General features: G+C 37.2%; 2 long non-coding RNA genes across 3 annotated transcripts; one reads left to right on the forward strand and one right to left on the reverse strand.

Annotated features, from left to right (window-relative positions):
• The first annotated feature begins 115,107 nt into the window (after positions 1–115,107).
• Positions 115,108–459,411, forward strand: LOC105862338 (uncharacterized). 2 transcript variants are annotated; one of them, XR_012918561.1, is made up of 7 exons: positions 115,108–120,074; positions 267,981–268,042; positions 430,762–430,837; positions 438,007–438,100; positions 442,611–442,785; positions 446,683–446,772; positions 458,893–459,411. It is a non-coding gene; the product is annotated as an uncharacterized LOC105862338 (long non-coding RNA). The 2 variants fall into 2 exon arrangements; XR_012918562.1 differs by lacking the exon at positions 438,007–438,100.
• A 745-nt stretch (positions 459,412–460,156) lies between these two features.
• LOC105862328 (uncharacterized) lies at positions 460,157–480,283 on the reverse strand. Its single transcript, XR_012918563.1, has 3 exons — positions 480,247–480,283; positions 462,609–462,665; positions 460,157–460,245 (listed from the first exon to the last, which is right to left on the reverse strand). It is a non-coding gene; the product is annotated as an uncharacterized LOC105862328 (long non-coding RNA).
• Positions 480,284–570,044: the final 89,761 nt, after the last annotated feature.

A 570,044-nucleotide genomic window follows, 5' to 3' on the forward strand; every position in this document is an offset into this window, starting at 1 on the left:
GATTAGGGGCTCACCTCTTCCAGCATGATCTCATCTTAACTAAGGATGTCTACAACAACTATATTTCCCAAAAGGGTCACATTCTGAGGTCATTGGAGTTAGGACTGCAACATATCTTCTTGGGGTAGTCACAATTAAACCCTAACAGTGCTTGACAGGATAAAGTGTTAAAATGAATGAAGCTTCTGTTGTTCAACACTCCACTCAGTGAGTGTTAATACTCCTCTAGGCTTGCCCTGCTCTTCCCTTCTTTCTTCTTCCTAGCTTCCTCCCCTGTTAGAATTGCCAAAGCACTTTCAACCTCAGGAGACAGATAATGTCTTATATCTAATATCTGAGAGCACCTTTCACATATTAACTTCTCATACCTTATATTGATCCATGGGGTAAATTAAGCAAACTTCATTATCTCTTTTCAATAAGTGACAAGAGAGAGACACCCAGAAATATAAAGTGACTTGCCTAAGGTCATTCAGTTAGGTAGTAAAGTTTGGATTAGAAGGAGAATGTCCAAGTCTAATACCTGAGTTTCATTCACTCCTCTACTACCTTCCAAGTCCAGTGAGACTCAAGGATCCAGTGGCTTTTAAACTGGTCTCTCTTTTCTACAAATGCCAGAGCTTTCCCTGCCTGTCCCATATCCAGCCATGTCCCTGCTTTTCACGCAACACTGATGATTCACATAGCTTCAAACCAGTCCTAAGAGCTTTCCTAAGCTTTGTGCCCCTATTTCAACTGCAAAGTGGGCATCTTCTCTTGGAGAACTCTTAAGTATGGCAAGTCAGCGTTTCCTACCTCCCCAAATGTGTTCCTCTTCTCGAATTTCCCCATCTCTGTTAAATGGCCACAACAGTAGCCCAAGCCAGAAACTGGAGATTTCTTACTACTCCTCTACCCAGACAATGCCAGGTCACATTGCATTTACCCCAAACTCTCTCCAAGCTCTCTATTCCTCTCCATCCTAGTTGTCGCTGCTTTAGCTCAGTCCCTCATCAGTTCTGCCCAGACTGTTGGTTTTCCATCCCCTATTCCTCCCTGCTCTAACCCATCCTCCACACTGCTACCGGGACCAACATCAGATGGCTGATCTAGAGTTCTTCAGTGGCTGTGGGAGCTGAACTATAAAAGAAATATTAGTGGACAAGGCACTGGAATTATGGGAGCAAATATTGCAAGGGTAGTTGCATTATTAAAAATATACAAAGATTGTCTCAGACTTCTAAGCCACCCAACAATATTAAATACTCAAAGAAGAGTTTAGGTAAATAAACACAGTTGGTAAGTAGGGGGAAAATATATATTTGGGAACTTTGAACTACTTTGCTCAATTTTTCTATAAATGGAAAACTGCTCTAAAAAATCTATTAATTAAAAAAATAAAAAGGATTGAGAATGGACTGTTGTCATTACAACTAGTTGTAAAAATAATATAAATAAAATTAAGCATAATTACTTTTAGATATTACAGCTGGTCGGGATCCATGTTTAGGGTTAAGAGGACTGAAAGAAAGCCTATTTATTTGCTCAATCATATTAAAACCTAACTTGCTGATATGCTGCCTTGCTCTAAATTGCAAGTTTCATAAGCACTAAAAATTGGCTGACCTACTTCACCATAGTAATTGAAAGGGATTATTACTGACAATTAGCAAGCAAGCCATAGTAATAGATAATTTACTTTCCAAATATTTTGCAAGCAAGCACATTTTTTTTAAAAAAAGGGAAACACATTAGACTGTTGTTTCTTGGCAAATTATAATGCATCTTTTATTTCTTGACAAATAATTCATACTGCAATACTTTGTTACAGCCTGTAATTCTAATGTGGCTGTTACATTTGTTATGTCTACAGTCACTTTGTTAGGATAAGTATTCAGTACAATGCATGGGGACTTAGCCACACAGCCCTCATTACAGCCTTACAGCCCGTTGTCCCATGATCATGGTCTGGGCAAAGCTGAGGGAAGAGGCCTTTTCTAGCTAGATTTTGTCCTTGGAGGAAAAATGGGGTCATTTTCAATGTAAATTTTAAAACTCTTCCACCCTCAGATTTTCTATTATAGCCTTTCCAAGATGTTTTCTTTTCTAACCTTAGTGAAAAACACAGTAAAGTTATGGCATATTTTTCTCTTCCCACACAATGGAACAGAAATCACTATATCTTTAGCAGAGGCTAAGTAAGGTGAGGTGTAAAGCTCTAATGATTCAGAATGTATTATTGGATAATATCTTGACTTATTTTTAGGTAAATTAAATTTCGAGTTTAAATTAATCCATGCTCATTGGATTATATTTCTGGTCAATATGCCATTGTTTAGTACTCAATTATTCTCTAAATATTAATATAACCTTGTCATAACAGTTTCTATGACTTCTTTTGTATCACTATAAGGTTAAGGTTTTTTTTTTTTCTTCTTTTCTCACAGTACTTGGAAGTCCAAGATGATATAAGGTTAAGTTTAATGTAAAATACATATGAGGTACTCCAGAAATACTTGAATGAATTTAGTCCTCTTTGTGTTTTTCTGCAAAGGCGCTGCATTAACAGATTCCTCAATGTCAGTGAATCATTTTCTTTCCTTATCCGCAAAAAATACATTGTTTTTTGTATAGGCAATAGACAGGACATTTAAGTACAATATTTGCAAATGAAAATGCTAAAAGCAGTATGCTTTTCTTTATTACAATGAAAAAGCCTAAACTATTCTAAGGTTATTGACCTGTGTTAACATGTTTTTTTTTCTTGGAATAGTACTCAAAAACTGTTGTTGTATGAATGAATAAATAAATAAATGGATGAGTGAGTGAGTGAATGGATGAATGTCCTTCTCTCTACATTCTCCTTCCAGGATTCAAGGCATTCTTTAGAGTTCACCCTTACTCCGATGACTTATATAACAACCACCATACACCTGTAATTATATTTTGTGCATCTTTCCATCCACCAGGAATCCAGCCTTCTGTTTAGTGAGTGTTTAGTAAATATCTAGTGAATGAGTGACCCAGCTGATAGTAATATACTTGCCCTCTCAATAGAATTTGACATTACTGACACCACGTCCTTCTTGAAACAAACTGTAGTCTGAACTGATTTTTCTCCTACCCTCTAGCTATTCCTTTTCAGACTTCTTTGGAAATTTTTTCTGGGCCCTCCTCTCTTACTACACATCCAGTTAACATCATCCATCACTTTAGTTTTAAATACTATCTAGCATAACATCCTCCAGGGCCATCCACGTGTACTAAGTGAAATAAGCCAGACACAGAAAGAAAAAGATTGCATGATCTCACTTATGTGTGGAATCTAAAAAACAGAAGAGGTCAAATATATGGAGATAGAGAATAACACAGTGGTTCAGTAGCTAACAGGGTGTTGCTGGGAGAAATGGGAAGATGTAGGTCAGAGGTTACAAAGTAGCAACTATGTAGAATGAACAGGTCAAAAGGTCTAATGTACAACATGAGGACTATAGTTGATAACAGTGTATTGTATTCAGGATTTTTGCTAAATGAGTAGATTATAGATGCTCTTGCCAAGGGGTGGGGGGTGGGGATTGGGTAACTGAGATTGAGATGATGAATATGTTAATTTGTTCTACTATGGCAATTGTTTTACTATATATGTGTATCTTATAACATTTTGTTGTATACCTTAAATATATACAATAGAATTTATTTTTTTAAATAGTAAATACTGTCTAAATGTTGAAAACGCTCCAAATTATATTTCTTTCCCAGATTAACATTCAACCTTCTGAATTCTGGACTTCTTTCATAAAAAAAAAAAAAAATATATATATATATATATATATATATATATATATCAAATTATATGTATCTTCTCTAGTCCAAGTGTCATAACAAAATACCATAGACTGAATGACTTAAACAATAGGAATTTATTTTTCACAGTTCTGGAGGCTGGGAAGTCCAAGATCAAGATGCTAACCATTTAGTTCCTGGGTGAGGGCTCTCTTCCATGCCTGTAGATGGCAGATGCCCTTCTCTGTGTGTCTTCACATAGTTGAGAGAGAGAGAAAGAGAGACAGAGGAAGCAAGCTCTCCAGTGTCTCCTCTTATAAGGGGACTTATCCCATCATGAGGGCCCCATTCTCATGATTTCATTTAAACCTAAATACCTCCCAAACGCCCATCTTCAAACATTGTTAAATATTATTAACATTGGGAGTTAGGGCTTCAACATATGAAAGGTGAGGGGACACAATTCAGTTCATAGCACCAGGTAACTTCCTCTCCATGGATATGTAATAGCAATGAACAAAACTGATAAGGAATCCTTTCTCTTTTTTCTTTTCTTTTTTTGAGACAGAGTATTGCTCTGTCACCTGGGTGGAGTGCAGTGGCATCATCACAGCTCACTGCAACCTCCAACTACTGGGCTCAAGCAATCTTCCTACTTCAGCCTCCCAGGTAGCTAAGATTACAAGCCTGTACCATTATGCTGGCTAATATTTCTATTTTATGTTTTGTAGACATGGGGTCTTTACTTCTAGGTATATATGCAATGGAAATAAAAGTATATATCTAAATAAAAACTTGTACTTGAAAGTTCTTAGCAGCATTATTCAGAATAGCTAAAACATAGACACAACCCAAAAGCCTATTGGCTGGGCATAGTGGCTAACGCTTGTAATTCCAGCACTTTGGGAGGCTAAGGCAGGAAGATTACAGGAGGCCAGGAGTTCAAGACCACCCTGGACAACATAGAGAGAGCCTATCTCTACAAAAAAATTTTAAAAATAAGCTGGGCATGGTGGTATGCACCTGCAGTCCCAGCTGCTTGGGAGGCTGAGGCAGGATGTTTCCTTGAGCCCAGGAGTTCAAGGCTGCAGTGAGATATGATCATGCCACTGCACTCCAACCTGGGCAATAGAGTCAGACCCCATCTCTAAAAAAAAAAAAAAAAAAGATGAATAAGTAAATAAAATGTGGTATATCCATACAACAAATTAATGTTTGACAATAAAAACGATTGAAATACTGATACATGCTACTACATGGATGAACCTTGACCATTTTATGCTATATGAAAGCAGCTGGTCAAAAAAGACCACATATTACATGATTTCATTTATATGAAATGTCTAGAATAGAGAAATCTGTGGAAACAGGAAGTAGAACAGTGATTGCCTAAGACTGGGGGTAGAAGTGGGGAGGGGAAATAGGGAGTGACTGCTAATGAATATAGGGATTCTTTTGGGGAAAAAAATTCTCAAATTAGATAGCAGTGATGATTGTAAAATTGTGTGACTATACCAAAAACCATTAAATTTTATAGTTTCAATGTGTGCTTTGTGAATAATATCTCAATAAAGCTGTTAAATTGTTAGGTGATCGAGATGTTCTATATTTTGTGAGTTACATGTTTGAATCCACTTGTCAAAATTGTACAGTTGAGATTTGCACATTTCAGGATATATATAATTTTTACTAAAAATAGATGTAAAACAATAATTGAGAGTAGAGAATAGGGGAAAGTACACATAAGATAAAAATAGCAAAATATGAATAATGGTTGAAGGTGAATAATAGGTACATAGCAGTCCATGATAATATTCTGTTTACTGTATATATGTTTAAATTTTCCATCATATAACATTTAAAATTATATATTTATATATGTAAATATACTAATATATTTTTAGCCTAACACTTTTCAAAGGATTCTGATTGTGGTCTACAGGGCCTTGCATGACTTAATCCTGCCACCTCATCTCTGCCCACCCTTTGGTCTGCTCTGTCACTCTGGCCTTCTTTCCCTTCCTCTCTACTGACTCAGGAGCACTCATTCTTTCTTTCTTTCTATGTTTTCTCTTCATATTTTGGAGCTCAGCCTAAAAGTAGCTTCCTCCGAGAGGAAGGCATTCTATTGTCATCAAACTCTCTCTCATGGCTGCCTATTTCTTGTTTTGTTTTGTTTTGTCATAGAACATATCACAATGTGCAATTATATATTTGTTTGTGTTTTAATTTGTTTTTTCTCACTAGGCTCTAAACTTCATGAGGGCAAGGACCCTGTTTGACTGTGTTCTACACTGGCTATCTTCGGCCTAGAATTTGCCTTGGCAACATATTAGTCAAACAGTAAATATTTGTACATAGAAGTGAAAAATGAATAAATTAATACATTTAAACTCTCATATCATGTAGAATTTCTAGAACCAGATTAGACTATAATGACTAAATGTTTCAGAATGCATTTCTTGTTTTCTCACTGTTTCAGTAAAACTTTCTCCATCAGCAACTTTCTACATAAAGATTCATTTCTCAGATTTGTTTTTTTTTTTTTTTGCAATGTTAATCTGAAACATTTCAGAGAGAGGTTAAACTTTCAAGGAAATCTTTACTTGTATTACCAAGATTTATTTTTTCTGATGCTACAGGGAAATTTTTAAAAAATATAATATGGCTATTGTTTTATAGTTTAAATAACTCAAGTGAAGAAATATAAACACAGCTGCTGGCATTTAAAATCTATCAACAGGTAAATAAGGCAAGAAAATAAGTAGTAAACCTTTCTTTCATTTTTGATTGCCAATTCTGAACATTTATTTTGGATGCACTCAATTTTTAGAAGAGCAGAAATTAAATAGTTTATACCTTGGTAAACTATAATCCTTAATTTTCTTAACTAAAAGAGAAATTTTCCTTAACAATTTTGTCTTATATACTTTATATGAGGTAGCTGCACTAGTCTACCTGTCAAACTTTCAGGTGTACATGAATCCAGGAGAATCTTATAAAATGAAGATTCTGATTCAGTAGATCTTGGATGGGGCTTACAGTTCTGCATTTCTTACAAGCTGCCAGGTAATGCCAGTGCTCCTGGTCCAGGGACCACACTTTGCTCAGTAGTGATCTATACACTATTGAACATTGTTAGCAGAGGTATTCCACTACTATAAGATATAACTGGAAGGTATCTTAAAGATCAGTTAGAACAGTCCGTCTTCCGGAGTCGAACATCCCACATATAGTACAGATAGTTCTCTTTCTGAAGATCTTAAGGATACACCAAACTGCTTTATTTGTGTCCCATTTTAATGTTTATTCACTATGATCCTTGAGCAACACATACTCTGGCAAAGGCTGCAAATATACAGGCCTATGAATGACTTAAAAGCAATAGATGACTCAGAGCTAGCTGCCATTCTTGGGTCTCAATTCAAATATATCTTTCTCTATGTCATTTTTTAACTTGATTTTATCTTGCTTCTGTTCATGTTATTGTATATGTAATCATATTCTGCATCAAATAATCTTTTGAATTAGAAGAATATAAGAAATGCTTCGTGAGTATTTTACATAGCAAATCTGACAGAATTCAGAGAAAGGGAAAAATCTAGAAATCACTAGGCATTGTCCTAGAATGCTTCTTTTAAGAAGTGGATTTGAAGCTCGATTTGCAGCAGCAAGTGGGAATAAAGTATAGGAAAGTGGAGTGAATAAATTGTCTCAGATAAAGAATGAAGACAACAACTGGCTAGAGTAAAGCACTTGTTAGGAGACTATAGGCAATACAGGAACATTTTAAAAAGTAAAATTGCAGTTAGGTGGTGGAGAGCTTTAGAGAGTAAGACCCAGCTATTTGGCTACCCTTCCAAAGGCAGTGGAGTCACTGAAGAGTTTCTGTGAGTAAATGACAAGGGGAAAGCACAGTCAGGCAGGCCCGTGGAAGCAGGAAGGATCTGGAAGCAGGAAGCCCATCAGCCTCACCCGCAAGCATAGAGGGCACTGGTATAGACCTGGAAGTGCAGGAAGGGGAAGTGCAGGAGGAGATGTATTAATATTTGGACAAAAAAAAATATGAATTTGGTCTAATACAAATGTTTACAGCTTTAAGTTAAATCAATTACTTTTGTTTAATTTTTTTGACCATAAGAGAAAATGACTAGAATGTTTGGATAAACCAAAAACTCAAAACATTTCTGTGCTAGAAAATAATGTGTATTTTATTATTTACTTTTTTTTAACCTGTCAAAATGTTTAATGCTTGGCTCTTTGTTAACCTAAACCATAAACACAAACATATACACACAGATACATACACAAGTGCCCACGCAACACCTACACGCACCATCTTCTCTCAACCTTGCTCTTCCCTCCTTCTGCCATTCTCCTTCTCTCCTTTAACTGCTCTGTGTATAGAAGAATCTAAACTTACTACAGTCTTCCCCTCTAAGTTGCAAATTTGCTCCTTCAACATGTGGCAGTCTGGTTTCTGCCCTACCACCTAGTTGGAATTTTGCTGAAGAATGATTTCCTAATTTTCAAATGCAGTAGCCTAAAAATAATTTTGTTATGAAAAATTCCAAACATACAGGCAAATAACAATATGATGAGCTCTGTATCTCCAACATTTATACTCAATAATTCTCACATTTGCTTCAATTTTTTCTTTCTTCTGTTTTTGTTTTTTGAATTATTTGAAAACAAATTCCAAACATCATGTCATTTCACTGCTACACATTTCAGAACATTTTTCTAAATAAATATGGACATTTTCTACTATAATTATAATGTCATTATCACACCTAACAAAATTAACAATTACTCCTTAATATAATCTAATATCCAGTACTATAATCAAATTTCCCTCAATTATCTCAAAAATGTCTTTCTATAATTGTTTTGCTTGAATCAGGATCCAAACTAGGTCCACACATGACATTTTCTTGATAAATCTTCAAAGCCTCTCATAATTAAAAGCACTTAACCCTTGTCTGTCCCTTCTTTTTCCTTCTCTCCTCCTCTGACTTTTAAAGAAACTGAGTGAATTCATTTGAAGAATATCCTACAGCCTAGATTTGTCTGTTTTCTTGTGGGGTCATTTTGTTTGTTCCTTTTCCTGTTATATTTGTCATAGATAGAGGTTACCTCTAGATGCTTGTTTGGACTCAAGTTCAGCATTTTATAGCAAAGATAATTTTATAGGTGATGCTATGTGCTTCAAACTATAAGGCACATAACGTCTTAAGTCCCACTTTTAGATCTGCTAAGGCTGATCAATAGGTCCAAGTGTTGATAGCCTGATCTCTTCATTGACTTTTCACCTGACGGTTCATCCATTGTTGGTTTTTGCCTACATCACTTTACTTCATTAGAGTTTGAAAATAGTGATTTTTCTCATGCTATCTTCCATTGCAAATTTATGGAGTTTATTTATAAAGAGGAACTTTTCTTCCCTTATCAATAGGTCAATTTGGTTAGTCTATAATGTAGTTTATATAGGAAAAGCAGAAGAAATGCTTACTTCTTTCCTTTTAATTGCCATTCTTTAAATTATGGTATTGGTGTTTAGTTACTTTGAGTGATATCCAGCAAGAAATTTTCTCTACTCCCTCACTTTAAAGTTATCTTTCTTTTTCTACCTCTGTCTCTTCTAAAAGATCATTTTGGAGCCAGGCACGGTGGCACATGTCTGTAGTCCCAGTTGCTCCGTACACTGAGGCAGGAGGATTGCTTGAGCCCAGGAGTTCGAGGTCAGCTTGAACAATACAGGGAGACCCCACTTCTAAATAATAATATTTATTATTATTATTTTGAATTCATAAGACATTAATGGTTTCAACCAAGTATATTCATTATTCTTTTTGATTCTCAAATTGACCCATCTTTGGCCAGTTGGAGGTCCTTCATGTTGGCCACTGTGTTCTTTGGTGAAGACCTTGATTTCTAACCCACCAAGATATCCCAGGCTTAGATTGTGTAATTTCTGCCTGTAATGTGAATTCATTTTTTTCTCTGAAACCTTTGTCGCTTTTAGTAGAGACTGGTCTTAAAATGCTACAAACTGGCCCAGGCTTTGCTCATTGTATTAGTCAGCTAGGGGTTCACAAAAATCAAACAAAAGTAATTGATATCACTTAAGGTTAAATGAAATATCACTTAAAGCAGGAAACATGTATACCAGACTTTGTGGTTTATTTTCTCACAGGTTTGGAAGCTAGAAGTTCAAGATCAATGTTCCAGCATGGTTGGTTTGTGATGAAGCCTCTTCTTGGCTTGCAGATGGCCACCTTCTTGCTGTGTCCTCACATGTTTTTCCCTGTGTGTGCACAGAGAGAGAGGGCTGTGGAGTCTTTTTCTGTTCTAATAAGGTTACCAGTCCTATTGATTTAGGATCATACTCTTATGACCTCATTTAACCTTAAGTACCTCCTTAAAGACCTGAAGTCCAAATACAGCCACACAGGTGGGTAGGCCTTCTACATGAGAACTTGTGAACTTGGGGTCAGGGTGAGGGTATGGAGTGGGGCAGTGGGGAGGTATGAGGGGTACAGTTTGGTTCATAACACTCATTTTTTTAGATTGTTATTGCTTCTAGGCTTTTTCAGTGACAAAGTTAAGAACTTTAAAAAAAAACTACATGACTTCATGTTCTTTCTAATTTAAATATAAATGAAAAATATAAAAATTATAGGTTTTTAACTTAATTTCTTTTATTTTATACTTGTACCATTTTTCTTTTACACTAAAAAATCTTGGTTCCTAACAGTAGTAACATAATTACTTATTTACATTATCCTATCATATATATAAAATAATTTTAAATTAATAATACCAATATTACCACTACTATTATAAAAATATTAACATTTCTTTTGTAGACCTAAAGAAAGAAACTGAAGCAAAATAAGCAGAGTTTATTTGGGCCAAATCTGAGGGCTGCAACGTAGGAAACATAGATGTAAGTTGCCCTGAATATATGCTCCATTTAGCAGCAGAAGTGGGTTTTTAGAAGAAAAAGAGGCAGTTCCTAAGTTTGTTTACTAGTAATTTACATTAAGATAACATAAGTTGTGTCCTTTGTATCACAAATTCCAGGAACACAAAGATAATGGGTGAGGGTCATATTGTGCAACTCCAGGTAACACTTTAGGTAATTTATCAGCTACTCTGGAAACTAAGGGAAGGAAAGAAAGAACAAAATACCATATGAAACAACTGTCCCTGGAAATAGGGGTAGGAGATGGGGAGACACGTGACCAAAGTCTCATACTCTAGGCTCTCTGGGCTGGATAAATTTTGCATACCTCACATTCCTCAGACTGCTCTGAGCTACTTTTCTTTCTCACTTTCAAGTTCTATTTGTCTTAGGATATATTGCAATAAGGACATACAGTCTTTCTTAAGGGAGTTGAAATAACTCTTTTCTCTGTGTGGTTTTGCCATCCATTGGTACGGATTTTGAATAAAGAATTTTGTTTGTTTATTATCTCAGAATTTATTTTTTAAATTAATTTTTGAGAAGGCAAAGCATTTGTATTTCCAAAATCAAAACTATATAACATGGAATATTCAGAAAATCTTAACCTTTGTTCCTGTTTCCTTCATCATATCTAAGCCCTTCCCTTCTAGATGAGGATTTTTTAAAATTAACATTTGATTTATCTTCCCTGGGTTTGTTTTTCCTAGGCTGGCAGGATAGTTTGAACAATGGCAATCAGCTATGTATCTTTCTCTTTTTTGTTTGTCCATACTCCACTTGCGTGCCTCACTGACTTTTATCTTTGTGTTCTACATATTCTAATGAAATTTGTCCTGGTTTTGTGTTAAAAATTTTCTTATTAACAAGCTCATTTTGAATATTTTCTTCCAAAGTGTAAGCAATCTTCAAAAAACATAATAAATAAAAAAGGTATTGTCCTTAACTGAATAGAAGAGCATCCAATACCTATGCTTTGAAGTTTTACTAGTTACTATAAATCATTCATTCTTTTAGGTGAGGAAATACAGCAATAAGAAAAAAAAAACCTGACAAAATGTTAGTCATAAGGGAGCTCACATTTTAGTTAGGGTAGACAGACAATAACCAAGCACATAAATACATATATAAAATAAGTATGCTATCTGCCAGTTGTATCAGTTTCCTCGTGCTGCCGTAACAAAGTCCCACAAATTGGGCGGATGAAAATAACAGAAATTTATTTTCTCACAGTTCTGGAGGGCTCGGAAGTCTGAAATCAAGGTAAGGGCCAGGCCATGCTTTCTCTGAAGCTACGAGAGGAGGGTCCTTCCTCATCTCTTACAGCTGCTGGTAGCCCCAGGTGTTCCCTGGCTTGTGGCAGTGTCACTCCAGTCTCTGCCTCCATCCTCCTCATGGCATCGCCTTCCCCCTGTGTGCTGCTCTGTGTCTTCACAGGGCCACACTGTCACACAGACATCAGTCATGTCGGATTAGGAGCCCACCCTACTCCAGGAGGACTTCATCATAACTAATTAACATCTGGAATGACACTATTTCCAAATAAGGTCACATTCTGAGGTCCTGGGGGTTAGGACTTCAATATACCTTTTTGAGAAAACAGGATTCAATGCATATCATTAAGAGTTCTCGGCGGGAAAGGGGTGGGAATCGCCGCCGCTTCCCACCCTGGGGCAAGTGAGGGGGTCTTTCTACCATGGCTCCTACAAAGCGGACTGCCCGCAAAGCGAATCCGCGGGGCGTAAAGCACCCAGGAAGCGACTCGCACGAGCGCCCTCTACTGGAGAGGTGAAGAAACCTCATCACTACAGGCCTGGTACAGTGGCACTCCGTGAGATTAGACGTTATCAGGAGTCCACTGAACTTCTGATTCGCGGGAACTTCCTTTCCAGCGCCTGGTTTGAGAAATTGCTCAGGACTTCAAAACAGATCTGCGTTTCCAGAGCGCAGCTATTGGTGCTTTGCAGGAGGCAAGTGAGGCCTATCTGGTTGGCCTTTTTGAAGACACAAATCTGTGTGCTCTCCATGCCAAACTTGTTAACAATTATGCCAAAAGACAGCCAGCTAGCACGCCGCATATGTGGAGAATGTGCTTAAGAATCCACTATGATGGAAAAACATTTAATTTTCAAAAAAAAAGATTCTCTTCTTCCTGTTATTGGTAGTTCTGAACGTTAGATTTCCCCCCCTCCCATGGGGTCAAAAGGTACCTAAGTATATGATTTTGAGTGGAAAAATAGGGGACAGAAATCAGGTATTGGCAGTTTTTCCATTTTCATTTGTGTGTGAATTTTTAATATAAATATGGGGATGTGAAGCATTAATGCAAGTCAAATGTTTCAGTGAACAAGTTTCAGCAGTTCAACTTTATAACAATTATAAATAAACCTGTTCAATTTTTCTGTACAAAAAATGCATAACATTAGTTATTGGTAAATATTAGAAAGAAAAATAAAATAAAGCAAGGGGATAAGGGACATAGTGATGATGTGGCAGTAGTATGGGAAGAAGGTGAGATGTAATTAGATCCTGGACATGTTTTTTTAAAGATGTATTTTTCAGAAATCATGAATAGACATAATGTGTTATCAAGGATTATTCCAAGTTTCTTAGACCAAACAAGAAAGAATAAAGATACCATTTGCTGAGGCAAGAATAAAGAAGTAGAAATTTTAAGGGAGTAATTAAGATTTAGGGTTTTGATTAATTTTAAGATGCATGTTAGACACACAAATGGAGACGATGAGTGAACAGTTGGATATACAAATATATACTCTACAGGAGTGGCATGGACAGGAAATATAAATTTTGGAGTCATCAGTGACTGATCATATCAAAAGCCATGAGCCTGTTTGAGGACACACAGATTGAGTATGAATAGTGACAGCTCTGAGAGGCACCGAAGTTTGGAGATTGGAAAAATAAAGAGCACAGAAAACTGAGAAATGTTGGCCAGTGAGATAGGAAAAGTATCAAGGCAATATTCTGAGTCTTGAAGGAGCTCAGGAAATTTCACCCCAAAATATGACTCATTGGTATAAAGAATATTTTGAATTAAGTATTTTGAGAACAATGGATACTGATAAACCAAGTAAAATGAAGATGAAATTAACCATTGGATATGGCAATGTGAAGGTCATCTTTGACCTTGACAAGAACTACTGATAAGAGTGGTAGGACAAAAACCTGACGATATAATAGGTTTACAAGGGAATGGAAAGAGAAAAATTGGGCACAGTAAGCATAAATGAGGCTCACGAGGTGAAATTTTGCCAAGAAAGGAAGCAGAGAAACAGAACTAGCTGGAATGAAAGTTGGATTCAAAGAGTTAGTTTTTGGATGACCAATAAAGGGAAAATTTATAATACAGGAGACAGAGGGACAATTGCATGTGCTATAGAGTAGATATGAGGGGATGGGATCTAGAGAGGCATTGACCTTCATTTGAAGCTACAGCTTCTATCTCCAGTTACAGCAGGGAAGCCAGGACATCAATGTGGATTTGGATGTAGGTGAGTTTGCAGTTTTGTTGCTGGAAGTATATGAATAGCTTCTGTTTTTGCAGAGAAATAAGAAGCAGGGTCATCAACTGAAAATGAGTCCTCTAAATTAAACCCAAGATGAAGGCTTCAAAGACTTTGAAATTTTCTACTATGAAAGTTTATTTCTGAGTTTCCTTAAGGAAATAAGAAAAGCATTGTAATAGGGATGATTTATTTCATCATATAAAATTTAAATGTTGTTTTTGGGGATTTAAAAAAGAAAATGCTCATTATAGATATGATGGTCTATAAGGCAAACTTTTATAAAACTTTGATAATTTCTGTAACCATAAAAATGATCTATTTCAAAATAAAAGAGCCTCACTCAATTCTACTCATCTGGGTAGAAATTATAAAATAACTGAATAAAGCAGAAAAGACAAGAAACAAACACTGGGAAATATCTTATTTCACTTAGTAAATTAGTTAATAGAAGGAAACAATGAAAATTATTTAAACAAAAATGTCCTTCAAGGTAGAACCAGTAAGATATCTATTGGTAGATTAAGAAAACTCATATTATATCCAAAAGAGATAGTGTTTGTTTTATTATTTCCTATGACAAATATGCAATCTAAAATTTATCAAAACAAAGCTCTTGACAGAAGCATATAAGCTTGACAGCTCTTGAATAAAACATTTCTAACAAAAGTTTTCAAAGAACATATTATGTTCAAAATTAATTTTTAAAAATTTGCATCTCTCTGTGTATTAACATTTGTAGGTCAAATCCTTGATGGCTTCCTGAGTCCATACTAAATTCAAATTTAGTAGGTATACTCAAAGAGGTAGGTATATTCAAAAAGAGGTAGGAGAGTAGAAAGTAAAAAGTTTATTGTTGGAAAAAAATACATGATTCTAGTTTTGAAGAGTTTAGAGTCTGGTTGAGGAGACCATATATAGAGGAAAACGATGCACAGATTTTATGTAAATTAATATAATTTAAAACCCATACAAGTGCATGCTAACACAGCAAAGTGAGCTCCTAAGTGCTTGGCATTGGAGTGAGGACTTTTGAATGCTGATAGAGGAGAGTACATAGAATTTAATTGTAATAACATGCTGGGTATGGCTTCCTCGGCAGCATTTAAAATTGCTAACCATTCCCTCTCCAGTATTCTTTCTTTCTTAGATTTTGTGATACAATTATTTCCTAAATTTCATGCTTTCTGTCCTTTGGCTTCTTTTGCCAGCTCTCCTTCTGCCTAGGAAATAAGACTCAGTTATTGATTTGTCTTCTTTTTTTTTTTTCCCTATGAGACAGGGTCTTGTGCTGTCATTCAGACTGGAGTGCAGTGGCCTCATCACAGCTCTCTGCAACCCTAACCTCCTGGGCTCAATTGATCCTTCTGCCTCTGCCTCCCAAGTAGCTGGGACTATAGGCGCGTGTCTCCACACCGATTTAACTTTTCTTTCTTTTTCTTTTTCTTTCTTTTTTTTTTTTTTTTTTTGTAGAGATGGAGTCTTGTTCTTGCTCAGGCTGGTCTTGAATTTCTGGCATCAAGTGATCCGCCCACCTCAGCCTCCCAAAGTGCTAGGATTACAGGTATAAGCTACTGAGCTCAATTCGATTTATCTTCTATTTGTCTATTATTGTTTATTTACTGTTGTTGCCAAAGTTATCTTCTTTGGCAACAATAATAGATAACCAGTACCATTGGTTATATCATTGTTCTGAATACATTATTTCATTTATTTCATTATGATAAAATACATTATTTCATTATTATTTCATAATAATCATTGTTCTGAATACATTATTTCATTTAAACCTCACAATACACCATCAGGTAGGAATTATTATTACAGTCATCTGGCAATGAGGAAGTTGAAATCAAATTACTTGCCTAACTAATGTGTCCAATACCTTTTCAAAGTTTCTGTGCTCCTCATTTTTAGCATAAAGTCTATTTCTTATTTCTAAATGATAACATTTTTTTCTAAATACAAAAGTAATTCATGAGTGTCTGTATTAGTGAAGATTCTCCAGAGAAACAGAACCAAGAGGATGATTTATGGTGAGGAACTGGCTTACACAATTATGGAGACTAAGTGCCAAGACCTGAAGTCAGCAAGCTGGAGGCCCAGGAGCTCAAGGGTAGAGTTCCAGTCTGAGTGCAAGTCCAAAGACAGAAGAAGACCAATGGCCCAGCTTGCAGACAGTTGGGCAGAGAGGGAATTCTCTCTTGCCTAGGCTTTTTGTCCCACAGTTTTCCCCATTATCTGAGGTTTAACTTTCCATGGTTTTAGTTACCCAAGGTCAACCATGGTCTGAAAATATTAAATGGAAAATTCCGGTAATAAACAATTCATAAGTTTTAAATTGCACACCATTCTGTGTAGCATGATGAAACATCATGCCAACCTGCTCTGTCCTGCCTGGAATGTGAATCCTCCCTTTGTTCAGTGTATGCTGTATATGCTACCCACTTGTTGCTGTATAGGAAATAACATAGTGTATGCAGGGTTGGATACCATCAGGTTGTAGGCATCCAAGGGGTATTGGAATGCATACCATCCCCATAATGGGGCATTAATGTATTTACGCCTTCAATGGATTGGATCAGGCCCACCCACTTTGGGGGAGGGCCATCTGCTTTACTCAGTCTACCAATTCAAATGTTAATGTCATACAGAAACACCCTCACACACCTCTCCCCCAGAAAAATGTTTAAATATGTGGATACTCCTTGGTCCAGTCAAATTGACACATAATATTAACTATCACAGTGTCTTAAAATGTTTAAACCAATATGAAAATATGAATTGGTAATACCTCCTCTCTTATCATTTTTACCATCATTCATTCTGTTCCTGTTCCACTAGCCTGCTTTGTGCCTTTCAAACAGACCAAGTGTTGACCCAGATCAGTGTGCCCATTGCTGTTTTGTCTGTTCAGAACTATTTTTCTTCTTATCACTTAAATTTTAACTAAACTGTCACCTCCCCTAAGACATACAACTTGGTCACCTTATCTAACACAGCACTCAACCCAACTCCCAATCTTAATCTGAGAAACTCCCATTTACTCTTTATTTTGCTCTCCTGTTTCCTTCTGGAACTTATTATCTAACACTATCTTATTTATTTTTATTTTATTTATCTTCTGTGTTTATTATCTTTCTCTTCAATTAGGATGTAAACAACACAAAAGTAAACACCGTGTCTACCTTGTTCATTGCTTCAACTCCAGAACCCAGACAAGTATCTGGCACAGAGCAAATGTTTCGTAAATACTGAATGCGTGCATGAATGAATGGGAGATCCCAGCATCTTAAGGCTTATGCCCTTTGAGATTCAAGTCCCAGAGAAAAAGATCTTTTCTTTCTGAACAAGCCTAGAATCAAAGAATGGTATATAAATATGGTGGCTATATTTGGGTCATTCAACCATTCTGAACCAATTGCTGTGGCCAGCAGGTAGAATAATCTTCCAAAAATATAGCACTAATCACATTGTTTCCCTGCTTAATAGCATTTGATGTGTTTTTAGTTTTCTGAATAGCTTACTGATTTAGGTTGATAGTCAAGGCTCTAGATTATCAACAAGGTATATTTTATAATCTCTAACCAGCTCCACCAAATACTGTAATCTCAGCCAAACTTTAATAGTTACAAAGCTTCTCCTCTCTATTTCAAAATACTTCCCATCATTGTAGATTAAGCTCTAATGCCACTGCTTCCGTGGACACCTTGAGCCAGTACGTTATCTTTTTCATCTGGATTTTGATGATTCTTGTTTTATGCCACTGTACTAAAACTTGAGTATATGTAGTTTTATACTAAAGTTATTTTAGCATATGTATTCTCTCTCATTATTAGAGTGTAAGTGTGCTGAGAACAGAGCAAGGCAGACTGGTACAGTTGAAAGAACACAGACTTTGGTATGGCAGAAGCAATTTACTTAATCACTCTGAAAAAAAATCTAAAACACCCTAAAATTGGGGAATAACAAAGCATAATGTCTCTGTTAGACTGCCTGCTATGTGTTAGGGTACCTGGTAAACATTAGTTTTCTACCTTTATTCCATGTTTATCTTCATAGTTTCATAGTGTTTATTGTCATAGATGTGTGGCAAATATTTTCAGAATGAAAAAATTACCATTATAATTCCAGTTTATCACATCAGTTTCATTCCTGCGTTTGAACTTCCATGTGGGTGACCTGCCATTATCTCAAACTCACTCCACCCCACGCATGACTCAATGTTGTCCCAGTTCCCCCTTTCAATTGCCTTACTTGACTACCCTCCTCTTCTCAGTTCATGTAAGTCACTTTATCTTTTTCATCTTATCTTCTTTGTCTACCAACTCTTTTTCTCCTGCTTACCTTTTAAAAATATCTCCAGCATCTCTCATTCTTTTCACTCCACTACCATCGTTCTAGCTCAGTCTCTTATTAAAACTTGGCTAAATCACCCTATGGAATCTCATGGAGTATTAGTACAGGTCCAAACATTAGTACTATGAATTTAGGTTAAAGGATGGATGGAAAGATGGTTCAGCAGTAGTCCTAATCCCCGTGTTGTGCATGAGTTTCCAAAACTGAATTTGTAATAAGATGATTTCAACACTTGCAAGACATTAAGGACTTCCCAAAACAAAATTATTTTACTTGAATTTAGCAGTATATATTATTAAGCCAATTTTAAATTAAGTTTACAGGTGAATGTACTTAGAAGAGTGCTAGAAGTAAACCAAAAACGTTAGAATATTTCAGCTCTAGCTAAGTTAGGGATTGGCTCTTGAATAAGCTCATCGTCAGTCAGGTGGTAACAATCCCTGTTGAGGGTAGGACAAAGAAAGACATCAACAGCGAGCCCTGGGCCTTTAAAGAGGATGAGAACATGAATAAACTTCATATTTAAAAATCAGTATGGACTAAACAGTACCTGAATCCAAGCCAAAAACAAAATCATGTATTCTAAATGGTTTAACTCCAAATTACTCCCACAGTCTCTGCCTTTTTAAATGTATTCAGTCACAGGCTGGCATTGTTCACACCTGATAGTCTTATAAGTGACTCTAGGCCATATTGCCTAATTTTGCTTTCTCCTTGTTTGTTCCATAGCCAGCCTCCAAAATGACCTTTAATGATCCTTGTCTCTGGTATTCACACCCTTGTATAGTCCCCTCCCACATGATTCTGGGGTTGGTCTGTGTGACCAACAGAATATGCCAAAAGTAATGCTATGTGACTTCCAAGGTCAGGTTATAAATGACTACAGCTTCTATCTTAAGTTCTCTTCTTCTCAACCTACCCTTATGATTGCATGTGGAGTTCTCTATGATTAGTTTACTGAGGAAGAAAAGCTTTGGCTTGGTTTATGGATGATTCTGCATGATATGTAGACAATACCCCAAAAGTGAATGGCTATAGCATCTCAGCTTCACTCTGGGATGGCCCTGGAAGACAGTGGTGAAGGGAAATCCTCTAAGTGGCAGCACTCTGAGCAGTGTACCTGGTTGTTTGTTTTGCCTGGAGAGAGAGATGCCAAAGGTATGGATATATACCAATTCATGGGCTATGGCTAATAGTTTGGCTGGATGGGCAGAGACCTGAATGAGATGTGATTGGAACATTGGTGAGAAGGAGATCTAAGAAAGAAGTATGCAGATAGACCTCTTGAAATGGGTACAGAGTATAAAGATATATTTACCCCATGTGGATGCTCGCCCAAGTGCATCCTCAGCAGAGTAGGATTTTAATAATCAGGTGGATAAGATGACCATAAAATGTGAAGGTTAATCAGCCTCCTTCCCCAGCCACTCCTGTCAATGTCCAATGGGTCCATGAACAAAGCAGCAAGAATGAAGGTTTTACATAAGCTCAACAACATGGACCTTCACTCACCCAGGCTGATTTGGCTACAGTCACTCCTGAGTGCCTAGCCTACCAACAGCAGAGACCAACATGGAAGCCCTGATATGGCACTTCTTGGGGGGATTAGTCAGCTACCTGGTGTAAAACTGATCACATCAAACTACTTCCATAATGGGAGAGGGTGATGAGGGTGGGGAGGTAGGACTTGTTCCTGACAGAATAGATATGGATTTGCCTCCCCTGAATGCAATTCTTTAGGCAAAACTACCAGACTGCCTTATCTACTATCACAGGATTCCACACACCACCTCTTCTGCCCAAGGAAGTATTTTCACAGCATATAAAATGCAGCAATGCAATCATACTCATGGAATTTACTGGTCTTACCATATTCCCATCATCCTGAAGCAACTGGCTTGATAGAAGGTGGAAAGGGTTTTTGAAGACTCAGTTAAGGTGCCAACTGGGTCAATGCCTTGCGAAGCTGAGGCAACATCTTTCAGGATGTGGTACAATGTCTAATATGTGGTCCTATGTCTGTAATAGCCAACATTTGCAGGTCCACCAGTCAAGGGGTGGAAATGAAAGTGTCTCCTCTCACTATTACCCCTCATGATCCTGTAGCAAAAGTTTTGCTTCCTTTTTCCATAGATACAGGCTTTTCTGACCTAGAGGTTTTATTGTCAGAATTCCCCTTCCACCAGAGGACACAATAATGACTCCATTGAATAGTAAGTTGAAACTGCTATCTAGACGATTTGAGTTTGCATGCTTGTGAATCTACAGACAACAAAGCTACAGGCTGGAGTAATCAGTCATGACTATCAATGGATATTGGGAGGCTAATACACAATGGAAATAAGGAGGAATATGTTTCAATGCACGATATCCTCTGCAGGAATTTCTGTGTCCTGGGATTAAAATGAATGGAAAATTTCAACTATCCAATTCAGGCAGGACTGTTAACAGCCCAAACCTTCAGAAAAAAAGGTTAGCTGACTCATCCCACCAGGCAGGGAACCATGATCAGATGAGCTGCTTGCTGAGGGCAAGGGAATATGAAATAAGTAGTGAAAGAAAGTGATTATAAATACTAGCTATGACCAAGTGACCAGTTGCATAATGAGAACTACCGTGTTTCCACCAAAATAAGAAATGGTCTTATATTTATTTTTCCTTAAGAAGATACCCTAGGGCTTATTTTCAGGGGATCTGTTGTTTTCTCCTCAAAGCCTCAGCTTGCAGCATGCAGAGGATGGCCACACCTGACAGGGGGAGCTAACCTTGTTGGTGGGATTGCCCGCACCTTTCTGTCACCATGGGGCAGATGAGAAGGGCTGCTGGTCTTCTTTACTGCTCCGAGATGAAATGCACGGGTTGTACAGATATACTGTGTAGCCACACCCTTCACTAGGTCTTATTTTCGGGGTAGGGTTTATATTGAGCAAATGCTTAGAAATCCTGCTAGGGCTTATTTTATGGATAAGTCTTATTTTGGGGGGAAACACAGTAGTTATATTTTTTGCATATTTTAATATGAATATGCTTGCATATATAAACTGAATATTTTAATTTACTTCTCTCATTCTATTACCATCTAACACATGATGTACTAATAGTAATTAACTTTATATATCAGTATGAATTAGCTAGAATAGGATTTGACAAAATTTTTCAGTCAAGAGTCAGCTAGTAAATACTTTGGACTTTTTTAGGCTTTGTGGGCCATATACAATCTCTGCTGCACATTCTTTTTCTTCTTTTTTAACAACTCTTTATTAAAAAGCATATGTATGTTATTTTAATTTTATTTATAAATAATTTTATTGTAAAATTATTATAAAATTATTTTAAAACAAAAGTCTTAGCTCACAGGTTAGACAAAAACAAGTTGAGAGATAAATTTTGCTTACAGGCCACAATTTTCCAACTCTGGGACTCAAAAACGAATGAACATCATCCACGGACAGAAACTTTGTATTGTCTTCTGGGGAAAGGTTTAACATGTTTTTCTTGTATGCAGAATAAGTGTATCATGTTAGGCATAACTTCATTATTGTTTCTATTTAGAGATTAAGTATAGTTTAAGAAAATACGTCTGGGTGCCGAAGTGACAAAGGTGGACCATGGTAGGTTTGGCATGGGTCAACTTGGCTAGACTGAACTTACATTTCTCCAAATTCCCTTTCCAGTATGTTACCAGTTAGAGTGTCCCCAAGGACAGAAGCAAAGCAGCAGCCATTGTTTTGAAAGCTCTTATACATTGTCATGGGAGGAGCAGTAACCACTCCTGCAACTGCTCCACCTTGTCCTTGATCCTCTCAGCTTCTCCAACTCTTAGGCCAGATAATGAAGAATGCCAAATCCTCCTGTAGATGCTGATGTTGTCAATGTCAGAGCAACAGGAACTGCCAGCCTGTGCTTTGTGCTTAATGGGTTCCAGCTAGTTCTTGTACTTTCTACTTCAAATCTTGTCTTCTTGACTATGACTTCCCTGTGGACTTTAAGCTCCAGTGTAAGTCTCAAAGGCAACAGCCTTGCAGAGACTGCCCAATCAGCTCCCACAATTGTGTAATGTCAAATCCCTGTAACAAATGCCCTTGAAAAACGTTGAAAGAATGTGTGTGTGTGTGTGTGTGTGTGTGAGAGAGAGAGAGAGAGAGAGAGAGAGAGAGAGAGAGAGAGAGAGAGAGAGAGAGAGAGAGAGAGAGTGTATAAATCTCCTAGTAGCTTTGCTTCTGTAACTGATACATCCTGTGATCTGGCTTTAGTATTCTTAGCAGCATCCTACTTCTGAGAGCTGTTATGCCATTCCCATCTCCAACTAGAAAAATTAAGAAGCAGTTTTTGCAGATTAGAATTCTAAACTTGGTATGTTTTCCTTACTCTGAGTGTTCGATAAAAAAAAAATGTGTTACTGTCAAGGAAATTCCATTGTTACCAAAATTTTCTAGGATACAAATTTTTTATAGTGATAGTTTATTGCACCAAATTACTTTCTTATTATCTTTTTCTCATTCAGAGAAATCCCAATTATAGAATGCATGGATTTCAATATACTATTTTATTAACATAACCATAGTACAAATTTATTTTAATATAATTACATACAACCTATAATCTTATTTGGCTCTCTTTTTCTATTTGTCTCTTATTAGTAATTCCATACTTTTGCTAAAAAGCTCCTATCAAACTTACTTTGCACCCTACAGTCAGCTTATTCCAGTGCAAACTCAAATACCCTCAGATGATTGACTTACTGGCTCATTTGTAGCCCTACCTAAGGAATCTATGGAACATATGCGGTGAAATCTCTCCCAGATCCAAATTCCTTTTGTCTCAGGATTCCTTGTCCTGAGATGTTATGAATTCTCCTCAAAAGAATATAAGAATATACTATGTAGCAGCAAGAACAAAGGAGAACACAGCCAATGGGGAGAAAATGAATAGGAAAACAGCAGGAATGTGCCCCAAATGAGAGGCAAAAATAAAGACTTAAGGAAGAGATAAGAGTAACAAAAATGAATTGCTAATGCATTTTATGTTTATTCTGTGCTAGGCATGACACTGTTTTTTAAAGAAAATATTTTCAGTTTATTAGACAATATTTATTGAACAAGTACTTTCCTTTTTTATCATTTATTATGAAATATTTTATACAGTATAATAAATAAATTTTTTTAAAAATAAATGAACACTCATGTTTAAGAAACAGAACATTAACAACAGCTTTAAATTCTCTATCTCCCCTTCTTGATGTATCACCCTGATTTTCATCATGCTGAAAATGTAGGTACATATCTGAATTTTGTGATTCTTATTTTCTTGCTTTTCTTCTTCATTTTGCCTCATCTATATGTATCCTGCAACAATATATTTAATTTTGCTTATTTTATACTTCATATAGTTGGAATCAAATTGCATATATTCAGTGATTTCCTTTTTTACTCAACCTTATGCTTGTAAGATGAATCCATATTCTGTATGTACATATTTGTGGTTCACCCATTTTCACTACTGTGGATCCTTTGGCTGTACTCTTTTTTTATTATTATTCTTTCACCTCTCAATAAATATTTGGGTTATTTACTATTCTGTTTTTTTCTGCTATTAAAATTAATTCTACTATAAACATTCTTAAACATATCCCCTGATCAACATGTACGAGTCATATTCTTTTGCCTATGAGTGTTTCCTGGATTCATTTCCACTCTACAAGCTAATTCTATATTGTTTTCCAAAGAAGTTGCACCAGTATACTGACTAGTGTCATAAAAAAAATTCCCTTTTCTTTACATCCTTGCCAGTTGTTGGCATTGTCAGATGTTTTAATTTTTTCCAATCTAGTGGATGTGATGTTAAAGTCACATTGAAGTTTAGTTTGTGCTTTCCTATTTAAAGGGTTGAGCATTTAAAAAATATGCTCGTTGGCTATTTGTTTTTCCTCTTACTGGAGATGTCAACTAATATTTATTGCCTTTTTTTTTTTACTACTATATTTTTTCTTTCCTTTTCTTAGGAATTTTTAACATTTAACTTACATGTTCTGGAAACTAAGCCTTCGTCCATTATGTGCAACAGGTAACTTCGTCCATGTTGTGGCAGAGCCACTGGTTGGAAGGGGACTGGGTCTGAGAATGACAATAGAGATCAGAGCATTGACACCACGTCTGCTTGACAAAGCTACACTGGCATGTGACACAGATAAGACATACACTCTTTTCATGTTAATCCACTGTAATGGGGGAGTTAAGGAAGATAGCATGCCCAGCTAATAAAACCTAGGAATTAATCTTTGTGTGGTAAAAAAGATGCAATTCATTGCTTCCTTATGAATTAACAATGGTCCAAACTCCATGTATTGAAAAAATCCAGCCTTTCTTTATTGACCTGCACTGCCACATTTGTTATTTATTAAGTTTCCAAAATTTGTGGGAATATACCTGGAGTTTCTATTTTATTCCAGGCAGCTATTCCTACACCAGTACCATATTGTTTTAATTATTATGGCATTAGGACATAGTGGGACAAGAATCCTCACCTTATTCTACTTTATCAAGAATGTCTTGCCTTTTCTTGGACCTTTGTTCTTGCATATGGAGTTCAGGATCAGCATCGTAATTTTATAAAAAACATTATGAAATTTTTACTGGAGGTGCTTTGACATGATAGATAAACTAGGGAAGAACTGACATCCTTATGATATTATATTTCTTACCCATTTGTTCGTACTTAGGGTTTTTCAACATGGTTTTATAATTTTATCCAGAAAATCATGAATTCCAAAAATTAGACACTATTCGTAGTAGGCAAAGTAATGCCTACCCTTAACACATTGACTGCCACACTAGAAAAAATGTTTTTTTCCTTGGGGTCATGATGTTTTATTATGAAAATAGAATGAAAACTTTGAAAACAAAATGATCCTTTCTAATTAAATGAAAAATTTGTTATTTTTTAATGTTTTCTGTGCATGAGTTATATGCAACTTGAAAAATAGTTCCCTTGGCTTCCAAGATGAAGAGACATGTGAGTTACATACAATGCATATGCTCCGCAAGGCCCTGGGCTCAAAACTAGCGTGAGTTAAATACAACTCACATGGCAGTTAATGTGTTAGAAAGTCAATGTCCTAATTCTCAAAATCTATGAATATGTTACCTCACATGACAAAAGTGATTTCGCAGATGGGATTAAGGTTAAGGATTTTCAGATGAGATTATTCTGTTTTATCCAAGTGGGCCCAATCAAATCCCATGAATACTTAAAAGTGAGGATCTTTCCTGGCTGTGAACAGAGAGAGCTGTGATTGCAGAGAATGGTCAGAAATATGTTTTGAAGATAGAGAAAGAGGGACATGGGCCAAGGAATGTGGACAGCTTCTAAAATCTGAGAATGGCAAGGCAAAGGATTCTCCCCTTAGAGCCTGTAGAAAGGAATGCAGTGTTGTTAACAAGAAGATGTGAGCCCAAGGAGACCTGTGTCAGACTTCTAACCTACCAAACCATAAGATAATAAGCTTGTGTTCTTTTAAGCCATTAAATGTGTGGCAATTTGTTATGGCAGTGATAGAAAACTAATGCAGCATTATCATTGTTTTATATTAATATAATCAGAGTTTGTTTAAATGTACCTGTATATTTATCATTTTTATTGCCATTGATTTACCTTGAATTTCATCTCATCATTCTGGGATTATTTTCCTTATTTCTGAAGTAAACTTCAGAAGATAGTTAGTTACTGAGTGTCTGTTTTTGGAACACAGGTTTTTTGTTTGCCTTTATTTTGTTTTTGTCTCTGAAAAAATTCCACAAGGTATACAATTCAAGGTTGACAGTTATTTTTCTCTCAGTACTTTGAAGATATTCTATTCTCTTTCATTAAAAAATCAGGTATCTGATTAATTGATTATCCTTCATTAGATAGTCTGTCTTTTCTTTCTGGCTACTTTTAAACTTTCTCATTGTGGTTTTCTTCAGTCTCACTGTAATATGTCTGAGTGTATTTCTTTTTATTTAACCTTTTTGGAGGTTTGTTGTACTTCTTGAATATGAAAATCCAGGTCAGATGTGGTGGCTCACACCTGTAATCCTAGCACTCTGGGAGGCCAAGACAGGAGTATTGCTTGAGCTCAGGAGTTTGAGACCAGCCTAGCAAAAGCAAGACCCTGTCTCTACTAAAAATAGAAAAGAGACTGCTTCTCTACTAAAAATAGAAGTGTTAGCCAGATGTAGTGGTGTGCACCTGTAGTCCCAGCTACTCAGGAAACTGAGGCAGGAGAATCGCTTGAACCCAGGAGTGTGAGGTTGCTGTGAGCTATGATAACACCACTGCACTCTACCCAGGGTGACAGAGCAAGACTCTCTGTCAAAAAAAGAAAGAAAGAAAGAAAATCCATGCCTTTCTCATTTATTATCTCTTCAATATTTTGTCTTCCTAATTGTCTCTTTTACCTTTTTTTACAATTCCATGTATTGAACTTTTTCCACTTTTCTATATTTCTTAACTCAACGTTGATATTTCCTATTTCTATGTTTTTCTAAGCTTCATTCTGGATAATTCATTGACTTTGATAGTTGTTTGAAAGTGAATACAATTAAACTGAGACAACCACCAGTACGGTTAGAATTTTGGTTTGGGAGGCTGTTGAGTAAAGATTAAGAACAGAAAACTGTAAGATTCTAGATGAGGGAGAGGAGAAGATGCAGTATGGAAAAAATTAAGTATTGAGAGCAAGAAGGTAAGCAGGAAGATCAGGTCTTAAAATGTTTCAAGACAACATTCGAAAACTATTTCTGGCCAGCGCGGTGGCTCACGCTTGTAATCCTAGCACTCTGGGAGGCTGAGGCGGGAGGATAGCTCAAGTCAGGAGTCCGAAACCAGGCCGAGCCCGTCTCTACTAAAAATAGAAAAAAATTAATTGGACAACTAAAAATATAGAGAAAAAAAATTAGCTGGGCATGGTGGCACATGCCTGTAGTCCCAGCTATTCAGGAGGCTGAGGCAGAAGGATTGCTTGAGCCCAGGAATTTGAGGTTGCTGTGAGCTAGGCTGACGCCACAGCACTCTAGCCCAGGAAACAGAGTGAGAATCTGTCTTAAGAAAGAAAGAAAGAAAGAAAGAAAGAAAGAAAGAAAGAAAGAAAGAAAGAAAGAAAGAAAGAAAGAAAGAAAGAAAGCAAGCTATTTCTGAAAAGAGAATAATGGAAAGCCTCTAAGAAAAAGTTGTATTCAATCTCTCACTCTGACAGGTGAGTAGAGAGAGTACACCCAGCTTGAATTTTTCTCTGCTTTGTGCCAGAGAAGGGATGGCATAAATTTAAAAATTTAAAAAATTTAACAAAAGAGGGAAAGTCTTGCCTAGTAATAAACTTTATGAACTAGGCCACAGAACTTAAAGGTTAAATGTTAAAGAGGGAACTATGGATAAATCCGAAGTATGTGAGGGTAGAGAATAGTAACTACAAAGGGCTGAAGTATAAAGAAATTGTTTTGATAGGAAGCATCAGCATTTTCTTTATATTTTAACGTGTATTGCCTAAGTGGTAGTGCAAGGCTACAATTCTTCGTAAAAAATAAAAAATATCACCTATAAAGCTAAAACCTCTTCACTATCAGTTTCCCAATTTTAGAATATTCTTATCATAGAAGAATCACTATGGAGACTTTTTCTAAATATTTACATAAAAAGACGCTCAGATAAAACATATAGACTAATTGTGTGTATGTGTATAGTGTGTGTGTAGTTTGTACATGTATGTTTTATATAAAGTTAGAAACACAGGTAAATGCTGGAGACTAGGAAGCGACAATGAAACTGACAATATTCTAATCAGGAAGTAACCAGGCCCCAACAAAGGATTGACAGAGCAAGGAGCTGCTAAAGTTGATAAATGAGTATATGTGGAAGAAGAAAGATTTGAAAGTAAAGATAATGCCAAGATTTGGGTTTAAATACCAGAATAGCAGCTGGTGATTCCCTTGGTGTTTCAGAAGTAGGGCAGTTGGGAAAATTTTAAATGAAACAAAGACATTTGTCTGAGGCACGCTGATTTGAGGTGGAAATGACCTCAAATCTGATTAAAATCTTTAATCAAATGACAGTCTTCTGTGGCTTGAAATGTACCTTATTTGACTATCTATTTAATAGAAAATCTACCCTACTGAATATTGATGGATATTTAGATCTATCCCACTTATTATTATATTTGGAATCCTAAATTCTTTAAAAAATTTTTTCTTAAATGATTTTTCTCTTAAAGAACATGCCTTAAAAAGAATTTACTGTATTGTTGAACAGTACATTTTTATTCTCAACAATCAGAGCTGTGTAACTTCAGTCAAGTCACCAGCCTTCTTGTGGTCTGAGTGTGCTCATGTTTAAACATGGGAATTTAGACTTCCTTTTCCAAACTAGGTATCCTAATTTTCCCTTCTGTTTAAAACAACTAAGAATGCCAAACAATTCTTTTTTAACCTTCTTAAGTGCGCTGATAAGGTGACCACAAGAAAAATAAAAAACTAAGCAAAGTCAGGATCTCAGAAGGTCTCTGTGTAAGAGAATTAGGGTGAGTTAGAAACAATCCAGATTCCCCACCTTCCCTGCAGCCCACACCCTACCCTGCACTGCCCAGAATGCAAGGAAAATCGCCTGCCTTAAATTATGATGTTGACTAAAAGAGGAAAAATCTCTCCCTTCAGGGCTTATAGGCCAATTTACATTTGTTGAGTTCTCAAAAAATCCTAAAATGGGTAATACTATGGTTTCGGGCATCCCGGACTGATTGTGCTCCCAAACACCTGACGGAAGCAAATGAAGATGCTCTTGAAGAAATTTATCTCCATCACAAGTCTCAAGAAATTACGATAATGTTCTATGTGAAATAATAAAGAACAGAAACAGATTGAAAAAAAATTGCAGATACATAAATTATCCATTATGGATTGAAAAACACCCATGTGTAGTCTTCATGGGATCCATGCTGGGAAAATGGAGCCCGCACCTCCACCTGAGCATGCAGCTTCCAGCCCGCTGACATCAAAAGGACAACCAGGAGGGGGCGCTCGCCGCCGTTGCACCGTGAGCGCCAGTGGAGTTGCAGTGTCCCCAGCGGCCAGCAGGGGACCAAACTCGCATTTCCTAACCCTGGGTGTTAGCGTCAGGCCTGCGAGGGCTAACCTTCACCTCCTCAGCGCAGGCCCAAGGACACTGCCTTGACGCCGGACACTTCCGCTTCCGGAGAAACTGCCCATCTCTCGTGTCGTCCGACACAAACATCGCCACCCAGGGCCGGACAGAATGCACAGTAACACCGCCATGCCCTAGGCCGGACGCCATCTGAAACACAGATGGAAACGGGCCCTTGTTACTCAGCGGAACACCAGAGAGATCCCATGTGATCTAAATGGGAAGGAAAAAGCATTTTTTCCCCCGGAGGAGACAACCAAGAGAGAATATTTCTGTGATATTCATCCGAGCAGCACACCTTCTTCTCATCTTTCATTAATGAAAAGTGCTCTGTGTATTAACCAACTTTAATTTTAATACGAAGCAAGAAGGTGAGGCTTTTTTTCATTCCATAGCCTATTTTCAGCCTCCCTCTGTCCTACCTGAAAAAATTGCTCAGAAGCTATTTCTAGGACCTACCGAGGTTCACTTCAGCCAATAAAGTCATCATTCTCCTCAATTGTTATTGCCACCTCAGATAAAGCACCCCTCCCAGAGTTATGTGTATTCTAGTTCTCCACTTTGAGAGATGTATAAGGACATTGTTCAAATTTATTTTACTGCCATATGGTGGCTTTAGAGAAGACACATTTACAGCCCTGCTTCACTCTACCTTCATGCCCACCTGTGGGAATTTGTGGGGTTCCAGTAGTGCCCTCGTCTGAAAAGAATGCCAGTGTGGTTCCTGCGATGTCTGACATGGCCTTGTTCTACTCCTCACAGTTGCAATTGGGGATTGTCTGTGCCTGTCCAGGCAAAGACAGCAGGAAGCTGTCCCAGGTCCTTCAATCACTGTCACAGGCAATGTAGCATTGATATCCTAGGGATGTGTTGTGCAAGATATTGTGGTTCCTCTTGAACACAAAGGCCACAAAATACATGTAAGTTTTTGAATATTCACCTGCATGGAGGGAAGAGCATTAGGGACCAAAACCCATCCTCACATTTGGTAATTATCTCTGAGGTCAGTATCAAGGCACTATTTTGTGCTTTGCTGTTCAGATATGGAAGCCACTAGTTTGTATTATAATAAGGAGCTATTTCTCCCATGACCTTGGGCTTTGGCCCCAAGTGTGAGGTAACCAGGGCTTAGAAAACCTGCAAAAGAAAAAATTAATAGGTTTAAGAAATAAATAAGTAGCTTGAAAATAAGAGCAGAAGAAAAAGAAAATATAAAAAAAGGAATAGACATTTTTTGCACATCAAATAGAACTAGAAATAAAAATTACAATAAAATTAAAATTCAGTAGATTGTGCTAACTGCACAGTAGACTAAATTAGTGGAACAATAAGTAAACCGGAAGGTGGATCTGAGGAATTACTTGGAGAATGGAGAGACAGATGGGAAATATACAAAAGCAATATTAGAGACATAGAGCATGGACTGAAAAAATTTGCCCTTTAAAAAGAAAAAAGAGGGTGGATATAGCAGAGGCAAGGTTTGAAAATTTTTCAGAACCAATAACAAACAATAATCCATACCTTCAAGAAGCCCAACAAATTGCAAGTGTAAAAATGTCCATATTTGGACAAATCATATTGAAATTACAGAGCACTAAATTGCAGAGACATTATCTTAAAAGATCAATTACATTAACAGAAGCAATAAAAGCCCAGAGATCAGTGAACTCAGGTGTAAAAGATCAGATGGCAAATAATTTATGTTTTGAGGTCTGTATGGTATCTGTCACAAACATTCTGCCATTGTAGTAAACATAGCCACAGAAAATATGTACATTTTTAACATGACTGTGTCTCAATAAAACTTTATTTATAAAAAAACAAATGGTGAACCAGATTTGACAGTCAGGCCATAGTTTGCTGACCCTTGAATTAGACTGATATTTAACTCCTCAACAGTAAAAATGGAAGACAAAAGACAGTAGAATATCTTTAATGGAATTAAATAAGACAGCAGCAAATCTGTACTTACATATCCAGCAAAGTATAATTTAAGAATAAGGTAAAATAAAGACATTTCCCAGAAAAAAGAAACTGATAGATTTACCATCAACATATCTTCACTAAATAAAATTCTAAAAGATATGCCTTTAGGCAAGAAAAAATTTGAACTCAGATAAAAGCATAGCAAGGAAAATGATAAACGTGTGAACAAATTTAAAACAATATCAACTATATAAGACAAAATAATATAACAAGTATATAAACAATAAATGTATAAGGTAGAGTTAAAATTCCCAATAATAATAGCATTTAGTATGAGAGGGGTGATTGGAATAAAGTCTTCTAAGTTCCTAAATTATTCAGGAACAGGAGGATAAAATCATTGATTAACTTTAAACCATACTACTTAAAGATGTTGATTAAATTTATGTAAGTTTATGCAAACTTTCTAAAGTAAGCTCTATAAAATGGAATTAGAAAATGGGAATACAAGCTAGTAAGGGGGAAGTAAAATGAGGAAAAAATAAAAACCTAACTATCTAAAGAAAATCAAGAAAGGTGGGGGAAAAATCACAGAAAGAAAGAGACATAGAAAGACATATAGAAGGAGCAAATGGTAGAAATATATGCACACAGAAGCAATTAAAATTAATGTAAATATACTGAATGCTCCAAATAAAATATAAAAGTTTCAATGCTGGTTTTAAAAAAAAAATACACTCATCTACTACCTTAGGAAACAAGAGCAATCTGAGCCTAAAGCAAGAAGAAGAAAAGAAATGATAAAAATTAGAGCAGAAATCAATGAAATTATAAAGAGGAAAACAGACCAAAAAAATCAACAAAATCAAAATCTGGTTCTTTGAAAAAATCAATACATTTATAAACCTCTAAAACCAGTCTAATAAAAAAAGCAAAAAGATACAAATTATAAATATCAGATGAAAGAGGGATCATTATTATTGATCTTATGGATCCTAGGCTAATAAAGGACTACTATGAATAACTCCATGTCTACAAGTTTGATAACTTAGATGAAATGGACCAATTCCTTGAAAGATATAAAATGCTAAAATTCACACAAAGAGAAATAGATAATCTGAATAGGGCTGTATCTATTTAAAAATTGAATCAATAATTCATAACTTTCCAAAAAAAAAAAAAGCACCAGGCTCAGATGATTTTTTCAGTAAATTCTATCAAACATTTAAGGATGAAATTACATATACCAATTTTCCACAATCTCTTCCAGAAATAAAAGCAAAGAGAACATTTCTAAACTCATTGTATAAAGCTAGAATTAACCTAGTACCAAAACCAAAGACATTGGCAGGGAAAGAAAACTAAAGACCAACATCTCTCATGAAAATAGGCACAAAATTCTTAACAAAATATTAGCAAATTAATTTCAAAACTGTATAAAAGTAATTATGCACTATAACCTACTGTGATTTATTTATTCCAAGTATACAAGGCTGGTTCAAAATTCAAAAATTGATGTACTTTACCACATCAACAGGCTAAAGACAAAAAAAAAAAATCACATAGTATAGCCATTGATGCAGGAAATGCATTTAACATTATTCATCACCCATATATGATAAAATTTCTCAGCAAACTAAAAATAGAGGAGAACTTTCTCAATTCGATAAAGAGCATCTACAAAAAGCCCCACAGCTAACATCATACTTAATGGTGATAAACTAGATGTTTTACCCCTAGGATTGGGAACAATGCCAGGGCATCCTTTTTCTTACCACTTCCATTTAATTTTGTACTGGAAGACCTAGCTTATTTAATTATACAAGAAAAGGAAATAAAATATACAAAGATTGAAATAGAAGGAAAAAAAAGTCTTTATTTGCAGATGGCATGATAATTATGTTGAAAATCTCAAAGATTTGACCCAAAAACCCACAGAAAAAAAAACACACTGGTGGATCTAATAAATGAGTATAACAAGGTTGCAACATACAAAGATAACATGCAAAAGTAAATACTTTCCTATATGCTAGGAATGAACAATTGGAATTTGATTTTTTAAAACAAATTACAATAGCACCCAAAAAATGCCTAGGTATAAATTTAACAAAATATATACAGGATTTATATGTGCAAAGCTACAAAACTCTGAGGAAAGAAATTGAAGAAGATCCAAATAAATGGAGAGACATTCCATATTCATGGAATGGATGAGTCAATATTAGTAGTCTAACATGATCTATAGATTAAACACACTTTTAATCAAAATCCCAGCAAGCTTTTTCATAGATGTTAATAAACTTATCTAAAGTTTATATGGAAAGGCAAAAGTCCGAAGATAGCCAACACAATGAGCAAAGAACACTATCCAATTTCAAGACCTACTTTAAGGCTATAGTAATCAAGACAGCATGATATTAGTGAAATAGTAGGTCCACATAGATCAATTGAATAGAATAGGAAGCCCAGAAATAGACCTACAGAAATATAGCCAACTGGTATTTGACAAAGGAGCAAAGGCAATTGTATTAATTTACTGTTGCCATTGTAACAAATCACCACAAACATAATTACTACAACATAGACAACATAAATTTAGTATCTTATAATTCTAGAATTCAGATGTTTGACATGGGTCTCACTGGGCTAAAGTTGTTATTTGCAGGGCTGTGTTTCTTTCAGGAGGTTCTAGAAGAGAATCCACTTCCTCACCTGTTTTAGCTTCTTGAAGCATTGTATTTCTTGGCTCATGACTCAATTCTATCTTAAAAGCCAGCAATAGCCAATGTAGTCTTTCTCATATTACGCCACTATGACATTGCTTCCACCATCACATCTCCTCCTCTGACTCTGATTCCTCTTCCCCCTCTTCCACTTTTAAGGAATCATGTGATTATATCAGAGGGCCAACTGGATATTCCAGAATAAGCTCCTCAACTCAAGATCAGCTGATTAGCAATCTTAATTCTATCTGCTACTTTACCATTTACCATGTAACCTATTCATGGGTACTGGGGATTAAAAGGTGAACATCCTTGTGTGGGACATTATTCTGCTTACTACAGAAAAGGGTAATCTTTTCAACAAATAGTGCTGTTACAATTAGGTGTCCATATATAAAAAAGTGACTCTAGCACAGATCTACACCTTTCATAAAAATAAATCCCAAGTGGGTCATGGACCTAAATGTAAAATGCAAAACTTTAAAACTTTTTGACGAAAACATAAGAAAAAATTTAGAAGACCTTGGTTTTGATGTTGAGTTTTTAAATACAACACCAAATAGTATGAACCATGAAAGAAAACAGTGATAAATTACAACTTATTAAAACTAAAAACTTCTGCTCTGCCAAAAACACTGTAAAGACAATGAAAAGATAAGCCACAGTCTGAGAGAAAATATTTGCAAAACACCTGTCTGATAAAGGACTTGTATCCAAAATACACAAAGAACTCTTAAAACTCAACAATAAGAAAATAATCAATTTAAAAAATGTGCAAAAGATGTCAGCAGACCCCTCTCTAAAAAAAGATAACACAGATTGCAAATAAGCAAATGGAAGTTGTTCAATATTATCTGTAATTCTGGAATTACAAATTGAAACTATAAGGAGATACTTCTACACACTTATTAAAATAACGAGCAAAAAAATCCCTAAATTTGATGATACCAATTGCTATTAAGGATAAGCAACAGGAACTCTCATTCTTTGATGGTGGAAATGCAAAATGGTATAAACACTTTGAAAGATAGTTTAGCAATTTCTTACAAAGCTACATAGTCTTGCCATACAATATAGTATGTATTTCTATTTAGTTACCCATTGATTTAAAAACTCATGTCCCACAAAAACCTGCACATGAATGATAATAGCAATTTTGTTTATAATCACCAAAAACTAGAAGCGAGCAAGATGTCTTCTAAGAGACGAAATGATATACAAACTGTGGTAATCCATACTAAGGATTATTCCGCTATGATAAAAAACAAATATGTACATTATTAAACCACAAAAAAACATGATGAATCATGAATATACATTGCTATGTGAAAGAAGTCAGTCTGAAAAGGCCACATACTGTACAATTCCAATTACATGCATTGTGGAAAAGGCAAAACTATAAGAGACAGTTAAAGGATCAGTGGCTGCCAAAAATTTTGGGTGTGGGAGAGGAGAACTGAACAGGTGAAGCACAGAGTAGTGATATTTTGGGGCAGAAAAACCATTCTGAATAATACTGTAATGGTAAATACATGACACTATGTTTTTGTCAAAACCTGTAGAACTTTACAGCTCAAAAAGTAAACCTTAATGTGCGAAAATTGTTTTAGAAAAACCATTCAGGAGGTTGTGGGATCCCAGTGTGGAATGCAGAATATGACAAAACAATATACTACCTTTATTACAAATGTTTAAAACAACTTCACTGAAGGGAGTATGGGAAAAAGTTCCAAGCTAAGTAACTTTGGAAAAGAATGGAGTCTTTTTGACAAAAGACAAAAGAATCTGTACATAAGCACTACATTCTAGTTGATAAAGTTTTTATTCCCATGGGAGTGTGGCTAAACAATCCTGATATCCTTTGGATGTGCACTGAAACTGAACACTTAAGTAAATAGACGACGGATGTGGGGTGCCAAGTTTCTCACTTTTGGAGTAGGAGGTTACACATAGCAAGGGGAAGAAGTTAGAATGTTCCAAGTGGTAATAGATTAGAGGTGGAAACATCTGCATAAACTCATGTTTAATTTAGTATAGTATAGATGGTATAACAGAGGTATTGCAGATATATGTGTGTATGTACCTGGGTTAGTACACACACATATATTTCCTTGCTATGTCAGTTGGGAAGATCTAGACACAAGGATACCTCAGGAGTAACAAACACATCTAACACCCAGATCTTGTTTTCTAATGCCACTCTGTGATAAAAATAACCAAAGCTTCTTGAAAAAATGGCTGATTCTAGGACTGGGACACGAAATGTGGAAGATTAAGTCTGGGTCATCTAATCTTAGATGTTAATAAGGGGGCAAACTGGCTATGAGGTATACGGGAATTCTATGAACTACATTCACAACTTTTTTGTAAACCTTTAACAGTTCTACAACATTTGCTTTAAGAAAAATTTACATTAAGCCAAAAGAAGGTGAAAATAGGAACAGAAGATTTGAAAAAAATGAGATAGACAACAACAACAAAATATTTACATTAACTTTATATGAATTAACACTCCAATGAAAAAGAAGAGATTGTCAGACTGGGTTAAAGAGCAGGACTCATCTATAGGTTCTCTAAATTTGTTGCACTTTAAAGATAGAAATACATTGAAAGAAAAAAGATGGAAAGGATAAACCATGAAACCTGTAAGCAAAGAAAGCTAGAGTGCTTATATTAATAACAAATAAAACAGGTGTTAAGAAAATATTACCAAAGGTTAAGGACATTTTAAATGTATGCTAAATTCTACATTTTTTTAAATGAGAGGGTTATGCTGCAAGGTTGATAAAGTCCCTCCTGCTCTAAGCTCTATGATTCTAGGGCTGGCCAGTAGCAAGTCCGATTTCTAAAAGTGAGCACATTTTGCTATGTCTCTACAAGTCCATAAAGGGCTGTTGGATTCACATGGATAGATTCTGATGGGCTCTTCCTGAACACATTTGTCTATGCAGAATATTTTGCTGGAATTCAAGGGAAATTTGTATTAACCTTTGTATGTAGAGAAGCATAAAGAAATAGCATAAGAGGTTTGTAGATATACCAGACCATAAGATTGTTTGCTTATGAAAGCTGTTGAACTATTTATTTGATCCACACCACGCACATTTTGGAGGCATTGAACTGAAAGCATAATAGACCCTAGGGTGTGTATGTATTCTAGAGAAAGAGAGAGACTTGCATTCAAATGAATGCATTTTGTTTAATGTATGTTTTAGAACCACACTTGAAAAGTACTCTATGAAATTTCAATTTGATTTTGCTGGGTCATTTTCATTTAGAACTTAGTAAAAGCTAAACTGCCTAATGAATATTTAGTATACCTTAGACAGTTCTGCATTTTCAAACCTGCATTAAATTGAAATCATCAAAACAAAAATACATTATTTTTCAAATTCTTTTTGGTCTTTTCCTTTTGTGCCTCCTAAATAAAGATAGTCTAATAGCTGGAAATACTGGTATAAAATGAAGAGGGTAATGAGTAGGAAAAGAGAGGTTAGGAGACTATAATCAATTGTGAGCTTCAATGCAATAAACCATGAGAGCTAAATAAGTCCTATTCCTGCCTTTGCCCTTTCCTTGTAATAATGCACACAGAGATTTTTAAGTAATATAAGCTTGAGATAAAAACTGCAAAGTTCAATTATCTTAGCAATGAAACATTAGAAAGGAAAAATGGATATGTTTGAATAAGTGATAAGAGTGGAAATATGACAACATAATGACATTTCAGTAACAAAATTAATTTACCTCAGATATGAGGGTACATTTTCTTTTACTGATTGCTACTGATTTTTTGGTTTAGTTTAGTGAATTGTAAATCTTCCCTATTGCTGTCTAGTAATTATGTATTCATTTGAATTATGAAAATGGTTACCATAATATTTCAGCCTCTAGAGAGCTATAGATTTTTTCCCATCATTTAAACCATTTTCTCCATTTCGTGAACTCAGAATTACTTATATTCATTTTTATAGTTATAGAAATATCTGAGTTCAGATTTGATGTAATTCTAATTTGCCTTGCTGAAAAAACTAATTTCCAAGTGTATACATGTGCACATGTATGTGCACGTGGTCGTATGTTTGTTTGTGTGTGCATGAAATAGCCAAGTTGTTTCATTGGAATACACTGAAACTGAATGAGTTATTAAGTTGACAAAGAACAGAAACGAAGCAATGAAAGACCCGCAAAATGAGGACATTTCCCTGTAGGGCCATTTTTATTTAAGAATTTAGACCTAATGAAGGTGTACTAGGGGGACAGCAAAAATGGGAAACGACTAGTATGTAGTCTTTGTATGTGTCTAATAGAAAAAGTGTTGGCAGATTGTGGAGAACAAAAGTGTTCTAGAGATTGTTTTGCAGTGAAAAGCTTAGGATTGCGAGATAAAACCAATTTGAAAACAAATGGAATAGTGCCATTTTCTCTTTCTTTTCCTTTGATTCCATAAATAGGTACTAAGTCTCTGCAAAGTGCAAAGATACTGTGCTAAATGTGAGGACAGCAGGATGATAACAATTGTTCCTCCAGGACCTTTCTTTCCCTTGATGCGAAGGCAATGCAGGAGCTTGCTTGTCCGTTGTGTTCTGTGGCAATCAGGAAATGAGGTTTGGATGGGAATTCAGTGAGTGCATACTTCTAGGATGCCCCAAGGCCAGTATTTCCGTGCACCTTATTTCCACTTCTCCCAGCATCATCTTATTGGTGCGGTCTGTGGGTCGATTTTACATACGTAAACTTACGATCATTTCAGGTCAAGAGCTGTTTTCAGCCCCATCCTTCCTCCTACCAGCTTTCCTTCCGGTGTCCAACATTAGCATAAGGTCATGTTTCTAAATACACTTTTTAAAGACCCCACAGTTTTGATGTAAGCAAACTCAGTCACAGTTGCAGAATGCATTGGGGTCAGGGTGTGGGCAGTTCAGATGCTGCCCATACTTCTCATGTGCTTGTCATTCCTCCTCAGATAATGTGTGCATTCACGCTGATTTCTCTTGTATTCTTCTGACTTTCCCTCTTGAAGTGATCCTCTTTGTAGCCTGCAGTCCTTCAACCCTGGGAAGATACTGCAAGCTTCATTGGTGTTATTCTAATGTCCCAGATATTATGAACCTATGGAAATAAATTAGGTTATAGTAGAATGTATACCCAAATTTTGCTGTTTGGACACTCCCCTCTGTGCCTGTGGGCCGCTGCATGCCCCCTATTCCATAGCTGCTGGTCAGCTGCCAGCAGAGATCTAGATGTTCTGCCACCGTATTTCCAGGAGCTCCTTTTGATGCTTGTTGCAAAATATCACTTTCCTTGCAGTTGTTAAACTTATATTCTTAGACACTGACACCATATACTTCTGAAGTGGTTAAGTTAGCTTTGTCTATCCTAGATTTGAACTTCTAAATTTTGGGACATTTCAGCTCACGTTATTGGAAAACATAAATATTTATATATAAAATCTTTATCTTCAGCACTATTAACTGATTTTTTCGATGATGCAGACACAAAAAAGAGCAAAACCAAAATCACCTGATTATGTTATTATAACTCATGGGGAAAAAAAACCCATAATTGCCAAAACTTGAAAGCAACCAAGACATGCTTTGGGAGGTAAATGGATAAATGAAATATAGTACTTCCAGACAATGGAATATTATTCATGGCTAAAAAGAAATGAGCTATCAAGCCATGAAACAACACGGAGGAAACTTAAATGCTTTTTACTAAATGAAAGAAGCCAATTTGAGAAGGTATATACTGTATGATTCCAACTATATGACATTCTGGAAAGACAAAACTATAGACACAGTAACAGGATCAGTGGTTGCCAGGAGTTGGGAAGAGGGAGGGATGAACATATAAAGCGCAGAGTATGTTTAGGACAGTTAAAATACTGTTCGATGCTATAATAATGGATATGTCATTATCCATAGGATATACAATAGTAAGAGTGAGCTCTAATATAAACTATGGACTTTGGGTATATGATGTGTCAATGCAGGGTCATCAATCATGACAAACATATCACTCTGGTGGAGGATGTTGATAACAAGGGAGACTGCATATGTGGGGGCAGGGAGGATATGGAAAATCTGTACCTTCTGCTTAATTTTGCTCTGAATCTAAAACTGCCCTAAAAATAAAATACTTTAAAAAACATAAAATTTGTAGCATTTATCCATATTTTACTCTTTAGCCTATATAAATGGCCTTGAACATCATTACCTTTATCTGAAATATCCATTTATTTTTCCATGAAATAAAATGGAATTTGCTTTACATTGTCTTTTCTGAAAAGTACAATATCGAGTTTAGTTTCTCTTGGGAAAAAAAAAGGCTAAAGTCACTTTCTTTGTTAAATACTATTAAAGATGAATTTTAACTGCCATTGGCCATAGCTAGGGCTCAAAGTTTCCAAATAACACACAATTATTCTGAACTAGATTTTATTTGCCAAAAATAAAACAAACTGTGCATTATAAATAACAGTTGAACACAAATTGCTTGGTTTCATCTCTTTTTAACCCAGTGTACAATTGATAGTAAAAGCAAAATATCTAGGTCTAAGTTTATAGGTATCATAGGGATAAGAAGATGGAACAAGCAAACAACGAGCAGTTGTCACTTTTGTAAGAGGGTAAAAGTCTCTTACGTACAGCCTAATGTGAGCAAAAAGGGCTGATCTCTTTCTGCACTTAGTACAGAATTTTGGATCACTCCTCAGATGTTCTCAAGGCCAGCGCCAGAAGTCATGTCCTACTTTATAGTTTTCAAAATTTAGTTACAAATTTGGCCATCTTTTTTTCTGTAGAGGTCACAGGAAAATGTGTATTATTCAGAGAACCTGTAGGATTTGGAAAACAATTTATGACTGTAGTCTGCCCACATTTTTGCAGCTCTTCCCTAGAAGAGTGATTGGTGACATGCCCCCAGCTGGTGGTGGAAAGCAAGTGCTCCAGAGTCACACAGAAGCTCCAGTCACTTCACCAGGCTGACTACCAGTGCTCCAATCATTTTTTTTAAAAGCCAGGTGCTCTTTTTAAAAGTTGTATATTTATTTGGAAAAATGAACAAGGATTCTATTATTAGAGTGCTACTATCCTACTTTTTCACTGAGTTAAATTAGATGTTAATTTTGTGAAGAGCAGTATCATTTTCATTGCTAATTATGTAACAGAAATCTTAGATTTATGCAGCCTTTGTCCCTGACATGAGCATCCTCACTCATTCATTAATGCCCACCCCAGTGTTGGCTTTAACATCTGCTTTCTAGGCTCAGTGCAGATCTTGTGTTCTCTGAGAAGTCTGTTTCACATAAATTCATAGAACAATAGAGCTGGGAGATCACTCTAGCTCACATTACAGATGAGGAAACTGAGACATGAAGCTATTAAGCAACCTGCCTAAGGTCATCCACTTGGTTAGCATAAAAGACCAGACTGGGCATAGGTCTTTTATAGCACAGGCCACACTGACTTTGCCATTTTCTGGATTCTAGTTTCCTACATTATTTAACACTTAATTCTGTATTGCCTGGTGGCACTACCCAAGTACTTCTTGTGTCTGAACCTTGTCTTTCAGGCATACCTCTTTTTATTGCACTTTGCTTCATTGTACTTCATGGATGTTGTGTTTTTACAAATTGAAGGGCTGTGGCAACCCTGCTTCAAGCAAGTCACCCGGCGCCATGTGTCCAACAGCATGTGCTCACTTGGTATCTCTGTGTCACATTTTGGTAATGCCCACAATATTTCAAATGTTTTTGTTATTATTATATCTGTTATGGTGATCTGTGATCAGTGATCTTTGAGGTTACTATTATAATTGTGGAGGCTAAAGTAACTCCATCTTGGATACTAGTCTGCCGTGTTGACTTCTGATTAACTCCAGTTCTGGGAATGCCTCTAAGATTTTTACTTTATCTATTGTTCCTTGTGTAAGAGCACGTACTTACCATAAATCCTGCCGCTAGGTTCAAACAACCGTGATGTTGTCGCACAAATTATAGCCTATAATGTACACAGCATTCTTGTCTTTTCCTAGAAGTTTGGCTTTAATCATCCTATACATTCCTTACAGAGCATGTATATATAAGTCCTGGGTCTGAGGGTATTACGGTGTGGAGATACTTGTCTTGCTGCTGCCCAAAACCATGCTTCTGTCCATAAGTACCCTAATAAATTTCCTTTTGACCATGAACTGAATTAGTCTGCCTCATTCTTTGGTTTCTCAGCTCCTTCTGCTTATGAGTGTCAATTTGCAAATATGGCCCTTTCACAAAACAGTGCCACAAACCGTACTTATATAAGACTGCAAATTTAAGTGATAAATTTTATGTATGTTCTGTCAACTGGCTGTTCTCCCATCTCTCTTCGTCTCCTCTCTATTCCCAGAAACACGACAATATTGAAATTAGGCCAAGTAATAACCCTATGATGGCCTCAAGGTGTTCAAGTGAAAGGAAGAGTTACATATCTCTTACTTTAAATTATTTTAAATACATATTTTAAATAATATATTTTAAAATTTTTAATTATTTTATTTTTTATTTTATTTATTTTTAAAATAGTTTTAAATATTTAAATTATTTAATTTTAAAATAATATATTTTAAATTAAAAGCTAGAAATGATTAAGCTTAGTGAAGAAGGCATGTTGAAAGCTGAGAGGCACCTTGTGCCACACAGTTAGCTAAGTTGTGAATGCTAAGGAAAAGGTCTTGAAGGGAGATTAAAAATGCTACTCCAGTGAACACAGGAATGATAAGAGAGTGAAACAGCCTTATTGCTGATATGGAGAAAGTTTTAGTGGTCTGAATAGAAGATCAAACCAGCCACATCATTCCTTTAAACCAAAGCCTAATCCAGAGGAAGGCCCTAACTCTCTTCAATTCTATAAAGTCTAAGAGAGGTGAGGAAGATGAAGAAGGAAAGTCTGAAGCTAGAAGAGGTTGGTTTACGAGAACCATGGTTTGTAGTTCACAGAAAAAAGCCATCTCTGTTATTAAAGTGCAAGGTGAAGGAGCAAGAGCTGATTTGGAAGTTGCAACAGGTTATCTAAAAGATCTAGCCAAGATCATTGATGAAAGTGGTAACACTAAACAACAGATTTTCCATGTATATGAAATAGCCTTCTATTGGAATAAGATGGCATTTAGGACTTTCATAGCTAGGAAGAAATCAATTCTTGGCTTCAAAGCTTCAAAGGACAGATTGACCTTCTTGGTAGGGGTGAATGTAGCTGGTTACTTTAAATTGAAGCCAGTGCTCATTGATCACTTCAAAATTTCTAGGGCCCTTAAGAATTAAGCTAAATCCACTCTGTCTGTGCTCTAGAAATGGAAAAAGCCTGAATGACAGTACATCTGTTTACAGCATGATTTACTGAATATTTTAAGCCCACTGTTGAGACCTACTGTTCAGAAAAAAAAAGAGATTCCTTTCAAAATATTACTATTCATTGACAATGCGCCTGGTCATCAAGAGCTCTGATGGAAATGTACAAGGAGATTAATATTGTTTCCATGTCTCCTAACACAATATCCATTCTGTAGCCCATGGATCAAGGAGTAATTTTGAGTTTCAAGTCTTCATATTTCAGGAATACATTTCATAAGGCTATAGCTGCTATAGATAGTGATTCCTCTAATGGATCTGGGCAAAGTACATTGAAAACCTCCTAGAAAGAATTCAGCATTCTAGATGCCATTAAGAACGTTTGTGATTCACAGGAGGAGGTCAAATATGGAGGTTAACAGGAGTTTGGAATAAGTTGATTCCAACCCTCACGGAAGATTTTGAGGGGTTTAAGACTTCAGTGGAGTATGTAACTGCAGATGTGGCAGAAATAGCAAGAGAACTAGAATCAGAAGTGGAGCCTGAAGATATTCCTGAATTCTTGCAAGCTTGTGATAAAACTTTAATGAATGATGAATGTTTATCTTATGGATAAGTAAAGAAAGTGGTTTCTTAAGATGGAATCTACTCCTGGTGAAGATGCTGTGAACGTTGCTGAAATGACAACAAAAGATTTAGAATATACGCAACTTTAGTTGATAAAGTAGCAGTCGGGTTTGAAAGAAGTTCTATTGTGGATAAAATACTATCAAACAGCAACGCTACTGAGAAAACTTTTGTGAAAAGAAGAGTCAATTGATGTGGTAAACTTCATTGTCTTACTAAATATTTTAAGAAACTGCCACAGCTACTCCAACTTTCAGCAATGACTCTGATCAGTCAGCAGCCATTAGCATTTGAGGCAAGACTCTCTACCAGCAAAAAGATTACAACTTGTTGAAAGCTTTCGGGATTGTTAGCATTTTTTAGCAATAAAATATTTTCAATTAAGATATGTACCTTTTTTTATACATAGTGCTATTGCACACTTAATAGACTATAGTATAGTATAAATATAAATAAGTGTTATATGCACTGGGAAACCAAAAAATGAATATGACTCACTTTATTGCAATATTTACTTTCTTGAGTGGTCTTGAACTGACCTCATGATATCCTGAGGATATGCTCGTTCTTATTAAGTTCCAACTCTATGGTAGTTTCTCCAGAAACACATGTTAATTGATCGACAATAATGTGTACTGGTACAAATCATGCCTCCTGAAAGCCTCCCACCAGACCAGAATGCAGAATCCCATTAAGATTTTCTACTGTTGCCACTGGGATCTTGAAAATATTCTACAGATCAGTAGTAAGCATGCCTATTTTTTAATCAAGTCATTTAATATAGATATTTCCAACTTTTAACAGTCAAAATCATTTTTTTAAAAAAGCAAGTATTAATAGAACTATATGATGCTCTGCTGGGACAAAATATCATCTTTCACCACCAGAAAAGGTAAAAAATTAGACACTAGCTCATTGTGTCTATCCATACCCAATGCTAAGCAACTGACATGAAAACTAAAAAAGTCAGCCAATTATCTGGATATTTTAGTTTGTCTCATTTAAAAAAATGGTATATAGAAGGTGTCCAGAATTCTATCATTGCTTAGTTGTCAGTCAAAAAGTCATTGTTATACATAAATATGATGTCATATCAATGCATAATAAACCTTCCTGTCAATCAAAAGTATTGTTATGTATAGACTTTGTGTCAGACATTTTAGGCTTTGCATTGAGATATGAAGTGCATGCAAATAAGGAAAATTTAAAGATGGCATGGCCACAGGCAAATAGATTTTAATAGAATTAGACTTTACAGGGAAATTGACATGAGCAAAAACACAAAATCTGAGTGAGTAAATACAGTTTGCTAAACAAAGAAGCTAGCCTTTGAAGGAGGAAAGAATAAATATAGTTTTATTATTATACAGACATATTTTCCATTTAGACAAATCCACTGATTAGGATTCTGTAATTGGGAAAGGGAAAATAATAAAGGGAGATGCAAGATATCAAGACAAACTTCTTGTCTTATTTTCCATATTTTCTAATATTTTTTAAATAATTAAGTTTAATATTGCTAATTTTCAAAGGAATTATCTGCCCTGTTATATATTTTATGTCTAATATTAAAATAATACTTTCATCAAAATTTAAAATCTTTGATTCAATTTGACATTCTTATCACTTGCAAGATTTCTTTTACTGAGGGAGTCAGCCATATGGAGCAAGACTCTTGAGGAATAGGGATTATGTATTTGGTCACCTTCCGTCTTTCCCCGCAACACATCTGTCCAGGTGTGCTGTACTGCCTGCAACTAAAATCAAAAAGGAATCAAGGTAGGAAGCACAGGACGCATATGATCGAAACTCACATCCTGTCCAAACCAAGCAGCACTGAAACCTTTTGCATGGATACTGGCCTAAACCTGGTTCTTGGAGAATTCAATGTGTGACTTTGGCCATTTAACCTCTTTGACTCTTATTTTTCATCTATAGACATATAAAAGTGAAAATAAATTTATGTACAATATGTATATATTGAGTACCTGCTATGTCTTAAATACTAGGATAGAGCGATGAGCTAGAATATGGTTCAATGTAGAAGGGGAGGCAGACTTTAATAAATTTTCTGGTTCACTATATAATTGCAGGTGTGATAAGTGCTCTGGGGAAAAACATCTGGGAATACAAGGCAGGGGATTCTTATGTAAGCAAAGGCAGAGTTAGAGGTGGGTGGTGCATAGTCCAGGTTAATAAACCTCACAATTACAAATGAGTTTTATGAGGCTCACATGTAATGATTATAAGAAAGTACCTTGTAAATCATAAAGAACTACATACATTCTAGAGTTATTGATTTGGGGCATTTGATTATGGTTCTAGAACATCAGCACCTAGATCAAAGTTAATATTACAGATGCTAAACAATATGTGTTTAATTAACTCCTTTTACAGACCATTTCACAGCTTGAATTCTATTCCAAAAGTGAAGTAATGCAATGTTAAAGGCAAGTTTCAAAGTCCAAGAATGCAGGACTTGTGCTTATTCGCCACTAGTATAGATTCTAGCAACATGGAAGATACTAAATAAACATGTGGTTATAGGCTGAATGAACAAATGGACTTTCATAATTCCATTTTACAGATAGGAAAACTAATGACTAGAGAAATTACTTTGTTTGAGGTCACCGGCTGAGAATTAGTACAATTAGAACTCAAACCCAGGACTTCTAGCTCTTAATTTATAAATAATAGTAACATTTTTGAAAATAATATATAATATCCATTGGTTATTAACATAGGGGATAAGACCAAAAATGATCCTCAGAGATTATTTTCTTCTTAGAAATAAACAAAACAAAACAAAACTTTATGGTAACATATTTTCTGTATTGTTTTTCCTTTGCAGCAGGCTGGGATTAAATTTCTACCACACTGATCACCTCCTGACCCCTGACAGAGGTTAGAGTAGAGCGTAGTAACTATAAAAACTATGGGGTATGGGTACCAATGACTGTTATTAATATTGAATGCTTTGTAATAGTCAAAAGCATGTTAACAAGAGGAATATCATTTTCTCATGTACAGCAAAAAGGCTTAGGGAGAAAATTCATTCTCTTAGTGGACAATTGTGTTTGTGTGTGTGTGTTTTAAATGTAGATAATTGTGGGGTAAAACTGCTGCAGCTAAAAATAGAAGGCCCCATGTATCAGTATCTATTGTTGCATAGCAAATTATTCTAAAACTTAGAAGATTAAACAACAATAAAAATTATAATTTCCGTGGCTTTGAGATTTATTGTCTCAAATTTATTGTCTTATTTATTGTGGGTCAGGTGTGGCTTAGCTGGATGGTGTTTCTGGCTTAGGGTCTCCTGTGAGTTTATAATCAAGATGTGAAATGGGGCTGCAGTCATCTGAAGGTTTGACTAGAGCTCAGGAATGCACTTCCAAGACGGTCCACTCACACATCTTTTGTTCCTCACCATGTTGACCTATCCATAGAGCTAAGTGTCTTCATGGCTGTCACTCCCCAAAGTGAGTGATTTGCAAGAAAGCGAAGCAGAAGTCACAATATCTTTCATGGCCTAGCCCCAGAAACCATATTCCATTATTTCTGCAATAATAGATGTTATTCAATGTGGAAAAGGACAACACAAAGTCATAAATCCCAAGAGACAAGACCCCTTGGGGATCATATTGGAGCCTGGCTACCAGATTGCCCAAGTCCAACACATACTCTTTCAGTAAAGAAAATAAACACTGGGACCAGAATGCAAGGAAAGTGCTTATACTACACCTGGTTGATAAATTACAATATAATGAAATTCTACATACCAGCTCTCCATGCGAATTAAACCTTCATTTGTCTACATGTTTGTAAAGCAAAGAAGCTATTACAATTTCTCAACTTAGGTTTAAACAAACAAACACCAAGCATAATGAGGAAGCATAAAATGCAGAAAAACATTCTCGGCATCAGAGGACTTATATTATGTGTGCAATCTGAGGGGATTGGTACCCAAAAGGGACTATAAATGCTGGATGAATTGTTCTGAAAATATCTTCATCCTGCTGACCAATTCACAGGGAGATGCTGATAACACAGCCAGGGGAGGTCACTTGCTAGACAGAGAAAAGATGTTCCACGAAGGAAGCAGAGGAACAGAGAGATGTAGGAATTTTGTAAAAGGGCAAAAAAGGTAATCTAGACCAAAAGGTGAATGGTAATTCACCCAGAGATCCCTGAAGCTACTCACCACCAAACCAAACAACAGAACAACCTTATCACACAAGGCAAGGGATTTATACTATTTGAGACCAATTCACCATTGAGTGTCTCTGTGGGAAACTTGGTTTAATCCCAAAGATGGGCATCTCTCACTGTCCCGAGGAAGTGTACATTCTCACAGCTCCCAGCCAAAAATGAAACATGCCTCAAAGTAGGTCAGAGCCAAATGACAGCTCCCAGGAGCTTTGCGGCACACCATGCCTGCGAAGTAAGAAAAACAAAGCTACTTACACAAGAGTCTCAATTCTCAGATTTTAGAATGAATTATCTAGCTGGAATGAATTGCTGAATAATTCTTTTGCATTTATTGAATGATTGAATTCAGAGTTTTGACCATTTATTTTATGCTCTAGCTTGATTTTCCTTCTTCATACTTCCGTGTGTTGGGAACTTGGATGCAGTACTCCAGACACTGTTATTAACGACTTTCTTACAGATTTTTGTCTCAATCATCTTTCTGAAAATTAACCAGAACACATCAACTAATTTTTCAACTGTTTCCCAATATCTGCAGTAACTATTCTAAACCATAAACTAATTTGGAGCATGCACGTTTTTAATACTAAAAACAGTTAAGATTATAAAAGATAGATAGATTGATAGATAGATGAGGTTTCTTGTGTGGTAAGAAAGGGGTATATTTAATCTTGAGTAAGCATTAAGTGAGTGATGCAGGTGTAATTTTTATTCATTAAGGATATCACAGTGAAATAGAGATTGAGAGTACTTGCTCTGCATTATAAAGTGGATCTTCCTATATGCTTCCCGCAATTTGTTTGCTACTTACCTTTCTGAATCACGTCTTCTGGAGCTTCTCTCACTTACCGCTTCCGCTCATGTCCCTATGCACATGCTTTCCCATTTCCAGTCCTTTGCTCCTATTTCCTCCCAGCTTCTCTGATTAGCTTTATCTGTCTAAATCCTAGCTAATTTTTAAAAGCTTAAATGCCACCTCCTCCATATGTGTCAAGTTCAACAGACTAATCCCTCTTTTCTCTGAACTCTTAAAATATCTTTGCTTTGGCACTCCTCGTTTGATTTCATGATTTGTGAGACAGGGGAGGTTTAGATAAAGTGATTAGTTAATTAAATAAACATTTATTGAGCACCTATGATGCTCTTTGTATTAAGAATACAAAGGCGATTAATTATAGACTCTTCCTTGTAAGAGTTCATATTTTAACAAAAATGACAGATATGTAAATTATAGCTCAATGTAATAAATTCCACGATAAAAAAATATGAATGGAGGGCTGGGGAAACCCAGAAAAAAAGTGACTTGGTATTCATACATTAGTTTAATAAATGCCTATAAAGAAATTATTATTGCTAGGAATTGTTCTAAGTGATATATAAACATTAACTTATTTTATCCATCTAAAAATCCTATATGGTATATATAATTATTACCCCCACTTTGCTGATGAAGAAACTGAGGCATGCTCACATAGCTAGTAGGTAGCAGAGCCAGGATCTGACCCACATAGTTCTGGATCCTGAATCTTTGCTCATAACTACTACACTATGCTGATTCAATGGCTATTTGATAATCAGAAGAGTTTTAGAAATAGACTTACTTCCAAAAGAAATGGATAGTTCTAATGAACCAGCAGTCAGTACATTGCATATGGGAGGAAATCCATGAATATTTGACCTGGTTCTTAAAGGATATACGGAAATATGATAGGCAAAGAAAAGAAAAAAAGGCATTTTTCCCAGATGAATGGAGATGTGTCAAGATGTAGAAATAAGAAAAGACAAAATATTTAGAAACAATGTAAAGTTCCATTGGCAGGTACGGGGCCTGTTTTTTTCACTTTCATTCTCACTCTCTGCCCCACAGGAGAGCTCCCCCGGCAGGCTGTGTTGTCCAGACATCTGCATGAGGCTAGTTTGCCAATGGGAGGACCTGGCCAGACATGGCAGACCAGAGGACAGGCAGTGGACAGAGCATTTCTCCCAAACGCTCTTGTCTGTCTCCTGGCCACCTTCCACCAGGTGACTCTGGCCCCAGGTCTCCCTCTTCTTTCTTCAATCCTTTGACCCAGATACGCCAGGTGTCCTGCAGTGGCTAACCTCTGAGCTGCTTTACCATCCCCTGCTCAGTTTCTCAGCTCTATTTCTTGCATAAGCAAGCCTAGTACCAAATTCCCTTTACAAACGCACACACATGAGTGTGCACACACACACACACACACAAAACTTAGGGTGCTGTTTTAATGCTTAGACTCTAACTGATATATTCAGAATATTAGAGACAAGAGTGTATTTACCATACACATTGATGAATAGAATCAAATAAAAAAATTTTAATGATATTGTTTACTCCTTATCTTAAACATTTTTACTTTATGTTTTGCATAATTATTAGTACAGTGGCTTGTAAGTAAATAATATAGTATGTATTAATGCAATATATCATTTAAATAAGTTTAATACATTTATATTTATACATTATTTATAAATTATATAAGGTTACTAAGTATGTACTATATATTTATATGTATATACACAAATAGTAGTAAGATATAAATTATATCTTATATTAATATATATAAATGTATTTAAATATATGTTTTGAGATATTCATTCTCAAACTGTTTCTCCTGATGGGACATTCATTTGAAAACTCTAGAGTCTCTAATATAAAAATGCATTTTGTTAATGTCATTGCAATGTCAACAAAATTCAAAATCCATCAATGTCTCCTCTTAACGATAGGCACTGTTGTCTGAGAACTCACGATAGAAGCATATTAAAACAGCTTCACAGAATGACTTATGTGACTCATGTGGGCCAAATGACTACTAAGGCTTCTATAGTTGGTTTCATTTCCCCCCAGACATGGTTTAACTAAATTAAGCACTCTAACATTGGCCAAAAAAGGAATGATGGAAGGAAGGAAGGAAAAAAAGGAAAGAAGAAAGGAACAAAGGAAAGAAGGAAGGAAGACGTATAACTATTATGTACCCCAAATAATTAAAAATAAAACATTTTACAAAAAGAAGGAAGGAAGGGAAGGACATCTATTCAAATGGTATGTGAACAGAAATGAAAAGATAAAAATGGCCCCAAAAGTCCAGCTTCCCACCCTTTCACACTGTCCCCAGAGTGAAGACTCTTAGAGGTCCAGAAATCCTTCCTTTTGGATGGTTGGTGCCTACGGAGTATACGTGACTCCTCCTGAACATGGCATAGGGCCCTAGATCCTCCTTTCCTACTCTGGGGATCCATGAAAGAATAGGGTTGAATCTAGGCTTTCCGACAGAGTAGCTGCATCGCTCACTGAAACAATGTCTGTCTGTGTGCACATTTCTCCCAACAGGATTCATGGGCACCATCATACTTGATAAACAACCATTGACCACACAGACCATTGAGAGCACAGTGCCTATTCATTTGTTAAAGGTCAAGCATAATTTATTTTTATTTTTAGATGAAAATAATTTAAAAAGTATCTGTAGGTTGAAGTTTCAATATTTTTTTCTGTGCTCTACTTTGGAAACTACTGTTTTATATAATTTTCTACTTTATTTGGCATTTTAAAATGCTAGTCACTTTTATTTGTGTTTTCAAGTGACCCAAGGGGAAGAACAGAAGGAGGGGGAGAGAGTAACAGCTAAAATAGCTCAACACCTGAGCTTGTTCATACTGCTCTTTCTCAAGTTCATGCTTCTGCACCAGTTGGTTCAATCTGGACAGAACCCTGGGAAATGAGCAAACCTATAGAATAATTTCTTTGTGTTGTGTTTCATGTTTCAGAGTAGCTATTTTCAACTAGCATCATAGAGTGCTGCTACTAGCAACTGTTAAATTACATAGGAATTCGACTTCACACTGTTTATTGAAGAAATGCTAGAGCATATTAAGTGAAGTTTTATTGTGCTTATATATTTCTCAAATGCAACTACAATGCTAAGTGCTTTTATTAGAGTGAACAAGTTGATATAGCATTTATAATATATAAACATTTAAAATTTATATTTTCAAATAATCTAAGAAAACAAGATAAAGTAACAGTTTATTTTGGTGTTTGGAAAAAGAAACAGTAACCAGAAATAGAAATAAAAACTCTTGATGTAGAAAACACATATAATCTACATTGTAGATTTTGGAAGATTATAAGAATATATATGTCATAAGATATATGCTTTACAGGGTAATTTTAAGAAATAAGAAAATCTAATATCCTTATTTGAGGAAACTAGCACTTAATTTCCTTTGGGTTCTCCCTTTTCTATCTTTGAGAATTACAAATCTCTCAGCATTATCTGTTATACATCTTCCCTAGTGCTTAGTTCTTGGATTTATGTTCTATTCAACTACTGATTGCATTAAATAACAATGTTAATTCTCAGTAGTTATTAGTTAAAATTAGCTAAATTATTCGAAATCTCCCTATCATGAGAAAAATACAATTTAAAATACCTTTGTTACTTTTTTGGCAAGAGAGCACCATTATTACAATCACCATCTCCTGAAGACAGTATTTATTACTTCTGTAGAGAATAGAGAGCATTACAAGACCTACCTTTAAAAAGCATATAAGGATATAAAGGTGGAAATCATTTTCATCTCTCTCCACTCCATAAGTTACTACTAAGAGAAGGGATAAGATTTGCTTCACAAACGAGTGTATGTATCACTGAACAAACAACAGCTTGCTAGGTATATTCTGAAAATCTTTTTAAAAGCATATGAAAGAGTAAACTGTGGATTATCTATTTTTCCTGCTAAGCTGCATGCTATAGTAAGGTGTGTTTTCTTTTTTTTTTTTTTTATATATATATATCAGTTGGCCAATTAATTTCTTTCTATTTATAGTAGAGACGGGGTCTCGCTCTTGCTCAGGCTGGTTTTGAACTCCTGACCTTGAGCAATCCGCCCGCCTCGGCCTCCCAAGAGCTAGGATTACAGGCGTGAGCCACAGCGCCCGGCCAGTAAGGTGTGTTTTCTAAGCATATTTTAATATATATACGTGTGTGTATGCATGTATGTATTCCAGATATTGGTTTATTTAAAGGAAAAATAGAAGTTTTCCAAAGCATAGCTTCCGAGGGGCATAATTAAATTTAAAATTTTAAAGACACTTTGGGCTTATTTTAATATTTCAGGCTGGAAAAAAGTGAATGAGGTGGTAGTGGTTGGGAAGATACTCATTTGGCTGCTCAAAGAGATGTGTCTGGGTTCTGGGACCCCTTCAAGTATAGCAGCAGCTGTGCCTGTAGATGATCCTGCACCTATTCCAAGAAGTGCCTGGCTGGAAGCGGAAAATTCATGTTTCCCAATCACCTGCGCCAAATGCAGGGAGAAGCATTGTCAAGACCCTGCAATTCTTCTCTCTAGGTTTGCCATGGATGCTGTGGGTACAGTTTTCCAAACAACAAAGGATAATGAAACTGAGCTAGGAGAATTTGATCATGTCATAACTCTGCCTATTAGAACCTTATACTCATTCCAAAAACTACAGAATGTATGGGTTCTCCAACTTTTATTCTCCTAGGATTTGAAAAATAATCTTCTTAAGCCAAAACTTTTTCTGAGACTGAAAGAAATTTTATTTCCTGGAAAACAAAATGAACAAGTGGGAACCATAAGAGAACAGTTCTTTTACTCATCAGTAATGGACATATTTTGGAAGAAACAGTATAATTTAAGGAAATCATGAAAATACTACTACTATATGCATATTTTTAAAAGGAAAAATAGCCTAATATAATTAAAATTGAGGGAGGAAAAATTAAATCAAAAAGTAAGATGAAAAGAGGCTTTAACCCTAGGCAGAGTTAGAAGTTAGATACTGTGCAAGAGACACTGGAAACCCACCCTGCCACAAAAGGTCCCCTCATCTTTGCCATGTCGCTAAGATTTCACCACTATAAAATCCTTACTTTATGACTGTTTTGTGGCTCTCAGATATTTCCTCTTCTCAAAGGAAAATATCTCAGAGTCCTAGTGAAGTTACATTGTGATTGGTATCAAATACACAATTTGAACCCAGGTCTCCTGACTGCCACCCTAGTACTATTTACCTGATAGTAATCTTTCTTGGAAAGGTATCTTTAATTCAATATTAACCTTAAAAATATGTATATTCTTGATAATTTTAATGCCCATATTTGTGTCTACAGTTGGTGCCAGGTAGTTCAACTTCAATTACCTTAGAGTGAAACAGATAAGAACTTAATGTATCCCAAGCGATGGCCAAAGGAAGTAAGGACTGTGCAAAGGAGTTTCACTGAACTTTGAATAGTGAAAGTGGTGGGCTTATTGTGCAACTACATGGCATATAGTAAGTAGTGCAGGAACACTAATAATGGCCAGCACCACATTCATGAGGCTAGAGGCGACTAAGTGTTGGCAAAATCACATTAAAGTAATGTGGTTAATTTAGATCTTATTGGCTTTATAGATTTGATTAAGTTTAATTTGTAGATTTGTCCACATCGTTTCATGGTTGTGTAAAGCCTTTGAGCAGACTAACACAGTGGCTCCCACCTGTATTCTCAGCACTTTTGGAGGCCGAGGCAGAAGGATCGCTTGAGGCTAGGAGTTCGAGACCAGTCTGGACAACATAGCAAGACCTCATTTCTATAAAAAATTTTAAAATTAGCTGGGCATGGTGGCACATGCCTGTAGTCCTAGCCACTGAGGAGGCTGAGGCAGGAGGATTGTTTGAATCCAGGAATTGGAGGCTGCAGTGGTCTATGATCATGACACTACATTCCAGCTTGGGCAACAAAGCCAGGCTACAGTTCTTAAAAAGCAAAAACAAAAACAAAAAACCCATGAGCATATAGGGGTCAAAGAGAATTACTATTTTAAAGACAAATCATTACTCAAGTTCTCAAGTACTCTGTACTATGTTAGGGCATCAACTCTCTTGTCTCCCTCCAGTTTGTAATTGGGATAACTAGTGTTTGTGTGTGTGTGTGTGTGTGTGTGTGTATTTCTATCAGCTACAAATACAGAGAACCAAATTAAATGTCACAGGAACCAGGACCTTTTGTGCCTAATTCAAAACCAAGGACTATTATAGACAGGGAGATGACTTATAGGTAACCAGATAAACCACTTTCATATATCGAGTTTGTGTCTGAACCCCAAATTTCCATATGTTTTTCATTTCTTTTCATTCCTGGTCCCTATAGAATAATTTCCTGTGGAAAACGGATATTTTAAAATATGCCTAATTTCTAGAAGTCCCCATGATTGGGAGAGAACTCATGTTCATTCACTCTGCTTTGTCACTCTGGGACAAAGCTGGGATTTTGAATACGGGATAGCTGAACTCCAGAGCCTATGTCTTTTGCCCTCCTTGCTTCATATTCTCAAAGATTTCTCATTGTAATGTGATGACATAATGACAGTCCCCAGAATGGCTATTACATCATTGGAGCAACCATGTCATTGAGCTCTAAGATGTGACAAATGAAGTTCTAGTTTTGTGACGCTCTACACTGGGCAGTTTTTCAGTTTCCTTTCCTCTATTCTCACATCCTTTTGATAAATCCTTGTCTCCAGCAGTCACCTGACCATGTCTCTAATCCTAGAAACTGGAGAAAGCTGTGTCAGTTATCTAATGCTGCATAACAGACCACCCCAAAACTTAGTGGTTGAAATAATGATTTATTTTCATGATTCCATGAATTGGCTAGATAGTTATTATGCTCCATGCAGTGTTGGCTGGGATCATTCATGCATCTGCATTCCACTGGTGCTGGGCTGGGGTGCATTGGTTCTCCACCATGTGGCCTTTCTCTCTAGCAGAATAGTCTAGACTTCCTTAGAGCATGGCAGCTGGATTCCAAAATGGAACATTACAAAAGGACAAACTCCAATGTGCAATATATAACTTCTGCTTATATCACACTTCCTAGTGGCCACAGCAATTTACATGGCCAAAACCACAGTCCACAGGAGAGGGAATACATAACGGTGTGAATACAGGGGGGTGTGATTCATTGGGGACCATCAATGTATCAGTCTGCCATAAAAGCCTGAAAAGAAAATCTAGCTATGTATCAGTTTTCAATTTTTTCCACATATTTTCAATGAGTGTCTGGTATGTGGTTAACGTTTTGTATGAAGACTGAGAGAATGCTATTAATAAAGAAGGAAAGTTACACATATGCAAATCTATACCGTGATCTTGACTATTATAGAGATGAGAATTTGGAATGGGCTCAAGAGCAGCTCCACTTGCTCTTCTCCCTCCAACTTTCAAAACAAATTTCAGTTCATGGCAAGAGATATATGAAATGAACCTGAGCATGGACAGGGAAATGGTGCAAACATGACAAATTCAATGTGTTAAAAAACGTTAATGTCAATATGGATCAACAATTTCACAGAGGCAGGGCAGGTCTTTATAGAAATTAATGCAAAGCCTTTTTTAAAATCTAATTTTTCAAAGTGAAACCACAGCTCTTTAAGCCTAATTTTTGTGCAATAAAAAATTTTTTTTCACATACTTGCTATATCAGTCCCCTATTCAAGGGCCTTGATCCTCAGTTGTGAAGCTCAGAAGTTTCATATCTAAAACCAAGAGAAGTAAGGCACAATCATGGTGAGAGGATAAATATCAACGTGGGGTTCACAGGGTCAGATTTTAAGCTAGAAGTTGGAAAATATGTAAAATTTGGCATGGTATATATATATTTAAAAAATCACAAGTGTGGAAAAGAATATGATTTTAATTTCTCTTGAACTTTCCTGAGGGAACAGACCAAAGCCATGTGTAAATAGGTGATTTGATTGGGGTCAATTTGATTGCTTGGCAATACAATTCCTTTCTTTTTATATTTAATCAGAATGTTTGAACACCTATTTATTAACTGACCCAGTGGTTAAGACAACCATAGCGACTGGGTTACAGTGTAAATACTAGTTATTTCAGTTCTCTTGATTGGATCAGATAGTCTTTTTACCCATATAATCAATACATTATGTGACCTGTATATGGTTGCTCCAAATTTCTAAAGGTGATATTGATATTACGTTGTTCAATAGTGCTCTCCCCACACAGAAGTAAGTACAGGTAAGATGATAACTTATTTTAATGACATTAATACTGATGATAACTTAAGAGACACAGGTCAACTGCAAGACATAGATGACCTTCAGTGCTTCTTATGAATTAAAAAACTGAATCATTTTTGGTGTCATCCACATAGTGGTTCTAAATAGACATGAGACTGGGGGAATGGTTTCTTAAATATGAACCCATAATCCTAGAATTTTCTGCCACCTGAGTTTCATCATCAATCCACCTAAACCAGGGTTTAAATGATGCTTGCATTAACCATAGTCAAAACCGGTGATGAAATGCGTTTCCACCCCACAGACACACATGTAAAGAAATGTTGAGCCTTCCTTTTCAGCCGGACCTAAATATTTCCTGGAAGTTTTAAACTCAATGCTCAGAGTCTACTCCCAATATTTGTGCAGCAATTTTATAAGGACTAATAATTTATGCAAATATGAGGCAGAAACGTCCAGTTCCTCTGGGAGCTTTCCACCGTGTCGGTGCCAGTTGTGTGTGTGTGTGTGTGTGTGTACAGCGCGCGCAAAGGAAAACCCGGTGTTTTCTTAAAGGAGCTGAATTGCCGCCAAGAGGTCATCTCCCCTGACGAGCTGGCTGTATTATGATTATTCCTCCCCTGGTGCGGTGGAGGCTACGCTGCACGCCCTTCCGCAGTTGGACATCACTTATATTGAGGTTTTCAAAGTATACGAAGAACTTAGCACTTTCGCCGGGTCCAAAATCCGCCAGCGAACTTGGGTGCTGGCGAGTTCGGCGGGAAGGAAAGGTGACAAGAGAGGTGCAATGCGTTTTTCTGGCACTTTCCACAGAGGCTACTCTAATAAGCGGGAGGGGGTGGGAGGAGGGAACAAGAGGGAGAGAAACACCTTCCTGTGCTTTCTGAAACTGCACCTCAGCCTCAGATTGGGGTATTATTTTACCTGTTATTTATAATAAACCACCACCGCACTCCCCGCACCCACCACCCAACTGCCTCGACTTCCATTAAAAGCAGCTACTAAGACTAAAGAAAGAGGGAAAGACTGGGGGGGGGGGAAAGCAAATAAATAAATAAATAAAAGGGAGCGCGAGGGGGAAGGGGAGCGCAGGGAGAGAGGGAGCGCCTGGGACTCCAGGCGGCGGCAGGTTCAATTAGCTAAACAAAGAAATCATGGCGGATTGTTTACATTTGGCAGCGCCCGGGCTGCGCCGACCGCCGGCCCCGAGCCGCCGCGGCCCCGAGGAGTCGGCCGAGCTGCCCCCGCGCCCTGGCCGGGTAAGTGACGCCGGCCGCGGGCCCGGGGCGCGGCCACCGCGCGCGCCGCCCCCGCCGCCACCCCGCCCGCGCCGGCCCGGCGCCCCCGCCCCCCACCCAGGCGCCCCAGCCCCCTCCTCCTGCCCCCGGCGCAGCTGGGCTCCGCTCGGATTTCGGTGACGCCGCGGCTCCGTCGCTTTGCTACTGCTGCCACTGCAGCCAGGGGGAAGGGGTGGGGAGAGTTGGGGTGGGGGCGGCAGAGCGGCGTGCAGAGCGGTAGCCCCCTCCTCTTGTTTGTCGCCTCCTGGGGTCGGGCCCTCGCTCGCAGGGCCGGCCCAGCAGACGGCCCCGGCGCGCGCTAGCCTGGCGCCGCCGCCGCCTCCCGGACCCTGGCGGAGCGCGCCGCAGCCCAGGAGGTGGGGCCGGCCGGTGACCCGGCGGGAAGTGCGCTGTGGAGGGCGGCGGTGGTTACTGAAAGACGCGGCCCCTCGAAGGGCCACCAATTTCCACCCTCGGGGTCAGGCAGCCTCCCTCTCTCTCCTACCCTCCATCCTCACGACCCTTTTCTCTCTCTTTCCCTCACTTTCTCTCCTCCTCCCATTGCTTCTCTCAGACCGACCTCAAGGTTGAGAAGCTGCTCAAGAAGTCACCTTCCCGAGGCTGACTTTGCCAAAGCCACCCACATCTGTGAAAGCTTTTCCAAAGACTGGCTCTTTCCTCATCTTTGTGGCCCTGGGGTTCATTTGCCATAGGGTGGAACTCTTTTTCCGACAGAACCTTTTTAGACAAGTGTCTTTGTGCTAAGGTTGGCACAGCAGTAGTGGGAGGTTGGCTAATGACAGGGGAGGGAAACAAAGGCAACAAATAGGGGAAAAAGAGAGGGCAATGTCACCAACAACAGAGGGGGCTCTCTGTGTTCCCATAAAAGATGGTTTCCTTTGCAGAATCCTTCAAGCGTCATTGGCATGCAACTGACTTATTTTCTATGTAGAAAGAAAAACAAAGCCATCAGTCCTTCAAGTTAACCTCAATTACAACTTTTTATTTTTTTATTTTTTAGTGTTTAGTGCATTCAGTAGTTTGCTTTTTGTCTTTTTCTTGCTTCCCCTTTCCAGAGTCTTAGTTGATATCTTATCTGTCTGTGTCCCATTTTGGGGAAAATGAAAGCCAAGGACTGAGTTGGACAGAGCAGGACCAGAGTTGGGAGTTAAGCAGCCTTGGCTAGGGACCAGAGCAACTGAAGTAGGCCCAGTTACATCTCTTGCATCCATCCTTTTGAGTTTCTGATGACATCACACTGTTGACAGGTTGCTTGCTAATGGACAGTGTAAATCCTAGTACCATGAATTGCATTATCACTAGAGAAAGAAAATGCTGATATTATTAATAAAAACAATCTCTTACATTATCATAGCAATCATTATTATTATGTCTTTTCCATACAAATGGGATTCAAGTGAATCAATTCTTAATTCATAATTTTTATTATACCCTCTAGAATAAGATATACTCCTACTTTTTCTCTTTCCCCTTGAAAGTGGCAAACAATTGATTCTCATTTATTACATTGCACCAAATTGTGTTTATTTTTTGCTTGTTAATCACCAAAGCAACTTTCTGTCCAACTCACTACATCTTTGATAAAGCAAAACTTCACAATTATTTGGCAGGTGTAGTTCCTCACCTTTACCATCTCACTACTGACTGCTTTTTGACCCATTGACATGTTAAAACCTAAGGTTTATCTTCACAGAGCAGAGTTGGAATGGGAGTGGGTGACAAGTCTTGGCTAACTCAAGAACCCAGGGCTTTCTGGAGTCGGAAGCTTCCATTGAAGATTGCAAATGTTTATTGTCCAGTTGTGTGGACATGAGAAACACAAAGCACCCCAGACACTCACCAGTTAGCTTGAGATTCCGTTACTCAGTCACCCCAAGCACATTCTCCTAAATGGATTTTATGTTGACTCCTTGCCTATATCAGTTCAGAGATCTTAGTCATGGAAGGAAGTGAATTGGCTTCCAAAGTGACTTTAACAGAAGCAGAAAGATCAGCCTATAGGTTATAGACCTTGCTGATCCATAAGGGTCAGTAAATTAGTAGTCTGCATTTGAGTTGACACTTCTGATCCCAGCTTAATGGGTTAATTAACTCATGGCTGTCATCTTCATTATGGGATGTTAGCACATTGTTAAACCTGATCTTAGAGTAAAAAATTTGTTTTTATGTTTACTTTTTTGGTTCCCAGGCTTAATCAATATTCATCATGGCCTTAATATTTTTTTTAACTGAATAGGTTAGTTAAATAAACCCTTCTAGAGAAAAAAGAAAATTCAGTACTATATATGAATTTGGGATCCAGAATATCTGGTTGAGAAATTTTGCAACACATACAAAAAATCCAATTAGAAACACCATCTTCAAATGGAAAAATACATATACACATGTTAAGGATTTAAAGTCCACATCTTTCTCATTGGTGGTTAATACCCTCACCCTCTGTGTACATTTGAATGACAGTCAAATTTAATGTATGATATTTAGACCTACAATGGTGGTTTGTGTAACTTGCTGAGTAAGAATAGTCAATGCCTAAGCCTAGACTTTGTATAATAGAAAGTGTGAATCATAGGCCCCAGTGAGGGACATACTTGTGATCAACATATGTTAGAAATCAATCTCTAGACTGCATTATTAAATCCATGGAGTATTTCTCCTTTCTTGGCTTTCCTGAAGTTTCTAGAGCATTCGAAGGTTTGCTGCAATCCTGGTGGTTTGGGTGTCATCAGTGCTTACTCTTTAGTCTCACCATTTGATAATCAGTATGTCAGTAATGCTGGGAAACTGGTTAAGAAGCTGGCAAAATTGATACTTCCAATCATGTGATAAAGAATTTTATAGATTGTTTGCTTCAGAAGGAACTTCATTGCAAACTCAGTGCATTCTTGTATATTTCTTATAGAGGTTTTTGAATTGATTAATTGGCAAACATTTATTAATGTGATAGCAAAACTAAAAGTATAATGAAACCCAAGAATTATGCTACAGAAAAATATAAGGTGAATTAGGATATTTTTATATCGCTAAAATCAAGACAAAGAAGGGTGTCAAGGAAGCCTGATAGTATCAAAAGCAAAGGAATGGTCCTGGGACTCATGAGAGGATACTGAATTTGTCAAAGGGGAGATCATTGATAACCTAAGGGTGGGTAAGATGAAGGGCCAGATTGTGGGAGGGTAAAGAGGACATAGATAGTGAGAAAGCTAAAAAGATAATATTAAATTAGAATATCTCAGGATGATGTTCAGGATGATTAAATAAGAATATCTCAAAATAATGTTCTTGAAAGGTACTATGGTTGGCAAATCCTGAGTTCACAAGACCAGTCTCAGAGAAAATAGTATCTTTGTAGAAATGGAATAAAAATAGCATTAAGTCCATTAAAAACACTATAGCAAATAAAAGCTGTAGAAGGCACATGCCTTTAAAACTAGCCACACTTGTCAGCATTAAAAGCCTGTACCAACAGGTAATCCTCTTGAATCATCCACTTTAGCTCTTCAGGGGACACATGGCTACAGAACTGTGATCTGCCGAGTAGAAGTCCCAAGCTCTAAGGTACACAGATTATTTTTGGTTTTAAAGTGTTTGAGACCATTCTTACTTGAAATTCAATGTCTTTTGCACTTGCTTTCTCCCTTATTTCATTTTCTTAAGCCCTGCTAAAATGCTTTGGTAACCATATAGCCTTTATACAAATTATCTTGGTATTTAGGGGAGTTTTTTTCATTTGGGAGGATGGTGGTACATCTGGTGTCATAACTGCAGAGTTAGAGGATGTGCTGTGAACAGACCCCTCTCTGAAACACCTGACTACACAGCCCACCAGAGAGAGCAGCAATGTTTATTGTCTGGTTCTACCCCTTCAGGGATTGAACTGAAGCTATAATACATAAAAAGATTGGAGGTTTAAACTTGCGATGTGTAAATATAAAGTGGAGTTATTTAAAATTTGTCTGGCAAGAGCTTATTTTATTATGTATAGATATATTGTGAGAGAGGGAGAAGTAAAAGCAAAACATTTGACCTTATTAGATGGCAATCTGTAGATAGATTTTTTTAAATTAAGAATTTGATTTAATTAAGGTGGCTTTATGGTATGCTGTGCGCTTGGAGCAGGAATGGGGGACCAGCAAGGGCTGCCATGAGTCACAGGCTGAGAATAACAAAGAGGAACAGCAACACCGATGTCCCCTTCCCCCCAAATACACCCATCTTCCCTCCTGCCCACCTTGGGAAAAGCAGCCATATCAACAACCATGGCCACAGAGTAAGGGTCACCCAAATTGGTAAAATCTGCATCAAGGGAAGACAAGGGTAGACAGGGTTTCAAAGTAGCAGCAGCTCTCATCATCACTGGGTTTCCAGATACATGTATCAGAAAGCTCCGTGCCAGTTAGTACCGGAGCTAGTGAAAGTAGAAACTTTTTGGGGTAGGAGGCTGGCAGAACTTAGCTGAGAGACTAAGGCCCCAGACCTGGTCACAACTGGGCTCTATGACTACCTGAGTACAAGCTAGGAACCAGGCAGAAGGTGAGTCAGAATGATAGGTAGACTTCACATGAAGTAAGTTAGGTGGAAATGTGGGTATAGGGGCTTTATTCTCACTCTAGAATCCTTTGTGTAGGGGCAGCAGACTCAACTCTCTTGCCAAATCCAGCTCCACCAGTGGGTTGGAGTTTTTAATATTCTCTTATGTTCCTGTTGTGCATGTTTTGTGGAGAGAGGTGAAAACTGAGTGAGGCTGCAAAGATTGCACGTACAGGGTAGGAAAAGGCAGGGACTGATAAAACTGGAGTAACCCAATGAGAGTGTGGAATTAACTATAATATAATGAAACATTCATAATATGATTTTTTTAGAAGTACAGAGTCTGAAAGCAACAGTTATATGCTCAGATAAAATCATGGGTCCAGGATTATATATTTCCAATAATGCGGTGAAAGTTACTTTAACTTGCTCTGAATTATGTCAAAATTCTTATATCAAGCCCTTGTGTGTGTTGTCACAACTTGATGAAATTTTAAAATTCAAGAATACACTCATACAACACATTTGACACAGAACCATCCTTTCCAAATGAAAGCTTCTAAATATAGCCCAGGTGAAACTGAGCAGTGAATTTGACAATGTCATTGTATTATCGATTGCCATAGTTTCTACTCTATCCACACATTTCTTTAATTGTATCTTCTTGAGGGCGTCCCATAAAATTTAACTGAATTGATTAAATGATGATAACTTTGTAACTAAAATAAAACAAAACCCAACAAATATCAGACATATTTACCATCTCATAATTAGTTGAAGATTAATATTACATACATCCAGGAGGCTCTATGAATCTTTAAGAATATCATACAATCAAGAACACACATGGAACTCAACATATTAAACATTCAAGCCAACATCTGAAAAATCAATCTCACTTCTGTTTTATTTTACTTTTTATGAGTACCTCAAATTTTCAGTAGTCTACAACTTATGGGTTTAGTTTTTTACTGCTATTATAAAAAATTACTACAACGTGGTTTAAGAACAACACATTATTTTATAATTCCGTAGGTCAGAATTATTCTGTATTATTTTATAATTCTGTAGGTCAGAACTCTGATACCTGTTTTACTTGGCTAAAATCAAGGTACCAGCAGAGTTTAGTTTAGGGAACTCTAGAGGCAGAGTCCAAGACAGGGATTCTAGTACCACAAGTTTATTTGAGAATCACACCAAAAAGATATTGATAAGTGACAGAAGAAAGGAGATAGGGAATAAAAGGAAGACAAGAAAAGGAGTATTAGCAAGCAAGTTGCCACTGGCGTATTCTGAGACTTGTCTAGAACCAAGAGTTATTCTAATGGAGGAGTGAGGAATCTGCAGCATTTATCCTCTAAATCTCTGTCCTCAGTTCATGTTGCTTCTAAGGGTATAATCTATCTGGCATTTCTGGCTTGTCCTTCGCGTAAGCCAAGCATGTTCTCTAAGCCAGGCTGAAGACCTTGAACAAGGATCACAGGTGTTCACTTCTTCAGTGTGAAGAGGTGAGTGCCAGGACTTTATGTGTGGGGCATCAGTGGATCTACTACTCTCCTCCCAGATTTAATTTTTCACCAAGTCCTACTTTTTATTGTTCCTCCATCATCATTTCTTTGCACTTCCCTCTTTCTAGTACTAATACAACTGAGATCAGCCTGTCTGCACCAACCTACTTAACTGTTCTGTTCCACTCTAATTTGTACCATATATGGCTTTACCATTTGTCTTTCTGAAAAACCTGGTTTTTATGTTATTACTTAAAACAGACAAGCAAGCAAGCAAAATTCTTCACCAATTTCCCATTAGCTGTAGGAAAATTTAAAAAGAAAAGTCCTTCCATTCTGGCCCCATAGTGCCTTGTCTTTGTCAACTCTTGTACTCACGCCATTCTGTGTATGTTAACCTTGCCATGACCCTGCAGAGCAAAAGCAGTAACCCAATTTGCCTAACTATGCTTTTGCTTTGTTCATAGTCCTTAACTCTTTGATCTAAGTCTGGATGGTATGGAACTTTTCACCTGTCACTCTTGAAACACTCTTGTCTCCTTCCTTGTCTTATCACTTATTTTTGAGCCCATCTTATACCTTCCTTTCTTCTTGCTCTTGATCATAGAGTTTCTGTTTCTGGACTAATGATCTAATCCTTGCCATCCTTGAAAGTTCAGGCGAAAATTTCCCTTCTTTATTTAGCTTTCCATTAGACCCATCCCAGCTGGAAGTGAGATATCTCTCTTCTCTGAACTCTTTAAAACTACTATTTTAGCTTTTACTATTTTTTGTACGTATTTAGCTATCTTTTCATAGAATGTAAGTCTAATCTCCTCTGACAGGTTCTAAGGTCATTGAAGATAATAGAATATCATATACTTTTACCTCTCAAATCCTAGAATGTACTGTTTAGCTATTTGTTGATATATTTGTGACACATGAATAATCTGTTTAGGAAAAGTTTGCACAGTATATTTTGACCAAAGTGAAAGCTAATGCAGGAAAAAAAATTAGTATTTTAGTGACATGTGTAACTGCTGTGTGACAAAGCAATTTATTACTTGAGTTGAATGATAAAATAATCTAATTTTTTTCTTATTTCAACCAAGCAGATTTTTAAAAAAAGTTAAACCAACTTGTTTAAAAACTAAGATAACTAAGATATCTTGGAAGTATAGACTAGAAGTTTGGATGTTTTATTCTATTCTTAACCTAGCCTAAAGAGATGTGGTGAGGTTACAAAGCCTTTTTGGAAACTGCTGAAGTACACTTAAAAAGTGTTTGGGCTTTTCCGTTTAAAATTTTTACATTTCCAAAACAAATTTGAAAACAACGTAGGATATGACTTTTCTTGAAAGGCAAAAATATCCTGTGGCTTCTTGAATCTGGTTTTTCTATTCTTCATTGGGAAAAAAATAAAATCGCTGTTTTTATTTTGATCTCATGAGTAAAGGGGGAGGCCAACAATGGGTTGGGGAGCATGGCTGATGATTTGTTATGGTATCAGGACAGCTGTGTACTACACATCAGGATGTGCGCTTTGGGGTGTTATTTTAGTGTGGGAGATAGTACTTCACAATGCCTTTAATCTCGCTCTTTGGACCAACAGGCATTGCATTATTGCCAACAGAATAAAACAAAGTTATGTGGCAGGGGGAGCATGCTTTGTTTATCTCTGATTTCATTAACACCAGTCAATTGAGTTTGAAATCAACACATAACTGCTAGTGGTACTATCATGTAGTTCTCAACCCCGGGCGTTTAAAAATACTGATGTCTGGGCCCCACCTGCAGAGATTTCATGGTAATAGATCTGTGGGTTGTGTTCTAAGCATCAGGATTTTGATATTAGCCCCAAGAATTTCTAAGAGGATCCAGAACTAATAAACCACTGCTCTGGTCCCTGTTGTCCTCTGCAGGCTGACAGAGTATGGATACCATGGATTGTAGCACCAATAGTCAATGTAGATATCATCTACTCTCCTCTCCTAGGCAGCTTAAGAGTTGAGCAAACAGATCTGGCAATATTAAGAGAAATGACTCATAACCATACTGTAGGAGTTGGAGCTAAATTTCAGGTCTTCTGACTTCTAGGCCACAGTCCTTTCCTACTGAAAGTGTGGTCTTTGGAGCAGCAGCCTCACTTGGGAGCTTTTTAGAAATGCAGACTCTCCTGCCATACCGTGGACTTCCTGACTCAGAATTTTAACAACTTCTCCAGGTGACTGAATCCACATTCTTTTGAGAATTGTTCATCTTAACCATTGCCTACCTGCTACCTCTGAGAGTCTGGAGTCTCCTTTATCTCTGTATTCTCAATATCTCCCACAATGCCTGGGACTTGTTAGGCAACTATTTGTTAAATATTAAGAGATTAAAAGCATTTTTCTATAAAATATGTTAGACGTATACTTTTAAATATGTATTCTTTGAATAAATGAAATTGATTATACTTCCTACATGCTGTTCAGTATTTCATCTTTATGACCTTTTATTGAGTACTTATATTGTAGTAGGTGCTGTAAAAAAGTACTTGTTTTACAAGGGTAAATGAGGCATTTTCTAGGAGCTCACCATCTAATTGGGGGGAAAAGAGGGAAGATAAATAGATGGGATAACACTGTGGGGTAAGAGCCCACGGTGTTTGCTATGGGAGGATGGAGAAAGAACACTGGCTCTGAGTCTTTGGGTAGTCTTGGGGTTTTAAGGGCAAAGTTGACTCTAGGCAGTAATCAGGAGTCAGCCAGGTGATGGAGATGGGGGATGCAGGCAGAACAATTCAAAGGGCACTGCAAGAAGAGAAAGCAGCCTAGGCAAAGGCTTGGCTTAGAGATGCCTCACCTTGTATGCCAAAATAGAAGAAAACTACACCTATGAATGACTACTCTTGATAAAGCAATGGAGGGATGGCTGGAGGTGGGGTACAGGGAAGAGAAGAGGGTTTCTGTATTTCTTATCCATCTGGCTTTGGATGCAAAGAAAAATCTTTAGAAAATCAGGGGACAGCTCAAACATTTAACAACTTGGAAATATTAATTGCATGGTAAACCAGGATTTGAAGATCTTGTAATTGTGCTCTCTTGGTCTGTATACTCAGAACAGTTGAGTGTTCAGAATCAACAGTAAACAAACAGCAGTCCAGTCCAATCCAGAGTCACACAATTACACTGCCTTCAAAGTACCATTTCTTTTCAGATGAGACTGTGACTTTAGGGATGTGTTGTGAATATGGTAACTATTAGCTACATGTGGCTATTGAGTGCTTGAAATATGGTTAGTCCAAATTGAGTTGTGTTGTAAGTGTAAAATGCACTCCAGATTTTGAAGACTTATAAAAAAATGTAAAATATCTCAATTTTTTATATCAATTACATTTTGAAATAATAATATTTTGGGTACATTAGAGTTAAATAAAATATATTAAAATCAATTTTAGACCAGCCTGAGCAAGAGTGAGATCCTGTCTCTACAAAAAATAGAAAAATCAGCAAAGTGTGGTGGCACACCCCTGTAGTCCCAGCTACTCGGGAGGCTGAGGGAGGAGGCTCTCTTGAGCCCAGGAATTTAAGGTTGCTGTGAGCTATAATGACGCCATTGTACTTTAGCCAGGGTGACAGAGTAAGACCTGTTTAAAAAAAAAAAAAAAAATCAATTTTACCTGTTTCCTTTCACTTTTTTAATGTAGCTACTAGAAAATTTAAAATTATATATGTGACTCATATTATATTTATGTGGGAAGAACTAGTCTGGACTGTTTAAACCTGAAGATGCTACCAAATAATTACTTTTCTCTTCCACTCTGGAAACTCACTCCCAATTCCATCTGTGGGTCCAGATGACTTGGAAATGGTTTTAGCTTTTAAGTTGTAGATGCTCAGTTTTTAAATGGTTATGTCAAATTGGGGTAAAGTTTTGCTTTTATCAAATATTTAAAATTTTTTTGTTTTAGTATATCTCTTAAATGTCCCTAAAGTTATTTTTGTTTCATGGATATGCAGGTTTATGAATTGTCCAACTCTTTCCCTCTAAAGCCTGAATAAAATGCCATTGTCAAATACACTCTCTCTAATCTGTGTTATTTGACATATACTAGGTAGGACAGAGCTTTAGGTTCTATTTTCACTTCAGTGCAGATGTGAAAGTTCCAGTTAATGAGAGCGTTGTGTAAGTGTTTGTGTTTCAGGAAGAAAAGGCTCCCTGAATCTGCCTTAAAGCTTTAGATATTCTGTACAGGGAATAAAGTGATATGCTCAAATTAACTGTGGCCAGACAGATCCACATGATATGAATATAAATGTTTGAGTCCTGCTCAAATTAAGGTTCTCGGTATCAAGGAAAGCGCTTTCTCACTAGGCAAGTCAGAATCACTGTATCTCACTCTTCTACTGTGACATATAGCATAGGATTTGCATTGAACTCAACTATGAGATTTTATTCAATACACTTATTTTAATATTTAAAGGGAACTTCAGTAGTCTGAAATTTTCAGTTCCTCATTGTTGGGGGACTTTATAAATCTTTCCCCTTTATGTCCAATAGTGTGATATGGTTAATTGGAAAAGATCTGGAGGCTAGAATGTGAGTTTTGGAGTCAGCAGACAGGTTTCCATGCCTCACCATCTGGTGACCAGAAGTAGGTCAGTTCATCAAAAACAACTTTCTGAAGGACTAATTCCTCGAATTGCTATTTCTCCAAAAATTACTTCTCAGGAAGTCAATTCACCAAAATCTAATTTCTCTATTAAGCAATTTGTGGAATGACCAATTTGCCAAATCACTGATTTATCAAAACTTGCCTTCTATTAGGTTTCTTGTAGTTTGTAGCAAATCCTGTTATATAAGGTGACTGTAGCAGCTTTGGGGGATAATTTAAAGTTTTAGTTTAGTTTGATTTTAGTTTTTCTTAGTTTTTATTTTTCTGCAGCCTGTATTACCTTAACTAGTTGATAGGCTCTGGCTAAATTCACTGTGTTTCAGGTTTTCTCAGGGTATTAGACTCTGAATTTTGGGAATTGTAAGTTACATATTTCAAATCACGGTGTTGTTTGTCTTAAAATCAAGGACTTCTTAAATCATAAGGATAAGGTGAGTTTCTGTCATCCAACTGATTTTTAATCTGGCCTATTTCCTTTTGCACATTTTTGATTCATAGATTTTCTAACTGAATCAAATGTATTACTTTTAATCCATTAATATATTCTAAACATTTTAGAAGTTCCTGAAATGTGAAACAGATAGGAAATGACATTTAGCTGATTTGGCTATGGCAAAATAAAAAACTAAACTAAAACTAGGACTAAACAAAAGTAAACTAAGTATTCAAAATATCATTAAGGGATATTGAACCATCCCATGCAATTTGCTATAAATTTTATAAAATGCAGGAAGTTTATGACTTCTAACTCTTTGGTTATGTTAACTTGGTACTAGTTTGCAGGAAGATTTAGGATGAATCTTTTTAGATGCCAACATTATAAGTGGTGGAAAAGTTGGAATGCCAGAGGGATTTTATAATGGACCATGTAATTGAGACCTCAAATTTGACACATACTAATTACCAGTACAAAGTGAATTTAAATTCCTAAAAGTTGTTGCCATAAAGACAAAATGAAAACTGGTCAACTAAACTAGAAATAATATTCAAAATCTTTAATTACTATGAAAAATATTAATTTCTACAAAAGTTATAGATAGTTTAAGGAAATAAATTCTTGGTAAATTTAGCAAATTGGCCATTCTTCAAATTTATCATTTGGTAAATTGGCTGTTTGATTAATAGATTTTCAGCAAATTGACCTAGAAATATATGATGTGGGGTAAGTTAGTCAACCGTTCTAAATCCCACTTGATTTCCTCTATGAATAGGGATGATAAAGATGACTGCCTTTTAGGGAGTTCGTGATAATTAAATGAGGTAAACTATGTATACCACCTTACACATAGATTAATACATGTAATTTCCTTTCCCTTGGAATGAGGGTCCACCTGTGACTGGGCCACTAACTAGCTGTGTGCTAAACCATGTCAATATTCTGGCCTTAGTTTTCTCAACCTTAAAGTGAAGGGATTTGACTAAACTGTCTCTAAGATCTTCCTCCACCAGAAGAAGTCTATGATGATAAAAACAAATATCCCAGACTCTGGTCTGCTGAATCAAGACCTGTTTAGATTTAAAAACTCCTGAGATCTAGGTTCCACATATAGACAGAATTGAGGGATTAAGGTAATGGGGTCACTGGTACTAATTGTGAAGAGCTGCTCTGGTTGTTTGCTTAGACCCTGAATATTTGGTGATCTCAGGAATCCCAAGGTGATGTGCTCTTTAGCAATCCTGAGGAAAAACAAGTTTGGTCTTAGCTAAGCTGTGGATTGAGGAGTGGTGGAGGAAAGGAAGGAGCTGTCTGTGTTGGTCTTCCTAGGTGGCCCTTGGCTTCAAGCATCAGTTCATCTCCAAGGAGGGCCTCCTCTTCTATTTACTGAGGGTATAGGAGTATGTGAGGGCTACCTGAAGGCTGACGGGGCAACTACTGGAATGGTTGCTGAGTGTGATTGGCCTGTGGTTTCTGCCCCTATCTTCTCCTCCCTGGCTTTTTTGTTACTTATCAATATTGTATATTTATTTGCTATCCTCAGATTGTCTCTTTTATATCAAAAGTAGATAAGCATATACTTAACGGTATTACAGCCCTTGAACATTTCTGTGCAAATCAAGTCCTCTTTCTGACTGGGGCACACTTGTGAACTTAAATTAAAATAATAAATAAAAAACTTTTTTATAGAGCAGGCCAACAAGCTTCTGTTGAAAATAGCTACTGCCTAATTTAATATGCTATAGAAAAACTTGATTCATTTCTTCCTGATATTTTATAATGTTAGAGGTTTTCCCCAAACACTGCAAAGTTTACAAATACGCTGTGCAACCAGGCAATACTACAGCTTTGGAGTAACTGCATTTCCCTACATAATTTTAAGTCTCTCTATCTTCAGGACTTCTAAACAAAGTAAAAAGCACATACTTTCTTTACATTTCCATCCATAAAATACAGCACAAATCTCACTACATTTACTCAGGGGAAAAAGAAAGAGATATCTTCATGCTCTGGGAACCATTGACAGAACATATTGCAATCTTTTCATTAAGTTCACACAAAATGAGGATTTAACGCATGGGCAAAACATTCCATCCCTAGAGGTTCCAATGCCCATAATCCCACCTTGAAAATAGCTTCATATTAATTGTTGCAGCCAAGTGGACACGGAGTTTTACTGCTTGGCACTACTGCTTCACAGATAACTAACTGCAATCCTGGAAACCTTTGTTTTTCATTTTCTAATACATCATGATTCAAGCAAATATTTCATACATTCCTTTAAACCCCCAAAATCCGTGTGAATCAAGCTAAATATTAATGCCTTTACTGTATTTTGATCTTAACTATATGAGTTTTAGAATATTTATAAGTACATATACTTACGTTATACATATAAATGTATGTATATATACACTGCTTTAAAATTTGACATCTGAAAACTCATATTTCATAAGCTGACAAATTGCAAATTGGTCATCCACATTACTAAAGAACTAGCTGAAGCTTCATTTTAGTAACCATATCCCTAGTTAATTTAAAATATGATTCAATTTATAAGTATTTTATTTCACTTCCCTCCTGGGATGCATTTATTGTTTAAAGTGAGGTGCACCTGGATGAAATGAATGTTTTTATAAGTGCTGGCTTACCTTTCCCATTTTGGTGCCTCAGGTTGTTAACTGCTGAAATCTTACTTTATCTGAAATCATATACTTCAGCCATTTAATAAACTCAGAACAAGTGAGTCCCCCAAATAACCATTGGGACATATACTACATTCATTTCCTTAAAACAAAGAAAACAAGATTTGCTGCATAGCAAATCCCTCACTACTCACAATTACACCTTACAAATAAGAAGAGCTCAGTTGTTTCAGGGGACTGTACACAGTTTGCAACTCTGGCATGGTAAAAAAATACTCCTACTGGCACATATACAGCCAGTAGGAGTAATGTGCCAATTTTGAATTGTTCACTGTTTTTATTATAGGTTCTAGGTTTCAGATGAACAGGAGTCTCCTATTGCTTTTATAGCAGGATATTAAATTGCAGCCTCTGGCAAGAGGCACCTGCCCTCTTCCTGGCATGCTCTAGTCAGTTGTTGGCCATGTGATACTCTAGTGCAATGTATATTTTGTGTTCTGTTCTGCATGGGGATTTAAACATTGGGGAACAAGTTCATTATCTCTCCCTGAAGGTATGCAACCAATGGTGTCAGGTCTTGATAAAGGCTCCACACTACAGTGCTAAAATCCAATGTGGTAGGGAAGGTCCTGCCTTCTACACGGTAGTTTCTGTGGTAGAATGAAATAAAACTTAATGAGCATCGTAGACAAATGCACATAATATCTCCTTGCCTTTGGGTGGAGATTACCTGACAGCTCTTTTGCCCTGGCAGCCTATTGTACTGACCACACACTATGGTTTGTTTAACACTACCTAGTGTATGGAGAATTAATCACATATATGTGCACTGATCCTTTGTCTGTGTTCTGTAGGTGGATCAGCACCTTCGTCCCTAAATTGAAAATTAGGAGTATTTGAAGTAATTAATAGCCATTGGATATACTGTTAATCTTTATTATTTATTGATAAGTATTCAATCAGATTTCAAATCACAGAAAAGAACAGGTAGTGCAGTTTTGTTTTTCTAATTTCAATTCAGAACGATGCTTAAGTTTGTTATTAAAATAAAAGACACGAGACAGCAGCTCATGCCTATTATCCTAGCACTTAGGGAGGCTGAGGCTGGAGGATCTCTTGAGGCCAGGAGTTCAAGACCAGCCTGAGCAAGAATAAGACACCATCTCTACAAAACATAGAAAAATTAGCCAGGCTTGTGATACACGCCTATAGTCCCAATTACTGGGGTGGATTGGGGAGGCTGAGGCAGGAGGATCTCCTGAGCCCAGGAGTTTGAGGTTGCAGTGAGCTATGATGATGCCACTGCATTCTAGCCTGGGTGGCAGAGTGAGACCCAGTCTCAAAAAAAAAAAAAAAAAAAACCCCACAAATTAATAAAAGACAATTTTAACATCCTTAGTTTTGATAGTGTTGTCTGAAGTTCATTTTTATGGCAATTCTCTTGAAGGTCCATCTTCTAAAATTGTCTAGACAAGCCTAATTAAATCTATTAATGCACAATTGTGGAACTGTGGAATGATTTCTTGAAATGCGATATATTTAACCTTTACCTCATTTATTTATTAAATCACAGAAACAGCATCATCAATCTTAAAGTTCTCTAGCCCAACCACCCATCTGATACTAAATCACCTCTAAAACATTCTTGCCAAACTGTTATTCATATGTAATTAGTCACCTCAAGACTGTTTTCTAGTCTAAATGGCAAACAATGCCCTCATAGCCCCCATTCTCAGAGTGCTGCTTACATACTTGATTGAGAGGAAATTTAAGAATCTTCTGAACCAAGGAAGAGGTCACTACAGGGTCTCTTATTGACTCTTTTTTTTTTTTTCATTTTTTAAAAAAATTCAGAACATTATGGGGGTACAAACATTTAGTTTATATACATTGCCTTTGCACCCCGCCTGAGTCAGAGCTACAAGCGTGCCCATCCCCGAGACAGTGCATACCGTATCCATTAGGTGTGAATATACCCATCTCCTCCTCCCTCTCCCACCTGCCCAACACCCAATGAATGTTATTATACTTCCATATGTGCACATAAGAGTTGATCAATTAGTACCAATTTGCTGGCGAGTACATGTGGTGCTTGTTTTTCCATTCTTGTAATGCTTCACTTAGTAGAATGGGCTCCACCTCCATTAAGAATAATACAAAAGGTGTTAGTTCGCCATTGCTTTTTGTGGCTGAGTAGTACTCTGTGGTATACATATACCATATTTTATTAATCCACTCATGTATTGATGGACATTTGGGTTGTTTCCACATCTTTGCAATTGTGAATTGTGCTGCTATAAACATTCAAGTGCAGATGTCTTTATTATAGAATGTCTTTTTTTTTCCTTTGGGTAGATACCCAGTAGTGACTCTTAATTGAGGGTGTGTCACTTAATTTTAAGTTTTAAACACCTGATGTGCCCTTAACATTTAGGCGTTTGTTTCTGACTTCCTCAGAGCTTCTTTCAGAAGAGGTTCAGTTACCACAAGTCAATAACTAAAATTTGAAATGGTGTAAAAGACAGTGGTATGCTGAAATGGGCTCCTAGCTACTCTGCTATCACCAGTTAAATGACATTGAGTTAAGTGACATCCCTTTAGTAGCCTGAAATGAGCATTAGTGGGAGCATTTACACCACAGAAATTGGAGAATGATTTAAATCTCCCTCACGCCAGCCTATTGTTAAACAGTTACTAGCACGCTACTGCATAAAGACATGTTCATAATTCATTATTAAAGGAGACAGTAGGTGAAATGCATTCCAGAATACTCTGCCTTAAAGAAACCAAATGCATTAAGAGGTTCTGGCTTTTTAAAAATAATATTGTGGTAATATAGATAATACTGAAAAAAATAACATACAGAACCTTAAGCTAGAAATATTACGAAAACACTCTTTCTCTCAAAATGCTATGTTCTTTTGGGGGTCAGTTCTTAATTTCTTTGAGAAACTTGAAAATTTACTTAAGTGACTTGCAGAAAACCACTGTTCTTTGCAAATATTCTATACAGTGGAATCACTGCATAGTTTTGGATAAGTGATCCATGAACTGAAAGTCTCTGGGTTGACTTGCAGAGCATTATACAAAGTAATGATACCCATTTTTTAAAAATCTGTGATTACGTATGGATGTGATAATCTGTAGCAGCACTATCAGATAAATAATACATATTTAAAAAATTTCTGTAATTACATGTTTACCCGATAGGCCAGAACGACTCTGTCCCAAGGAGCTGTTACAGACTGAGTAAATAATACATGTTTTAAAGTCCATAATTACATATGTAAACGATAGACTATCGAGTAAATAATGCACATTTTAAAAAGTCCATAATTACATATTTACATGATAGTCTGTAAATTCTGTAATTACTTATTTACACAATAGACCATAACAGCTGTTACAGTCTATTATGTTAACTCTCATAGAATTATATTATGGATTTTTAAAAACACCATAAAGAACCTAAGGAATGAAATGATAGAAATGAAAAAAATATAAACTTCCACTTACTCTAGCTCTCTCAAAAGAGGAATATTTCAAGTTCAGGTGAAACTCATGACTGATACTTCATTGATAATTGCTGCAAAAGTATAGATTAAGGAATCACAGAATGAGGAATAACTGAGTGGTATATATAAGGCCAAGTTTTTCACCATTTCCATGGGTAAAACTTATTTTTTGGTACCATAAATAAGGCATTGTATGTAACTTTCGTGTTTTTTAGACTTCTCATAAAATTACAGTGAAGCACAAACATTAAAATTGTATATGTGTTCTTTACATGTTCTTTACAGTAAAATATCTTACAGTTTGTACATAATGATAAGATGTTGGGGCATGTGTGCATAGGTTATAGATAATGATAACATGCATTTTTGTGTTTTTCATGATAATTATGGTTACTTTTTTGACCTTTTTAGTATCCTCATGGGTTAAGGACTCTTATGGTACCTTTTCTGTCTCAGCTTCTGAATTTATTCTAAAGTTAAATACAAGATCAATGCAGCTAAATGAAACTTCTGTCCATAATGACTACTAAATAGCAAGGTTAAATCAAGCAAGTGAGAATCTCTCATTTAGTGATATTGGACCATATAGTCTTAATAACAAAACCTAATATGGAAGAAACCTTTTGATTCTATTTGTTAGATATTTTGTAAGATATTTGACAGCTTGAAGTAAGTGAGTGCTTGATTTTAAGACAGCTGTTGAACAAAAATTAATCTTCACATTTCATAAAATTTGTTCTCACTTCATATTTGAGCTACAAACTCCTGCCTTTTCTCAACAATATCATGGATGAAGTTATTTATATCACTAGCATTCAAATTTCTTTGAATGCAATTCTGGATAAGAAATATTTTACAATAGGACCTGATAAACACACACATATATATAATATTTTCATAAAACCATGTATACCCTTATAAAATGTCATGTACTGATACCTGTTTTATTTTATTCTATTTCATTTTGTAAAAATGCTGGTTGTAACTTACCAAATTGATTTCGTGATCCACAAATGGGTAGTAACCTACAATTTGAAAAACACTGATTTAGACAATGCTTTTTTTTTTTGCTAGGGTATACAGGATATCCTTACTTTATAATAGGCAGATAAAATATGATTAGATTTGGAATGGAAGTCTTCTGTTGGTGGAGCATATTTGTGTAGTCTAACATAACTCATTATTCATGAGTTCAGAAATATATAAATAAGATATAAACAAGATATAAAGTTTTCTCATCTATGTCTCTAGTGTTAAAGATCTTACAATAGAGAGTTCTAGGATATATTATTCAAGAGTTGTGGTTATTATTGAAACTGTAGAATTATTTAGTGGGAGCTGTACAAAGTGATACATCAGATGCTCAGAATGTCCTGCTTCAGAAGGGATTTATTTCATGGGCATTGTTGATGTTCCCAGAGCAGATTCAGAAACAGAAAAAAAAAAAAAAGAAAAAAAGAAATACTAACCTCAAAATGATAACTGATCAGAAAGAGCATTTTATATTCTTTTTATGGTAAGAAAGGCCTTACATAATAACACTTGCAGGGTATTGAAATTTATCTGAATTTTAATGAGTGAATTAATTTGATATTAACATCACAATGAAAATTTCACCATGCATTTGTAAATAAAGTCAAATATTTAGAAAATTATTGTTTTACTCTCCTTTCCATTATATATGTTAAAGTTTACTAAAACACTGCATGCTAAGATTTCTTTGTGAAATATATATAGAAACAAATGTTCAAGAAGAAATCATTCTTCTGATTGTGTAATGAAAGGTCTAAAATTGGTAAATATTCACTAGACACAAATATCTAAAATCTATACTAGCTGCTAGGCTCTACTTGTCAATACCTTGCATTTGGCAACCAGAGAGAATGAAAACAATTTGTGTAAGTGTTCCCCAGTGATCTCTGTAATATTCATGACTGTAAGCTCAGTGGGTAGAATACCTTCGGACCACAGCCAGTTTATATTTGTAAATTCAGTTGTAATCTCAAATACATATCATGCTAAATCTTTTATTTTGATTTTTTTTTAAAAAAACTTTTCCTCTGCTCTTGTTTTATCCACTTCTTCTCCTGTGTTCCTTCCCTTAAAGTGGAGCCCTCCATCTACCCAGCCTCTCAAGCTCCTAAGTCCCTCTCTTTCCTTCATTCTCCCTGATGAGTCAAGACTACATCTTTTATGGTCTATTTCCTAAGTATACCTTGAACTTGCTCCTTTTTTCCGTCTCCACTGCCATTTTCTATGTTCAAACCCTCCTGATGTCCTACTTGAGTCCCTTTACATCTCTGGAGTGATCCTCCTGCCTCGAGTCTACCTCTATCACTGTACCTTGGACACTGCTGCTGGGGCAGTTCTTCTAAAAATCAGATTGTGATCGTGGCTGTCCCCTGCTGAGGGCTCCCTTTCCCTTTGCTCTCTCATCCTTCCAGATGTAGGGGAAGCAGCGCCTTGGTCACAGCTCTGTCAGAGCCCTGTCACACTATTTACTGCAAGTTTGTCACTCTCTTCCTCATGAAATTTTACTTCTCAAAGGTAATGACTCTTTTTGTCAGGAAATATTAAATGCTCAGTAAATATTTTTGGAATGATTAGATGGCAGAACCACTGTCTCAAGACATTAACCTACAATTCAGGCTGATTATTTTTCAATCAGATTTGTTATAAGTTGAACTTGATCTTCTCAATGATCCCCAAAGAAAAAGGAAATAGGGGACTTAGAAATAAAAGACACATCTTAGAGAGAGAGGAAATTTTCCCTCCAAATTACAGACTCAATTGGGAATTGCGTGGGTCTAGAATCCAGACTCTGAATCTACGGCTTCCATCCCAAAGACTCATGGCTACTATAATAATTTCATCAAAGACATATTTTTATGAATGAGATTAAAATCTCCTTCCCTGGCTGTTTTATAAGTACTTATAAATTATTTCCACATTGCATGTAGCAGCTTTTTCTTAAACTCTGTCCTCTCAAATTGATGTTGCAGTTGTAAAACCTGGAACACTTATTTAAAAAGAAAATTTGTTTAGCTGTATTCTGCAACTAAGAATGGACATCATTGTGGGTACTTTTTACTGAAGGAATTTCCCTCTTGCTATTTTGAAGTTTTGAAAGTTCGTGATTTAATAGCAAATGATTGCATCACTTGCCTGTTGTAATGCCGAGTGTGCATGTGTCAGAGAAGTTATTTATTTTATATGTGTTTGTTGTGTTCTTTTTTATTATTATAATGGAATTTGAAGACAAAGATAAATTTCTTCCCTGCAGTGCTAACTACAGAAAGGGTTAGCATTATGGAATGTCATTCGACTGGCTCTTATAATGATAAATATTTTCATGACAAAACGTACTGTGAACCTGTCTGTATACTCTAGAAATTTCTCTCTCCCTTGGCTACTATTTTACCTCCAGAAGAAAGCAAAGAAAATATAGTAGATTATTTCCAAAAACTTGTCAGAAATTAAATAAAACTCAGGTATATAAAGCACATCTTTCCCTTTATATTATTCTGCCATCAGTTATGCAGTATGTAGACCTTATTATTTTTATTTTATTTTTTGCCCTTCTTATTCAAAGCTGATACTCTTGGTGGTGCTATTGTCCATTTATAAATATGCCTTGAAATACAGGGTGTATGCCAGAGACAGAAGCTAGATTCTTTGTCTAGTAACCATTCATTCCTTCATTCAAAATATCTTTGAGCACCCCTCCTTGGAAATGTAAAAATGAACACAAATTCTGGCCTCAAGGAGTACAGAGTCTAGAGATGGTGGTAAGATGTGTACATAAAAGGACAAAAGTAAAAAAGTGATATAAGACTCTAACCACTTCTTACCAGCTCCACCACCAGCACCAAGTATGAGTCACTGTCATCCCTTGCTTACATAACCGCAGGGCCTGCTAATTGGTCTCTTTATTCTTACTTCCCACACACTCCAGCTATTCTCAACACAGCAGCCAGAGGCTCCTTTTGAACTAAAAGTCAGATGATGTCACTCCTGAGAGAACTCTGTAATGGCCCCCATTTCACTGCTATAATCTGCCCCTTACACCCCCATACCAAGACCCCCTGAGCCCATTTCCTATTACCTTTCCCCTCCTCCACTTCCCTTAAGTCCCTCTGGTCTCTTTGCTGTTCTTTAAAAACACTAGGCGTGTTTCTAGCTCTTCCTGCTCCTCGGCATGCTCTTCCCCACAGATCCAGGCCACTAACCCTTCACCTTCTTCAAGTCTTTGCTCAGATTTCACCTTCTTACTAGAGCCCACCTTAACCAGTGTAGGAAAAGTTGGAACCCCCTGCACCCCAATTGCTTTAATCTGCTCTACATTTCATCTTCCAAAGACTCTATCACTTTGTAAATGCCCTGTGAGTTTTTTGTGTGTATTTTGTCTACTGTTTGCTGTCTGCTAACCCCCAGAAACAGCGCCAGAGGGAGGGGTGTTTTCTTCTGTTCTCTGATGCGTCTGAAGCTCCTAGAAGAGGGCCAGCCCATAATCAGTGCTCAATGAGTACTGCTTGAATGAATGAAAAGATGAGTGAGAGTTACAGATAGAATATTATTCCCATTTACAGGTCAAAGGGATTTACTCTAAGAGGAGGGCAACTGGGAAGGTCTCAATGGAGGTTTATCTGAGTTGGATCTTGATATATGAGTAAGGTTTGGACACATACAAATATATTTTGGTAAAACTGTTTTGTTCACTATTTAAAATTTCTTTACCTTTAATATTGTCTTGTAATCTTTATTAATAATACTTTTATTAAAGTCAATAAGAGGTACATTGAAGAAAGGATTAAGAGCATAAAAGAATAGGAAAATAGTTGTAAAAATTCTTTTTTTTGGTAGGAGAGTGTACTTTTTCACCTAAGTCTGTATAATGGTTCATTTTGTTCGTAGTGTAATCTCTCCAGACAAAAACAGGGGGAAAAAAGAAAAGAAAAATTATTTGAAATCACATTAAGCCAATCACCTTCTTCCTACCCTTTCAAAATGATCTCAGAGACCTGATGTCCACTCATTAGATCCAACATATCTTTAAAAAATTTTCTTTCTGTTATTTGCATGTTTCACAGCTCTTTGACTCCTTCTCTTTGACAAATTTAGAGAAAAAAAATAACAATTTAAGTATTACCATCAGATAATCAACTAGTGTAATATAATGCTAAGAACATAGGTTAGCTTATAGAAGGAACCCTAAAGTGAAGTGTCTGCCTGATTTCTTCCTTCTTTTGTTTCTTGCTCAAACTGCTCAAAATGAAGCTTTTACTGCAACACCAAACACTGATCTCAGAAGTTCAGTACTAAAATGACTGCAGGCCATGCTGAAAATTAAGCAGCAAAAACTAAGGAATAAAATAAAATACAATTCTAAGTGATGCTTTGCTAATTTGGCAAGATACTGTTGCCAAGGTACTTGTTTTCTCTGTATGCTCCCATCTTATTCTTTCTTTACCACACTTCAGTCAGGATTTCATACTTGTCACTCTACTGAAATGTCCTTTACTCATCTTTGACATCTCAACAGAATCAGATAAACTTGAAACACTTTCTTGGCTAGTATTTCTGCACATCAGACCTCTGGTTACTCTCCTGCCTCACTGGTCTCTCCTGAGTTTTCTTGGCTGGATCCTCTCCTCCTCATTGCCACTGCAACACATTGGTGTGTTCTGGGGCCCAGTCCTCATATGTCTTGTGTTCCAGATCTGCACTCTCTCATGAGGCAACCACACTCATTCCTGTGGCTTATATACCATTTATGTGCTAATGACCTCAAGTATTTTTCTGTAGCACCTGCCTCTCTTCTGAACTCAAACTGCTTATCATTATCTAATAGGCATCTCAAAATCAACATATTTAACACAGAACACTTTGTTTCTACTTAGCCTCACTCTGCAAGCCTCTTTCCCCCTAGTGCTCTACATCTTAGTAAATGCCACCGCCACCATCATCATTCCTCCAGTTGCTCAAGCAAACCCTTGACTCCTCTGAGATTCCTTTCTTTCAGACTGCACATCCAACCTGTGAGCAATGATAGGTGGCTCTATCATCAAAGTATACCCCACATTCGACCTGTCCCAGTTTTTGCGTCTCACCAAGTCTCCATCATATCTAGGCTCTATTGTGTTAGCCCCTAACTGGTTTTGTTTCTTCTACTACCCTCCCCATACAGTGTATTCTCAACTCAGCAAGCCAGTGAAGTTTGCAAAAGGGCAAATCAAATAATGGCACATCTGCCAATGAGTTTCTGCACACTTAGAATAAAATTCAAAATTCCAGGCCTCTTATGATTTGGCCCCTACTTTCTTCTCCAGCCTCATTGCTTACCCCTCTTCCCATCAGTCTGAGGACTCCATCCTGCTGGCTTCCTTGCAGCTCTTTAGACCTCTGATGGCCTCTGTGCTTTCTGCCCTCTCCTCCTGGACTGCCTTTATTCCAGGTAGGCACGTGACTTGCTCCCTTCCATCGTGGTCCACACTGCCCCCATGTCACCACCTCAGGGTGACATTCTTGCCCACTTGTCAAAAACAGCACCCCTCTCAAGTCACTTGCCCAGCTTTGTTTTTCCCCATAGTGGTTATCGCTATTAATGGATTCTGTGGTTTGGTGACTGACTCACCACTATAATGTGAAGGCAGGGACTTATTTATGTTTCTTTCTGTTCCCTGGCATATGGAAGGCACTCAATAATTTTTGAAACAAAGGAATAGTTGCTGAATAAATATAAATTATTCAAATCTGATTTTTAAAATTTTTTCACTATTATTTTTTATTTCAGCATATTATGAGGGTACAAATGTTGAGAGAAAATATTCACATGCTACATATCTGATAAAGGGCCGATAACTAGAATCTATGTAGAACTCAGGAAAATCAGCAAGAAAAAATCAAACAACTCCATTAAAAAGTAGGCAAAGGACATGAACAGAAACTTTTCAAAATAAAACAGACTAATGGCCAACAAACATATGAAAAAATACTCAACATCTCTAATCATCAGGGAAATGCAAGTGAAAACCACAATGAGAGATCACTTAACTCCAGTGAGAATGGCTTTTATCAAAAGTCCCAAAACAATAAATGTTGGTGTGGATGTGGAGAGATAGGAACACTCTTACACTGCTGGTGGGACTGCAAACTAGTACAATCTCTGTGGAAAGTAATATGGAGATACATCCAAGAGCAAAAAGTAGAACTACCATTTGATCTAGCAATCCCATTACTGGGCATCTACCAAAAGGAAAAAGAGACATTGTATAAAAAAGACATCTGTACTAGAATGTGTATAGTAGCACAATTCATAATTGCAAAGATGTGGAAACAACCCAAGTGCTCATCAATACATGAGTGGATTAATAAAATGTGGTATATGTATACCATGGAGTTTTACTCAGCCACTAAAAGCAAGGGTGATCAAGTCTAATTTTATTTATTTTTGCCTCCCTTGTTTTCCCTATTTCTACCCTCCTTAGCAAAAATATGTCAGACTTCAACCACTCTACACGTCCTATTGAAGGTGACTTTTTAAAAAGTTATATTAACCAGAAAACTATAGATGGTCCTGGAAAACTTTGAAAATATTAACTGGAAGGTATAAATTTTGATCCTTTAATACTTTCTGTCTGGCATATTAACTTAAAATAATTCAGATACTGGCTGCAGTTTAAAAAAAAAAAAAGATTTCCTTAGAGATATAGATACCCATCAAAGCCAAATACAAAAGAACATGAAGCAGAGAAAAATGCCAGAATATGAATATTTAGTGCTTTCTGCATAATTTTCATTAAGTCCATGAAGACCTTGTGAAACTAGATCAGTCATTTCCTATTTGCCATGACCCGGTTCCACCTATAGCCCTTAGGCTGGTCAGAATTGGAGCTAGGTTTTCTGATGGATGTTAGCAGGAGATTAATAGAAAATCATGGAGATAAAAAATAAAGTGAGAAGTGAAAGCAAAGTGGCAGCACAGGGGTGAGCTGCCCAAGCATCTATGCACCAGTAACCGTAAGAAGACAGAGAGGAGTCATTTGATTCCTAAGCTCACAGTTGGTCTTCTCCAGCATCCCATTCACCTTAGGGTCTGCTCCCTTCTTCCTGTGCTGGGGTCTGCATTGATTAGCAAGAAATTACAGCACACTCTTTAGTTCTTTCTCGCCCACTGGGGCAAAAGTCAAGCTGAACGACTAGGACAATCATACCTTCAGGATTACTCTTTCCCTGATGCTTTGGTTTTTCTTTGTGTATATTTGCTGTTAGGAAATTCTCAAAGGAGACTTCTAAGTAATATCAAAGTGGACCTGTACGGAAATTTCTCTTAGAAAAACTTCTCCTCCCTGGAGAAGTCATTTACCTACAGCAAGGGCAGGTGATTCTGTATTTGCTGGGTCTGACTGTGAATGTATCATTGTCCATGATTCTGAGCAGCGTGCTCAGGTATTTGTTATTTGATTAAGTAACTGTTTAGGTTTTTTTAAACCAATAATTCATTTAATTCAAACCAATCTGAGGGCTCGGTGGAGAGACCAGTCTGATTTAGTGAAAACAGTGAATTGTGAAAAATTTTTAAAAATACAATTTATTTTCACTCACAAAAACTAGCAGCTAATAACATTTTGTCCAGTATAGATCCTGCCAGATCAAAAAGATAAGAATTGTTTATTACTAGTAGACTGTTTAGATACAAACGATGATGCCAAAGGACTAAGCAAAGAAAGGTGTGTTGCATTAAGGAGGTTAATATATATGTTCTCCCTAAAATGTTACTTTTTGGATCAATATAGATCAATCGTAACTATTTATTAATTTTTATAAATTTAGAATTATAATAGACGAAGAGAATTTTTAAACTATGTTTGAACAAAACATTGGGGCATACAAACTGAAAATATAGGGAGAGAATATTTGAAATTGAAAGTATTTTAGAAAATCTGGGCTGTGCTGCTACCCCAACTATAAGGTATGTAGTGCTTATAGCCTGGGACCAACTCCTTCATGTCTGCAGGCATGGAAACTGAGGCCAAGGATGTAATGTGGTGCAATTATGATAAAATTTCTGATGGATGTAGGCAAAAGTAAGTTTGAACACAGTTCATTCAAAACAGTGTGTGAAGATGTTTTATTTGACTGATCTTCCTATTTTACAGAATTATAGTTTACTTTGATATATTTATAAAATTTGTCAAAGTCTTCCTTAGATATATCCATGGGCTTATATAACATTTACATAATAATTAGTTATATAAGTTTTTAGAAGTTATTCCATCCACGTATTAATTCAGTTAATACTAATCTATCATCATGTATTCATAGTGCCCTTAATTTTTATTCTTTTATGTTGTATATTTTTGTTTTCTTTCAAACTCAGTTTTTTTAACCTTATTATATGTGTATTTATTCTCTTTTGTTGTTTTTTAAGTGGATATGTTTGAAATTAATTAAGTGCTTGTTTTCAGATATTGTCTTATGTTGTAATACTCTCCAGAGTAAATTGGAGAGCAAAAATAAGATTTAGTTTGAAATGACTGCAATCTATGGCTACAATAAATTTTTAATTCATGTTCAAATGAATATATTTCATCAATGGTTTTATAAACTCTCTCTGTTATTCTTTTATGTTACATGTTTTAAACAAATCAAGCACAATAATGTATGTGTTAGAAATATACTTCAAGTCAATGCAGAGATATCTGGGGACTTTACATCAATCTTCTAATATCTAGTTCTTGTGTATTTCCTAAACTTGGGAGAATTTGCATTGTACAAGCCATGAAGAAATTTGAATGTTAAAACAATTATTCTTTTCTTTTCTTTTTCTTACTTCTGTGGAAATTAAACAACCAAAAAAACTTTAATTCAATACTGTACTATGCCTAAGGTTTTAAATACACAAAAGTCAGTAAAATGAAAGTGATGGTTCCTAGAGCAAGTGTAATTCAGCCATATTGCACATATATATTAAAGCATAAAAGTTAACACCATATGTACAATATACTACACGGGCCCATTTGTGTCACCACTGATAAATGCACAACTCCTATAGGAGCTGTGAGCTCTTATAAGAGCCCAAGATCTGAGTCCCAGATATGAGAGATGTTTAGATACAGTTGTGGGAATACTGCTGCATTTCTTCCGTAAATTTTAAATTTCAACAAGGAAGCTGCTGAAGCTAAAATTTCACTAGGGAAACAATGCTAAAACTTCTAATTTTTACAACCACAGATTTGTTTGTATGTTATAAATTCAGTATTGTTTTTGCCATTTATTGCTCTTTTCTGATCATTTATTAAGTTGATTTCAACAAATACTTATTGAGAATTTACTGGGTGTCAGATTACCTTAGACACTTGGGTCATCAGCAAACCAGACAATAATTCTTGCCTTTGGGAAGCTTACATTCTAGTGAGGAAAGACAGACAGTAAACATAACAAATCAGTACATTATAAAGTAGGTTAGGAGGTGATAAGTGCAATGAAAAAAGAGGAACAGGGTAAGAGGCATCTGGAGGGCAGGAAGTTGGTGTTTAAACTGCAATGTAGTAAAACGGGGGAAGAGGTGAGAAAAGGCTAGAAGGTGGTAAGAGGGTCAGCCAAGTTCATAGACAGAAGATGGTTTCAGGCAAAGTAAACAGCTGGAGCAGAGGCAGAAACTTATTTATTATATTTGACATGCAGCCTCAGTGTGGCAGAAATGGCATGAGTGAGAGGAAGAGTAGTAGGAGATGGTATCAGAGAGTAAACAGAAGGCTAGATCATGAAGGGCCTATAGGCCATTGTCTGGGTTTAGACCTTTTAATTTGAACAAAAGGGTGCAATCCCAGGGCTTTGAGCAGGGAACAGATATGATCTTATTTTACTTTTAAAAGGGTCACTCTGGCTTTTGTGTTGAGATTAAACAGTACAGGCTGGGTGTGGTGGCTCACACCTATAATCCCAGCAATCTAGGAGGCTGAGGCGGAAGGATCACTTGAGCCCAGGAGTTTGAGGATGCAGTGAGCTATGATGATGGGACTGCACTCTAGCCCTGGTGACAGAGCGAGACCCTGCCTCAAAAAACAAACAAACAAACAAACAATAAAAACAGTACAGGGACTATGGTATTATAATAGTACAGGTCCTTATTGGAGAATCTTAAAATAATCCAGTTTCTAAAGCTTGAACCAAGCTAGCAGCAGTGGAATGGGGAGAGAAATGCTATGTTTTAGAGATAGTTTGAAGGTAGAACTAACAGGATTTCCTAATAGGTTTGGTATGGAGTGTAAGAATAAGAAGGAAATCAAGGATGACTACAAGGTTTTTGGCTTGAGCAACTGGAAAGATGGTGTTGCCATTATCTTAGATGTACAATTATTGGCAAAACAGGTTTGGGAAGGAAGATTAAGAGTTCAGTTTTGGACTTGCTGAATTTGAGATATCTTTTAGAGATCTTGGTGGAGATGAAGTCTGTTGGATCTAGGAGTATGGAATCCAAGAGAAAAATCCAGGCTGGAGCTAGACTGGGGAGCTGTGAACCTCTAGATGGTATTTGAAACTATGAGTCTGAATGTGATCAAGAGAGTTAGTGCAGATGAAGAAGAGAATAGGGCCCTGAAGCACTCTAGCATTTAGAGATCAAAGGAAAGAGTAGAGAATAGCAAAGGATACTCTGAAGAAATGACCAGTGAAGGGGGAGAAAAATGATCAATCTGGTCAAATACTCCTGATAAATGAAATAATATGACAACTGAATGTTGCCCACTGGATTTAGCAATGTACAAGCCATAGGAGAACGTGGTAAGAGCAGTTTCAGTAAAGTGGTAGGGGCAAATGCTTTACTGTAATAGTTCATGTGAAAAAATAGAGAAAACATTTTTGCACACTCTTGATATATTTTGTTGAAAAGAAGAGCAAAGAAATGGATGATACCTTGGTGAGGTCAGTAAGGTCAAGAAAGAGTGGTATGTTGGTAAGTATTTAAGAACTAGTTCTTGGGGGGAAGAAAGCAATTCTGATTTGTAGCTCTTGCCAATTCCTGCAGTGCAAATGCCCCATGATGGCTGATTTCACTGAATGCACGGTTGAGAAGAGGTATGCACAACTGGCTCTTGAGAGCTGGCTTGAGCCAGCACCAGCACACCGCTGGGTAACAGAAGTTTTGTTTTGTCTTAAGATGAAAGATAAAACAACTGGTTTGTGTTTCTTGAAGGGAATAATCCAGTAGAGAGCTAAAACATTGAGGATGGGGGTAAGAAAGGGGAGAATTTCTGGATGAAATTCCCAGAGTAGGTGAGAAGGAATGCAATCTGGTGCATAAATAGAGGAATTGGCTTTGGATATGAATATATATAGTTCATCTGTGTTTACAGTAGGAAAAGCCGAAGCATATAGTGAAGGTTTTGTAGGTTGTTGTGGTGATAGGAGCCTCAATGTTTATTTGCATGGAACATAAACCCACTTAAAATGAATGAGGTTTAAGTAATTGTGAATTTTTTGAAGGATGTAGTGATAGCTCAAGAAACCTAAAGGGACCAGCTGTAGTTAAGCGTCAAGAGGAATTCATCTCTTTACTCTTGAGTTTTAGACCTTAGCTTCTCTGTCTCTGGAGACTGACTTTATTTCCTCCATTTTTACGTGGCCCAAGTTTGGCTTTTCTGTTCAGGTGTCCAAGAAAAGCAAATTGCAAGTAAGAGGATCTGTGAGCCTTGCTTGTCTCAGTCTCCACTTCTGGTCCAATCAGCGAGGGCCACTGGCCAGTTGACAGAGAAGATTCACTCTAAGGAATGGGGCAGGTTCTCTGGGCAGGCTGGGGCTCAAGACGGAAAGATACACTTCTTCAATATGTTAGTTAACAGTTTAGGGAAAGTATTGAAGGAAAACCTTCTGTGTCATTCATTCATTTTTTCCATCTATTTATTTATTTGACAACTAATTATTAAGGAGCTACTATGTGCCAAAAATTGTGGTAGGCAATGGAACTGTGAAGATGAAAAAGAAGAATCCTTCTCCTTAAGAGTGTTTTCATTTTTCTAAGGTGTTTACAGTTTTTTCATCATTATGAAAATGGTGGCAATGATAGCACTGGTCAATTATGTCTTAAGGATCAAATGCTGAGAAAGTTTTCTATTATTTTCTGTATATATGTTAGTCATTAGCCCAAAGGCATTGTGTACCTATAAGGCATTTGTTAAAACTCATTTATTGCCATTTTAATCTCTTATTAAGAATGAACATTTTTGGTAATTTTTTATAGTTGGTTTCATAGATTATTTAGTTTTTGTGAGAAAAGGAGCATGGATTCATTACTTTCATGCACTAAAAAAGTTATATTACCTCATGCTGTTATTTAAATAACTCATTTATCTTCCATATTATTTTTTGAATCATACCATAACATAGATATATTGTTAAAGGTTTAAACATTACAGGATGGAACAAAATGAAAGTTAAAAATCTCCCTCCCTGAGCTCTTCTCCCTTAAAACTTCTAGTCTCATTTCACAGAAAGAAATACTACCCACCATTTATGTAGACTTTGAGATATTTTAATGTATATTTATCATATTTATACATATAGACATGGTCTTGTCTTATGTTTGAAAGGCACTTGACGTTCTTTGAAATCTCCTGCATATATTTCTACTTTAAGAATATTTATGGCATTTGGATAAGAAATGCCAAGGACTAACTTTCTCCCCAGAAATGATCTGAGATATAGACTCTGGGTAATTGTATTTTTTCTTGTAATAATAATCTCATTTTGCTAAATTGTATTTTAGAGACGTTATGTGATTTGTCCATGATCACATAATTAGCAGATAACACAGATGAGATTCAAACCCACACTCACCTCTAGTGTCTCCCAAATATTCTTGACTCTTAATGATATACAACTCTATTTTTTTCATGAATTTTTAAAAAACTGCTCTTTTTTGAAGCTTTTATCAACCTTGTTATGATGCCTAATGGTAACAGAGGTATCGTTTATGAAATATTATGTTCTCCATGGTAACGAAAATAACTACGTTTGCCTTTTTAATTTAAAATTTTTTATGTTTCCATAAACACAGAACATTTTGTAATTCAGACTCTTGGATCTGATTATTTCAAAAAATAAATATTGGAGCTGTTTTCCTAAAGGATATTTTCTATTATCGTCTTTAGTTGCCAAAGTAGGTTAACAGATTCACTCTCATACCTTCCTATTAGAACAACAGGTCATGGTCTTGGAAATTAGGGATGCATATTTGTAAGTATTTTTAAAGCAAAATATTCTAGCAAGTAATTTCTCTGCTGGCTGAGTACTTGAAACCCACCCAGCTTTGATATGCTTGTTCCCTTTCAGAAAACAGTATCTTCTATTTCCAAGGCTGGAAAATACAACCTTGATTTCCTTTAATTAGAATTCTGCAATTCTGATTGCAGGTAGAGAAAATAAGGAAAAGAGTATAACTCTTTTTAGTATTTTGAGAATTTGACCTTTTCTGTTCCAGCCTATAGATCATGGGAATCTCTAGAGCCCATTATCAGGAAATGAATATTTATTTTTAAATGACATTTTGGTATTATCTGACTTTATTATAGTTTGTTTTGTTTTTGTTTGTTTGTCTTTGGACAGGATGCTGAGATTTAGTTTTCTTTTAGGAACTTAAATTACCTGCATGGTAAGGAAAATGCACCTGTCTTAATAGTTAATGATGAGATATTAATTTGGGTATATAATAAATGAAAACCAATAAAATTTCGTCAGTTATGTGGGAAGTGAAAATATCTGTTAGGTAATATAGAGAATAAACAGTGTCAACTGTGCGTGTTGCCTATGCATCCATTTCCCCTCTCTTGCTTAGCTGATCCGCTTTCTGTTCTCTCTTCCCAGTCAGTCCGCCATATATTTTGAGAGCCCACCGTATTTCAAACAGCAATGTAAGTGCAGAGAGTGGACACAGGAGAACTAGAAAGTAAGGATAATTACCTAGAGGAATTTATAATCTAGTTTCCTTTTGTTTTTTTCTTGCTTTTTCCACTCAATCTCTTTCTTGGTTTTATTCCATTTAATTTTCCATTCTCTAGGGTCTTTAAACATTCTATATGACTGCCATGTTCCTTTGTTTTTCCTTTATGCACTCTTTATTTCACTCAGGAATATAGTTCAAGAATTTTCTTTTTTAACTTTGTTTTTCTTTTTACACAAGCCAATGGTATACAATTATGCAAAGTAAGACCATAAATATTTTAAAGACAATTTTATAGGTGTTCATAACACTATAGATATATAGTTCATAACACTATAGATATATGTAACTATGTGTAAAAAATATATCTGTGTAAACTCCTGTAGGCCTATGAATAGCTATGTATTTCAATAACTGAAGTGCACATTTATATATACTCTATGTTAAAATGATCAGATGAAGTGGTATTACTGATTAAACATACATGGTTGTTAATATATATTTATTCTTAGCCATTTTAATTACAGTTAATTTTAGGGACTAGTTACAATAACATTTGATAGCTTTAATTAGACTCCATCCAAAAGTGCTGGGTCAACAATGATAAATAATCCTGAAAATACCCTTTAGACATTTACAGATCTAGAGGAATTACTGTTAAGACTTTGTCTACATTTAGCATTTCAGTATCCTATTTTCATTTTACCACTTAAATTCCTTAAATCTGTTTTTGGTGATTGAGAGAAAGATTAATGTTAAACAAAATAACTTTTGCAAATATTTTGAGCAGTTTAATTAATAGTGTCCTAGATACAACCAAACCACAGAATAAAAAAATCTTTCCTCCTCACTCTCTTTTTTTTTTTTTGTTTTTTGGCTTTTGAGTCAGGATGTTGCTCTGCTGCCCAGGCTAGCGTGCTGTGACATCATCATTGATTACAGTACTCTCAAATTCCTTGGCTCAAGCAATCCTCCTGCCTCAGCCTCTCAAGTTCAAGTTATGAACACCTATAAAATTGTCTTTAAAATATTTATGGTCTTACTTGAGAGGCTGAGACTACAGGCATGTGCCACTTCACCTGGCTAATTTTTCTATTTTTTAATTTTATTTTATTTTAGCAATGGGGTCTTGCTATCTTGCCCAGGCTGGTCTTGAATTCCTGGCATCAAGTGATCCTCCCACCTTGGCCTCCCAAAGTGCTAGGATTATAGGCTTGAGCCACTGTGCCTGACCTCTTCTTTTCTTTTCTTTTCTTTTCTTTTCTTTTCTTTTCTTTTCTTTTCTTTTCTTTTCTTTCATTTTCTAGTGGAGAAGCAAAAGAAAGGATTGAAGAGATGGGATGATGACTATTAACTGATAGATCTGCAAAATGCCTCCCCTATGTGTCTATACTATCTATCTATCAATTCCATTTAGTTATATGACATTGTACTAGTTACTGGTGCAAGAGAGGCACTGATCAAAAAATAAATAAAATTAATTTAAATTTAATCAATTTGCAAATTTACAATGGTTAAAAATAAAACATAATTACTATAAACCTACTCCATATTAACTTATAAATGCTACACAATGTTTCCTGCTTCATGTGAAAGTTTATATTGTCTCCCCATCAGATGAGTGGCCCGCACAGTTAAAATGTTGTCAATGTAATGTAAAAAGGATAATGTTTAACATTCAAGGAAAAAATATCTTGAAATCATCAAGTAACTGGAAAAGGGGGCATGTGTTAAACAATTTACATTATAATTTAAAATAGAGGAAGACTTTTTTAATTTGAAAAAGAAAAACAGATATTAATTTCTTTAGAATATGATTATGTTGTTGAAGTAGATTGAAAAACAAAGAGACAAAGCCCTAAAGCCATGAAGAGACACTCCTCTCATCATGACCTTGACAAAGAAATACTGGCTCCCAACAGTCCACAAAGGGCATGGGGAATGCCTGTGTCAGGGTTAATCTGGGTGGACAAGGCAAAGTGTGTGTTTGATGGTTTTAAAATGAAAGGTAACATTGATGAACATTCTGGTTGGTTAACCTGATCCAAACAACAACATGGGACACACGTCTGACAAGCTGATGAGAATAAGTTGATGTGTCGGAGCCAGTGTTTGTGACATTGAAATGAAAGTGTTCTGAGAGGAGGAAATGAGAGCCATGATTAGCAGGAGGTGCCAGCTAGCAAAAACAAGACCAAAATAGACTTTTCTGATATTAGACATATTTTTTCCTCAAAATCGGGAGTATCTTTTTATTGCAAAAGTAACAAATACTCCATGAAAAAAATTTTAAATGATACAGGAGTAATGAGCCCTTCTCAGAGGCAATCACTCTATTTTGATGTACATCATTTCAGATGTTAAAACATATCTACAAAGTCAGAATTTTATATAAATATATATACACACAAACACACAAATGCAATTTTTACATATTGTATTTCTGTTTCCATATTTCATTCTATGTGTATTTATACATGTATTTATATACACATTTTTGTATATGAATTTATCTGAATGTATATATATAAATATATGTATATGATATATAAATCAGCTTCATCTTTTAAAAAAATAGTTGCATGTATTCCATTGTCTAAATGCATCATAATTAAATTAGCCAACTGGATGTAATTTTAACTAAGTTTACATTGACTCCATTAAAAATGTGTTTTTATTAGCTTTGTCTTAATTATGATTTTGGTGATCTATGACCGTCATCTCTCCATTACCCTGATTAACTAAAAACGGACTACATAGTAGTAGAAAACTTTATAGAAAGCAGCATTTTTAAGGTAAACTGAAAGTCCTGGATTTTATTTCTAGCTTCAGGACTTAGATATTGTATAAATTAATAAAAACAATTTTAAACTAACAATAGTAAACATATGGCAGATGATATGTGGTTATAGATTTGTTCTATAGGTTTGTTTTAAATTATTAAGGAAACACAGAGACTTATGGGTTGACAGCAACTCCCAAAAAACATTTCTAGGAAATACAATAAAGTCTCCAACCAAAGTGACCATTAGTATAAACCAGAGAAACATTCTTAATGGCTATATACCTTTATGTTAATGGCAATGAATAAAATGATCAGATAGTTAATAATTTTCATTTTGGTTTTCCTCTTTTTATTTTTTTTTTCATGTTGGACCATGTTCTGACATAAACTGCCATTCAGCCTTAATATATCCTGTAACTATATAGCAATTTCTAAAACTTACTTTCCTTTTAAAGCTCCATCAGCATCTTTGATTCCTTTAGATCCCTTCTCTCATGGTTGTATATTTGTTAGTGTTGAGCTTTCTTATATTAATTTCCTTTCCACAGTTCAATGAATTCTGAAACATTGATTACTTCTGGATACTCTCTCCACTGTTTACAATTTTGCATGCCATTTTTTTTCTCTAGATGACATTGAGGGATAGGTGGCCCAGTAAGCTCTTCGTATTCTGGCATTATTTTTACTCTATAGATCACTATCACATTTAGTTAATTTGATAAATTTTAATAGTTTTTATCACCTGCAATTTCCTTCTCTAGCTTTCTTTATATAATAGTAAAGGCATTAAAGATATGTATATCTTATTTATCTTCATGCAATTTTTACATGTATATATTTATGGGAGTATTTTATATAGGTAAATACAAATACACATACCTGTACATACATATCTACACATATGTATATATTCTGTCTGCATAAATCTATGCATACATAGATATGATTCAGTTTCACTTTCTTTGTTTTGAATGACACAATTGTGCACTCTTGTGTTGCAATATTCAAGTTCTAGTTTCATTTAGAGGATTAGGGTTGTCTTTTTTTTTTTTTTTTTCTCCTTGTTAGATGTTTAGGCCCTTTCCCCACTGGCAAATTACATATAAACTCAAGTTCTATAAGCAAACTGTTTCTAGAAACTGGGGATTCTTTTTTTTAATTTTTAAATTATGTATTTAGAGCTTAAAAAATGGGGCATGATAATTTACAAAGCATCCCTCTTTTGTGTGCTTTGATAAGTATCACGCATGATATTGGATTTTATATACATTTTAAGGCTCTGATTCATAATGTAGATTGTAATTTAATAGGAAATTTAATTTTGTTAGAAGATATACTAAATATTTGATAGATGTCCTGAAGACAAATGTTGTGTGCTAAAGCGGGAGTCATAGTTTAGTAAAGATTAAGACAGAGCTGAATCCCCTGCCTATTAGTTGTGAGCTGAGCGGATTACAGGGGAGTATCCATTCCTTCAGGGAAGTCTAACTGGTACGATGCAATTTACTTTGGATTTTCAATATCTTTTGGTTACTTCATCTCCTAAAAGGATAACTTTGAAAGTAAATTGCAAAAGCGACCATATTAGACCCTTCTGATGAAGAATTAGAAAAACAGATCAATATAAGCTGAAGTGTGTATTTTTCTAAATCAGTATTAGCATGCCAACCAAGACGTGATTTATATGCTTAAAATACAAATTAATCATCAATGGAGTTCTTATATCATTCTTTGCAGTTAAAATATTCAGAAGGTGTAATTTAGAAAAAAAAAGGTATTTTAAGCTCTCTGTGACCTGATGATCACAGTATTTGACCACCCAGCCTTGCTCCTGCAAGGCAATGTCCTGCATGTAAAAACACGTGCTTATGCAAATGGTCAGATCTTACAAATTGTAATAAATCCAATAATTATGAGGCACAATTAATTAGCCTCCTGTGAAAGGAAAGGCATTGTTAAGTGCCCTAAATGTCCTTCTCACACGTGGAATTCATTGTATGTAGGGTAAGAGGGTGCCCCCCACCCAATAACCTTTCAGTTCTTGTCCTTTCTCCTGGGTGACAATTCTATAATGTAAACATTTATCTGGTAAGAACTCAACTGAGACCTCCTATCCATTTTGCATAGAACACTGGACAGCCATTAAAATGGAAACAATATTTTTTTCCCCTCCTGATGCAGAGGAGGTTTAAATTGGTCCCCTGGAGGTAAAAAGGGCATAGCTCATCACCCAGTGCCCAGGCTGTATGGGATTTAAAAAAGAAATGGGCAGAAGAACATGATTTTTCTTTATCATTTTTTGGGAAGATAGTCATTTAAAAATATCTTATTACTATAATAGCTTGTATAAATCATAACCTTTAAAATATTCTAATTTTCATGGATCCATGTTAACTATTGGTTAAGTTCTGAGCAAAATGTATAAGTGTGTATGTGTTTGTGTATTTCTGGATTTATTATAATATAATAGTGAACTTCCATATAAATAAATGAAGTAAAGAATTAGAACATTCAAACCAAAATATTTACTGTTTAGGTAAAAATATATTTATTTGTCCACTTATTTATTAGGTTGATATATGTTGGTTATGGCTACAAGTTTCTCTTTCACTTTCTATAGCCTCAATTTGATTAAGTTATTTTTTTCATCTCATGAATAAAAAAATTCGGTATTACTCTAATGTTGGCATACTTGGCACATTATTTTACATAATCAGTCTTTAGCTATAGTTTCTATATCTATAGATGGACAGATTGAACCAGATAGTCACTGCAGTTTCCTTTATCTTTAAAGTTCCATGATTCCATGAGATTTGAGACTGAAACTTTCAGACTTCTTAATGATCTGAGAATGAAAGTGAATTAAAATAATTTCTTTGAATTTAAGATTGCATTTTCAGAAATAATTCTAAATATTGTAACACTAAGTCCTCTACTTCATAATTTCCCAACAGGTACCAGCGCCACTGCCTGCTGTAGATGTGATCCTTCTGAACTTTGCTACACAGGCCTAAGACCAGCACTTAAATACTTACAAATTGAATTGCACTTGTGTTAGAAACTGGATTGATAAAATAAATTACTATATCTTGTAGGTTAAGATTTGAGTTCTGCAATTGTAGCTGTTACAAATTACCTGAAAACCTTTTTATATTGCATTTCTTATGGCTGTATTTTACAATTGCCCTAATAAAAAATTCTATACAAAAATTGTTTGATATTAATAGCAATCATTAACAACTTGATAGATTCTTGTTAAGTATATTTGCAATACATTTAATCTTATTAAACTCAGCCTTGAGTTGTTTCTTCCAAATATTATAGGTCTTTATGAAGCTAGCAATATGAAGAAGAGATTTCAACCATTTTCGGCCAAAAATTAGGTTTAGCTTAATGGATCAATTTTTTTCTTATTAAACTGCATCTGACCAGTGCCAAGTAATACATTCAGCATTGATCTTTGTCTCACCCTGCTGTAGCTTGCGTTCTCTTTATGTACATGAAAAATAAGGTGCCAGGAATGAAAACAATGCCTGTATAATACAAATATAGAATTTTTCTCAGACTTCCATTCGGTTTATCATTTCACTTTGTTATTAATGCCTTGCCTGCTGCTTTTCAGAAATGTGTTTTTAAAAAGCACATTTATTTCCATAAAGAATGCTTTCTTCTGGTGTAATTATAAAAAACATACACCATATACTGGAGTACATCAATTGTTTCAGGGGCATGGACAAAATGTATGAGGCCTGTTCACATGTGCAAACAGCCTTTTCTAAATGTGGAACCCTCTGGGGACTTGACCCATTAACACCAGGGATCTGAAGTCTACTGGTTAGAACTGGGTTTCCATTTTGAAGTTCTGTTTTATTTTTTCCTTTCCTTTCAGCAAAAATAGAAAGATAAATGAAAATGAAACCAGGTTTTAATAGATACAGAGTCTGCACATGACAAATTTGAAGTGATGTCAGTGGTTCTTTGAAGTAAGTTCTCAGTCTTTGTGACGCCTATAGTCATAACAGCAGCCCTCAAACCTCTTCATACCATTCCTCCTTCCGTCTTTTTTCCACCCCAATACATTCTACATACTTCTTAGGAGAATCTTACATCAGCCTCAGCTTGGAACTTCCCCTTTGCGTAAGTTTTCATTGGCTCTTCACAGCCCTAAAAGGCAGAACTGAAACTCCACTCCCGGGCATTTAAAACTCTGAGGAATTGGGCTTCAGCCTGGCTTTTCACCCTTGTCTTACACTTCCCCTCCATAAACCCTTGACTTACTGTGTTTCCAAATACACCTTGTGCTTTTCTTTGCTCATACTCTTCCCCTGGTTAAATGCCCTTCCATTCTTCCTCTGCCTCTTTTCCACCTGTCCAATTTCTACCAATCTTTCAAGTCCCAATTTCATATGTCACTGTTACTTCAAAAGTTTACCTGCTCAATCTGTACAGAATGGGTTTTAAATGATAAAGTAGGCTTTGGAGTCTAAGAAATTTGGCTGGAATAAACCACAGAGTAGCAGCATGAACTTGGACAATTTAGTTAACTCCAATTCAGTAACCTCATTGACTCCAACTTTTAAGTGGAGATTACAATGTTAATTCTGTATGTGTGTTGTGAGAATTAAATGCATTATATACATAAACTTGGCATCTGATGAATAATGTTTTTTTCTCTCCCCCCTGCCCAGCTCCTGTAGTCTGCACCATTTATTTGGTATATACTATTGACATATTGCAATAATTTTTTTCCTCTATCTTTGCCATCTCATCAACTGGTTTTTAAAGTTTCCCTTTCCAAGGTGATGGTGCCATATACCACTCTGTGTCTGGTATAATGCAGAGCACAAGAACTCACACATGAAAGACACAATTTGATTAATTTTTATATATTTTTTCTCAACAATGAAAAGTATTTTTCATCTCCATTTTTCTTTCTATTGTCCTTTGACAATATCAGGAGCCAGTCTTAAAATTATTATAATTTGTTTTCAATTTTTCTTTTAATTAGTCTTTTATTTATTTAAAAGAGGAAGTAATACTTGGTAGGGGTCCAGAGCCCCTAGTAACCCAGAGGAGTGATGACCAATATGAGATGTGGACAAGTGTCTTTCAGTTTGAACCAGGTGATATCCTCCACTCTGTTTTACCAGCAGTGAAACAGTGATTTGATTTCAAGTCCTAGATAAGGCATCTTGCATTGCAAAGTGGAATACCTACCATTCTACTTGTAACACAGTTGTAATGTGGGGCACGCTGTTGTCTCTCTGGGGATGGGAGATGATAATCCTCAAAAGGCTGTGTTGTATTTTCTGGCCTTGGAAAATGTGAGGTTTATAAAGCTGTAACCTTTCCCATGATCTGATGGCAGTGCTTCCTATCAGGGGCTCAGGAGCTCCCAGGAATATGGGAAATGATCTCTGTAACAACTTCATGCACCACAGCAGTTAATAAGCATGTTTTGGGAAATATATGCCTTAAAGTTGGGCTCCTTAGTGGTTCTAACTTTTATAAATACTAGAGACATACACCTTTAGTGGTTCTAACTTATATAAGTATGAAAAATAGAAAAAATTATTGAAATATATCAATATAAATGCTAGAGGTATACACCAGTAGTGTAATTCTATCCAAGGTAGCTAGAGTATGAACATACATCTTCTTTATAGGCACATGAATGCAAACACAGGACATGTACACAGACATATGCACAGCACTAGAGTAGCATCAAAAATGAAATATGCAATCCTAGGTGTGTGAGTGTCAAACTGAGTAACTGACTAAAGGGTCCATTCTAAGTCTTTGGGTGATTAGTATAGTCCTAAAAGTGTTCTAAGTTGGGTATATGTCATGAATTCAAAGCAAAACAAATGCAAAAAGGGTATGTTTTTTGGAGTAATGCATACCTTTAAAAACAATGTTTATATTGAATATGTATGATTTTTTTCATATCTGCTTCCTTAGTCTTTTCTAAGCATAATTTTTAAATTTTAAAAAGGAAAGCATATACAACCTGTCTTTAAAATTTAAGAATAAAAGGTTAAAATATTATTGTGGAATTCATATTTTTATATTACGTTTTAGCTTTCAGTTTTGCAGTAAGCTCCACGAGAAAAATGTTTTTGAAGGCTAATGAGAGAAAACATCTTATGTCTTTGTGACATTTTGCCAGGGAAAATTGTATAGACTAAAATTTCAACTAACTGGCACCCAATTAATTAGCATTCTTGATTAATTTGCATTAAAAATAAAAATAATACCTGTATTTAATTTTTAAAAATGTTAACTGTACAAAAGAGAAAAAAAATGAAATGTGAAAGTTTCTCTCCATTCCCCACTATTTTAATTCTTTTCTTCTTCTTTCTTTCCCTCCCTTCTGCACTCTCACCATTTCTCTTTTTCCTTTGCCCTGTTTTTTCCCCCCTCTATTCGTTGTATTGTCAGGTGGTTAAACTATTGTTTTATTTCTAAATTATTGGTCTTAGACTACTCAGATGATGGTCTACTATGAGAGGCACATTCATTGTACACCATCACTGTCTTCCAAATCCTCCAACTCCTCTGCATTCTGATTTTTGTCAAGTTTTATAACATATACATTAAATTCTATAGTCTTTAGCCATAATTAAGCTTCCTTTTTATTCTTTTTTTTTAAAAAAAACATATGATGGTTCTATACATTTTAACCCAATAATACAGTATTACGTTATGTAAATATTATTCAATGCAAAACCAAGTATTTTGGTTGGACTTTGGCAAAGTAAAAGCAATTCTATAACACTGAACTCCCTCTGCTGGAAAAAGGGGATCCCAGGCTTCCAGGCCCAATAGATATATATTTAAATTTCGGCAGTCTTTTTTTTTACTTTCTATGAATTTTTTCTTTCTTATTTTCATAAATAGCCTGTTCTCGTTAATGCATATGACATTCTTTCAAATCTCTTTGAAGATACTAGTTACAATTTTAAATGTTTTATTTGCTGAACAATATCTTTTCTGTGTTAACTTATCTGTTCTGCAAGTTTTTCTTGGTTTTTCCTTTCATGTGGTTGGTGTCCCCTCAATATGTTGATCTTGGAGGTGTGTTTCCTCTGCAGCTGTGTAGGTTCTCAAGGCCTCCCCTTTGGGTAGCAGCACCCTGTAAGTGAGCAGGGGGTGATGTTCCTCACGTTTTTCTGAGGGAGGAGTGGATATGAAGCAGGCAGATACCCTGGGGGCTCCCACAACTGGCAAATATCAAGACTTTGTTTTGACCTTGGAGAACTTCAGTCTCTGTTTTCTCTTCTGTGTAGGCTGTGAAGGCTTAATACTACATTAAACCCCACTCTGTTTCTCTCTTTGCCCCAACTCCCTCAGTAGACTTACTTACCAGCCACATGACACACTTTCTTTAGAAAGCAATTCTTGGGATTTGGGGTGGGGAAGAACTGTAGTTTGCCATTGCTCATTTTACACACTGGAAAGGGAGAGTAGAGAGAAAGATCCTCATGGTTCAGCTGTTCTGAATGTACTTCTTCAGTTCTCCACTGCTCACAGACCCACACCCCACTCCTTTTCAAACGTATTGACTCAACTTGGGCTGATGTTTCTGCTGATGTTTTGGGCTGCAATTTTCCCTCTGGTCTTTTCTCTTTTAATTTATCTCCATTTTCTTTGAATTGGTTTCCTCCGGCTTTGTGGTTTGCTTCTGGGTTGCTTTCTTATTTGTTAGAACTCTTAGGGGTTTTATTCTTGGGGGAAAAAATAGTCTTCTGTCATTTCAATGGGACTTGGAAAGGAAAGAGAAGTGGACATGAATGCTTGATTTGCTTTCTTGACCTGGAATCAAGGTCAAGGTCTGACCTGACATAACTGTGCTTTAGATAGATGACTCTGCCAGTATATAGAGGGTAGAAGAGGAGAAACTGAGGCTGGGAGACTGGTTAGAAGAGTGCAACCCTAACCTAACCCAAACCTAGTTTGGGTGCAAGATGATTAGGGTCCCAACCAGGGCAGTTGCAGCAATGAAAAAATATTGGATATTTTAAAAATTATTCTTTAATTTTAAGACCTATATGAAAGTAACCCTATGTACTAAAACAACAAAAAATTCCAGGGATACCCTAGGAGCAGTACACGTCTTAAACCTTACGTACCATTCTGGACAATGAGAGATGATATTTAAGGTAACAATCATGAGGTAGTGCAAAGTCTTTAATTATGGAAATAAGAATTCGTTATGCTAATCCGACTGCATTTTCTAGAATAGATATATAAGGACATTTTCAGTGAAGGCTAAAAGAATAAAGTTTAAAAATAATGTTGCTTTCTAGTTGTGCAGAAACTTCAATTAGCCAGGCTTCAAAACCCAGGCATGCACATCTGTTTTTTGTTTGTTTGCTTATTTGTTTCTTTGAAGTCAGGAAAGAGGTATGATGAAAATGCTACTTTTATTCAGTTATGTTACTAAACCTTATCTTTGAGGGCATTAAGAATTATCTTGCTTTAGGGAAAGCAAAGCTAGATTAGCAAGACTGTAAGACAACTGACCTTAGTTATTTTTTTCAGTAGTGGTCTGTGTTTCTGCTTGTATTGAATTTTAAAAAATCCAAACAATGCTTAAAATAATTTCTGTGGTTTCTTTGATGGTGTTAGCAGTTGCTTCACATTTTAATGGATTATATAAATTGTGAGCATTAGAAGAACAGTGAGGGAGGATGGGACCAGATCATATTTAGTATGATTATCATTGTATTCATCTAGTCAGAGGAAAAATAGACCAATCCTACATATTATGGGTCTATTAGAAATGCAACTTTGTCAAGGAAATTTTTTGTTTCCATAATAGTTCTGTAGTTACTCCATCACAATGTAAAATGGTGTAGGCACAGTTATTAACTATATTCCCTGTGAAGTATACATTTATTTCCTTTGCAGATGTGCACTTTATAATTTTTTCTGTTCCTAATTTGTGTATTGCCACACAATTCCCTTTTCTCCTAATAACAAAATAAGTGCAAGATGATTTATGAAACTTTCGAGTCTTTTTCCTTTCTTTTATTAGATCATTAACAATATTCTAATAGACTCTTTTCTTCAGAGAAAATCTATTTCCATAGATTTCTGTGTTGTTGGAGAATGTTTTCTTTCATTTACTCATCTCTTTCTGTTTTTCCTGCCTCTTTGTGTTTATTTCAATCAATAAATAGATGAAAAGAAAATGCCTGCATAACAAAATGCAAAGTGTATTTTTGTTTGCTAGTTGATAAATGATTTAGGACAGATGTGGAGAATGATAAAAATATAACCTGCATTTGCAAGACACTTTTCAAAACTTTCTAAAGCAGCACATGTATATAGTGCCTCATTCTGGCTTCTGAATGGTCCTGTGGGTTAGTGGGCCAGGTAGCACTTTTCCTAGCATGAAGATTGGAAAGCCTATTTGCAGACAGTTTATGTGACTCATCCAAAGCCCCATAGCTGATTGTGACACAGACAAATCTTGATTCGCATCTTCTAATCCTCTTTTTGGGAATTACCCTATACTGTGAGTAAAACACAAAAGCAGAGTCTATAACTAGTAATAAATGAACAAAGAAAGAAATAAAGTATCTATTCTTTTCAGCAATCTTTGTAATTGATACTAAGGCCCAGTGTTATTATATTGATTGTGCAGATATGTTGATTGGCAATCTGCACTAACTATTAAAATGGCCAAAATAAACAGATTAATTATGTGTTATCCTTCATGACACATGCAAACACATGGCCAATGTTATAGCATCTAGAAACCAGAGGGGAGCCTCAGTGAAACCTTGTCCAGCATTCTGATATTAAACAGAGAGAGACCAAGGCTTGTAAAGGCCCATTGTCCAGGATTACACTGTTTTAGATTCATTCATAAAAATTCAGGCTTCCATACTTACTCCCAGCCTCGTAGTGATATCTTCTCCTTAGCTATGTCTTCTCATTACACCCTAATAATTTTCTGTATCATTAAAAGATGGAGCTCTTTACAAAGAAATTTCTAGCTCTACTATGCCATTAATGAGATGGGAATGTCATAAGATTTCTGCTCTGTTTCTAAAAAAAAAAAAGTAAATTGGAAGGGAGTGCATGGAAGAATGAAAATGGAGATGTATTCTGGGCCCTTCCTACACAAAGTGTAGCCCAGGAACCAGCAGCATCACCATCACCAGGCAGCTTGTGAGAAATGCAGAATCTCTGTCTCTGGCTTAGACCAGTCAAAATCTGTGGGATCCCTCTAAGATTGTATGCACATTAAAGTTGAGAAGCACTACATCAGCAGAGTAGGGAAAGTGAATCTTTTATTTGCTCTTCTCCCATCAATTTTTTCTTCTAATGCAAAGATGTCTTCAGGTAATAGTGAAAGTGGCTGTTTAGCTTCTACAAATTATTCTCTGAAACATTAGAACTCTTACTTTATAAGAAATCTCTTCCACAGAATTATAAAATGCTGTATTTTTCAAAATTGTTCTTTATGGGCCAGATACCAGGAGTATACACAGTGCCGTTTTATGAAAAAACATTAATGAACTAATGTATTATATTACAGACACATTATTCATACCGCTAAGGATCCTCCTTTGTTTGGAATGTAGAGGGTTTCAGTTTTGTCTTCATGTTGTATAAGGCTGATTCTTTTAAGCTCAATCTCAGTTTTTGAGAGTGGAGTGTGAAAAACTCAAAAGAGAATCAATTTTGTATCTAAAATTTTAGAGATAAATGAAGGCAACATGAAATCAATAATGTATTTGTGTGTAAGCAAAGGACATCCATTGACAAAACATTTACCTCAATGAAATGCAGACCAGTGATACTGGACCTGAAAGCAAACATTAAGTTTGCCCAGTATTTATGTAATATTTTTACAAAATGCAAACTAACATGGTCTCATTATTTAGATATATCTTAGGTTATTCAGAGAAGACAAAGCTAATGGAGGAACATTGGGAAATTTTTTCAGTCTCGATTTTGTTGTTTTCTTGATTCATGACAAGGCTTTCTGGGTATGAGTCAGAAAGGTAGGGGAAGCAGGAATTGGCCAGTGTCTTAGGAGATGAATAGGATTTGAATAAGTGGAGGGAGGATATAGGTTTTTTGGGAACTGAAGTATAAACACTGTTGAGTCCCTTTTTAAGATAAATAGTGCAAATTATAAATATAAAATAGGTAGAGTCTCATAAGGGGCTCATGCAAATGCTTCCTGGTGTGTCTGCCTCTGGGAAGGCATTCCGAGTGGATGGAACAGCATGCACAAAGGGGCAGCAGTGGAAATGAACTTGTGGATATAGAGCTATCTGTATGGAAAACCAAAGAAGACTTTGTTTAGTCCACTGCCAGCTATTCCAGGCAGAGGAACTACCTAGAGGTAGAGAAGGCATAAAATGAACAATCAATCTCATTGTCATCACTACAGTGAAAATCAAAACTCATTGCCATGTGCTTCACCCTAGCCCTGCAAGTTTTCCCCGCCATGTGGGTCATTCTTAGGATTTAGGAACTGATGATTTTTCTGGCTTTTTCCAAATGTTACTAACTTCCAGGTGAGGGAAACAGTTTAAAATTAAACCCTGGCTCTGAAAGTGAGGTGACAGATTTCCTGTGAGCATGGTGGTAACTATGTTTATTTTACCATATTTTTAAAATGAAAGTGTAAAAAATGAGAGGAATGTTTTCAGTGGAAATAAAGAATTATCTATGTGTTTAAAGTAGCCTATGCTTCTTTAATAAACTGTTAATTTGAATGGATTGGTTTTACCCTGATATGTATTTAGCAACATCATTTGTGAGTTACTAATTCTAATTTAGTGAAAGGAATTCCAGACCTTTTGTACCCCCCAACACTGTATAATATTCCTCAATTAATTTGAATGCTCAAAAATAATTTTTATTCATTTAAAAATTATATAGTACTTTGATGAATTGCTAAGCAACAGGGCTTTAAAAAATACCTATTTTAGAAATGTTTGGGGGATCTGTAGGCTAAAGAAATAAATTAATGAGTGTGTTAGGATGTGCCAGGACAATAAGATTCCTAACAATTCCTGGCTGAGGAAATTCTGTACTTTTAAATCCCAAAGGGCAAATCATGTCTCTTTCATTCATCACAGTCTTGGGAGCTCCTAATTTTAAACTAGTGTGTAGGTGTCTTTCTGTTCACAATAGAACAAGTGAATCAATAAGAGATGAATAGTTTGGGAAGATTTCAACTGCTTCTGCACCTACTTTCATTACACACAGGGCACAGATGCGTCAAGGTCAAGAGTTACTTATAGACACTGTGATTTGGGTCCAAGAGAAGCTTTCCCTTGAGTGGCATTCTCTTGAAATGTATTTGCAAACACACAGCAATTTAGACTAACAAAGGCAATCCACTTTACTAATATATTTGCAGTAGCAGAAGAGATGCTCAAATTCAGGATTCGAATGCAAAGACAAAAGGAGAGACTTGAATTTCAAAATCAAAACAAAACAAAACCTCACTCACCAACTCGTATGGCTCTTCTAGTTTTTTCTCCCCTTGGATTTTCCTCACTCTAATACATTTACTGCTCTATCTGCTTAAATCCCAAATTACCACTTCAATTTATCAGCCGGGCATGGTCTCATAGAACAGATCCTAATCCCAGTGTCAGTACCACTCTACAAGGGCTGCGCCTGCTTTAACTTGGCACTGAGTTGCCCTGGATACAGCTCCCTGCCTAACTCTGTGGCCCTCACAGGGGGCGCTTCCAGCCCGCAGGCAATGCAAATGAGTACAGGAAATATTATATTAATTTCTAGGCACTTCAAATAATAGTTAGAATGAATCCCTAACTAAATTGGTAGGGAGCAGTTAGGTGACTGCCTTTCCACTCCTGGGTAAGGTACCTCCCTGCTGATTGACAGGTTGTCGGCTTCTGAGCAGGATAACAGGCTGAGAGTTTAAACTTCACTCCCACCAACACAGTTTTCACTTCAGCAAGTAAAAGCATCACCGTAGTCACTTGGGTATATTTGCTCTTAAAAACCTGCTCACTCCATTCTACACACACACACACACACACACACACACACACACACACACACGTACACACACTTACCTAAAAATAGAAGATACTTATATGGTATATATATGTGTGTATACATATTAATATATATGTATGTGTATATATGTGCACATATGTGGACCCAAAGGAATTTTAATGCACCTGAGTTTGGAAAGGACTTGGTGGAGAGCAGCCTTGTTAGGAACACTCTCTGCCTGTTCAACTCCTATCATCTCACAGTCCCATCCCTCTGCCTTTATGTAACAGACATCTGTGTTTACTGAAACCACAACGACGTTTGTTGAGAGGCAGGAGAGTATGGTCTACAGAAGCACGTCCTCCAGGTTAAGATGGTCAAGGAAAACATCCCAGCTCTACCACTTACTATCTGTGTTCCTGAACAAGTTTCTGAGCCCTCCCGTGCCTCAGTTTCTTTATCTATAAAAGGAGGAAAATGATAGCAACATACCAATTAGGGTAGATGTCAAGATTAAATAAGATAGAACAGTGCATGTTGTATTGCATACATCAAATATACAATAAATGTCAGCTATTGCTTCCTTATGATATTATCAGGAAATAACAGAATATGTCATATAATTAATTACAAAACTGAAGCTTAGAGTATTCCCTGTGAGGGTGAAGCAGGGAACTCCATCCCTAGTCAGTGTGACACAAACACCCTTGTACTTTTTTTTTTCTTTCTTTCTCCCCTAATAACCAACTGAAGGGGAGAAGCCCTGTTCTCATCCATGTGTTGGCTGATCCCTGTTCTTGCCTGTGTCTTAGTGTTGCCTGTCTCCTCATCCAAGACCCTGCCTTGTGCTGCGGTACATCAGCTGCAGTGCTTTGGACAACGCGGAGCCTGGGGGATGCATAATGAAAAGGTATTGATGGGTTCATTGGCACAACTCTGCCTGTGATGCTAGTGAAGAGTTCTTAAAGTTCACTTCTTTAATACTTGTTATACAATGTTAATCTTTCAGAAGCTGTCTTTACTAAGCTCGTTTCTTTTTTCCTTTATCTTTAGCACCATTTCACTTAGTTCTAATATAGTCAACTTGTTTGTTGAGATTATTTTCTAATTGTATATAACATGGCAAAATAAATTGTGAGTTGCATTCCTTTCATATTCCTCCTAATTTCTCTTGTACTTCAAGGAGCAGTAAATAATTATATACACATCAGAGATTCCACATATAAACAAACTGCAAAATCAAAGGAGCCATTTCCATTTTTACTAGATGGTGTTTTACTCTCAAATGGTTTAAAGAAATGTGATGGTGAGTGTAAAGTCGACAGTTACATCCTGGTTGCCTTTGGCTTGTTAGTCCTTTTTATACTGATTGATACTGTTGACCAGTTATTTCTCCCTGATTCCCCTTCTCTCTGGGCCTTCAGTGATACCTTGATAGCTTGGGTTTCCTCAACATTATCAACAGCTTCGTGGGCTTCCTCCTTCTACTGGCTCTTAAATTGCCATTTCTTTGTTCTGCTTCTCCCTTAAAGCTGTTGCCTGGCTATTCTCATTCACATAATAACCTTCCCTTCCATACCCTGCATCTCATTCCAAAAACTTCAAACCTATATTCTCTTTTGAGGATCAAACCTATGTACTCAACTGACTGCCAGATAATTCTCCCATCTCTCTCACCATACCACAGAATCATGTCCCGTAAGCGGTCTCCTTGTCTCCATTCTCACCACCTCCAATTTATCCCCTTTGTGTTTTCCAGAAGGACCTATCTAATTATAGATCCGATTATGCCTCTCCCGTGGTAAATTCTCTAGCGCATACATCCCATCACTGCCAGGACAGAGCCAAGCACCAAGCACTGTGGCATGGCAGAGAATGTAGATCAAGACCTCCTTTTTGCCCATTCCATCAGCCTTTAATAAGAAATTATGTTTCTGCAATTCAGACAACTGGCCTGTCCTTAAATGAGCACTGTGCCTGTCCTCTCACTTGGCCTTGAGTGGTAGAATGTAGGACAGTTGTAAATCAAGTCCAGGCTTTTTGTGACATTGGGCAGATTACCTCACCTGTCTGGACCATGCTTGTCCCAACTATAAAAGGGGAATGTTATAGTATCTGCCTGACATGATAGTTGAAATGGGTAAAATAGAGAAAGGCAAGTGCTCAATATAAAGTAGCTGTTATTGCTATTATTAGTATCTATTTAGTCCTTCAACTGCCATTTCCCCACTGCCTGATATGTAACATTTATTTTTTCTTTAAAACTTAGCTTGCCTTGTATATTCCAAAAGATTTTTCTGAACCTCTCCTCTAGGCCCCCTAAGCATCCCAGGCATACCTGTATTACTGAGCTCAACCCAGTTTAGTGTTGTTATTTACCCAGTTTGAGGTCTTTTATCTTGGTATTTCCCAGCACCAAGCACTTAATAATGTCTCAGTAATTGTTGAGTGGTTTGTTTAAGAATGTAAGTCAGTGTTTAAAGAAAAGACTGCTTTACGTACTTTGGGCATGGCCTTCGGCAAAAGAAAGTGTGGCGTTTTCTCCTAGGGTGGTGGGAAGTATTGGATGCATGTGATTATGCTTTAAGCACTCTAATAAATTAATTATCTGAACAGCTGATGATGGAAGTGGTATTTCCACCAGATTTTACCTTGATGATGTATAAAAGCCATTTATCTTTGTTGTTCAGCTGTGTGGACAGTTATTCTTAATTACTTTTCCTCCGAGATATCACAGAATATACACTTTGGCTGAGAGACATCATGAGATAAAGGAAAGAAAGAACACTAGGCCAGGAGGCATGAAACCTGGTGCCAGTCTGTACTGATTCCTGAATGCTTTGCGTAAGGATGTGTCCTGGCTGAAATTCAGTGTCCTTGTATGTAACCGAGAACTGGTACAGTTTGTTAGGTTCCTCCTGGCAATCACAGTCTATGATTAGTATCATCTGAATGAATGTAGGAGTATAGTTAAATTCCTGAGTACACTTAGTCATCTAATCTTTCCTTCTTTTCCCCATTTCTACCAAAAAAACCAAACAAATCAACCTGGCTATAAAGTGGTTTATTCTAAATAGTTTGAAATGTTTTCTAGATCGTTCTAAAGGCAATTATTTGTGTGGCATGAGGCTGGCTGGTAAAAGAGAACTTTAGAACTGAATGTCAGCTCATGCTGCCAAAGGAGGGGGTGAGGTGGAAATGGAATGATGATGAATGAGAAGCCTTTGGTCTTTCAAAGTCAGAAAAACACTATTTTAATGGAGTCATCCACACAAAAATGTCTTAGGTTTGATATAATGAAAGGAAAATACGTTGTGAAGTCTGCTGTAGGTAGCAAGTAACCAGAGAAAATGCCAGAAGACAAAACAAAATAATGCTTAGCAGAATCTAGTCATAAGCAGACTAATAACTTGAAGTCCGTGAGAAACTTGATTAAATGAGAAGAATTCCTGGGTTTCAGAAGAGCAGGATTAGACTAAAAGGAAGCTTTCCTTTTTAGAGTACTGGTTAAGCATTTTCCTACTTGTGTGTGAGGCACTGTTACAGCCACTTAGCATGTATTAAATCACAACAACCATATGAAATAGGGACTATCACTATAGCCATTTATGAGATGAAGAAACTGAGACACAACTGTGCAAAGTCACCTAGCTAATAAACAGGGCATGTGGTATTTAAATTCAGACAGTCTAGCAGAATCCGGATCTTACTTCACAATAAAATATTCTTATTATAATTTTAACATTTGAGTTGAAAGGTTTTCCTGGGTAGGAGGTGGCAGCAAGAAGAAAATAGTATGATTTTTGTTTTGGCTTTTTTTTAAAGGAAAAAGTAGAATTTTCAAAATTCTAGGGCGTGGTCAAAATTATTTATCTTCCTAAATCTTCAAAATGTATGGGAAGTAATTATCCTATACTCCACATGTTCAGTCATATAGAAATATCAGCTCTGAGGAATCGGTTGGTACAAGATATTATGTGCAAATATGAATAATTGTACATCATGGCATCATTGACACACATGGCATATATACCATTGAATGTTTCTTCACATTCATACATAATTCAATGTTTGTGAGAATTGTGTGAATAATTTTTTTACCATTAAAATAAATGAAAAAATGTAAAAGAACCATTGAATCTCTTTTTTCTTTCTTTCTTTCTTTCTTTCTTTCTTTCTTTCTTTCTTTCTTTCTTTCTTTCTTTCTTTCTTTCTTTCTTCTTTCTTTCTTTTTCTCTTTCTTTCTTTCTTTCTTTCTTTCTTTTCTTTCTTCTTTCTTTCTTTCTCTCTCTCTCTCTCTTTTTCTCTCTTTCTTTCTTTTCTTTCTGATCATCCTCTATCTCCCAGGTTACAGTGCAGTGGTGTGCCCACAGCTCACTGCAGCCTTGAATGCATGCTCCACACCCAGCTACTTTTTAATTTTTTCATAGAGATGGCGTCTCAGTATATTGCCCAAGGTGATCTCGAACTCCTGGCCTCAAGCCCATCCTCCAGCCTTGGTCTCCCAAAGTGCTGAGATTACAGGCGTGAGCCACTGCACCCAGCCTGAATCTCTATTTTCCATGGAAGATTGTAAATTTGGAAAGTTATCAAAATTGTCAGTTACATTTTTCTTTTTTAATTTTTAAGACTTTTAAATCTTAAATTATATCACACAATCAGAAAAAATATATAAAAACATACAGCACAGCTTTCATGAATATTTTCAAGTGAATATTCATGCAGCTTTCATTCTGGTCAAGAAAAGAGCATTCCTAACATGCTGGAAGCTGCCTTTCACTCCTTTAGCACCCAGGTCACAACTCCTACCTTTCCCCTAACGGACCATTATTATCCTTATGTCAGTTTTATTTTTAACTCTTTTTAAAATCATCAAATATCTGTCAAACCACAGAAACCTGTTAAAGAATAATAAATCAGACTTTATTCAAGAGGGTATTCAGGACCATTGAGATAGGTGTAGGAACCCCTGCAATGGGGTTTTGCAAAGGGAAAGACAGATTGAGTGCAACTCCTAGTATAGGAGAAGTGCGAATTTATAGCCAAGGAGCAGGGGTGAGGGGTTAATATCAGTGGATGGAAAATTTTACTAAAAGGAAATAACAGGAGTAAAGGGCAGATTCTGGCCAAGCTGATGGGGCAGGATTCTTGCTGAAGGCAGGCCAGGGTGATCAGACTGGGGCATGGTGGAGGAGAAGAAGTCTGATCAGATATTAAGGATGACTGAACTGATGTAGCAGGATTCTTGCTAAAATTCGAGAATGCAGAGACAACATGGAAGTCCAAAAGTCAAGGCCTAAGTTGAGAAGAGAGCTTAGAAAAGCCCAAGTAGACTTTGGTCAAGGAGAGATTCTTTGTCAAACCTAAAAATTATTTTACTCTCTACTAGCAATCCACTGACTTGCTAATTTAATAATCACAGAATCATACTCTGCAATGTTAAGTTCATAAGTGAAATTCAGTTTTTAAAGTGATGTATGTTTCAGTAAAAAGACCGGCTGCTTGTTCCTTGGGAATCATCGCTTTTCACTAAGGAAGAATAGCTTGTACTTTATGTAACAAGAACTAGGACAGTACATATTAAACACAGTTTCCATAGAGTCAGTTTGGTGAAATATAGTCCTCCATGGACAACAACTATGAACTATTGCATACTATTTATATTTTACAAAAGACTTCTGAAATCGTTTTCTCAATCCTTGAAATAGAATTTAAGTAGATGAGTTAATATCATTATTACTCCTTTTACAGAGGAGGAAATCGGGGTGCAAAGAGGCAGGATGATGTGCTCAAGCATCTGCAGCCAGCAAGTAGCACTGTCGAGACTCAAAACCAGGTCTCTGCTTTCAGGCCTTTCCACTTGATCATCCTGCACCTTTTAAAATAAAATATTTAATAGACATCTTTTAACTTTTCGAAGTACCGGACAGTTTCCATGTGCTTTTTTTTTTTCCTTTTTTTTTTTATTTCGGCATATTATGGGGGTACAGATTTTAAGGTTTTAATAAATGCCCATTTCCTCCCCTCCCCCCAAAAGTCTGAGTCTCCATCATGACCATCCCCTAGATGGTGTGCATCTCACTCATTATGTATGTATATACCCGCCCCCCTCCCCCCTCCCTCCATGTGCTTTTAATTCAAAAGACTTCTCAGCAGCCTCAACCTAGGGTAGGTTGATCTGGAGTTTATAGCCTCATTTGGCCAACAAACAAACAAACAAACAATCAAACAAAAGCTAGAGGTTCAAACATGCGAAGTGATTACATTAAGTCACATAGCACGTAGAAGGTGGAGTGTGGCTTGAAGTCCTTTTATGTGAATTCCAGCCAAAGTTGGGGTGGGAGGAGAGGAAAACAGGCCCACTGAAGTGTCACATCACTTCCTCCTTCCTTTCCCTTTGACCGGCTGCTGTTACAGATACTGTCCTTGAACACCAGGGAAGACTCAGGGAGAAGTTGAGACTGAAGCTTTGGGAAGGTGGCCCCCACTGTGAAATGCTTACATTAAGAAGAGGGAACATGCAAGAGAAATTCAAGGATAGAAAGGAATAGGAAAGGTAGTCCTGAAGTTTTAAGTAAGAGACTTATTTATTAAACAGGCTAATAATAAGGCAGGGACTACCATAGTGTTTTTGAAATATCCTAGAAAGCAATGGTGAATGAAAAGGAAGCATCAGGAAAATGAATTGTTACATTAGTTTCCAGATCAGCTGGATAAAAAAATAGTTTCATTTTTTTAAGCATTTTTTCCTCTAATCCTAGTCTTCCTAATTCTGGGGTATTTAGAGATAATATTTGACCATATTTCATTTACCAATAACATGTGCAGACTAGAAGCATCTATGTCTAATCTGGTTTTCAAACACCCTTCCTTGGTTCTTCTGCCTGCTATGTCTCAAGAAGGCACACAAAGTTCTTTTCACAAATATTTAAGATATATCTTAATAAAATAATAAGCACATGCCTTGTAGCACTTTTAAATGGGAAAGAAAGGTAGAACCAAAACAAAACCATTATAGGGTATTGCAGCTGTATAAAGGTAGGAGACGTCATCAAATAAATGAAATGTGGCCAATAAACATATGAAAAAATGCTCAACATCTCTAATCATCAGGAAAATGCAAATCAAAACCACAATAAGATATCACCTAACTCCAGTGAGAATTGTGTTTATCAAAAAGTCCCAAAACAACAGATGTGGTAGGATGCAGAGAGAAAGGAACACTTACACACTGCTGGTAGGACTGCAAACCAGTACAACCTCTATGGAAAATAGTATAGAGATACCTCAAAGAACTCAAAGTAGACCTACCATTTGATCCAGTAATCCCACTACTGGGTATTTACCCTAAGGAAAAAAAGTCATTTTGTCAAAATAGTATATGCACTAGAATGTTTATTGCAACACAGTTCACAATCACAAAGATATGGAAACAACCCAAGTGCCCATCAATACATGAGTAGATTAATAAAATGTAGTATATGTATACTATGGAGTACTACTCAGCTGTGAACAAAAAATGAACTAATATCTTTTTTAACAACCTGGATGGAACTGAAGACCTTTCTTCTAAGTGAAATATTGCAAGAATGGAAAAATGAAACACCACATGTACTCACTATTAAATTGGAATTAATTCATCAACACTCATGTGCACATATGGTAGTAAAGTCAGTGGAAAGCAAGTAGGTAGGAGTGGGGAGGAGGGGACAGATAAACTCACACGTAATGGGTACAATGCATGCTATCTGGGTGATGGCCACACTTACAAATTTGACTCAAACTGCACAAAAACAATTCCTGTAACCAAAATGTTTGTACCCCTATAATATTCTGAATTTTAAAAAACCCCGTAAATTAGCTGGAAAAGAAAGAAAGAAAACACTCATTGTGTTATTTCAGTCTTTTAGCTTTGCTAATGTTTATTTTATTGGCTCAGCAGATTGTCTATCCTACAGAAATGTTCCATGTGTATTTGATAACTGTATATATTCTGATGTAGGGTACAGTTTCATATATGTATATATCTTTTCATATTTAATGTTAGTGTTGATATATTTGAATATATATCTGCTGTTTTACTTTTTGTTTTCTATATGTCTTATGTTTTTTATTCCTTATTTTGCCTTTGCTCTTTTCTTTTGCATTAAGTCAATATTTACCATGTGATATTTTAATTTGTGTAATGATTTTTCTCTATATTCTTTTTTCAGTTTTATTTTGTGATTGATGTATAATAATTGTACCTGCTAATTATCATGATTTTATTATTATGTAATGTATGCATGTATGGAAACATAACATTGAACCCCTATATTCTTTCAATAGAATAGCTGTTATATAGCTTTATTCTTACTTTCTCCCTTTTTGTGCTATGAATGTTATATTTACTGTATCTCAATGGTTGGAAACTCAATACTATGTTCTTATAGTTATTTCTTTATATGATTAAGATTTTTAAATAAGCTGAAAGAATAAATAGAGCAATTATATACTTTTTAAAAAAAGAAATGTTCTGGAGATAGTGATGATTGCACAGCCCTATGAATATACTAAAAACCACCAATTATCTATTTTAAAAGGTTGAATTTTGAATTTTATGGCATGTCAATTGTATCTCAATTTTTTAAAATTAAAAAAACCCCTCAAACTCTAAAAAAACAAAACATGAAATGGATCCCAGGGGTACCAAATCTTACTTAATAACATTTAATATACATTTGCTTTCCAAGGTTTGGGAGATTTCTGTTCTGTACCTTTATCTGATTGGTATTTTGGAACCAGCATCAAACTACTTTACCCACTGTACTTTTGTGATACATTTTATCACAAACAGTATAAGTTTACAGTGCTAAAAAGTTGGAAGTCATTTCCTAACCACACATCAAAGTGATGATGATACCAGTGCATTGCCACTCCTTTCTCAAATATTTCCTCACTCATAAAGCTGACAATTAGCGAAGCAAAGCCAAGCAGGATTTTCATAGTCCAGTCTTTGTCTCAGAAAGAATCTGTGCCTTTTTTTTTACACCCATTCAAACTATTTTGAGATTTTATATGCCTAGACTCAATCATAAAATTGAATTCAGATATAACCTTTTGCTGTATGTGGAGCTAATGAAATCACCCCAAAGGTCATTTACTTAAGCAATAAGCACTTCAAATTGATCATGATCAGTTAAACTATCAACTCCAGATAACGATTTTTTCTCTTTTTCTTTTGGTACTTACTCGAATACCAGAATTAGAAGATCAGTTTGTCCCTAGTGTTTAATATCCAATTTTCTACCAATCGCAACACAAGGCATGCTGTGTTAGATTTATGATACTCTTAAAATGAGTTTTATTTTACAAGTCAGGGTACAATCACCAATTTTGTTGACATATTATTACGAGCTATTTAAAACCTTAGATAAAAGCCAAAAAGGAGATAAATCTGTATATCTCACATCTAATAATTAGATATTGTGGGAAAATTTGAAATACATAAGGATATGAATGTAGGCATATGTATGAAAATAAAGGACGTTATTTCAAATTCAACATTTTTAGCTCGGTTTTCAAAATCAATTTTTATTCATCTCTCTGATAACATTTGGTAAGTCAGACTGTGTGCAATAATGTTACATATCATTTTAACTCAATCAAATGAAAATAATGTCAGTAAACTTGGAGAACCAAATTTACATACTCTTATATGTATTCTAATTTCTTTAAAAAATTTCTAAGAATTATGTGTTAGAAGTTTAGCATTATAGTTAAAAGTTTGATTTTAGATAACTCTAAGAATATTATAATTATCACATAAATATGTGCCAACATCTCATCTTTGTTTTTTATTTGGAAGCTTAATTGTGGGTCAGTTTCTAGCATATAGCCCCTTCTCTAGAATATGAGGAGGGAAGATAAAGAGTGGACATTGAAATCATCAGTTATGTGACCTAGTCAGTAGCCCTGGCAAAGCAGCTGATGGTTGCTGAGGTTGAAAAGAATTATTGAAATGAGATTTTGGGACTTTGGATTTAATTTTTTTTCTGCTATAAACTCCATTCAAATGCATCAAGTAGCATCTTCTACTGGGAACAGAGATCAGAAGAGGAAACTAAAGTTAAGTAGATGACGGTGCCTCCCCACAGAACCTTAAAGTAAGTGGTGCCTACTTACTTCTCAAATACATGATTTATAGAACCATCTACTGTCTTTCACCAAGAATTATTTTTATTTCTCAAAAAGCCTTTGTTTTGTATTTTAAGGTTTTCATTTTAGCTGAATATTTATATTATCAGTATAATGATGATATTGTTTTGGTATTTTTTCTTGCGTCATTCAGACAGCTTATTTTATATCCCACATCTAATATGAGCAAATCCAGTTGGCTTTACCCTCCAAGTATGTCCTGAATCCCACCATTTCTCATCACTTTATCTCGACCACATGTTCCAAGTCATCACGCCTCTCACTTGGACCACAGCAAGAGTTCCTAACAGATCTCCCTGCTTTCACTCTGGTCCCTGATGGTCTGCTTTGCACAAAACAGTAAATCTTTCAAAATTTAAATTAGATTATGTCATTAGATTAGTCCCTCCAATGACTTCCCCATCACACTTAGAACAAAATGCTAAGTCCTCACCCTTTGCCCATCAGGCTCTGCATGATCTGGCTTCTGTCTTTCTCCTCATGCTCTGCCATGTTCCCCTTTGCAGCTGTTGAACACACAGGCAGCCTTTCTCCTCCTGGCCTTTCCTCCTGTGATCACGTCCACCTGGGAGGCTTTGCCTCAAGTACATATGGTTTGTGCCTTCACTTTATCTAGGTCTCCACTCCAATATCAGCTCTTCAGGAAAGCTCTCTCAGACCATCCTATCTCCAATAGGTCTAACCCTCTCTGTTGCTCTACCCTCTGACCCTATTTTCTTCACAGCACTTACTGCTATCTAAAATAATATTACTGGTTAATTGATTCATTCGTTAACTCTCTGGCTACCCCAATATGTCTGACTGCCCCAGAATGTGAGCTCATAAAAGTCCAGGACTTTGCTTTCTTTCTTCTTCTTTTTTTAAAAAAACTGTTCTATATCTGGGAAGTGGAACTAGTGCCTAGAACACAGAAACACTTGATAAAACTTGATTTAAATGGTGGATTATTTGAGGAATTAATTTTCTTTTTAATATGATGTGATATAAGTAAACCTAATTTTTCCTCCCAGTAATCCCAAGACCTTGTTTCTTTCTATTATAATGATGGAAACGTCATCATTGTAATAGTAATATTTAATATACATTTGCTTCCCAAGGTTTGAGAGGTTTGGGAGATTTCTGTTCCCTTTATCTGATTGGTATTTTGGAACCAGCATCACACTACTTTAACCATTGTATTTTTGTGATATATTTTGTAACAGACAGTGTAAGTTCCTTCCTCAACATTCTTTTCAAATTCTTGCTTAGTCTTGCCTATTCTTCTTGCTTAGTTTTGACAGATGGTTATGAGAATGACCAATTCAAAAAAGTTGTATTTTAACTGGAATTGTGTTGCAGCTATAAATTAGTTCGGAAATAGTTTGCATTGTTAAAATAACTATGAATCTTTTAATTCAAGAGAAGTATGTGTTGTCATTTATTCAAGTCTTTTTTTTTTTCTGGCTCAATAAAACTTTGTTGTTTTCTTCATTTCTGCACATTGCTTATTAGAATTATTCTTAGGTATTTTATATTTAATATATCAGATATAAGTGACTTCCAATTGAGATTTAGCTTATTTTAAGTGATATCTTCCCAGTGAGTCCCACCTGGTTTCTCTTTGGGCTGTGCAACTGAAGATTTGAGTTTATGTCAGATTAATGATTCCAAACAGGAATTTCCTTCTTAAAAATAACTCTTGATTTTGCTATTTATAGATTTAATAAACATAAAATTGTATATTTCTACAATTTTTACATCATGGTCATTTGTGTTTCTGTCCCTGTCACTCCCTAGCCCCTTTATCACAGTAACTAACAGAGAACTTGTCATTGTATTTATATAAAAATTGCTTGTCAGTTGAACATTTTATTAACCATGTGCTCAGAAAAATAGCATGAAAATAAGCTCAAATAATTACAAGTCACTTAAAATCAATTCTTGAAGAACAAAACAACAACAAAAAACCCAACTTGTTTCTTTTCCAAATAAACAGAAAGAATTTTCTATATTGCATCTAGCAAGGCAACAACTCATTGCTTTTCTTTTTTTTTTAAAAAGATTAATCTAAGTGGTGAAAGGTAAAACTAAAATAAAATCACTAGACCATGAATTATAGAAAAGCATAATAGATACAAAAATAATTCAGAACTATGCATCATGCCCCTTCCCTTATCATATGTACATTTTAGAGGCTTAGTTTATATAAATGCCAAAACTGTGTAATGTAAGTCAGAAATAACCAATACTTTGGCACTACAAATTCCGTTTTGTTTATTTGTGAAATTTCTGGACATAGCAAATGTTCCTTTTAATATTATCTGCTGCAGCTGCTTTTTCATGTTCAAGTACTATGCTATTCTTAGCGTCAGTACAAGACACTGATGTCAGATAGTGTGCTGGGGAAGGCTAGGGACCCCCAAAATACAACTTATCTTCATTAATCACTCTAAATCGGTAGTTCTGGATGAAATATTTAGAGTGTGTTATCATAGAATAACCTAAGATGACCACTCGCACATTCCGTTTGTATTATAGAAACTGTCTATGACGCCTACTTAGTGACGATTTTATGCCCCCAGTGAGGATTGTCTTTGAATAAAGTTATGTCATACTGGCTGGGGTGGAGCGTCAACAACCCTGCGGTGCTTTTTGAAACAAGACTCAGTTCGAGTTTCTGGAAGCTGCTAATTTATTTTATTTTTTATGCAATCTCTTACTTTATTTGCTTAGCGTATCCCTCTGCTCTCCTTGGTGATGTTAACGATTTATACGAACTGTCACTTTGACAACTGATTTTAAAAGGCCCACGGAAAAGGACCTCCATTTTTGAGGCGGGGTGGCGGTGGGAGGGGCGAAGACGCCGGAGCCGCGCAGCCGCAGTGAACGCCGCGAGAGCCACGTGTGGGGTCGGCGGCACGCTTGTCTGTGAGAATTTGAGGGTAGGTGGCTTTAAATTAAATATTAACATTTTAAAAAATGAAGTCTGGGCTGGTTGTCACTGCACAGAGGAGACCTAAATTGGGCTGTAGCACCGAGGTCCCCAGCTCCACTGGCAGAGACACTGCGTCGCTGAGACAGGGCGGTGGGCTTGCAACTTCATTTTCCTCTGACATATTTTGTTGGCTGATTAATAGGCTGACACTAATTTAGGTCTCAGAAGGCAGGAGTGTTCTGCAACAGGGTAGAGAAGGAACGGGGGAGGAGAAGAGAGGGAATAACAGAATGTGGGATGTCTCGGAATTTGGGCCTAGGGAAACCCAGGCATATTTTAAAGACCTCACCCGCTGGCAAATGGAGAATGAAAAAGCCAGTGCCTTAAACAATTAATTTTTCTAATCATGCAATCTAAATTGTCACACTTAAGTATCTCAGTGTTGACCTGTTTAGACAATATGCCTTAATCCACAGGGGAGTAGTTTCAGTAGATCATGTTTAAGTTAGCTAATTAATATCAAAAGCAGTGTGGAATTGACTAACAGGTAATTTAATCAAAAGATAATTAAAACTATTGAAATTTATAAATTATTATTTAATTAATATTAGTTAATATTATAATTTTCGAAGTCTGAATTATGCTGATTAAAGGGTTCTCTCATAAATACCACTGAAAATTAATTACAAATTAATATAATCTGCTGAAACATCCTCTTAATGGACTTCCAGCTATTCTTGACTTTTGCAATAAATAAACATCAGACCCCATACGGCATCCCATCTTTCTGAATGTGTTAGGCATTCTGGAAATATCGACACCTTTAACTCCCTGGATTTCTAAGGGAATCCACACATACCGTAACACCTTTAGTAGCAGTGAGGTTGACACCTTGGTTGGCATGGGAGGCAGAGGGCAGTGTGGTGGATGAGCGCTCTGAGGGTGGAGCTCAACCAGCCTGTTGGGCTGCTCATTGTGCCATTCTCATCTGTTTTAGAGAAGCTTCCAGAAGATACGTGGGTAGTCTATTCGATGTAGTTTCCATGGCTGTGCAGAAGCTTTTTAATGTGATGAGGTCCCATTTATTTATTTTTGTTGATGCTGTGATTTCTTTGGGGTGTCTTCTTCATAAATTCTTTGCCTAGGCCAATGTCTGTAAGAGTTTTTCCTACATTTTTTTCTAGAATTCTTATTGTTTCATGCCTTATGTTTAAGTCCGTTATCCACCATGAGTTGATTTTTGTGAGCAGTGAGAGTTGTCGATCCTGTTCCAGTCTTCTACATGTAGCTATCCAATTTTCCCAGAACCATTTATTGAATAAGGTTTGTTTTCCCCACTGTATGTTTTTGTTTGCTTTGTCAAAAATCAGATGGGTGGGAGGGTAGAAGTGACAGTTCTAATATGGAACGTGGCCATTGGTCTTTTCCTTCTGTCTGTCTTTTGCTGCAATCCTTGCCTGTGGATAAATTCATTAGGAACAATGTGAAAGGATTTAGGTGAGTGTATTTGGGGTGCCTGTGAAAATCAGACCTTGTAAAAGAAACCAACACCTCAAGATACAGCGTTCTATTTGCAGAGAATGTAGAGATATAAAGAAGTCAGGGGTGGGAGTGAGGAATAGATATTTTCACCCCTCTTATCTACCATAGGAAAACAAGCTGACAACACATCCAGAGATAATATTCTTCATATATATTAGGGAATTGGCAATATATCCATATTGGAAGTGGGCAAATACCTCAAGAGCCTTGGAACACTGTAGAGATATCTCTATTGCAGCTTCTCTTGGTATTTAATTTTGGACCGTAAAGGGAACTGGAAAGAGGAAATGGAAACCAGAAAGCTGAGCCAAAGGGAACTCTCTTTGGCCATTGAAGATTTGTGCTATTAACCTTTCCTAATAAACTGAAGATGTAGAGCTTCCCCCTCCTCCCACCCCAGTGTATAGCATCTAGCACTTTGGCAGTTGCCCTGTAAATATAAAATGACCTTGCTGCCTATATTTATGAGGCAGTTAGATGCTGAATAGGATGTCATATAACCTAATACTACATATAGAAGCCTCTGCTGAAATGTATATGCAGTAAAGGCAGATTTACAGCTGCCTTGAGTTTCCCTTGAATTTCCAAGATTTATCTGAGCTTAAGGTCTCAACATTAGTTTCATGCCGCCAGAGCATTTTTCAGAATTCATGCTAGAGAGGGATCTTGGGACTAGTGCAGAATTTCCTTTGATGAACATATGCTTTTGGTCTTTTGTTTTCTCTGGAGGCTGTGACTGCAATTGAGGGTTATGGTCTTCATTTTATTTTAGTCATTTACTGTGGGCCACTATCAAAAATGCTTTTTCTTAATTGGAGCATTTTGGGAAAACTAATGAAGGAAAAATCTTGTCCCTTAAAAATTGAATCACAGCTGTAGTAGTAGATAAGACTGACATATTCAGTTCTTAGAAAGAGGCAATCAATGTTGAATGCATCAGGTGAGTTCATTTCTCGAGCTGGGCTTTAATAGCTTATAAAGAAGATTGATTAAGTTCTTGTCTGATAGATCAATAGTGGAATGAAACTGAGCTTCCCTCCTTAAATGTGGATTCCCTATATGCTTAGAGGCACAGAAAAGGCAAACACTGTGCCTTGCCTTTCTTCTCCAACTTGTTATTAATGGCAGTTATTATAAACAGGCACAATATTTGTAAGTTACCTGGATTGCTTTATTGTATATTTAACATTTGAGAAAGTTCATTAATTCATCCAGCAAATAAGTCTATTTCTTTCTGCTGCTATGAACAATTCTGGTCTAGATGAGGAAAAAAGTGAAAATTTAGGGAAACTTTGTTGGTTTAAAGCTTGAGATTCCAAATTTGTTATTTATGCTCTTCTGAGTAGCAGGAATGAGTTTATGAATGTATGAAATTTTTGGTTTCATATGTTTGTGTTGTATTTTTGATGTGGAATAGATTTTTTTGTTAAACTAAATTCATTTTATTATATTATTATAAAATGCATATGCATAATTTATTACGTATATACTCTATTCATTTAATTTAATTCAATTTACATACTTATATTCAGATTTTTTCATTTGTCTTTTTTTCTCTCTTTCTTTAACCTCATGGACTCAATCATGGCTGTTAACATTAAACTGTGAAACATGATTAGTTAGATAATTATTAGAAGTTTTCAGTAATGATTAACTTGCATTTATTTATAGAATATTTTTAAATGCACTATTTCTAATTGGTCTTATAAATTAGATAGGCCTTTTTCACTTTTTAAACTAATCCTTTACCATTTACATGTAAATAAATTCTTTAACGACTTCCTGGTACCCTAAGAATAAAGAACAAAAGCCTTTTCTAGCCCCTTGTATGGCTTTGTGTACTCTGACATTATTATAATATTTCAGCTTCCAGTTACATGACTTCCTACTCACTGCTTTTTTTCTTTACTACTATGTGACTATGAATTTTTTTTTTTTTTCTGCAGTGAACTCTTTACTTCTATAATCCTTACCCCTTTTACCTGATTACCTCTTACTTAACCTTAACAGCTCTTTCTTCACTTCCCCTGGAAAGCCTGGGGAAGGGGAGTACATCATGCTCTTTTATGGTCTCACATGACACCTTTACCCTAGTGTGTATAATGCCTGTATTGGTTTAATTAGTTGATCAATGTCTATGAAGATAGGGGCTAAGCTTGTTTTTGCTCACCTCTGCAGTACAATAATAAGTAGAGTAATAATAAATAGAGTTCCTGGTTCCTAGTAGATGCTCAAGAAGGTTTACTAAGGTACCACCTGGAATTGTCCTTTTGCTTTAATTGGCCCTTTTCCATCCTTAAAGGGAATAAGAATCATAGGATTTGATACAGACCAATATTGATGATTGATAAATATATAAGTTTTCTCCTTTCTTAGTGAGAGTTGGGAAGGTTTTTATGGGGTGGGAGGATATGTGGAGAAGTAGAGATGATGGTGACAAAAATGGTTGTGCTTGAATACTCACAGTAGAGGACCAAGAGAAGGAAATCATAGGATTGTGAGAGTAAATACAGTGCTTTCCTCTGTGGCTTTATTGAAGAAAAAGTCTGTGATTAATGTCAAAGTGAGATTAAAATACTGTCAGATAGCATTGGAAATAATTCTGTTTTTAGGGGAGATTAATGGGCCATGGAGAGTAAAAGGGTGTTTCAGAGAGGTTGTTCTCCCCTTCTCACATTTGAATACCCTTCTGGGTACAGAAGGAAGAACAGAATGGAATTTATCAAAAGAACAGACACAACATATACTGTTGGATGGTATTGCAACCATGGATTATTCTAAGGTTAAAAGTGGTACGATAGGAATACAAGAAGTTTTCTAAGTAGGAGAAACTATTCTTTTTACCATCTTTACATCATCTCTTTTTACGGGTTTTTCATCTCCTATTAACTTTTCTTTCTTTTTAAATTGCAAACCAAAATGATAAAACAATACTTTTGATAGTGTTTCTTAACTTTCAGAAGCTGTGATGAGAACATGTCTACAAAGTTGAGTGTTTGGAGCCTGCATTGTTTCTAGCCCTTTATCTTTTTTTTTTTAATGATGAGGGCAGCCTTTTTGACTACATTATGCCCTGATATGTTTTCAAAAAAGAAACATTTTAAACTTTCAGAAATATTATTTAAAATAAAAGGTATTATAGCTATTATTTAAAATTAAATTAAAATGATCATTATGAACTAAAATTGATAGCTTGGAAAGAAATATTTTACAATAAAGGCCTTTATATGCTGCAATAAGAGCAAACATGCAAATTTTAATTATTATTCTTAATGATTTTTTTAAAGTAGCATAAGTATGATAATATGACAGGGAAATCTTTGGGTTTGGCTCTTTTCAGGGTCTCAATGGTTGGATAGCTATAGTAGTGTTTGCCTTTAGAATTTTGTCTTATTAAATGACTTTTGAGACAAAGATTATTAGTCTGATCTGTACAGCATAAGGTTTATATTACTAATGTCTTTTTTAAACCATTTTAGATATTATAAATTTCTGATTAAAAAAGCTCAAATAAAACATCAACTCTGTAGAGAGATACCTTTGCACCCCATTTTAGAATATATGGATAGAAAAGAAATATAAGGAAGAATATTTTGTAATTTTGTAGATGATTTTTATTTCTGTTTCACTTGAGCAATTTATTGTCATGTTTTAATGAGTATGAATTAAAAAATGAATAGTGATTACAGTCTATCTTAGGGTTAGGATTTTGTGATCACTGTCTTATATTTTCATTTTCTCTACTTAAAGAGCTTTGTTAAAATAATAAAGATATAAATTGACTCCTTTGACAACTGCGTGTATTCTGCATGAATGTTTCTCAAGTTTATCTGAGATAATAATCCCTTTTTATTATAAACATTTTGTAACTCTGCTTACTGTCCTGAGATGAAATTCATATTTAATGTAACTTACACACATAAATATTTTAAAAACTTAACATAATTCCATAATTGTTATGTAAAAGAGAAGAAAAAGGAACATGATTTATAATAAAATAATATATATCTCAGGATGTGAATACTTGGCAGGACTAGACCAGAAGATGGAACAAAGTTGGCAGAGGTTTGCCTGTCTGTGTGCTTGCCACGACTGTGACCATTGCTGGTAGAACTGTGATGTATTGGCTCTTCACCAGGTGAAGTGAATTACCAAATGATGAATAATTCTTGGTAAATTTACAACAAAACAGTATATAATCTTCCCTTGGTTGCTTGGTAGTTGCAGTTCCAGAAAATTCAGTTTATGTTGAACTTGTGGCAAAATTAACTTTTTTTAACTTTTAAAAAAAAGATTTTGTGTTTAATATATAAAATGGAGTTCTAACCTAGGCCAAAATAATTATAAATAGATTTTTCAACTATATGACTGTTTTTCAAGACAACAGAAAATTATTGAAGATGTAGGTCAGGTTTTTGTTGTACCTGAGATTGATTCACTTATAAGACACGTACCATCCCTGTCCACTCCCCACTAAATGCCAAAAAGACCCTCTCCATCATTGTAACAACCAAAAGTGGTTCTTTATTTTCCAGAAAGGCACTAGTGTTTTCCATTGAGAACCATGTGATTACCAGTGAATATTGCTGTAAAAGGAGATGGTGGTCCCTACTCCAAGCTAGGTATCATTGATTCTTTTGTGTTTGGGTTCAGTTACAGTAATTAAATAGGCTGAAATCATGTAAATGTAAACTATCTTTATCAAAAGATAAATTTTGGACTTTAAGGTACCTGAAATTATAACAAATCTTCTAATGATGAGCATGTAGCCATTTGTAGATTAAGAATGTTTAGAAGAAAATTTATTTTTATTGGGAATGATATCAAAAAAAGTTCCTCAAAATTTAGCTAAGAAATTGTCATGACTTCAACCAAAGGCCATGCAGTAAAAGTGAACTGAGGTGAATAGGGGACTAAGACAAAATGTACAGGGCTTGTGTTTGGGGAGAAAGCCAGATGTAGTGTGGTGTAAGTTGGGTTCCCCAGGATACAAACTCTGTTCTGAGACAGTGTTTTGTGTGTAGAATGTTTATAAGGGATCCCTGGGGCTCAACAGCTGTGCAGGTCAAGACTGGGCAGAAGGAGAAGTCAAGCTGTGATATAGGCTTAGTATCCACTTTGGATATCCACTTTGGGCTCTAGACCAAGGACAGCCTCTCAGAGTTTGACGAGGAGATCCAGATATTTATGGTCTCAGTGATCAGTCAATGTGGGCTGCTCCAAGATGGGGTGTGAACTTGAGCAAGTCCCCTCTTTGGAACCGAGCTGATCCCTGAAAAGGCTGACAGATGAGGACTGTCTATTGCCAGCATGTCCAGCAGCTAGGACAACAGGTCCTTTATTGAAGGGGAATATCATAGTATAAATATCATAGTATTTACCACATAGCTCTGGGCACCCGTCCAACTGGAATCCAGAAATTGGGGTTGGCCAGGATATCTGTGGGATTCAGCCTTTGGATGGGAGGCTGTGACAGGAAGAACCTCTGGCATAGGTCACATTAATAGCAGTATGTACAATTATCATTATTACAGAAGAATCCAGCTCTCCTGAAAAAGAGAGAATGAGTAGAGAAGAAGAGTTCAGGTATCAGAAGCAGAATATTGGTCAGAGAACCAAGTCAAGGGCTCCAGGCAAATTAGCTGGAGTTCAGGTAGGGCTTCAGCCCCAGTGGAAAAAAGAGAGACTGAGGAGTCAGTATACCCTCTGGAAACTGAGGGAGAGGACAGCCATATGGCCTGGACAGAGATGATGGGTTTGAGGAAATAGGCTGCACATCAGAGGGAACACCCTAGGGACCGTGACCAGAGGGAGGGATTTAGGTTCCAACACCCTATGTCTGAGTCAGGACTGGCTCAAAGGTTGATCAATGCTGGGCTCTCTGAAGATGTTCATTACTGTGGATTGTGTCAGGTGAAATGGACAGCAGCTGAGAGAAAGGAGAAACCCGTTATAATGTGGACGCATATAAACCATGGGATTCATCGTGGTTTGAAGAAACAAGTTTGATTGTGGTTTTAGGCCTAGCATACTTTTTGTCTGGACCATTTTTAGAGGAAAAGCCAAATAGCTCTCATTTCAGACTAACGCTATCTGAGATCTGGGTCTCATAAAGAGAGATCACTGTGGAAAAGGAAGGCAAAAGACCAAATTCCAATTTTAATGTTTCTTTTTTTGGTGGGCGCACAGTCCAGTTCCTCTGTCTAGATTTTAAGGTCCTGCACAGTTTCATTCCACCCCCTTGTCCTGCCTTCCACCCTGGCCCGTTTGGTGACACGTGCTCCTTCTCTCCAGGACGGCCTCCTTTGCAGCTTCCCAGCCCTTCCCTGCGACCCGCTCATGTCTTTAAGGCTCACTTCAGATCACACCTTCTCTGTGGAGGTGACAAGAACTGCTCTCCTGTGATTATGCTGTCAAAGCTTAATTGTTCTTGACTTCATGAATGCTTGTTTTATCTTCCCAGCTGAATAGATCCCAATCCTCTGGAAAGAAAGGATCATGTCTGAAGTTTCTTTTGTATCCTCCACGGTGCTCAGCAAAGAGCCAGCCACCCCGGGGTGAGCGTAGGGTGGGGAGTGCTGGGCCAACAGTTAGAAATTGATGGTTGACTTGGCCCAAGAATGTGAAGTCCAATTCACATTCCTGAATTAACAGACATAGTCTTGTTTTTACAATTCTCTTCATAAGATCTCATGTTTTCTTATATCTGATGATAATGAAAATGTCTCAACCTCAAACTTGTGAAAATATGAATTTCTATCAGCATAATTTTCCTTCCTCTTTTAATGAATAAGTTTTATGCTACAGTAAAAATTTTAGATCTCTCTGGAAATTAACTTCTGTTTTATTCCAAGGTGGCAATACCATCTATTCATCTCTTTGAGAGAAGTGTGCCCTGTCATCTCTCCTATGGTCATGACCCAAAGGGTACTAGGTGGTAGCTATGGGGCAATATTAATTATTCTCAGGAATGTGTTTCTGTGGTAGCATCTGAAGTTCAGGAATAAGAGGACATCTTTTGCTCATGACATCTTGTCTCATCTGTGTTATTTAATTAGAGATAACCTCATATTATTAAGGACTGCTTCTCTTGGATTAGGTGCTATTTCTTTTCTCAAAGCTTAGTCTCATAAACTCCCTATAGTCTACCAATATCATTTCCTTTTCAATAGTCCCCAACCTTTTTGGCACCAGGGGCTATTTTCATGAAAGACAATTTTCCCACAGACTGGGGACGGTGAGGATGGTTTTAGGATGATTCAAGTACATCACATTTATTGTGCACTTTATTTCTATTATTATTACATTGTAATATATCATGAAATAATTATACAACTCACCATAGGTTGGGGACCCCTGCTTGTGATACTTCAACAATATGAAGATTATATTCAGCTCTCCTGGTTAACTCATTAATCTTAAGCAAACCAGTAATTTAAAAATCTTTGTTATAAATACTTCAAGTCTGAAAAAAGGAGCTTGTTTTTAATTCAATAAACTTGTTTAAAAATAGCTTCCTTTTAAAGTTGTTAAGAAAAAAAATTATTCATGGTAATTGTTAAAGATGGTAAGGCACATTGTATTCAATGTGGGGGGCATTGAGATAGGTATAGAGACCCCTGCAATGGAGTCTTTCAGTCGGGCAGAGAGATTAGGCTTAGTTCCAAATACAACAAGGACAAGTGACGATTTATAGCCAAGGAGCAAGGGGGAGGGGGACAGTGTATGGAAAATTACTAAGAGGACAGACACATCAGGAGTAGGAGAGATTCTTGGTAGAGCAACTCAACAGAATTCTTGCTGAAGGCAGGCCAGGGTGATAAGATATCCAGGGTGGTGAGATGTCAAGGGTGGGGGATTTTCCCTACACTGACTTGCTCAAACTGGATTTTCCAAGGACACAGGAAAACCCAAGATTGGGCGCAGTTCAGCAGAAGGCTCAGAGGAGCCTGGTTAAAGTTAGGTTAAGGAGAAAGTTTTTGTCACACATAATCCTTTACATTTCACATTAGTCACTAATCATGATTGTGTTACATATATGGGTTTGCGTATATATGTAATCACAATTGCCTGGCACTTCATGACCTTTTGGTAAGTGGGAGCTGGTAGATAACTCCAGATGCAATACTTTTTCCACTACCTGTGATGATCTTTCATTAATGGAATTTGAAGAGTTCCCTAATTATATATGTATATGCATGTAATTTATATTATCTCAATAAAATTTTTAAACAGTGCTTATTATTTATTAAACAAATATTTCTGAAGTACCCATGATGTGTCGCTTACTTAGGTACTAGAAATACAGAAGAGAAGAAATAAAAATCCCTGCTTTACACTGTAGTGAGGGATATAGACAGTAACTTATGTTTGATAAGAGAAGATACACAATAAGGACAATAAAGCTGAAGAGGGGGATATGAAATATCAGAATTTTTTTTTTAAGTTTAGTTTATTTTGCTAAAATTTTAGTTAGGCAGGTTATGGAAAAAGAGGGTGACTCTCCTACAAACACCTGAGAAAGGAGAGGAGCGAGCATTCCAGGCAGAGGGAGAGGCAAGTGTTAAAGACCTTGAGGCAGAAGGGGAGTGTGGCTGAAGCCGAGGTGGGATTAGGGAGGCAACTAGTCATAGATGAGGTTGGAGAGGTCAGGGAGAGCCTGATCCGACAGGAATCATCTTGAAAGCTGTTGTGAGGATTTAGTGAGATGGAAGCCACCACAAGGTTTAGAGCAGTATTATGAGACAGTTTTTATTATTATGCCCATTTTACAGATAGGGAGACTGTATAGAGCTCTTATTTAAAAACAAAAACAAAACACCTGGAAAAACACTCTCATACTGGAGTCATTAACAATATAATCCCATTGTATTTTTCTAGGGAGAGAAAATAGCAAGGAGATCACTTCATTTGGTGGATTTTTATTTAGGGAACTCTTCAAATTCCATTAATGAAAGACCATCAAGGGTAGTGGAAAAGTATTATATCTAGAGTTATTTGTTAGCTCCCACTTACGAGAAGCTAACTAAGTGCCAAGCATTGTGATAACACCTTTATGTGCATTGTCTAATTTAATTCTCACAACATCCCTATCGATTAGGTACTAGTATTTCAGAGGTATAAATGTATAGAATTAACAAACTGTGGATTAAATAATTTAAATAACTTTCCCAAAATCCTACCACTAATAAGGGTAGAAACCCTTATTTAAGCATACAAGAAGATGTACAGTGGCTTCTGATATCAAATCGCACATTCTTCTTCCTAAAAAGAAGATTAAAAGCCTAATCCTATAATCACTGTGGCCAAGGGAGGAGTTTTGACAGACTGCTGGAGCCTTTCCGTGTGTCCCGTGTGTTCTGGACTACTTCCACCCGGATAGAGCTAGGCATCTCTTTGTTTCAGGGCTTTTATTGCTGAGTGCTTAGGTTTTTATTTTGTACCTGCTTAAAGGTGGACTGTAAATATTAAAAGACAAGGGGATGGGTATATACATACATGACGAGTGCAATGCACACCAACTGGGGGATGGACACGCTTGAAGCTCTGACTCGAGGGGGAGGGGGGCAAGGGCAATATACATAACCGTAACATTTGCACCCCCATAATATGCTGGAAAAAAAAAACATAAATAGAAAAATAAAAGACAGCTTTTGGTGGGGTGGGCTAGGTGGCTTACACCTGTAATCCTAGCACTCTGGGAGGAGGCAGGAGGACTGCTTGAGCTCAGGAGTCTGAGACCAACATGAGCAAGAGCAAGATCCCATCTCTACAAAAAAAAAAAAAAATAGAAAAATTAACTGGGCGTGGTAGTGTGCACCTGGAATTACAGCTACTCAGGAGGCTGAGGCAGGAGGATTGCTTGAGCCCAGGAGTTTGAGGTTGCTGTGAACTAGGCTAACGCCACTATACTATACCCAGGGCGACAAAGTGAGAGACTCTGTCTCCAAAAAAAAAAAAAAATTTCCCTTTCTTCCTTCTCTGTTTTCCTCTACCTTTTCTTCTCCTCAGGACCACCTGCATTTCCCCTTCCCTCTTCTGTCAATAATGGTAATGGCCCCTATGTATTAATACTCTTTCATGACTTTCTCACATTCATAAATAAACATATTTCCTTTGCTTTACAAAAATAAGATCATGTTATGTAGACTTCTCTGCATGTTGTCACTTGACACTGGGAAAAACCCCTCTAAATCAGCTGGTATTCAACCATTTTCCTATTGAAGGCATTTTCTTTGTTTCCAACTCTTTGCTTCAGTAAACATACTTGAGCATATAATCTTGCCTATTGATGCTTTCATTTTTGAGGTTGTTTCCCAGAAATAGGATTGCTAGGACTAGAGTATACATAGCTTTAATTTTATAGATATCTCTGGATTACTTTCAGAAAATCCTGTAAAAATTTACATTTGTAGCAGCTAGTTGTTGAATGTAATCATTCTCTTGAAGCCTCACCAGCAGTAGTTACTTCTCTTTTTAATTTTTTCTGATCTGATGGACATAAAATATCTCATGGTATTCTAATTTGCATTTTTCTATCTGCTGGGGGGGGGTTTAATATCTTATTATAAGTTTATTGGCCGTTAGGATTAGTTTATGAGAGGTCTATGAGGATGCTTTGTACATCTATTGGATGGTATATTGTCTTTTTTAAAAATTGAGGTGAAAGTCACATAACATAAAACTAACCGTTCTAAAGTGAACAGTTCAGTGGTGTTTAGTACATTCATAATGTGCAACCACACTTCTGTCTGATTCCAAAATATTTTTAACAGCCCCAAAGGAAATCCTGTACCTTATTAGTTATTCCCCAGCCCTTCTCTCCTAGCCCTCTGCTTTCTGTCACTGTGGATTTACCTCTTCTGAGTATTTCACATAAATGGAATTATACAACCTGTGGCCTTTTGTATCTGGCTTCTTTCACTTAGCGTAATGTTTTCAGTGTTCATTGATGTGGTTAGTGTATCTTTTTGTTATCAATTTGAAAGCTATTTGTAGATTGTAGATTTTAAAACTTTTATGTCATTTGGATCATACAGTTTTCCTTAATATGGTATCTGCCAATGGATTTTGTTGATAGAATTATTTGTCATATAAAAGACTATAATATTTACACATTCAGATAGATCTATTTTTAACCTTGGAGTTGAACCTTCAGTCTTCTAAAGTTTCTTCTAATATTTTTGTTAGTTTAGGTTTACATTTAAATTTTTAAGCAAATTAGAATCTTAGCATATGGTATTTCTTTTCTCTCAGAAGGATAGCCACTAGTTTTGTTGCTATATTCTTAATAAATTATCCTTTCTTCACTCAATTGAAATTGAACCGTTTTATATATTAAATTTTTGCTATTGCCTCTTTCTGGTTTCTCTAGTATGCCACTGATCTTTCTGGTTATTCCTATGCCAATACCACACTGTTTTAATTACAATGGTTTTGTACTGTTCTTAATTTTTATCCATTAATTTTTTGTGAGTTTATATTAACAAAATTAATTTTTTAATTGTAGACAAGAAAAATTACTCATTTGTAACAATTTCTGAGTGTAAAAGCAATACATTTGAGAACTCATTCTGGAATAAGTGGTTAGATAATATTCTCATATTTATATTGCTAAATCTGTAAGTTTTAATCCTGATTAACAAGAAAATATTGCTGATTGCTATTTGAATGGGCTCTTCTTTAGGGAAAATATAGAGATAAGCCTCTTCCTATCAAGTCTTATATAAATCATGAGAGTTTCGTACTTGGATCCAGAATCACTGCATTAATCTGTGGGTGTGTTTGAATGCAAAGTACGGGGCGATACACGAGCTTTCTTGGGTGAAGCTGCGTGTAATCTGCTTATTAGCTGTCCCTTGCAGAGCCCATCACTATGCATGCCTTTTTGCTCCTTGATTACTAAAGACGACTGAACTCTTTATTCCTGAAACATTTTTAGGCAACCATTGTATACCCATTACTGGGTAAGACCAAGAAAAGAAGACCTTACTTGTTCCAGCTTTGAAAAAGAAAGATAATTTTTACTTCACAGAAAGAAGACACAATCTCTACCCTTGAGAAAATCACAGCACAGTTGGAGAAATATAAATATTTATAATTATATCTAAATACATCTTCAAATCAACATTTATACACACTTATATACACATATCACAGTACTAACTTACATTTGTAGAGCATAGCTCTTTATAGTTTAGAAAATGTTTTTTCATAAAAATTGTTTTATGAGGCTGTACCTACAACATTATGAACAATGTCCAGTAGCTGTTTGTACCTCCAATTACCGATGCTCAAAATAACATTTTTAGGGTGAGCGAGGTCAAGAGCCATACAGAAAAGATGTTTAGTTCCTGCTGCTCTTTACCAAGGGTCATTTTTCAGTAGAGTGATCATCCTTTCCTCTAATACCTAACCTATGGAACATCTTTTTTACCCAGGAGTGGGGCTGTCCAACAGTTTGGTGGGCATTTACACTTTGTAGTATGAATTGTTCTTGGGGCTGGAGATCAATTAGAAAACAAGACCGACACGGTCCCTGCTGTGATGGAGAGTGTGTGTGTGTGTGTGTGCGTGCCCATGCAGGCTAGGGAGGAGGGGGCATGCAGGGAAGAGGAGGCAGGGAGCATAGACATTTGAACAAATAATTAGGATTGTGATAATCATACAGCAGACTGCTATGTGTGACATATAATTATTGACCTGACCTGGGTGGATGTCAACAAGTGAACTTTCTAAGGAAGTGGTTGTTGAGTATGTGATTGTTTGGGGGGACGAGCACTGAAGAAGAGAGACAACTTTAAGGCAGGAAGGAGAATAGAACATTGAAGGATCTGGAAATAGGTGGGAAAGGCTAGGATAGGAATAGCAAAATTGGACTGAAACAAAGGCAGAAAGTGAGTCGGGGCCACGTTATGCAAGACTTGTAGGGCAGCGGGAAGATACTGGAAGTTATCCTTGGACTAGTGTGACAAGTTTAGGAGAGACATAGTTACGTTGGAGGGCTGTGCCTAGTTCAGAATAGGGCATAAGAAGAGAGACCAGTTAGAGGCTTGTTGATAGAATTGAGGTGAGAAATGAGGGTGATTTGGATTTGAAGATTGGTAGTAGAGATGGAGAAAAACTAACAGATTTGAGAAGCATTTGTAAATAGAATTCGCAGATATTGGAAATTGTTTCATTGTGGGGAGATGTCACCAATGTCTCCCAAGCTTTTGACTTGGGCTTGGGGAGATTACTTAGAATGATAATTGGATCAAAAGGTCTTGAAAATTATTTTTGTTCTTTCTTCATTGATGCAAAAGCCCCCCAAAAAAATACCTTGTAGGAATTAAAGACATAATGACATACCAAACATTTGCTTTAACTAAAGAAGGCTGCAGTTGTACAGAGCTGAAGTGAATATGATACACTATCAATAATAAAACCGAGGTCTTGCCCTCTATAAAAGTTAAAATAATTATTTACACTTTCATATTCACTCATGTTATTTATTATTTTCTATTTAAAACCATTATTTTTTATTGCAAAAGAGGCATAATTTTACTCTCAGCCTATAAATCTTAGTATAACTTATCTATATCTGTTAAGCATAGAAAGTCATTTTTGTGCCTTTAATAAGTGTAGTAATTCATATTGGCTAATGGTATAACTATGATAATTAGCATAATGTAGTTGTATTAACCACTGCCTTATTACAACAATTTTAAATATTGTTATTTTTTCCTGGTGGAGCAGAACATATGATTATCTATGAGTTTTTTTTACTAAGTATATTTAAAAAAAAAACCCAGAAAACTTTTGTTTGCTTTATTTCTCTTCTGGTTCAATCCAGTCAGTAAAACTTTACATGTAGTTTGGCAATTATAATTGCTATTGGTTGAAATTGGATACTCTGTGCTTTTTTTCCTGGTCCTAGATTTATTTGGGTTTTCTTCCTATATTTCTTACTTCCAGGCTAGTATGTGCAGTTTTTCATGGCAAAGGAGAAATTTAGTACATTTTGCTGAATCATTGACTTATTTTTCAGCTACATTATGGTAGATAGTTGTAGAGAAGAGGGTTTGATGTTAATGATTAAAGTTATAAGTAGAAATACAGTAAATTCTGTTATCTGGAATGACTGAAAATGCCTTTTTTTAAACTAAATACTTGTGTGTGTATTCCATATATAAGTATAGATGATTAAGTTTCCAATAATTATAGCCAAATTAACTTCCCCTAAAAGTAAAACCAAATTTAATTGTACATTGACTTTTGAGGAATCAGAAAGTGCCTCAGGATTTTCCAAGGCCTCAGGCATGTTGCAGCGGGGAGCTTGCCATTATTCTAGGCTCCCGTGTGCTCTATCAAGTTGCAAAAGTTCTGAGTAATAGCACATTTTGAGTATTCGGAAAAGATAGCTTCGCTCAGTATGTCAAATCTTCATTATCTATTTGCAAGATAGGCTAAACTTTTCGAGTTTTTAAATAAAAGCATATTCTAAAGGCATAAAATAAAGTTTTAAGGCTAGCAAGGAAGACCAGGTCTAGGAGGTGAAGTAGATAGTTGAAATAATTAAAATGCAAAGTTTAAAATTTATATTTTATGTAAAAGCCTAATAACTTCCATCCTAACTCACCAGAAGCATTAATTAAGTGGACTTGTTTTTCAGCACTGGACTTTCTCACCTTAGTGTTGAAGTCAGTTCAGGTTCAACTCAGTCTTGTAGTCTTTCTGTTGTCCCAGGTGATCACCAATGATCATGATAATCGGGATACCTTTCAAGGTTGAAAATTATGAAAAAAAGTATTATGTTAAATTTATTATACCTAATTTAACCAGAAAACTTATTAAGTAAATACCTTGTTTATTTCCAATTTTGATAGTGTTATTTTATTTGGAGAATTTGGTCAAAGTAACAAACACAGGAGCAAAATGCATTTGTTTCAACAGCGTATGAAATTCTGAAGGATATGATACCTTTTTCCTTTTTAATTATCCAGAGGCAAATTATAGTCCTCTTCTCTTGGACTTGTGAAACTCAACTAACATGGGTATTACAAGGGCCAATAGCAAAGGTACTCACAGCATTACTCCTTAGATGCTAATTGTGTCAATCTATGTGACTTCTTAATGACTTTTTTTGTAATTGTGCACGATTTTAGGTAGGTCAAATAATTGCATCCATTTTCTTTATTCTGTTTATCTCCCTGAAGCTGCTTAATGAAAGGTCAATACCAGTGCTATTAACAGCAAGAAATGAGGCCATACATGTGAAACACCTTTGGAAACTGTAAAGTGCTTCACAGATATGTAATAATGAGAACAATGATAATATGGGTGTTTGAACAAGGCTGATGGCTGAATATTCCCTAAGCACTGACAGGGAACCAGGGAAACAACTTTCCTGGAGGAGACTTTACAGTGCTTTAGCTCCTGCATTAATTTGAATCTACTCATATGCTCTGCTGAGATCTTACACGTTGTTTGGCCCATTTCACTCTCTAATGACAGGTATGGTGCATTTTGATGGAGAACTTGCCAAACATGTCAGATTTCAGACCAACAAGTAGCCTGCCGTCCTTGTCTCTGAAACATCCTTTCAACATGTTGATTTCATTTATTTCACTCCCTTCTACAAGGCCCAATTTCAGGCTCATTCTTTCAGAAAGCCTTTTTCACTATTCTGACATGAAGGGCCATTGCTTCTGTTGCTGTTAATATTTGAGCTCTTATTTTGACAACAGATTTATTACCAATGTTGTGACATCTCTCTCCTTTTCCTTTCTGGAATCCTTACTCAGGCCTACATATTTTCAAGTAAATTTCATGTGTGTTTGCTTTACATTTCCTTTCATATCCTCAACCTCTCGAGGTCTAAAACCATAACCTTATATCTCTTTGGATGCATCCCAGTGCCTAGGATCCAAGAAAATATATGATCAGTTCAGTTTTTGTTGATTTAATTTTGATCACCGAAGATATATTCAGAGCATTTCTTGTACTTAGAAAATATATTTTATTATTAAAAAAAACAAACAAGCTTACTTTTCCTAAAAAGGGTTGTGTGTGTTATGGACAAAGGAAAGACACAAAAGATTTTTTTCTGCATTTCTATCTGTGGTCAATTCTGTATGAGACTTCACAGTAGACTCAATACAGGATTCACAAATGATGACTTAATAAAATTTCTGTGCGGATTAGATTAGCTCTGTTCATGTGTTAGTTATGTGTGTGGGTCCTCCAATACCCAAACTTTGTCCTTGACCCATAATCACATCCCAGACCACTGGTTCTCAAAGTGTGGACCCCAGACCAACAGATACAGCATCACCTGAGACTTACTAGAAATGCAGATTTGGGGTTTCAAACCTGGAATCAGAAACTCTAAGTATAAAGCTGAGCAATTCGTTTGGCAAGCCTTCTAGGTGATTCTGACATCTGCTACCCTATACCTTGCTAATAACAATAACTCTACTGATTCTGTCATCTCAGTTTCAAGCTCTCCAACCATTATTTTTTATCTTTCCAGTTCCTCTGCCTTCCTTCTAGTATTTCAGATTCCCCCCAAGATTGATATATCATCTTCACTTCTTGTCATCATCCCCCTTTTATCCTCATTACTCCTATTCTAATTAGATTCTGTGGTACATGATTATTATCATTAAGTTCCATGCCCCCTTTCTCTTCATCTTAAGTGGACAAATTCCCACATTGGTTAGCTCAGCCCTCCACTCCTGCACCTTCATAGCTGAGTGTTTCTGGAGAAAAACTTACAACTATGCTAGTAGTCCTACTTTAACATTAAGCTCAGCTGGACCCTGGTGCTACCTAGAAATCCCAGTATATTTCCTTGGTCTAGTCACTCTCAAATTCCTTTAGAAAAGTATTTTCACATTCTGCCTTTTCTACTGCTTCTGTGGATAAGCTACCCAAACCCTTCAGAAGGCCAGCCTGGAGCTCCTATGCTGGGTTCTATCTCCTCTCTCCTATTCAGCAATATTTTTCCAACAATTCTCTTTTCTCTCTCCTTGCACCATCATTTGTTTCTTCTCCATTTGGTCACTCCCAGCAGCAAAATAAATATGCTGTAATGTCAACTATTATTAAAAAACAATTCGCTTACCTACAAATGCCCTGCCACCTACTTCTGCATTTCTTTGTTTTTGAAACTCGGTTCTCTCTAGTCATTTTCTCCCAATATTTTCACTTGAAACTACTTTAGTCAGATATTTCCATTGTTTCTCCAAAACAATTCTTGTCACCGTGACTGATAAACTCCAGGTTCCTAAATCCAATGACTAATTCTCAGGCTTGAGAATTCCAACACGACCTGTGTGTGGTAACTGACCTAGTTAACCAGCTCCCTGCTTCTGGAAATACTGTTGCAATTGACTTTCAGGACATTTCTCTCTCCTTGGTTATCACCTTCTCTCTAGCCATTTGCTGGTTCATCCTCATCTTCCTGACTTCAAGATATGGAACTATTTCCAGGGTCAGTCTTTAGCCCTCATCACTTCTTTATCTATGATCACTTCCTAGGCGACACCATCCAGTGGCATTCATGGGTTTATATACCATTTAAAAGCTGATAACTCTCAAACCTATGTCTTCCTCCTGCACCACTCCTCTGAACTATTTACTTACTTTCATGTCTCCACTCGAATGCCTAATAAGTCCCAGTAATTTATCAAGTTCTAAACTAAAATGCAGATTTTTCTACCCTGCCCACCAAACCTGTAGTCTTTCACACTTTAGGTAAAAGCAACTGCATTCTTCCATTTGTTTAACCCAAACACTGTGTGGTCATCTTTGCCCAACCCATTTGTTCTTTCTCAGCCTATATCCAACCCATAGCCAGACCTGTCAGTGCTGCCTCCAGTTTACATCCTGCATATGACAACTTCTTACTTTTACTTCTATCCACCTGGTCCATGCCACCCTTATTTCTTACCTGAATTGTCGTAAGAGCTTCCTAATTTGTCTCCCTGTTTTTGCCCTTTTCTCTTCCCTCTTAGATGCTGTCCTCAACCTGGCAAATCTGGATGGTCCCATTCAAACGTAAATTGCATCATGTTACTTCTCTGCTCAAAGCCCTCCCCAAACTTCCAGTCTTACCAGAGTAAAATCACGTTCCTTATTGTGGCCACAGGGCCTTCTGTGATCTTGTGCCTCTACCTTGCTGACCTCAGTGTCTTCCACTCTTCCCTCTTACCTACCCTGCTGTAGCCACACTGGCACCGAGGCTGGCTCTCCATAAGGAAACCCAAGCCTGCTTCAGGACTTTGAATGCTCTTCCCAGAGATATCTGCATCACCTTGTTCTCTCATTTACTTAAGTGAATATCCTATTTAAAGGAGTAATATCCTACAAACACTCGCTTTCTCTTTTACCCCAGCTTATTATTCTGTACGTCACTTACCACCACCTGACATATTATTTAGGTGAACCACATGAATTTGTAGATAATGACCATTTTTGTCCTACAAAAACTGCTAGTGCATAGAGTTCAAGCTAATTCATATTTCTTGTTAATTCGTAAGCTCTCTGGAAGAAGAGAGTTTGTCTATTTTGTTCACTTTTGTACCCCAGCTCATTGAACAATGTTTGGCACATAACAAATACTCAGTAGATATCTATAGGATGAACTAAATGAATGAGTCAGCAATATTTATAAGGTATGTACAATGTGCTATTCATGTTTCATTCCATATATTCAATCTCTTTTCCATTTTATCTCTATATACAAAAATGAGTCACCATGTTTTGCAACCAGTGACTAAATTAGTATGCAGTTGGAGTGATTCAAGGGGAACAGAGTAACTATTTGAAACAGGAATGTAATATAAATTTATATCTATTACATTATATCTAAGTATTTGCATATATATAATGTTTATTTCACTAAGTTTGCTTTATTTGAACTAAGATCACTAATATGAATTTTTGGTTTTTATGTCCTGAGCACATTTCATCTGAAAGTTTGTGATAGACATGCTAGCAGGGCAAAACCAGGATGGCATTAAAGTGTTGTTTGAAATAATTGACAAAATGATATTTCTCTTCAGATAAATTGAGATAAAATTTGAAATGAAAGGCTTTGGGATTATGGAAGGTATTAGTAGTGGGAACAAATTCTTTCTTTTAATTTTGTAGTTAAGAATATGTGTTGAAAACCAAGGTTGGTTGGAAGGAACTTGAAATGCTTTAGCAATGAAGTTCAGCCACAAAACTTAAGTCTGGGTCTATGACATGGGGCACATTCTCACCAGTCATAATTTTAGGTAGATATGCAAAACTGTGATTAGGAACATTCAAATGTAATCTGGGGGAAAATAATTAGGAATCACATTTTTAAAAACCAACAAAAATTGTGACATCTCGTAAGGTTCTTAAAATTGCTACATCCATTCTCTTGAACAAGTTAACTGAGGCAAAGTGAGAAAGCAGCATGTATCCTGGAGCACAGCACACACTGGGTGGAAGATCTGGGATGAGAGCCCAAAAGTCCCATTTTCCTGTCTCATACTTTTGTATTCAAAATATTGCAATCTGTTACCTAAAGGAGGATTAGTGTGTAGAACTGAGTGCTTTAATTTTACTGTAGGAAAAAGTAATGTAGAAAGAGCATAGGCTGGGATGGAGACAAAATTTGTCTAAACACAGATATCTTTGGTTAATTAGTAAAATGGCAAAGACATTTATGAAAAACAAGACAGGCACATAAATCTCTTTCATAAGTGTTAAATATTTCAATATTCACTCATATGAAAATCTTTTAATGTAATTCTCGTATATTTGTAGAAATGATTAACGTTATGTTTGAAACATAATTTTTTGCCACTGAGCTAACATTACTTTTTATCATTATATCTTTGAATACTGTATTACTTATCTGACCTAGAACGTTTTGTGTAAGAGAAAAGCTAAGTTAGCAGAAGAACAGTTCAGTTCATAAAAAGATGTGATATCTGTGAAAACAGATATGATTAAAACAGTATGTGCTGTTTAAATGAATTAGGAGTCATCACGGATAGCTCAACTAAGTCTCCTCATCACACTGAGGCAGTTAGGAAGGCAAATAGGACTCCAGGGTACATTAAAAAAGGGAGAAAATAATGTGGAAATATTAAGTTGATGTTATATCGAATAATGATACACTTTCATCTAGAATACCGAGTCTAATTTCAGTCAGTGCACCTTAAGACATGTCAAGCAGAGAATGAAAATATCAGAGAAATGGGGAAAAATGAGTAAATTGAGGATGAATTCATGGAAAGATAATTTATTTTCAAAAAATGAATTTTAATAAATGGAAAGACACTTTTTTCCAAAACATCACAATAAAGGACATCGGGTGATTGATGTTTGTAATAAAATAAATAGCAACTTAATGTATTTGATGAGAAGTGGAATAATACACTTAAAACCAGTTATCTGGATTAATAAAAAAGGGTTACAAATTTAAAAGAACTGAATACGAGCAGAGATGATAGAAGCAGAACTTTTAGGCTAGTGGCCTTATTCTTTCCTGAGTTGTGTATTTACCCCGGGCATCTGTCCCCAATCAACATTATAACATTTACTGTAAATTTATGTCCTTCAATGGTGACACACAAACGTACAAAATAAGATATCTCGTCTTTTTTCCTAATTAACGAAACAATTCTGCAGTGTATTTTCTCAGTGTAAAAGAAGAACATACATACTATCCCAGAGGAATTCTAGGCTTGGAGAATGTAAATTATATAAAAGACTATTTCACCACCAAGGAGACTTTGTGCCTATTACCTAGAAATAATGGCTAGAGCTCACTATTGTGACGCCTGGGGCTTCCTCTAAGAAAATAAATGAAATTATTGTATTTTTCTTTTAATGTAGTTGTCATTTTATAACATGTTGTATTTATGTAGTTTAACTTAGCATATAAATTTTATCTCATTTATCCTCATGTTAAAATCTCAAAATGATTAACATTATCTTCATCTTAAAATGATTAACATTATCTTCATTTCACAAATGAAGAAACAGAGTTTATAGTTGGAAAAATACAAAGGAACTAGTATTCAGTCTTAGGCTTTTCACTATGAGCCTAGTTGTAAGTCTTCACAATAACATTACTTTTATAATGCATATGACAATGACTAGATAGATTTGATGCTCACTGACCATGGCATGAAATCTGAGACTTCTTTTCTTTTATTTATTTCCTGATTCTTTAAATAGGAAAAGATTATTCCCAGAAATATATTACTAATTTTAGCTTCCCTCTGAAATATAAAGCATACACCATTACTGGAAATTGGATTTTGTAAATAATCTTAATGTGCGTATATCTAGCTGGACCAATGTGAGTTATTTTCTTGAATCTCCAACTACTTTTAATAAAGTTATTTGTTAACACTCTCCCCTTTAACCATCTGTAGCTCTAGTCTTCCAAAAGTTCAAATGATTATCTGTCTTTTCCATAGACTACAGTTAGTCAAGTTCAAAAAGTTTTTGTTTCTTTTTCCAAAGGAGATTAGTCAAGACCAAGGTTTAGGAAGCTTGGAAGAGCCAAGCCACTTAAAAGGTAGAGTTAAAAGAAAGGACTCAAAGGGTGTATATTTCAATACCAAACAGAGCTATTTCACAGAAGAAAGAGAGAGGAATAGGAATAGAATGGAAATAGAGCAACTGAAAAGTAGAATCTAAACATGTTAAGAGTTTTGAGTGAAAAATTCTTTCCTCTCTTATGAAATGTCTTTGAAAAGAATTTGGGGCCTTGATTGCATGTTTAGGACATCAGAGTACTAAGCAGGGGTAGGGAATTCAGGATCCTATTCTGCCTTTGCTGAATACTGTAGCTTTTTTTCTACCCCCCACTGGTAATTATAACGTTTGGAAGGATGAAAAAAAGTGTTTTTTTTTTTTTTTTTTCTTAGAGAATGCTTTTCTTTCAAAGATTCTGAGTTTGGAGATCTTTAAACGAAGGGGTACTAGACATAAGAGTCTTTTTGAGTTCTTCTCATCCCAACATTTGAAAAAGCATTTTATTCATAAAGCTTACACTTTTTTTCAAAGGAGCCATTTAATTCATTATGGAGTAGTATGAAGCTGTTGAGAGAGATATAGCAGCTTGATTCATTTGAAATCACAGGACAAATAGACTTTAAAAAGCAAATGCATCCATTTTGACACTAATTATGTGTCTTTTGCACATGCAGTATCTCATGTCACAAATTGCTCTCATTTGCTTCTCACTGCAGAATGTCTCTGAAATGAGATGAGTGGAAAATGCCTTAAACAGGTGGATGTGGAACAGGTTGGCGACTATGAGGACTTCAGTGAAGGGGGGTGGGTTGAGGAAGGGAAAAAATGAAGATGTTTTAGAAGTTACTGCAATTCATAAGGAATCAGTTTAATACGACATTGAACCTTGTGACAGGTGGACTAAATGGCTTGTACATCATGTTATCCTACTGTAGTTACAATAACAACATAACAGGACCCACTATACACCAGGCATTGTGCTAAGATTGTTTTATTTGTATGTGGGTTATTGCCTTTGAACCTTGAAATAAGCCTATGATTATATTCCCATTTTACAGATGAGGAAACTGAGAAGGTCAAGGAATTTACCGAGGGTATCATAACTAATAGTTAGAGGATTAAAGCCCAGGCAATCAGATTCCAGAGCCCTAGAGAGTGTTCCCACCACATTTGTAGAACCCTTGTCCTGCCTTTTCCCACTCCCACTCTTCTAGTTTGCTCTCCTGAGTTCTGTAGAATGCTTTATGACAAACAGAAAGTTTACTGAAGACTACAGAATTAACCTGAGTTTGGCATCTTGCAATCCACGGTTAGATCTATTTAGCACAGGAGGAGAGCTTTATAAATGATGCAGAAGTTTCTTAGAGTTCTTTATAGAACAATTCAGATAGGGCTAAAAACAACCAAGAGGAGAGAGAAGCACACATTCATTTTCCCTGAATATGAACAAAAACAAAAGCATTTGCTACATGGTGTGAATTGGAGGAATCTTATATTATTGAGCTGGTGCTTGTTGCCTGATAATGGACAAGATTAGCCTCACTTTTCTGTAACTAAGCCTGTAATGGTGTCACAGCCTATTTGATGCCAATTGGTGTTCCTGGGGTCCTTGGTATAAAGCAACCTTTGCAAATGAGTAGTCCAAATGGTTGGAATAAGGAATAAAACCAGAGTGTAAAAAATGAATAGCTAATTCAACACTTAATTCCTTTTAATTTTGAGAGTCTTACATATGTGCTGCCACTATGACTGGGTGGGATGTTGATGATGGGGGAAGAGTTTTAAACTGTAAATTTATTTTCACCTGAGCTGCAGAATTCAAACCTGGCATGCCTTACACGTAATGCAGTTTGACAGTTCATTTGAAATAAATGTGCCGATAACCCTTAAAAGTGGTAATAAAATACTCTTTGCTCTACTGTACAGATGATTAATACCACTAAAGTAATTAAATTCCATTAGGCTGAGGTTCACATACCCAAGGAATTGGTGCCAGGATTTAGCCGTTCTCTAGTGAGGACAAAAGACTAATGCCTTTTAAAGCCATGTTTCACCAGGAAAATCCCAGGGAAGTCTATATTAACTTAGGACATCTGCTTGTTGTGATTGTTTGAGGTATTGATGCATTGGATCATTAGCAGGGTAGCGTGAACTAGTGTTTTCCTGTTGACAAGGATCTCTCACCAGGAGCTGCTAGCTTTCTGCAAGGGGAGAGAGAGAGCAAAGCAGGGCAGCCAAGTTGAGTCCTGTGAATGGCTTTGACTTACAGAATTATTGCTAACTGTATAGTCTCTGATGGTAGGAAACAGCATTTTGCCCCCAGCCATTTTTCCCAAGATCAAAGCCAAAGTAACTCTGTCTCCTGCTGTTTTGTAGCTGTAGATTCTTAAAGACTGGCATTATTGTTGTCGATGAACAGTTTGCCCCCTTTCAGATGGCTGCAGTAATGACCCACGGGGGAGGCAGTGGTTAGGCAGTGCTGACAATGTGACCAGGTGCTGCAGCATAAGTGTTTCATTAAATATTGAAGCAATGGTTTTCAGTTACAGTGGCAAAAAGGGAATTTGGTCTATGTCCAAATATGTGGCTATTTTTTCCCTTCAGCCTCTTCTAATCACATTATTTTTTGTATGACCTTTCTGCTGGTAATTAGCTGCCGTCCTGAAAAGCATTGTGGGTAATATATCTAAGGTAATTCTGCATTCCGCTTTACACGCTGGTAATCATTCTTAATGTAGGAATGATTTATTTACCACTGTTTTTGTCTTGAAATTTGCAAAGCATTAAAAAATAACCAAACTTACGATTATTTTGGTTTTCAGAAGTACCCAATGAAAGAATCCTGAATCTGCAAGGGAAAGGTAGTTTGCAGAAACCGAGAACAGGACTCGGTATTTAAGAGTTATATATATATATATTTTTTTTTATGTGTATCATGTGAAAAACTGTTTTGTAGCTTCAACACCCTGTTTCCGTTTGGAGAATGTTAAATTTGTCTGTGTAATTTGTGAAATTGAATTCACAATAGAAGAACTAGAGTCATTTCTCAAAGAAAATAGTTGCCGCTTTATCAGAGTAGGATCTGCTCGACTTACTGTGTGTGCAGGATAACAAATCACATCAGCAAGGTCGACTAAACTGTATGTCCTGTGACAGACTGCCACGTGACTTCCTGAAGACTTCTGATTTGAGAATCTTCTAAGAGAAAGTGGGCTTTAAGTAGGAGAACATTTATTAATTATAATCAAATATCACACACAAAAAACTCAGAACTTCTAGAGGAAAACTTAGTACCTGTTGGAGGCTACGAAAAGGGAACTACAATCAAAATGTACCACAAATCAAAACAACAGTAGCTCCATCTAGGAAAGAATACAGAATTTAAATAATTTTCTCCCCACTTATCCATACCTTCAAAACCCCACCTATTGCTTAATAGGGATTTTAAACTTTCAAATTTTCTGAAAAATCAAGCATTTCTGCAGGTTAAGTGCAGTTTGCTAGATTTCCATATTTAAGTCAGCTTCCTCTCATTTTTCAACAAAACTCTTTGGCACTTCTCTACTAAATATAAACATGGTTTGGTATAAGATTACTGTTCATCTGAGAGACAAACTAAACTGTTATATGCACATATTATGTTCTAGATGCACCTAATTTACTCATGAAATCACCAACTCTATGTAATAACCATCTTCTACTATCAATTTTCCTTCTTTTTTGTTTTGCCTGTAGTTTGGAAGAACTGAATTAAAATGTCATTATAACCAATCATTCAGTCTCTTTCTTATTCCATTTTTATTCCTCTGGTCTTTTTTCTCAAAGTCATAGATGTTAAATGAGTGTTCCTATAAGACAAAAAAAAACTTACTGAAAAATGACTATTTACTGAACAGGTTTTCATTTTTGTGACCAGTATTAGTAAGATAAAACAACTTTAAAAAAGGGACTTAAGAATTTTAACTGTTTAAATGCATTGTTATTATTTCTTTTTAATTGTACTGGTCAGAACAGTTTAGGAAATGACTAACTTCTTTTCATTGATAAATTTGTAAAAATATAGAAGTTTATATGGAATAGAAAAATTTGAGGCTGTCATAGATGGAAGCAAATAATGGAAAAATGAGGAAGACTTGTCTAAGGAAGTAAATGTTCTATCAAGCTTATTTAAACCTATCCACGTTTAGTTGAAAATATTCTCACCTAGCTAGTACTTTCAAGTTGAAAATTGTCCATAGTCCTGAGACTATTTCAAGTAAAGATGACAACTGGGCAAGATTTTAGGGTTGTACAATGAATACAGAAATGAATGCAAACTGTCTCATGCCAGTACCATTGCTTGTAACAGACACAGCTAAAGCAATTCCTAAAAAATGTTCATGATATTCCTCAAAAGGGCATATTTATCTATTTTCAAGTGCTGGATGGGATAGTTTCTCTGCTTTAAGAGTTTTCACAAGCAATTGTGACATCTTTAAATTTCAGTCTAGTGGGATTGAAATATTTTTGGAGAAGTTAGTATGCATTGAAAACCATACTTTTCTTTTTTTATTACAATGCAAACATTCTGTTTTGACACAATTTGTTCTTCATTTCTTCATGACAATTTGCACACACAATTTAAATTATTCTCTACTATTTAACTGTATTCCCTAGGCTTCTTTGAAACACATAAATATTAAGGGTAGATGAATACCAGAGAGTATGTCCAAAATACTGCTGGCAAGACTAACGTGACCAAAAGGGAATTATTTTTGCTAGCTAGAGGAAAGATTGAGTTAGTTAGATGAGACAGGGAGGGTTTTTTTCCTAGACTAGTAACGGAACGATCTCTGTTCAGAATAAGATATTGTTATAAGAATAATTTATTGAAGGTTTTTGTTTTATTTTTAAGATTTTAAAAAATGATATAAATGAGATTTTTACCTTTCAGATTTTTTTGTGAGTTTCCTGATTTTGTGACATACAGCCTTAAAGATTCTAAAATTATTTGTATTAGGACAAATCTATTTTAGAACCTTTACATGTTGCAGAGCAATTTAGTGATGTAACTCAATAAGCATTTATTAACTATAGATGTATATTCCAGGAGATCCTTTGGATAATGTACCTGATGTTTAATCTTATACTTTTAGTGTCTAGGGATTGACTCTTGTGTGGTGCTTTCCCTGAGAGCCTTGAGTACTCTTTTAGAGGTTAAGTTATGGCTTACCCTGTATTGTGTACAACACTGGCATCCTGTGAAAAACAACAAAGTGTTCCCAGGCCAAAATGGAAAACTGATACTTTTCCCACTTCACATACCCTAAGTTAATTTTCTAATAAAAATGTTTCCATTTTAACTTTTTCTCCTAGGGCTGCCCCCTTTTGAGACACTGACTTTTACTTTTTAGGTTTTTGAGTTATGTGGCATTGCCAGAGGGAGCCAGAATTTGATCAGCACAAGGACATTGCAAGGCACATTCAGAAAAACTTAAGGTACTTTGTTCATTAAAGAATGGGGATTTCAAAGGATCCTGTGGATTGGATGTAGAAGATGGAGAAATGGGCATTAAAAGTTCTGATGGTGTAGGTAGGTGAGCCAGCTATAGGTAAATACTATGTGTATTTACATATATATATATATATATATATATATATATATATATATATATATATTTCACCTATTGGTGAAAATAGTATATACTGATGTGCTACTGCACATCATGTCACATACTCTGCATTTAGTATCATCATGTTGGTAACTTGAAATCAGCCATGGTGGGAGTATTTACACACCATAAAAACTGGCAAATGTTGCAATTGGGGCTCCCCACCTGAGAGCTAGCTGTTAAAAATTTACAGCATCTATTTAAATACACCTTTGAAGTATTTATTTCATTTACAGTAGCTCCAATCTCTTGTTCATATTATTTTCAGTGACAGATATTAGGATTGAGGGCAGGTTTAGAAGGGCAGGTAAGAAAATATCTTGCTCAAAACTACTTTCCAGTAAAAGGAAACGAAGTGAAGAAAATTTGGCAAACTCTCTTATGTTGAAGACACAGGTTTTTTTGGAATTTTACCCACATGTCAATATGGAAAGAAATCAAGATTGCATTTTTCCACCTATTAGGGAAATCAACATATACATGCTAAGACAGAAGGGAAAAGCTCATTTATAATGAATTTGACCAACTGTGGTTCTTGGGGCAAAAAACTGTTCTTCTGTAAGTTACCAATACTTAAAAACAAAAGTGGGAACGAAAAAGGCACAGAGACAGGTGTATGATCACAGACAGCAATAAACGGCATGTCAACAATTGTTTGAAAGAAAATGTGAGAAGGACAAGAACCTGTTCCTGGGGTCCAGGCTGGTTTAACCTGGGTTCTGGATCTTTCTAGCTCCACCAAAATATGTTTTAACTTTGATCAATTAAGAGAGCCAGAGGGTTTTTTTTTTTGTCTCAGGGTACACATTTGCAGCTTTGAAATTCTTTTACATTCTCATTCTTCATGCTGATGAGTCAGTGCGGATTCATATTACCATGTTATTATGGGTAGTAGAGACTGTGTCTCCTTGAGAGTAATGGCATGTGATTGCTTACTCCATTACTTTCAATGGGACTCAGTCGTTGCCATCCTTAGGGACTCAATCCCATTGAAAGTAATAGTCTGAGACTGCCCACATTGTTACCGTGCTTTAAATTGGATTGAATTTATACTGAGCACCATGGGCCTGCCACAAAAGTCTCACTTTTAAAAGATGAGGAGTTGATAAAGTTTTTGGGCCAGCAATCAGAAAATTTAACTGCTTGTTTGGAGAGTGTATTCTTACTATTTAAATAATCCATTTCTTAATGTTGAAATGTTTTAACATTTAGCCTCTGAACTATTAAAGAACTTCATAACATTTCAGGAAAATTATTTTTAAACTTTAATTCTTTCTTGAATATGCTACATACAGGCATTTCAGGAAGGGAGGATTCTTTTGCTTGGACATTAATTAGTTTCATGTTTTTACAATAATAACTACAGTATATTTTTAGAGCTGGAAAAAGCTTCACAATATCACACTGTAGATGAGGAAGCTGAGGTTTAAGGTACTTTGACATGGCCATGGTGACAAAGTAGGCTAATGTGCAGGATTATCCAATCCCATTTAATTCTTTAGAATTAGTCTATTATTGTACTTAGAAATACTAATTAGTTATTTCAAGATAAATTACACATTGTTATTTATACTTAAATAACGATACATTTTCCTTTTTCTCCATAAAACAAACATTTTAAGATCCTGTTAGTATAGAATACCTTTCTGGTGAAAACATTCCTGGGATAGGTAGAGAGGGGGATGAGAAAGAAGGTATTGCATAGGAGGTTGTATAAAAATACTGTTAGAAAATTGCTCCAGTTCTACCTTCTTACCTTATATATAACTTTGCACCTGTATGTATATTAAAGTTTGGAAATGTAGCACATAGTTTTAAAATTTTTGCTGTTATCAGATTGTTGAACTGTCCAATCTTGGTATACTCCTATAAAAAAGTTTTTGTTGCAACTTCTGTAAAATTAGCAAAGTGTTATTTGATATTTAGTTGATATTAGAGGTAAAGCTTGGACATGCCTTGACATATATATCAACAAAAAATGTTAATTAAATCATTAAATATTATTCAGTTTGTACCATTTCATGATAGCTAATCATTTGTGAATTGAAGTAAAGACCATCATCTTTATTAGCTGTGCCAATAGTAGAAAATATTGGCCAGTCATAGATATTTGATGTAAAAACTTTAAAGCTTTGCCAGTTATGTGATGAAAATGAGGAAATATTAGCTTTGGCGATAATAGGATAAGGAGAAATTTAATTTGTTATTTTACTCATTGTCAATATTATTGATATATAGATTTTGACCACATGCATATGCATATAATGTGTATCTAACTAACTACTATTTGGCTAGACAATTGAATTATAAATATATTAGTTTTGTTACTCTGGGAATCTGGTGTAACATGAGGGTGTAAATATGGATGTTTTCTAAAATCTCTTCATTTCTAGAGTCCATGATTATGTGGTTTCAAAAATATGAATTTCAGTTACAGCAGCTAATTTTCTTTTTATTGTATAACCACACTTTATCTTACGACATTTTATGTTTGTTGTTTTTTTAAAGTAAACGACTGTGCCAAAAAACAAAAAGCAAAACAACCATACTAATCTGTGCCCTCTTCGAGTTGGGGTGGTGGTGGGTGGTGGTGGTTGATAGGTGGGGAGAGTGACAGGGATTCTGGATGCTGTTGTTGTTCTGCTTCTTGATCTGGGTGCTGATTACATGCTTGTGTCTGGTTTGTGAAAATTCATCAAGCTGTACATTTTTCTGCATGTATGTTATACTTGAATAAAAAGTTTAAAAATGACATATAATATAAGGAATATAATTTATTCATTTTTTAAAAAATCTGACATTCCAAATGACTTACCTCCTTTTAAAAGTACATCTTAGAATTTGTTTTGTTTTGTTTTTGTTTGGTTTTCTGTAATAAAGGGCAGAGGTTGAACAACTATAGCTCCTGGGCCAAATTTGGTCCTTTGTGTGTTTTTGTATCATCTATGACCTAAGAATGTTTTTTTTTTTGTTTTTTGTTTTTTTTTTTGTATTTTTAAATGCAACAAAATTTTAAATGGAAAGAAAATCAAAAGTAGAGTAATATTTTATAATACATGAACATGATACGACATTCAAATTTCAGTGTCAATAATTGAAGTTTTATTGGAACATAGCCACACCCATTCATTTCTATAATGTCTACCTTTTTCTTTTGGTTTACTTTACTACATGATAGCTGCTTTTGTACCATGGTGGCAGTCCTAAAATATGTATTATCTGGTCTTTTAAGACAAACTTCACTGAGTTCTGGTAACAGGGTCAACTTTGGGGTCAAGGGTAGATGGATACCGTTAAAATTTAAATGGTATATGAAATCAGGCACCCACTGATACCAGCTAACTCAGATATTATCCTCACTGGATATTTATTTTTGGAGCCTACATTCATTGTTCATCAGATTCTGTACATGTGTGATGAAAGCAAAACCAGTGGGACCAGCAGCTGCACTGAAGAAATATTTTTCTTGAGGTATTGCTGCTTTCTCTCATCTTTTTATCCCACCAGTTATCAACATCATTATGTAGCCAGTCTATCTCTGTCTTTGCAAAATTCCTGCTGACTCCAATTCATGCCTTTCCGCTGGTAATCTGGTTAATATTGTGCAGTCTTCATGTGGGATCACACCTGCAAAGTGTTGATTTACCACAAGCACTCTTTGACCTCCAAATATCCGTTGACAGTTTCTTCTGCTAATTGTCTGTGCCTGTGAAGGCCATTTCCTCAACTGGTGTCAGCTGTCTTCTAAAAATCTCTCACGCACCTACACACGAATTTCCAGGTAGCCCTGTTGGCAATTGTTCCTATAATTTTTTTCCTTGATCTAGTACACATTTACAGTCTCCTTGGATATAGTCAAGAGTAGCGACCTAACCAATATCACTTGTCATTTTGCTGATGAATCTTTGAGAAATAAGAAAGGAGGGGGAGATTTGAGTGCTCAACTATAGCCAGGGCAAGAGGAAGGCAAAGATCATAAGGTGCCAGAAACTATTCAGGACGATGACCATAGCAAGTTTTTAATGCATTGTGGTAAGAGGGTAATAAGGAGCTTGTAACTTAGACCCATCTGAAAGAGAAATGAATGAATCAGCCACCCCAAACTGAGGCTATGTCATGATCTTATAAGTTTTTTTTATTAATTATTTCACAATTGTCCCATATATGCATATAGAATGAAAGCCTGTACCCCTCGGGCCATTTGTCGGGGGGAGGGGGGGCACTGTGCAGTGAGAAGTATGGGTGGTAGCATATTGTGGTGGTGACCAGCATGGCCTCTGCAGCCTAGAGCATCTGGATTCAAACCCAGCTCTGCCCCTTCCTAGCTGTATGTCCCTGGGAGTTACACATCCCCTCAGCACTTTCATTTCCTCACTTGCAAAGTGGGGGATAAATGAGCTAATGCAAATGGTTTGTAAGGTGTTCGGTTAATATTGACCCTTATCTCTCAGAAGCTAAAAAAGGGTAGGGGTGCACAGCTAGCTGAAAAGGGTTGAGAATTCTGAATGGAGTATCTTGCATTTAGTTGTTTTTTGTTTGTTTGTTTTTGTTTGTTTTTGTTTTTGAGACAGAATCTCACTCTGTCATCACAAGTAGAGTACAGTGGAGTTATCATAGCTCACTGCAACCTCAAATTCCTAGGCTCAAGTGACCCTCCTGTCTCAGCCTCCTGAGTACCTGGGACTACAGGCATGTGCCACCACATCCAGATACTTTTTCTGTTATTTGCAGAGACAGGGTCTCACTCTTGCTTAAGCTGGTTTCCAACCCCTGCCCTCAAGTGATCCTTCTGCCTTGGCCTCCCAAATCGCTAGAATTAAAGGCATGAGCCACTGTACCCACCCTTACCTCTCAGAAGCTAAAAAGGAGTCCCCAGTAGGCTACTCTGGGTGCCAGTACAGAAATAAAGTGGAATCCATAGTGTATGACATTAACTCTAAACAACATTTTTATTTTGTCTAAAACTCATCTGTTTTCCAACATCTAAAAAAACAAAAATCTTTGTTTTTGTAGATGACTTCATACTAAACTTTCTATCTTAAAATATTTTAGGCCTTACTCAATGTCTTACATTCATTCATTCATTGAACAAATAGTTATTGAATACCTACTGAGTGCTGGGACCCAGGCCCTGGGCATACAGCAGCAAGGAAGACCTACGTGGTTCTAGGGGGGAAGAAAACAGGCAATCAAAACCAAATAAAAGGGCTGTGAAAGAAGTAAACGTGGGTGAGTGTTATGAATGGAAAAGTAGAGCATTGAATTGCGAGGAGAAATATGCTTTTGGCAAAGTGAGGGGAGCAGGTAGAGGGAAATCTCTGAGGGACAATTAAGCTTAGATCTGAAGGATGAATAAGAACCAGATAAGCTGACTCTGGGAAGAACATTCCTGGCACACAGAACAGCCCTTGTGAAAGTCCTGAGGTGGAAACCATTTTCCTGTTTTGAAGAACCCAAGAAGTAGTTGAAGATTGGTGGGTGGAATGGAGATTTGGAAAGAAGATGAGTGTGGGGAAGTGGGCCAGGGACAGATCTTCCAAGGTCAGGTTACAATCTGATTTCTGGTTTATTTCATATGAAGGTCTGACTGGCTGCTGTGCAAGGGTGGACTCTAGGATTATAGTTTGAAGGCTGCTGCAGTAGTGCTCATGGTGCAGGTTATACAGCAGGATCATCGACCCTGTGCGTGTGTGGGAGCGTGTGGCTTGTGCGTGTGGCTTGGAGCACATATACCAGGATCTGTAGTTATCAAGTTATGCAGGGAATTCAAATGACTACCATGAATAAAACACTGAACATAGATAGACTATATATATCTCAAATTTATATTAGAATCACATATTCATATTTGTTTATAAAAGAAGAAATGCCTCCGTACCTCCATAATATCCTGAATAAATAAAGAAAAAAACAACAAAGAAGAAATGCCTTAAAATAAAACGTATATGTTGTAACTTACTTGGCATTCAGTTTAGGATTATTATTTAGCCTGTTAATAATATTTATTTTCATTTATCAAGCTTTTTTTTTTTTTACCATTTCCAGGAAAAAAGGTTATTTATTTTTTTCTTTCTGCATTTCTTTTACAAGTAGAAAATCTACATTAATAAACATATCTGTGCGATTTAAAAATGTAACAGGGTTAATTGTTATTGAAACAAACGTTTGGGAGACCTGGGTGAAAATGGCTCAGGTAGAAGGACCTCAGCTATATTTGGCTCAGGGAGTTCGATTCTATTGAAATTTCAAGTCTCTCTGTTTTTTTTTTTTTTTCTTCTTTCCAATCAGCCAAAACTCATGATGTGAATTTTTGATGGCAAAATTAGAAAATAAAGTCCCCTTCTCTTTAAGAATAATTTTGAATTCAAGAAATGATCTGGCTAGACATTTGTATAAACTATATATTCATCACAAATGAATATAACATAAATAAGAAATTTTACCTGGTTCCTCATTAATATGATTATATCCTGAGTTGGTGATGAGGTGGGACAGGTTCTGAACTTGCCTATTTTAACTAATTTATTACACAATAAGAACCAAGTCAAGTGTGTCCACATGAGAACTAGCCATGCCACCTAGGAGAAGTGCATAATTATCTTGAAATAGCCCCTTACCTTAGGAATGGGACACAAAATCCAATGTGAGTCAAGTTATTCAACCTGGAGTTGGCTCCCCTAGCCCCTCCCTCCTTTGTCCCAAGCTAATGCAGACAAATGCTCTAATCCACCCATCTTGAGGTTGGCAGTTCGCCAGCTACAGGGACATTAGCTCCTCATTAGCATCTTGTCATCTGCCCACAAATTTAGTCCCAGAGCAAAAGTAGAGTGGCCTATACCACTTGAAGTTTTGGCCATTGAAAGAAGGCATACTAGATCATGGGGTTCCTTATGGTTCTAGGAGTTAGGAGTGAAAGAGAAATTCATGTTATTTAGATGTAAGCAATTAATGACATGTTGGTCAGCAGACTGTTTAATCATAGTATACTTTTTATAAATTCAGACTTTAAAACTGACCTCTTGCTTCCAAATCAATTGGAGATAGTCTTTTGTTTTCCCCCTAGAATATTGTCTTTATTATTAAGAATAAGATAGCATTAAAAAAGTGCAAAGTAACAAAAAGGAGAGAGGTTCTTAGAAGTAATTCTAAAATGTTCTGGGCAAGCAGAGGAGTTTAGGTTGTTCTAAAATTCCTTATACTATTGAATAAGTGGAGACCATTTGATAAAGAAACAATTCTTATTACCACCCCCTCCTTTTTTTGGTCCATAGAGTCTGTCTCATTCTGTGGTTGCAAAATGTGTGTATGTGGGAACATGTGCATCAGTAAAAGCTTTGCAAATAAATATCCCCAAATCTGTCTTTGTGGTCATTTCAGGCATCTGAGCCATCAATTTTGGTGACCACATAAACTAATCCTTTGGATTAATGTGCACAGCTAGCTGAAAAGGGTTGAGAATTCTGAATGGAGTATCTTGGATTTAGTTGTGTGTTTTTTTTTTTTTTTGAGACAATCTCACTTTGTCATCACAAGTAGAGAGTGCAGTGGAGTTATCATAGCTCACTGCAACCTCAATTCCTGGGCTCAAGTGACCCTCCTGTCTCAGCCTCCTGAGTACCTGGGACTACAGGCATGTGCTACCACACCCAGATAATTTTTCTGTTTTTTGCAGCTCGCTCTTACTTAAGCTGGTCTCCAACCCCTGCCCTCAAGTGATCCTTCTGCCTTGGCCTCCCAAATCGCTAGAATTAAAGGCATGAGCCACTGTACCCAGCCTTGCATTTAGTTTTGTCCCTGCATGTAGAAAAAGCTGAGAATATTTAGTTCTACAGACATGCTCTTATCCTCAACCACCCCCCAGCACTTGCAGAGCTCAGTTGTCCATGGAGCAAAGTTTGGTGTACACTTCAGATGGTGTAGCATTTTACCCCATTGCATGTCTCAGACCTTACTATCTAATGCTTTAAATGCCTACTTTGATTTGTGTCTGTCACTTGAGGCCTTGAATGTGCCTTTGAAAGGAATAAAACTTTTCTGCTGGTAAAGAAATTTAGAGCTCAGATTTTCACCTTTGTTTCCACCCACTCAAGGTCTGAGAATTAGACAGTATGAGGGAGGAAAAATACCTTTTCCTTCTTTCTATCTTAGGTTTATTGGCTGAGGCTCCTATAACAAAAGACAGATTAACAAGAGAAAAACATACAAATGTTTTTAATATAAGGTTTATGTGACACGAGAGCCTTCGTGAAGAAAGGAAGACCCAAAGAAACAGTTAAACCTGTTAGGTTGTGTATTTTTATTCTGTAGTAAGTTTGAGGAAGAGTGGACAGTCACAGAGAAATGAAATTGGACAAAAGGGTTATGGTCTAATCGTAATAGGGGAGACAGCAACACTTGTTTGTTCAAAGTCTTTATGACCCTGTGTCTTCAGAGATAAGGATGTTCCTTTACTTTGGATATAGGAAGAGCACTTCTCACATGAGGGTCTTTGGACCTGCATCAGGGGAAGGTCAGAAAATCCATTTTAGGTTTTATGATGTGTTTCAGGGTAGAAGAGCAGAGGAAGGTGAGAGAGACTTAGGTAAAGGTTGTTTCTCAGATTTCTTCAGCTTATAATATTTAATATGTCAAGATACCATATTTTGGTGTGGCATGTATTGAACCTCAAAATAACCAAGAAAATAATGGTTAATTGCTATATTTTGTAATTTTCACTTAAGTTCAAATTCTGGCCTGCCAACAAGCTTAGTTTCTTTTAGGGCTGATGTGATTTCAGTCCTTTGAATCTATGCCAATCTGTACTTCATACCCAATAATACAAATTGATTCTATAGGAAATGATGTAATGATGAGGTTGGTTATTGTCCCAAAACAGGCAGCCTGCTGTGTTGGAATGGAAATATTAAGACTTTTCAGGATGGGCTTATACATCTTTCAGAGCACCAAAATATTTTAGGGTGCATTTGATATATGGAGTGTTCAAGATGGGAAGATGCCACAATTTCAGAAAAGGAGTTACTGCTCAGAATGTATTGTTTCCATCCCTAAATACATTCCAAAGGGAAAAATACAACTATCAGTTGGGATCGTTTCATTCCCCTCCTAGAAGCCAAAAGACTACTTGTAATCACTTCTTAAAATCACGTCCAGCTCTATGGTAAGCCGTAAGGCTCTGTGGCTCTTATTTAATATTTGCCGTGTGTGTGTGTGCGTGTGTGCGTGTGTGTGTGTGTGTGTGTGTGTGTGTGTGTGTGTGTGTGTAGAGAGAGAGGGGTTCTGTATTTACCTGTCCCATCTTTCTCTTATGTATAATTTGTGGTGGGTGTTTTTATGCTGATAGATCAAATCCAATCCCTGGCTTTTTGAGTCTATGTTACTGCATCTGCCATTTGGACTCTTTTTGGACATATTCCATTAATGTATAGTCCAAGTTATATTTTTACAAATTATGTTTTTGAAAAATTATTTAAGGAAAAATTAATTTGATGTTATGTGTGAGTTTCACTGAAGAAATGATGTTTATTTGGTTACCAAGTGCATCCAGACAAAATCTGGTCCTTAGACATTTAACTGTATTATTTTCCTAAAGGCACAGCCCCTCTGGTATTATTGTTTAAATGAATATTATGATTTGGCTATCTAGTTTCTGTTCAAGCATATATATATTGACAAGGAAACCAAGATATATAGCATTCACAATTTGAGCTTTCAAATGCAGAAGTACAGTTATCACAAACATACTTCATAACTCAGCAATGCATAAAAAGTATTTAAATAATAGATCAGGAAGACAGATGTCATAAACATATATATGAAATGAGTAGAGTCTAACTTGGCAAATTTTGAAATGTGGTTTCAATCACAGTATTTTTTTGTTGATTTTTATATATGATCTTAGGCAATTTTAAATTAAGGCAGGCGTCACTTTTAATTTATTGTCAGGTGGAAAGCACACTTATTTTGTACTCTAAGGATTTATTCAACTTAACTCTGTAATTGCTAGCAATATACAAGCTCATTATATCACAATTTAGTATATTTGATGCCAGCTGTTATGGAGTTAATGGCAAAGTTGAAAGAAATGACATAAAGCACACTTTCATGTTTAGTGCAACCATCATAATATTATTGTTAAAAATCTCCAGTTGGCCCAGGAATTCACTTTAGTACTGTTTCTTACTATTGTCATAAGTGAAAAAATGAGATTTTTTTCCCCCCACCAAATATTGCATGTGATATTTTGCTAAACATTAAACTTTTGCCTTTTCTTTAATGTATGAGCAACTTCTCATAACTATTTTCTTTTTCTGAAAGTTATTTTTGGCAGTGCTGTGATTTCAAAAACTATTTTCTTTTCATTGAAATGAGGTTCAAGGAGGTGTCTGTATAAAAAAATAAGAAGTAAATATGCTTTTAATTGGGTTATGTGTTGCTCAGTATTTTCCCCTCCTGGATATAGGTGTATATTTCCTACTCATATTTCAGTAGAGCCCGTGATCCTTAAGGGAAAAATACCCAGATAAAACCCCTTAACAACCCAGTGTGAATTCAAATGGCAAAATTCTGAAAATAAAGAAAAAAGATTTTTCCTGCATTATAAATAATTATATATAAATAATATATGTTATATGTATTTATACTGTTAATACCTATAATGTTTACTATTACTATTCTCACAATTTTTATACAACAGTTTTCTTTATACTCTATGCCATTTCCTATATAAAACTATTGATGTATTTGTGTTACATTTGGCACATTTGTAAAATTGATCATTCTCACAAAATGTTTTTGGTTTGAAATTGTGTAACTTCTTTTTTCTAAATATATTATTTCTGATATGCATAAAATGCAACGCTTGATATATTTCTTTAAATTGAACAGATGTTAAAATAAGAAATAAAAACCTCTATTTTTAATTGTGGGAGTACTTAAACTATTCCTCACCCTCTTGTTAACTGATATATTTAAGCCCATAATGTTTACACGTTTTGTGAATTTGTGTATTTAACTTGGGAAAAACTCACTCCTCTTCACTGTGTGACACGAAAACGCGTTTCCAGGAAACAATCGTCTAGTAATTTAGTCCAGCTATTTTCAGTACTTAACTTTTGTATTTTTTTCTTAAGTTCACCACGATATGACATTTCATTATTAGACTTTTTTTTTAAATAGTCACTCACCAGATATTAAAGGATGCAATTGGTTTCAGTTCAGGCAGGTTTTAACTGCGTTTTAATTAGCTTAAAACATATGCTTCCATTTATCGTATTACGTGGAGTACATCCTATCCCATTTAGCTGAGTATTGAGGACTATTGTACAATATTGTGCTCAGGCTAAAACAATGAAATACTAATTGGATCCAGTAAAATAACTGTAACATTTCCGATTCCTATTAGGCAGGTTACGTAAATTAGGCTAATATAAAATGGTGCTTAATAGAATTGCAAATATGGTGTGATGATACATTCAGACAGGAAAGACAGTGAAGGGGGATTTTGGAGGAAATCAAATACATTTGCATTACAATAAAACGTTTCCTGCTGTGAGGGCTCTTGCAAGGCTGGAAAAAACAACACTCCGGCACCACTCCCTCTTATTTACATAGGAATGCCATCCCAGCCTCTTCCAGTTCCTATGAACAGTTGTCTGTCAGTAGCAGAGAATAACGTGCAGTTTTAAGTGTGTTGATGAATATAGTCCTTTTATTATTTTGTCGGGCATCACATCTGAGATCTTTATGTTGCAATGAGGGAGCATTTCTCTTTATATACAGTATGTCTTTTATGATGAGAATGTGCTGTCTAGGCTTTAAAAACTGACTATAATCATTGGATTGGATTGATATTTCCTATTTGAGCTACTAAATGTCTTGTGTTTATTTCCTTCTCTTATTTTAAATTATTAGTCGCTGGGTTGGGTAGTTGATAGGTTTGTGTGTACTTTAATCATCTAAAATGGATTTGAAAGTAAAGTCTGCATATCCTTTTCCTATAAAGTCTCAGCCCCCTTGGACTTTCTTGTAAGCTTGAATAACAGCCATATGTAATATTTTAAATGACGAAATTTGAGAAACTGACAGCCGGGTGGAAAAGGGTAGAATGAATCTTTTTCTAAAATCCTTCTAAACCAACCCTAATTTTGTCTTTGTTCATTAGCAGTCCCCACGGCAAGTTTGCTTCTGTGTTTTTGAGGAATCCAGAGTACTTTCTGGGCTGAGAGGTGTTTCTGGGGAGGAGATTTTTGAAGCCGTCCCTCAAAGGAAAAGTTGCCCAATGAAGTGGGAAAAGGACTACATTTTTCCCTTGCAAATACACTGATAAAAGAGCTTTCTGCTGAACTCACAAGCACCCTTGAACCTTTCAGTTTGCTCCCAGCGCTCAGATCCCAGTGTTTCTGTGAAATGGCAGGGAGAGAGAGAGGACCATTCTGGGGCCTAGCATGCAAATAAGGAAACCACGTAAAGGAAAAGAAAATTTAAATCCTGTCTATTGTATTCTAAGCAGGTTGCTAGCAAGCCTTTGTGGAGCTGGTATAAAAATGAATCTCATCTCCTTCCTGGCATGAAAACTAAAAACATACTTTATTTCCTCACTAACATCAGCAATTTTTATGCAGTTTTATCTTCAAAAAAGGTTTTTGTTTTTCCTAGGATTTTAGTGTGTAACATTTTCATTCATGATACACATTATTTTATCTGCATCTGTGCCTCTGACTCAGACCTTAATCTCCCTGAGATCTTTAGTGGCGGAACTTGTCGCTTTATTTACATTCACAGGTAGTTCTCCTTCTCTTTTAAAAAGTGTTGGAATTAATACTATTTGCTCAAAGGAATAGCAATTTTACAAAAGGCAGACATCGGATGAGGCATGCGTTCCTAGTGAAGCAAACAAGTTAAAATCCTCTAGATTCAAATTCCTTTCTCTTCCAGCCTTCAGCCGAGAAGAAAAGTATTTTCATCTAGATGTAAAAGATGGTAATAAAGGAAAGGTCCGGGCCAATAGGAATGTGCGTGGGGAAGTGGACAAGGGGGACACCAGGGCAAAGGAACAGTCATCAGGCCCTGCAGGCCGGACTTACTGAAGAGGAATGCTCCACAACTCTTCTAAAGCAGAGTGGGCAGCCCCCCAACTGCACGCTTTGTCCACCGACCGCATCATCTGTTTGGCTGCCCCCCCCCACCATTATATTGACTAGAAAAAATTAAATCGATTGGTTTATTTCAGCCTCATTTCATATAGGGAGAATATAGAAATCCTCAGATCCTATTTCTCTCTCTGTCTCATTATTTTCTTTTTCCCTGTCAACTTTAAAAAAAATCCTGGTAGAATATAATTTCATATCATATAGAAGAACTATCTACATAGTTAAGAGAAGGTTTCTGTTTTCAAATGACTTTAAAAAAATACTCCTTTATTTTGAAATAATTACTGATTCACAGAAAGTTGCAAAAATAGTACAGAAGAGGTCCCATGTACCCATCAGCTAGTTTCCCCTACTGGTAACACCTGACATAATTCTAGTACTGTCTCAAACCCAGGAAACAGATTGATACCATCCATAGATCTTATTCAGATTTCGCTGTTTTACATGCATTCATTTGTGTATTTGTGTGTGCGTATAGTTCTAAACAATTTTACTAAATTTTTTTAGCTTAGTCATAGCTTCATGAAAAAAAATAGCAAAGTAGCCTAAACAGCAGTATTTTACGAAATCTCATTACAGTGTTTCAATTGGGACTGATAGTATAGGGAGCAAGGCTCTTACCCCTCTAAGGTTGCTGAAGTATCACTGACACGAAGCAAATTGATTAATAGGAGAGAAAAGATACAAATTTATTTAATGTTTTTCTTATCTAAGTTTAATGTTTAATCTAAAGTCTAATGTTTTTCTTATCTCTTCTTATTTAAGTTTTTCTTATCTAAGAAAAACTCAAAGATATAGGGGAAATTGTCCATATTTATGCTTAGGTTCAACAAAGTATGGACAGCTATGTAGAAATATGATTGGACAAAAAGAGTATGATCTAATGCTAACAGGTTGAGTGGTGGAACCCAGCAAGGCCTGTCTGTCTAGATTCTTCTTGGTCTCTCTGAGCATGTGTTCCTTCTTTCTCATGTGAGGCAGGGCCTCCTCTGGAATGAGGGTCTTATGACTTATAGTCAAACAAGGTAGGTCAGATAATTTCTTTATGACCAATTTTTACATAGAATATTTTAGGCTTTTAGAAAAGGGGTTTTGGCTTTTATGACCTACCTTGAGGAAGAAGGATTCTAGTTTCTATGGCTAGCCACAGAGAAGAATGGGACTGAGAGTAAGGACAAGGGAAGGTCAGAGAAGTTTTACTTCTGAGACCTTCAATTTGGGGTACTGTTTTCTGAGCCCCATTAATAGCCAAGAGGAATTTTTTTTGCTATTATTTTGATTGTTATTTAATAAAATGGACTCTTCAGAGACATAAGGAAAATAAAATGTTTAGATGCAAAAGTAAAGCACCAAATTTACTAGGTATTATTACAACCAAAATAAAAGCCCAGATAGTTAATTAATATAATTTGATTTTCATCACAACTCAGACATTTTTAATTACACTTAGAATTATAATTTTTAACCTTTCATGCATACAAATATATGCTTGTAAACCCTGGTTTTATCTCATTGATCATTAATTGTTTATGTATGCACACACGTAACTATACACTCCAATTATACAGGTTTATAGGGTACAAATGCCTTACATCAGGGGTCACCAAACTCTGTATAGGACCAGATAGTAAGTATTTTAGGCTTTGTGTCTATACAGTCTGCTTTAACTACTCAACTCTGTCCTTACAGCAAGAAAGCAGCCATAGACAATAAATACAATGTGTAGATGAATGAGCGTGGCTGCATTCCAATAAAACTGTATTTATGGACACTGAAATTTGAATTTCATATAATTTTCATGTGTCTTCAAAATATTACTCTTCTTTTGATTTTTATTCTAACCATTTAAAAATATAAAAATCATTTTCAATTTACAGGCCTTACAAAAACAGTCTGTGGGCTGGATTTTGCCAGCAGGCTATAGTTTTCAGATCCCTGCACTACATGATATATGGAATTTGGGGTTGTGCTTTCATTGATGTGTGAGAATACAAAAGTTTTCTCCATCTTACTCTTATCTCATTCTCACTGTCACTTGAGAAAGCATAGACTGTTATACGGAATAAGCAGTTATGCCAACATGAGAGAAGGCTACTAATTCAATAGTACAGTAACAGTAGATTATTTTCTTCTTTTTTCTTTTAGTAGTTTAGCGTAGCATTAAAGGAAATAACTCAAATTTCTAATTTTTTTCCTATTTTCTTGTCATGGATATATTAGCAGTACATGATGCATACTAATTATAAAGTTGGCTGTAACAAGAGTTCCTCTTGTGAATCCATTTAAGAACTGATTGTTTACTATCTTTTTCTGTAAGTATAAAATTTTAATTATGCCACTGACAGGAACTGTGCGTGATACAGTGCTCTACATTTATCACTGGGAGAGGGCCAGTTGCAGAGCTGTTTGACTTTGGAGAAATCCTGATGCGTTTGCAATGTTGAGCAGCAGGTGCCACATTATTATGTACAGAAAAGCAATTAGGAAGCATATTGGATGAATGGGGAGTGCATTAATATTAGCAAGTACATTTGTCAGTGGTTTTGATGCGAGTCTTTTTCTTTCCTTTATGCAACATTAAGATTGTGGCTCTCATAAATTCTCCCCTTAAATTGCCATCTGTTCCCTTGTCAGGCAGTAGTGAGGTAGAGAAAAGTTTTCTTGACAAAATGAAAGGAATTTCTTTTATTTAAAGTAGAAGCAAAAGGGCCTATAGAAAGTTGCAGAATTGTAGGTTGTGCAGTTCAGCTTTGCCTGTGTTAAGTAATTACCTTTGAATGTAACATTAACTGTGGAACCCTTTGATTTTTACAAGTTGCTATTTTTTCCCAGTCATTTCATGTATTTTAAAATTCAATAGGAAAGAGTTATAATTAGATTAATGCAATGACAACCAGCAATTGGCTACTTGGATTAGGAAATTTGAGGAGGAATTGCTGATTTTTTTTTTTTCCAGTGCATCTTTTCCATTTTTTTGGCTTAGGGCCATATTCCCATCCTGAAAGGATTTAAGATTAATCACTGGAATGTCACTCGTCTTAACATTAGACTATTTCTGAAATAAATAGCACTCAGTACAATAACAATTGAAAGAAACTCTCCGCATGATATGCACTATAACAACTGTATTATCTTTATGACAATCTCTGATGTATACTTACCATTAAATTTTGCAAAATCTTCATTAACTGCAAAGCACAGCAAATAAGTGATTTTGATTAATTGAGTTTTCTGGTTAATCGAAAGGTAATATAATTCTTTTAATTTCAGTCGCCTTAATTGAAATGTTTTTTCTTGAGTATATTCTTTCATTTTTAGCTTTAGCAATAGACTATATAGAGTATCATTAAATCAATGCCTTTATGTACTTCCTCATCGTTTCTTGGTCATTTCCAAAAATGCCTTAGAGAAAAGGTGAATTGGGCTAAACTTCTGCTTAATATAGAGCATAACCTAATTTTAAAAAATGGTTAGTATTGGCAACTTTTTCTTCTTTTTTCGAAAGTATTTTTGAAAGGAAAATTGAGCTAATACCTTTTCTGGTTGAGTTTTCATTAATTATGGGGACAGAAAAGGTGGAGCTCTCTGAGTAAGGTAGACTGCTGCTTGAGGCCCCTATAACAAAAGGCAGATTAACAAGAAGAAAGCATACACATTTATTTAATATAAGTTTTATGTGACACCTGAGACTTCATAAGGAAATGAAGACCTAAAGAAACAGGTAAACCTGTATTTTTCTGCTAGGTTTGATGAAGAGAGAACAGTCAAAGAGAAATAGGATAGGACCAAAGATATGATCTAATAGTAGTAAACTGGGGAAAACTTAGCAAGAACCTTTTGTTCAGATTTTGTTCACATGTCTCTTCATTTGCAGAGATAAAGATGTTCTATTCCTTTCCTTCAGGTGTAGGGAGAGCACCTCTCACATGAGGGTCCTATGAACTGCTTCAGGGGAAAAGCCCTCCTAGATTTTTTTCTTTTTAAAATTTTTAAAGAGCCGGTCTAGCTCTCTTGCCTGGGCTGGAGTACAGTGACACAGTCACAGCTCAATACAACCTTGAATACCTGAGCTCAGGCAATCCTCCTGCCTCAACCTCTCTAGTAGATGGGACTACAGGTGAATGCCACCACGCCCAGCTAATTTTTTGATGTTTTGTAGAGACAGGGTCTTGCTTTGTTGCTCAGGCTGGTCTCGAACTCTGGGCCTCAAGTGATCCTTCCACGTAGGCCTCCCAATATGCTGGAATTACAGGCATGAGCCACTGTGCCCCACCTTTCCTAGGTTTTATAACCTGCTTTAAGGGACTAGGGTAGTGGTGGTGGTTGGGGGAATCAGAGAGACTTTCCTTCTGCCGTTAATTGGTATTTCAGGTGGCATCATATTTTGGAGTAGCATGTCCTGAACCCCATCAGTGACATAGTTTTTCCACTCAGGTTAAGTGTTGTCTTGTGTACCCTGGCCTGTTTACAGGTGCCTGGGTGACAGTGCTACAAAATGCCAGTTACAGACCTGAGAGAAGCTGAATATGAAGGAGAACATGAAGTTTGACTGAAGTCTCCTAGTTTCCTTTCTTTTCTTTTCCCAGAGTAACTACAGTCAGGAGGACTGGTCATTTGTGATCCAAGTGCAAATGAAATTCATGTAGTAATTAATACTAATTTATTCAGTGTAGGTTTTGTTGGTGAGCAAGGCCTCAGAGGCAGTGGATTTATCTGGATCTAAAGCTGGTGTCCTTAAATTCTGATAGTCTTATGGATTTGTCTGCACTTTTGGAGCCCAAATGTTTAAATATCCTCTACTGTGGACAGGGCTGGAGACACCTTGGAAAACTCTTAATTTGGAAGTTCGTTTGTTCTTCTTGCTTCTTTAATTTTAGCTCAATTAGCAATATCCACATGACTTTAAAACTTGGATATTTCCAAATCTTCTTAGTCATACATAACTAAGTAATCTCTTATAAGACTTTTACTAGGCTAGGATTATTTATTAGGTATTGCTTCTCAGTTTTTCAGGGGTAATCTTAGTTCTACATTCTGGGGTGACCATGTTCCCTCACTATCTTGCTTGAAGTGCCTTTGTGGGAATGGGCAATCTGGGTTCTTTCCTAGTCTAATCTGGGTGTATTACACCATGGCCATTCATCCTTACACCAGGTAGCTAGCTTGGGCCACATAAACAAAAACAAAAATCAAGTGAAAGGACAGACAATTAGCCAGGTAATTCAGGGAAGCAAACCAAAGCAATAAGGATGAATATACCTTATCATCATTTGCAATGAACTTTCACACCCGTTTTCTCCATACCTTTTCCTGACAACCCAGTGAAGCAGGCATTGTTCCCATGATTATTGCAAATGAAGAGACTGACTCTCTGCCAGGGTTCCAGAATTATTCTGTAAGAAGGGGCAAGACTAGGAGACAAATGAGAACCTACTAATTCTGGTGCTATTTCCTACCTCCCAGCCCTCTTTTCCACTTTAACTCTTTGACTCTTTAAGTCTTTTAACTCTAGTTAATCCATTTGCAGATTCCAGTTTTATTGGCTATGGGATCCAGTGTTCTTGGTCAGGGTAAATGGATCCTAACCTGTCTTTCCGACTGCCTGTCCAGAGTGCCTTTGAGTTTTTATTTAAATCAGTCTAAATGAAAAGAGGTGTAAAAAAAACAACTGGACTGAGAGCTAGGAAAGCTGACTTTTATATGAATTTGATAGATAATTTTAGGCCTGTCATTCAACCAAACTAGACCATATCTGTAAAATGAGGGAATTGGACTTTGATATTTTCTAAACCCTTTTCTGGTTTGAGGATTGTATGTCTGTCTCACTGTGCGTGGAGCCTCTATTACTCCATCATCTGTATGTCTGGAGGTGCTCAGGGTGCCTGGACTCCAGTCCCCAGTGGGGAGTGTCCCAGCTATGCGATCATGGACCAGAGAGATAGTACCTGTGAGCTTCTGCCTTGTTTAAACAATGAGAATGACAGTCTTTACTCTGCTGGACTCACAGGGTTATGTGAAGATCAAACGAAGTAATAGTTGTGAAAACATTTTATAAACTGTAAAAAAAAAAAAAATAGCCCATGAACTTAAGTTTGTGGTCGCTGTCTAACCCATCATCTCTTTGTAGCACCTGTTCTTCCCTGTACCTTCTTGTTCACTGATCGTCTTGAAGGCCAGAGGCAAAGGCTGAAAGGCAAATAATCTTGTGGGAAAGTTAGAGCCATAGTTCTCTAGGGTGTTAGATCTGTAGGAGTCCAGGTTTTTTTTTTTTTTTTTTTTTTTTTTTTTGCCCAATGCCAGCTCATTCCTAAAGCTAAAGAAAGGTCTATGGGAAGATATGTGTACATTTAAGCCCCTGGAAGGGAGGAAAAAAACATTACCATATCTTAAAGTCTGGAAATAAAAAGAAAAGAAATATTTTAAATCATGAATGCCAGGTAGCCTGGGTTTCTACTGGTAGCAAGAGAAAATGCCCCCCGAGCTTTATAATTGGATGCCTGTCACTGCCTTCCAGCTATCCAGGCAGGCAGATTCAAACCTATTTTCTGTCTCTCACTAAAGAGAGATCTGGAGCCAAGCTTATAACCCTTTCTGGCATGTCTTTTGGATCTTTTCTTGGATTCCTTAATTATTTATTTATTATTATGAAGCCATCACTTTGAATCTGGGCATGAGTACAAAATGGAGGAATTTTTTTTTTTTTAAGCCCCAAATAGCCAAAAAGTAGAACCATAAAGGTTAGGCAACTAAAGTGGTCTCCAAATACCTCTCCTTCCATTTTCTTCCCATCCCTCCCTCTCTACCTTGTCCTCTCTTCCACACTATGCACCCTGCCTATTTCAGCATCACCACCCAGGTACAGTCAGATCCCTTCGCAGGAGTTTAATCAGATGCACTTAATGGCTAAATCCAAAATTTAGCTGAATTTTTCTTCCCCACTTTTCTCCTTAACCCTTAGTGACCTGGATTGTTGAATCTAATCTTGGTAGAACTCACTTTGTCAAAACTTGACCACTCCTTAAGCATTTATTATACACAGTTATCCTTTGGATTAGAAATCTTTTGTATTTTTAAAATTAATTTTATATTTATCTGAGCCCTATGTGTGGATTAATTTTTTGTATTTGTCTACATCCTGTATATTAGGGACAGTGACATAGGGCTGTTGTTTAGTTCTTCTAATAGAGGATAGCATTGATTTATAGCTTCTCAAAGCACTTCTCAGAAGGCATATTTGAAATGAGTGAGAGAAATAATGTCTTTGCTACACAGATTATCAATGTTATTCCTAAGGGAGTCAGGGGCTCTCTTAGGGCATATTAATTCACTTCCATGCATATATATTGAGGAACCTAATATTTATTGAACTTGAGTTTCATTACCATTTTCCCAACACTGTGATAAGTTACTGCGAAAATGGAAAAGAAATACAGAAGATGATCCATCTTCTAAAGGGGTTTTACAGTTTTGTGAGAAGAGGAGTCTTCATGCACACAGATGTATAGAGAAACCTATGGCCAAGTTGTAAATTTAGATGCAGAAGACAATGTCCACATAAATTCAGGAATAATAAATAGATCAATACACTAGAGTTAATGGAGGAGGCTTTATGGAAAAGGAAAGGTATGAATGCGGCCTAAAAGGATAGATTGAACTTGAAAAGAAGAACAGGAGTGGGAAGGGCACAGCAAGGGAAGGATATGACAGGCACAAATTTGTAGAGGCAGGAAGGAACATGGTATGATTTGGAAGCCATGGCATTGGGCTACAAATAGGACATTGTAAGTGATGAGAGTGACTAAACTGAGATCTTATTATCATCAAAGATTTGAGACTGCAGACAAAAGGGGGCTGCTGACATTTTGAAACAGGAACACAATATAACAAATATGTGTTTTTAAAAAGTCTAAAGTGGCTAAGCATTTAGGCTAGATCAAAGGGAATAAATGTCATCAAATCAGACTGGGTCATCAAATTTAAGCCATTCAATTCCATTGGGAGTCATATTATTTTAAAATTTTGTAGGGTTTTAAAATTAAAAACAAATTTTTAGCAGCTTTCAAAGCACTTGTACTTATGTTATCTTGTGTGTGACTCAAAATAACCCAGAAAGGTGGTAGATTTGGCATACCATGTTAACCCAGTCTATGTGTGTTGAAATCATAACTTTGTGATATTAAATATCTTACCCAAAGATAGGCAGTGTAGAAGTGATACAGTTGGAACTTGAGTATGAGAATTATGATTTCATAACTAGAGGCATGCTATGTTACTATAAATCAGGAGAAAGGCTTCTTTTTTAGGTCAGTAAGTTGATCTCAAGGAACTTACGCATGCACAAACATTTTACTCCTTAAATCATTTCTCTCAAGTTAAGCATACCTAGCTTCATACATCTCAGAGCCAGATTCCCTGCTCATCGCCCATTTTCTTAAGATTCAAAGTGGATATTTCTTAAGATTCTTTTCAAGACTTTAATTATATTGACCAAATGTGAGTTATTCTCAGTCGTTTTAGAGAACTACATTCTTTCCAACTTAAGATGTCATTATCGGTTTTTATACTGAGCCTCATTCTTAAGTTCCTTAGCAGAAGATAAACTCAAAGTTTTAGGAACATCGACAATGACTGATAACTTTTTTTTATTAAACTTTTTATTGAAATGTAGCATTTATTCAGAGTCATGCACAGATCATAGGTGAATTTTTACAAATTGAACATACCCAGATAAAGAAATTAAGCCAGAGTATCCTAGAAGTTCCCCTCATGCTTCCTCCTAGATAACTGGCAACTTATTAAAATGATTGTTCTTCTCTTACTTTTTTGAACTTTATGTGTTAGAAATATATACTTTCTATGCTATTATATTACTATATATTAATAATAGTAAAAATATACTAAGATATATAATTAGATTTTTAAAAATTTCATTGTTTTTACATTTCTGTACACCCATGTTAATACCTTGAAAGGGTTAAAATTATTTCATTATTTTTAATTTTAGTGTTTGCTGTCCATATTTTTTACTCTTTATGTAAATATTTACTGATTATAGTCTTTAGCATTATTATAAAGAATACTATCATTCTTAGATAACCTAGAATGATTTTAATACAGATAAATTTCAATTTTCAATTCTTTCTCTACTTTAACAGTTACAATTTGATTTTAAGTGTTTCACCATCTTAGACATTGCTTAACTTTTTTTTCTTTCATTGTAGACACAGTCTACAGAAAGACCCCATAATCATTATCAGCTAAAGGGTTCTCATTCAGTTTGTTTTACTGGACTTGTCATGTACATTAATCCAAGTCAAGGGACTTGGCTATATACTTTTTTCCTGTTTTAACATTTATACGTCAATAGCATGCTCAGTGCTTGATTTTCTTTATATAATGTATATCAATTTATGTACAGTTATAATCCTTTGTTGTTACTAGCACAAAGTTTATTATTACTTTCACATGACTTATGGAGTTTGGTATCTTCCTTACACTGTGGTATGTCTTTACAGAATAAATATTAGAACAGTACCTATGTGAGTTTTTTCTGGCTTTGTTCCTTCAGCCTTGCTTTTAAAACCTACACGTATATAGATATCATTGTTCTATTGGTGGTGACCTGACTCTGCGGTCCTGCCCTTAAAGATTCAAGAATTAGAGTCATAGTTCTTCTATAACAATTGCTTCCAACTTAACAAAGAAATGTTGGCTCAGATGTCGGATTCTGACATCACTTCTTTTTTTCTATATATGTTTTTCCCATATTTTTCCCTGACCCTGACCACTATGGTCCCTTTGAGAATGAGTTGATTTGCCACCTATGAACTTAGCTTCTTCCCTACCTATGACTAACCACTATACAGACTTGGCATCAACAATCTGGAACTTCTCCCTATAATATCCATTTTTAGGACCTTCATTTTGCCTATGCAAACAGCCTTACTCTGATTCCTTTCTAACCTATGCAGTGCATTGCAAGATAAGAAAACTCGAATTAAGGACTCCTTGAAACACGGTCCACTTCTACTCTCTGAGTTAAGGAAGGAATGCTCCCTGAAAAAGAAAAAACTCCATTCTGCACTCCCTCCCACATCCTTTCTAGAAGAGGGAGCAAAAGAGATATTAGGGACTTGTTTCTAAGTACAGCGCCTAAATTTTGCCTTTGAGGGGTGAATAGTCCATTATCAGGGAAAAAAATCTTACAAGAGATATTCAAGAATATAGACAAATACAGAGTTTGTGGCATCAAACTTTATCCAAGGCATCAGCCATCAGTCCATACGTATCATGTAAGCATCAGGGACCCCCTTCTTTCTCTGTTTCCCCTTTCTTCCTAGTGTCTTGGTTTTTTATTTATAATTCTACTTCTCTCCATAGTTCTATTTCTTAGTCAATAAGTTCCATTTGATTTTCTTTCTAGATACAGCTGAATGGCGGCAGCAGGCCCTTGGGTCATTAAGTTTTGCATGTCATCTGCATCCTTTTAGGTGAGCCAGCAAGTAGTATGGGCTCATGAGTGTGTGCTATGTCTCTCTCCCTCTCTCTGTTTCTCTATATCTCTGTCTCTGTCTCTCTCGGATTCTCACCACCTCTTGTCTGAGTTATTACACTTTATCATACTAACAGGTTCTCTGTCTCTTTGGTGTCTTATCCAGTAGCCTCCTCCCAAGAAGGGGATGATACAAAGCAAGGAGAGAAGAGATGGGTGAAAAGAGGTGAAGAAGCCCCATCCTGCCACATACATATTCTTAATATCTCTTTGAAAAGGCTCAGAAACTTCTGCAGATTGTAGAGAGGAGAGGAGAAAACCTTAGTACTTCTGGTTGTTTCTGCTCTTGCAGGAAAAGCAGAGTGGGTGCTGTCGGTTAATGTGTCTTGATGGCTGAAGGAGAGAGGGGGAGGCTTGCTCAGTGACCACTGTGCCTGGTCAGGGCTGCCTTCTGCAGATTTGCAGGCACCCTGGAGAGGCCTTCATAGACCTGGTGGTTTTGTGCCCTCTTGACAGACACTTTTGTTTGTGAAGGTGGACATGAGACAAGCTTTTCTCTCTGAGACCCCTTGGGGATGGAGGAAAGATGACATTTTGGGGGCAAGACATTTGATAATTTATGTAGAAAGTCATAGTTATATTGTAACCTTTTCCTTTTCTTATCTACTGTACCTGCGTACCTGAGGATAAAGACCTTTCCACTGATTTCTTATCCCCACTGTAGACCCTACCCCTAGGAGAAGCATGTGACTGTCAACATATCTCAGTGCAGTTACTCAGTGCAGAACTTTGGTATCCTTTTCCTTATAGCCAGTGAAAGCAGTTTTCCAGGTGTGTGTACAATCATTATCTTTTTGAGAGTAGTTCAATAATGTATTAAAATAATTTATGTTTTAACTACGTTGTAATATCTACAGCTTGATTTAACTGTATTGGGAAATGGGTGACCAATAGTTGATATTTGCAAGATGACACTAGTTACATGTACTCTTTTTCAAGATATTTCTGTCAAATGATTAGTTCACAGTTTCTACCTTTGTTTTGAGTTAGCACATACTAAGTTTGCTAATGTTTATTGTTTTCTAATGCACATTTTTCATTCATGTTTTCAAAAATTTTGGATTAAATTTAATTACTATGTGACATTTGGGATTGACTTAGTATTTCTAATCTTTGGTCTGATTTTGAAACAGTAACTGTAAAGACATGGCTAGTTCTATATCTACAACAAAAAAGAAAATTTTATATTTCCTTATAGGACTATTAGTTAGGGGGCAACACCCTCTTGCTCCAGGGGTTGTTAGGGGGTGGACTGGGCTTGCATTGGAGAGAGTTCATGCTAACCATTTATACAAGAAGGTGGTGGACCGATGAGCAAAAAGGTTCCAATCACTAACATTTGCTAAATAGGTTCTAGGGAATTAGTGCTTTGACCCCAAACACACATACGCACACAGTTTTCAAGCTGTAGCTGAATTTTGGTCGCATCTTGTTTCAGTTTCATCATCTTTCCTATTCAAGTTTGTCTTTAACAGTTTCTTCTTTCTAATATTTCATATAAAAACATTTCTGGTGGGGCAGAGGCTAGAAGAGGACTAGGGTATTTGCACAAATCAAGATTTTCCCCACTACTCCAACTTCTTTCACATCCTATTTGATTCTTGGTTATGATAAAATATCAAAAGCTAAATTAATTAATGAATTCTTTTTGAGAAGTTTTAGGTTCCCAGCAAAATTGAGAGGTACAGAGATTTCCCATATGCCCCCTTCTCCCACATGCACGGTCGCCACCATTGTTGACATCCCCCACCAGAGTGGTACGTTTCTTACAACTGATGAACCTACATAGACAATTAAGAGAAAAGAAAAAGTAGTAACTTACTTTAAAGATCACTTGACTCTAATTGCCAGTACCCTCCTCCATTTGATATCACTTGGCCTAATACCTTAATCAATTCTAATTCCAGGTACCTCTGCCCCATGTACACCCTTTCTAAATGGCCTTCCCACTGACCCTGCCCAGGAGGAGCAATAGGGCTGCATGGACTCACTTGTGTCTTGACTTACTGTGTCTACCCAGGCAAATCAATCCAATTGCATGCGATATTTGCTTACCCAAAAGGGACATTTTAAACAAAACAAGAAAATAATCAACATGGAGTGAGATTGTTTTTAACTTGATTATTTCATGGTTAATTTGTTGATCCTTAGTAACAAATATTAGGAACATTCAGTGTTCCTGGTGCTAAGATTATGAAGACAAAGAAGACACACTCCTACCATCAAGTCGTCTGTAGTCAAGAGGGGAAAATAGTCTCATAAAGAGATGATAATCATTTTCATTAACATCAGTGCCGTGGGCACCCAGGGGCTTATGAGAGCATGGGAGAGAGGTCTCTAACCCTGCCTGAGGTTGGCGGTAGAGGGGATGGGTAGGAAAGATTTCCTGTAGCAGCTGATGGCAAGTTTAATATAAAAGGATAGATTCAAATGAAAGAGATGAAAGAGTTGGGGTGGAGGAGAAGAGAGAATGAGGGTACAATATTAGCAAAGCTTTGTGGTCCAGAGAGAGCATGGTGCATATGGAGGGAACGTTAAGCAGTTTAACATTGCTCAAGGATAGTGCAGAGAAAGGGAGAGGTGAGTGATGAGGGAGGATAATTAGGCAGGGGTGTTACCTGCCATGTTAAGGAGTTTGGACATTTTCCTATAGCTGATGGTGTGCCAGTAAAGTTTAAAAGGACACGTGAAAGAGTTCTTCCTTTCATCGGACCATAACTTCAATTCCTTTCCACTTTGTGGAACTGCTGGGTATTTGTCAACCCAGTGGTGTTGGAGGTGTTTTTCCTCTGATGAGTGGACAAGCCGAATTCTTCAGAGAGATGCTGCCTGACCCATATGGCCCAGTGACAGTTTGACAGTTGACAGCTTTTAGTCAGCCTAGACTCACTTAAGCTGCTTACCCATCCCGAGGCGAGCACGCGGCCAGAGCCTGGACTTCACATCATTCTGGCTGTCTTAATTGGGCACTAATTAAATGTTTTGGCTGGAAACCTCTCCTTGCCATGGCTGAATGGACTCATTTGAGGCCAGTATTTCAGGGAAACATCTTGTTAGGCTGATCTGATTCCCTGTTTAAAAAGAAATGCACATATTCAGTTTGTTCCTTCCTATTTTGGCCTAAAGATTTGTCTATTATATTTTTCTCCTTTTAGGAACAAAACCTAAAGATTTAAAAGGATGTGTGTATATATGTATATGTATACATGTGTGTATATATTCATGTGTATAGATACATATATATTCATTTGTATATATCCTCACTGACACACACACACACACATATGCACACACATGCACATACACACAGACACACACAGATGACACCAGATTAGGAGCTGCGGGAAAGTATGGCTCTGCAGTCAAAAGGGTAGAGGTCACATCTACATTTTATTTAACATTTACTTTAAACTGAACATGTAATTAATCTGTTCATGTGGCTTAGTTTCTGTACTTGCGACAAAGTCACAGGAAAAGCGCATTAGAATTTTACCATATAATTTCAGAGTAAAAGTTAGGGATAGGATGATTCATCACCAATCTTAGGGGATTTATAAAAGGATAGACGGATTGACTGAGACCTATTATATTTTCCGTCTTTATCCAGCTATTGCACTCTGATAGGTATTTCTTTCTCAAACCATTCCAAAAGCAGGGCAGACAGCCAAGTGTTTGAGATCCAAAGGTCCACTCTTTAGTCTACACTGCAAAGTATGCAGAGTGTCTACAGTGTCAATAAGGTGAGTAGTAGGTGCAGAAAATCCATTGAGGAGAGGACATTGAATATACCATCCATCTCTAGACTTTCCAGGAGATGGTTATACAGCCATGGAAGGCATTGGAGTGGGCTATTGACATTAAATAACAATTGTTATTTCTTTAGAAATTCTTCCACTTTCTGAAACTATACCTCTGTTATGAATTTTGCTTTTCTGGTAAAATAAACCTAGTAATGTAATATTTTTTCCCAAAATAATGATGGCATTATTGTATTCAACAAGGACTAACATGAAAATTGGGATTTGTGGTGGTTAAAATTAATTCCTAAATAATAATTTTCTATGAAGGAATACAATTAGATTACAGGGTTTGGAGATGATTTCTTTTCTGAAAAAGGAAAACATAAAATGTGCTCCAGTTCTTATGTCTTCCACTCTTTCAGTTATCTTAATGTGTATTCATATATTTTGTATGCGATAAGTATAGGTTTCTAAGACAAAAACCTCATCAATTAGGTCTTCCTGAGTGCGTTTGCATTTGGTTACTAAGGAGTAACTTGTTCCTGATCAACAGTTGTAAAACAGAGCCCAGTAAAACACTGCTCTATCTGAACTAAAGTAGATCTTCAAAACCTCTTTGATGTGTGTGCTTCTCTAGGTCTTAAGGACACATTAAAAGTGTGTGGTGAACTTTCTAATATTCACTTTATTTAATGAGAAATGTTCTTCTTGTTTCTCTACTACCGTTCTCCCTCCCTGTCCCCTCCCCCCTCCTTTTATTTTATTTTATTTTGTTCTGAGCAATGATTCTGTGTGTTCTTTTCCTATTTAAAATTTAAAGAGTTACATTTGGGAGAGGAACAATGTAGGGAAAGGAAACCCCTGGAGTGTGTCTGATGTGATCGTTCTCCTCTGTGCCACCATTTTTCCTCCTGCTGTGGGAGCGCTAAATGATAATGCCTGATACCTTACTGAATAAAGCCTGACACGGTTTCCCGCTGTGAGCATGTGATCAGTTTTTATGTTTGATTTTTGCACACAAGTTTACTACTGTAAGCATGTCCACAAACTACTTCACAAATGCTTAAGGAGGGAATTGCTACTGAGTGAATCAAACATTAAACAAACACTGAGTAATTGCATTTTAAAAAATCTCACTATATTTATTTTAGAAAGCCCTGTTTCTGTTTGAACCTAGAATTTTTTAAAGAAATTTATTTGTGTTTAATGATGAGGTATAACCAGACAACCTATCCTGTATGAATTTACTTTCAAGCTAATTTTAGTCTGAGATGAGTTTTCCAAACAGAAAAAAGGTTATGCTACTTCCTGTACTTTGCTATAATGATTAAATGTGATTATAATTATACAATAGGTTGATTCACGTGTGAGAAGCATTGACTAATATATTATGTCATCTTAAAATGGAGTCTCATAGGCTATAATTTTTAAATCCATATTTTTCTTGAAGTAGGATATTGCACATATACAATCCTGGTTTTAGTGACATATTTTGGCAATATTATGGTCTTACATGTCAGAGCATTCTATTTTAATGTCTTTCCTATAGTAGACAATATTTCTTATTGTTAATTTGTTGATATCCACAAAAAGCTAATTATTCAATCAGTTATTCTGAATTAAAAATAAGATTATAAAAACAAATTATCAGCATACTTGCTCTTAATTTTGAAATCCTACTTCTGTCATTTATAAAGTCTGTGGTGTGCCATGATGTTTGTTAAACACCAAAATTATCACACACTTCTTCCTGGCTCACTGATCAGTGTGGAAAAAAAAAAAAGAAAAGGAGAGACTCCTGTAGGAATGCTCTAGCAGACAAAGAAGTAAAGTTACATTATTTTTAGTGATAAGATGGTTTAATAGTTTGTTGTGGTTTAGTGATTTAGAGATTGGAGGAGAGGCGCATAATTTATGAATAAATGAGAAGTACCTGTACTCAAATTTTTTCAAAAAAGCATTCTACTCTCATGCAGAATTCCTTGTTTTCTGAATCCCACAGCATGCAAGCACCAGGTCAGGAGAGGAGGCCTCTCCTATTCTCAAGTTTGTTTATCAAGTATCTAGTATTAGTTAGATACAAGGGACAGGGATATTACATTTAGAGAGAGTTAAGATTTCAAGTTCTACAGCAAAAAAGTAGACAAACAAAATCAAACATTCCATCCCCAACTTTAACTTTTTAAGATGTGGTTGAAGTGCATGAAAAAAATAAAGGATGTCAATAGTAATAGAATGATTTTGTTAGTGATAGCATGTTTGTTTGTTTTTAAGTCTAAATGCATCTACTTTAAACTCCAGTTGAACATTTATAGCGATCACTTGTTTTCTTCTAAAAATGTGGTGTTTTCTGATTATGCTGATTATTGGCAGAGTTTTTAGCTGTGTCTTCACTGTGGGTGACAATATTAAATCACAATAGACATTCAGTCATCATCGTTAGGGTGAGTCATTACAATTCCAAAGAAGATAGATAAATAAAGGAGAAAAATGGCACTTAGCCACTAAAACCTCTGCAGACGTAAAGAAACTGCTGACCAACATTGCTTTTATTAACTTTCATCATCAATGTGCTGGCAAAAGAACAATGGTAATCATTCACATAAACACCAAATTTACAGATTTCTGGGGATTGGGGGTTGTTTTCAGTCCTGTTTGAGATTTTCACAAGCCATTAACTACTATCCGTCTGTCTGTCTCTCTCTCCATATATATACACATATGTGTGTATTTATGTATGTGTATATATATAAAATATGTCATATATGTGCAAATATGCATATCTTAACTATATTAGTGAAATATATATGAAATATATGTTAAACATGTGTATGAGATCTGTGTTAAATGTACACCATTCAATATGTGTTAAGTAAGTGTATATGTGAAATATATCTGTCCATTCATGCATCCCTCCCTCATCCAACCCTCCCTCTACCCATGTATCACCTTGAAGTGTGAGATTAATAAATGACCACCTTTTGTGTATTTGGTATGTTAGAATTTTAAAAAAATATGGTGTTTGGGGGGTGATGGGGCATTGGTGTAGACATTTGCCAGGATTAAAAGTTCTAAGACTGGTGGGAATATGGGGGGAAAAAGGCAGGTGGTGGCAGGGGGAGAGTAGAGAATGCTCAGATAATTCATAATGACGGAGGCAATCTGTGTCATGAACAAAATTACTTATTGGTATACTTCAGATTTTTCTTCTGTAAAGTGCAGAAAATAATATTTCTTATCTCACATACCCAAGCTGCCATTCCCAAATAGCTGCCCTATGCCAAGTGTCTTGCAGTTGATAACTTCAGAGGCAGAAAAAGGGGATGGCTCCTTTTTGTGTACCATTTAAAGAAGTGAAAGCTCTCCTAGATATCTCCCTGTAGCTGCCCCCTCATGTTTCGTTGGCCACAACTGTGGTACTACCTGCCTGTGTTTTAACCAATCACTTCTTTTTTTTTTTTTTTTTTTGAGACAGAGTCTCACTTTGTTGCCCAGGCTAGAGTGAGTGCCATGGCGTCAGCCTCGCTCACAGCAACCTCAATCTCCTGGGCTCAAGCGATCCTTCTGCCTCAGCCTCCCGAGTAGCTGGGACTACAGGCATGTGCCACCATGCCCGGCTAATTTTTTGTATATATATTTTTAGTTGGTCAATTAATTTCTTTCTATCTTTGGTAGAGACGGGGTCTCGCTCAGGCTGGTTTCAAACTCCTGACCTTGAGCAATCCGCCTGCCTCGGCCTCCCAAAGTGCTAGGATTACAGACATGAGCCACCGCGCCCGGCCTAACCAATCACTTCTAAGAGGGATGAGTGTTTTCTGAGGCAGCAAAATAGAGGCCTGTGGTCAGTCCATAACAAGAAAGGACAGTCTTCTAATGCTTTTTTCCCCTCAGTTTCAAATAAGAAAAAACTTTCTGGTCCACCAGAGTTTGCCATTGTGTGGAATCATTGCAAATTTTGTCATCAAAATCCTTTTTAATGCAGAAAAGTGACAGTGGCTTTTAGAATTTTTCAGTTTAAGTCATTCAGTACGAATTAAACAAAATATAAACAGCCTTCTACCTTATCTCTTAGGTAAGCCCAGATTCTTAATCTGTTCCTGCCACCACTGTTTCCCAATTAAACAGCCAAAAGAGTCAGTCCTTAGAATGGATTAATGACCTGCAAAATTCCATTTAAACATAACCATTCTTGAGTTTTATTAGTGGAAAAATACAAACTGGTCTGTGGTCATGGATTATTACAGATTCACTCCAGACTGCTGAATTGAACTCTGATGAACCTGCGACACTCTCCATTAAACCTCAAAATGAGCTTTCTCTTAATTGGGGACTAGGAAAGGAAAGTAAACTAGTGGCTGGTAAATGCTCAGATTTGTGAATCATTGCTTTATTTTGGACAGAACGTTGAAACATTTTTAGATGTGCGGGGAGGTGAAAGAGTGCAGGGTAGGGAAAGAAATTTATTTATTAAATCCTACTCTGTTGTAGGGAATGTATACATTGTAATTTTTAGACCTAAATAAAATACAAAAGGAAGGTAATATTGCAGTCATTTTTAGATAAATTTATTTCAGAAAGGTTCAATGACTTGTGCCAGGCTAAAATAATTAGTGGTGGCTCTAGGATTGAAGCAAAGCATTCTAAAGATATTTATTGAACAAAGTGCTCTCTCACTCTCTTTCTCTCTCTGTACATGTAATGAAGGAAACAGACATGATCTTTGCCATTCTAGAGTTTATATTCCACTAGAGGGAAGTAATATTTTTAAAAATTCATATTAAAATATACATGATTATAAGTTATGATAAGTATTATGAAGAAAAAATGCAGAATGTTCTAACAGGGGGCATAATTTTCACTGGAGAGTTGGAACTTGTAAGCAGGGACCTAAAGAATGAGGAAGTATCATCCAGTTGACAGCTGACGAATGGAGATAATTCTGTTCCCCAGGAGGAGACGACCTATGTCAAGGCTCCAAGTGGGAGCTGAAAACTGGCTGGAGTGACCAGAGCATAGTTATTGGGAGCTGGTGAGATGAGACTGGAAAATAGGCAAGGACCAGATTTTTGTAGAGCTTTGTAAGTCATGACATGAATTTAGATTGTTATCTAAAATGCAGAGGAATGCCATGGAAGCAGGGCACTGTCATAATTAGATTTAAGATTCCAAAAGTCATATTTGTTGCTATGTAAGAAATGGATTAGAGAGATTTCTTTCATATCTAGATCATTCAACAAATGTTTTTAATAACAATTACTTGTGTCTAGAATTAGTTTAATGAATTAATGAATAAATGTATTTGTAGACCAAATGTGGAACGATGCCTTAAAAGACAAATTAATTTTTGGTAGCCAGCACTGGAAAGAGTACCACCTACTAACGTGGCTCAGAAATGGCTCTGAGAATGTATTATGATATGTTTCTGAAGACAAAATAAAATTTATCTACTTTAATTTTCTTATTTGTTTTTTTTTTCTATTCTATTATACAATAATACCTCAAGAGATTGAGGTTTTTAGAACTATTTGCTTACATTAAATTTGTTTCTTTTTTGGAAACTTTGGCTTTCTTCAAATTAATTTCCTAATGCTGAATACCTAACAACCTGACAAGTGATTTTAGATTAGAAGAAACCAAGAGCTCAAAATGTGTCTTTACCCAACAGTTTTTAGGATTCAGAATTATAGCTGATCTATCTGTATTTGTGTGCCTGCCAGTATATACACGATGTATTTATGGTTTTCTAGTTCTTTTCTCCCTAAGCAGAGACATTAATGTACTATTTTATTATGAAAGGTATATTGGTGGTTAATGAAGAAATTATTACTGGAGTGTATACATATTTACTGGCATTGATCCTCAAGGTGTACATTGACATTTTAAGCTGTTTTAGCTTCCTGACTTATAAGTGAACTATCAATATAATTAGAAACAAACAAACAAATAACAGAACTGGAAGGGTAAACAAAAGATCATCTAACCCACTGCTGTGGTCTGAATGTATCCCCCCAAAATTCATGTGTTGGAAACTTAATTCCTAGTACAACAGTGTTGCGAGGGGTGGAATAATAAGTTGTTTAGGTCAGGAGGGCTTAATGCCACTATGAAAAGTGTTTGAGGGAGTGGGTTCACTCTCTTTTGATCTTTTGTCATGTGAGGACACAACAGGACCCAGTCTGTGGTGTTCTTCTATAGGAGGACAAAATAGCCTAAGACACCCACTGTATTTCAAGCAGAGAAACTTTTCGAAGTAGTTTGGCTCCTTTTTTTTTTTTTGACATCATCAAAGGAAGATTCTCCCCACTGGACACACATACCTGCTAAATCCAGGTCATTGAGCACCTGTGGCACTCTCCTTGTGAGCAGGTCACTGTCTAAAGTGGGTGACCATTTGGTCTTTGTACTCCTTGGGACCCCCTCTGGTTACCATGCATTTGAATATTCTGTCCTCTGTGTCTGTAATGTTTTCTTGTTTCCTCCTTAATTTATACTTATCCTTCAAAATGCAATGATCTTATCTTTCCAGGGCAGCCTTGCCTGAATTCTCTTTTAGGTTAAATTAGATTATACTCCCTTGTTTTGAACCCTCTGAGTACCATGGCATTTATCACAGCTGAAATTTTACAATTATTTACTTGGTTATTTGATTAATATCTAGTTTGTGAGTTCCATAAAGTTAATGACAGTGCCTGTTTCTGCTCAAAGGCATTCAGCATGTATGAATGCAGCCAAGTGAAAGCAATTGTTATCTCCATTAGTATCATAATAAAATAGTATTTTACAATATTTCTTACTAAGATTTTTTATTGTGAAAAATGTGTCATCATTAGAATGCCATACAAATTCCTTTCCCTTTTTCAAATAAATTAACTAAAATCATGACAACTGAAGTCTTTTAGCAGTTAATTTCAGTGTCTCTTCTGTGACCCGCACTTAGAAATTCTTGTTACATTATGACCCTAAACCTGCGTGCATCACATGTTTGAATAAAAGTTTGGCGAAAAACTTTGTACTGTAAAAACTCCCTTTGTATGGTAAAAGAGGATGCTGATCACAACATCCTCTTATGGACACTCCAAATTGATTGTACCTTCCATTAATGGGTTGTAATGCAGTATTTGAAAAACACTTAAATTGTTGATTTAATAGGATTCTTCCCCATTACAAAATAAGTTAATCAAAATTATATTATCTACTCATTTATAATGTTACACATGCCATTTATTTTATTCTTTATACTATTCTGTACTGTCTACTTTTTTAAAAGATTGAGTAGATTGCATTTGTAATCAGAAAAAGGTTAGGGAAATGAAGTTGCTTCCTAGTTGTTGCTTTGTTACTGCTATAATATACACTTGGAAATTCTAACAGTCTAAATCTTTGCTTCTCACTAAATTCTCAACTCACATTGATCTCATCTCACTGAAGATTTTTTCTTCTTCAAATCTTCACACAATTTTCCAACTTTCAATTTGTACCGGAACAGCTATTATGTAAAACTGGTTTTCCAGCACTTCTTTGGCAAAGTCTCAGTCATATCCAATATTTAGATGCTCTGAAGACAAGTGTTGTAGATGTCGATTACAATTTAGATTATCAGATTCTGGCCAGGAAATGTACTTTATTTCAGTATGTATAGTATGAATTACATTGTGTTGTTTGTGTTTAACATTGTTTGTTAGTATCATTATCAACATAGTAATGTTATTAATAACATTGTCAGAAACAACAGCAATCAGAAAGATAACAGCCTTAACAACAGTGGCATTTACAGTATGCCATTATATTAATTATCACAATGGATCTGACAGGCTGCTCCTAAGAATTCACATTAGTGAGTAGTTTATGATTTTAAACTCAAGAGGAAAACTAGAGGCTACATCAATCCTAATATACCCTTGTCTCTATGTACCTCCCTCTTTTTCTCAGTTTTAAAAAACAAAGAGGAATATGCTAAAACCCTTACCAAACCAAATTTATTAATGGAATTAAATAAGTTGTTAGCTTTGTAATAAAGGAATATGACAAAGAGTGTGTTATTTTTTTGCTCCATAATTTTATCAGTGTCATTTGCCTGGACACAAGTAGTTCATCAGAAAGAAATTGTGTGTACCCAACGAGGTGAAGCTGTGAAAGAAATTCTTGCATATTTATTTTTCTAAATATGATTCAGTTGAGAAAATATTTTCTTCTGGGGACAATAATGGCATATCATCTGTAAGTTTTATAATATTGCATGTTGTGGATTTTGTAGTCATGAACATTAAGAGTAGAATAAAAGTCATTATCAATGGAATGTCCTCCTGATCCAAATAGAACTAAACTTGACAAATATTTTTACCCCTTTTGTATAAAGTAAAAGTTGATGGTAATTCATAAAATGAACTTCTAATATTGATTCTGAAAGCTTTTTAAATTTACCAAGCAATAATTTAATCATTAATTCCTGTATAGCTGGACAGATATGAACACTCAATAAGTTAAGGGTCTTCAATATATAGGAGTTCCTAGAAAGTAAAAAGTTATCTGCTTGATTATTTGCAATTTTGGTTACCACAGAGGAAACTGTCTCATGACTTCTGACTTTACTCTTATGTATCTGAAGTAATTATTGATAAAAATAGATTTGAATTTTATCAACTGTTATCTTTGATGATCTGCTGTTCAACTAGAAACCTGTATCACTGATGGCCTTTTGAAAGCCATGAGTATGTGAAATTAAATTCTGGGAATAATTGTGGTTAAGCAGCAGTCTAAAAGTATGTGACCCATACTCATTTCAAATCTATAAAAGGATAATCTAATTTTATATTTATTTTTGATGTCTTACAATTATACTTGGTTAAATAAATGGTTTATTTAATTGTTAGGTTTTTGTTTATATAATTGTATCTTATGTTTACTTATTTAAAAGTGTAATATATAATTGTGTAGGATTTGTTGAAGACAGCTAACCTAGGGCTAACTCATATTTTGGCTAGTTTGTTATACATGGTTACTGAAGCAAACTACCTTTATCTCAGATCTTAGGAACTAAGTAAAATTGTGCTTCAGTTACAAAATAGTATTTAGATAATTGAGAGTAAATCCTTATTCTTTATCAAATCAATATTCTAGAGTTGGGTCCAGTTAACTTGAGCCATTGTCTTCAGGCAACATGACTGTCCATGGTCATGGTCTTACATGGAAGCAAAAGCAGTTACTAATAAGTTAAAATAAGTCATTCCTCCAAACCTAAAAAGCAAATAATGAAGAGACTTTTGTCAGGCACTTTTCAGAAAAATGATCAGTTTTGTTTTGAAACTCTTGGAAAATTCCAGAAGAAATATGCACACAGAGTCAGATAGAATGTATATTATATATAGGTGGCTGTGCCAACCTTCCTGGTTCACAAATGGCAAAGTCCTTACAGAAACCAACATCTCAAGTTAAACTCTAAGACCTAGTATTTAGGGTTTTAACTCAGGAAATATTTTCAGCCTTATTCTGCTATTTATTTTTATTTTTTTATTGGGGTAACTCAGGAATCATAGTGGTGCTCTTCTTCGCTTATAATGTTAAGGGAATGTGAGGCCTAGTTATGTTCACACAACTCTCCCAAGATGACAGATCTTGGCTAAGAACTCAAGTGTCCCAACTTCCAGCTCTGACCTTTACCCCTTGTTTTACACAGCATCTAATATTTGCATGTAACCTCTGTTCATACATTCGATCCACTGAAGCACTGTGATTGCTAACGACTGGGATTCAAAAGATAAGATGGAAAGTAAAATTGTGATAAGTGAACCCGTGGGACAACATGCTACATTTGCTTTGGGCTTAAATTCTTGTCTTTATAGGAAGGGACAAAGAGGCTTTGATATTTCTAATGAGTACTTTTGCCTTCTTATCTTTTTAAGATGGTGCTCTTTGCAGTATGTAAGAGAGTCTGTTCTTTAAGAAATCTTCTCTTGAGAGAAAACAGAGATTCTTCCCAAATCTTCCAAACCTTTCTCTCAGTGTTTGGTCACTACTATTAAATAAAAATATTGTACTCTCAAGAACTGGGCAGATGTTAAAAACCCTCATGGTCCACACCAGCCAGGGGGTTCCTCTGTTATTTCCCGGCTGCTAGGCAGGGCCCTGTGACATACAACAAACCCCCATTATAAAGGATTATATGATGAGTCAACAAGCATGTGAAAGATAGCAACCAAATGGTTACTCCCAATTACTTGAAAAATTACTATAATCACCCCTGCTGTAACACCCGTCTGTTGGCAAAGTGGTTGATCCCCTTGAAAAGCATTAAAAGAAGGCCCATCGTATTAAATAAAAATCTCAGTTCTGTGTGTAATCATAAAAATTAACACTGTCACTGTAAAAAAAACCAAAAAAAACTTTAATTGGTGTCCTAAAGGGAAACCTACTAGGCTATGTAAAGTAGCTATTATGAAAGTGTTTAGCCTTTTGAATGTATTTCAAACAGCATTTATGTTGCCAGATTTGTCAGCCAAAAATTCACTAAGCAGATTTGTCAGGAGCTGAGGCCATAATCTGTAAAACAGACATTGGCATAGAGATTAAAGATCAAGAGAATTATATAGGTTTTGTTTCCATATGCCAAGATTCCTTTTTAAAAGTAAGTTTATTTTGTGTGGGCTGTAACCAGAAGCAAGCACTATCTTTGTTTGGTATTTAAAACAGTAGCATTTCCTGCCAGGGAAGGAACAAAACAGTTTCATTCACACGCTTGGGGGGGGTGGTGGGGCAAGATGTTTCTGACATCCTTCTCTCATTTCTTTCCTTTTTCTACAATGTAAGCCTCGTGTATGAGTTGTGGATAAAAAATCAAGGTAGAAGAGCCCTTAGGTACACAGTCACTCTCTTTCTCGGTACTGTAGGAGCTGGCCAGACACTTCCCCTTTCAGAACTGTGTCCCCCAATATGAAGGGTGCAGCCATTGCAGACAGGCTTTCCGTTTCCTGTCACAGACAACATCTTCATGTCTGTAAAGCTCCTTCTATGCCTGCAGTCCCCAACCCCTGGGCTGTGGCCCAGTGCTGGTCCTTGGCCTGTTGGGAACTGGGCCACACAGCAGGAGGTGAGTGGCCAGCTAGTGCTGGAAGCTTTAGCTGTATTTACAGCCACTCCCCATCACTCCCGTACCTGCCTGAGCTCCGCCTCCTGTCAGATCAGTGTCACCATTAGATTCTCATAGGAGCGTGAACTGTGCTGTAACATGTACATGCGAGGGATTTCAGTAGCGTGCTCCTTGTGAGGATCTTATGCTTGATGATTTGAGGTGGAGCTGAGGCAGTGATGCTAGTGCTGGGGAGGGGCTGAAAATATAGATTATTATTAGCAGAGAGGTTTGACCCCAGTGACAAAAACTGGGCCGGGTACAGTACTACTTTTGGCAACCTTGCCATGTGCCTCTGAGCAAGTCATGAAATTACCCCAAAAGCCACATTCCTTGAATAAGGGTATGAATCAGTTGGTCTCTCCGGACCCTTAACCTCTAAAATTCTGTGATTCTGTACAGAATCAGACTTTGATAGACTGGGGTGCAACCCTATCAGATGCAGCAAGAAAAATGCTCTATGTTGCTGTCATATGTGCTTCAAAGTTTAATAGAATGAGGGACTGCTTCCCCCAAACAGTTTTGGGGGAAAGTGTTATGCTAAAAAGACCAGGAAAATGTAAAGTGTCTCTTGGAGTTTCAACAAGTTATATAGAGGGATGCTTTCCCTAGAACTGAGGCAGAGTTGGGTATTTACAAGAGCCAAATATAGTAATGACATTCTGGCACATTTACACTTTTGAGATGACTGTGAATGAAACTCATGGTAATACTTCATAATTTTAATAACACTTTAACAGAGAAAGTCTAGTCCATAGATACCCTGGGATACACAAAAAATTAATTTACTTAGATGGAAAGGGAGTCACATACAATTTGTATGGGAACTTTCAAAGGCGCTTACACTAAAGCTTTTCCAAGCCACTTTTAAATTATATCTTCATCACACAAATGAAATATTGCTCACAGAACCGCTGACTGAGAGAAGTGGCAAGCAGTCTTCCCAGACTTTATTCAGTATTCACATCCAATCACATGGGTAAACATAAATACATCACAGTGCTTATTCAAACACTCACAAGTTATTTATATAAAGACAAACTACCATATATTCTCTAAAATAGATTTTTCCTCCATTTCCCTCTTTCATTTTTACATCCAGTATATTAACTGTGAAATTCATCTTTTTTTAAAAAAATTTTTTGAAGCAAATGATAGTCCCCTCCTGGCTCCACCTATAATGTTTCACATTTTTTTTTTTTTGAGACAGACTCTGACACACTGAGACAAAGTTGCCGGCAAACAGGAATTCTAGAAAGTATCCAAAGGGATTGTGAGCCTGACACCTGGATTCCCGACCTGAGCGGGATGCAGATTTCCTGCCTCACTGAGTCCTGGGACTTCTGCCTTGAGGAGCCAATGTTGACCTTCTTATTCCGTATAGCAGGAAAGGAAGGGAGATACCTGCGAGACGTTTTCATGCTCATGTAGACACTAGGGGGTGTCCAAGGACCAAATGTATTCTTCCTTCCCTTCAGACTTGTCTTAGGTCCAGCTAACTTAAAGTGCAGGAGCTAAGGGAAAATCCATCCAATTAATTCCTGTCTTATGCCGAAATGAATAATGTGGGGTCAGTTTCATCATCAGGCCCCGATTCCCTTGGATCTCTGGCAGCAATTGTAATCTCAGGATTCTGAGTCGGGACCATCCAGGGGACCATCCCATAATATATAAGCCACAGGTGATGGGGAGTGAGGTGCTGTGTTATCAAATGCTTTTCCAGAATTCACTTGCTGTTGAAAAGAGGTTACAAATTTTTCTTTTCTGTAGTGTGTTTCAGTTTAGGTCTGTCCACACACTAAGCTGTGGGACAGGGGGAATTGTGAGAAGGCAGATTTCTGCTTTCTCATTCTCGTGGGGTCTGGTTTGGTTTTTAATGTGGATTATTTGTTGATTATTACTTATTAGAAAACATTTGCCCTTGCTACTGTAGACATCTTCAGGCCTTTGGGCATGGGTCTCTTTATGAATACCTATTACTTCTTAATTATGATGGTTTAATAAGATACGTCTTTCATTTTCATCTCCTCTCTCCTTCCCCTGTGATTCTTCTTCCTTTGCTATTGGTCCCTAAGGGCATGTTACTGGCTCCTTTTTCTTTATTGTTCCCTTCGTCCCTTTGCCCCTCCTGGTGAATTAAAAAAATAAATAGAATGCATTTTAAGGATGACAACAGTAATAATAAAGCCAGGAATTGCTTTCCAGCTAAATGCACTGATTGGAAGTCCTATTGAAAATAGCATAAACCTAATTGAAGTAGTCAACCCCTCCCATACAGGTCACGCTGTGCTCTATTAAAATGAAGGTAAAACAAAGCTTGTGACATTTCTGCATTTCCCAGACTCACTTTTCCTAAGACATATCAATAGTATTGACAACAGTATTGTGTTGTGCTCCCCAGTGACCCAGGCTGTCATTTTGTAGCCCTGGATAATTCTTTCTTAATGAAACCTTATTGTATCCTTTACCTATTATAATCAACAGAAAAATAATTGTGTTTCAACACAGAGGAATCAAAAATTTGAAATAAGTCAAAATTGTAGCGATTAGCCAATAACGCTGATCATTTAGATAATGTGGATACTCCATACCTGCTTATTGTGGCTGTTAAAGATGCGAATATATTTCCTATGATTTATGAAAATAGACAAATTGCTAAAGGAATGTGTGATGCGAAATGATCAGGAGAGTTGGGATTATCTGCAAGGATCTCTTATTTGATTTCATTTTGAACAGTTTAAGTAGGCTCTCTTCAAGAGTCATTAGTTGGTCCTAAGCTTTATTACTGAAGTTTCTTCTATTGGATGGAACTATCAGATTTGATGGCAAAGCACTAGCAGCTGGGAAACTGCTCTTTCTCTCCCCTCTCATTTCCCAAACAATGTTTGCACTGATTAATACTATGCAACAAGACATGACGCAGAGATTGTGTTGGCATTGTGTTCTGATGACCCCACACATTGTGTGCGCTCCGTGGTTCCTTTGGCTGTTCATAGTTATATGGGTTTATCAGAAATTACATGTCAGGCTCCCGATGAGTGTAATTGTATACTGATTGTGTATAGTTTTTTAAACCTCATTATTAGCCTTGTATGCAAACCAAATAAAAGGAAAGTTTAAAAAAGGAAAAAGAAAATAGCCTCCACTGGACGTCATGTCAGAGCCCAGGTGTTTGAGCCTGGACGCGGGGGGAATGGGGGGGGGACAAAATGTTCTCTCAGGGACATCTGCTGCAGCCATGTGCTTGAAAAAGGTCCTAATGAATGGTGGGGGAAGGAGACGAGTGGTTAGGGTGTGGGGGGAGAGCTCGTGGGTCTGCTTTCTCCTGACTCTGTTCTCCTCGCATGCAGGATTCATTTAATAACAAGGCAGGGAGGACACTGTAGGATGTGGCGGTGCCTGTCCTCATTCATTTTAACTTTCATTAATTGGTGCCCCCATAGCAATTTCTCTGAGTTCTGACCCTTTCCTTAGAATTACTGTTTTAAGAGAAAAACAAAAACACAAACACCTGGACTCTGTAGCTACAAACACAGGGAAAATAGGCACAGGAAGAGTGATGAAACGAGCAGTGTTTTCTTTCCCTTTCCAGGGCTCTGTCCTTCTGCCCATTTACACCTGAGCAATTTATTGGACATTTCTAAGGCAGTTATTATCCAGAGCGTGCATTCTTTGGCCTCGTAAGCAGGAAGCTCAGCAGGGAATGCTGAAGTATTACATACCAAGGACGAGGGCCATTAGAGTTAGACTCGTCTCTAATGTGGGAAGTACTTAGTTCTCTTTTAAAAACCTTTAATCAGTATACAGTGGTTCAGTACACAGATGTTAGCATCAGTGTGAGGGCTCTCTAATTGTAATTTAAGTTATCCCTGCCTAAGGGCTCCCAATCAAATTATTAGACTGTTGCAGTGAATCTGTGGCTCTTGGTTGCACCTTACAAGGGGGTATTTTCTGGAATGATGAGAAACAGTGGTTTCTCCTGGGAAGCAAATGTAGCATTATGGACTTATTAGGTCCTTGATTAGATCCACAGCTGATAACTGAGTAGACTTTTCAAGAGAAAATATTGCAGTTTATTTCAATCTGCCTCACTCAGCCATTGGATTGTGGAAAAGAAAGTAAATGAAATAGAATTAAAGGAAATGTATGCATACATTTTTTTAAAAAGTGGTTGTAAAATTTATTAATTGATTTTATAAATTACCATTAGATTTTTAGGCATTAAAAGTTAAGGCTTTTAAAATTTGTTTGTTTGCTTTGTTTGTTTGGTGTTTTTTCCCAATTCATAAGCTTGCTTTCCATTGACAGTTTTTTGACTGGACTGCCAAGAGTTAAAAGAGTTAAACATTCAGAGCGACAATTAATTAATTAAGCGGTCCTAGAAAGTTAACCTCTCAAGTTTCCTTCCTGAAATTCATGTTGATCTGATTTGCTTCAAGTGACTTGCTATTGAACTAGTTTTACATACTTTAATTTGAAGATAATTACAGTACTATAATTCACATTTCAGATACACATTAACTTTTCAAAAGATATCAAGCTAGATATGTCTACCTAGCATTGTGTTTATGTTTTAGTAAAGTGTAACCTGAAGAATAATTGGCTTGTAGTAGTAATATCTTTTAAGTCTTTCTATTACTAGGCATTTATTTGATTTTAATTGTAGAACCATTGGTCATATTGAGTTCATTTCCTGTTCATGTTGATTTCATGAATCTCTCCATTAGTATTCAATTGCACAGTAATTAGTCATTAGTTCACCGTGATGTCTTCAAGCATGTATACACTTATATTCTCATTTTCCACTCAGTTTCTGCAGTCGTATTTGAATTCTCTATTTCTTAAGGAAAGGAAGGCCACGATAAGGAAGACAAAATGCTCTATCATGAATTGATTAGATTAAACATTTTGCCAAAAGGCCACTAGTCAAGGCATGCAGAAACTTGATGCATTGACAATGAAATAAGTGACAGCTGCCTAGCCACAGTACTGAAGTCACTGAGATGTAAAAGCCTGGGATCTGAAGCGTTTGTGATCAGAGGCAAGATAGAAGCTATTTAGTGAAACTTCAGGATGGGACTTGACCTGGGGGTGCACCTGGCTAATTCTGATTAGACCATCTTCAATTTCTGAAGAAAGGTCAAATTCCCAACTTGTTACTAAGCTCCAATAAGTATTACATTTTGTCATTTTAACTAACTATTTGGCTTTACAGATCTATTTTCCTTTATAAGAGAAAGTGTTTTTGAAAAATATGTTGTCAATGGACTAATTAATTCCAAATTTGCTGTGCTTTTAGCTCACATTTTATCTAAGGTATTCGTTTAGCTCCTATGAAAAGTAAATATGTCATCTGTCATAGTCTGTCACAAGCTCGTAATTTAAATCCATTAGAAAATTGTTCCTGCTTTTTATTTGAGCTGGCTTCACATTGTTGTCCTAATTAAATTGGAATCTTATATCATTTAAATGTTAGACCTGAGAATGAAATTATTTTTTATTCAAGTGATAATGGCAGTCCTCTTGGCAGAACTCAAAAACACTGCTTTCAGACTAGTTGAGTTCATGTTCCAGAAGCCCTAGCTGCTTCATATATAGGTTTCCATTTGCATTTATTCCCTATATGAAATGAGAAGCTAGAAAAGTAGGGTCCCCACACTGACCAGTCTCTTGACAAATATAACAGTTTTGCAGTGGCCTGTTTCTATGCCCTATTTTTGTTTTTTGGTAGTCCAATGATACATGTTATAATTTGTTGAAAGAATAGTGTGCATTAATGCTTGTTAGACTAATGTGCATCTGAATCTCTTGGGGGACTCTGATAAAATGCAGAGTCTGACTCAGTAGGTCTGGGGTGGCCTCAGGATTCTGCATTGTCAGAAGCTCCCAGGTGACGCTGGTGTGGCTGGTCCATGTTTCACACTTTGTGCAGCAAGAGCATAAAAGGATTAAGAGGCAAACAGAGTGAATCAGAATTGATATCTTTTCCCCTAGCACTTACTGACAATTGAAAAATCATTCTCAAACTTTAGAAGTAATAACCCCTGTTGTTATTTTGGCTTGAAACTTTGCTAAGATGCTGTTTATGATTATTATTTTTTAAGCTTTAGCATCTATGTTGGATCCTTTTGAAGCCACTGGCTTTTGTAAGAGGAATATATGGCTTTAAACTCACCTCTCTGACTTACACACTCATTGCTGTATGCTTTTCCATATATTGAACTTAATATTTAGAAGTTAGAAGATATATTATTTCATCTTTTTTATATACAAAATTATCTTTAATTTTGTTTAAACATCTAGGCTTACGGAATTAATTTCTATGTCTAAATTTAGCAGGATGCATCTTTCCACAAAATGATATCCAATCAGTTAATGATAAGGGATGCCAATTTCAGAATAATAAGAAACTATGGAAACCCCCAAATATTCAAGATAGCTTAACATAAATGTCCACAGAACGGGTGTGGTATGTTTTACTTGGAAACTAAATTAGTTCAATGAAACATAGTTTATTTCATTTCTGTGGGCATGTAGTCTGAAATGCTTGGCTTTTGGTTTCTCTTCTGCGTATAGTCTCAATTACAAATTGCTCTCAGAATTGAATTATAGTTTATAAAGGTTCCCAAATCTATTTGAAGAACTCTTTAAATTTCCTCTAAATTTTAGGAGGCAGATTTGAATAATTATTCCCCATTTGTGAAATGAGACATTCTTGATCTTTATCTCTTCCTCTCTTTCTTTCTCTCTCTCCCTTTTCTCTTTCTCCATTCCTTCTTTTAATTCATCCTTCTTCTTCCTCCTTTCCTTTCTTCCCAGTCCTTTCCCTTAACTCTCCTCTCTTCCTTTCCCTTCTCATTCTTTCTCTTTGTATGTGTCTATTGGATGAAAAATTAATTATATCAGTACAGGGAGATTAGAAAAAAATCCAAATTGTGATCAACCCATGAAACTTATTTTTTTTTCCTTTTTTTAAATTTCAGCATATTATGGGGGTACAAATGTTAAGGTTACATACATTGCCCTTGTCTCCCCTTCTGCCTCGAGTCAGAGCTTTAAGTGTGTCCATCCCCCAGACGGTGTGCATCACACTCACTATGTATGTATATACCCATCCCCTCCTCCCCCTTCCCACCTGCCCCACACCTGACAAATGTTTGTTTTTCTTTTTTTTTATTAACATTTTGGTTACATTTTATATCTTTGCTTCTCCCTAGCAAGGGTTAGAGGTATGCCCTTCCTCTCCACAATGTTCACCACATCCCTCAAATGTGGGACTACCCCCGAACCCCCAAATCCCTGGTGAACACCACCACCCTTTGAGCACCATAGTGTTAATCAGTCAGTACCAATTTGATGGTGAGTACATGTGGAGCCCATTATTCTGATTTTGTGACACCTCACTTTGGATAATGGGCTTAAGCTCAATCCAGGAGAAACTTATTTTTAAAACTTTTTTTCTCTCTTATAGCATGAAACCAAAGGAAATATTTTGTAAATTCCACAAATACCCTGGGAAGTGAGTTCACATCAGTTATTATATTCTTGGTTAGAAAATGTGTAAACTTTGAAGGAAACTCTTGTTTTGTAAGTTTGATGTGAGTAATACTGTTTTAGTTTTTAGATACAATGGTTTTTAAAACTTAAATAAGATAAAAAAACTCAATAAAAACAGATTAGGGAAAGAGAAAAAACAAAACAACAAAATACTTGACTTATCTCAGACTTTAGGGCCTAAGACAGCTATGACAGAAATAATAGGGTATCCCAAAAGATAGACTGAGACCTCTGCCTCTTTCTGCTTTTGCTGCATGGACAATTATTCTTTCTAGGGCTTGTTTTTTGTTGTTGTTGTTTTTTTTTTTTAACTATTAGGTGAGAATGCTGGTAATTCCTTACTAAAATGTCCATTTGTTTGAATTAAATAAGATTATATAGTCCTCTCAAGCGTGCATATGAACAAACACTTTTGGGTTTCTTGGCTCGGGAATTATAGCAGAACACAAAATAGAAAAAAAATTCTTCATATAGCTTACATTCTAACAGAAGAAGACAGATGACAAACAAATATCAATTGTAATATGTGCTATGGAGAAAAGGCAAAAAGAACGGGAGAGGGGATGGTAATTTTAAATAAGGTCATCAGAGAATATGACATTTGAATAAAAGCCTCACTGAGAAGATCATTGTAGGCGGGGGGAACAGCAAATGCAAGAGTCCTGAGGCAGGGGGAGTGTGCCTGGCATACATGAAGAAAAGCCACAGAGGTCAGTGTGGCTGGAGAGAGTCATTGAGCAGAAGCGTAGAGGCAGGGAGGTAACTGTGAGCCAGATCACGCAGGACCTTGTTGGTTATTGTGAAGACTCTGGTTTTTATCCTAAATGTGGTGGGAGTCTATTGGAGGATTTGCACAAGAGAGTGATCTGAACAGAAATGATCTAACTTCTGTTTTTAAAGGAGAAACTCCCTGTGCAGTTTGATGTCAGTGGAGATGTGAGAAGTAATCAGAATCTGCAGGATTTGCTGTGGATTGGACACAGAGTGTGAGAAAAGAGAGGTGTCAAGAAGGACTCAGATGTTTTTGAGCCTGATAAACTGGAAAGAGGGAGTTGTTATTTGCTAAGATGGGGCAATCGGTGGCAGAAATGGGTGTGGGGAGGCAGGACAATCCAAGTTGAGTTAACATGTGCTAAAATTTGAGAAGCCTATAGATCATTCCAGTGAAGCTATGAGCTGGAAGTTCAGCAAATGCATTGGTCTGGGGCTTGGTGGAGAGGTCCAGGCTGGATGTGGAAAACCATGAGAAGTCACTGAGTCCCTTGAAAAGAGATGTCTCCATGGGGATATTGGGGATGGGAGCACTTGTTCCATAGCAGGTGCTCAAGAAACATGAGTTCTCCTACTTTCCTCTTTATTTTTCTTTCACCTTCAGTTAGTCTCATGCCATTTTTAACATATAGCTAGATATAAATAGGGCCCAGATAGTAAATCACTCATTATGTGCATGTGATTGTATGTTCATTTCTTCTAAAATTTATCATTCTATATCTGTTGGTTTTAGGCTCTGTGTCTTGATTTAAAATAGTTTCAGAGCATACCTTCATTTGAACTAAGCCATGTCTTTGTCTCTTTCTAGTGGGTGTACTATAATACTTATCTTCACAAGTATTTTTTAATAGACCATCTGGATTGTGGGATGCTATCATATTAGCAAGTTGAGCAAACTTTTGAATGGACCTCTAAGCCTTTAGCCTTGAAGAACATTTAACCTCATGCTAATAAGCTGATGACCAATAAAGCCTATTTATATGCTTAAATAAACACTGAGAAAATGCATACGGATTACAAAAAATGCTTTATATCATTTCAATATTGACAGGTGCAACTGATATTTTGAGATTTTTTAATGTGCTGATCAAAATAGCAACTGATAGAATATTAGACCATCTGGAGATTCTTTACCTATTGAATTATTATCAATGTAATAAAATTTAATTTTGTGTCTCTTTTCTGTTGACATTGTTTTCCCATGAGGCATCCGCATTGGTCCATGATGGAGCGGGTCCATAACATACATATGTTTCCATTTTATTTATTGATTTTAGAGCTTTGTGTTCAGCCTGTGTTCCTTAATCCACCCTTTCCATGTGACCCACTCACAGTTCCCCACTTCAGAAGTAGCACAAAGGTAGGGGTGACATGATTATTTGCTAATGAAGCATTTTGGCTGGAAATTTGCCCTCAGGAAAACAGAGCACACTGATTGGAGACATGTTTTTGATGAAACCTTTGTTGAGTGAATCTAATTTCTCCATAATGAACATCTATATGTATCAATTTATTTCTTCCACAAGTGTTAATTTTCCTGTTCTGTAGTTGTGCATAGAGCAGTCTTGAAACAGAAAACACAGTGGATAGTTGGCATTTTTCTAAAGTAATATTTATTACTTTAGAAAACACCTATAGCATAGAAATAACTCCTTTGTTAAAAGAATCTCACAGGGTTGTATTATCTTTGTCAAATTTCATTAAAAATGAAAAAAATAATTTTAGAGCCTCTTTTCTGACACAAATCAAATTAGTAAGAGCTAGAATTCTTTCTAATAAAAGGAAGTTTCTCAGAAAAATAAAAACTGCTTACCTTTCACTATGAACTCATTCTAGTCAGGACAGGCTAACAGTTGAAACAAAAAGTGCCCATTCTCCGTGGCATAATACAACACAACAGAGTTTTGTTTCTCCTTCTTGGCATAGTCCGGTTAGGATGTGGGGAGGGGAGCTTCACTTCCTTTAGTTGTTTAGGGACCCACGTTCTTTCCACCCTGTGGTCCATTCCACCCAATTTTCGGAAGACTCAGTGTTCTTGGCTGGATCCTCTCTATGTGGACAGAGAGAGTAGAGGACAAGGAAATAGCATGGAGGACTGGTGGGAGCTTTTAGAGACCAGGTCTAGAAATAGCACCCACATACCTACCTATTCAGCTAGAACTCAGTTATATGGCTCTACCTAACTGCAGGAGTAACTCAGAAGGATGGTTTAGTTGAGTGCTAAGAAGAGGTGTATACGGATAGGTCTGAGTCTTAGCAATCTGCCACAGACTCTGTTAAATTGAACCTTGTGGTGGACCTCTCTCACCTTGCTGTTTTCTCCTAATCTTTCTGCTTCCCCTACCTCCTCTTCTCTTCTGGTGTTTACCAAATTACGTAAACTGTGAGATGGGAAGGAATTATACACTAACCTCAAACTGACAAAGAAAATAAAATTATTTTTGTTATTTAGGGAAAAATTTAGCACATATATCGGTCTCTTTTATCATTTGCTTTGAACATTTATGTATATATATATATATATATATCAGGTCCTTGAATAATATTTCCTTCAACATCATTTCATTATAATGTTGATGAGAAAAAAATTGATTCTCAGCCAGGGCCACTGTGTGGAGTATGCACCGTCTCCCCGTGCCTGCCTGCGTGGGTTTTCTCTGGGTACTCTGGCTTCCTCTCACATTCCAAAGATTCCAAAGATGTGCCTGTTGGGTGAATTGGTGTGTCCAGTGGCCCCAGCGTGAGTGAGTGTGGGCGTGTGTGAGTGTGCCCTGCCACGGGCTGGCGTGCTGTCCACGGCTGGTTCCCACCTTGTGTCCTGAGCTGCCCGGATGGGCTCTGGCTCCCTGTGACCTTGAACTGGAATAAGTGAGTAAACATCATTATTTTGTTTGTATTCATCTTTCTCAAATGTATGTATAGCTCACATTTATTTCATGCTTAATATTAGAAGTGTCTTGGTCTTCATTTAGAAGTTTGGTGATGTCTTTGTAACCAGAAATAGGAACTTAACTGTAGGAACTTAACTCTAGTTTATATCAATTAGCCTGTAGTAAAATTGGTTTCGTTATATGTCATTTCGCTTAAAGTAGAAGTTTCCAAGAACGTGTCGATGGAGTTAAGTGAGGACTTACTGTATTTAGCTTGTGTTTCCCTGTATCAGAGGCTGACAACTATTAAAAGTGAGTTCCAGCATGCCATGCAGGCTTGTGGAATTCTGAGGACATTCTGGTATAATGTTCTATTATGTTCCTTATGTGAAAATAGCCCTGCAATTAACATTGGTTAAACAGCTACTGTGTAGGTACTCTGGTAAGCCCTTTATGAATATTTATCTCATCTAGTTCTCAAAACAACTCTACAACCCAGTGAGTTGGGATTATCCCCATTTGGAAGGAGAGGAGACTGCTTTGATTACAATCCAGACCTCTTTGGCTGTAAAACCCATGCACTTTCCACAACAGGTGGTTCACTGGGTGATCCTCCCCTTCCCTACCGTACATATCCAAGTTTCCTCAATGGCTTGGCCCTATCCAAAGCTCAACGTGTGTGACCATGTAGACTGAAGTAATTGCTTATCAAAACAATCAAATCTGCTGTGACTATAGACAGAGGCGGAACCTATAATCAAACTAGTATACTCAAACTAGGGATTGGAAAAATAGCTTAAAAAGGGATCTGTAAGTCATATAAACAGAGAAAGAAATCACAGATAGTCTGCCTATTTTTAAATAATTATTTTAAAAGATGAATAAGAGGAATTAGTGCTGTTTCCCTAAATACTGAGTTGTTTTTTCAATATATTTTTTTCTTTTCCTCTGTTCTCTTTCTCTTTCTGTCTGATTCATAGTCTATATCACAGCCAACAAAGGAAACAAAAAGAAAAAAGAAAAGAATAGAAAAGATTACTTTTTCCTTTCTCATGAACTCCAAATAAAATGGACATGGTATTAACTCCTGTAATGATTTGCTCTTTGCTTCCATCTGCATATCTGATCTAATTATACTAATAAAAGAAGGCGGCAAAGGGAGATATTATACTAACAAGTGAAGTTTTTAACTTGCACAAGAAACATTTATTCCCTCCGCCCCCCCACTCCCCTTTAAACAGCTATTTCGCATCCCTTGATGCACAGCAGGGGGAGTGGCACTTGCCACCCCATGGCAAAATGGATCTGCATGCCTCTGTACATAAAATTGGTCCACGTGTGATTTGGCTTTGTGTTGTATTGTGTTTCTTATACTAATATAATATTGTTCTAGTGCTTGCCCCTGATTAAAGAAATACATAAATAAATAATTTATAATTTAATTAATAAGGTATAATATGCAAAGCACAGTAATTTCAAACAGCTTGTAATGTCTCTAATGTACTTTCAATTTTTTATTTTACATAAGGGCTATATTCATTATGTGGTTATGATAAACATACTAATGAATTTTATTACAGGAACAAATTTAAACATGTAAATGAGATCAAATAGTATTAAAATGCAAACGATGGTGAAACTTATTACAAACTAACCTTGCCAACATACATGGAGTGATGTTATTTTAAAACTTTGCAAGTTATATCCCTTAAACAAAGGCAGTGCCTTTTACAATGTCCCTGAACATAAGAATTTGTGAACTGTATGCTTTATTCTCATATGAACTCCCCAAGCAAAAAAAAAAAAAAAAAAGTTAACTAGAATCCAGGGTTTGCATGTAACTTTGGATGACAATTAAAATCCCTTTTCTTGTTCCAGTGAACAGTAATCTGCGCATAATTACATTCAAATGAGATATTAGCATTTTTTGTGCTTACTCTTTGTTAATTGCAGAGTTCACTCACCATGGTGATGCTTTTGATGGAATCAGGCAACCTTATTGACCTGATGCCGTAAGGCGTGTTGGGAAATTCTGCTGTATTCTTCATTTTTTTTTTATTTTGGCATTTTGAGGAGTCCTGCTGCTTTTATTACATTCCTGACACTTTTGTTAATAAATCATTGCAAAGTTAATGAAAATTGCATTCAGGCATATCCAAAATAATTGTGTCCTTTGTCATGCTAATAAATTGAAAGATGTTGATCCAATGGGCGAATGCATGCCCATTATGGAGAAGTTTGTGATATGGGTGCCTGTTGCACTCACACTTTTTCCTTGGCATATCGTTCCATGTAAAATGTGAAAGAAGAAAACAAACCTCAATATGTTTTATTTCATATTTTATGCAGTGAGCCTTTAATTAAGTCAGCAAATGGACAAATTATATCTATATGGAAAGATAGAAGTATTTGTATTATGATTTATGAAAGTTTGTTAATATCAGTAGGAATCGGCTACAGTCTAATATCAGACTCATGAAAATATGAAAACCATGTTTAACTGACCTTTTCTTATGCCTAGGGATTTTGCCACGTTTATATATGACCCACTTGATTTAAAAATCACAATAATAACCCAACATTCATTTCCCAAGTCATCTTCTATACTAATTTAGAAGGAATGTGAAGAAATGTGATTTTGTAAAAAAAAAAAAAATCGTCTTTTTGGCAAAGCATCAGATCCTTTCATTCACTAAGCCTTAAATGTCTAAGGGTGTGAGTGAGTGTGTTTGGGAGATAAAAACACAGTCACACCCACACACACTGTGAAGCAGGTTTGACTGTTCTAGGTGAGGAAGAGCATTCAGTTCAGAATAATTTAAACTCATATTAGATTGCATATATATATGTATGCATGTATTTTTTGGGGGGGATTTATCTTAAGGAAGAACTCCAAGTAATTGTTGTCTTGGAGGGAGGGAGTTCTTAATTTATGCACTAGCCCATCATGCTGATTTTAGGTAGGTATTTATTCTGCTATTCAATCAAAAAGCATAGTTTCCATAACAACTGCCACATCAGATGAAACGTACAGCTTGGCATTTGAAATACAGGACTTCTTAGGAGATATGCTTCCTGACATATTGTGTTGAACTTGTGTTCCTTTCATTCTCTTTTAAGCTAGCAAGATCTGTGTTTCTATAAAGGACCATCGCAGTTTTGCATAATTATTACAATCCATCTGCACATTTCCAGGATTTATATTAAAGTAATTAAAGCCATTTTGTATTAGTGGGTGCTGTGTGGAACTGGCTTGGATGCAGGATTCTAAAAGTTCCCACTTGCCTGCTTGCTGTGCTGTAATTTGAAGAACAGAATGTTCCGTAAATGAGGTTTGGGAATACTACATTTTTTTTCTTTCTTTCTTTTCTTTGCAGAGTAACTTTTTTTTCTTCCAGTGGAAAATGGAATAAAAGGTTCACCTAGGGACTGGAATTAATGTAGTCCTTCTGCCTAGGGTTAAAAAAGAGCAAAATCACAGCTAGCAACATTGTGCAAACCCTAATATATTTAGCTTTTTCTATGGAGAAATAATAAGCCTGTGTTTCTAAGGCAACTTTCTTCCAAAGAGCAGCAAGCAATTTAATTTATATTCTCATTTTTCCCAGCAGTATTTGTTCAAGGTGAACAAGGGCCAATATTATTAACCCCATTTTATGGATGGTATGATTGAGGCAGACAGATAATGTTGTATGGAGCAGATAATGAGGCAGGTAATGTTGTACTGGGCGGGGGGGGGGAGGGAGACAGGAGTAATAACTAATGTTTGTTATATCAAACCTACAGGAAGAACTAACTGAAAGTACAATATTGCAGTTGCTGAGAAAAATCATGTAAGTTCCATATACTTTCAAAGGGACAGTTTGATATAGATGCCTCACTTTTGACCTAGGTGTGAATCCTTGGCATCTCTGTGGAGGTTTGCAAAGCTTAAGTTTGATTCTTAGCATTCAGAATCGGTTTCACAAGAATTTGTGATTCTTCTAGGTGGTCCACAGGAGAGGCCCAAAGACTATACCATCCAATTAAGAAGGGAGCATTCTTAACAAAAAGAGTTAATACACTTTAAAACAAAATTTACGTATACTAAAATTTTTTCCCAGCTAGAGAAAATTCTTATTTTTTTCCATTAGAACTCTCTTAGTATCAAAACCTTCTTTACTATGAGAGGAGTGAATGGGGGTGCTGAGCACTTTCTTCCCTGAGCCATTTAATCCACCAGACGATTGTTGTCATGCTTCCTAACAAATGGTTGTTAACTGATCTTTCTATGATCCCATCATAAACCTATAAGGCTAGATGATGATGAACATTCTTTGTCACAAACAGTAGCATCCACAGAATTTATGAGATATGGAATCCTGGCTTTTGTTCTAACAGTGGAGCTAAGATGTTAGGCTGTCCTGAACACAAGGTTAAAAGTTCCTGGTCTTGATGTAGAGTACAGGTTATGCATAGAGACTTTGAAATCAGACACACCTGCTTAATGTGTATGATTTGAGTCAGTCACTTAATAACACTGAGCTTTGGTTCCTTTACTGAAAAAGAGAATAATATGAACTCACACATAGGGTTACTATAATTGTTTTGTGGAACAAAGTTTGGAAAGTGCTTAGCACATTGTTTGGTCCATAGTAAAAATTCAAGAAATGGTATCTTCTAAGACCATCATCATGGTTCATACATTTTAGGACCTACCAATTGCATTATGTAGCTTGCTAATTTTCTTTCCTTCTTTAGCCAGTCTATCTCTTGTAGGTTTTTTGTTTATTTGTTTTATTTAAAAAGAAATAATTAACTTATTTAGTTAGTAAAGTTGGTAGAATAAGGCAGAATTTAGGTTTGACTCTACCTGAATTCTAATCGTGGAAGGTGAAAAACCTTTGCTGCATTTTGGGTTTCTACTTGTATCAGATGTCATTAAACTTTTCAAACTGAGAAGGTCTACTGGAGGCACCCAGGATGAGGAAAGGTGTAACAGGGCTTCAGAATGAAATTTAAGAGAGTGAACTTGTCCACAAACTCCAGAACTTAACCTGGAAAGAGTTCTTAAAAGCTTGAGAGAAGAAATTTAGGGGAAGAGGATTTGAGGTATACTTTCCAGAGTAGCTCCTGAAATTATGTAGCTTTCTGCTACAAGATAGTCTATTTTGAAATTATTTAAAGAAGTTTTGAACTCATTTTATGAGTTTTTGTTCCAAATTAAGTTAGAAACTGACAATGGGCAGGATTAGGGGTCATCCCAAATGAGGGCAGGTTGCTGCTCTGCTCAAAAAACCTGAGGGCAAGAGGATAAAAGCAGGGTGGAGCCTGTGTTACTTTTGGTACCTGGCCAAGGGGGTTCCAGAAACAGAATGCCAGACTCACTAGACGCCAGCGGATCCAGTATGTGTTACATTTCTAATATTCTCAACAGATTGTCCAGGTAATTCTTCCAAAATAATCCAAGCAGGAATATATACACACATAGCCGTAGAGAGTTTTACCAAAAATATCTTTATCCATGATCTCTACAGGCAAAATGTACAAACAAAAGGTTTGTGGAAGTTTTGATTAGGGGTGGAGGAAATCCTGCTGCACTCATGTGCTGAAATGAAGAGTCCCAAATCTGAGAAGTGCCTATTCTCTGTTCTGGCAATATAGAAAATAATTTACCTTACACACACTATATACACACCTCACCTTCCTTTTTTTTTGTTGTTGTTTTTTTGCTTTTTTGGGGATTATAGGTTTTACTCATGCAAAACAACCACTTTGGAATGATTGACTTGTTTGCTACTTCCGTGCTTCAGTACAAGTTTTATTGCCTGCAGTCTACTTTATGGTGTGCTGGTGAGACTGCTCCTTTCCTTGCACACAAAATCAGAAAAGTTTAACTATTTTTGTACAAATAGAACCACCAAATAACACAAATTTCAATCTATGAGTTTTTAAAATCCAAATGAATACTCCTTGATCATTTAATCATTTTCCGTATTTGAAAATAATTTTTATTCAAGCATATCTACTTTAGACTGAGGTCATTCAGGGTTTAGCTTTGCCAAGGACTCATGTTACATTGGGGAAATACTAAAGAGATGAAGCATATTTAGTTGCACTTGTAAGAACACGGTTGTAATCTCTTTTTGCTACCCGTTTATAAATTCACCCTCTGAAAGATACTTAGTCTCTCTAGTCTTCAGTGTCTTCATTTGGAAAAATATAGAGATATTATCTGAAAGGTTCACTATTTCATAATTTGTTTATAATTTGTCATATAATGCTCAACATTTCGAATATTGTTGACTTTTTGTTGTTCCTATTGTTTTAGTACAACATGTGTTTATATTTAGTCAAGCATCAGGCGCATGCTTCTCTTTTTGATGTTCTATTCAGTTTGCTTCAAGGAATAACGATGCCGTTCCGCATCTGAATCTCAGAGAGCTGGGAGATGGCAACAGGTACTGCATTATGTCCCGAAGTGTCCACTTTGAAGATAAAGTCTTAAGATCCAGGGTGAGAAGTGTGTTAATTGCTTACACAAACACTGGCTACCACTTTTTTAAACTGTACCCTAACTTTGATGCTAGAAGATCTAAGTGTATCAGCAAGCAGGTGGGATATGAGGAGGCCCTTAAAATAGTCCTTTATTAGGGCAAAAGCTCCTGTGAGCAAACGTCATGTGTTGACTGGGATAATGCAATTTAATAGGGATAAAAATAGTAAAGGAGCACCCCACCAATATACATGTAATATAGGAAGAACTCTTAGTTTTGGTCTCATCTTAGACACTTGGTCTCTAATGTATTTAACTCAACCATAGCATTCTGATGCATCACAATATATAAAATGATGAATGAATTATAAAGTATTTAAGCCTCAGAACACATGTAGTGAAACAGCACTCGGGGAGCAACTCTACTTTGTGTTTCTGCTCATGTACATAAGGCTCTGAGCAGGTCTGCATGAGGGACTGTAGACCTTTCAAATGGGTGCAGGGCATGGAAACCTTGGGTAGTTTGAGCCGTTGGTGCTTGACCAACCCTTCCTTTTTCTATAGTGTCTAATAGTGAATGTGGGGCTATCATTTAGTCTGGTGCTTCTCTCTTATTTGAGGTTCATACTTGTTATACTGATTGTTTATACTATAAGTTGCTTTCCCTAAGATTATCTATGGCTTTGAAAACAAGTGTCTGATAAATAGTTTTTTTGTCCCTTGTTTATTTTTGCCAGCTGACATTTAGCCTGTAACTATAAATAAAGATATGCCTATCTTGAATGAATGAATAGGAAATAACTTAGAGATGCTCACAGAAATACTATACTATGCTATAAACAATGGAAGGACTTGGAGAAGCAGTCTGAACTACTAGGAGACTAAACATTTCATTGATTCTTATAGCTAACTTTATATATGGTAGATTAAAGACTTCCAAGACATTTTAGAAGAATTTTTATAATTGGAATTCATAATTTATATTTTCCTAATATAAATATGGTAACAATAATTAATTTTTTTTTCTGCTTCACATAGCAGCATTGTATCAGTGACTAGTCAGTGCTTAATATATTTCCTTTTTTGCCCCCTTTCTAAAGTTTTTGATGGCTTTGTTTCATCTGACACTTGGTAGAAGTCCCTAAAACATGGAGACTTGTGTAATTCATATATCATGGGTGACAGTTCCATGGACAACATATCATGTCTGGGTCTCTATTAGATCTGCTATAATCTATGGGCCTTGTGATGAATGGAGAGAAAGTGCTGTGTCGCAGAGCTCCATCACTGTCTATCACCTGGAAACACTGCACAGACACTAATTAGTGGAGAGTTTTCTGACGGCCTAAAGTAGGATGAAAATCACAAGGAACTGAATCACAATCTCCCAACAAGCATCAGTCCAGAGGATGCTGGGCTGCAGAGTGATCTGCTGTTGTTTTCGATTTCCACTTTGTGAAGCTGAGACAAACTTTGGTCCATGACTGCCCGGACCCATGCATTCACATATATCTTCTTTCAGTTATTCTCCTGTGCTTAGAAGAAACTTCAAGATGTTGCATGTTTTCTGGCCCCAATGTGTTCTGAAATCCATATTCTCCCTACTGATTCAAACCAATTAAATTTATTTTCATCCATCCAAAGAGAAAATGGGTTAGTCTGGATTGCTAGAGAGTTCTTTGAAAACACAGTCTCACTCACTTTTTTTGGGTTCTATAAAGTGCTTATTGACATCCAATGTGTATACGAATTATCTGGGATCTTTTTCAAAATGCAGAATCTGATTCAGTAGATCTGCACATAGCCCAAGGCTCTGCATTCCTAACAGGCTGCAGTCTCCTGGCTACACACTGAAGAATAGGTTCTAAAAAAGAACTCCTTGAAGTGTATGCTTGAAGACAGTTTGTGGCAGCTTCGAGTTGAATCTAGTGAGGAATTGGTCAGATCCCAGTTAGAAACCCATCTGCTGTAGTGTGTGTCCTGTTCATTTCCATTAATGAGTACTCTTCTCATTATTGCTCCAACCAGCCTTGAAGGGTCAGACTTCATCCCTGACTGAACATTCTGAACCCAGAGCCGCAAATGCAGGAAAACCACCCAGCAGGGGGATTATTTTCATCCTTTTCCATATTGACCCTCCACTAGGGGAGCTAGTGTTTCTGGCCCTAAGCCAGCTGATCTCATCTGCAAATTAAGCTGATGGTTCCTCCCAGCAATAAACACTGTCTTGGAGCCAAGGTGACATTGATTTAATCGGTCTCCGACCATATCGCTGGCCATAATTTCACAGATTCCTGAGGGAGAGCCCCTCTGCCTTCTCAGGGTTGCTGGAACCTTCTTTCTTGTACTTCCCTCTCTGTCTTCACTGATGCTGCTGGTCAATGGGTAGAACCACTGCACAAGATAGGAGGGGTGAGATGGGCATTGATTCAGGTCAATAGGTCTTAGAATAAGGCAGAGGGGACTAAGATGGGGGTTAGAGTTTGAAGAACAAGGACTGAGGAAGAGCAGGGAGTGAAGAAACACCAGAAAATAGTTTTCTGTGGGTTTGAGAATATTTGAAATCTCTTATAATGTGTATACTTTCCCATGGAGTATAAAGGACTATAGACAACAGCTTTCCCATGGCATATAAAAGACTGTAGACAATAGAAACACAAGAACTTCAAAACTGGAGGAGGAGTCTTTTTTATTCTCTGTGTTTACTAGAGGTTGCAAAACAACAACTAGAGCCATGGAATCCTGCTCTATGTATTGGTTATGTGGAATGTGGAAATGAATTCAGTAGCAGGAATGTTACTGGCTAAAAGGAAGCTATTTGGTGTGGTACCCATGAAATCCAGTGTATAAATTAGATACTAGACCTCATTTTACTGCTTCTGGGTCTGGGATTCACAAACTTCCTCAGTTTTAAGGAATTCTTGTACTTCCTGAGATTATATATGGCATTTTCATGTATGAGCATTCTTTTTAATGGAATAAGTTCCCTTTCTTTTGCTGGAATATCAAAGTTGTTTGTAACCTATAAAAGGTTAAACAGAAACACTGATCTAAGGACCTATAAAGAGAAGGACATTTCCATTCTATCCTCTTATGTCTAGTCCATTATTCTATATCCCATACTTGCTCAGAAAAATGCTTCGTGAGAAATCAAGGAGAAGATGGGATCCGACTCCTTCAATAGCAAAAGTAAGATGGACACTGGTTTGCTTGCTTGGGACAAACCATCTGCGCTAAGGAGAAGTCAAGAGGTGGGGGGCGGGGAGAAGGAACACTCCCATCTAAAGGAAACTTGGGCCTAGAACAGTTTAAATAATTTTCCCAGTTTATCTTGGCAGAGCTAGAATGAAAAAACCTGGGTCATTTTACCCTTAGTCTAGTGCAGGTGTGCACTTCACCTAAAGTTCTAATTCAGAGTCATTCTCAAAAATATGTTCTAGTCCACTTTTCTGTTTCAACTCCACATCTCCCAGTAAGACCCTGAGAACTCCATGTCCGTGGCATGTGCCCTTAGATCCAAAATTACATAGCGATTTTAGTTGTTTCTCATTTTATTTTATACTAATGAAGTTAAGAAGGTTGGTCTCCATTTTCAAGACCTTTTTTACTCTTGACTTTTAGTCAAAACTCTGTTCTAACATTTCACAATATTGCAAGAACACAGAGGGTTTTAAATCCATGGCTGAATCTCAGTTACATGTATTCTGTCCATGTCTGTATATTCTCCAGCCCCCTCTGGGTTCATGCAGTTGCATTATGCACTCTGACATCCATGTCATGTCATGTTTATCCAACTGTTTTACCACTAGTCAAAATCAAAAGTTTTTTTCCTCCCCAGTTCTCCCAGCAGGGCCTTCCCAGCTTAGAGAAAATGAAGCTGTCGGCCATCAGTTTATACATCATCACCAACAAGAAACACGCCAGGATCAGAACCTGCATTTTGTTATCTGACCATTGTTGATGGCAGGGAAAAAAGACAGCTTGATTTTCATTAGCTGAGCTGACCCCCAGCCCTGGGAGTAGTGGGAAAAATATGCATTTTGACTGGATGTAAACTGAGGAAACCTGACATGGAGTCAGAGAGGGATTGCAGATCTGTCCCCGGGGTGTGATTTTTTAACAGACTGACTTTTGGCATTTGAGGAAAATCTCAACAACTCTCTAGACAGGATTTTCATAACTGTCCACTTGGCAGGGCTGATGCGTGTGTTGAAATAATACTCCTCTGTTTTATTTTATATGCTATGGCTTTTGTATACCAATGGTCTTGTTTCCTTAGGCTTGGAAATGTGGACTTTTTTCCCCCTTTCTCCCATGTTTTATGGCCTTTGTATCTGTGGTCTCTAAAATAGTGGCTGGCACAATAGGTATGTAATAAATGTCCTCCCAAAGGAGTTAATGTTTATGTGGTGGTGGGAGCTGCCTTTTATTTGCCATGTGAGAGAGGTAAAGAAGAAGGCTCTGGGAGTCAGATAAGTCTGAGTGTCAATCTGGTAATGTCACTTACTGATTTAATCTCAATGTCTTCATCTTTATCGTGGGTATAAGAAGACCTTCCAAGACGTGTTAGAAGTAAGTGAATTAGTTTATGTAAAATGCTGGCATGTAATAAGATCTCAATATAGGTTAATTCTTTTTCTTCTTTTGGTCCCTTCTTCCTTTTGGTATAAATGATGGATGCACTAGAAATGTAGAGCAAGTTCAATACAACTTTTACACTAATCTTATGGCCTTTCTTTTGAATTTCCTGTGCAATAAAAAAGTAAGAATAAGGGCATTGGAATCAGATAGTCATAAAACTCATTCTCCTTTTTACAGAGTGCACAACTAAAACAAGGGTCTTGACACAAGCACTGCCCGAAGTAAGATCTATCAGTTACAAAACCACCCCTGTATCTACAAGCATGATTTCTCCTGTTTTTCTATTGTGTTTGCACTTAAAAGTAGTGTTTGTGGCTCAAACAAAAGATGGATAGAAGAGCAGTGTTAGAACATTGGGGAGATATTGGGAGGAAGGAAATTAGGGGGAGAAGGACCTGAGGCTTGGGCAGGGAAGAGGAGAGCGAGGCAGCCGGAGCACTGAGGGCTTGGCAAGCAGCACAGAGCCCTTGTGCTGGGCGGGAAGGGTCACCACTGCCTGCTAACATGCCTGCCTTTTTTTCCCCATGGTCTGGATGCCACTATGGCAGCTTTCTCTTGGGTTTTCAGGGTTAAGATTCAAATCTCTCCTTCTCTTCCTCTTTAGAACTATAATTTAGGTGCCAGGAGGGTCTTGCTACCTCTGGCCCAGAAAAAGATGAAAGAACAAAGGAAACTTGATTCCATGCCTGGAAATTGAATTGTATTTATTGGGTCCATTTTTAAAATCCTGGAGTAGGAGATTCACCTGGACTTGGGGGCATTTCATTTGGACTTGGCTTGAAACCCTAGGGTAGACAATTGGAGTGCTGCTGTACAGAGTTGGTGGATATATTATTATTATAAAGTGTGGATGGAAGGTGGAGAAAGGATTAAGGAAGTATTTTCAATAAGGAAGGTTAAAACTTCTGCTAATCATTGTCAGTGAAGCAACAGTTTCTACCCAGGGACATTTTAAATTCATTTCAACAGGTATTTGCTGATTGCCTACTATTTACAGGATGAGAGTCAAGGGTTCTCTGCTCTCCTGAGTCTGATAACGGTTAGGCAGGGCCAACTTACACAGGAAATATTTAAAGAAATAAAGCACTCAACTGGCCATCATTAACAGGCATAAGTTTCAATAAATAGTCTGTGGTCTGGGGGTAGTCAGAAAGGTCAATGACCAGTGTGGTTAGACTAGCCAGAGACAGGTTCTTGGAAGTGAATTTTACAAAATTGGGACTCCTAGCAGGGCATGGATGGAGTGCCTATCTCTATTTCTCCACACAACCTTATCAGGTCTTCAAATATGCCCTGAGAAAGAATTGCAGTTCTTCTCACATGCCATAGTCTCTCACACCTCTGTGTCTTTGCATAAGCACTCCCTCTCCTTGGAAGGCTCCCCTCTGTGTTTTTGTTTGATTTTGTGATTGTTCATTCATATACAACCTGATTGAGGAGCCTGTACAGGGTTTTCGAGCTGGTACTGTTGCTGCCGCTGTCGGTGGCCTTGCCGGGCAGGATGAATGTGATAGACCACGTGCGGGACATGGCGGCCGTGGGGCTGCACTCCAACGTGCGGCTCCTCAGCAGCTTGTTACTTACAATGAGTAATAATAACCCTGTCTTCCATCTGAAGTCGAAGTGAAATACAAAATGGCTGAATGCTATACCATGCTAAAACAAGATAAAGATGCCATTGCTATACTTGATGGGATCCCTTCCAGACAGAGAACTCCTAAAATTAACATGATGCTGGCAAACTTGTACAAGAAGGCTGGTCAGGAGCGCCCTTCGGTCACCAGCTATAAGGAAGTGCTGAGGCAGTGCCCATTAGCCTTGGATGCCATTCTAGGTTTGCTGTCCCTTTCTGTAAAAGGTGCAGAGGTGGCATCAATGACAATGAACGTGATCCATATACAACCTGATTGAATCCTCCTTTTAAAACTTGTTTTATGAGTTACCTCCTCCTCCATCAAGCCTTCCCAGAAAGTTGAGCCCTTTACCTCCAAATTGCCCTAGACTGAGCAGGGTGTTTCTTCTCAACGTTACATTAGCACCGATGCATATCTTACAAATAGTGCAGTGAGGGCAGATGCTGTGTCCTTGACCAGATGTTGAGTTCCTTTGGCACAGTGGCTTGCTTCAGCTTGGCAATCCACAGCCAACTGAAGAGAAGTTTTTTGAATGAGTGAATAGAAGAATACCAGAAAAATAGTCACACACATCTCATTGCTACATTAGCTGCACATTTCCGAGATGAAAATTTCAGTGGCAAGGAGTCCCTATTTCAGAATTGGAATTCCTAATGCATATTTCATCCCTGAAAATTACGCCCTTGTCCAGCAGTGATTCCTGCATAAAAGAGAGAGAACCTTTTAGCATGGGCCACAAGCGATTGCGTGCCCCACCTCTCCTGCTGGGAGCTGGCATGGCTCCCCACAGCCTCCAGGAGTGAGAACGCTGAGGCCGGCTTCTTCCAGGAAGAATGAAGGGTCTTAGCAGTGCTAACCGAGCAAGCCTGTGGTCCATTTGGAGGTGACCTTTGTGAGTTGTGTAGCACATGTTCTGCTGGGGGAATGGGTGCTGCGTTTAGTGTCCCATTTTCCCTGCAAGAGTTGCAGAGATGTGAGGCCAACCAGAGAGAGGTTAAAGAGATGTGGGAGCCTTACAGCTGGGGATCATTAACAACAATCAAGACCAACATAAAAAGGCAGCAGGACTTCCCTCCCTCTTGGCCTTGGAAGCCATCTGGATAGAAGAAATTTGGTTTATACTCTGGTAAGGGAACTTTTTAGTACTCGGAGATTGTTTTTCTGACTTCTGCATAGAAGTACCTCAAAGCCCCAAAATCTGTATCTCAAAGCCCCTTACTAGAAAATCTGTACCCCTTTAGACTGGAACAGATGATGACTGACAGCATAAACCATGCACTTATTACCTTTCTCAGAAATACCTCGTAGGCCCAGTACATCTTTTTACACATCTCGAAAGCTTAAATCCTGTTTTAGTCAGAACTAGGCAGGATTCCTTGACTGCCACACCCTCATGCATCTTCTAAGGGCCCACCCTCTGTCACAAGTGGCCTCCTGAACCACCTGGAACACAGGTGGCCTCCTGAACCTGCGGTAGCCCAGGGCCTAAGATAAGGCCTGGCTAAGCAGGGACAGAGGGAATTTGCAGTCTGTGATAGACTATTGAGATGAAAGGTCAAGGTTGTATAGAATTAGTGCTGGCTGGGATTTCCTGATATTACCGGCACATGGAAGTCATGAAGAGTTGGGTAGTGAAGACCTGAGGAAGTGGGTGAGTGAAGGGGGTGGCTCATATGTACAGAGAGATGATGATACCCCACAGGCCCTAACAGATGTGGAGAGTGGCCTCAACTCCTGTATGCTGATTTCCAAGTCCAGATCCAACTCAACTGTGTTTCCTGTCCTTGCATGCCTGGATGTCCATGACATCATCATATCCTTATAACTCTCCTTTCGTTAGCTTGAGAGGGTCTCTATTTTTGGCAATGGAAAATGCCCTGTCAGGCTTTGCATGATCATGGTACTTATATTGCTTTTTCTGGGCCAAACAAAAACAATGTATTTAGATGAAGGAAGGCTAAAGAGGGCTGATCAATGTCTGTCCTTACCTTCTTAACAACTACCATAATTGATGGGCTCTGAAACCTATGGGCTCTGTCTTAATTCATGTTCTCTCTCAGTCATCTGCATTGTGCAGCAGTTTGGGCCTTAATGGCATTCTGTCTTATAGGAGTCTCTAATCATTCTAGACAAGTAGTGTTTTTTGTTGAGATTGTAATTTAAACAATGGGCAGCAATATGTTTCATGCTTCCCTTATGTCCCCACATCACTTGGTTATTGGGCACAGTGTAGGCATCTAGAAGCTATTCCTTGACATGGAAAGGTAATGATGCTGACTCATGTTTTCGTCTTAGGTATTAGTGAGTGAAGTAAGCCACTGTATTCCCTTGTATAACGTGCTTTGAAATCAGTGCTGTAAAATCAAGGGTGGAAGCTCAGTTCCACCCCCTCATTTTGCAGTTGATACTTACAATGTCAGAGAGATTAGTTTGATGATGAAATTCCAGGGCCAGGCAACATTCTATGGCCCCGATGTATTTTTTTTTTTCCCTTTTCACACAAATTAAAATATCCTTATAGTTTTTCCAACCTGATTATAAAAGAAATGTAGGTTTATAACACTCAGGGCCCTGGTATTATGAATGCTAATCTCTCTGCCTAGAATGCTCTTCTCTCTGTGATGCTCGTGGCTGAGTCCTTTATTTCATTCAAGGGTCTGCTCAAACATTGCCCAGCTAAGAGATTTCTGACCATCTTATATAATAGCTTAGTGGTTGCTCTCAATCACTTTCCTCTGCTTTCATTTCCTCCACTGCACATATTGCCTGCTGACTTTATATTCTGTTTTTGTTTATTCCTTGCCTCCCTCACAATGTTGTGAGCCCACGAGCTCAACAGGGACTTTGTTTTGTTCTGGGTCATATCTTCATTACCTAAAATAGTGCCAAGAACATGGTACCAAAACAGATATGTGGAATGAATATACACTATAAATGAATTGGAACCATTTAAAGACTTCATAAAGACTAAAATAGAAAGTAAATATTAGCCATATTTCCACCACCCAGAGATAAATGATGTTAACATTTTAGTGGATAACATTCTTGAATTTTTTAAAGAAAAAAGAGAGAAGGCTATTTTTGATATGATTTTTTTTCTCATTACAATGAATGTGGGTATCTTTCAATGTTACATCAGTAGTTCTCAGCCACTTTCCACTCTCAACAGGTGGAGAGTGCTGAAATCCACAGTCCGAAGCCCTTCCTCAGATCAGCTCAATCGGGTACTTCAGAGTTAAGGTCAACATTCCTAGCTTTAGAAGTAATTTGGATGCACAGCTGGAGTTACAAATTACTGATCTGCATCATTATTTTAATGGCTACACAGAATGGAAAGTTTTTTTTTGCTTTTTGTAAAGTTAATGGACTCTTATACGAATCTTAACCTATGACTAATGAAGCTAGATGTACTCACCACTAATTTGGGTTCATAATATGGTGGTATTAACAAATACTTTTATAGTACTTACTATGAATTTAACTATATTTCAAGATACACATGCAGATGCTCCTTGACTTACAATGGGGTTATGTTTCAATAAACCCATCCTAAGTTGAAAATATCATAAGTTGAAAATGAATTTAATATACCAAACCCACTGAACATCATAGCTTAACCTAGCCTTCCTTAAACATGCTCAGAACACTTACTTTAGCCTACAGTTGGGCAAAATCATCTAATGCAAAGCCTATTTTATAATAAAATATTGAATATCTCATCTAATTTATTGAATATTACACTGAAAGTGAAAAACAGAATGGTCGTATGAGTACTTGAAGTACTTGAAGTATGATTTCTATTAAATGTGTATTGCTTTTCACTATTGTAAAGTAAAAAAATTGTAAGTCAGAGGCTGTGCGTTTGTATTCCTTCAATCATCACAGGAACTGTAAGATTAGTATACTGTTATTACCATTTTATAGATGAAGAAATTGAGGCACAAAGAAGTTGAATAATTTACCAAAGGTCAAGATTACAGTCACCACATAGCTAGTAAGAAACAAAATGGGATTTGAAGGAATATGATTCCAGAGTCCATTCTCCTAACCTTGACACTGTAAAGCCTTCCCAATGGATTCGTGTGTATATATATATATATATATATATATATATATATATATATATATATATATATATATATGTGTGTGTGTGTGTGTGTGTGTGTGTGTGTGTGTGTGTGTGTGTTTGTATATATATTACATTGACTTAGTTTTTCAGTTTGAAAATAACTTTTACTTTGGAAGCCAGAGTGGGGTAGTTGAAAGACTGCTGTGTCTCTTTTGGAGACATTTCACTGTTATCAATTTAATGGTTGGCTGACCTTGGGCAAATTATTTAACTCTGCAGCTTAGCTGTATCTGAAAAATGGGAACAGATATGATGCCAACTGATCACCTGAGGAGAGAATACACATGATACATCTATTACAGTGTCTGGCACAGGTAGGTGCTAAATAAATGATAGCTATTAGTGTCATCATCACTTCACTTGATCCTCACAGATACACCAGGAAGTACACAGGAGGGGCTTTTGGAAAGGTGAGCTATGCAGGGCCCAGTGCATAATACTTTGCCTATACCTGTCTCTTTCCAATAAGCAGGGTCTGAATACACTTTGACACATAATTTGATGGTTGAATCCTCTATTACATCACGGAACAAATGTCAAAAGTTCCCCCCTCTCCCCACTTTCTGTAAGTTATAGAAAAGAAGGTACATGGGAATAGAATGGGAGTGAGAAGATGGGTGGCAGATTTGCCTTTTCCGGGTGTCTTTATTCTATTTTACTAGTGAGTGATTTAATTTTACTTGCAGAATAACAGAGATGTTAATTGTCATGTCAGAGCTTTTACATGACAAGATACAGTTAGTTATTGAATAGATAAGGACAATTTCAATGCAGTACAGTTATGGTTGAGGTAGCACAAGTGAACAGTGACATTTTTTATTTAACTCCCTATTACATTAAAAAATCAAGTCCTTATGCCTTTTCTTAAGAAATTATCAGTCATCAGTCTTTTGAGCTGTGAGGCTCATGAGTTGAATGTGTCTCCAGAATATGTCTGAACAATCACATTATAGTGTCCCCTGCCTACGAGGTTGAGTCTACTCTTGCTCAGGATGCCTTAAGGAGTAAAGGAGAGGAGAGAGAAGTGACTGGGCATAAAATTGGAAGGGAAGACCGAGGTAGATATTTTCTGCTGAGTAGGAAAGGAAGGAGGGACAGGAGGATACAGAGATTGGGAGATTTTGTGGCCAAGATGGTGTGTGAAATGGTAGAATTGAGGACTCAGAGCTTAGACATTCCCAGGCATGGCCAAAATATTACATGAAGTTTAGCCACACATCTCCAAGACTTTTTTCTACACTGTCTTTATTTCCTTACCTCCAATGTACTCCTCAACATCCTCTACTTGGGCTTCCATTATTGAACCAGTTCACCTTTCTGAAGGGCTATTCATGACCTATATGCATTCTTGGTCCTTATCTTTTATGACTCCTCAGTATCATTTGATACTGCATTACTCTGTCCTCAATGAACAAATGTGTTCTTCCTGTGGCTTATGACACCACATCTTCTGGTTTTCCTCCTGGGAGTCTGGCTGCTCCTACTCAATAGCCTTTATCAGTTTACTTTTTTCTCCCCAATCTTTAAATGTCTGGGAGTTCCAGAGCTTTGTTCTTGGCCCTTTCTCTTTGCATGCTGTGTTTTTCCCCTAGGCTATTTTATGTATTCCCATGGCTTTAATTACATTGTACACTCTATAATCACTACTCTGATGAGTTGGTCATAGTGGTATAACTCAAGCATGGACTTCCCTTTGGATTCTTAAGTGAGCCATCCGCCACCCTATTTCATGGACAAATTTAACCTCTTAAAAACTGGACTCAGCATCCTTCCTACCTCAAACAAAATCCTCTTCCACTTGTCCCCAGGGCAACTTTGTATCCCATCTCTCATCATTTATTTCTAAACATTCACCATGTCTGGTTTTACCTCCTAAATTTTTTTTGGCTTTGTCTATTTCTCTCCTCGTACAGTGTCCTTGTTCTAGATGAAGGTACCATGATCTCTTTCCCTGACCATCTGGCCTCTTAAGTGATATTCTCACATCCTCTTCCAATTTAATTTCTATCTATTTTTTTTTTCTTATTAGCTTCTTCCTGCTCTAAAACTAAAAATCAAAATTCTTAACATAGTCTCAAACCCTGATGGGTATCTGTCTCTCCTACCAGCTTGAGCATGTCACCTGCTTACTCTTTGAGTCCTAGACCCTTTAGCACCCATGCTTCTACCTGGCTAGGAATCTTCACATGTTCTGTTCTCTTTTCCTAGAAATCCCCATCCCTCTCTACATGCTGGGTAATTAATTGTTGCTTTTTGCTTCCTTAAGGAAATATTTGTTAACTGTCTAGGTCCTTCTGCTATATGCTTTTATTATACCCTACCATCCTCTCTTGTCCAATATTTATTGCAAAGTGTACCTAAGCAGTTAAGTAGGTAAATACTAATTAATCTTTACCATCCCAAGAAGACAAGAAGATCCGTGAAGGTAGAAGCCCTATCTCTGTTGTTCTCTGCTTTCACTCCAGTATCTGATATAGTGCTTCACACTTTGAAGGTACCCAGAAAATATCGGTTGAAAGAAAGATCGGGCAAATAGAGTGGAAATTCCTTTGGGGACTTAGAAAATTTAGAAAAAAAATATGAACAAGAAAATCTTCCATTACAAAATCTGGGAAGAATAGTTTAAAGTTTTTTTGTTTTTTTTTTTTAAAGTGGTCAGTGAATATGGTTTCTTTGTATATATTTTTAATTAATTCATTTCCCCCTGCTAAAATAGATGGGATAATGGGATACTTTCTCCACCACCAAACTTCAATCAAACAAGGGCAGCCATTCTATATTTACGCTGATAATATAATCCCAGTTGTATGAATGTTCTTTGCCTCGAAAAAGATTCTATTAATTTTTTCTGTCTTCTGTTAAAAAAAGTGAGAAAGTTGAAAGATATTATATTCCTGATTGCTGAAGCATGTTTCTGATTTAAAACCACATCTCTTTATGAATTTAATCAAATGATATATTGAAGATGGTTGAAAGGTATAAAGTTCTGTGCTGGTATCAGTGTGAGTACACCTAAGTAATTAGTGAGGAGTGTAAATACTTTCTTTAAATAAACTGTGATCTTTTTAGCACTTGAGGGAGATTTCATCTTTATCCTTCTTTCCTTGATTAAAAAAAAATGATATGGTTGTTGTAACTCAAGGGCCTTTACTCACTTCATAGGCAATGCTGACACTGGAAGCCATTGCATGAAGGGTAAAAGAAGGCAAAATTCTCACCCCTAACAAAACTGTCACAAAATCACATTTTCACATGTCTGAGAGGAAAAAAAAAGAAAGCACAATGCTATTCATTTCCAACTTGGCTTTTTCAACAGCTAAATACAGGTGGCAAATGAGTAGCATTACACAACTATTTTATAAAACATCTGCAATAATTATCACTGGAACTCTTTTGTGTGGAACAATATTTGGGGGATGGGCAACTGAGACGAACAGATTATTGGAAGACTGTTCAAAAGGTAAGGTAGGAAAAGGAATGAGTTTCTGTGGAAAAGCAGAGGGGAAGGTGGTTTAAAGAGGTTAGAGAGAGCGAAAGGATGTGGGGTAGACTGCTGAAAGTCCATGGAGGATTGAAAACCAGAAGTGGAATTTTGAATGGGATGTACATATGAGAGGCATTGATTGAGGATAAGGGGTGGGATGTAGTATTTCAGAATTATAGATGTGAGGAAATGGACAAGGCCATTGTCCACAAGCATTGATGCACTGCCCTGAGTGGAGGAATGAGCTCATCACGGTACGGGATTGGGAAGTTGTGGAGTATTGCATCAGCCTTCGATCAGGTCCTTCTCTGCTGTTTTTCTGAGCCACTGGCAAGATCTCCATTAAATATATTCTTCCTGTGTTCTAACGTGTGATCCGGTGCTACTCTGTTTTTTTAAATGTTAAGTCATTTGAAGGATAAGTGGTCTTCTTAAATTGTGAGAGTCATCCATCTATCTGTGTGTGTATGTGTGTGTGTGTGTACACATACATATACATGTGAGCTTGGAAATGCTTAAATTTATTCATTCAAATTATATACTTTCTGCTTGTGTCTTCAAGTATTTGAAAGCTTTTCATGTTGAAGAAGTTTTCTAGTGATGCTGAGAGGTGACTCTAGAAACAGTGATGAGAGGAAAATATTGACTCAAAATAGAGAAGAGCTGTCCGACACACGGACTATAACTTGAGATGTGCTGAATTCTTCATAGTTAGAAGTGCTCAAACATGGGCGAGATAGCAGCTCAGCAGGAAAATGGCAATAAGAGAAACAACTCAAGAAGCTTGGACTATGCAGTTTATTAACCTGTGGCCTCACCTGGACTAGGTAGCTTGTTAACCTGTGGCCCAGCGGCAGGCCATGGTCTCCAGATGTATTTCACCCATCCCTTTTGGGTTTCATAATTTTTAAACTAGTTGCCAACATATAAACATTGGAAGAATCCACAAGATGCATATTTCCAGCTTTTCTGGAAAAACTAGAAGATCTGGCAATGGTGCACTAACCTTTATAAATGGCAAGCCTGCCAGGGGAAAGTAGCTATTGTCTCTTGAGATGGTGCACAGGATTTCCTGTTTGTCACAGGCTTACTTGTCTATTCTCTATAAGCATTGTAGTTTTCACCTGGCTTATCAGTTTTCTCCAATCCTGATATTTTCCAAATCTATGAAAATTTAAATATTATTTTTTCATTTTAGGTATTTTATATTTTGAGTATGGTATGATTAGCTGGTAACCTGTATTTAAGCTATTCCATGTTTGAGATAGAAATGAGATGATTCAAGGGAGGTATAAAACATTAAGTTTCTTTAGTGATTGCAAGTTAGTTGTGTTAAAGATATTTCATATTGACAATCACACATCCGATTGCGTTAATCCACTGTATTCCTTATAAAAGTAGCTATTCTATAAGTACTGCTATTTCTTTATATGAGTAGATACATGTTTTTTTCCGTAAGACATGATGCTTGAAACTGTAAGACAGCAATGAATCACTGTCATAAATCTTATTATAAATCTTCCAGGAATGTTTTAAACCAGATTGCAGTGATTTTTGCAGAATGTATATAGATTCTAGACATCCATATTTTATAAGCACCTGTGCATTTAACAGAAAGAAGGCTGAAACAAATATATTTTGTTTGAGAATTTAATGTCCTGTGATACTTAAAAACGTATCCAAGGAGTTAGAAACTTCCAGTCTTTTTTAATTCTATCGAATACCTCAATGGCATCTTCTTTGCCTATATCATTGGCAAAAATATGTTCACAATATACCACACTTCATCAGTGTTGTATAACTCTAGTCTCATGTCCTTAGAGATAAAATTACCATATTTATATAGGTTTTGAAATGGAACCAGATCCCAGATCTGGTCATGTGGAGAGTCTTAGGCAAGCAGGAGATGAAAGAAAAAGAAATGTGTTTCCTTCTTTCTTTCCTTTCTTTTCTTTTTTTTTAAATAAAACTTTGAAGTCTGTTTTTCTTTATTGTACAAAGTATGCCATTAAGACTCCTCTTTACTGTTTGTGATAATTTCTGTGTCTATAGTCAGTAAATGTTCCCATTAGGAACTACATAATGTTAGACATTTTGATTGGGGGACATTTCCCTATTAAAGAGAGGAGAAAAGCAAAAGATCTTTTCCAAACCACTTTTTTTTTTTTAAAAAAAAAAGAAGGTGCTATATACATATCATTTATAAATATGTCCTGATATAGCCAGAAGATATATGTGGCAGACAGTTGAGCAAATGTGGTCAATAACAAGACTTCCACAATTGACTCAAGTGGGTAAAATTGATTTTTTAAACCTATAACCATTATGAGTATGCATTTAACCTAACCAAACTCACATGGTGGCACTTGCATTCTTGTGAGGCTTGAGTTTTCTGTCCTTGTCCAGCAAATGCTGTGAACAGAAAAGAGGAGCTCTTCTGAGATGAAATGTTTGAGATCCATAAAGAGACTTTCTAAATAGTGAAAGGAAGCCTTTGGTTTCTTTTCTTCCTATTTTTAAAATTCAAACTAACTCGTTGTTGTCTTCATAAATGATAGCACGTAATGCGTTTCAGAGTTGCCCGGCTTATGTTTTATGACCGCTGATGAGAAGTGTGTCATTTTCTGGAATGGAGAAGGTAAAAGCGGAGTTCCACAACCTTCCTATTTGTCACAGCGAAAATTTGGCAGTTTATTGACTTTCCTTTTTCATTCATGTTGACTTGTCATCCTTCTTGCTTTCTGGTTTCCTAATCATGGTAGCTTGTGTCTGAAGGCTTGTCTGGATAGGCACAGTAGCAGAATATGGCTTGTTGCAGTTAATTCCTTTTAACATAGCTCCTCAATGATGTTTTCTCTAAGTTACATAAGATTTGCTCTTATATTAGTATTAGTTAGTATTTTTAAGAACTCTCTTTCCCCAGCCTGATATACTTCATAGAATCATAGGAATCTAGAGCTGTAGGGAAACTCTATAATCATCTAGTTTGACATTCACAAACCAGTGGTTCACCAGTCCTCACCTTAGCATTGTTTAGTTTGACTGGCATAGTGATTTTTATTTGCTTGTTTGTCTTTGTCTGTTTGCTTTTGATCTGAAACTCTTCAAATGAGGTATGTGTTCTACAGGCTGCTATAGCCCCAATTTGCTCACAACTATCTACTGGACACATTTATGCTACCTATCTAGCTTATGAAAGTATTTATGTTTATTACCTATAATCTAAGTAAAAACATATGTGAAATTTCCAATTTCTTGGATTTAAAAGATGGCTGAATATTAGAAATTCCATACAGTTCAATTCTCTTGTTTCACAGACAAGTAGAAGTCTAAAGAGAGACTCCCTTGTTCAAAATAACAGAGGAACTAACATCTCAAAATAAGTATATTTTTTTCACGGGTTTCTAGGTACAGGATAATTTTACTGGATTAGCAAGCTTTCCCTATTAAAATGCATCTACCCCTGAGATTTACAATTTTTAAGCCTTATCACTAAGCATAAGTGTATGAATAACTTATTTCACTTCTTTCCTGAGATTAAGATTTGATAGGTAGGAAGATGATGGAAGGGATTGTATAACAGTGGCCAAGAGGAAAAGAAAGGGTACCACTGAAGAAGATGTTAGGGCACACATGAAAGAGAGAGAGGACTTGCAAAAATAAACTTCAATTCCCATGCCTACAGAGGGACATAAAGAGAGATTAACAGTATGGGCAGTTGAAGAAAACTAAAGGGAACACAGCCAGCAATTCATGGAAGTTGAGTGGAATTTTCCTGAAATGATGTTTTCTCTGTAGATATACCATTTGTTTTATGTAGATTAATACTCATCAGAATCAATATGCTCTAAGTGATGTAAGTGAATTTTAACATTCTTTCATTTAACAGATTCCTAGTGTGAACCATATTTAATGATCAGCCTAAAATTGGAAATAGATATTTATTGCAGGGCTCTAAGTTATGAGTTCATTTTGTAATTGAGTTGGGACAAAGATATGATTACAGTTTGTTCATTATATGCACTATGGCTTAAATAATGCCTCTGAAATGCATGCATGTAGATAAAAATGCATCTGTGCATCTCAGGAAAAAGTCCTGTCCTTTTTCTTCCAGAGTGTTGGGAAAATGGGTTTTGCGATTGATTTTAGCAGTTAATGAAAGTAAAGAGTTATAATATTGTATTGTACTCTAAAAATTAGAGGGAACAGCACCACTTAATTATAAGTCGATGTTTTTTTTAGCTTTATATTCCTAAGCTTGTTATGAGATCAATAGGAATTATTTCCAGTTTTTTGTAGTTCTAAACATGCCAAAAAACCAATTGCCCTAACCTGGTATGCTGACATTAATAAATCATAATTATGTTCTCAATACTGTAATAAAAGTGTACAATATGCTCGAGAGTTTATATAGCATGTAAAGCTACATCATCTTCTTTGAATTCCTACAACAATCCCTTGAAGCGAGCATCAGTATTATACCCATTTTGCAGATGGAGAAGTTGAGGTTGGGCAAGATCAAGTGGCCTGCCATGAAGTGGAAGAGTTGGAATTACAGTTTGCATACTTTTACTTTAATTCCCAAGTGTTGTTCACTGTTTAGATGGGCAAGGAAAAAAAAGGCAAAGAAGCTTCCATACCCAGACTCTTTAGCACACAAAGCTGCTTTGATACCAATGGAAAAACTCTAGAAAAAGTTCTGAGATGGCACCCAGATTCTGATTACCAGAGGTCTCTCTAAACACTAGACATGAATATGCTGCAGAGGAAGGGCTACTGTACCCTGCCTTCGTGGCAGATGTGAACTTACATTGTAATGCTGCCCTTCTGCTTAAAAGGGTCATGGCTGTATGCCTTTCATTATCTAGGGATATGATCACATTATTAACCAGGGGCACTGAGGGATGTATATGAGAACTAGTAGCACAAATGTATACGGATGATATTTCCCAGTGATCTGCTGGAGAGAGCCTGGCCCAATGTATTGCAGAATTTCAAGCCATGTTAGCAGAGAGAAAACGCTGTTCACTGTATCCCTTCTGTCTACGAGGGAGGAAAGTGTATAGTGAAGGAAGGTCAATTTCTGTTTCTCTGTAGTCCTAAAATGATTTTGTTTTTCACTTTGATAAGGAATGTCAGTCTTTACAATTCAGAAAATTCAGTTAGAATTATTAAAATGATTGTACTCACTGGGCAATTATATGAAGATGGCTCATTTTAAAACAGATCTTCCAGTGTTTATCTCAAAGAGAATTTCTGTTACCCTATGGCTCTGCTGGTAGTAGGCTGGTAAGTGAGGGCTGAAAATGACTCACTCTTGTAACATGTTCATCACTTACAGAAAGAGCAGTGAAAGTATGTAGAGGGGCTGTATTAGGGAAGAGGAATTGTGGAAAATGATTTTTGTTTTCCTTTTCTTTTCTATTTTTAGAGACAGGAACTTCTTGATCTGCTGCCCAGGCTGGAGTGTGATGGTACACTCATAGTTCACTGTAGCTTTGATCTGGGCTCAGGCGATGCGATCCTCCTGCCCCAGCCTGCCAAGTGGCTAGTACAGTAGGTTCACACCACCACCCATGGCTAAGTTTTTCGATGTTTTGTAGAGACAGGGTCTCTCTATGTTGTCCAGGCTGGTTTTGAACTCCTGGCCTCAAGCAATCCTCTCACCCTGGCCTCCCAGAGTGCTGGGATTACATATACAAGCCATCGCACCTTGCCTGGTGTTTCTTCTGTTACTTTCCAAACTATTTTGTGATGAATCTATACTAACTATATAAAGAAAATATGTTTATAATACAAGTGAATATAAAATATTTATTAGATGCTACAGTTGTGTTATCAGCTATACAAATGATTTTTCCAGCATTTAATTTGGGTGAAAATATTATGAGAAAGACCGGCAGCAATATACATTTCAATTATTTTTATATATATATATATATATATATATATATATATATATATATATATATATATATAAAATAGTATTTGGATGTGTTACCCTGTGTCCTGACTGCGTCATTTTTTTTTTCTAAGCAGCAAAAAATGAGTATGATAGAACTTGTAAAGAAAAATATACCTCCAGCATGTTGTATTGGGATATTAAAGGTTGTGAACATGTCATGTAGTTTTTGTTTGTTTGTTTCTGGAATCATAGTTCAATTTGGGTCCAAGTTAGGAGAGCACTTGTAAAGGAACAACTGTCAAAAAAGTTCTCTTTATATAGAGCTGTCTCTTCTGTGGCTCCTTGGTAGCAATGAAATGACCTTACTTGAGTCCATTAAAGTTTTTGGTACTGATGTACAGTGTAAATGATCCATTTTGTCTCTCACAAACCAATATTCTTTGAAAGTACTTAGCGTTTTAGGTGCAATTCAGAATGTAATAGAGAGAGAGAGAGAGAGACTCAACCCTCAAGGAAGTTGCAATCTAAAGGCAATCTGTCCTGAATGGCGAAATGTTCTGCAGAGGTGAAGTGCCTTCCTACTCTGCGGAGAGAAATTGCTTTCGCTTTGGCACTATCCAATGAGAAGTCCCTGCCCTTAACTATTAGCGTTAGAGAACAATTTCAGGAAGAGGCAAGTCTTCAGAATACTTTTCTAATTTAATATATCCATTTAAGCTGTCAATGACCAGAATTTGCTTTTTTACTTCTGTTATCTTCATGTGGAAGAACTGTGTTTACATTCAGAATGCCGACAGTTTACCAACGTCTGCCACGGCCACTGATCCAGGGGTAAAGACAAAACCAAGAATTTTCAGCTCAAGGAATTGCAACACGCCAGGTAGCCTAGAGAGAGATAATATGAACTTTTTATTGTCATGTTGGACATAAATGCTCTATAGTATTTCATTCCCTAGTGCTTAAGTTCTGGCCTTGGAGGACCTGACAAGGTGAGAAGACAAGGTTTGTCATTTTTGTGTCTCTAGAGTCCTGATGTTTTTCTGTCCATGGTCTCAATTTCTGATTATTCCCATGGCTCCCAGTGCTGTAATACCTCTGAGCCCACGTCATACTTGTACAAGTTCAAGGAGTGTCTGCCTCATTTTACAGTGGAACTTCTGAGTCACATCTTGTTTGAGGGTATTACTTTTGGCCAGGAAGCAAATAAATAAGAAAAGAAGCTCCCACTACTCATTCTATTTTAATTGTAACTCAAAAACTAATTTTCAAACTATTTTTTAAATTTCTATGATCTTTTTAAAAAATACTTCTAGTTACAAAAGGGTCACTTTTCAGACATATATACATATGTCTCTACACGCACACACACACACATACATACAACTGATATAATAATGTAGCATTCATCACAAATTGATTTTTGGTATCTGGTCACATATTAGTTGGTGGCATTCACTTAGAAAGTTTAGCTATTATATTGTACATTCTACAGATGATAGATCCTGATATTGTATTTGGTGGAGAGAGGCAGTAATAACAAAGCCTTAGGATTGATTTATACATTTCATAATATTAACTAATAATTACTTTATATGGTTGTATTTAGCTTAGGCCATAGTTTCAGACTGTTTATTCATTGCATACTCAAATGTAATAGCTGTATTACTGAGACAGTGAAAGCATAAGTCCTAATGCAGACCAGAATTTGTCATATAGCATGTACATTCTGTTGTAAGCTTTGGTTTTGGAATATAAGGTAATGCTACTAAATATTAAGATGATTATCCAATGTACTTATGTACTTATCCAATGATAGAAACCACAGCCCTCATTTTGTGGCGATGTATTTGTTTAACTACTGGAGGTTAACCCAGTGGCAAGTTCATCTTTATTTGATAATAATGAAACATAAGTTTTATGTGTTTGCTTGAGTAAGATTGCCATCTGGTAAATAATATGTTTTGTGAGTGTTTATAACAATCATGGTTTAAGCCAAAATTGACTTATCATGATTGCTGCAAATAACACTTGAGTGTCCTAACTGGTTTGATTTTTTTTTCTTTGTTGAATTGAGAAAATGTATTTTATGAAGCTTCCTGCATTTATTTTTAAAGTATTTTGTGGGTTTTAAAGCTTGAGTTTTCAAAAGCAATAATTACAGCTGATTACCATCTCCATATAGTACTTCTCTAAAGTAGAAAAAAAAAAGATTGTTTATATAGCATCATAAGTATTGTTTATATATATATATGTGTATATATATATATATATATATATATATATATATATATATATATATTTGGTTTCTCCTTCAACAAGTTTGAAGTTTATTCTTTTATGAATTGAAGAGCCCTAAACATTTTCACCTTGGTAGAATAGTATATTAAGAAAGTGTGGTTAAGAGATCAGCCAGGAGTGTCTTGGTGTATTATTTCTCAGGCAGTAATAGCATTAGAAGCAATTGTAGAAATGGTCTCTAACCCATTATCTTTCCTTAAAAAGGAGAAACATACAATAGAAAGTTTTTTTTTTCTCAGCCTTAGCAAACCTGAGATTGCCTTTTCTCCATGTCACATGTAAAACAGCATTTGTAGTTTCCACAGAATTAATTTTCAACATATCAGTTCAATTGGAAGACTTCGAGTGATATTCAATGACTTGTTCTTGAAAATGTCAATTAAAATCTTTAACTGGTTGCTTTGAATATCAAAAAGGAACTGAAGGAAATGAGTATTTAGGCTAGAAATTTGGGATGAGTCTAGGAAGGGGGTCTATATAGTTAGTTATTTTTGGTTCAAAGACCAGGAGTTTGATTCCTTATGCCAATCAATTATTTTCAGTGTATTCCAAGGTCAGTGTTATGGCACTTGCCTGTAATTGGCTCTGTTGCTTTGGGTGGTATGATCTGATAGGGGACAGACTGGAGAGGCTGATATTATAACAGGCCAACACAACGCTATATTCTGTTCTTTGAGATAATTCTTTTTATCTTTTTCTTTTGTTTTTGTTTTGGAAGACTATCATATCTTCATCAGAATGGTCTCCATCTATGTATATGGCATATGTAGATACTTTCCTGAATCCCATCTTCATCCCTTTGACTTCTTATTCTTTCTTTTAGGAGGTTTATTTTCACTTATGTGTTCAGTTTCCACTTATGTATGTATGACTCCAAATATACACAGCTGTCCCTAAGGTTTATATCTTTAGCCATAAACACATCCACATTCCCAATTATTGATTAATAGCTCCCTAAACAGTTTTTAGAGTTCATTATCATCCCTCTTCTCTTCTTGCTCTTTCCACATTTGTGACTTCATACATGGCTATGACTGTGGACATGCTGCTTCCATGTAATATTGAGTAAAAATATTAAATCAGACACAACAGAGTATATGCTACACAATTCAAAATAACATGAATTAACCTGTGTTGTTTAGGAATGCATAATTAGGCAGTAAAAGTATAAAAGAAAGCAAGTATGTGAATGACATAACAGTTAGAATGGTGGTTATCCCCAGGAAAAGAAGGGGCACACAGGAGACTTCTGAATGAGGTTATGATAGTTTATTTTCCTACAGCTTATTAAGGTGTATATTGATGCTTTCTGCTATTTCAGTATACTTGTTATATTTTGAAATTTTTAAAAAGAAGGAAAAATGGGTATATTTGGGGTTTTTTGACATTATTTTTGACTTGCATATTGATTAGAATTTAACAATAAATCCATTGTTGTGTAAAAAAAAATGCCCAACAACTTTCAATAAGCATCAAGATCTTTAAAACTATTGACATCCTTTGACTCAACACACTTTTCTAAAGATCTCTTCATTTGTATGTTTGAAAGCTGAAGGTCAAAATTGCAGTAAAAATTGTTTTCTGTATCTGGTCTGTCCAATTGTGTGTGTCATCTAGAATCTACTGATCTGATTTCTTTTTCTGAAGGTATTTAAGGATTTTTGCTAGTTTTTATGTTGGAAATTTTAGGCAAATTCTAACTCGAAGTGTGAATTTCAGCACAAGAAAAGCCATTATTAGGAAAGGGAGTCACTTATAGTATTTCAAAACAAACCTACCATTTCTGCAGAGCTGAACAGTTTACTTAGCCAATGAGGATATAAATATTTGCATATCTGATAGACTAATGCCAGCTCTAGATTTAACACACAGTGCACAGCTGCTGTCGGCTGATGATTTTACTCCTGCAAACTCAAATATTAACTAAACCAAATGATAGATTTTTAGCTTCTGTTAATAGAAGTTTTACAAAGTGGTTTGACTACCTGAGATAAAAGACATTCATGGTTTTCCAAGGTAAATATAATTCTTTATAAAAACTGCCTCAGATTGGAGTGTTAAAAAACATTTGATGTTAGAGGAGATGCATGTGAAAAGACAATATTTGAAAAATGATATAATGTAACAAATTGGGTTTTCAAATCACCCAGTTTTCTATAACATAAAAATACATCCTGCCTACTCCATCCAAAAGGCCCTTCAGGATTTACTATTAGAAAATGTTAACTTTCCTTATTTGCTTATATTATTTTATAGATTCAATACATCTGAAATGTGTTAAACAGTTTGATACATAGCAAATTGAGTTTTCTTAATGTTATAGGGGATTTTTAAAATTGATTTTTCAATTTTTAAAAATTATCGATATTGACACAAATCTATAAAAAATCCATCTTCTTCCTTGCTTGGTTAACATCACCACAGAAAAAAAGCACACAACAAGAGCCCAAAGTGAAGTCATCTTCACAGAGACACAGAGAGGGGGGCTCTCAGAGCAGGCATGCTGTGGCTGGGTGTCAGGAACAGTGTGATTAAAATGCAATTTATGCCATGTCTCCTTCACACTAATAACCATTCTATATAAAAGTTCCTCAGGACAAGTGTGTATGGTACAAAGATAGGTCAATTTTATGTTTTCAAAAGCCAAACTTAACAATATATACACAAATAGTGAACATTTAATGAATCCTGTGCAAAAGGAGTGGTATTCTCTGATGGAGAGCTTCTGAGTTGGGAAGACTGAGTTTTGCCTACTTGATCTTGGTCATTACTTGATTCGCTATACTTCATTTGCTCTTTCTAAAAATATGGGGAAGGGCCAGGTGCGGTGGCTTACGCCTGTAGTCCTAACACTCTGGGAGGCCGAGGCAGGAGGAGCATTTGAGCTGAGGAGTTCGAGACTAGCCTGAGCAAGAGCAAGACCCTGTCTCTACCAAAAATAGAAAAATTAGCCAGGCATGGTGGCACATGCCTGTAGTCCCAGCTATTCAGGAGGCTGAGGCAGAAGGGTCACTTGAGCCAGGGAGTTTGAGGTTGCTGTGAGCTAGGCTGAAGCCACGACACTCTAGCCTGGGCAACAGAGTGAGACTCTGTCTTAAAAAAACAAAACAAAAAAGAAAAGGAATAAAAAAAAATGGGGACATTATTATTCCCTAATTATAAGGAATAAATACTACGTTGACCAACAATGTAGTACCATCTCAGAATATATTTTCAATATTTTCTGAAAATGCTATTAAATACATGATATTGTTAATAGTATGAATATAAAGAGTTATAATAAACCACTTAATATTAACTTTCAGAGAAGAAAACGATAATTTGACTTAAATTTTACCCTTAAGATAAAATGTTAGCCTTTGGCTGAACCAAAAATAAAAGTCAATGTGGAATCATCATAAGGTTGTCACCGGGGTGATGAAAAGGTACTAATATTGATTCTGTTTTCTGTTGGATGCATCTCTTTTGGAAAGTTATTTAAATTCTTCATGTCTCAAGTTTTTGTTCTGTAAAATTCAGACTTTGGACAGATGATATCAAAGACTCAGTTTAAAATTCTATCTGTAGCATGAATCATAATTTATTCCCATTTGATAATATTTTATTTGACATTTCCTTAAATCATAAAAACTGATTAAAAATTTTAAGGAACTATAATGAAAAAAACTTGATCTAATTGAGAACAAGGCTTTAAAAATGAACGTGTGTATGTGTGTATATGTGTGGTGGGGGAAAGGATCTATAACTACCTATCAACAAGGATGTTGAACATCTAAAACTCTCATATATTTCTGGTGTAGGAACTGTAAGACTCACTTTGAAAAACTTGTGGGCATGTCAAAAGATTTTTTAAGATAAGCACTGATAATTAAAAATGTAAGAAACTTGATTCAATGCAAACTAGCTCTAAAAAAAAATCTTGGTGAAAATGTGGTGCAATTGAAACTCTCATAGGAACGTTTAGAGTTTCTTATAAACTTAAACACACGCCTACCCCATGCCCAGCAATACTGCTCCTAGGTATTTACCCAAAAGAAATGAAAACTTACATCTACAATAAGAGACTTGGTATAGGAAAGTTGATATCAGCTTTATTCATAATAGCCCCAAATTGGAAGCAATTTGAATGCCCATGAATAGGGTAGATTATTTTGGTATATTCATACAATGAAATATTAACCAGCAATATAAAGGAAAAGAAATGCTACAACAACATGGATGAAACTCAGAAACATTGTGTTAGGTGAAAGAAGCATGACCTGGTAACATATGATTCCATTATGTGAAGTTGAAGAACAGGAAAAACTATGAGTGAAGGGTGATTAACTGAAAGGGGATGTGAGAGACCATTCTCAGGTGATGGAAATGATCTATATCTTGATTGGTGTGGTTGTTATACATTTGGAATAAATTGAATACACATTTATCAAAACAAATCAAATTATACTCTTAAGGTGCATTTAACCATATGAAAATTTTACCTCAATTTAATAAAAGGGTGGGGGGAGGCTTTTATGGTGAATGAAAAAGTTGACAATGGAGGATTAAGGACCTACCTTATAGAAAACAATAGGATGTTAGTGGTTTATGGGCAGGAAAGTAGACATTATTTACAGCAATGATTGGAAGAGATGAATTTACTTAATCCTCAAGTAGAGAGTGTTCTAAGTTTAGATAAAGCTGCAGTCTGTAGTTATTTCGCTCTGCCCTTAATGCTGATAGAAAACAAGAAAAAAGAGGAAAAATAAATCTTCCTCGTTTCTTCACAATTTCAAAACTTCGGATAATACAAGCACATCCTCAAGTTTAGAAAATAGTAGACATTTCCTATTCTGAAAGACTGGGATTGTTCTATGTCATTAGTATAAAGGCCCATAGGGTATATCCTGAATTATTTCCATGCCTAAACCTCAAGCAGAAGCTGAGTTTGTTAGACAAAACAAAAGGGTGGAGGTTCGCATACTGGAGAGCACCTAGCAATTGAGATGGGTTCCAAACCCAGGCAACCATAGGGACTAATCACTCACCTGTTCCTCATGCATTTTTGGGAGTGGAAGCAGAGCCCTGGGTTTTAATTGTGTGTGAGTCAAGTGTCCATGAAAGTGAATGCTGATTAGCATAGTTCTGCTAGGATGTGTGTTTTCTGAGCACCTAGACTGCTGTTGATCAGTATGTTCCATTATTGTTAGGGAGGGAAGTGGGTGGGGAGGTTCATTTGTAACTGATGGGTCAGCTCAAACATAAACAGACTTTGACTCCAGGTTATGATTCATAATACATATTTCTTTCATTAATAATCCATTCAGTAACCTGAATCAGATTTCATATAATGTAACTTCACAAAACACAAAATCACTTTGTATTCTATCTTGATTAATCTGCTATAAATCAGGCTGAAAACTCCATTTTGATATAGATTAAAAAATACCTTCCACAAGTCAACTTCAGACTAGTAAATTAATTGTTTATGTGAAGGGGGACCTGGGTGATTTATAGAGTTCCTTTGAAACACAGCATAGTGTTTTAAAAGAACTACTTAAAAAAAAAAAAAAAACTTCTGTAGAGAGAAAGGTCTCATAACTTCCTGCTAATATGTTATATTTTTCATTAAAAATGCTTTTCTTGAAGGGAATAGTTTTGGCCCTCTTGTTACAAGATTACAGTTTCAAGTGCCAACCAAATTATATTTATCTCACAAAAGAAATCTGACCAGTTTATTAAAAAGGCATCTAAACATAAAATCACTGTCCTCAAATATTGAAAGCCTATCATGTAGGAGAGGGAGAAGTATTCTAGATTTTTTAAATGGGCAGACCTTCTAAATGATAAAAGAGAAGCAGATTTGCACAGAAGTGAAAGAATTTGTAGCATTTGGAGAATGGAAGTAGTTAGAGTCTACTGTAAGAGATGTTTATCACCAAAGGTTTTAAGCCTCTGAGGTTAAATACCTCTCAGAAATGTTGTATAGACAATTCTGTGGTATGTGAGGAATTGAACCACAGACCTCTGTGTTCCCAGCAACTCTAAGACTATACCTACTTGGTAGACATGGGTATTTTTAAGATGATGCTTTCTTTAGAAACAGGTATCTATATAAAAGTTATTTCTAATACTGCCACAGAACAGCAGCACTACATTTAGAAGAGAGATTGGTTTAGTGTACTCCCTCCTAAAACATGGAAGTGTTGACAAATTAGGCAATTCAGCCTTTCTTCAATAGTTCCAGGAGCTTAGAACTTGTCTCATAAGGTGACCTACCCCAATTTTGTGTCCTAACTATTAACAATTTCTTCTTACACTAGACCAGCAGTTTTTGAAATGTCATCTGGATACCCTGGGGATCCCTACTACCCTTTTAGGTAGTCTTCACTTAGTATTTAGCACTTCATAGTAGTACTAAGACATTGTTTGCCTTTTACATTCTCATCCTCCTACAAGAATACAGTGGAGTTTTCTAGAGGCTACCTGACATGTGACCATCATAACTGACTAAATACAGAGGCAGATATGAGAATACAGCTGTCTTCTATTAAACCAGACATGAAAGAGATTTTTAAAAATGCAAAACAATACAACTTTTCCTAATAATTTTTTTTGTCTTGGAAAATAACTGCTTTTTATTAAAATGTTATTTATGTTCACATACAATGGATTTATTATTTTAAATGGATAATAAATCTTTTAAAAATTTCTCAGTTTTAGTTTCAAATATGGGAAATATCAGTAGATACAGCCCATATGAACAAAAGCTCATAGGAGTCCTACATATTTGTTGAGATCAAAACATTTGAGAACTGCTCTGCCAAGTCAAAGACTGCTTCCTTCTAACTTGTACCCATGGAACCTAGATCTACATAAGATGTGTTCAATATAAATTTGATCCGAGAGTTTTGGAAATACTTGAGGCCAGCATAATCATTTCGCTCTCTATGTCTCCCTTCTGCAGATAAAGGGCCATCCGTTTTTTCAGTCATTATACATAGCATATGACTGTGAGTTTCCACACTCTTTGATGGCTCTTTTTTGAATGTATTTCAGTGAGTGACGTATCATCTTAAATATAGCACTCAGAATAGAGCAAAATATTGTAGGTCATACTTTTAATAGTAGAGTGGGACCATTATCTTTATTATTGGAATTTTCCTGCTATTCATACTGCTAAAGATTGAATTAACATTTTTGGCAGCCATATCATAATTTTTTTTTTGGTGTACATGGAGCTTACAGCTAACTAAGACTCCTAAATGCTTTTCAGTCAAGCTACCATGTCTGGGACACATTTTCAAAATCTTTTACTTTTTATAATAATTCTTTTTTTATCCAAATGAAGATTTTACTTCCTATTAAATTGAATCTTACTTGATGCAACCCATTATTGCAATATGCTGGGATATTTTCCAGACCCTCATTGTGCATCTGAAATACTAGTTTTCTCAGCTTTGAGGCATCCATGTTTTCAATAAACATGGCATTTACCTGTGGACCAAATTGCTGATGCTGAACAAGGTTAAGGAAAGGGTTCTGTGGTCCATCACTGTAGAACTCCTTTCATGGTGAAGATACTTGCCCTCTTCAGATCCATTAGCACTTTCGTATGAGGTGGTCTCTCAGTGTCCTGAGGGAAATCACTCCCATGGGCCATGAAATTATTGATAACCTTCAGGTACTGCTAACAATCTTGCCATGTATATTTTCACCTGCCCTGGACTTCACATTCCCCTTAGTATGTTTACCATTTTATATCAGAAAATTACTCTCTTTGGCAGAAAACAGAAAGCAGGAAAGAATTGAATGGCTTTACTTTCTGTCATTAGTTATTATATATTTTATGCCTTCTGCCCCAAGTAGGCCTTCTAACAATTTTATCTTCCTCTTGCTCTAGATACAGCTTTAGAAGACTTTGTGTTGTCATTAGGGCTTCTAATAGGCCTCCATTAATTTTGACTTTTCTACTCAAATGATACTGTTCCTCCTTGCCAGGGTATTCTGTTCACCATTGGTGAGTTATCCCGTCTGCAATCAGGTTGCTCCCTGGATTGCCACATGGCCTGTTTAGATATCTCTCTCTTCTGTATTGTCAGAATTTATTTTTGGAAGTCTTCCTCTTGTCAAAAGAAGCTTTTGCTTTTATAACTTTCTGGCATTGGTTCTTGCCTATCTATCTACTCATGGAACACTTTGAATCCACCTTTTCTAAAGTCTGTGGTACCCATATGACTATGCTTAGCTCTTTCTTATTTTAGCTTCTTGAACTCTGAAATTACATAATTGCTTAAGAAAAATCTAATGTCCAAAATCTTTTAAGTTTTTAAATTTTTATGACATTTAAATGCCATATTTATTTTCAAAATTGGATTCTTGTTACCAAAAATATATTTGTCTTGTTTCTGGGGTAGGATGCAAATGTTTTATTTTTATTTCATGTTTGATGTTAGTACAACTTGCCATTCACTGAACTCCCTATATGTATTTGTTGACATAAGGCTAACTCTTTCAAATGTAATTTATTTCAGTTAGAAAGTATTTTATTATTATGTCCATATTTCTATCATTGTGATGAGGTAAGGTAAAAAATTATGACTTGGTCCCTGTCTTTAAATAATTTATTATATGCTTATGAAAAAAAGCCACAGTAATAAAACAAATAACAAACTGTGATCAATGTGATAATATATTAATTTGTTTAGCTGTTCATTTGACAGTGACTTATTGAGCATCTACTATGTACCAGTTTTTTCAGTAGGCATCTAGAACATCAAGATGTATAAGGCACAAGGCATGGCCTTGAGGAATACTAGTCCAGTGGGGGAGGGGAATGCATCTGATTATAATATAGTATGTAAAAGCTAAGAGATATATACACACAGGGGGTCATGGGAACTGAAGGGAAAAGGAGACCAAAGCAGTTTGTACCCCTCAAAGAACTCTTCACAGAATAAGGGCAAGAGTTTAAATAATGGATTGGCTTTTACCAGGAAGCAAGTTGGAGAATAGAATTCTTCATAGAAGGGAACCAAACAAGCAAAGAGTGCAAGCAAGGGAAACTGGGCAATGCTACATGCCTGAGTGTTTGCTTTGTATAATTGGGGACAGAGGCTGAAGATGAGTGATAAATAGCAGGAATTTGAAATTTAGTATTTAAACCAGTTTTCCAATTGTGTTCTCTGAAATCCCTTAGAGACAATGGGATAGGGGCTGTGAAGACAAGAAACCTGATCTTCAGTGTGCTGGCCTAATCTCCCCTCTTTCCACCAGGACAGCTTCTCCTTTATTTGTTTTATCTGTTGGGCTTTTGAGTCAGCTTTCCTGAATGAATTTTTCTAGAGCTTTTTTGAAAAATGAAGCCACTCTAATGGACAAAGGGGAAACCCTGATACAGTTTAAACAGAGAGGCAAAACGATCATCCCAGAGGTGGTAGAGAGGACAGGTAGGAAGCAGGAAGACTAGTTAGGTGGCCATTGCATTTTATATGTTCATTCTTTCAAAACATATTTGTTGCACACCAACCATGAGGGAGGTTAGGGGAGTAATATTCAGAACCAAAAGAGGTTGTAAATACAGAGAGAGCTTTGTATCTTACAACTTTATCACAGGACTTGAAGTGGCTCTTGAATGATGTATAGAAGATGAGGAGGGCTGAGCCTTTTACTTGCTTTTTTTCTTACTTGTAACTTTTCATTTGGATGTAATTTCAAACTTATAGAGAAGTTGCATCTTACTTTAAAAATAACTAAATCCTGTATAATATCATATGGAAACATAGAAACATTTATAGGCATATTTTTGTATTATATTTCTACATTATTTATAAAAATATATATCATAAAATATATTTATACATCATAAATAATTTATGTATTTCCATAAATTATATTTCTATAATAATGGAGATAAAGATAGTGACTATTTCAGATTTTTGAGTAAGTCATGCTGTGAACTTTGAGAACCTGGGTTCTCAAGGATAAGCTGACTCTCTTTTTCACTAAGATAAATGGCTCTTTCCCTCCTAGACTCTGTACCCTATCATTAATGCTGATGTGAAGGCCTGACCAGGGGCTGTGCCCTGCTTCCTGGTCCAGGAGGACAGGGAGCCCAGAGGAGTGTGCAGGTGCTTCTAGGACATGCATAGCCTGCTCTGTTGAGCTTGGCATTGGGTTACAAGACACACCACATCTCGGAGAGTGTCACACCATCACACTCTTGAAGGAACTGAAAATAAACCTGTACGGCCAATTGAATAATTGGAATTCTTTCTTGAGGATTGACTTATTTGAGAGTTTTTTGTGGCTTACTATGTGCCAGGCAATGTGCTCATCTCGTTTCTCATGTTGTTTCAATTAATTCTCAGAGCAAGGGGACGAAGGAGAAATGATTGTTATCCTCATTTTATACATGAAGAATTTTATACACTGCAGCTCAGAGTTGTTCTTTAACTTGCCAAGCCCACGAACAGTAGGCGGCAAAGCTGGGATTCAACTCAGGTATGGTCACACTCCAGAGACCAAGCTTTTATGCAGTATTGTCCCCTGAGGTGGCAAACCCGTGCTCAGAGCAGAGATTTAGTTGGAAACCCCAATGGGAGTGGCTCGTGGGTACTTGACAGCTTCAGGCAGTCATCTTACTTGCAGGCTCTCGCAGGCCTCTCCCCTGGGTCTGCCTGTGATCACTGCTCTGTCGGTTAGGAATTGTGTTCTGAGGATAGTAAGAGGTGAGCAAGTCCATGGCCTAATAATTTAGAAGTTTTTCTTTCATGTGAAGGAAGGCTTTAGGAGGGTAGTTCAGGGCAGGCAGGCACACTTCCTGGGCTCATCAGGAGCCTGAGTTCCTTTCATGTTTATGTTCCACCATCTTTAGCGCCAGCCAGTAGAACCATGGTGACTGAATTTCCAGCTGTTGTAGCCCGGCAGGAAGAAAGGGGGAAGACAAAAGGGTCTGCAGGTGTTTGTTAGCTCATTAAAGGGCCTTCTCTGTTAACTTCTCATTGGCCACAAGAAGGCTGAGAAATAGAATCTTTTAGCTGAGCGCATTGCCTCCCTAAATCAATGCAAAATTATTACAAAAACAGAAGGGGAGAAAGGTTATTGGGTGGGCAGCTTATCCTCTCTGACACATTTCCCTACCCTAAAGTTTACCCAATTTCTTTCCTTCTTTCTTTCATTTTTTTTATATACAGGTTCTTGCTCTGTCGCTTAGGCTGGAGTGCAGTGGCCTGATCATAGCTCACTCTAACTTTAACTCCTGAGTTCAGGTGATTCTCCTGCCTCTGCCTCCCAAAGTATTGGGACTACAGGCATGAGACACTGCACCCTGCCAACCAGTTTATTTCTGGGTTCAAAGGGTGTCTGCTGAACCCTTGCCGGATTTCTACTCTGGGCTTACATGCTGGACACTGACATAGTGAATTATGATAACTTTTACAGTCTTGTTCATCGATTTGACAGCCATTCTCTTTATTTGTGGGTCTAAAGAGTTGGGTCTTGCTTAGGGATATTCTCTAATTTTTGAATCTTTGACCACCATGGTTTTCATGGGGCAGAGAAATTGTCTCATGCATGTGAATAAAGAATCTGAAGCCAAAGAGACCAATGATCTTTATTCAGAGTTGAGGCTAGTATTATGGTCTGTGACATCCAGACCAGTTATTTAGTCATTTTTTTTTTTTATTCTGTCTTCTCCTTATGCTTGCAAGTCATTCATCAAAAGCAGAGCTTCCCAGGGATAGAGACAGAGGCATCAGGTCTTTTCTGTATGTTCAAAAGAAGTTATATATAAAAAAAATAATAATAAAAACAACAAAAAAACAAGCAAGCATACCAAAACAGAGTTCCTAAATTGTAACTTTTCCAATGTTACATTTGGAAATATACATTTTAAATATTTACAAGTAAACATTAACCTTTTACAGCCATTTCTTTTGTCCCTGGTACACGCACACCAAACACCCTCAACAATCCCACGATGCTATAGTATTGTGCAAGTTACAACCACAGCATTTGTTTAGAACACTAAATACTAAGTTCAGTGTATTAGGATGGACTGAGCATTAGGATGTATCAGGATCTATGTGTATGCTGCAGCAACAAACAACTCCCAAATGTCAGTGGTTTTATACATTCAAGGTTTATTTATTTTTTTCTCATGCAAAATCCACTGAGATCTGGATGATGCTCCAGAGAGAACAGTGATCCAGTAGTCTAGAGTGACTAAGCCTTCACCTTCTGGGGACTGCACTACAAGGATCACAAAGCCTCTATCTGCTAGGCAGAGGCAGAGAAATACTGGAGAATCCAGAAGATACACATTATGTTAGCTCACTTTTCATCCTTTAAATATAATCATAGGCCTTGTCTAACAGCAAGAAAGCCAAAAAGTGAATTTTGTGAGTTCCTGGAAGAAAAAAAGAATATAAATTAATGCTATCTTTACCTTAGTCCAGTAATGGAACAATTTTTCAAAGTGATATGATGAACGTCATCTGTCAATCCTGCCAGTATTTTTGTCTGACTGTATGTATAATGTTGGTTTAAATTTGAGTTCTTTTGTGAATCTGAGGTCAAGGCCCAAGGATCCCAAATCCATCTTGCCAAATCTTTCCGTGGTAGGCCATGATAGAGCATGGAAGGTTCAGGAATGCCATCAAACAACAAAACCAACATACCATGTAAATGTGGGTTTCTGAGACTGACACGTCAGTTGTCAAGCACATACTCAACACATAATTTTGAATGAATGTTGGATGGAGGAGTGAATTATTCTCGGAAACCTCCTTCAAGTTCAGGCGCTGTAACCAGATATTGTTTCCAGTGACTTATCTTGGACATCTACTCTGCATTCATTTTTTAACAGGGTCCAACTGAAATTTCATATGAAAATAGAAAGCAGAAAAATCCATCTGCACTCTCTGGGATGAATCTTTCTTCAGGATACTTCCATGCAGAGTCACTAACAAAAGAGATAGAAAAACTCCCATCACCTCAGAAGAGGGATGGAGTAGTTTGTGAGTGCTGTGAACACAGTATATCTAATAATTGCCTAGTCCCCTTTCTCAAAAGCTATCGTTTATCAATAGCAGATCTTTTTGTGTCCTTTTATATTTTTCTCTTAAAAAATCAAAAGTTTAAACCGCTACATTTAACCATCCCCCTACCGTCCATACTGTTTGATTTGTGTACCATACATTTCAGGAGATTTCTTTATCTTCAGATATTGTTATAATTTTGGAAACATAAAAAGTGCCATCTCTGGTATTCCACTAGATAGGAGGATTTATAATTTTTATATCACAGACAAAGAAAACTAAGATGAGATTTTGATCTAGAGCACCAAAGACATTGCCATTTGAGCATGTGTGTAAATTTCTTCACTAGGAATCTAGGTATACTTCCCATATTGATTCTGTTTTATTGAGTACCATTTGGGGAAGATGCATTCGTTAGCTATTATAGAAATATGGCCATGGTACTATTGAGTTGTATTTTCACTTCGTTAAAGCTGGTGAACACCTAGTCAAAATTGGAAAGAGGTGCATGTGTGTTTGTGTGTATGTAATGGAAATGGGAGGCAGGAAGGGGAAAGGACTCCAGTGAACACCCTCTGCCACAGGTAGTGAGAACTGATAAAAAAGACTGCTAATGAATTATTAGAGAGTAGAAAGAAAAAAATCTTTTTTGCTGTAGCTAGTAAGTCAAGTTTTTACTTTTTTGTTTTTGTGAAGGAAGAAATGATCTCATTATTACTTTATTGATCTAGGCGAAGGTCTTAGACACATTTCTCCCATTTTTTAAAGTTAAAGTCTCTTTGTTCTCAATTTGAAAAGGATTTTCTTTTCTTTTCTTTTTTTGGTCAGCCCCTCTGTGTTTCTGCAATATCGGCCACCAATGTGACTCCAATAGCACAGTCACACATGTGATGAGATGAGGGACAGACATGGGAGCAGATTGTCCCAGGCGGCTACTTTTCTGTTGACTTGGATGCAATCCTAGGGGAAAAAATCATTTTAAATAAGTTACTCTCTTTAAATCTTAAAAGTTTCTGGGACAGCAGGCAGGGACTTGGCAATGTGCTGGTAATGTGTTTTAGCCAGGATGGTCTTCAGAAATATGTTTGAGAATTATTAACTTGTCTGGGCATAATTTAGCAGTATTTACTGTCTGTTCCTCTGAGTCATTGCACAATCTGTACTGTCCCTGGGATATTTAGACCTTCCTGGCCTGGTCTATTTTGTCATGTAATGATATATAAAGATACAACCATTCTTAAAGTGCAAGCTTGTACCCTGTCGGAGTGTGACCTCTTTAAGTTAATTTTTATGCATCAAAGCTATTTGACATTTACCCAAACAAATTCAAATCTCTTGGAGAGTGTTTTTGGTTTTTTTATTTTTTTATTTTTTAATGACAAAAACACCGTTGATCTGACAGCTTGCTCTCCAGGGAAGAGATATTATGGGTAGCTTTTAAAGCCTAGATGCTTCCAAAGTCCTTTTCTTCCACCAGTCCCAAAGCAGTATGTCTGGAGTCGGGGCAATGCAGCCTGCCACCGTGGCAGCTGGGAGTTTGACAGTGTTATGAAGAATTGCAACTGTTGATCAGTGAATTGTTACAGTGTTGATGACAGCGTTGCAAATTAATTCTGAAATTAACTGAGGGGACATGAAGAGGTCCCACTGCTTATCTGAGAGAAAGAGGGCAGGGTAAAAATTACCAGTGGTGCTGAGTGAATGTGAGGAACACATTCAGAAAATCATGCCTAGCAATCAAGGTGGCGGGTACAATTTCCACAGTCTTAGGGAGAGGTATTCGCCTAAGGAAAATTGGTGGCTGAAAGATGCATGTAAAAGAGTCATGACTGAATGTTTTCAGTACTTTGTTATTTTAGAAATGATTTATTGAACTCATTGCATCTTAGAAAGGAAGAATTAATAGGTTGCTATTTTCCTTCTGTTTCAAAATTAACTCAATATTTTACAAAATTGAAATACTTTTTCAGAGTTTCTCCTATTCCTCCTGCCTCCCTCCACACTTTCATAGCAGTTTTTTTTGTGTGTTTTGTTTTTTTGTTTTCCGGGTGAAAGTACCTTCTAGTTCTCAGTGTTATTTTGGCTACGTGTGCAGAATGCTGTGTACCTGAAACCAGAGGTATCCTTCACCAGTTTGTAGTAGCCATTAACATATGCTTTTCCCAAGGTTTCGTGTACTTATTCTGAGCATGTGCCTTTTACAATGCAGAACACAAGAGACTTGTTTTGTAAGATTAATGAAGGTCACCAAAATTCTCAAAAGTATTCTGATAATTAAGGCTTTGTTTATCAAAAACAAGTTATATTAAGAGCAAAAAGATTCATGGTAATTATTCATAATCTTAACAATTCAAGTGTAGCCACCTCATTTGTGCATTTAATTCTTCTTGTTAATGTTTTGCATAAATCTGCATAATTACTTGAGTTGCCTGTTGTAATTTTGACAGCTACTCAGTTCATGTGCACTAAAGTATATCAAAAGCTTGATGTGCTGAATATTTATAATTTTACGTATGTTCTTGGGATAATATTTTTTCAACAATATTTTTAGTTTTTATAAAATTGACACGGTATACTTGGAAACTTTGCCAAATGTAGCTCTCTAAAATAGAGAACTCATGAGGGAAATAAACTAACATTTAAAGGTATAGAACCCACCCTGGGCAAATTTTTTCTGGAATCCAGATGAATTATGCCTGTCATGAACTATTTCTCTCTCTCAATCTCTCTTTCTCTCTGTCTCACACACACAAATACACACACACACACACACACATACTACATAAGAAGCTCATATTATGTTTTTATAGAAGTCTTTCAAAATTAGGGACAAAGTTTTTCTTTTCTATATTTTTTTTGGTAAATATTTTATGAGAACAAAAATAACTAGATGTTTTACTATTTTCCATCCCTTCTGGATAATAGTAATAGTATAATAAATAAATAAATAAACAACCCCATGAAAATTCCTAACCAAGGTCTCATGTGTATACTTGCATTGTCGCCTGAATTCTATAGGGGAAAGGGAGGAGGCCATGATCCATTTTGTTATAAAGTTTTTAAAACGAAAAGAAGCGTTTTACTCAATGGATGTTTCTTAGCAGGTGGATTTTCCAGGTAATATGATATGTCCAAGAAATAGCCACTCTTAATCAATGTAGTCACAGGGAAATAATAGTAGGAAGAGAAACCTATCAATAAAATGATATTATGCCTCTTCCAAACTCCTGGTGGGGAAAAGATTTTATGGATTGAGAAAATTCCAACCTCTTCCAGATAAATGGAAGCAGGCATGATTTTAGAGTGATAGCAGATGTTGCAGTTGTTTGTAAATATCCCTGTGCTTGTGAAATATTGAGGCATTTCAAGCCTGGATCTTAGAGGAAATTTTATTGTTTTTGCTCAGATATACTTGGGGGAATTTCATCAGTTGGTTGAAGTTGTATAATTGATTGTGCTGATATCAGAATTGAAATAAGATATTAAAACAAGGTAAGCTTGAAATTCTTGTCACTGACATTCTTACAGACAATTTTAAAGTATCTCTGAGGTTCTATTTTGCATGAAAACACTGTAGTTTCTACAGATTGCCTGAATTTGGGACTAAGTCTTTGGTTTAAAAAATATTGAAGGAGCTGAAGATTTCATGATACATGCTGTTAGCATCTGCACTCACTGATAAATCGGAAATAGTATTCCTTGGATATAATTTAATAATTTACCCAGTGTTTATAAATAATGTTATTCTAAGAGTTGGTGTACAGAAATATACGTTTGCTATATATGGACATTTCAACCATATGCTTTTTTACAAAAGTGATATAAATTTATTAGCTTTCCATTGTTAAACAACCTGCCGGTATTTTTGAATTATTATAATTACTTAAATGAGGAAGCTAGTGAATGAAAATGATTGCCTCAGAGAACAAAGATCTGATTTATTTATTAGAACTCAACTCCTATGATAAGGACATGTGAGCTCCAGAAGTTCCCCCCATACAAATAAATTGTATCAGTAATCCATTAACAGATTTTTGTTATTGTTTTTCCCTAACATTTCTCAATGTGTTTTAGTACTTTGAATTTCAGAGACTACTGGGGGCTGTTAAATACACTTACTACTCTGGGATTATTTTGCAAAAAAGGGATTCTGAAGGTGACCAAATGTCAGATAGATTTATCAAAAGTCTTTTATGTAGATGTTTCTGTATACTTGTGATCATATGTATGTGTGTGCATAGATGCAAGTTGTGCATGCACATGCACATACGTGAGATTGATTAAAGTTACAAGTGCAGTCATGTGCTTCTATTTTTCACTTTAATGAGCACTCAGATGTAAGTGAAAAATTAAAAGGTGGTTATGTTTAGCTGTAGCTGTACACTCAATGTATGTTGCACACAGTAGGAAATGAACATAAAACCAGTGAAAGAGCCTCAACATTGCAGCTATATGCATTAATTAAAAGAAGTTTGTTAAACTAAATTTGAAAAAAAACTTCTTTAATTGTGTTTACCCAAAAGCCTTTTCTTCCTAATTTAAATAGCATAAACATCTGGACTAAAGCAATATTAGAATCATGGCAGTAGTCAAGCAAATCTTGTGGAAAATAATGAAATTAGATCCCTGGTGTTGTGACAGAGTAAGGGCAGGATACATCAGTTCGATGTTAATAAAATTTCCATGAATGACTGAATACAATTAAGAAATTGTCAGTTGCAGCAATGAACTTTTGTAGCTCATAGATGTTTGCATCATTTGATTATGCTGGCAATTTAAAATTGTTTGTTAGTGTCTGTGTTGGGATATTAATTATGACCTTTATTACAGCCCACAATTAAACTAGTCATATAGCAACAAGCAAACTGTGTTGTGATAATGAAGGATCTGAACTATTTAGAAAGGGGTCTGTTGGGTTGGGGGCCACCAGTGCCCTTTCAAACTGGAAATGATTTTTAAAAGATGCAGTAGTTTAGAAACCACGACAACTGGGATGAGTAAGCCCTTTAATACAAGAATTTCTTTTTAATAGTGTTTTAACAGTTTTAATTGCTAACAACATCTGTAAAACTGGAAAAAAGCATTTTTAACTGTGACTCTAAGATAAGCTTTCCCTGTTCAGGAAGAGAAAACAATTATTCATTGGTTAATTAGCTGTAAACAACTTTTAAAAGACACATCCATTATATATGTAATTATTTGAAAAAAGGCTTTAATGTTATTTGTACTAATGCATAATTATTAGTGCTTGCTAAAAGGATTAACAGTACTTAGATGACCACTATTATTGAGGAGTAACACAGTGAAGAAATGAGATTAGCATCAGGAAGGATTGTGTTATGATGAATAAGATAGAAATTTTTTCTTTTCCCTTTGTTTTTTCTTTTTTGCACCCTTTAGTATAGGTCATGTGGAATCGTATTACATTTTTAGAAACAATGTGTTTCAAGCTCAGTTAATAGTAGTTTTTCATCTTTATTTTTATGACATGTAAAGAAAATACCTCACTAGACACGTATATATTCCTAGAGTTCCCTTGCTGCTATATATATTTTTACCTCTGAGAGCTTAAAAAACAAATCAACAGTAAATTATATTTTAAACCTGTAGTGATTAAAAACAAAGTAGTTACTGATAAAACCATGAGGTTTTAGTTTTCATTTGTGCTTGTGGCAGCCTTTGTATTATACTTATTGGATCATATACCATGTTCCCCATGGCATGTTTGATATTTCACAACCGTTGGCAGAAATTAAACACAATAAAAACAAAAATAGTTTGGCCTGATGTTTGAATTTCAGTTGATGAAGTTCATTGTTGACTTGCTTCTAGTGTTCAGTGATTTTGGTTGAAACAGAGTAACTTGTACATTTCAAAGTCAAGTAGTTTGGGTATTGGCTTTTCTTCCCGCTACTCCCTGGCTGCCTTTTGTTTAGCTTCCTTTTCCCATTACCTGTAATTGGCTACCTGATACCATTATTACAAAGACTCAGAGTTGCACATTGCATACTAAAGTGATGTTGATAAAGATTATTGCATAGCCTGGGGGCAAATCCAGGGGCTTTACACTTTTTGTTACTGAATATTATAATTAACTCATTTTGGGTGGTCGGTGGTCCAAAGGGTAGGTGTGGACTTTCTTACTATGGAAGTCCAGTTTTGATTCCATTCATGAGACCTCTTTTTTTAGAAAGAAATGAAGTTCTAGCTCTGGATTTCAGGATTTACAAACCTAGGTTTCAGAGGGTGCTAGTTAAAATCCCTATGGTGGTGACTCTTCTTTCTCTCTCTTTAACGCCACTGTGAGATGAGATGTTGCCTGGAGCATTGTGTAGACAGAGAAACTCTTGCATAGTCTGGATAAGATAGTCTTTCCTCCGAAGTCCTTGATCAAGTTTCCTACTCCAAACTGAGAATGTACCTTAATGTCCTTGTGAGTTACTCCAGCCTCTGTTGGAGAGCAGTCATGTTTCGGGTTTGAAATTTCTATAGCATTTGATATGAGCTAGCTGTCTCTAAGCCTATAGTCCCCAACCAGCAGGCTGGGACCAGGAACCAGTATTGGTCTGTGTCCTGTTAGGAACGGGGCTGCACAGCAGGAGGTAACTGGCAATCAAAGCTTCTTCTGTATTTACAGCCACTCCCGATCACTGGAATCACCCCATAAGCACCGCCTCTTGTCAGACAGTGGTGGCATTAGATTCTCATAAGAGTGCAGCCCCCTCCTGGAAACTGCCCATGCATTGAGGGATCTGGGTTGTGTGCTCCTCAGGAGAATCTAATACCTGATGATCTGAGGTGGGGCTCAGGCGGTGAGCTGGCGAGTGGCTGCAAATACAGATTACCGTTAGCAGAGAGATTTTACTGCACAATAAACATAATGCAGTTGAATCATCCTGAAACCATCCCCTCCCTCCTCTGCCCCCCGTGAGTCTGTGGAAAAATTGTTTTCCGTGAAACCAGTACCTGGTACCAAAAAGACTGGGGACCTCTGCTTTAATTTGTCTTGGGGAGCAAACCTGCTTGAGCTGTCACATTGGCCAAAGGAGCTAAACCAGATTCTCTCATGCCTTGAGAGACCTTAAATGTGACATTATTTCAGTGCCCATTTAACTTTGAGTATACTTGAATACTAGTCAAGCTGCTGAGTGATCAGATTTCTCTCCTCAAATTCTCCCCTATATCCATCATGTGTCCTAAATATTTGGAGGAGGGGAGGGTGTCGGGAAGATTCACCTACGCAACCTATTCATTTCTTGTATTAAAAAAAATTCCAAATTCAAACACGGCTCATGGCCTTTGGCATACAGGGGGTTCTAAATGGATGCTGCAGCACTGTTATTTCCGTTAGTTGACAGGGAAATTATTACATTTTTAGGGATTTGTGAATTTAAGCATAGATGATTACATCAAACGTTGGGGTTTTGCAAATGGGAAGCCTTGTTGCTCAATTTACTAATTTATTTTGTGATCTGTGACTAAACTGAGTAAAAATGCAAATAGTACAAGGCCTTTACCATTTTATCACCGGATCAGTTTACTGATGGGAGGATCAGAGTCACTAAACACTCCCAACACTCTTGTGATTCCTAAGTAGTTGGGCATTAAAAGCAGCTAAAGTGAAGACTCTGGGAAGATTGCCGTGATTCACACAGGGAGGTTTAAATGAAATCTAGTTATTTATTTTAGGTTTAAAATGAAGAGTCTCCAGCTCAGTTTTATTGGCCATTGTGACAGCACAAACAGGTCTGTTCCCCATCACACGCAACAATAAACTGCATTGCTGGGAGGTGGCAAACTCATGCAAAAAGGAAAGCATTTGGCAAGGGCTGAGTGAATAATGCTGCAAGCTTAAAGGGACCCTGTTAAATGCCTTTGTGTGCTGTGTATATACAATTTTTGGTTCTTAAAAAGTGAAAATTACATTTTTAAGTCTTTTACTTCTTTTGTATTTTTGTAGGGATTAAATAAGTTTCCTTTAATATTTATGACATTAAAAATAATTCATGAAAATTCATTTCTTTCATATGCATATATGCTCCTATTTTCAATGAAGTCAGGTCATCAAGGAACACTAACAAGGGAGGTCTATTGTGGTATAGTATATTTCTATGTATGTTTACAAATATTATGGGTCAAATGAAGTTCCAATATGACTTAATCAGCCTTTAACATGGGATTTATTCTAAGAAGCCAGAAGCGGAAGTGTAAAATTCCTCTACATAGTGGCTGTACATAGACTGAAATGCTTTTAAGTACAAAGAACGGAAAACATGTTCCCCAAAGGGATCCACAGCCCAGATTCATCATCTCAACACTTCATACTGTGAAAAGATCTGATGTGGTGTACAACTTGATTTGTTTAGCATTGTCTTTTATATATGTATCTTCTTTAAAAATTATTGAATCCAACTAAGAGATGTTGCTCACTTCTGCGGTAGGTCAGAGACTGAGTTGTAGGAAGCACACACATGCAGGTTTACAATCCCTTATCCAAAATCCCTGGGGCAGATGGATTTCTGCATCCAGAAATTTTCTTTGAGAAAGGTAATATGGTACATATATCGCAGCTTATGCAATATCTCCAGCTGGGTCTGGGGCAGCACCCTATAATCAAACGCATTCATGTTTCTGCATTGCAATGTATGAATATTCACACTGAGTGGGATAAATAAAGATTTGAAATAATCTTCTCGAAATTAGTTCAGGTCTGGTTTTGCTGCCACATGAGTTATGAAAAGCCTTTCAGAGCTTTTTGTTTTCACAGTTGCAGATGGGAGATTGTGGACCAGTATTTCTATACTCACTCAACCCTTTCAGTTACCTTTGGGGTCATAGTTTTTAATTTTTATTTCAGTAGTGACTTAATATATTGCTTTAGTAAAACAAGTAGGGGCAAACATGGCAAGAAACTTACTCGTAGACCCATTATTTATTTTTAAAATAAAAAGTCAACAAATATTTATCAATTAACAAATATGAGGCAAGCACTGTGCTAGGTATGCAGGGGTATATTGGAGGAATAGAAGCATGGACTGTGCCATGTTAGACGTAATGCAATTAAGCACATGAGACTTTATCTCTCTCTCTCTTTCTGTCTCTCTCTCTCTCACACACACTCACATACACACACACGTAGAGTGATACCAAGAGGTATATAAATAAGTGCTAAATTGAGTGTTCCAAAGAATACATGCTTTAAGTCAACAATGCCAAATGGGTTTCAAATCACCTGCCAAATCCTATTGATTAGCAGTAGCTGCTTCTGGTGCTATATTGATGTTTCTGAGATAAGTCTGAGATTAGCTGCAAGAGTCTCCTTATTGATTATCAGTGTATGCTTTGGTGGCAGGAGAGTGGAATGACAACAGATATGCCTTATATTTGCCACCCCTCCAAATCTAGGTAGTCAAAGTCCAGAAAGGATTTTTCTTGAAAGACAGAAAGTTTTGCTGCTGCTGTTATATAGTTATTGTTATTAATTATTCCATGCCCACTTACAAATAACCCATGGGAGTTATTTTCAAAAATTTGAGTAATTCTTTTGAATTGGATATTCATGAAATTATGACCTGTGTTTATAATTTCAAAAACCCCTAAATAAATACAGCATCTTGCTTTTTTGTGCACAATTCTGATGTTGTAATTTGAGGTGAGTATGGAACAATAAAATTCAATGAAACACACTAGATTATGATCAGATTGATTGGTAGTTGAGAATCTCTTCAGCTTAACTTTTTTGTCTTTTTCATTTTGCTATGTTTTAGTATGAGTTATAAAAATGTAGTGATGCCAATTAAACATGAAACTTTCTTCCTAGAAGCAATAATCCATTTGGGGTTGTTACCCTCAGTCTTACCTTCTTTTGTTTCTTATTTCTCTCTCTCCCTCTTATTATTTCAGGAGCCACGTTTGTACTTGCTGTATTGTAATAGGAAGGCTTTATGATCTTATTGCTAGTATTGTTTGGCTTCTCAGTGCACCTGCTGAAATGTTTAATGATGATGAACGCAGGATGTTAAAAAAGACCTCATTCCCATGTGATTGTTATGAAATATATATATGTATACACACCAATATACTATATGTATAAATGTGGCAAACATTAATTACTTCCTAAGATGTAACACTCCATGTAGCTTTCCTCTGTCTCTCTCACCTCAAGCATTCTCATATGACCTAATCACAAGAAAAACGTGTCAGATTTCTCCTTTACTCTGGAGTTTGACCTCTTCCCATAAGAATTGGGTTTTGACATAAGCTTTATTCAGTTCTGACTGTAATATCTTGAGATCTTATCCAAGAGATTTTTCGTCTTGCAACTGTATTCTCAGATTTGAGAGGAAAAAAGATTCTTTTAGTCTTGTAAATTATTTCATATTTCCCAGGTCCATGGTAAATTCTGTAGTGATGTAATTTTATATCATTAACAAATACTGAGCTGAATATTTTTAAATGAATTCTGAAAAGTTCAAAGTTCCCTGCTGCTTGTGTGAGAGGTTAGGCCATCACGTTTAAAATAAGACAAAATGGAATAATAGAGGAGCCACAGGCATCTTTTATTTCTATATCTTGGGGAAGCAGCAGCAGGGATCAAACAGTTTAACTATGACAGTGCCCTCCTAACCTGCCGTGTACCTCCTTGGGCATGAGAATGGACAATCCAAGGGACCTGAAAACGTGCTCATCCAGACTCTTTGAACATCAAACTGGGCAATCATGTCTATACTCAGGGGAAGCTAATTCATGGCTGGCCACAGAATGGCAATGCAGGCAACCAAATGAAATGGATTATAAAATTTGATTGGCATAACAAATCAAAGTTAAAATGTCCCCTAGTACATTTAATACTGAACTGGGAAATAGTGATCAGATAGTGTAGAATTATAATTTATTTTTGCCAAAAAATAGGATATTGACTCATGAATGAAAGAGTTTTAGAAGAAGTTGGAAAATAAAACTATCAACTTTAACCAGATATCAACTAACAGATAGACTTTATAATCAATGTCATACACAACATCCTGACTTGGTGGGATTGAAATAATTAATACACAATTAATTATTAAATAATACACAATTATGTTGCTTATTCTAAAAGTGATGAATAAAAAGTAAAATACAGCTTAAATTCTTTCAGCTTTGAGTCTATTTGAAATTCATTCAAAAATTATATTGGATAATTTTAAACAAAAGGAAATATAAAGAAAATACCATATCTCTAAGAGAAACACAAGGACTTTCATTGAGGTTATATTTAAAGACCAAATCAAGTAAAACAAAGATGTGAACTTAAGTATTTAATTTGGTTTAAGGTATATTGGGATTTTTTTCTAGATCCACATAGGATTTAAAATCAGTCGCGTGAATCTCAAATAATGTCTTCAACAGGCTGTAAGTTCTGGGGCTCTCAATAAATGTTTCATGATTTTGTGAATGGATAGAAGGCTTTTTGAAATGGAGCAAGATTCATAGATAGTGAAATTCAATTATGATGTGGTTTTGTCAACTTTATACTCCCAATTTTACCCAATCTGTATTAAATTTTTTTAATAGTTACCGTTTTAATGATTTTCAGAAATGAGTACTGCCTGTGACTCACTGGGGGCAAGGCCATATTATTGTATTTTGGTTGTTGACTGACTATTCATTTATAACCATACATATTTGTGCAACATCCGTGACCACTATTGGCTGGGAGAAATGGAGGAGAGCAAAGATGTGTAAACACAATGCTTTTCCTCAAGATGCTTACTATCTCAATTGACCAGAAACAAAAGTCACAAGTAACTAACACCAATGTGTGAAATGATTTGAGGCTAAGAACCTTTTACACATACAGCCATGGACACTCAGATATAAGTGGTCCACTTGCACACAGAAACCGTAGGGATAGGTTTCATAATTTTCTCAATAAATGAAACCCTACTACCTGCTTACTTGGTTTTCCATGCTTATGGACTTTTAGTTAGCAATGTAGAATACTTATGCCCTGATTAGAGAGTAGAAAGCCTCAGTCATTGGCCATCTACTCTTGCTGTTCAAAGCTTTGTCTGCTGACTGGTACCATTAACATCACCTGGGAGCTTGTTACAAATGCATAATCTCAGATCTAATCCCAGACCTACTCAGTCAGCATCTTCATCTCTTCAAAAGGTGGTTTACATACTCATTAAAATTTGAAAAGCAATGCCTTGGAGTCCAATGCTTAGACTGTTGACTATGACTAAGGCTATGTTGCCAGGATGAGACTTAGATCATGGAGGTCCACAATTACAAGGAATCTCACTTTGAGCAACAAGTTTCTCAACTAAGCATTGGATTCCAAACCTGATGGACCAACACTTCATAGTTAACTCTTTAAAAAACTATATTTATTTACTTTCTATATTCTTCATCATTACCAAAAAGGTTTAAAGTGGCTTATAAAGTATGTATAATACAATACTTTAAAGATAATAACAGCAACAATAACAAAAATAATAACGATATTGTTGGATATAAATGTGAAGTGGTATGATCATAGCTCACTGCAGCCTCCAACTCCTGGCCTCCCAAAGTGCTAGGATTACAGGCATGAGCCACCACACCCAGCCTTTTTCTTTGTTTGAATACTTAAAATGATTTAATCTTATTGTTTTTATGAGCTATATTTTTTTTCTTTTTTTTTTCCACTCACATTTTACAGACGAGATAGATGAGCTATATTGTAACCTTGTTCAATTCTCTTTTGGAAAATATTCTGGAAAATGAATAATGACTATTATGTCAATATAAAATCAATCAACACATTTTGTTTCTATTCTGAGTATTGTTAGAAAGGATAAACAATAACTTTTCTATACCACTAGGAAGAGTAGGTTGCTGCTCATTTCCTCTTACTCAACTCTAATTTATCTCATTTGAGAATTTTGGGTATTCCCAGTACAGGGTGAAATCTGATGGACAGTAAATGAATAAAGAATAATAATATTGAAAGCGGTACCTAAAGGAAAGAGAGCAGTGACTATGAAGTTAAACAAATTCGGACGAACTCATGTCATTGTGTACAATGCTCCACTAGAATCAATCTCTATGTATCATCTTCCATAAGATGTCCAACCCACAGAAGTGAGACGGTCAAGTCCTCCATTTTCAGTTTAGAAGGGGGCACATCCACTAAGATTGTAGTCCTACAAACTGTTTCTTCTCCTGCAAAATGATGTGAGTAGCCATGATCATGGCCTTGGGAAGACGGAGTTAAGCTACCTAATAGTGTGTTTTCACTGTGCCTCGAAGCAGTTCCACCCACTTTAATGCATTGCCATTAAAGATCCACCCATTTAAGCCTCTGAGTCTCCATTAAAGCTAGATAGTTTGAGAAATATCATATTTTAACTACTTTATTGGATGAATGAAATGTTTGTGATAGATTTCGATGCATGGAGAGAGGGGATAAAGGCAGAGAAAATATGGAGGCTTTGGAGGAAAAATAGGAAGAGATGGGAAGGAGAGGATATTGGAAGACAGGAGGAGAAACTACAGTTTTCTCATTCAACAACTTCTGCCCTCCAGCTCAGGAATGGTTTATAGGTTTTATTAATAAATTAATTAGCTGGTTGTAGGGTATTTTTCAAAAAGAATCCCAATGATCTCAAAATAAACCACTTCTCATATATCCATATATTTTCCTGGCTAGCTCTGTGAGTTAAGGTCTGGGAGTCAGCCTTAACTTTAGATTTTCTCACTTGTAGCCAATTTTCTTAAACATTAATGTTATTGAAACTTAAAAAAAAATCTATGAATAATTGAGTTTTGTTTTCCAAAGTGTTTTCTCTTGAGAGTATTGGTTTCAAAATAGAACATGTATCAAAACTTTAAGACTTCATGATCATATGAATGATCTGTGAAAGGGACATATAGCCTTTTCCTATATGATTTTATGTAAATAATTGTTACAAAATATATATAATAAATATTGAGTAATTTGGCTTAATTTTTCTATTACATTATAATGATCTTTCTTAATTGTAGAATTTTAATTAAATTTGGCAGTATTTTAGTGAAATTCCAGCTTTAACTCTGTTTTTGCATGTTCTGTTATATTCAGTTTTCTTAAAAGTTGTAAATAAAACTGTGGGCCAAATCTATACAGAAGTCTCACCACTGTTATTACTTCAGCTATTGAATAGCATTTATTTTGTAATTGATGGTTGTCAGCCTGTAATTTCTTGCCTTGTTATACCTTGAACATTTTACAGTATTCATTAATTTTTGCAGTTTTTACACCCTACCCTGTCATTGCATTTTTTTAAATGGTGAAATGAAGTAAGATGATCTTTATTTAATTATGTCTTATTGGACCAGAGGTTCTCAGTCTGGGCTGCACAGTAGAAACACCTGGGGAGCTTTTAAAAATCCAATTGTCCATGCCACACCCCAGATTAATTAAGTCAGAATCTCTAGGGTTTGGACCCAGGTATCGGAATTTTTTAAACCTCCCCAGTTGATTCCAACATGAAGCGAGGTTTGAGAAACACTGGATAGGGCAAGAAAGCACATCTGCTCTGAGACACTCCTGTAGGCCCCAATAGATTTTGCAAAAGATTCCCTGCCTCAGGCTTCATGCCCATTTGGTGTGTTCCCGTCCTGCTTCCTAAATCAATTTTCAAGCCAATAATAGCTTGATACAGTGTAGAAGATGTGCAAGTATTTTGTAGCAAGTTTTACCTAACAAAGTCATTGACTTATTACAATGCACCAAACTTTGAGTCTTTTCATAGCCATAAGTGATTGTGTCTGAAGTTCATTGTAAGTGCAGTTTATGAAATACTCAAGGAAGCATTCCATGGAATTTACCACTCAAATTGGGTCTGCTATTCAAAAATCATGTATGTGAATCCACAGGCCAGGCATATATGAAGAAAAGTGTTTACATATATATATGTTTTTTATATATATCTTTCCTTGAATACAGAAAAATTAATTAGTCTAGGTTGGTGTTAGGAATCCTCAAATTGGAGGCAGAAGCCTGAACTTTCTTTCTTGCTCTGTGTCTGCTTCTGCCTGAAAATTCTGTCATTTTTATTGTGTAGACAGTTAAAAATGTAAAATCAGGTGAGATTGATTTCTCCTCCCTCCACCGCCTACATTTTTTTTAAGTGCAGAATCTTGGGATAAATATCCTTAAGTAAGAAAGTTTAAGTGCCTACACTGACAGTTACAAATAATTTTATACAACAGTCAGACAGACAAATTGTGCTGATTGTCTGTATTTCTTTAAAAAATAAAAAGGAGAGAGAGCGAGAGAGAAAGTCTGGCCTGGAGACTGGAGTAAATCACAAAAGTGATCTCAAGTGAACAGAGATAGATTTCTGGAATACGGTGTGCAATGAAACCACTGACCTCTTATACATGGGTTCATGTCTTTTTCTACAGAAACAGATGGGTAATAGCATAATGCCGAAATCATGCTCTACATAATATGGACCTAGTGATTGCAGACCTGATTGCTTGCCATATGGTTGCTGAAGGGTTGAAGAGAAAATGGGATGATATGCAAACCCTTAAAAGCAACATTTTTATTGAATGGCCATTACATTAAAACCCAAACTCTGCAAATGAAGGCAAGAACTGTGGTGAATAATGATGAAATAACAAAGCAATAAAAGCAGCAGCAGCATTGTATGTATTTTGTTTTCGATATGCAAACTAAGGGCAGACTTATTTTTGTCACTTTGCCTGCCATTATTATGAGCATTAGGGGGTAAGGTGGTGGGACATAAATGCCTTTAGGGCAAAATACATTGCGTGTAGGGTATTGCTGCATTTGCTAGGTCAGAGAGAGAAGAAAATAATCACTTGTCCCAGAGGAACTGAATTTGACTCAGAAGCTACCTGCAGTATGTGACTAACCCCCGTAAAGTTCAGTCTATCAGCAAGGAGCTAGTAGTAAAAACCTGTCTGGGAGTCTAGTGTGATAATGCAAAATGAGGAAGCATGTTTACTTTTTGCCTTTGAATTTCCTCATGCAGATTTTGCTGCCTCCTCTCTGTTGGCAAGCAGGTATATGGGATAAGGTGGATACCGATTCCCAGAGTGTTTTACAGTTTAGTTGAGCAGCTGTGATCTGTTTTGCTCTGAGTTTTGTTTTTAGTGTGTTACTAGGAAGAGATAGGGTTGTTTTTTTTTTCTCTAAAGAAATTTTTTATTAGCTTGCTTCAAATTTGCATACACTTCATTTCCTGTCTCTTTAATGAATGTCTTTCAATCATGCAGAATCATAAGAGTTTGCGTTTTCAGAAATGGAACTCAAATACATTAAACTAAACCTACCAAGAGTGTGTGGAGGCTAATGAGGTGAGAGGTAAAAACTTAGTCCTTCTGTGAGAAGTCGGAAGTGTCTAATTTTATTTTAGCACATAAGAGCTACTGATCAGGACCAAATGTCCAAACTTACTGTATATTATTATGCTGATGAATCTATGGGGATTTGGGCTTATTATATTGCTTAGTGCCTAGGCAGGAAGGTTCATTCTTCAAGAAATGTGGTTTTTTTTTTTTAAGCTCACGAATGGCCCCTTACTATATGAATCAACTTCCTTATTAAACTCTATTTTTTAAATTCCTAAGGGTTAAACTATATGCTTACTGGCTGTTGTCTGTGTAGTTTGCTTTTGTTTTCCTTATGTCTTATCTCTTCTGAACAACTCCATTGCTTTAATTCTTATTTCCAGAAGCAGAGAATTCTCCTGAGAGCTTTGAATACCGACCAAATTCAAGTTGGTAGGGGTTTGGGGTCTCTTGTAAACATTGTACTTGCCCATTGTTTATAAAAAGTTTATTTAGAAGATGAGGCTGACTTTGGCTAATATGAGATTGGGGGGTGCTCTTCAATTTACCTTGATTCTTGTCTCTAATTGTTAAGGATAATTAAGAGTTCTTTTGTTAAGTTGAAATTGTTATGCCCACCCTGAAGCTTAGTAACTGATAACTGAGTTCAGGTGTTCTAACACTGGAGTTAAAGCACAAATCACCGTGCCCCCACTCCAGAGTTTCTGATTCAGTGGATCTCGGTGGGATTATAATTTGCATTTTTAACAGTTTCCCCATTAGTGTTGATGCTGCCAATCCCTGGGATGACCCTTTAAGAACCATTGGCTATAGCTATGGAAAGCCAACAGAAACTTAACATCATCTAATATTATTAATTTGAGCATGGAACAAGTTTTGGGAGCCTTGGATTTATTTGATGTTTTTAAAATAATGGCTTCCATACCTAAGGCAGCTAAAGAAGCTACATTAAGCAAGAACGACACAGCTTTGTCCAAAGTAGGCATGGAGCTAGAGGTGGAATAACACCTTATCCCTGATGAGATATAACTTTCTATGTTTCATCACTGTTAAAAACAATCAGTGAGGTTTGCATCCTCTTAAAATATGTGTCGCTTTGGTTTGGTAGCTGGGACCCGTGCACCTTCAAAAATCTCATTTGCTTTTGCTGGAAGAATAAGAATTTGTATAGCAGTGTTCAAAGAACTCCCATCCACTTAAATGAATCCCAGAATTGTTAGGCATTTCATCAGCCTCATTGCTTTTATTACTTTCTGTGGCCTAAAGACATATGACAAGCACAGGATAGTATTTAAGACATTTTATGTTTGGTGAAAGAGTTTTTTTTTCCCCTAGTGATGAGGAAAATTTTCTTCCTGCCTAGAAAGCTGATTTTTATACAGCTTGACTAGTGACATATCTCCTGTGTGGCAGAAATAAGTTTTGCATAACTTTTAAGCGCCCAGGTTGACCTATTTAACAGATACCCAGTGCTACATAATGTATTTAGGTCAAGTATTGTGTTTGAGCTTCTCATCACTCTTGTACTAGTCTTGCTTTCCTTGAAAATCTCAGATATATCATACATACAAATATAGGCTAAGGGATGTTGCCTGATATCAAAATGTAATAAATCTCTATATAGCATAATTATCATGTCACCCCATTGTATCACTGGAGTTAAAAAGGAATCTAAGATTTTAATGAAATATCTGCCCTACTGATTTTACTTTAAGGCATTCACAATGCTACTGTTTAACTATTACTATAGTTGAGAACCTGAAAAGAATTAGTGGAGTTAAAATGCTTTTGAATACTGTTACTATTTAGAATACTTTTCTTTAAAAATTAAAGAAAATAGTGGTCTGCTATCAATTTTTTTGTAACTTTTTACTTGAGAAGTCAAATGATTAAGTTTTGACACAGGTCTCTAAGTCTTTTTTTTTTTTTCTTTTTTTCCTAGCAACAATTTTTTAGGTAAAGGTTGAAGCCTGAATGTGGGCAGTGTTATTATTCTAACACATTGGAACACAAATCCATCCATCTTATAACAATACCTCATTGCTTCTGAGGTTCTCAAATTGTATAAAAGTAAATGTGAATTTTAAATAAAATTCAAAAGTTTCTTTAGGCTAACTTTTAATGATATTTATCAAATCCATTTGTCTAAATGGAAAACAATGATTTTTTAAAAAAAAATTGGCACCAGTAATATCCCCCTTTTATTCTTGTACTCATATCCCACTTTTCCTCCCCTAAGATCTCAAAACAAGGGCTTGAGCTTTAGGTCAACCTATATCTGGAAGGGACAAGAAAAAAAAGCTACGTCAACTCCTTACTACCAGTCTGTAATACGCCATTCCCATTTTATTGCTTACAAAACTAAGATCCATTTGCCTAAGAGCATAAATATATGGTGTACTGTAGGTTAGAAAGCAGCTCTCCTGCCTGGCCATGCAGTAATTGCCAGGCTGTAAAAACAGTGGGTCTCAACCCTGGCTGCGCATTAAAGTCACCTGGGGAGCTTTTGAAAAAACACCAGTGCCTGGGCCCCACCCCAGCCCATTAAGCCAGAATCTCTGGGGATGGGGCCTTGGCAAGGATTTTTTTTAAAGCTCCCCAGGTGATTCTAATTGTGCATCCAGGGTTTAGAGCCAATGTTTTAAACAAAACAACATACAAGTTTGTCCTCAAGTCTATACAAATCACTTCATCAGCGTCCAAAGCTCTAGTCACAAATTGCCAAATGAAAATTAATTATAAACATGGAGGAAAAGAGAATCCATGTTATGAAATCCCTTTTTGTAACCTACTTACACAGAGAAGAACTTGACTGAGGCTTGAGAAAGGAAGCTCTGATCAAGGGTTAGGAGTCTGAAGACAATGACTGCCCTAGATGTCTCTCCCTGCCTTTATTTAGAACAAGAACTGGTAAGACAGGGTATAAATGCAAGTTACTGACCCACTCTGTTTCCTCCTCCTCATCTATAAAATGGTGATAGTAATAGGATGGGTAGAAGAATTTAATGAAAAATATACCTCATACTATTGAAGGCATGAAATAAGTGTTTTAAGATGAAGAATTAAGAACCACAGTTCTTGCTTTGGCCAAATAAGCAAAGCAGTAAATTTGTCTGTTATAACTTTTGTTTGTATCTACACAATGGATAGAGTAAAATGAATATCAGTAGGAATATTATGCATCTTAAAATCAAATGTGACTTTAAATTATCTGTTGTTTAGATTATGTGTTCTCTCTTACCTCAGATATTTAAAACATGAATTTCTCCTCATCTTCCCTCTCCTGTTACTATTTTTTTCTAGATGAATATGATGTTAACACAGCACATTAGCAGACTGCAATAATTGTGGGAGACCTTTTTGGTGATAGGGCACGTATCCAGCAGCTTAATTTTGTGATAGTGCTCCTTGCATGGTGAATGAGGAATTCCATATGAGGGTGTGGTTAGTGCACCTCCAAGGATCCCATCCACTACTGTGGCTCATCTTACTTTGGCTTTATAAACCTCTACATTTGTTTTTGTTCATCTAACAGACAGTAAATACATATTTACTCTATGTACTTTTTCTTTAACTACAATTTTTTTGTTATTTTAATTATTTGACAATATCATTTATCAACCCTAACTGCTAACAATTTATCACTTGCATATTTTACTTAACTGGTAATTTATTATCTTTTATTTTTTATTTATTTATTTATTTTTTTTTGAGACAGAGTCTCGCTTTGTTGTCCAGGCTAGAGTGAGTGCCGTGGCGTCAGCCTAGCTCACAGCAACCTCAGACTCCTGGGCTTGAGTGATCCTTCTGCCTCAGCCTCCCGAGTAGCTGGGACTACAGGCATGCGCCACCATGCCCGGATAATTTTTTTCTATATATATTAGTTGGCCAATTAATTTCTTTCTATTTTTATAGTAGAGACAGGGTCTCGCTCTTGCTCAGGCTGGTTTTGAACTCCTGACCTTGAGCAATCCGCCCGCCTCGGCCTCCCAAGAGCTAGGATTACAGGCATGAGCCACAGCGCCCGGCCTATTATCTTTTATTTTTAAAGTACTAGTAAATTTACTGGCTTTTTCGAAATAAAATAAATCTAGCAAATTTTATTGACCTTATTCAGTTATTAGTTTTGTGTGTGCATGTGTGTGTATGTGGCCTTCAGCTTTTGTAATGGTCTATATCTAATGTCCTGATTTAAAGCCTACCACTGAATTGATAGATTTATTATTATTTTTAAAAAAGCATTAAAGTGGCATCTGAACTTTTTTCTTTGAAGAAAGACACTTAATTTTCGTTTATAATCACAAGATTGTTACAAAGGTACTTTTAATCATTTACTTTAGATAACTTACAGGATTGCTCTCCTTTACAATCTTACAATTCCAAGGAGAGCTGCATTTAAGTGAAATAGATAGTGTACTTTTTTATTTTGGTATATTCAGAAGCATTTCCTAAATATGGGACTTGCTCTTCTTTTTATGTAATGGTAATAATGACCCCAGTTTGAGAATCTATATATTAATATGTGAAACTACTGCATTAAACAAACAAATAAAAACACAAACTGCCTTGAGCGGAGGAAAAGTGTTCCACATGATGTTCCTTCATCCTCATCCCTTTGTCCTGTTCCCAAGGCTGCATCTATGAGTCTTCATTTTGATTAACAGCCTTTCTCAGGAAGTGGGAGGCAGAGACTAAGAAGCTAAACTCTCTTTGAAGTGTGTGCTAAATGATTCACAACAGTGTGAATGAATCAATTTCTGCAAGCATTCCCAACCTTTTAAATATGTTGTCTGCCAAATCTTTGTTGGATTACATTCAATTTTTTTTTTTAAAAGCACCTTTCTCCATGACACCTCTCTTCATGCAGCCCAAAAGTATATAAGCCATTCATAGTTCAGCTTCATTATCCTTGCCCCAGAGGTAGTGTTTTGGGGGAGATATTTAATATTAATTTACCTTTACATTTAAATGTCTTAAGGCCTGCTTCTTTCGTTGTCATCATTGCCATTAGTATTGGAATTCATTTTGGAGGTTCCAATTGTTTAAGAAACCAACAGAAATAAGAGAAACTGAGTTTTGGCTAACCACTTTGATGTACAATTATGTATCCTACATGATGTAGAAGAGGTATTACCTTATCCAAGATAGAAGTAAAAATATCTTTTTTTTTTTAGTATTTCTTTTTTACCTTGAGGGAAAATAAGTTAGCAACAAATTTGTTTACTCTTAGCTAATTGTGCATTTTAGGTAGAAGTTATTCAATCCTTAAATGCTTCACTGTAAATGATGAGATTCCATTCTCAAAACAGGTCTGAGAATCAAGCTGATCTCCAGATACTGTGATTTAAGGGCCAGTACCTATTCAGAAGTTGGTGGTTATATTTCAAGGACAGCAGGTAGTGTTAACACTCAGGGGTTGTCTTTTATTCTGATGACTGATGATGTTCTCCCTTCTAAAACTATAAATTTCCAAAGCTGAAATTCATTATCTCTTTCTCCCCTCCCCCTATCAAATAAACGTGATTTCCCTTGTTAGATTTTTGTCTTTCCCTTAGCACTATCACTGTAACCCAGTCATTTAGGCTAGAAAAGAGGTGTAGTGGAAGAGAGAAACCACCTGCAAAGGTAGTTCAAAGGTTAGTGCGAGTTCATTAGCAGTCTTTCAAGGTCTGGTCTACAGATACTTGCATCATAATCACCCATAGTGCTTTCTATGCTAAGAGATTCCTGGCCAGTCCTCAGATCTTAATTCAAGAAGCTGGGGGTAGGACCCAGGAATCTGTTCATTAGGCTCCCCGGGTTAAATTTGTTCAGGTTTGAAAACACTGCTATAGAGTTTTAACATTCTCTTTGACATCTCTATTCATTTTTATGAATAACCAATCCCATTGCACAAGTAGGGATTTCATTCTGAGCATAAATTTGTTGCAAAACTATACTGGAGGAAGATAAAATTGGCTATCAGATATTTATTAATATAGCGTATAGGAAAAAAGGGAGAAAGATTAGATGTTAGATGCAAATTGTTGTTAAGAAATTTCTCATGAAAACTAAAGGATTCTCATTAAGAAGAAAAGAAACTTAAGCCATATTACTTTATGAAGATAAACTAATCTTCATAAACTATTTGTGGTTTAGGTACTATATTCTCATATTCTCCCACAGGTCAACCCTCCCCCCCTCCCCAGTCTCTCCTCTCCCTCATCATAGAACTGTTATGAAGTGTCTTCGAATTTACATTATGCAAGGTCATTAACCAATTTTTGTCTCTCTTTGTGGCAAATCATCATCACCCTAATAACACGAAGAGTTTTTTGAGAGAAGAATCAGGAACTCTGACCTAGACATAAACAATGGTAGTGTTTTAAAGGGTATGACAGAGAATATCAGTGTGTTTTATAAGGATTCAAGATACTGTGGCATTTATGTTGGGCATGCAAGAGAAATATGGTTATTATGTTTAAAAACATTTACAGTTTTGTTTTGCTTTCTTAGTATTATAAAATATTATCTTTTCTTTGTCATTTTACAGTTTAAATAGGTACAGATGTAAATATAGGATTTGTTTTTTGTTCAGACATAGCAAGGACCTTTCCAGTTGGGTAAGAAATGGAAGTTAATGATTTACTAAGTTGTGAAGCTCGTGTGGGGTTTGGATGGGGAACTCCAGAGTGTCTGCTGGGTTCTGTCAAAAGAGTGTTCCTTTTATTTTTATATCCACCTGATGTGGAGGCTTCACTGTATCTCCCGTGCAGACTAGAGTGGTTGAATTATAAACTTACCCCCAGTGATGCCATCCAAATTTCATTCTTTGAACAATTAAAGCCAAAAAAGACCAGAAAAGTGCAAGTACATTTTGATGGCCTCCATGCATGCCCTGGTTGCTTTTCTTGTGCAATAATTGTTTTCTGGGTGAGTCAGGTAATGTTTCTGTCACTCACCTGTTAACATCATGGTTCATTCTTCTGCCAAGGGAGAGGAAGACAGTGCAGGCACTAACTGTTTCCTCTCAGGTAGGCTTCCCCGAGACAAGGGTGCATCGAAGAGAACAGAGGAGAGGAAAGAGGGCAGGGCATGTGGTCTTGGCTAGAGTCTAGTTACTGCTTACTCCACAAAGTTGATGTCACTTAAATCAAAGAAAGTGGGTTTTCTTGCCCCCCCCCTCCCATCAGGTAATTTTTGTGTGGGGGTTGCTGGAGGAGAGAGTTTTAACCTCTATAGTGAAGTGGATCTCGTGAGGCTGAGGACATTCCTACAGAAAAGGGAGCAGCTGGGAGCTATTAGCCACCAACTCTCCCAGTAGCAGGGGCAGGGTCAAGGAGTCTGGGTGGACCACCAACAGTATCCATCTTTTGTCTTTTGTCTCTCACCTTTCAATCTGAGCTTCATTCTGCATTCCTATGCTCCATTCTGTTCAGAAACTGCTAAAGACTCCTCGATACCTAGAGAACATATTTCCGATTATCTATGAATCCTGTCTTTTTAAATTTCCAATCTATCTTTCACTGCTCCTGCTACTCTCCCTAGGTCCGCCTTAGTCCTGCACATGTTGCATGAGTCCCTTCCCTTCCTCTCTACCTGATTTCTCCCTTGGTCGTTCCTTCCTATCAAATGCTTTCATCTTCATGCCTTGAAGTCAACAAAAGTGTGATGGTTTCCCCAGTATAATACATTTCTACTTTAACCTTTTGAATCTCAGTTTCTTCACTTGTAGAAGGGACTGTTTATCTCCTAAGTTCAGATGAGATGCTGCATTTTAAAGCTTTATAAAATTCTCCCAATAGTACTGGCTTGTAAAGAGGGTGACTCACGAAGACCCTGTGTTCTCTTTAATGTTATGAATTTTCTTGTATTTATTGTGTCAGCTCCTAGGCATTTAGCATAACTACACTTGAATTATGAGACAACATTACCTTTGGGCATACCATCTTCTTAACTAGACTGTAAGCTTTCCAAAGGCAGGTACCATAATGGCTAGTACAGGAAGTCTTCCATGGAGTTTTATAAATTAATATTTTTGGTTTTAAATAACAAAGCACTAGGTGACTCCTTGTATCTGGACCGTAAAAGTGTACAAAGAAAATGAGTTTGAAGCCTAGATGATTATAGTTGAAAATCCAAGTAAGCTTAGGGTTATAGTTAAAACAGAAACTTAGAAGCTGATAGGGATATATAGTAAACAGTGATCAAAAGCTCACTGGAAAAGGGAATTCTTTGTTAAAAGGAGTGACCTTTAATCTAAATATATGTAGGAAGCTAATGATTCTAGTTATTAATATATTAGCCAAGAGGCTCCAAAAATCATCTTCCAATGATTTGCTTTTCTTGTATAATATTTATCAAGTTATGGCAAAATAAAATATATTTTTAAAGTATTTTTAATTTCCTTAGAAAATGTGAGTTTGTATTCTCTACCTTCTCTCAAGACTGAAATATTTAGTTAGGATATCTAATTGGAACTATATGTTAAAATGATCAAAATCAGTAGGTTCATGATAAAAGGCAATAGTGTTATCAGTAGGAGTTATTTATTATGTTTTTAGAGGCTAGAGTTTTGTTTTAAGTGTATTCTATCATGCTCCAAGGGTATTTATAAACCAAACATCTTAGCAAGTCTGTCTTTCATGATTTCACTCCATGTACTGTGCTGGTACAAGTAGCTATCGGACACCAGCCAAGATAATTCACTTTTCATCACAAGATGGAAAATTTTTTTCAGTATGGGTCTGTCTAGGTATCTGTTTTCTGCTACTGGTTAAATACCAGTGACATAGAAGGTGGTAAGGATGCATTGAACACTTATAGATAAATATTTCAGGAGTGTTTAAAAATCCAAAACTTGAGATTGTGATGAAAAAACACAAGGGATCCATTTCACAATAAACTGAACTTACTCATTTTTCTCCTTTATTACCCATCTATAACCCTAACTACAGAGATGAGGGAGGGAAAGAAATTGTGAAAGACCGAAAGGAATGCCTACTTACCTTCACTCTTTTTACTATGGTTAGCATTTATCTCCTTTTAATACAATTGATGGTTTATGTGTGTTTCTCAGCTGAAATTTAGAAGATAAGAAAGGATAGGATATTTGGAATGTCCATATACAGGGAAGTATTGCTGTCAAACATATTATTGAAGCTGGAAAAAAATGAAATTGAAACAAAGAACACCTGCTACTTTAACTCATTTAAAAAAAAAACCCATAATGTTCTTTACTTGCTGACTGGAAATATTATATTTTCAGAGAAGAGAAAGTGCTAATCTAAATGGGAGAAAATGTAATGATTCACTATGCAATATGAAATCAGAAATATTTTAAATTGGGTATATTTCAGTTTGTGGAGGGGTAAGGTGTTTTGTATAAAAGTGGTTTTGCTCATCAGGTGGTGCATATTCCTCTCAAATTGCAGCAAAGAGAATAAAATCGGCTTGTCACTAAAGATTTTTTTTTTATTGACATCTTTAGCTTGTCTTCATGCCAGTAATTAAATTGCTAATTATGTGTTTCTGTTACTGTGGTCATGCTTTTATTACATAATTGCTTCAAGTTTAGCTCAAATCACTAACAATATTTATTTAACCTTTTTGTGCATTAGATAAATTTTAATATATAAAAGCTTTGGAACGAGTTCATTGACTCTGTTTTGATTAGCAAAATCAAAGGAATTCTAACCTTTCTTATAGTTACATGGATTGTTGGTCATGTTTTCAGTGAGATTGCTGATAATTATTAATTTGAGCAATAGCAATCGTTGAAAGACCAATTGAGATAGAAGAGGAAAAAAATACAAAGAAAACTTTTCAAAAACCTAGCGTGTATTCCAGAAAAAGAAAATAATCTTGCTTGAAGTAATTGGAAATATAAAATTAATAATTTGATCTTTAATATGTGTCCGTGTTTTTTTTTTAAAAATATTTGATTAAGTTGTGAGTAATTCAGTTACCAAGCTCCCACTCCCCCCATGAACGTAGGCATAATTTTTGTCGGTGTTTCAATGTATTCATGATTTTTTCCTCATTTGTTTATTTTATGCAAACCATAAGAGACATTTTTCTCGGTGAAGATTGCCTCTTTATTTTATTTTGAAATATTTGTATATTTATTTCATTAAATGAGATAATGCTTTTTCTTATTAACATAATTTCCAGTACATTAAACATATTTCTCCACAGACAGAAGAGAGGAATCAAATTAAATGACAGCTAAATCACTTGCAGCAATTTCAACTGTTAAAAGAAATAAGTGTCTCTGTTTTCTTTGTGATCACAAGATGTGCTGTAAAGGGAAATGAAATACTAAAGAAAGAAAGGAAAACATAAAGAAATAATGACTGACTTATTGCAGTAATACCATTGAGAGAAGAAAAATTCACTACAAATAAAAGGAAAAATAATATAGTGGATTTGAAAGTTACTAAAATTCATTTCTTATTGATGAGTTCAGTGGAAGCCTAATACTAAGTAAACTGATGAAAAAAAAATCAATGCAATAAACTATGAATGATGAAGGTTGAAATAAATGCTTTGCGTATGGAGGACCATTATTCTAAATGTCTTTAATTTTTTAATAATTCATGTCTTGATGTTTATAAAAAAGGGAGGCATTTATTGCTTGGTGGACTCAAAATGCATGTAAAAAGCATCTGCTGGAATCCCATATTTAGTAATAAGTCCAAACGATATCGGTGACCTTCTGATTTTTTGTATCATGTCTTGACTTTGACATAAGTATATTAGGGGGAAGTGAGCTTGAATTTAAAAAAAATGATGTGACAAAGGGTGCTGGTACATCTCTACAGCACACTATCGAGAAAAAACTGCTTTCCAAAGAGATAATTAATTTTTGGACCATAGAAAGCAGGACTGAGGATATGTTATATGTATATGTATATGTATATAGTATGCTTGTAAATATTCTGGGGGACAGTGATGGCACTTTTTGGCAAGATCAACATTGCCATACACATACATATGCATACATTCATGTGTAGGGGTGTGTGTGTTTATGCTGGTCAGCTTGTTAATGCGTTCAAATTAGAGCATACAGGTTACCAGGATCTGAGTATTTGCAGGTGGGCTTATCCCACTTATTTTATCCCCTTATCCCACTCATTTTCTCTCTTTTCACACATCATTAAAAATAGCTAGTTAATTTAATCAATTCAATCAGAAGGCAGTCAGTTCAGTGGGGGGAAAATCATTCCAGCCATTTTTACTGAATTGATTTTGACTGAATTAACCTAATACAGTTGATCTTGTAGCCCTCTCTTCTCAAATGCCTATCCCTTCCTCTCCCCCAATCTGGCTGCACCCTAACCCTTCATCCTCTCTCTCTTTCCCTTTTGTCCCCTCCCTGGCTCCTCCTTTTTGGATTCCTTTCTTTTCTTTTTCCCTCTAGCATGTTAAGAAGCCTTTTCCGTGGATACCTCTTCCCACTCACTGCCTCTCTACCCGTCCACCACATATATCATCCTGCCCTATTGGAAGTAAAAATTCTAAAGCTGATTTTTCTTTTTTTGAATTACAGACATTTGAAACTATTACTTTGCTGAAAACGTCTGACTGTCAGTCTAGAATTTGATGCTTACGGTAATAATTGTGATTTTTTTCCCCACTTTTAGAGACCTCTTTATTCAAAAGTCTCATGGGTCCCCACTGGGTATACACTTTTGACCATCTCTTAGAGTGTTTTCTTCTCAGTGTAAAACCTTTGCGAGGGTATGTGGGAACTGCAAGGCAAACAGTTTTCTGAGGAGTAGGGGAGGCATTTGGGGGACGTTAGTGTTCAGGAGTCCTTTTGTGTGCCCACTTTGGAAACACTTCCTCTTATCTTTCATTCAGGATGCCAGGACTAAGGCAAGAGTGTAGGCCACATGCAGGAGATTTTGAATTATGCATTAAGCTGATAATGTCCCAGAATGCAAACTTATGTCAATAAATAACTAGGCTGGCAAGAGGAGGGCAGTCACCTCACCACTGTGGAGGGTACCACATGGGGAGAGAATTAGAGGAAGACTAGGTGAAGGGTAAAAGGGGGCTCACATCCTTTTAGCTTGCTCTGATGAAGAAGGCAGAAGGCTAAGTTAATATTGAAATTATTGTTTTAAAGTGATTTAGCCAAAGTAACAAGACAATCTTCAGTATGGGCCCTCTGTGTGCAAGTTTGAATTTGTGGTAGGGTTAGCACTTCTGTGGAGCCTTATGTAAAGAAATTCTGTCTATGGGAGAAATTTGTTTGAATGCTTTAATAGGACTTATAAACTCCTTAAAAAGGTGAGATTTTTTTTTGGTGAAATTTGGCAAAATTCATAATAGGACACTAAAGGTTTTGTTTCTTTTTCTGATGAATATGTAGTAGAAAAGCGGTAGAAGTTAAGCAAGTGGAAGAAGCAGAAGGATTAAAATAATGCTGTAAATCAGCAGTCCCAAACTTTTTTGACACCAGGGGCCGGTTTCATGGAAGACATTTTTTCCGTGGACTGGGGCGAGTGGTTTTGGGATAATTCAAGCACATTACAGTTATTGTATAGTCAAAATTCTGCTACTGATAATCTGTATTTGCAGTCACTCCCCAGTGCTAGCATCACGGCCTCAGCTCCACTTCAGATCATCAGGCATTAGAGTCTCATGAGGAGCACAAACCTAGATCCGCCCCACATGTGCAGTTTACAGTAGGATTTGTGCCCCTGTGAGAATCTAATGCCACCCCCCACTGATCTGACAGGAGGGGGAGCTCAGGTGATGATGGGAGCCATGGGGAGTGGCTGTACATATGGAGGAAGCTTTGCTTGCTCACCCACTGCTCACCTCTTGCTGTGTGGCCCAGTTCCTAACAGGCCATACACTGGTACTGGTTTGTGGCCCCAAGGTTGGGGACCCCAGCTGTAAACTATCTCCTTGGCACATGATACAGCACTACCCAGTATCTTTAGTGGTCGTGTTGCTCTTCCTGCTTTAGTAAAATGCATCGATAAATGTAACCATCTTCTGTTGTGAGAAATGAACAGTGGGACATGCACCTGTACACACATGCACGCGGACACAAATGATTTAGTTATGTCTCCCAAGGAAATGGAAGGTGGCTAGGGTGGGAGTGTAGGAGATGGACAACTGAACTTTGATTGTTTTTCCTTACCAAAGGGAGAAGGAATTACATGTGCATTTCATCATTTTCCTAGTGTTAGACAGCAGTTTGCAGCCTCTGGTTCTAAGCTTTTGCTTAGAGTCTCTGCAGCAGTAAATGCATTTGTGAAGCTGGTTCTATGTGCACACATGCATGTACACACCAACAAATTAAAAATGGATCTGGGAAAACACACTTCTCCTTGGAGAGTCATATCAAGCAGTGTTTAAATTAAATAATTTGCAGAGTGTGGGGAATAAAGCTTTTGTAGCAGTGTCTGGAGGTTATTTTCCCTTGGGAAATGCCTGCCATTTAGTACAATCTGGTGCATGCCAATGAGACACACATGCATGCATACACACACTAGTAGATAGGTTTTATTTTACATCTAAATTCTATTTATTTCTTTAGATTATCTGCCATTTTGTGTTCATGTCGAGGGGGGAAAAAGCTGCAAACCTCTTGTGAAGGGTTGAGATCATTAAGATCCAAACAAAAGCGAGGAAAGGTGATTAGTGGGCAGGGATGAGGGAAGGCTGACTGCTGGAGTAAAGCCACTTACCCCACAGCTCTGCAGGGGCATGTGGCTGTGATCCGGAGGCTGTTCAGGCTTAGGTCTCTGATTTTGCTCCCAGCCCATTGGCTGACGATGAAAGAGGAGCCATTGCTGTGATGAGGTAATGTGACTGGCTGAGCCACAAGTACATGATATTAGCTGATTTCTTGCTACTTGTCCGGCTCAACCAATATCTCATCTGAATTGGATGTTAAGGAGATTTCCAGTTAAGGCCTCATATCATGTCTCTAGTTAACTCATACCTTTGTAGCTATATGTATTCTTAGCCTAATCAGCACACCTAGCCACCTGTGGAGAGAACAGAGTTGATTGCAGTGAGGATGGGTGAATGAACTGATAGCCAGGAAACAGAGGCTGAGAGAGAGAGAGAGAGAGGGAAGGTATCTACCTATGTACAGGGAATTAAAAAAATGTCCTGGTTACAATAGTTGGGCTAAGACTCAAGTGAAAGTAGTTATTTTCTCCAGGTCTAAGATTATCTTTGTACCCTTTAGGCTCCCACTTTTATTCCTTACTTAGGAAAATTCTTACAAATTTCTAGTAGCTGGTATAGCAACTGGAAGTTAGAGTTGAACCCACATTCTGGCTCCCCATTTCTTTGAAGAAAATCCTGGTGTATATTAGTTTGCTGGGGTTGCCTTAACAAAATACCACAGACTAGGTGGCTTAAGTGAAAGAGATATATTTTCTCACAGTTCTAGAGGCTGAAAGTCTGAGACAAAGTGTTGTCAGGGTTGGTTTCTTCTGAGGCCCTCTCCTTGCCTTGTGGAAGGCCACCTTCTTGCTACGTTCTCCAATGGTCGTTCCTCTTCATGCACAAATCTCTTTTTCTTCTAAAGACAACAGTCATATTGGATTAGGGCTGGTCAAAAAGATCTCATTTTAACTTAATTAACTCTTTAAAAAGTCCTCATCTTCAAATATTCTTATATTCCCGGGATTTCTGAGTCCCGAGGACTTCTGCTTATGAATTTTGAGGACTTCTGCTTATGAATTTTTGGGGCACTCAATTCAGACCATAATAACTAGACTTCCAAAATATTTGGTAGAAGGATAATTTTTTCATTCATTTGTACTAGAGATTTATTTAGAGCTTTATTCTCTCAACCTTCATTCTCTTCTGCATTTTTATTAAAAACTGACAAAGTAATTTATTATAATTATTTTAGATGCTTGTGTTTTATTGTTTTAAGAAATGGGGTTTGGGAATAGAAATAAAAGCTTATTTAAGAATACAAACATCTTTTTAAAAGTTTTAAACAATTTAAATTTGGATTTTTTTTTTAATAAAGGAAGCCATCTCTTTTGGCTAGAAAAGCATGGCACACAGTTTTATCTTGGTGATAAAAAGAGCAGAATTACTGAGTCACTATTCTCTGACCTTGGGCAAGTTGCTCAGCCACACTGTGCCTTCCATTCCTCCTCACTATAATGTGGATAATAAAAAAAAACTTATTCAAAGAGGTGCTGGGAGGATTAATTGAGATAATACATGTAAAGTGCTTAGCTTGGTGCCTAGCTCACAGTAAGTGTTCGATAAATATTGTTAATCTAATAACCATAATAACCACAGATACTTATAGAATTCTATGTAGTGCACTGGTGTTGGACAAAATGTAATACCCTTCCTGAATTTCAATGGATTATAGACTATTCTCTTGCTTTTAGAAATGGATCTAGGCGCAAGTTTTTTTTTTTTTTAATCATTATTATTTTAAATAGCGTTTGATAGAGGCTTGTACTCAAAACACAGCTGGGCTTTAATATCATCTCTTGCCCTCCCAAAACCCAAAGATCCTTGGTCAAAAAGCAGAGTTAGAGGGACATTGGAGGAGGGTGGCTGAAGTCTTCTGATAACCCATGGGTCCCTAGGAACCCCAAATTTTCTATTCTGGAAAATCTCAGCCTGTGCAACATGGATGGACACCCCTGGCACATGTCCTGCAGTCTCACAGAGGGACTAGTCACCAGGCCTTCTCTTTGTCCACTGGAGACAGTGGTTTTGCCTCCTGGTCTGCGTGGCCCAGACACAATCAGAGGCCACTTGGACATTCAGGACTGCAATGCCAGACAGAGATTACCCACAAGTTCTTTCAAAATGTGTAGTTAAGAGTCAAACACATTCTTTGATGTATGCACTGTAATCAACTTGTACCAGCCAACACTTTAGTCTTAAGACCCTCAGGGCTCGACTACTTTAGAAATAGTGTGGTGACCAAGGAAACTGTTTTAAAGTGGCATTTCCTTAAGGAGGCTTTGGCTCCATAAAATTCCATGAAAACCTGTACCAAGAATTAGCTCTTGAATTTTGAGAGAAGTTGGGGAAATAGAAATACATTTTGAATTGAATATAGAAAGTAAGGTTTTTGAGCTATATTAAAAACAATGATGGTAAGGATACTAACAGCTGTATAAAGATACCATGCTAGGCTCTTTTTATTTCTTATCTCATTCAGTCCTCTCCATAATCCTATGAGACAGGTACATTTTCTCAAGTTTAGGATGAACAAAGAAGTAAAAAGGATTGCCAGGATTCAAACCCAGGTATGACATTTGGGCTACAGTCTATGACAGAGGTTGATATACTTGATGATAATAAAAATCAAGTGGAGGGGTTTAAAAACCCATGTATTTTTTATACTGTAAATAAAAATAAATTCTAGAGATATTCAAAATCTAAACTTTAAAAACTATGAAAATATGAAAGTTTAACATGAGATGATTTTTTTTGTAATTGTCAGTTGGGGAAGATGATTCTAAGGAACAATCAAAAAGCCCTCTGTAGGTATACATTACATACAAAGTTAAAAGCCAAGTAGTGAGTTTTCAGAAAGTAGTAAGAAAAAGATAAATCACACAACAGAAAGATGGGCGTAGGATATGAAAGGGCAATTAATGGAAGAAATAAGAATGGCTAATATGCATAGGAAGTGAAGCTGCAAATGAAATTTTAAAATGAGATACCATTTTTAATACATTGGATTGGTAAAATTTTAAATTGTGAAAAGTATTTAGAGTCCATAAGTTGTGGAGAAATCGTCCCTCTTATACTGTTTTGTAGGTGAGAGCAGAAAATGAGTTGGGTGTGGTGGCTCATGCTTGTATTACTATTACTTTGACAGGCCAATGTGGGAACATCACATGAGGCCAGGAGTTCAAGATGAGCCTGGGCAACATACTGAGACCCCATCTCTATAAAAAAATCAAAACATTAGATGGGTGTGGTGGTGTGTGCCTGTAATTCTAGCTGCTTGGGAAGCTGAGATAGGAGGATCGCTTGAGCCTAGGAGTTGGCAGTTACAGTAAGCTATAATTGTGCCACTACACTTTAGCCTGGGTGACAGAGCACAGCCTTTTGGAAGGGCAATTTTTCATTAAAATTTAAAAATGTCCAGTTTTGGGATATATTTTTAGGAATCTATACTGAAAAAACACTTGCATGTAAATGAAGATAAAATATAGTAATGCCCATAGAAACAATGGGTGTTTTTGGTAGAGCTAATAAATAAGTTAGGAACAATAGTAAAAGCAAGGTAAAGGCTAAAATAATTGTGATTTGTACTATGAAATACTATGTAGCCATTAAAAATAATAAGAAAAGTAGATAGCTTTAGATGGATCTAGATATAAACCAATATGTAATAATATGAGGTAAAAAAGTGAAAAGAAAAATTCACAGAATAGTGAAAAAGTGAAAAGAAAAATCCACAGAACAGTACAATTTTGATTATGTAAAATATACACACTAAATTAAAAATGATTACAAAGAGCTACTATAAGAACACTAACACATGTAAAAGTAATTAGCTCTGTGTGGGAAACTGTTGAGAGGTTAGCAAAAGTGTTTTTTCACGTTTTTACTTGTACTGAAATGTGTGTTCATTTTTAGTTATAAGCATATATTACATTTTAATTTAAATTTTTAAAAGTGGATTCTCCTAAATGTTACAGAAATTATTGACTTGAAAAATTTTATATTGAGATTCACATGGATAAAAAGATAGATCATGGATAGTGGCTTTGTAGGTGACAGGTTTTCTTTCTGCCCTTTCATATTTTACTTGCCATATATTATTGGGACCAGGGATCTGCATGTTAAGAAGCCCCTGAGAGAAGTCTGGCAGTGAGCTGGGGTTGAGAATATTTGCCAAAGGCTACACATCTCTAGAGGATTTAAAGGCAACATGGAACTTAGAATTCCAATGTGCCTAGAAAGAGTGATTTTAGTCAGATTTTGCTTGAAAGTAAATTTTAGAGAACATAATTGTTTCCTTTACATTTCATGAATACTGAGTCAGCACTTCTTTTTGGCTTCCAGATTCTTTGGTGATGCTATTGCTTTGGTGAGTTTTCCACGCTCGCTGTGTGTCCTACACCAAAACTGCTATTTATGTTATTAATAACTGTATGTGGTCAGCACCCAAATTCCAAACTCCATTACTTCCCAGTACTGATTGAATTGTGTATGGAATAAGCAGTGGGGTGTTTTTAGAAACCCCGTGACTAATTCTCTGCCTCTTGTTTTCTTTGACCTCTTCTTACTTATTTTTTGTTAGGGACGTGCCATAACACTTTATTGAGCTCTTAGAAAAGAACATCTTTACCTATCATAAATGAACGCCTTCTTTTGCAGTTTCCATCATTGGAAAGGAAGGGCCAGATGTGTGTGTTCTTCAAAAAGAAGAACCTTGAATTAATCTACATAACTTTGAAAATTCTGTCTGCTTGCCATCATGTCTTTCTGACATGCTGGTATGCACACCAAATGTTTGTCCACTTCACAATGAGACACTTATTTTTGTATTCTCAGGTCTATTGATATTTACAGTCTCCTCTTGTATGAACTGTGGAATAGGATCCATTTCCCTCATCTGCTCAATAGGTCTAGGCTGTCCCATTATGCCTTCTACCCCTTACATATTTCTTGGTTTGGAGGTCAAATTATGGATGAACTGTTAAATCCCCCAATGGCTACTAAAGCAATGTTCTTTGGAGAAAAATATAAAATATACATTTGTGGTTTATCTATAGCTTGAAAGTCTTTATATTCCATAGTGTGGAAGCTCAATAAAGCTGGAGTTCCTAACCATTGGGTCACAACATATTCTACTGGCTAAGTTTCTCTTGTTTCAAAAGTAGTTACAAGAATGAGAATTATTATAAAAGGGAGGGGGGAAACTCTTCAATAATTAGGATTCATCTACAACTAGAGTATTTTATTAATTACACATTGTAATCACATGGATAGTCACAAAACCAATCGTGCAAGTCTGTATTTAGAGATTTGTAGACAGAAGACTTAACGTAAACATAGAAATGTTAAACCTACTCAACTGTAACCTGCAAAGAAGATAACAAGAAGGATTCTGTTCTCTGTATGATTTGTGAACAATGCTAAGTAAATATTCATCATTAATATATAATAACTGTTGCTTTTGGCAGTTCACTTTTCATTTAATTTGATAATGTGTCCAGTAAATGAAGTGGTACAGGCTACAGTGTTTTACCAACACAATTGCATATTTTCAATCATTGTTAAATGAAGGCAGCTCAAGGCAAAGCTTTAACCCCCACTAGTTTTGTGTGTGATAAAAAGAGAAGGCGCTATCAATCTTTATTGTCTGTCTCGCTTACTGTAATTGCATTCAATAGTCCACTGATTCTGTTGTCTGTGCTAATGTCAGGAACAGAGGAGAGCCAGATGCTCAGACTTGATCATATGCATCCAGTGGCCACTTTGATAAGTTGGCAGCAAGTCGCTGGGTTTGATGATAAATTGTTAACGCTATAGATTATGAACAGCTGAACACTGCAAGTGTACATGGAGGAAACTTCTTACCTTGTTTTAAATTTGGCATCATGATGCTAGCTAAAGGGCATGTCATGTATTATTCAAATGCATCTTGCACTGGAAATGTGCCAATGACTCATTGTATCCCCATGAATAGTAAAAGCAACAACAACAACAAAAATCCACAGTGATTTGAACATGACATTAATGGTCCCAGGATTATGAAAAGCATTTTGAAATACTGTTTAATAGTTTTGATTATCTAATTCAACAAGAAGAAAGCTTCTGAGTTGTATTCACGTTTAATTCATATTAAATCATACTCTTCTGGTCATTTCTGTTATATTAGCCGATAATGAGGAAGTTTTCTAAAAACAAACCAGTTTTTTCATTAGTTAAAACCCATGGCAGTTTGCTTATGAAGGGACATAAATTGGAGCTGGGGGAAAGCAATGTGTTGAAATTTTTGCCAGGATTTTGATTCATACAAATGCTGCTGCATCTGAGAGAGAGGTGGTAGAGACCATTCACACAGGTACGCCAATAGGTCTTATTTCTACGGAGCCCATGTGACAGTTGTAGAAGTTCAGGGCCATAGTTCTTGAGTCATTAGAAATCTATTAAAGTTGTTTTAAAAAGCTGAGATAATCACGAACTATAGCACGATCTTATTCTGAAGAATCCTGGGCTGTTGACCACATTTTTAATGGAAAGTTCTGAATGCAACTAGATGAAGAATATTTCTTTTATCATTGGAGAAATTGCCTTTGAGTCTCTAATTGTTTTATGGTTCAGTTTCCATAAAGTAAACACATGTAAGAAATACTGTTGTACTTATGACTGGAACAAAAAAGTTCTCCTGTCTAACTGGTATGTTTCCTTTTGTTAGATAATCGATATTTTGTCATCCCTTGTGTGTAAGTTTTGTCTGTGCTGCCAGGAAACTCAAAACTCAATCATAGTCACTTTTGTAGCTGAGTGTTCAGCTATGGTTATCTCTTTTTCTGTTTCTCCTGCATTCTTGCTACTTTACCTTGTTTTTCTTTTCTTTTTTTTTTCATTGGCAGGATGGACAGGAAAATGGATAGCAGGGAAAGGAAGGGAAAGAACAAACTTTACCAAGATGGTTTAAGGGCAGAGGCCTGAGGTATTTAATTGTGTCACCAGAATGAAAACCAAAGTCTATAGTTATGACCAATGTGGGATCCTAGCTGACATTGGGAAAGTCACTTAAAACTCCCTTAGGGTCATTTCCTTATCTTAAAAAAAAGTGGGCATCATAAAATCATTCAATTCATAAGATTTTGGTAAAGATTATATTAATTAATATAAAATAAACATTTAATAAATAATAGCCGCTATGGTGATACAAACTTTTTACATGAGCTCTGGAATGTAAAGACAGCATGAATTTATGATCCAGATGTTAGAGTTTACTTCTGATGGCATCTGAAATTGAACTCAGCCCTTACAATGATCTCACCATGATTTGGTACACTGCAAGTTAAATCCCACTTTAAGCAAGCAGATATATGAAAAGTTTGATTTACTCATTTGGTTTTCTAAGATACACTCTTATTTTAGAAAAGTTGTTTAAGTTTATAAAATTCTTCATTTGAGTGTTCTTTGATGCATCAGGCTTTTTTATAAGAATAAGTCATTAAAATTTAAATTTATGCAAGATTTGCAAGAGTGTGGTGTTGGCCTAAAGTGAGCTACAGCTCCCCTTTACTCAACACTTGAAAGAATTCAACCCAGACGAGCACTCCCTCCTTCTGCATTTGTAGTATTGTTACTAATTTCTGTGCTTTTTGTGCCACTCCTGCCTATTCCTTTCTGAGAATCCCTTACCTCCTGTTTGTCCCTGATCAGTCTGTTGGTTAGAGTAGCCAGGGGTTGGTCTTGGGCTCCTTGCTTGCTCTACCTACATGCTCCCCTTTGGCAACTTCATCCAGTCCCCAGGCTTCATAATCCATCTATAGGCTGAAGGCTACCAAATTTCTGTCTACAGTGTGACCCCTCTCATGGAACCTCAGGTTCACATATCCACCACCTAGTTGACATCTCACTTTAGGTGCGTAAGAAACATTTCAAATTTAGCTTGGTTTTTCCCTCAAGGCCATCTCATTCCCCCGTCATTGTATTTCAAAAAGTATTCCCACCACATAAACTTGCTCGAGCCAAAATCTTAGTTATGATCATCCTTGATCCCGCTCTTTCCTCGCCCACCACACTGATCCATTAGAAATTCTGCTGCGACTTTCTCTTTTATTTATTTTTTATTTTATTTTATTTATTTATTTATTTTTTTGAGACAGAGTCTCGTTTTGTTGCCCAGGCTAGAGTGAGTGCCATGGCATAAGCCTAGCTCACAGCAACCTTGAACTCCTGGGCTCAAGCAATCCTCCTGCCTCAGCCTCCTGAGTAACTGGGACTACAGGCATGTGCCACCATGCCCGGCTTATTTTTTCTATATAGTTTTAGTTGGCCAATTAATTTCTTTCTATTTATAGTAGAAATGGGGTCTCACTCTTGCTCAGGCTGGTTTCGAACTCCTGACCTCGACCAATCCGCCTGCCTTGGCCTCCCAGAGTGCTAGGATTACAGGCGTGAGCCACCGCACCCGGCTTGATACTTTCTCTTGAACATATCTAAATCTGTCTGCCTCTGTCCATCTTCTCTTTCCACACCTTAGCCACCATGCCCACGCCACCTGCCACTCTCACTTGTGCCACTACAATCGCCTGCTGGTGCCTCTGCTTCCCCCCTTGCTTCTTTACAACCCCTGGCCCATATACCACCAAAAGGGATATTTTAAAAACACAAATAAATCATGGTACTGACTTCTTCCTAAACCCCTCCAATGGCTTCCCACCACACTTAGGATAAAGGCCAAAGTTTTGCCATCATCTGTGAAATCCTACTTTTCCAAAGTCATTTCTTATGAACCCTCATTCCTGTGCTTCAGATACACCAACATTATTCTGGCTCAGGACCTTTGCATAGATATTTCACCTACTTGAAGCACTCTTTCCCAGATTTTTTTACAGGACTGCCTGCTTCCTTGTCATTCAGGTTTTAGCTTAATGCCGGCTCACATAGGCTTTCCTGACATCTCTCTACACTCTCTCTCATATAACTTTATTTTATTTTTTTCAAATCTTATGATGGCCTTATGACCTTCTTTCTTTCTTTTCTGAAATCCACTGCTAACACGTAAGCTTCATGAGAACAGGAACATTTTTATCCTGTTTACACGTGAGCCTTGTGTCCTGCATATTGGTTAAGACCACACACTCTGGGATCAGGTCCACTGGGTTTGAGTGCTGCCACTGACACCATCTCTGCATCATCTCACACCCGTTGCTTCACTCCGTGCGGCTCAGTTTTCCCACGTGAACCTGGAGACTACAGTTAGTGTCTGTTCATACTCTTGTGGGGCATAAAAGACACGATACATGTAAGACGTTTATGACAGGTCTGACACTCAATAGATTTTAGCTGTTTTCCTCCTCACTTAGAATTATACTTCTGTATAGTAGATATTCTATGAAAAGGTTCACAATGATATTTGCAGATCTTGTTGATGAATATTTTTGAATTTTATCTGTTTCAATACTGATTTATGAAAAGACCACACATTTTTTGACCTCAGAATAGTAATTAAAATATGTATAATCTTAAACCCAATGACCTATTAACAACATGTTATAATTTACATTTGTAAAATTAATATATTAAACCTTGATATATTAGTCAAAATTTTTTTTGCCAACTAGGCCATTCACCATAAATGATCAGATCGCTTAGCTTTTCTTAATAGAATTTTGAAGGTTGATAACTATTTTTTATTATTTAAGTATGACTTATTATTTGGGAAAATTAGAATATACAGTTGAACAAATGAAAAAATAAATAAAAGTAATCTGTAATTCCTGATATTTTTGTGTATATTTGTACTTCCACACTTGTCTGTATACTATGATATATAATTTGTTTGATAATAGCTTTCTGTGTTAGCTCAAAACAAAAGCTTGTGGAAGATGTTTTATCTGGGAAGTAATCCCGGGAAAATCATTAATATAGCTCTTGTAAACTACACTATTTTTGAAATTGATTTTTTTCAATGTTTGCTAAGTGTGTATAGAAATACAATTGATTTTTAAAATTATCCTAAAATCTTGTTAAACTTACTAGCTTTATTTTTAGTATCTTTAGGATTTTCTTTGTACATAGTTATGCTGTCTGAATAAAGATCATTTTCCTTATTCCTTTCCAATTTTAGGCCTTTTATTTCTTTCTCTTGTCTTATTGCACTATAGACAGTAAAATGAAGTGGTGAGAGCAGAAGACTTTGCCTTGTTCCCAGTCTCGGAGGGAAAATGTTCAATATAGATTACTAAATATAATGTCAGTCATGGGTTTTTAGTTGATATCCTTTATCAGATTGAAGTAGTTCCTTTCTCTTTTTAGTTTTCTCAGAGTTTTTACATGAATAGATTTTATATTTTGTTTTTTTTCCCACTGCATTTATTGGGATGGTCATTTGGTTTTTCTTTTTTATTCTGTTAATACTATACATTTTATTGATTTATTTTCAAATATGAAATCAGCCTTAGATATATTAGTTATGATGTGTTATTATAACCACTTGATTATGATACATTATCTTTTCATGTATTATTTGGATTCAATTTGCTAATATTTTATTAAGGATTCTTGTGTCTATGCTCATAAGTGGCATCAATCATTCTATAGTTTCTTGGTTTTGCTTTTGTTTTGTTTTTTTTTTTACTGAAAATATCCTTGCTAGTTTTTGGTATTGGAGTTATGTTGGCTCATAAAACAAGTTGAAAAATGAGCCTTCTCCTCTGTTTTTAGAAAGAGTTTATGTAAGATAGTTATAATTCCTTTTTTTTTTCTTTGAGACAAGAGTCTCTCACTCTGTTACCCAGGCTAGAGTGCCGCAGTGTCAGCCTAGCTCACAGCAACCTTGGAATCCTGGGCTCAAGCAATCCTACTGCCTTAGCCTCCAAGTAGCTGGAACTACAAGCATGCGCCACCATGCTTGGCTAACTTTTTCTATGTATTTTTAGTTGTCCAGATAATTTCTTTCTATTTTTTAGTAGAGACAGGGTCTCGCTCTTGCTCAGGCTGGTCTACAACTCCTGAGCTCAAACAATCCACCAGCCTTGGCATACCAAGAGTGCTAGGAATACAGGTGTGAGTCACTGAGCCTGGCCTTATAATTCCTTTTTTAAATGTTTGCTAGAACTCACCAGTGAAACCAGCTGAGTCTGGGGTTTTCTTTGAGGGAAATGTTTCAATAAAAACTTAAATGTAATTAGATGATAAGTATCTATACAGATTTTCTATTTCTTCCGTGTCACTTTTGGCAAGTTGTGTTTTATAAGGAATTTATCCATTTCTTCTAAATTCTTAAAATTATGAGCATAAATTTATAAATATTTTTTTTCTTAATATCTTTTTTATTATTTGTAGAATCTATAGTGATATATCCCCACTTTTGTTTCTGATATTGGTATTGTGTGTACTGTCTTTTTGATTAGTTTTGAAACAGGTTCATCAATTTTATTAATCTTTTAAAAATCAAATTTTGGCCTTGTTATTTTTTTATATTCCTTGTTTTCTAATTCATGGATTGCTGTTTTTATCTTTATCATTTCCTTCTTTCTACTGGTTTTAATTTTCTCTTCTTTTTCTGTCTTCTTAAGATAGAAACTTAGATCACTAATTTTGTATCTTTTTGTTGGTCCTTTTCTAATATAAGCATGTAAAAGTATACATTTCTCTTTAAGCACTACATTAGCTGTAACTATTGGCATGTTGGGTTGCTATTATTATTCAGTTTGAATACTTTAGAATTTCTCTTTATGATTTTTTTCTTTGAGCCACAGGTCAAGTAAGTATACTATTTAATTTTCAAATATTTGGGGATTTTCTAGCTACCTTATTTCTATCAATTCCACATTTAAATTTCATTATCATCAGAAGCAAGTTCTGTAAGATTTCAATACTTCTAAATTTATTAACATGGTCTATTATATACTTCAAAAGAATTTGTATTCTGTAGTTGTTGGGTGTACTATTATGAAAATGTCAATTAGATCAACTCTGGAAGTATTCTATATCCCTATTGAATTTTGTGTACTTGTTCTATCAATTTTGGAGAAAAGAGTGTCAAAATCTGTAAGTAAGACCATGTATTTGTCTATTTTTCTTTTTATTTCTGTCCATGTTTGTTTTAGGTATTTTGGAGTTCTGTTATTAAGTACATACACATTTGCAGTTGTCATGTCTTTCTGGTAAATTGAGCTTTTGTTTATTATAAAATGTACCCCCCCTTTTTTTGGTAATACTTAGTGGGCTCGAAGTTTAATTTGCCTGATATTATTATAGCTACACCAGCTATATTATAGTTACCATTTTCCTCATATAACTTTTTCATCCATTCACTTTTAAGCTGTTCTCATATTTAAAGTACATCTCTTATATGTGTGTATGCCTTGTTTATCAGCCTGAAAAGTCTTGCCTTTTAATTTTTTTTGTATAATTAGCAATATCTTTGGGTTTAAGTCTAGAATCTTACCATTTGTTTACTGTTTACCCCATTGGATTTTAGTTTTGTTTTTTTTTTAAGACAGTCTCACTTGGTTGCCCTATCTATAGTGCAGTGGTGTCATCATAGCTCACTGCAACCTCAAACTCCCGGACTCAAGCGATCCTCATGCCTCAGCCTTCCCAGTACTGGGACTACAAAAGTGCATCACCACACCTGGCTAATTCTTTCTATTTTTAGTAGAGACAGGGTCTCGCTATTGCTCAGGCTGGTCTCGAACTCCTGACCTCAACCAATCCTCCTGCCTTGGCTTCCCAGAGTGCTAGGATTACAGGTGTGAGCCCCACCAGGTTTTAGTTCTTTTGTTCATGTTACTTGCCTTCTTTTGGGTTAATTCAATATTTAAAAATATTTCACTTTAATTTCCATAGTAGCTTTTTTCTTTAAATATTTGCTCAAGGTCTCTTTAGAGATTCAGATATTCAACAGGATCTGGCCCCCCCAAATTTTAACTATTTTCTTCAGCACTTAAAATAATACAGCTAAGTAGAAGATATTTGATTAAATATTTGTTGGGCTAATAAATGACAAGATTCATAGTTATTCTTGTGTCTTTTGATAAATGCTTTTGACTTTTATCTATTTCTAATACTGATTTATAAAAATAATTTTAACACTTTTTGGACTTGAAAAGATTAATTAAAATAGTCATAATATTTTTTAAATGACTTGTTAATGATCATGTGGCTATTTAGATTTCTAAAACTGATACATTGAGTCTTGCTATGTCAGTCAATAAATACAAGCAAAATTTTCTACTCATCCTAAGTAAAACTTGTCGATTCATTTTCTCTGAGCTATTTCAATCATCTGAAGTTCTTGAAAGGCTAATACTGCTTTTAGTTTTGTCAACTGACTCTTAGTTGTGTCTGACTCTTGTTTTCTTATGTGTTTTGTAATTGTAAATTATGAGCTCTCATCCTTAGCATGGCACTATCTTGGGAATCCTGTGCAATCCAGATAAAGAGTTTAAGTCTACAGAGTATTTTTACATTATTTTCTACCAGATGTCTCAAGGAGTATTATGATCTGTGGACAGTTTTTATGCTAATTTCATGGCTAAGGAATTCCCAAATCATAGGACTAGAATCAAACCACATTCCCTTCTCTCTCCGTCCTGGCCATATATTCCCAGAGAGGTTTTTATTTTTTCCCCTTTCCATACCAGCTCAGAAAGAGAGAAACTCCTGTGTCACTTTCTTGTGCCAATGGTAGGTTTTTTTCTAGTCCACTAAGGATGTAGTTCTGTGAAGGTCTCAATTTTCACCATGCTGGGGGACTAGGGTTTCCCTCACTTCCGATCTCTTTCTTTTGAAGCTTAGGGCTCTTTCTCTTATCTCTGGGCCTGCAGTCAAAATCAAGCCTCTGGATTACCAAGAAAGAGCCCCTTGCATACCTCCATACAACCCTTCCCAGGGAAGCACATGCCATTTCTGCTCTTATTTTCAGGTTTTTCTTCAGTTCTGGCACTGGGGATTTAGTTAACTTTCTTGCCCACTGCCTTATATGTTAATAGGTTAATAGGATGTTTGTTATGCTTAATCTGGCATTTCTAGACACTTTTTAGGAGAAAGAAATTTCAGGTTATCTTGTTGCCATATTGATGGAATTAGAAGTCTCACTATGCCTTTTCTTGTACAGTTACTCTTTTCCTTTTTTAAATATTTGAATTTAACATCTAAAAGTTTTAAAAATAAATGTGAACAATAGTAAGAACTGTGGCTGCTGTTCAAATCTTGATGTTTCTGATATATGAAGATTGTAATGCAAGTTCATGAGCTATTTTCAATATTTCAAAATCCTGGTCCAAAGTATTTCAGATGACTATACAAAAATTCTGTGTATGCTAACTAGCATGTTATATCACTTTGCTTTTCACTAAAATCATATTATTTCTGTGTGTTAAAAATGGTTATGTGATATTGATCAGAAACTCTAGCTCTTGATGGCACCTGAGACTAATGAGACTTTCTTGTTACACCGAATACTGAAGAGAGAATTTCAGCTATTCCCAATATTCATAATTATGAGGATTTAACATAATTTCTTTCTCAATATTTTTCCAATTTTCTCAATGCTTTCTGTTTAATAATTCATCCCAATAATTTGTAATTGCTGTTTTATTGCATTATTAACCTCTTATTTGTACTACATTCTGTTTCTTTTCCATTGTTTTATGTGTAAATTTTGTGCTAAAAGTCCACATTTTACAAAAAATATAAATAAATAAAATATGGAACCACTGGGAAAAGTGAAATAAAAGTGGACATTGAGTATGTAAATATTTAGCCCTGCTTACTGCATTATAGCTTTTTGGACCTAAAAATGTGAGCTTGATATCCTGATTGCCAACATTCTCTTGGGAACTTGGTCTTCTTTGCTTCTATTCTAGAGCTAAATAAGATTATATTTGTAATTATATTGTTTTGTCAGGTGTCATAGCTGAAATTCTAAAGTCACATCTATGAAGAGCAGAAAAATATTTGTATCTTAGAAGATTTTGTTCTAGAACCAGACGGTAAAATAATAGAGCAGCTTTATATAAAATCAGTCTTGATTTAAGCATCTGGATTTACTTAGCAATTAGTTCATAGAACTGAAGTATAATTAGAGGACCAATTTGCTAATTTACTAATCATTTATCTTAAGTACAGACACAGTCATAGAAACATAAGTTTTCTATTTTGAAAAGTGTCTTAAAGACTAACTGCTATACTTTTTGAGGGTAAATTTCCTCTATTGTATTCCTGCTGAATACTTATCAAACCGGGAATTTGGCGTTTGTTCCATAGCTATGTAACCCAGAGATGTAAGCTCTCCTGACTCTTGGTGACCAATTGCATGTCCTGGGATAGTCAATAACCAGCCCCCACCTTTGATGAGTTCCTTAGTCTTGCTTTCTCTGAATTTTCATGCTCCTGAATCTAAGTGGGCTGTCCCATGCAGCAGTGGACAGTTGGGATCTATAGCCCAGTGCTTCACTGTTTTTTACATGCAAAAAAGTCCACCAGCCTCAAGCATTTAATAAGTTTGTGTGTGCATGTGTGTGTGTGTGTGTGTGTGTGTGTGTGTGTGTGTGTGTGTTGGGGGAGGAAGGGAGTGACAGAGGGGAAAGTCATCATGCTGCCTATAGGGCCTTTCACCAATTTCATTTCTATTCTCTAATACTCCATTCACTTAAGGTCAAGGCAGGTATCACTCAGAAAATTTCCATTCCTGTTCGCCCCTGTCTCTAGTTCTGTCCTAATTTTATTAAAGATTTACTTTCAACAAAGATTATGCTCACCCCAAAGGAAATTCTGGTAAATAGTTTCTTCTCTAATCTTAGATAAAAATTACCTTTACAAATACATTAAATGTCTACCTAAATATACTGTACAACACTACCAATTTGAAATAAATAGCTTGCTAATTTGAATGTCTTACAGATTTGTGGTGAGAATTGATAGGGCATTTAAAGTATGGTAATCCTGGGAATGGGAGGTGGAGGAGACTTTGTATAGGTATAAGCTTTGCAGAGATGCCGGCTTGACAGAAGGAAATAACTTGCTTGCAGTTTAGGGAGTGATAAACTATTGTAAACTAAATGTATTTACGTAAATAGAGAATCATTACCTAAAAACATGTTGCCAGATATCCATTCTTTATTACCTTCGTTAATAGATGTATAATGCTAATCTGTAATTAGCACATTCACCTTCTAAATGGACAGTCCTCAAAGAACTTCAGGCATTAAGTGAATGACTACTATAAGTCAAACACTGTGCTGCCCAGTGTGGCTCTTCCTGTGATTGTGAAAGTGCTTAGGCAACAGCTCAGTTTCCAAAATGGGCAGATTTCCCTCTGCAAATTCTTCTAGCACAGGAAAAACAAAGACAGACATCTTACTGAAAGTTTACATTTAACTAATTCTGCGTTACTGTAAATACATCATTAAATCTTCCTATTAAGATGATTATTTTTATTCAGGGTTATGCAGGATTGTCAGCACTTGTCCCTTTACTAAAGGAGACATTTACTATTGTTTCATCTCTTGACAGTGCGTTTTTTTCACTTGTGTCTGTATCGTTCTCTTCATCCATCCTTTCCCTTGGTTTTCGAATGGTATGGACAAAAATATCTTTAGATCTTAATTAAAAATAGAACGTGTTTACCAGTTAAGAGCAATGATAGCTGAGAGCAAACTCTCCGCAGTGTTTCCTGTGACTCAGTGTCTATGAGAATTGTGCGGCTGTTTTACTGCTGCTCCTGGACAGGTTTTTCATAGTTCTTTTTATAGCTAATATATTGTTCTGGAGCCACATTCTCTCGAAATACTGGCCAAAAAGAAAGAAAAAAAAAAAAGGAGAGAGAGAGAAAAATCTAGAGCTACTGCCATGCTTGTTACAATTAAGTTTTGATCATAAGGAAATGTGAGTCGATAAGAAAACTATGCATTTTAAAGAGAACAGAAAAACTGGAAACGAAGGTGTTTTGGTTGTTTTAAAAATTACGGGGATATCTTTAGCTTTATGCACCCTTATGTGCCTGGTGGTGGCAACAGGGGTGGTTGGGGCATTGGAATATTTTTACACTATTTGGAATATTGTTCTAAGTGTATTTCCCTATTATTTTCCATAGTGACAGAGACCTGAATGTATATGTTCACATGTGAATCCCTGTACACGATTTTGATTGAAAACAATCCCATCATAAAATACTTGTCTACTCTGCTAAATTAATGTGAGTGTATTTATAGCCATGGGAATTATTTAAGGTTGTTTGATAATCTCTTGTTTTGTTTATACTAAAAAATCATTAACTAAGAAGCAAAAAAACAACAAAAAAAAACTGGTTTGTTAAATTCATTTTACCTACTGTTCTTTCTTTTTTTCTTGTATTTTCTTGAAATTAATCAATTAAAATGCACAGATGTTCAATTAAAACTATAAAAATTTTCCACGGCTACAGCTGTTTTGAAGCTGCATTGTTGAAAATTTAACATATCTAGTAATGATTCCCTCTCAGAAGAAATTAAATTAATGACTCTTTGCTAGATTATTTTCCATTTGATAAATTAAACAAAATTAGAAAAAAAAACCCTGAGTTACTCTGCCTGCTACATTTATTAATTAGCATGATAGACTAGCAGATATTAATATGAAAAGGCAACAAAATGGAAAATGTTTCTTATTTTTCAAGTGAAATACCTTCAGGACTGCAGTTTATCTTATCAGCAAATGGTTACATGGTATAAATTATTAAAATTTCACCTGTAAATAGCAGACAAGTGACAAATTTCGTCATCCCACATAATAGAGATGGCAGAGATGTGATTATGTAGGGCTGGTATAACATTTTTCTTCACATTTTTGTACACCTTGTGCATGATAGTCAGTGACCCTTAAATAATAAGTAGAGAAAAGGGATCTTTTTTCTTGGTCATGTTGCTTTAATCTCCAGGAGAATTTAATAATTTTTCTTATTCCCAATTTATTGTTTAATTTTTAAAGATCTTTTTACTCATTTTTTTTCCTTATGCCAAAACTAGTAGATGTTCATTGCATTAGTCAGGGTTCTGCAGAGAAACAGAGCCAACAGAGAGAGAAAGAGAGAGATAGGAAGAGAGAGAGAGATTGTGTGTGTGTGTGTGTGTGTGTGTGTGTGTGTGTGTGTGTGTGTGGAGAGAGAGAAAAAAAGAGAGGGAGAGAGATTTATTTTAAGGAATTGGCTCTCACAATTGTGGGGGCTGGCAATCTGAAATTTTAGGATGGGTTGGCAGCCTGGAAACTCAGACAGGAGTTGATATTGTAGTATTGAGCCCAAAATCTGCAGGGCAGGCCAGGCAGACTGGAAAATCAGGCAGGGTCTGTATTTTGCAATCTTGAAACAGAATTCCTTCTATGGGAAACCTGTGTTTGCTCTGAGGCCTTCAACTGGTTGAATGAGGCTCACCGGCATTATAGAGGGAAACCTGGTTTACTTAAAGTCTACTGATTGTCAATGTTAATCACATATAAAGAATGCCTTCACAGCAATATCTTGACTGGTGTTTGACCAAACAACCAGGCATTGTAGCCTACTAAGTTGACATCTAGAATTAACCATCACATTCGTTATGGAAATTTTAGAAAACAAAAATAAACTCAAAGTGGATATTAAGAAAAGCACATGTAATCAAGTCCCTTCAAATGATCTCTGTTAATGTTTCAATGTATATTCCTAGAGTCTTCTTCTTATGTTTATATATATTTTCTTTTTTCAAAGTTGAAAATGAAGTGTATATAAATAGTTTCATAAGGTGCACAGCTTCTCACTTTATTAAAATTGTTTCTTTTGCAACTCATATTTAATAGCTGCAGTATAACCAGTTGAAGAGATTGTTGTATTCTTAGATTTTTAATTTTATGTGGATATTATATCTTTTCACACTTATCTTTTGAATATATTACTACAGATGCATTTGTTATTTAAAAATATGTATACATTTTACAAATTTTTGCACACATTGCTTAATTGCCTTCCAGAAATATACCAGTTTACCTTCTCAATAGCAGTATTCTGGAGTTCTGTTTTCCTTCCTCTCTATCAATATTAGGTGTTAGGATTTTAAAAATTCTGAGAGATAAAAAAGCCTTTTCATTATGGTTTTAATTTGAATTTCTTTGATTTCTAGTGATATTGAATGAGTTTCTTAAGTTTATTTATATTAATAGTTCTTTGTTAATTGTCTACTTTTCCCGATTTCTAAGTTGCTTGCTGTTTTCTTATAAAAACTATATGCAATATATATGTACATATATAAAATCACTTTGTTTACCTTACATTTTTCAAATATTTCCCCTAGTTTATTATTGAAACTATTATCCCCTAGTTTCAATTTTGTTTATAATTTTTTGATTTACTAAAGTTTTTATCTTTATTTTTGAATAACTAGGTCCATCCATTTTTACTGTTACGTTATGCTTTTGAAGTCATGCATTCCCAACTTTTTCTAACCTAGAATTGAACACCTTATGGTGCCATTACAGTTTCTTTTCCTTTTTAAGTTATAGAACTAAATTTGATATGTGGTGTGAGGTAGGGATTATTTTTCAGTTTACAATTTTGTTTAAAATGCAACTTTTCTCTCTTACTTTTATACGTAAAGGAGATAGCATGCAAAAGACGAAAAAGGCTAGAAAGGAGCAATTTATAAATTTCACATTTGATAGACCCAGTAAGGATCAGATTGTTTCTGTGACATCATTATTCTGTCTAAAAATTGGATTAAATGTAATAGCAACTGCCCGGGGCTTCCGTGTATATGAAGGTATGTGTATGTACATAGGTATGCAAGAGAGTATGCCTGTTGGGTGACAATTAGGATTCTGGGATCCATTTTCAACATGGCTCTATAATCTTATTAGCTATAACATTTTCAAAACTTGGGAATTTTTCTTCATTGGCAATACCTGCATCTTTAATCAGTGATCATGCTAGATAAAATAGTACTATAATGTTTTAACTGCATGGGTATGTATTTATGTGCCAAAATCTTGTCACTAGTGACTAAGCTGGGTTGAAAGGTTATGATACCACTCTCAAGCATTGTGCTGTCTGTGGTGCTATTATAATCACTGTATTTTTTGTACCCCCATAGGAAATGTCATCCATTTATTTTCTACAAAATGGCAAGTTATTGGGTAAGCTGTGTACAAGAAAGTGCAGTGACTGATATAAATCTTACCCTGTATATTCTTCCTTTTTTTCTGTCTTATAAGCTCTCATCACACTCATCATCAATTTTTCACCAGTAGATGTAGGACAGAAAACAGTGGTAAGAAATTTCAAGCAAGCCATATTGAGTTACAATTTTCATGATTGCCAGAAGTAAGCAGGCTTAGTATTTTGCCAGTGTGTTTTATATATTCATCAATTTAGTTTAGATTAGTAGTTCTTTTTTTTTTTTTGAGATGACTTTTTAAGGGTTATCTTAAAATTTATTTTTAATGTGTTAGAATTCCTTATTAATATTTCTAGGTTTTCATGTGTATCTCACTGTTTTGAACTTGAAATTTCTAAGGGATGGGGCTCAGCATTTTCTATTTTATCTAGCTCCCTAGATGATTTATACAGCTATTGAGGTTTGACAAAAACTAGATCACTGTACTTGTGTTTAGAATTGATATATTCAGAGAAATTTTCTTAGGAAATGTTGTGAAAATATTTATATGTGTGTCTAGCATTGTGTTGGGCACAGAGTAGGCATTGCATAAATGTGCATTAGTTATTTTATCTAGGTATTAAAAACAGTTATGAAACTGATGTGGACTTGGTATATTTCACAGTTGTGGCTATTTTAAAGAAAGCTTCCATTTAAATACATATATCTTACACTGTATGCTTTGTATTACTAATCTCTATGAGCTTAACATTTAGAGGACAGTGTTTATTGACTTTTTAGTGTTAACAGCTCATCATTCTGTTAAAGATTCAATATTCTGAATATACCAGGAACATAAATATCCACAAGTACTACTTGCATTAGCTAACAGAATTGCCATATATTTGCACAGCTGTTAAATGGTTGTCTTAAAATTTTTAAAAATAGTTCAGGTGTATGGAATTATTCAAATTATGTAAATATTCGGAGGTTTATATTTATACCAAAATAAGAAGATGCCACCTTGTGGTACAAAAAAAAGATTCTTTAATATGTGTATAATATGTGGTTGACAAATCTTTTGAATAATATGTGGTTAACAAACCTATTGAGTAAATAGGAAAAGTAGCTAAAATGCTCATGCTCGTGGCCAAGTGTTTTAATTCAGTAACTATGTCACAAATAGAAAGATCACATGAGGAAAATTATGTGGAAGTGTGTTGTTTTATGAAAGCAAGGGTCTATTCAGCTGTATACAATAGCCACATAGATATTAAACTGGAACATTTCAATGATGTTTAATAGAATATAATAAACTTGCAGCATGTATTTTAAAATTAAGGTTGTGGTGCATTTGCAAGAATGATTGCTAGGTACAGAGTAAAATCTTATTATAATTTAATTTTAATGGGGTTAATTTTAAGATAATTTTTATCTAAATAACATTTATGTATATTAAAATGATGTTTTGTTAAAAAGATAAAAATTACTTGAAGTGAATAGTGAACTACGGCATTTACCTAGATGATGAGTAGGTTCCTTACATCAAATGATCTTAAAATTTCTGAGGATGAGTCAATCTTGGAAATCACGTATTCAATATTCTCTTCTTTATGGGTGTGTAAACTGAGGCGTAGAGATGTTAAATGACTTGCCCGGGGACCCCCACTTCCTCAGCAGTTGACTTTCATTATCCTGTGCTCCTTCTGTTCTCTGTACTATATTTGAATTGGTCTCTTGTATTTAGGAAGCTTGTATTCAGAAAAAGAATAGACGAGAATACATTTCTCCCCTCTGAACCTTTCATTAAATGTTTATTCTGTTGCATTTCTCCATAAGCATTTTTATATTGCCATTTTCTCCTCTTATTAGAATACTTAATATAGTTCCAAATAGTACATAATTGAAAACAGTTTATCATATCCATTTTTATTTATTAGTATAATAGTATCCCTGCAATCTGGTGGCAGGAAAGTATTGCACTATTTTATTGTAATTTATCCCATTTTAAATGTTCATTTGGGTCTCTGAAATTGCATAATACTTTTTAGAAATACACTTTCAGAGTATGTGTTGGGAGAAAACCTTCAAAAGTCAGAATTGATTCAGAAATTTTGCAGAAATAATGTTGTGGGATAATCGTAATTTAAACTTAAATGACTTAACAGCCACTCATTTCAAAGATTTTGAAAATATGTGTCCATGTGTGTGCACCAAAGAAATAAAAGATCATGTTCATAGATGTTTGCCCATCACAAGTAACAAAGGAAGGTACTGGCAATTATTGTTATTAAAATTTTAGAGCATTCTGAGTGTATGTAGCACAGAATATTTCACAGATAAAATCATATTTAATTCTATCGTGTTTTGAGGAATAAGAAGAATTTAGATAATTAGGTGATGCCGTGGGGAGGAGCACTGTAGGCAGAAATGGTGTGGCACAAGTCTATTTCTCTCTGGGACATAGTGATTAGAAACCTGTTTAGCAATGTGAGGCCTTATATAAGGGTAAGATTATTGGGGACATTAAATGATGAACTAAAAATGTTTAGCTCTTTTGCATGCATAATGGAAAGCCAAGAGTGACTTTTGATTAAGAATGTGATATGAATGAACCGGAATTATGATTGAGGATTGTACAGAAAAGTATTTTTTTTTGAAAGTAACAAATGAAATGTATGTATACTGATTTCTTTTAATTGAACAATTAATCTTTCTATGCCCAGGTCTACTTTGATTTGCAAGTATGACAGAATAAAATATTCCTATTACTTTTATTTGAATACTTTCCCTTTCTTATTTTATTGACCAGAAATCGGGCAATAGAAACTCCTTACTCCCTTTGCAACAGTTCAGCTTTTCAACAGCACCAGCCCTTAGGACAACTATCACCTTCCATGTGCAGATTTTTTGGAAAAAAAAATCCCAGTGGTGTGTGGGATTGGCTGGGTTTGGCTGTGTCCCCAAAAAGCATGTGTTGGAAACTTATTCCACAATACGACAAGATTGAGAGGTGGGACCTAATGGGAAGTGTTTAGGTCATTAGGGCTCTACCCTCATCAATTTAATGTCAATTTTAAAAGGGCTTGAGGGTGTGAGTTTGAGCTCTTGCTTGCTCGCTCTCTCTCAGCCTCTCTTTGCCCCTCCACCATGGGATGACACAGCAAGAAGGCCACTTGATTTTGGAATTCTGAGCCTCCAGAATGGTGACAAATAAATTTCTGTTGTTTATAAGTTACTCAGTCTTTGGTATTTTATTATGGCAGCACACAACAGACTAAGACAGGGTGGTTGTGGTATACCCCATCCTTTACATGCTCTATAGATGGTGTTAGTAGGTGGTGGGTTAACTCCCTATGGCCCTGAATAGGCCTGAAGAAGCTAAGAAATACCTTTCTTAAAAATGTCCTTGGGGCAGGCGAAGTAATGGATGTTCATGTTCTAATCCCAGAACCTGTGACTATGTTAGGTTTTATGACAAAGGGGAATTAAGTGTGCAGATGGAATTAAGGTTGTGAGTCAGCTAACTTGAAAACAGAGAGATTATAGTAGAGCCTTGGGGCTAAGCATGTTAGCTCTGGATTACCTGAATGAGTTCAAGGTAATCACAAGGGTCCTTAAAAGTGGAAGAGGAGGTTGGAATGATAAAATGTGAGAACTCAACCCACCATTGCTGGGTCTGAAGATGGAAAGGTGGTGTGTGTTGCGCATGAGACAAGGAATGTGGACAGCCTTTAGGAAGTTGGAAAAGTCAAGCAAACAGGTTCTAGAAGCTTCAGATTTTAACCAAGTGAGACCTGCATTAGGCTTCTGACCTACAGAACTATAAGATAATAAATTTTTGTTGTTTTAACTCACAAAGTTTGTGGTAATTTGTCACAACAGCAGTAGAAAGTGAATATAGCCCTGGCCAAAAACAAAGATATAATCATAATGAGGAATAGTATGATCCACCTTCTTCTCTTTCTCTTCCTCCTCCTCCTCATCTTGCGGTTACTCTTTGTGGAGAAATTACTATCTATTAAGTACCCTGTTAAATGCTTTATGTACATAATCTCATCAGTTCTTAACCACTGCCTTGCTGGTAGGCATTATTTCTAGTTTGCAGATGATAAACAAAGGCTCTGAGGGATTTGGGGGAAAAATGTGCTTGTGACAAAGATCGAGTTTAAATTATTTTATCTGAGGACAGTCTCATCTTTTGTACTGTAGGACTAGTTGGTAGGCTGTGGAGAGTTGGGGCTAAGTATGTTGGCTCTGGAGTCAGATTACCTGGTTTGAATTTTGGCTGCTTATCTTACTGGTTAGACTAGTGCCTGGGGCATAATAAATCCTCAATACGTCTTGGTTATTATTATGATTGATTATTATTATTATTATACTACATAAATGGCACCATAAGAGTAGTCATTGTCATAGGAGGTGTTTGTTAAAGTGGCTACTATTACTACATCCATTTTATCGAGCTTGACTATATAAACTATAAACTTCTTAAACTTCATTTCATCCTGAGTTTTAGCTTTTGGAATTTGTTGAAATGCTTCTCCACCTCATTAAGAGTGAACTTGAAACTCATCACTTCATACATTTACCTGGCATGGTCCTTATTTCTAACTGCTGGGCATACCCTATTTTAGTCTGTCACCCCCTGCTTATTGCTGGACAATATGATGAAATAATATTCTATCATTCTTAGATAGACTGGCCTTTTCTTTTGACTGGCCTTTTCTTTGTGCAGAGAATTGCTCCTTTGGGAAAGTTACTTGGATTTAGGAAAATACGCATCTGGACAGAATACAGTCCCTTGGGTGTAAGTGATTATTCTTCAGTTCTATCACTGTCAGTAGAAGACGTTGATTTCATTGGACACCTGTGCAACTTGCAGCCCATTGTATCATTATCTTACAGATGAGCCCCATGCCCTGTTTGACCAACCCTCAACCAGATCAGGACATGGGTAGCAAGCTGAGGGATTTGTACAAGGGCAGAATGAAATCACTGTGTCTCCAGAGTATACTTTTGGTAATCCAAAATGACAGGATTTCGAGTTGCCCCAAGATTCTGATTCCAAAGCCCAGTACAAGACTATCACTCATCTTTGGCCCTAGATGAGGGCTGAAGTAAATATATGTGTGGCAGCCAAATTCCAGGGTATATTGAATCTAAGATTAAGCAAAGTCCCAACACCTGGGATTATCAGATGTTAATCTCTTCCCAGTTAGTTTCCTGATCTTCCATTGGTTCTTCAACTCCCTTGGCTTCTCTGGTATTATTTTCTTCTTTCTTATGTTCCTCTTTCAGTTCTCATTCTTGATTTCTTTCATGGACTTCACTTCCTTAGTTCTGACATTAAAGAACTATTTTCTCTGGTTTCAAAATTTCTCTTCCTGGGTGCTTTTACAGAGTTTTATGCTAACAGCTGTTACCCCTGTGCCAATGACCCTTATCCCCTCTCACTAGCTGCAGAGTTCTTCCCTGAGATCCAGGCTTATGAACTCAATTAACTGCCAATTGGATGTGGAGATGAATCTTGAAATTATCTTCCCTTTGAAATTATCTACTCTTTGTCGCCCTGGGTTCTCCCTCTTAGTTGTGCCACCATTATCCTCCCACATTCAAATAACAATAAATTGTTTCTCCTATTTTCATCTACTTTAAAGTGTTTCTTGAATCTGTTTTCTCTCCATCTTTATTATCATTGTTCTGATTCAAGCCGTCATGTTTGTCATCTGAATATTAATTTCGTTTTGATCATTTTCATGTATTGTTATAAACTTTATCATTAAACATATCCATCAAGCTTTTTATTTTTTAATTTCCTCCTTTGCTTTAATGCTTAAGCAGTCCTAATCTACCATGAAATAAGTTAAATATTCAGATAGACTTCCCTCCAGATTATTATGGTTTCTTTTTATTTAGTAATTAATTATTAATGCTTTTAGAATTTCTTATCTTTTTAGTGTTAAACATTCTTTCCCATTATTATCATTATTTATTTAAATTTTGGGTACTTGCATCTTCTTTCTTGATTGGGTTTCTTGAGTATTTAATCATTTCTGCAAAAACTAGTTCTTATAATTATTTATTAATTTTATATGTATATATTTTAAACATTTTTGCTCATTTCTACTTTCATCTTTTCTTCTTTCTGATTTTCCTGAGTTTGTTTTGTTAATAGCATTTAGGATTATGAATTTTCCTCCATGTTACAGCTTTTTAAGCAACATATAATATGTGGTACTTTAAGAAATATACGTTAAGAAATATTTGTAATATGTGATACTTTAAGAACTATTTCAATTTTATATATGTATAATTTTGCACATATGCAGAATAAAGAGAATAGCTTAATCACCCCACAGGTACTTATCATCAACCTTCACCATTTATCAACATTTTGCAATACTTTTTTCCCCTGTTGCCCCCTCCCCCTTTTTGTGCAGTATTTTAAAGCAAATTCTAGATATTATGAAATATAGTAATATTTAAATATTTTTAAAATTTTAAGTTTCCCATTCTAAAAACTGTTTGGGATATATATGTGTGCAGGTATTTATATGTGTGAGATTATATGTGTGTATGAGAGTGTGTATATATGCATATATATAATCACACACATATAAATACCTACACACATATATATCCCAAACAGTTTTTGGAATAATGGGAAACCACTGTATGAGAGTATGTGTGTATGTACACAGTGTCATACACATACACACACATTTTTAAGTAATTGGGGATCTTTTAAGCTTGATTAAAATATTTATAGTTGCAGGCATAAAGTCAGATTGTTTGATCTGTACTATTTCTGCTTCTGATAATAAATTGGGCTTTCCTTAGTAGATTAATATCTTACCAGTTTTTAAAAATATCATACATGGATTCTTTGAATGCAAGGAAAATCTGCTTTTGGAGTAGTCAGCTCAATACATATTATTAACTATACTTGTTAAATTCTCATTTTGCTGTTATTTTAATTATAATAACTTTCCATATTCTCATATTCTTCATGATCTAAGACTGAGAACATCGTATTAAAATCTGTCATGACAATTTTGTTTCTGCCTATTTTTCATTTTTATCTGCCTGCCAATTTAGGCTTAATATGTTTGAATGTTATATTATTTGACTTGTAAAGGTTCATGGCTGCTGTATCTTCCTTATCATAACTTTTATCAACATAAAACAATTCTCTTTTATTCCATTGTGTACTTTTTATCTTAAAGCCTACATTGTTCAAAGTTAACATTGATACTTCTACTTTAATTTGTATTTGCTTGAGAAATCTCTATTCTTTTATTTTAACATTTACATATGCACTTCTAAATTAGAGATATCATAATAGCAACACATAGTGTCTTTTGACTCAGTCTGATGGTCTGCCAGTTATTTCCAGTTATTCAAAACTGAATAATTGGTTCTCTCTCTCTGTTTCTCTTTCTCTACCACAGCTATGTCCCATTTTATGTTTTCTTTCATTTCCTTAAATTTTTGTATTTTTAAATTTTTTTATCTTTGTTTTGGTGGTAGTTGTTTTAATAGACTGTGCTTTCATCTTCTCTAGTGATTAGGAAAGTAGGCATCTTGATATTTATTCTACTCATTTTCCAAAATATCTAACTTCTGTTTTTTTTCTGAAATTAAAATCAAGAAAGAAACAGTAACTCTTATTTATCTACAAGGAATGTGTTTACATTCCCTCCTCCTAACCCCCCTAACCTCATTTATTCATACCAAAAGCGGTGCTGGACTCAGATTGATATTATTAAATTATTTTGGCTTCAGAATTAATCTTTTACAAGAATTATTTTTGACCTTTGCATTTAGATTTGAAAATATGTTTACAACTGCTATTTAGGTCTAATTCTTCTGCTTAATTATTTTAGTGCTCATCACTAAGTTTTATATTTTAACTTTCCCATTTTTGAGGTTTTTAATTTTAATTCCAGTTTTAGTAGTCTTTTCATCCCAAGCCATTTTCCTTGCACCTCAGATTGTTCTTTCTTTATGACATATTAAGGATGCCAAACAGTTTTCTAAAATTTTTTACTGGTTTCTATGAGAACGAGAAATATCTAAACCTTCTAAATGATATTCTCGTTGCTTGTTTTACAATATTTAACCACAGATCTCTTGTTTTATTTACATTTACTCAAATGAGGATTTTTTTTCCAGATTCATTGTTTTCTATTTTTCCTCCTTGCCCCTTTCTCCACATACTACTGGGTAGGTTGATGTGTTCATTTTCTTTCTTAATTTCCAGTGACGAGTGGACATTCATGTTGTGTGGTCTTGCTCTGTTGAGGTGAAATCTTCTACCACTCCCACTATCCACCAAAAAAGATGAAATTGAAGCTGCAGCCCTCAAGATACACTGAAGGCAATACTCTTCCAGTTTTTTCTTCCATACTTCATTTGTGGGTACAGCATCTCCCAGGATGATGTGTGCTCTAATTATTCTCCCACTGTTCTTTTCCTCAACTATTATTTCCTATCTGAATAGCATAGAAATATTAGTTGATGGGAAGGGAGTATAATATTCTGTTTGAAAATTAGCACCCATTTTGAACAGAATGGCTGCTCAGTTTCCTATTTAGTAGAAGCTCCGAATGTCTGAGTTGTGCAGCAAATAATGGGAGAAGAAAAAAATACCTGCTGTTTTTTCAAGAAGGTGGACTTTTCTGCTTTATGAGGTGATACTTGGATAGGCTACTGAATGTTTTTTCACTCTTGACTCATCAGCCTTATAATCAGTCTAAATTTTTCCCAGATTTCTGGCTCTGGGCTTCCTGTCACTCTTAGTTTTCCGTGTTAAAGTTTTCAATTTTCATATGTATGTTATTGACAACTGGGAAAGGCAGTGCCAGGGGATGGTGGCCAGATGCCATTTTACACCAGAAGTCTTCCATTATCTACATTTAATGGTTATAAATAATGAATGCATTTGTTGGGAATACTTTCACTTACTCTTTCCAACAAACTCTAAGATCAATTTTCCTAGGGATCAATTAAATACAATTCCTACTATGTTCCAGAGCATTTTTAAAAAATATCCCCAATACTTAGTAGAGTTAAAAATGGATTTTGCTCCTGAGTATTATGATTAGGACTATTACAGAGTTAGGTTGAAAGGTCTGTGGTACAACAGAGTCAAGACTGCCTTTCTCCTTGGGAAATTAGACAGGCTGTACAGAGCATATGAAATGTCAGTGAATCTTGGGGTATCAATAGATATTCAGAGGCTGGGTTGAGAGTTTAGGGGTATCCTTGGCAGAAGGAACAGCCTAGTGACATAAGAGAGTGTAACATGAGATCAGGGAGTGATGTAGGCTGTAGGCAATTAAGCTAAAGAGGTTTATGAAGCCCCCATTTGTGGGGATGCGGAACTGAACTGGGGAAAGATGGATGGTAGGAAGATTAGAGCAGTTAACATCATCTAGGCAAGTAAAGACGGGGCAAGGAAGTCAAACAGTAGTGTCAGGGATGGAGAGAAAGTGAAGGTTTATAACTCTAAAGGGGAGAGATGAAGGACAGGGAGGAAGAATCCATAGTTTGAAGATTGTTTCGTTCTTCTGATCTGCCAATCATGTTCAGGTATATGTGCACTACAGTGGTCAAAGTCATTGGCATGTAAACATATACCATTTCTGTTTTCAGCATCTGCAGATAAACTTGCCTACTTTTGGTTATTGTTCATGTGTTTGGGTTGTAATCAAATAAATCTATTCACTTTAACACACTCTACTTGTAGTGGTACTAATATCTTTTTATCATGCCAAATAGTTACATTTCTAGTGATAGGAAAACTAAAGCATAAATGGATTTGGCATACATCCTGAGGAATCCTTGATAGATGTAGCTGGGTGATGAATCCAACTTTTGATTTCCAAAAAACACTCTTTCCACTTTCTTGCTCAAGAAAAGTCATCTAACTATATGAAAACTCATGATAACTTATAAGTTAAAACGGAAGCCATTTTTTACCTTTGTTATACTGGTAGTAAGTCCTAGTTCCAAAGAATATTTTTCTTTTATATATTTCATATAGATGTGATTAAAATAAATCATAGGAGAGACAAAGAAGAATTATTTCCCTAAAGTTTTTGGGAAAGTAATGTTCTATTCAGAGAACCAAATGGTGTTATCCAAGTAAAAGTATTATTTATCCCCCATAGGAATTTCTCCCTATTACCTACAATTCAGTTAGATAGATTTGCTTCTCATGTTTGAGTTTCTTCTCCAAAATCATTTATCTTTTATTCAACTGAAAAAATATATTGTTAAGCTGTATTACTGAATTTTCTACTAATGGGAGAATAAACAGTAAAAAAAAATTCTTAGTACACACTAGAATTGCTCAAATAACTTTACCCATCTTATAAATTTGTGATAGGTTTTTGAAACTGAGAAAAAAACATCTACATTTGATCTCATCAAATAATTTTTAGAGAGGAACTAGAAATAAAATATATATAAACACACATACACACACATACACCCCAGTTTAATAACTTGGTGGTGGTATGCATTATAAGAAATGGCATTCTTCTCACATTCTCATTACAAGGGATAAAGATTTTTAGAAAATACTTAAGAGTGAACTGAGATATTCACTCTAAAAATTAATGCTAAAATGTTTAGTGATGTACTTGTATTAATTTAAAAACATAACTTGTTAACCATTATATAGTATTTGTTTCCAAACATTTAAAAAACTCTAATAACGATTCTAACACAATTGTAATCAGCTACAATCAATATGCAGAGGCTGGTTTTCATTTTCCACTTTGCATTGAGAGGCAGTTCTTAAAGTACTGAAGACCAAGCTGCACTTGAAAATGGCTGAGATTTACTTGTGCTTAGATCTCTTATATTCATCCTCAACTTTCAAGACATGCTTTCATTTGATAAGGATGCTTTGGAATCTGAATTTTAACACGTAGCCGTGTGCATTTCGGCATGCAAATATACACACTGTATATTATTTTGCTTTTACAGTAATTATTTTCATTTATGAAATTCTAAATTCGATGTTAAATATTGAATATTTTGGTTAAGTGACAGCTTGTGCTAGCTTTAGGATATTCCTGCTCGATAATTATTCATGAGAAGAACAGCTGAAAACAAACTAGTTATACACCTTGGCAAATTACTGTGATTGTAATTCTGTGAAATTTCCCCATGGCCATGTGACTTTATTATAAGTACTCTAACAGTACAGATGTCCGGAATGTTGTCGTTGTCACAAATGTTATTCCTATATTCAAACTTTTTGAATTACTCTTTACTGCTTCAGAGAAAACGTGACAAAGGAGATGAGACATGCAATATGTATGATAGAACATATGCAGCCTTCCTCAGTGCCTGTCCTGCCTTGGTTTGGAGTGGGCATGGTGCTTACATACCGTATTCCTGCAAAATACAGAAGCAGTGGTATTCTTGTGAAATCTAGATATGATGAAAACATTTCCTATTAAATGTTAAGAAAAAAGAAAAATAGCTCCAATTTATCATCCTTCAAAAAAATTCTGCCGAAAATCAAATGTTATTTCCCTACTCTCCTTCTCCCTTTCAGTTCCTTCCCCATATGGTTCCTGAAATGTTCCTCCATTTAAATGGATTTTAAAGCTCATTCCTTATAGTTCCTAGAGCATTCATTGCTTTTGAGAAAAAAAAGAAAAACATTTTAGCATGTGCTATTTTTGTTATTCTAATTAGCAAAAACAGCTGGTCCTGTGCAGCTCAGACTGTAGTCTTTTTCAACACATTGTTCAGATTTTTTTTTTCTCTTCTTCTGTCAAGCTACAGGCTACCACCTCTCCTCTTCCCACACAAATCAACCCCCAAAACACCTGCACACACAACCTTAAATATCACCTACATCTGCCATGAACGGAAAAAGGAAACAGCTTCTCCTTCCTGGTGGCTGGGCAGGGCACATGCACCAAATTATACAGAAGGTGAACAGAAGTCGTTCTTAAGGTTCTCACTACCTCATCAATTTCCCATTCACCAAGCACATTACTCTGTTGTCTCAAAATGTGCATCTATCTTATAGTTTTTTTATTTTGCCTCTTTTTTTCCCCTCAACCCTTTCTGGCAAATAGGAGTAGCCTCTTGTAGAATCAGAGATTGAAAAATTGGATAATCAAACCTTACTCACAATTTGGTATCTATCAAAGGCATGTGACTGCCAATGATCATTGGAGCTGATCAAAGTCACACTCTGTTGCCATGGCAACGAATCCCCATCTTGTTTATATGGAGGGGTACACACCACAGGAGAATAATGTTGAGATGAATTAAATTTGTGTTGTTGGGAAATTAACATGCGGGATGTTTAGGAATGAGTTGAATGAGTGTTTATCAGTGTGATTTTTTTTTTTTTTTTTTTTAAAGCAAGGTGATGGGGACAAAACACAACATAAAGAGGGTGTCATTATGGAAGAAGAGTCCAGTAAAGCACTAAAATGTTTCAAAAGTGCATTTCTTACATGGGGTCCAGATATTAGGTATTTAATAATAGTCTTTATTTGGTTTTTGTCACTGACATATTTCACGAGCTTAAATCTCTCTAAGCTCTTCAGCTCTTCTTCCCTTTTCAAAATTTAAAAAGGATTATAAAAGCATGTGTCTTTCAAGTTTTATATTTGTTTATCCATTGAGCTGGAAACAATTCTTAATCTGGTACCATTAGTCTACTAGGGAAAATGTGGTATGATTAGTATATTTTAATTTTCAGTGATTTGAAACCTTCCTTGGCCAAATTTTGGGGTTGTGTGAAGCTCTTTGTGTTTTTAGTTTATAGGCTATTATTTAGTAATGAAGGTGGTTAAGTCATTAAAAAAATTTCCCGGCCCGGTGCGGTGGCTCACGCCTGTAATCCTAGCACTCTGAGAGGCCAAGGCGGGTGGATCACTCAAGGTCAGGAGTTCAAAACCAGCCTGAGCAAGCTCGAGACCCCGTCTCTACTATAAATAGAAAGAAATTAATTGGCCAACTAAAAATATATATAGAAAAAATTAGCCTGGTATGGTGGTGCATGTCTGTAGTCCCAGCTACTTGGAAGGCTGAGGCAGAAGGATCACTTGAGCCCAGGAGTTTGAGGTTGCTGTGAGCTAGGCTGATGCCATGGCACTCTAGCCAGGGCAACAGAGTGAGACTTTGTCTCAAAAAAAATAAAATTATTTTTCCCCACGATTTTGGGGCACTTCTTTCTTACTGTTTTAAAATTTTCATAACAAATTAAAGTTTCTTCTTCAAAGGAAACACAATAGAGATGTGGTATTTTAACTTTTTGTCATGTTCAAGCACTAGCTTTCCCTGCCACCTCACCTATTCTTTCTCTAGGCACTGTTCTTCTGCTATTTTCTCTCTCTCATCCTTCCATTCCATCCTGCCTCAATGTCAAATGCTTGCACGATAATTCCCCATCTGCTATAGTTTGGATGCTTGACTTCTCCAAACCTCATGTTGAAATTTAATCCCAAAGGTTGGAGGTGGGTCCTAGTGGGAGGTGTTTGGATCATGGGGTGAATCCCTTATGAATGGCTTTGTGCCATCATTGCAGTAGGGAGTGAATTCTTGCTCTGTTATTTCTTGAGAGAGCTCATTGTTAAAAAAAAAGCCTACCATCTCCCCCTTCTTTCTCTTGTTTCTTCTCTGGCCATGTGATCTTCGCACATGCTATCTTCCCTCTGCCTTCCTCCATGAGAGGAAGCTCCCTAAAACCCTCACCAGAAGCAGGTGTCGGTGCTTCTTGTATGACCTGCAGAACCTTGAGCCAAAGAAACCTCTTTTCTTTATAAATTACCCAGCCTCAGGTATTCCTTTATGGCAACACTAAATAAACTAAGACAACATCCAACGTGGAACCCTCACTTCTCTCTTCTCCAGCAGCTGCCAGCAATCATTGATTCATATTTTCAGAAACAAATAAGACTATCCTATGTGCAAATATTGGTTTCCATTGCACTTGTTATTTTGACCTTCTACCTTTTTATACTTATCTTATTATTATTCAAAATATGAATTCCACAAATATTTGAAGTGAATGCCTCTTTCAAGGCTTTGCTGGAATGTAAGATATGATCCCAGTCGGGGAGTTTATAAACTTGGAGAGAAACCAACACTCACTGACAGTCTCCTATGTGTCAGTGTCCCTGCTCAGCACTTGATGCATTTATATATTGTTGAATCTTTGCACGCACCAGAAGAGATTAGTAATACCCTCATTATTCAGGTGAGGAAACCACATCATGGAGAGGCTAGGGAGCTTACTTAAGGACATGCAATGGCAGACCATGCCTAAGGTTTAGAGTGTTCCATGTTTGTTTTTGCTTTTGTTCCCTCCACCCCAGGTCACATTGGGTGATTAAAATAGCTACACATACACACATAAATACCATCTAAGATGCAGTGAAATAAGTGTCAAATAAATGTTAATAGCAATACCTGCTTTAGAAGTGAAAGATACTCTAACCGGAATGGTCAGGAATAATTCTGAAGAGGATGTAGTATTTGACAAGGGCCCTGTGAATTGTAGCACTTGTTAGGTAAAAATGAAACATGAGAGAAGCTGAATAACTTGCCTTTTGTCACCTCCATGGACCACAAATGTTTACTGGTGCTTAGAGTGTTTAGGAGGTATGCTCAAAACAGAGATGAAATCTTTGTATTTTTTGTTTTTGTATTTTACTTGGTTTCCACATAAAAATGTTCACTTCTATTTTCCAGGAGCGGGCTTGCTGCTTTTATTTATTAATACCTGAATTGCTTATCAAAAATAGCTGTTCTGGAAGAGAATTTTGTGGATGATATATTCTTGTTTTATTGAGCTATAAGGCCCTTGGGACCCACAACCTTTGTTAGTCAAATTAAATTAAATCAATGAAGAATTAATACAACCAACCATATATAATTCTCCATTGTATATGTTAATCAAGGATACTGATAAACTCAAACGTATTAACCACTGCTTTACTGTTTACTTCAATCCTTTCTCCTACCAAGTGTTGATGACCTGCTAATATTGCAATGAGCCAGTTTTTGGATTGCTGGAGGTGTTATTAAAAATAAAGAAAGAAAAGAGTCAGGAAAGAGAAAATATGCCAAATTATCTATTGGAGAGGATCGAGTCAGGGACCAAGGGCTAATAGTTTCTATACCAGCCACTTAACTGTGTATCTCTTACAAGGCCAGGATCTTGTATTTTCTCAGTTCCTCATCTCTATACTGAGAATGATAAAACTGCTCTCATTACTAGAGTTATTAGCAAAGAAGTATTGAGTACTTCCTATGTCATTTCTTACCTGAATCGATTCATACTAATTCACCACAGTAACTATTTAGAGAAGGTCATTTTCATAATAAAACTATCTTATTATCCCAAAGAGGTTTTGTTTGTGTTCTTGTCCTTAGGGAAGTAAAGGGCTGCACGCTTTCTGCCGCCTTTTCCACTGGGTGACAAGACAGGTCCTCCCTTGGAGAGCTTTGTGCCTGTGGAACCTCCCTGTCATCCTGGCAGGAACCTGTGAGCTTGGGAGTGCCTCCACACTGACCCTTACTCCCATATGAAGATTCTTTTAAGCTCAGGACTTCAAGGAAAATACATTCAGAATTTTTTTTTTTTCTTGAAGTGTATCCTTGGAGGCTTCTTTCTCCCCCATGCCGCTTCCTCTGAGAATATAAGCAAAGTGGCTAAATCTAGGGGATGGATTTTTTTAACCCAAAGTATTAAATAATCTTACTATTTGCTGGCCAAATGTATTTAAACCATTTAACTCATTTCTTTGGTTAAGAGGAAAAGAAAATCAGGCCAAGACCTTCCAGGAAGTGAGTTAATCAGTTGGCAAACAATGCCTTTGTTGTTATTATGGCTGACAGGTTATCTGGCTGGTAAGAAAAGGTTTTCACACCACATTCCAAACCACCATCTGAGTATTTTCAGGCTGTTTTGACCTTGTCTAAAGAAGCTGGAAGAACATCTCTTACTGTTTCAGTTTACAACTTGATGGCACACAGTGGGGAATTTTGAAAACATTCCTATCAAAATCTATGAAAGGCTGCTGCCAGGGTGAGCCATTTAGAGATGACAGCTATCTGGTACTTGGTTAGCTCCATCCCTATCCATTGCCTCATCCACTGCCCTGATAGAGCTTCCTAGGCGTCTGAGGTTTCAAAATGGAAAGCCAGAAGGCAGGTGGGGGGATTCAGGAGCAGAGAGCTCTAGTGCAGCCTCCCTGGGTATTATTTGGGCCTATGGAGTGTGCAGGGGGTTAATGATAAAGTTGTGAACTTAGCATACATCTTTGGCACTGCATTGTTCCTTTCCGCAGTGGGTTGTCTAATTAACAAGGGCATCAGGCCCTTCTCTTGTCATACCAGGAGATCTGCCACAAATTTCAGCTTAATCAACTTTCACTCACTTGGTGCACATCCAAAGAGTATTGGGGCTTCGGTAATTGCTCAATTATTAAGGAATTGTTAAATAAGTTTTGTGTGAAAATGAAGTTTTCTGAAATACATTTGCATCATCAGAATCTAAGCTTATGTTCCTTGGCAATTCTCTCTTCTCTTAAGTTTCTGAGAGGCTTTTTCACCCAGTGCTATTTTTATCCGGCATAGAGGAACAAATTCATAAAAGAAATCTCAATTTGTTAAAGCCTGATATTATGCATGTAATGACTGGATTCTACAATGAACTGACTTTTGAATTTTAGTGAGTGGTAAATGAACGGATTGGAAACCGCTGCTTTTAGAAATGGGCTCCTTCTGTTCCTCTATTCTAAATTTCATACTAGAAAGAAAGTTATTTTGCAGGTATAGTCCTTTTGCCGGGAGGTTGATTTTAATTTACTTGAAATGGTGGTTTCTTTTCCCTCTTTCCATTAAAGCTTTCTTTCTATTCAAATCTAGAGCATTGAAAAACTGTAGCAAGTATTTAGATCCTTTGTGATTTACAGGTTTTATGTATATATTCAACCAGCAAGTATTCCCCTTCCCAGGCATGGAGAAATATTGTCTAAAAGTAAATGAAAACATCAGTAAGGGCTTAATGAATTTCATGAAGCCATGGGAAAACAAGAGACCACAGATGACTTCTTTTCTCTCCTCTGTTCTTCTCTTCTTCTTCTTTTTTTGAATGTAAGAAACCAGATAAAATATTAGACATATCAGAGCCTAAATAGAAGATTCTGGTTTAATTAATCATGGTAACAAGGTAGACAAGCAAGACTGACACAGATGGACAGATGACAACAACAACAAAAGAATATTTTTTAAAAGCCCACTTACTTTAATGCTACTCTACGAACCTTCTAGGTATGGCACCTGCTCTGGTGGTTCTCTGTAGCAGTTGAAAGCTGAGAGGGTAGCTTTCTGTTACCCAGCCTTTTTGTAAAACTATAGTGGGTTCCCTTTGCCTTTCTGCTATAAATTTGTGGGACAGAAGTAACAATCCACATATATTGAGGAGAGGTAAAGTTCACATTGACCGATTTTGTTTGATTTCTTATCAGAAAAATAAGAAAGTTCACACTGTCATTTGCATAGAGTTATTATGCAATCTCCTGTTGAGAGATTGAGTCATTAGTAGAAAAATTTGCAATGGAAAAAAGTGTCTTTGAATTTTAGTCCTCTGCTCCTAGTAGCTATATGACCTGGTAAGATACTGAATTACTGTGGCCTTCACTGTTTCATCTGTGTAATGGGAATGATATTTTATGGACCTTCAGGTCCATGAAACCAAGAAAAGATAAAGCCTAAAGTTACTTCCAGACATGTGTGCAGTTTTCACCGTGGGCATGTACCACTAATATTCTCAGATTTTGTCTAAGTATAATAAAATGAAGCTTCATGTTAGACTGTGAAATAAGAAAAAAGTGGCAAAAGTCCTAATGGTTATCCTGCTTTATCTGAAAAAGCATTTTGAAACTGTTGTAAAGACAAAAAATGGACGTTTGGGGATACTTGCTAAATTATTACCAGTACTAAATTAACTCTGCATGTTCTTGGTTTACTGAGTGGGTTATTGTTGTCTGCTTGTCTCTTTATGGCTTCCTGGTAAATAGTATATACAGTGAAACCTCATTCATTTCTCCAGTTTTTACAACTACAGATTTTGACTATCCAAGGATGGACTTACAACATTTTTGATGTACTATCAATTGGGCTAAGGGCTTAAAATAACTTACTTAACTGTTGTTTTCTTTCATTTTTTTCCCCCACTGACAAAACCTACAATCCAAAAACAAGATACCTAATTATTGTTCCAGTTACTATGGCTGCATAATAAACTATCCCTAGTTTCACTGGCATAAAACAATTATTTATTAAGCTTATTGATTCTGTGGGTCAGGAATTCAGCCAGAGCAGGATCGGGACATCTAATCTCTGACTCACAGTGTGTGAGGCCTCACCTGGAAGACTTAAAAGCTGGAGACTAGAGCCATACCCATTACTTCTCCATGTGGTATGGGCTTCCTCATAACACAGTGAGAAAGAGCTGGGCAGAAGCTGTGTTCTTTTGACTTTCGCAGTCACATGACATCTCTTCCACACATTCGATTGCTCTGAGCAATCATAAGCCTAACCAACTTCAAGGGAGGGAGAAAAAGACTCCACCACCTCATGGAGAGAGAGAAGATTCTGAAGGAGCATGTAGGACTTCAACTATTGCTGCAGTCATTTCTGGAAAATTCAATTCACTATAATTACCTTCCCCTCAACATTGAGAAGTTGTAAAATATATACAGCTAAGTAAATACCCCGAGCAAAACACTTTCCTATTCAGTAGGTACCTTGCTTCTATTTATGAGAGATGGCTATTTCTTTTGGGGAGCAAAGAAGAGGAAATAGTGGTAAACAGAGAGTCATCTGTAGTATTTTAATTAGATGGCTTGTGAATTCTAAAATAATAAATTATCCCCAGATTAAGTACAAATACCAAACCACATTGGAAAATTCCAATTTAAATGTTATTGGATAGATTGTTCTTCTGGATTATTCAGGATCTCAGCATTACTCCATTGGACTGGATATTCTAGTTGCTGTTTTCTCTTCTAGTTCCCCAGGATTAAAAATGGTAATGGTAATGTTGTTTTCAAAGGAAAGGAATTTGGTGACGCATATCATCTTTAGTCAGGCTTCTACCCATCTGCGACACTTGAGAGTATTCACTGGGATCAGCAATAATCTTTGAATCATTAATTCATCGCGTATTCCTTCATCCAACACACATTTGTTCTATACCTACCTAAAAGGCATGCTAATTGTTATTTGCTCTGTCAAGCACAAAGATTAATAATAAGTAGTATCTGCTTTCAATAACAATATTGGCAACCATTTATTGAGCACTCAGTATATGTCTGGCATGGTGTTAACACTTCATACATAGTGTTATTTGTCCTTATAGCCTGAATTAAGGCAGACATTATGATCACCCATTTTACAATTGAGCAGACAATTTAGGAAAGCTGATTCCTTGGCATCTTGGCATCACACTTTCCTTTGTGGGGCTGAAAAGCCTATGTTTTTCCTGCAAGACTAAACTGCTTCTTCCAAGAATTGGTCTTAGTAGGGGGAGGGAGAAGACAGGTACATTTATAAATAATTGTTATACTCCAATGTAGGTGAAATTTCATAAGTATGAAAAAAACTATAGAAAGTTAGAGAGCCTACTTTTCTTTGTAGAATAATTAAGGGAAAACATCATGGAAGTGGTGGTAACTTGAATTAGGACTTGAAGAATGAATGGATTTTAATATGTAGAGATGGGGATAAAGAAGATAATCTAGATGTTAACAAAATGTAGCTGGAGTAGGAAGAGCATGGAGGCATTTGGGGAATAGTAAGTCGTACACATTAGAGGAATCCATGTGTGGGATTAATGGGTTAGACATCTGGTTGAGTCCTTATCATGAAAGATCATAGATGGCAGCTAATGGGAAGTTCAACTAGGAGTTTAGTAAGTAATGGTGAGCAGGTGCAGGTGTTGGAGGAGGGGAGTGACAAAGATAGAGTAGGACGACAGGAAGAGAAATCCAGCTGGGCTCCACAGGATGAACTGAAAGGCTTGGAGACAGTGACGCTAGAAGGTTTGCAATAATCTGGAAGATGGTGATGAGGGTAGAGATGGGATTGGTGATGGGAGCTATAAAGAGAGAGAGTGAAATGTGTTGACATTTCTATAAAAAGTTAACTGCAAGTCTGGAGCAAAGAGAAGAGCCATTTGTTATATCTATATCCATGTTTCCCACCAACTGACCAGTTGTTCAATTAAAGTACATTTGCCTCTTCCCGCAAATTGTCTTTTTTTACTTTATTAAGTCATACTCTCTGGGGGCCCTACTGCGCACCTGCATCTAATTTGAAAATGTGTTGTCATGGCTCCTATTGCGACGGCTCTGCATTTAGAAGTTCATTTTTTATTCCGCTTATTTCTATTAAATGCTTTGCTATTAGACTTCTCGCAAGTCATACCCCCACAATATGAAGTCAGAAAATAATATCAGCAGCCCTGCAAGTGCTGGATCAGTGTTGCTGGTCAGTGTTGTTAGGGGCAAGAGGCATGGAAGGGTGACAGTGTATGTTGCAAGCAATTTTGTAGAAGAGGTTTATTCAATTTTTGTCCCTGAAATAGTTCAGGTTTTTTTTTTTAAAAAAAGAAATGATGTGCCTGGTTCATTCTGTTAACATTTCCCTGTCCTTATGCCCCTCAAGGTAGGTCTGTGCACATGGAGAGGTTAATATTAATATTGCCTTTTTACAGCTAAATTATCTGGCTCTAGAACCATTCACAGATTCTATTAAAGACCCCTATGGAGGATTGCTTCTTCAAATAGGCATTTTAATTCACCCGGGTACAATAAGGTGTTACCTTCCTTTCATTAATAAAATGGGAACTCATAAAGAAAACCAGATTATCTTGAATTTATGATCAAGTAATTTTGTTTCTCTTAGCCTGGATAATAATTGTGAAACATCATTTTCCCCTTTCTTTCCTTTCCCCTTCATACACTTCGACATTCTTAATTTCTCATGTTTATTTATCTTTTTTATTTTAATTTGACAGGGAAAGCTATCTAGGACCCCAGGAGGCAAACGCTGTGACTCAAGAATTGGTTCTTTCCATCTTCAATTTAATGAAATAATAAGCCAGTAATTGATTTATATTTATATTTACATTTGCCTTACAAATTCTGGGATTTTTGTCACCTTTATTGTAATTCCATAAGTAGTCACTAAATTACTTCCAATGAACTTATTTTTCCCTTACCTACCCAGTGACTGAAGTCTTTTATTTTACTTTAGGGGCTTTGTTCTTCCCTCCAGTTTCCCATGTCATTTTTCCTTACCTCAAATTTTAGTTTTCATTTCAAATTATTATTGAAATATTTATTTTGGCCTCAAACTGTTTGTACCTTTAACATATAATTTGCTTAAAACAATTTGATTTTGTGTCTTTCTACTTTATCACAATCACATCTGAGGTATTCTACTTAGGACTAGCTTCTGGTGTTATTGACAGTTTAGGACACAATTTGGATTGGTAAGTAAGCAAGTGAGGCTTCTGAGCATTTCTGGTGACTTTCATAAAACCCTTTCACCCAAACCATAATCTTACTGGGCCTTCCTTCATTCACATACCTGTTGCCTTATCCATTCTTATGAAGGAGTATATATTATCTGGTAATGACTTAAAGAAGATTAGTTATAGCTTATTAGAAGGAGGATTGAGGAAAGAAGGATGTGTTAGATGTAGGTAAATGACATCATAAATTATAGTTGATAGCCTGATATTTTAGGAAAATAGAAAACACTAAAAATTTTTTAACTACACTAATATGGGTAAATGTAGTCTCTGGAGCACCTATAGTATGTGTCAGGTGCTTTTCCATATATCATCTAAATTAATTCTACGATTTAATTATCCATGTTCCCATCTTATAGATGGGCAAATTTAGGTTGAGATGTAAATTGTGAAAACTGCCACAGCCAGTACGTGGCACTGCCAGAATTGTTCAGTGGGGGACTTCCAAAGCTGTGATGTCATTCTCTTTCCCTGTGCTACCTCAGTGTGCTGCAGTAGGGGTCTGTGGACTTTAGTCTTCCTAGAAAAAAATTAAATTCCATTTTGCGGCTTCTACTTGAGGAAGCAAAAAAGCAGGTTGTCTTCAAAGAATTCCACTGAGGTGAAAGTACATATTTTTTGGTGTTAAGAAATGAACACCTAAGATATTCAAAAAACTAGTTATGTGGAACACCTGAGTCTACAATGGGGCGAGATAAATTATGTCAGCATATTCCTGATATCACAGTTTCAGGAAACTTGGCTCCTGGATTGGGTTTTCCTCAAATTAAAGAAAAAAGAAAAAGGTTGTCATGTGATACAGTATTCATTCATTCATTCATTTACTCACTTCATTTAACAAACATTGAGTGACTATTATGTACACAGAAACACTGTCATGGCTCTTGAGAATTCTACCAGACTAAGAAAACAAAATACAAAAAGCTTTAAGAGCTTAGTTCCTATAACTGGGGTAAATGCTTCAGTAGCGCCCCTCTTCCTGCACGTTACCACTAGAGTTACTTTTTTCCAAAACCCTAATCTGATGGTGTCACTTCCTAGTTTCAAACCTCTGACAACTGCCATTATCTATTAAGTACCTCTTGACCCTTCAGAACCTGTTTTTTTTTTTTTTTTTTTTTTTTTTGAGACAGTCTCGCTTTCTTGCCTAGGCTAGAGTTAGTGCCGTGGCATCAGCCTAGCTCGCAGCAACCTCAAACTCCTGGGCTCAAGCAATCTTCCTGCCTCAGCCTCCTGAGTAGCTGGGACTACAGGCATGCGCCACCTTGCCCGGCTGATTTTTATATTATATATATTAGTTGGCCAATTAATTTCTTTCTATTTTTATGGTAGAGACGGGGTCTCGCTCAGGCTGGTTTTGAACTCCTGACCTTGAGCAATCCGCCCGCCTCGGCCTCCCAGAGTGCTAGGATTACAGGCGTGAGCCACCGCGCCCGGCCCCTTCAGAACCTGTTGACATCTTTTTTTTCTTTTTCTGTCTCACCTGGGGCAGCATCCTGAACTGCTCACTCTTCCACACTTTCACATCTCCACGCCTGTCTTCTTGCTGCTTCCTCCTGGGGTGCATTCTGCCCTCTCCCACTCAGGAGGCGTGTCTCTGTTTATCCTTCAGGATCCAACTCAAATGGCATCCCTCCTCTGCTGCTTTTACTGACACCTTGTTCCTCTCCAGCAGAAAAGGAAAAAAAGTTCATCTTCCCATACCACTTCATATGACACCATTTTATAATAATGTAATTTTTTATTCCAATAGATATAAGGGGTACAAGTTGAATTCTGTAACATGTATATTATATAATGGTGAAGTCTAGGTTTATAGTGTACACATCACCCGAAAAGTGTACATTGTACCCAACAGGTAACTTTTTGTCTCTCCCTCCAACCCCTTTTTAAGTCTCCAATGTCCATTATACACTCTGCATCCTAGCATAGCCATAGCTCTCTTCCCACTTATTAGTGAGAATGTACAGCATTTGTTTTACTATCCCTGAGTTACTTCTCTTAGGATAATGGTTTCCAGTTCTATCCAAGTTGCTGCAAAGGACATTATTTCATTCTTTCTGATGGCTAAGTATACATATAATCCCTCACCACATTTTCTTTATACATTCATGGGTCAGTGGGCACTTAGGTTGATTTCATATCATTGTGATTGTGAATTGTTCTGCGAAAGCATATGAGTGCATATCTTTTTGATATAATGACTACTTTTTCTTTTAGTAGATACCCAGCAGTGGGATTACAGGATCAAACAATAGATTTATTTTTAGTTCTTTGAGAAATCTCAATATCAATTTCCATAGAGGCTGTACTAATTTAGATTTCCACCAACAGCGTCTAAGCCTTCCCTTTTTACCACATCTGTGCCAATCTATTGTTTTTTGACTTTTTAATAATGATCATATAATTGGAATAAAATGGTATCTCATTGTGGTTTTAATTTGCATTTCTCTGATGATTAGTGATGTTGAGCATTTTTTCATATGTTTCTTGACCATTTGTCTATCTTCTTTTGAAAAATGCCTGTTCATTTCATGTGCCCACTTTTTAATGGGTATGTTTATTTTATTTCCTGCTGAGTTGTTTGAATTCCTTGTAGATTCTGGGTACTAGTCCTTTGTTGGATATGTAGTTTGAGAATATTTTCTCCCATTCTGTAGGTTGTCCATTTAGCCTTGATTATTTCTTTTGCCATGCAGAAGCTTTTTAGTTTCACTGAGTCTCATTTGACTCTTTTTATTTTTGTTGCATTTGCTTTTGGGATCTTAGTCATAATTCTTTGCCTAGGACAAGTTTAAAATTATTTTTATTTAATTGTCTCTGACTAGAGTGTAAACACCTTACAGAACATGACTATATTGTACTCATTTTCGTATCCTTAACATACATGGCTGTCTATTAAAGGTAAGATGAAGAGACTAGAGAAGAAGATGAGTAGGTACATGCTCTGTTAAGAGGGACCAATTTTTCAGAAGTGGTAGGGGGAGGCTTTCCAGAGCAGCGTATATGCACATGAGGCTTGAAGTATTAACAGAAATTCATCAGACAGCTACGTACAGGGCTCTGGGTAGGTGGAGAGAAAATATTACAAGCAAAGAGAACAGTGTGTAGAAGGCTGGAAAGAACATGGCCTGGTTGGAAATTGCAAATAAGCTAGTGTCTTAGGGTTTAGCATGTGCAGGAATGGAGGTACAGTGGCAGAACAGGCTCAGGACATGGGATGGCTCCATATTGTTGGAGGGCCTGCACGTATGGGAATTTCACTTTTCCATGTAGATAATTGGGGAGCCGCCGCTGGAGGTGTGGCTGTCACCCAAGAGGATGAGATTGGACTCAGACGGGCTAATTAGGAGATGCTGAAATGGTTCAAGGTAGAGACAAGGGCCTGTCTGAGGCAGTGGTGCAGGGAGGTTGATGGGCTTGCTCAGACTCCTGGGGCTGCACCAGAAGTGTCTGGCCTGGCTTGCTCCTTAGGGTCTTATTACAAAATTTTCTGATGCTGACTCTCTTCTTGGATCTCCTGTAATCTGATTATATCCCCTTCACATTCTCCTTTGGTCTCTCAGCTGGGGCTGCCCTGGCCTCTTCCCTGTTCTTTGAACCTTTAAGAAAGTCTCACTATGGGAACTAAGCCCTTTCTGCCTGAAGACACTCCCCAACAGTCTCTGCTCAGGGGGAGTCTCATTGAGCTCATCTCAGATAGCACCCCTGTCAGCCAGATTCTCACTTTTTACCCTGCTTTGTTTCCTTCTTGTATTATTTGCCCTCTTGCATTATTTGCCTATGTTTTTACTGCCCTATTCAGAATGTAAGCTCCATGAGAATAAGCACATTGTTTAGTGCTCTGATATATCCCAGTACCTAGAACTATCCCTGGCATATAGTAGGTGCTCAATAAATATGTGTTTAAACATTTAGTAAATGAATGAATGCCCCCAAATCCCCAATTCCTCCACTGATTGTTCCATCATCCTAAAGACTAATGGGTCTCTATGCCAGTATGTTCCAAACTTTTTCACTTCAGGGCATAAAAAATATGATATTTTCCTAGTACTATGGTCTATTAAAGATGTCTGTGTGGTGCTTGGTGAAAAAAAGGAATTTTTTTGTTTAATTATAGTAAGAAATATAAAATCAAATACTGGGAAAATATTAAATATTGAATTTTCATAAAAGTTCCAAATACAAATTTTGTACTCTTACAAAATGTAATAACCATCATTGCCTTATGGCGTACCTTTACCTGTTTGCCATATCCCAGCAGGTGTGGGCTCCCATTGCCTTTTTCCATTCTGTCTGGATTTGGGATTTTGCCTTTGGGGCAGGACTTGCTGGCAGCACAGCGTCCCTAGCTGCCTCCCACACCCTCCTCTTCTCCATGCGAGCTGGCCTGTTCCATCAGGGCAGTTAGCTGGACTGTGGCCCGTGCTATGATAATAAGGACACCAAATGTGAATTGTCTGCCTTCATCAGCATGATAAAATAGTAAGTAAGTAATGTTTGCGAAAGTTTGGCGTGTTGGAGGCCTCCTTGCTTAACCGCAGCTGAGCAGCACCATCTGCTTGGGAACAGCCAATTTGTTGTTTGTTTTACACTGAGTATATTAAAGTTACCCAAGGGAGAGTAGGAGGGGCCTTATTTGGAAGCTTGTTTCCTTGAAAACCCGCATGATTTAGTGGAAAGGATACTACAAAAGTCTTCGTAAGACCCAGGTTCTAGTCTTACCCATGGTCTAAGCTGTATGATCTTGTAAATTGTGAATTCCTCTGAGTTTTGGTGACCTCAAATGCAAAATGGGAATAATGCCTTTCCTGTCATTGTCTCAGAGCTCTTGTGAGAATCACATCAAATCCTATAAGTGCAAACTATAAGTGCTCTGCTGAGTAAAAATTAGATTTCCCATTGCAAACCATCCCATTGGGGTTGCTGCCAGGGTAATTCCTGTGCATGTGAGTGCAAACCAAGAGTCAGTCCCTAAAAGCATTGGTCCAGGCTTCCTTATCTGGAAGCTTCAAAAGCCACTACGTGTCTTACCCATTACAAATGAAAGACTCATGAGTAAAATGCATGTTCCTATTTTAAACCTGACAACTTGTTAAGTTATATACAGTATTCCTAAAATGAACTCATTGGCATCAAGTCTTGTCTACAAGCTTCGAAATGAGAATATAGTTATACATAGATTAAGAAAGTTTTATTAAAAGGTTACTGATTCCTTATTGGGACTATTTGCACATGTTTCTCTTTTCTTCTAAGGATTTAGAATATATAATTGAAATCATTTATTCTCTTGCTATAAACTCCAGACATAAGTGGGAACTTACTTTGTTAGTTTCTTTTTTCAAACTCTCCACTATTTTCCAAAAGTGATTCAGTTTAATCTGGTGAAATGATCTTTCAGTTCAATTCTCGATGACAAAGGATGGTGTTCCAGTTAAGAAACACTCATGAGAGGGCTTTGCTGTAATTCTTGAATATCCTTATTTTTTTAATATTTAGGAGCATCAAAGGCATTAAAATACATTGTCCTTTCTAAGCATTGTATTGCTAATTAGTAGTTTTCATCATTTTGATAATCTTGTTGAGAAGCTGTTTGCACTGGTTGCTACTTTTCAAACTGTCTCAATGTCTCTGTGTGCTGCATCATTTTTCCTTCCTTTTTATCTCAATGAAACCTTTCTTTCTTACATGTACTGCACAAGCATTGAGAGGAAAAAATGTGTCTATAAAAAATTATCTTAAATTGCTCACATTTTTTTAAAACACAAATATTTTCAATTTGGTGTTTTACATTTCAGGTGAAGAGTGTAAGAGAGACTGTAGAAAACATTACTTCTGGGAAAAGCTCCTATTTTGGTTCCACAGATTGAAAATCAGATCTTTCCTAGGATTTTGTAGCATATGGAAATTGACATCTCCTAAAATTTGGAGACACCAAAATAGAAAGTAAGGCCAGATTTATTTTCACTTTTAGTAATCTGGCTGCATTACCTTGAATAAACTAGTTTTTAGAGAATTTTTTTCTTATGCTAAGAGTTAAACTCATTGTAGAAAATGGGAGATATTCAGAAATATATAAATAAGAAAATAAAATATAATGAGTAATTCTATGCCCAAATAACTACTGCTGATGTTTCAGTATATTTATTTCTATGTTTTTTTCAGTGCTTCTCAAATCTATGTATTTTAAAAAATCAGGCCATTATTAGTCTATACTCTTGCATTTTGCTTTTTCTTTTGCCATTACAAGTATTTGTAGAATGAATAAATGAAATAAAAGTCATTAAATATTCAATAGTACATTAAAAGGCTGTATATTATTCTTTATATGGACATGATATAATTAATTTTACTGCTCCATTATCATTAAGTAGGGGCAAATTTTTTACTTTTATTAATAACCCATAACCGAACATTTCCACGTGCAAATTGTTTTTTTATTTCCAATTGTTTCCTCAGAACCATCAAAGACTTTTTGTGTTCCTCTTATTAATTCGGATCTTTTTCTATTTCAAAGATATTAACCTTTATTGAGGAAAGTTTTCACTCATTAGTTAGAATGTTAGAAACATTAGTTTCATTTAGTGAGAAACATTAATTAGGATGTTTTTCAGTATTTCCGTAGCTATTCTTTATTCAATAAATATTTATGGAGTTCCTCCTCTGGGCTGGGGATGCTAAGCAAGATAGATATGTTCTGCAACCTCACCAGACATACACCATAAGCTTAGGGAAGGCCTTATATTTCTTCCTAAACTGAACTCTAATGCCACTTTGGCAAGATAAGAAAAAATAACGGAGATTTTAATTGTAATAACACTAAACCCATGAAATAGAGAAGAAATTGACATTCTTACAAAATTTGTTTTCTATCTATGAGACACAAAAGGTTTATTTATGTATTCTTTAATCATTTTCAGTGAAGAGCTGTAGTATTCATTTGTTCCTATGTTTGTGTTCTTTTTTTAAAATTACAGTTCTCCTGAGGTACATTGTTTGCTTTGAATGTTGAGAAACATCTCCTCCCCAATTCTGTTATTGTAGGTATAGAAGAAAATTATTCATCTTTGTATACTTATTTTATATTTGGCCATTTTCTGGAGCTCTGTTTTTAATTCCTCTAAGAGACAGACAGATACAGCTTTGAAGTGCAGCTTTGGCACTACCAGTTGTGCGAAGTTGTGAAAACCACACAAGTCTTGGTCTCAGTTTCGCATCTGAGTGTGAGAAGGACAATACACCAACCTTATGGAGTTCTTAAGATTTAATCAGCTATGGGCTAAAACTTAGCACAATGCCTGGCACATAGTAAACATTCAATAAATGGTAGATTGTTATTGCTATTTCCTTAAATTCTTTAAATCTAAAAATTACTTCTTTATTTTAATTTAGCCTACTATTGTCCACTACAATTAACAGTTTTTCTTTTATAAACTAAGATACTGTGTTATTCAGGGAATAAATTTTATTGTTGGTATTGTTGTTACTATAACTGCATGGCAGATTTCACCTATTATTTTTTCCTTCCATTTGATTTTTTAATTCTCGTTATTCTACATCTAATATTGTAGTTGCCGCTCCTGCTTTGTTTTTATTGTGATTGCCTGATATTGAAGAATAGCCTTTTCTTTTTAATCTTTGTCCTTTGTGTTGGCTACATTTTTTCTATTAGCAGCATACATTCAAAATGATTTCCCTCAATCTCAAATCTTTCATTTGCTTTTAAAAATTGTTCTGGGAGCCCTAGGTGGGAGGATCGCTTGAGGCCAGGAGTTTCATACCAGCCTGGGCAACATAGTGAGATGCCATCTCTACAAAAAAGAAGAAAACTTAGCTGGGCATGGTGGCAAGTACCTGTAGTCCCAGCTATCTGAGAGACTGAGGTGGGAGGATCACTGGAGCCAAGGAGGTCAAGGTTATAGTGAGCTATGTATGGGTCATTGCACTACAGCCTGGGAGACACAGTGAGACGCCATCTCTAAATAAAATAATTCTTATGTCATAATTGATACATTTGATATTAGAGCAGCCCGGCCCCCTTATCCACAGAGGATATGCTCCAAGACACTCAGTGGATTCATGGAACCTCAGATAGTACCAAACCTTATGTATACTATATATTTTTGATCTGATAATGGAGACAACAGCTACTAAGTAACTAATGGTCTGGTAGTCTATGCAGCCTCGATATGCTGGACAATGGGATGATTCACTTCCTGGGTGGGATGGAGCAGGATGGCATGAGATTTCATCATGCTACTCACAATGGTGTCTAATTTAAAACATAATAAATTGTTTATATCTGAAATTTTCCATTTAATATTTCCGAACCGTGGTTGACTGTGTAGGTAACGGAAACCATGGAAAATGATACCATGGATAATTGGGGACTATGTATTTCATACATTTGTTTAAAATGTTTTTATACCTCCTGGATTCTTTCTTTCTTTCTTTTTTTTTTTTCTTGTGGTTTTATGGATTGTTTTTTTTTTCTTCCTTATTTCTTCTCTTTCTTCTTTTCTTCCTTCTGCTTTCCACTTCCTCCCCAGTTATTTATAAAGTATGCATTTATCTTTAACACTAGTAACTGCCTTTACATTAAAATAAAACTTAAGGGTAGACTTCTTTAAGTACCAGCGTGGAGAAAAATCTGCTTTTGTTTAGCCACCATGAAGATAGGAAATTACCGCCTTTTACTACTTTATTTTTTTTAAATCATTTCACAATTTGTTTTAATATAATCTGGGGTGTTAGATCTAAAGAGTAAATGTTTAATATGCTAAATAATGATTTTTTAAAAACATTATCCTTCTTCTTTTGTAAGAATCATTTTTAAAATGTTAATACATCTTCATAATACGATTTAAAAATATTTAGATTCACCATCATTTATATTATAATAATAATTGCTGTTTTAATTTTTAAAAATTTTTAGTGCTCTCTGTTAGCTCAAATATACCTTTTCAAGTAATTATTTTTTTAGAAAAGGATATATAGATGATATACTTTCTGAGCTCTTGTGTATGATCTTTTTATTGCCTTTGTAGACATACCACAATTATTTGTATATAGAATTCGTGGGTCACAAAGTTTTTCCACAAAATTGTTTAGACATTATTTCATTGTTACTTAGTATTTAATGAAGCCCAATAGAAGTGTAAGACCAGCTTGACTTTTTTATTGCTTTGTAAGTAACCTGTATTTCTTTTCAGATACAAATAGGATATTGTTATGTTTTTACCTTTCTGCCTCCCTTTTTTTAACCCTTTGCACTCACTTGCTTTTTTCTTGATTCCTTTATTCTACTCGGGATTTAATTTTTTAAATACCCCAGATTTTACAAAGCACGGCAGTAGAATAAAAAACTGGAGTTTCTTTTCATACAAACTTATTTATTTGAATGTTTTTATATTTCAAATTATTGATACATTCAAAGAGTAATTTTAATCTCTATAATTTTTGCTAACCGTGTGGAGTCACACTTGACATCCAAGTGCAAAGGGTTAACAGTTGTCCTTAGGCTGGCTCCCCATCCTCTGTGTTCTGCTGCAGTCCCCAACTTTTTTTGGCACCAGGGACATTTTCAAGACAGTTTTTTCACGGACCAGGGAAGTGGGGGGATGGTTTTGGGATAATTCAAGTGCATTGCATTTATTGTGCACTTTATTTCTATTATTATTACATTCTAATCTATAATGAAATAATTATACAACTCACTATAATGCAGAATCAATGGGAGCCCTGAGCTTGTTTTCCTGCAATTAGATGGTCCTATCTGGGGGTGACAGGAGACAGTGACAGATGTGATAGGAGGCGGAGCTCAAGCAGTGATGCCAGCGATGGGGAGTGGCTGTAAAAACAGATGAAGCTTTACTTGCTCGCCTCCTGCTCACCTGCTGCTGTGTGGCCTGGTTTCTAATAGAGCATGGACTGGTACTGGTCCACAGCCTGGGGGGTTGAGGACTGCATTTCTGTAGCCTTTGTCTTATGACTTCTTGCTTTGTTGTTGTCCTTTTCCTCTACCCTCTGCAAAGGCACCTTGTATTGGCTTCTATGTCAGGACCAAATTTTTTCAGCATAGCCTATGCCTTACTTCTTTTATAATAATGGAATTCTAGACCCCTTTCAATCTTTTCTTAATTTATTCAACTTCTTTGTCACCTACACAGGCATCTCAACTAATCTCTTTTCAAGCCAGTCTGTTTCATTCATGTCTTGTTTGTGAGGACAAGTTTTCTTAAATTTTATTGAGAATGCTAAGATGCCCACCCCCCACTCTAGGAAAGAGAAAAGTCTTTTTTGTACTTTTCCTCTGCTTTTTGTGTGCTGTTGTTCTTTGGAGAATCTCTTGATACACTATTTTTTGCTTGGTTTGCTTATCCAAGAATGAGGTGTGATCTATCAAGGCCAGACTTTCTGAATATATCATGCTGGTCAGTGAATTCTTCTTAGAGCACCTCACTGTTTTTGTTGTTATTATAATCCTTCACTCAAAATCGTAAGCGGATGGCCAAATATCCCGTGTCACAGAGTCAACTATCTAGTGACATTCTTTTGAACTGGATGGGATTTTCTATTCTATTTTGATCATCTCACTTTGAACAATTTTAAGCATCATTTGGATTTTCTCATTCCAGAAGTAGTATGTAGAATCTGTGATGTCCAAACAGCATCTCTTCCAGGACTCTTCTTGATTCAGACACTTCTGTCTCAGATTCAATGTGTCACTGCCTGTTCCACCCATATGTATGGAGCCTTGCTAAAATTATAGCCTACGAAAGAACACTCAACAGGAGGGGCTGACAGGGGTTGAGAATGGGGTGGCACAGTGAAATTGGATGAGCTCTGGTTGTTTCATAAAGCAACTTCTACTCTGTTCTTGGTCTGCAGAGCCACCATGTTGCTAGGAAGTGTACAGCGTAGAATGAGTAGAAACCTCCAACTTTCTTTTTTTCTCCTAACTTGCATGTATTATGTCTGGGCTCCATCTATTCTTTGATTACATGAAATTTCTCCTGGAGTATGTCAGATTATCTCTTAATATTTCTAGTTTCCACTGCTATTGCAATTCATCTTTTTATTCCCTGTGTTTCAAGGGTATAAAGAGAAGGGTGAATCAGATGCCCCCAAGTAACCTCTATAATAACACAGAAACATGCATAACCCATAAAGAGAAGCACTCCACAGGCTGAAGATAAAACAGTGAGCAGTGAGTATACCTTCAGTAGAAAGCAATTAACAGAGGATCAAACCCAAGGCTTCGCTGAGTTCCAAGTGTGGGGGTCTCACCGTCATACATGTGAGAATATTGGATACAATTATTATGTTTATATTAGAGAGTCTATAGGACTCATCATGCATAATGAATAAAAGAATGCATACAGGGAATTGTCAGGGAGTGTTAAGAAGCTGAGGATCTGGGAGTTTGGGTCAGCTGATGATATTTAGAAGATCTTTGCAATTCCGTTTATTAACCTACTTACTCCCTAAATCAAATAATCTGTTTATTGAAGTCTCAGCTGTGTGTTGAGAATAACGTTTCAGGAAAACTGTCTTTAGACTCTCAAGTTTTGAGCATCGCAAGGGAGCCATTTTTGAAGATACCTCTCATTCATGCATGCAGCTTTTGAATTCACATTCTTGTACCTGTTTAGAATAGAGCAGCTGCTTCTGCAACTGCAGGAGACTTTCCTACTTAGAGTGAGGACTGTCACTGCAGTTGTATGGCAGACTGAATCTAATATTGGTTGTTAGTTTCTGAGATAATTAAATGATGCCTGCTGTTGTGTGTCTTCCAGCTAGGTCTCCTTTTTAAAGCATAGTCAGGGCCCCTGCTCTGAGACTCTTACATTTTATTCCTTGGACTCTCTGTTTGGTAGGAATCTAAAGGCACTTTGTTATCTTCCAAGCTTGAGATGGACCCTCTGAAGTGATGAGAAACATGGAGCCAAATCCAGAACCAGGAGGAAGATTTTGGGAGTGTTTTATAGATAAGGTTTGGGTACCAGAACTGAAGAATCAAGGGTTGCTTCACAATTTACCATTCTCCTCCACACGGGTAGCTCCCTGCACCTCAGAGGCTGAAGACCAGGGAGTTGAATGACACTAAGTTGAAGGGCATGAAGGGCGAGGAGGACTGCTCAGGACTCACCCAGAGAGCTGAACCCAGAGAGCAGGATGGATGGCCCAGGAGACTCATAAAATAAATCTGGTCAAGCTAGGCAGTGTCTGACTGTGACAGACCACTAAAGCCCATGGAAAATAAGACTTATGGATGAGTCATTTTGAAAGTTCTTTATTTGACAAAAACACTTTGCAGTCGATAACCTTATGATTAAAATAAGGTCTTTGTTCAATAAGAGTGCTACTTGAACACTTTATAGTTCCAAATGCCCTCCCATTTATTCTGAATTAGCTTGTTCACACTTTAATGGATAAAAATTTCCATTTTAGGTTTTTATATATGATTATGCATTGCAGTTAAAGCCTCTTTTTGGGAAAGGTTTTACAATGTGATTTTATTTGTTTGCTAGTAAAATTTATTACCGTAATACTTTTACCATCCTCATTTAATCTTCAGACTTCTCTTTTAAAAAAGTCAATTTACCATTATGTTAGCTACTCACACTGAGGTAAAGGGGGACCCAGTTTCTCAGTGTATACATTCTTATGGACTTTGTCTTAAATCTTAGATATTTTATCTGAGGACAGTGAAGTCAGTTTTTACAGAAATAAATCATTTAGCCATATTAAGATTTGAAAGGGTTATAAATGGTTTATTTTCAGCCATTATTGTGAAAAGAGGAAAAGAGAGGAAAACACCCCACGCTATCACTTAAATGTGTCAATTTTTCAAAATAGTGTTAAGGAAAAGCTTCTTTTTTTTTCTCTTTCGAAACAACAAGATTGGGTGAAAAACTTATATCTGGTTTAGTTCTTCTTGAGCTATTCTCTCATAGTTATTTTTCTCTCATAGTTATATTTCTGAAACAATAATTGTTATTTCTAGGGAGCATAGGAAGAAATAAATACTTCCTGCATATGTGTAAGAAGTCTAAAAGGAATACTTCTTTTCTATGCATTTTATATATAAATTTCTGAGCATTTATTTATTCTAAAGTTTAAAATATTTCTGTGGATTCCAGAAATAAGACATATAGTCAGTCCATTTTCATTTTTGTGTAGCACCTCATATTAAGATCCCTTTAGTTGTTGGTAATTTTGCCCATGGTTTTTCATTCACATATATGTGTGAATTTATTTGTTTTAATACTCAGAGTATGAACATTTAAATGCTGTGATGTCATTGAACTTTGTGTGGGTCAAGTGTTTCCCATTGGACTCAAGCACTCCTAGGAAACCCTACCATGCAATAGATAAAGACAATCTAACAAAAATAGGTCTATTACCATTGACTCTGGTCATTGATTTTTATAGGATAGCTCAAATTAATTTAAATTTTCAATTCTTTATAATTCTTTTCCTGAAATGATTGATCAATCTGGTTATATCATAGAGCTGGCCTTGAAGAGAGAAATAATAATAATTTAATTAATGCTCAATCTCTGGGCAAATTACAGTCTTGCATCCCATGCAGTAAAAGCCTCTTCTTTATTTCTAAGAGATGCTGAATTTTCATATTCATGTTGTTAATATACAGCAGGTATTTTAAACTCAAGTTTGTATGATTGTCCTGAAAGATACAGTTAATATGAAAGGTGCTATAAAAAATAAAATTGAATTCTATATACTACCACACATCCATATATACATACACAAATCATCAGTCCAAATTCATATTCCTCTAAAAATATTTGTAAATGTTACTCCAAATACACATTTGGTAGATTCATTATTGAATCTTTATATAAAATTCATCTTCTATAAGCTGTTCAGAATCTTTAGAATTCTTCAACATGTCTTAATAATTGTGTTTGAGTAATGTTTTACATTTATAGGAGTTTTAAAAAGGCAGGTGCAATGTGACATATCAGAAGAAGCAAATTAAACTCTTGTAAAGCACAGCTGGAATGCTAAAAATGTGTATTTGTAATTTAAATATGTGACACCATCACACTGTAAAATCAGTTCATAATTAGAAAACATCTGTTTTTTCCAATATGATGCCTAATAGTATATTTAAATAATTTAGAATGCAATAAGAAAAAAAGTCAAGAAACAATAAGTGATTCATGGACATTTCTTTCCTTTTGTTTTATGCCCTATAAGAGTTCTTGGAGTAACCTATCATTTTGAAGCTACTTTTTTGGATAGAGCATAATCTTCAATGATGAAATGCATATGCCAAACATATGTGCTGGTGTGACCTTATTGTGTCTGTTAAAAATAAATAAATAAAGCCAGGTTTTGTGGGTTGTGGTGTTAAGAAGGATTTACACACTGTTATTTCTCTCTCTCCCCCACTCCTTTCTTTCTTTTAAATTAAAAGACATTGAAGCAAATGCAAGTTGATTATTTTCACAAGAAATTTATGTGAACGTATTGCAAATACAGGGGAGCTGTTGAGTTGTATGAATTCTGGAAATATACTTGAACTAGGTAAAATATTGAGTTAAAACTTATCAGAATCAATTCTAGTTTAGCTAATAAAGTTTGAACAAAACCACAATTTCTCAAATGAAGTTAACATGGTAGATTAGCCACACATCTGTCATCAGTGTTCGCATAGGAAGGTATTTATATATGTGTGATGAAAACTCAAATGAGTATTTTTATTCTAACTGAAGTGTGCATGCTGAATAGTCTCTTGGTTTATTGGCAGTAAATCGTGTAACTTTTTTTTTTATAAAAAAACACAGTCCAAGTATTTGTTTCAGATATGGACAAACCAAATGTGGCTTGGAAGGTTCTGTTTTTGTTATTTGGGGCCTGTGTCTGGAAAGGTTTGCAAATCTGAAAATAAATAAATTAAAAAAGAAAAGAAAAGAAAAGAAAAACAAAATAAAGCTTGTGCACCAGCTAAGAAACTGAATAAAAGCACTCACAAATACAGGTCAGGAGCACTGCTTAAGCTTAGTCACCAAGCTATGGTGAGTAAATTAAATGCATCAAGGCCTGCCTGACAATGAACTTTGCTGAGAGAGAAGAGAGTGTAATCATGTACCCACTCACCTTTCTATTTTAATGCAGTTTTATCACTTTAATTCTTGGGTTGGGGGTGGGGGCGAAAACTCACTTTTTTGCTGGGTTAGAGTACACAAAGTTAATCTGCTACCATTTATATTCATCTACTTTGAATCGCCTTTTATCCACCTTTGCTGCTACAGCCCACCACTCGCCATTCATCAGTTTATGCATTGTGCGCCAGGGCAAATAATGACAGAATATCTAGCTAAAGAAGGGGTACTTAATCAGCAATCAAGATTCAATTTGTTTTAATTTTAGCAGGTGTTTGTGAGGTACATTGATGGGAGAGATAATATGTGCTGCTTTCATTAGCTCTCTTGTTTTTGTGCTTCAACATTTAAGAGCCAGATGTTCGGAGGTGAGCTGATCAGAATATTAAGTCTCCAGAGGTTGGTTTCCATAGTGTTTTACATTCCTTTCTTTATCTCCCTCGATTCACCCTGAGCTCTGAGGTGCAAGTGCTGGCAATGACAGACTCCGTCTCAATGTCCTGTTCAACTAAGGCTTTAAATTAGTGGCTAATTCTTGGTATAAAATACTTTGGTTTAATAATCTGCCATTAATTCTTGGACTCTGGGTCAGCCTCGTTTCTCATTCAAAACTCTTTCCGCTGATAATCTGTTTTAGAAATTATTTGTGTAGCAGCTGGTATTTCATCAGGATATTTTCCTGAAGCAAAAACACAGGAATCACATAAGCTACAAAGGTAATGACCCCATCATCTTGTTAAATCAATATCCAAACTTGATCAGTGCTCTGTCATCAACTAGTCAAAACATGACAGTGATGACAGCATCATGGCATGAACAATAATAGCAGGGGCATTCAAAATTGGTAGCTTTGCTGAGTTTGAAAGTTATTATCTCTCACGAGGAAGTGTGAATATTCATACATGAAATTATTTTATAATGTAATATAAGATTACTATGTTACAGTTTGCAATAAACTATTAATAGGACGTGGAGAAGATCTAATCAGTGGTTAGGCTTTGTTTTACAATTTTAACTCAATTGTAACTGAATTTTGCTTTTATTTAATAGCTTTTCTAGTTACATTTTGATTAGCTACATATCTTCTTTTTTTCTCTCTCTGTTTTTTGGATCTCCTGGATATTAGAAACATGAATTCTTTTTCTACTGAAAAACAAACTTACCAATAAGGAGTTAATTAAATTGGCATTGGCAAGATGTTTTCTCCCGCTATTAATTGTTCTCTGCTTACTTTGATGTTCAAGGATTATACTATTTTATAAGCATATTTTCTTAATTGTGTCACCTTGTACTATAAGTATGTCAGAGGGGAAACATTTGCAAGTGATTAGATATGGACCTATGTGTCGCCAAATGTATGAGGTACATACCCTTATAGGATATAATTGTGATCTTTTAATATGCGGCCATTGACCCAGACTTGTTATTATCTATTATAGTTTATAATAATGTATCTCTTTATGATTAAATGATGATGCCCGGCAGAACACTATGATTAGCATTTCAGTTATTTATAGATTATGTCAGAGCAGTAATAAACATAAAATGCTGTTAATGTGTGGCTAATGAAATCTGGACATGAACAAGTTTATGAATTGATATAATTCATTTGAGTGTTCTAACTGAGCTGCTGGTTCTCGTCATAATTCAAAAGCTTAGCAGGGTTCACCGATTAGGTGGTAGACTAATTTGCTACAAAAAGTCAATGGGCTTTCATCGTCTTGGGCCATCATGCCCAGCATGGCTGATTGCATAAGGACTATACAAAGTAATTCTCATAAATATATTTATTAAGCTTAATATGTTTTGTGAGGATAGGATAGAATCTACTATTACACAACATATATGGAACAAAAATCACAGTGTTAATTAGATAGCCAAAAAGATACGTACAGCAAAATCATGAAAGGCTAGAGAATTATGTAATTAGTAAGGGTGGGAAACACTGGGGTGATTTTGGAGCAAATGCTGATGAAATCTGCAAAATGAGGGTATCTTTTTTTCCCCTTGGGACATTCATCAAGTATATATTAAATTCTGTTTGACTAGCTATGACTGTAAGCTGCAAGTTACGTATCTCAGGTTGTTTGTACTAGCTTCATGTCTATAGCTAAGTTCAAGTCTCCAAGGAAAGATATCAGTTTGTGCTTGGCTCTAATGATACTAATATATTTGGTGGAAGGGTCTGTTTTTAGACCAAATGTGAAACCATGCTATCTTTGCAGACACTGGAATCTGAGGATGTCTCTTCGTTTCTTAGAGATCAATCTTTATGGCTAGATAGAGACCACTCACCCTCAGCTTATGGAAAACAAGCCCTGAACCCTGAGGCAGCAGTGTCCAACCCCTTGACGTGCCACAGTTGCACAGAACATTCCTAAATGGCCATATCTGATGCCTGTGAAAAATAAGTAGGTTTCAATTGTCATAATGTAAAGAGAAACAATGCATTGATTTTCCAGCTTCAGTCTGAATCCAAAATATCTGGTTTCTTCACTGTTTCTGTCTAATTTATGCACTTCTTCCATATTACCAAATCTTTTTATTAATTCATCAAAATTCTGTAGGAAACAGAACTGGGACAAAGAAGAGGATGACTCAAGGCAGACTTGGGGTCAGAGTTATTATTATTACTAATTATTATTATTAAAAGCAACAGTACGCACAACAGCAGATTTCCAACAGTAATGATCAATGCTTTCTAGCCATGGGGTAAGTTGTCTCTGATGATGTGAGCTATCCCCGGGGATATTCAAGGCAAGATGATTACATGAATTATAGAAGTCTAGACTGGATCAGCATTTCCCAAAGCATGTTCCATCGAATATCAGTACCTCGAGATGCTATATTTTTAAAAAATCTATTCAAATTAGTATGGGAAACATCATATACTCCACCATATGCCCCTGCACTATAATAATCAATCTAAAATTAGTCTGATTTTTTAGTCCATGCAACAGGCAAGAAATAGTTAAGGGATATAGATGTTCAATAATTTTTTTTGTATGGAATCAAAATATATTTTTAAATTATAACTTTCTGGAAAGTTCTTTATTATTAGGATGGTAGCAGTTGTAATGCAAGCCTCAGTTGTTTTTATTATTAGTATCATCATCATCATTATTATTATTTTTTTGCAAAAGAAATAGGAAAACATCTAGGAACATGAAATCTTTCACTCCTTGTTGGACAGTTGTTTTTTCTCCCAGTAGTTCATTCTGCCTTGAAAGTGTGCGTTTCTCCAAAATCTGCTGAGGCAGGGTACGTAGGCCCTCTAAGAGCTCTGTGAGCAGAAAGTGAAGGGCTCTGTGGGGCTGGAGTGGTGCGAGAGAACAGAAGGACCAGTGTGGCCTGAGAACAGGAGCAGGTAATGAAGTCAGGATGAGGGCTGAGGAGGGTGGTGTTGGCCTGGAGGGGAGGCCACCCTCTGCAGCCTGGTTTTCATGTCTTCCTCCGTGGTAGTCTCTCTGCTTAAATCCATTTGCTTTTCATCCTTGCTCTCAGCTTTCTTCTTCTCTTCTTACATAAGGAAATTTCTTGTTTTCCTTTGATACCAAGAATGAAACAAATATCACTGAAGATTTCCCAGGCTCTCCCCAGCCCCTATTCCATTCCTATGCTATAATTATGTATGTGCCATTAATGCTTTATAGTCATGCAGTGTTGTAAGTATGTTTATCTGTCCTTAAGTATTTCTTGAGTTTATGACAAGTAGGGTCTGTGTCCTATTCCACTTTATATGTGCTGCAGTGCCTAGGAAAAATGCCTAGTTAATGTAACCTCCATGGTGAATGGCCCTGGAAAGAAAGCAAGACCACAGGGAGGACATTCAGCCAGGACGGTGTCCTTGGAGCTGTGACTCCCAATACTTGGGGACTGGCTGCATAGAATGACTTGGAGCTTTAAAAAATCTGAGGCTAGACCCCACTCTCAGATGATCAATTCATTTCAATTGGGAAGGCCTGTAAACCTATATTTGGAAAAGAAACTAACAAAAAGAAAGAATATGAAATCAGTGCCTCCCCAGGGAACTGAGTACCTTATTTTAGGTCAGGAGGCCTTAAACATTATGTTAAGGCCCAGTGTCTCATCAGGAAGTGTAGTCCTGAGGGACTGAGAGGAAACTAGGACATGGAAACCTGAGGGGAACTAGGACTCATTCAACACTGAGTGATTTTACTAATCTCTCACAAAGGAGGTGATCAATAGAGAAATATACCTGCAAAGGATATGCTGTGTGTGTGTGTGTGTGTGTGTGTGTGTGTGTGTGTGTGTGTATGCAGTGGACTGAATGCTTGTGTCATTCCAGAATTCATATGTTAAAATCCTAATCCCAATGTGATGGTAATTTGGAAGTGGGCTTTTGGGAGTTAATTAGGTCATGAGGGTGGAACCCTCATGAGTGAGATTTGTACCCTCATAAGAAGAGACCAGAGAGCTACCTAGATCTATTTCAGTTATGTGAGGACACAGCAAGAAGATGGCTGTCTGTAAACCAGGAAAAGCGGCCTCACCAAGAGCCCAGGTTACCCTGATCTTGGACTCCAGGCCTCCAGAACTATGAGAAATTAATGTTGTTTTAGCCATCCAGTTTGTGGTATTTTGTTATAGCAGCCCAACTTGACTAAGACTATGTGTGTGTGTACATATAAGCTTGTGTGTGTGTGTGTGTATATAAAATGTTTGTATACAAACATATCGTTGTTGATTACTTACTAGAACTATAAAAGGTTTACTTATACTGTTTTGCTATGCTAAATCAGTAAACCCAAGTTGGGAAATTCCCTATTACCATACTATAGAATTCTACAGGGCCTGAAAGGTAGTAATAGAGGTTCATGAGCTATTTACAATATTTCCAAGAGCTTAATTGAAATTGTAGGTTTACCTTTGATAAGGCTGCCTATGCTGACTTAAATGACAAGTTTTTTGCTTTTGATTTTAATGAAATTGACTTAATGTGGTACTGCTGATTTGCTCATGATATTCTACACTGAAGACAGAAACATCTATATAAATATTATATGTAGAGAGACAGAGAGAGAGAAATGTCTTCTTACCTGACTCAGTTGTGACTGAGAGTTGTTCATATGATTTGAGCAGTTAATAAAATGCAGAGTCATAAAAATAATATCTATGGAAGCATTTTATTTTAACTTAAAACTTTGAGTATAGGTTCAATGATTGAGATTCTGTGTGGCCTTTTTGAATAAAGTATGCCAATGATCTATCTTTTATGATCATCAATTTCAGTTTCTTTAAAGTGGAATGAAAGCTTACAGATGTTTTAAAGAAATATGAAAGCAGAATCCTTCAGGGTTTTTTTTTTTTGTTTTTTTTTTTTAACAATACTTCCTAATATATGGTGGATTTTCCTAAAACTAAAACCGTAGCCTTTGTGTGTCCTGGTGGTGGTATGGTGGTAGCTCACTCAACTTTACCAGGCTTTTCCCAAAGTATTGAATGCAGCTTCATAGACACAGTAACTCTTTCTTTTTGCCCTTATGTCTCATTGGTTTGTGGGGCTAAGGGCACTTTTACACCTATACACATGTCTAAACAAACATATTTTTTAAATAAAATATTTAAAATTAATCATGATTTAATGCATGCAGCTTGTTTAGTTGCTAGAGCCTTTGGAAAAAAAGAGTCAATAATATCTTTGGCAAAAAAAGTAAAAATTATTTTTTAGTGAAGCCCTTGATTCTAGAGTCTTAGTTTAAAGAAAAAACATTCTTGGGTTTTTCAATTAGAAGTAGCTGACCAACAGGTTGTGATCTAGGTGTCTGGGTAAGGACACACTCTGCTTCAGCATTAAAAATGCTGGTTATAGGTACTCTTCACGCAGCTAATGTTATAGGAAAGAGCTTCTCTGATTGGGGTAGGCAGGAATCTAGGTCTTACAAACTGTCTTAATATATGCTTTCTTGTAGTAGAATTTTGCATTTATAGAATAAAACACTTTCAACTGTTCATCAGATTCTTCATAAAATTCTGGGTTTTTTTGTCCCCTTTATAACATCTGTTAGGAAGTAACTGAGGGTCTTTACTAAAGGTCTTTATGGGAGGCCTTTTCTATATTTCAGAATCTACTCATGGAAATATTTCAATTCTATACATTCTGTTTGAGGAATATCCATTTGCCATAAGCAGGGCCAAGGCCAAACACTCAGGTCTCAATGGGCCATGAGACTCCTCACCTATTCTAGTTCAGGAATCTTTAATCACAAACTTAATGATTATGTTGTGGTATAACACATATAAGAATGTTAGTTACCAACTAACTATGTGTCCTCTGCATTTCCCAGCCTCTGTCCCTGCAGGTGTGTTTACATGACTAATTCTTACTGATAGAACATGAATAGAAGTGATATGTCACTTTCCATCCAAAGCAGTGAAAAGTGGGTGGGGCTTCAACATTCTTGCTATTTCTTTTTCTTTCTGCCTCTTCCCTTTCCTTTCTCCCTCCCTCCTTCTCTTCATTTATGTATTATAAGCGAAGGACCTTAGATGGAGAATTGCAAGGTGGAAGTAGCCCAAGTTTCTGAGTCACTCAGTAGAGAACTGTCCAAAACACAAAGGATGTGTGTATGTGTGTGTGTGTGTGTGTGTGTGTGTACATATATGTGTATGTGGGGAGGGGAGGGTTACACTGCTGAAGTTTCAGGGTTTGTTACTATAGCATATATTAGCCTGTCCTGAATGATGCAGGGGTTCACTGTGGCATAATTCATTAAAGGAACCAGAATAATTTCAGGTTAAGATGCTCTTACCTATAACACATTTCTATAGTGCAATAACACTAAGTATACTGATGAATCAGATCCAACAAATGAATAGCTATCTATTTGTGCATCTGCAAAGACTTGCTGTGATTATACGTATAATCAAAGAAGAAATTTAAAATAGAGCACTTATGCAAAAACCAGCAGCAGTGGCCTTGGCATCCTCCTCTCACTCCTCCTCAACTCCTTACATTTATTAGGTGCTTACTAGCTTCCAGGTATTGTCTAAGAGCTTTACTTGGATAGCATGAATTAATCCTCACAATAACCCTGTGAGGTAGGTAGCATTATTTTCCTCATTCTACAGATCAGGAAACTGAAGCCCAAAGAAGTAAGTGGCCCAAGGTCACATAGCTGGTAAGTGGAGAGGAAACGCCAGAACCCATGTGCTTAACCCTACATTTTTATAAACCAGAGTTTCTTCAATGATCTTCATAGTTGCAGATTTATAGATTTATAAGCATAGTGCTGGATGTGTAGCCAGCATTCCAAAATATATTGGTTCATTGCTTGGTGCAGGATTTCCAGAAGCCATCTGTTTTTCACCTCTAGTTTGGTAAGGTTTAGGGCCATGGACAGCACTGCCTCATTCCAGGCAAAGGAAACACCTCTCTTTGTAACTTACTTTCATTTGACCTGTTCTTCCTTGCTTAGAAATTCTGGTGGTCCCTTGAACTCAGAGACACCAAATATTTGGAACTCCTTTAGGAGTGGAAAATTATGTGTAGACTGGATTTGAAGAGAACCTGACACCACAGAAAAATGCTCAGCCTATGCTGTGCAATTTATCTTCAAATACTACACACCCATCTCCAGGGTTCAAAGTGTGTGTTCCTTTGCCTTGTTCGCGGGTGCTGCTGATCTAACCTGTTTTCTACTATCTCTGAATCACAGACACTTTATATAACAACGTATTGGTGTAAACGATATCTAGGATGCTTTGTTTTGACAGCCAGGCAGCTCATCTAACTGTATCTACCACCCATCTTTCTTACTCCTACAGTTCTTTTCTCCGTGTAGTGAAGAGTGTTCTAACACTGAGGTTAGACATGACTGGATTTGCATCCAGGCTATACCAATTAATAGACTGGGAAACTTGTTACTAAATCCCTCCCAGCCCCATTTCTCTCAACAATAAAATGAGAATAATCACATTGACCTAGTACAACGTGGCCCATAATAGGTTCTCAATAAATGGCAACTTCCTTCACCATTTAGTTTCTATCCATCTATATGCATATTCTGTATTTCAAATCCAGGCTTTAGTTCCATCTCCTCCTTGAATCCTTGTCTGATGAATGCTACCCACATTCTATTATCTCTTCTCAAATTGTTTTCACACATATTTTCCCATGATTTACAAATCACCCATCATTATAATTAACATATGAACTGACACCCCTAGTCAAATTTTGTTTCGTCAGTCTTCTGTTGGTTTTGATTGCCCAAGTGGTATGCACATTGAGGGCAAGAAGGCCTTTTCTCCTACATTTCCCATAGAGGGGGGCACACAATAGGCAGCCAATACATAGCTGTTTTAATAGATTGCCAACTTGTTTATCTTTGTTATTAGCCATCATGAGAAGAGGGGGACAACTTAGTTTAACAACTGCTTAATTATTTTCTATTAGATGCTGCATATGAAGACATAGGAAACCCCCAAATGAGGAAAAAGTTATGATGCAGAAAAAGTATGAGGGCAAAATAACTACTGTCATTCAACTTGAGAAATAGAAACATAGGGCATCCAAAAGATGGGGAAACATGAATCTTGCTTGGAAAATTAGAAAGGATGAATGGCATGGTTTCCATTACAATGAGCACTGTCTAATGCACTTTATCCATCTCTAGTCTGGCTGCTTCATCATCAGAGACAACTGAAAAACTGCCCCAAACTCATCTGGAAATGGAGCGTTGGCCCTCATCTTTGCATGCATTAGCAGGGCAGGCATTCCTTCTGTCTCTTTTGGAATCCAGCTACTTATACTGATGGCCCCTAATGACATGGACTTCCCTTCATGCAACATTTTTCTTTAAAAGTAAATCTCATAAATGCAAGTATACTTGTATATCAGTTTGGATGTACATGAACTGCAATTTTTTAAAAGCTAGCAGATGTGTAGAGCAGAAAAGTGAAGAGTTCTCTTAAACAACAACAAAAAAATCATCTGCGATCATTCCAGTGCCAGTGCGGAGATGTTTAGCATTCTTTCCTCTGCATGTCTCTCTGACCCAACACATGACTCTATGAGCATCTGCTCCCTTATCTCCCCCATCAGCCTCTGTTCAGTTACCTTTCAGTATCATTCACACTACACACATTCTTTTACAAAGGAACATAAATCTTTTTCCTGTCTCAACAAAAAAGTGCTTGGTGTAATCATGCACCACCAGCTCTGGCCATATTTTGCTGATTCTTTCTTTCCTTTTTTTATTTGAAACTTCTAGGGATTAAATTAGTTTTTGCCATATTGTTCTCACGAATAAGTTTTGCCTCCCCTTTGAAGATAAACCATACCTTCTTCCTTTTTGTTATTGAGTTAAGGGGAAAAAAGATATTGAAAAGATTTGTAATTAAACTTATTACTTCAATAAAATAATCTATCATGAATCACTCTTTAACAAATTTGACATCTGTAATAAAACTTCACTTTTACATACTCCTTTATGTCAGCCTAGATCTTTTAATATTCTTAGTGAGGGAACCAAAATACTCATAGACTCTTTGTCAGTACAATTAGCATAAATGCCCTGAATCATTTTGAAAACATCTACAGTTTAAACTTCACTGTGGCCTACTTTGTCTTAGCATTTTGTTCTTTCTTTTTGGAGTTGAGGGGAAAGGATATGCCAGTGTGTTCCCCTTTTCTTGATCCTAATGTGAAATTCAGTTTCTGCATATCTAAATACATATCTGACTCAAGCCCTTAGAAACATTACCCACATTTTTATCTCCTTCCCCAGTCACTGGCTTCCCCAGTCTGTAAAGTTAAAAAGAATTATGAGTGTAAGCCAAGAGAATGCGGGCTACGGAAGTGTGTGATTTGAAGATGTTGATGATAAGCACAGAGAATTACAACTACCCTCTTTAACTAGAAAGCCATGTGTTTTCCTCACCACCCACAAAATCCCACTGGTAACTTAGAGGCATAGTATTATGTTTTGTTTGGGTCTCTATCTCACTGCCCTGTTGCGATAGAGCAAGCATGTTCAATATACATGGCAGTTTAATTTTTAAAAATATTTGGCTCATGTACATTGGTAAGAAATTAACTCCATTCAGAAATATTATAATATTTCTGTAATCCCACTATCTAAGACAAAAGAAGACTAATTCAGAGTCTGGATAACAAGGATTTTTAGAAGATGCATACCTAAAACATAGGTGGAGATAAACTTCTTCAACAACCTTCAAGATACTTGGCAGCCTTTGTACACATAAATATAAGTGCTACTTTACATAATAGGTAGTTATTATGTGGAATGCAATACCCAAAGTAAAAGAAAAAATAGCTTAAAATGGATTTAATTATGTTTACTAATTTGAAGTTGATACCATAGAGCTGAGGGTCCCCAACCCCGGGGCCACATAGCTCCCCTGCACCTCCACCTCCCCGCCCCCATCTGTAGAAAAATTGTCTTTCATGAAACTTAGGAAGGGGGTGGGGCACATAGCAGGAGGTGAGTGGTGAGTGAAGAGTGAAGCTTCATCTGTGTTTACCGCCACTCCCCATCATTGCCATCACCACCTGAGCTCCATCTACCTGAGCTCCACCTACCCCCCCCACCCCCGCAACCACCATTGAAAAATTGTCTTCCGTGAAACTGGTCCCTGGTGCCAAAAAGATTGAGGGCTGCTGCTAGAGGATCACTACACCATCCTATAAAAATACCCCCTCCCCAGTTTTATTATGAGAAAGAGGATACTGAACTAAATTGATAGTGGTTAAGTTTTGAGGTTTATTTATCCTATTTTGAGTCAGTTATTAAAAGACTTGCTAATAATTCTTGCCCCATTTATTCTGTCTTTATGGGATTTTTTTAGAGTAAAAATAGGTGGCTAATTTTTCATGAGAATCTTTGAATTCATAAACAAAACATTTTTTATGATTGATCTAAAATTAGGGATAGCTGTAAGATATTACTGTCTATAAACAAAGTCAGCCCAGATACCATTTAGAGTTTGAGTTCTTCAAAAGGCATAGACAATACTTACATTTTCTTTTCTTCTTTCTTTAAAGTGTAATGAAAAATGGTCAACAGCTGTGCACCAAGCACACTATAAGAGGCTTAGAATTGTATCTTACCAAGAAGACACAGTTTCTCTCCACAAGAATTTCCAGTCTGTTTAGAGAGAAGCATATGTGGATTATGATCCTACTGAACACGTTACATCCCAACAGAATTGGGAGGGAGAAGGATGATTTGGTATGAAGTAGTTAAAAAAGATGTTTTGGAAGAGGAAAAATGTGAATCAGGTGTAGGAGGAAGAGTAGGGAGGAAACATTGCAAGACAGGGAAGGAGAGAGTAGAGTGACTGGGGGCTATGATTGTCATCAGTAAAACATGCAGGCGTGGATTGTCATGAAAACGGGAATGTGAAAGGAACCTGGGTTAAATGTCAGAAGAGGTAATTTTAAAATATTACTTTCTGACATTGTTTTTCTTCATCCATAACACTGAAATAATTATACGCACTTTGCATGCCTTACAGAGGAGTTGATGGTTGAAAAAAATAATGCTTGTGAAGGTGCCTTGTGAATTATAAATCCTAGTTTTATGGTTGCGTTCATCGTCTTGATGCGTGTGATGTGTGTGGAGCAAGGTTGGAGAGAAGCAGAAGAGGAGGCCTGAGAAAGCCGTTGCTTGTGGAGAGGAATTTCGACTTGCTTCAGGAGATGGAACTAGCCACAGGAAAAATTCTGAAGTTCAGTTAAATTTTAAAAATACGTCCTGATACTGTAATATGTGATAGTGGTGGACATTAAATGGTGAAAAAGACAGACTTGAGTCCTGCCCTGCCTGAGTTTATGATCTCCGCCCACACAACCCTATCCTTGTGCCAAACCTACAGAAAGCTTAATCATGGCCATGGTATTCCCGATCTCAAAAATATTATCTGAAATTATGGCCTGTTGAAGATTTAAACATATTGGAAAAATGACTAAATATTAAGTAACATGAAAATGCCAGGCGCCTGGGAAATATTCCTAAACTTTTTGCTGAGGAAGTAACACAATAAAAATGGTATTTGAGGAGTATTAGTTGGTTGGGAGTGTGAAGAGCATGTTATTGAGAAGTACAGTAAAGAAACTTACTGCTTCCTGAATATCTGAGTGCTTCTGCCTACATCCCAGGTCTTTCTCAACTAGCAGCGCCATGTTACTAATTCTGGCTAATGGGCTGGGAGCAAACGTGCTTCTTTTATGGACAACACTTTTAAGAGTACATGCCTCACCCTCTGGGCTCTTTTCCTCTGTCGTGGCAGCCCTGGAGGGCTCTGGTTGAGGTGGCAGAGACCCAAGATGGAAACAACTGTGTCTCTAAATCACTTAGCGCACAGAGGGTTGCTTTGGAGAGACACTTGGAACTGCCACAGACTTTGTGCGAACATGGGATAAGCTCTTTTGTCTTAAACAGAGTCCTAGCCTGGCTCTGAAAGGGAGACAGGCTGGTGATAATAAGAGCTGCTAAATGGCAGGAATATTATTCTAGGGATGAAATGGTATAGCCTTAGAGTTGGGAAATGCCTTGAATGCTTTGCTTATAGTTCCCAGTCCTTGCATAACATCCTTTTGTTCAGTCTCTTACCCATTCAAAGAAGACTGCAGGTTGAAAACCAATAAAATGCATTTTCATTAATTTTTTCAAGATTAAATATAAAAAAATTAAAACAAAGCAAACACACTGAGGACTAAATCCCAAGGACGGTAGTTTGTTGCATAAAGTTATGATCATTGAGGAGAGACATAGATGTTGGATAATATCTGCACTGGGCTATTCCTCTGCATATTTCTCATATCCCAGTTCTCTTCTGATGAATCAAGCTAGAAATAACTCTAACATCTACTGCCATGTCATGTGGGCTTTGTTTACTGTATGGGCAGTTTCTCAATGAAGAGAGGCATTTCAATTATTCCTTGTAGCCCTGTTCTTGTTGACACCTTGATGCTGTATAGGAAAGAGTTAGTGAGCTTTAGCCTCTGGAGCTAAACACATTTCATCAGGAAACAATTTCAGCAATTGACTCTCATCTGGTCATGTTACTTATATCTTGTTATCTCTCAAGGGCCCTGTAATTAAAGCAGGTGTGTGTCCTCTTAAATTAGAGATGTGGCAACTGTAGACATTGTAGTAAGTTCTAACAGGAGACCCTAATGACCCATAGATTCAGTAATTATAATGAAGCCACTGATGTGAGTGTTTGGCCAGGGAGAGTGTCAAAATGGGCAAATATATCCCAAAGTGATGGCTCACAAGATAGACTCTAACAGAACCAGGAAAGTTTCCAAATAAAATCATAAAGATCCCTTCCCTCCCTCTCTCCTACCTTCCTTCCTTCCTTCCTTCTTTCTTCTCTTGTTCTTCTCCCTCCCTCTCTATACATAGATCAAAGCAGAATTTGAATTTATATCTTTTTTCAGTATTCAATCTAACAAGAGAGACCTTCTTTCTATTTTAGTAGCTCATATTCTAACAATCAAGTGAACCAAATTGTTTTGATGGCAGTTTGGAGGCTACTTTTTGTGTCTCAATAGGGCAAGGAGCATGTTCCACAACTCTTGTAGTTTATAGAAAGGTAAAGATAATTGAGGAGGAAGGAAGAAACTGTTGAGGTGAGTGAAAGGAAGGTAAGAAGAAAAATGTGACAAAGAGGTCCCAGAAGGGAGAACCAGGGAAGGAGAGTGGTGGTGTTTATCTTGAGGCAAGTGGGGGGAGGGAATAATAAGGACTTTCCTCTGAATACATGTGTGTTTTGCAAAGATAATTCTATTTAAATGATAAGCAGCATTATTGCTAGGTTCAGTGCTTTTATATTTACTTTTAAAGAGGAACATAAAACAATCTTCTGAAGTTATTCTAGAGCAAGAAATATGTAGTAGATGAAATTGGTACCCCCACCCCATGCACTTGGTCCCCCAGCCATAGGGATGCGTGTCGATGCTTCTGACCTCAAACTTCTTCCAGCCTCTCTACTTGGACTCTCTCTTAAGCCTTAGTTTGTTCAGCCCCAGTTTGGTGCAGCTGTGACATATGGGGTCAGGGTCGATTGTGGACAGGGAAGGAGGCTAAACGCCCCAGCCTTCTATTCTGCAGTGAGACTGTTGTTCTGAGATTCCTTTCTGCTTGGTTCCTGAGGAACTCCCCAGGGAATAGCCTCAGGTGTCCACAGTGATAACTGGCTCAAAACTGATCCTTACTCCCATTCCTCATTTCCCAAGGCACTCTCCCTTGCCCCTTCACTTGGATTTTCTGGGATTCCAAACAAATTACCTCAGTTCACCAAGCACTAGTTTCAGTTTTTGCTTTTGGAGGAATTTGAATTAAGATGCACTATTTTCATCATCAGTTTTGTGTTTGTTTGAGACAGGATGTCACTGTGTTGCCCCAGCTAGAGTGCAATGGTGTCATTCTAGCTCACTGCAACATCCAGGGCCAGGGAAAAGCGATCCTCCTGCTTCAGTCTCCCCAGTAGCTGAGACTACAGGCGTGCACCACCAGGCCAGGCTAATCTTTTCTATTCTATGTAGATGTGCGTCTTGCCCTTGCTCAGGCTGGTCTTGAACTCCTGCCCCCAAGTGATCCTCCCTCCTCGGCCTCCCAGAGTGCTAGGATTACAGGCATGAGCCACCGCACCCGGCCCATGGTAAAATGTTTTTCAAACTCCTGTGTTCATTTTATCTATATTTTCCAATGTTTTGGAATACGTTGGATTGAAATATGTTTACCCAGACACACAGCTCCTAACAGAATGGAAATCAGAATTGTGGGACAACCTCTTCCTTCCTGTACAATTTTTTATTGGGTAGCCTAGCTGCTTACTGGTACTTTCAGGGTTATTATCAGAAGTGCTAATTGGTTAGGACATAACACAGTTTATTATAGCATCATAGGGGAGAATGCTAAAAGTAATGTATTATTTTTATTTCCTTTTCCTCAGCCCCCACAACTATTTGAGAACCGTTTAACCTCTAAGTTATTAAAGAATTTTTTTTTTCTTTAGAGATGACAATGCCTGATGATTTCTATGTCCTTAGGGCAAGGGTAAATCTTGGTGTGCAGCCTGAACCAAACAGATAAATATAATTATTATTTCTGTATATTTGATGATGAAAGGGTTTCAGGCTCCACAGACTGATCTCTCTGTCGCCAATTGTATATTGCCGAAATTTTGATTAAAGGCTCACTGAAGTAGTTTATCAGTATTTGTTTGGTTTCAGGAAGTAAAATATGTGAGCTCAATATGAATGACAGACTACATCCATCGAGAGCATTTGTTTCATCAGTCTGGGAAACTCAAAATCCTTGCTGTAGATAATGTATGAGGAAGATATTTTCCCTTCTCAGATTTGCATAGAGCTCAATAGTCCCCTGATTCCAGACATATTATGTTCTGTAGTAGCTTTCCTTGCCTCCATCTTCCTCCTGCAAATGTGAATCTGTTAGAATACAGACATCATTTAAAAAATAATTTAAACCCTTCAAATTCCCCTGTCTGGAAAATGTGTATACAATTTGTAACAGAGAAGCCCAAAGTGCTGCTGAAGAAAGCCAAAATATTTTGCTGACTTTTCGAAGAGATCATTTCTAGGCAAGAGAAAAAAATATATACTGATTTTGATAAAAGGGGAAAGAAATAGTGAAAAAGCAGGTTCTGATTTTTAAGCTATTCCATAAAATAATTAGCAAATATTTTAAGAAATTCCTTTTAAAATACTAAAATGGCTAAGGAGACAGAGACAGACTATGAAATGGCCCCTCAGTTTCTTGAGTCAAAAGAAACTGAAGTTGGAAGCACTATAATTAATCTGATGTTTTCTCTGTATGTCTGAGAGAAAGTGGGGAGAGGGGAAAAACGAGGGAACACGATACACATATATACACACACACCTTGGTAGGGAGAGAAAACAAAAACAAGCAAAACCGTTATACGAGTATTCTGGAACTAACTTGGTGATTGTAAAGTGGGTGATTTTATGTTTGGTACATACTCCCCTGCCCCTAAATTGAAAGCATTAATAAATACAAATAAACTTTGGATAAGTCTCAGCTATTTACATCTGTGTATAAAATTTGAAGTATTTATCCTAATTGAGCTTTTTAACATGGAGAATTTTGTGTCTTTCCATTTTATCATTGTTCTCATGAACCTGAGCCTCTATCATTCTGTATGTACACACCATGTGCATGAGTGATTACAAAAACAAAACAAAACAGGCATCAAAGAGGGATGCCTTGATTTCTTTCTGTGGTGAAAAATGGAAAGAGGCAAAGATATTCACTATCTATTGTAACTTTGGTGGTTTTCTAAATTGCCTGCAATATGGCAACTTCTTTGTTCAGATCTTTTAAAATAACACAGACAACATGCAGAACATTTAGAGTGAAGGCTGACAGCGTCTTTTTAGCTGATGAGACTGGAGAAAAGGAAATAAATAATATAAAAACAACTTGCACAATGTGAATTAGAAAATACCTGTCTCTACCTTTTAGATTTTTGGGCTTCTCTACATTTGTAATATAATCTTTCTATTTTGAAATTGTAGCTATGTTCTTTTTTCTTTTATTTTTTCTCTTCCTCATATATATATATATTTTAAGCCCAGTCCTTTCTATGTGTGAGATAAGTAAGTATACAGTGAGGTATATGTTTGGTCCTACAGTTATTTCAAAATGTGTATTATTTGGAAAAATAGTCTGAAATGATTTGAGCCCAATTGTGTACATCTGTATTTGGGTACTTCTCTAAAAGTGAGTTTTTTATCTGATAGGCCATAATAACTTCTACAGCAAATCCCTCTCAGATGCTGAATTATTGGGCCTCCACTGCAGTTATGGTTTATTGGGTAAATAATAGTCTGACAATACCAAGGCAAAAGTTATAGATGGCCCAATGTACATGCTAGCTGCCTACAGATCTTTCCATAGTTTTTTTTTTTTTTCTTTCCATAGTTTTATCAAAAACAATTACCCGAGTATATAGGCTGATGGCAAAGTCAGGGATTCCTTTTGGATAATTTTAATGCCATGCCTGCTATTCTTTTCAAGGCCTTTTGTTTTTCATTTTTCATTAGAATATGCTAACAGTTCAGAGAGGCCAATGCTGCAAGTTTGGCCCACGAAAAAACTGAGTTTTCATGTGCTAAATGACTCACCCAGGGCCTGGGAGCTCTTTGGATGGCGAGCTTGGCTGTGTCTTCTGGGCAGCTGCTTTCTTCCCCACAGAGTCTTTATGGCAGGGGTAGAGTGAGAAGATTTAGGCTTAGCATTTGGCTTGAGGAAAAAGGGGACTAATATGGTGTTTCAATGTCAGTGATGTTCAAGTTTGTCACATTTTGAGATTAGAAAAAGAAAAACCATTTCAAGAAATTTACTGGAAGAAGGTAGCAGTGCTAAAAGGAGGAATTCATAATTTTGTTTAAGAGCTGAAGTTTTGGGTTTAGAAATGTAGATGGAAGGTCATCTTTGCAACCTCAGGTATAGACTAGAGGACAATTCAATAATGTCACCAGAAATGTTTTCCAACAAATGGTCACAATCGTGTTTCTTGAAATGAGCTTCTGAAAAAAATTAAATAAAACGAAACAATAAAAAAATAGGTTTTCAGAACTGAGTTTACTGTGGAGAGTTACCACTCAGGACTTTCAAGATGTGATAGAATGTGGCCTTAGCAGAGTTAACAGATTAAGAATTACATTGAAGTTCTTTCCAATTAAAGACATAAAGACTTCATTCTATTTGCCTTTTTTATTTTTTTTGAGACAGAGTCTCACTCTGTTGCCCCAGCTAGAGTACAGTGTTGTCAGCCCAGCCTAGCTCATAGCAACCCTAAACTCCTGGGCTCAAGGGATTCTCCTGCCTCAACCTCTGGAGCAGCAGGGACTACAGGTGTGTGACACCATGCCCAGCTAACCCAGCTAATTTTTTTCTATTTTTAGTAGTGACAGGTTCTCATTCTTGTTCAGGCTGGTCTCAAACTTCTGACCTTAAACAATCTCCCTGACTCAGCCTCCCAGAATGCCAGGATTATAGACATGAGTCACTGTGCTTGGCCTCTATTTACCTTTTATTTTGCCTGTGTAGTTTTGCTCATGAAATTATACCTCAATTATTTTTTATGTAATGGGAAGTTAAATATTCCTATGTACATGGCATTCAACTTGGCATTCCTGGGTATACTGACATAAATCAGTATTAGTTTTTTTTTGTTGTTGTTGTTGGTCTTTAACAAATTACCACAAATTTAGCAACTTAAAACCATACCCACTTATTAGCTCACAATTCTGTAGGTCAGAAGTCCAGCACAATGTGGGTGGGTTATCTGCTCGGGGTTTCACAAAGGTCAAATCCACTTATTAGTTGAGCTGTGTTCTTGACTGGAGGCTTTGGGAAAGAATCCACTTCCAAGATCATTCTGGGCAGATTTCAGTTGAGGGGGGTGGTTTGCAGAACTGAGGTCTCCATTTCCTGGCTGGTTTCCTGTCAGAGGCTACTCACGGTTCCTAGCAGCTGCCTCTTGTCATAAGGCCTCCTCCACCTTCAAATCAGAAATGGAGAACTTCTCATGTATTAATTCTCCCTGTACTTTGATTCTCTGATTTGCCTTTCTGCTGGAGAAAAATTTCTGCTTTTGAAGGGCTCATGTAATTAGGTCAACCCCACCCAGTTAATCTTCCTATCTTAATGGCAACTGATTTGGGACCTTAATTCCAATTGCAAAACTTTCACAGAAGTACTTAGATTAATTCTTGATGGAATAACTTGGAGAAGGTGTGTGTACACCAGGGGCCAGGCATCGTGGGAGTCCATCTTATAATTTTGCCTATTACACCTGCCCTAAGGGAGCTTAAAATCCTTTAAGATGAATAAAACAATGATATAAGGAGATAGGATGCAGGTAGAATTATAAGAGCCACAGGAGAGAGATATACCGGATATTATAAGGGTTCAAAAGAGGGAGGAACCACTTTTGTTTAGGACAATTTGTAGAGCTTTCATGAAAAGGACATGAAAGCTGGGCAGTATTTTTGTTCATGGAGACAAGGGAAAGATACTCCAGGCAGAGATGACAGCACAAACAATGGCACGGAGGTAGGAAAGTGAAGCACTTTGAGGAAAGGGCTGGCATAGGAACCTATTTTTACATAAAGCATGAAGAATGTTTGGAGTGACAAGAATAGAACTACAGAGGTAACTTCTATTTGGGAAGGGCTTTGAATGCCAGGGAGATTAATTTGCCTCTAAATTGGTGTGAATGGACCATCACTGAAAGTTATTGAATATTAGAGAGAGGTGATAAGAGTTATACTTTAGAAAGATCGATGGTGGAACAGGAAAAAGTTGGAGAGAGAGTGTCTAGCAATAGCCTAGAAGGTAATGAGGACCTCAGCATTACTAGGGAAAGTGAGAATGGAAAAAGGAAGATGGGTATTTGTCATGATAGAGTCTGTAATTTGAAAACAGATTGGATAGATGGAGAGAGAGGAATGGAAAGTTGACTCCATTTTGAGCCCATTCTCATAAGGGTAAACAGGGACATGAGAAAGATTTGTTTTGGAAATAAAATATGGTGAGACAGGTTGTACATAGCACAGTTCAGGTGGGATTATTGTTGAAAGTATTCTTGGTTCTTAGTATCAAAATAAGACCCTCAGGAAGGAGAGCACCATGGCCTTATTGGACAAGGGGCTAGTAGAACTAACTGGGATCTAAGGCTGCCATGAATGGGCCAAATATGGAATTAAAATGAATCCAGTAGTGGCAGTAGAAATGTGCCAAATACCTGGAAGCGGACATGCTCAGAGTCTTAAACAATCATTTTGAAGAAGTCAGTAGCCATAGACTTAGAATATATGATCTGGTCCCCAAGGCAGCAGGTTAGTAAGAATTAGTTCAGATACAAAGGACTCAGCCACCCTCTGGAAAACTGATGCGCTACTCAATAACTATTCATACAAGTTGTCCGGACATACAGAATTAGCGAAGAGCTTAAGTCTGACAACTCACGGTTTCCAAGGGCTCACAATAGGCACACTGGAAGTAGAACTAACGTTGATCCTGTAGCCTAGATGGTCAATGTAGTAATAATCATTAGCCACCTTGGGAACAAATGACATTGTCTATAAGGTGAAGGTATTACTGTCATATTTACAATTGAAAAGGGATAGACAAGGCTAAGATTATTATTTAATATGTTTACTTTCAGAGGATAGTCAATTGACACTTGCTGGCAGACAGGTGGAAATGTGGTTCTGTCCCTTAGAAAAGCGATAGAGATTTTGTATTCCATAGAAATTTTGAGGGAATAGGAGTGAAATGTTAGATATATGAAAAGTGTGATGATCCCATTGTTACAAAGTACTCTTCACTAAGTTTTTAGCAGAGAGAAAGAAAAAGAGATGGGTTCGTGAAAGGACAGCTTTGCTAGTTTGTTTGCTTATTTTAAAGAATGTGATGGCCCTATATTTGTTAGTCAATGGACAGGAGAGAACCAGTAAAACTCCTGAAAGTGAGAACTGAGGGGCTATCAGACGGCCTGAGATCCTGAAGGAGATAGAAAAAGGGATGAGATAGAGAATAGCAATGAAGAAGTTAGTGGGATCCTCTTCTCCAGCAGGAGTAAAGTCTTAGGTTTTTTAAAATAGGTAGACTCAATTACTGATGTCGCCTATCCTAATACATCTAATATCCCCTTCGTAAAACCTGTGTTTGAAAATACTTACATGACAGGTCTGCTCTTATTCTCTTGTACTTGTTCTTTGTATTAGGACTTAGATCTCCAGACTTTTTTTTGAGTCTTCCACTGCCCAGTTCTTGTCTTTAGGAGGCTGGACAGAGTGGGTTGAGCTGTCCTTAGAATTCTGAATTATAGCTTCTTGGCTACCCCATGGAGTGGAGTAGGACAGAAGGATGCAGTGCCAAGCCAGGTGTATCAGGATTCTAAGTGGTCATTGTTAGCCTTGTCAAGCCAGGAGAAGGAGATGAGGTACCAGCAAGAAGATAAATAGAGTCAGTTGCCCTAAGAGACTACAGAGCTGGAGAATGGAGCTAGTGAGGAGAGAGCACAGAACATGAATCTGTGTGATCTGCCACAGCAAAGCCAGGGAAATGGTGACACGAGACATGGCTGAATGGTTGTATTAGTTTAGGACAATTGTGTGCTAATTTAGTTCATGACAACCTTTTCTTTCCTAGCACTACATCTAAGAGGCTCTTACTAAGTCGCAGAACACATTCTCCAAGGCCTTTCATGCCCTACTCTCTCCTTTCTTTATAGGCGTCTTTGCCTATTCAACCCCAAACAACTCTTCTACTTCTTGGCTTTTTCACATGGCTTCGATTTTTACTTGAAATAGCTTTCTGGTGCCGTCTTCCAAAACATTCCTTTATGCCAGGAGTCCCTGAAATCCCATCTTTCTCAGGCAGATATATTGTCAGAATTATGAAAATTCATTCTACTTTTCCTTCCAGTCTAAACAAAAGACATGGCATCCCTCCACCCTGCAACCTCCAGTGGGCACTTCACCTTTTGTTGTACATGATGTAAAAGATTTTGTGAAAATAACTTTAAAAAAAAATATGGCCTAATCTTACCTTGTCCTGATCAAAGGGTAATTTAAAATTTTAACTACTTGCAACATATTTAAATCTCTTGATCCCAAGTGAATGCAGCACAATGTAATTTACTCATTTTATTTAACATATGTTTCTTGAATGCTCACTATCTTCCTAGGGTGGTAGTATGGTGGGTGGTAGTATGGTGCTGGTGCTGCTGGTGGTGTTGTTTGTGTGTGTGTGTGTGTGTGTGTGTGTGTGTGTGTGTGTGTGTGTGTGTGTGTAGCAGGTGGAGATCCAAGTAGAGGAAATAATGTCTGCAAAAGCAGAGGCATGCCTGGAGGAACGGTAGTGGGTGCACTGTGGATGGAGCACACGATGTACGGATGCATGGGAGCATGGGGGTGTGAATAACTAATTCAGTAACATTTGTTGAAAGGGAGCTAAGAGGTTGTTCTGAGGTATTTGGAGTATATTCCAAAAGCAGTGGGGGAGCTACCGGTTTTCAAGCTGGGGAGTAAAATGACTGTGATCTCCATGAAAACAGGATCTGAATCTTTTTTAGTAATGTCCCACAGTGTCTGACACTTCAGAGCCACTAAGTGAAAGTTCTTGCTGAATCAGGTTACTCAATGATTCATGTGAAGTAGATGCAATGCAGGGGCAGTATTGTGGCTGCCTTGTACTGGGGAGAGGCAGGAATCGGAGGCAACTGATGGGCCACTACATTCATTTGCGTAAAAGATGGTGGCAATCATAGGATCATGGATGACTTCTATTATTACCTTCATATTTCTGATTGTTTTTCAGATATCTTAAATGAATATGAATTACATTTATCATTTTTAAAAAACCTCATAGTCCTTATTATAGGAGGAAATAGAAATGATTGACTAACAGGCCTACTGGAGAGAGTAGGATAGGCTTGAGAGACATTTTAAAAATACTGGACTTGGCTGAAGCTGGGTGCTGCCACAAGTATATGATGCATGTGCCTTACATGTATCTCTTAAGGCCATAGTGTAACCCCAGGCCTCTATGGGTGTGAGGGACCAGGGCAGTCTCCCTAACAGATATTTGGGAAATTGAAGGATTTTCAATTTCCAACTTTAATTCCCTACTTCACGTAGGGAAATGAAGTTCATAAGAGCTCATACAGGCTGTAAGAAGACTAGTCTTGCTCTGACCTCACTCTTTCAGGCAGCCCTTTACAGGAGGTGGGAGCCTTGCTGTACACCCCTCAGGAACAGGGAAGACCACCAACCATAGGCAGCAAATTGGAAGCTAGGCCAGGACCAGCCACCCACAGAAGGATACAAGCTAGAGCAGGGGTCCTCAAACTTTTTAAACAGGGCACCAGTTCACTGTCCCTCAGACTGTTGGAGGGCCGGACTACAGTTTAAGAAAAACTATGAACAAATTCCTATGCACACTGCACATATCTTATTTTGAAGTAAAAAAAACAAATGGGCAAAAACACCCACATGTGGCCCGCAGGACGTAGTTTGAGGACACCTGAGCTAGGGCTTGAGCCGTATTTCATACATTAGACTATCCAGTTCCTTATTGCTCTCCATATTGATTTCTCTTCTATTATTCTTGTTTAGTGAAGCTTTATTTTCTATTTTGTCTGAGCTAGGTCTTAGAGAACTAAAGAAAAAAGTTGTGTTTCCACACTTGGACCAAAACATGAAACGGGAGCCACTCTGCACAGCCTTGGTAATAGTACTTAGCGTGAGCTCATAAGGAGAAGGTGAATCTCAGGGTGTGGGTGGGAGGCTGTGAGTTCCAGACATCCATCCCTAGTGGTGATTATCTCTGTTATTGTGAAGCATTAGGATCTAACCTTTTTCAAGATATCTGCATATAAGTTGGTGCCCATCTAAGGAACCTTAAAAAGGAGGGATGAGGGCAACTTTGAGAATGACTTGATTTTCCTGTTTGCCCAGTTAGAGAGGTGATGGTGCCATGAGCCAAGATAAGGTACTCACAAAGGACAAGTTTTATGGGGGAAGGATTGGGCTTGACTTTGGACATGGCTGAGGGTGGTCTACACAGGTACAGGTGTCCAGGAGGCAGTAGGATCTGGTTTAATATGAAGAAAGACATAAGTCAGAAGCTACAACTGAAGAAGTCATATCCAAACGGGATGAGAATGCCAGTTCAACTGCCACATGGCATTGCTGTGAGAACAAAATCAATCACCACAAAGTTATGCATTGATTCTGGAATAAGGCACTTGTGTCCATAGTTGGATAATAATGCAAAAGTATAATAATATGTATTACTATTATTAAAAATAATAACCAATAGTCCCGTGTATTCTGCTGTCACCTTCACATATCTACCGTGTATTTATGTATTTCTGTTTTTAGAAGCATGTTTAATTTTGTAATTGTCAGACCTGAAACAAAGATTTATTTAGAGAACCCCATTGTCCCTGAATAAAGAATTTTTTAGTTTCCTGGGAGAAAAATATTTAGGATATAATGACTAAAGCTTAAATCTTGCATGATCTCAAATCTGTGTAATATCTGGTTCAGTCTTTTAAAAAATTATCATTCCTTAGAGTCTGGTAACTTTTGGTTTCATTTAAGAGGACTGAGAAAGCTACTCACATTTGGAATTGGAAGAAGGAAATAATTTCCTTTTAAACACCACAAAATCCCTGTATATTACTGATACTGCAAGGCTTTCCCCCCCAATCAGTTTATCTGGAGAAACTCTGATTGTGTATGTTTGCCTCTATTGGCATGTTAAATTCAAGTAATGCCCAACTCCAGGTATACAAGATGAAACGAATTAACTCTTTGTTTTAACCCGCAGTGGTTTTTGTCTAATACTGTGTGTTATGTTTAGAAATTTTCAGTGCCTTTGAAATTGGAGAAGAATTTAGGAAGTGTGGACATGGGCGTTCAGGGTACCATATTGGCCTCAGGGGCTGAGGATGGGAAGCCACAAGAGGCCTGGGAGAACGTCAGAATGGGCAAATGTGTCCCCAGGCATGAGCTTACAGAGCACCCCTAACTGAGCAAGGGAAATCACAGAGGAAGGTTTTGAGAGACTACCATCTGCAACCAGGGAGTTAGAGTTCACAGGGGCAACTCTTATCCTTGTTTCTCTGCCCTTGATGTTACTGCTCTCCTTTCAAGTATCCTCAGGCATGTCTTTAATTTTATACAAATCTGTGTTATAAAAAAACTGCGTTATCTTCATATTGCATGTTCACTAGACACATTATGGAAAAGAACAAAAATCTTCCCCAAACCCTATCCCCCATATATGTGTGTATGTATATTAATATATATTCAATAGTATATCCAACCAACCATAGGAAATAAAATACTAGAGGAAATTTTAGATTCTTTGGAAGGCCAGTAAATATTTTTCCCTGGGGGAAGGTGGTTTTGAAGCCACTACACCTAAACTTTAAAGGCAATTGCTTTTTTACCTTTTTTTTTGGGTCAACTCAAAGTAGTAGCCAATATAGTAGCCAAATGTCACATGTGGCCATTGTGCACATAAAATGTGGCTGAATTGAGGCTGCATTGAGGTGTGTTGTAAGTATAAAATGCACGTCGATTTTTAAGGCTTCTTATGAGAAAGAGAATGTAAAAGTTTTCAATAATAATTAAACATTTTTTTAAATTTCAAAACATTGAGGGGCTATCGTGTTTTTGTTACATGGATACCTTGTATAATGCTTAAACCAGAGTTTTGGTGTGCCTGTAGGGTTCATTGTAGCCAATAGGTAAGTTTTTCTCCCTCATCCCCCACCTTCCCTATCCCCTCCTTGGTTTCTCACGTCCTTTATATTGCTTTATCCCTTTATATCCCCTCACGTCCTTTATATTGCTTTATGCCTGTGTGCTCACATCTTTTAGCTCCCGCTTATTAGTGAGAACATACGGTGTTCGGTTTTCCATCCTGATATACTGCACTTAGGATAATGGTCTCCAGTTCCATCCAAGTTGCTGCGGAAGACATTATTTCATTCCTTTTTATGGCTGAGTAGTACTCCATGGCATATATATACTACATTTTCTTAATCCACTCATGAATTGATGGGCACTTAGGTTGATTCCACATCTTTGCAATTGTGAGTCATACTGTGACAAATATTCAAGCGCAGCTATCTTTTTTAGAAAATGACTTTTCCTTTGTGTAGATAGCCAGCAGTGGGATTGCTGGATCAAATGCTAGGTCTACATTTATTTCTTTGAGGAATCTCCATACTGTTTTCCATAGAGGTTGTACTAATTTGCAGTCCCACCAACAGTGTGTATGCATTCCTTTCTGTTTGCATCCATTCTAACCTCTATTGTTTCTGCACAGCAAAGGAAATAATCAGCAGAGTCAATAGACAACCTACAGAATGGGAGAAAATATTCACAAACTATACATCTGACAAAGGACTAATATCTAGAATCTACAAAGAATTCAAACAATTCAGAAAGAAAAAAAACCAAACAACCCAATCAAAAAGTAGGCAAGACATGAAGAGAAGTTTTTTGAAAGAAGATAGACAAATGGCTAACAAACATGAAAAAATGCCCGACATCACTAATCATCAGGGAAATGCAAATTAAAATTACGATGATACACCACTTTACCCCATTAGAATGGCTATTATTAAAGAATTAAAGAAGAAGTTTTTAAAATATTGTTTACATGTTGAAATAATATTTTTGATATGTTGGATTAAAATATATTATTAGCATGAAGGTTTTGCTTCTTCATACTGTTTTTTTAACGTGGCGACTGGGAAATTTGAAATTACCCAGGTGGCTCACATTTATAGCTCACACAACATTTTTATTGAGTAGCGTTGCTCCAAAAGAAACTTTTCTCTCTTAAGCTTGAGGAGAAACCTTTAGCAAAGACTGAGAGTCAGGATTAGGTCTGTCATGGGGAGCAGTCTCCACCCATTGCTCATGTTCTAGATTATTGTTTCTTGTGATGTGAATATAGGATGTATTAAAATCATTTCAATGTGGCTCTTGCCTTACCTTTCTTTCTATGCTATGTTTCTACTATGATTCAATGCAGAGATAAGAGAAAGCCAGTCCTCAGCTTCAGGCCTCTGTAAATGGATTTTAGTTGAAACACAATTTCTCCTGATGACTGGTAAAAACTAATTAGGTTTTGTCATTTATTCACTTGAAATTTTGTCTCATTGAAACCTTGCTACTCTATTTAACCTACTTCTAGTTGGCAAATATCTGCTGCCATGTTAGGTTATGCTTTTTTGCTTAAATTAGCTCCTAAATAATATAGCATAGCAGATACAGGAGGATGGGTGAAGAAGAAAAAGTTTTCACTTTTTTTTTTTAATACAAGACTGATTTTATTATATTACCAGGGAAATAAGTTAGATTGCTCTGGCAGTCTCAATAAATCACACATGAAGTCATCTTTTTTTTTCTAAATTAAATTTTTATTTAAATAAAAGTGTTATGTTTGTATTTGAGCTGACAGCTAAATCTGATAATTAGAGTGCATGAAGTTGGCTTTGATTGGCATTGTAATTGGATTGTCATTGGGCTGAGAACCTATTATCTTTGGATCATGCCCCATGAAATCTGTTGAAGAAACTTTGCTGCCAGTCATTAGAGCCACCATCTTGGCTTACAAATTAGGTTTGAAAGGCTTCTTACCACTGGGAATGTAATTTAAACCACTGCAATTGCACTCCCATTAATTAAAATTATATTAAAATTATGGTTCATTTTCTAAATATTTTTTTTGTATTTTATTAGACATACTTATTACTAAATGCTTAACAAATTACTTAGCAGTGCTTAGTAAAATTATGTTTCATAGATAATCCATCTCTTCAGCACATGTTACTCAGCATCAGTGGAATTAGTCAGTGTTAATCATTAAAGGATATACTATTTATGTTTTTCATTACAGGTTTCATAAAGAAGCATTCCCATTATTTCAACATAAAATGCAGGACCGGCAGTGTCTACTGTAAATTAAGATTGGTCTTGCCGATAAAGAAATACGCAGCTTTGCTTTAAGGAGATGTCGACCGTTATGGTCACAGTTCTTCCTGCCTTAATTCCTTTCTTTTCTAAAACAATAGAAGCCTGTAAAAGAGAGAAGACTTTTTTTTTTCCTTTTTCTTTTTTGGATAGAAGATTAAGAAAAAATAAAAAAGCACACATGCGCCAAAATCTATGCTATTCTTTATTCCTATTATTGTCTGCTAAAAGCAGATCAGAGCTGATTAAGACAGAAAAGGAGCTTGTGAGGGCTGAGAATAAGAATGAGGTGGGAGTTGGTGAGTGAGACAGGTCTCTCCTGGCTGGTGGAGGAGGGGATGTGCCTGTCAGAGCCCAGATATACCCTCTCTCGACACTGGCCCCTCAGTCTGCTCACAGCACCCCCACATACTACAGGCAGCTGCCACTGTCTGGTCTATGGGTGTGAAGCGCTCAGAGGCATGCCTTCTGACGTACAGAACCAGGCAGGGACGCTAACGTTTCCTTCTCTTGTTTTGTGACCCCTCTCCTTTTTTGGTGATCGATGTGATTGTTCAGGAATATCTCCTCACCCCTCAATTTCTTACCTGCAGATAACTTTGGGTAATAGTTTGGCAACTTGAACGACAAACCCAATGATATTTAAAAGTATAAGGTTTTCAAATTTATCCTAATTTTATTTAGATAATATTGAATATCTGTACTCTCATCTGCCCTCTCAGCTACAAATTTACATGTACCTATTTCCATTGTTGCTTCTGTTTCTAGCTTTAGTGTTTCACTTAGTATCAGCCACATAATAGATGCTCAATAAATGTTAGATTGAATTGAAAATTGAATTAGAAGTCTACTTTCTTTCTTCAAGTTCAGTGACTGTTCTATTCTCCCATGCTGTCTTTTGTAAAAGAGGACAATACATATCCCAAAACTGGGGAGGATGTCTGGTTTCCACTCTTATTTGCTGGTGGGAGAGGAAATTAGGAGACGATTGGCAACACGGGTAAAAATCCTCCTGTATGTTTGGGCCCTGTGACCTTTAGGAATTGCTTTCAAGGAATATGTTCCAAAGACGTATCGTATGAGGAGTTATTTAATCACAGCAACTTTCATTGGCTGCTCAAAATGAGCGAGGCACAGGGCTCAACATTTTTCATTATATTTTCTCACTCAAGCCTCAGAACAGTTCAATGAGGTACGTTCTTACAATTACTCTCCCTTGAACCAAAAGGCAAAATGAGGCATGGGAGGATTTTATAAAATGTGTCCAAGTTACATGGCTATGTTGAATTCGAACTTGCGCCAGAACCTAGAGCTCTTTGTCTCTACTGCTCTGCTCATGGTCCAGTCATTGCAGAGTAGCTCAAGCAGAGACAACTGAGAAGTGATCTAAATGCTTGGCAATAGGGAATTTGTTTAGAAAAACATTCCTAGAAACTCTACAAATGATGCTTTAGATATATATGCTGGATGTTGAAAGATGATTACAATAAAATTAAAATCTTGAAATACTGTTATTCCACTTCGTAAGCATATGTCCATGGAAAAATATCTGGAGAGATTACAGCTCAATTTTTTCTTTTTCTTTTCTTTATCTGTATTTTCTATTTATTCCTAGGATGAGCACACCTAATTTTATCATTTTCTTTTTTTAAGCTAAAATATATAATTGGGGAGTAGCTTAGAACTTTTGAAGCATTCAAATAGCATCAATGAATTGTCAAGAAGTGTGTCCTCAAGCAAAGCGAATTCCCTTTCTGATGAATTTTCTTCTCATGTTCCTTCTGGGTAGGGCCCCTCTGGTGTCCTTTTTGCATGCAGGCCTGTGGTGGGCCTTTGAGCTCGACAAGGCTTCAGGGAGGAGGCGGCTTGTTATGAGGAACACGAGTGGAATGTCCACTGCTGCTCATGCAGTGGAACTTGTTTGAGATTCAAAGCATCCCCCCTCCATTTTTTTTTTAGCAGGAACACAACTCTTGAAGAAGTGTGACAATGAAGTTTTGGGTAGTTTTGCACAAGGCTGGGCTCAAACAGGTTAAGGGTCCACAGGTATACCAGAAAGGAAGAGAAATGAAGAAAAAGAGAGGAAAGATACCCACCTCCTGGGGAGAGTCGCTTACTGTCCTCTTTTGGCCACCTTGGAGGGTAAACAGTATCTAAAAACAAAGTGCACAGTTGGGAGGCCAGGAGATCAGGGGTGAGGCAGGACTGGGCATTATGGGTTGGCAAAGTGTGGTCTGTGCACAACCTCTTCATTGAGAGATACTTCAAGTACCCATGCACCGGCCATGATCGAATCTCCGCCTCCAGGGCCTCAGACACTTTGAGGGCAAATGAAGGAGGGTGCCCAGAAAACAAGCTCTAGGTCCTCTATACTTCTGCACATACAGTTGAGACTTGGGATCTCTAATAAAAATCTCATTTGAACAAAGGATCCAGAGCTAAAACATCATCTACAAAAAGTTGAGTATTTGGGGAATAGGATACATGATATGTTAAGTTTCTTTGAGTGGAGATATTCAGTGAAAAGAGTGCTGCCTCATAGAATACATGCCACAGTGGGACAGCTAGCCGTGGGGAGGACAGTGGAGGTAGAGAGAAGAGGTATGACCAAAGAGGAAAGGTATGACAAAAACAACAGCAACAACAAAAACCCATCACATTTTCACAACCCTCATCCATGACTGGTTGTGTATTTCCAGTTGAAAAATGTCTAGCAATGTTCCCAAATGATTTATTGGCCAAACAGATTCTAAAGTTTTGAAGAATTAAATTTTCTCATGGAATGTCAGCCATTTTAAACTAATTGTTATTTAATATCGCTCTGTAGAATTTTCTGTATATGTGTCAATTATATGCATGTAATCACCATGAACTCCAGAGTGCCCGTATATAGTTTTCAGTTGTTCCTTGAGTTTCCATTTGAATTTTCAGCTTTGCATGGGTTCACATTGCCAGTATGACAAAAATGGAACTCAGCTCCTAAATAAAATCCAGCAATTCTGTTCAGCAGTTGTTATGTTGTGTAATAAGAGACAGTTTGGCTTAGAAGTTATATTGGTGAGCTTTGGAGCCAGACCCTCTGAATGTGAATCCATTCTGCCATTTTCTAGCTTGTGACCTTGGTTAAGTTTCATAAAGTCTCTGAACTTCAGTTTCCTCATCTGTAAAATGGGAACAGTGAGAGTAGTTCACTGGCAGAATTTTATTAAGAATAATAGTAATTGTAACCTGTGAAGTGCTTAGAACCATGCCTGGCACATAGGAAGTTCCCTGAATGTTAGCTATCATTATTGTTATTGCTATTCTTAGACACTGACACATTTCAGGTACTAGGGGAGATACAAGGATGAAAAGATGTATTCCTTTTCTTCAAATATCTTAAATCTTAGGTTGCTATTTTTCTCTATTTTGTCCATTATATCAGATTGTATTGCCAGTAGTGTTTTTCTATTAGAATTTCTTTATTTTATTTTTTTCAGAGATGAGATCTCACTCTGTCTCCTAGGCTGGAGTGCAGTAGTGTAATCATAGCTCACGGCAGCCTTGAACTCCTGGGCTCAAGCATTCCTCCTGCCTCAGCCTCCTGAGTAGCTGGGATTACAGACACGCACCATGGTGCCCAGCTTCTATCAGAATTTCTGAGTTTCAAAGTTGTATTATTGAAAAAAATATGGACTTCTCCTTATGGATTTTTTTTTATTCCCTGGGAGAGATAGTTACCTCCTTCCTGAGCAAGTCAAGACCCAGCAATTCACTGCCTCTAAGGTGAAGCAGCCCCTCCCTAGATAACCACAGTGGGATTTCAGGGAAATCCTTTGAGTATAGTAAAGGCCCTATGCTTGCTCCCCTCTTGGTAAATGAAATCATTGCTCTGCCTTTAAGACTAACTTATCTACAGATTATCTATATCCAGCATTCACTTTGAGATAGGTAAGAATACACAGCTAAATGTACAGCCACAGTGCACACACTTACAGAATCCCCTCCCCAAATACACACAGCTGGGTCCTCACATGCAAATTTGAATTTTTTTTTTCACTGAATTAATGTACTCTTCCCTGAAACCAAGAAAGAGAGTGGAATCTTTGCATTTGTTTCTTTTCAATTTGTGTTAATATAGACATAAGCCTTTATTGGGAAAAGTAGAAACCAATGTGTATGAAACTTGGACTATATCCAACTGAAAATAAAAACGAGTTCAAACGCTTTCTATGTTGGTTTTGCCTCACATGCAGATTGTGCTGTTTGGTGAGAGAAGTAATTAGTCATTTACAGGTTCATTACGTAGTATGGTTGAACTTGACCTTCTCTTCCCTTTGGCTTGCTGGTGAGAGACCTTTCTCAGTAGGTCCAGCTGGCTAATATGGCCCTTATATGTATAAACCTATGTAATACAGGCTGTTTTTCCCAACTCTAATGCCACTCTCTTTGAGTTCCTGATTTTACATATGGCAAGGAAGAGCTTACATGTCATTCATTTTTCAATTCTTTGTACAAGATCTCTAAATGGGATGTCCATTCTCCATTCCACCTCCTACAACAAAAACGGCACATTGTTATTTAAAGCAAAGGCTTTATAGATTAGTTGTTGAATGCGATATTCATCTCATGAATAACTAATAACATAAAATAAAGAACAATGAAAATGCAAATTATCTGCACATATACAGTGGCAGTTAGCTGCACGGATAACCCTCCTGAGTTTGTGCAAGGTAGGCAAAAGCCAGTCAAATTTCTGATTGTACCTAGTCCTTTGAGTTGTTGAGACAATATCAGAATTCATCCTTTCTAGGACTCATTATGGAGGCATGAAAAAAGAGATTGAAATCTGGTAGAATTTCAATTCTTTCGTTAGCATTATTAATAAACAAGAATTGGCAGGAGCTAAACTGATTGGCACATACATCTGGAATAACAGAAATAAATAAAGTTTCAGAATTGGAGGAAGGGTTCCTGCTAAAGGGTTTTTGGGTAGAAAATAGCATGTGTGTGGGGACAGCTTCAAATCTAAACAAACCTCAAATAAATCTTACCGAGTAGCACTTTTAGGGTATGAGAAAGGGACAGGTGGGTGTCTTTCTCCATGACAGACATGTATTGCTTTTATTTTGCGGAAGAGAACAGAAAGCCGGTTAGGGAAATGGAGGTGGAGTATAGGTTACCACAGCTATGAATACCCGGCCAAGGAGATTCACCAGGGAAAGATCTTATCATTCTAAGTATCAAACTGCCCCTGAGCATTAGTTGTTAAGAGCACAGGTTCTTAAGAAGAGCTTAATGGTAAAGAAAAGGATCTCTGGCCTTTGCAATATTTACATTAATACATGGAACAAAGATTTTATTTTTTGTGTATACAGTGAAGTAGCCCTATTCACTTGATAAGGAACCAACATGTACCAAAAGCATTGAAATTTTCTTTTCCTTGCGAAACTGCTGCTTTTATCCAGTCTGTGTGCCCATCATACACACAGCAAATACATTTGGGAGATGAGTTCAGAGAGAAAGAAGATGGGAATAAGCTAGGTTTCATTTCCTTGACAGTCCGCAATGAGAAGACAACTCTTTGCTGTATTAGTGGCAGTTTGCCCTATGCCAGCTTTGGGAAGGATCTAGCAGAATAGCCATGCAGTGAGACGTGAACAATACAGGATATGCCTTTTTTTTAAGGCATTAAATTACATTTATTTATTTTCCTGGTGATAGAGAAAGGTGCAACCAAAGGCTCAAGCTCACCATTTAAAGCAAGAGGCTCCACAGATGGCTGACCCAGATTCCGGATAGCATGACACTGCAGCACTCTGTGTGGTGAGCTCTGGCAACCCCGAGCCCCTGGCTGCCCGCCACTAACTGCCAGGCTAAGCTGTGCTTCCTGTGACCACTCCAGAGTTGTCGTTAGCCTAATGGAGGGTCTCCCCACCCCACCCACCCACAGATCAGGCCTCAATATTTCCTTCTGAATCAACTCTTGAGAGACTCACTACATTGAAGAACTTGTGGCACTCATTGAAACTTCTCTCTTGACTCTTACATGGCTTATATCAGTTCTCTTCAGCCAGTTGCACTCAAGTGCCCTTAATAACACGAGAGAGAGAGTTAAATGCTCAGTTCATGCCGAATCAATCCGCAGCAAGCAAGCCATTTCTTTTTATTTTAAAAATGCATGGGAAATTTACATTGTACTCCATAATACGTCTGTGTTTTAATTTCTTGAAGTACTTAACAACCATCCCCTGCTGCCATGACTGCAGAATTTTAGAGAAAAAGTGATGTTTAGTGTGGTCCTTAAACCAGCAGTATCAACATCATCTGGAAACTTGTTAGAAATGCAGATTCTCAGACACGCACTTAGTGAATCAGAAACTGTAAGGGTGAAGCTGAGCTATCTGATTCTTAACAAGCTCTCTAGGTGATTCTGATGCCTGGTAAAGTTTGAGAGCCATAAATCCAAATACTGTGCTATGCTAACCCTGGGACATTGAGTGTTTAATCAGTAAGGTATATCACAGGTATATCATTCCTAAATTGGAGAAGCACAGGATAGTTGATTGAAGCAGAGGTTCTTTAGCTTTTTTTTTTTTTAAGGCAGGTTTACGTGTGGGAAATACAGATGGCCCCTAACTTATAATGCTTCCATTTATGCGTTTTTGACTTTACAGCAGTATGAAAGCCATACACATTCAGTAGAAACCGTACTTTGAATTTTGAATTTTGATCTTTTCCCAGGCTAAGAGAAATTGATGACCTTGTTGCAGTAGAATCCCCATCATCCAGCAATTAATTTTAGTTGAGTGCTTCAAACATTCTTCAGGCCCAGTGTGTTTTCAGCTGTGTAGTTAACGGTCAGCACCCAAACAACCATTCTTTTTTTCAAACTGTTGGTATAGTATTTAGTAAATTACAGGAGATATTCAATGTTTTGTTATAAAATAGCCTTTGTGTTAGATGATTTGGCCCAACTATAGGCTAATGTTACTTTTCTGAGCATGGCTAAGCTATGATGTTCTATAGGTTATGTATATTAAATGTATTTTCGCCTTACAGTATTTTCAACTTATGATGGGTTTGTCAGAACATAGCCCCATTGTAAATCAAAGAGCATCTGTACTTCTGTGGTTGTACCTAAAGTTCATTCAGTTGACCAGTCCACAAATATTTACTGAGGAGGAATTTTACTGTGCAGGAATTCTTCTATGCATTGGAGGTACGGCAGTAGCAAACACCATTATGGAGTTTACATTCTACTGGAGAAGATAGACAATAAGCAGGTGCACTGGGTCAATAGTGGTAAGTGCTACAGAGAATAATACAGCAAGGTATAGGATCGAGAGTGTCTGATTAGGGTTGCTCTTTTAGATATAGTAATCATAAAAGGCTTTTCTAAAGAGGCAACTTTTGAGCAGAGACCTGGGTGAAATAGGGAATAGGTTATGAGACTATCCAGGGGAAGATGTTTCTAGGCAGAACATGGATGACACCTTTGTCAGGTTCTCCAACTTAGACTATATAAGCCTAGACCCTGGGAATAGTTCTTGTCTTTTCCATCTTGGCTGTAGGTCACTGAGGATCATTCTTCCTTTCCCAGGGCAACTCTGTGCTAAAGGTACCAGGTGCAGGAAGAGATGGTTTAACTTTTCTTGCAAACATTCTACTTGATGGCTATCCATGACTTCATCTTCTATGTTTAAGGGCCAGGCATTGACACCTAGGCCCTGGGCGAGCAAAGGCACCGACTGTAACTCTATGCCTCTCTCTCTCATCTCCCAAGACAAAAGCAACCATAAAACTTACAGTGTTTCTACTTCCTGGATGACATTGAAGCTACTCTCATTTATGTATGTAGTAAAGTAAAACTTTCGCACTTTGCTAGTAACAGCAACACATTACTTATGACCTTACCTTGTGAGTATTCTGGGCACAGCACCATGTCAAGACAAGGTAGCAAGCCCTGGGTTAAAAAGTACCATGAGGGAGGTCAAGGTGACAGATTCCATCCCTATTTGTGGCAGTTATTATTCCCCTAGAGACTCACAACCCTCTCTAAAGTTGATTTTTTTTAAGTAAATGCCATTAGTTATAGGGAGCATGGGACATGGAAATACAAACCAAAGGAAAACACGCTAAGTAAATGCACTGTTGACAGCAGAGGAAGATGGAAATTAAACAATCTATTTGTTACAAGGTATGGTAGAAGCTGAGATTGAGAAAGGAGAAGAAAAATCATTGCTCTTTTCTCAATTCATAGACTTTTTTTTTTTTTTTGAATGAAAACATTCAGTGGAAGTACTATTCAACAGTGGTTTATGATCCTGAAGAACCACCAAAGGGTTTTCCCCTTCATCCTATTGGAAATGCACAGGGAGTTCATAAGAGTCTTGCTGAGCAGCAGGGGTGGTTGTACAGCCAGGCGTTTACCTGTCTCAGGAGGTGAACAGAAGAACATCCATCGCCATGTGATTCATTGTGTTACCAAAAGCATAAAGACAGCCATAGTGCAGTGTCATAATTCCCGCAGGTATTTCTAATGATTTCCAGAAAAAGAGCAAAAAAGGAGTCACAACTGTACTCTATTCCCACTTGAGACAGAAAGGGCATTCTCACCAAGATCTGGGCCCAATTCACTTTCTTCTCTTTCTCTTTTTCATTCATGTGCTTTCCTTCTTACTACTTTCCTTTTTTTGCCTTTTGTTTCCCTGGCTTATCACTGTCTCCCCGATCCTCTCTCCCTTTGATACAATATGAAGTTTGAAACCCCCAGCAGTCGTTTCCTTCAGAGACAGCATATAACCTCCACACTGGAATGTCTTTGGAGCTGTGTGAATAAATGTGTTGAGAAGGAATAGATGGTTCCCAGGTAATTTTTGCAGACAGAACTGCAATCCAATTCTGGATCAGCAGTCAAACCATCTGCAGAGATAAACATCAGAAGCAAATTTGTATTTATAGGGGAAAGTGTCCTTCGCCCTCAACCCAACATTGAATTTGAATATTTTCCAAGTTTTATTATATGTAGAATTGGTTCTTAATGCTTTGAGGTGTGTGTAGGTGATAAATGTAGTTACATTCTTGCATCCAGTGGTGACCCAATTTTCTAAAAAGTCATTTTGCATATAGAAAAAAAAAAGAATAATGATGGGGGGAATGAAATAGTTTCTGTCATGAAAATGTATAAAATAATCTGGCAAGACTCAAAATTTGAGAGAGATTTGAGGGCAAGCAAAAGACTCTATCAAAAAGACTTTAAATACTATCTCCAGTTTTTCTAAATCTTGATCATAAGAACATTATGTTTTCAATCTTAAATGATTTTCCTTGTTCATGGGGCTCTGGGAGCCAGGGATGCAAGACTGTTCATTCTGGTTTATCTTCAGATGAATTCCAGCCAAGGGGTTCAGGTGGATGCCTCCTGAAGTGTTGAGAGAAAGCAGCAGCGTGGAAATCTCTCATTGCACTAGCAACTGGCTTTTTCGTAGACACATTTTTCGTAGAACATTTCAATTCTTCCCTACTCCGCCCTGCACTCTTGTGGGATTTCAGAAATTCCTGCTCTCACCGTCTACATAGACCTGGTGTAGTTCGTGCTGGTGCCAAATTGGACACAAGGGGGCACCGAAGTGCCACAAATTTTGCCCTGGGACCTTTCTACACATGCAAATTCCAACAACAGAGAAGGCCAGGAGACTCTAGCCCTAAGGAGCCTTCTCCCCAGGCTTACTTGGCAGAGGCATTGTCATGGTGGTTGGAATCATAAAACATTGCTCACAGTTTGTGCGTGCCCACGTGTCCATCTTGGAGCCAGTTTGAAAGTACTCCATCATGGTGGTTGAAGCACCGTATTAAACATCTTCCTTTTAAAATGCTTTTTCTTTAACTAATTCAACACTGCATCATGTTGTTTTGAGAGTAAGTGCTACAAAAATCCATTTGAGAGGAAACGCTCTCAGTTTTAAAAAATGATAGTACTCTTTCTAACAATACATTTCAAGTATTGATGTCCTGAATATATTCTTAACAGGGAAATTATTATTATTTTTTTTACCTGTTTGCCAAAGGAGACAGTCATTTGTTGATTTATTTCCTGTGCTTTGTCTTTCTTCTTTACCTGAAAAATGAAGAATTGGCAGGGTTCTTGCCACAACGTGAAGAACCATGGGGTAATTTCATGGAGCAACAATGAAGTGATATGTTAGTTTCTCTCCCTTAAAAGAAGAGAGAATTTGACTATTGATTTCAAATTTTCTCTGTCTGGGCAGAAGAGCTTGCATTTTATTAAATGCAGTCAATTTGTGGTGAAATATTCTTTTTTATTTTTCAAGATAGATTGCTGATTTACTTAAGAATGGTGGGAAAATAAGTCTGTACCTGCTGCGTGCTGAAGAGAAGTGTTTATTCGCTTTATTGATTTGGTCCATTTTTGTGAGATGTTTTCTATGTATGTTCATTTGACTACAAAACCTATCCCCACAAATGGTTGCACTGGGTCAGTATTCTGGAGAATAGCTCCAAAGAGAGAGTTTGGAATTTGCAAATAATTCTTCTGTCAGAGAATTCTTTTTTTGGCAGAAGGTCTGTCCCTCAGATAGGGACAGGCTTATACCTGCAACCCCTGTACCTTCCAGTCATCTTGACTGGTTCAGTTCTCTTACAGGGTGACAGTATGAAAGAAATAAAAGTTTTGACATCCCAGCTAGGACCCTCAGTTCATTGTTAAATGGGAAACGTGGTCAATCATGGGTACTGACATCAATGCAAGGAGTATTAAGCTTTCAAAAATAATCCTCTGGCCTTGACATCATTATTTTGATTCAGAAGATAAAACCAAAATGATGGTACTGCTTCCTATTGAAAAATTATTCATTTATTTTAAAAAAAATAGTCTTTTTAAAGACCATTCAGTCACACTAAACAAGAAGAATGCCTGATCCATACATAGAGTTAAGTGGAAAAGTATAATGCTCATACTTACCTACGATATGTAAAATGTGTGTGTGTTTATATATAGGAAGACATTGTGGAATAAATAAGATAGGCTAATTTGTAAAGGTTGGGATGATAGGTGACTTTTAAAAACTTTAATTATGTTAATTTTACATTATTTATAGGAAAAAAGAGCATTGGATACTTTTGTAAAATAGTAACTCCTTGGGTTACTTGGACCAATTATCTCTCCATTTTTTAGTTAAAATACTCTCTCTTTCTAAATTAAAATATTGCGAATGTTGATATTGTTGTTTTAAAGTTATATTTGATTCATTTGGAGATAGCCATTTCTCCTTTTTTTTTTTTTTTTTTTTTGTAGAGGAACTCAGAGTGAGATTTTTAGATCTAGACTGGAAAGATGAAACACAAATTTTGGTGCAATTATTTATTTATTTATTTAGGCAAACAGGATCTCACTGCCACCAGGGTTAGAGTGCAGGAGTGTCATTGTAACTCATTGCAGCCTTCAGCTCTTGAGTTCAAGTGATCCTCCTGCTTCAACCTCCTGAGTAGCTGAGACAACAAGCCCATGCCACCATATCTGGCTAATTTTTAATTTTTTTTATTTTTTGTAAAGATGGGGTCTTGCTGTGTTGCTCAGGCTGATCTCAAACTCCTGGCCTCAAGTAATCCTCCCGCCTCAGCTTCCCAAAGTACTGGGATTATAGGCATGTGCCACTGCTACTGGTCCAGCAATTTAAATTATGTACAGTATCCTTTTAATTTTGATAAAATAGACTCAGGGTCCATTGACACTTTTGATTTCTTAGCTATTCAGGTGGATGAAATAAACTTGACAAATTCTGAACTATACTAATATAGTATATACTTAACTATACTAAAAATAATATAGTTTAAGCTATATAATTAACTTCCATTATTATTGGAATAACCTGTTGCAATGAAATATATTTTTAAAAACCCTTATGTTTACAAGTCAGGATTAAAAAGCTCTTATATATCATATATATATATATATATATACACACACACACACACATACACACACATATATATATAGACAGAAAAAATAGCTCTTTTAGGGGGAGAAAGGTTTATGATACAATTAGTTCATACACACATGAGGTCAGTTAACTGTGTTCAGCTTTTAGTCATGCATAGAAGGATAGCTAAAGATAGCAGATTCAACCCACTTCATTTCCTATGTGTGCCTAAAGGCACTGCTGTCGGATTTTGGCAGAGAAAATAAATTCAAATATAAGAGGATGTAGGCATGTTCATATCCAGACCAGAGAAAGAAGTTAAAGAAGTAACTTTGTTTTGGATAGAGGTGGGTGGGAAGGACGCTCTCTTTGAAGTAATGTTGGGAGCTTAAATGATTTTCTAGGAGCCTTTCCAAATTTAATTATTTTTGTGCTCAGTGCTTCAAATTTCAAATAATTCTGGTTATCTAAATGTCAATAAAAGCACATGAGTCCCCCATTTCCTGTGATTTATAACGGCACTTGTTTGGGGGAAGGAAGTTTCGAAGGTGGGATTCATTTTTGTGGCTGTGGTTGTTTTCATTGTACACTTTTCCAGGCAGGGTTTGTGAAAGCTGTCCAGAAAACTTTGCTTATCATTGGCTAAAAGGTAACACTTAAAGGTGAGCTTTTGAGTGGCAGAGTAGGAAATGGTGAAAGAAATATATAAGAAAGTAATTTTGGGACAAAAGCTTTGCCAATTTGTCAATTCTTATATTATTAAAAAACGAAAGAAAGAAAAATAAAGATTTGATAATCCTGGATTCCTAGAGCAATACATTTCCACTTCCATCACTGTATTTCATCCTGAAGAGCAATTTGTCCATCTCCATTATGTTTCTTATTTATATTCACATATGGATAGGTATTTCTTTACATTCAGCTGTCTCTTATTATATACTGAAAATATAATATATCTTTCCAGTCTTGCAGCATTGTTGTTGGTTTGGGAAATCTCCACATTTTAATAAAAATGCAATTGGCATAGGATTTTTTCCCCCATTTAATTAAATTTTTCCTAATGCAGCTTATCATGGGTGCTATTTCCAGGTCATGCTTGCTTCTATTTGTGGCCTCTCTCTTTCAAACAGATAAAAAAAAGTGAGACATTTTGGTTTTTATTTATATTGTGTTATAAGCATTTCTTTCAGATTAACTCTTATTTGGATACCTAGAAAGTTATCAGCCAGAGTTTATTTTTTGGAAGTAGATAACTTAACCTCACTTCTATCTTTTTTCTTGTTTTATGAGTTTTTTTTTTCTTTAATAAGAATTCTCATTTATGGGAGAATACTGAGCTCTCCTTTCCCAAATATGCAGATGAAAAGGAAAAATGAATGATTGACTGAACTTTTCACTTTCATCCAGATGTCTTGGCGTTCTGCCAGCTCAGTCTGAGTGTATGTGTGTCTGCGTGTGTTCATGTGTTGTAATCCTCCAGTCCCAGGTAGAAATTGGTGGGGTCAGCTCTGGGATGGTTATTGGATCTGGCAGCATTAAGGGCAGTGGGTGTGTGTTGCTTCAGCCAGTCTCCCAGATACTTAGTTATCCTTGCAGGTCCAGGTGTTTCAGGATGAGATGCAGAACTATAGTGTGGACAAGGCACCTGCCCACAAATTACAATGACATACAAAAGAAATGGCTACTCTTGAGGAACTGCATTTGTGGTATCATAGCAGGTCTGATGTTATTCAAACTCCATGGTAAAGAGATTGTATGTGTCGTTTCATGAAATTATTCTTCACATCTCCTTGGAAGAACTCTGTTGTGTCGTATTCCTGGAAACATCCTCTATGACTGCAACAGTGACAGCCTTTAAGTGGCAAGGAAAAGGGATCCTCACACATAGAAGTTAGTAAAGCAAAGGTGACTTGGGACCATGGTATAAATGTGTTATTAAAATTCATTTCTTATAGGGTGAGCCATATCTAATTTCAGAAATTGATTTTATCCACCAGAATCAACAATATCTTTCTGTCTGCAGTTCATTGTCACACAGACACATTCTCTTTTAAATACATTTTTTCTCTTAAAACTGGGAATATTATCTGAAGTCTGTGCATGAGTGACATACTCAAATCCCATCTGCTGATCTACCTTTCCAACATCCCAGTGTCCTCCATGTTTCCCATCTTTACTGTTCAGGCCCACCGCAGAACATTATTGTCCCAGCAGACCTTTATCCAAGGACTGCTGATCACAACCCAAGAGCTATCACCCTATTTGCATTCTGTGGATGCATCATTATTCACAACATTTGATGTCCATAAAAACACATTAAAACTATTTCCTTGAGCAAAAATAATCAGCTCTCTGCTGTACATATCATTTGTATACTCAAATTGTAAAATGTAAATTGATATATAAGAAAATGGCCCATTAACTTTTTCATTAATGACAATAATACATTTTGTATACCAGCAGTAGGAGGATCTTGCCTTCACTTTAGCAACCTGAAGGGTAAATGGAGCCCTCCTTCTTTTTCTTTCCTGATTTCATAAAAATGATGGGTATCGTCAAGCAGAGATTCTTTTATGTATCTAATTTATCTTAATATATGGAACCTTTGATTTATTATAAAATGAAAACTACTCTGATATACAGCATGCTTTTTTAAATAAAAATAAAATAATTATTTACTCTTTGATTATGCCCAAGAGGATAAGTTTTCATCATGGATAATATGTAATTGTCTTTAAATGTTTGTTATATTTCCAGTATGTAATTATATACACCTATATTACATTTCAAATCTTACCAAAATCTTAAAATGCTGAAAAAGAGTGTCTTCTGTGGCCAGATAGCTATCATGAAATGCAAATCTATAATCAATTTGAAAATACCAAATATAACATTTTGTTATGAGATATGGACATTTTTATTAAATTTCATTAGGATTTACTTTGATTACTTTTTTGTTAGAATTTAGTGCAGGCTTTTTATACAAGAGAATATTGAATTAATCATCTGTCTGTTTTTAGGTATTAATAATGGTCATATTCTTCCAGGGCACAGGATTTAACTCCTATAGTGCCTACATGACCAGTGGTCAAACCATAGTATTTGATTAAAACATAGATTAATAATTTGTCTATTACTGATACATCATGCACTAAGAGATAAAGAGCATCTGATATTAACTGAGAAATAAAATCTGCCTTCAGTAAATTGCGTAGAAAAATTACACAGTACATTTAAATTACCATTTGCTTAGCAACATGCCCTTGTAGCCATTCCAGTGGGGCTATAAAATGATCGATTTACTTTAATTTTCTACTGAATCCTGAAAAAAAAATGGCTATCAGTAACCTATCCCTTCATCATAGCATGCTGATTCACTCTGTGTATTAAATTTACTGGCAAGGAGCAAGACGTTAACAAAAAGTAACAGATAATGTGAACATTTCATGCATAATCTGTAATATGAGATATGTATTAATAGGGAAATTATGATGCATTCAATTATTCTGAAATGCCTTCCAGAGATGTTTTGATTTGGCTGCGCTCGGATAGTAGCAGCACAGCGGGGAGCATCTCAAGTGATGAATAACCTAATCTCCTAATCTCAAAATGGGCACTATTCACAGCTAGCCTGGGAGAGGTTGGTGGAAGAAAGCACACTTCGCAGACATGGCCACTAAGATGAATCCAACAAAAACAACACCCCAAACAACAGCAGCAAAATAACCAGCATCCCAGCCTGCCCACCCTGCCACCCAGCCTCTTAAAAAATCAAGAAATGAAATGCACATCTTTAAGGAATCTATTTCATCCCCTGTGATCACACAGGTCTAGATTCTAATCTGAGAGGCACCTTTTCACTCTTCTCAGCAAAACTTAACAAGACAAAAGGCTATAAAAATGATTGCACTTGCCTTAGTGCTGTCAGGACTCCAGTATTTATGAGACATTATGTATGCACAAGAACCCTTACTAATTTGTCACGTTTCATGCACACCTGGAATAATCTTCCCCACGTATATGTGTTTTTTTTCCCCCTTTTACTCAATTTCCGAAGAAAGCCTACCACAACAGGAAACTGTTCATTTTGTATCATAAGCCCCATGTTCTATAAAGCTGCTTGGTGTAATTAAGCGGCTACGTTTACTTCTACACGTGGGGAACAATGGTCTGGCTCCTTGGAGAGGTCAAGCAGGATTTATTTTATTGTGTACGGAGTCAGAGCAGTGGAGGAGGTTGTCAAGATAGTGGCTGGTCATTCCTTTGCCATTTATGTGTCCCTCTCTATGTAAGAGCAGGACTGTATATTTTTTTACCCCTCTGATTTACTTCCCTTCTTTCCTGGGATCATTGCTACAAAACTATTAGGTAATATTCTGTTCTAAAGAAAACAAGTCCTGAGGAAAACATGCTGTGCATGTATGCCTTCCCCCACCCTCAAATTACTTGATTGCAGCAGGCTCACTTTTTTGATTAATGCAATTTTGCATAAGGTAATATCACACGAGTGTATTACTTTTCAGTAATTATTCAATGGAGTTAATATGGCAGACTTCTTGAAGAAAAATTAGAGCCGTGGCGTCTCATTTCTCTAAATCCCCAGCACTGTTCAGTAGGGTAACAATAATAATTATGTATAAATAAATAAATTTCTTTTATCAATGTTCACTTGGGCTAGAAATAACGGGCAGCCTCATCCCCAATCAGAACACTAACGGCTGTACTTTTTAATTAGCAGTGTTCCGAGGGGCAGAAATGATTTTATGTGCAGTTTTGTTATGCTGCAGTTTGGGAGAGTGACACAGTGATTTGTTATAACAAGGATCTTTGCAGTTTAATCATCGTGTGAAATTATGTGTGCTATTTTGCTTTTGCTTTCCCTTGCACCTTTGGGTTTGAGCCACTCCAAAACGGAGGACAGGAAAGGCTCGTGGACTCCTTTTCCTAAAGCAATTTTCTCTCCTCTAGGTCTGATTTCACGTGAGCATCATTTTAAACTCCAGCAAGATGTGGTTCTATTTAACTAGCCCTTGCTTACAGAGGTCCCATGCCTACTATTATATTTCCTTACTATGATACATACTTTGCAGTGCATTTTTCTCACTAATCATGGTTTAGCAAACAAGGAAGGAGAGGGCCCCGTTTTATGAAACTTTCTGATGAGTGATGTTCGGTTTATTTCAGTCTTTAGTATACTAGAATGTACAATTGCTCTGAAGATAAATAAAAGATTCAGCCGGTGCCACTGGAGAGCAGAGCAGCATGTCTTTGGCATTGCTTGAGACTTATCTGATTTGGATTTGTATACCTCATGGGGAATGGCAAAATATTGGAACAGACGGCTTGATATTTCCGAAGAATATAGTGGGCTTTATTAGCACCAGTTTCGCTCCCTGACTGACGGCTTTTTCAAATTTTTTATCTTATTAATCCGTGCTACTGTATGTAAATGTTATTCCTCTCTGCATAAGGGAGGCAACCAGCGATTTGTAATAAATGCTTATGAGTGCCTGAGGCTGCACTTAAACTTTAAAACATCTATTATTAAGTTGCAAAAAAACACTGTAATGGCCAATAGTGACCTCATAGGAATTTTAAACTGTGGTCTGCTCTTCTGCATTAAAAACAAAAAAATTGCCTCAAGTTAGAATTATGAGCAATGCTATTTTAACAGCTGCATTTTGATTATTAAAGTGTGTTTTACAACTGAATTACAATGCTTTTATGGACTCTAGGTATAAGATTTAAAAAGGTCATTAAACATAGTCGGGTTTTGTCACAGTAGGTGTCATTGTATACAATGGACACTACACAATCTATTTTATGTCATTGCACTTACGATTTAAAATAGCATGCAGGAACATTTAGTTTGTTTAACCATGTAGATTACTATAGACCTCTCAAGGATTTTGACAGTTTGCAGTCTGAGATGACTACTTTCATTATTATTTTATTAATTTGACAAGAAGCCCTACAGATTTTCTGTGTATCACTGATCCATTTGTCCCAGAAATAATTAAAAATGCCAGCCTGGAGCAACAGACAACAGATACACTTCTGGCAAATCAATGTTCAAAAATGCATTGCTTGTACTGTAGCCAACTCTTTAGTCCTGAAACATTTCTACATTTTCTCCATCTGATCATATGTGGGCTCGTTGACAATAGGTATTGACCCATGGTGTAGGTTTTCCAAATGTCGGACCTTTAAATTGATTTATCCATTATGTCACACGCTGGATACTATATGTAATGTTTATATCTCTTGCTACACAAATACAGGGTAAAGTTGCTGAAATTTCCCAGGGCTGCCTCTGCTGCATACAGCTCAGCAAGGCGGTAAATGTAAACTTCGGTTTGCCTTGCCTGTGCCCTGCCTGCTAGCTACTTATATGTAAATCTTTAATTTTCTTTTCATTAATTTGGCATGGTGTTATGCCTGTGACTAGCTGGAGTCTGTGCTGTCCGTGGAACCGATTTCTGGGTGCCTGATTGTTGATGAGGACACAGGGATGGAGGTGTGATAAGGAGTATAGAATCCTCAAAATATTTGACAAAATGTCACAAAGGATTGTATTTGCATGTAGTACCCTGGGTAGGACATAATGATTAGTGTGCAGTGCGTCGCTGGCACTGCGTATCCGAGCTCATCCAGATAACATGTCTGCTGCACAGCTTTGAATATTGTATATGTACTTTGAACATATCTATGACTAGCTAAGCTGTCATTCTGTTGAAAAATGTAGCTGCACGAATGACAATACTGGTTTAATTTTTTTTAAAAAAGAGGACATCTTCTAAATAATTATTATCATGCTAATAACATTTGTATTCTTTTGTGTATAATTAAGATCTGCCTGTCTAAGCATGAAATAGGGTTGAAATCGTGAATGAGTATGCTATCCTTAACCTATTTAGTAAATCAGTTTTAATTTGGCTTTCTTTAGGTTAAATCATAACAATAGACTGCTGTATACAAAAATTCATACTTCCTGGCTGTAAACAATCTTGGAAATATTTAATACTTAACAAAGCTTCCCACAAAATTAAAGAAGCCCCTCTTAAAAACGTTAAGTGTTGAATCAAAAATAATGATTCAACAATTATATAAGTCATTTATTTTACAAAGTTAACATTAACTCTTTATTTCTCAGAGTGATACATACCCAGGCAATTTTATATTTTGACCTCTTTGGCTTTGAGATGTGATTTTTTTTTCTTATGTAAGAAAAAAAATTAATTTAAGATTCATACTCCACCTACTTCTGAGAGGACTCGAGGCAGCAAACAGGATAAAACACAGTGAAAAATAAGCCATTTAGGGATAAAACATAACAGGTTATATAATTTAATGATCAAACTGTTTTGAAATACATCATGCCTTTTTGTTCCCTTAAAATAGGAATATCTGTTGTTGGTAGTTTTTTGGTTTTTGGTGTTGCTGTTGTTGTTTTTCCTTCTGTAATTTGATGGCTAATACATAGGCAGGCAATTATGCTAAAAGAAATTATCTTTGTCATTTTGCAAGGGTTATTCTTTATTTTCAAGATACTTATGGCTTCTAAAACCTAGCAGATTCACTCTTCCCCATCCCAACTGTAACCATTTGCATGCTGTGATTTATAAGGTTATTGGAAAACACCTCCATTTATCAATTATGAGAGAGCACAGCCTGCTCGGGAACAGTTCGAGCAGCATCCTTGGCAAGTAAAATGTCTGGGGTTGGGGGGAGAAAGAAAAGAGGGAAAATGGCAACAGGAGGAAAGTGGGAGTGCAAAGAACTCATTGATGTTTCTGCTTTTGTTTTCCTGCTGAGCTCCACTTGCCCTTCCTCCCACAGCCTTCCTGGTGTTGTGCACACAGGCCCCTGCCATTTAATTTTTCCATCCATATTTTTGGTGCTCACACTGTTTTTCTATGAATCTGTATTTGTTTCTCAGTTGTCAGCAAATATGTTCTGAATGTCTATGCGTCGTGTGTACTGTGCTTGAGGGCCCCATGAGGAACGTAAAGGAAGTGAGGGTGGAACCTACTCTGTCCTGCCATCATGGGCAAAACAGGCTTATGCAACAGTACCGATTAAATAATAATGGGAAAAGACAGTGTGAGTGAGTGCTAAGTAAATAAGTCATATTCGTAAAATGGTTCGCACCATAGTGTCTGACATGTCAGAATTTCTTAATAAATAATAGTCGATGATAATAATAGTATTAATAATGTGTTGATGATGATGATCATGCTGATGCCACAAAAGACTTTAGCAGTTGTCACAGAGAAAGAGATTAGAACGGAACAAGTTTTTCTGCCACTTAGGAGACCTCAGTGTTTGAATGGGTTTTCCAACCTGGAAGCTGCTTTGCTTCACTCTCCCATTTTTCTGACTCTTGTTCTTTCTCCATGGCACTTGTTACATTCTAATCTATTACTTCATTTGCTATTTACTGGGTTTTTTGTTTTGTTTTGTTTTGTTTTGTTTTTTGTCTATCTCCCCCCTCTTAAATGTGAGCTTCATGAGGACAGGGATCTTTGTTTTGTTTGCCGATAAATCCCAAGCTCTCTAAGAGTGTGTGGCACAGGGTAGGCATTTAATAAATATTTCTTGAATTTCGAATGAATGACTGATGGCTTGTCTAATATGCTGGCCTTCTCCATCTGTTTCCTAATCTCATGATTTGAGTGCTCTCATCTTGTGCACACTTAGTGGCTCTGTGGCTGTGATGTCCATGGTGAGCCTCCAGGCTGGGAATAGAGAAGAGAGGAAGATTTCCAGTGATAGCTACGTGACCTATGCCATCTGTATGGCCTGGCCTGCAGTGAGCTTCTAGGAACAGCTATAAAATCCAGTTATAGCTATTCATCTGTTTGCATGTTGAATCCAGTTCTTCTAAGCAAGCTTTTCATGAGAGATGTCCATGTCACTGAACCATTTTCTCGAGCATGCATTGTAGCTAAGTGAAGAGGCTTTGGAATCAGGCAGACCTAGGTTTGAGTGCTTTTCCCCCCACCTCCATGCTGGGTCAGTCCTGAGCAAGTTCTTAGCTTTTGTAAGCTCCCCTGTTCTTATTTATGAACCTAGGATAATAAAGATAGCTACCTCCTAGATAGAATTAAATGAAATGCTGTATGAACTCTGCACAATACTGGGCAAGCAAGCACTTAAGAAATGTTAGCAGTGAAATAACAGCCAAGGATATAATACTATTAATACTAACAAGCACTATCGGTTGATGATTATTATTTATTTAGGTAGCAATCCATTATGTTGTGTACAATATTATCAAACCTTTTGCAATTTGTGTTATACACACTGAGTTCTCTTTACTTTATTGCCCAATCATGTCTTGTTTAAGCTATGTTTCCCTGTTTTCTCAGGGATTTATATTATTACTAGGATTTATTTGAAAAAAAATCTTAAGTAAATACCCTAGGAAAATATATTGAGATTTAAAACTATGTGATTATTTTAGAATTTAGAAAATATTAATTTTTCCCCAAATAATGATTATTAATAGAAAAAGGAGCAAAATTATGTGATTTAGATGAAGGACAATGGAGAAAGGAAGGTAAAGGAGGAATAGTTCTACATCGTTCACCATCTTGATTTTATTTTTAATTTCCATACACTTGAATGACTAGACCTAACTTATTTTTTTTAATGTAACCTGATTTTTTCCTTACATCTATATTCCCTTCAAAGTAATTATTATTTGTTAAATAATTAATTATCTAGAAGGGATTATGTCTATATTTATACCCATATGTCTATATATGGATAGATCTCCAAACTGGGATTTACTTTTCAGAAGGAAATCTAAATGTAAAAAGATAATTAATTTTGAAAAAGAAAAGCGATATGGTAAAATTACACTAAACACATCATAAGATGTAATAATAAAAATGATAATGATATTCATATAAGATGAAATAGACATATCACTATAATAGAATTTAAGTATATAAATTAAACAGTATACATATTTCATATAATTAAAAGTAGCATTGCAATTTCATGGTGAAAGAATTTAAAAAAATTGCATTGGAAATTTAATTATTTGGGGGAAAAGAATTTAGAATTCTGCTTCATATAATATATGAACATACATTTATGATCAACTAAAAAGTTAAATGTAAAAAATAAATTCATAAGAAATATCAATGAAAGATATGTTACCATGTACAGATCTAAGTATAGGAAAAGTCATTTTATAATAGCATAAAAGCAAAGAAAGAAGATATAGAGAAAAATAGGTTTTGATGTTGTGAAAATTAAATATTTATTTGTGTAAAAAATAAAAGGTAAAACAGGTAAATATTTGGAACATTTATAAATGATAAACTGTTAATATAAAAAAGGAGTTCTTAAAAATCAGTAAGAGAAGAAGTCTTCTAGGAATATGTATCTATGGCATTCTTCCTTTGTCTTCTTGGAAACCTTCAAAAACCAACATGGAGAAAGGAAAGCAAAAGCCTACATGATATTTTTGGGCTGAGCTAGAAGAATACAGATTCTTGAATGTTTGCGAGGGCTGCCAATAGGAAGTGTGTTTGTACAGGAGCCAGTTGGGAGTATGTGGAGGAGAGAGAACTGAGTTCTCTAATACAAGGTTCTACACCTCCTCAATGTAAATATACTTCCTGTAGTCAGGAACACACCCTGAAGGAGAACAGCTGGATTCCTTCCGCAAAGAGGGTTCGGAAACGGGATGAATGGGAAGTTGACAGAGTCCTTGTGCCTTGACAGCTGACCAGGCTCAGAGCAAGCTTCTTAGAGGCAGTGGTGCCATGAAGACTTATGCACACACACCACATTAGCACTAAGGAGCCTGGCTTTATCCCAGAAGACATTCCTGTGAACACTAGTTGGCCTGGGACAATACTAATTCCTCCATAGTTACAAGAATCTCTTACAAACAGCATTTCCAAAAGACCCCAACTCATACAGTACTACAGATACAAACACAAAAATACAAAATTGATACAGCATCCATGCAAAGATAACACTTAGAAAGGAGGAAAAGAGTCTCATCCTTTAATTAAAAAATGTCAACAGGATGAGGTTTCTGGTATTAATAAATTGTGAATAGATGTGATGCCATTAATCTTAAAAAGTTACAATTCTTCAAAGAAAAACCACTGTGCAAAACTGCAAGAATTCAGGAAAGAAATGTTAAGGTGACAGAAGGAATAAAAAGTAAGCTGAACGAACTCAGGACAGAAGTAGAAGAAAAATAATGAAATACAGTAATGAAGGGGAACAAGGAAGCAGCACAGGTCCAAGAGCCTCTGTGGAGGTCATGGACAGTGGTGCAGAGGGTTGAAATAAGACAAGTGAATGGAATGAAATGGACATTAAAAAAGAGATGAAAAGGATCTGAGCAATGATGGTAGAAATAGAAGACATGAGACGGTGATGCACTGTGTGTTAATTTGGAGTCCTTATGAAAGAAAACACAGTACCAATGAAATGAAACCATTATTTAGAGATAAAATTTGGGAAAATTTTCTTTAAAGGAAAGAATGAGTCTACTTACTAAAGGGGCACCAGTGGCACCAGATTGGCCCATTTCAGTCAATACCAATATTAGGGCTTATGCAGCTAGGCAAAAAAAAGATTGAGTCCTTTTTAAGGGCCTAAAAATCAGGTTGGCCTCAAATTTCTCCACAGCAATCTTCAATCCCCAAAGACAATGCAATTAAATTTACCAGATACTTAAGGAAAGAAAATATGAGTGAAGGATTTTATATCTAGAAAAACTCACCTCTTATTAATAATATAAAGACTATAAATCAACCAAGAATACACAAGTCAAGGTGTATTCTTCCATTGAGCTCTTCTAGAGCAAGTTACTAGAAAATGAACATTAACAAAACAAGAGATAACTTGGGAAAATGCAGCAAAAGGACTAGCAGTGAACATTCCTTATATTTAATAGAAATAAGGTTAAAACTAACATGCAAAATAGAGTAACAGACAGAATGTAAATGTAATATGCTAGTGATTCTCAAACTATAAGTTATATACAGATCACCTAGGGAGCTTGTTAAAATGCAAATTCTGAAATATTAGGTCTGGGTAAGACCTGAGATTCTGTATTTCTAACATGCTCCCAGCTGATATTGATGCTGCAGGTCTCCGGACCATACTTTGAGTAGCAGGTGTGTCATTGTAAAAATAATACGAAGTTAGGAAGGAAAAGCAAATGGAAATGAAAAGAAGCATGCGAATTAATGAATGTTATCTATTGCTGATAAAACAATTTGTAGAAGTGTAGCCCTCAATAGTACAAAGGTAAATATTAAGAAATATGACATTATTGACCAAAATCAAGTGGGGAACAACAGAGGATACCAAGGAGGAGAAGACATGATACTTTTTTCATTGCACATAGTAGGAAACTACTAGAAAGAACCTCCCCAAATATGTTATATAAAGATATAACTATAAAGGTAATCATTAATACAAATTACAAACCCTGTTTTAAATATTAGAACTATAAACATGCAAAAGAAAATAGACCATACAACAGTAACTACAAGGAAATAAAATAGTATGACAGAACTTAGACCAAATATACCTATCATAGCAATAATGTAAATTGTCCAAAATCAATTATTGAAAGACTAATGATTTCAATTTGGCTCACAGAGCAAACACATTCCGTATATCAGGGTTTCTCAACGTCATCACTATTAATATTTTGAGCTGGAAATTCTTTGGGCGGGTGGGTGGGGTATCCTGTGCATCGTAGGATGTTTGGCAACAGCACTAGATTATTCCCACGAGATACAAGTAACACCCCCTGCCCCCGACCACCAGTTATGGCAACCAAAAATATTTCCAGACTTTGCCAAATATCACCTTGGGGTGGTGTGGGGGCACAAAATCATCCTTGATTGAGAATCACTGCTGTATATAAAACATGCATGTATCAAAATGATTTAGAAAAATTAAAAGAATAGGCAAAGACATACCATACAAATGTAAACAGAAAAGATAGATAGTATCACAGTATTAATATCAAACAAGAAGGAATTCAGGCCAAAAGCACTAAATAAGAGCATGAAGAGCCCTTGGCAATGTTAAAAGATGAAATTTGTAATGAAGTTATAATTTTCTGTGCACCAGTACTATAGGATCAACATGTAAAAAGTATAGGACATACAAATAAAAATAGAAGCACAATAGTAGTTCACCTTGCTTACCTCTTAAAGTTCATGATTAGATGAAGTGAACAAAAAGTAAATGTACAGAAGACTGAAATAATAAGGTAGACCTTTTTGTTGTATAAAAGTTCTACTCTGTAAAAAGGAAGGAAAACGTTATTTTATAAAAACCGTGAACCGTTAACCTGATCATGTCCTAAGCAACCAAGGAAACTGCAATTATCTCCTGATGTGTAAATAGCAAAGCAAACATCTTCCAATCACAAAGCAACAAAACTAAAATTATGAACAAAATCAGAAACTAAAATTTCTTACCATGTAGAGGAAAATGTCTGAAGTCCAAGGTTAAAGAGGAAATATAAACCAAAATTTCAGAATGTGTAAGAAAAAAAAAAGGATGACTAGATGGTGGTTCCTATTACAGTTGATGGGATACATCTAAAACAATGTTCAAAGAAAATTCATAGCTTTAAATTTTTATATAAATATATAATAAAGACTACAGAAATTAATTATCTGATATAAGAAGGGACAACGAAATAAGTGTAAGAAATAAGGATCAACAGAAATTAATAAGTAAGCAAAATATATAAAGAACAAAAATAATATAGTTAAGGTGGGGTTAAATTCTTCAAGATAAAAAAAAGCTAAATTCAATACACAAAATAAGAAAAGTAGAATAACCACAAAAACGAGGAAAATAAAGATCAGAAGAAATGACTTGACTACTCAATGTTTTGCAAGTAAATATTTATAATGTAGGTGAAATAATTTATTTGAATTGACTCTAAAAAGAGCATCAAGTGTAAACAGATATTTTCCATGGAAGAAATAGAGAGCACAATCAGTTATCTATATCTCCCTCCTACCCCCCAAAATAAAACAACTTAGTTTTGATGGTTTCACAGGGGAATTACCAATACATTTTTTAAAAGTAGGTAATTCCTATGCTTTTTAATCTATTTCAGATCATAGGTAAAAAGAAAAGATTCCAAAATATTTTCAATTGGTGAGAGTAATACTGATTTTAAAACAGCAACGACAACATAATTTGAATTTATACAAAAAGAAAATGATAGACCAGTGTTTCCAGACTTGGCTTTACTTTAGATTCCTCAGAGACTCAGGTTCTGTCATAGATTCTGACGTAATTAGTTAGTCTTGGTGGGGTGAGTCAGTATTCATTTGTTGTTGTTACTTTGTGGTTTTTGTTTGGTTTTTGTTTTTAAAGCTCCCTATTGATTGTAATAAGCAGTTCACATTGGATAATCACTGTTCTAGATCAATGTCTCTAGAAAATATCAACATAAAAATCTTAAATAAATATTAGTATTTGGAATGCAGTAGTATATTAAAAAGAATACATCATATAACCAGGATGATTCAACATTAGGATATCTAATAATATAGAATTAAGAGAAGAAAAATTATATAGCCATTTTCGTAGACACTTACAAAGCATGTTGCAGAATTTAATATTCATTCCAAATTTAAAATAAAGCAAAACAAAATTCAATAAAAATACAGCTATCTCAAACCAAAAGCTATCATCATGCTTTCTGGGAAACATTGAAAGCATTCCCACGTATGTTAGAAACAAGAAAAGGGTGTCCGCCATCAATCCACATTATTACAAGATGAACTTGGCAATGCAAATAGATGAGAAAGAAATAAAAAGAATAAAACCTAGAAATGAGAAGGCAAAAGTATTGCCTTGAAAATGATACAATTAAATACTTTGAAAACCAAGGAAATCAACTAAAGTTACTGCAACAATAAAATCATTCAGGTGTCAGGGCACTATATTAATATACAGATATCCATAGTTTTCACATTTACAAAAGGTTAGAAGGTATAATGGGAAAAAATGCTTGTTTTACAATAACAATAAAAAGTAAATTTATAGGTATGAGCTTAACAAGACATGTAAGACATATGAAAACAATTTTAAAATATTTTTGAAGTCCACAAAAGAGTGCATGAACAAATGGATAGGCATGTTCTTGGATAGAAAGACTCAACATCATTAAGATGCTAATCCTCCCTGAGTTTACTTATAAATTTAACATGATCCCGATAAAAATACCAACTCTTTTTTCCCCAAAACTAGACAAGTTGATTGTATAATTCATATGAAAATCAACAAGAATAGCCAGGAAATTTCTGAAAAAGAAGACCAATGAGGAGGAATTAGACAGATATAGAAAAATGTGTATGGTATGCTATGATTTGTATAGAAGAGAAAGAAAAAAATTACAAATATACATGGAATGCACACATAATACTGTACCCTGTGTGTGTGTGTGTGTGTGTGTGTGCGTGCATGCATTTGGCTTACATATGCACACTGTTGTCCTCTGCTAATATAAATAAGAAACTAAGAAACAAAGAATAGTAACCTATTGGGGATGTGTACACTTATCTATTCTGGAAAGAGGTAGGAAGGAGATCCTTCACTGAATGCATTTTTATCAATTTTGGTTTTGGAAACATGTGATTGTATCAATACATTTCAAAATAAATAAAAAATAATAAGCAAAATACAAACCTATTTATAGAAAAATGGACAAAGGACAGCAACTTGGAACAAAGAGATTTCGAGCATCATTAATCAAGGAATACAAATTAAAGCAATAGCAATAATGAAACTTTACTGATAGTTACAGTATGTTAGCCACTGTCTGAAGTACTTTATATGATTTGTTTAACTTAATCCTCAAACGTAACCCTGTGCCTCTGGCAGGGGTGGGGAACCTGCAGCCTCCAGACCACATGTGGCCCTCCAGATCCCCAAGCGTGGCTCCTCAACTGAATCCAAACTTCACTCTTTATTAAAAGAATTTTTTTCTATAAAATTTGGATCCAGTCAGTAGGCTGCACTCAAGGATCCAGAAGGCCATATGTGACCCTGAGGCCACAGGTTCTCCACCTCCTAGTTTTACTAGTTTAAAACCAGTGCTAGAGCAATCAATTGATTAACAAGCATCTTTGGAATCATCCACTATGTGCCAGGTGCTGTGCTAGGTACAGAGGGTGGTAGACTTCAGGATGACTGAAAATATAGATGTGGATGCCACTAAGGGCATCAATGGTGGTTTTCTAAACTCATGACATATGCCTTTAAAATAACCCACCCAACTTAATAAGAGCAATAGTTAAGATAATAAAAGTGAGGATTGCTTAGCTAGGAGAGAGACTATTGCAAAATTAAAATAAACAATGATACATCAGAGGCAGAAAAGTCATAAAGCACGAGAACTGCGGAACACTATTCTATGACTTACTGGCTTGGTGACTTGGGAAAATTAACTAATGAAACGAACTAGTCTATATGTTAGCAACCTCATCAATAAAAGGAGATAATCATGGTGCCTATCTCACAGGGCTATGGGGCAGATTAACACATATAAAACTCTTGAGTCACAGCCAAGCACATGGTAAGTGCTCAATAAATGAAATCTATTGACTTTGTTATTGTGGTAAAATCCCAGCTCTCCCAGACAATTTTTGGAAGTCTAGTGACTCCAGAGATGCTCCATATAAGCAGAGAAGCGATTTAGAAGATCAACTGTTTCCCACAATAATTGGCAAATATGATGGAGATAAAAACAGATAGAAGAAAGGAAGGAGAGGAACAGAACAAAAGCATTAAAAGATCATGGCTAGCAGTAGTGGTGGTGGTGATTTTAATCAGCAGTGAGGGTAGTAATAACACAGAAGTGAGACTTGATATCTTCGGATACCGAAAATGAGAAATACACTATGCTCTCGGGGCAAGCAGACTCCACCACACAGGAACAGAAGAAAGCATAGGAGAACTCTAGCGTGTATGTTGTTGGAAGGACTGGTAAACGACTCTTTGTGCTATTGTACTACGGCCTTTGAAGGCACAGCGTGTTGTTATATGATGCTAAGCAGTACTATTTTTATGTGATAATCTGTGTAAGAGCTATCACATCTAGTTCTATCTCATAAGCCATTAAATATTATGCATTCTGATTTTCCTCTAGTAAAAGGGAAAAGACAAAAGGATTATAACAATTTGTGCAAAATGTAAAAGATAAAATGAATATCTTCACATGACTTAGAAGGATTAACCCAGGAACATATTGATGGTACTCAAACTTGACTGAACTTACAGAATTCCAATTTTGAGACACAGGTACATGGTCAAAAGGCAAACTGACATTAGGGGCTATTTCAGGAAAGTGAGTTCCAAAGCTACCTCTGGGTTCAGTAACCATTCAAACCGTATCACATATATGCAGTCATCCCTTGGTATCTGTGTGGAGTTGGTTCCAGGACCTCCAGAGGATACCAAAACTTAAGCATGCTCAAGTCCCTGATACAAAATGGCATAGTATTTGCCATCTAGGCACATCTTCCTGTATACTTTAAATCACCTCTCAATTACTTACAATACCTAATGTAGTATCTACATATCACTTCATTCCCGTGGATTCAAAATAATACTTGGTGTGGGAAAATTTAAGTTTTGCTTTTTGGAACTTTGTAGGATTTCTTTTTCTGAGTATTTTCTGTCCATAGTTGGTTAAATCCATGAATGCAGAACCCATGGATATGAAGGGCTGGCTATGTATGTTTGTGTGTGTGTGTGTGTGTGTGTGTGTGTGTGTGTGTGTGTCTCCAACATCTGTAGTGCTTCCGATAACTGAGAAACACAGCCCTAGCTCATGGTACATGAACAGTGAGTAGTCAGTGTTATGACCTATTCAACACAAACATCCTGCTAGGCAAATTATATTACTCCTTCTATAAAAATGAATAAATTGAATATTACTAGGTTTAAGTAAATTGCCAAAAATCACACAGTTAGTAACTTAGGATTGGATTGCAGGCATATTTGACAACAAATCTCTTATCTTTCAGATATTGGTACCCAGAAATTTTAATGCATGAATTTGTTAAAATCCATTTTGGTTATCAGAGTCCCATATGTTTTTATCTAACATTTTTCTTTTACTGTGTTCCAGCTTTTTGAGCTTTCCAGAAACATATATGATATTTTCCTTATAGATAGATGAAGACATTTGCTCCATATAGAGAGATTTTCATAAACACACACACACACACACACACACACACACACACACCACCAGACAGAAAACCCTCCTTCCATCCCATGGATCCTCTAGCTGCTATTTTATGTTTCTACCTTCTCCAGAACAAAAATTCTTCAATTAGTGTTTTCTATCTACTCCATTTCCTTAACTGCCACTTGTGCCTCAACCTACTCCAATTTTTCAACACTCTGCTAAAAATGTTCTTCTCATGGGTACAAATTCTCTGCATTTTTTAATAAATCTAAAGGCCATTTGTAATTCTAACATTCTTTGATCTCTCACAATATTTGACTCTGTTAGCTAGTTAGCTGCTGCTCTCTCTTTTACCTCCTTTTTCTCCTAGTTGTTTTCAGGCTCCTTTTCGGGCACCTCCGTTCTAGGTCCTCTTCCCTGCGCCACCCTGCCCACTCCTGTGACTTTGCTGCCGTTCCTGGTTCTAGTCCATGCTCCTTTCCTCATCTCCAGCCCAGGCTTTCCAACTGCTTAGTCAGTTTCCAGCCCTCACTATCAGATTTCCAGAAGTGAATCAACATTCTTCCTGCCCCCATACTGTAAACCTGCCACCACTCCTCTATTCCTTATTGCAAAGGTGGAAGTATATGAAGCACAGCATTCAGAAAATATTTGTTGAGTGAATTCATGAAACCGGAAGACAGAGAATTCACTTCTTACTTCTTTATAGCTTAGTAACCTGTATTTAGGATGTGTTTAAGAAACATTTTGTTAGACTATCCCAGCTGCTTGTGAAATAGCATATCCCTTCCATGGCCCTTGTAGAGCACACTAGGGCAACACTTGCATAAAAGCCCACATCTTGACCTTGGTCCGGAAGCCTTAGTGCCCTTGGTGCCACTCAGGGGTGGTTGACCAGCTCTGTAGTGCTCTGAGGTTTCTCTCTACAACCCCTACAACCTGTTATTCAAACCCGAAATTCTGCACTTCTGAAAAGACCCCTTTATGAAGTGGCCTATCAAACCAGAATGTTTCTAGCAAGAATTAAGCACAAATATAATTATACAATTTGGTAAGTTAGTGAGTTGATAAATGAATAGAAAAATAAAGGAATAAATAGAGAGCCGAACAGAGACTTGGGAGATGTCTTTACAGCAAGCCTTGTATTAAATATTTTAGACAAAATACACTGTATTTATTGAGCATTTACTATTAATGCATGCCAGAATATGTTCTATGAAGTTGATGTTTTGATTCACTTTGGTGCTCCCAACAACTGTATAAGATGATTATTCTCAGAGGAAAGTGTGATGCTTTCAGTAGTGATCCCCGACCTTTTGGGCACCAGGGGCTGGTTTCACAGGGACAGGCTCAGTCTGTGATGCCAGCCATGGGGAGCAACTGTAAAAAAGCTTCTGAAGCTTCCCTTGGCTCCCCAGCCAGCTTCACCTCCTGCTGTGCAGCTGCACTCCCCACCCCTATTCCTAATCCCCAATTTTCATGGAAGACAATTTTGAATTTTTCAGTGGGGATGAGGGGTGCAGAGCCCTGCGGCCCAGTCCCTATCAGGCCGCAGCTGACATACTGCCACCATTTACAAAGAGGAGACTCGTTTAGTAAGCAAATACATGGAAAAACGTTCATCCACCGGAGTAAGGGGAGAAATGGCATACGATAAAATAACACCTTTACTTCCCTTAAATGAAGGTGGGGGGAAGGAGGGAAGGAAGGAAGGAAGGGGGAAGGGGAAGGAAAAGAGGGAAGAAGGTAAAGAGAGAAGTTCCCACATTGAAGAGGTATGGTGAGATTGGCAGGCTCCCTCCTGGTGGCAGGGTAATGGGTGTCGCCCTTACAAAATGACAGATCAAGAGTTACAGGAAGTCTCTTCCTGAGATTTTAGCATAAGAAAATAATTAAAAGAAAAAGAAAACTTCATGTACCAAAATGATAATTTCATAATTATTTATAGTATAGTGATATTACAAGTGATCTAAATGCTTAGTGATAGAAGGTCATCATAATTCATGAAATCTGTATATTATCCAGGCATGAAAACAGCCACTTTGAAGATTTTACAGATACCTGGAAGACATGTATGATGTAATGTTAAGTGAAGAAATTTGAATACAAACTTTATCTTTAATTGTTATATCAATACTTAATTTTATCTTATGTAGAACTGAGAGAGAACACAGAAAAATTTAAACAGTTGCTCTGTTAATTTTGATGTTGCAATTGTTTTTATTAACCAGCATTCTTTTTTGTTATAGCATTGATTTTGCAATAAGTGAAATTCAGAAATAAACCAATTAGCTAGATGAGATATAAGGAAACTTTGTAAATGCTCTGTAGCATTATTTTGGAACAAGCAGAAAAGTACCATTAAGTACTGGCAAGAGCCTGGGGCTTTGAGTGCAAACAAACTTGCTTGTTGAATCCTGACTCCAGCATGTGGTTTCAGATCAATTGCAGCCAATTTGACCCTTAGTTTTTTCATCTGAAAAAAAGTCTAGACACTTGAATTAGTAGTCAATAATATTTAATTTTTTTCTGAAGTGCTCTCTCCTATGATTTTCAGGATGTAAAAAGCAAATAAAAACCAAACAAGCAAAAAAAAAAAAAATCACACTACCAAAAGTCCAAGTTAATTCTATCAATTGAAAATGACTTTATTTGGTAGCCTCTTCTCTGGATCTCAGAATCAGTGTCTTCTTTTTTGGTTATTGAAGCACTAGAATGCTAAGCATTTGGGGAGTGGAAACATTGCTTTGTCCCATTATTGAAAATATACCTGTGTCTAGCCAGCATGTGAGCCCATCCATGTCTGTGGCTGCCAACATAAGATACTTAGAAAATACAAGTGTAGGGTGAACATTCTAACTTTATGAGGACCACTCTTCTCATCTTCTGATTTAAAAGTTGGAAAGAGTCATCCACTAAGCTAAGGATTTAAAGACTGAAGTATTCTTTGAGAACAGTGGAAAGTCTTTCTCTTTGTTATGCTAATGAATCCCTAGGCAAATAGAAATGTGTGCTATTCATACTACTGATTGATACTTTAGATGGTTTTAGGGAGTATAAAGATTTTCAAAATTTTTAATAATTATGTTTTTCTTATAATGTGTATTATAACAAATAGTCACCAAAGTTTAACATGTATATACTAGGAATTATGTAAGATGATCAATTTGGTATGAGATAATAATATTAGACTTTTTATTTGCATTTATAAAGTATTATAAACTGATCTTTTACATTTTTTGTTATAATGTACATAATATATTTTGTACAGCAATACATGTACATATAAATGAAACAATACATGGCTGGATGTACATGTTCAAAAATATTTGACTTATCTGATATGTGAACCAAAACATTTAGAGACCACTGCATTAGAAAACAATGGTTTTCCATTTTTAGTAGTCATGTAAAGTTTCCTTTGAAAACAAAATTATTAGAAAAGTTAACACAGAATAAATAATAGCATAGATAGTAATGCGTCCAGGTATGTCACAGCCCAGTACTGTGGGACAAGAATTACTGAAGCTTAGAAATCCCTGCAGAGAGTATAGGGTGATAGAAGAAGGCATATGGCAATATCCAAATAAAAACACATTTATGTACTAGCCTTTGCCCATGCTCAGGGATTTCTGGAAAAGCTGGTCACCCTAGAGTGGCAGAAGGTTATCAGTCCTGATTAGAAAAAGGATAGAGAGAATACTAGGGCATTTGGTGGACCAGTCAAGAGCCTGGTGCCAGGCCATAAGGGATCACAGGTTTAGGGATCAACAGCTGCTTCTACGTAGCCTCCTTCTACTACTTTCAGACATCGCCTCTATATTTAAGGCTCTAGTTCATGACTGATTTGGAGCAGAGGGAGACTTGAAATTCCTACAGCATAAAAAGAAAAAAAGATCTGAGTGAAAATAATTCATTCAGTCAAATATTTTGCAAATGAATTTTTCTTTTTTTTGCAACCATCTCCTTTCCTCCCCACCTCCAAGGAAAAGTGGAGGTACTGCAAGAAAATGAAACTGAAGCCGATTACCAGGGCAAATTGCAAACAAATCCTAAATAGTGTATTTTTGACACTAAAGATAAAATAAAGTAACCTTCCAAAGTGTCAGTTTATAAGCTTATATATGCTTTGATTTTTTAAAGGAAAACTAGAAAACAGGCTGTACATCTTTCTTAAAAGGTTTGAAGACTAAAATGCCATAAAAGAATGTCTTCAGGTTTTGATCAAATAGTTTAGTTCTAAATGTATGTAATTCATTAGAGAAAAAAGTAACCACTTCACTGTAGGAATGATCTTTTCTAAGCCATTTGTATTATGTGAGATAGAGGAAAAATAGGTTGTTGGTTGTTTTGCCGAATAATTATTAACATGGAAACTATATGTCAACAAATGGACTGTAAGAACACCCACGGTACTTAGGCCAAAGTGAGAAATTGTTGATTGCTGGTTCTTATGGTCAGGAACATTTTTAAAAACAACAAGTGAAAAAGCCAACCCGTCTGCATGATGATGGTTTTGAATTCAGTCTCATTTCTGGTTATCAGGATTGTAAGGAAGTTTTTGACCTTGATTTTGCACCTGCCTCCTTAGACTTCCCTTGCAGCACTGCATAATTGTTGCATATTTAAACATTTACCTCCATAGAATTTACCTATACTTGTCCGTATGAATACAGGATAAGGGGAAGAAGGACAAAGGTAATGTCTAAGAACCTCAAGGTGAACTTTTGCCTTCTCGAGTACTCCTGGGGCAAAGAAATAAGAGCCTTAGAGACTTCCATCTACTGTTAAGTATGACTCATTAAGTACTGACCTTTAATAAATCTGCCTGGTCAGATACATTCTTTTACTTAGAGAAATATAGGTCTGAAAGGGATTTTGAGCTGTCATAAAATTCACCTGTGTTCATTTTGGTCGGGACTAACGAGAGGCTCAAAGAAGATACTGGCCCAAACACTTTTTTCCCCTCATTCCAGTGGCTGACAGCTCTCATTGCTGAAGTTACACTAGGAGTTATTATTTCTTGTCTACTTTTTCAAAATGAAGAATCACTATAAGATTTTGAAGAATAATTTTTTTATATGGGAGAAATAGCCTTCCTAGTCAGTCACTTAAATATACAATGATAGCAGATGTTTGATTGATAGACATAAAGCCATTTGTTTGGCTTAATTCATGCCAGTTGCCTTTAGTGTTTCCTAATTGGTCAGCAATGTCTTATAATATGACTCATCTTTTTCTTATTTCCTTTATTTTCTTTCTTTATTTATTTCCTTTATTTTTTATTTCTTATTTCCTTATTTCCTTTCTTATTTCTATGGGAGAAAAGCCCATATAAACACACAAACAAAAAGAGAGTAGAGATCCTCTTTAGGCCTGTGGTTTATATAGGCTTTCTCCTGTATGTCATCTTATTTAGCAAGTGAGATCAGAGGACATAAACTGAACACAAGAAGAGGGAGTTGATGGGACAAGGACCTTAGGAATATTACTGTGTCTCTAATAGCTCCATGTGGGCTGAAGGCCATCTGGATGGCATTATGGGAAAAGGGCAGCCTGCTGGGATATTTGGAAAAGAATCAGGTTTATTAGATAACTTATGCAATACAATTCAGATTTTGGAACACCTGAAAGGAACAAAGAAGACAGGGAGTGATAAGAAAAAATGTTTGATTGACATATGGGTACTCTGGAAATGAATATGATATTACAGATAGGAGCAGTTATTCTGAAGAGCGTGGATGTACACTGTTAATATGACCCAAAACACCAATATGGAGTTACTCAAAACAAAGAAGATAAAATTCATGTGCTCATAGTTGATTTACAGGAAAGTACCTTGGCCTTTATAACAGATAGAAAAATATAAAATTTCTCCTCCTTTTCAAAGCCAAATATTCCTTTATTTTCTATTTTTCTGTTTACTTTTCAACATTTTAGCTCATGTTAAAGATGTAATTCTGTTATAGTTTTTTAAAATAACTTTGGATAGTTTTTTAAGGAGAAAAACTTTTTCTCAATTATTTAAGTATTTTCCTTTAGAAAAAACCTACTTAGGAAGAACTATTAAATTTATATCATAATTTTATTGTTCAGATGATATATAAGGTAGTATTATAGACCAATATTTCTCAAACCAAAGAATGTTATTTCCAAGTTGAAACGTATGAATTTAAGAAACAAAAGTTTATGCTATACAGCAGCTTGCAACTTCAAATTTTTACAAGTTTGGTTCATGTAACTGGTTAGAGAAATCCACATGAAGGCATGTAGGGCAATTGTCATTTTTTGCATTAGGACATATTAAGCTATAGGACAGCCACTCAACAAAATTGAAAGATATGTGCTGAATATTTAAGTAATACTTTGCCCCCAATGATGTCATAAAGACACAAATATAAATGGCTATACTTGGTTATGTAGTAGTCATCCAGACAATAAAAAGGTATTGATCTATAAACTTAGTCTAATTATAGTATATATTATATATATATGTATTTATATACATATGTGTATATGTGTGTATACATATATATAATTAAAAAGAAAACACATGTTTTAAAAAAGACTGTCTTGGAGGCCTGCCATCTATGGCCCCTACTTTGAGAGCCATTGGTCAAAACAATTGCTTAATCTTGTCTATTTAGTGGTCATATGTTATTATCTCTGTGGGGAAGAGCAGAGATAGGGGCAGATGAAATATATCTATGCAGAAGAGATCTATCATTTGAGATTAGATTTCTAAGACATTTAGCAGTTGCCCAATTCAGCTACTTTATGTGGACAGAAATCTGACCCAATGGGATTAAGTAATCTATGCCCAGTCGCATAGCTAAAGTAAGACTCAACCCCAAGACTTCTGACTTCTGGTTTAGTGCTTTTTGGTGTACAAGTGTCAGAAATAAATACAGATGCTATTTTTATCATAGCAGTGGGAAGAAAATAGTATTTGGTTTATATAGATACAGATAACAAAATCAGATTATTTTTGGTTCCTAAATTTTTCTTGTGTGTTGGACTAAAAAAAAAGTAAATTGAACTTTATTTTATTTTGTTTGCTTTTAAATGCTATAATTTGAAATATTAACATTAAGGTAGGAAATTCTTTTCTATTCTCTGTTGAAGTAAAAGATCTCATTTCAAGGATTCATTTAAGATATGAATATTAGGAACTGCCAAATGAAGAGTGGATATTGCTATTTGGGGTGATGTGGAGTACAGTGGAAATGCTTTGGGGGTATCAAAGCTGGAACAGCAGATTTGAAGGGAAATTAACTTCTCTGTAAGGTTCTGCTTCATTTTATGCAATTCCATTCAACTTTTCACCCCTCACCAAGCTCTGCTTTACCCATGTGGACTATATCATACATCAGCTTTGGGGGAGCTTGGTTTTCTGTCTACCCACTCAAATGCCCATTCTTAATGTCACTTTCCATGTTAGCTTTCACAGAACTCAATTGCACATGTTCTTTCTATCAGTGGCTTTCTTTTTTTCCTAAAGACAGAATTTCATGCTTAGTCAAAAGAGGTAATGAAAAATAAAAAATCCATTTAACTTTCAGGTATTTTTCTGTGTTTGTACTCAAAATTGAATATTATGGACCATTGTATTTATTAGAGTAAAAATGATTTTTGATGCTCACACTTCATCTTCTCCTTTCTGTTAACACACTTACACATTCCAGAGTCTGTAACAAAGGAGATCGGCAGAGTAAGGGCTTGAACAAGGGAGAGAATGATGCCAAAACCATCTTCAATCACAAACTATCCCCAGTATTAAGCAATTATTGGGAATAAATGCAGTTCTTGAAAAGAATAAATTTCTTTTCAAGAAATTTAAAGAGAATAAATGCAGTTCTTGAAAAGATAACACATTGAATATTTATTTCAACAAAGGTTGTATGATGTGATAACTTTGAAAACATAGTACCTTTTCCTATTTAGAGGGAGATTCAAAGAAGGATAAAGCTGAGGGTTTTTTTAATAATTAGAAAATGCCTATAATAAAAAAATTCATGATTATAAGTATTTGATATTCAGAGAGTATGTATACTTACATGTGATTTTCATAATTCAAGTATTAAAGAAATAAAATGTTAATAATTGCTACCTTTTATTGAGCACTTAGTTTAGTAAGGGGCAGCCCTGTGCTAAAGCTCTCTCTATTTCATCTCATATTGTATAATTAATAAATAATATCATCCATCTTCATTTAATAGATGAGGACACCAAGATTCAGAGATGAGAACTAACTCTGCTAAGATTGCACTGCTGTCATTTGCCAGAGCTTTGAAGCATCCAGGCTGTCTCGTGCCATAGTTCTCACTGAATACTTTAATCACCATGCAATGAAGCCTACAAAACCCTGGTCCACTGAAATCAGAGTCAGCCACAAAGGGCTCACTAATGACGGTGTACATGAAAACAGGACATATTCTAAAACCTCTGGGTTAGCATTTTGGGGTCTGAATATGTGATAGACTATTATCCTAAAGCCTGAAGAAATACTAGTAACCTCTGCTTTTATGTTGTGTCTCTTTCCCGTACTCAGAAGGCCTACATGTTTCTCTGGTCTTCAACGTTAAAACTTCATCCATCTTTCAAAGCCCAACTTAAGGTAACAAACACACTGTATTAATTCCAATAAAAAGTGATCTATTGCTTCTAAAACTTTGACCATTCAATTATAATGAGGACTTTTGACTCCATATAGAGTAATGATATCTGATCACAGCTGTTACAGAGCTTGTTTGTATGGGTACAGTTCTGTCTGATTCATCTTGATGTTCCATATTGTGAGTGGCTCTAAGGTTATTTTGATACAACTTTGTGGACTAAATGAAAAGAATGGCAATAAAGATAGGGACCTCCAAGAGTTTTTAACGTAGAGCTTCTATAGGTGGTATGATGATGGTGATGATGATGAGCTAACATTTTATTCATGTGTATTCAGGCAAATAAAAACATGAAAACTGTTTCATAATCACATTAATCCCCCCAATAATAGTGTTAAGAAGGGATTATTATTATCCCCAATCTACAGATCACAAAATAGGCTCATGGAATTAACATACTATGTCTAAATTCACAGAGATAGTAAGTAGCAGAGCTAAGACTTAATCCCGGGGACCTGTGACCCTCCAGCCAAAGCCTCCATGCCAAAGAAGTGAATTTCTTTTTACCTTTTGATGTTTGGTCCAGAATTTAGGATTATACCAAACTCTCATTAGGTAAAGCCATAGCTGTATAAGAGATGGTCCCGCAGAAGAGGAGAAAACCTAGGGCCACTAGAAGCACCAGTGCAGAGTGTGTGTGCAGTTCTTCAGAAGGCACCATTCACAAAAACCTCCAAGTGAATGACACCTCCTGGAGGTGTCCCGTGTGCAATCTGCACAAACATTCATGACAGCCCTGAAATCTGTCCCTTATTTAAAGCAAGCAATCCCTTCACTCTTCAGTCTAAATGTTCACTGGTTCGAGGAACTGTACATTTCTCCTGTTTACTCTAGGATTATTTTAGGCAAAAGACATATACCAAAAGAGATCTATATCTCTATTGTAGCATTACATTCTGCAAATAAGCACAAAAGGGAAAAGAAATTTGTTTATACAGTAAGAATCTCATTTACTAAAACAATATTTAATAAATAATAACCACAAAAATATTTCAAGTAGTAAGCAATTATGCAGTTGTATGTCTAAATAAATATTAAAACTATGTTTCTTGCTCAAAGAATTAAATTTCATTGGTGACCAGTATATCTGACTTTTCTCAATGTTATTCAATAAGGATTCTCTTAAAGGTGATTTTGATTCATCATAGGATAGGCACTGAAAAATAAATAGCCTGGCAGATGCAATGCCACATGACAGATCTGAAAGCATGTTCACTTAATCTCTGCCTCACTGTTTCACTAATCTATCTTTTTAAATATTTCCAAAGGTCTCCTCAAAGTCTTAGCTTGAGTTAACATTCTAAGCTCTTCATATTCATTCCTTCATTTAGAAACTATTATCCAAGTCTTGAAAAGAACCACTTAGCCATTCATCCTAGGAAAGTAAAGATTTATTCTGGTGAGCTTTCAAAAACCTTAACTTTCATTTCATTATTCATACCTGTATTGTCATAGCAGACCGAAAGTAATGGCAATACACTTCCATTCTCTAGGCAAATGTGGTCCTTACTTGCAAAGCTGCACAGGGTATCTGGTGCTCACTTAATAAGAAGTCTAAGTCACGATCAGCATTAACCTGGGAACTTATCTTCAATAATATTTTAACAACAACTATTGCTATCCTTCTACGAAAGCAAAGTTCTCTTTGACCAGGTGTCTCCAGTTGCCTTCCCCACATACAGGCAATTGTTTTTTTCCTATTTTTCTAGTTTTTATCACCTTGTCCCTTCAGCATCTTCACACCTTCTGTTTTTTAACTGTTTTCCATGTCAGCTCCAATCTCTTGTTGTAGCATAGCACCTTGGTTTTCCAGTCCTTTTCTACCTGCTTTTGATATCAACATTGTCCAGCTGGCTGCCTGTCTACTCTGCTGCTGATACTCACGTCATCAGATCTCCTTTCTCTTCTTGTCCAAGTTTCCTACCACTTCCACAGCCTACTTAGTCAAGATCTTCCCTCTGTCTCTTCTGGAAATAGCTCCTCATCTAGCCAGTGAGCTGCCACTGACTAGGAAAGAGAGCCTTTTGGTAGATTTGGGATATTGATGTTCTTCGTTAGAAACTTAATAGAGAGATGTTTATGTTGTTGATGGCCAAGTCCTTATTCCAGTCTAGAAGTCTGTTGGCTTCCAAAATAAAATATCCAGATAATTTTTGTCAGTAATTTCTCCCTCGGTTTTCCACACTACACATGTATAGTATTGAGCTAATTATCTACCATAACACAGATACAAAGATACTTTGTGTTACTAGTGGCTCCTCAGTTATATTGTCCAATTCACCAATTTTTTCTTCAGCTGGTGTTTGTCTAGAGCTTATCCAATTCATTGTTTTATTAAATTTATTTTAAACACTGTGTTTCATATTTCTGGAATTCTAATTAGGTGGTCTTTTCAACAGATAGACATTCTCATTTTAATTTTCTATTCCCTTAGTACTTATTCTAAATGTTATGCATATCTTTATCACTTTGAGGATATTAAGTGTAATTATTTTAAGGCTACTTATAAATTATCTAGTTATTTGTGCTTCATTTAGGGTGTATTATTATTCCAATTTATTAATTTTTTTGGCTTGTTTGCCTAGCTTTTTGTCTTTCATATAATTTTGGAATCTGAGCCTTCAGGCTGGACTTGAAGGGGGTTTGTTTTATCATCTTATGACCTTCTGCACTCATCCCTTCCTATGTAGCACTTTTCAGCTTGTCTCTATCCAGTCACCAGATTCTCCAGGTCACAACTAGGTCTTCAGTTGGCAATGTGGCACTGGTGTCTCCTGATGAAAATGAGGATAAAACAGAGGCTGTCACTGAGTCAGTCAGGGCTGTGAAGCTGTGTCTGCCACTTCCAGCCCCGTAAGTGCCAAATTTTATGTAAGTAATAGCCCTAGATAGAGGTCACTGTTGGGGGAAATGGACTGTGATAGAAGCTCCACTAAAGTACTACTTCTGGCTGTTTCCCCACCCTACCCTTGACCCCTCCCTAGGGGAGAAGGAGTGATTTAGCTGCTTAGAGAGTTTCTGAGATGGAATGAATATAGTGGGTTTAGATTCTTCTGGGCTTTTGCTTTGGGACTGCCTGCAAGCAGCGGTGAGTGACTTCTGCTCTGTCCTCCTGGCCAAGATTTAAGCCGAGCAAGGCAGGCCTATCTTTGTAAGGGAATCAGCAGGTAACATCACTACCTGTTCCTGGGTGGGTAACTCTGTTTAATTTGGGAGACTGCTACCAAGCCCAACTGGCTGTGCATCTGAGCTATATTCTCCTATCTAGCTTTTATTCACAGTAAGGCACACATGTTCATCTCCATCTTTCTGACTCATATTAACTTCTCCCTATCCCTTCCCTCCTCATCCCTCTGCCTGGTTCCTCTCCTTGTTCCTGTCCTTGTTTTATCCCCTCTCCCTCTTCCTGTTCATTGTTTCTGAACTTGAAGTGGTAAAGGGATAATTTATACTGGGCTTTCTTAGAATCTAGCAACTGGTCATAACCTTTTTCACAGCCAGACCCCCAGTTTCAAGCCTGGCTCTCACCATCAGTCTTGCAGGAGGAATTCTTTGTCTCTATTTACTCACAGAAGCAGGAACACTTAACTTCTGCTGGTGTCACAGCCTGAGAGCAGCAGACCCACAGTTTTAGGACCAGGCCTGAAAGATTTATGTTGCTTATCTGCCTTTAGACTACAGAGTTACTGAACTTGTATATTTGAGCTCAGCTATGCCTTTTGGATTTTATCTATTTACATTTTTATCTTTTGCTAATTTTAATAGCAGAGAGAGGCCAGCCTGTGGCCACATGGCCTTGCACTTTACCTTAGCCAGAAATCCATCTCAGCGACTTTGTGAGAGTCATTTCCTCTATCTGACATGGCTTTGGTGTGCTGTGTCTCCCCCTGAACTAATTATTCTTTAAGACTCAGCTTTGGTGTTACCATTTGCAGGAAACTTTCCCTGCAAACTTCAGTCACTACCTGCACAACCGAGAAGTGAACCTTTTGAGTATCTTCTGCACTAGGCTCTAAACTCTTCCGGGTCCAAGATGGTGTCGTATACATTTTGGTAACTCCAGGTCAAGGCCAGTGCCTGGCACAAAGGCATCTTTAATAAATGCCTGTTGATTTATTAAATGCTTGATATAGTAATGTTTGTTGATTTAATAAATGCTTTTTGAAGTAAAGGTGTAATTATGTATTTGTGCTATTAGATCATATATAAATTAACATCTTTAGTTTCTTCTTTTCTGGAATGTTATCATTCCCTCCTGATTCATCATATCTAAAAAGCAGCATGATAAGATGGAAAGAACATGGTCTGTGGAGTCAAATAAGTGACTTTGTTAACTTTCTTAACATCTATGAATATCTATTTTCTTGTCTGTAAAATGGAGTTAACAGGATAAGCCTTGCATGATCTGATGAGCTTTAATGACTACATTACAGAGTAGGCACTGAGCTAATACTCCTTCTCTCCCATCCCTGCCCTAGTCCCCTTGCATTGAAGGATGCAGTGATCTCACAACAGAAATGTAGTTTGTCTGAGTTCAAAAATTCCCACATGGTCTTGATCTTCCCCTAGAAGCATAATCTTAGGTGGCTGCTCAGGGGTATCTTGCAATGTAGATCTAGTCTCCCCTCAGGCTTTTTCCTAGCAAAAGCTACAACATGCTTCCAATAAAGGCTACCAACATAGAATGCACTGTCATATCAGGATTTTGAAAGAGAATGCATATTAGAATCTTAGACTTCAAAGCTTGAGAATACGATAATTAACAATATTTTATTTTATTTTATTTATTTATTTTTTTGAGACAGAGTCTCACTTTGTTGCCCAGGCTAGAGTGAGTGCCGTGGCATCAGTCTAGCTCACAGCAACCTCAAACTCCTGGGCTCAAGCAATCCTGCTGCCTCAGCCTCCCGAGTAGCTGGGACTACAGGCATGTGCCACCATGCCCGGCTAATTTTTTTTTTTTCTATATTAGTTGGCCAATTAATTTCTTTCTATTTATAGTAGAGACGGGGTCTCGCTCTTGCTCAGGCTGGTCTCGAACTCCTGACCTTGAGCAATCCGCCCGCCTCGGCCTCCCAGAGAGCTAGGATTACAGGCTTGAGCCACCGCGCCCGGCCGATTAACAATATTTTAAATAAGAGGCAATGACAGAAGAACCCCCGTCACAGCATTACTTCTGGATGGGCAAGAGTTGCTTTTACTATACAAAAATAGTGGCAAATTGCATGCACTTGAGAAAAACTGAAGTGAACTTTTTCACATCCAGGAGTTGGCTATCTTATTCCCAGTTTCCTTCTAAATAAAGGGAAATGTCAAGGATGGTTTTATTTAATTCTTTAATCTTCTTCATGTTGTTGTTTGCTGTCTCTGAGTAGGAATAGGGAATGAAATTCACTCGCTTAATTCTCATTAATGTGTTAGAGAAGTGGAATGGGATGAGGTTTGTTCATCCTCATTGCTTCCTTTTTCTGGGCTGGAGGCCATAAGGCACTTGGCTTCTAGAGCTCAAGCTGTTCTGTTCTTCAAATATCCCCTGACAATCAATTTATTGAGTGATCCTGATGTTGCTCCAGGGATGAGATGACAATTACAGACCCACCAGGAAGCAGAAAGGTGGCGAGAACAGCAGTTTCTATACAATGGTGAGGATTCAGGGATTTGTCAGAATACGAGTGTGAGGCGAGAGTGAGAAAGAATGATGGTGTGTGTGTGTGTGTGTGTGTGTGTGTGTGTGTGTGTGTGTGTATTCAGCAGTCAGGATAGAGTGCCTTTGATGTTTAGATGTCCTTAAAACATGCTTCTACTCAACAATAAATGCAGTCTTAGCCGTAGGAGAAAGGGCTAGAAAGGAGGGAATTTATAAAGAAAGAAAACTGCAACAATGGCCTCTGAAGGAAGCCCTCTTCTGCTGTTAGAAGGCAAGAGCCACTCCCCTTCTGCAGACACCACACGTGAGAGGGAACATCAGAGTGGGAGATGCTGGAATGTATTTGACTTTGAGCGTTGAGTTGAAGCCAAACTTCCGTCAAGACTGGCTGAAGATTGTTCAATTTTTAGAACTGCTTTCTTTCCTCCAAAATGTGACTCCTTTGGATTCTATAAGTGATGATGATTGAGAGGAGGTCAGTGAAGGGGGAAAGCCACTGTTTTTAAAGTAATTTGACGTTTTTGTTGTTTTCCATGATTGATTGGATAGAATATACATTAAGTAGCAACTTTCAGGTAAATAGTTTGCTACCAGTTCTATTGGGCATATAATAATATGGAAGGGGAGAAAATCTGGTTTTATTTCTCTCTCCAATAAACATATTAGCAAATCTATTTCCATATGTCCATCAAAAAGGTAATTTTTTTAAAGAAAATAAGATACATAAGCAAGCACAGCAGATGGATGTAGGATGTAACCCATTTAAGCTTGAGCAGTTTATGTTTATTTCTTCTTTGTAAGCCAGTCATCTCACATGGGATTCAAGAACTAAGCAGGAGCTATAACACTTCCATTGTGTTTCTCAGCAAGAAATAATTCCCCAGATTCTTTGAATTAAAACTAAAAGTAAATTAAACATATTAGGTTCCATTTTTTTGAATGAAATTCCAATGAGCAATCTGTGTTTCACTGTATATTTCATCTCCTCTTCTGAGTAGGTTTAGAAAATTAGGTGGTTTTCATTTGCTTATTTATTCATTCATTCAGAGGAGGAGGACCCCATAATATTACACCATGAAGGTAAGCTAGTGAAAGCTACATAAGGGTATCCTTTGTGTGTGTGTTTTAACCAGATTATTAATTTGAGACTGGAATTTAAAATATCTTCACATTTTCCTCTTGATTTTATTTTAATAAATAGTATTTTCTAAGAGCTAAAAAGTATCTAATTTCATGAGAACATTTTGTATAAAATCAGATCCAAATCCCAGACATACTGATAACAACTGCCACACATCCTTTTACATAGCTCTAGAGAATATTAAGGCATTCCACACCAAATTTCTATGTAAAGGCTTGTCGATAGGATTAAATTCGACCCAGAGCAAGGTGGCAAAAATATGTCATCCAGTACTTACAAAGCAGCATGAGTGCAAATGGACTCCGTCCAGTTCTGATGTAAATTATAAACAATTAAAAGTACATGAGTTACAATGCCCAGAGCTGAGCACCGAGGACATTACCACACACTTGAGATAACTTTGGGGACTGAAGAAGCAATTGTTTCACAGTATGACATGAAAATAACAGACAATATTTGCGTCTGCAGAGTCAAGCGCAATCTTGTGTGGCTTTATCATGTCGGGGATTTTTTTCAGCAGGCTGGCAGGCGCGTGAGTGATGCATAATGGCAGCGGGGAATAGTTTTTGGAATAGATTAGTAGGTGACGTCACGGAGAAAGGACTATTTATCACCATAATTTAGCACAAGATGCAACACAATGGCTTGATGGATGCATTTTATGGTTTTCAGCCAATCATAATAATGGACCTATTGACTAAAGTTTTATGTGTCCTTTACACATCCTTCATGTTTTAGAAAAAAACAGGGACCCTGCTGGGGAGGAATGAGTGATCATTCAGACAGGACCAGCCCTTTGTGGACTCTATTTTTCACCTGTTCAAACTCCTATCCTCCAGTCTCTGGGGCTCTAAGCTCAAACTACCAAAGGCCAAGGAGAGAGCCCGTGCTGAATTAAAGGAAGCATCTGAGGTGAGAGGTACGGTGGCTCTGTCTCACCGTTGAGGTCAGTCAGCAGGGAACAAAAATCACTTGGGGGGCTGGATTACTGTCACTTCCACAGCATTTCCCCCACACTAGCATTTTTCCCCAGGAAGGGGTGACTGGCTGGGAGAACGATACCTCTCAGATCTCTCAGAGAATTTCTTAGCTGGTAGGGTCTGAAAAGTTGACAAAGGAGATCAGAAAACATTCTTTTAGAGAACATGATGAATTAGTCATGTTAGATCAGAGAATTTGCTTAAAGATGGGGACAGTATGCTTTGTCTTCTTTCTTTATTTCTTCTCCTGCAAACACTCTTAGGGATAAATTTTCTTTTATTGATTTTCATGGACTTTTGGTCTACTATAAAATATTGGGCTAATTTTTTCTTGTTACTATTTTTTTAAATGATTCACTTGAGGGCAACATTGTTTCCTATACAAAGTAGAGCTCGGAAAGTCAAGAAAGCGGATATCATGTGACAAGTATTTAATCCTTTTTCTCACAACAAACCAGAACGAGGACTCTTTTCACTTAAATATAGCAAACAAGCAAAAGTATTATCTGATGAGATGATGACAACTACCCTTACAATAAATAGTTTCCTCAGCCTCAGCACATGTGTCCCCATCTCTTACTACTCTTGCCCTTGCCTGTAAGGTGAGGATAGTAATATCATCATCCACGTGGGAAAGTTAGAAGGGCTAAATGAGTTGATGTCAACAAAAGCAATTCATATATATGTGCACCTATTATATCTAGGTATTGTCCAAGATTCACCACATTTGCCACCAACTTCTATGCCTCAGCACAGGAGTGGAAAGCAGACCATATGGAATAGGGCTGCAAGGTACCAATTCTGGGTTATGGTTGTAACATTTGAGGAGACATCAGGAAAGGTTCAACGTTTGTAACCCTCAGTTTCCACTTCTTTAAAATGGAGTGTACATGAGTACCTGCTTTATCCAATTACTCTGAAAATGAAATAAGTTAATGAGTATAAAGTACTTGCCTGTAATAAAGTATTAAATAAACAGAAGTTATTGTTATGACCAATTCTGCTCTTGGATTCTTTTAGGATGTAGCCTGCCAGTAATGAAGGGACCCATTCTGCTCTCATTATGAATATTTTTAACAGTGTAGGTTACATCTTTGTACGTGCTGTTTGTGCTTTAGTTATCTACTCCAGTGTATTTTTCACTTGCCATAGTCTGAGCTATGAGTGAAAGAAAATCTATTTAAAAGGCCCTCTGTGGAAAAAGAAAAAAAATTAAAACAGTGGACAGAAAAATGAATTTCTTATTTATCTATCCATCCATCCCGCTAAACTTTTTTGAAATTATTATCTTATATAGGGGACTAAATGATTCAGAAAATTTGTAATCCTTATACTTTGTATTGGCAAAGTACTTTTAAATTAAAAATATAAAAGCATATTACCAATATTAGCTCGTAACTCATTAGAATTAACCTAAGATCTTTGGTTCAATTCAGCACCAAGATGCTAATTATCAAAAGCATTTCTTACTATAGCTATTTGGGTGGCTTATATAAAATGGTTACAGTTTGTTTCCAAAGAGTATACATTTTGCCTATGAGTGGTCTGTATTTTGATTTTGGTTTCACTAGGAGGACGGATCATACAAAGTAGACAGAAGTTTCAAGATAGAAAGAAAAAAAATCATGCAATAGGTATTCAGTATTTCGAAGAAGAAGATATCTGGGCAGGAAATGAAAAATAATACATGTGGCATCATGTAAATGCCAGTGGATTGTTGATGATGTAGAAAGTGTGAAAAACAATTTAAAACAACTTTAAGATTTTAACGCAAGAAGTTATACATAAACTCATAAGGATTCCTGAGACTTAGTGGAGTGAAACTCATGATACAGGTTACTGGGGTGGAAAGTTATACCTATGTTTGAGGAAACATGTGCATGAAAATGGGAGGCATAATAATGAAAGAATGTTCTAGGAAGTCAATGAAACTGGTGGCATAGAGAGTTCTATTGAAAGCAGAAAAGAGAATTAATAATAGTATCAGAGGGATGCTGCATTTCAGGTATAGGTAACCAAAATGGATAAAAAACAAGTTGTCTTTGGTGATGGTGGAAATCAGCTACCTGACTATCTGATGCCATTCTCACTCAGCTATGATAGAATATAGGAAATGTTTGAGAATTACTCTACATTTTACTTCATGTCTTGCTACCAAATCTTGTCAAACTAAGCATCTTCATTTTGTGATAAACCAGGGGAAGCTTTAGACCTAGTAAACCTAGATTTCAGCAACACATTTGGTAAAATCTGTGGTTATCTTTGTGAACAATGGTAAAATGTGGTAGAATAATAGATAAGTACATTTATAGCTATTTATTCACATGCCAAGGAGTGCTACTTAATGAAGCACAGTTTACTTATTTATTTTGTAAGAGGTATGGTCTCCCTCCATCGATGAGATTGCAGTGCAGTGGTGTGATCATAGCTCACTGCAACTTCGAACTTCCAGGTTCAAGTAATCCTTCCACCCCAGCCTCCTTGGAGCAGCTAGGACTACAAATACACACCACCATGCCTGGTTAATTTTTAACTTTTTAAAATTTTTTGCAGAGACAGAGGTCTTGCTGTACTGTCCAGGCTGGTTTGGAACTAACTGGCATCAAGTGATCCCTCCCGCCTCAGCCTCCCAAAGTGCTGGGATTACAGGCATGAGCCATTGCACTTAACCAATAAAGTTCATTTTAGGGAGTTAACCATGCATGTACTTCTGTCAATGGTCTTATTTCTTTCTGTATTTTTAATAGTGACTTTGGTGATGACATTACTTTTCTGATTAGTAATGACAGAAAAAAGACAGGGAACTCATGTATTACTTTATGGTCAAAAAGATCTCCAAAGGCTGCAACCATGGGTCAAATATAATGACGTGGATGGCCGGGCTCAGTGGCTCATGCCTATAATTCTAGCACTCTGGGAGGCCACAGTTGGAGAATCACTTGAGCTCAGGAGTTTGAGACTAGCCTGAGCAAGAGTGAGACTCCATCTCTACTAAAGATAGAAAAAAATTAGCTGGGCGTAGTAGTGCATGCCTGTAGTCCCAGCTACTCAGGAGGCTAAGGCAGGAGGATCACTTAAACCCAGGAATTTGAGGTTGCTGTGAACTAGGCTGACAGCACAACACTCTAGTCTGGGGGACAGAGCAAGACTCTGTCTCAAAAAAAAAAAAAAAAATATATATATATATATATATATATATACACACACACACACACACACACATAATGAGGTGGAATCCAGAGTAAATAAATATAAAATTATACATTTAGGACCCCCAAATCCCTCTGTTTTAATACATAATAGGAAAAATGAAACTGAACTGTAGTAGCACATTTTGTAAAGACTCAGTCCTCAATTCTGAAAACCCCAGCATAAGTCAACACTGTGATGTAACTACTTGAAAAGCTGTGTCATTCAAGGACGTTTATATAATGTCAGTACCAATGAAATGACAGACACAATTTACCTTGTGCTGGTCCAGCCAGACTTGGACCGTTTTGGTTCATTTTAGAGCCCATATTTTTTAAAACCATTGATGAACTGATAAATACCCAGAATTATTGTGTGTGACTATATAAGGCAGAACTTGGGACAATATCTGTGAAATAGAGAGTGAGCAGTGAAGGTTATGTAGGCCGTTGGGGGTTTGTACAGATATCAAAAAGGTACTCCTAAAGCTGGATGGACTAGAAAAGAGTTGCCACACACCTTGTTAGAGATTTTATAAAGGACTTATGAGTCAGTTAGTGTGTTGGATTAGCAGCCTCTGATGGTCTCTCAAATACAAGATTCCAGAAAGCTAACAAAATACAGATTTGTATGAGCCACGGAGATGAAATTTGATATTAAAGAAATGAAGTAAATGGAGAACCAGTTGGCATGCAGAAAAACCTTGAGCCCAAATCTCTGGCTCTCTGCCAGGTGTTTTACAGTGTGTTTCTATATACCCTGTTTCAAAGTAGAGCAAAAATAAAAAGGACCTCAGATGGTAATTAGCCTCTGAACTTTTATTTCACTTGGAGTTTGAATGAGTTTCTTCACTGTCGATAGGGCTTTTAGGCTGACACCTGGAGGTAGCCTGCATGTTCTAAACCCTCCAGTAGGCTTCAGAGATGAACCCGAGTCCCACCTTTATTTGACTTGTTCTGAGCCTCTTCTGTTTGACATCCCTTGTTTAGATGCTGGGAATAAAAATATTGACCACAAAGACAATCTTCACAGCTCAAATTGCAAACAGTTTTTCTGGGTATTGCTTTCAGCCCTGAATTATCATTTTTTTCAAAGCAAAGACCAAGAACCTTTTGGGTCAAGATCATCTTCATTAGTAGATACTTTTTTTCCTCCCAAATATAAATAATGATTTTCCTAAAAGAAGTAATACTTCAGTACATGCTTCGATGTCTCTGGTTTTATTTTGATTTCACAGTAAAGTATGAGAGTTTCAAAAGCCAGAACCATCTTTGAATCCTTAGTGCTTACCCTAATTTTGACACAGTGTATGTAGGTGTTCAGTGACTACTTGTTGGACTTAAAAGCTTATTGATGATCAGATTAAAGGAAATTAAAAAAAAATATGACTAATGAATGCCACAAGTGATCCTGGATTGGATCCTGTACTAACAAAAGGGCATTCAAGGGACACTTGTTAAAATTTGAATAAGGTCTATGGATCAGAGTTTTATTATTGAGTTTTAATGTTAATTTCCTAATTTTGATAATTGAACTGTAGTTCAATGTTAACATTTGGGGAATCTGGATAAAGGGTCTACAGGGATTCTTTGTTTATTTTTATAAATGTTTTATACCTCTGAAAAAAAATAAAATAATAAAAAGAAAAGAGAAATGCTTTTTGCTGATGTTTTTCAGTGGCCTAAATCAAAATAGATTAGAGAGGGATGAACTGGTATTTTTCTAAGGGCTAGGTATTTATGGGAGAGGAGGAAGTAGTCGTGCATCTTGCATAAATCATAAGCATGTTCTGAGGTACTATCGGCAGGCATCACTTGGAATTAGCAATATCAGATCACAGGAAAGTGGTAGTTATGGAGAAGGCCATTTGTCCACCTGAACTTTAAAACTAACTGTCAACCAAACTGATGTGGAGTGAGTTCTCTATTTAATTTTATAAAAAGTAGCCTAAAAGATGACTTCAAGCTGACTGGGATTTAATTTTCAATGCTAACCTTCAATTAATTTGTAACTTTTTTGGCACTCGGTTTGCTGGAATGGCTGTAATTATGTTGTTTTCTGAACGGTGAATTCATTCAGGGCATACTCTCCAGACTGTTTATACAGCTGGAAAATAGCAATGGTAATAGATGAGGGGAAAGAAGTTAATAAGGAACTTGCTTTAAAAATTCAGTTATCTATGTGTGTATTTTTAAGTGTCTCCTGAGCCATTATTGGGTAGCTTAAACTAAATTTTTCATGGGCGCCATTTTGAATGAGCTAGTAATAAAATCGCTTGATGTTTTAATATTTTAAATGCTGTCTTGAATTTGACTGCATACTTGACATTGCAAAGGAGGCAGCTTAATGCCTTTTTAATCCTCAGTTCACCATTTGCTGAAGAAAGCCGTGTTGGTTTTCCATTAAAGAAACCAAACCTGTCATCTGCAAATTTCTCCTTAGCCAGAATTGCTCTTAGTGTTTTCCAGAATTCTTTCTATGAGCAATTCAAACCCAGGCAGGATGTACTGCTGCCATATTGGTTTCAGTTGATGAGTCATAAAAATTGCCTATCAAGTGAATGGGGAAACTTGCAGAAGATCTCTTGGGTTTTACAACACACACTGCTGCATCTTACCTTCTATTTAAACAAAAGAACATTCTTCACCAGTAGGGATTTCTTTTTGAATATAAATGTCCACAGTGTATCTTGAAACCTTGTCTTTAACAAAGTACTACAAGAGCCATCAATAGGAGTGAGTCTGATTCTTTCGCTGTAAACAAAACACAAATGGTTGGACCTTAAATCCTGAGTTTCTGAGTTAAAAGGTCTAGGGTGGGGCTGACATTTACATTTCTACTGAGTTACCTGATGGCTGCTGGTCCAGGGCCCACACTTTGAGAATTCTTGCTGTAAGGTAGAGGTCAGCAAACTATAGATCTTGAGTCAAATCTGGCTACCCAATTATTTTTGTAAGTAAGGGTTTCATTGAAACATAATCATGCTCATTCATATACATAATTTCTACTGCTGCTTTTGAGTTACAGTAGTAGAGTTGAGTAGTTGCAACAGAGACCAGATATTCTGCAAAGCTTAAATGATTTATTGTGTGGCCTTCATAGAAAAAGTTGTCCAAATCCTGCCCCAAGGTGTTGATGGAGGTGTGGATGTGGTCAGCCTTGGGCAGTAGAACTGCCCCCATTCTCGGCCTTCCCCTGGCTCCTGTGCCTGCCCTGCTCTTCTACTTTTGCAAAGTTGCTCTTGGAAATGGCTCTGCTCTTAGTCCCTTACCACTTATTCACTTGTTTGAACTGAAGAGGTTATTTGTACCTGAATGATTCTCTCTCATTACATGGTTAAAAAAGCCTTCTTCCCTGTGAAACACCTTTGCCATATCACGAGCAAATGGAGAGTTCATTTTGCCATGGGGCAGGGAGCTCCTGGCATTGGGTAAATCCCCCTTCTCTGTCTCAGCGTGTGGCAGGTGCCTCCCCAGAACATCTCCCTCTGCCAGAGTGCACTCACACAAGAAAAGAGAACTTTCCTTGTTTTGTAGCAGTGATTTCTCACTGTGACCTTCTGTGCTTGGCCTGAGACCTTAGCCCCAGTGGATAAAATCCATTTTTGACACTCTTACTGGGATGAAGGAGAAAAGTTAACCTCAAAGATGTTGAAATGTTTGTTCTCACTCAAACTAGTTATCAGTCTCCCACAGACAGGCCCAGGAGGAAAGTGCGATATCCTGAGATGGATACCTGGACTCCAAGATTCTTCCATGTCTCACATCTCTCCATTTCCTGCCTTTATAAGCATTACCCAGATGATTTGCGTTGTGCAGATATTTTATTTCTTGGGCTGTGCCTTGCATGAGTCTCTCTTGCCTAGAGAGTATGTCTTTCTTCTAGTCACATGGTTCCTTTCTCTGTATCCTATATTCACCTGGCACCTCCTCCAGGAGGCTGCCCCTGCTTCCCTCAGGAATGTCCAGTTGACCTTTGTTTGGGTTTGCATGATTCCCTGGCACTTCAGGATGATTGAACTTCTCCGTTGTTTTATAATCACCAGCCTCTTTCAGTCAGATTCCTCCTAGCTTATGTATTTCTCATCTCTGTATGCCCCATTCCTAGCACAATGCTAACGTTTGGGTGATATTCAAAGTTGTTTGTTAAATGAATAAATACTTCTGAGGTATGTAAAGCTGCTCTCACAGCATTCAAGCGCCCCGAATAGTAACTTGGTAATAGTTACGCCAATGTGATTTTCCCAAAATAGAATTAACAATGTAGTTATTTCTTCTTCTCCTCTACCTTTGGGAGAACTCATCCATTTTTGTAAATATAGGAATGTCACAACTTTACTGAAGATGGGTTTCCCCACCTGTCCAGTGGGTCCAATCCCACCTGTTCTTATAACCTACCAAGATCAGTTGAGGATCCAATGAGAATGATGAAGAGGAGCTTTGCAGAATGAAAGGCACTGTACAAACCTATGACATCAGTATACACACTTCTTTGAGTGCCGTGGTGACATTTAATCTTCTCTTGTTCTGGGATTCATCTTGACCTTAGGAATTCGCTCTTCAGTCTGAAATTGGATAAACAAAGGCAAAGCCTCATTCAACATCCTTTCTTTAGTCTTGGAGAGGAAAGAGGGTAATGATGATGCATTGTTTGTATTCTGTGCTTCTCACAGTTGTTAGCAAGTGTATAGAGAGAGGGCGGCTCTCAAGGCCCTATATTTTAGACATCTGTTTTTAAACTGTAGCTTTCTCTTTAGAAACACTCATTGCTTTGACATTTGCATATTTGCTACAATGGAAGGTCAATAACCGTGCAGTGTCAGAAAGTATACCCCCTTTCCACTTGCTCCCTCTGGGGAGAGGTAATTCATGTATCTTCTAACGCCTGGACCATTGTGTCACACAGGTAGAAGGGTGACTTTGAAGGCCAAGGAGGATGAAATTCTCTCACTTCACTCCAATTATGGAAACACCTACACTAAATACCACATTAAAAATTACAGTGCTTGGTCCCAAATAGACATGTGAGCATATGTCCCTGAATCAGCAGTTTCTGCCCTAGCTAAAAATGGGTCATTCTTGTCCACTTTATAACTTTGAAGCCATTTGAAAATTCCAATATTCCATTTAATCACCATGCCTCTTCTCCAATCATTCATTCATTCATACAACAAACAGAATTATTAAATTCTGAACATGTGTCTGTCAAGGGCTGAACTAAAGGCTAAGGAAAAAGCTCTGGTATCCCCCAAAGATGAGGCTGACAGCTAACAGGGAAGAGAATGTGTCTATATACAAAATTATAGATAGATAGATAGATAGATAGATAGATAGATAGATAGATAGATAGATAGATAGATATAATTGAAATAAACACAAAGTGAAATGGAGCAAAATGGCAGAGCTGCCCTTTTTAATTTTATTTTATTTTACTTTATTTTTTAAAGCCAGGACCTCTAAGGAAGTCTTGTTTTTTGTGGGAGATGATATTTGATATTTGAACTTTGACTTGAAGAATGAATTCATCACATGGATAAGCAAAAGAAGAGAGTGCTGTTAATGTAGCAGATACTGTTCAGGCAAAAGGCAGGTGGAGTAGAGTGTGTCTACTCAGGCAATGATGTGTAGTTCATTGTGGCTACAGGTTTTGGAAGTGGAGTTGGAAGAACAAGGGACAGGAAAACTAAACAGAAATTGAGTTTTGGAGGGACTTGAATTATAATGAATTTGGCTGAGCTTGTGTAAAGAAGGAGGAAACATTGAGGAATTTTAAGCTATTTCATCACAAGAAATGAGGTATTTGTGTGGGACTAGACCATCAAAATCCTTGCAATCCTTCTGACGAGTGGCCTAGCCCCAGTAACACCAAGAATTGGTCTCTTATTCTTAACTCTTATAGCCGAGTCTCTCCAGGTGAGTTTTAGAGTATACGAAATCTGTTTTTTCTGAGGTTGGCATCCTTAAAATGAGTTCTGCCTTTCCATCCTTTAGGAACTGTATACTTTAATGCTCTTGCTCCTTACAACTAACAAACCTGTTCACCATAGCTACATTTCGGTGTGAACCAAAACCAGAGGGTGACATTTTAGGATAGAGATGAATGGTGCTCATTCAGTTGTCCTCTCCTTCTTGGGCACACAGGAGGTCTTCCCAGCTTCCTTAGCACTTAGTTTGATCCATACAACTAGTTCTTGCCAATGGGTTATGAAGAGAAGGGATTGATTAACTGTAATTTTTCTGATCAAAGTACTTTAGACTGGGTATGACTTTTCCATGTCTATTTTTCCCTCCTGTCAATGCAATACTGGTAGACCCAGTGTCAAAACATGGCAGAACCATCAAGAGCTGATCCCTGAATGACCATGTGGAACAGAGCAACCTGCTGACCTGTGTCAGGATACAAGAGTCTGAAATAAACCTTTGTTATTTTATGCCATTGAGATTTTAGAATAAATCTGTCACCAGAGCTGGGGGCAGGGACATCCAGGATGTGTGGGGCCTGAAGAGTATACAATTTGAGGGGTGGGTGCTTTTATAGAAACAGACACAAAAATAATTTACCTTTGCAAATTCAACACAAATGTAGGACTGTGAAAAACTCCTTGCTAAGTCCTTCTCAGGACCTTGGTAGGGAACTGGGTAACGAGGGGCTCTGGAGCTAAGTGTCTTTAGCTTCATAGTAAGTCTGTCTCTCCCCACAGCACAGGCTGCCCTAATCTACTTTCCTAGAAATATTTTCATCCCAGGCCTTATTTTTCATTATGGAAGGAAAAGCTTTGCCTCTGATATAGGGAAATCTCTGCATCCCTTTCAAGGTAGGGAAGGTTTGGGAGTGGGGCTGGTGAATATTCCTATTCCACTCAAACTATTACTTGTGATGGTATATACACATCCACACCTGTGTGTAATCCCAACAACACCCTCTGCTCCTTTTGAAAGAGGAACCTTTGGAATTGGAAAGGATAGTTTGCCAAACACCCCAGATTTTATCCCCACAAACTTTGAGAATTTGCAGATTTCTGCCAGAAATTCTCTGTGATTTATCAGTTGATCATTTGATCCATATAGTCATTCATTTATTCAACAACTGTTTCTTGTGTCTGGTATTGTTCTAGTTGCTGGAGATATTAATATCGTGATGAACACTGTATGCATGGTGTCTAACTCCTGACATTAAGAAAATCTAACCAATTCATTGATCCATTACTATCAGAATATATGGGGCTTTAGTTAATTCTCTCTGATCCGTAGGGTAAGATTGTCTTTCTGAGCCAAATGGGTTGAATGACCTTTGCCCCTTTCCTACCTCTCATTTGAGGCACTCAAAGAGAATGAATTAGGTCATTCACGAAAATTGTTATAGCCTCAGGAAGAAAAGTGCTATTTAAATCCAAATCATTAGCACCAATAAATCTAATAATAGACATATAAATTCATAATGCATTTGAATAACTCTAAAATAAATATGTGTGGTGATTAAGCGATGCCATAATTGGAACTCTGTAGGTGGAAGTGGGATGAGGGGGAGAGAAAATCACTTTCCTTTCTTAAGGACTACCTTATTAACCATCCAAATTTGGGAAGTTTTACTTGGAAGAAGAATTGTGAGAGCATCTCTGATTACAAAGGGCAGGCTAATATGATTAGTTTCTATGAGACATTTTTGCAAGGTGTACGTGCATGTCCTTTGAATCTATTTCTCATTGTTATTATTAAAATTTTCGTTAAATTGCCAAAATCTCATAGCAGTCAAGTAGCTTTTATGGGAATAATGCTAAATGTGGAGCTTCGGTGCACTCAGGTAATGACTGAAATATGAATGGTGGTCATGGATTTGTATCCACGTGCTTCATTCTTATTGTGTGACACATAAAGGCTCAGTAGTTACAGATCTGTTGTTTTTAGTGTCAACTCCTTATTTCACCCCCAATAAGAGCTATCTTTATAACACCCACATATTTTAAATGAAAGAAAACATAAATACATGCAAACTGTCATTGGCTTTTAAGGTATTATATAAGTGATTAAATTTTATCACGAGGAGACAACTAGCTAATGGTTTTAGTGGAACACATAAAACCTCATAAAATCCAAAAGTTAAATTTTGTCATATAATGGGCATCAGTTAGAGAAACCAGCAGAGTTTCCTTTTCCCCCTGAATAAATTCTAAACAGTCCTTAGAAAATGAATTACCAGACTGCAAATCAGGATGAAATATTTTATAGCCATAAAACTCAAGCTACTTTCAGACCACTTAGTTGAAGGAGGGGAAAAAAAAAAAACAAAAAAGGGAGAGCAACTTGTCAACCCCGTTGCTGTAGTGTCACTGCCAATGGCATCCGATGCTTGGATCTGCCTCCATTTTAACGGTTTGACCTTGTTTAGAGCAACCTGAGTCCAATCGACAGGCCTCCCTCCGAACCCCCCAGCCCCAATAATAGAAAGCACACACCTCCGAGAGCGCATTCAGCTGCAGCTTTGCCAATAGAAGTAATTACATGATGAAACTATTTAACTTTGACTAAAATACTCTCACCAGGTTCTTGCAAACGGTGTGTCTTATATCTTGTCGAAGCAATTTTATATCATGCCTTTAAAGTACAGTAACGGCCCCTTGCATTGACAGAATCCTCGTAAAAGGAGGAGACCAAGACCTGGCTCATGAAGTGGTATTGATTTTCTGAGTTCCTGCTCCAGTTGCCAAAGATACAACACTGTTGTTAGGGAGAAGAGATGCTTTGGCCTTCAATATCACAGGAGGGTTCCTCAGTAAGCACAGGCATCAGGAGGCCCTGGTGATAAATAATGTATTTGGGTGATAACTGCTTGTATTACTTTGTTAGTTTTAAAGTGACTCAGCACTTGTTCATCCAAAATGCTTCTTGATGTCACCAGTGGCTGCGGCAGGCTGTTCTCTATATAAATAGTGTCCATACTCCATGAGAGTGCCTCTTGAGGATTAAATTACATGAATGATTTATGTTAGGCAGATTTTTCTAAATTTTAATCACTAAGGACAATGAACAGATTCAACTTCTAGCTAGAGTGATGGCTTCAATTTGTTGCATAAAGAGAGCTTAAACGTGTCTGCAGATCCGTAACTATATCTAATACAGGTTAAGTTAGTTTTTAGTCATTTCTAGTAAGGCCTTGTGAAAAAGATTTATAACCTTGAGCATAGCTCTATGTATGTCATTACAGACAGCAAGCAAAGGAAACCAAGCATCTTGATCAGATGCCTACAAAATATACATTTCTACCGGCCTACATAAATGCACACAACTTAATCTTTGCTTTTTTTTTTTTCAGTTTTACATTGATAAACTGCACAATGTCTAATGCTGAATAAAAGTAGGAAGATGGATCCTTGACAATTTTCAAGGAAAATTGAAAGTTACATTTTTTAATCTGTTGAGAATGTGAATACCTAAACTCAAAAACTTTTTCTTTAGTGCTGGGGGGGATGTGCTGCAGAGATGCAAATAATAGGAATGTGGTTATATTGACACGACTCGACTGGAGCACTTTTGTTTTTGCAGGAAGCTGATGGTGAGGGTGGGGGATTTGGAACAGTGGAGCCAGAGCTAGGTCTTTTAATCAGGGCACCATGCATTATGTCTCTCTGACTCCAGTCCCTACAGGGCTCACATGAGCACCCTATGAGAGAGAACGAGAGGGCACATGTGGTAACCCCTCACACAGAAGACAAAGAGGGCCAATCAGAAAAAGCAGAATCAACAACTCCACCCTCTCTCAGTTAATTAAGAAGACGTTTTCCCATTAGTTTCTCTCCCTTCTCGTTTCCAACAAACAGGAGGAGCTGGCAAGTTGGTTTTGAACAGGTGTACATGTTGTGCACTGCTTAATTTTCAGGAGTGTCACCAAAGTCACAGGGCTTTTGTTGGAATTCCTTTATTTGGTGGATGGGGTGCTATCTGCCTTGTAATCTATTTGAGTGGTGTTACTAAAATCCTGCAGTGCTCAGCCAGGTTGGCAGTATGCAGTGACCCTGGGGAAGAGAAGCTATGTCATGAGATGTTCCTACTTCAGCCTCCCCACCCTCACTCCAAGCTGTTAGAGGAAACTCTAGCATGGTCTGGGGAGAGAAGAACTTTGAACCAAAGTTGCGATTGAAGTTTTAAAATAGATGGAATGGGTATTAAATGAGACAACTCTAAGTACCAAAGGAACTTCAGACTTATGAAATCAGACCAGGATGTTGAGAAGGATTCACCAGGGAGAAAGGGGAGTTTGGCATGGTAGAGTTAGGGGTTAGATATGGCAAAAAAATTAAACTGTTTTATATTTACACCTCAATGTGTTGCAGCTCCTCTCAATAAACTAGGTACATATAAAATGAGGAGATTACTGTTTTCCTTCACTGCAGTCTGAGAATGTTTTCTTTAAGCCATAATACATATTGATTTTCTCATGAATCTAAGAAAAGTTACTTGCCTGGAAATTAGCTTTGCTTGACTTTGTGGCCCACTTCCAGTAATGAGGTTTCCTGCTTGTCCTGTCACTGCTGTGTGTCCTACTTCCAGGGGTGGGCTATCGCCTTCTCCTGTGTCTCTATCCAGTCTTGTTATGTTTTTCTACAACCTAGTGCCATTATAACTATAATCCTAATGTACTCTCGATAGTTGTCTAAATCCTCTGCTTTAAACAGAGTCTTATTTTATCTGGTGCCAATAGTTTAAGAATTTGTTGAAATTCATATGGAAAGCCCCTCGAGCTAATTTTTTTTTTTTTTTTTTTTTTTTGAGACAGAGTCTCACTTTGTTGCCCAGGCTAGAGTGAGTGCCGTGGCGTCAGCCTAGCTCACAGCAACCTCAAACTCCTGGGCTTGAGTGATCCTTCTGCCTCAGCCTCCCGAGTAGCTGGGACTACAGGCATGCGCCACCATGCCCGGCTAATTTTTTACGTATATATATCAGTTGGCCAATTAATTTCTTTCTATTTATAGTAGAGACGGGGTCTCGCTCTTGCTCAGGCTGGTTTTGAACTCCTGACCTTGAGCAATCCGCCCGCCTCGGCCTCCCAAGAGCTAGGATTACAGGCGTGAGCCACAGCGCCCGGCCCCCTCGAGCTAATTGATTTAGGAGATGCGCTATTGCAGGAACATTGAGGGCATTGCTGCTTGGTCAGCAGCCTCCTGAGACACTGTGTACCTTGTTTCAGGTGGAAAGAGGCATTTTGTCTCTTGGTGGTCCCAGCATCACCCAGCATTTACCATTTGGTTTCTGAGGAGTGCTGTGATTCGTGGGTCCAATCGTGTTCTCATTCTAAATGTTCTGTCATCTTAGATGGACGATCTAAGGATAGTTAAGGGTCCATTAGCCTGGGGCAAATGAGGAGGTGATGCCCTCTGAAACTTGATGGAGGTCAGGTAAGGACAAATGAAAGATAACACTAATTCACACAGTGGGTAATAAAACGAGGGACCTCATTATCCTAAAAGGTGATACTGGCAGGAAATATAAATGGATTTTAAAAGGATTTGGACAAATTTATGAATGACAGAATCATAAATGGTTCTAGAGGGAAGTGGGATGCAGTCAGCCTTTAAGGTGGGTGTCAGAGAGGACAGTCATGTTTTCTTGGGCCCTGCCCTTTCGAGCTTCTCTTGGCAATAGGACCCAGAAATAAAGGGAATATGGGAATGGGTGGTCAATCTGTTCCCAGCTGAGAAACATATAGATAGCAGAATGTTGTGGTGGGGAGAGAATAGGCTTTGGAGCCACACTACTTTTCAGCTAGATAACACTGGGAAAAGTCAATTGGCTGAGAAAAGGAGGGATAAAATGTGTAGGGTTTCTTTGTAGGGTTTTGAGGATCAGAGAGATTGTATATAAACTGCATTACAAGTCCAATGCATGGTATGCACTCAAAAATTGTAACTATCATTCTGATAAGTAAATCCATTGAAAAGTGACACCCTTCACTACTGTCCAAGCACTGTCATCTGTGCTGGCAGGTGGTTTCATTACATCACTAGATACTTCATCTACGGAAGAGCATATTTTATTAAAAGACTATTACCTGTGGAGTCTCAGTGAGCTGGCATTGCTTTGAAGAGATTGTTTCTAAGAGCGGCTTTACATATTGTGATTCCTTGATGTAATTTCGGAGACTGTGGGATGTATTAGGTGCCCACACCCCTGTCTTGTGCCTCTTCCACCTGTTACCTTCTTGGCGAATTTCTTGTGTGAAGGACGGGACTTCCTACAGCTCTGAAAGCTTTCCAAATTTCTTTTCGAGGAAAGAAAAGGTGCATCTAGTGAGACCCCCTCACCAGCATCACTGCCACTACCAACCTGCATAAGAATTTGAACTTTGAGAAGTATATAAACATAAATAAATAAAAATCTTTTTATTACTAAGGATGGTGAGATTTAGAGGTAGATGACAGTTTTTTGGTTTTTTTTAAGGAAAATAATCTTAAGACTCTTATTTCCTGAGGAAGGCAAATTCCTCTGGACCTATTATTGAAAATAATTAAGAGAAAATAGTTGCATAGTTCTGCATAACAAAAAAAAGAACACATAATATTTGAGTTTTACAGTAGCTGTCGGTAAAAGAGAGGGGCACAGACCTTTTGCTTGGGTATCTAGGGAACAAAATGACTGGTGAGAAATTCCCTGGAACAGCGATGGCCAGGGGACTTAAAGATTAATGATATTTGGTGTTCAATTTTAGGGTGTGTTTATTTTGCGCTGTGCCATGGTCTCCTCTCTTTCACCCAAACTGTAAATTAAAGTTAGTCACACACAATGGCTTTGTATTGATAGTACTTTGGAGAAACCGAGAGGATGGAGATGATGATGCATATGGGTGGGTACAGTGGTCAGGAAAGAGGAACATGACTGTAAGTGGGAAGAAATCCATAGGAGTGTCCAGGAAAATGGGACTCCTCTTCCCTTCCTGGAGACTCCTAACTATGTTGGGGATTAAACAACATTTCCATGGGGAGGACTGGGCTGAGTCTAGGAAATCTAAAGGGAAAGATGTCCCTAGAAGATGGGAGGACTTGGGGCAATCACATTGTAGGGCTGTTATCAGTAGAACTCGATTGAAATGAATGTGACTTTAAGATCCCAAAGACGATGATATATTAACATGTTAATTTTACCACTGTCAATTATGGAGACACAGACCAAAGTACATAACACTAGCCAAATTAATACTCTATTATATGTGCACAGTGCTCAAAACTTTACAAAGCACTTTCACCTCTGAAGTAGATAGCAAATTATGGAAATTTTTATTTTTGTACCAAATTTAGGTATCCAGGAATCTCACTTTTCAAGAAGTTATACTTCACTGTGTGCAGGTAATGCTTTGGATATTTGTTTAGGGTTAAACACTTGACTCACAGAGTTGGTTAGAAAACCCATATCGAGTGAAATGTTGGTTTTGTTACAATTTATGAACCCTGGTATTCAACATTAATATAGAAAATGTAGAGAGGACATTTGCTGAGCTGAATGCACAGGTCTCTGGTATCCTGGACACACAGAACAATATGTAAAGTAATAGCAAAAACAAACAGCTTAGGAAAAGTAAATCAAGGTATCTTTGTAATTCCTGAAAAGGATTTACAACCTATATAAACATGAGTCATAAACCCATTGGCAAATATATCCAAGCTCTTTCAGGAAGATGTATCGTTTATACATGGGAACTAAAAACTCAGGATTAAGAGAAAGAGTCAACAACAGAAAAAAGATTCACATTACTCAGAACACATAATATCATGGTAAATGATTATCCTGATATTTTAGTTATAGATATTTGATTTTAATTTCCTCAGCACCTGTGCTGACTTTCTAGGGACAAGGCATGCCAGTAATCCTCTCAGAATTTGGGGGGTTATATGTCCTTATTGAAGGTCTTCTCTATAAAATGTTGGAACAGTCCCCTGTTAACTTCCTACTGTATGCTCACTAGAAAGTGTCAAATTGTCTCCATCAAGTGGGATATGAAAGCATCTAATCCAAGCCTAGTGACGTACTAGCTGAGTAGCCTTGAACAAGCTGCTTATGTTCATCCATTTATTTATTCAGTTAATCAGTAGAAATGTATTGATTGCCTATCCCATTTAAAACACCATATTTGCTACAATGGTCAACACAATCATGAGAATACATGACACTTGCCCACAAGTAGCTTACCATCTAGCTTACTTGAACTCAAACTCAAAACTGGGAAGAAGGGCGGGCGCGGTGGCTCACGCCTGTAATCCTAGCTCTTGGGAGGCCGAGGCGAGCGGATTGCTCAAGGTCAGGAGTTCAAAACCAGCCTGAGCAAGAGCGAGACCCCGTCTCTACTATAAATAGAAAGAAATTAATTGGCCAACTGATATATATATATAAAAAAAAAATTAGCCGGGCATGGTGGCACATGCCTGTAGTCCCAGCTACTCGGGAGGCTGAGGCAGAAGGATCGCTCGAGCCCAGGAGTTTGAGGTTGCTGTGAGCTAGGCTGACGCCACGGCACTCACTCTAGCCTGGACAACAAAGCGAGACTCTGTCTCAAAAAAAAAAAAAAAAAAAAACTGGGAAGAAGAGCTTACAGCAGTATCTGGCATCCAGCAGGTCCTCTAATAATTATGTCTAATGAGTGACAAAAGAAAACCCAGAAAATATGCAAGTACAAAATAAGAAAGAAATGCACACACACACACACACACACATATGTCTTTAATATATTGGTGTATATCCATTCAAATTATTTTCTATGTGTATGGAAGAATGTATTAGATGGGCTTATGCTATACATACTGTTTTGCAATCTGATTTGTCTACTTATAATATATATACTGAACAATATTTAACAATAATATTAGTTAATACTTTATTATAAGCTAAACATTTTAGTTTTTCTAAAAAATTTCTTATGATAAACAAGATCTGTGATAAACATCCCTTTCTTACTCAATCCCCTACCAGAAGTTTAATAGTCTCCTGGGTCACTTTTTACACCTTTGTCTATGCATGTTTTATTTAATCATATAAGGATTTTATTGTTGCTTTTTACATAGGATATATATGCATGTATATGTGTGTATATGTGTGTGAATATATGTTTATGTATGTAAGTATGTATACGAAATGTGCTTTTTAAACATTATGTTATGGGCACCCACAGATCAATAGGACCTAGATAATAGTAATTGTATACTATGTTATGTTATGAATATACACATTTTATTTAGCTATTTCCCCACTGATGGGTATTCAGATTATTTTTACTTTTTTTTAAACCAGTTTAAAACCAATTGTCCAATAAATGTGTTTGTATTGTATCCTTGTGGACTGATATATCTACAGAACAGAATCCTAGAAGAAAATTGCTGAGATAAAAGTGTCTGTTTATTTTTAATAAATATTGACAGCAGCTTGTTTTCCAAAGAAAGCTTAGTAACCTGTATTTTACCAGCAATGTATAAGAGGGCACAGTCCCTCACATCCATGGGAGCACTCTGCACTGTCCCACGATGAGCTTTCAGGGACTCTTCCTGCCCTCTTAGTGACGCACAGTACCTTTGCTTGGATTTTAGGCCCTTCATAACATGAATTCAGTGTAACATTTGGGTATTAGTCCTCATAACTGTTCTGTCTTATGGAAATCCTTTACTTTAGCCAATGAGTTGCATTGTTTCTGAAACCAAATTTGTCTCTTCTTATTCCTTAACCTTTCTGCTCAAGTCTTTTCTTCCATCTCTATTTGGGTTTTTCTTCCATTCTGCCACCTCTCTCTTTCTGTTAAATTCTTCCTTATTCTTCAAGCTCTGTATTTTCCTTCAGTGTCCCTGAGATCCTCAACTAATGGTGTTCCTTGCCAATTTTTCTATTCATCATGTTTTATTCATGTCTGTCTTGTGGCATTTTTATGTAATACACTGAATGGTAGAGAGTTCATTATGAACTTGCTATTTGCCCATCCTAAATAGTAACTACTCTGAAGACAGAGGATCTGTCTCTTCATTAGTATTTTTTTAGATTGACACTTAAATTTTTTTATCATATTAAATTAAAGAATCAATGAAAGAGGTATTACAATTTACTCAATAAATACAGGGAACAAGGCAGAAGAAGCATTAAAAAATAACGAATGTATTTCACACCTGAGTTACTAGGTGTGTGGGTGTTCCTCTCTTTAAAACCCCAAAAAAGAGGAGAACACAGTTTGGAGATGAAGATAACATGTTAGGCAGGATCCAGTTTGGGTACCATTGGAGCATCCAGGTGGCAGTATACGATAGGAGATGTCTGCATGCAACACTGACTTTAGAGAAAGTTGGAACTTGGAATACAGATATAGACTTTCACCAATTTATTTCATATGCTTTTATTTTGAGGCTGGAATGAGGCAATGCATGAGTAATAAACAGGGGAAATGATTATGATTATTATCTATATGTAAACACTGTCCTAAATGAAATTGGTAAGAAACTGGCCAAAAAGTTTCAGCTTGCCATTATTCATTCCAGGGATCACAGATAGTGGTAGTCTTATCTTCTCAAGTGAGGCAAGTTGGTGGTAGTCACAATTCTGGTTTGTTTTTGGTAAATATTGCTCTTGGTTCTCTCCAAGGCTGGGTGACATTCAGTGTCTGTCCCATAACATGCTCAGCCATTCAAGTTTGCAAAATACTGAAATTCTTCCCTATGGGATGTTAAATCATTTATATACCAAGTCCCATAAGTGCCCCCTTGCCATCACCCTGGCATCCCGACCCTTCTCTTAGAACTTCTCTTTCCTCACCTCCCACCACCTTCCTACCCCACTTTGGGCTTTTTCAAGATCTGGCAACTAAAGTGTTAATAACTTACAAGATAAGGTCCTCCATGACCCTGTTGTAGCTCTGGGCCTGGTGGGGTTTACACACAACTGGATCATCCCTCGATGCCCAGCTGTCACGTCTTTGAATCCACACATAGTGTGGTCCAGGCTTTTCCTTCCTTATTTGAACAAGGAGTTACTCGCTTGTCCATCTGAACATGAACCTTTTTCATCCATAGAGAACTGCTCAGTCTTGATAGGTGGTTAATACATCAAGCCAGAACTGCAAAAGCTAGCAGTGTTGGAGACTAAGAGGTTCACTGGGCATATTGTGAAGAAAATTTATCTCTGAGAGGGAAAATATATGCAAGCCCTGTTTGTTTCAATGTTTGCATTTAAAAGTGCCGAAGGCTACTTAATGACAGACGAAGAAGAAGGCTCATTTGTGAATTTAAATCTGATTTATTTTAATAGGGTTTTACTGAGGAAAGCACTGAGGGAGACTGTGCTACTGCTGTTGCTGGTGTTATTTAACCTATCTATACTTTCTAATAAAAAAAAAAGCTGAAGAAATAAAAAAAAAAACTATTGATCTTTATCTATTGACTTACTTGTGAGTATAGTTAAAGTCGACACAGATCAATCACAATAAAGTTAAATGGATGATATAGTGTAACCTGCCCTGGGATTGAAAGTAGAGTTTTAATTATGAGAATGTTAGCATTTTCCTGTATGCAGATTGGGTAGGAATGGGATTTTCCAACTACCCAGGAACACTGATGGTGGAGGTGACAGAATGCTTACCATCTCCACACATTCTTCAGCAAACTTTCCAGCCTCCTTGGGGAGCAGAGAAAAGAAGAGGGAAAAGAAAGTCAAATAGCCATTCTCAAATTTCTCATTAAATCTCTGCTTTGCTCTTTTCCTCTTTGGAGATCCTAAGTGACATTAATATATGACATTGTTCAGAGAGAGGAAGGGAGATACAACGCAGGTAGTGAAGCAGCCTACAAAAAGCAGAATAGCCACCTTAAGCTTGAAAAGAAAAGACTGTAGCTTCTATTGTACACATCTACCCCATATGCCACAAATGGGACAGCCATTTCCCCTCTGGCTTCTACTCCCATCCCTTTTCTACGCTTCTAACCAGTCAAGAAACATAGAAAAAAGTCTCCTTTAGAAAAAAGAACATTACCAGTGGAAGAGTTCTCAACTTTTCTTTTGGAGTTGACGTGGGACCAAACAGCTCAGATGGCAAAGTCACCTGGCTAATAACAGTTTTCTCTGTCTCTTATGCAAAGGAAGGTGGTTATTAGTGTCTCTGATGAGCAGGGTGTATGTTGTGTCTTGTTGCTCTGACACTGAGGACTGTCTTTGCCCTGAGTCATTCACACATTCCTTCTTAGTCCCTCTTAGAGCCAATATCAGATTTAGCTGAAATTAGGCAACTGGTGGAAAGCAATGGCTACAGATCAACTAAGGGGTCTCTGTGAGGCATGAAGCTAAATACTTTTGCCTCATTAGGTAAGTGTTCTGAAGTGGACTCAATATGCATGTTGATCTTTTCATGGATGCCTGTCCCAGGGATCGCAGAACTTATGGCTACTAATAGTAACTGTGTGTCCAGGTAGCTTGGAATTGCAGTGCTTATAGCCTCATAGGAGAGAATTATGTATACTACTTTGTTGTTGGTGAATAAAATACTGCCATGCATATCTTTTGTATTTGATTTTAATCCTAAAGATCTCAGATCTTAAGATCAATAACATTAATAGAATTTGAAAATAAGTATATGCTCCTGGTTTGTATTGTAATCATATGAGATTTAAAATCATCTAAAAATTTTGCCGGTGCTTGACAACATGTTTTCTGTCCTGCGTATGGGCATTTCTCCTCCCCATTCCCTCTTAAAAAAACAGAGCTGACAGGAACCGTCTGCCTGTGCTTTTATGTAAAGGTGAAAGAAATAGGGCTGCTTTTCAGGGAATAAATGTTTCTTTGATTTCCTTTTCTTTTTCAATTGGTCACCATTAATTTTAAACTTTTCTGGCGTTTTCCAGGCAATAAGAAGATGGAAGGGAGGGGCCTATAGAGGGGGATTCTGGCCTGGCTCTCTCTACAAAGTGTTCACAACTGGTTGTCCATTTTGAAACACAGCCTGCCTACATACAAAGAGATCACCACCATCTTTCACATTCAAAGACAATTGACAGTTGGTCCAAATGTGGGAAATAAGGGTCACAGAAATTTCTATAAAGGGCAGAATTAATGTGATTCTGGCCACTGCCAATGCTGTATGAAAATACCAAGTTTTGTGCAAAAAAAAATCAGCTTAGAATGCACGCCTATATCACTAGGAAAAAAAGCCCCCAATCTCTTTTGGGATACCTAAAAATCTACAATGGCTAACTCATTTTTAGTGAGTGGTGGCTTCAAGCTTCTCATCATCAGTCACTTAAGAGGTTTATCATGAAGCTCATAGCATTTTGCTTGTGCCAGGAGTTAGAATGTGGAGCGTATTTGGAGGAAGAAAATTGTTTCTCAGCAAATACCATGCTGTAAATAAATTATTTTTGAAAGGCTATTTAATTTATTTATTTTGATGAAAAGCAAGTCTAGTTCCAATGTTTAGAGATATTTGGAAATTCCTGCTTCATGTAAAAATAACAGGACCTCATGGAACTCTTTTTCTTGTTGGTTTGTTATTTTTCTTTAAATTCCTTTTTTTTTTTTTAGATTTGGTATACATGAGCCAGTATTTGCTATACATTCATCAAATGTTGATGAATAGTGTATTAATTAGGATTGCATTCAGCTGCTAGTAATGGGGGGAAAGGCAGTAGTTTAGGAAGAGAAACACATGCTTATTTCTCCCTGACATGAAGTTCTGGAGGAATGAGATCCAGAGCTGTTATAGCTACCCTGTTCCCCCATGATCCTTCCAGCTTACAACTTCACTACCCCTAGACTAGAGTCCCCAACCTCACACTCTCCTGAAGCACTGGTGATGCAGGCTTCAAGACAGAGGAAGTGTGGAGAAGAAGAGAACAAAGTAGATACACCTGTTTCTCTCTTTCAAGAGAGGGTGACTATTCCTCACTACTAAGAGGCCATGAACTACAGTCTTAATTCTGTGGAGTCCTGGTTAAAGATTCTGTCACTCTGGTGAAATGGGAGACCATGTATTGGAGTACTACTAACATTCTCTTTTGCAAGCTATTTCCCTGATTGAGACATGTGAAAATAACAGAGGGGATGTAGGATAGTCCCATCCCCTATTGCTTCAAGGGATACTTTGGAAAACAGAGTAGAACTGCCAAGCATACATGGAATTAGCTACATGAATGCAACATAAGTCATCATTTTATTTGTTCTGTGATAGTGTAAAGTTGCTAAATGTCATCAAGAGGGAAAATACTAAGCCAAAGAAAACTGTGAGTTGTTTGGTATAATTCAGCCAGTGAGTTTTATTTACCAGATTGGTGTTCTGCACACCTCACTTAAATGTGTTTGTTTATATCAGAACTTGCTATGATTATGCAGTTTTAGACACAAATGTTATAGTCTCCTTCACTATTTCCACATTTTGGCCATGGTAACTTGTGGTTTCATTTATAGCACCTGTGATTATTTGAAAATTACATCAATATTTTGTTTGTTTCTCCATTATAATATCTTGGGTCTCTCTCTCTCTCTCTCTCTCTCTCTCTCTCTCTCTCTCTCTCTCTCTCTCTCTCCCTCCTCTCTCTCTCTCCTCTCTTTCTCTCTCTCTCCCTTCCCCCCCCCACACCTTGTGATCCAATGTCTTCCACAACCAATTCACAAATTTTTGTTTCATTTTGGGTAAATTGAAGGAAGGTCATCTGTATGCCCCTTGGTTAGGAGAAACAATCATTCAATACCAACACATGATCAGGACCATGGACAGCAACATGCAAATCCTCCCTTCCCAAATCCACACTCCTGTAAAAGCTTTATATGTATAAATGTTGTGCTAGCCCTGAGGCAGTAGAGATTCAAGTCAGAGAGTTTGGGAGGGGGAAACACTAGGGGAAAAGTCAGGAGTGCCTACGTAGCTTCCTGCCCAGTCCTTCCCACCTTCCCTCACTCCTACCCCCATCTCATTGACCAGAGAAGTTTCTCTCCTCAACTCTTTCTTAACCATTAATTAATGTCCAGCGTCCACCTCTATTACCAGACCTTGGAAAGAGTGATACACTCAAGATGATTTCTCATAATTTGACCAGAATAAATGTCTTCAGTATTTTTGCATCCTAATGGTTTTAGGTTTGTTTTCAATTCAAGTGAATGAACAAGGCATAATTCAGCTCATTTGATATATTGCCAAGATTAATTAAGAGGAATGCCTAGACTCCTGAGTCACTGGATCCTGTTTGTTTATTGCTCACCTCAGATGTAACTTCTTCTAATGGTTCTGATCATTCCTTCATCTTCATACTCATTTTTTATATAGTGACATTATAGTCCAAGTCCTTATTTGGTAGATAATTAATTTAAAGCCCAGAAAAATCATGTAATAACCTCAGTTGCATGAAAGATTAGTGGAAGATTTGGGCATGGATTCCTTGTTTCCTCACCCCACACCCACTCTGATGTACTCTAACACATTACTTCTTTGAGCCATGAACATTAATCAGATACAAGATGGCTATATCCACATAGTTTATGGTCACCCTGAAAAATATTTAGCTTAACTACCTCTCAGACTTCTCAAACACATGATAGCTTTTACTTCATTACCCATAATCTGGTACTCTTTCATTTTGCTTATCATCCTTTGAAAGTAGAACTTTCGAGTATCACATGCTATCTATTATCAATGAACAACCTAGTCTATAAGCTGGGACTTAGCAGCTAGATAGTGGTGAACTATGAGCCAATTGCAGTGCTGGGACCAGGAGCTCTCATTCAGGTGTCCTGAGCCAGAGCTCAATTTTTAAAAGCCCCCTCCCTGGGCTCTGTGGTTAAATCCTTGCTTTGGCTAATGGTGATCTGTGGCAACCTGTGACCGTGTGTACTCACTTCTGCTGTAAAATGGACCTATTAGAGACTTCTTATAAATTTTCCAATTTAGAAAATTCCCAAATAGAGGACTGAAAGAATTCTGGAGTGGGCATGATTTCAAAAATAAAATTCTAGAAAATTTAAAAAACACAGTCATTTCACTCCTTTTTCTTTTTAATTCAATACAGTGTCCTGGCTATGTGGGGGATTTTTGTTTGTTTGTTTGTTTGTTTGTTTGATTCTCATTTTTGTTGTTTTTCTCCTTTCTCACTGAAGGCCATATCTAACCATATCCACCCAGCCTTCATAAGAATGCTGAGTTGTCATGCAGGAGTTTTACCTCACACTGGGGAGATATTAGTTGATAAGATCCACCTTGTTCAGATTTATTGCTTTAGCATATTTCATGCTAAAAATATTTTTTCTACCATCTGCTAAGATTAGCACTCTAGTGGTATAATAAATTTACTCACCCTGTTTCTGTGATGTAGTTTGGAACCAACTTTATACTTTATTCGGCCTAATTGAAAATAGGATAAGATAAATGATGCACTTTGAATTTCTCTCTCAGACATACCATTGTTCATTACTTCAACAGAGTGTGAGCACATCTGATGATAATTTTAGTGGTTCAGTAAGACATAAGTTCCCATGGCAAAAATACAGCATTAGCTATTGTCATCATCCAATAGAGTCTTGTAAAAAATATTTAATATTGTTGTGCCCTCAAATGAAATATTGTTTTTCATTTAAATTCAAAATTGCTGGCCATCTTTTCAAAACAGGCTATGAAAAGAAATATATTTCAGTGGAAATATGGGACGTGGTATTCATTTACATCTGAGGCTCAAACTGAAGGCCAAATTTAGAATTTGATATATTCTCAGCTTATTGGGAAATTTGGATTTCCTTCTCTTATTCAGTCTTCTAGTTGGGCTGGAGTTGTTTTGACCATGTTGAAAGAGAGGGAAGAATATTTAAGGTGTTTATTATGTTAGGCTGTTATAGATTCGTACCCTTGGGTAGTTTCCACCTACTTTGATCATGGGCTTAACTATGAGACTTGCGTTATCCAAGAAGACACCAGTAAATGTGATACAAGTAGAGGCTTTTAAAGTGTTTGCAGATTGGGACTTGGAGCAATGTTGCCATGTTAAGAAGCATGGGCTGCTGGAGGGAGGTGGCCTGGCTGACAGATGGTATCAACTGCTAGACATGTGAATGAGGCCGTAGTAGATTATCCAGATCTTATTGAACCACCCGATAACTATAACTGCATGAGTGGCCCCTGGTAAGGCTAGTGGAAGAATTCTCTGAGCTCAATCTAAATTGTTGATCCATGAAATGATGAATAAATAAAATTATTTTTATTTACTTATGACTCTAACACATTTTTAAAAAATTAAAATTGTGGTAAAATTGTAATTTAAAACCACAGGTTTCTGGGATGATTCGTTATGCACCAATAAAACATAGAACCCTACTCTACTGCTAACAAACACAGAACTTTGTGATTAGGATCAAGACTAATGGAAAGACTAAACCCTAGATAAAGTTGCAGTTATGGCTAAATGGAGGTCACTAAAGAGACAGAAATGTAATGAAAGATCAGGAGAAGAAGAAATGGGAACCAAATGTATTGCTTATTACTATTTATAAGCATTATGTACTTCAGTTTCCTCACCTGTAAAAAGGGGATGAGAAGAGCATGTATCTAATAAGGACTAAATAATTCACATAATGCACCCGAAACAGGGCTTGGCACAGAGAAATCATGCAAGAAATATAACCTATTACCATCCTGTGCAAATAAAAATCCTATGTAAATAAATATGAATATGTGCTTGACTAAGTTGAATAAAAATCTCCTTGGAGCCCTTAAGCCAAGACACAATAAACAAGAGTGATTAGATTTTGTGATTCTGGATTAGTTCACAGGTGATGAGGATGTCATGCCCCAGCTGCAGAGAACTGTTTATAGGTTGGCCACTGGGCCCTTTCCAAATTCCTCTGTAGAAAGGTTAGTTTTAAATCAAGTTAACAATGCAGCTGGAGTTAGGTTTTCAAAAGAAACTGTTCACTCCCCAAGTTACCAATTTGACCAATCTTCATATACCTTCAGACATCAGAAAAGAAAAATAATAACACATATTGTAACAGAAGAAATACCCCTACCTAGTCCTATTTTACATGTCTGACCATCTTTCCAATCTAGAAGGAGCTATAAAACAATTACTATGTTAAGTAAAATTATTGAAAATAAATAAAATCTAGGTACTTAGACGGACAGGATGGTGACAAGGAGATGGCAGGAGTCTGTATTTGAGGACGAGTCTCTGAACATAGACATATTCAGTGTGGAAAGAAGGTTTCCTCTACATGATGTTTTTAGTTGCCAAAAGGTAATTTATTGTGATTTATTGTGATTATTTGAATCATGGATGTGCAGCCCATATTTAAGGGAGGGAAAATGTTACCATTTTTTTCTGGCCAGAGCCTTGAGGCTCTATTGGAATGTCACAGTGCTTGGTGAATCCCTCCTCTCTTCCTTTCTTCCTCCCTCCTCTTCGTTCTCACCTTCTCTCCTCCCCTCCTTTTCTCCTCTTTCTCCCTGCCTTCCTGCTTGCCTTCTTTCTTTCTTGTAGGTGTTCATGACTGGGAGAGAAGGAAGGTATATGTTTATTATAATGTTATCATCTGCTCGACTGTTTCTTTCTCAGTCATTAAAAAGTGAAATCAACACCTAATTTAGCCTTTCTATTGCCTCCCCTTTATTACCTCTTCAATTTGGGAAACGTGTGTAGGTGGGAGATAGAAAAACCAAATGTTCTTATTTGTTTGTAACAGCAGCATATCATGAGACTGGCCCTGGGGTCCAAAAAGGATGGGTTCAAATCCACGCACAGTACTTTATAGGAGTCTGACGCTGGGCAGACCAATTAGTGTCTTTGAGGCTCAGTTCTCCATCTGTTAAATGAGGTTAATAATTTCCACCTGGAAGAGGGTTGCGGTGATTAAACAACCTCCTATATGCAACATAAACAGTGCTCAAAAAACACTCAGGATGTTATCATTTCATTTAATAGAACATCTTTATCCACCTACCCCACATCACTTACGACTGACTAGTGTAACACAGCTGACCAGGGAGAGAGTTAAAGGCCATGTCCATGCATCAACACACGCCTTAGTAAGTGCTAATCTCAAACTTGTGGCCACAGATGCAATCGCTCTAACATCCTGGTCTCACCAATCAACAGGCTGCTTTCAACCTGTAGCTGCTTTAAAATGAAAAGCGGCAGAAATGACATTTATAATCATCATGACATGTTATAGTTAGAGAAGATGCTTAGAGATGATTAGTCCAACCTGCACTTTTTTCAAACCTATATTATCCAATACAGTAGCCACTTGCCACATGTAGCCACCAAACACTTGGAATATGGCTAATCTGAATTGAAGTGTGCTCTAAGTGTAAAATACACCCTGGATTTCAGAGTCTTAGTATAAAAAATAAATGTAAAATGTTAAATTGATAATTTTGTATGGATTACATGTTAAAATGATGACATTTTGGATATGTTAGGTTAAATAAGATATTAAAATTAATTTTGGCTTAAAATTTTTTTAATGTGGCTACTAGAAAATTTAAAATTAAATATGGGTTTGTATTTGCAGGTCACATTATGATTTTATTGGACAGCACTGTTTCAAACAAAACAAATTAGACATAGAGCTGAGAAGTGACTTGCCCAAGACAGCTCAGCTTTCATCACCAGAACACAGGTGTGATTCCAGATTCCCTAACTTGCAGTATTTCTCTCAACATGCAACTTTCTCCTGCTAAGAATTTTTTTTGAGACTGTAGAATTGGGTCCCTGAAGATGTGTGGGTCCCTGAAAATTGAGGTTTCTTTGGAAAACACTGCCAGCATCTCTGTGACCAGCTGTGCTTTTTTTTTTTTTTTTTTTTTTGCTTTTTTTTCTTTCTATTGCACTGCCTTGGAGACTGTGCTGCTGTTATCCATTTCTTGCGTCAGTTACAGAAATTGGTATTGTATCTAAAACAATTGCTGTTATTAACAGGTTAAGCTGCTGGGATGTTAAAATAAAGGCTGCCCAGCTTTAGTGCATTTTGTTGTAATCATCTCCCAGATGCCTTGTCGGAAATCAATTCAAGTTCAAAACTGGCTGGAATTGGGAGGTCAAGGCTTTGGCAGACTAAATATTTTATCTTCTGCTCATGTCTGGAGCTTTTAAAGATGTGGATTGGGGGCTCTTTTCTCATACCCCATCTGGACAAAGATGATTGGCTTTGCCATTTTGCCCAGGTTAGGACAAGGTTAAAATCAATTATAATCAATTATTAAGAGTCTTCTGTGGCCACATTGCTTAAAAGGGGATTTTAAAAGTTTCTCAGTTCTGAAACATGCATATCTTAGTTGCTACTGGAGATGTTGTTATTCCAGAATGTCAAATATAGATGTTATCAGCATCAACAGTAAATACACAGAATTTCTACATCCTATTTCCTTGATACCTATGTTTCAGGACAATGAGAAAAGCCTAAAAAGGCTGAGATAGTCATAGTTGCTGTACCAAATTGAAAAATCTTGTTATTTCTCATATGTGTTAGACAACTATAGCTATTTATAATTTGGTCACATTGTCACATTATTTCCCACAGATTTATTGAGATGCTCTCTACAGTTCTTATGTGATCATTTGCAGTGTAAAATGCACATGTGACTGCTCAATCTAAGGTAGGTTGAAAGAATCATAGATTACCAGTTCCATAGTAATTTTGAGACAAGCTCGATCCAGCCCTACATTTTATGATATGGAAACTGAGGCTTGTAGAATTTAAATGACTTCCCCTAATTCTTACAGCTATCCAAAGGGAGAATCGCATCTCCTAGTTCCAAAAAGCAACTGTGGTCCCTAAACATTCAAATGAATCTTTTCCTTGTATACAGTATGTTCATATACTTATAATTTTCTTCACAATGATTTGAGAAAAAAAACCCCTATTCATACAAAATGAATATCATTCTGAACCTTGGACCAAGACATGAACTCAATAAACAGAATATAATTTTAAAATGTTCTCAAAAGGTCACTTAGCTTTATCCTTCATCTCATTTTCCATGAATGGAAATCCCTTGTATTTTCAGGTTTCATACAGACCCAATAGCTGAGAGTTCAATATGCTGCCAGAAAAAATATCCCATTTTATTTATAGTCTGTTGAGAAGGAGAACTCTAGCAAATATACTACAATTTCTCCATAGACATGCCCAATACCAGCTACTGAACAGCGAGTGTGGACCACAGGCTTTGTTAGGAGCCCATCATTAACAAACACTACAACACATTCTCATAGCAAGCTCCTTATCCTTCAATATACTAAAAATAAAAAAAATAAAAAACTCAAACTTAATATTCCTAATTTGAGGAAAGAAAACCCATGGAATTGGGAAGGGGGGCATAACTTTGAATTTAAACACTTCTTCGTCACTCTATCAGCCAAATAAAGTCCCTTATCCTGCTCATTTACCATCCCCAGCTCATGTTGCCAATAGAACCGAGGCACGTTATGTGTAAAGCCTTTTATGAAACTAAAATTCGAGGGTCACAAGCATCATGGTTGTGTGGAAATTGATGCGACACTGCGTAGTGGTGGGTAAGAGCACAGCCTGGGTCCAGGTAGGCCTGGTTTTGTTTCTGGCTGTTTGGTCATGGTCAGATACTATACCTTCTTTGGCTTCATATTCTTCATGTGGAAAATGAAGGTTATAATTATGTTTACTTCCTGGTATTGTTTGAAGATTAAATGAGAAGGACTTATCAGAAAGCTTGGTGTACAGCAATCTCTCGATAAATCTTAACTATAATAATGATGACAAATAATAATTATTATCATTCATAATGGTAGTAGCAATAGCAGCAGCCACAGTAGTAATAAATATATTCCTATTTTTAGCATTATATTATCTTCTTTTGGATCTATATGTACACACATGGGATAGAATTGCTTCAGTGTCTGTTCGGATCAAAAATTCTGGATGAATTTTTCACCTTGGTTTATTTCACAGCAACACAATTTATATGACTGAACCCTCAAACCTTTCTCTGTGTTGAAAGACCACATTGTTCATTTGGATCAGTGGTTCGATTCTAAGAACAGTTTATTCACTGCATGTGCAGGGAAAATCTGATTCTGATATTCCAAGGGCTAATTAATTGGTAAACATTTTTACTCTTTATTTCTGCATTCGATCTAAGTTTGTAGCACATTGTATTATTATACAACAAGCTTTCAAAATCTTTGCAATCAAAAAATAATTTTACACTTCGTATGGAACCAAAGAAGACCCCGAATATCAAGAGCAATTCTAGGCAACAAAAACAAAATGGGAGGCATTAATATGCCAGATATCAAACTATACTACAAAGCTATAGTAATTAAATCAATATGGTATTGGCACAAAAATAGGAATATTGACCAGTGGAACAGATGTGAGAATCCTGATATAAAACCATCCTCATATAGCCATCTCATCTTTGACAAAGCAGACAAAAACATACGCTGGGGAAAAGAATCCCTTTTCAATAAATAGTGCTGGGAAAACTGGATAGCCACCTGTAGAAGGCTAAAACAGGACCCACACCTTTCACCTCTCACAAAAACCAACTCACGCTGGATAACAGACTTAAACCTAAGGTATGAAACTATTAGAACTCTAGAGGAAAAAGTTGGAAACACTCTCCTAGACATCGGCCTGGGCAAAGAGTTTATGAAGAAGTCCCCAAAGGCAATCACAGCAGCAACAAAAATAAATAAATGGGACATGATCAGACTACAAAGCTTCTGAACAGCCAAAGAAATAGTCATGAAAGTAAACAGACAACCTACAGAATGGGAGAAAATTTTTGCATCCTATGCATCCGATAAGGGACTGATAACTAGAATATACTTAGAACTCATGAAAATCAGGAAGAAAAAATCAAATAACCCCATTAAAAAGTGGGCAAAGGACTTGAACAGAAACTTTTCTAAAGAAGACAGAAGAATGGCCAACAAACATATGAAGAAATGCTCAACATCTCTAATCATCAGGGAAATGCAAATCAAAACCACAATGAGATATCACTTAACCCCAGTGAGAATGGCCTTTATCAAAAAATCTCTAAACAATAAATGCTGGCGTGGTTGTGGAGAGAGAGGAACACTCCTACACTGCTGGTGGGACTGCAAACTAGTTCAACCTCTGTGGAAAGCAATATGGAGATACCTTAAAGCGATACAAGTGAATCTACCATTTGATCCAGCAATCCCATTGCTGGGCATCTACCCAAATGATCCAATGACACTCTACAAAAAAGACACCTGCACTCGAATATTTATAGCAGCACAATTCATAATTGCAAGGCTGTGGAAACAGCCCAAGTGCCCATCCATCCAAGAATGGATTAATAAAATGTGGTATATGTATACCATGGAGCACTATTCAGCTCTAAGAAACAGTGGTGATATAGCACATCTTATATTTTCCTGGTTAGAGCTGGAACCCATACTACTAAGTGAAGTATCCCAAGAATGGAAAAACAAGCACCAGATATATTCTCCAGCAAACTGGTATTAACTGAGTAGCACCTAAGTGGACACATAGGTACTACAGTAATAGGGTATTGGGCAGGTGGGAGGGGGGAGGGGAGCGGGTATATACATACATAATGAGTGAGATGTGCACCATCTGGGGGATGGTCATGATGGAGACTCAGACTTTTGGGGGGAGGGGGGTAAATGGGCATTTATTGAAACCTTAAAATCTGTACCCCCATAATATGCCGAAATAAAAAAAAAATCTTTGCAATCCAGTGGGAAGTGTAATACCATGGTTAAAGGATATGTAAGGGTTACGGAGTAAGATAGACTAGGAAGTTTTGCTACTTACTGGCTGAGCCTCTTGTTCTTCATCTCTAAAGTGAAGATAATAATACTTACTTTCTAAAACCATTTTGGCTGTTAGAATTAATACAGTACAAGCAAAACCCCTAGCACAATGCCTGATATGTGGCGAATGCTTCCTAAGTGGAAACTACTATTAATATGTACATTTTTATTTTGTATATTTATATAACTCATAAACTATGGTATTTATTTCAGGTCAGTGAATAGACATTTAGATTATAGCCACTCATAGTGTCAGTCCACAAATATTGGTTGATTAATAACTTGTATGTACTAGACACTGTGCTAGACCTGAGGGAAAATGATGTGCCAGAGAGATATCCTTAAAGAAGAAATGGTGGGGCTGGGCATGGTGGCTCACACCTATAATCCTAGCCCTCTGGGAGCCTGAGGCAGGAAGATCACTTGAGGCCAGGAGTTTGAGGCCAGCCTGAGCAAGAGGGAGACCTCATCTCTATAAAAAAAAGAAAAAAGGAAATAAAATTTAGCCAAGCATGGTGGCACATGCCTGTAGTTCCAGCTATTTGGGAGGCTGAGGCAGAAGGATCTCTTGAGCCCAGGAGTTTGAGGTTGCTGTGAGCTATGATGATACCACTGCCCTCACACCCAGGCAACAGAGACCCTGTCTCCAAAAAAAAGAAGAAAAAAAGGAAATAGTGGGTCCCTGGAGGAGTATGGTGCGAGAGAAAAAGTAAACAAATGGAATTTCAGTAAATTACATTATAGCTTCATTGCTTGTTAATTCCTATCAGGCTTGGTAGCTGCTTTGGCCCATCTCACTGTAGCTGTCAGTTCAGAAGACCAGGCTTTGGTATCTGTGAATTTCATGTACACATGCTTTGCTTTGAAGTTGTACAGACCTTTGCCCTTTATTTACATAGCTCCTCCATCGAAGCATCTCAAGCACTTAAAATTGGCTCAGAAACCTAGTGTGAAACTTCCTAGCTGAGAAGAGAAACTAAAAATGTACTCTACCTGCTAGAGTGTTGACATAGTGGAAGATAAAGAAGCACGAGAAAACTAACCTCCATTTTCAAAGATACCCTGTGATGTCCTGTCCTTTATTTTCCCTTGCCTGGGTATAGTTTCTTCCTAATTGGCTTTGCATCTGATAAGATGAGCATTGAACATTTGCAGTATGTTTCTCGTCTGTTGCCAATTACAAACTACTGATCTTCAGCGGGGCCTGCCATCTTTGCATTCAGCACCAGCCTTCCCCCATTCTATTTGGATCTACTGGCTTAGTACCAGGCATGGAAACATACGAAGAAGTAAAGGAGAATAAATAATTCTGTTTAGTTTTCTTGGAGCAGAAAGTGTTTTGGAGGAATGAGTACCCCAGAGGTCCCCCATTTCCTTTACCTTTGTGAAAGGAACACCCTATGCTTTAAATAATGATTCATGTGGTATGCACCATATCCAAAGAGTAAACGCAGAGATGAAAGCTTCTATTTATTCTGTACAGTGAAAATAGAAATCTGGAAACAGCATCTGCTTCTCATTTAAATGTATTTTTTTCTAATTATTTAGATGTATAGAGGCATGAAGCCAGGTTTCAATCAACAAGAAAGGTCTTGTGCTATCTAAACAAAATCTCATGCCTGAAGCCACTGGTCATAACACTTAGAATGGCTTAAAGCCCTCAGCATGATTTTTAATGCAAAGTAGTTGTAAAGCCTGGGTCATGAACAAAGATATTATTTTAGTTTTTAAGATCAAGTCTGAATATATACAGAAATATTGCTAGAAATATATATTTCCTGATAACCTAAAGATACCAGGTAATTAAGCTTGGTTCAGAGTCACCTTGCCTTTTGAAAAATAAGCCCTGAAATCATGACTTCTATCTCTTGTTTTTTAACGGAGAAGAATAAAGACGGTTTGGTGCTTTGGATGATTTGATTATGTGGATTAGTTATTAGGAGCACTTGGAAGAATGCAATGCCTCAAATATCAACTGATAGAATTATGGCTCCCCCAATTCTGTGACTCACAAAATAGGAGTCTCAAATAAAGAAACTCTTGTTTTTTCAGAAGCTCTGAAGCTATTCATAAGTACACACAGGCGAATAAATACACTAATTTAGGAGAGAAAGAAATTGGCCATTTTGAGGGAAAGGGCCCTAAGAACCAACAAGCCTTCTCGACAGCCGAATGTGGGAGCCCAGCCAGCGTGGTAGATCTGTGGCTTCCAGAGGGGTCTGCTCTGCGTAGATGATCCCACAGCCAAGACAAAGATAGAAGCAAAAGAGGGTTTGAATGAGGGAAAGAGAGGGCTGGTCCAGATTGGTTTAGAAATGGTGTTTGCAAGGCAATGTTAGAAATCGAAGCTACCCCTTCATTTGGTGTTCACCCCTTCTCTCTGTGAAGAAAAGGCTTCTAGTGTCCTATTTTATTTTAATTCTATTCTTAGGTGCTACTCTGCACAGTTCTGACCTCATATTGATGTAAAAGAAGGTGATCTGTCTCCTAATTATTCTCCATACCAACTTCTGGCTGATTAAAACTAAAGGCTGAAAGGATTTGGGGAAAATCATGTTTTCTATTGTTTTTCAGATAATTTTCAGCATACTTTTTAGATGTAAATTGAAAAGTTTTTATTTAATCTTCTCTCTCTCTTTCTCTCTCCCCTCCCCCGGCTTGCACACCATACCTCGGTTTAGCCTTGTTTTAGTAGCTCTCCAACCTACTGCACTCATGACCTTCTCTGATATATGATAATTGAATTTAAAGCAAGAGTTTACATTTTTGGTACTTTTTTATGATTTATAACCTGCCTAATTTCAAAAAGGATTTGAGGCAGCAAGAGTAAATGGCACTGGGAGTTAGATGGATATTTTTACCCTGCATTTGGCCCATATTCTTTTAGGCTGCATACATTTCCATAACTCTGAACAAGGATCATATCTGTATGACCTTTGTCCAGGGTAGAATTCACAGAATTGCAGAAGGTGGAAAATGATTTCCTCAGTATTTACAAAATCACCAGAGACACATCTGAATGAATTAAATATTTGCAGTCTTGGTAATGATTCTACTAATTATATTGTTTTATACTTAAGATATGTCTCCTGTTCTGGAGGGGGAGGAGGGGAAGAAGATTTAAAGTGCCTCTTGGATTGCTGTGTGACTTTGAGCAAATCACTGATCACTCTGAGCTCTCAATTCTGTGTCTGTTAAATGGGGATAACAAACCAATAGCATGTTTATTATGGGATTGCTGCAATGATCAAATGAGATAACATACCTATAAAAGCTTAGAAAACAATAAGTCACTCTATATTATGCAGTCAGTGTGGGTGAATGCTTTATTTACTTCAATCTAAGTTTCATATGGTAAGAGAGACCAGGCCCTAGCTCACTGGGATGCTCTAGGAAAAGTGCCTCATTGTGTTTGGGCTTTATTTATTGAATGCATTTGAATGAGTGATCATTCTAAGAGCAGAGAGTCATTCAATTTGATTTCACAATGGGGTGATGGGTGAGGCTGGAAACTACATTCTCAAATGCATTATCCAGAACACAGGAAGCAAAACCACTTTTTAAAAGTGACTCATCTTTAATATCTCATAGCAGTTTTGAAATACTTCATTCATTCATTTTATAGCAAACTCTTAATTGAGAATGTCATAAACTGTTTTGCAGAGGAGGCAATCACGATCTGAAAAATTAAGTGGAGTAATTTACAAATAGGCTTTTGTCTGGCTGAAGGTTTCAGCTTATTCAGGATTTGCCTTTAGGTTATTTTAGCAACACATGCTCCATTTTCCCCACCCCATTGGCAGTATGTATTTTGGGTGCCCGATATATGCTGGAAATGAAAAACAGTTTCTCATATGTTGCTTTCTCCTGGTCCACATTACAAAATCTTTCTGACCCTTTTATTCTCAAAATCAAACACTATCACTTTCATCCTTCAAGACCCCTCATTGTCTCACCTCATCTGTCTATTGTCCAGATTTCTTCCCACAAGAGTCCTATGTTGTGAATGAACGAACACTGGGCCCACTTCCAGCCCTTTTCCATGAAACCAACCTTGACCCAAGTCCAGAGTGAGTTCCTTCTTCTCTTAATTTCTTTACAATTTATAGTCTACATAATTTAACACTTTAAAAATATGTCCTTTTTCCCTTCTTTTTTCTTAATAAAAGTATCTTGTCCCTTCTTTTCCCTGACTACGGTACAAGCTATATGAAGAGTGCCGACTTCTAAGTCACATGAACTGGGATGAAATCCTAGTACTGCCAGTTACTAGTTGTGGCCCCAGGGCACCTGGGGATGATAATAATAATTACTTCACAGGGTTTCTGAAGGGGTAAAAGAGGCGGCTTATATGAAGTATAAAGCACATTGTATGAGCTCATTAAATTCTTGTTCCAAGATTAATTTACTGATTCTTTTCTAGGCAAAGCTTTCTCTTTAAGGAGAGGAGGGAGAGAAAGGATTCTCTCTCTCTTTTTAGTAACCAGGGACATATGTCCCAAATTTTTGCCCCCCAAACATATTGTCCCTTAAACTATTCAAGATTCTGTGGACTTGCACTTGATGTCAGTCTTTCAGCTTAGTCAAAAGTTCATTGCTTTTGATTCATCTAACAGATCTCAACTGAGCTCCTACTGTGTGTCAGAAATTATGCTTGACACAATCAAGAAAATGTCTTTTAACTTCTATAATCCCTGTCTGCACTTTTTTTATGCCATGGATTCATATAGAACCCCACCCTACCCCTTCATATATACACATGTCATCTTAAAAATTAAGCTTGGGCAAGAGGAAGAAAGTATCTATAGAGAGAACCCAGTGGATTATAGCATTCAAGGTAGTTTTCAACAGGCTCAACAACTAGGATGCCATTTTTGCAAGGTATGAGCCACACTCGACTCATGTCCTCTATGGTTATTATACTTACATTAACTTATTTTTGTACACAAGTGACTATGCCTTACTTTATGTCATTTGAGCCCTTTTGCCTTTAAGTTATTAGATGTGGATTCACCACTTAAACTCATAGTTTCTAGTTTCCTCCATTTTATTTTTCTGCATTCAATCCATTTAGTCATAAAAACATTGATTCCAAAGCAATATTTAGCTAGTCTAACAATATTAACAGTCTGCTGCCAAAGACTTTTGACTAATTCATCTTTGTAGAGGCCAGAGCATTCATAGTTTTCTAACTAGGATAAAGTAGCTTATTTAGACTTAAAAGACAAGAACAAAGGCAACATGAGTTTGCTTTGATGATATCAAAAATTTAGTAATTTTTCATCTTTTCTCCCTTGTAGTAACAGATAGCCAACAGATTATTATTGACTTTGGTAGTTTCATAGAATTTTCAAGTTGAGAGATACTGAGGAGTCACTTGTTCCTCAAATTGTGGGCCGTGAGTCCACAGCATCTGCATAATTTGGGAGCTTGTTTGGAAAAATCTCAGGCCCACCCTAGACCAACTTAATCAGGTTCTGTGTCTTGGCAGAATTCCCAGGTGATTTTAAAGTTTTTGAAGCACTGCTCTAATCCACCTCCACTTCTGTCCTCCTTTTAAGAGATGAGAACATTCAAACTCAGAGTTAGTACAGAGCTAAGCTTAGCATCTCAGCCTCGTGACTCTAGGGTTACTGTTCTCTTCTGTGCTCAGGGCCAGCTTGTTAGCTTCCTGGCTCAAGGTGGACATAAGCAGCTGTTGCCCTGTTGCTTACTGTAGGTCTGCACTTGTCTTGCCTTACTTTCTTGGTTGATGTTTGGTGGTCTAGGAAAGAAGACTACAGGATTAGAGAATGCCTTTTTCTTTAACCCCCATTCCTCGTGTGTGGGAAGCCATTCGGTTTATCATCCTATATTGCATAACTTGCAGGGATCCTCTGACTGTGGCCCGACGGTCACATGAGGGCCTGCTGGGTATTTTTGCCTCCTCTGCCTGTTCTGCTTAGCAGCCGACTAGTCCCGGGCCCACAGTGCGCATGTGTGGAGTGTGTGCTGCACTCTCCAATGGCCCGCCAACGATCTGAGGGACAGTGAACTGGACCCCTGTTTAAAAAGTTTGAGATCCCCTGGAAAGCTTCCAAAATAAGAGTAAAGTCTTAATTAGGCCAGAACCCTTTTATTGTCTTTAATTTTATATGTTTGTCAGCATCTATGATAGGAATTTTACCATCTGACATTCTTTCTCTAATGCACAGCTCACAATTGTGTAGTGCATCTCCATTTGTACAAGGAGGATAGAAAAGGCTGAGCCAAACCCTGTTAACAAAACAGTCCCCTGAAGGGCTATAATATTGCTCAGTGGTAATATCATCCCTATGCATTTTATCTTGTACATGAAATCTGGGCTAATTATCATTTTCTCATACAGTACATTTTAGACCATTGTGTTTTTGTGTCCCTGCCTAGTTCATTAAGCAGGGTTTTACAGCTCCTCCAGTAACAGGATTGCTATTGACACTTTCATTAGACCCATAATTCAAATGCTCGTCTGCCTTCCAAATGGAAGCCTCTGAGTCCAGAACCACAATCTGGCCACCGACCGTATGTTGGCTTTTAGAACTGTCATAAACTCATCATCACATTCAAGTTCTTGAAGGGTCAAAATCTGCTTTCTTGGTGAACTGTCTTCATCCAACAAACAGTCAACGTGTTCTCCAAGAATAGTCAGCCAAGTTTTCTCTGTCGCTCTCTGAAAACTATTCCAGACAGTTCTCAGTATAGTGTGACTATAGCACAAATAATCAGTGTCTGTATTTAAATATTAATTCCCTGCTTCATTCATTCACTTATCCATTCATTCGCTTACTCTTACCACTTAAAACCAATATACCAAATATTGTGACAGAAGCTTTGGTGATTTAAAGATGAATAAGATGGTCTCTCTGCCTTGGAGTATCTTATAGTCTAGTAGATATGTACATAAGTCACTATCCAATTAAGTGAAATGTGAAAATTTCACCACTAGGTTGCCAGCAGTAGGAATGGTGATGGTTATAGCCGTGTGCTCTAACTAAGGGCTATTATCAACACTGTTTTTTCACCAATGATTCAAATGGAAATAGTCTCAACTGGAATAAGTAGAACTGCAAATATATAGATATATAAACATATACCTATATATATGTACAGTATGTCACAGAGTATAACCTCAGAAATAGATGGAGTCCCTAGAAATAATTCTGATGGGCAATAGAGAAACGGTGGGCTGGATCAGAGACAGCAATTATTTTAGTGGTCATGAAAAATAGTCTTTGAGTTATTAGTAGTGTTTTATTTCTCTCACTGAAAAGGTTCAAGAAGAGGTTGAATATAAATACTTGATTTAATTTATAATAAACATTTTAAGAGTGCATGCTAGACATCAAAAATTTCTGCTTTTAATTTTTGCAGAAGTAAATATCTTGAGCCTTAGTTAAGAAGCAGGAAATCTGAGCAGACCTATGTGGCATCAATGTGTAATTGAGCCTTTCAACCTCTACAGAATGCTTTTACCTATTCAATTGAAACAGACGATTGTAGACCATATATTTCAATGTACACTTATATATGTTTGGTTTAAAAGGCAGCTACTTGGTTGCTTTTGCTTTAGGACCAGTCATATCACAGAGAAAAAAAAAACATGGCTTGTGGTAGTTTCATCCTCCTGACATCTATGCTTTTAAAATATAAAGAAAGAGAGGAAGAAATGGAAAAGACAAAAGTATAATCTTGTACCATTTATTCAGTTCCTTTCCTGGTTCTTGACCTTACCTGAGCACACACCTTGTATTACCCACCTCATTTGGTTTCTTCCAACCAAAGCCATAGTTGGGTTCCTGAAACAAAAATGGTCCTCTGCTAGAATAGACCCAGACCATTAAGCAGAAGAAGGTTGTGAGGCTGGACTCCATTACTGATTGAGGTAGTGTGGCTTCATTTTACAGTAATACTGCTGTGCTATTGAAAAATGACTTCAGCATTCTTTTCAGTGCTTTTCATTCTACCTTGTGTGCCTTCATAAACATGTCCAATCATGTGATGGAGGTCAACAACAGTGTAGGGTTTAGAATTTGTTGCTTGGAAATCATACTCACTTAAATACCTGAATCTGTCCATCAGCCGTGCCATAGCTTATTCCAAGCCTGTGCAGAAGAGTGATTTGCAATCTCCTTGCTTTTCATTTCAAGTAGCATCACTCACTTTAAGCCAGATATTCAGGCCTCTTCAGAAGCCTCCAGGGTGAAGGACAAGTAAGAAGAAGCTTATCGAATCTTTCACAACCGTGGCCGGCTACATCTACTCCTGCATCAGACTCAGGGCATCTTTCTTTGGTATTTTAGTTTAAAATCACACATTCTGCCTTTTATGTGACAAATAATAGGGAATTTGCCACATAATTTCACAATCCAGATGGCTCTTTTGTGGTTCTATACATTTAATTGATCACTATCCAGGTTGAAGTCTGGGCCAGAATGTCTGCGGTGGAAGAAGAGGACATCATGTTTATTTTTGCCAGTCCTTCTTTGAGTTCTCTTCTCTCCTCTTCTATAAACTCAGGTTGCATAACTACATTCTGTTTTCTTTTTTCTTTTTCATTTACAGGGACTTACCAATTTGGGCCTCTTCCAGGAGCTGAAAACCGATTACAAATATGAAACAGATTTCACTACTGGAATTGAATGCCACATAAAAAAAAAAGGCTCCTCAAAATAATTGAAAGAGATCTTCACCAAAGAGTAGCTGCAATGTGAATGGCAGGATATCAAGGAAGTAAAAGGTAAATATTGAATGAAAACATCTTTGCTTTATGGCCAGATATATAAAAAATATTCTTCCAGGCTAAAGGTAGCATTCCTTCTCAGGTAAGGGTCAGAGGATGGAGGATCTTTTCCTCCATCAGCAAAAATACCAGATAACCCAGGATCTTTGGTCCCTCGGTATATCTGTCCAGCTATTAATTTTGGAAATATTGCAGAATACTATATTCATTCTAAAAACATCATTTTGGAGGAGCAGGCTTGCTTAGTAAAGGAAACATCCTCTACAGAAACACCCATGGGGACATTTGACAATTTCTTATGCTTCAGAAATTTTGGTGTGCCATCTTGAAAACCTATTTCTAGATGACAAAGGATCAAATAAGGGGCAAAAGGCAATAAAGCTCTTAAACCCTATTTATCTTGATGTTGGAGAAAAATAAACAAAATTAGTTGGGCTCCCCAGAACATACAGAAGTCATCAAGGGTAGGTACTTGCCATTTTAGCTTTTCCCAGTGTGAAAAGAGGGAAATACACACACACACACACACACACACACACACACGCATACAGTATGTATGTTTACATATGCAGTGATCTCAGTCGCTTCTTTCTCCTGGCCTATTAATTTTCTGGCTTCATCTCTTCTGTTCTGCCTGGAAGGTCTATGAGTTGCCAGATTCATTCCTGGGGCTTTTGTGAAACAGAGTCTAAAGAACAGGGAAAGAATAGAAGGGACAAAAGCCATGGTGACCTATTCTCCTCAGGAAAGCAGTGAGCCTGGAATACGGCAAAGGAAGGCATTCAGTGCCCCAGAGCAAGAAGGCAGAAGGAAGGTGGTGGTGAGAATACCTCAGGTGTGAATGTGAGGACACTCCAGTGAGTGACTGAGGATATGGCATGAGAATTCTGGGAGATGGGGGGGAGTGATTTTGGGAGAGATGATGGAGATTGCATAGTGAGGATGTGAATTCACAGAGTGAGCTATTCAGAGAGAAATGGTATTTGAAAATGAGAGAAGATGAGAGGTATTAATAGTAATTGCCATGGACTGTAATTCTTGGCTCTCCTTTATTCTTCAATGAATGAGTAAAGGATAGAATTCCCCAATTTTAAATGAAATGTCAGTTCAGGTCTGAACACATGGGTGCAGCCTTTGATAAGGTTTCACCCACAAAGCAAATCTCTCACTGGGTACTCTGGCAATGGGATTTTTTAAAAAAAGAAATCATAGCATCCTCTCAATGCCCAAACCTCTGCTTGACCACTGGTTTTCCAATTCTCTTCATATGGCCTAGTTTATAAAGTGCAGATCTAAGGAGCAGCTGTCCTGAGCTTTAGCCACTAAAGTTAGGAACCACTAACTAGTTGCATGACCCAGGTCATTCATCTAAGGTAATGATATGCACTAGCTATAAACATGGAGTCACAGATTTTGCACAAGTTATTTAACCTCCTTTAGTCATTGCTTTTTGTAGCTATAAAGTTGGGACAGTAGAATAATTTCCACCATCAACTTTTTAATGAAATAACATATGTGAAGCTTCATAGTAATGAGTTCAATAAATACTAGCCACCATTGTTATAATTGCTATTATTATTATTGGCAGTGGTGGCATTGTTAATCCCTGGCTATTCTTTAAAATTAGAGGATAAGATAAAATTTCTCCTTTGCTCCTGTCCAGCTCTAAAAATAATTTCTATAACTCCTGAGTTTAGGAACACCTTACACAAAAAATAGGCAACAGGCCATGAAATCACTCTTTTTCACCCAAGTCTTTGACAAATATTCAGGTTATTTTGAAATGCCACTCCCTGGAGAGGGCCCAACATTTCATTTAACATGTGCTTTGCCCACTTCAGTATCTGGCTTGGTACTACTTACATGCTTGTATTCTGAATAAGAAAAAGAGATCAATTTCTTCTCTCTCCATCTGTAACTAAACTCCACTTGAACTACTGATGATTTACCCTGTAGGTATGGAGACACGAGTTAGTAGTTCTGCCGTTTCCAAAGAACATAGATATTCTCCAAAGTGCATTGTGCTTTTTCTTTTTTCCCTACAGCCTCTTCTTCCTCCTTCCCCTTCTTTTCAAGATTTTAGAACCTTAGTTCTGCGATATGAAACAGACTTTCTCTTTCAAAGACTTCTGAGCTATTTCTTCTCTTTACTTCATTTGCTTGGTAGCATCTTGGCCACAAGAATATAATACTGATAGAGTTGTTGATTGGTCCCAGAATATATCACAGTCTCTAAATACATGAAATTAAAAAAAGAAAAAAAAAAAAAGAAATCAACATTGTTCTGAAAGGAAGGTAGTTAAAATTCAGAAAGAGAGATTCTTTAATTAACTTAATAAAATTACTAATGGAAGCATTTTAACTGCTAAATTTAATTTACTTGTCAAGATATCAGGCTACAAAGAGGAGGGAAGAGTAGGAACTCTGCTTTCCATTATGATGTACTCTATTATAGAATAAATTTGCTTAAAATGAAATATATCACCAAAAGCCATCAATGACATCTTAATTTGGAACAGCCAGTTGAAAAGTAATTAGACTATGAAGCAATCAGTTCTAGTAAATCAGTGTTTCCCTTTACATAAACATACTTTTTTTTTTCTATTTATATACAGGAAAGACTAGACTTTCAGGTAGTAGGCAGGCAAAGATGCTGATTCTTTTGGCTGTCGGTGTTTCTACTTTACATTACCAAGCTGTCAAAACAAAATGTTTTATGATAGGATTAAAAAATGTATAAGCATCTGATTTGATTTAGTGTTTATATTTATATGTTGAACTGAGGAGAGTTTGCTTATCATAGGGGTTTAAAAGATTTACATTTGTCTGCTTCTTACTTCCAAAATGCTTTCCAGATCCACAGGCAGACCTGACACCTTACTTCAATGAATGCAGCCCAGTCCGAAATCAAACAAGAGCCCTGCTTCGCCCTGCAGGGTCTCTCCTAACTTGTATAAATAAACGTAGAGAATGTGGTTGCTAATGAGAGAGGGCTTGAGACTGAGGTGGGAGTGGTTCAAATTATCCTTTTGTTTAGTGTCTGAAACTCACCATTAGAAAATTCTCAAATTGTACCTGACCTTCCCAAAAGTGTGTGTGTGTGTGTGTGTTTGCTTATTATTGTGAAAAGCTGATAAGGGACATGGGTGAAACAGAAATAATTTATATTTAATTTGATTAGGAGAAATTAGCACAGTTTGTTAAAGAGGCATCAAAAATGTGCATGTCAAACCATTTTACCTTAGGAAATATTTTTTGTATGTATCTTTTTTGATCACCTTAGTACCCTTATGAAGAAGTTGTTTTCGTCTTCATCTTACAGGCGTAGAAACGGAGGCCCAGAGAGGTTAAGTGTTTTGTGGAGACAGCAGAGGTAGTTAATGGGAGGGCTGGGGCTAGAATGAGGGCTTCTGGGCTCCTGATGCGTTTTCCACAACATCTGCTTCTGATGATGGGATCCCATCTGTTATATGCTGAGGGGAAGAGGTGTGAGAAAAATAACTAGGGGAGATATCAATCACTCAGCAAAATATTTATGAAGGACATCATTCAGATATTAGGGGTGTCACCATTGTCACCAGCCCCGAAAAATCAGAGGGAATGATGAATTATGCCAAAGAGAACATTAACTCAGAAGGTAGAGACTACCTTGCAATGATATGCTTGTGCTAGTGTGTATTATTCCCTAGTGGGAGAGAATGGCATGAGAGAGGAAAATAAAGGACAATTGTGTAGGGAGTGAAAATAAGCCTCACCTTGTAATTAAGAAAGAAATGTGGGGAAGTCTCTGAAACACAGTTCTAGGATCTGCCAACATGCAAATCACTTAACAGTATGCAAATGACCTGGCCCTAATAGAGTAAATCATTTCTTTTCTCTCCACTGCCTATTTAGAAATGTGATCATTGATACCAACATTATAAGGTGCTATTCCTCATTGGAAAACACATTGGAAGAAAACCTAAAATGGATGATGCAATGGGAGTAAGTATTAAGATTCATAATTGTAAATAGGTGTGAAGTAGTCTAAGGCAATATAATTAAAGTATAAAAGCCTCCGTTGCACTGTTGAAGTGAGAGAACTGGGCAGAACACAAGGACTGCAGGGTCCTTCTGCCTGTAGGAGTCTAGTAAAAATACAGCCTGTTATCCCCGGTGGCTGCTCAAGATCCGTGTGTAACAGGACAATTGCCCTGAGAGTGGAGAAGGCAGGAACTATATAAAAATAGACAGAACAACTTAAAGTTAACAAAGAAAAGATAAGGAGCACAAAAGTGGGAAATGAGATATTGCTAGTAAAAGAGGTTAAATGGAGTAAGGAGGTCTTTTATAGATGTATCAAGGGAAAAAAAAAAGTGATCCTCAAGAGAAAAAAGGCTGCAGAATAAATAAGAAGAGGAAGGCATGAAATTAATGATGGCTCAGATATTGACCTCCTGCTTTAAGTAGTTTTTAAGAGAAAAAATGAGAAGAAAATTTGGACAGCTGGAAGGCAATAATGACTTTTAAAAATAAGTATTGACAAAGAGGAAGGGGGAGAATTTAGAAAAAAATAAACATTGTGGCATTTACAGATTATAAGCTTCAGATACTATGCTTCCTAGGGAATTTGGTTCCCTACCTACTAACAATGCACAGACTTGGAAGAAGAACAATACAGACTAGAGAGATGTCAGAAATTCCTCAAAATTAATTTGTTTCATATAATAATAAAATAATGCTTGGGGCAGGTTAGGAAGGCAAATACAGGACAGGCACCCTAAGGGTTGTATAAATTTGGGGTATATTTGGTTATGGCTGTGTGGTGATTGCAATTTTTAGAAAATTGGTGAAAACTTTTTCCTTTAATTCAGTGAGAAACGAAATAAATTGGATATCCCCATATAAGTAATAAGTATTGTACACACTTTAAAAGTATAAGAGAGACTGTCATTATTTTATGGCAGAAAATTATAAAAATGGTATAGTCCTTAAACATTACATAAGCATTAAAATATTGATTATAATATGTACATAAAATTGGAAAATTCAATGTACAATAGAAAAAATTATCGGAGAGGAAATTTCAGTTCCTAATAAAATTTCCAGGTTAAATCCTTAAATCTAACTAATTAATTTGAAGCTACTAGATATTTGAGAATAATCATTTAGGGAAATTTTTGTTGACATTAGGCAATGTATTTGTGTGCAATAAAGACACAGTATAAGTAATGGTATTTTATATAGAGAATGATTTATTGGAAGTGAATTCTTAAGGGAAGATAATCTCTTAGAATATTTGCCCCTGAACATTTTCTTCAGCGTTCCCGCCTGTGGGCTGTCTTAGTTGACACACTAGTGGGTGGGACTCAGTGGCTTCTTGGTTTCCCTCATTTTCAGTGTTCTCTTTTCCTGTCCCAGGCTCCTCTTCAGTAGCTGAATTCATGTGAGATTTATGGCATGCCACTCCATTGACACAGTTTCTAGGCTCTGCAAGGAGACCTGCAGCGCCTGCTCTGGGGCAGCTTACAGCGCAATTTAGATACAGACAGGAAGGAAGTGAGGAAAGAGCAGTTAGCCCAAAAGTCTAGAGGCAGAGAAGCGCATCCACACAAGGGGAGGCTAAATAGTTCATTTCTGTTGGAGCAGACCCTTAGAAGGCAGCAGGGTGCAACTGTGATGTGGTAGGGCCTTTGGGAACTGAAGACCTGGGCACAAATCAGGCCTCTGGCTTTGGGGAAAGCCACTTTACATCTGTAATGCTCGTAGTCACCATTCGCAGGATGGGGTTCATTACTTTCCTGCATGCCCTGCCCTGCAAGGTGCTGACCCCCAGTATGGTTGTGTGGTTGATGTGGCCATGTGATCAGCTTCCAGCCTTCTTTTCTTTTTTTAATTTTTAAAACATTTTTTAATTTGTATAAATTTATGGGGTACAAGTGTAATTTTGTTCCATGTATAGTTTGCATAGTGGTGAAGTCAGGGCTTTTAGTGTATATATTACTCAAGTAACGTACATTGTACCCATTAAGTAATCAATCTCTCACCATCCACCAGCTTCCCGCTTTCTGCCCAGCTTTAGTAATACTTTGCTTTCACAGGGATTCTATTCCAGAGCAGTTACTTTTGTGTCTAGTGGCATCTGATTCCCTGGCACATTGCAATTAAACAATTTCCTTTTTACTAACTTATTGTTTAATATTTCTTTGAAGGTTTTCAAAGCAGCATAAATGTTTTGTACTAACTTTCAATATGTTATAACAATCAGCCCAAAGTGGGATGGGAAGAAGATAACCCGCTTCCTAGTTGGATGGTGGCTGTGCTGTGAAGATATGGAATGTATGCTGAGAAAAGGAGAGATTTCATTCCATCCAAGAAATGGCAGAGACAGACAATTTCTGACTAGATTAGTGGCAGACTGTGAGTGATAGGTGCGTGGACACAGCTGATTCTTTTACATAAATGGGACCCCAAATCCAATCAAGGATCAGCCCTCTTCACTGAAGTGTGGTTTTTGAGCACTACTGAAGGAGAGCAGAATTGATGGAGAGAGGAAGGAGAAAAAAAAAAAAGTAAAGAAAAGAGGGAGGAAGGTGGAAAATAACAAAAAAAATAAAATAAAAATATATAGGAATTTGCATAGTGTTTAAGAACCTATTTTGCACCAGGAGTGGTGGTTCACACCTATAATCCTAGCACTTTGAGACGCCAAGGCAGAAGATCACTTGATCCCAGGAGTTTGAGACAAGCTTGGGCGACATAGGGAGACCTCATCTCTACAAAAGATTAAAAAAAATTAGAGTGGCACTTGCCTATAGTCCCAGCTATTCAGGAGGCTGAGGCAGGAGGATCACTTGAACCCAAGAGGTTACAATGAGCTATGATGACATTAGTGCACCCCAGCCTGTGCAACAGAGTAAGACCCTGTCTTAAAGAAAGAAGAAAGAACGAACGAAAGAAAGAAAGAAAGAAAGAAAGAAAGAAAGAAAGAAAGAAAGAAAGAGAGAGAAAGAAAGACAAACCTATTTTTAAGCTATGCTATGTCTGTATCATTTAAGCTATGTCTGTATCATTTGGGCATAATTGGCTACAGGGAAGAGAAGAGACCTTCATTTCATGTTTCCTTTTTTTTTTTTTTTTTTCCTGCTGCTTTACTCTGTAGATTCTCTATTTAAAACAACCTCACCAACTTTATTGAAAGAATATGTGCAAATTATTGATCTTTTTTTTTTGTTTGGTTTTAACTGGGAGTTTTAGTAAAATCATTACCCATATGATATTTTCTTTGAAGTCTTTAACATCTTAGTTTCTGTACTCTAGAACTTGATCACAGACTCCAGGAAATCAAAGTAGAATATGCACCAATGTGCATTTAGGAAGAACTGAAACTACTTAATAAAAACTTAGATACTGATATTTAGCAGTTAATGGTAAAAAAAAAAAAAATGTCCTCTTAGTTGGAACCATTGGAACCAAATTCATTAAGAATAAATCAAGTTTTATTTTTCTCTCTGGCAATTATATAGTATTTTTAAAAGATTATTTTAATCTTCTCAGAGTATTTTAGCTAACTTATCGTTCAAAGGACATGAAGAATAAAATGTGTACAATAAATAATATATAATAAAATATATACAATAAACAATATATTATAAACAATAAGTATGAGAATACTACATATCAAAACTTATAGGAGTCAGCCAATGCTATACTTAGAGGTTAAATAATAGCCTTAAATATTTTCTTTCCTTGGGAAAATAAAGAAGGGATAACTACAAATGAATTAAAACTAAAATTCAGGAAATCATACAAATATAAACCCATGGGGATGAAATAATAAAGATAGAAACAGGAATGAGAAACTAAAGATAGTAAATGTAATTCATTGCTAGGTGTTAGGAAAATCTATTTTATTTTAATAATATTTATTTATAATATAAATTATGTTGTATTTATATATTTGTATATAATAAATTATTTATTAACTTGTCAGTTATAATAGGGTATCTATAAACAAAATTGGAAATGAGAGCATATCTCTTAGAATATATTCAAAGGCAATAAAAATTATAAGAACTTTGTAGTTATGGTCCAATAAATTTGAAAATCTCAGTGAGATGAAAACATTTTGGAAAAATATATATTACCAAATTTATTTGAGAAAAATGAGAAAGAAATAACTAAAGTGGTGGCCAGAGATGAAACTAACTATGAAATAAAGTTTTTACAAAGTGGTTAAAGTGTTAAAAGTATTTTCTCTAAAACAAAACAAATCCTAGGATCTTCAAAGGACAATTAATTTTAAGTTGTTCCTAAATATAGAAAAATATTGAAAACTGCCTAATTTATTTTGTGAGTTAACATTACTCTGATACCAAAAATGGAGAGAGATGGCTATAGAATACAATAGAAAAATCTGTGGACCTCCTCTACTTATATATAAATATAGATACAGAATAGGAAATGAAATAATTCAACTGTTCATAATATGAATAGTCTTTCTATCATGGTGGGTGCATTTGGCAAAGTGGTGAGGAGGTCACTGCATTTTTTATTCTTTATCAAAAGGAGACTCACTCCTGGAAAAGTGGCCGGCAGGTTGGAGTAGCTTCATCAACTCTGACAAAAGATCACAGAAATAATTAGAATGTGTTTTCACGAACTGATTTGATTCTGGATATTTTTGCTTAAATACAGGGACTGAAGTTAGAGTCAAGAAACAGTCATGCTTCATCTCTTATTGCTTATAGTATTTTCAAAGTTAGCATTTATTTCACAGAATAATTATAAATCAGATATATTAAATCCCCAATATAAGCAGACCGTGTGCTACACACTACACATTCAGAGACTTGAAATTAATTGTTAGTGGCCATCAGTCTCAAGCATAGTGGGTACCTTCTTTGTATTTATTTGTTAGTGATCTGGCTCATCTTCTCTTTCTACTCTGTGTCATACCCATTTAAACGGTCTCTCTCTTTCTCTCTCTCTTCCTCCCTTTCACCTCCCACTTTGTATTGGTTGGGGAGTTTGGTAAGCAGGGCCTTTGTCAGGAGAAACCTGAGTGGCACCCTCCTAGAGAGGAAAAAGCTGCCTTTAAATGCCATTCTTAATTTATGGCTAAGAGCTGCTATGCTACCTGTGTGAGGTTCCCACGAGAGTTTACTAAATGTGTCTCTGCCAATACCAATGACCGAAAGAGACCTTCCATTAACTTTTGAATTAGCCAAATGGGACAGAGCTTAATCTAATATGTGTTATTTCATTTTCTAGGTTACTTGTTTTAAAGGAAATAAAGTATACTCATAGGCTGTCTAAAACCGTCCTGGGAGATGTGCATGGAAGGGCTCCATCTAAACAGTATTGGCTTCTGATAAAGCTGGGTGCATGCCTGAGGGCCCAATTTAGCTTGGTGGATGCCTTTCTCACAGTAGGCAAAGCAAGTTCCTAACTCCAAAGAGCTTTGAGAGAAATTGCACATTAGTGAAAATGATGAGTGCTTGCACTGGAGTTGTAAGATGCTGTGGATAAAGGGGCTTTTTTCCTCTACTGACAGCTCTGCCAATGCCTACTTGAATTCTACTTGGAGGTGTCATTCCTCACAGTGACCAATCTCTTCTCTTGGGCCCGGTATGACCAGCGCTACGTACAGCGCAACCATCATTAGAAGCAGATTGGAAACTGATGGGCTGGAGCTAAAGGCTTGTGAGGAGGCAGAGTGGCGCTGGTGGCAAGAGACTCACACTCGCTCGCTGCCTGGAAGGCGAGTTTCTTTCTCAGCTCAGTCATTAATTAGCTGGGTAATGCTGGCTATAACTTCCATGGTGCCTCAGTGTCTTTATCTCTCAAATGGGGATAATAATATGAACTGAATGTTTTTTCAGAGAAAAAAATTATATTGATTGAATGAGACAATAAATATGAAAATGTTTTGCAAACTCTAAAGCACTATACATATTTAACTGATTTTGAGTGTGATACGGCATATGGAATAGCCCAACAGGTTACTGAGATCTTGTAGGTATCTTGGCAATATCTTCTTGACTCTCTAGGATTTTCATGAAAGCAAAATTTGCTAAACAGAGCTAGATACATGCAGCGCTCTCTCTCTTTTTATAGCCAGCCTTCCCAACTGCCAACCCTATTCATAGGACTTAGGAATGTGCCAAGGTTAGAAGATTCAGACATGGGGTGTGAGCCATAACTTCTAAATCAGTTTTGGAAGGATGCCAGACCATCAGTTTAGAAAAGTGATTTGAGTGTCTTGCTGAGGACAAAGAAATACTTAGAGAGTCTATCTTTCAAGAACATGTTATTGAAACTTGGAAAAAAAGAGTTTTAAAACGTGAGAACACTAGTATTAAAGGCACTCTAAACCAATTACAGTGTATTTACTTGGATTTCAATGGAGGGGATACCCTTTTCATTATTTGCAAGCCTCAAGAACATTAGAAACACTTCACTGAAGACAATATAATATCCAAATATGAAGTAGGCTATTGTTTGTCCATTTAATCCACTTTCTTGCTTTTACCTTCTTCATGAAGGCAGAAGAGCACTTGTATGTTTTTAGAATGCACAATGTACACTCAGTAGGCAGTGTACTTTTGGATAGTTAGCACCTTTTGTCCCCTGAAAAAAACATACTATATTGTACTTACCTTACCCCGGAGTTCCATGGAGATGCTGTGTTTGAACAGGAGCCATGATAGGGACAGTCCACACCCCTGAGCCCTTAGCACAGAACAATCTAGTCATGTCAGAGTGCTTAAGGATCCTTCTGTATTTACCAAGGGGAGCTTCCTGAAGACCAAGGATGAAGTATGGGGATGGAAAGCATGGAAGCCCAAGGGAGACTTATGTTCACAGGTGCCCAGTATTTAACAGATCCATTGTCCATAAGGCATTGACTAGCTTCTGCTAACGCAAAGATGTTCATTCAGCATTTTAGTGCCCTTCAGCCAGAGGATGGTAATTAAACAAAGAGGGAATATCCAGTTTTTCCTGGGAGCTTCATTGTGTGAGTTTGAAATGAGTTTGGAGACTCTGTAATACATTGGTGAATCTCTGTTGGTGAATCTCCAACTATAAGGCTTTCCCCAGGCCAACCACAAGGGCCCAGTCTGCACAGGCATTTCCTTTGACTCCTGTTGCTCTCCCTGTGTGGAAACTGTCCTACGTAGACAAGCCCTGACAATCTGTCCTGCCCATAGAACAGTTCGTGGTGCCTCCCATTTTATGTCAGCTCCCCAAGTCTCCCCTGTGAGAATGGCACCTGGGTCCTCCTTCAGTGTGATGGACACACTCTTCTCATCAACACTGAACTCTGAGTCTTGACGCTAAGTCTTCAGGGTCCCACTTTGCAGACTGGCTCCCCAGAGACCACAGTCAGACCCTTTGCCAAGACTTCTGAGACTCTCCTTGCTCTCGTCCTCTCACTGATCACCCCTTCTCAGTGCAATGCCAAGAACAAGAGCTTCACCAGCAGATAGGTCTATATTTTATCCCTACCTCTGCCATTACTATTTCTGTGACCTTAAACCAATGACTTCGCACTCCTGTAGCAAGACATCTCCTTGCCTTCTTCTTAGGCAGGGAGAGTAAACGGCTATAACACACAGATTCCCCAATTATAATGACTTAAACACAACAAGGCAGAGAGTGCAAGTTGGTTTCCAGTCAGTAGAGGGATGCTATGCCATTGGCGATATGTGGTTTCCAAGGTCACAAGGCATCAGTGGTTTCAGGTAGTAGAAGGGGAAGTGCAGATGGGAAATCTGCATGTTCTTCTCAAAGGCCCTGGCCCAGGAGTGGTGCAGTCATGTTCTTTCACAGTCTGTGGACAAGCACTAGTCATAAAGCCATGCAGGGGTGGCAGTGAGAGCTGGGAAAGCCACTCTTCAGCAACAGCTCTGAGGTATGGAAAGAGAAACAGGAATCTTATTGATGGCTGTCTCTGCCCTATGCCAGGCTAGGTTACTTAGGCTACTATTAAATGTAGTATTAAGTTATGAGCATGGGCTGAATTTGAATTTTCCTCTGCCACTCACTAGTTTTGCAGTGATGAACAGGTAATTTAAACAACCAGGGCTTTAGTTTCTTCATCTTTAAATGGAAACATTTTGGTACCTACCTGATGGAATTGTTGTGAGAACCGAATGAGGGAAGTCAGAAAGAGAACTTAGGACAGAACGCGTCACCTGCAACTACTCGATGCATGTTAGTGGTTTTTAGTTCTCAACCTGCTTTGAGTTCCTGTTAAGACTCGCGATTGAGGCTGATGATAGAATGAGATATTTATTTCCTTTTGATGGCTTTTGAAACAGAGTGCTTCTGTACTTAATGGCGGCCTTAGTAATAACAATGCCCACTTCTTGAGGTCATAAACAATCTAAAATTTTAAACACAGATTCAAGGAAAGAGGCAGAGACGGAAACAGGGCAAGGAGGAGTAGAGAGACTGGCCGTCGGCCTGGCTGACTCTCTCTTGGACTGTGCAGCCCTGGAGGCTCCTTCTGCCCCGTCTTTCTTCTTTCCGGTCTCCTCCGCAAGGTCAGACTGCCTCTCCGCTCCCTCCGCTGCCTCCCTCACAGGCCTTTCCCCTACTAAATCTCTCACACGTTTAATCCCAGCGTGACATCTGCTTCTCAGAGAACCCAAACTAACACACAAAATAAACATTTCACATGTACGCACTCGACCTAAAATGAAGCTGTCCCCAGTTGTCCTTACTCAAACCACAGGAAACCCTCTCCCCAGTTTTGTGTGACTTTGCTTAAAGCTACACTTCATTTATAGGGCCAGTGGCCAGTTTTCTACACCACTTCATGCTCCCTTCCTTAGAGTACAGCTTATAAAATGTGTGGAAAGAAGATGGGAAAACCCGCCTACTGCTGGGCCTGATGCTTTAGGAACATAAAACGTGTCAGCTTGGGGCAGGGCGGCACAGGGACGTGTTGGAGCAGAGTCTGCTGACTCTGTGGCAGTGTGTTTTGAGCACCTGCTGGCACTCTGCCAGGTGCTGGGACAACAGAGACAAGGCCGACTTCCTGCCCTCAGAGTGCTCACAGTCTGGCCTCAGGGGACAGACAGCTAAACAGGCAGCTGCGACTCCACCTGATGAGTGCTGGGAGGGGAGGGATAAGAGTAAAGTCTGAGGAAGTGCAAGGGAGAATCGTTTACAAGGAACAAGGTAGGACGGCTACCTAGGAAAGGTGAAAACGGAGCCGGAGCCGCATTTCAGAGGTGAAGTCAACGTTCCCATAGGCAGAAGGGGGGAATGGCAGTCCAGGTGGAAAAGCAGCTGGGCACACAGCATAGAGAAGGGCTAGTCATTTTACCTGGGGGGGCAAGTGGGCCGAGGTGGGGGTCTGGGCAGGAGCCAGCTTTCTGTGCTCTCCAAGGGTGAGAACTTTGAAAACTGCTCTAGTGTAAGGGGATTGATGCCATCATAGGGCTCACAGAGCTCATTGGTATTGTCACCAGAGGAATGGTGGCGGTGTGCCCCGACATCTGTAAAGTCTCTTAAAACCATGGTATGGATTCATCAGCAATGGCTTCATGAAAATTACACAGAGTGGAGAATATATTTTTTTCAAATTTTAATCAGCACCTCTTGGTGACTCAGTTTGCTGTCTTTTATTTGTCCTGAAAATATATCCATGCAGCCTCAAGGGATGGAGGAGGTGTAGTGCAGGGTACATGGGCAGACACTCGCATCCCAGGCTTCCTTAATGATTCTACATGCAACTGATCCTTTACAAAAATAAAATAAAACCATGCATCCAGCCACATGCCCCTTTAGCCCTTACCATTATATGTTGAAGAGTCCTGCTTCTTTCTCCCCTCGCTCTTTTCTTCTTCCTCACTTACCTTCCTCCTACTTCTTTGGTGCCCTCTCTCCACAATCAGAGACAGATGGTTTCTGGCTTTGGTGTCCCATGGAGGTGTGAAAAGGCTCTTTGCCCTGCCTGTGCTTTCTTCACATCCGCCAATCCATCCACACTCGACTACCACCTTCCAAACCTTTGACTTTCAGTGGAGCCTGGCTGTGTGGAAACCTGACCCCTGTAACGTCCCCTCCCGCTGCATGGACACGCCCTACCCACAATACCTTGTCTCTCTCTCACTGCTGCTGAGAAGAGCCTGCCCCAACCCAGTTCTATAAAAGATCACATAATACACAGTTCAGTGCAGCAGCTAAGAACTCCAAGCTGCCTATTGCTGCCCAATGACATGAGGTGCATTTCTTACTCCCTCTTCCGTGGCCTTTCTGGGTAAGCTGACCCAGAACAGCTTTTAAAGCTCCCCTGTGAGAACTTGATGCTGGATGACTGCCCCCAAATAGGGGGTTTAGTTAGTTCTTTCAAGTTAAATCAGCCTCGTTAGGGAAAACCAGAAGTATATAAAAAGCTCTGTTTACCCGTCAAGAAACAAGAGATAGTTGGTTTTATCAGTGACATGCTTTTAAAATAGCAGACACTTTATATGTAAAAATATTGTTTCACTTCCACTCACCTTTTCCAGGAATGTATGTATTATGCAAAGCAAGACACACCTGTATAGTTTCTGAAGGATACAGGTCCTGAATATTCTATTGCTACTTCATTCTTCCACTACTGAAAATAAATGTGTTAAAGACTCGCCATACATGGGGATATTTTATTTTAAGCTAATCGGACACAAATAATTTTAATTTGGGTTATGATCCAAATGAAGCCATAAGCGAACTCTTATTTTAAGCCAAATCTGTCTGTGTAAGTGGCCCCACCAAATTTTTTTCTGCCATTGAAGAGCGTGCTCCTTCTCACCCTTTTGGATTCTGCTAGCACAGATATTCTTTAAAAAACAGGTAGGCTTCTCCCGTCTATGTGGTTCTTCTTTGTCTGCCAGGTGCTGTTGAAGGGCAAAGGGCATTTGAAAGCATTGGTCTTCACATAATGCTACCACCTTGCTCTTAGCTTCTTCCATCACCACATGAAAGTTGCAGTTAAAAAACACACATCAAAGAGCGAGTCCCATTGAAAAGGCGAGCGCTGCCTGCTGAGCTGGCATTCAGAGCCGGGCTTTTGTTTCAGTGGCGACTCTGACTCTCTTCCAGCGAGTTTCCTGTTAACTCTGGTGTGGGTTCTGACTTGCCCTTGATGATATTGGAGTGTGTGTTTGTGGCACTCACTTTTAATCAGTGCATTTGAGTTTCTGAGGCAAGAACTTCTTTCTCCAGCAGGTTGAAACTTTTGAATGGAAACATCATGTTTGGCCAGATTTGTGCTTAACCTGGGGATGTAAGTTTTAAATCTGGGTCCCCAAACGTACCACGAATTTCAGGAAGGGAGGCTTTGGGAGTTTTTTGCTTTTCATTGATTGTTGGGTAAATATGCCCATCTTTTGGAGGGAGAAAGGCTTCCATGAAGGGGCGTTCTGTGGGGTCATGGTGAGAGGCAGGATACAGTTGGCTGTCTGTATCCAACTCAATTCTCCCTGTCTTGCCCCATCTCCCTGTTCTGCCTGCAGGCTAGAGGGTGTGAAGCCCAGCCACTGATCTGCAGCCAGTGGACACCTGCCGCAATTCAGAAGGCTGGGCTAAAGTGGGAGTCGCATGACTCACGGAAATTTACAAGTCTCTGATAACTTTGTAGTTATCACTTATGGGCTTGCCTGGCTAGCCATTGCTGGTTCATAGGACCCTCACCTGCTGTGTCCCTGCTAGCAGGCTGCCATTTGTCAAGCATCAACGTCCAGGATTGCAAAATATCATTTGTTAGGTGACAGCCCAATTGTGAATGAGACAAAGCATGTCTTTCCCAAACTTGCTGTTTTTCCTCCTTCACCCTCCTCTTCATTCTGTCCCCATTGAACTTCAGACCCCTTTCACTCTGCAGACACAGCAGGTTCCTGGGGCTCAATGATGAGCTTAGCTTGGCCAGTACTTTTCGCAGTTATTCCACAGAGAGCCTTTTCCTGACTCCCAATCCCCACCCTGCTCAAAGAGAGCAGTGCTTCTGTTCTTACGTGGTTTTTTATATATTGGACATTTATGAAGAATTAAAGCTTGACTTAAGGAAAGAAATCTACTGCTGGAATATCGGAAGTTTACCCATTCTATTTCAACGTTCTCATTTTACAGATAAGAGAAAATGACTTCTACGATAGTATTGGGGCTCTGAACACAATACCCCGAAGGGCAGCGCCTTGGCATGCTGAGTATTGTTGAGCTGAAGGAGACAGGAGGGCCTCAGGAGCAAGTAGGTGTCTCTGATCTTCTGGCCTCCTGTCTCCCGCTCCTTTCTCTCCTCCAAAACAGGCCATAAAACCTAGAAAGCTCATCTCTGACCAACCTCCCCTGAAAGTGGACATAAGACGTTCATGTACCAGGTGTCCTGCCCTGTACCAGATGGAAAGGAATGCTGCACCGAGGGGCCAAGAAGAATCTGAACAAACATATTATGCTGGGTTTTCCCCTCAGTTTATTACCATTAATTCGATCCTACCTTTTTTGTCTAACCATGTTTCTCCACAGCTGTCCTTTTTTTTTTTCATCAAACTTAGCATAAAAACACAGTTTCCCCTGGGTTTGGGGGTCATTATTTCTGAAGGCTCTCATGTCACATAAAACTTTGTTTAATAAATTTGTTCTGCTTTTCTGTTGCTAAATGTCTTTTGTCTTAGGAATGTTGACCATGGCCCTTGTGATGGGTTAGGAGAGGTATTATCCCTTCACCCCTATAGTGGTTATGGTTCTTTTTTTTTTTTTTTGGTTATGGTTCTTGAACAAGTTAGTTTGGGGACTGAGTCTGAATTAGAACTCAGATTTCCTTAAGTTATTCTTCTGTGTATTTTCATTTACATCATCCTGTGCAAAATATTTGCTCTCGTGGGGCTTTTACAGGTTGAAAACAGTCACGATGTAGATTCATCTTCAATGGTAGATTTTAACAAACTCCATAAATGATCTTTAGTCCTAAGCTATCAGATGGAGAGTCCGTGTGCTTGTACGTGCAATGGTGGCTTCAAAATTCTCTTAGAAATCGAAATTGCAAGGTATCTGCTGGACTCCTGCTCTGCCCCCAAGTAGAAGCAGCCCTGGTAGTTCTTCCACCTTTCTGTGGCAAAAATCACAAGGATTTGCCATGCTGGTTAAAGTCCATTGTCTTCTGTGAGAACTTTAATTCAGTAATAGCTTCTGTCTGCAGTCTTTATTATGCCTCATGAGAAAATTCAGGGGCTTGTTCCTGAATGAGTAACACGAGCAGGCTTGTAGTTCTCCAGAACACCTTAAGTTGGCTCCACAATCTCAGATTGCACTCAGTGTACATAAAACTTCTCTGAGATTTCCATAAATATTTCTACCATCTAAATCTTATTTGGATTCTTTTCTTCATTGCTTCTACACGAATCCCTCTCTCCTTAGTGATACCTTCATGAAGCGACCTAGTTCTCCTCTTGGGTAGCAGTACTGACAAGAATGTCAAATTTCTACCTGTCGAAGAAAAAGTGTCATTATAAGGCAAAATGGATTTGCAGCCTACCTTATAGAAAGACACGCTGCTTTCTTGAGAAATTGGGGTGTTGCTTTGAGATTTTTGTTGCTATTGCTAAGGTTAATTGTCCACAGAATGGTCTTTCTATACATCCATATAATGCCTTATTGATTTATAAAGTATTATGAAATATATTATTTTATTGAATTCTCAAAGCCAAACTGCCAGGCGACTGAAGCAGATGGAGCCAGAGTATCTGTACCCTCAGTCACCCTTTAGGGTGGGAACCCATGTTTTCTGACTCCCCGATACCAGATTCCACATGCTTGGGAAGCAGTCACATGCTGGAGAACTTGGGAAGGGGATAGACTTGCTAGCAGTTGCGTGAAAGCTGCAGCTATTGCACTACTCCCAGTGTCCAGCAGGAGGCAATAGAGTTAAAGTCAGCTTTCCTTCCATGCAAACTTAACTAGCCCTGCCTCCCCGCAGTCCCTTCTCACCACTCAGGAGCCATTTCTCCTCCACTTCAACCCTTCCTTCCCTATTTTTCTGACCTTCCACCTTATCAACTCTTGCTTTTGTGTGCAGAGATGGTACACCCTTTGGGGACTGATGCTAATGTGTAAATTTTGCCTAATAGCTTACCTGTCTCTTTATTCATTCCTTTAAAAATATTTAATCAGCTTCTCCTGTGTACCAGACGCCAGGTAGCAAGAAACAGGATAGAGATACAATGTTGAACAAAACAGGCACAGTGTCTGCCCCATAGAGCTTACAGGCCTGGAGTTAGGAAACATGTTCTGTCACTCAAGGGTTTTGCTTGCAAGCAATAGACTCTAAAATTGGTTGACTAAAGCAAAAATGGAATTTATAATTGCTTTCAGAATCAATGGGAATCTTAATCACCAAGTTCCTATTTCAGAAATAGGCACAATTTAAGGGAGGCTAGGAAGGAGGGCCACATAGCCAAGGGCCTGCTGCAGGAACAGTCTGGGCGATGTTTGCCACTACCACTGCTGTCCTGGAAATTTGGTGCCATTGAAGCCCCATTCTCTGTCACCTTGAATAATTTCTCAACCATCTCTGTGTCTTTGCTTTATTTCCTTCAGATTTAAAATCTTGAGTGGGAGCTACAGCCTACGTTCTAGCTGCTAGCGGTGTGAAAGGGGGTATCTGGGCCCTTCCCCTCCGTAGTGGGAGGCAAGACTCTTCTTTTCAACAACACACTCCTGCTCTTGGCACTATATTCTTTTGCAATTGTGAGAGGCCGTGGGAATCATGATAAGAGTTTAAAAATATTATGCTAAGTGCAACAGGAAACCACTGAAGTGCTTTAAGGTAAAAAGTGATCTGATGATTGGTTAGGACTCAGTCACATGGGGATCCAACTGCAAAGGATGCTGGGAAAGGTAGTCTGTGTGTCCAGCAAATCGAGGGAACAGGTTGGAATGAACACCTAGCAACCTGTAGCATATAAATAGCTTAAAATTTACAGGCAGAGAAGCTTATAACAAAAAAGTAAATATTGAAACAAACTCCCACATCCCAGGCCCTAGCTAGTACTCAGAGTCAAGCAGCTCAGATCATGTGACAGCAAGCACAATTCTACCCTTAGCTCAGTGCAACATGCATAGTAGGAGGCAGGAGGAAGTATCACATTACAGATTGTTAAAGTAATTCCAGGTCAAGTATCCAGAGTTCAGTGAGGTGTGTCACAGCCATTTGGGTGGAAGCATCGAAGTATCCCCATCACTACAGGGCAGGATTTCTCCATCCTGGCACTACTACATTGGGTAATTCTTTGTGATTGTCAACGGCTTTCCTGTGTGTTATAAGAAGTTTAGCAGCTTCCCTAGCCTCTATCCACTGGGTAGACAGCAATACTCCTCCCCCTAGTTGGGACAATCAAGTGTCCCCTGACATTGCTTGTGTACCCTCGAGGATGAAGTCACCCCTGGTTAGGAGTCACTGCCAGCGAAGTTGAACCTGGGAGACCTGGAGAGAGGAAGGTAGATCCTGTTGCTATGAGCTGCAGACAAAGGCGCCACTGAGCTTTAGGTAAGAAATCCCCTTAGCTGGAGTTGTAGAGAAAGAGGAGAATGTGAAGGAATCATATTGATGGGGTGGTTTGGTGTAAAAGACTGGGTTAGGTGCTTTGTACTACCGTTTCATTTTAAGATCAAGGAATGGCCTTCTCCATGACTCCCACCAATACTGTCCTCCATGTATCACCTCTGTCACATCTATTAGTAAGAAACATGCTAAAACTTGAACAAAAGTTGGGAGTTTGAGGATAAAGAGAGCTGGGTATCAACTTGATTTATCTGCAGTAGCCCACACCACCTTTTTTTTTTTTTTTTACCTGAAGTGCAGCCCCCTGGTGGATAAAGATTTACTCTACATCTCTGATTCAGCTGCCCTGTGGAGACAGAGACATTAAAAAAGAATTAAGAATGAAGACAAGTATATTGATCTCCCTCACCAATCTCCTCTAACCGATACCTCTTAATCACAGAACAAATTGGAGTCCTGGTAAACTGCTTTAATGAGCATCCATTCTATTTCTCAGTTCACATGATTGGAAGGGAAGCTACCTTCCTGCCTCCCTACCTCGTTTCTCTTTATTTGTGTTTGTGATTCATTCTCTCATGCCACATCTATATTTCATTTTATGTATACATGCATATATATTTTTCACATTTTTATCTGTGTTTTGCTATAGCACTGGAGGTTTATTATTGTGAGGCACCTGAATATTTTCCAAGACAATGAGCCTCTAGAATCTTGGTATCCAAGGAACTAATTTTGTGCAGCAAGAAAAAAAAAAAAAAAAAAAAGGAAAGAAAAGGAAAACAGTAACTATACATCTGGTTTCTAGACAGTATTAGGATGGCATAACTTGTTCCCGTCTGAATGAATTCAGTGGATTTGTATTATCCAGTGCCTGCTTAAAACGTGTAGTCAAATCAGAGCAGTTCTTTAAATTAAAAACAAACCCCATGGCTTTCACAGCACCGTGTGCCTCGTATTTGCAACTCTGTTCAGGTGAAACAAACTCTTATCCCAAGAGAATGGGCAGGCAGGAGAGCTCTTAGTGCACAAGCATAAATTTCTTCCTCCTTCCAAATGATATTTTATAAAATTGTAAAGGAAATTGACACCCTAAAGTGCCTGGGTAATGCCGTGTCATAAACTCCGTACTGTAAATTGGAGAGCTGGGGTAGGCTGTGTCCTGAGTAGCAGGCTACACACCCAGTAACCAGGCCCATGTTCCCAGGCCTGTTCCTGGCTTTGTGTCACCCAGGGGAAATCAGTACTTTTGCCAGAGCCTGGATTGCCCATCTCCAAAGTGTGGATATACTTTTCACCGCACCCCCCCCCCAACTTTCTCTGTCCGCAGCTTTAACTTGCATTGTTAGTATTCAGAAAATACATGAGCCAATGTTTATGAAACACTTTGAAACCCTAAGTAAAATAATCTTATGCAAGCCTAAATTGTTATCAGCTGTATTGTTATCCTTATGGTACAATGTACATGCTGTTGCATATTCGCAAATTACATACAGTAATTACCTGAGTACATACAGTAATTCAAGTACCATCACTAGTACTTGACATTAGTCTTTCACAGAAACTTGCAGGGCAATAAATAGTACTGGGATGCTTTCCCTTGACAGTTGAGTATTTACTGGGGGGGGGGGCCTAGGGATTTGTTAGACACTATTATAATTAAGAGAGTTTTAAACCTTATCTGCTAGGGACTTCTTAAGGTTTGATATCTTCTGTTTGGCAATTGTCCTATGCTGTAAAAAGTTCCCAGAATATTAAAGATTTAAGAAACATTCCAGTCCATCTCCTTTGATGTCCCCATTTTGTAGATGAGGAAACTGAGGCCTAGAAATATAAAGTGACTCTCCCAAAGCTGTGTAGTTAATGTATTAGAACTAAAACCCAAGTCTCTGGATTTCCTGTTTATTGCTCTTTCCATTACCCTGCACTACATTTCTTTTCCACAAAGTCAGAAAAGAAAAAAACAATGAGTTTGGCTTGGTTATGAGATTCCTCAAGAGTGGCAGAGCCCAAGTTTGTTAGGGGTTTAGAAGACTTCCCCATGGAATACCCTAAAAGGGTAATTAAGGTTGACAAGAAAAATGGAAATCAAAATGTGGCCCATAGGTTACAGATATTGATGGCATGATTAGAGGACTACAGGGTGGACTTTCGCTAGACAGCCGTGGCATCATCCTCTAGTGTGAATTTGTACTCCTGTTTCTCTGGGAGGCAAGTAGGCAGGCTCTGTTTTCTATCACATTTACAGCTGGGATATACATCAAGATTGCCAATTCCCAGCACTTAGTTGATCCTTTCCATAGGAAACACCACAGAGTTGGCTGTTGATGACAGTGGAGGTGATTATTTGGGAGGGCCCTGGTGGAGGAGTATGGCAGCCCCATCACTGCCCGTGGAACAGTGGTCCCTACCTACTGTGTGGAGACATTTATGGTTGACAGATATTCTTCAGGTGGTTCATGGGCTTGTTTTTATCCTACTAATGTTTTCTTCATAATACAGAATTGTTTCTGGCATGAATTAATAATGTGCTCATGATATTTAACATAACTCAGACAGTCCTGGTTTGCTTTTTCATCAGTGGCAATGCATCTTCCCATTTTTTCTGGTAAGGAATTCTTTCTTTCTAGTGGGTCATTCATCAGAGATCACTCCCATTTTCATAGGCTGAGATGTGAAAAGAAAGACTGATTTTTGGTAGAGAGATCCATATTATTCTTAGGAGCATGGAAGAGTAATGATACAGCATGACACTGAAGTATGGTATGGTATTTGGAAACTAGAGTAGAAAGTCATATCACCAGGAAACTTATCCTGACTTACCTACCGAGTAGCTGGGTAATACAACAACTCACTTAACATTTCAGGGCCTCACCTTTCTCTTCTGTAAAATGACATAATTGGATTAAATCAATTCTAAAGCCCCCTCTAGTTATAAAATTATAGGAATATAAGTGAATTGAAAATTGATGGCACAATTTAGGAAGAAGCTTCCTGGGTTATGGAAGATATCATTGTAATTCTTGTGAAGCACATAAATTACAGCAAATGACCCTAGAGCCAGAGCCCTGACATATGGAAGCTTCCAAGGTGTGAGAGGATAGCTTTATTTTTATGCTGTACTCAAACCACCCTTTTCTCCCAAATGACAAAAATGTCTTCAGCCATAATTACCCATATTGGGTAATTATATATGCAAACATTGGCCATGATAAACTATATCAATGTTTCTTATACCATGCTATAGAATGATGCTGCACCATCTAAGTTCTTTCCTATGGGCCCAGGAAGACTGGGGAGGAGAAAAGAGGGTGGAGGGGAGGCAGAGGGAAGAACTGAGGTACAGGCTTCCTGATGTGGGTGTTTGGTTGTAAAATGTCCCTTAAAAAACATCTATCTGGTATTACTGAAAAATAATAAAACTGATGCTCACGTGGCCAATGGGATCCATCTCATTTTGTCATAGTCTCATTCCACGTACTCAAAAAACACACTGCAACCCAGTGAGGCAGCTCTGTGGTCTGCCACAAACTTAACAATACAGGGAATTTGCCCATTATTAGTTGTGGCCACAGAGTGTAATTTTTCATTGGGATATAGAAATCCTGTAACACAGGTGTTCTCTTATTGCTCAATTCAACCGCCATAAGATTCCATTGTGTGTGTGCCTCTAGCCCTGAGATTTGAGGAATTAAAGCAGTTTAGGGAGGCAATGTCAAGAAACCTCTCTTGTTTCTGCAAAGCCATCTTAATCATGCCTGCCTCTTTTCTTCAGGTTGATTTACATAGCAGCGTGACATTTCATCATTAAGGAAGCAGGTCCCAATCTTCTGTGTCTTTTTCTTGGCTTGTCTGGCAAGCAATTCTCTTTTGCAAGCTATGAAATCCTTAAGGAGGACTTCCTGGCAAGGGAAAAATCCTCAGTCATCCAACAGTCTCTCACTTTTCTATTTTAAATCTTGGCCATGCACATATGGTTGGGCATGTGTGTCTAAAAATTTCTTCCACATTGACTAACTTGAGCTATTTAATAGATTGTGCTGGCCGTGGGCCTCTGCAGCAAATCCTGTGATGCTCATCTCCCTCCCTTGGGAGGCAGAAGACAGCTTCATGCATTTGCCTTTGTGCTTTCCTTGTAATCTCCCTCTCTTGCCCTGTTAGAGCATGAAAGTTAAAACCCGCTTCTTTGCTCATTTTCTTGCGATTAACATTGTCCCTGATCTCCTACTTCCAGCAGAAAAGTGAGATGGCCAAATATCTTGGTTAATGTCCCCGCAACTATACATTCCCTAGGGCTTTGCTAGGGATGTTCAGACACGTTTCTAAGGACAGGAGAACTTGAGGACATTTCTACCGGCTGCTCTTTAAGACCCGATGGGTGTGTGTGTGTGTGTGTGTATATGCGTGTGAATATAATGTCTCTCAACCTCAACTTGCTCCCCCAAATTGGAATCGCTTATCTCTTATCAGTCCCAAGCACAGACCTGGGGCCGATTAGGTCCTCAGAAATGATAGTTAAAGTGAATTTGGAGACAAAGCCAGGTTCTGGCAACTTTGCTCCTTCTTCCAGGTTGTAGGGAATGAGGCCAAAGGAACACAGGAGGATGGTGGGGGCGTGCACCCTGAGCCGATCCCCAGCTGTGCCTCCTTCAGGCATGAAGCCCAAACCCCCATGGTTTTCTCAGCAATTTAGCAACTCAGAGAAACTGGCTAAATGATACCCTGTGATCCAAAAGAACGACTGCCCTGCCTGAAGGTGAACAATTCTGTCTTCCCAGAGGAGACTGTTCCTCAGAAGACAAAGAGCAATAATAACAATACCAACAACAAACTAATAATAATAATTGCAAGGGGGATGAGTAGTAGATTAAACACTGAGCGGCTTAGAAGCTTGCAGAAATTACCCACCCCCACCCCAACCCCCAGAAATTATACATTTTATCACATTCTGTGCCTGGGCTGTTTGGCAGTGTCTTAAAACTGTGCTGCCGTAAGAGTGGTGATATTATCCTCCTGCTGGGGTGGCCCCAGAAATTTCATTTTTTGCTGCATGTTAAATATGTTCCCTGAAGTTTATCACAAGCAGCATGAAGGAATAAAACTCCACGTGGCTGGTATTCGGTGGGTCTTTCCCCCCACTGAAATGACAAGCCCTTAAGTAAAAAAAGTCAGAAGGGTATGTGATAGATGGGGATACTGGGCTTACCTTCTTGGAGGGGTGCCTTGGCAGCACACATGGTTTCAAACTTTATATAAAAATAATGCTGCCGCAGTAAATGGGAAGAACATGTTGTCGTTTTTGGACTCCAGACAAAGGCAAGAGTAAACATGCATTAAAATGGAATCTCTATTTTTAACTTACCTTTCTCTTTCTAGAAATCGCATCAAAATCAGATGACACATAAGACTGCCTACCTTTTAAGGATGTAGCAACCTCCCAGCGTAATTCGCAAAATCATTACATTCCCTACTGCTAGTCAGATGTATAACGTCTGAAGACACCAGCAACTTTCCGTTTTAGTTTCTAAAATGTCAACTTTGTTACAGACTGTTGATTCATAATGCGTGTAATGCTCTTGCTTTGTTGTAATTTCTGGGATGAGGATATGTAAGTGGTGTGGCCCCCTATTTTCCTTTATCCCATTAACTTTCCCCACCTTTAGGGGAGCTTTTTCTTCATTTTGCAGCTCTGCCTTTGCTTATAGTTTGGTGCTTTCTAAACACAGGTGTGCCACCCAAGGGCATCGGCACCAAGAGCCTCCGAGGCACTGGGCATCACAGAAATGGGACACACATTCGCTGATTTCCTTTTAAAAGTGTAAGAGCAATTGTAGAAAGGACTCAGGGAACTGCTGCCTATAATGTTCCTTCTGCTGCACTTCTTTTACGCGCTCCGACAGAGAGGAAGGAACACCCAGGTAGTGAGTCCAAGATCAGGATTTCTCAACACGCCGGTTGGGGTCTGCTCATTAGGAAAGGCCAGAGGGCTGCGTAGGAGAAATGAGCACTGCCACAGAGTCTTCCTGAGGTCTTTCAGATCCTGCCATGTGAATAGCGGGTCCCCACATAGCCTTCGTTCTGGCCCAGGCAGTGTTGTGAGAGCTTTACACGCGCCCCCTTCTTTACACCTGTGGCCATGCTGTGAGACAGGAACTGTCATTCTCCTCCCTGTTTCACAGGTCAGGAAACTGAGGCATAGTGTGGCTATGTAACATGATCAGGTTACAGAGCAGAGTTAGGCCTTCTGGCACCAGAAGCCAAAATAACCACTCTGCTTTGCTACCTTCATGCATCAATCACACCCCATTGCGTTGATGGGAAGAAGCTTGTAAGCTAAATGACAAATGTTAAAATGCACTGTCCTTTGACTGCCAAGACAACAGACCATCTTCTTTCCATCAGTACTGCATGAGACTTAATTGTTATTTTTCCTCGTTTGCTTTGATTCTCACTGCTCACTTCCCAAGACCATCTTGGGGTCGTTAGCACCCTTTATTTTTCGACGCTTTCCCAGAAGTATAAAAATACAGTTCTTAGGCATAAAAAAGTTCTTTCTGTGAAACAAACACACCACATGAGGCTTGAATGTATAATGTTGGCTTAGTTAATAACATCTAATGGAACCATCCAGCCCAGGTGGTGAGAAATAACCTGAAAATAGATAGTTTGATGCCTCAAATTCAGTCATATGCAATATACCAGAGGATGCAAAGACAGAGTACTTTGTTGAGAATTTGGGGCTTTTATTTTACAAAAATGAAATTTTTTTTCTAAACATTAGAGAAGTGACTAATGTTCATTTTTCTAATAAATAGTTACTGATCCTAATTGTGCATATAGAACTATGCTAGATGAGACAGGGAATATGGTGATCCATAAATAAGGGCACTCTTCCTTTGAGGGATCGTAGACTTGATCGGGAGAGATGAGGGAACATGAAGGCCTACAAAACAAAAAAGTGGAAAGTCACAGGAAGGTAAATTATATCATCTGAATGGCTTAGGCAGAAATGTCTCTGAATTCAAAAGGTAAGGCAAGAGAAAAAGAAGGAGAACTAACATCGATTATGAAACTAAGCTGTTCCAGATGCTTTTAAAAATGTGTTTTTCATATAATTATCACAATAGACTTATAAGGCAGATGTGATTATTTCCTTATTTTACAGATGAAGAACACAACTGACCCCAAAGAATGCCTGACCTGCCAGAAGGTGAACAGTCCTGGCTTCCCTGTGGCTCTCACCATGGTTCACCTAAGTATTTAGTGGTAGATTTAGATTTTTGAAGCCAGGCCTTAGGCTAGAGAGGTCAGGGAAGGCTTCCTGGAAGAGGCGGGCTTGAGCTGATCAAGATAGAGAGGATGTGGGCAGGGAGAAATCAGGGTCTTTCCTGGAAGGAATCAGCATGAATCCAATAATGGAGAAAAGACTCTACACATATATTCAGTCAGAGAAGACTTAATGGTAACAGGACATTGTAGGGAAATTGTTATTGATAATGTTAGGAAGTGTAAAGCTAGGTCTGCATGAACATGAACTGATTTTGGTGAAGGGAACCACAGCACACACACACACACACACACACAAAATCACCAGTCTTTCAATCATATTGTTAGAACATAGTATCATTAATATTTAAACTCTATTTTGGATTTATTAAAATCATTTTTATTGTTAAGATTTATAGGTCACTTTAAGAAATCAGCTCCTCTCTTATTATCCATAAACATTTATTGAATTGCTCTTTGGTATAAATATGCCATGTAAACCCCAAAGCTTGCCTTGCCGTCTTACCATCCGGGTCCTCACCGCCTTTATCAGAGTATGTGGTCAAGTAAAGAAACCACTATGGATCCAGATGTGTAGGTTGCATTCTGCGGGGTTTCCAAGGGGACAGGAAATGGAGAGTAGCAACTGCATGGTCGTCTTCTCTCTGGGACATCCATAAGTTTCTAAAACCCCCCTTTGCCTGACTTCATAATATCACATTCTAAAATATTCAGGTCGCTTTTGTTGTTCTCTCCATAAAAAATTAATGATCATGAAAGTATTATCATGTTTATTTTAAAGCAACTATTTTCTACATTTTAATTAAAAGTTGTAATTCACCATCTTTTGACCAAGTTATCTTAAATCTTCATCTTATTGGTAATGGGTATTGGGCTAGATTCAGAGAGAAATACAAGCGTTACTTAATGCAAATAGTAAAATCTCAGCATTTCTGGAGATATGGTTCTGTTCATTTCATGTGCTGCGCTAACTCTGCCGTTTTAATTAGAAATATCCTCCTGCTTATGCAAGAATACTGGGAATGGGGCATTGTCTTATTCATTATGTATTCCATGAGAATCACAAGTGGACAAAACCAGGCATAATGCGATGACTGTTGTGTTATTAAAGCACTTTAATAAGGTTACTCCCTCAGTAGAGTGAGATTCTCAAATACCCATTTCTTTTTCAAGAGGTGAGCTGCATGGAGCAAGATGTATGGTGCTCCGCTGGGCATTCGTGAAGCTGCTTTCTGTGTATATTTTATGGATCTTCATGGGTATACTATCCAGACTAGTTTCCTTTTCCTTTTTAGTTCCCTGTCCTGCTTCAGGGAGTGATATCCTAGAATGTATTGGATTTTCTATTTTAGTCCTATGGTATGTAAGAGGAAATAGTTTAAACTAATGATATATTGGAGAAAGTTCTATAAACAAAGATTCGCTACAATTGGATATTTCTATGCAATGCTCTCCTACTATATTTGCCTCTGTCTACTACCCCCCCACACACACTAAAAATAAACATGTTCATTAAGATTTCAATCTCTAATCATTTTCATTAAAACAAAATCTTTCATGGTTCTAAAAGTGTCCTTTAAGAAAGAAAATGGAAGAAGTGAGGAAGGGTGGGAGGCAGGGAAGGAGGGAGGGAAGCAAAGGAGGGAGAAAGGAAGGTAGGAAGGAAGGAGAAAAGAAAGATTTTTTTTAAAGGGCCTACCCAATTGCAGCAGAGCAAAGACTTATCTATATGCATTACTTTGATTTCAAATTATTTTTAGCATGGCTTTTATTGTAGTCATTGTTACATACATAAATCTTTAAAGTAATACGTTTTGTAAGAAATGGTCATAAAAATTTACAGCCAGTAACTTTTCCCCTGTCCCTTACAATGATATTCTACTAAAACCATTAAATGGTTCTCATTAATGCCCTTTAAATGATTGTGTAATGACCCACAATCGCTTGTAAGTGAACAACCATTAAAGAATTACCAGTTCTTAGCATGCTTTTAAGTACAGCTTAAATACATGGGAGGTAACATATAATATATTAGAAAAAGTACTAAATTTGAAATAGTAAAAACATGATCATAACAAAAGAATGAGTAGGTGTGCAACTTTACCCTGCAATGACTACAGTTCCTACTGAACACATTATTACAGTAGATTTTACAGCATTTGTGCTTTTTCCATATTGAATCTTTTCCTTTTTCTCTGGGATTAAAAATAATAATAATAATAATAAAACCCTGACACAACAGGAGCGAAAGTCCAGATAAAGGCAAATGGAGAAAATAATTAAACCCATGTATAACAGACAGCAGCCTATCTAAACAAAAGTGAACAATCCATCCCCCCAGATCTTTCGTACAGAAGGGCAAATATTCATTTTTTCCCTAATCATGTGGATATTTGACATGAGATAGTCTAAGCACTTGGATGATTGCATTTTTTACACTTCAAAGTATTCTGCATCATGGGAATATGGGCAAAGATAGTAATAAATAATAACGCTTACTGAAGGTGTGAGGTCAGATTAATTCCCTGCTATTCCGGGCATGTTTTGTAGCAAGTTTACACACCCATGTAGAGCTGGGCATTTGATTTACCCTAAACTACAAATGTCAAATAAAGACTTTGGTGGTATTCATTTTTGAAGTTCTTTCACTCCTAGCAGACCTTGTTTGTACTCAACTACCCTTTATGGCGATGCCTCAATAGAACTGGGGTGCTGGGACCCGTATCTCCAAATGGAGCAAGGTGCACAGTGAGCACGGTGCCGAAGTACACAAGGGAGAAGAGAAAATCAAATTTATTAACTGCCACTTGCATCCTGCATCTGGGTTTTCTTTTTCTCTCTCTCTTTTTTTTTTTTTTTTTTAAGCATTTTACCGGGGAGAGAGGAAGTTAGGGGCATGTTAGTTTGGGAGCCCGAAAGGCACAGCCACACATTTTTCCAGGGACATTTTATTAGTAGAAACTCAAGGTTAACATTGAATATTGAACATTGAGATTATTATCAAAGAGCAGCTGGCATCTTCTTTGGCTTCCTGGATTGGTGATACCCTATGTTTTCTGCTCTTTGATAATAAGCTCTGCCTACATGTGTGGCCGTATTTTCTCAGTTGCCTCATTACAGTGCTATGAGCCAGGGCAGGGAGGAGGTTTCCTAAGTTTTAAAATGGTGAGATTAGAATCACAAAGATGCTCAGACTTGTCCACTATATCATGAAAGTCTCAGCTTAGCTCTCACTTCCCCGGGGACCCTTCCTTAATTCCGTATGGCTGTTCTTAGCATGCTTATCAAGTGCTATCATAGCAACAAAAGATCTGGAAGGGCAGGAACCATGTTGGTCCCATTCACAGCCAGGTCCTGTGAGCTTAACACAGTGCCCAGTAATGCTGGGCTCTTAAATATCACGTCATAAAACACACTCAGAAAGGTTGCACAGTAAGTTCAGATGGCCCACTAGAGCTGGATAATTCTAAATAGATTGCTATTCGAAAACAAAGCATAGTCAGACATTTACAAAATTGTTTCCTTCTGGGAACAAAACAAAGCATAGTCCAACATTTACAAAAGTGCCAGTAGAAAGTACTAAATGGAAATCTGGACTCAGGCATTCACCAGTTTCTCTTTTCTCCACCGTTTCTCCTTTCCACATCGGTCCTCTTTCCAGCAACTGCACTTCTATTATTTTCATCTCTTCCATCCCTCTCCTCCTGCCACAGATCCCCATCACACCAGTCCATAGATGTCTCTGCATTTTGAACCTTCATCATGTGATGAAAAAAAGGGAGATTTTATTCCCAGGGACTGCAGTACTAGGCATTGGTGGGTTTGTGGGCAGCACCTCCCAAGGAACCCTGAACCCTGGCAGAGTGGTGGGAAAGAGTGGGCAAAGAGCAAGGGCTTGGATTAACTTGAAGATTGGCCTAATAAAGAGCAATTCCCTTAAATAACTTATAAAATGAATCAAGCACAGAAACAAAGATGAGAAAAAGAGCAGAAAAGGAGACCCTTCATTCTCCCAGTATTTCTTGGCTCTGTGTCACCCAGTATTCACTGTTGAGGTTGGCACTTTCCCATCTCTAATTGTAGGAGCACATCCAACCTCGGAGCCTTCTTCTCTGCATGCCTGCCGGTAGCTGCCACACTGTGTGTTGCTGAAGCAGCTCCATTCAGCTCTGTGTTCTGCACAGGAGAGAAGCATATGGCCTTGACTTTTAGAAATATTCATGAGTCATGTTGCCCAGTACTGAAGCACAGCCACCTCAAGGGCAACTTTCCAACAGCTCATACTGATTTACAGCATGGAATGAAGACCAGATGAAGTCCCAGGACATTCAGAGAAGACAGAATGCGATGATGCAAGTTAGAATTTGGTCAGTATGCTGGGTTGCATGTTCCTTCTGGAAAGAGGCATGGAGTGTTGGTAGAATATCAAAGCGAGGGATCGCACTTTATGATCCTGTTTATAAATCTAAAATTCTGCTAAAACTTTCTGTAGAAAGAAGCTGAGTAGAACCGGAAGTGAGGGTTGCTCCATTCTTTAACTCCTCAGCAACATTTATCTTCTCTCAACGACAAGTCAGAACTCACCTTATTTGGTCCAGAAAATGCATACTTTAACCCCCATGCTCCTAGCAGAACACTCTTCCGGGGATAAATACTTATGCTTAATTAAAAAAAAAAAAAGACTCTGGTTTTTAGGGAACTTCTGAAAATTTTCATATTGTGGATTCTTGTTATTGTTTTGGTGGTTGTTTTTGTTTTAACATTTCTCAAAGTTTCTATGGAAATGGTCCTGACTGTGAATGTTTTTGGCTTTCTGGAAACATTTCATGTAATTTGCCAAACACCAGTTTTAAAAAAGGGCCATTAAAACAACTTGGGGGGATAAAACTACTTAGCTGTCAGGTGGTCTAAGAGTAGGCAGGCAAGATGACTCTAATAGTTTCATGATTTAGAATACAATGTACTATTTGCCCTTTGTTCCTTCTTTCTATTATAAATTAATTATTAGAGGGCTCTATCTGAGCACTTTTTTCTCACCATGTATCCTATTTCAACCTGCCCTATGTGACTGCACCTGTCTGTAATTTGGGGAACACAAATTGCAGTGGTTCAGCACTTTGTGACTCCTCTAATAAGTTAATGTCACTCCTGTCTTCTGGCACAATTCAATTCAGAAGGGCTACAATGTGTCATTAATGCATTAAAAAATGTTGTGTTTTTAGGCTGAATACTTGGAATTAGTTGGGAGCCTGATGATCCAAAACAGACTTTTTACAGTGCTTGGGAGCCTCAAGGAAGCAATTCTTGTTTAAGCATCTGCGTTATCAGAGCAGCCCAAGTACTTCAAAGGTCTGCGCAGGATGCTCAAACTAGGCACCTTGCCAAACAGAAATTGAAACACATATACGTACTACACTATTTGCCTTACAGAAATTAATTTTCAGCCAGCAGCACCTAGGATTATTTAATATTTATCTTTAGCTGCAGGAAGATGAATCTATTATTTTATGAGTTGATTTTGCTATTTTACCTGAGTGTTTCAGTCAGTCTTTCCAGTAGGAGGCACTTATGGCCTCCCCCGTCCCCCTGCTTTTCTCCCTCTTCTTGTTCCTTTAATTTTTTTAAGTATTTGGAAGCAAGCAGAGATTTCATTTGTGTCACTTGATTTTCCCCGTAGGTTCCCTGGGATCAATGATCCAAGCAAGTTTTAGGTCCAGGATTATATCAGTTGAGTGGAGTTGGTAGTGGTAAAAGGCATATAAAAAGCAGTTGTGGATTGCACGTGAGGAAACCTGAATTCTAGAGCCCCTCTCCTCCTTTGTGACCTGGGACAGTGCCTTTAACTCTACCAGAGCCTCCCTCTCATCATCTGTACCAAAGTAGTTTAGAGTCAATAGTCCCCCTAGAGCTATTTTTCCTAGCAATTTCTGCCCTTCTGAAATGCCACCAAGGCCCTATAGCTCTTCCTTCTGTTGCTAAGATTCCCAAGGATTGTGTGCTAGGTTGCTTGTTTGCACCTGTGAAGTTAAAGCACCAAGAACGGAGTATGTCACTATGTCAAATAACAAAATGACTGATAGAGTATCCGAGGGACTTGAGTGTATAAAAAGCCACAATATTGCAAAGTACCTTGTAGATGGGAACTGTTAAATATCAATGGAGCATTGCTGTGTCTGCACTGTCAGCAGACTTCCCTGTGACCACAGTGAGAGAGATGCTAAAATGTCATTTCATGGACCACATTATGTGCTGCTTACGATGAATATTCTGGCCATGGTTTATTACATTTTTGATAAATTGTAACTTCTTGGACCCAAATTTGGTTAGCTTATCTCTAGTACTATTTAAATATCTTAAAAGACTGAATTTGCCCCAAAGATTTAATCATCATTCAGCAGTGGTCTGTAACCATGTGGTACTAATTTAAATTACTGTAGCAATGGACAAGTCTCTATCCAGAAATTAATAAATGCAATTTATAAGGAATGTTAAGTAACAACTAACAATTTAATGCTTTGTGAGTTTCAGCCAAACTGATTAAATAATTAAAACAGATTTCTAGGGATAGGGGAAGAGATTTTACCATAAAAGAGATAAACAGTTTGGGAATTGTATGCATTCTTTTAGACATTTAAGATAATTAAATCCAAAACCTATGTTAAAATAACACTAAAGGTCTGGTTTAAATCAGTAGTGGGAATTGCTAAGTTAAAAGTTGAACACCATCCTCAGTGTCTGCCCCATTGTTTTAAATAAGGCATTTGGGGACTCTCAGAACACTGGGTCAATTTGTAGAGCACACTATTGGTGGAACAATATTGGTCTCAAGCACAAATAAATGTATTCAGTGAAACTTCCTTCTTGCCATGATGTGTCTAGGCTTTTACTAAGCTAAATTGAATATTTAGAATCTTCTCAGAGCTATTTTCCAAACCGAAAATTTCTTTGTACACTATTTTCAAATTCTTATTTAAAAAAAATGGTAAAGGAATTTAGAGATCATAGCTGTTTTGATTTAATGTATAATACATGTAATATGTACATTTATGGGCTTAACACAATTCATTTTTGCAATAAATTGTTGAGTGCTTATATATGTACAGACTAGGTGTGGCTTTGTGATACAGTGATTAATAAGGCAAGAAGCACTCTGTTTTCTGATGAATAATGATTTTTGTAGGCAGTGAAACAGATGGTGGCCCCTTTGATAGAAATGACCATGGGTTACAATAGTATGTATTTTTTTAAGGATCGTTTTTTTAGAAATTTGCATAAATGGCTCAAAAAGTGTCCATCAATCATCCTTTATGTTGTATCTGCAGTTTATGAACCCCAGTAGAGAAAGACCATTTAACCACTTATGTCAGGGTCTCCCAGATTAACTGCATGAAAGCTGGAAGGTAGTATCTACAAAATGGAGTGGAAATGGGGAAAACTGTTTTAAAACCACCCTTTTGAGGGGCCATCCTGAATGCTAGCTGGTTGAATTTTCACTGAACTGGCTATCTGTTTGGGGGCCAAGTAGATGCAAATTGAAAGTGCACTAGGGTTGGAATCTATTATCTTCCAAACTGAACTTTTCAAATTTTCCTCAAAATTTACTTTTCCTTGGATGATAACCAATCATCCTGGTTTTCCTGGGACTGAAGAATTTCCCAGGATGTAAATCTTTTGGTGCTAAAACCCCCTGGGGAAACTCACATGAGTTGATTGCCCTACGTTTTAACTTCTCCTCTTACATTTGCTTTCCTGATTAATTATACTTTCACCTATTCAATCATTCTGGACTTTTCCATTTCTTTTTGGACATTCAGATTCCCACTGAGTCCCATCAAGTATTTTATTCCTCTCCCTCCTCCAATCTCTCAGTTATTGCCTTGGCCCAAGCACTAGGATGCTTTACTTGAACTGTTGAAGCAACCTCTAAACTGAACGTCCCACCTCTAGTCTTGCCCTCTCTCACTCCACTCTCACATCAACCCAGCTTCCAGTGATAATTTAAAATATCTATTCACTTTGTTAAGTCTTCAGTGTTACTTATTATACAAAATCCCAAACTATATGTAAATACAATAAGGCCCTCCATCATCTAGCTCCTGCCCAAATATCCAGCCCCATCTCCATTGGCATTTCTTCTTCTTTATACACTATACATCTTCTTCTTCCCCTTTTCTCTAGCCATCTGGATCCACCTGGGGGATCTTAGGGACAGAATATTGGTCCACTCTTCTCTACCTTTTGGTGGGAATATTTCCTTTTTTTTGGAGTGCCCTTCCCAGACCCTTTTTCATCTGGCAAGCAGCTAATTATTTTTCAAGACCCAGTTGAAATATTGTATTCCTTTAAGAAATCCTTCCTGCCCTCAAGTAAAATTGACCATGACTAATTTTGCGCTAACTGTGCCTTGTGTAGTTATCATGCATCTGCAAACACATATTACAGTTGTTTGTTTAGTTGTTCATCTCCTCTTCTAGATTCTGTCCTCGTTTAGTGACGGGAACCTGATTTATTAGCATTTATTTCCAGATTTTGGTATTAGTTCTGACATAAGACAGTCACTCAAATGTTAGTGAAGTGAATGACGAGTCTCTCTCCCTGCATCATGGAATCTAGACTGAGACAGGAGGGCAATGCACGTTGGGAATCTCCAAGCACTCTGACAATGCCCTTCTCACAACCCCGGTTAAAACTTGAAGTAATTATTTACCTGTTCATGATTTTACTATTATCTATTTGTTCATGTTGTAACTTCCAAAAGCAAATTTTATGTCTGTATGTTAAATACATGTTGTTGTAAATCATTTTCCAGCCCCCCCCCCATACTATATTAGCTTTGATTCAATTCTGACAGACACTGGTGGCTAACATCCATTTCCCTGCCCACCCCACGTGTTTATCCATCCAAACAGAACCTCGTTTGTTCCGGGGTCCACTGTGCTCTGCAAACCATGTACTCCTCAAGAGCTCACCTCTCTTCCCAAGGGAGGCTCCTGATTGTTCTAAGGCAATCATGGTAGCTCTGTTCCCCAGTGCTACCGGAAAATGCTGTGACATTTGGGCCTGTGACACAATTCTGGCCAATGAGATATAAGACAAGTCTGTTGGGTCTTTTGGAAAGGTTCCCTCTCGTAAGAAATGTCTCCAGGAAGAAATGCTGCCTTGTTTTCTGGACATGACACCTGAAACTACTGCAGGCATCTCGGAACACTCTAGGAGACCAGTCTTTGGATAAAGTCAACACTGAGCCCAGGACAGCAGAAAAACAGGAGGAACCCAATCTTGATGCCATTATGGAGCCTCTGATCTTGCTCAGCTGGTGCCCTCCATCTCCTCCTTCTAGACTTGTGATTATATAACATGTGGCTGAAAGTCTCACACTGACAGTGACAGGCTTAGCATTATAATCTGAGAGAGCCAGAGCCATCATATGGCACTTGAAAGGTCAGAATAAAAATGCTTAAAGTACACTTGGAATGAAGACAGAATTCACAATGACCACCAGAAGTAGATTCTAATTCTGTCATTTGTTTGATAAATATGCTGAATGAATCAATCAATGAATGAACATTCTGTTCAAGGAATTATACTAACTGCTTCTAAGGAACACACACTCTAAGCAGTCACAGCCCTTCCCGTATGAGCTAATGGTGTGACTAGTGAGCTAGGGCACTGACCTGAATTACTATGCAATAAAGAAGAAAGTAATGGATATTAGAGTAGTGATAATGACAGAACATTTATTGAGCAATTTCTATGCACCAGACACTGTTCTGAGTCCTTCCCAAGGACTTTTTTTGCATCAAGTATATTTTCCTCCTAGACTACTTCACAGCCTAAAAATACGTATACACAAGGATGCTATACTCTCTCATTCTGGGAGAAAGAACCATTCTCTTTTCGGATTGTGTTTTCCTCTCAAGATACAACCTTATTTCTCTTTACTTTCACCATTTTTTATTAGTAAACTTAATTTTTAGAGCAATTTTATGTTCATAGCAAAATTGAGGAGAAAATAGAGAGTTCATGTGTACCCCATGGCCGCACATGGACAACCTCCACCACCATAGGTGTCCTGCACCACAGTAGCACATTTGTTACAATCCATGAGCCAGCACTACTATGTCATTCTCACCCAAAGTCCCACAGTTTACATTAGGGCTTACTGTTGGTGTTGTACATTCTGTCGGTTTTGACATGTATCCACCACTGTAGTAGTATACAGAAGTTTCTAAAAATCTTATGTGCTCTGGTGCTCTGCCTACCTATCCCTCTCTCTCTCTCTTCACCAAGGTTTTTGAAAAAATTAATAAATGATGCCTTCTGCAAGCCTTTGATTCTTCATATCACATTAGTTCTTTGGTCCACTGCACTTAATTTTATTCCCCTCACTTGCTGAAACTTCCTTAATAAAAGGTCACCAGTGGACCATGATGCTGGCACTTCAGTGACCATGCTCCTGCTGGTTATTTCTTCTGTCCTCCCCTCATTAGCGACAGCATCTACCCGGTCTACCCAAGCCAGGAACCTCTGGCTCATCCCTCAGTGTCACCTCTCCCTCTCCCTCGCTTGGTACCTCACGTGTTACTTCACAATTTCCTATTGCATAAATTTCTCTCCAAGACAAACTCCTTTTCCTGCCTTACCTTAGGCTCCCATCTCCTTTCCTCTAGGCTGCTGTATAAACCCAGCTGATCCTCATGCCAACCTATTCCCCGTAGTGATGTCAGAGTAGCTTTCTATGACATCATTCTCTTCCTGGGACTCCCAATTTGAAATGCTTTAAAGCATCTCTTGCCTGCAGAATAGCGTCTAAACTCCTCGGGTGGGCCCGTGATTGTCTTCACAATCCTGAAAAGGTGCTGCCTTCAGTGTGGAACCTCAGCCACTCCCCCTCCGTGCTCTCTCCTCCACCAGGACTGAAACAGCCTGTGCCCTGAGCACAAGGAACTTCTACTACCCCTGGGGCGCATTGCAAATGTGTCCTGCTCTCCTATCAATTCTCCCAAGGCACTCTAACAAACCTCCTTCATTAAAGTTATTGTGTTATTTTGTTTTAGTTGTGCCTAACCACTTCTCAAAAGTGAGCTTTTTGACACAGGGAACTGTGTAACATTCATGCCAGTATCCTTTGTACCTGGTTCAGTGTCTAGTACTTAATAACCACTTCTCAAACTAAGGCAATTGTGGTGGTGTCGACAGAGGGTGACAGAAGCTCTGAGAGGGAGTAGTTGGCAGGGGAGTTTCATTCATTTGTTCATTCATTCATTCACTCAACAAAAATGTATAGAGTACTTACAATAAGCCAGGCACTCTTCTAGGCACTGGACATAAGAGTGAAAAAACAGATGAATAGCTTATACTTGTGGGGCTTAGCATTCTATTCTAATGGGAGAAGACAGAAATAGTGAGTTTGGCAAAGAACGGGTACCATGCATGTGTGAAAAGGTTGAGTATAAGACACAGGGAGTGGTGAGGGCCAGTGATGAACTGGGCAGTCCCAGACTCACCCAAAGGCATTTATGTGAACTCACATAAAAACAACATCTGTAACAGCAGCTACACATTTCCTGGCTCACTAAACATATGTTGGGGCCATATTTGACCAGTGGACAGCCCCTTACGGTCCTTGTTACAAAGACAGCTTTGTTCGAGGTCCTGTGTGAGAAGAAGGAAGAGGCAATGAGTCCTTGAACCTTAGCAGAATCTCCTTAGTGGCCTTGAGAACAGCACCTCACTTCCCTCACTTCGTCCTACCCTCTTTGTCATGTGCTTGCAGCTTTCTGATATTTTCTCAGCAGCCACAGAACTGTCCTGGGAAAGTGGTCTGCTTGTACTGGAAAGAGTAGCTGTGCTTGGCACCACATGTACTCGCCATCAAATCGGTACTGACTGATCAACACTTAGGTGCTCACCTGGAAGTAATATTCGTCGAGTGCCGGGCGGGTGAGGCAGGTGGGTAAACTCACAACTAATGGGTGTGGAGTGCACTGTATGGAGGATGGGCACGCTTGTACCCCTGGCTTGGGTGAGGCAAAGGCATTATATGTAACCAAAATGTTTGTACACCCATAATATTGTGAAATAAATAAATAAAAGAGTCAAAATTTAAAAAAAAAGAATAGCTGTGGTTGGGAATTGAAGGCTTAGCAATGAGAGCTCAAAGGGGGCAAAAAGAGGTCGGGCTCTCTCTTACCAGGTACAGAAGTTTCAGTATATTACAAATAACTTCTCCAATCATCCTTTTTAAGGGATAGGAGAACAAAGAAGTATTACATACCATTAATATGTATACATATGACTAGATAGCAGAAAAATAAAATTGTAAATAATATTTTAAAGTTGAAAAGATGCTTAAAGATCATCCTAGATTAACCCCCTTGTACACAGACAAGGAAACAAAAGTTCAGGAATTAGTAACTTACCCGAAGTTGTGTACCTGAATGTATTAAAATAGTGTTAATACCTGGCTGTCTACTTCTCCCCCATGTAAGTAATCAAGGATTTTGAACAATAGAAATGGATTAAGGTCCCTGACCAGCAAAATATGTTTTTCTAAATATCTGCGACCTAAATAACCAACTATTGATGAGAAAGAGAGCTATGGCAGAGGTAGCTGGAGATGGATTTTGGTTGATATGAAGATGTGAGGATGGTGCGTGAAATATACTTAACACCAGCCTGAATATTAAAACCAGAGGCTTGTGGAATTATAAGTTCTGATAGTGTGTGGGAGAGCAGTATTGTTTATCTATTAATTCATTGATTCACACGTTCATTCATTTCCTCATTCACAAATGCTGGACCCTCACTACGAAGCACTTGTGAACTAAGTGCTAGGGAGGACACACAATGCCACAAAATGCTCTTCCCTCGCTGGGCTCAAAGAGCTTGCAATCCCAGGCAGGAGCCAGACGTGCAGGCACACCGTCACAGTGCCCTGTGACATGCGAACATTTATGCTATTCCCGAATAAAGGGAGCGCCCACCTGCACTCTGAAGGCAGTTTGCTCCAAGTCAAGCACCATGTTAAAAATACTTTACTGCACCCCAACGGGGCCGTCTGTGCACTAATAATCCTCTGAAGAATCTTTCTCCCTCTAGCAAAAATAACCAGCTTAGAAGACATCAGGAAGAGGTTTTCTGCTTCTTTTGAAGCTGTAATGCCCTCCAAGTGACGTACTCTGTGTTTCTGTTATCCTATTCCCAGAAGGACCAAGGCTCCTGAGTCATAAGATGGCAGTCATTCTCTGCAGCCATTGGCTCCCGAGGAGCAGACATTTCCATAGTCTGCAAAAGGAAGAATTAGCCGCCTGCTTGAATCGACCGTATGTGTGTTGGTTGAGAGTTGTTACTAGACGTACCCCTGACAAGAGCTGAGTTGCCCAGCCAGCCTCCCTTTATCAGATGGGCCAGTGCCAATCATCATTGTTCTCGCAAGGTGATAGCGGGAGTTGTTCCCCGTTAGAAGATGGTGGCATTCTGGGAGGGTCACTGTGGTGTTAAGATGCATAGCATTTGTCAGGTTTGCCTAGGACTTCTGGAGGTTTAGTTATGAAACTTGTTAATTGAGCTATAAATATAGCTGCAGCCTTTGCCTTCCAGTAAGGCAGTGTGTTAATTTGGGTTTGGCAGGGGGGTGGTGCAAGCTGCCAATGTTATGTTAGGATTAGTAACGTGCAGCACATTTTAACTCCGCTTCCCCATGCGCCACGCTTTCCTCCTCTGTTTGTTATCTTTGTGAGGGAAGGGAGAGGAAGAGAAAGCAAGCTCATCATCCCCGGCATCTTACGTTAGGGATGTTTATCTGGGGGCCTGCTTTTCACCCTACAGGTCTCCAAGTAGACAGAGTTAGAAAGATAAATGAATAAAGCCATGTGCTCTAACTAACCCAGAGGGCTCAGCCGCAGTCTTCTGCCCGAAATTAACGTAACCACAGTTGCGAACAGGGGTGCATTTGCTCTTGCTCCCTCCCAAGAACCCCTTCCTGTATTCAAGATATTTCTCTGTATTTTAAGGTGGAAGTGATAATAGTAAATATATGTTATCGTTTTTTCTTACCCACATGGAATTACATGTGCAACAGAGTGAATTTGTTTGCTCATTTGCTTGTTTTTTCCTCAAATAGTTATTAAAGGGTGGATGTGTCACTTACTCATCTAACTGAGAAAATATGTGAAGATTTTAAACTACACACAAGAGCAACTTCAGTTGCATGCTTTGTGCTCATAGAGGAAAGAAAGGAGCAGCTGATGAAGTAGTTATGTGTATGCCTGTTTAGATATACTTGATAAGTACGAGTCGAATGAATGAATGAATGAATGAAATGAATGAATGAGTGGGTAGATCTCAATCAGTTTTGAAAGAGTGGCCTTTGCAGATTAACCAGACAGCATGTATGCTCTCTTTTCTTAAAATATCCATCAGTGACCTGGAAATAAATTGGCAAAATGTGGAATCCTGTTTGTTGGCAATGTGGTACAGGAAAAAACTAACTTCCAATGGAATAGCACTGAACATTTAATTCCTTTTTTCTAAAGCACCTGGCTCTAGTAGAAATATGAAAAAATGTAGAAGCCTAACATCCTGTGTGGGTCTCTCTGGAGACAGTGCTGATTGCCGTTCTCTGGTTATGAAATGTTACAGAGGGATCAGCTTGAACTAAATATTCTTTGTTTTTCATTCAGTTTTCACCTTCTTGGGCATGTCTCTCACCTCTGATAAGTAGAATTTTCCACTCCTTTTTGTTTTGTTTTGTTTTGTTTTGTATAATTAGAGCCCTATGTCTTTCTTCCTTGTCGAGGTGAACTCTAGAAATGAAGATGTTATATCATGAACACAGAAATGTGCCCAACTCTAATAAAGATTGTATTAATTTTTCTTTTACAATGAAACTGTAGCCTGTCTCAACTACACCAGCTGTTAATTGTATTTTCCTTAAGTCCTTTTGATATTCACTTGAAATGCATTTTATAACCCATCTGGTAACCTTGCTGCTAACCAACAATTACAGTCTGACATTTGAATACAAAGAATTTGGGACAAGCCACAGTTGTACATGGAAACTTTTAAAACAATGTCTCCCTTAATATATTCTTTACTAAAAAACATTGTGAAGAAATGATTATAGCTTCACTAAATTCTGACAGGATGAAAAAAAATGGCTGTTCATTCTTTGAAAATTTGTACCAACTTAGTGATTGTGAATTGAGAGAACAACAATAATCAAACAGCCACAGACTATGCCAGGCAGTCAACCTTTCCTCCACTCCACCCTGTTCACAAATTTGACACAGCCTTGACCAATATTAATTCCAACTGCTTGAGGTGGACAGTGAGTGGGTACTATTCGCAATGTGGTTACTTTGGAGACTGAAGAATCTGGAATCCAATTGATGGGATTATTAGAGTCTGGAGCAGGCTGCTATGGGCAGTTGTGGGTTTTTGTACTTAGGCACCAGGCCGAGTAGGCAAGAGCGGGCTGGAATCTAGCCCTAGTGCTGCTTGCCAAGCTTTGCCCCAGCCTGGGGCTGCCTCGGCAGGGAGGAGAGGGCCTTTCTGCAATTCATCTGCCAGGGTGGCGTGCCTTTTTGTAACTTGCACAAAGATGCAGTGTGTGCTAGAGGTGGCCTTGGCTGGCAATAACTGCTGAGGGGGACCTCGTCTTCCCCATCACTACTGTGTCTCTGAAATACTCCTGGGCTCTACCAGTCCCTTCATTCACTCACCTCTTGGCCCCCATTAGTACAAGGAGGAATGAGTCATCTGATGGGGGAGGGAGGTGGATCTTGAAGGAGAAACAAAACCTACATAGCTCTGCCCCTTCTTCTGTCTCTCCCTGGGAAAGCAGCTGCCCACAGGGAGCACACATCCTCCAGGTGGATGTGGGAAGCGAGGAAGGGAGGCGGGAGAGGCCCGACCCAGTCCTGCAATCTTGGAAAGAGACTATCTAATTCTAGGAAGCTCAGCTGCCTATTGTCCCCAACCTTATTTTCTTCAGTAAGGTTATAATTTGGCCCCCATCTGCTCACTCCTTCATCTTATTTATTTATTTATTTTTGAGACAGGATCTCACTCTGTTGTCCAAGCTGGAGTGTAGTGGTTCTAGTATAGCTCACTCCAGCCTTGAACTCCTGGGCTCAAGGGATCCGCCCACCTCAGCCTCCCAAGTGTCTGGGCCTACAGGGGTGAGCCACCGTGCCTGGCCTATCTTATTTTTTCAGTTGGTTTACAATTCGGGAACAGGGTTGCTATTTATTGGCTCCCAAGAAAATCTTACAGAACATATAATTCCCCATTTCCCCCCACACCCACACTTATAGCAGGCCTGTTCTTTCCAGCAGAAGCCACGAACTAATGGGCCATTGGCCAAATCCAGTCTACATCATATTTTGTTTGGCACACAGAGTCTTCTGAAAATGATGGCACCAACATTTAAAAATGGGGAGATTGCATGTACACATTAAGGATTCTTGCCTTTCTTAAAAAGTAAAATTGGAAAATCTAGCCAGCCTGGACCTGCCTTTCCACATGCCGACAATTAGCTGGACTTGTGTTCCCTTTTCCACGGGTCAGTCAGTCTCCAGTTTTCCTCTGTCCCCTTTGCTCTTGGGCTGCGGCTGGGTGTCAGCCATCATTTGTCATTCCTCTTACAGTATTTGTTTTGAAGTAAGTGAATTTCCTCTTATTCTTATGTGCCTTTCAAAAGTCAATTGGGAAGGCTCCATTTATGAAGAAACATTGGAGAAAGAAAATGTCCTTATGGAACCATAGATTATTTCTATATGTTTAACACATTTTTTTCCTAGATGATTCACACATTATGCTACCTACCTGGCTTCTGTAGATATTTGGGATTTCTTTAGCATTTCTTAGAGAAAGCCTTTATGTTTCTCTTAAAATACAGCCAAGGAAAAGGAATTCACTGCTTTCCTAGCCAGCATACCGTTCTACAGGAGCACTTCCTTTTCTTAACTTGATACCTGCTCCCTGCACCTTGCACACAATGATGTTGGCTCAGACTGCTAGAGCCAAATGAAGAAATATCCTGCTGATAGTTCTTAAGTTGTTCACTAATATTTTTTTTAGATTCTTCTTCTGGATGTGGTAGAGTTTCACTTTCTCCAAACCCTTAAAGTTCACCATGGCAGAATGACTTGCATTAGCCAATGAAATGGTCACAGAAGGGACAGGTGATTTTCAGGAAAAACTCATAAGAATCAGAGTGAAATGAACAATTAACCTTTCTTCTCCTTGTCCATGAACACAGATTCTATGGATAATGGAGGCTCAGTCAGCCTTTGTCCCTGAGTGAGGCAATATTCCCAATCTCTACCTCCACCTCAGATCAGAACTGGGAGAGTAGAGTTAGTGAGGAAAAGAAAGGTTCGTTGTTTTAAGTCCCTGAAATTTTAAGGTTGTTAGTATTGCAAACCCGCTCTGTATTGGCTGATACATCCCTGCTTCCGCTTGGCAGTACTGACATTTGAAAATCATTCCTTTGTTTTTATTTTATGCTCCTCTGGAATAAACTTCCATTTGATACATGCATTCTATGTTTTCTAAATATGCGACAAATTCCCATCTCACCTAATTGTATAATAAGAACATCTCCCTTAAGATGATTATTCCTATGGTCAGTTCTGTCAACAGCTTCCACATCCTCCAGAATAGGGAGTAAAATCTGCATTGATGCCAGAAAAAGAACACTGTGACCCGTTCCTTATTTAGGAATATGTCACATTGGGCCTGTTTGTTCTTTTATTTAGCTCTGAGTTGTCTGTTATAGGGGTGCCAAGAAACGTGTTGTGGAAAGCACAGTTGCCATCCATGGCCAGGAAAAATTGGGCGTATTCTTCAAACGTCCCAGCTCCCCACTGAATTCCTGCCATTCTGGAAAGTACCCAAACTGTCCTTGAACTTGCTGGTGTATTCAGCCTTTATCTGTAAGCCTTGACTTACTTCTTGGAGTGAACTCCAAAGTTTACTGAGTAGTATGCCAATGAGTAATAGTCCTTTTATTGTTTTTGAACAATGCCTTCCAAAATTCAGCAAATACCCTCTGGTTCTCCTTCTCTACCACTTTTATAGTCTTGAACTCCATAACCTTTGATTATATGAACCTTCCTTGTCCTACCAATGGAAAAGGCTATCTTTTCCATTTGGGGGTTATTTACAAGGGTTTTAAAACACTCATAATAACTCATCAGAATTGAAAAACTACTTAATGTAGTATGTTTTAAAATAAACTTTCATCCCTCAAACCATCTATTTGTCTATGTCAGTGCCTTCTTTTCTGTTTCTTTCCAAATGTGTGTTTGGATGGTGTAAAGAGTAGCAAGGAGGAGCTAAATTAGAACTGCAGAGAGGAAGTGAAATCCCTGTTGCTTCTCTTGACAAATGTCATAGTCTCCCCCTCTGTCTAGCCCCTATTCCGGTAAACAGAGAGAGGAAGGCTGAAGGTTCCAAAGGTCAGCATGATGCACTGGGCTCATCACAGATATTTCAGGGAGAAAACCATTCTCATCTCCTACCTGCTGATTATCACCTTGGGCTAGGTACAATAGAAAGAACTTGAGATTCTGCAGTAAGAAGGTTCTAGCTCCAGCTCTGGAGGTAGTTAGGTCACTTGGCTTGTCTAAGCCTCACTTTTCTCGTTCATAAGACTTTTACTCTACCTACCTTGTTGAGGTCACCTGAGAGTCCAATTCAACATGGGCAAATTTCCTTAAAATGGATTGCACCAAGTATGCTAAACTGTTTTTATTTTTTACAATTCTTCCAGGATGCATGGCAAGTAGAGGCATATTTTTAGGACAGAATAATTTTCCCAAAAATGCTTTGGATGGCCCCAGTTGGCCTTCTGCCCCTGCCATCTCTCCCTCCATAGCCCTACCCAGGGCACGGCTCCCAAGAGTAGTGAGGCTTGTCTCCAGCACCAGGGAATCTTCACCTCTCTCCCAGCTTCAAATTGGAGTTCCTAAGGAATTCAGCATCCCTATGTCCCTCTATGTACTGTTTGCTGAGTTATGTGGGAAGTCCCTGAGGTTATAGGACCTAGAAAAGCTAATGTCTGAGGTGGCCAGGATGGAGCTTCTGGTTGTGCTCAGAAATTGGACTTTGCTGGTGGGAGTGGGGGTGGGGGTGCCCAGTGGGAGGCCCCTAACACCCTGGAGGTGCCAGGGCACTGAGGGAAGGACGGTTTCCAAGAGCCATTGGCAGACCACTTTTCCACCACAGTCTCTTTTCTCCATAGTGTGATGTATCCCTTTGCACCATCTCCCTCCCACTCGTGTCTCCAGGAGCATGGTTTTTCCATTTGTAAATCAGATAAACATGATTCAAGGAGCCTGAGCACAATCCTTGTAACTGAGCATTTGATCAGTTGTATTTTCTCTGGGCAGGGACTCGCCATTCTCCTGTTTATTTTCTGGCTACTCAGAAATTTCCCATGCATTCCTGTCAGGGCTGTGTAGAAATACACTCTTTTGTCGAGCTTTGATTTCTGAAGTGTGAATTCCTCTGAATCATGGCTGTCGTCTTATTTCTCTCTCTCTCTCTCTCTCTCTCTCTCTCTCTCTCTCTAATGAAACTTATTTGGAAGCCAGACCAGCTGTTTGTAGACTGAATTTGTGAAGAAAAAACAAAAAAAGAGAGAGAGAGAGAGAGATTGGATTTCAGGTGATCCAGTCAGTCTTCTCTGTGAGGGCAGATTGTGGATGAAAATATGCGTGTAGATGAATCCACATATATTACCTTTTTGTATGTTCTCCCATCATCAGCGGATTCAGTGGAATAAGCATATATAAGCTGGAGGGGAAGATCTGGTGATCTATGCCTCAGATTTATTTGCACTCCCTGGAGTCACTGCTTCACTAACCTTGCCCTGCCCCGCGCCATCCTTCATCCCTCCAAAGTAAATAAATGGAGTTCTCCTCAGCTTTTTTCCTTAATTAGCTATCAAAAGTTGAGGTGTCACCCAGACTCTGAAGGCCCCTCTGACACTGTTTTAAGAACGTGGGGGCTGTCCTGCTGTCCTTGACCAGCTCTCCCCTCCTCTCTCAGCGGTCTCCGAGAAGAATGCAGCCGCACACGCGTCCCCTGCCTGGCTCCCACCACCAGCTTCAGAGATGGCGGAGCTCCTGGCCTCTGTTTGTATATAGAGCTGTCTGAAATGCATTCGGGATCTCTTGAGGTGAAAAGAGTTATATAAACAGAGAATGTTATTATGGATTCTTACTACAGATGGAAATGACTGGGTATTCTCAAAATAAATAACATTTCACATTTTTATAGATATGTAACATAATATGCATGTGTGTGTGTATTTATATTCTTTCCATCTTGAATACACAGCCTCTCCTTCCTCAGCACTTGGATAAGCCATTCATTTTGCCTCCTGCTTTTTTGATTCTCTTCTTAAGAATTCATTTAATTGTTGCCAGCATTTGGAGAGTTAGGATGAAGCGGTTATAGGCTTCCTGCTAGCTCCTGCCAGATAAGCCTGCCGTGGCTATAGCAGTTAGGAGAGCTGAATGCTGAAAACACTTAAGTTCTGTTTTTCCACTTCCCCTCTAAAGAGAGATCAATCAGCTAGTGGCTCAGCATAATTACAAATGGAAACTTCCTAGAAGAGGTGCCCAGAGTTAGAGGATTTGGAGTAAGTCACCTAGATCTAGAAGTTGCTTGTTTAGATATTTTGGGGTGCCCTCTTTTCCCTTTTATTGAATCTGTGTGTTTATTTTCTCTGAGTTCTGGAGGGCATAGCACGTCATGTCTCATTCACAGTAATCTACTTTCAATAAAACAAACAAGTGAGTGTAGGTAAATGAATGATAGGATTATCACTTTCGTAACAGTGCCATTCCCACAAGGAAAATCCCCAGTTTAGGGACCCCATGCCTGGGGTTTGCAAAAAAGAGCAAAGATGCCAAAAGTTTATCCTGAGCCAGGAAGGAGGAAGATTGGCATCCACAAGTCCAGGCAACACAAGGCGGACAACAGCTGGCTTTGCCAGCTCCACCTGGCTCCAATAAAGGACTGGCTAGCATCCTTGGCAATGGCTGGTGGGTGAGACAGACAGAAGCCAATGCCCCGAGGCCGGCCAGTTCTGGTGGAAGGAGGTGGAGGAAGGAGAGATAGCTGGGTGAGAGGGCCTCAGGCCCTCAGTATGGTGCTGAGAAAATAACTGACTTGGGGGAATTCAGGCCAATTAGAGAGTGATCCTTTCACACCCCGCCATCTGGAGATGCCTGTAAGGGGCCTGAGCCTATAATTGGGAAGCTAACCTAAATTGCAACTTCCAAATTTTAAAGAGATTTGATAAAATTTTAGGCTGAGTTTTACTGAGTGCCTAATATGTAAACAGGTTCTTGGTCAGGTGCTAAGATCAATAACAATAATGATAGTGATAATAAGATGATGATGATGGTAATTGCCAACTTTTAGTGAGCACTTACTAGGGGCCAGATTCTGTTCCATGTATCAGCCCATTTAATCCTCACACTCTTCTATAACATCAGCATTATTATTATCTTCATTTAAAATGAGGAAATGAAGACTTAGATAGTTAAAGTAATATGCCCAGGGTCACAGAATTAGATGATGCAGCTGGGATTTAAACCCAAGAAATTCAGTTCTTAATCTCTATTCTAGACTAGGCTGAAAAATATATAGTCTTGTATTTAAGGAACTAACAGTCTAGTAAATAAGGTAGACACGAAAGAAACTACATAATAATGATGATGAAAATAATTAATATAATAATAATAATATAGTAAAACCCCACAGTAATGCAATGAGCAACAAAGCAAATTGAGATAAAACACAACTGAATATTAGATTTCATTCCTGACTTTGAACTCACTTATACTCAAAGATCAACTACATAACAACACAACCTGTGTTTTTAGGATTAAATTTTCTGGATCCCACTCAGATTGATATGGAGGAATGTCGCTGGATACTAATAGTATAGTAATAGTAATAGCAGCTGGTTTGAATAGTATACAAGAAAAGTTGATTTTTATTAACCATGTACCACAAAGTCTTTAATTCTAGTCTTATAACCATCCAGAAACAGAAATAATGTTAGCCCTGATGAAGAGATGGGGTTTACATGTAAACCATGAAGTTTACATGATCTGCTCAAAGTTCAGAGTTAGCAAAGTGGAAGAGCTGGGATTGGAATGGACACAGAGCGACTCTCAAGGCAATGCTCTCTTCACTGTGCCATCCATAGAGTCTCTCTCCAATAAAGTGGGATGTATGAAAAGATTGCACATGGTTTATTTAATTTTGCGAAGGGTCTTGTGTTAGAAAGAGGGAGCTAACATTTCCTGAGTGCTTACTATGTGCCACTCTACTGAGCACCTAGCATGTATTTTTTCATTTAATCTTTATAAGAACTGAGTCAAGCTTTATGGATGAGTAGGAATCATCCAGAGAGACTGTGGAGAGGGGTGGCTAGTCCAAGCAGAGGGAATAGTATATAAAAGAGAATAGAGGCATGAAATATTATGGTGTATATGGCAGAACTAAAATCATGTGGTATTACTTGAGCATAAAAGGCCGTGCAGAAAGGGGGCATGAGGCTGTGAGGTGTTGAAGAGCAGTGATGACTGAGGATGGAGTTGTAAAGATAAAATTGCAATGATTTCCTGGAGCATCTTGGACCAAAGAACATGGATCTTGCCCTATAGACAGCATGTGGGAGGCAAAATGAAGGAAGAAACAAGTTTAATTAGAAATTTAATTTTCTCAAAAAATTTTGAAAAATAGAGCTATTATGCAGTTTCATTTAATCAATAAGGAAGCTGCTGTTCAGATAGAAAGACAAAGGCATTCAGCTAAGATTATGCAGTTTGCAAATGGCAGAGCTGGGCTTCGAACCCACTTCCCTCTGGCTCAAAAACCCACATTTGTTTTATGATGCCAAGGTAGTAGTTCAGATGCTTGAAGTAGTTCAGTTGTAGAGATTGGAAAGGAAATTAATAGAAAGAAGGTGGACAGAAAGTATTAAGCAATTTCAGACCTGTTCATCTAAGATTGTCCTTGCAATGCCAAAATAAATTGCTTTCTCTTGTAGATTTTTACTGAAATTACCAATATTACCATTACCACTATAAATTTTTTTAAATGTCCATCAAGAAAGATGATGTTGCAAGACAGAGTCACACAAGAGCATAAAGAACATGACCAATTCGAATGAAGACAGAGTTTCTCTAACTTCTTTCACTAGTTAGGTTACCTCTGTTTGAATTTAGAGAATAGGGCTACAAAGAATTGCTGGTGCAGGTCATGTATAAACAATGATACCCAGTGAGGATAGGATGTGTACATTCAGTTCACTCACCTGTCCCAGTGCTTAACTGTATCTACATGGAGAAAAAGATCTATTTTTCTAACTCGTGCCATATAGGTTAGCAGAAGCCATCCTCATGAAAAAAGCATCAGTAAAATGGCACTTCCCATTAAAAGTCTGACCTAGTCTCCACATTTTATGTAAAGGAGCACCTCTGCAACCATTGTTTGCATAATTTCTACAAGGCTAGCATTTAATTTCTAATGATATTTTCAACCTTCACCCCACATTATTGGTAACCCTTCCATATATGCTTGATATTTTTAATTGATACTCAAGATTATTTTGTTTTTGCTTTTATTTTGTTCTAATAAGTGTGGAAAGGAATTGTGGTACAGGAGTCAAAGGATTCACTCTTCTAGTGAGTATCTTGCTGAACTTTGCCACGGTGGTTACTTTCTCAGACGTGCACTTTACTCAGCTGTGAATTGAGCATACTAATACCTACTTCTCAAGGGTGTTTAAGTGGTCAGTGCCTGGTTTGGAGTAGAGCTAAAAAGTGGTCATGATCACTGGTGTGTTACATAGTAGAGAGTCAAGATAACACAGGTGCATCCTCATCACCCAACGTGGCTTGCAACTCCAGATCCCCTCAGCGAAAGGTTTACCCCAGGGATTGATAATGGATTATGGATTATAGATTCAAAATAAGGATGTGGTTAGCAGGAATATAAGCACCAGTCTTCCAGGTGGCCTGACTCCACACCATCCCCACACCATATTTTTTGCTAGCCTCTCTTTGAACCTTTCTTTGGGGGAAATGCAACTCAAAATCTACTTTTTTAATACGATAACATATGTTATATGTATAAAGCTACACATTTAATATATATTTAGATTATACATTAATGTAAGTATCTAAATTGTCTCCTTTAAGTCTTTGCTCAAATGCACCCTTTCAGTGTGTTCTACCAGGACCACTCAATATATAAATTTGAATCCTCCCCACAGAACTCCTTCTGCTATTTTTGCTGCTGTATTTTTTTCTATTTAGCATCTGCCACCTTCTAATATACTACATAATTGTTATTTTTTTCATGTTTTGTTCCCCACAACCACCAGTATATATGCCACACGAGGGAAAGGATTTTGATCTTTTATCTTAGTAGCCTTTTCTGCAGTGTCTAGAACAGTTCTTGGAATTTAGTAGTAGCTTAATATTGAAGAAAGGAAATTCTATTATTGTTGCTTTTCTCCCCTAATTTCCAGGACTTAATAGTTTACTTATTTTAAACTTGTCAATAAAATGCTTGCTTTTCTTTCGATAGTTAAGGTTCGAGTCTAGACATAGAGGCCCTAATTAGCATTTTCACAATTTTACTTGGCCCATCATTTATGAAAACCAAAGGAATTTCCTGACTGTCCAGAGTGATGCATTTTTCCCTGGAATGTGAGGCCTGAAGGTTGCCTTTGTCTATTTCACAGAAAGGAATAAAATATAAAAGTATCTCTTCCATCTATGATTTTCTTCTGTTATTAAAGTCTTCTAAGATTGTAATGTCAATCTGAGGTATTGCATAATAGTAATTAAAGACTTAAATCTTGACTAAAGCAATGCAGTGATATTGCTCTGAAAGGGGAAAGAAAAATTAAAGTCTGACTGTTTCGATTACCTCAATGTGGAAATACTTGTTTGTAAATTGTCAACTCCGTGTGTGTGTGTGTGTGTGTGTGTGTGTGTGTGTGTGTGTGTGTGTTTATAAATAATGGTTATTTTGAGAAAGTAAAGAGCTTTCATTTTGTTGTCAATTCATAATATTAGTATGGAAATAATGAGACCTTTTTTGTGATCCACTGAATTGTCAGCTGCTAGTTAAATGGCTGAGGCAGAGTGAGGTGACAAAGATTTTTTAAAAAATTTTTCCAAGTAATGCAGTGGAAACACAAAATAAATTACAATATGTTTGTGTTAAAGAAACATTTAGGAAGACAACATATAGATGTGTGTGGGTTGAATGGAAGGATGAGTTATCTTTATTATAGGGAAATATAAAATGGTACATAATTCAAGATCGTGGACAGCTTAATCACATAAATATACATAAGGACAACCCAGTTTATTTGTTGACTTCTTGCTTTTATATTTTACCCTGGAACTTTATTTTGTTTAATTTACGATTTTTTTTTTCCTTTCTCTCTCCTTGAGGAACTATTTTCATTCCTGAATTTGGAGGTGGGAAGAAGCTTAAAATATCAGTGAGAAAAATCTGAGGAAAGATTAAGCTATCTTTGTCTGCAGGTTATATAAACCTGTGTTTATTATTATTTTCTAACAGGTTAAGATATAGCAGCTATGGTAGCCAGAAATAGAAAATCATATGGGTCGGTTCTCGTGTGTAAGAAGCATTTCAGCCTAAGCGTAGTGAACTTCCTAGAGTGCTACCCTCAGTGATGGAAGCTGAGCTTGTGTTGGAAGCAGTGCATATTATTGTATAAAATTTACTGCAAAGGGGAGTGATATGAATAGAGAATGTATACAGTAGCTTACTGTGTGCTAGCAGGTCTTTTCTGGGCTCCTAAATGTTAACTGGATAGTAATGTAAGTTATTACACTCATTAAATTAGGCCACAAACAAGTCAACAGTGATTCAGCAAAATGGCTTTGTTTGTATAGTGCAAGGAAGTCTGATAGATATCCAGTCACACATTTATGGCTAAATGGATGAAGATTTTAACATTACAGCCTAATAAAAACCCCATACTGTGTGATTAAATAAGAGGGAAAGCAGTAAAAAAGAGAACGCGTAATGACGGTAACATGTAGGTCAGTTACAATTTAATTGTCATTGCACTTCATTGCTAACATATCAATTCTCTGCTGCTTAGCTGAGCAGAAAACAACAACTTAACATGTACACTGGGCCCACTGACGAGTCGTCAAACCCCCACTTCCATCACCTGCTTTTGACTACTTCCTTAACAACCACATGAAGTCTTCCTGCTTTAATAGGATAATCTCGCTGAAAGCTCCTGCTGATTGTTTCTTCCTATGCTCAATGCATCAGTGATCAGTAAATTTACTTCACACTCTACATAGATGCTAAAATTAGATTGTTTGCATTACAACTTTCAATACTTCTGCAACAAGAAACACCTGCCTGCAGATTTATATTGTTTTGTTTAATGGTTTAAAATAAAGATAGCCTCACAGTGGCGATACCTTGATGTACTATATCGGAGGCACACAATGGCTGATCATTTTTCTTACTTATCCAATTTGTACTGTATTTCTTGCCATATAAGGTATAGCTTCATTATCATTAATTGCAGCTTTAGAAAAACCGTGGAAGTATTTATTCTTGCCAACTTTGCTGCAATTTTACTTATTCAGTGCAACTAAGAAAAAGGAGGGGGGTAAAAAAGCACTATACGTTTAACTTTTTTTTCCCTGAATCTGGATAATTCACGCAGATCTCAAAGGGGCTTTGGCACCTTTTTGAAATGTTAGCTCTAAAGAATTGTCTGTCTAGCACACTTATGCTGATCTATAGTAAAGACTTAACCGAGTACATAACCAAACTATTAATTCAGGTGCCGAAGGTGACATGTGTTATCCAGCTTAGCGTACTCTATTCCATATAGAATAGAGCATAACTCTTGCTATAAAAAATGATCCAGCAGAAGCTAGATAACTTTATTAGAATGATTAGAAACATCAACAACTTTCTTTCCTCATTCCAAATCTCATTTTAATTCAGATTTCTGGGAATCGGGCCCATAGATTCCAAATGTCACTAGTATGCTCTAGTGGTAGATTTTCTGCCATTTGCACCTCACTGTACCTATTTAGATGGAATCATGTGTCATCAAAGGGTAAGAAATAGGACCTAGAGTTCATGATTATGGACAAATAAAGCCCAAACCCCAGGGGTATACTCTATCTCTAGAATAATATCTAGAGACAGTCTCTAAGCAATCAGAGTTATTGTATATGCCTTGCCGATTTGGGAAAGGCCTCATGGTTGCTTCCAAGACTAGAAGCTTACTAATTTCCAATTCTGATGTGAGGGTCAGAAATGGTTATATTCTAATCCAAGACCATGATTGTTAAGAAAACATTCATAAGAGCCACCTTCCTTGTGTTCATGCTTTCTTCTTTATTCACTATGGATGGAAATCCTTTCTTTGAGTTCAACCAGGGAGAAGACCAAAGTGGTATAGTGCTTTTGGTTTCCATGGTGCTTCTTATAAAGATTATGCAAAGTGCTTAATGAATAAGTAACTCCTCTTAACACTTTGCAGATGAGACACTTAAGATATTTGGACAAAAATAACAATATGAATAAAAAGTTAGCTGTGATGTTCCAAATGCCTGATTTTCTGTATACACCCCTGTCTACTCAACTGCACCAGGAAGACGGTTGTCTTCTATTGATACTATTTTTTGATGTCCTTTCTAATAAACCAATACAGGCCAAATTTGTCCCTCTAGCATGGGCAACTTCTTCTCATCTTGGATAATTATACCTAGTGTAATTGGTGACACTCATTCTAGACAATGAATGCTGATAGTACGCAGAACTGGCTTGTCGAGGTAGGACATACTGCTGATATTCCAGCCACTGAGGAAGAAGGCTGAGGAAGACCTGTCATCTCAGAACTACCTCATTAGATTTTTTTATTGGGGAGGATTCTTTTCATCCTTTTACTTTAATTCATTTGTTGAGTGTACATATACATTTTTCTCTATCCCTGTTAGAAATAAATTGTAACTAAAAGACCCATTTTCACAAGTAATATATATTATCCTGGGGGGGGGGGATGAATGCATCGATTTTTCCATAAAGATGAGCTTTGTAGATTTACAAGTGCCTGGCCAGCTAAATATAGAAATGTGATAAATTCAAATTCACAACAATGGATCTAACCACACTATTCTCCAAATAATTTATTTAACCGTATATTAACTTATCTGATAATAGCTGGAAGAAGGATTGGAGGAAGCTGAGTTTTCAGGTGTTTTCAGATGCTATTTTCGAATCATATTTACCATGTGTCTGTTTTTTAAACCTTGAACAAATAATGCCTTGTTTATTTTATCTTCGATTCAAAGAAAACTTGGAAAATTATAAAATTACAAATTTCATTCAGTGACTTGGAGCATGGATTTATCACCCAGAATATTAACTATCTTGATTCTTGATACTACATAGCTGTTTTAAATGACAAGGCCAATCAATGTTCCCTGGGCCTATTTTCGATTTGTCTTTCTTAAAGCAGTTAGGAGATTAGTGTCTAAGCATGGACTGAGGGAAGCAGTGCCCTACTACATATTGTGTGGGGTGTGTGTGTGTGTGTGTGTCTGATATAATGCTTGGTTTAGCAGGATGGACTTCCACTTTCTCCAACAGCTGCCTTTTATAAGCTTATCTGAAACCTTGACACAATTTTTGGAAGCTCATTAGACTTAAGAGTGATTGCAAATGAAAGAGGATGCACGGTTACTCACTGACATTCATGCCTGCTTTTTAAATCTCATGCTGTATTGTTGCGGATCTTGATTTCACACTCAGATGCTTAACCCCACATTAATATGTGTCTTCTTCCTCAAGATGAACACAGTTGCCTTCCCTGGCTGGCATTATCATTCCCTGCCAACAAAATGGATCGCAAGATATTTGGCGGGGGGGGGGGAATGGGGGGTTGGGGGTGGATCAACAAAGACATCTCAAAACTTTCACCATGATTTTTCCACTTATTCTTTAAGGTGCTGCATATTTTTGAGTGCCTACTGTGTACATCCCTGTACCAGGCACCCTGTAGATTCTTCTGGGGAGTTAGGTTCTCAAATAAAATGACAAGTATTTTCATCTCCCTAGGGTCATGCCAGACGTCGATTTCTTTTTATCTTTCCTTATTAAATTATGTTTACCTGAATACATCAGGTTCATTTCACCTAGGCAGGATGTCCCATTAAGCATGACAAGTAGAAGGTTGCAAGATTAATGCCCTTCTTGAGCTTGAATTAGTGTGTCAGCATCTTTCCAGACCTGGGACCAGAGTATATAGGAAGTACTCCATAATGGACCTTAGCCTCTAACTGAACTGCTCTAATATTATTCCTATAACAAGACTACTTTTAAAGAGCCTCGTTATTGGCTTCATTAGATATGTTACTTGCATCAGTGGCTGTAGTTACATGTATAATATAGGAGAGGTTAACATAGCGTATTTTTTATGTATTATATGGCATACAGCTTGAAGTAGCCAAAAGGTTTATGGCGATGTAATTGGTAGTTAGTGTGAAATTTGTAAGACAAATAGACAATATCTAAGGTAACCCCTCTAATCCTCTTCTTTCAGTTTTTTACAGCCACCAAAGGGCCTCATTAAAACAGCAGTCAGCACCTTAGTGAAAAGATACAGTGCTTAGAGTGCCCAAATGTGACAGAAAATCTGCATTTTGTAAATCTGACACCTTTGATAGATTATACAGTGTGAAGCCATTTCTTCTAAGCATTATGATAACGCTTAAGGTTCTCTTCTGAATCCAACTTTGCTACATTCACTAGCTATAACAATGTGAAAAAGAGCCGATTGAATAAAATGAAGCTTAGAAGGTGGAGAGGAACCTTTTTCTATGGCACAAAGCTCTTTGCAAGCAAAGGGGCTGGAACGCAGCCGTTGGCATTTCCAAGGACCACTTAATCTTGAGGGTAACATTCCTTTAAAAATGACGATGCTGCTTATGAATATGCCAGCATTTGTGTGCAACAACATGTAGCCTTCCAGGACAGAGGAATAGTAGTTTTTTTTTTTATTTTCTACATGGGAAAGATTACTGGCTTTTCATCTTTTCTTTTTTTTTTTTTTTTTAACAGATTAATGTTTCACAAGGGTAACCAGGCTAAGGGAATTAATGAAAACCTTACTCTTCTTTTCACATAAAAAGCCCTGTGAAATCTGAGACTTCAGAATGAGGAGGTCTAATACAAATGATGCAAAACTAGGCAAATTTTCTAATTTAGTTTGAGATGGCTGCCATCACAGAGCAGGACATACAAGAATGATACCATACATTGCAGAAGCATTACTGCACTTATCCTAAGCAAAGATTGCTTCCTCAAGCCCTCACCATACGTTCTTCCAAGCCAGAAGTGTTTGGGTTGGCCCTTTCTACTCTGAGTCTAGTCCCCAAAGCCTTGTTCAGAAAGATTTGTATAGACAACTGACCACAGAGATGGAAACTAAAACTGGAGGGTCTATAGAAGAAATAGTCTTTAAAAATTCTATTATATGTAAATTTACATTTTCATCGTAAAGTTATAGAGGAGAAAGGTATAGAACAAAACTTCAATGTGATTCTTCTCTACTTTGGTCTGAGCTTTGAAAATGTGTATTAATTATGATTGGACCAGAATAGAAAGATGACCTCTCTTGAGTCCTTTGTGTCTACCTGTGACTGAGAACTGTCCTTCTATGTATATTTCTATCAATTCTAACAAAGATAGAAAAGCCCATTCCCAGCTCTTCTGAGCTTTTTGTCTCTCTGGTCAAATTATATTAAAATGAAGTTTTTTGTTTATAAAAGTTCTAAAAAGATGGTCTGTATGCTTTATGACTTGTATGCTTTATACATTTTATGACGAGTACAAACTACTTAATACAGTAATAGAGCCTCCTTATTAAAAATTGAAAAGTAGAAAAGATGGTTTAAAAGCATTTTGCTTTTTATTTATGTTTTTAATCCATAGCATGACAATAGAGTATTATGTGTAAGCAGCTATAATTTAAATGAACAAAAACATCTGACCATTGTTTATATTTTAGTATTGAAAGTCTTCGAGGAAAGATTATTAATCAGATTTTTAAACATGCCAAGGTAATTGCCTGTCTTTCTTGTCAAATATACATAGCTATATATACCTAATGAAATTTCCTTTTCAGTATTTTATGTGTACTCATTTTGAATGTATTTACTAAAAGGGTTAGGGTTTTTCTCCTTGTGTCATAAAAGAAACCAGTTTTCATTTAAATGATTCCATTTAGGTATTTGCAATTATTAATAATACAGCTTACAAAAGGAAACATTTCAATGACAGGAACCTTGAAACGAATCCTTGAAAATTTGGAATGGATATTGCTTTCTCTTACAATAATCTGGGGCCAGTCACCACTTTTGTTGAATTCAGTGTTGTTTTTTTTCTTTCTTTCTTTCTTTTTTTTTTTTTTTTGAGGGTCAAAGCTATTAAATTTTAGTCAGTTGCTAGAGGGAGTGGCAGGCCTCTTGGCTGAGAAATCTACTTGAAATTACTCTTTGGGAGGAAAAAAAAGATAGAAAATTGCCTCATCAGACCCATCTTTCAACCAACAAATCCTGTGACCCTCACTGTTCTTAATTGTTGACCTCTACCATCTGTGTCATGCAATGTGGTAGGAACTCTCCCTTCAAATAAAGATCCATGCTACCTCATCAGAATGTACTTGTTAAAAGTGATAATGGTTCACAATCGGTACTTAGCTACGTGAAATACAATATCTCCCTTTAAAATGTGGAGGTTTCAGGCCTAAATTAATACCTTGATATGTAAGTCATTACATGATCTGAAAAATCATTTGATATGAAGGGGAAATATCTGTGAGATGCTTTTGTTATCCAAAGAGTTTGAACTGCTGAATTTATTTAATTTAGGAAAGGAAGTTATTGTGTGATGTCTCATGTTAATGGCTGAGTGTCATTTAGCCTTTAAAAAAAAAACTGCCTTTACATATGTAGTACCAGCACCTGAAAATGTATTCGAGGAAGTTAGATGTTTTCTTATCAAGTAAATAAAAAACATTTGAAATATATCTGGCATTATATTAGTGGAATTGGACTTAAAAAATTGCAACCTTATACAGTGAATTCTCTTAGTGTATGTGGCTTGCCTTGCCCTGCAAAATGAACTTAAAGGGGCATTGTGAATAGAATATGTGGGTTTAAAATTCAGTGGATTATTCACATCTGTTAGGTGAGAATTAAAGAGCGATGAAATAATGTATTCTTATGTTTTAGAGCTATCACTGCCAAAGGCTACTGACTGGTAAGTATCAACATCTGTGTTGCTTCTCCTTTAGATTTCCTGATTTAATGTGTCTAAACATTTCATTTACTACTGGAATTTTTTAAAGTAGTTTTAAGCCTCTGTTTGATGTACTACTTCATTGAAAGATATTATTAGCAAATATTAGTTAAGGGATTATATGTACAATTAGCCCTAAAGAACATTAGCCGAATGTTGTGATTCATATTATTGAAAGGACGTCAGACTCTTGAAACGGTAAATAATGGAATAAAAATAAATAAAGGTACCTGTATTTTGACAGTGATATTCCACCTCTGGTTTCCCCATGCGCAAGCGTAAACACACACACACTTTCTCTCTCTCCCTCTCTCTCTCACACACACAATCATTCAAATGCCTTTTCTTTCTCTGACAAAAATATTCATTAAAAACATTTCACTGTGCTGCCTTTTAATATAGCACGGGCATTCAACCTGCGCGGGAAGCTTCCTGGAACCGCACAAATACTGTGTAATTATCTGGCGGCTCCCTGCTGGCTGCTGCATATTCCAAGCACAAAGTGAGCAGCGCATTTCTAGAGCCTGACTCCTGTCTTCATTGTCCCTGCTTGGAATATGAAGCCTCACTTCATTATAGTAGACCTGATCAAACTTGATAGATTTAGCCATTATTCTTGACTGTGTCAACTTTCCACAGCTTTTTTCCCCCCTCCTTGGGCTCTTTTGTTTTGCCACCCAGGGAATGCAGAATATTCCGAGTCTAGGTTTCTCTCTTGCCTCTTCTTCTCTTTCTTCCCTCCCTCCCTCTCTCTGGGCTCTCTTAATCCCCCTCCTCTTCCCTCCATCCCATTTCTTTCACAAGTGCGCCCCCTCTTTCTCTCTCCCCCTCCCACCCAAACAAACCAAGGATTCAACAAATAATGTTCCTTCCACATCATGTGATTCAAGGAAAATAAGGCTGCAATTTTTCTCTCAATTGTCCTCTTTGGTTTTGATTTTTCAGTTACTATAAAAGAATTCTGCAGCAATGTTGACACACAAGGCAGAAATTCTTTGAAAATCCTTTTATATTTCCTGTTAGTAGCACGGTAACTTTTGCTCTATGATGTTGCGGTTATGGTTGGGTTTTTTTTTCTCCCTGGTTTTTTTTTTTTTTTTTTTTTTGTCTGTTTTATGACAACTTTCAAGGAGCACTTCAGAGTTCATATTTTTAAGGATCATCCACATCAGTGTATCTTATCAAATCTTACAAACGTCGAAGTGCATTTTCTTTGCAAAAGGCATTAGACCATTCTCTAGGCAAATGCAGATGTTGATACAACTGGTTTAGCATAACAGATTGCTTGTAGTTTCTGAGAGTTGCTATGCAACAATAGAGAATTATACCATAGCTCTAACAAAATTTTAAAGTTTCAAAAAAATAATGCAAGTTATATTATCATAATTAGGACCACACTGATCCTTTAAGCTGTCATGGAACAAGTTAACCAATATGTCAGGAATTGTTACTGAATTATAAATACTTATAAGGTCAATATATCATTACCCTCGTTAATGATTATTTTGTAGTGAGATTTCGTTCCTCAGATTTTAATTTTATTCTTTACATATATAGCCCTTGGGTGGATCCCAAGCAGTATTTAAAAGCTGAAAATAATGCTTAATGTTAAGGTCTACTTATTAAGTGCAAATTATTAATAGAGTAAAAACTTAAGGATCTTAGAAAGTCTTAGAAAGTCCTCTCACCCTCGAGAGTACTTCTACACTCCAAACCTCTCCCAAGCCCTTTCTAATTTTTATTTTTTGAAAGCAAAAGCCAGGCTCCCAATATAATGCTTTTCAACAAGTTTCACAAGATTCTTATTGTAGCTTCTGGTTTTATGCTACAGAAATAAGGTAAGATGCTAGTATGGCTTGAATTTAATATTATCCTGCTTAAATTTAAAATAAAATAATTATTTTTTAGAGTGGCATTTTCAGTCACACCAAAAGCTTTGTGGCATCTTAAAATGTAAATTGCCGTGAAGCAACACAAAGGAGAAAGGGAAGATTTTGAAGGCAATCGCACTGATCACTTAATTCAGTCGCTGCATATCCACTTGGCATAAGGTAATTAGAGTGCCACATTGCTGTAAAGACAGAAAGCTTAGGGTCCCATTCTGACTCACCCAGACGATAATACATGATTAGAAGTCAGTGACAGATCACAACTGCTGAATGACCCACCAAGGTCTTATCAAGGGCAAATCGCATAATTAGCATGCACTTCGCTGGCAAAGGAGTACAGTGCTATTGTTCCCGCACAATCAAATTAGCCCCGCCAATGAGGTCAGTGTTCTGTGACCTTACAGACATTTCATGTCTTATTCCCTCCTCCTTGTCTCTCTCTCTCACACACATGTGCAACGTGCACACATGCATACACACTTACACGGAACCTAAGTGCTATGCATACTAAAAACATGTTATACAGAGGCATTTTGAAGTACACTCCATTGACTCTTTAGTTCATCATATATGGAATGAGGAAACCAGCTAATGTAGTCTGACCCTGGTCGACACATATGTAATGGAGCTACTTTGACATAAATTCAAGCATCTAGTGAGGCTGGGATCTCATGTTATTTGCTCTTAATACATCTGCAGCATCCATGTGCACTAATGAAGCACTTAATTCAAGCTTCAGATCTCTCCCTCCTTCTTGCAATCAAAATGACCTGCTTGATTTGTCCACTCTGCCTCTATCCCATCTACATTTCCCTCAAACATTATGCATTTCCATTACCCTAAACTTCCGTCATAAAGGACAATGTTTTGGAAATGGCTGAGGCCCCTCGTAGCTCTAGACTGTTCCTGCAGCCAGGGCACCTCCCCACTGTACCACCAACTGTCCACTAGGTGCAGCTATCACGGAGTCTGAGGCTTTCCTTGCTGGGCGACACGTTGATCTGTGGTCTGCAAAGTTGGCATCTTCTTTTCATTTTCAGCAATGTGGGGAATCTGGGAAGAGCCTTTCAGTGAAACAACTTGCCTGACTAGCTGGGAGGCTGTTTTGTTTTCCAGCTTGAAAGTCACTCTCCCATTTGTTCCGCACACTTCATCACGTGCTCGCCGCGCACGAGAGGTCGTTTGGCACTCAGCACTGAGCAGGAGCATATGTTTCTCTGCCTTGTGATTTCCGTCATTCCACGGTGCTCTCTCTGAACCAGGTATCGCCGTCACCCACACGCCCGGATCCCATTCTGCTGCCTATTGCTGAACTTTCTACTGATTCTTTTAAAGATATGCTTCCAGCCTATCAAATTAAAGGCAAGTTTTGAGTCCTTTAAAGAGGATATGCAAGATATTTTGTTGTCTTCAGGGCTAAATAATTTCAAGTTTTCATTCTCCAAATCTTGCCCAAACATGACTCACAATTTACAATTTACTACTATTAAGATAAGGCTCACATGAGCTGAGATTGCATGACATTTTCAGAAACATCTAGTCCAAATTTTAGTGCTAATGAGAAGTCTAGGGAATATTGATTTGTGTACAAGGGAGGGGCTCTGGCTTGAGGCTATCATTGGGAGAGTGGGGGCGTTGTGAGGTGTGGGAAGCTTTGACTGTACGGAGCAATCAAGAAGCAATGGACTGAGTATCAGATGACTTGGGTCTCGTCCTGGCTTTGCACTTGGCCAGCGTTTTTTTTTTTTTTTTTTTTTTTTTTCATTCTTGGCCTGGATGTCTTCATCTGCAAAATGACTAGATTTGGCAAGAGGCTCTCTCAGATCCCTCCCGGCAATAACATTCTTTATTTCTAAAACATGTGTGAAAGCTTCATCCCAGTCCATTCGATTGTATGTACTAATCAACTGCAGTCCTCGATGTTTGCATGTCGCATTTCTGACCACTGTAAGCAGTAGCAATACTGCAGATAGTGGATGGAGACCTTGGAAGTCTAACACCCACAAGGAAGAGGGGGATGTGAGTGTATCTCTTGTTTGCAAGATTCGGTCCCCTCCCACCCTGGGCACATACACCTTCCATAATGAAACACTAAAGAAGGGAAGAAGCCAATGAAAGCACAACTGACTTATGTTTAAATAATACGTTCCCAAAGTGTCACTGAGCAGGCAAGTTCATCTTTGAGCCAATTAAATAATTCCAGCTCCAACTTGGCCTCTTTTGCAATTGTTGTATTTTGTGACACATTTTAATAGGCAATGCATTTTTTACAACTGTGTCGTGATGCTCCTGTGCTTCCAAACATATTTTCTTGGGTAAATGAAGGATTTTGATTGACTTCTGTTTTCCGAAGCTAAACTCCATGGATATTTTAAGAAGAGATTTAAATTAGAGTTTAGTAGTACAGGGTCCTCCCTAAGAATTTATTTCTAAAGTGTATTTCATTTATTATAAATGCCTTGGCCATTTGTGCTATATGCCAGGATGAAACTTTTTTTTTCTTGAATAGCACAAAGATAATTTCTAAAGGTCTTGTTGATTGTTCAAACACGGGGACATTTCCCTTCAATGAGAATTAATACTGTCTGTCTATAGAATGGTAGCAGTATTCAGTGTGCCACAAAAGTTCCTGAAAACATCATATTTATAATGATTGTGATAAGCTATTCCATCCTCCTGGTATTTAGCCTTCATGGTAACTTCTTTTTTGATGAAAAAATATAGAGAATTATGCACAAAGGAGCAGTTTTTATACTTGTAATGGAAATATTAAAAAGAGGCCCATTTTTATAAATTGTCTATCTAATAGAGATTTTACAGCATCTGTAAAATATAGACACCGCATCTTGCAGCACTGTATCTGCTGTTAGGGTGTGTGCCCATTTGCATAAGGTGTATATTTTCATATGTGTGCTCTGCGTACATTATATATATCACATATAAATATAAATCATGGTACCCAAAGTCTCAGAGGGACCCCCCCCACACACACCTTAGTCATCTGGTGCAAACCATGAAAGTCCCCTAACAAACAGGATTAAAATTCACTCCTTTCAACCCTCCCAGGCATTTATTCCTTCCTTTTCATTGAGCTACATTTGTCTGATTTAACAAGATAAGATTTGAGTGCTGATGCAGCCCGTTGTTAATGTAGCAGCCGCATCCACCATACCATCGACACTCGGCATCAGAGGAATGCATAAATCAGGTATTCAAAAAAAATTAGATATGCAGCACACCAGTTTTATAGTCCCAGCCTCAGAAATTGAAATGGCCCAGATTAATGTATTATATCTTACACACTGTCCGAGTGAATCAACTTTAATATATTGAACAGATTCGCAGAACAAGACTTTGTTATCTAAGGAGCACTCGGAAGAAGGAATTGACCTGAGGATTTGATTTGGTTCAGGTAGTTCATGTTGTACAGCAGCATTTGAATAGTTTCACATAAAAATAAAATTTGTATTAGAAATATTTCACATCATTTCTGGGCTCATCCACACCGCAGCTTTGCAGAGGGCCAATATTATAGAAACAATGTCCGGCCAAGATATGATTTTAACCTTTGCTTCTGACATGGCAAAACAATATAATTGTAATTTTAATGCAAGCTGCTGTTTCTCAGCAAGGCAGCTTGTACAGGCTGACTTTAACTAGTTTGGATTTTGACTGGAAATGAAATGCCCATTGAATTGCTCATACAATAGAAGCACCACAATTTGTAGCATTCCATTCCCAAAGGCTCAGTCGGGGCTGAAGCTGCTCTGTGAAGAAACTGCTTTTTATACTGTTGGATGCCATTCCAGGGAAGGACCGGCTTGGAAGCAATGCAAGGTTGTGAGGACAGCAGCTCCTTTCTTTGCCAGGCTGAGATAGCCATGACCAGGAAATGGTTTGGGGATTTGAAGCCTGGGATGCTGTGATCTTTCCCCTGGCTGCCGGCAATAGGGGAAGGATGGGAAGAAGGACAGCAAATTGAAGTCTGCAGAGAAATATTTTGGGGGACACCTGGGAAAGTGTTTCATTCTTCCACGACTTTCTCCTTTCTGTTTCAAATGCAACCATATGCTAAAGGGTCCTCTTTGTGTAACCGAAAGACCTATAGGAGCATGCTCTTCTCCCCAGGTGACAATGATGGAGCCTGAAAGCATATCTTATACTTCTTGGCAATGTCAGCTATGTGATCCACGGCAGACTCTACACCACCCCCCAGGGTTCGGATTCTATTTAATGCATTTGATAAAACAAATGCTAGCAGTAGTGATGATTTCCTTATTGAAATCAGAAAATCTGTGTATTCCTAAAGTATTTGGAATTAGAGAGGTAGGCAGAAACAGTCATTTAATGTAAAGACACTACCTAGACACACAACTGGTCAAACATTAATTCCTGTTGCATGTAGGTGCAAGGCAAATAAGAAGTCAAAAAAGAAAGCACACTTCATCCTAGGATGGTACTCCAGCCCGTGTTGGCATATATTACAATTCTTTTGCTTATTTACCTAGTTAGTAGTCTTGACTGTTTTTCATGTCTTTGGTTTATTCAGAGATCGAGGGCCCAAATATTCTACCCTGATAGTAATAACTGAAAGGCTTGATTTGGTTTATTCATCCAACCTCATGGGTAGATGGCTAATGCCCCCCGTTTTTTGTGGTCAGAGGAGCCATATGTGAACATGTCTGCAGCAGAAATCTGGCTGTGTTTTTACAACCATGTCTGCTTTTCTTTTCACCTGCCTAATTCTCGCTTACTCTCTAGATGTCACTATTGATGTCCTCATTGACCAGGAACCAGACCTCAGCCCTCCTCCCCTACCAGCCAAACCTGGGCTCCCTACCCACCCATGTGCTCTCCTTGTGTCCTGCATTGCTCCTGGTTGCACGGCTCTTGCCTGTTAGTTTTTAGCTACTGATTTAAATGTCTTTCTCCCAAGAGAACTCAAAGCTCTTAAGTCTGTCTTTTTCATATTTAGCACAGTGCCTGGCACATAATAGAGTTTCATCAGGTCTCAGTGGAGACCTGAACTTATTTATTCATTCAGTAATTTTTTCTGAATGCCTCCTCTGTGTTGGGCACTGTTCTAAGCTCCAGGGACACAGCAGTGAACATAACAAAGCCCCTACTCTCACGGTGCTTACATTTTAATGAGGGAGATAGACACTGGCAAACACACGAATGTTAAATGAACCATTTGAACTTGCCAATATTTGACCATAGAAGATCTAGAAAAGTGGCGATGTCATATGGTCCAACCTAATGCATAGCATGTCATGTGGAGATAATGAACATATCAGTGCAGTCATGGTGTTTGACAACATTCTCTGGGCCATGTTATAGTTTGAAAGGCTCCAGCTCCAGTTTATTATACTTTAACATAATAAAATTGTCTGTCCCCAAATCATCAGACAACAATTGAACACCATTAGTCCGGTGGAATATAATAGTTACTCTAATGATGACTGAAACAACAATTATCGTATCCAGTTATGTATGCGTTAATCTACAGAGTTGACGTGCGGTGCCAGGCCTTGCTTCTGTCCTCGGGGGTCTCCGCATATCCTCAGAGCCCTGGGGAGCCAGCTGCGGCCAAGTTCTTGTGTGGCTCTGGCTGGGTCTGTGGCCGACAGAACTCTTGTTGTGCCATAGTGACCCTTCTTCCTCATAACCTTAGCCCTTTCACCGTGGTTCCAATAGGTTGTGGCTGCCACTCTGGGAAGAGAGATTTGGGGTTGTAAGCCAAGGGAAGTACGTTGCCCACCTCCTCACCCAAGCTGAGCATCTGTAATTATGTGGCAAGTGGCATGTGCAACCCTTGCCTTCACTTTCCCTCACCCTGCTCAGAGACCGTCTTGGGCCTTGACCTGTGTCCTCAGAGTGGCCACCAGATGGTTCCCAAGTCCAGGCCCCTGAGGGGACATACTTCCCGCCTGCAGGCACATTTGGCACATTGTTTCTCACAGCATATTCTTGCTGTACTATCTAGCTTTGACAGCATAGTCTCTGAGCATGCACGGGAAAGTGTCAAAAAAAAGTGCTAACATTTCTACTAGTTCAGATCATTAATTTTCTAAAGGAATTACTAAATAAAGTGAATGTTTTTAAAAAGCTCTCCTATGCTGCCATTTCTAAAGTTTCACTTTAAATGTTGTACCCTTAAACTGCATTTCCCCCTTCCACTTAGCATTGTTTTTCTAGATTAAAGTTCATAGCTCTTTTATATAACATATATGATAAATATTTTTGCATATTTTTAAAACCTATATAATAGTGCTGTTCGGTAGCTTTTGCTGGAATTATAAAGGGGTTATTTTTGTTTGTTTGCTTGCTTGTCTGTTTTTAAAGCAAATCCAAAGTAAAGGAAAGCAAAGGGAAGCTGCTGCACAGGGGAAATGTTGACTTTCTGCCCTTCTAAGATGCTGGGGTTGGTAGATGGTTTTTGATCTCTAGCTCACTTGAGCTGACTGAAGGCCAAGGTCATATGTGTTGTGGCATCTCTATAGCAGCTGGTACAGGGCTCTGTGCACTGAGCAGGATAGATGGCGTTTGTAGAGAAATCATCTTGGCTGTCCATTATTAAGCACAAGCAATGTGTCAGATCTCTCTGGATCCTGCATTATGAAGAATATCTTTCCATTTTACGTATAGGCAAACTGAGGCTCAGAGGGATCACTGTGTGTCTAAGTTTACACAGCCAATAAGTGGCAGAGCCAGGATCCCAACCCAGATTCCACTTCTAAAGCCTGTGCCATCCCCACTCTATTCCTCAGCTTCTGACATGGCAAAGTGCTCAAGATACAGTAGGTGCATCCAAACTGCTCAGCAAAGGAAGGCATTTGACATTAGGAAGTGGTTGAGTTACTCATCCAAATTAAAATCAGGTCCGTTGTATAATTGTTTGAGGTCATTTTTTTGCCCTCTTTCCCAAGGACTTGAGCCTTTGTGGGACCTCCGTCCTTACCCCACACACCTTGACTCGTGACATTGGGATGCCTTCTGTAGTCAACTGCACGATGGCCGAGAGCTGCTCTCTGCAACACCACCCCCTAGCCCCGCCCTGACAGACAACTCCAAGAGATCCACAAATATCTCCCAGCATTCCTGTGTCATTCTTTTCATTCATATAAACACAAAGTGGCTCCAACCCCTATTATATGAATTTTCCCAAAGGTTTCTAGAGACTTAGAAACAGGAAATGCTATATTCTCCCAGGCACCTCTATCTCTAAATTCTTGCTTTTTCTGAACTCTCTCCACAATGCTCAGGCACACTAATGAGCACTGTTTATTCTCTATAGCACCACAAAAATGAATTATTACACATAATGTTCATTTATTGATGATTTCCCAATAGTAGAGAGGGATTAAAGCACAGAACAAAAACCAACTTTAAAGTGACTATATAGCATCTTATATTAATAGTTCCTTGAGCCAGGCGCAGTGGCTCACGCCTGTAATCCTAGCTCTCTGGGAGGCCGAGGAGAGAGGATCGCTTAAGGTCAGGGGTTTGAAACCAGCCTAACCAAGAGTGAAACCCCGTCTCTACTAAAAATAGAAAGAAATTAATTGGCCAACTATGGTGGCACATGCCTGTAGTCCCAGCTACTATGGAGACTGAGGCAGAAAGATTGCTTGAGCCCAGGAGTTTGAGGTTGCTGTGAGCTAGGCTGACACCACAGCACTCTAGCCAGGGCAACAGAGTAAAACTCTGTCTCAAATAATAATAATAATAATAATAATAATAGTTCCTCCAGCGTCCTCATTGCAGGGTGTGTCTGCCTGGCCGTGGTCCTCCCTGGGGTTCAGTCTCTGAACATTAAACTGGGGCTTGTTCTTCCAACTGTAATCCTTTTACTGCATCTATTCTCCCCTCAGATTCCCAGCCTTGCCCCAGTCCCCCACTCCACCAGAGGAAAATCAAAAATTGCTGTAAAGTTATTCTGCAGAGTGATTTGAGATTACTTTTTTCCATTCTGTACTTTGCACAGGTCTCTACTTTGGTATAACTAAAATAGCCCCACTAACTGGTTATCTTCAACCATCAGCCATCTTCCACTGAGGTGATTTCAGGAGCTTTCCTAGAAAGGGCAAGGTGCTCCAGCCATCCTGTTTTATACATCACATCTTCCCCTCCATACTCTTTGGTTTTTTTTTTTGTTTGTTTGTTTTTTGGCTGGGGGTGGGGGTCATACTAGTTTGATCTGGGTTTGACCATATGCCAACAGTCAGCTAGCAGCATGTCATCTTCATGCTTGGTTGATATTTTCCTGACTCAAGAACCGGGTTTGGAGAACCCGTAAAGTCATTGCTCTCTCTGGGGACTGAAAGCTGGTCTTTGGATCAACATACTGGGCCTCTGTTTTGCTTTTCTATGGTCTCAGCTCTCATGTGATGCAAATGCCACATAGACACCAGCCTAAGTCATTTCTTTCCATCCAGAGCTAGACATGATTTTGTTGTAATTCACATTTAAATATGCCATCTACAGTGCCTTAACTAATCTGAAAGGCAATTATATAATGAAGCCTATATACAGTGATAATAATTTACATAGCTACCATATATTAAGCACTTTCAATGTGCAAGATACCATGTCTGATATATATCTTTTGAGTTTTATCAAACAATTTGCAATAGAAACTGTTAGCCCATATTACAAGTACAAAAACCAAGGCACTATGAGCTTCATAATTTACACAAAGTTACAGAGCTAAGAAGCAGGAGGCAGGATTAGAATTTGTTTCCAAAGCACAAGTTCTTAACCATTCTGCTCTATCACTTATCACACAGGTGACACATAGATATCTACCCTAATACTTTTGTGATAAAGGGCTGGCTTCACATGTAATCTGAGAAAATGGGTCCCATAGCTTTAGATTAGTAATGGACACATTCTAAAACCCATTAAAGCCAAGTCAAGGGAATTAGAGGTGCCACAGAATCAAACATTTTCTTTGGCTATCACTAAGTTTATCTTTGATTTAATTAATTACATTCCTGGGACAGCCTCTTATATTCACTCAATAATGTAGTTTCATCAGAACATCTTACAACAATTCATTCCTTATTTATCCCCCTCTTTGTGCCTCGCTGGAAATTTCTTACAGCATGTCCTAGCCTGAAGATCAGCAAATGAGTCCATTTTTCTAAAGTATATCAAACCAAGCATTGGGATCATATATGAGATGAGTTGTGGGAATTTATAGTTCATTTGATGATGCTTTTAAAGGATGATGTTTGGACTATGACTCAGAACTCTCTTTGTTGCTTATCTGACGTACTTAGCATGTTTTAGGTGTGCTCACCAGAGCACTTGGTTCTTTGATGTGCCTCCTTTAAAAATGGTGCTCTGCTGGAGTGAAGCCAGTGTGGCCCCAGTGCATGGTGCTGGGAACCACATGTAACAAAGCCAGCTGCTCATCAGCTCTGAAGGACCTCTTGGGCCTAGGCTTGCAGTCACTGTGAGACCACACAGAGGCTGCTCGGCAAGCTCTTTCTAAATATCATTGAAAAGGGAATACAAGGATCTGAAAGAGACTAAGAAACCTTTGGCAGTGTTCTTTGAGCTAATCTAAACAACACCAATATTCCCCCCAAAAAGAAAAACTTAAAGTGGATAACTCAATCATTCAGATGTTTTGACGTTTAACATCTAGACGCTTTTGACATTGGTGCCATGGGAACCAGTCATAGTGTTTTCTTGGCCAGTGGCCCAAATGGGGTGGAGTGACCTGGATATTCTGGAGATGTTTTTACCTTTCAGATGGTGAAAAGATTATCCTAAGCTTGGAACTTAGTGAGAAATGCTTCTTTATGAGGTGAATGCCAGCGAGGATACAACTTGGCCAGGTTTAGTCTCATCGCTAATTCCAGAGGCAAGAGTGAGAGTTCTCCTGCTTCTAGTTGAGTCTTTTGACAGTTGTGTCATACTAGCTTTTCTTTTCTGAAGGGACAGAGAGGGGTCAGGTAGAATATTCTCCCTTTGCCATTAGCTAGATTTTTCTGTTTCCAAATATAGATATTATTATGCCTGCACAGGTAAGATTTACAATTCAGGTTGTTCCATCCTTAATATCATCTGATATGTAGGATGAATACACTGTGCAAAGTCCCTGGCTACGCCCGTGAGAGAATGTGAGAACTCTAAGACACCACCCGCACTTTACGTTGGTTGTGTCATTGGGACAATCATTTGTGGAAGCCTGGTATTTCAGAGAAAAGAACACAATCTAAAGAAACCCAGTTTTCAGTGAAAGAGATCTTGAATGTGTTCGGCTTTCCCTGAAAACTGATTTTTTTCATGAGAATGTGTATGTAAAGGAATTTAGAGAATATTTAAGGAATGCAAATAATTGTTTTCTTAGCTTAGTTAAGTAAGTATATGTGAACTAGAGAAGGAGGTAGGCATGTAGGTGGCTGTGCCTAAAAATATGTCACACCAATGTACACGTAATAGGATAAAGACAGATTTCTGAAGTTAATGGCGTAGAGTTATGATTAAAGTATATGTGGTATGAGGAATATAAGAAAATCCAACAAATAAGAGTGTATGAGCAAGCTCATGCAAAGAAAACAAGGCTAATTTTATGGATGTAGTCATTTTTGTTTTGAAGAAAGTCCTAAAGGGTCATAATTTAGCTTTGCTCTCAAAGATGCCATGCTACTCTAAAGAAAATGTGGATTTTCATCTCTAATGTGAGCAAAATTAATCAAGTATTTGTTACTATCTCATAGATCCACCTTTTATCATATGCCATCCACTTTAGAAAAATTGAAAGCAGTTAAGGCCCTGCCACCTTCCATGCTGAGTTGGAGTTCTTGGTGCCTGGGTGAGTCCCCCAAGGCCACTGGTCTTCAGATCTTTCTTACTTGGGAAGAACGCCTCTGCCTCCTGGCTCTCTCCCACCAGTGGTACTGCCACCACACACCAGCATAAAGCACAGATTGCTGCCCAGCTCTTTGGAGAGGGGCCAGTGCATTTGTCAGGAATTGAAAAGTTTTGGAGCCAGTTCGAGGACTTTCTGGTACACAAAGTGTTGGCTGGAAGCATGGTGAGTATTAAATGGGATGTTAATTTTCATGAATATTTTCCCCATGGTTGTAGCTTGTGGTCATTGAGCAATTTAGCAATCACCATGTGGTCTGTTGGACACACAGCCTGGGTGAAGTTCAAGAAATTAGCAGCCAGCCAGTGCAGAGAAGTCCAGAGCTCAAATTCATGTGTGTTTTCACATTTTTATGATTTTTTCTTTTTTCTCCTACCCACCTCAGGGGATGTTTTCTTCTTTATTAAAACTTTAGGTGCAACCATATGCCTGCGATCAGTATGAACCACCCATGTTGATGTTCCTTCACCTTTTCATTCATTTCACATTAGTTCATGTCTGTCAGGCTTGTATCCTGGCTGTAAAATCTATGATTCAATGATTATTTGCCAGTTCATTCTTTGCCTCATCATTAATTCCAAGGGCACTTATGTATGGGTGCAAGGCATACCCAATTTCATTATCTTCAAAGTGAGAGGAGTTTCTTAGAGTTCTGGAAGTCACAAGCCGGTAAAGGAAGGAATTTTCATACAAGAACTGCAGAAAATCAAGGTCTCCTATTTGATGTGAATACCACCTTACTTTTTTATGGTACCTTTCCTACATCGTATGCTTTCAGTGAACTTTCATAACACTTTATGAGGTGTCTAAGGCAGGAACTCTACCACAGTCCCTTCTGTACAGAATCCTACAGTGCTTAAAGGTGAAAGCAGGCCGCTCAAGATCATATGGCTAGGACTGGACGACAGGGCTTCTGCCCCAGACGCGTCCTCCCTCTGCCCTGTGAGCCCTTTCCCACTGCAATGTCCAATCCGTGTCATGAGAAATCTGTTATTGACAAAACAGCACAGTCTTCCCATGACGTAGCTCTCTAGATTCTTAATAAGTTATAGCAAGTCAAGTTTTCAATCTCGTTCATTAATATTCCAAGATGCTCTTTTGAACAGAAGAGAATAGGTAGAAATATCACACATGCTCTGGGAGTCGTGGGTGACACACTAACCTCAGCATATCTCATTGGCTCCACCAGAGTAATGGCATGGCATGCAAATGGCGTCTGACATCTTGTTGATGAGAGTTCACGGACCCTCCACTGTGTTACCCACTGCTATCTACTGTCTTAACAGGAGATATTTAGGAGGGTCACTTCAGTGATCTTCATTATTTAGTAGCCACCCACGATAGGACCCAAGAAATCAAACTGTTGAATCTTCTCTGTCTGTGGTTCAAGGAAAGAAAGCTCTGACGTCCGAAATTTCCTTCTGAAAATTAAATAGGAAATGAATCTGAGATAAATCTCTAAATACTCACTTTTTAACTTACTCATTAAAATTTAACTTTATTTACCAAAGTGTTTATTTAGCACTTTAAATTATGTTGTTTATCTGGCCTGTGGATAATTATACATATAATTAATAACATATAGAAAAGTATATTATGATTGTGCATGTATGTATTTTTATAATGTACATTTGTACATTTTATATTTAGTCCAAAATATATACATTCATATATACAGACAATATGAACAATATATTTTTTATTCAATACTATCTAAAAATAAATTGATCTACATATGTGAAATTTTGACATCCTTATTTAAACACTTACCTTTTAAGTATTTTAACTATTTAGATGGAATTTCCTTTGAACTATTTTACATGCTTCTCTTTTAGGAAAGAAAGAGAAATATGGAACTCATTTAATCCTTTTGGAAGGCTTGTATTAATATTATAAACAGAACTTATTTGATCTGTTCTTTTAACAAAGACACTGTCAGGTCTGGTGGCCTCGAGGATTCTTTGAGACATTCTGTCTATCATATTTTTGTGTCTCTTTTCTTATCAGGATAACCAGTCTAGAGTTGAGAAGTTTCACCCTGATGTTCTCTAGCCTTCTTGTAATTTGCTGCTTCTTATCTGCACCAAGCTACAACACACAATACAAAAGCCTAAGTGTTATGTCTAAAATAAGAGTTAATAGGCTCTGAGTGACTAGAGTACATATAAATTATGGGGGCTTGATTATGTGGGATAATAACCCTGATTTGCTGATTCTAGGGCCCTTTTTATTCTGATTTCTTTTTGGTTTCCAGGTGGGATATAAAGAGTGGAGGTTGCCAACTACCGGGAAGTGATACTCTCCATTAAAAAACAATGAGGTGCATATGAATGCGTTAAATCTTACTGGGATTAGCAGTGTTTAGTTTGGGATGACCAAAGGATAAGCACGGAGTGCTTCTGGCTGTGCATATGAGAGGAGTGTTTTTATTTGTGTTTGTCAAGGGTGAACCTATGAGCAAACTACAAAAGGACATCGCCTCTTTAACAGAGGCGCTGGCTTGTGTTCCTGGGAGCTTCACAGCGTTTGTTCGTAAAGCAGCATGAAAGAGTTGATTTTCATTTTATGTTGTGCTTGTGAGGCATTAGCATGATGTTCTAACACTTGTAAATGAATACAGCTCTCGCCTAATCTGTCATTTTAATGCCTTATAGATTTTATTTCATTCGATGTTGTACCAGATTCTCAATAATAATAATCAACGGCTTTGTTGTTCTCTTGCAGAAATTAAATTTCTGCAGTGAGTGTGCAACTAATAAAAGATGTTGCTTGAGGAAACAAAAAATAAATATGATGAATCATAAAAGTTGGGTGGGGGGAGAGGGGAAGTTGCTCCTAGATGAAAGACAATTACTGAACCAGTGGTGAATGTGTCTGATTCTCATATTGTCAACAGCTTAATAACCCTCACAAAGTCTTTAGCCACAGTACTTATATCTGAGGATTAACCTCACGGACTTAACGTTTCCCACGATTTCATTTAGAGGCATTAAAATAAAAGGTGAGGTAGTAAAATCACTATTCTCTTTGTTTCGCACCCTAGATAAGTTTGCTCAGGGTTGCATTTTGCCACTCACACATACCTTTTATCTTTTCCCTGTCACAACTATCCAGGAGAGCAGCATTAAGGCAGCTGTGTGGGACTTGGAGTATTGGCAAAGACTGTAAAGTGGAAAATCAACAGTGTGTCTATCACCAAGCCACAAGAATACAGCTCTCAGAGCAGTGAAATGACAGTCAGTGGCAAGCAACTAATTGGTCACCGGCTTTGGAGGAAATCTATTCTTCCAGACCTCTGTTGTTTACCATGTTCTTTAAACTAGTGAAAAAAAAAGTGCCAGGTTGAAGTCTTGGCTCTAACTTCCCAAAGAAAGGAAATAGAGAGTTAAGGCTGCAAAGCTGGAGACTAACTAATTGGAGACTAACTAATTGGAGGCATCATTGCTAGAGCAAGAGTTGGTTTCCTGTGACATAATGAATTCCCCCCATTGCCCACACGTATTGTGTGGGTCCAGCGCCAGTTGTGTGATGGATGTTGTATTTCACATGGCTTCTGCCTGAAAATCCACGCTCAAGAGGATTCAGCACGTGACCAAATTTTTATTAGAGCCTTCCCCCCCCCCTCACATTTTGTTCATCTGATCTATAATTTCTCCTGGAAAGGTGGATACATTGATGAAAGGTGGATACATTTATAGGAAAGCATTTACATTGTTCAGCTACTCAGAGAAAGGAGGCCTAAAACACACATGTTAACTAAGGAAAAGAGCCAAATATGAGGTAACAGACATTTACAATGCTAGATCTACAACAGTAGTATAATATTAAATTTAAAAATTTTATAAGTAAGCACTTTAAAACATAATCAGATTGACTTAAGCATGTGAACCTCTATCCCAAACTTGGAACATTGTATGGAGAAAAGAAGGAATAAGAGAGAACTTGTCATTCAAATGAGCACTTTGTGTATGTGTTTACATGTATGTCCGCATGGGGTGTCCCCATTCAGTATAGCTTGGTTGAATGATGCCTTAGTGTGTACTGAGATTGTGAGCTCAAAAAGCCAGGTCTTAATAGGAAAGGCTGGTTGATTGTCTTAATCCACAGAAGCATATAGTCCAAGAATTGTAAAATAGTTTGAAATCATGTAGGTTCATAGCTTTATACATGTAAGTATAATATAAAGTAAATATGTAAAGTATACATACACTCTTTCATCGATGGGCCTTAAAGGGTCCATAGACCCTCTGAAATTGTACCCCTTATTCTGCATGGATATATGTCCATTTCAGGGAGGGAGAAAATCATTGGCTTTCCTCAGATTCTCAAAGAAATACAAGACCAGAAAGAAGCTAAAAACCTCTTAATCATGTAAACTGAAAAAAAAGAGAAATAAAAGAAAAACAATAAATTTTAAGGAAATCTAGATTGTAGTAGCTCATGAAAATCAGCTCTAAATATGAAAGGATTGATTAAAAGCAGTTTTTAAAAGTTGTTTATCTTTATTACTATTAATCAAAACAAGAGTTATCTTAGAATTTCAGATGGCATCCCTTTGCATCCACGTGACTTCATTTTCATTTTTAAAATAAATTGATAAGCTAACCTAAAAGATGCCCAGACTTTGTATTCCTACTGCATGTGTACTGTTATTCTCTCTCTATCTCTCTCAGCCTCCATTTTTGCCTTTTCAGAAGCAATAACACATGGTTTCCCCAAGAATCTGCATTGAAATATACTTGTGATGACCACAAGGACATGCCTTTCTGACGGCAAAGAGCATGAGCGACCCAAGGTCTCAGCTGCTGCATTGGAAATTCATCACTGTGCGAGTCTGTGCTTCCCACGGGCTGTGCCCAGCCTGTGAATAAGCCTGGCATCTTTATTGAGGCAGTCCTATTCCTGGAGATGCAGGATCCTCTGATGGGCGAATTTGGCTCTAGGACTGCATGATGGCCTTGACAGACTTTCCTGAGAGATGCATGACAATTTAGGATTCTTCCACTCCATCTTCCTTCCTTTTCTCTTTCTTTCACTCAGACTTGCATCATGGCCCAAAGACTCTCCCAGCTTCTCCTGCCTTCCTTCCCATTTTCTCTTACAGGCATTTCTCCTAATAAATTTCTTGCACATTGAATCTCATCTTGGCATCTACTTCTTGGAGGATCTGAAAATTCACATTTTTAACACAATAATAAAATTCAGATTTTTTTCATCATCCACTATATGCCAAGTAATGTGTTACTGTGTAGTCTCATTAAATCCTCTCAAATCCCCAGAGATAAGAATTACATTTATTTTACATGAAGAAAAGCAGTCACTCAGAGAGGTAAAATAATCTATATGGCAGTAGATTGCAGACTATTTGAAGAATGTTCTGTTCTACTCCAAAGCCCATGGTCTCTACCACTAAACAAACCATAGCCCCTTGGAAGCAATTAGAATGACCATTCTTCCCTTTAGATCATATTAATGCCAGTCACTGTTTGATTTTTTTTCTTTTGGATGCCGCCGTGATTGAAAAGGAATGGCATTGGTATATAGTCACTTGTTCTATTTGGCTTTGTGCCAGGGGACTCTGACCTGGTATTCCTGCTTTCACATTGGTAGGGGTTTGGAATCGCTAGAGATGTGCAGAGGGTTTGGGTCACTCTCTGAACCTCCTGCCCAGAGGTGCCTCAGTCTGTGTTATTTGTGCATCCCTCAGCCTCCCTTGTTAAACGCAGCTGCTGGGAAGGAGAGAGAGCCCATTCGAGAAGTGGAAGCCTTGCCTCTAGCTTCTATATTCCTCCTACCACCTGTGACTTTTAGCATAGTCAGGGAAGTCATGGGGTCAGAGCTGATTTTTTTTTTTTAAGAAAATGAGAATAATAAATGTTCCTCTTTCAAGGTTCCTGTTTGATAATGTTTGCTAGACAAAGTAGAATTTTCACAGCACAAGTCCTTAGCTCAAGAGCTCCACTCAGTCAGCAGTTATTTTATGTGCCTTTTATCCAGGCTTTCTCATTTAAAAAAAGGAAAAAGAGAAATTTATCCACTCAAAGTGAGCTTTTTGCTAAACTTGTGTCTTTCCCTTGTTTGTCATGTTAATTACATCCCAAACAACCCCCTTTCAGAGAATTCTGCAATCAAACTCTAAAGGCCCATCAAATGTACAATGGATTTTAAAATGGACTGATTTTTCATGTAATAATGAATTTAGTATTATATTTACCTCTAAATAAAAGCAGATTCTGCTCTTTAGTATACCTGCTCCTTCACATACCTTGTGACCTACTACATACGGCAAGATATTTAACATCTCATTCCTTAGTTTCCTTGCCTTTAAGGTAGAGATAATAATATCTCCTTTTACAGAATTGTTACAATTATTATATGCAATGAATTATATACTAGACATTTGATCCGTATTAATGTTTGTTAAATAAATAAGCAGATCTTGCCCAGCTAATTTTTGATGATGCAATTTGACAGTTCTGTCACAAATAATCATATTTAGCAAACTATACAAAAGGAGAGAGTTTATCTGAGGTCGCCTTGGCTGGGCAACACTTGTGGGTTCAGACACCTTTAGAAAGCAATTTTCTCCAAGAATTACAGAATCCATGTGATCTCATCTGAATGAACATAGTGGGTGCTCAGTGAATATCACAGAAGTGCGAAGTAAATAAGGGAATGTGGCACATAATGGGCTTGCTTCTCCAAGGTAAAAAAGCTAAAGCTTCCATTAGTTAAAGGTTATTCCTTCAACTTATTTTCAGTTAATAAAGACTAAATATTCAAGTATTACTCAAGTTCCCTTTAACATTAAGATTGAGTACAGAGATTACATATTACAAAAACACTTGAGGGTTAAACCAATAAATAAGTCACTGAAATTATTCTGTTGCAGAGGTGGATTGATGATGATTATTTTATCAGTGTGCAGAAAATTCCCTGCTCATCTCAAGTGAGATCATATTCACCTTATAGCCTGGTCTACTTGTTTGTAAACTCCAACAAGCAAAAATATGTCAAAGGCACACAGAGTTTTTCCAAAGAACTTAAAATTAAAGTATCAAGAAGGTGCCCAAAATTTGGCAGAATAAAATAACCCATGATATGTCAACATAGTTACATATTGACTTGAAAGTTACTATTTTATGAGGAGGGAGGACAAAGAGTCCTACACTGTCTTAAATGAAAAATTAAACTGATTTTGGAGGAAGAGGGGTTGATGTGGTTCCTGATTGGATGATGTTGGCTGGTTCCATCTCAATCCTGGAGGAATCTAGAAATATCATGAGATCAAACAGTAGATTATATGGAATATGGACACGGCTTAATTGGGCCTTATAAAGCTTACTTCAGCACTATTTTGCAAGAGGAAATGTGGTCATAACCCAAGGACCACGTAAGAATAAGAACTATTAATAAAAGGAAAATTTGTGGAGTTTTTGACCAAGCTTCTGTGTGGATCTTGGTTGGGAAAGTCTATGACAGAAACAAGTTTGCTTTTTTTTTTTTTTTTGCCACTACTACATTATAATTCTGCCTTGGAGCATAGTTATATATGCACCTATTGTATTTTCTCCTGCTGGATCATCAGCTCATTATAAGCCAACATTATTCATTAAATGAAATAGGTATTAAATTCCTATACTGTTCTGAGCACTAGAAATACAAAGCGAAAGAAAAAAAGGCAATATTGCTGGCCTCAAGAAGACCGTCATCTAGTGGTGAATGTGCAAATGTAATTAAGAATTAAATTTGTATCTCCTAGTATAGCAGCCTCCAAAGTAAGGTACACATATTGAAGGTGTAGAAAGTGCATATTGGACAATGAGAACATTAGATAATATTGGAACATCTATTTATATTTTAAAATGAGAAGTTATGTTTAATATTGAATATGTGGATTTACATATATTACACATATATCATTATTTATAATTATATGCTAAAAATACTTTAGTCATGGTGAGATTGAAGTTTGAAGACAACTATTATATATACCCACTGGATGTCAGTAAACAGTTGTTGAATGAAAAGATTCATAGCTCAGATTAGTAAATCTTATTTTCTTAGGTGTACTAAAACCTACTTCATGTCCTTTTAGCTACCTGTACCTCCTCTTCTGGGCGTTGCCTCAATGACCTAACTCATAGTACCCTCCTACCCTATTGACCAACTCAGGACTCCTAATTTAAGTTGAGTTGAATAGAATTATTTCCCCTGAATGCATCTGATCATGTTTTCATGAGATAACACATAGCAAGCTTTACAGAAGTTTCATTTCAGTTCCTAACTGTGCATGCACATTATATATATATATATATATATATATATATACATATATATATATACATATATATATATATATATGAACTTTTTTCCAGCATATTACTTTAGTACAAATGTTTAGGTACATATATTGCCTTTGTGCCACCCAATTTCAGAGCTTCAAGTGTGTCCATCTCCCGACAATGCCCATTGCACCCATTAGGTATGAATATATACCCATCCCCTCCACCTATCTGACACCCGATGAATGTCACTCCTATATGTGTGAATAAGTGTTGATCAGTTAATGCCAATTTGATGGAGAGTACATGTGGTGCTTGTTTTTCTATTCTTGTGATACTTCACTTAGTAGAATGGGCTCCAGCTCTATCCAGGATAATACAAGAGGTGCTAGCTTCACCATTTTGTGAGACATTTTAAACCCAGGGGTGTCTGAGCTCCTCAAGTTAGCCTCCATATTGATACAACCTCTATGAATCACCCAAGACTAGAAAATATAGTCATGATTAGGTTTCTAATCTTTCTTGCCCCCCATACTCTTGCTCTACTTACTCATGTACCTTCAAGTAAGAAAGCAGTGTTTATTTTGAGGGATTATAGCAAGGTCTCTCAGCCTCATAATCATTGAAATTTGGGACCTATAATTCTTTGTGGTTCGGGGGCTGTCATGTGCCTTGTAGGATGTTTAGTATCATCTCAGTCCTCTACTCACCAGATGCCAGTGGCAGTCCCTTTCTCTCCCCTATTTGTGACATTGCAAATGTCTAGAGACATTGCCAAATGTTCCCTGGGGAGTAAAATTGTCCCCATTTGAAAATCACTGGGTTAGGGTAACATAGTATGAGGCATTAAAAAGAATGTACAGCATAATTTAGCAAACAATGGATTAACCATGTAATTGGGTTCAAAAGTAATGTGACTACCTGAAATGTGGATAATCAAACATGATTTATTTGAGAGGTTAGTGTCAACTGCAATCCATGGCTAATCCAATTAGTTTCAAGTTGTAACTAATAACTTAAATCTTACTTCCCTCTGATCTTGTCTGGCCACGAGGGACAAGATTTTGAGCAGTGAGATTGGCAAATGGTAGGAAGAGTAACTTGGTGGATCTACAGATAAAATAACAAATTGGTGAGGGGTGATTCATAGCATGTCTTCTGAATAATCAAATGAATAGAGGTTTATCAGGAAATTCTATCGCTCGTGACTAGGAGGTGTTTCCAGAAACAGCCAACAAAAGGTAGCATAGTATATAGGAGAAGATGATTCTTAGAATCTCATTATTAAAAAGTGGCTCAAGGTCAGTTTCACAGCACATTAACAGAGTGCATGTTTTCTGAATGAGCTAGCTAATTTTACTCTAAAGGCTTTCTTTAAATTCTAATTGGGGAGTCTTTACATCTTCAAACATGAATATGTTGGAAAAGAGATTCAATTATGTGTTAGTTGAAAATAGGAATAGATGTGTCTCCTTTCCCATGAGAACTAATGGGAAAACATTGCGCCCACCCCAATGGGCTAGCTGTCCATTTGCTGGATTTATGTCAGATGGGGAATTACTAGGAATCCAAGATACCACAAAAGCAACTTGGGTCAAAACTGTCAATTAAATGGAGAAATTATGTATAAAATTAGGATTTCAGAGACCTAGATCTTTTGGCAGATAGCTGGGTCCTGAAGCCCTTTGAAATCGGAATATAGTACAATGACCCTCTGGGGTAAACCTTCCCATTAAATTTGCAATTCTTCAATGTTTGATACTGTCCAGGGAGCAAACGAATTAAGACTTTCTTTTGTAAAATATTTTTTTCTTTCTACCTGGCCTAAATTCTGACTCCAGCTCCTCTGCGGACTGCAAATGGAAGGGTGCATGTCCTGTTGCAAGTGCCATCTATAATTCATGCTTCTGAAAATTAAAAATGGCTATAGTTTATTGTTTTGTCACTATATATTATGTCTATAGATTGTTTAAATAAAAAAGGATAAAGGGCTCTGTATGTATGCAAAATAATGTGTAAGAGGATACAAATATGCAGTAAGGTAAAGGAAAGAGACATTTGGATACCACGTGTGTAAAGTGATATAGATTTTCAGTTATATATGCATCATATTTGTTTATCATATAGCAACTGGATGCATAAACTTTAAAACCATTTGAATATTAGCTTTTGCATAATTGGGAAGCTGCCATCACCAGTCCGTAACACAAAGTCAAAAGGCATTTTAGGAATTGGTTTCAATGAATTGTGGGTCATTTGAAATAAATTTGTAGGAAGCTTATTAAATCTTTCTTTCTTTCTCTCTCTCTCTCTCTCTCTTTCACTACAAAACACCCTAAAGATCATTTCTCTAATGCATTGGTCTGTCAAATCTGTATAAACAAGTATAAATGGTAAAAAAGTAAAGAATACTAATCAAGAGACGCAAGACATACACTGCTTAATAAATCTTGCCTTCAATTTATTTGTCTAGTATTACAGAGGCAGAGGAGATATCAATTAATATAGGCAAAGAGGACCCATAATTTATAATTAACTGGCAAGTGGTTTGTAACAAACAGCAGCACTGAGTCTAATAGCCAGTAGAAAAATAACTAGTGTTGATTTGTCCCTCGGCAAATTAATAGAGTGCTTATCAATGACAGGGTTACATAAAACTGCTAAATAAATAATCATCAGTGAGTTCGAGTGAAGCAGATCTTTAACAAGCTTAATCTGAACCTCTTGACATCTGTAGACTATGAAGAGATTAAATGGTAAGAAAGAGAAGATACAGTGTGCACGTTGTAAGCCTGCTCAGTAACTGTACAAGATCATGTTCTTATGTAATGAGAAATAAAGAAACATTTTTATTGCAAAATTACATTGAAAAATGATTTTCATTATAATTAGAGTGAAAATTATAAAAGATATATCAAGGAAATGCTGAATTGGAATTCACCAGATGAGAATTTCACCACATCTCTTAACAATGAAAACACATAATTTAGTCACTTTTGATATATTTTTGCTCGTTTGCTTCACTTTTATTACTCACCTTTGTACATGCCATGTGTTCCAACTCATATGTCACCACGGCTACATCCCTGAGCTTATTTTTGGTTATTATGGTTCCTCTGTAGAAGAAAATTAATCAAGGTTCTATACTTAAATGTACATTTCCACCCTGCCTTCCCAACTACCCTACCAGCCATGTATATGGAATTCTGAGGTTTTCGTTATAGGATGTTTTATTACTCATGGTTTGCACTCTGCATCATTTGCATTGCTATGAATTAACAGATCTAATAACTGAGGTCTTATCTTTTCTATAAGAAAAGATATTTTAAATTACCCTTATTTGCAGGTATATTGACATCATTATGTCACCTTTTTTTTCCTTAAATTATTTATGTGTGTATGTGTAAGCTAGTAAATTCAACAATGCCTTTCCAAGATATAAATATATCTAGTTGAAGCCCCTAACAATATGGGGAGATTCCCCAGATGTTAAATAGAAACGTGATTTCCAGTGAGATAAATATATATTCTCATAGGTGTTCCTGTGAGAGACAGAATACAATGTCTTTGTTCATTTGTGCTGCAATAACAAAATGCCTGAAACTAGATCATTTATAAAGAATGAAATGTTTATTTTCTCATAGTTCTGGGAGCTGGGAAGTCCAAGATCAAGGTGCTGGCAGGGTCAGTGTCTGGTGAGGGCTGCTCTCTGCTTCCAGGATGGCACCTTGAATGGTTCTGGAGGGGACAAATATTATGCCCAAACATGCCAGAAGGGACAAAAGGGCAATAAAAGGGGCCAATCACTGTGTGAAACCTCTTTTATAAAGACCTTAATCCCATTCTTAAGGGGAGAGTCCTCATGACCTAATCACCTTGGAAAGGCCCCACTCTTAATTCTGTTGCATTGGGGATTAAGTTTCAACATGAGCTTCAGAAAGGACACAAAAATTCACACCATAGCACATGAGAACATCGGGCTGGAAAGTCATGGGTTGCAACCAGTGTCCCAATTCTTTGTTTCTTAGGGAAGAACATATCCTTATCACCGTTTCCACATTCCTTGGGCTTGGGTATGCCACCTCTGTAAGGGTTCAACATTAGACTTGTAAGTCTTTGCTCCTCTTGTGAACTACCAGTCAAGATTCAGCTGCAGATATGATGGGTCATCTATGTTTTATTTTGTAGACATGTCTTATTTTCTGATGTTAAACATTAGCTAGCACCTATAAAGGCTGCTCAATATTGAGTATGTATATGTGTCTGTGTGTGTGTGTGTGTGTGTGTGTGTGTGTGTGTGTGTGTGTGTGTGTGTGTGTCGTTCATGTGCTTGAAAACTTACAGCAGGCCACTCTTGTTGAAGGCTTGAAATTACCTGACAATATTCAGATCCCAGTCATCAGCATCACTGCTTTCCTGAGCTTCAAGCCAAATTTCCAACAACATTTTAGGCATCTCATCCTTAACATTCTAACAAAACTTTGTCTTCACATATTAGAAACTGAACTCATAAGAGTTATTAGTATCATCTTTTGCAAGTTGCCCATACTTAATCAAGGAGAGACATCCTTAATTTCCTATTCTCCCTCATGTCCTCTGTACCTTCCAAACCCACCTAAATGAGTCACTATATCCTTGTAATGATGCATCTAAAAGCACTAACATGTCACTTCCTGCCTATTTCCACTGCCACCACCTTGTTTCAGGCCCTTTCTTATCTCTTACCCGAGCTTTTGTAATAGCTTCTGAGGTAGGAAGTATAATGACTCCTCAAAGGTATCCATGTCTCAGTTTCCAGGACCTGTGAATATGTTACATTACATGGCAAAGGGGAAGGAAGGTTGCAGGTGGGATTAAGGTAGGTGGCTAATCAGCTGACCTGAAAATAGGGAGATTATTAGGGGTTATGGGAGTGGGTCCAGTTTAACCACGGGGACCTGTAAAAGTGGAGGAGGGGGACATAAAAGGTCAGAGTGATTCAATGTGAGAAGGACTTGACCCATGGTTGCTGGCTTTGGGAAGGTGGAAGAAGGGGCCATAAATCAAGGACAAAGAAATGGATTCCCCTAGAGCCTCCAAAAGGAAGGTGCAATCCTGCCAGCACCTTGATTTTTGCCCAGTGAGACCTGTGCTGGATTTCTAACCTACAGAACCAAAAGATAATAAAAGTGTGCTGTCTTAAGCCATTAATTTTGTGGTAGCTTGTTACAGCAGCAATAGAAAACTAATACAGCTTCTTAGTTTCCCTGCCTTCAGCTTCCTTCTCTTGGATCTATTTTCCTTAATTGTCCCAAAATTATCTTCAAAAATACAGATCTGGCTATGCCACACCCTTGTGTTTAAATTCTTTCATGGTTTCCTATGTTGACCAGGATCAGGTTGTACTATTTTATCATGGCATACAAAGCTATGCATTATCTGTTCTCAATTTCCAGCTTTTACTAATACAGTCTGCCCCTTCCTGTCTGTTCCTCTTCCCCACATCCCATAAAAATGTATTCTACATTCAATGTGCATTAGTTTAATCACAATCCTGGAAGTACCAATAGCCATTATTGTTATGAAGTGCTTGTTTATGCTGATCACCTTATGGGGTATGCTCATTCCTTTACTTTCTTCCTGATATATCTATCTGCCAAGTATAAAGTTCTTCAGTGCTCAATTCAGGAATGTCTTTCGTGTCTATGTACATGGTATGATTACTCTTGCTTCTGCTGCCGCTCCTTGTTGACTTAGTGAGCAACTGCGATATACCAGTTACTCCATTGTTCTAAGCATTTTACAAATACTAACTCATTTATTCCTCATAACAACTCTTTGAGAAAGAAATATTATCCTCTCTATTTTAGTGTTGATAAAATTGAAGCACAGGGATGTTAAGTAATGGTACCAGGTTATAAAACTAGTAAGAGGTGGGGCCCAAATCACTCCCAGGGATCTGACTCCAGAATCTGTGCTGCAAACACTACTCTGTGCCTTCCCTACATATCCAAACTGGTCGATTTTGTGAATAAGGAAAATATCTGCTTTTTTGGCTTTGTGAATATAGGAAACTTAGTTATATAAAATGCTATTTTACTGGAGGAATTGACAACATGATATCATCATAGACCCTATTCTCTGTGGTCTCATTAGCTTTGAGGTATTTAGTTTACCAAGCAAAATCTTTCCAGGCCAAAAATTCCACTTGCTAAAAATTTTTGAAAATGTTTATATCCATGCTTATGAGGGATTTGATCAGTAGTTATTTTATTAAAGCCTATTTTTTATTTTGCTGTTGGGCCAATGCTGGGTTCACACATCGAGGTGGGAAGTATTTTATGGAAGACTTTATGTGAAATTAGTAATATTATTATTATTTTATTCTTACATATTTGGATGAATTCATCATGCCCTCTTCATGATCTGATCCTTTTATCATTATGCTATTACTTTCCTTACCTCTACTAATATTCTTTGCCCTGACATCTACTTTGTCTGATATCAACATAGGTACTCCAGCTTTCTTTAGATTGACATTAGAATAGGAAAGCTTTTTCCATCGTATTACTTTTAAAGTATTTGTTTCTTCATATTTAAGAATGTTTTCTTATAAATAGCATATATGTCATTACTTTTTTTAAACCACATCTGACAATTTTTGCCTTTTAATTAGAGTTTAAAGCATTTTTTTTTTTTAGTTTAAAGCATTTTTATTTGATGTGATTGCTGATGTGGAAAAGATTAAGTCTGTTATCTTTCTGTTTGTTTTCTATTTGTTCCATCTTTCTCCTTCATTCATTTCTTCTTTTTTGCTTTCTTGTGGATTATTTATGATTCCATTTTTATCTGTTTTGTTGGCTTATTAGCTATAACTCTTTCACTTTTTTAGTGGTGGCTTTAGGGTTTGTAGTATATATCTTTAACTTATCATATTTGCATAAAGTATTACTCTACTATATCATGTAGAGTATAAATACCTTACCTTATATACTTCTAGCATTCCCCTCCCAGTCTGTATGATATTGTCATATATTTTTCTTATATACCTATTATGAAACCCACACATTATTATTATTTTGTGGAAATGATCAGTTATCTTTTAAAAAATTTAATAAGAAAAACATCTTAAATATTTACCCATTTGTTACCATTTCCAGGGATCTTCATTCCTTTGTAGACCCCATTTACTAGTATCATTTATTCTTCTTCAAGTAGCTTTCTTTAACATTTCTTGTCATGCAGATCTGTTAGTGCTGAAATATTCAGCTTTTGTACATCTGAAAAAATTTCATTTCACTTTTATTTTTGAAAATTATTTTCCCTGGATATGGAATTCTAGTTTAATAGTTATTTATTTTTTTGTATCAGTACTTTAAAGCTGTTGCTCTACTGGCTTCTTTTTGGCATTGTTTCTGAAGAGAAATCGGCTGTATTTCTTATCATTGTTACCTTGTATGTATTGTGGCTCTTTATCTGATTGCTTTTAATATTTTATTTTTGTCACTGGTTTTGAGCATTTTGGTTATGATGTGCCTTGGAGTAGTTTTTCTTTATGTTTCTTGTATTTGGGCTCACTGGGATTCTTGAATTTGTGATTTATAGTTTTCATCAAATCTGGAAACTTTTTAGCTATTATTTCTTCAGTTTTTTCTGCTGCCTCTCTCTTTCTTTATAGCATCCCAATTGCAACTTGAAATTGTCCCTCAGCTTACTGGTGCTTTATATATATATATATATATTGTTTTACTCTTTTATTTTATATGCTTTCTATTGCTATGTCTTCTAATTCACTAAACTTTTCTCCTATGATAACTAATCTGCCATTAATTCTATCCAGGTTAGTTTTCATTTCTAGAAATTTGATTTTGATCATTTTTAGCCTTCATGTTTCCTCTTAACTTTTTGAATATATGGAACACAATTACAAATCTGTTATAATGGCTTTGTTTTCCAGTATTAACATCTTTGTCTGTATAGGTTAGTTTTAATTGAATGATTTTTGCTCTTATCAAGGTATTTTTTTCCTGATTCTTTGCATGTCTGGTAATCTCTGGTATTGTGATTTTATCCAGTTGGGTGCTGATTACTCTTTTTTTAATTTCAGAATATTATAGGGATACAAATATTTTGGTTACATAAATAGCTTTTGAGTGAAAGTTATAAGTGTGCCTATCACCCAGATAGTATGCATTGTACCCATTAAGTGTGAATTTACCAAGCCCCTCCCCTTTCACCTGTGTGATTTTTGTTGAGTTTTACTTCCATATGTGCATATGAGTGTTGATCAATTAGTTCCAATATAATAGTAAGTACACATGGTGTTTGTTTTACCATTCTTGTGCAACACTTACTTAAAAGAATGGTCTCCAGTTCCATTCAGGTTGTTACAAAAGGTATTAGTTCACCATTTTTTCATGCTGAGTAGTTTTCCATGGTATACATACTACAATTTATTAATCTACCCATGTATTAATGGGCACCTGGGTTGATTCTACATCTTTGCAATTGTGAACTGTGCTGCTATAAACATTTGATTGCAAGTGGGTTTTTGATAAAATAACTTTTTTTTTTCCTTTGAGTAAAAACTCAATAATGGGACTGCTGGATCAAATGGTAGGTCTACTTTTAGTTCTTTGAAGTATCTCCATACTAGTTTCCATAGAGGTTGTACTAGTTTGCAGTCCCACCAACAGTGTGTAAGTGTTCCTAAATCTTTGCATCCAGCACCTGTTCTTCTGGGACTTTTTGATAAAAGCCATTATCACTGGACATAGGTAATGTCTCATTGTGGTTTTTATTTGCATTTCCCTGATGATTAGAGATATTGAGCATTTTTTCATATGTTTTTTGTCCAGTAGTCTATCTACTTTTGAAAGATTCTGTTCATGTCTTTTGCTTACTTTTTAATGGGGTTGTTTGACTTTTTTTTTCTTGCTGATTTGCTTGAGTTGTTTGTAGATTCTGGTTATTGGCTCTTTACCAGATGTATGGCATGCAAATATTTTCTCCCATTCTGTAGGTTGACTATTCATTCTACTGATTGTTTCCTTGCCTATACAGAAACTTTTTAATTTTATCAGGTCTCATTTATTTATTTTTGTTGTTTCCATGATTGCCTTTGAAGTCTTCTTCATAAATTCTTTGCCTAAGTTCCTATCTTTAAGAGTTTTTTCAGTATTTTCTTCTAGAATTCTTATAGTTCCATGCCTTAGGTTTAAGTCTGTTATCTATTGTGAATTAATTTTTGTGAGTGGTGAGAGGGGCTCATCCTGTTTCAGTCTTCTACATGTGGCTATCCAATTTTCCTAGCACCATTTATTGAATAGGGATGCATTTCCTCAGTGTGTGTTTTTGTCTGCTTTGTCAAACATCAGATGGCAATATAAGGATGGTTTTGTATCTGTTCTGATCCATTAGTCTATTCTCTGTTCTTATGTTGGTACCATGTTGTTTTGGTTACTATAGCCTTGTACTATATAGCTTGAAGTCTGGTAAAGTGATGCCTCCCAATTTGTTCTTTTTGCTTAAGGTTGCTTTGGCTATTCAGGATCTTTTCTGATTCCATACAAAGCGTATAATTATTTTGGGGGATTACATTGAATCTGTAAATATGGTGGTTCTCCAGCAGGGGTGGAGGATGGGCATGCTAACAGCTCCCCATTCCTCAGCTCCCCTCCACACTCTCCTGGTGGATGTGTCTACAAGTGCTTTCTCACCACCTGAGTCTGGTACTGAGACCTCTCCCCTGTGTTTCCCTGCACTGCTCTCCTGTCCAGGGGGCACCAGGTCTGGCCTACCTGTCAAAGCCTCCAGCATTAGATCTTACAACATGCCATTGGGCAGGAACCTCACAAATTGCAGCAGCCCTGTTCTCAGTGGCAGGCTCAGCCAGAAATGCTCACCTGCTGTACTGAAGCAGCCATTCATGTGCTTCTTCCTTCGGGAGTATTCTTGTGGTTGCAGTGGGGGGAGGTGCTGCACCTACTAGCTGCCCCGAGCTAAAATTACTTTCTCTGATGCTGTATTGGAGCAGATGCAGAGGAGGAAGTGTCTAAGTGTAAGAAAGCTGGCACTCCAGGCTCTCGTGGCACTCCTAGGTGGGGAAGGGGAAACCCCTCCCTTACCCTTTCACTGGGCTCTGAGCCTCTCTGGGTTTGGTCTGTGGCGCTATCTTCTCCTCTCTATCTTCTTCTTTCTCAGCTTCACAGTTTTTCATGGCTAGGTCCCTAGACATCTCTGTGTTCTGTCCCTGTGATCCACACCTGAGCTGCAACTGCTGTCCACTCTCCTCGGTCCAATAGTCTACCTTCCAGCCAGGACAATCCAGCAAGCGATGTTTCTGGTCAGCCATCTAGGGTGACCTAGGGTGTTGATTATTCTTGTATTTCTATAAATATTTTTGTCCCTTGTTCTAGGACACAACTAAGTTCCCTGGAAAGTTTAATTTTGAAAGGTCTTACTTTTAAGATTTTTAAGTGAGTCTAGAGCAGTGTTTGTTCTCAGGCTAGTTGTTTCTCAGTAGTGAGGCAAGAAACTTCTGTGTGCTCTTCACAATGCCCAGTGAATTATGAGGTTTTCTTGCTGGTATTAATAGACACTCTCCCCAGCCCTGTCTGGGAACCTGGCGCTGTATTCTTTAATCCTTTTTGATGCTTCTTTCCCTGGTCCGAGGAGAGCTTATCTACAAGCCTATGCTGACAAGTACTCTGCTTAAATAACTCATGGGGGCCCTTTGCAGATCTCCAAGGTTCCTTCTCTCGAAAGCCTTCTCTTCTCTGGCACTGTGTCTCCCCATACTCTGAGCTCCATCTCTTCAACTGAGGATTGAGCTGGACACTGCCAGGGTTTCCCATCCCTATATCACAACCTAGACATTCTCTCAAAGAGCATGTTTTGGCAATTGTAGTGTTCACGTCATTGATTCCTGGTGCTAAGGGATCACTATCCAGTGTTGTGTGATATCTGGTGTCTTGAAAACCATTATTATTATCTGGTTTTTTAAATTTTTTTTAGGCAGAGATTAAATATGGTCACATTTCCTGGGAAGATTGCAAATCGTAGCCCTTGGCAGAAAAGGGGTGTTCAAGAAAAGCTTCTAAAAAGCCTGTTGTGATAGTACTAACCCAGACAGCAATCCCAGCTACATTCCATCGCACTTAGGGCTAACGCTGTACTTGGACCACCTCCATAGTAGGCTCCTGTAATAAAAAGTCACACCATAAAAATGGGCATAGGTTTTTCTTAGCAGTCCCATGGCTTTGCTCTGAAAGATAAACAACAAAATATGAGGCTCCAAAAATCATGTACAGAGTTTTGAGGCCTGGGAAATTTTATTGCTTACATGCAGTGCTTATTTTTGGGAGGTTTTTGTTTGTTTGTTTGTTTTTACCAACTGTAGCTCCAAATTTGTTCTTGGGCCTGACTTTTCACAGGATCGTTTACCATTTAAATGTGTCACTCACTTTTGTGTGACTGATCTACATAGCCTAGGACCAAACATTTTTAATAAAATTTTTAGCAATTACAAAAGACAGTATTGAGTCCTTACACCATGTTTTGAAAGGCTTTAGGTTGTTAACATTGAAATGGATGTCAAACTTGAAGAAGGGGGGAAAAAAGCACTTTTTTTTTAGCTCAAAATTAATGTTTTCATTTCAGGGCTATGAGAAACATGTCTCCAAACACTTCTAAGCATGCTGTATTTCCAGGTTAATGTAACTAAGGACTTTCAGGTCTTGACTGTCCAGAAAAAATTCAGAACTATAGCAACAGTCACCAAAGGCTGTTCTCCAGGATTACTTCCCTACCATGCTGTATGATCATTTTAGGCTTCCTGACATGTCTGGTGCTGAGAATTTCTAGGAAGCAGCTCACTTTATGCTTCTTGAACTAGGCCTCTTAGAATATAATAACATCTTCATTTTCTTTTCCTCCATTCTAGTTTCCCATGATTATGTCTCCTGCCACTACCAAAAGGGTGGCTATTCCCTGGTGCCTGTAAAGATGATAGTTCTCATGCCCATTGATGAAGGCATCCATCCTCCTCATGTTTGATGTCTAGAGTACCATTATGCACACTGAGAGTACCAATGCAGGATGGCCTCACCTTTTGAAGGTACCTTGTTGACAGTTGATGCCAACCAATACCTGGGCTAAGATTCTCTCCAGGCGCTTTGCCAAGAGGGAAGGTGCTCAATATCCAGGGCAAGGACATTGGCTATTGTTACCACTGCTGCTGACTTTTTGGATCCTGAATATCTCACTGAAGTCTGTTGCAGTCATACCACAGACATACCAGGAGTCAAAGGAAGTAACATTTGAGCTGACACACAGAGAACAAATAGGAGAAAGCAGTATTTAGCCACAGAACAACAAAAATAAAAGCCCACATGACTAGAGTATGATGAAGTAGCCACACAATACTGGGTCTAGTAGTTCTCCTATGAAAAGGATCCCGTCTGCTGATGTAGCTCACTGCTCCAGCACAAGCATCTCTGTTTTAACTATCTATTCCAAGTTGTTTTGTCCCAGGAGGACCTTGATTCTTCATGTAAATATATATGAAAGAAACTTGCACCATCAGTCCTTCAAACATACCTAAATATGTCTGAATTTTCAGGTGAACACACTTTTAGCTCAAATAGAACTTCCATTACTGGAAGATACCAAATATCTTTATCAGGTATCCTCTTGGGAATGATTAACTAATAATGAACTTCAGGTGACAATGAAGTGGTGCAACCTATACGAAGGAGGACAAGCTGAACAAGTCCTTGGAGATGTCTATACTTTCCTAGAGACAAGGGCTAATGGCATTTGTATATTCTTTCAGTACTTCAGGGTTTTCCAAATTTAGGAAAGGATTGTGATTTTTTGCACGCTTACCTGATATCTTATAAAGGCTCCTGGATCAAAATAAAATTGAAAGGAATTTGATTTTTAGACAATCCCTTAGCATCATATTAGTTCCGATCCCTTCACTCTGGTGGGTGGAATGATGCACTTACATAAAGCCAGGGTGAGGTGGGGCTCTCAGAAGAGCTAAAGAATGAGAGATGGTAAGTTTTCCTAGAATGAAATAAGTGAACAGCAAACAAATAAAGAGAACAAGAAAAGTAAAGCAGAGTCAGGAAAATCTGAGCCATGGTTCTTTTACCTGTAAAAGGACAGGTGTTTACCTCCAGTATGAGTTGTGTGTGTCTTGAGCAAATTAACATGCATTTAGGGTGTGTGTGTGTGTATGTGTGTATGTGTGATGTGTAGGTATATGTGTACACATTTCAAATACTGTATCAAAGCCGGAATGATGCACCAATGAATTAGATCCAAAGCCTTAGCTGGACTCATATTTACCTGAGATTGCATGGGGTGGAGGGCTTTCATATATTTTGGTGAAAAAAAAATTTCCTTGAAGGATAACAAAAGAAGGGGAAACTCTCTTCATTGAATGTGCTTTCTGATCTTCTTTATAAGCTTTTATGTAATTGGTAGCATCTCCTGAATTGGGATCAGGCCCTAGCAGCTGTTGGGAGAACTTGTCACTGACCACCTTTGTTGGCAGCAACATGACGCTGCCCTGAGTGGGCATTGTTAACCTTCTCATTGGTTTTCATCTCATGCTCCACCAACCTTTAGATGGATTCTTTTAGAAGTGGATTTTTTAAAATAGTATTTGTTTATATCTGGTTTGCTAACTGGATGAGTTAGAGTCTTTGGGATTCCAATATACTGAATAAAACCGAGGTGATTAGAGGAAAAAGAATCATTAAATATTTACAAAAATTCTGATGCTTTTGTTCAAATAGTACTTTGCATTTGAACTAATTCTTGCTCTAGTTTTCTGTTATTTCCATCTGCATGCTTTGTTTTTGGTTTTTGTTTTTTTTTTGCATTAATGGTGCACTTTTGAATACCAGAATATTTGGTGACACCCTTGAAGAAATTAAAGTTGTGTCCACAACTATCATACAATTCATGTGGTTGCCCTTTGTCACCGTGTGGCTGAGTAGAGCTGTTTATTGTCCTGGGCTCATTCAGTTATGTTCTCAGGAGTCAAAGTTCTTCTACATTCTAGAAAATACTCCGTTTTTATTTTACATTGGCTTGATGTTGTACATGATAGTAATAATATTTATTTGTTTGTTTATTTATCTTGGAGAATGTTGTACTTCTCTTCTTATCCTGAGACTAGCTTAGTTAAATTTCTCTAATGGACAGATATCACTATATAATTCAGTGTAACAAAAAATTTGTATAATGATAAAAAATTGGTGACTCACTCAGTATTGCTTCAGGGTATGCCACTATTCAGTTGTACCATAACAATGGAATAACACTATCCTAATATTATTTTGGTAAAAATTTCTAATGGCTAATCCTGACCCAGCTTCTCTAAAAATACCCTTTATATTTTCAGCCAGACATCCACTTATGTTTTCCTTGCTGTTGTGGTTTTATTTCCCTTTCATATAAGGGCTCTGGGGAAAAAAATGCTCATTTAAATCTAAATTATAACTCGAAAGTTGTTCAAAAATATTCTATATCTCTATGAATACATATTGTGGTTATAAACCAACAATATCCAAATCTTAAAAAAAATTGTCCCCAAATAAATAAATAAATAAATGTTAATGCCATCCTATAGCCTTTTCTGGACATGACACATGGGCCATTTTTATAGGCAACTATCATGTTGTAATGAGAAGAACAGATACACTTTTATTAGTGACATCTTACAATTCTCATTTTCACTATAGATTCCAAAATGATTTGTGAATAAACTTTAAAATAAAATACAGTCCAATACAATTATGTCAGCTTTGCTTTTTGGAGTTTTGGCAATTACATCTTCCATAGTAAACAGTATCAACAACCACGTGCCACATCAACATCACCCAAACCAAACTAAACCAAACCAGAACAAGTTAAGCAATCACTTCTCAGCTCTGCCCTTCACTTGAAGCATGTTTTATCAATATTTCCTTGATTGCTGTAACCCTTGCAGGTCACTTACTAATGTTGTCATTATCTGCTCAGTAGGAAGAGTGGACACTGGATACCCGGGCATGGTGCCCAGCACGCACTGCCAGGGCTAGCGTTCTCACCAGGCTGCAGGCGATGTGCTGCCGAGAGGCAGCCATAGAATCAAGCTCCCTCAGTTATGAGGGAAATTAAAAATATGACTTTTAATTCTGAAAATCTTTTGGAGAACATGCAGAGTTAAAAAAAAAACAGGAGCAGCAAAAATCTTTAAGACAGAGGAAAAAATAAAGGGCTGTGAGAATTCTGAGATGGAAAAAATTGGCACCCAGGCCAAACCCAGCATCTCTGGACTGAAAGGGACTTCAAGGGATCATCGGGAGACTGCTGTGAGTCACATGCTGGCATTTTCTTTCTCCTCACTCCTGCCCACTCACACCATGACTCTCAATCAAAACTCAAATTAAAAAACAAAAATAGATTTCACTGTGTGTTGGATGCATAATAGTGTGTTTCTATCTAAACCACTTTTTGTCCTCCAAATTGACCAGTGATGTCATGCAAAGCACACAATGAGGAGAATTGGCATTCCACGTAAGGAGTTCTGGAAATGACTGGCCCTTCCAGCCAGATCCTGGAAAATGCCAAGTCCTGTGTGCTAGTCCTTGCTCTGGTGTCATGCCCATGCCAACCTGCACGCTGACGTGAACGTGGCATGGTCTAATACATCAGTGAGAAGGCTGAGCTCGCCTCCTAATTCTCCAGACAATGGATTCCTTAAATCCTGCCTACCTAGTATTATCCTGTGGTTCTTTTTATATCCCCAAAACACATTGTTATAGACTTCTCTGTGATGTCTCCATTCTAACCTCTCTCCCCATGGCGTGGAGATCTCTCTAAACCCAGCAGTCAAACCCAACTCCAGCTGACAAAGCTGCATGGTAGGCTCACCTTTCGTCTACTAGCCTCTGAATGCTGATGCGTTCTTGAAATGAGGGAGCTTTAGAAAACCCTTGTTGACATCGGCCTAAGATCTCTCTGTCTGAGGTACTATCAGGGAATTCGCAGGGCATTCATCAAAATCAAGCTGATGCAAGCATGAATACTCACAAGAAAGAGCCCTTTTATGCCGAAAACTGCTGAAGGCTGGAAAAGGGGCTAATTTATTTAAATTATCCCTCTAAGTGTCAAGCCCCACACTTTCTGGAAGGAGCTGACAACTGTGGGTTAAAGAAAGTTTTCTCAAATTTATAAATAAATTAGTGATGGTAGAAAGTTAACCTGGGAAATCAGAGTAACAGAAAAGTAATCGCCATCAATGTTGATGCAGATATAGGAAAATATAGTTTTCTGCTATTAAGCTTTTAAATGTCAGCAAATGGCAGTTTAGTAGATCATTTGCTAATAATGATTAAATTTCTCATTAAAATGCTTCCTTCATTATTCTTCAGGTAGAAATGTGTAATTCAATGATTGTTACATCAATTACACTTAAAAAGCTCATTAAAATACTGAAATATTATCTCTCGTAGTCAGAGTACTTTAAGAGTACTGTACTAATTATAAAAGAAATAAACTCTTATAATAGCACCATTTGAACTGATGCCTTATAAATTCTTAATGTAAAGCTAACATGTAAAGTTTAAATCAAATATATAGATCCAATAAAACAAAACCTTTTTAATCTTGTTTTACCTTCAAAAGGACTCTGATTATTGTAATTAAATAATGCATGATATAATAAAGATCTAGAGTGTGTGATTATTTCATTGGCAATTGAATATTGGTGCTTTTTATTTATGCAAGCAATGTATCACAGGCAATATGCATCAAGCATTAAAATATTGATACAATTACACCTAGCCTGCTGAACCAATAAAAATATCTGTGACATGACTCTGCTGATGATACTAGGACAGTTTGAAATCCTTTTTAAATTTTAATACTCTGATGTGCTGGGTTATGCTAATTTTGCTAAGAAATAATGCCTCCAAGATTCACTGTTGTGCTTTCTATTCCCGTGCATGAACAAATCCAGCTTTGCTCAGCATAGCTAACAAGTAACGTTTGCTTCTGTACACATTTGACCAATCTTTCCTTTTTGGGTTTTTTTTTTTTTTGGTTTGTTTTTATTTTAAAAAATAAAAAGGGCAGTAAGGTTTGGACTTAATTTGTTTGTTTTTAAGGATATTCATTTATATTATAATGATCTGCCTCTAATTTTCTCATTTACTAAGTTTCACAGTTCCTTTTACAACATTCAAATTCCCTTTATCCTTAAGTCCTTTCTCAATAGAGTAAAGGGTTAGGAGAAGTTTTCCTTGTAGCTGTTTTATTATTGAAGCCCTGGCAAGTGACTACATAGGGCTCTGAGCCCATCTCAGAAGTCCCCCAGGGAAGCAATAGGTGACAGGATTTTTCTGCCATATGCACACCTGAGGTTCAGTTGTTTACATAGCTGACCCATTTTCTCACCTGTAAAAATGGACCCAAAGTGTCTTTGTTGTTCTGTGTCCAAGGGAGTAATTTAATTCAAAAATTGTTGACTTAAAAACACAGAAACAAATATTTCTCATTTGGCTGCTGAAACATTTGTATAATTCTGTGACCTTCCTCTTTGCTTCTAAATATTTTTAGATCCCTGCCCTGGCTAGAGCGAAAGATATTTTCTGGTATCTTACCTGAAAGCACTGTTACTATAGAAAGATGCAGAGATTCATAGTATGATAGCTGTGCCAGGAACCAACAAATCGCATAGTTCAAGTTTTGCGTTTCGTGGTGGAGACACTATAGGCCCCGAGAGGTGAAGGGACTACACAGCCATGCCTTCTTTAGACCAGGCTCAGATAGGAGTGACATCTGATAGGACTTGCATCAGACTTTCCCTCTATGATGTTTATTTGGAAGACCTAATAAACACCCTGGTCCCTAAGAAAAAGCTGCCTGATATGTTTGTTGTCCAAAGAGGTGCTAGGTATAATACAGACATACCAGGTATAATTCAAATCTCTGAAAGAAATGAGAATTGCTGAGCCTGAAAACAGGATATACACCTTGTAGCAATTTAATTGGGTTTTAAGACCCCAGAGTTGTACTCTAGAGCCAATAACTGTGTAAGCCCCATCTTCACCTGTCCTCCAGTGACTATAGTTCCCCTTTTAGCAATGTCAAGTGAATTTTCTCCCTCTTTTCCTATATGAATAAGTAGCAATGGCTGGCGATGATACAGCATAGTTGATCATCATGAATGTCTATAGGATGTCATATTTATGCTCTTCTGTTTAGCTTAAATCTTACTCAGGTTCTAATAGCAAACAGTCCACTTACAATGGGCTGGCATTGCAAAGCATCTGCTCAATTCAGATAAATAAGACCAATGTGTTTGAAGGGCAAAGTTTCAATACAAGTGGTCTGCCATTTCATTTGGAGATGCAATTTTTATGCAGCATAAATAACAAAGGGGAAAGGGATCATTTGCTAATTGATTAATTATCTTGTAAATGAATTACAAACCTGTGGAGTGTTAGCTAGGTGTGTGCAGAAGACCTCTGGCTGCTTTCTTTTCTCCTTTGAGTTTGTAAGTACCCTGCAAGTGACTATGCAGCTCTGTACTCACAAAGCGGACATCTGCCACACCAGGCTAAAGGCCACGTGCCATGATGCACTTGTCATTTTTTCAGCACTTGAAAACCATTTGCTGTTGAATGCAGGTAAGTGCATGCACATGTTTGTGTGTATATGCATACAAAACGAAAAGAAAATTAAATTTCCCATCAAAGCAATCCACTAAGTTAACAGTTCAGTTGGGCATACGGACTGTTCCTTTTTTTTTTTTTTTTTGCCTTTATTTTTACATTCTGTAAATGAGCAGTGTTGTGCTGAATAACAATCTCTTGTGGACGAAAATCACCAAGGATTAAAGATCAGAGAGGGGAATGTTCGCAAAGTGCAAAACCTGGCGGGGTTGCAGAGCCTTGATAACCACAGAAGAGTCGATAATTAACATTCCCGCTTCCCAGGCAAAGGGCAATTGGCCTTCCAAAGGCATTCCTATTGCACCGCTCCTCTCCCTCTATGAAAGTAGCTGATTTAGTCAGGAAGGTGACAGTTAAGGCTCTTTGCTGGCGGAATTTCTGCATCTTCCTGGTGCCTCGTTTCCCCGACTTTACCACACAGGCTGTCCATCACGGTTGTTATGTATGCAGGCTGAGTGAGCCCGCAGGGGATCCTAGTTATTTACACTCTTTTTCAAGCTTCGAAGCTGTTATAATCATTCGCTGTCAACTTTGTGCTGACACTGAATTTTACTTTGTGTTTTTTATGCTCGGTTTGGGTCTAAAATACTGGCATCCATACCCGACACTGTAATTCCATGGGTGACTGAGCTGACCAGCCGTATCCTGTATTACTAACAGAGCCCTGGAATCCTGCTACATATGGAAATTTCAGGATTTGTTGATTGTGGACAATAAGCAGAGTCCTGCGGCTTTGTGCTTTTTATCCTGGTGGTGGCCCTCAAGAATAAGCCGTGCACCCTGTTTCATCTCATTACATTTTCGTCTTTTAAGAACACATAAGTATCACTTTCCTTTGCCCCTGAGTTGTAAAGTTGGAACCGGCAAACTTTCCCTCTGTAAAACCCAGTGTGATTGTTAGATGTTACTTTTCTTCCTCCAGATCCCTGTGATCTCTCGTTGTGGTGGCTCTCTCCCTATTCCTTTCTGCCTTGCGTGAGTCAAAATACATGCTAGAAAGGCATTCATGATTCAGATCCAAATAGAAGTGTTGTCCTGGGTGGTGTGAATGACAAGGGACAGATTATAAGGACCCTCGGTAAGGCCACTAGAGAGGTGTGAGCAATATGCTTTTAGACTTCATCAAGGGACATTTGCATGCTCAGACTTAAATGCCCTGTGTCCCAGTCATGCCGGGAATAAACACCTTCCTTTCACTTGTGAACAACATTCTTTCCATTAAGTCCGGGCCCTTAAACCTTTAATGACAGGGCAGCAAATGATTTCTCCATGTTTAAAATGTACTATGTTTCCACGCACCATCCTCGTCTCCAATATGAAAATTTCATGTACATCAGGGCCCAAAGGGAGTGATCCACAAAATGATATGACCCTATTCTTAACTGGACTTGAAATAAAGCTGGTCAAGGAGCTTGTGTGCTTGGCCAATGTAATAAAGTAGACAAATAATTACCGAGCAAATCAAACACACTTACACCTCAGATGATTTTGAAATATTATCTATAATCGGGCACTTCTGTGCTAGGAGGAAAGGTTAATAAAGTAATTTAAAAAAGATTGTGTGGAGTATTATAGAATCAGAAGAGGACTGGCAATCATAATTGTTAATCTCCTGAAACACCAGTTCTGTATTGCACAAAGCAGATATTTTAGTACATATTCTTATTGTGTATTCCACTTATTACTATATTAGCTTGCTTAATTATCCTTTATAAAAATCTTACTTTAGATTTTTTTTGGTACAAAAAAAAGTTGATATAATTACTCTAGCAGACCTGCAATGTGTATGTCAGTCTTAAGATATGTAGGGAAGACTGATATCTTTAAAAATTAATTGTCTTTATGTATGTCACACAGAAGAACAATGCTGGAGTAGGCAGTAGGTGTACCCTGTCCTTCCTGCTTTCGTTTGCAATGAATAGATAAGGATATGGCACTACTTTTGTAGTTGGAATACAGCAAGAGTAATTCCGTGCTTGCTGGTAGCAGTTTAACACCCTTCAGATAAAGCTAAGGTGTATGATTGTGGGATGTATCCACAGAAAGATCTGTTTACATAAAAAATTATCTGTTTTTAATCAGAAGTCTTATGCAAAAGTTTCAGTCATTCTTTCTCCTACTGAAGAATTTGTTTGGTATAAAGAAAAAAGGGGCTGGGCATGGTGGCTCATGCCTGTAATCCCAGCACTTTGGGAGGCCAAGAGTTCGAGACCAGCCTGGGTAACATAGCAAGATCTCTGATCTCTACAAAAAATAAAAAAATTAGCCAGGTGTGGTGATATGCACCTGTAGTCCTAGCGACTAAAGAGGCTGAGGCAGAAGGATCGCTTGAGCCCAGGTATGCAGCAGAAGACACAAGCCCCACCTCCACCACTAATTGTACCCCAGGGCAGATGGGTTACCCTCGCCTCTAAAACAGGAATAACAATAACTTCTACCATATAGAACTTTTGAAGGATAAATGAAAGAACTATGAAGAACTTCAAAAGCACCTGCTAAGTATGTTATGCATTGTAATTCTTTGTTTCACTAAATTTCCCATCATATTTATATCTTAATACTTTATGATTTATAATAAGTATTTAAGAATATTTAATGTTCAGTTATACAATTTTTCACTTTAAGCTCATCCTGGCTAGAAATAGATTTTTAATGTTTTCCTATGCAAATAATTTACCCTAGAAGTTATAACCTCTTCCTTGGCTCTGTTGACTCTTCTGAGGAACCTGTATTCTCTTTTCACTTTCCAACCTCTCAAACAGGTGATGTACCATTCCTATACTTTTACATTTACTTCATCCTTAACCTCCTCGGACTCACTTCTGTGCCTGCCATGCCAGGGAAACGAACCTTGCTTTGGTCTCCAGTGGCTGGTGGTCACCTCTCCAAACCGTGCTTTTGGCCTGTCTGCAGCACTTGGCTGGCAGGCTGGAGCCTCAGGGCAGCCCTGGGCTTCTGTGACATGAGGTGCTCCTCGTAAGCCGCCCCACATGGCCTTTGTGTTCCCCCTTCCTCCTTCTTCCAAGCTGAGCCCTTGGCTCTTCTCCCTTAACGCTCCTTCACAGATCCTGTCCATTCCCCACGCTTCAGAGATGGCCTCGCTGCTGCCATTCTGCCCACATCCCCCTTTCCTGCCTCAAACCCCAATCGCTCTTAAGAACAGAAGGAAAGACATTTCTGGCTGCAGCTGTGCAGAGCCCTGTGTGGAACCAGGAGGAGTTATGTAGCTGTCAGAGTGACCAGATTCGAGGAAGCTTTATTTTAGATTCAAGTGAATTAGTGTCTTAGTTCCTGCAGATTGAAATAATCATGGAGTTGTTCATGTTATATGATTTTCCTGTGGAACCAAGTGGATGTCATAAAATGTTGGAGCCTTGTGGTAGAATCACCTACCAAACATCATTTCTTATAACATTGGGGGTTCAGAAAGAGTCTTCCACCCCCACCCACCAGTTGCCAGCATAGTTTTCATGCTTTCAGGGGATGACACACACCCGGAGTGCACTGAGGACTTTTAGAGTGACTGAACTGGAGTGTCTATTAGTTGCTCTGTGGATTAACATTTTCCTTTTTTGCAGCAGCAAGTACAGCTCTTAGAATTCTTGGCAGTAACATTGGCAAGACTCCAACAAGCCGGTCTTTTTGAGGAATTTGACCCAGGACAACATGGTCTGTGCTTTCAATTAAATAAAATTAAAAAGTGAACGAATGAAGAAAAGAAATCAGAACAGACTGTGACTTTCAGGTGCTATCACACCCCACAGAATTTTGTGGCAAGGTTGTGTCTGTCTCCCAAGAGGTGAGCACCTGGTCCAGTGCAGGTCATGAAAACAGTTCAAGTCAGGTCCACAAATGTCTAATATGTCATTGAAAGAATGGCTTTTCTCTGAACTTGGCAGCTGAAATGTGTTGTCTCCTACCTTCTTCTGGGATCAATACCAAATCCCCATGGAAAGCTGGATGACTTTGTCAAAAAAAACTCATGGACACAGGGTAGAGGTGGCAGGTGGCAGGATGGGCAAACAGTAGTTTATGAGGGAAAACCAAGGGAGCAAGAAGGTCTCTTTTCTTTTCTCAATTTTGGAACTCAGTTATCATTGCTTCATATGCCCTTCTGCTGTAGTTGGTATTTCTGGATCTAATGCTGCTATTCTGTCCTATTATAGCTTTAGGACCTGAAGCTTCCAGTAGAATTTGCCAGATGATTAACTGGTTGATCATAACAGAAAGCTAACAGACATTACTTTTTTACTAATGTTTTTCTTTGACCATGTGTCCAAATAAAAGCACTAAATGAAGTGCAGTTCTGTCTGCATGACTAAAATCTAGAATATAGGAGACGGGTGGCACGTGATTTCAAATGTATAAATATTAGCCATATGTAAGGCTGGCCAAAAATTTATTGGTGAAATTTAATTTACTGATGTCAGCTCTACCTTGTTGATTCTTGTCACTCTCCTTCTCTTTCTTTCTCTCTGTTTCTTCCTGCCTTCATTCAGTCTTTTCTCCTTTCTTTGCTTTATTTTATCTTTCCTTCTATCCTTTATTCCTTTTTTTGGATGTGATATCAATTACTTTTATTTATTATTATGTTGCTGACCTAAAATAATTTGTTGCATTTCCTTGCTTATAATACTGGTGTTAGCTATTACATTGTTCAATGTTTCTTATCTTTATATTTCCACACAAAGTTAGAATGTTCCTGCAATATCTGGAGATGTAAAAATACACACGGTAAAAAACAACAACAACAAACAACAACAGCATAATAGTTGCATGCCTTTATATAGGTAAGGTCAGAGCACAGCATCATATGACTTTAAAAAAAAAAACATGGTAACAGAATTTCATACTATGAGTACCTGGGATCCAATACACAGAACAGGTTAGAAAAGTAATATAGTCATAGTAATTACTTTCATCTGGCAAAATGTTTCAGTCAGCAATGACTAGCAATAAAATAAAATGATCACCTTTAGTATATCTATTACAAAAACAATTGTCTAAAATAAGAATGGTTTAAGATACCTGCTGGAATATAAAACATTGTTATAAGAGACTTCTCTCTTTCTCACTCTCTCTGTCTCTCTCTGTCACACACACACACATACAAACACACTTTCCTCATAGTCCACAGACTATATTAGCAGACATTTACTTGAAATGTAGGGCCATTTTTTAAGGAAAAAAATACCCCAATTAAGGATTTATAAATACATATACTAGTATAACCACTGTCTTTTTATTTAAAATGAGTTTTCTTTCAGCTTTTAAGGTTTATAGAAATCACTTATCTACTCCTTAAAAGATTCCTGTTCTTCCCCACCCTATTTTTTTTTATAAGTGTAGTGAATGTGAAACATCATTAATCCAGTCGTAATATCATCTGATAGTAGCTAATCCCTTCTTAGACACAGCTTGTCTTGGGCCTTTGGAATATAGAAATGTGCTTTTACTGTTAGGCATTTTATTTAAGCATCAATCTATTCTTAATGCTTAATTGTCTTCCATAAAAGACCACCAAGCAAAATGAACACTGTATTCAAAGTTCTTACCTTGAGCCTATGACATTCTGTAGCCCATTATTTTGTCTGCTAAGGTCATGGATCAAGGGCAGCTCCGTGCCTGTGGTTTGGACTTGGCTATCGGCTCTGACAGTATGATGCAGCCTGCGCCAAGATCCTAATCGGTCAGAAAAAGTCTATTAAGTTTGAGCCCTTAAGCTGTCGCAGCCAAATCAGGGATACCAAAGTTACATTTGTTTCTGTGATGACCATTCATTTTGGTCAAATGAAGAAATTGCTTGTGTGGATTTTGTGGCTTCAGGGGCAGAATCTGTGAATGTCACGTATCTTTTAGCCTCTCTGCTTTTTCAGAGACATTATTGAGAAGACGCTTATGAAAAAAAATCATTTTTATTGCAGCTGTTTATAAGTCACCTTGATGATAAAAGAAAAGAGGCAAAAGAGAGGCAATCAGAAGCTCAGCTTCTGTCTCTCGGCGAAGGGTGAAGTTGAGAAGGCCTGTGCTCTGAAGTACTGGGGACAAAGGGTGTGCTGGCGGAGAGGTGGCCAGGGCTCTGACTTACCTAACGGGCAGAATGGGCTCAAGACTTCCGTTTCTGAAACTCATCATGCTTTTTTCAAAACCAGTGGTCTGGCCAAATCAGTAAAGATCTGAATCTTCCTTCTTTTTTTTTTATTTTTAAGAGATTTATTCTGATCCAAATTTGAGGGCCATGACCCGGAGCCACTGCCAAGATGCCTTGGGCAAGTGAACTCCTGAATCTTCCTTCTTAAATACTATATTCTAGATGTAGTACTCAGCTATAATAGCTTTTTTTTCAACATTTTTTAAACCTGTTTAAAAAATGTTGGTTTTAGAACCATGCTTCCTGGAGACGGCACCCTGATCCATGGGAGCCACAAACACAGAATTAATTATTGTTTTCCATTTTCTTCTTTAAAATTGTTGGAATTTTTTAGTTTGCCAGTGGAAGGGTTTTCTTGTGATACAAATGGTGTTAATCTGAACTTACCTTTCTCGTAAAACAAATGTTAAATTAAAAAAGGGCATCCAGTATGTACAGTGTCTCATCCTCACAGGACAATAGAACTTTATTTAATGTGTTTGTCAGAGGAGACCTTACGCATCACATTTCACAGATCGAAAACCTAAAGCCTGAGCGTGTAACTATTTTATCCAGGCCACTGATAGCAGAGAAATTATTAGAATCTAGTTTGACTCTCATGAAAATATTATTTTCACCACCAACATCCACCAAAAGTTTTGGTGCCTCTTGTAAGAACAACATTTTTCTTAATGTTTATTATTCCAATAATAAGAGGATACCTACAAGAGTATTTATTGCATGGACCTAAAGCCAGGCTGGCTAGACAAGAACACACAATGGGACGCAGAGTCTATTCAAGAAATGGGATTAGGAAAGCTGGCTACCCTCATGCAGCGCAGTGAAGTTGGACCCTTATCTAATGTCATATACAAAATTCATCTAAAAAAATTGATTCAAGAATTAAATGTAACATCCCAAACTTTAAAACTTCTAGAAGAAAACATGGGAAGAAAGCTTTTTTTTTTTTTTCGGCATATTATGGGGGTACAGATTTTAAGGTTTCAATAAATGCCCTTTCCCCCACTACCCCCACAAATCTGAGTCTCCAGCATGACCATCCCCCAGATGGTGCACATCTCACTCATTATGTGTGTATATACCTGCCCCCTCCCCCCTCCCACCTGCCCTATACTCTATTACTGTAGTACCTATGTGTCCACTTAGGTGCTGCTCAGTTAATACCAGTTTGCTGGTGAGTATATGTGGTGCTTGTTTTTCCATTCTTGGGATACTTCACTTAGTAGTATGGGTTCCAGCCCTAACCAGGAAAATATAAGATGTGCTATATCACCGTTGTTTCTTAGAGCTGAATAGTACTCCATGGTATACATATACCACATTTTATTAATCCATTCTTGGATTGATGGGCACTACCACCCTGAACGCGCCCGATCTCGTCTAATCTCGGGAAGAAAGCTTTTTGGTGTGGGCACTGATTTTAAGGCAACAAAAAAAAAATAGATAAGTGGAATGGAATCAAATTGAAAACCTTCTGCTCAGCAAAGGAAACAACCACCAGAGTGAAGAGACAGTCTATGGAATGGGAGAGACTGTTTGCAAACCACGAATCTCATCAGAGATCAATATCCAAAATATGTGAGAAACTCAAATAACTCAATAGCAAATAACTCAATTTAAAAATTTAGACATTTCTCAAAAGAAGACATACGAATGTCCAAAAAGTACATGAAAAAATGCTCAACATCATTAATCCTCAAGAAATGCAAATGAACACCACAATAATATAATCTCATACCTGTGTAGAATGGCTATTATCAAAAAGACAAAAGATAACAAGAGTTATATTTTGTGGAGTCATCTTTTGTAGATAACAATTGGAATAAAGGGAACCCTTGCACACTGTAGGGAATGTAAATTGATACAGCCATTATGGAAAACAATAAGAAGGATCCTCCCAAATTTAAAAATAAAACTGCCACAGGATCCAGCAGTCTCACTTCTGGGTTTATATCCAAAGGAAATGAAATCAGTATCTCTGAGAGATATCTGGACTCCTCTGTTCTTTGCAACATTACCATAATAGCCAAGATATAGACAGAACTTAAGTATCTATGGACAGGATTGATAAAAAATGCGGTATATATGTTCATACACAGTGGAATATTATTCAGCCTTAAAAATGAAGGGATTCCTGTCATTTGTGACAATATGGATAAACCTGAAGGACATTATGTTAAGTGAAATAAACCAGATACAGAAAGATAAATACAGCATGATTTCACTTATATCTAAAAAAGATTAACTTACAGAAGCAGAGCATAGAATGGTGGTTTCCTGGAGCTGGAGGGTTGGGGGAAATATGAAGATGTTGGTCCAAGGGTATAAAGTTTCAGGTACGTAAGATGAATAGTTCTGAAGATCTAATGTACAGCAGGGTTACTACAGTTAATGATACTGTATTACACACTTGAAATCTACTAAGAGTACATCTTCAATAGTCTTACCATCTGCCTCCACACACACAAAAGTAACTATGTGGGGTGATGAATATATTAATTATCCTGATTATGGTAATTATTTTACAGTATATACGTCTACCAAAACATTATGTTGTATACCTTAAACATATAAAATTTTTGTTTGTCAATTATACCTCAATAAACCTAGGGGAAAAGTTCGCTGACATGGATTGGAGCATAATTTGAACACCTGCAGAAGTGTCACTTTTCAGAGCCTGTTGGCTACCTTGTAAAGTGGTCAAGACAATTATTCATATCTCAGAAGTCTGTTCTAAAAACTAAATGTGGGCCAGGTGTGATGGCTCACGCCTGTAATCCTAGCACTCTGGGAGGCCGAGGCGGGCAAATTGCTCAAGGTCAGGAGTTCGAAACCAGCCTGAGCAAGAGGAGACCCCATCTCTACTATAAATAGAAAGAAATTAATGGGCCAACTAATATATATAGAAAAAAATTAGCCGGGCATGGTGACGCATGCCTGTAGTCCCAGCTACTCGAGAGGCTGAGGCAGAAGGATCGCTTGAGCCCAAGAGTTTGAGGTTGCTGTGAGCTAGGCTGACGCCACGGCACTCACCCTAGCCTTGGCAACAAAGCGAGACACTGTCTCAAAAAAATAAGAATAAATAAAAAATAAATGTGAAAATGCATAAAGAGTACTTTACAACAGATGTGGCACATTGTAATTGCTCTGCACAAGACGACTATCTAACTTTGTAGCTTACTGCCAACCTCTCCAACATTAGGAGAAAAATATGACTCTAAAGTTCCACTAAGGAAAAGAAAGGGTGTATGAGTATCATATGGAAAATAATACATTTTCTAAGATTGCATTGTGAGTACTGAAAAAGTATAAAAATTATGGTATTTCAAATTGGCATACTATTATGTTACAGTACAGCTAGCAGACAGATGTAAAAATAAAGTACAGATATATCTTTTTAAGTCAAATCTGATATATGGAAATCTGGATTTAGAGAAAGATTGGTTATAGGGTCATTATTTGCTTTACAAAGCAATTTGGCACAAGGTTTCTTTAAAAGGGAACTTCTCTAGTATCTTTAATGTAATATTTCATTTACTGAAAAAAGATCACACAACTTTACAAGAACTCATTTTATGCATAAAATGAAGCACATCTGTTGAATATATAGAGGAAAAATTAAAGTAGAGAAAAAGAGAACGTTGAAAGTTAGGAATAAGTCAGATAACACACATGAAAAATAAAGTAGCAAGGAAACTTGATGTACTGGAACTTCATATTTTGTCAATTACTATTTTTAATAATGCATATTCTGTATAAAATGTCTACCCTGTGTATGTGTGTGTGAGAGAGAGAGAGACAGAGACAGAGACAGAGAGACAGAGAGAGAAGGAGAGAGAATGAATGTGAGTCTTCTAGCACCTCTCCATTTGGCTTTCGGTTTTACTATGACCTGACTGCTCCCAAGTCCTCTTGACATTGGCACATGCCCCTAGTGTAGCCATATGCACTCCCATCCTCTCGGGCCTTTTGATTTTGCATGTCATTCTCTCAGCCTGAAGTTTCTTCAACACCCTGACAACCTCAGTAGCTGGCATCTCTAAATCTCTCAGGCTAAGCTAGAGAACCTCTGGGAAGTGTTCCTTTGATGGCATTCCATCTCCAGACAATCAGGGCACTGCACTTATCACAGGACATTTGCCAACATTCATCTTGACGCAGATACTTAAACTATGAGCTACTTAAAGGAAAGCATCGCATCTGACCAAGCTCACAGTGCAGAGCCCTTCTGATTCATACAGAGTGGGCACCACAGGCATATTTGTGGCATCTAATGGAGACACACAGGAGTGCTATATTCTTATGGAATTGGCAAGTGCTAGAGCTGTGTGCAAAGAGAGAAAGAACAAAGGAAAGAACAAAAGAGTAAAATGAGGTCCGAAGGACACAAAACTGCAGAGAACTCTCCTGCTAGCCCTCAATTAATTAACAAACATTCTTTGGGAACATTTCTTCTTTATTCAACCAGTTTTGAGTCACCCTAATTACATAGGCCTTTTTTTTATTGGTCTAGTAATATGTTATGCAATAATGTATTAAATGTCTTGATCAAACTGAGAGCTATTTCCCCTAAACTATTTGGCTAGTCATCCTGTGAAACAGAAAGGAAGCCAAGAAAAAAAAAAAAAAAAGAGGAAAAGGAAGAAGGGGAGTGAGGGAGTGGGAAGGTTAGAGAGAGAGATGGGTGGATTGCTGTGATTTCAGGGTAAACGTCTACCAGCTTAAGGTGATTGCTATTTCTTTCTGTAAGTACAAACAACCCCTGAGTGTGATAATCTGTCTTACAATTTTGCTAGGGATATGTGCTCGATTTTTTGTTATTTCAAATTAAAAGTTTATTCTTTCATAGCCTATATTGTAATTTCTGATCAACTATGATTAGACCATGATTCTAAAAATATTACTGAGAGGGTTTCCACAATCACATCTGGACTGGTTTTTAAGTACTTTCAGTAACCTGAGAGATAATTTGTCTGGCCTGGAGCCTTGAACTCATTTGAAGCAACTAGGTTATACTTTAGTATGTCTTGACTTACCCTGGGCCTCGGTTCACTCTTAACTCTGTTTGCTCTGCCCTCTCCAGTTTGAAGATCATTCTTCCTGATAGAGACCATAGAATCAAAATAGGAGTTGAATAGTTTTGTGTTCTCTGTGACATCTGTTAACATTTTGCTGTGTGCCCCAATCAATGTACCTATCCCTTTGTTCTTCTTTACAAACAGAGCTTAAAATAGCTTTCTGTTGTCCTTGGCAGTTTTTCAGCCTATAGTCAAGCTTTAACCCTCCTGACAATATTCTTACAGCACATTTTTATACTGGTTCCTCATCACGTTTTGAGCCTTCCATTTTGGATATATGTCCCTTTATATTCTGCATTCAATAGCTTTAAAAAGGGAAAAAAAAGAATGTTCCTTTCATGTTATTTTTTTTCAATGTACCTTTGGAATAATCTGTGATTATTTTGTCAGAATTTAAGAAATAGGCTTATTTTCCCTTTAAAATTATTTAGTCATGGGATCATTTCTACATTTTCTCTGTTTTGATTCCTGCTTTCCTAAAATTCTAGGATAAATGCCTATGTCCAGAATTATTTTTCTGTGAACATAACAAACTCTAAGATGACATATCACTTCCTTCCAAGTTTCTCATCACTTTTGGCTCACCAACCAAATCTTACTCCTTGGTCAAAATTAAATTCATGCAAAAATTATCCAAACTGATCTCTCATCCTTTTAAGGGATGCAACTGGCAGAAGGCAGGTCAGGAACCTACCAGAGTATCTTTCATTTCCAAGTGTCTTCTGGCAGCTGTTTAAGAGAAAAGTTCCCTGTTACTAATTTAACTTGCCTCCATACTAGTTTTGTCATTTGCATTAGGATGACATGGGAAGAGTAGTCATCACTCTTCTGAAATAATACTGCTTTGATTTCCTTCTCCTTTTCACCTCACCTGCACATATTCTATCATATGTCCTCTTTGGAGCCATTCATGTCCATTCCTTCTTGACAAAAAGTACTAAAGCCACATGCATGTTATAATCCTTTTGGGCCAGTTATATCCCTCCAAAATGTGGCTCATGGAACAGTGCAGGTTTGTGAACTGTTTATTATTGGCTTGCAAAAAGATAAGTGCAGAAATGGAGAGTGAGCATGTAAAAACTTTTAAAGCAATTTGACAAAAATAACTTTATGTATATTGAATCTATAATAAAATTGAGGATTAAATTTTGTATATCTTTTTAAAATATTCTTTTCCTAGTAATTTGGCTTTATTGCATTATATAGAAGTACCGGTCTACAAGAAATTGGAAATAAGGCAATAGGGAAGGACCATGGATGATTTGGGAAGTGCTACCAGACAAGAGCCCCACACCTCACAAGGATTCAACATAGGTCTGGGGGCATATTTAGCTTTTTACATTAAAGTTCCACATCCATTGTATTATTCTGGGTATGTTAATTGTTATATACAAACATATAGGACAAATACGCTGGTTTTGCCCATCTTTCTTCTGTTTTCTTTTGAAAAATCCTGGCCAACTCACTTATAATTTAATATTTTCCACATCATACATTTGATGCAGCCTTATACCAGACTTAAAAGCTTTATTTAGTTTTTGTCTTTTGGACTTCAAGTTTAAGTACACTTTGCTTGGCCTTGGTATTTTTGGCCACATGCATTGCCTCTAGTCTCCAAAGAGCCAGTTCTCCCTGTGCAGAGACTTTTTCTACTATCAGGAACCACAGTGCAGAAAAACAGATTCTTTTTTGCAACACCTAGTTATTTCCCAATGCCTCCTTGTGTTCTCAACTACAATTGGAGACAGATGCTTTGACCAGCTTCTTGCCTATATGTCTTCATGCCTATAGATGATCAGTGACCATGTCTCCCAGAGACAGCATTGATTATCACATTTAATTCCAGAGAAAGTAGACTCTTTCCATACATTTTGCATTTCTATCCCAGGAAAATATAATAGTTCATTCCTTTTTGTCTCTTAAGTACTAAACAAGAACCCATGAACTCCTTGGCAGGGAGCCAACGACTCCCTTCCTCCACCTCTGCCTCTTAGAGAAGATGATAAAACTCTTCCAATGTGACTTTCCTGAGAATTCTTTTTGTTCTTTGTGGAATGAGAGGGGGATTGTCACTGCCCTTATAGGAATTCTCTAGTCATCGTCCATGGATGTATATCTACATATATAGGGTATTACCTCTCCCTAACATTTCTTCTTTTTACCTTCCTGACACCAGATTCAAATTTTCTTTGCTTCTTCAGCAGTATTGTTTCTTCTGTATTTATTGTTGTGTTCCATTTTTTAAAATGTCATTTCTAAGTCATTTATCCTTTCTAATAAGTGGAACCATTGAAAGGCACTCACCAAGTTCATTTACCTCTGCTCCTGCCCCCTACGCATTTACAGCATGCATGTTATTGAGGGCTTCAGACAGGATAGACACAGCAGAAATATTCAGCAGGGTCCTCTGTGGCCTTAACTCTCAGGTGTCAACACACATAGCTGCCTGCCACAGCTCCCTTCCTAAGCTATTTGCTGTTCCTCTTCACACCTGGGTTTCTACCACAGGATTGTGTTTGGTGGTGATGACGGTGGCATGGAGCCTGGCAGTGCTGCCATTAACTAGTGTTCTGCATGGGTTCCATGTGCACATTGTACAGAACACTCAAGTACTCAAATTCCTTGTTCAAAAACCAAAGCAGAAATGCCTACCGGGACATATGATTTCTTCATTGCCATTCACTTGTCTTGACTCCTAATTCATCTCAACATCTAGTCAGATCAGTTGAGATGTGATTAGAGAGCTGGGAGAATGCATGAGAGGTAGTTGATTTTGGAGTACTGCAAACTTTGTGGATTCGTGCAGACGTGGATCAAGGAGCTATAGAGGGTTTGGGGCAGTGTGGGACCAAAGATTTCTGGGTCTAGGATCCTTTACCTATAGAGGTGGGAGAACTCAAGCTCTGAACAGGAAAAAAAGAAACCATACTCCTCTCTACATCTTCTTCTACTGGTTCCTTATCCAGTCATCTCATTTTTTACTTACCTTGTATCTCATGGTTTTCTGTTTCTTGGAACCGAAGGACAGGCTGAGGCAGTTTAGATTTTAGCTCAGCTACATGATGACAAATTTGTTTGTCATGGGCTAGACTTGGAACTAACTGTTATTTAAGTATTGTTTCTATGGAAAAATTAATTACAAACTCTAAAGTAATTTACCAATTAACTTTTGGAATTAAATACATTTATCTCTTGGGGGCTGCCTCTATGAGGTCCATTAAGTAGATACAAAAGTAGATGCATATACTAGAATACTGTATTTCGTGCTAGCTGTGAGATCTAGCATACAATTTAGTAGACTTTATTGTCAAAATAGAAAAATAAAAACAGTATTTAATCAAAACAGAGACTATAATCTAAAAAAAACTATAAGAGGTTTTTAAAAGTAAAATTTTATGTAGGCCTTAAACCTTGACTTAGAGCTGTATAGTTAAGAACCAAATTGTAAAAAAGTGTGAATTTTAGATGTATACTTGCAAATCATCACTACATATTACAACCATCCCCCCAAATATTCTGTTTTAGCTTTAAAATTTAGTTTAAAAGTTAATAGTAACAGCAACAACAACAAAACACCTTATCTGCAATTTTCAAAGTAGGGATAGGGCAAAAAACAAATCAATCATACAATAAAAATATTATTTGAAAACTTTTATTAAGCCTTTTACAAGGCCATAAATGTTTTATATTTCATTTGATTTATTTTTTATAAAATCCTTCACCTAATATATGCATATATATGACTATATACATTTGTGTCTTTTTCAACAAAGGAATAAAATCAGAGTGATAAAGGAAGGACATTGCCTGTTTCCACAGAATTAAGTTTCTGAAACAAAACAAATAAATAATTACACTCTATTATAACTAGTAAAATTTAACTTGATTAGCTGAAGACTAATTATATTAACTTCTGTTACCTAAAGTGCAGGTTTTTTCCCCCACTCTAGTAATTAGAGGGATATTAATAGCTGCTATATTCTAATACTTGAGAGTCAAAACTGGTAATGTACTATCACTCTGCCCACAATTTAGCACATGAAAAAATAATGATACAAAAGACGTTACTGTATACAGTTGTCAAAATGTACCTGGAAGCTCTCAGAAGATTATTAGAACAACTGACAACAGGTGAAATAAAAGAAGTCTCAGCTTTCTGAGTGCGGGTGGATTCAGCAGAATTTCCTATAAAGTCACTTTGGGCATTTAAAAACCCTAACATATTATATGAATGCTTTCTGCAATTAGAAGAGCAACTACAGGTGGAATGGATTCAAACCTGCTTACTAAGTTGTTTGTATCCATTTCCCTTTGGTCTCCTGAGGCCACAGAGACAAGGAATTGGCCTGAGTTTTTTCCTCAAAAACTAATGCACATTAGCAGTGGCACCTTATCAAGTGCCCTGTGTCATTCCTGTAAAAGCACAGACCTGGCACCCAATTAAAATTATGCTTTGTGGAAACCAAAGGAGCATAGCCCAGGCACTCCAAGGAACTGCTCCCATGCTAGATGCTAAAAGACACACTTACGCTAAACCACCAGAGGCCTGCTTTGGCCCCCTGAAAATAAACATCTCTTTTGCATATATGCTCTCTTGTAGCTGCCAGTGCTTTGCCAAGGAGAATTGTTATTTTAAATGGAGACTCTTTCTGTATCAGCAGGAAGAATTTATTTCCAGTCAGAGAGAAAGTAGAGAGCAGTTCTTGTTGCCCGTCACATTTTAGTGCAGGGAAGTGCTTTGCCCTAAAGGTGCCAAGGTAAAGAGAATTGCCAAGTAAAGAAAATTTATTGAATGCATTTTCCAATAGAGAGGCATAATCTGACATTTTTGTTTGTAGGATCTCAGAAAAATAACTTTCCTCCTTTCTTATATCAAGTAAGAGGATATGCAATGGCAAAATATCCACTCTGTCTTAGGATGCAGTTATGTAAATTTTCCTCTATTTAATAATACTTTCATTCATAATTATTTTATGTGCATTCTTCAGACGTCTGCCTGCAGCACACATCTGGATGCTGAATTTATTAGTGTTTCCTCCTCTCCCGTGCCCTGTCTTCTCAGGAACCGCATTACCAGGGGTCCCTATGATTATTCCCCCAGGACTGTTCACTTGAGGGCAGCACCACAGCCCCCACCTCCAAGGCTTTAGGACCAAGGAAATGAAATCAAAGGATCAAACTCTCTTTTGAAAGCTGGTGGCAGTCCCACATCCACTTCAGGTTTTAGCTGTGCCCTCGGCCCTGGCCCTGGCTAGCAGGTAAGATCCCTGGGACCTTAGTCCATCCATACCAGAAGACCCCTCTCATTTTATACTATAGTTGACTTTGCATTAGTTGTCCGCAGAGTCCATTGATTTGTTCGAACTGGGAATAACAGGAAAGTATTACCATTTTGCCTACTCCAGGACTCTAGAAAATTTAGGCTTGACTGAAAAACAAACCGAGGCGTCCAAATAAAATCGAAGCACCCAATTTCAGATTGTATTCCCTCTTGCATTGTCTGATGGTGCTACGCTGTCTCCTTTGACAACGCAACAGCAACTCTGACTCTGTTCCAACTTGGTCGGTGACAAAGTGAAAGGTTCCACCTCTGAGCAGGTAAAATATGTTTGCTAGGGAAGGACTGCTCGGCAGTAAGGATGACAACAATTAGCACATGCTACTCATTAACAAACGGAGATTAGAACGCAGCCGAAATGGCAAGCTGCCATCAGTGCGATAGTTACGGGGCAGTTTAATTTCTAACGAATGTGAGTGCTGGATCAGTAACAATATTCGACAAAATGCCGCCTGCATTCTCTTATGGCTTTCATTACCAAATTGAAAATCTGTGTAGATTTCTGAAAATTACTTTTAAATGTAGCCAATCTCCTAGACTGCAAGGCTTGATTTGCTGGTGAGGGAGCCCTGCTGTGAGATTTTAATGAAAGATCATAGTGGCCCTCCAAGGCCAGCAAAGAGCTATGGGCCCTGGAAGACCCGAAATAATCTGTTTTACTTTTAATGGCAGCCATTTTATATTCATTAAGATCAAAATGCAGTTTTGCAGGCAAATTGCAAAGCTGTTCCACTCACAGCTTGAGAACCTGGAGGCCCTACAGCTTTTTATCTTGTTCATAAGCAAATATGCAGTTAATATCTTTTAATATGCTTTGATGCTTGGTACCTTATGGGTACATTGTACCGGAGGTTAGAGAACTGCATGTTTCCTTGGCACAGTCAGCCACGAACTAAAGCGGTAGTCCTTTTATTTCCATAATGGCAGAAGAAATGAGTCTCTCTCTTTTTATCCCCCTCCCCATTTTTTTTTTAAATATGAGCTTTGCTCAAATAAATTGTAAAGCACTGTATAGTGTACATTCAGGGTCTCAGGGAAGGTGCGGTTTTTCACTGGGATCCATCTGTTGGTGGTTCATATTATTTAAATTTATACAGTCACATTATTTAAATGTAAACAGCCAAATAAGATAGGATCAAATCATTGGCATCTGGAAACTGTGCTCTCATCCTCTTTGATTGTGAGGTTGTCTGCATTAATAATGGAGTTCTAAAGACTGTGATTCCACCTGATATACTGTATGACCTTAACAGTTGTGATTTTATCAGGGTTTCACTGTAGTAGAAAATGAAGGTATTTTGCAGCTCATTTCCAGCAAAGCTAGTTTGCATTATCTTCTGTCCAGAGCAGTCCTGACTGTTCTGTGTGTTATAAAATATCACCCCCACTCCCACCCATTGCACCCTTTCTGCTGTGCAGCTGTACTTCTGGTCTGGAACCATGTTGTAGATTAAATTTCATCAGATTTCTTGCAGAAGGTAAATGGTTCTGTGCTTAATGAAAAGGAAGGAAGGAAGGAAGGAAGGAAGGAAGGAAGGAAGGAAGGAAGGAAGGAAGGAAGGAAGGAAGGAAGGAAGGAAAAAGGAAGGAAGGAAGGAAGGAAGAGAGGAAGGGAGAGAGGAAGGGAGAAAGGGATAGAGGGAAGAAAGAAAGGAAGGTGGGATGGCAAGAACTAGAAAGGAAGTACTACATCTACCTCCTCCAATTCATCAATTTCTATCTCATCTCTAAGATAAGAAATAAAGTTGATGCAAGCAGATCTTATTACTCAACCCATCACTCCCATCTTAATTCTGCCATTAGCAATAGGACTACCCAATAGTTGCAAAAGCAATATTTAAGAGGTAATTTTTGGTGGAAAAGGGACCAGCCAGGTCTATTTCAAGTTGCCCAAAGATTTGGAGGCTGGGCCAATCAGGACAACAAACAGAACTTTTGCTCCTTTAACCAAATAATTTTAGCTTTTGAATGCACTCAGGGTGTTAGAGTCTTAGAATTAGAGTGGGGGTGAGAACATTTCCCCGTGGGTGGGAGCAGAGCTCTCCATCATTATCCAGCAGAAAATGAGGGTGTTGTGCATTCCTTTTTCACTTTATAGCCATTGAAGTTTCAGCCATCTCAAAGAGCAGTGGGACCAGCTAGTGTAAGAATGGGAGTCAGCCCCTTTATGCAAGTTAATACCCATTGTGTTGTTTCCAAAAAATAATGTGCATTAAGAGAGCTCCATAGAAAGACCAGCCTTTGTATTTCTAGGCCCACCCAACCTTTGTACTTAACCGTGCCCCACAGGCATATTATAATATTGTATGACATGTTTACAAGTCCTAACATCTTACTTTGTGCAACTGCATAGTTTCTTTGCAGACTCAAGAATGCAGGCTTGAACTGTCTGATGAGGGAATTTGATAACCCCCTCTGCCTGGGTCTCAGGGCGAGGTGAAGGTGTCTGGCCTGCCAAGGCACAATTTAATGGGCTTCTGAAAACACTCAAAAGGCAGACATAAATGTGTGGATGGGCAGCCAGCCAGGCTGACCTGGGGGATGGGGCCAGTTGATTTTAAGCAGGGTGAGGTCGTGAAGGAATGTTTCAGGCCAGAGCTGGCTGGGGGAGCTGGGGGTGGCACTCTGGATGCCTGAGGGTTGACTGTAAAGGATTTACAGAGCTCAAACCCAACTCTGTAACTTAAGAGCTAAAGCATTCCCACCTGTCCAACTTTAAAAGGGAAATGGAAAATGTAAAGAACATATAATTAATTTCAATTACAAGCCTCACATATCTCAGGCCAGATAGGCACTATCTTCATTTCCTGTCAGTTCAGTGGACTCCAATAGGAAAGTCACCTAAATTAAATTAAATTAAAACGCAAAATTCTCTCTCACACGTCTCTGTTTTCTATTCTTAATGCCTCTTTACCTTTCGTCTTTGATATGATACATTTTTTTTTCCTTCCTGCACTGCACATACACTTTAGATGTTGATTTCCAATCAGTCTTTCCCCTTTCATAGTCACCATCATGGGGCAATTAATATAGCAAGAATCTCCAGGAAGATGGTCAGGGAGGGAATGGGAATACACGTAAACATGAGAGGTTTCACCCAGTGTTTGTTTACAACTTGATTTCAAAATCATCCTGTCATTTTATAATATAGTCTTTTTGATTGCCCATCTTTTGTCCTTGTTATTTTGAAAAATAATATGAAAACTTTTTCAGGATTATTAACTTGGTTTCCTTTGGGTCCCACAATTGCCTTGCTTTTCCTTTTTTTTCCCCTCCAAAGACATTCCAACGTGTGCTCTGTGGTGTCATTGGCCACAAAGGGGTCACTCTCTCACAGAAGGTGGATTTGCATTTTGATCCAGTGCAAGGGAGAAAGTAATATTGCACACTATTTTCACATACCCGTGCTATCAGCGGTGGTGTTACATCACTGCAAGTTGAGCTGTGTGCAGATTCCTAAAAGGGAGGTGTATGTGTGTGTACTGTGGGGGGGGGGGGATGCAGTGAGGAATAATATCACCCTCAGTGAGACTTCGTCAAGGAAACTGGGAGAGAAAACAATCTTCATTGGAGCTTTTTTGCTATTTGGATTCCCTTCAGCTGCCTATTATCCATCAGAATATTAGAATCCACACATAATGGAGTTCCTTGGCTCCTACACTGTAATATCTTTAAGCACGCACAAGAAAGTTGTATCTTGCAAATTTCTCCAAAAAGGTTATCAGAATTGCCCTGAAGGCTTGACACAGTCCTGACAGGGATTGTTTTGAAGGATGATGTTATTATTTTTCATTGGTCATTCCACAAAAGTGTTAGGAGGGAAGAAAAATTCGACACCTGTCCCTCGGATCTTATTTAGCAAAAAAAAAAAAAAAAAATACAACAAGATTTCACTTTAACAGGGTCTTTCAGGCAGAAAAATACAGCAGTAACATGTGTAAAGAAAATTTCAATATGTTTTGACAATAGTGTAATCTAGAGGAAGTGTTATCCCCCTTGTGGAGGTCATCATTCTTAATACAGTGTGTGTCATCAATTCTCAGGACAACAGAGAAAATGATCTAGTCAATACATATGAAACAGAAATCATGCATAAACATGCTGCCTTACTATAAAGTGGGTGACACCACTGAAAATTGGATAGCAGGCCTGGATGCAATTTTCCATAACTTTTTATTATTCATAAGATCGTGTGATCTAATAAGCCACACCTCAAATTACTGTCCATTGAAGGTGTTCTTGAGTGATAGATTTTGACAAACCAGACAGAGGATATATTATGATTAAGATCAGATGCTGGTAGTGCTGGACTTTCCGCTGCTGACTGTTTTCAGCTGTCTTCCATCAATTCTGTATTTTCCTCCCTTAAAAAAAAAAATTGAAGAAGCATGAATCCATGGGCTATGAATGCATAAGAGAAGAAATCTACTAACTGATTATTCAGTAGCTCTGATCCCAAGTGTCTCTCCATTTAACTTTGATTTTAGGTGGGGGAGGATTGATTTGAGAAAGAACAATGAGGAGGAGGGAACGGAATATCTGAGTTGAAAGAGACAAATATCCAAATCTGTTATTTAAATATTTGTTAAAATACATGGAACTTTAAAGTGGCAGGCTCTTCCTTAAATATTTAAGTGGAGAGGGGAAAGAAAGAAAGAGAAAGTACTGCCAACAGAAGCCCAACACACTCAAGACAAACCAAACCTTTGCCTAGTCACTTATTGTTAAAATTAATGGAAGGTTTCTAATTAAGCAGAATGCTTCTGCAAAAGGGCTTTTAAAAGCTTTTTTCTTCTTTCTTTCTCCCTCCCTCCCTTCTTTTGTTCCTTCCTTTCTTCCTGCCTCCCTTCCTTCCTTCTTTCCTCCCTCTCTCTCTCTCTCTTTTTTTCTTTTTTTGTCCTGTTAAATAACTCCTATGGTCTAGGTCTGTGAAAAGGACTCTGCCCCTTTAATTCATCAAATGCAGAAAAACTGGCGTAGCCAGTATCTACAAGCCACATTCCAAAGGGAGATGTTTTCAATTCACTCATTATAGAAAGGTCAGTCAGGTTCAAGTTCAATGTCATGGAAAAGAAGTACTCTCTACAAGGAGTACCACCCACACATGAAAAAGTGGAGGGAGAATTAGATGAACTATGTAACCTAATTTTTTGGGCAAATACAAGAAAATTAGCCCTGTGTGCTATTTGAATTTAAAACCACATATTAACAATTCAGCTGTAGAAGGTGACAGCAACCACAACAAAGTAAACACGCTCTCCAAACCACTCGGCCGTAATGATGTTATTAGTATGCATGTTGCTGAGCCCAGATGTAGCCTTTAGCAGCCCAAGCCCTTCCAGTGCTTTTTGTTCTAATGGCTTCAGACTCTTTTTCAAAATGGGACACTCAGAGCCCACCACGACTGCAGGACAGGATCGGAGGATAATTCACGCTGGCAAATGGGACATGACCGTTGCGTCCATCTTCAGCACATCCCATTGTCTGCCATGATAATAAATGATATCTGCTGGAAGACAACAAAGCACCTGTGAAGAATCAGGGGTTAAGTGGAACAGAGCCTGTGCTGGGGCTGAGCTCCGAGAAGTTGTTCCTTTAGGTGGATGGCAAAACAGTTGCCTGTATATGGGAGATGGAGGCCCCACTAGTGACCTCTCCTCTGAGAGTCCTCCCCTGAGTGAATTTCCCTGTTGTGAAAAGCCCAGGCTGGCCTTCACTTGCATGTGCTTGAATAGAAAAATTGTATATAGTACAATCATAGCCTACGTGCATTCAAACCAACGGCCCAGTCATCTGCGAGAGCCTTCATCTTTATGTTAATTGTCGCATGGCTGCTGCAGGAGCCTTTGAAATGTACCAAAATATGCAAAGCAACCCTGACATTCAGAACACAGAACCTTTGGAAACCACACCAAAAAACAAAGTGTCTTGGATTAATCTGTTATTTGTTGTTACAGTTAAAGTCAACCCTTTTGTGCCATTGTTTTGAACCCCTTTCTTACATACAGTCATTCTCCTTTTAATTTTTATTACTGTAAATATCTAGAAATAGGAATTAGTACTGTTTTCCTTTTTGAATCAGAAGTAGGTAAACACCAGTAAAGCTTAGAGTGTAGGGTGTGATTTAGTGTAGGTTAACATAGTGCAGAGGGTATTTTGCAATACAATTTTAAATTAGGGGGAATATATTTACTGCCTGTCGTGTGTGTGGCTTATGAACTATAGGTTTGATATTTGGCAGAATGTGTAAGAACTGATAATTAGGTATGTGTGTTTAGGTAGTGACATTTGTTTAAAACAAAGTACTGTAAAACTGAATTCATTTATGCCTTGTACTTTGTTCAGCCTCTCATAGACAAGTAATAAAATACACCAATAATATCTCACTTTACAATAAGCTTTAATTATAGAGACACCTGATAAAATGCAGATGAACTATCTGTTCAAGAGCTGTGTGAATTTTAATAAATAAAATTGGTGGTGTGTGTGTGAGAGAGAGACAGAAAGAGAGAGAGACAGCAAGAGAGGCAGAGATAAACAGAGACTCTACATAATAGTGCTGAGATTTTTGAAGGTGGGTTTTTTTCAATTTGCAAAATTTTATTGGCTGGGATTATATGTAATAAATTAGAAAAGAATAAAGACATGATTTGTCTTTATTCGATGTGTCAAAATATTAAGAGAATCAATGCCACAGAAATAAAATAAGAGCATTTGACAAATTATGTTACTTTTTTATATTGCCGTTTAAAAGCATTAAGCTTTTTTTTTTGGTGGTTTTTGGTTTTGTTTTGTAAAATAATATTAATGTGAATACGAAAAGCATGAGTGAATAACCATTAAAAATTTCTGAACGATATAAGCATGAGTATTTAGGAAGCTTTGTCACTTTTCTTCTCATGGGCAGAATCTGACCAGCTACTCAATTATGCCAAAAATTCCAAGTGAAATCAAATGGAAGTCCTTTCCAGGTTAAAAGTAACCCCGAGAAGGCCTGAACTCAGGCCCTTTGTGGTGCAAGGTTACTGTTAGGGCAACTGTGATAATTTCTGGTTTGGTTTTTGTCTCTTTCTTTCTGCTATATCCCTCAGTAGAGGTTTATTACAATAAACGTGGATACTAAATGAGGTTTTATTAATTAGAGATGGGCAGAAAACCAGCTGTGACATAGTGACCCGGGTGGGAAGCCAGACCAGAGTAATTAAGACATAACATGGTAATGCGGACAAATAATGAATACACTGTGTGACCCAATGCCCAGCCCAGCCCCCTCTCCAGACCTGGTGTTTTTCCTTTTTCTTTCTCCTCCACCTATTTTAAACTAATCATTCTCTTGAATTGCCTTCTTATTATACTTTGATACAGATGGTCTCCAAAGTAGTGAAAACTGAAGCAAGCATGGGCTAGTGTTGGAGAAACTGTAAGGTTTGAAGGCTACTTCTGTTTATGTGATACTAGTCCTATCATCAGGGACCAGAGCTTGGTGTTCCTTTTTATTCATCACACAGCATTTCTCTTCCACGGGGAAAGACTACTTGAATAAGATCCGGGACTGAGCATGGATTTCTCCTTATCCAGTGGTAATCTGGATTCTTCCCTTCCTGGTTTCTTCCCTGATGTTGACTCCCCTCCAAAGCTGAGAAAAAGTATAAGAATTTGGAAGAAGCCCACAGGGTTCCCCAAGGTCTCAGAAGGTGAGGGAGAGTGTCCTTGGACTCTCTGCATGGTTAGGCTCCCAGTGAAGAGATTTTGATAAAGCATTCATTCTTCAAGGAGCCCTCAAGGAGTCTACATCAGAAGGCTGTGAACACCAAGGGACATGAGCATGCTCATGGTTTTAAATGGCTTCCAAAATTCCCATGTGGTCCCACGCCCGACCTGTTCATCCACCCTCTTCAATACATTTGAGTTTGGAATGAGGATGATTGCACCATGAGATAAGAGCTTCCTTTTTTTAAATTAAAAAAAAAAATCAGTAAGTGCTATGGCTGTCCAATCTTTTTAGTAAAACTTGCTCTCTTCCTGTTGAAATGTGGTTGTTTGGCACCTTTGCAAATCTTGAAGTTAATAGGATCCTTACTCATAATTCCAAATCTGACACAGAGTAGGTGCTTAATATAAGCTTATTAACTAATTATCTGTCTAGGCGTGTAAAGTGGTGAATGAAGGCAATTATCCAAATAAAAGAGTCCAATAAAATGCAAAACAAATGTACCAACAAAATCAAACAAACCATCTACATTCCTGTAATGGATGTTAAGACATTTTGCTTTTTTATTTCCTTGACTTTTAAGGCTAATTACTTCAATTCCCTATTTGTTTATGTGTATCAACAGAGCCAAAATATTCATGATACATGATACACCTAAGAGAGATTGTCTTGTCAGCACTTAAAATCATTGGAACCCTAGTTCATTCTTTGGTTGAAACGAAATCTTCATCTAGTTTCTCAAGTAGTAAAGGATTACTAAGTAAGTTCTAGCCTAATATTAACAGGAAAAAGGGTTATGAATGTGCCAATTACAGCTCTCTAAAGTTGGCCGTTCACTCCATGTCAGGTGTAAAGGCTTCTCTTTTCTCTGCAAAAATTGCCTAACAGTTGTGAGGGAGCCATATAGTTTTTTTCATTTCAGGATGCCAACTGTGTATGATTCACAGAAGGCAAAAGAATAATGTGTCCTTGTGTCAGGAAAGCATTGGCATTTCTTTTGCCGTCTGTGAATCATACAGTAGTTGGCATCCTGAATTAATCAGTAGAAACATTCAGCATCTATTGACAATTTATTCTGGGATGGGGGTGGGGAGGAGAGTGGGTAAAAGTCCTGGAAAAAATAAATGAAAAAAACTGCCCCCATTTGATTTTAAGGCAGCTCGGTTGGGTCCTCATCACATTAAGCAAAGAAAATAATTTGTGGGATCACTGGTTTAAAAACTTGTGTTTGTTTGTTTGTTTTTTTCACAAAAACAAGGTTTTAACAAATTAGATAAATAAGATAGTTGTAACGGGACCTAATGTTTTATTTTTCAGGACCTTTAGTATTTTGTTTTACCATGGTATTCAGACAGGTGATTTCAGGAAAGTTGTAAGAGTTTTTCTTTATATTAGCAGGCTGTGTATACTATTAACATAATATATAAAAGAAGAACCTGGCTCTTAGGGAACGTGTGTTTACATCTGTCTTCTTTAATGGTCAGAGCAAACATTCATGCTTTAAAAGGAAAGCTATGCATGCAGGTGGTGGAGAGTGGCTATGGTTCTTTTTAACCAAACAGAATTTCTTATCCAACCTGAAAATCAATGCTTTATGATTTTTCTTTCCCTAATCCTTTCAATTCCTCCTGTTTTTGGTGGGTTTTATTTTAAAGTCAGGCCCAGGAAATTCAGAGCTTTGAAGAAATAGTTTCCACATCTTTTGAGTAAGTTTAGAAAGTTTCTCTTTTTCTGGTTTTGAAGTGAAGGTAAAAAAAAAAAAAAAATCCCACAAACAGGAAAGGACAGAGGTCCCTGGGCTAAGTCAGACTCCATCCACTGCTTAGCTGAAAACATAATGAAATATAGAAATTTATATAGATAAAAGTCAAATTTTTACATCAGCCCACTGTTAACATTGCAAAGAACCTGTGTATTAGGCACGTAGAGACTCTACCCTAAAGCATGTCACAGGTAACTTGGAATAAAGGCAATTGATGCTGTGGTCTCAGAAGGCGCGCAAATGCTTTTTTCTTCGGAAGATTTTAATACTGATGCAGTAAACATTTCCAGAGACACCTTCCCAGAGTGGAGTCCTTTGCTTGTTCCCCATTCAGGCTCCTGCCTGTTGTTTGTTCTTGAAGAGAACTGACAGCATATAAAAGATAGTGAATGGAAGATGGACAAAAATCAGAAAGAAGGGAAGTGATTAGAGATGGAACCAGAAAACCATATTCCTTCCTGATGACTACCTTATGGTGGCTGAGAAAAGAAAAAAAAATTCTGTTGGCTCCTGGAAGCCTCATTTATGAAAACGAGTGTGCTTCTTACTTACCCTTTTTATTTGTGTATTTTCTAGCTTGTCAAAAAAACTTATTTTTTTAATTAAATAGAAGTTTTAGATTTTTTAAAAGGTAAGTGGTGTTTCAAGACATTCATGTAATAGTCCATATCAAAGATTATGTAGTTGGAAAGAAACATAAAGATTACTGGGCACACCTTCAAGGGATTTGGGAAAAAATCAACTATCCTGACTCCACAGTTCTGAGCATTTTCATCTAGCTAGCTACCTATCCATCCATCTACCTACAGTGTTTCCCCGAAAATAAGACATGGTCTTATATTTGTTTTTCCTCAAGAAGACACCCTAGGGCTTATTATCAGGGGATGTGTTATTTTTTTAAGTACGGTACAACAATCTACATTTATTAAAATATAGTTAAGTCGTCTTCTTCCGGAACATCATCATAACTCTCCAAACCCCAAATTCCATCCTGAATTTCTTGCGACTCTATTTCCTTTAGAATCATTGGCCCCAATCTCTCATGTAGAGCAATAGAGCTCTCATGGGGCAGATGAGAAGGGCTGCTCATCTTCTTTGCTGCCTATCTTCTTCACCCCTCTGGGACGAAATGCATGGGTTGTGCCATACGCTGCGTAGCCACACCCATCACTAGGTCTTATTTTCGGGGTAAGGCTTATATTGTGCAAATGCTTAGAAATCCTGCTAGGGCTTATTTTATGGGTAGGTCTTATTTTCAGGGAAACACGGTACCTACTGCATACATATATACCACCCCTCTCCACCCACTTCTGAGCTCTTAAAGTATTCCCTTTCCTTCTGGTTTCTAGTTGGGTTTAGGCAACAGAAGCATGGGCAGTACATTTGTAGGACAGGAGGGGAGTGAGTTTGGGTGTTTATTCCCCCCAGTTCCTTCTTACTAGGCCATAATTTGTCAGTGGTGATAAGCATGGTATACAACAATCTATGTAACCGTTCATTTAATCAAAATTTATCGAGGCCCACACCATCCTAGGTATTGGGACACAACAGAGAGGCCAAAGGCTGGAGATCTGGGCTCATGCAGAACTCATTGTAAAGCAATGTCATTTTTAAAGATTGTTTTCATTCTTAATCATAAAATACTTGATGGATTTTGTGATCCATCTTTTAGTGAAATGACCCTTTTTTTTAAAGAATTACAACGAAAAGGTTAAAAGCAGTCATTGTAAATTTTGGTAGTAATTTGATACATTGATGGCCAATAGGTTGTATATGCCAGGGAAATTGTTGAGTAAAAGAGTAAAGAAAGGAAAATGAATTTTAGTTATTTTTCAATGGATATTTGAGTAGCAAGGATACCAAATGAATTAGTGAAATATTAAAGATAGGCATGTAAGTTGGGAGACTCTATTTCTTGTCTGGTGTACACTCAACTATGCCACGCATATGTATTAAACTAGACTCTAAGATGAATTAAAAAGTGCAGATGATCTTTGTTTAATGCTCTCAGGTTGTTTTGATGTAGGGAAGAAATTCATCATTCATAGAAGAACTTACTGGAGTTATAGATTTGACAACTAGGACTGAATATACATAGCAATAAAACATCTGCTCAAGTCTAGTCAAAAGCTCAGTCAATTTTGTGAAGAAATCAGTCAAGCCTGTTGCTTGGTGGCATGTAGACAAAACCACCAACTGATCGAC

This window comes from Microcebus murinus, chromosome 3 (assembly GCF_040939455.1).
Source record: "Microcebus murinus isolate Inina chromosome 3, M.murinus_Inina_mat1.0, whole genome shotgun sequence".
NCBI lineage: Eukaryota > Metazoa > Chordata > Mammalia > Primates > Cheirogaleidae > Microcebus > Microcebus murinus.